The sequence below is a fragment of the Phyllostomus discolor genome, chromosome 6 (assembly GCF_004126475.2).
Source record: "Phyllostomus discolor isolate MPI-MPIP mPhyDis1 chromosome 6, mPhyDis1.pri.v3, whole genome shotgun sequence".
Taxonomy (NCBI): Eukaryota; Metazoa; Chordata; class Mammalia; order Chiroptera; family Phyllostomidae; genus Phyllostomus; species Phyllostomus discolor.
Window position 1 is genome coordinate 129,864,570 of NC_040908.2, and position 560,424 is coordinate 130,424,993.

The 560,424-nt window shown below is 45.1% G+C and overlaps 1 protein-coding gene, 1 long non-coding RNA gene, 2 other non-coding genes and 1 pseudogene across 4 annotated transcripts; 2 read left to right on the plus strand and 3 right to left on the minus strand.

The window, feature by feature from the left end:
- Nucleotides 1-77,958: 77,958 nt before the first annotated feature.
- GALNT18 (polypeptide N-acetylgalactosaminyltransferase 18) lies at nucleotides 77,959-396,969 on the minus strand. Its single transcript, XM_028516504.2, has 11 exons — nucleotides 396,258-396,969; nucleotides 239,448-239,640; nucleotides 220,722-220,888; nucleotides 172,835-173,018; nucleotides 170,997-171,194; nucleotides 166,226-166,340; nucleotides 134,137-134,322; nucleotides 127,413-127,550; nucleotides 122,240-122,335; nucleotides 91,856-92,020; nucleotides 77,959-78,377 (listed from the first exon to the last, which is right to left on the minus strand). The coding sequence occupies exons 1-11, from the start codon at nucleotides 396,490-396,492 to the stop codon at nucleotides 78,231-78,233; spliced, it is 1,824 nt and encodes a 607-aa protein (XP_028372305.1). The 5' UTR covers nucleotides 396,493-396,969; the 3' UTR covers nucleotides 77,959-78,230.
- On the minus strand, nucleotides 157,107-157,308 carry LOC114501124. The gene has a single exon (XR_003684889.1). It is a non-coding gene; the product is annotated as a small nucleolar RNA SNORA73 family (small nucleolar RNA).
- On the plus strand, nucleotides 231,307-232,884 carry LOC114499958 (annotated as a pseudogene).
- LOC118501292 lies at nucleotides 371,463-375,125 on the minus strand. The gene is made up of 2 exons (XR_004903916.1): nucleotides 372,809-375,125; nucleotides 371,463-371,962 (listed from the first exon to the last, which is right to left on the minus strand). It is a non-coding gene; the product is annotated as an uncharacterized LOC118501292 (long non-coding RNA).
- A 58,663-nt stretch (nucleotides 396,970-455,632) lies between the features above and the next one.
- LOC114501096 lies at nucleotides 455,633-455,737 on the plus strand. The gene has a single exon (XR_003684869.1). It is a non-coding gene; the product is annotated as a U6 spliceosomal RNA (small nuclear RNA).
- Nucleotides 455,738-560,424: the final 104,687 nt, after the last annotated feature.

A 560,424-nucleotide genomic window follows, 5' to 3' on the forward strand; every position in this document is an offset into this window, starting at 1 on the left:
TGGGGTTCCCTGAGTGCCTCACCCTGTCCCTTCTCCAAGGGAGGGACGCTGGGGTGGAGGTGCTGGAGGCTGCAGGCCTCTAGCTCCAAGTCTGGAGAGTTCAGGTGATGGCTTCAGGGAAGGAGAAGTCTGGGGCAGAGCTGGGGCGCCAGGTGCTCCCAGAAGTGGCTTTTCCAGCAGCAGCTGCTGGGCTTCTGCTTCCATGGGAAAGGTCAGCAGTTACCTCTCCCTAAGGACTTTTCTCTGCCTTTCTCGGGGTCAGACAGGCAGCAGGGCAAACTGGCCGAGAGGGAAGGCTCAGACTCTGGGAAGAAGACAGACTCTACTTCTCACTGACAGACTGCCCTCAGTTCCAGTCAATGGAATTCACACTAGTGCCTCCCTCGCTGGTTTGCAGGGTGAAGTGAGTTAGCGCGGAGACCTCTGAGAACGATGTCTGGCTCTTCCTGCTGTCGACAGGTGTTATCTTCCCGCAAGGAACTCTCACCTCAGGATGTTGGGAGGCACCAACAGTGGGTCCCCTAAGCTGGGTGGGTAAGGCTTCCTTGTCTGACCGGCTGTCAGCCTTCACTATGTTGCTCAGGCTCAGCACCCTGGCCTCCACCCTTTTCCAGACCTCAATTAGGCTAACATATCCGGAAGAAGCTCATTGTTGAGAATTGTTTTCCTCCATATGGAGCATGTATAGCCTTCAAAGAAACTGAAACACCAACATTCTCTTTGTGATAGAACAGCAACAGCTCACACTGGGGTAAGAAGGTTGCAGTTCTGATCCCAGCTGTGCCATTGGGCAGCTGTGTGATGTTGGAAATATCACCAAAACCCTCCGGTCCATGGTTCCCCCATCTAAAAAGTGAAGGAGTTGGACTGAATTTAAGTTTTTACAAAAGTGCCCTGAGCTCCCACTCCAAGCTGGGCCCATAGGGGGCACTAGGGATGTAAAATCAGGGACGCCAAGGCCCCTTGCCCCAAGAGGCTTCATCCCGAGGCAGAGAAACACCCCAGTGGTGGGACGCATCATCTACTAGCCATGTGTGGCTCTGGCATTCCAGAATTATTCCCATTCTCACTCTTGGCTCCTACCAGCAATGCTGGGCTGAACAGGGAACAAATCAATATGTCTGTTGCTAGTCTTTGCTCTTTCTCCAGGTACCCATTCTGGTTAAAGAAAAATTCCTGTAGGTGGCAATCTGAGTTCTGAACCACTGGCTTAATATAGCACCTGCCCCCAACAAGGTCTTCCTACTGGTGAAAGTCCAGTGGCTTCTGAAATGCGGATCCAGTGACATTCAATGTGACCTTGGGTTTCTTTGTGTTGGTGAAGACAGGCATTGTGAGGTTGCCTCTGACATTCTCCCAGCTCACCTCTACCCTTTCCCAGGAGGCCTCTGGCTGGTGCTTCAGATCAGCAGGCCTGGAGGCTTATGTCTTTGTAATTCAACAACCACAGCAGCTGGTTCTTTCCCCTTAAGATTTAATACTTGTCATTTATCTGTGTCAAAACTGCAAAGGAGCAAGTTTCCAAAGACAGATTTATTATGTGTGCTGAGTGTCTCAGGTGCAGCAGTGCATAGAGATGGGCTGAATTCCATATTTTCCTTGGGTTTTTGTTCTATAAAAATAGCCACTTTTACTTTGCATTCAGACAAGTGAGAAATACACAGTCTTGAGCTGTGAGTCACCACAGGGCACACACAGAAAGTGACATTAATGTGGAACTGGGTTTTAGCCAGTGCTTTCAGGGTCAGCAGCCAGGCTTGCACAAGCGTTGGCTTATGTGAGGAGCGACTTGTCACCAGAACTGGCTACATAATTTGTGAGGTTCATTGCAAGATGAAAATGTGGGTCCCTAAGGTTAAAATGCAAAAAAGAAGTGCTGTTGTAGATAAAGCTTTTTCCTTTTTGTCTGCTGTCTCTCTCACTTGTCATAGTGTTTTTCACCTGCTATTTAATGCTATTCTAAGAAAAAGTGGTTTTCAATTATTAGCATCAATTTCACTGTTCATCTTTATATTGTGCAATGCAAATATAAAAGCATACAATTTCTAGGATGGAACGACTGAAATTATATAATTTCCATTTTGTAGCTCTTCCCTAGAGGGTGCCTTGAGCTGGCTAGAGAGAAAAACCCAAGCCAGCCTCCAGAAGATTGAAAAAGGAATGGAGGATTTCCCAGGCATGGAGCTGGCTGAGGGGCACTCTAGGCATGGGGACACTTGAAGGGGAGTATGCATCTTCACTGGTGTCCTGGGGCTTCCTCCCGCTATGCAAGCTCTTCCTGGCCTGAGAGCTACCAGCTTCCCCCTTCTGGCCCTTCTCCTGATTAAGGCTTCCTGCAGCCACTGAGGGTCTGAAGAAATCAAGCTAGGAATCTCCCCTCAACCATGAGCTCACCACCCCAAAGCACAGCAGATGAGTCCCCCCTACTGACTTTTTAAAGCCCATGCTGAAATGGCATGGTACCTGAATTGGTGGTAGGTGAGAGGTTCAAATCCCCTGGAGCCTTGGCCTCCGGCTGGCCATTCACCAGAAGCATTGTGTGCTGCTAAGCCGCACCCCAAAATGCTGCATGTAGGGTGTGTGCTGGACCCCAATCCTCCCTGTGCCCTGCCTGGGGTGGGGGCAGGGAGAGAGAAAGTCTACAGCACCTCCCATCCTGAGATTTTTTTAAAGATTTTATTTATTTTTAGAGAGGGGAAAGGAGGGAGGAAGAGAGGGAGATAAACATTGGTTGCCTCTCACATGCCCCCAACTGGGGGACTGGGCTGCAGCCCAGGCATGTGCCCTGACTGGGAATCAAACCGGTGACCTATCACTTTGTGGAATGACATCCAACCCACTGAACCACATGGTTTAAGACTCTCCCTGAGAATGGTTTTTGAGAGGTGGCAGGAGGCAGGACCATGAGTGACCTGAAGCCCTAAGCCCCTGTGAATGCTCCATTGTCCCGTCAGACCTCACTCAGCAAACACAAATTCAAAAATAACATTATGAAGAATTTTAAGATAGTGACCACAGAGCATTAAACCCAAGCACAGGGCCCTTCTGAGGAAGCAGCCCTGCACTGCCCATGAGGTCCGCCCTGGTTGTGACCCTCGATCCACAGCACTGCAAGAACTGAGAGTGCGCTACCTGGAAGTCCATGGGGCGCTGGCCCCTTCAGGACCATCGGCCGGCAAGCCAGGGGCTGTCAGGCCATGTGATGGAGAGGAGCAAATGCAGGACTCAGAGGCAGAAACCCTGGTCTCTAGTCCTGCTTCTGACCCTGTTGTCTGTGTGTCCTTCATAAAGTCATCTCACTTTTCTTTGCATGGGTTTTCTACCCATAGGGTGAGGATGACGATGCCTCCCTTTCTCCTTTACCTCCCCAGGTTACTGCACACAGAACTCTGAATGCACCTGATGCAAGTGTCTTCAATCCTTAGGGAGCAAATGTCACAGAGTCACAGGGATAATGAGAAACTAGAAGCCAGCCAGTCAGTTTCTTGCTTCAGGCTTCAATTCCTCCCTCCACATGACCGCTGAGAGGTCACCTTGCCTCTGCTTGAACACATCTTGTGACACAGAGCTCACTACCTCCCAAGACGTCTCATTCAATAGTTGAATAGCTCCCATTGCTATAATGTACCTAGAATCGTTCAGGGGCATATTCGGTTCTCAATAAATATTTGTTATGATCAAAATAGTCTTTATGTTGAAACCAAATCTCTTTCTGTAGTTTTCATCTGAGGTTTCAGTTTTCCTTTCTGGTGCAGAATAAGAAAACCCAATCCATCTTCCATGATATTCAGGAGATTGAAGAAACTTCTCCTCCCTGGGCCCCCTTCCCTTAGGTCCTGCTTCAATGCAAACGTGAGTCCTCAGGTAAGATGGTTCCGAGTCCACTCACCATCCGACTGAGGCATGCAGCATCAGCCACAGTGTGCCTGATACGCTGTAACTGTCCCGTTCCTCCCAAACAGAACCTAATGGGTTCCATTGAGTGTGGTCACCATGCTCCCACTGTGTGAAGAGCTGCCCTAAAAGAGGCGGCGGAGGAGGAACTAGCTTCTCCTTGTTCCCTCGGGGCTTGAGTTGCCTCCCCTCTTCCCTTGCGGGGTACTTCTGACCAGGCAGCACGGACCTCTCACCCTGACATTGGCTTTGGAGGTTCAGGCCTGCTCACTCCTGTCGTCCGCAAGCAGAGCCACACCGAGCAGCCAAACGGCGCATACTGTACCCGCAAGTGCCCAGAGATATTGTGGGGGCAGCACCGGCACCTCCTAATTGACAAGCCGTCAAGTTCTAAAGGTGTGAGCTCTAAAGGCAGGCTTCTCCAGGTTACTCAGCGTTTCTGGCCTTCACTTTCTGAATTCCTTAATTCTTCCCTAGATGTGAGTCGGTCGGTTCCCCTGCTGGGAGAGTAACTTCAGGTCTGCAGGTTCCCCGCACGCCAGCTGATCTTCTTGCCCGGAATGTTCTTTTTGTCTTCTCTGCCTCCACCTTCAAGATTTAGCTGACAAATTGTTAATGTGAAAATAAAAAAACAAAACCAACAAACATTCTTAGCTTGTGGGCCACACCAGAAGCAGGCTGAAGACAGGATTTGGCCCTGGGGCTGTGGTCCGCTGACCCCTGATTTAGGAACTACCCAACAAGAGTATTCTGTTGATGAGCCAGATGGCATTTCCCAAAGAGATAAAACATATTTATTCTGGCCTGCCTCCTATTTAATCAATATCTCAAAGTCTTGCTACTCCTCTTTGGTGATTAAAATACCAGGATATCACCCCCTTTTTTATAAAAAATTGAAGATACCATAATTTAGATTCATGAGCCAAAACGGACTTTACTAGATAACTTATGTACTATCTAATTAATGTTATAAAGGAGGACTACAGATCAAAATCTTCTAAAAACAAAGTCATCATTCTGGGTAGACAGCCTCCAACATTAAACTGACTTATGGTCCATAACCCTAAGGAACAAGTTAACTGATTCAGTCCCATAGTCATATATTTTACAAACAATTTAGCTTAGAGAGGGCACCAAGAAACTATATTTCTCAAGGTTAAATGTTCCTTGGGTGTTTATAGAGATGTTTTATGGACAAGATGGGTATTTGGTTCACCTGATTTAAATTTTTCCCCAGCAGAAATTATTGCTGTTTGTGCTCGGGAGGAGAACTTTTGGCGCTTGATTGCCCTTTTGTCTGCACTGGAGTGTATCCCAAGTGCTTCCTGAGGAGGATCTTGGCCCACCGACGATTCCTCTTGCTTGCTTCTTTGCCTTTTATTCATGCGCATGTCCTTGCCAGGCTCCTCAGCTTTCTGAAGGGGGCACTGATCCTTACCCTCCTAGCTGAATATCAAGGCAGATTTTTCCCCATGCTCAAGTCTGCAGCATGGCGAGCTGTATCACACACCAGGTGCCCATAAAAGTATCTACCTGGAAGACCAACAGGGCCCTTGAGAGACTCCTGTGTGGTTAGAGAATTGTCAAAAAGATAGCCCATGGACTCTTCTCTTCCAGAGGTTCTGAAACTTTTGAGGAGCTCAAAGCCACCACTCATAATCTGATGAAAACTGTAGAGCTTCTCCTCAATGAGAAAAAAGTTGCTCTAATTTCAGGAATCCTCATGTAAACAGCTGTTCTATATGCTCTAAACCAGGGTGTCCAAGCCTGTGGCCCACAGGCTACATGTGGCTCAGGATGGCTATGAATGCAGCCAACACACAATCGTAGATTTACTTAAAACATGAGATTTGTGTGTGTGTGTGTGTGATTATGTGTCACAGTGTATTTAATGTGAGGCCCAAGACAACTCTTTTTCTTCCAGTGTGGCCCAGAGATACCAAAGGCCTGGATACCCTACACCCATTCCAACGTGAAGCCAGGCAGCAGGGACGTTTTGCCTCGCCCTGTGGAAGAGCTTGCCTGGATGGTGCTTTGGGATTACCAGAAAGTCACCTGCAGGGACACTTCAGTATTTCAGGATATTGTTGAGGACGTTGTTTAGTGCACTATACGTGCTCTGCAAATGAGGAGCCATGGGGGACTTTCTCTCTATGGCCTCAGCAACACTCCTGTATTCCTCTTAAGGAACTGTTTTTGTTTGATTTGTTATTCATTTTTCTTCCTACATAATGTGTGCACCGGCTCACAGTGTCTAAGGCATTATGGATGAGATGAGATACATTCACATGGACTACTGAGTCCTGTGGAGGAAAAGGGACAGCATGACTATTCTCCCAAGGTCAGAGCGCCTTAACCCTTGCCTTACAGGTTTTTATTAGCTTTCAATTTGCACAGGAATACAGGTAAAGCTCATTAATTATTTTCAGGCAGTAAGGATCAAACAGATAACATACAAAGAACTACAAGGGCTTATCCTGAGTCAGGGTCTGTTAGATAAAGGGCTACAAAACTTTGGGAAACAAACTCATTTCCTGCTTGGACCCTTATCATTTAATCGAGAGCATTCTTAACAAAGCAGGTTTCACAGGATTTTAAGTATTCTTTATTAGGCCTGATCACCCAAGGATCCCACCCTTTCCAGCACAGGGTTGAACTGCCCTCTGTCATTGTTTCAGGCTTAAGTCAGGCAGGGGACGTAAGGCAGCCAAGAAGTTAGGAGACTTCTTGCAGACAAAATGAGGACTCAGGCTATGTCAAAGCTGAGGGGCAAGGGTCCATCAACCCCTTTTGCTCTAGCCCCCCAGTCCTTCCCTGGGGCCTCCTCATGATCATGCCTGTCTTAGATTGTTCCCCTCTTGGGGAATCTTACCCGTCATTGGCTAACCAACCAAGCATTGGGGGCCAGGCAGGGTGAAGTAAAAGGAACAGAAGCAGCGCTCCTGCCAGGGAGATAAGCTTTGTTTCCTTAGTTGCTTATGGTCTGAAAGTCACTCACTCAGCCTTAGCCATGGGTGGGGTTACAGCTTCTGAAACCAGGCAGGGTGGTTCCCAACATCTACATATTATGAATATCTCAGTGACTCTCCACCCTGGTCATATTTTCAAACCACAGAAGAGCTTTTGCAACATAAGACCTATAAGTCAGGGTCTCTGGGCCAGAGCCTGGGAATGTTTTTCAGACACTCTCCAGGGTCCCTAGTGCAGAGTCGGGGTTAGAGTGACTGATGCCTCATGACTCGTGCTCTTTGGCATTTGCTGGCTGGTAGCAGCAAATGCATGAGGTCTCGTGGCTGCCGTTGGTATACCCTCCTCTCTCCTGACATCATACTAGCATTCAGGTCTCATTTTCTATTTTGTCGACACATTTTAAATGTGACTTTATCTTGTTACAATGCATTTTATTTTAGCTGGAGACTGTGGATAACATACTTGAGCTGGCTTAAGCTAAAAAGTATTAGGAGAGAGTTATTGTAATATCCCAGGGCTATCTCATGGACACAGGGGAGGAATGGGGACAAGAACTGGGATTGAGAGAAATAACAGAAGTAAAGGCATCCCTTCTCCCAGTCTCTCCTTTCTCTTCACCAAACACCCCATTTCTACTTTCACATATTCTTCCATTTCCTTCGGTCTGCCTCTGTAGACCACCTTTCTTTTCTTCTCAGTGCAAAAGGTAAGTTGACATGGTCTCAGTCAGCCATTTAGGGGGAGGTAACTGCCATCTCCAAGTACCAAGTTTAAATTTTCAGGAGAAAGATTGCACTTGGCCCGGCCTGGGTCAGTCATCTGCACCAGGTCTCTTCACCCAGGACCATGGGGGAGGGGTACTGAAGTGCAAACTTGGCTCCCAGACCCACCACTAGAACAGAGAGGAAGCTCTTAGAGGAGGGTAATCATGGGCTAGGCAGTCACCCCTAAAGATGGCTCCAACAGCAGTATTTGTGGAAGCCCCTATGAGCCTTTCTGAAATAAGGAGGAGGAATATGGGCAGACAAATGGACAGGGCGCTCAGCATAAATTACATCTGAATCCATCTGAGAATTTGTTGTAGGACCCTTACAAAATAGGGAGATAATAAAAAGCTTCATACAGATGGTAAATGGACATTTTGGAATCTCAAATGCTATTCAAACACATTGGCTCTTGCAAAAGACCCACGTGAAGCCATTTCTTAATCCCACCTAGATAATACACCTGCATGTGAAATCCATGTCGGACATGATTCTAGGAAACCTTAGTTATTGCCCTTTAAAGGATTTTGACCTCCCTTGCCAGAACTGCTTTAGAAAAATGTTCAAAGTGGAGGGCAATAATTCCATGTTAAGAGATGTTACTGTTTAGTGGGGTTCAGTTCACAAGTCTGATGATGCTCAGCGCTGCTGCACAAATTTTGACAAATGTCAGAATCACTGCAGCAGAGTCAGGGCTGGACAGGGCTTCATTTGTCTGTACAGTGAAATGAAGTGGGTAGTGTTAACTGTAGCCCATGTTCATCATGGAATAATTTGTACTGTGGAGCCATAATAAAAACAGCTGTGATTTATTTGAATAATTACTATGTGCCAGGACCTGTGCTAAGAAATTACTGTCCTCAGTCTTTGTTATAACACTATAGCATAAAGTAAGATTTCACAAACCTTTTTCTTTTTAAAGTATATTTTATTGATTATGCTATTAGTTTTCCCAATTTTTCCCCTTTATCTCCCCTATGCCCTGCACCCCCAACCCTCCAGCATTCCCCCCTTAGTTCATGTCCATGGGTTGTACATATAAGTTCTTTGACTTCTCTGTTTCCTATACCATTCTTAAACTCTCCCTGTATATTTTATGCCTACCAATTATGCTTCTTATTCCCTGTACCTTTCCCTGCTATCCCCTCCCCCTCCCTACTGAAAACCCTCCATGTGATGTCCATTTCTCTGATTCTTTTCCTGTTGTAGTTGTTTTCTTAGTATTTGTTTTCATTGTTTTTTTTAAGGTTCAGTTGTTGATAGTTGTGAGTTTGTTGTCATTTTACTGTTCATATTTTTTATCTTCTTTTTCTTAGATAAGTCCCTTTAACATTTCATAGAATAAGAGCTTGGTGATGATGAACTTCTTTAACTTGACCTTATCTGGGAAGCACTTTATCTGCCCTTCCATTCTAAATGATAGCTTTCCTATAGATCTTGGATGTAGATCCTTAGATACTGTATACACTTAGACACTGTAATCTTGGATGTAGATCCTTGCCTTTCATGACTTGGAATACTTCTTTCCAGCCCCTTCTTGCCTTCAAGATTTCTTTTGAGAAGTCAGCTGATAGACTTATGGGAACTCCTTTATAGGTAACTGTCTTCTTTTCTCTTGCTGCTTTTAAGATTCTCTCTTTGTCTTTAGTCTTGGGTAACTTAATGATGATGTGCCTTGGTGTGTTCCTCTTTGGGTCCAACTTCTTTGGGATGCTCCGAGCTTCCTGGACTTCCTAGAAGTCTATTTCCTTTGCCAGATTGGGGAAATCTTCCTTTATTATTTGTTCAAATAAGTCTTCAATTTTTTGCTGTTGTTCTTCTCCTTCTGGAATCCCTATAATTCAGATATTGGAACATTTCAAGTTGTCCCAGAGGTTCTTAAGCCTCTCTTGATTTTTTTTGAATTCTTGTTTCTTCATTCTGTTCCAGTTGGATGTTATTTCTTCCTTTTGTTCCAAATCATTGATTTGAGCCCTGGTTTTCTTCCTGTCACTATTAGTTCCCTAAATATTTTGCTTTATTTCATTTTGGGTAGCCTTCACTTGTTCTTTCATTTTTCAACCGAGTTTATTCAATTCTGTGAGCAACCTGATTACCAGTGTTTTGAACTCTGCATCAGATATATTGGCTATCTCTTTGTTGTGTAGTTCTGTCTGGAGTTTTGCTCTGTTCTTTCATTTGGGCCATATTTCTTTGTCTTGGTGAACCTGTTAAGTTATAAGGTGGTGAGGCCTTAGGTATTCACCAGGGCAGGGCAAGCCTTCTTGCTGCATTGTGGCGCTACCTGTTGGGGGAGGGGTCAGAGAGGGAACAATGCAGCTCACTTGCTGGGCTCTAGCCCCCTTTCCAACGAACCCTCATTTGAGACTGGGAGTTTCTCCCACTGTGGTAATCGCCGTAGTCCACAGTCAGCTCTGAGTCTCAGTTTCCCATTCCACCAGCCCTGCCTGCCCGGTCTGCCACCTTGCCTGGGGTTGTCTCAGCCAGCCTGGGCCTCACAAGTCCACCACTTTGCCCAGGTTTTCTCCATCTGCCCATCTGCCTCTCTCCTTCCTACTGATCTGGTTGGTATGGTTGACTGTTTCTTTAATTCTTTGGTTGTCAGAGATCCATGCAGTTTGATTCTCTGGCACTTCTGGTTGTTCATTGTTTTTAGATTGGTTGTTATCCTCCTTTTGGTTGTGCGAGTAAGCTAAGGGTTTTTACCTACACCTCCATTTTGGCCAGAACTCTGACAAAATCAGATTTCATGAAGTTTATAGTAAAGCATAATGTATGTTTCTGGTGTGCATAGTATAAATGTGGAGCTCAGTGAGTTTTTACAAATGAAACACACACAAATAATTAACACCAAGATCAAGGAACATCAGGACCAGTACCCTGAAGTCCCTTTTTGTGGTCCCTTCCAGTTACTACACCTACTCAAAAGTGACCATTGTCCTAATGTCTAACAATAAAAATTAGTTTTGTCTTTCACTGTGCTCTGTATAAATGGAATCATAAATATAGACTCATTGGAGCCTGGCTTTCTCCCTCCATATTATGCCTTCTGAATTTCATACATATTGGTGCATACACCTCCATTCTGTGGAATGCGTAGTATAGTATTCCATTAGGTCCCCATTTGTTTGTTCATTCAGTCCTCTGCTGATGCACATTTGGGCAATATCCAGTTTTTTCACTGTTACAAAAGGTGCTTCCATGATCATTAGAGTGTGTATTGTTTGGTGGACACACGAGTGCATTTCCAGTGTATAACTAGAAGTAGAATAGCTGGGTAATAAGGCACACAGATGTTCAGCTTTATGAGACACTGAAAAACAGTTTACCAAAATAATTTCACCAATTTACATGTGCACTAATGGTGTAGAAGAATTCACTTTGCTTCACATTCTCACCAGCCTTGATTTGGAACTTTCTGATTGTTCTTTTTAGCCCTTTTGGTGGAGGTGTGGTGATATCCTATGGTTTTAATTTGCATTTCCTTGAGGACTAATGGAATTTATTTTGTTTTCTTTCAATTACAGTTGATATTCAATATTATATTAGTTTCAGGTGTACAGCATAGTGGTTTGACATTGATATAATTTTACAAAGTGATCCCCCTAAATCGAGTACCATACACAGCTGGCACCATACACAGTTATCATAATATTATTGACTGTATTCTCTATCTTGTACTTTACATCCCCATGACTTTTTTAACCACCGATTTGTACTTCTTCACCCCTTCACCTTTTCTGCCCAGCCTCCCGCTGCCTACCAATCTGGCCGCCATCAGTTTGTTCTCTGCATCTATGAGTCTATTTCTATGATGGTTAGTGAAGCTTAGTACCTTTTCATATGGTTGGTTTGGAGTTTGGGGGTTTTTTTTGGAAAAAATCAGAAGGGTAATATGTTGTGGCCCATAACAATGATATGATATTCATATTTCAGTGTTCAAATATAAAACCTTCCTGGAACTCAGCCGTGCACATGTGTTTGGGTGCTGTCTGTGGCTGCTTTCCTGCTGCAGTGGCAGAGCTGAGGAGTTGCTGCACAGACTGCCCAGCCAACACACCCTAATATTTACTACCTCCCCCTCCATAGAAAAAGCCTACAGACCCCTATTCTAGATGAACATAAATAGCATCTACAGTGAGCCCATGTAACCTTTGTCCACAGATCAGACCACAGAAATGTCAAATACCACCAGTGACCTTACACTGTTCTCAGATTTTTCCCTTTAAGGAAAAATACAATAGTCAGTAGTAGAATAACTAACATGAAACACTGGCTTGAGAAATTTAAGTTCAACTTTTGATTGGAAAACTAAAAGGCAATGACATACATTTGGATGAAATATCTAAAAGTAATAGGGCATACAATGAATGGTGTTAAAAACGGCAGATATGACTTTTTGAGGTATTATTCCAACAAATGTTTATAGGTAAATTACTATGTGCGTAAACCATCATGCACAGAGTATTCATTAACAGAACCAAAGTCCAAAATCCAACTGTTGAGACCCTCCTTGAGAAGTTCTGGGTGCAAGAAATTTTCTCCAGGTGTTTTATTTAGCTTGAGGACTTTGTTTTAATCAACTGTATAAAATGAGAGATTATTTACCAGGCCTCAGTCAGAAAGTGGCCTGGGATCCACAAGGTTTAAATAATTGACCTCATATTGTAAAGCCGTAAAAATTAAATAGCCTTTTCCTCAATTGCCAAACACATGCCTCCTATAATTATTTTCTAGACTCTGGTCCCATTGCTAGTTACTATGGCTTGAGTCAATCACACCTGTGGAAGCTTGGAATACAACCAAGTGCTGTTGGTGAGGTTTCTCTCTTCCTCAAGGGTATTGTTTAACCAAAAACTAGGTGAGTAAGCACCTTATTTCCTAGGATACAACATGGGTAGAAGTGTGTTTAAATAATGTTCTGTTTGGTAGGGAGTCAGAGAGAAAGCAACTCCCATGACGCAATGGTAGCAGAGTTAAATAGCCCCATAGATGGCAACCGGTCCCAGCAGGGTCTTAATGACTTGGAGACGAAAAACTTAAAAACAGGAAGTCTCTCCCATGATATTGGAGGGTATGACATGGTAGGCAGCAACACGGTAACCTCCATCAAGTGTGTCAGCTGTACAAAGAGAATTAGAATTCTGGGGAGGGTTAATGGGGGTCTTCTGGAGTTTTAGGGTGGTAGGGTGGAGCAGAGCCCCTGGAATAGGAAGGGACAGCCTCTGAAAGGGACAGGGTGTAGGACAAATACAAGGAAAAAAGGGCCCCAATCTCCTCTCCTTATTGGTGGACTTCTCCTGCAGCTACAGCTGTTGCTGGCTGGCTGTGGTAAGAAGAGATGAAAATTCTAACATACAGGGTCTGGCAGAAGTAATGCCTGCTTTAGTGTGGTTGGTAGGTTATGCAACTGTCTCACAGAAGATGGACAGCAATTTAAACATTTCACCTAAACTGTCATATGGTGTGCTTGAGTGTGATATTGTTATGTTACAGAATTACGTGCTTATGATTTTGTAATAAAAAAGAGTGGTTATTTGTGCCCGACCCTGCGTATAAGATAAGGGAAAAATGAATAAGATTATTTCAATCATGACAGACAGTATGAAAGGTTAGGAGATTGAAACAACAATAAAAAAGCAATTCACATTTTTAAAAGAATATAAATCATAATAAAGGCAAAAGGCTAGCAACTTAAAAATAACAGTGAAATAAAATGGATGAGATTTAAAAGAAAATATAAAAGGCTATAAGCCCACAAAATAAAAGGTTAAAAACATAAAAGTAAATGAGATGAAAGATTAAGATAAAAGGGTAAAAGAATAAAGTAAGAAGTAAAAATAAGTACAAGTAGATGGGATTTAAGAATTAAGAACTAAAAGTAAAAATTGAAACTGTAAAGGTAAAAGTGTATAAAGACACAAAAATAATAAGATTAGAGAAGCATCTGTAAACAATTTTTAAATGTTTATGGTGAGAGCAAGAGCAGGAACCAGCTAGAAGAAGCAAGAGAAAGTCCTGGGGTTGCCCCAGCTGGCGGACCAAACCTTCCCTACTCATTCCAGAGTAGGGAATGAAAGGGGAAAGTGGTGCCTTACATTTTCAGAACCACCTTCTACGTAGAAATGAGCACTGTCAAACCAGGCAGTGCTGTGCTCTTGCCAGTAATGGGAGGAGGCATGACTCCGTATCACAAACAGCTGGGGTGTCAGGGTTGGCCCTGGTCTGCCTGTTGGCAACTTTCCAGTAAGAACAATCGTTTCAGGTAAGTGTCAACGTCTCCATGGTCCAGGTAAGTACAATTGCTTAAAATCAGACAGGAGAACTGCGAATTAAACTCAAGTCCAGTCTTCATCCTATAGTTTTGTTCATCCTAAAGCCTCTGAAGTCTAGTCCACAGTTGCCTGACTCAATTGCCCTGTTCAGTTAGTTTTGAATGGTAACTACTGACTCCCACCTATTAGGAATGAAGTAACATGTTTGCTTGTTTTTATCCTACCATACCTCACAACTCACTCTTCTGTCATTTCTAAATTCATGGAGTGCATACTATTTATCTTCTATGGGGTCACTTTTACCTCCACATTTGTTTTTATTTTGGCTCTTCAGTTAAATATATTTAATGCTCACTGTCAATCTTTTTGTCTGGTTTTCCCCAATTATCTCATTAGATGAGAATTCTTTCTTTACTGTAGTAGTCAGAAGTAAGTGTTCTCCAGAAAAACAGAAAAAAACAGGATATACAAAGTCTGTCTGGAAAAAGTCCAGCCATTGTTAATATAATGAGAATGGTTTGTGTGACTTCAATGTAACCTGGCAGCCAAGGGGGGTAGACTAGAATGCACACGCATGAACAATGATGACTTCACTGTACTAGTTATTGGGGGCAGCAGATGCAATTCGGTGAGCATGTGTACTGTGTGTCTGTCACATTCAAAATGACTGAGTAACTAGAGCAAGAAATCTGCATCAAATTTTGCATTAAGCCTGAACATTCCTCTGCGAAAACTATTCAGAAGATTCAGAAGGCCGCAGCTATGGGCAACTGATGATGAGCAGTATACATCATGCCTCATGAAGAGTTTTTTGGTGAAACAAAATTATCCAGGTGCCTCAGCCCCCCCGCATCCCAAATTTGGCACCCTGTGAGTTCTGGCTTTTCTCAAAACTAAAATCACCTTTGAAAGGGAAGAGATTTCAGGCCATTGACAAGATTCAGGAAAATTCAATGGGGTGGCTGATGGCAATTGGGAGAACTGTGTAAAGTCTCAAGGTGCCTGCTTTGAAGAGGACTGAGTCATCATTGTCCTATGTACAATCTTTCCTATATCTTATTCAATAAATGGGTCTATTTTTCATATTACATGGCTGGATATTTTCTGGACAGACTCTGTGTGTGTGTGTGTGTGTGTGTGTGTGTGTGTGTGTGTGTGTAAAGAGAGAGAGAAGGGGGGGTTATTATAAGGAATTGCTCACACAATTATGGACACTGAGAAATCCCAAGGTCTGCAGTTGACAAGATGGAGACTCATGAGAGCTATGATGTAAGTTCTAGTTTAAAAGTAGGCAGGCTTGAGACCTAAGAAGAGCTACTGTTACAGTTCCAGTCTGCAAGTAAGAAAAGACCAATGTTCCTGCTTGAATAGTCAGGCAGGAGAAATTTTCTCTTACTTTGGGGAGAGTCAGGCTTTTTGCTCTAGTTAGGACTTTAACTGATTGGACAAAGTCCATCCACACTGGGGAGGAAAATCTGCTTTGCTCAGTCTATCAGATCTTACTGAAAAATGCCTGCCCTGACCGGGTGGCTCAGTTGGTTGGAGTGTTTTCATGTACACCAGTTCTGCACGTTCGATTCCTGGTCAGGGCACGTGCTTGGGTTATGGGTTTGTGCCCCTGTTGGGGTACATACAGGGGGCAACAGATTGATGTTTTGCACATCAGTGTTTCTCTCTCTCTCTTCCTGTCTCTATAAAAAACAAAGCCTGCTATTCTGTCTTTAACTGGGCTTTAAAACAAAAGGGACTATCAGATAGTAACATTCCCCCACTGCATTAATATTGTTAACTGGAGCCAGGAGAATTGGGAGGGGTAATCAGGAGTCTGGGTAATAATTACTATGGTTCTGGTCTCCACAGTATTGTCTACCAAGCCACTGCAACTCTGGATTCCCTTCTGCTTTACAACTCTTTCTCAAAGAACTTAAAATATACTCCCCAGGTGCAGAAGACAAGTGACTATGTTAATAATTAGGAAAAAAAAGCACTTCTCATTTTATATACACTGGCACAGAAAATTATGTTGCTAAAGAAAAATAGCCATATGGACCAACATATATGGTATGTCTTATTTTGAAAATAAATTAAAAAATATTTATATACATATATGTACATATCTATCTTTAGACATAGAATGTCAGGAAGGATGGACAAGGTTATGGCAAAGAGGGGAATTCATGTTAGGACAGAGAAAAAGAGTTTCATTTCTTATTTTAATAATTTTAAAAGGTATAGTGAGTTTATACATAATTTGTTTTTTATTGTTTTAAACATATTTTTCAAATAAAAAGTAAAAATAAAGTACATCTCTTCTTGTGACAGCCAGTGTCCTGAGCACGGTCACGAGCCTTTAGCTCCTATTGAAGTGAGCTTCCTGCTCTCTCCCCCCAGGGTCTAAGGCAGCCTTCGTCCCCTCTTCTACAGGGAGTTCAAGGGCTGGACAGTTAGGGTCAAAGTCCACAACCCTACTTCTCCAGGACATCCTAGCAGCCTTCACCGGAGCTCAGGATTCCTAGGCTCCCCTTGAAAGTTAGCCTCTTCTGCTCACTTCCGGTTTTTATTTTTTAAAATGACTGAGGAGATACATTACACATAAACAGTTCCAAACAAAGAAGCTATTAAGATGCCTACTTATCTCTGTCTCTGGAAGCCCTTATTTGGGTTTTGAGCTGGATTGGTGACCAGGAGCCCTGCTATGGGGTTGCTAACCCCAGCCCCCTGTGACTCTCATCTGGGCCAGTGTCCATGTGTGTCACTGGGAGAGGACAGAAGTGCCTTGGTCACCCGTCCTTAGTGGGAAGGTGAGGCTGCCCCCAGGCATTGGATGTGGCTCACGGGATGGAGGACAATGGCACGTGTTGGCCTAAACTGGAAATCCAAAACTGATTGATGAACAGAAGGACATGTGATTATGGTGGGAGTTTCTTTACAGATTCATAAACATTCATCATTTCCAAAAAGTTTCTTCAAAATCTCAAACTTGCTATTTTATTGAGAAAAAATGAAATAGTTGTTTTTATTAATAGCAAAACGTCTGAGACATTTCCTTGTCAGGCAAGACTCCATTGCTCCTACAAATAGAGTTCATTATTTTGTCAAAGTGAATTAAAATAGAATGTCACTTACTGAATGTCACTTTTTTGGATATGACATTGTATATAAAAGGTCCTTTTAAGGAAAGAAAATATGAAGACTTGGTAGAGAACTTGCTTGAAGAAGAAGAAATATAGACGTTTAAAAATCCCATTTGGGTTTTATAAAATTCCTTTCCAAAGTGACAGTCTGGTAGAAATCAAGTAGATTTTAGTTTCCAAAATACAATTTTGATTAAAAATTTATGAAGCTACTCGGAGGAAAGATACTACATAAATTGAGAATAAGTCTTATGGGTCCCTTAGAGAGAGAGCTGGGAAATTTCCATATAGAAGTGGTAAACAGTCTTCACGGCTACAAGCACCCTTTTCAGTGTTTGGAGTGAATCTCTCCCCACATTCCAGTGGTTTATGCCTGTGGCAGCTAAGCATGACCAGAGACACTTGAGTGTGACAGAACCATGAGGACTGGGCTCAGCCCAGGTGGGTGGGGTGGCCCCCTGCTGGATCTCCTGTGCTCAGGGGTCCATGTCATCCTCACCTCCGATCATTTCCTGAAAAAGTGGAAACCATCACCTCCGTCTTCTGGTGACAGGTAGAAGTGGGTATATAAAGGGAAGAATGTTTCGTCTTCTTCTGCCCACATAAATCCTCCCCAGAGCACAGGATTCATGATAGAAGTCTGAGATAAGTGTGAATTAGAAATTATGGGAGCCATGGGCCCATTTGCATGTGGTTGTACTTAGTGTGCTCTCCTGTCCTTACCTACCTCCTTCTCTGCTTGATGAACTTTCACTCAAGTATTCCTTCTCCAGTCAAGTTCCCCTGTCACTTCTAAGCAGGAATAATCAATTCGGGACGCACAAAATACACTGTATATCTCTCTGTGGAACCAAAAAAGTTCTAATGCAATTAGGTATATAAATGGCTATCAAATCCAATAGACTGTGAGTTCCTTATGATTAGGGTTTTGTCTTACGGAACTATATTGCTAACACATAGTATGATACTTAGCACATAGCAGGTGTTCAGGAAAGGTTTGTTGAATAAATAATTAGTTACATGTGAATGGATAAATGAATAAATGAGAGAGTGATTGAATAAATGGAAATGCAAGTGAATAAATAAATTCAAGAATAAAAAATAAATATGAATGAATGAACCAATGAATAAGTTATGAATAGACATTTGTCTATTTTGTTATCTATCTATCCATATGTATATAAATTTCACAACACATGTTATTTATTTTGAAGTAATTTATCCCACATTAAAATTTATTTCCTTATCCTCAGGAAAGATACCAGTAGGATTTGAGATCATTCAGTTAAGGAAATTTGGGAAACAGAGTAGTCTGTCCCTGTTGGAGATTCCAGGGGGGAAATTACTTCTTGGGGATTGGCAATGATGGCTTTATTACTGGGAGTCTCCCCACTTAAGGACCTGCTTCCCATTTTTGACCCTGAACATTTCCTTGACTCATTGGCTTTGGGTCCTTTAAGACTACCACTGAATTCCAGCAATATCAGCTTCAGATCTTCCTTTTGCCCCTTACTTGCCCCTTACTTGGACTAGAATAACCTCTTGGAGCCTGAATTTCCTCAGTTATTGAATGGGGATAATAATATCTAGGAAAAAGGCAGACATGATAAGCACATAATAAAGGGCAATTTCATTCCTGTCTGATAAAAAATTTGAAAATAGTATCATTTGAAGGAGAGAAGTTCCTCCTTAGCATGAGGCCCTTGACATTGACCACCTAAGACAAGGCTCCAGAAGGGCATTGACTCTACTGAATCCCCCCGTTGGCCCCATCCCCTCACCCTTAGTGAAGCTGGATTGTCTCCCAAGGCAGCCTATAGCTCCCAGGGGCCACAAGGAGCTGCTCTGCTGAGCAATTAAACAAGCACCAGGAGAGTGCCGTGTGGATAAGGACTAAAGACAAGGACATGGGAGATGACTTGGCTCTCATTTCAGGACAAAACTTGTTCTGCCATCTTTGTTGACCAAAGATCCAGAATCTTGCAATGGCCTCAGTGAGAATTAGGGGTTCTCATTACTGCAGACACCACTGTCCTCATCGTGTCTGGTAGAAAGGCAGAGGAGAGGGTGGCCACAGTTTCTGCAGAGAGAACCCAGCCATCAAACCAGTGTGGGCCCAGAGAAGCCCCTCAGTCCTTTGGGGGTCAGTTTCCAGGATAAGGTTGTCAAAGCCAGGAAGGGGAGCTATGAGAAAAGGGTATCTTGATGAGAGCAGAAGGACCCTGGAGTCATCTGGATATGAATTCAAGCTGAGCAGAAGTGGGCAAGTCACACTGGCAGGGCTTGGAGGGAGGCAGCAACACAGAGAGAGCATCTTAAGTTTTGCACCCTAAGTGCCTGCCTCACTTGCCTCACCCTAATGCTGGCATTGGTCACAGAACCTTAGGTGCCTCATCTATAAAGTGCGGTGTTGACAATACCTAATATAATAATTAATGCTGTTGAGCAGGGGTGTCCAACCTTTTGGCATCTCTGGGCCACACTGGAAGAAGAAGAGTTGTCTTGGGCTGCACATTAAATACATTACGACATGTAATCACCCCAAAAAATCTCATAATATTTTCAGTAAATTTATGATTTTCTGTTGGAGCACATTCATAGCCATCCAGGGCCACAGGTTGGACTCCTCTGTTTGGGCATTATGATGTTCACTTTACTTGTATTAACTGATTTGGCCCTCACAACAAGCTTGTCAGGTAGATACAATGATTAGCCCCATTTTACAAATGTCCAAACTGAGGCACTGTGCTATTTAGCAGTAACTTACTCACATTCCACTATCTAGTAGCCAGCAGAGCTGGGATTTGAACCCTGGGAGCCTGGCCCCAGTGTCCATTCTCATCACCATCATGCCAAACAAGCTGCAATGCAGGGAGATGTGAGGAGGACAATGTAGGGTAACATAGACAGGAAATCTATGCTGAAAGAGAGGGACTTTCATTAATAAACTGAGAGGACACCCAGTCACCCTCTCATCTTATCTTTGATCACCCTTCTTGATGTATAGCCAAGCAGTTACAAGGGAACAACTCCCTGAAGACCCAGCACGAGCACCAATAACCTTGAGACACTCTTTTTTAAAAAAAAATATTTTATTGATTATGCTATTACAGTTGTCCCATTCCCCCCCCCCCTTTAGTACATGTATATGGGTCATATATATAAGTTCCTTGGCTTCTATATTTCCTATATTATTCTTAACTTCCCTCTGTCTATTTTCTACCTACTATTTATGCTACTTATTCCCTATACTTTTTTCCTCTCTCTCCCCCTCCCGCTCCCCTGCTGATAACCCTCCATGCGATCTCCATTTCTGTGGTTCTGTTCCTGTTCTAGTCATTTGCTTAGTTCCTTTTGTTTTTGTTTTGTTTTTCTTTTAGGTTCGGCTGCTAATAGTTGTGGGTTTGTTGTCCTTTTACTATTCATAGTTTTGATCTTCTTTTTCTTATATAAGTCCCTTTAACATTTCACGTAATAATGGCTTGGTGGTGATGAATTCCTTTAACTTGACCTTATCTGGAAAGCACTTTATCTCCCCTTCCATTCTAAATGATAGCTTTGCTGGATGGAGTAATCTTGGATATAGGTCCTCGTTTATCATGACTTTGAATATTTCTTCCCAGCTCTTTCTCGCCTGTAAGTTTCTTGAGAAATCAACTGATAGTCTTATGGGAACTCCTTTGTAGGTAACTGTCTCCTTTTCTCTTGCTGCTTTTAAGATTTTCTCTTTATCTTTAATCTTGGGTAATGTAATTATGATGTGCCTTGGTGTGTGCTTCCTTGGCTCCAACTTCTTTGGAATTCTCTGAGCTTCCTGGACTTCCTGGAAGTCTATTTTCTTGGCCAGATTGGGGAAATTCTCCATTATGTTTTGAAATAAGTTTTTAAATTCTTATTCTTCCTCTTCTCCTTTTGGCACCCCTATGATTTGGATGTGGGAACATTTCAAGTTGTCCTGGAGGTTCCTCAGCCTTTCATTCAGTTCTGGTTGAATATTCATTTCTTCCTTCTGCTCCAAACCATTGATTTGAGTCCTGGTTTCCTTCCCATCACTGTTGGTTCCCTGTACATTTTCCCTTATTTCACTTTGCATAGCCTTCACTTTTTCCTCTATTTTGCAACCATACTGAACCAGTTCTGTGAGCTTCCTGATTACCAGTGTTTTGAACTGTGCATCTGATAGGCTGGCTATCTCTTTGTTGCTTAGTTGTATCTTTTCTGGGGCTTTGATCTGTCCTTTCAGTTAGGCCATTTTTTTTTTGTCTTGGCACACCTGTTATGAAGTAAGGGGTAGAGCCTTAGGCATTCACCAGGGCGGGGCAACACGTGTTGCTGCATTGTGACGCTGTCAGTGGGGGAGAGATCCGAGAGGGAACAGTGCCACTTGTTCTGCTCTCTGCTGGTTTTCAGTTGCTTGCCCCACTACCCACAAGCAAATTGGGTCTTTCTGGTGCTGATACCTGGGTGTGTGGTTGTACCTTCTAGGACCCTGTGGGTCTCTCCAATGAACTCTCCTGTGAGGCTGAGAGTTTCTGCCTGTGCCACAACACCCACAGATTTTTTCAATCAAGGGTTTTGAGGTTTTCTTTTCCCGAACTGGAACCCCGGGTTGTGTGGTCTGTGTCACTCCCCAGTTGTTCCTCCCAGTTTATCCTTCACAAATGTGGGTCTGCCTGCTCCACCAGCCACTGCTTTGCCTTGCCTTGACATGAGTCCTCTCCGTCCTGGCTGCCTGTCTCTGCCTCTCCTACTGGTCTGGATGAATGTTTCTTCGTTAACTCCTTGGTTGTCAGACTTCCATACAGTTCGATTTTCTGTCAGTTCTGGTTGTTTTTTGTTTTTAAATTTGTTGTTGTCCTTCTTTTGGTTGTGTGAGGAGGCAATGTGTCTGTCTACCTATGTCTCCATCTTGGCTGGAAGAACCTTGAGACATTCTTGGTCCAGCAGATTCTGGAGCCAGGGTTTTCTGGAACACACTCAAGGCCTGTGCTCTGGGTGATTGACTTCTCTTCCAGGGCCACCACCTTGACATTCTCTTTTTCTCTTTCTGTTATTTATCCTCACCCCAGGACATACTTATTGATTTTAGAGAGAGGAGAAGGGATGGAGAATGAGAGGGAGAGAAACATAGATGTGAGAGAGAAACATTGATTGGTTGCCTCCTGTGCACACCCCAACTGGGGACTGAACCCACAACCTAGGCATGTGCCAAGACCGGGAAACAAACACATGACCTTTCGGTTACAGGATGACACTCTAACCAAATGAGCCACACCGGCCAGGGCTTGATGTTCTTGACATCTGTAATCCAGCCCCTGTGAAGCTATTACAAGGTTCATTCACATGCATATTAGATAATACCCATTAGTGATTCCCATTAATTAAACAGAGCAATTTGTTTATAATTAGCTTGAGAAATTTATGGCTTTAGAAAACAATTACAGGAGCTGATATAAACACATTAGGTAGCGATAGCAATGCCAAATTTAATTGCTTTCAAGAACCACTGCTATGAATGCTGTAGTCATCACTTGTCATGTTTGACAGCAACTTGTAAATTCATTGGTTCTTCTATGAGCCAACAGCCCAGGTGATGTAGAATGGGGAACTCCAGCCCTCGAAAAATATTGATGACACAGTGCTAAGTAAAAAAAGCAAGCTCAAAAACTATATACAATCCATTCTTGATTTGGTAAGAACTAGTCTTTGTGTTATTTCCTGCATGATATATATACCATATATTTATGTGATACTTGTATTTATGAATATATATGTAGACATATAACTAAAAATATTTCTTTTGGGGGAAAAATACATAAAATGAAAAATGTGTGTGGAATACATATAAAACAGAAATAAGCATTGGGTAGTTTTCCATGGATAATGGGATTACTATTTTAATTTTTTTTCTTTATGACCTTTTAAATTGATTTTAGAGAGGAAGGGAGTGGGGGAAAAACATCAATTTGTTGTTCCACTTATTTATGCATTCATTGGCTGATTCTTGTATGTGTCCTGACTGGAGATTAAACTTTTGACTGTGGCATATAGGATGATGCCAGATCCACTGAGCTACTTGGCCAGGGTCTTCTTTATGACTCTTTGTATTTTTCCAAATTTTATAGGAAGAATTTACTCTTTTAATACAAAAATAGGTGTTATTGAAAGGGTAGAAATAAAAGAGAAAAGAATGAAAAGATAGATATATTTCTTTTTAAAGTAAATTACTTTTAAAAGATAAGCAGACCCTGATGTAATCATTGTGTGTGCTACCCTACCACGTTGGCATTTTAAGTTATTTTCATTTTCATGTGAGAAAATGGGAAAATAAACTCACCATGCTCACAGACATGGTCCTCATCATGGGCCTATTCCTTCCCTGACTCTACAACTGGGGAAGACAAGCAGCAGCCTTCATTTTTTTCAAAATATCAACTCGTGAAAATACTGCAAGAGGCTTTTGGCCCAACTCCGACACTGTGGGTGCCTGCAGATTCATGATAAAACGCACCAACCAGTCATTCTGGACAAGGACAAATTCTCAAAAGACTCTGAATAAACCTCCTGCTGAGAAGCATATGTACTTAGAAGAGGGGTGAGGACCCATCCTTGCCACATGATTCATCTTCCCACAATGTCGCAAGGGAAGAAAGGGGGAATTTGGCTAAAAGCAGTAAATGCCTTTTCATAAAATGTACTCCCAGAGTGTCAGAGGTCATCTGGCCCCACCTGCTCCCTTTCCAGCTGAGGAGAGATAGTGTGACCTATGGGGTCATTTGCCAGCAAGAGACAGTGATCATTATGAACACGGTCCGGATCCCCTTCCCATTAACATTTAATGAACACCGACACTGTGTCGGGCGGTGGCCTCCTAGCTTTCATAGAGCAACACGTTTATCATTATAATTCAGCCCCTGCTTGATAAAGATTTTTTAAGCCCATGATCTGGGGCTCCCCAAGTGTAGCCATTAGAACATTCATGTGGCTAGGTGTTCCTTGAAAAAGGTTCTGTAGTTCAGGAAGGTCCAGAAAGTTCAGGAAGCCCCAATTATTCTTCTCTTCCCTGAAGATTCCTAAGACATCAGCTTATCAAAGACTGGGGGGAACCCCACAACATAGAAGCTTGTTTACCCTTGTTCAATACAGTGTTTTCAAACTTTTGTGGGTGCAGAACACTCTTGGTACTATACTGTTTTTTTTAAATATAACTTTTTTAAATTATATATTTATTTATTTTTACAGAGAGAGGAAGGGAGGGAGACAGAGAGAGAGGACACATCTATCAGTTGCCTCTCACAGGTCCCTGCCCGGGACCAAACCTGAAACCCATGCATGTGATCGGATCGGGAACTGAAGCAGCCACCTTTTCCTTTGCAGGACAATGCTCAACTGACTGAACAACACCCGTCAGGGCCTGTAACATCTTTCAACAGCTGAAATTAGAGTTCCTCAAAAGAAACTTTGGGGAAAGTCAGCAAGTTCACTTAGTTTGAAGATGCAGATCAATTGAATTTAGGACTGTACCAGCCCAGCAAGTCATTGCCTCCACACCTCACTGGGTTGTCGACGGAACATAGCTAACACAGAATACTCCCTCATAAAACGTCAGTGGAATCAGAGGAAACTGTGAAGACCACACCAGTGAAGCAATGGGCTCAATCACACATTCACAATCAAGGGTCTGTTTTATTTTTTATTTTATTTTTTTCATTTGTGATGTTTTATTGTTTATGCTATTACAAATGTTCCATTTTTTTCCTCCTTCGCCCCCTGTACCTAGCCAGCTCCCCACCTTCTGTGTTATTTTTATGGCACACACACAAGGACATCCTAACATCAAATAATGTGGAAATGTTGTCTGTAGAATTTTGTTCATTTGGCAGTAAGCACATTCTCTTGCTTGGTTTGGAAACAGAGAACCGTGGGCCTGAAGAATCCAACACACCATGTCATTTTAGGGGTGAAACTGATGTTTTGCAAAGCCACATGATTTGTCCAGGGTCACAGGGCTAGTAAGGAGGTCCAGGGCCTCACTGAAGTCTCATTCCTCCAAGTCTGGGTGCTTCTCAGGCTCCAACCCCTGTTCATGCTCTCCTCTCCGCAGCAGGGCCACTCTGAACTGGCACAACTTGAAGAAATGAACAGGGTCTTTTAAATGAGGCAGATTTGAATTTAAACCCTTGATCTACAAACCAGCAGTTGTGTGACATTGGGCAAGCGGCCTAAATTCTTTGTGCCTCAGTTTCCCCATGTGTTAAATGGTAATCATAATCTTGCCTCATAGAGTCATTGAGAAGATGAAATGAGATAATTCATTAAAAATTATTGTTATAAGTTCAGTAGGTATGGGATCAGTTTTATTTCCTTTTTATTATAATTTTGGAGAGGTATTGATTACTTTTTCTGCTTGGGATAGGAATTCAAGTGTTTTCTTCTCTGTGGCTATTGTCACTCTGGAGTGGTCCTTTATATATAGTAATAAGAACCTTTTGACATTAATAGAGGAAAAGTAGAATTAATAAGTAAATTATCTAATAATGAAAAATTGATGTTGAATTCTAAGGGTGTGATATTGAGAAAAAGCATGTGATTTATCATACCTTGGGCTCTGTCTTCCAATAGTGCTTATAGACATGGAAACCAGGTCACCTCGAAATGAGGGACTGAGGCTCCTGTTCTGACTGACATGTTGTCATTAGCTCTGGCCTAGTGGGACAGCCTCATTGACTTGGAACCTGGCGCTATCACAGACAGGCTCTTGGTGCAGACACCAGTACCTTTCCCTAGGCAAGTCATCAACTTTAGGCTGGCAAGAGGGCTTGCTTCCACTGACTGCCAGATGGGCTTGGAGCATTCTGCAGACAGATGGGCCCTGTGCACGTCTCACCATGCTGTTTGTCCACAGCAAAAGAAGCATTTATTTACTCCTTTGAGACAGACTTGCTTTCAACATATAAAGAGACATCCTCCCTCTTCATCACCTCTTCTCATTACACCCTCTTCACACCTTTACTCCAGGTTTCGTTGTGCCAACCTCCTAACTGACCTTCCAGCCTCACCTCTAGACTCCTTCCTATTGATCCTCCACAGCCAGAATCATTTTTCCAAACTGCTGACCTCCAATGGCTTCCTATGGTTAGCAGAAAGAAGTCCAAAAAACTTAGCTTGACATTTAGGATCCTCCAAATGTGGCTAGTCTAGCTTTAATCTTATTTTATATTTCTCTCATATCTGCTTCCTTCACACTAATCATCTTAAGCTTTTTATTTCATATTGAGCTTCTTGACATTTGTTTTTTTCTATTCATACCCCGTTGTTTTAAGCCTCTAAGTTATTGCAGTGGCTATTTCCTCTGATTGGCATCTCCCGCTTTTTCCATCTTTAACGCTCAACACTTCAAATGTCAACTTTTTGATGTCATATTTTCATACTTGTTAGAGTGAATCATCTCCTCTTTTGGATTCTCACACTATTTCTTCATTACTCTTCATGAACATTTGTAAAACTTTTCACTGCCCCCACCTGATTAGGAGCTTTTTTAGTGCTGGGCCTATAGTTATTCAGTGTCTAGCACATAGTATCTGCTCAATAAATGGATGGATTAATTAATAGATGATGGATGGATGAATAAATGAGTAGAGGAAAGGAAGGAAGGAAGGAAGGATTGATGAGTGACTGCATAGATGTGGTAGGGGAAAAGTACCCCAAATAAATTTAATAGTTTGAAGTCCTCTCAAGGACAACAGTCAGAAGGTTGCCATTGATTTTGTGGTAAAACTAAAGGAAGCTGAAATAGAAAATAGTCAGAAAAGGAAAATTTTTTCCCCTGAAGAAGTTTGGGTTTCAGAGAAATTGTAGGAATAACAGAGGACTAAAGGAACAAGAAGTCATGCTGTTCCTGCCAATACTCAGGGACAGACAGTGAGGAAGGAATCAGGCTGGAGAAAACCATTATAGCAAAAAAAGGTGAGTAAAAGTCCAAACCATGGAGAAGGATTTTGGCATTCATCTCTGAATTGCCCAGAGTCCAGCACAGTGGCTGACACATAGTAGGTGCTCAATGGATCCTTATTGAATGAATGAGGAAGAGCACATGTGAAAAGGACCGGGAGGACCCAAAGCAGATATATTCTCCCCCAGGAGCAATAGGTGATCGGGAGAGTTCCTTGTCTCGGAGCACTGCCGAGAGAGAATTCTGTGATTTCTACGGATGCCAAATTATACCTAGGGGCTCAGGTAACATTGGTTGACTCTTCTCTCATTCATTTTTTTGTGCTATTATTATTTTCAAACACTGAATGTTTATGAATTCATAGCTCTGGGCTGTTGAGTAGAAGACCTTTCCCCTCCTGAGCACAGAGGCATGGGAAAGAGAAAAAACCAATCCTTCTTGATGGTGGGACCAGAAGAATTGGACACAGCACTACAATTGTATATTACCTGTCCATAGGATATAAGGTACTGAGGCTCTGAAGTGGAGACATAGCTCAAATTTTAAAGAATTAAAACAACAAAATGGAATGTGAGACAAGGAAATTTCCTCACAAAAATTTCCCTGGCTATTGAGAGAGCGAGATGCTTGTCCTGGTTGGATTCAGTTGCTAGAGGATTCAGGTTGGATTCAGTCTGGCTTAGGTATTTTGGGTCTGTGATTAGAAAGATACCAACATAAAATCCAGTTTCTATATTCTTCAGATATAGGAGAAAAGAGATTTTAAAAGACCCCTGTCCTCTTTATTATAGTATTTTTAAGCCAACAAAACAGTTATGAAGCATTTACTCTTTGCCAAGAACTGAGTTAGACACGGGGAACCCAGAGTTGGAAAAATGTGGCCTCTGCTCTCAAGGACCCCTATGGGGAGGAAGGTTTGCCAGTGGTCAGTGGCAGTGCCACATGATCAGGGCTCAAATGGATGTATGAATGTTAGGGCTGGGGGCCCACAATGGAAGGTGTTGTGCCTCATATAATATGGGGGAATAATCGAGGGCTTCACAAAGGAGGAAGGCTTATGAGGAGAGAGAGTTTGCCAGATGAACCAAAAAAGAAGATGTCACAGGCAGATGGACTAAATGCACTGGGCAAGACCAGTGCAACAAGACCAGTGGAGGTGTGTACAAAAATAATCCAGATGTGAGATGCTGAGAGGAAATTTGAACTGGAATGATTACGGCAAGGGTGGCAAGATGTGCACAGATCTGAGATATATCTGAGATATATATCAGAAACTGGCTGGGCTGGATGAATGACTGGGTACAAGGGATGAAATGGGATGAATGACTGGGTACAAGGGATGAAATGGGTGGTGTCAGGGATGACACATTTCCAACTTGCAGGACACCTTTCATAGAGATGGGCAGATCAGACTTGAGGGCAAGATGAAGAGGACATATTTGAGTGTGTGAGTCTGCTGTTGTGGAGGACACCCAGAAACATCTGGATAAATGGATCTGGAGTTCAAGACAGAGGACAGACTGGAGATCCAAGTTTAGGAATCACCGGGGAACTACATGGGGCCCTGGTGATGCACTTTGAAGTCAACAGCTGTGAGTGAGGAGGTTGTAAGGGCTGGTTCACAGAAGCCCTCATTCCCAAGGGCTCATTTGTTTAGCTATGGGTTTTCCTAGCTGCCCCTTCTGGCATCACTTCTGCCATCACTCACCTCCTTGCCTTCTAGTCTCCTGGCTTCTCCCTACTCTGAGTGCAATAGCATAATTGGGGCTGTAAAAACTAAGGGAGAGCAAACTGAGCTCCCGTGACTGGATCAAGTTCCAACAGCAGCAGCACAGGGGAGCCCAGGTGCAGGGAACAGTGGGGCTGTTGAGGCAGAGATGTCCTCCTGGGTCAGGGGGCTGGAGGGGCCCTCTATGAACTGCCCTGGGAAGCTCTTCTGTGCTCAGGGCCAGGCTCAGCTTGGCAGGATTTCTGAACTAGAGAAAGAGTGAGCCTTTTGTCCTGTGGTCTGACAGTATGGGTGGCTTTTCCCATGTTGTTGTTATAAAATCCACAGTGTGTGGAGTGTGGCAAGAGAGAGCCAGCTCTGCTATGTGCTCTCTCTCTCTCTAGGGGTTTTCACTGACTCTCCTCAGGAAGAGCCACAGGCAGCAAGAGCTGGGGGCTTCTGTGTGAGGGGCTGTGGACCCAGCAAAGGGGATGGGGTGCTGATAGCATTAACACGCAATTGTTGGGGACCACCCTGCCTGGTCGCAGGAAGCTATACCCCCCCCCCCCCCCCAACCACTACCACCTTAGGCTGAGTGAAAGACCTCCAGACCAGGAGCTACTAAGGAGACAAAACTTATTTCCCTGGCCCGATCGGCAGTCAATGACGGGTAACAATTCTCTAAGAAAGAGAATGAATCTAAAACAGAAGTGATCACGTGGGAATGGTTTGAGAGAAGCGGCTGTGGAAATGAAAGGATGATGGACATCAACCCCTGCCCCTTCAGCTTTGTTAAAGCCTGAGTCCTTGTTCTTAGATGTGAGAAATCCAAGTCTCCTGGCTGCCTTTGTCTTCTGAGACCTGCAGGGGCAGAACAGCCCAGACCAGAAACAGAGGACCCCTGGGGTAACCAGGCCTGGGACATAGAATATGCAAGATCCTGTGAGATCTGTTTGCTGGAGGATGTTATTATCTTGGAATTTAAAAGCACAGGCAGGAAACTTTTGGAACCTGTAGCTCTTTCATATGTTAAAAACCACAAACCTTGCCCGGAATCTCAACAGGAGTTCTGTCCCCACCTTTGTAAGTTGCCTACATCTTTTGATCTTTTTTGCCAGACTGTGAATCCACAAACTAAGTCTGTTTTCTCAATAAAAATCTGCTTTGCGTATGGACACGGGGCGCTCCCCACGAGAGGGAGTGGCCAAGCAGTACCCTTCAGGAGAGAGGGTGGCCAAGGTGCTCCCCACGTGAGGAGTGGCCCTTCTATTCCTGTTCCCCCACAGGACCTGGTTGTCTCTGTGTATGTTTTTAGCACATTTCGACAAGCATCCGCAGACGAGATGGATACTGCTCGCCAGTATCCTCCACACCGAATCCCCTTGGCCCCACTTCTTCAAGTTTTAAGGTGTTCTTATCTTCTGGGTGCCCAAAGCAAAGGGGGGCATAGCAGAGGTGGCAGGAAGAAGGCCTGAGTACTGTTGGGTGGATGCTTCAGCCCTCACCCTTCCTCAGGTTCAACCACAGGGGGCGCACTGCCACCAGCTCTCCTGATTTCCAGCCTCTGTGTGGGGAAGAGACTCCTTGATGATGTTTCAGGCCTGTGTTTCTCAAAATGAATCAGTGTTCTTTCCCTGATGTTGGGTATGTTTCCTGTCACTTCTCAGACAGGATTGTTGGGTGGGAAGAAAAATTCCTTCAGTTAGGAGCAGGTTCTGCTCAGATTCAAATATTCACTCCCTGCCTCCTCCCCACCCTGTCCCACTCAGCTCCCCACTACAACCCTAAAAGACCCCCTGCATGTCCCACACTAAAGACAATGTCCTAGGCTTGGTGATGGGCCTGGCTGGGAAGGACCTCCAGGGGCTGGACCACCAGGTGGTAGAGAGGATGGAGGGCAGTTAAGAGCATTCAGTGGCCTGCTCTGACCATCACCAGCTGTGTGACTGGGGGCATGATCCTGTGGTCCCTTCTGCCTTAGTGTCCTTACCTGTCTGGGAAATGCCAGAGGCAGGAAGGTACACATAACTAGTTTTGGGGATTTTTTTTTGGATAGTTACTTTCATAGTAAGTGGAGTAGAGGACGTGGCTCTACTTCCTATCCCTCATACACACATGTGAACACACATGTACACACCCACCTGTATACATACAGAGTCAGAAACTACCATGCTTAGACTCCCTGAAGGTAGGTCTCAGAGTGTTATACAGATTACAATCTAAGATAAAGACAGGACAAGAAATAACATTTATGGGCTCCCACCATGGGGCAGACTGTATGCTGTGGATTTTTCTACATTACCTTATTTAGCCCCCACAGAATCCTATGTAATGATGCAGAGACGCTAACCCATTACCCAAGGTAATTCAGCTAGTAAGTGACTCGACTCCCAGGAGGTCTGGCTCCCAATGCCACGCCCTCTTAGTCCCACCGTGCTTCCTCTGATAAAAGATGTCTATTACTGTGCACCTTGCCTAGCACCCTCCAGTCTGGGCTCTAACCAAGCTCATGCTTATCCAGCTGACTTACTTAGAGCTCCCTGACACAGCGGTATCTGTGCCCCTTCCTGTGCCCCAGTTCTTTGACTCCTATCATCCTTAGTTTTCAACCCAGCTCAGGGTCCAGAGTCTCACCTTCAGAATTTTCCTTTCAGTCAACTCCCTATCCCATGTCATTTCTGATTCTGATTGACTGGTGTCTTCTCAGCTTCTATTTTAGACAACATGTTCGCTCCCCATTTTCCAGCTACCAGTTCTCCCTGTTAGTTACAGGGTCAAATTGACAACTGTCCTCTCCAAGGGACAGACACTAGTCAGGGCTCTAGTGCTGGGTGGGGAAGTTCCCTTTGGGCTTAACCAGCAAAAATGACCTTAGAACTCCATCTCATTCCCATTTCCAGGCTCTTGACTGTGCTTTTCCTGTTTCTTCACCTTTGTCACTGACTTTGGGTCAGAGGGTTTGACCCTTCTCCTTCTGCTCTTAGCTTTCCCAGAGGCTTCCATGTGAGGACTCTGGTTGCCTGTCCAAGATTTTGTCCCTTGGACCGTAGAAAGAGCTCACTAATAAATAGATCAGCGATCGATACTCTCCCTGCATGCTTTCTTGTCTCTTTCTGCGATTGCAAGCCCAGGGCTGTGGGTGTGTAATAGATGCTCTGCCCATCTACTCTCACCATGCACCGCTCAACACCAACGGCTGCCTCTGCAACTCTGCCTGGGGGAGGAGGCTGGAAGTACTGGGGAGCTGACACCCCTGTGAGGAGCCCTTAGCCAGTGATGGATGGGACTTGGAGGGTAACCCCCCCAGCTTCCTCATCCCTCAGGTGAGGCACCCTGAAGTCTATTGTTCACTATCAGGTGTCCCCACTGAGGTTACCTCAGTTCCGTGCAGCAGTAACCTGTTCATTTGTTCACCCAAGCTGACCCTCTTCCTGTCCCCATCTCACTCCTCATTCCCCTAAAAGGACTTCTTGTACAAGTAGCTTATACTCAAATCTTTCTTAGGATCTGCTTCTGGGGGAACCCAACCTGAGATAGAGTCCTAAAGCTGATGTTCTCAGTGGCTCTGGCTTCCACGTGGCTCCTTTTCAATGGGGCCACAGTCCCCAAACTCCCATAATGGTTTCAGGACACAGGCAGTACATATGTCAAAGTTCCAGTGAGTGTGGGAGTAAAAAAAAATTGTTTAACATAGTCATCTTTAATGGAAGCAAGTTATGGAGCTAATAATACTGATATTTTCAATAGACTGAATTAAATTATGCTTCCCATCTTGTATCTTAATTAAAGGGATAAAAACTGTTTCACATTTTAATTAGCAAGTATGCCTTGAAAAGATTTAAATTAACATGGGAGGCATCACCACAGGAGAGCAGCCTTCTGCCAAGATTCACAAGGCCAGAGAGAGCACAGAGAGCAGAGTGGGGTTTTTGTTGTAGATGAGTGCAGCCACGGCTGGAACTCGGAAACCTTGGCTCTTCAACATTTCTAAGAGGATCAAAGCAGGAGCTTGGCGCATTGCACACCTGGGAGGCATGGCCATTTTCTTTTCTGGAGGGACCCACTCTCTACATGTGATTCTGCTTTAAGATGTCTGAATGCTGGGTCTAGAAAATGTGAGAGTAATAAGGACCCTTCCTCTTTCACTTCCCACAGGATAGTTAACGTAAGTCTATTGTATAATGACCTGAATTAAAGGGTTTGGGTAAAATGGGATTTTGACACAGAAAAAGGAGTATTAGACATCATTATTCCTTTCTTGAGAACTTTGTACTGCCTCTCTCTGCTTGCTCCAAGATCTTGCTTGGCCCTGCTCTTTCCCCAAACTCTTCTCCTGTCTTCTCCCTTCTCGGCTGTCTCACATTTCCCCAAACTTCTTTCTCCTGAGTTGCCAAGGGACCACTTTAGAATTCCTATGCCTTTCTCACACTAGGTACCTTAGTTTCTTTTTTGTCTGTGTCTCTCACATACAGACTAGTCCAAGTCTTTCCTTTCATTGCCAAAAGACCAGGAATTTTCTAAATTGGATTGGCAATTACTCTTGAGATAATTTGCCAAAAAGAAAAGTAGTGGAAGTTTCATTTTATTTACTATATTTTGCCATGTATAATGCACACTTTTTTGTTCAGATTTTTGAGGGAAAAATAAGGGTGTGCATTATACATGGGTATAATGATTGCATGCCATGGGTATAATAATGGGTATAATAATCCACACATAACACACACAAAAAACATGGGTGCACATTATACATGGGAGCTCATTATATACAGCAAAATATGGTATCTCGCTTCACCTCTTTTTATTTATTTTCTCCTCCGCCTGAAATAAAGTCTTAATGAACATTCTTTTAGCTAAATTGGAGAGGGGTGGGGTGTGACTACAAACCCTCCACTATATTTTTAGACTCACTTCTTAGAAGTGAAAGGCTAGGTCAGGAAATAGGAACAAGTTCAAGGCTATTGCTTCTTTCTGCCCAATTGCCATCCAGGAGGGAAGTGTCATCTCACATTCCTCCAGTGCTGCAGTGTGAACTTCTGCTTCTGCCTACCTTGGCCAGCCTTGGATATAATACACTGTAGGGCAGGGAGTGGAGAGCAGTAGAAGCGGGGGGGCGGAGAATTAGCCATTTTGAAGGGTAGAAGTCACACTCGAATGTTGGTGTAACTTCGAAAGAAGTTTCAGAGCATGTGTGGACATAGCCTGGGAAGCAGGTGCCTTCTGTGGAAACCCCATGTCACCTCTTCGACATCAAGGTTCCAAATGGAATCTTAAGTTGTGCACAGCTACTTATCAAAGGGTTTCAAATGTCACTTTCCAATTTGCATTGGACCTTTTCTACATAATAGATAATGTGATTCTATTACTAATGTATATGTTTCTGTGGCTCTACCTAAATTCGCATTGGAAACTCAAATGAGGCTACAGAACGAGCTGGCTTCCTGGGGGGAAATGATCCAGTTGCTTCCCCTTGTGGCTGGTTCATGAGGCTGTTGTCAAAGGGGTCACAGAAAAGTCAGAATCCACTTGAGCAGCCCACTCTCAGTCTCCATCATCTCTGGTGCTCAGCTTGGCTCCAGCCCAACACTTGACCACTCTGTCCTCATGCTCTGGGCAAAGCCAGGTCTGATTCTTTGGTTTTTCTTGTTCAGGACAATGAACCTGCATTAGAGGGGTTTTGCCCCTTGCTTTGTCCAGGGGATTTGTCTGTGGGGGGTTTTATGGCCCAGAACTATGTTAGGAGTTTCTGCAGAGGTGACATGCAGGGCAGGGAGAACCAGGTGGCCAAACCAAGTTCGAGTTCTCTGGGAAAATTTTTTCCCAGTATCTGATGCCTTTGCTCCATCCTTCTGGGGCCCCAAAGGCAATGGGTACCTTTGAGCATCACTGTGCTTGGCAGGGCCTCCAGTCCACTGGGTTTGCACCCTAAAGAAAACTCTGGAGTGTTTACCACTACCCATTCTGTCAGCCTTTGCTCTGCTCCTCCCCTTCCCAGGCTTGAACTTGAAGACAGATTCACTCCCAGTTGGACTTTAGTGGCTTCTTTAGAGGTTTTGGAGGAAGGGGAGAATTTGATCCTCTGCACTGAAGCCCTGTGTGATGACTTGACCTTTCTAGCTGAGCATAGGGCTCCCTGGCTGGTGTCACATTACCTTGAACCCTTTAAATTGGCTTCCCCTCACCCCGGTCATGCACTGAGGTCCTGTTGTCCCTCCAGGGAGAGCAACAGTCTTTCAGGACAACAGCAGTGGAGCTGGTTGTCCTGGCCTGCTCTCCCTCCAAACCCCATTTTTGCCCCATTCTGAATTCTTGGCTCTATACCCTGATTGTGATTTTGCATCTTGAGATCTTGGACTTGGTGCTGTGGCTTGTATTCCAGGAGGCTGGGTCTTAGATTTCCCCTGGGACTCTGAGATGCATCCATTACTCTGCTTTATAGGCTCTTGTCCTGAATAGTCTTGGCCCCTGACCTAGGAAACCTCAGCCAGGCCCCTGCAGGGCTGGCACCAGACTGCCTTTCCTTCTGCACATGGGTGATTACTGGGTGCAGTGTGGAGAGGAAAAAATGAAACTCTGTGTCAGAGAAACTGAACCCAACCTGCAGAAAGTATGGTGACAGTCAGCTGGCCTTGCACCTGTTCTTTCAAATGTATAGTCCATCCATGGAGACAAGGTCAGGTGAGCTCATCTCCCCTCCCCCATAACACCTGTCAGACCACACACCCTACCACAGGGCATCATAGAAATCTTTGGAATTGTTCGATCTTGGACCCAGGGCCTGCTCCTGCCTGCCCCGACTCTACTCAGCAGCAGCATCAAACCTCTTCACCATCAAGACCATGAACCCACTCTGATTGGGACCAGGAGGGCATTTGAAGCCTCAGCTGCTCTGTCAAGTGGAGGGAGGAGTTTCTGAGCTCCTATCATCAGTGTGCAGTTCCTGAGGAGAAACTCTGGTTCCTCATCTCTGACCCAGGACCAGCCTCTGCCTAGAGCCACTGGAAACACCTGTAGCTGGGTGTTTCCTGGTTTGTCCCTAAGTCTTTCCAGAAACTGAGCCTGTGTTGGTTTGCTAGGGCTGCTGTAATGAATAGCTACAGACTGGCTAGCTTAAAACAACAGAATTTAGTCTCTCACAGTGTGGGGGCCAGAAGTCCAAAATCCGGAGGTCGAAAGGGTTGGTTTCTTCCTGAGGCCCTGAGGGAGATGTCTCTCTCTGGTAGTCCTTGGTGTGCCATAGCTCGTAGGTGCATTGCTCCTGTCTCTGCCTCTGTCAGCACACCACCTTCTCTGTATGTCTCATCCCCCCTTCTCTGCTTTTGTAAGGATGCTAATCATTGGACTTAGAGCCCACCCAGGTAATTCAACCAACTACAGAACCTTACCCTGAATTGCAGCTGACATGGCTGGATTCACATCCTTATTCAGCTTCCCCAGAAGATGGGCTTTGTCCCTAAGACACTGGAACCCTTGCTGATTCGCTGTTCCAGCTTGGGACCCAGGTCAACCTTGTTTAGCTTCAAGCATAACCTATGCCTGAGCTCCTCTGGCAATGCTCTCCCTACTTGTTGACCATATTCTTTGCTCAACATGTCAGAATTAAGCCAGAGTCCATTGTACTATGAAACACAGAATAATGGATTCTGGACTCTGGCCAGGCCAGGACACAGGCCGTAGCTTAGGGGAGAGGGCATGGGCTTTGGTGAGACCAAATCTTGGGTCTTGGCTCTAAGACTCATTCCCTATATTAGAGTACACTAACATTTCTGAGTTTTGGTTCTGTCAGGTGACAGAAGAGGTTGGATCATGATGTGGCAGTTGTGAGAAACACATGGTGAAGGGGCCTAGGGTGCTCGTGGTGGCACAGGATATTCTTACTTCCTTTTCTCTTCTCCCTGCCCACCTGGTAGAGTGGGGGTCTTGTCTTTATAGAGACAAGACGTGACATCCCTACAGTGTGGTAATATTGTATATGGCAACATGGCAGAGTTATGCTTGTGAGGAAAAGCTGCCTTTCCCCACCCTACTCCTTCCTCTTCCTAATATAAAATAATACAGAACTAAAGGCCTTTGATCCAGGACCCTGGGGATTCAACAACTGGGTAAAAAGACTTAGGGGACTGTAGGAAAGAGAAGAGGGATAGAAGTGACCCTCAACATCCACCTGAGACAGATTCTGTATGAAATCCCCACTCTTGTAATACACTGCATTTGCAGAACTCCCCACAATTTGTAGGTACAATTAAGGGGTTGCTGACAAGAAGTACTGAATAAATGTGCATTTTTCTCCTCCTGAAACCAGTGCTCTCTTTCTTAGCTCCCTCCTTTGTGCCCCAAGCCACCACTAAGTCAAAGTTTACCTCTTGACCTGGTGACAGCACACAAACCTAATATCCCCACCATTCCCAGTATTCTCCCCATGAGTGAGTTAATCCAGGGCCCTGGGTGCCAAGCTCAAAGCCACGGTCGTCATGACTGGGCAGGAAGAATGTTTGCTGCCATCCCGATTCAGAACTGGGCTGATGATTGCCAGGAGGCTGGGGCTGGGAGTGGGTGGGATGGGGTAGGAACAGGGTAAGAGTGGGTTGTGTTTAAGTATAGATATTGGTTAGTTTAATTTAGTTGGAGTCTACCTTTGATTATAAGTATCACACAAGGCAGATTGACAATCTTTTGTATTCCAAAGTAAAATGCAGAACTAAAAAGTCTTATCATTTTTTGACAGTCACTAGGGTTTTCTGTGTATGATTGAGTTTAGTTTAAACAACTCACAGTTGACAATGAATATGCAAACAGATGTTAATTAAGGCTTTTGCCTATCTTCCTATTCCATTTCCTGTATTAGGCCACATCTGGTCTTGCTAGCATACCCCTCCTGCCCACCTGGAGCTCCTGTTGGCTTGTCCCCAGGTTGTCCTCAATCTCCCAATGTTACTCAGAGCTTGAATGACACACAGCTGAGCCCAGGTCAGCCTTTCTCTTCCAGTGAGAGAGCACCCACTCACACAGCCCTCTGAATAATTAACTGAGTTCTGCTGAGGGCCTTTTTGGTGGATGGATGGAGAAGAGAGAGCATGTAGCCCTTTAAACATGCTTAATTATGCTGGATGAAATACTGGACTCCTTAGCAACGGGCTGGGCCTCAAAGCCAGCCTTTGGCATATTTGCACAACGTGTTATCTGTGTATGTGTCTACGCATTTGAAAAGGCATCGATCTGTCTGGGGGAGGCCTTAGAACATATCGACACAATCTTTCTTGACACAGTCAAATTAGAGGAGAGCTCAGAGGTTCTCTCCAGGACTCTCCTTCTAGATGAGCTGGGATTTGCCTGTGGAGGGAGCTAGGCCAGCTGGTTCTACTCAAGGGGTACAAGATGTACAATCATAGTGTTATTCAGAAGTGGTATTGAATAATGATAGGGATAGCACAGGCTCCAACCAATCAGAACAAACAGTAGCTATAAACAACAGGCAGAGCTGTTCTGGTGTGCACTAGCTAAATTTCAGCCATGGAAAAAGATATAGTATACAAAGAGTTTCACCTATAATATATTTCCCATTTCATTGTAGCCACAATTCCATGAGATGTGCCTGGATACTTTTCTAATTATAGAGATGGGAAAGCTGAGGTTCAGATAGACTATGCGGCTTCCCCAAGGCCACACAGCTAATGCCAAAGCTGGAAGCCAAGCACCCTCCTTGTTCTTTCTACTGTGTTACTTGGCTTGTGCCTGTACAGATCAGCCAGGTCCAGAAAGACCAGGCTGGTGGCTGGGCTGCGTACTGGTAGCCCAGAGACAATGTGAGAGTGAGGGCAGGAGGGGAAGGTGACAGTGCTCTGAGATTTATAGTCAATCAGGGTGGTGCCAAGAGCCAAGTGTAGGCCTTTTTGTGCCCTGTGATCCCATGCGAGTCTCAGAGGAAGAGACGATGATGCCAAGTAAGCACAGAGAAGAACATTCCTGGAGGACAAGAACATAGATATTTAGGTGGAAGGTGATCCCAGAAAGCACGAGGAGGAAGTGGGGCAAGTTAGATATGGAAGAAGAGCCATTAAAGTGAATACTAATGAATGAGTCACCAACGTGGGCAGCAAGGCTCAGTCCCCTGGGGACCTTCTTAAAACCGTGTGGCTGACTATGGATGCAGAATTGTGCCAGTGGAAGATGGTGGGGAATGGGCCTGGGGAGGGCTGGGGCACTTATCTAGCCAATGCCATCCTCCAACCCCAGGCATTTCCCTGCATTGCACTGTGCCTGGTGATTGAGAGAGGCCAGCAAGACAGAGAAGAGAGACTGGGTGCTGGGAGCAAGGGTTGAGAACTGTCTTCACAACTCAGGTGAACTGAGGTGTGCTGGAGGGAAATTGGATGGGTGACCACAGCATCTGCTATGCCCACAGATCCCAAAGTTTGCCAGAAACAGCAAATGGGCTTTCACCATTGGGGACTGGTCTTCTCCAGGTGAGGGAGGGAAGCCAAGCCCAGGACAGTGCTCAATTTTCTGGGAAACTTGGGGAATGTGCTCCTCTACTCTCCAGCTACAAAATGTTCCTGTTTGGACTTCCCACTCCTCATCTTCTGGCAGCCTCTATGGTTTGGGGGTGACTTGCTTGTGGCTGTAGTGGAAATGCCACCCCCTCCCCCGAGGCTGACTGTCTCATCTCCTCCACCACCCCTACCCTCAAACCAAGCTGTTGCTGGCACCTCTACCCTGCCAGAGGGCCTGGTGGGGAACATCTGAAAGATACAGAACATTTTAATTTTGGAAGCCATTGATCTAGAGCACATTAACAAATGGCACCTGTCTGTCCAAACATTGTTTGCCATCCATCTTGTTTTATCTGAGCAGCACCTGCATCTAGATAGGAGATGTGTCAGTCTTTAGGGACAGACTGTGTGCAGCCCACCCCCTACTCCCCAACAACCAAGAGGAACTGTCCCTCCAGCCTGTTAAAAACAAGGGCAATGCGTCTGAGAACGGCTCAGGGGCCAAGGATTGGAGAAAGTAGCAGGGAATTTTCTGGGAGTGGCTAAGAAAAAAGTCTCTCTGCCTCCACTCTAAGGGTACACTTAGGGTCCACTCTAGGGGTCCACACTTCAGGTACACTTTAGTGCTTAAAGGGAGCCTGGACTATTACCTCTAACAGCCATCAATAAGCAGCTTCATTTTATAAAAGGTGCTGGGCCAGAGGTTCATCATGGGAAGCTTGTCTCTCTCCAGCTGTGAGAACCTGGGCACTTTGTTTGCCTTTCCCCCCCATCATACTACCTATAAAACAAGCATAGAAGTCTCTGCCTTGCTCCCTTTCATTAGGCTGCTAAACAGAGCTGAGGCAGGATAGCACTGAGAAAAGTCAAAAGAACCACGGAGATGCATTTTATTCAGGTCCATGTGGGTGATCAAAGCCAAGAAAACCTGTGTGGGGTGGGTGAGGCTGGGCAGTGATTCACTGGTAGCTCTGGGATAGAATTAGGGATGCTATCTCTTCTAAATAGAGACAGAAGAAGCCAGCAGAAAGGACGAGGTCCAGCATAGAAACTGGCCATCAGAGAGGAGGGTTGTTATCCCATCCTCAGCTCTGCTCTAGAGACAGGTCTTCTGCTTTGGGAGAAGAGCAATTCCTGGATCTTGGTGCAAATAATCCTCCCCACTTCCTAGTATTCCTCTTGCCTTATTCTGACACATCAAGCTAGCCTCTAAAGAATGTTTTGGTGTACTTGATGCTATAAAGGAGTTTCCTGGTAGATGGACCATCAGTTGGTTTTGCCGTCTGGTATTGTGGTCCCCATACATATTTTCCCTCTCTTTTACCTACTCTCAGCCCTGGGCTTTGGATGGTGCACCAACTCTTGATTTAGGGATGAAAGATCCCCTATTTCCTAGGTAATCTAGGCCTCAGGCAATCAGAATATAACATTCCTCTGCTGGCCACAGGGATTAGTTCAGAGATGGCTACATGACCTGAAGAGAGCTGACAAGATGCAATGAGGTGCTTTACTGGGTTTTCCAGAATAGAATCTTTCACTCTTGCTAACTACACTTAAAGCTGAGAAGATGGGATCCCGATCATCAGAAAGCCATCTTGCCACCAGGCACAGCTGCAGATGGAAGAAGACAGACCCAGAGAAAGAAAAAAAATTGAGTCCCATTGATACAATTTGAGCCCTGAATACAACTTTATCTGAAACCAAACTCATCCCTGGGACTTTCAGCTTTGAGAGCCAATAAATTCCTTTTGTGTTTTCAGTCATTTTGAATTAGAACCTGTCTCTTCTAACCTACAGGGTATCAGCTAAAACACCTAGACAAGGGAGAGCAGCACTCTGGTCATCTTCTTAAATAGTTCAACTGGCATTCTCACTTTGCACCAATATCTTTTAAGCCTGGATTGTGTGAATTTTCCCTGAAAGACTGACTATTTTGGTTGAACTGAGAAAGTCCACTGTCTGAACCTGGATGGCTGAGAACTTGGCCAGGGTGTAACCCACTGAAGGAAGATCCTGCCTGAGTGGCCATTGCTGGCACTAAATAGCATCTCTGTGGTCACTGTGGGTAGCATCCTATTTGTGTACCCTCCAGCCCACCCACATGCTCTCATGGACCTTCCTTCATGATGAGGCTAGGGAGATAGAAGGTGCTAGGTCATTTATCATTCACACCTTTTTTCATTCAGGCGTTTTTTAATTCATTCAAAAAATAAATGAACAAGAGAATGGTGAACAATAAATCTAGTAAAGTTTACTGAGGCAGGGGTAGTCTTCAAAATATTGCATTTAACAGCCAGTGTGTGGTATACTGTATGTGATTTTCAGTGTGGTATACTGCCAAAGCTGTAGTTCCCAAAAGTGCCCATGGAAGAGCTTCTCTAGGGAATGGTGGTCCATGTTGGGGGCCTGAGCCCAGCATATGCTATCTGGGGAGCCAGTACCGAATGCCATCAGAGGCTCCATCTTTCCCGCCACAGTTCTGGCCAGGACTCATGTGGACAAGGCAGGTGGCTGGTGAGTGGCAAAGGGTCATTGGAAGAGCACAGAGGTATTTCAATATTTTAACAGCTTAATTGGTGAGTATTGGTTGCATTTCAGGCCTAAATGGAGACCAGAACTTGAAGGACTTTGCATTCCAAGTTGAAGGACCTTTATTCCACCTCTAAGACAATGGGAGCCACTGAGGGTATTAAGGAGTCCAACATGACTGGATTTGTGATTTAGAAACACATTTCTAATGACAATCTGAAAGATGATTGGATGAAGGACTAGAGACAGGTAACCTGGAAAAGGGGCTGACTATAGTGGTCCAGGCAAAGGGAGAGGTCCACATTAGAACAATCTTTTCCCCTTTAGGAGTTACTAAAGCTAGTGGCTTGGAAAAACATGGCTTTGAGGTGACATTCGTGGGTTAGTTAAGGCTCTATAAAAATTGACGCTTTTTCTGATGGTGAGGATTAAGAGCTGGTTGTTTTAGGCTTTTCATTTCCTATTGTACTTAGGAAGTTCCTGAACGCTCCTGGGAAACCTGCCCTCTTGAGATAACGTCCTCTATTCCTTAGCCTGGATGTTCTACTGGGGTTCTGAAAAGCTTCAATTCGCTGACATGCATCAGAAGGAGGGGCTGAGCTGTTTAATCTTCTACTATCTCTACCAGAAAGGCCTGAGATAAAGTTTTCTGAAGAAAACTACTTCCTTCCTTTATTGCTTGAGGGAAGGGCACTGAGTGGCTTAAACCCTCAGCCAGTCACACCCTGCAAGCAACCTGGAGAGCCCCAGAATGTTAACTTCAGGACTGGAAGTGAGTGGATCATCAGCCTCTGGGAAATTCACTCATCAGACATTCCCTCTGATGCGCTAGGCACTCTGCTCCTTTCACACCTGCACGTCATCAAGCACTTCACTAGCCTATAGATGGAAGTGGTCCAGGCAAACCCAACAGCCCTTTTTGATTTCCCTTTAAGGCAAAGCCCACTCTGTACCTGGGCAGCATCAGTAGCCAGGTCAATGTAGGAGTGCCAGGAACCGTTCCCTTCCTGGTTCTTCCATTTTCCTAAGGTAATTCTTAGGTGTCCAAAGACTATATTCGTAAGAAGCCACAAGTCAAAGCAATCAGCAGTATAATAGGTCACTTCTGTCATTCTTGAGTGTTGGAGAGCAAAGCTCCTACCAAGATCCTCTATTGTACCATGATGTCTTCTGAGGAACCTGGAAGCAGTAGTTATGAGGGCCCAAATTGGCCACTTATCCCAGACTAGACTGTAGCCTTGGGGATGGTTTTGCAATTAAGTATGCAATATGGTTCTCTGCTGATAATCTTCTTGCTGCTGCTGGGAAGCAGGCTTAGAGCTTTTTTCACTGGAGAGCTTTTTTTTAAAAAAAAAAATTCAAAACTGGGCTCTTAAAGGAGATAACTAACTCTTTCTATACTGAACATTCAAAAACTATGTGAAGGACAGCTTTTGAATACAAAGACAGAGTAGGTTCCTCACATGGACTGTGGGGGTAGCCTGTCTGATTTGGTGTGGGTGTGGGAAGAGGGTCTCGTGGAGAGGAACTGTTGAGGGTGGAAGGGGAAATAGTGGGAATCCAAGGAAAGGGCAAAGAGGAGACAAACTGAGAATCCTTGTTTTTCTGAGGGCCAGCTTTGTGGATGGGCACAGAGAGGTTGAACAACTTCCCTGAGAGCGCCCAGGGATGCCCAGGAACCTAACAAGAAGAATCTGCTGGGATCCTGGAACAGGATTAATGCTAATAATAGCTAATACTTCTGTTGTACTTATGATGCACCAAGTACTATTGTATGTTCTTTGCACATATTAATGCATTTAATCCTCATAACAACCCTTCAAGATAAATGACATTATTACAATTGTTTTCCAGATGAGGAAATTGAGACAGAGGGAAGTTGAGTAACTTGCCCAAGTCACAGAGCTGGTGAGGGTAAAGCAGGGCTGTGGAATCAGCTCCAGAGACAGTGCTGAGGACCTCTGTGTGCAAAAGGGTGTTGGGAATGGGCCCCACCCTGCACCAGCAGAAGGGCCCGGGGTAAGGTCTGGGACCCTCGTTTTTTCACCTTGGCATTGGGGGGAGGGTGGATCATAATGGGTCATGGTGAAGGGTGAATGAGACAGCATGAGGCAAAAGTGCTTTGTGGGCTGGGGGGCTCTGTACACACGTTCAGTGAGGTTATTTAGTTTGTTCTTGGAGGGAGGGGAAAAAGGGAGGCTGAGAGATTGGCTTTTCCAAGGAGAACCCAGCTGGTGTCCCAGAGACTTTGGGATTCCAGGAAGCTAGAGAGATGAAGGAGGCAGGGGAGAGATGAAGGAGGCTGGGAGAGGAAGTGAGCCTGGCAGTCAGCCCTCTTCAGGGACCCATCCAGATACAGAAGTGGAGGTGGAGTACTTACTTCATGCAAGACCCCATCTGTGGAGCCCTCTTGGGGTCTCTAAACAGCTGACTGGGGCCCAGCAAGGTGCTCCTACAGCTGACCTGACTGTTGGCCCTGCTCTTCACAGCCCAGGGTTTCCAGATACTGTCATTTGGGCCCTCCCTCAAACTGTTTTCCCTCCTCTTAAAACTCTACTCCTCTTTTAAGGCACAGCTCAAAAGCTGCATCCTCCATGAAGCGTCCATGCTATTTCCAAGGCTAAAAAAAGCTCAGCCTCCTAGGACTCACAGAGCTGTGTATTCTACTTTCTTCCTTTGTCAGACTTACGTGCATCTATGTCCTGTGAGCTCATGGAGCAGAGGGAACTTGCTTACTCCCAGGGCAGGCCCTGGACACATGTTTGTTGAATTGAATTGGGGAGCAATTTGGGAGTGGCCAGAGCTCTCTTGTTAGCTGTACTGTGTGACCATGGGTTAGTCACAAAGCCTGCCTGGGTCACAGTATCCTTGTCTGATGGCGAGATGGTTGAGCTGGCTAATTTTGAGGGTCCCTTCAGCTACCACCTTCCCAGTGTTCTAGAGATGAAGTGCCACCAAGTGGGAAATCAGAGAGCAAGTGTGCACTGGCCTGCATGTCTGACAGTCACACTGGCCTTCACTGTGGTCTCCTTAGGCCAGACTCTGTGCCTACCCTGTCTTTCACGCCCATTGGTTCTCTCAGCGGGGGGCATCTGAAAAGTCGTTTAGGACCCTGAGTAGGTAGAATTAACACTTTATTTGCCTGACAACAAGAATTGATTGGCAATACACTGCTTTGCCAATGAGAGAGTAATCACTTCTCTTCAGATTACCCCTCACCGGTAGCTGTTCTAAAGTCCTTTCTGGGCTGAACTGGCTCTGAATCTGAAGGAAAAAGTTAAAAATGAATTAGATGCAAGGATGACAAATTTAATGAAGGTCAAATAGCAGTACCTTGAGGCTTTTCCTCCTGTAGAGAGTCTCAGGAAGTGGGGAGTGGGCCACACACAACCTGAGGAAGCTGACAAAGGAATCTGAGGTGGTGAGAGCTAGCTGCTCCCCACAGTCTCACTCCCAGGTTTTATGAAAATGGGGTTCAAACCCAATCCCACCACACAGGCAGACATTTCTTCCCTGGTCAAGCAGGCAATGGGAATTCCCGGACCTGCTCTGTGAGCTCAGTAAATCCCAGATCTCTACTCTCTTGTCATACATTCAACCACACCAGCATGACAGGATGAGACAGATGCAACCAAATTCCAGATGCAGGATTCTATGCTTCTCATGACCATCAGATAACAAGAAAGCCTCCAAGAACAAGGCAGACCCAGAACTCATGCCTCAGGGGTCAAGGGCACGGTCTCCCTGGATTCTTAGGTCCTGTTCAGGGAAAGCAAGTATTGTCTCTGTGTTTTTAGCCATTTCACGTATATGAACATCAATCATTCCACAAATGCAAGCTAATTTCTGATATTCATCTTGCTAGTCAACAGACCACTATTTTTTACCAATAAAACCCATTCCTGATATGCAGCACACTAATTTTCACAATCTCAGCTGTTGTTTGATATACAAATAACAGAAGTGCTAATACAGTGAGTTCTGACACATGGGCTTCCTCGAGTGTGCATGTTAGCTGTGGATTCTCTACTAGGGCAAACACTCTGAAAATTGAGTTCCTCTCTATGCTGAAGTATTTGAAAGTAAATTATGGCCATCATAACAAGGAACCAAAAACAAGAAACTTTGCAATCCTGCAAATCAGTGAACTTGGAAAGAGTTATTTACTAAACCTTATCTCATATGCAAGTTCTATCCCTGGCTAGAGATTAGATCACTCAGTTTAGATCCTGGCCATGAATCCTGACCCTCATTACTAGCTGACCTCTGACGTGGGCCACAGAGGGAGTCAGCTAACTCTCCAGAGCCTTGGACCCAAGCCACCTTAACCTTAGCCACAGAGGAGCCTGGCATAGACCTTAGGACATGATCATAACTACTAAGTCACAAGATGAGCCTTCAAGCCTGAGAGTTCTCTTCATAAATTCAGTTTGGTTTGAATTTTATGTCAGTTGCATTCCTAGGAGAGACGTGGGTTTTTACCTCCTTATTATACAAGCCACTAATTCAGGCCTCCAGGAGTTATTTTGTGAGGGGCTTTTGCTTCCTATAAACATACTGCCTAGATTTTTGGCACATTTGGGGACTCAGAGTCAGTTTAGCATTTTAAAGAAGCTAAAGAATATGTGAAGCATCCTAATAAAAATATAGTTAGAGCCCAGGTGGGAGGAATAATCATTACATTAATGCATCGGCTCATATTCCCAAAGGCGCTTTTGCTTATGTAAAATCTTTTCCTCTCAGTTCTCAGGGAATGGCAATGTATTTACATTTTTTTTCCTAAGAACATTGGAATTTCAGAGTCTGGTTTTTGAAGTTCCATCACTGATTTATTTATGAAGCAAGGCATGATATAGACAGTGTCGTGAATGAGTCCTGAGTTTTAGAATCAGACACCCTGGGTGCCTATTGCAGCTCTGCCCAGTGGGGTGACAGTGGGCTCTTAGCTTCGCCTCTCTGAGCCTCAGGGTCTGGACTGGCAAAATGGGGTGAATACAACTTATCCTACTGGGGGTCATGGGATGACTAGGCTGATTGGTGCTTGTGACGTACTTGTCATTTAGTACATGCCTAGTGAAGGTAGTTGCTGTTAGTCAAGGTCAACCCCACACAGAGGCTGTGCATGGACACCCATGAGGAATGCTGCAGTAGATGTGGTAAGTGCTTCTATTCTGAAGAATAATTATTTGTAAGCCTTAGTGAACCTAAGGCCTAGCTGAGGGCAGTGGTGGGGCCTCAGATGAGGAGTACAGTGCACTTAACACTTGGTCATGGGGACCCCTGGCTCTGGGCACTGCTCAATAGGCTCCAGAACTATAGTCATGGCATGGGTACCAGAAGTGGGCTAGAGCACCTCTCCTTGGGTGAAGGTTGATTTAATTTTCCACAGTCCTTCCCAGAGTTCACTGTGCCTCTGAATCCCTTGGAGATCTTATAAGCAGATTCAGATTCAGTAGGTCTGGGGCAAGGCCTGAGAGTCTGCGTTTCTAACAAGCTCCCAGGTGATGTCGATGTTGCTAGCCCATGGACCAGACCTCCAATAGCAAAGCTCTCAAACAGAGGTGCTCAGCCCTGACTACACATTATAGTCACCTGAAGGGCTTTAAAAAATACCACATCTACAAAATACCTTCACAGCAACACCTAGATTAGCATTTGATTAAATCACTGGGCGATTGTAGCCTAGCTTAGCTGACAGAATGAATCCTTACACTCTCCAGTGAGTTCCCTTCTGTAGTTGCAGAATGCAAGTGCCTTAGAGGGAGTGAGTTTGCCTGTGTATCTGTACCCACAGATGTATACTGGTGTTCAGTGTATAAACCAGGTGTTCAGTGAGATGGGAGGAGGTTCCCACTCTCATCCACCCCTGCCCAAGTTCAGGTCCCTGTCACTCAATGCCTGGACCATTGCCACAGTATCCTAATTCAATAATTAGGACTATAAATGATAAACAGTTCAAAAACAGTCGTTTTTCTCTGCTATGCTACAGCCAGAGAGATCTTAAAAGACAATGCTATTAAGCTTACTCTCTGTCTCCCTGTTTAAAGTACTGGTTTCCTATCAGGTCCTCTTTGGGTCGATTAGCATCACATTCTTTCTACCAATGGGCTGAACAGAAGGGATAAGGGTGGTATAAGCATTAGCTTGAAGGTATTGAGTACTTACTACATGCTGAGCTTTACATGGATTATTTTATTGAATTTTCACAACTCTGAGAGACAAGTACTTTTTTTATTCCCACTTTGCTGGTGAGAAAACCAAGGCTCAAAAGAGGCAACACAGCCAGGAAAGGAAGGCTAGTGCTTGAACTGATTTCAGAGTCTACCCTCAACCCCCACACTATACTGCCTCCTGGGGAACATACAACTGGGCTGAACACTTTTGTGAAAGCACTTTGTTTAAAGCACCTTGACTCAGACCACAATTTGATTTTAAAATAGCATTTCCACTTCTATCATTTACAGGTAATATCCATGCATGATAAATTTCCTTCTAATTTGTTTATTTTTAATTGAGATATAATTCATATATCATGAACTCATCCTTTTGAAGTAGACAATTCAGTGGTTTTTAGTATATTCATGAAGTTGTGCTCCATCACCAATCACTATCTAATTTCAGAACTTTTTAATCACCCCTCAAAAAACCACATATTCATTAGCAGGCACTTCCCACTGTCCCTCCCTCCAGTCCTAACATCACTAATCTACTTTCTATCATTATGGATGTGCTTATGCTGGACATTTCATGTAAGTGGAATCATACATTATGTGGCGCTTTGTGTCACTTCTTGAACTTAGCCTGTTTCAAGTGTTGTCAAAGTGGTAGCATATATTAGTACATGATTTCTTTTTGTGGACAATATTCTATTTTACAGTAAGCTGAATAGTGACTCCCAAAGATCTCCACGACCCTGGACTGATACCTTATATAGCAAAGGGGGCTTTATAGATGTGATTGAGTAAGGATCTGGAGGTGGGAATGATCCAGGCAATTGTGATGATAAAAGCAGAGACGAGTGTTGCACTGTGAAGACAGAGGAAGGGGCCGCAAGCCAAGGAATACAGGTGGGCACTAGAAGCTGAAGAAGGTGAGGAAATAGGTTCTTCCTTCAGACCCTCCAGAAGAAAATAGCCCTGCTAATGCTTTGACTCTACCCAATGAAACAGATTAAGGGCTTTCTGGCCTCCAGAAGTGTAACAGAATGAATCTCTTTTGTTCTAAGCCACCAAGTTTCTGGTAATTTGTAACAGCAGTCATAGGAAACTAATAATATGGATATACCACAGTTTGTTTATTCATTCATCAACTGATGGACTTTTTTGTTTTGTTTTGTTTTACTTTTTGGCTTTATGAATAATGTTGCTATAAATATTCATGTGCAAGTTTTGTGTGAACATATTTTTCAATTCTCTTGGTTATTCTCTAGGAGTGGAATTGCTGGGTCATAATGTAACTCCCTGCTTAACTTGATGAGGTTTGTTTTGCAAACTTCTGTACATCCTGACAGACCAGTGAAGTGTTTCAAATAGGGCAAGCTGATTATCAAGCAAAACCTTGCAGATGGCAGGAAGCCTGGAAGTTCCAAAGAGCATTTCTAAAACTCAAATTGCCATTTCATGTGTATGTTGTCCTTCCAGAACACCAACGAAAAACAGGGTGGTAAATTGTTTTTGGTATGAATTTGTTTGAAAATAGAAGCAGGTGTGCTATTTCTTAAAACTGGTGCTAAAACAGTGTAGATATGACTAATTTGGTAAAAAGAAGCCAATAAGAATTTCACAGGACTTTCACAGCAGGAACAAACAGATAAGGGCTGTGTTTGTCAAATGGATTCAGACATAACCTATATATTGCCTGAGTTACGTGAGTCTCAGGCCAGGCCCTGGGATGGGCTTTTAAATATTGGTTTTTGGAGGTAGTTTTCAGTAGAACCCTATTGAGGAAGTATTACTTTTCTCCATGTGTTAATTGAGGATGATGTGGAAGCTGACAGAGTGGGGTGTTTGCCCAGGTCACAGAGCTGTTAGGTGATGGAGTCAGAATTCAAATCAAATTCGTCTGCCTTGAATTACTTTTAGTTCTTTTCTTTTTTTTTTTTTAAATCGTCACCCCAGGATATGTTTTTTAAACATTGATTTGAGAGAGAGAGAGAGAAACATTGATGTGAGATAGAAACATTGATTTGTTGCCTCCTATATGTACCCCAACCAGGGATTAAACCCACAACCTAGGTATGTGCCCTGACAGAGAATTGAACTCACAACCTTATGGTGCATGGGGTGACACTCCAACCAACTGAGCCACCCAGCAAGAGCACGAATTACTTTTATTTCAATGGAAAATGAAGACATTTTCCTCAAGGTATTTGTTTGAGTTTTTAAGTACACACACTGAGAGACCTCCAGCAGTCATTCAATCTAAAACTTCTTTGGGTCACTTTACGCTGGGACGTCCTTGTGAGGGAAATGAGGTTGAGACAAATGTCTTGTGACTCCCCATAGGAAGTGAGCAGGGCAGCGGTATTAAGCAGTCTGGTGGTGGTTTTGGTTTTTGTTTGTTTGTTTGTTTTGTTTCTTGAACACCTACTACCAGGCAAACTTTTCTCTTGGTGCTCACAGCATCCTTTTGAGATAGTCACTATTATCTCCACTTTTTGGACCAAAGGAAGGGTATAAGGAGAGTTTACATCCCCAAAGTGATTCAGCTGGTAAATATTAAAGCCAGGGTCTAAATACAAACTTAGTGCTTTTTGGTTTGGAATCTGAGACTCAGAAAGAATTAGGATTCTCCTTCCTGGGAAACATAGTGAGTGAAATGAGAGAACAGAGAAGTCCAAACAAATGCCTCATAAGGGGGCTTCTAAGTTGGTGTGCGTTTGGGAAGGAGAGGTAGACTCGCCAAGCTGGGATGGGTCAGAGAGACTCTTTGGGTCCAACACTGAAGCTCAGGCCCAGAATGGGAGCACAGCCTGGCAGGACAGTGTGGGGGTGAGGGAAGAGCACCAACTGGAGACCAAACCTGCTCCACCACTTACCACTGGGCACACTGGGGCAAGCGGTTTAATCCGAGCCATAGTCTTTCCATTTAAAATGTGGATGAGAGACCCTGTGAAAGTTAGTAAGATAGGAAGTGACCCAGCAGTAGGTGTTCAGAAGGCCCTGGCTTTCCCAGGCCACGTAGCCCTAAAGGGTAAAGCAGAACAACCTCTCCTTGCCTGGCCATTCTTGGAGGTCTTCTGAGGCACATGAAGTAGGAGAGTCTCAAGCATTTTCTTTTTTCAGTCAATGCTGAGAGGCTGAGTTCTCACTCACTGGCTCATAGGCTCTGTAGGTCACTGACAGCAGGACCTCGGGTGAGTGGTCAACACTCTTGGGCAAAGAGCTTTGCAGAGGTTGGAAATCCAGCTCAGCTTTTCCTCAGCCTGCCTCCCCATGAGACTTAAGTAACAAAGACAGAGCAACCCCGCCGGCGGCTGCTTCCTTGTTGCTAAGCGACCAAGTATTTGATATTAAGTTCCTGTTGATGAAGCTAATTGCAAAGGTTAATTGTCCTCTGAGAAGAAAAATGCTCCAGGAATGTAGTTAAGAGCTGGTCTCTGTGAACTTCCGAGGGAATGTGATTTTTTAAAAAACCTGTATTTCAGATGATGAAAAAACCTGTATTTCAGATGGCATCAGCACTTTGTTCTTCCTGCTTTGTTCACCCCTTAGTGAGGAAGTTTTCAAATTTAACAAAAGAACTGTTCAAGGGGACTCTTATATAGAAACTAACTATATGGAAAAGATCAAGGATAGCTAACAGGGAAGGGGCGGGGTGGAGGGTAGAGCCCCGCCCATGTGGCCACGCCCACTCATGGCCACGCCCACTCAGAGTCCTGTCCCACTCCTCATTCCCCTGGCTCAGGGGCTTACCTGCTGTGCTAGTTGCTGATTTCCTGTTTGCCTCTCCACTATTACACTGCGAAGTCCTTGAAAGGTAAAGCTGTGCTATCTACCTCTGTGTCCCAAGTGCCCTGCATAAAACCTGACACTGTTCAAATGAATAGCAAATGCATCTCTAACAAATGGCAACCTTATCTGTCCTGGACCAGGCTGGGTCAGGAGAATGCAGCTAAAATGTTTGATTCAAGGAACGGTGTGCCAGTACTGTTCCAGTGGCTGGGTTATGGGCCCCTAGGGAATCAGGTGAGAGAGGTGACAAAAGACGAAATAATATAACTTATTGTTATGTGACCTTGGGCAAGGGCCTCAGTTTTCTCATCTTTAAATGGATATGATAAAGCCCACTTTGCCTCTCTGGGCTGTTCTAAGAACTGGTGTTGATTATATAGAGTATGAAGCCCCAGTGCCTGGCACAGAGCAGGAGCTCAGTGAGTGGCAGCTATTTTCTTCGTAGTTGCCATTTTCCACCAAGAGACTGAAGCGTCCACTGTGGGACAGCTGCCTCACATGGAAAGGCAAGTATGATGTAATGCACAGGAGGTTCCAAGGACGGATTGTGCACCAAAGCCCGGGGTCAGGAAGCAGGGCACAAAAAGGAGTGGGGTATGGCTCTTCAAACCATCTCCATTTCACAAGTGAGGACTGAAAAGGGGTTTCCTTCCCAGGAGATGCTGAGCCTCTCGTTTGAGAACTGCAAGTGATACTGGGGTAACGATGGGGAGACCTGCTACTGGTTCCTTCTCAGCGTAACCTGTGGGGACCACTTTGCAGGTAGCAGCATCACAGAGCTGTGGGGTTTTCCAGGATCTGGGTGTGGCTCAGGGCCTGACACCTGGGCTCCTAAGGAAATCATTTCTTCAGAAATGGCATCCATTTGAGTCTGCCACACGTTTACGTGTTCTTTCACCCACCCCATGTTTAGGGAGCCATGGTGTTCAGAGATGGAAGACATGGGTACCACTTCATGGAGCTCACAGTCTAATGCAGGGGCTGGTAAGCTTTTTTCATAAAGGGCCAGCTTCTAAATATTTTTAGCTTTGTGAACCAAATAGTCTCTGTTGCAATCACTCCACTCTGCCGTTGCAGTGTGAAAGCAGCCATAGACATTAGAAAAACAAATGGACAGACTGCTACAATTAAACTTTAATTAAGGAATTAAGTGTGGCCCAAAGGCTGTAGTTCTCTAACCCTTCGAAAAAGACAAAGGAGTAAGAAGGTCCTTACAGAATGATGCAGTGTCACTGGCAGATCTCACATGGTGTGACAGGAACCCTGATGAGGAAGGAAATTCCTTTTTTTTTGTTTGAGAAGCTTCCCAAAGAGATCAGCTGCATGCCTTTGGGAAAGTCACTCTCTACATCTTGGCTTCTTCAATGGAATATTAACATTACAGAGATTACAGGGTAAATAGGAGGGTTTACACACCTAACATTCTGTCTGGGTCCTAGTTATCTCCATAAGCCAACTCAGTAAATGTTAGGAATAATAGTAGCTAATGTTTTTGAGGGCCTTCGATATGCTGGGCACCCTTTCATGCATTTTACATATATTATTTCATTTAAATCCTGTACCTACACTATGAGAGATTTATAATTATCTCTTCCATTTTACATATGAGATAACTAAGGCACAAAAAGGTTAAATAATTTATCTAGTAAGGGCAGAGCCAGGATTCAAAGGTAGATTCCAGAGCCAGAACTCTAACCACTATACCCACAGTTACCACTGATATTACATTGTTGGCCCCAGTCAAGACAGGAAGAACAGCTGCTGGTCAGCAGGACTGTTTCTGTGGACTGAGGGTTGTGGGCTTCACTGCTTACCCTCTGGCAACAAAGTCTGACCCCAAGTGTCCGGGCCTGGCCAGAGACAAGTGATGCTCATGCCCTATTGTAATGACCCCAAGTGGTCATTCCAACTGTGTCTGCCTCAAGCACTCAATGACACAGGTGTGTGGTGGTGTCTTCCAACCCTCTGTGCCTTGGTGGAAAGGATACAACACACAGACATACATATACATGCACACACACACTGTTTTTGCTGGGGTCAGAATTCACCTGCAAAGAAGGTAGTTTTCTCACAACCAGATCAAGATTTCTGGTTTAGACAACAAACTCACAGCTATTAACAACTGAACCTAAAACAAAACCAAAAACAAACTAAGCAAACAACTAAAACAGGAACAGAGTCACAGAAATGGAGATCACATGGAGGGTTATCAGTGGGGGAATGGGTGGGGGAGGGAGGAGGAAAAGGTACAGAGAATAACATAAATGGTAGGTAGAAAATACACAGGGGGAGGTTAAGAAGAGTATAGGAAATGTAGAAGCCAAAGAACTTATATGTACGACCCTTGGACATGAACTAAAGGGGGAGAATGTGGGTAGAAGGGGGTGTGCAGGGCAGAGGGGAATAAAGGGAGGAAAATGGGACAAGTGTAATAGCACAATCAATAAAATATATTTTTTAAAAAGATTTCTGTTTTATTTGACAATTGAGAAAACAAGCTCAATGAGGTCAAGTAAATTGCCCCTGGTTACACAGCATGGAAGAGGCACAGCTGGAGTTTTTTGTTTTGTCTTTTTTTTTAACAGTCAGCATCATCTGTCTTATCAAGTGGATACCAACTGGCATCATTGGCACAGCTGGAATTTATACCAGAGTGTTCTCATTTTAAGTCCAGTGTGCTTCTCGTCACATTAAACCTTCACTCCTCCCCACCCCTTGCCCCTCTTACCTCCAATCACCAGATACTCCCCAAAACAAAATAAATATATATGGAGTCTTGTAAGGGTGGACAATGATATCCTTACTTGCCATTTGGACCCTTCTTTTTAGAGTTAGATGTTTATGCTGTACCCACAATAGGGGTGAATGAGCCAACTCAGAGCCATAAACACTGTGGGCTTAAGGATGCCTTTGTCTGCTCCTTGACTGATGGTCTCCCAGGGATAGGATGATCTGACTTGCCATCCATGCTTTTAGCAGCTAATTGCATTTCTTAACTCTGCTGCTTCAGACCAAGTTACAAAAAGCACAATTCCTGGAAGTCTGACATAGCTTGTCAGAGTACGGGGCAGAGCTCATCCTTACTGGAAATCTCCCTTGGTCCCTGGAGGGGACTCAGTACTGCAACAATCAGGAGCCTCAGTGCCCTTACAGCTTCCAGGGTTTCCAAAGATAGTTGGCCCTTGAAGTTGGGGTGTGAGTCAGTACAAGTAGTCCTGTTACAGACAGCTTTTCTCTGTCTGGGTCCTGTCTAGGTCAGAAGTGTATGCCCTAGGTCAGAAGTATAGAGAGTGACTGAACTTTGGTCCAAAGTTAAAATTCAGAGCACCAGACTCCAGCATAGAGGTCCATGTCCAAGGACTGGTATCTGTACCTAGCTCATAATGATGCTATTCATCATCATCATCATCATCATCATCATCATAGATAATATTGATTGAGTTCTTATGGCTCAAAAACCACTTTTGCCACACTTCCCAGTGTTGTCTTTCTCTACTACAAGGGCCAGCTCTTCGTGGGCTTTGACCAGCCTCCAATAGGTGCAGTTGGAGAGTTTCTCCCCTCAGGTGTATACACGTGACTCCTTGCATCCCCCAGTGGGATTTTCCCACTGATGCCACTGTAAAACCTCATTCTGTACCCACACAAGTGGAACACAGAAGTGCCAGGGAGTTAGTGTTGCATGAGATGAAATGTTGACCAACAAAGTCAAAGCCACAGGATATGTTTCTCCCTCTTCCTCTCCCCCACAGATGGCTCTGAGACAGAGTTTGCATGGCCTAAAGGTTCTCAGAGATGTCACCATAATTAAGAATTATGAGATTGCTTCTATTAGTCATAGCCAAAATCTGGTGGCTACATGTGCTCAGGATGGAGGATTTTGGGCATGGGTAAGAGGAACTGGTCCCTGGAGCAGGGTCTTTCTAAGACAAAAAGTTCCCATCAAGGGTTGAAAGGCATCAGTTTCAATAGTGAAGATGAGCTGGATTGGGTTAAACTGGAATCAGATAAATAGCCACAATACCAAAGAGTTCTGACCTACATTCTTGACTTTCTGAGGATGTCGGCTAGTTACTAACACAAATGAAAAATACATTGAAAGCTACCTTCCTGCTCTGAAATGCCCTCCCTTTTGCTGGTCCCAGGGTTGAGCTATGTAGATAGCCAAGAGATTTCTGGCCCAAGCATTAATGGAATATTAGGTCTAAGAGGGATATTTTTAGATGAGTATTACATCAGCACTTGAGCTAAAGTGCCCACACGGCCTCTGAAATCCCAGACAAAATAAAATCAGGAAAGAACTCAGGTTTGATAAATCTGTCTACAGCACTATGTTGACACAGAGCCTGATGCATTCTTTGATGCATCGTGCATGTTGGGAGGAGAGTTACATGCTAACATATGAAAAACAAAGAGGAGATGGCCTAATCTAGGGTTGTTTCTGCCTGTGCTGTGGGTCGCTGTTCTGCTGGCTTTAACTAGCAATGATTTTACCCAGTAGTCACCAATGCAGTGTGGCAGAGACAATGCTGGTGTAGGAACATAAGACTATTATATTTCACAATTTCCCTTGCGGTTGTAAGTGGCCTCGGAATAGGTTCTAGCAATGGAATACAGGCAGATATATGCCATGTTCAGTCTTGGCCATGAAACTGTGTACATTCGCCCACTCATTCTCTTTTTTCTCCTTCATGTTGCTGACAGGAAAAAACTCCAGTTAGATGGAGCCCACGATGAAAGAAACTCAATCCTTGACACACAGGAAAGACATCTGCCCCACATCAGGCTGGGTTAAGCCACTGAGATCTGGCTTATTGGATCTTAGCTCACTAATGCTAACAAAGTGAAGGGACAATGCTCTTCCAGCTCTCTTACTCCCAAATCACCCCAAGATGGTTAGGAGCAATTATGCCTCCTCCCCTGGCACCTCATGGCTCACCTGTCTTTGCCATCTGGATCCTGATGGTGGCATAGGAAGGTTATACTGAAGGGCCAGGTAGGTTTCAGAAGGACAGTGTGCTGGGGGAGGAGCAGAGTTGGAAACTTAGCATGGTCACTTCTCTGTGGGCATGGGGGAGGGACCCTAGAGGGGCAGTCTGAGAAACTCCAGACCTTTTGCTTAGTGCCATCTGGTGTCCCTTCAAGTTCATTGGGTTTTGTCCTCATCTTTGGTTCCTCACAGGTAGATGAGATTCCACCTCAGAAATCTTTTAGGTCTTGTAAACAGGTGTACTTTAGACTTCCTTTCAGTTGATAATGGTGTCGATTCTGTTCTCCCTGGTGGGGAGAGGTCAGGGTGCCTGGGAGATGGTGCCACAATCTCCTCCCCCCAACCCTCATGGGGCTGAGGCTGATTTCTTTGCTGGCTCAGGTTCATCGGAGAAGCAAGTGAACCTCTCCACAGAGCATTACTTTTTCTGGCAGACAACCTAGCACAGACTCACTTTTCTTGGTAGGAAGTTTTGACCTCATCATTTTATCAAAGAGTGACACTTGTCATGAATGTATAGGGCACTTGGCTCTTTTCTGGGCCTGGCTTAGCTTGTAAAGGCCACCAACTGAGCTATAAATAGCTTGCTTTTTTTTACCACCCAGAAAAGATGATAGTCCCTCCTTTTGGGAAGGATGGTTCCCAAGTTATTTTAGGCTTTTGGGGCATTCTCAAATTATTTCCATACTCTTCCCAACAATATATGTAACTATACATGTACACACACACAACCATAGAAGGTAGATAACTTTATTCCTGGTATAACTTACTGGGCACATTCCCACCTCAGGGCCTTTGCACTTGCTGCTCCCTCTGCTCAGAACACACTCCTCCAGATCTCTGCCTGGCTTCCTCCCTTCTTTCCTTCAGGGTGTTGTTCAGGGAGGTATTTCCTGAACAATCCAATAAAATTGCATTCCCCACCTCCCAGCATCTTATCTTTTTTCTCTGCTTTATATAACTACACAGCACTTACCACCTTTCAACATGCTGTGTATTTTACTTGTTCATTGTTCCCTTCCCCTAAACAACATAAAAATTCTAAGAAAACAGGATTTTTTAAAACCTGTGTTCTTTCCTGCTCTATTCCCTGCATCTAAATCAATGCCTTAGAACATGGCAGATGTTCAATAGATATTTGTTATATGAATTAATGATTCCCTTTCACAGAAAAAGAAGCAAAGTCTCAGAGGGAGTACTTAGACTCAGAGCTAGCGAATGTCAAGAAAGATTTTAAGCCCAAGAATTTCTGCTTCAAAGCCTTTTTATTTTCTGCTCTGACATCAGACTTTAGGCATGTGTAATGTGGCCATGCGGCTGTTGTTATAAAGCGATGCAGCCATGAGGAGACTAGTTGTTGTCCGACCTCAGGCACCAATGAACTGACTGCTCCAGTGGCTGTGAACTATTGGCAGCATTTCTGTTCTACTCACAGAGGCATTTACCTGGTCAGCAGCATCTGAAGTCTTCGAAACTGCTTCACCTTTCTGTGGCTTCACCTTCAGCTTCCCATCTGCAAATATTGCCTTTGAGGTTTTCAAGCCATGCTTAAATCCCATCAGGCTTGACCGGACTGTGGTCAGGTATTTTGTGACCCTGTTGGCAGCCAATCATGCCTCCCTTTCCCAGGTGGCTCACGCTCCATAGGAGGTGACTTGTGATTAGCTACTCATATTCTGCTGATTAGGATTGGAACTGCCATAGTCACCTTCACTTCAAGCCTTAAATCAGTGAGGACTTCAAATAATGCTGATGCCTATATGCCACCCACAGTGATTCTGACTCCAGTGGTCAAGGCACTGTAATGTTTAAAATCTCCCCAGGTGATTTTAAATGTGCAGCCAAGGTTGGGAATGCTGCTTCATCGGCTGTAGAGCCTTTTTCTGAGAAGAGATAAGAGAACATAATGTAGCTGAAAGCAGAAGCATTTCAGAAACAGTCACATCTCATCTCCAAATTCTCCTGTGCTTCCTCATCTGACGTGCAGGAGCCTGCATTCTCCCTCATTTCATTGCAGGAGAATTCTGATATTGCGAGAGAATTCTGATATCTCTGTTTCCTAGATGCCTATCTTTCTACAAATGATGGCAACTCTGGTGAGGGTGGGGTTCTTTCCATTGACTACTTTAGTTTTCTCATCAGTAAAATAGGCATAGTAATAATATCACTGATATTGTAGGTCTCTTGAGATTTCAATGAGCTAATATATGTAAATTAGTAGTTAAGCGCCTGGCACAGTTGGATGACTACCATTTTTGCTATTAGACATCTTGCTTATAAAATGCCATCTCCAAAGTCCATTGCTTCAGATTCAGTATCAGCTACAAAATGACCTTTCATCTAGGTTTTGCACAACTCTTAAGGGTCTTGGGTTTAGCCATGAATCTGGTACAGTCTGAAGGTGTTACAAGGAGAGTCTCACCCCATGCATGTCTCTTTAAACCTGAATGGCATTATTGCAAATCTTGGCCCCTTGTTGAGAATTTCCTGCTGGGGTATAGGCAAGACTTACCTGCTTTTAGGTCAGCTTTCTGGACCTGACAACATAGTGATGACTATTCCAGGGGTGGCTGTGACTACACCTCCTATAGTCAGGACCCTGCTTTGGGCCTTTGGATGGAGAATCAGGAGCCTAACCACAGGGAACTGCTGCCAGTGGAGGCAGGGCTGACACAGCAATGAAAAAGACATATGGTCCATTCAAGAGATAGCTAGTTAGTGAAGAAATTGCTCTGGAAGTAGAATATTTCAGAGATGGATGCAAAATCCACAGGCTTTAACCATAGATCACGTCATGTTTTCAAACGCATTTCTCTGTGTCAACAATATCACTTATTCTGCAGCTTGTGCCTGATTCAAGAGCCGTAATTCCTGCCAATGAGGCTGGAGTCATGTCATTTGGGTTCCTAAATTGGGTCTGTATATTGCAGCTAAAAGGCTGATTCTTAGTTTAGGGGAGCTGCAATTTGAAGACGCACCATCAGCACAGCCACAATGACAGATGAAAAACCCTCAGTCGGGCAGAGCTGCCCCAAACAGAGCTGACTGTGCACCTGGCAGGCCCTGTCCATATCTGCTGGTGATTCACCTCATGTGTGGCCTTCTGCTTTGGGGATAGCACATGGATACTAGAGGCAGCTGGTGCCCAGAACTCAAAGGTCATATCTAGTACCTTGGACAACTGCCTCCAAGATTCCACAAGCCACAGTTCACAAGAACCAGCAAAGGGCAGAGACACCAGGATGCCCTGAAACCCAGAACAACCTCCTAGGGACCTTGGAGATCTGTGTGAGGCAAGGCACCTGCAATGATATGGAACCTGGTTGAGTCAAGCTTCGTGAGGTCACAGAAGAGACATGCACAGTCAAGCTGCAGTGGTGGGTGTTATTATAGGTGTACAGGGCAATGTGGAGTACCTTGGACATCTTCTCAACTGATACACACATTTGGTCTGTGTCCCAGAGTTTCTGGGACTGGACCAAGATGCCAGATTCTTAGAGAACGCATAGCTCTGTACTACTAGGGCAGAGGATTTTTTTTTGCAATAAGATATTGAATGGAGCTTCATCTGTTTTCTTGGAATTGTAAGTAAAAACCCAAATTTGAAATCAACAGGTGTCATATATTCCCACATTTCTAAACGGGACTACCCGATGTAGCTGATCAGGAGGCCACTCGCACACCACCTGTGTATACAAGCAGGTGATAAGGGGTGCTTGGGGCCATGAATTGTCAGTATCAGGGCAGAGTGCTGTGGCTTTTCCCTTTCCCTTGATAGGGAGAGAGTAGAGTAGTCCATACCCTGCCCCCAGCCAAGTGAGTGGAACTCCAAGGAAGTGGTGGAATCCTAGGAAAAGAAGGACTGCTATCTCATCCCCTGGGAGGATTCCTACTAGGCCACTAGGGCATTAGACTTACCTGTGTTCACAGGAACGAGGAGAGGGAGACTAGAGGGGGACAGGGGAAAAATGGAATAGAAGAAGAGCAGCACTTATACCCCTGTCCCCTGGGTGTGGTGTGACAAAGGGGCACAAGCTCCATGGGCCAGGAGCATTCTGGGAAGGCAGCACAGCTGAGCTGTCTTCCCAACACCTCACCTAAGAGACTGTGGGGCTTATTATTACAGGCAGGAAATGAGGGGGTCAAAATTGGTCATATGTCTGCCTCTCAGAGGGCTAAGCTCTTCAGAAAGGTACACAGCAGGTGCATGGCATCCACAAGTTGGACAAGTGATATTTGCCCCTTACCCCAATGACCCTCCCAGGCCCCCACAGAAGAGGGAGTGGGAAAAGAACAAGCTAAACTCCTCTCTTTACTGCAGGTGTCCTGGGCCAGGTCTTTAAAACTCTGCCAATGTTTTCCCATGGTCATTCAAGATTTTGATTTATTAGGATCAATTTAAGTAATTTTAATTTTGCTAGAAAACTTCACTTCCTCTAGGATTTTAGAAGTGTTGATTAAAAAAATCCCTTTGGTTTCTGGTCCAACATGTAAGAATTTTGGAAATCACTCTGCCTAACAAGTAATAAGTTGAACAAATGGAAAATTCAATAACTCTTCTCACATCCATAAGAAGAGAGACATCACAAGGCAAACTTCTACCCCCTAAATTGGAAAGACCAACAAGTGAATACAGAGAATCACAACTTATAGGAACAGAAACCCATGAGCTGAAACCTTCTTGGGAACAGTGCTAGGTGACAGAACTCTGAACTATAATTGATGAATAAAGAACAAGGGCAACAAGGAAAACAGAGTACCAAGTATGGTAACTATTAGTCCAACTATATCAATAATCACTAAATCCACCAGTTAAAATATTGTCAAAGTGGATCAAAAAAGAAGACCCAAGAAACTACTTTAAATATAAAGATACATATATTAAAACTAAACAGATACAGAAAGATATGCCATGCTACACTAATCAAAAGAAAGCAAGAGTTGCTATATTAATTTCAGACAGTGAGCTTCAGACCAGGAAAGTTATCAGGGATAAAATGGGCATTACATAATAATAAAAGAGGCCAATTCCCCAAGAAGACACAATTCTTAATATGGATGCTCCTAACAACCGAGAGTCAAAAGTATTGCCATCTAGTAGTATGTGCTGTTCTTTTGTAATTTGTTTGCTTCCCCACTCTTAACTACTACCCACACAATTATCCCTCGGAAACTACAGAGAATTTAGCTAACCTCAGAGCTGCCAAAAGTCTGAAGATACAGCTGTGCAGACCCATGGTTGAAACAAGGGTTTTGTACAAGGAATTAAGGGATGAAGTTTTGGTCTTTCACAGAGGGAGGATTACTTTGTATCAGGGCAACATGCAGAGATGGGAAAGTCAACAAGAGCTAGACCTTGAACGCTCTTGCTGGTGGTTCAAGAGAACTGGGGAGAACAGGTGAATGGGGGTTGGTTTAGTTAGAGCTCAGGTCAGTTTTCCCACTTCTCCAAAGAGGTGCTGGGGCCAGGTCTCAGGGATGAGCTAAGCAAGGTCTATCTTCATTGGGAAAAAAGGGTTACATAAGTAAATCTCTGACAAAGGCTTCTAACATTTGAGCTGTTTTCATTACAGCCTTTGCTGCTATGCAGACCAGTATGGGAGATAAAAAAATGCAGATGTCAGCTCAAATACATTTAGTTCTACCTCAAACAGCCATTCTCAGCATGTCATAGAGACACAGGTTAACTCCATAGGGTAACAGATGGAACATATGAGCTCAAAATAATGGTTAAAATTTTATGAAGATGCATTAGGTTCATATGAGCAAACCACAGATGTTCTTGGTGTACTTTGATGAGTCATCCATCCATCCACCCAAGCATACATACATACACTTTTTTTCTTTAGATAATTAACTGTGATTGCAGAACCCATTTTTTATTTAAACTTTTTGTCCCCCAGAGCTTGCATGTATGCTTAGAAGCTGAGTCTTAAAGATAATAAGTTTGTTTCTTTGGGGTGTTGGGTTTCCTAGAGCAAACTAGCCCTAACTGACATTTTAGCATGGCATGTCTCAAAGTGACAAGGGTCCCTGTGATTTACTGCAAGACAGACCATCTCTGTCCCTTTCCTGTGCTAAGTGATGGTAGCAATTAACCTAAAAAGAGCATGCAGAGTGAAGTCAGAAATTTCTAGCCTTCCCTGTTCCATTTCATTCACCTCTCCCCACAGAGCACCTGGCTTCTGGTGGAGCTGAACCAGGAGATGATTCTCACTGACAGACACTAGGGTGTTCTCAGAATTACCCCTCCCCCAATCCAATGAGTCAAGCAAGAATAATAGCAGCTAATGTTTATCAGGTACTTACTATATGCTAGGTACTGTGTTAGGCACTTTGTATACTTTATTGTTGACCATCATGAGTTGACTCAATTCTCAATAAGCTTACTAGTTAAGATTCTTTCAGTTGCAAGTTACAGAAACTCCAGCTAAAACCAGCTTAAGCTTAAAAGGCAACTTAGTGGAACTTTTGGCCAAGATGGAGGTGTAGAAACCTCCTCACACAACAAAAAGAAGGACAACACAAATTTAAAAACAAAGGCAACCAGAACTGTCAGAAAATCAAACTGTATGGAAGTCTGACAACCAAGGAGTTAAAGAAGAAACATTCATTCAGACTGGTAGGGGGGGTGGAGACAGGCAGTGGGGTGGAGAGGACCAGCAGGAAGGTGGCAGCTGGAGGACCAGGTAGGCAAGGTGGCAGCTGCAGACCAGGCAGTCCCATATTTGCATGTGGATAAGCCAAGAGGAACAACTGGGGAGTGAGACAGAGCCACAACCCAGGGTTCCAGCGCAGGAAAAGAAAGCCTCAAAAACTGGTGGTAAAAACCTATGAGGGTTGTGGCAGCAGGAGAAACTCCCAAACTCACAGGAGAGTTCATTGGAGAGACCCACAGGGTCCTACAATGTACACAAACCCACCCATGCAGGAATCAGTGCCAGAAGGGCCTGATTTCCTTGTGAGTAGTGAGAGAAGCAACTGAAAGCTGGCCAAGAGCTGAGCAAGTGGCATTGTTCCCTCTTGGACACCTCTCCCACAGACAGCACTGAAACACAGCAAAGTGGGTTGCTCTGACCTGGTGAATACCTAAGGCTCTGCCTCTTACAATGTATCAGGTGTGCTTAGTCAAAGAAATATGACCTGAAAGAAAGGACAGATCAAAACTCCAAAAATAGAACTAAGAGATGAAGAGATAGCCAACCTAACAGATGCAGAGTTCAAAACACTGGTGACCAGGATGCTCACAGAAATGGTTGAGTATGGTCGTAAAATAGAGGCAAAAGTGAAGGCTATGCAAAGTAAAATAAAGCAAAATATACAGGGAACCAACACTGTAAGGAAGGAAATTGGGACTCAAATCAATGATTTAAAGCAGAAGGAAGAAATAAACATTCAACCAGAACAGAATGAAGAAACAACAGTTACAAATAATGAGAAGAGGCTTAGGAAGCTCTGGAACAACTTTAAACATTCCAACATCTGAATCATAGGGGTGCCAGAAGGAGAAGAGGCAGACCAAGAAATGGAAAACTGGTTTGAAAAAATAATGAAGGAGAACTTCCCCAATCTGGCAAAGAAAATAAAGTTCCAGGAAGTCTCAGAAGCTCAGATAGTCCAAAAGAAGTTGGACCCAAGGAAGCGCACACCAAGGCACATCATAATTACATTACCCAAGATTAAAGATAAGGAGAGAATCTTAAAAGCAGCAAGAGGAAAAGAGACAGTTACCTACAAAGGAGTTACCATAAGACTATCAGCTGATTTCTCAAAAGAAACCCTGCAGGCAAGAAGGGGCTGGAAAGAAATATTCCAAGTCATGAAAGACAAAGGCCTACATCCAAGATGATTCTACCCAGCAAAGCTATCATTTAGAATGGAAGGGCAGATAAAGTACTTCCCAGATAGGATCAGGTTAAAAGAGTTCATATTCACCAATCCCTTATTATATGAAATGTTAAAGGGACTTACCTAAGAAAAAGAAGATGATCAAAACTATGAACAGTAAAATGATAAGAAACTCACAACTATCAACAACTGAACCTGAAAACAAAAACAAGAGAAAAGGAAACTAAGCAAACAACTAGAACTGGAACATAATCACAGGAATGAAAATCACATGGAGGGTTATCAGTGAGGAGAGGAAGGGGAGAATGGGGGAAAAGGTACAGGGAATAAGAAGCATAAATGATAGGTACAAAATAGACAGGGAGATGTTAAGAATAGTGTGGGAAATGGAGAAGCTGAAGAACTTAAATGTATGACCCATGGACATGAACTAAGGGGGGCAGGCAGAATACTGGTGGGAGGGAGGTGCAGGGCAGAAGAGAATAAAAGGAAGAAAAAAGTGGGACAACTGTAATAGCATAATCAATAAAATGTACGTTAAAAACTTTAAAAAAGGCAACTTATTGACTTAAGTAACTGGAGAGTCCAATACAAGCACAAGCCAAAATTGAACAAAATAGAACATGGCTACCTCTGGGTGGATATTAAATACTTTCTCTTTTCCTTTATACATCTCTATTAAGTACTAATTGACACTAGATGTTTACTATTTACTATTTTCATAACCAGAGAGACTTTATTTAAGTGGGTTGACCTAGCATTGTTTTATATATTACAACCAACTTGGACTCTTGTTCCCTGGACTGTCCCCTCCTCAAGGGCAGAGACCTTTCCTTATGTGTCTTTGTAGCCCCTTCCTTGCTTTTTCAGTCTGTGCTCAAGGATCTCTGTAAAGTGGATTGAATTCGCCTTTCTCATAAAGAAAGAGCTTTGCAGTTCCAATTCTTCCAGAAGGCAGATGATAATAAGAAAGTAGTTTACACTTGATCCAGTACAAGATTTCTCAGGACAAACCATGTAACCTCAAATGGTGGCAATAATCCCAGGTTATTGTGAAACTCAAATGACTTAGAGCCCCGTGTGAGCTGTAAAACTCTGAACACCTGACAGTTGGTAATGACTTGGGTTTATAGAGCCTTCCCATTCTAAGGCCTCTATCCAAGGTGAGTCAAATCTATTTCTAAATTTTCTAAGGACTCTCATTATCTCTTGATGAAATGGTGCGGGAGAGGGAGAAGCTGGGAACATCATTTCAGGACACATTATTAATCCGATGTCATGCGCACACTCCACACCCACATGTCCTATATTGTTGGACTGTCAGAGTCTTCAAAGAGAACTTGAAGGGGCCTCAGACTCAATAGGTTTAAGTCTATAGGATCCTGCTTCCCAAATTGGTCCTCTTGAAGTGTTCTCCATCCCAGGAATGATGCCTCCCTCCATCCTCAACTCTTCTCTCTTCTTCATGCTCCACATTCAAGCCACTACTGTGATCTGCCTACTTTACTCACTGTACAGGGTTGAGCAAGGGTAGGTTTGCCACTGTTCATATAGAAAAAGACATGCAGGTTATGATTATTATGACATCTTTATTAACTGTGTTTCTCATACTTACAACTGTAAACCTATTTTTGCCCACCTGTATGTCTTTGCCTTATTTTTCTCTGCATCTTCTCTCATGACCCCAGTCCAGGCTACTACCCTTCCTACCCCCTGATAAGCCCACATAAAAGTTTGCCTTCCTTCAATCAACTCCACTTAGCAGCCAAACAAAACTCTGATCATGTCACCTGCCAGCTTAAAACTCTTCTGGGGCTTCTCTCACTCTGAGGACACAGGCCCCATCTTTAACCAAGTGTACAAAGGCCCCAAATTACACCTGCCTTCCACCCTGGTCTTTCACCCCTTCCCCCTTTCAGCCCCATGTGAGCTTTCTCACAGGCCCTCTCACCTGCCCTCCCCGTGCTGTTCACCAGAATGGAGGGGCATCCCACCAGCCCCTCGTCCGTCCTTCTCAATGCACAAACTCAAATGTAACTCCCTGGGCATTGTCTCTCATTTTCTTGACCAGTTTAATCTGCTTTTTATACTCTGTCAGAATTCTGTGCGTCTCTTTCTTAGTACCTACTAACAATTGCAATTTTGCATTATTTGTTTAATTATTTGATTACTATTCAACTTTTCTACTATGTAAGCTCTATGAGGGTAGTGACTGCATCTCTTTTCATTCACTGTTGTGTCCCCAGCATACAGTGCCCAGAAGACAATGAATACATAAGTGTGAATGAGTGAATGAATGAATGAGTGAATATAGGTGTGCATGTCAGCTTCTGTGCTGAGAGGTGGGATACAAGGTATTGTTGCTACCTGCAAAGTCCTCACGGCCTAGTAGGAGAGACAGTACAAGTAGATAGATGATTTCAAAAGATCTGTAAAGACCCTTCAAAAAACTGTTTGGTGGGAATAAAATACATATAAAAGGGAGTGAAAACAGGCCCATGTATACCAATGCCAAAAAAACTAACTTGTATATGCTCATGTACACACACAAAACTGGGCTATGCATATGTGCACACAAACATATGTACTCACAGGCATGCAATCTCATCCCACAACACATTCACTGAGGGATACAAATAGCATCCTCGTGCATACAGGCGCATGTGCACAAGCAAGCATGCCTCCTGCACTCACAAACGCTCTTCACGCCTGCCCTCATGCATAGGCATGCACACATGCTCACATGTGAAAAGTGGACATGGGTCTTCTTTTGTTTGCAAAGTGTGGAAGCCCCAAGGTTTCTGACAATGGGTCAGTGTGTGAAAGAGTCTCAGGGAGGGGTTATCTCACAGCCAGACCCAGTGTTCAGTCCCAAGGGGGAAGGGCCCAGGGCCAACAGGAGGTCTGGGCCCAGGTCTAGCAGGGTTGCAGTCTGTGAGAATGGAATGTTAACCAAGAGGTGAGCAAGTGTAAGACAGACCCCTTCACTCCTAAGAAATGCCAGATGAAGTGCAGTGACCATGTTTTAATGAAATTCCTTTTTCACCTCTTAGCCCTCAAACCCAGTCAGTCATTCACCTGGCTTGATAACTTTTTAAAATCTCCTCTCCTTTCCCACAATATTACCTGAATTCAGATCTTTCTTGCTGCCATGTCTTTCTTCTGCCTTTCTCATTCAGAAAACTCCTACTCACCCAACACTAGGTTGTCACTGCCACCTCTTACCTGTAGCATTTGCTGACTGTTTCAGAAAGATTGGACACACACACACACACACACTATATATATATATATATATATATATGGTGCACACTATATATATATATCATTCATATCTATATGAAAAACAACAACAACACTGGTCTTGGAGTCTGAAGACCTAGAAACAAATGTGAACTATTTCACTTCCACTTGCTGGCTCTGAGGCCTTGGGAAAGGCTTTGAGTCCATCTGAACCTCTTCCTCTTCTCTTCTGTAAGATGAGGACTTAATTTTACCTCATGGACTATTGTGAGACTTAATAAAGTTTGTGTCAAAGTGTGTAGAAGATAAATGTGCTTCGTAAACAATTCAATTGTTGATTATATCTTACTTCTGGTCACCTTGAACCCTGAGGATCTGCCCTCCAACCTAAGACATCCTTCAGACTGTGGGTGCCCCAAGGAGACATCTGCTTCTGCCTTTAGCCCTAGGGGAAGATCACAGGCCAGGAAGGTCCTAAAAATAATCACCATCAGAACAAAGATTTGATTAAAATCTCAGTGCCCGGTACTGAGATAAGTACTTTCCACTAATTTTTTTCACTTAATATTCATTATCATTATCATGCCCATTTTACAGCTAAGACAACAGAGACATGGAAAGGTATCTACGGAAGATAGCCAGGTGAATACACGCCTATGCAAGCACGCAGGACCACTGGACAGGAGGTGAAGGCCTTTTTGAGCGTGGCTCATTGGGTGGAGTCTGAACAGACTGTTCTTGTTTGGTACGCCCGGCTTTGCCAAACCACCCAAATCTGATGCAGAGGAGAGAGGAGTTTCTGACCCTCTTACGCCCTTGATCGTCTGGGTGACTTTCTTTGAACCATCAATCGTGAAGCTGCATTCTGAGTCTCCCTGATGGTGGTTCCATGCATAGGCATCCACGGCCATGAGCCCAGGACTCCGAGCACCCTGCCCTCTGCCCACCCTCCCCCTGGGCCTGCCTTTTCCCGTGGCCCCGCCTGGCGGTGTTGTTGTGAACATCGAAGGGCAAATGCAGTCCTATATTTCAAAGTCATTGGGCAGATCTGATTAATTTTAGAAATAAACAACATGAAGATTCATCACAAACTTTCAGGTATGAACAGCAATAAACAAACCTCGGCATGGAGCACTATTTATTTATTAAAACAGTAAATTGAAGGGAAATGGGCTATTTATTTTGCACGATGTCTTCCACAGAAATAATTGGCTCATTAATCAAACTCTCACTGTGGTCACGTTTGGAAGGTCAGGCTCATCAGGGGACTGAAACAGGGGGCAGTGTTTATAGTTCTGTTTGCCTGCAGAGCCCCATGGGGCTGCCTTCCTGGGGGCCTTGGTGTGGTCTGTGGGTCCCTTATCACACAGAGGCAGCCAGGCAGATGGGGGTGGTACTGTCCAGAGGTTGACACCACAGCCTCACAGCAGGGGGCCTGAGTTCAAATTCTGCCTACTACCACTTGCTACCTATATGATCTTGGGCAAGCTATTTAACTTCTATGCCTTAGTTTCTTCATCTACATACTGATGCTAATAATGGATCCTCCCTTGTAGGGTATGGTGTGTATAATTGAGTCGGCAAAGCACTAGTACAGGTCTGGGTCAGATCTGGTGCCCCTCTAGGTGTTAGTGAAATTTGCTCCTTTGATTTAGGTAGAGCCTCAGGGTGGGGCACTCTGGTATCAATGAACACTTGGAATGTAAGGTTACTGTGAGGCTCCCAGGGCCCTCAAGGGAGGCAGAGTGGCGTAGCAGAGGGTAAGAGAACAGGCTGTACAGTCAGTCTCCCTGAATTCAAATCCAACCTCTGTTTCTTACTAGTTATATGTCCTTATAGGATGATTTGGCCTTTCCATGCCTCAGTTTTCTTAACTATAAATGGGGGTGCTGATAATGGTGCTACTGGATAAGGTGTAATGGCTACTAAATGAGAAAATAAATGGAAAGTACTTACCTCAGTACCCGGTCCCAGAAGAACCAGATGTTTGTTGAGATGCTGATTATTTTTAGGATCTTTCTGGCCTGTGACTTCCCCCAGATACAAAGCATGGTAGCACAGCTGGTGAGTGGGCACACTGAACTTCAGTCCTGTCCCCTGGCAGGGAAGGGGAGGGGGCAAAAGCCCACAGGGGGAGGGGCTGAGGGGAGTGTGCCTACAGCAAAGGTCGGTGCCACACTGCAGCTGGAGGGTCTATGCAATTTGGGCAGGTGACCACAGAGACCAGGGGTTGGGGTCTGTGGGCAGGGCACAGCACTGATGAGTAGGTAGTCTCTTGATAGCAGCACCCCAGCCAAAGAGGGGCTCTGGAGCCTCTACCCAGCAAGCTAAAGTTTATGGAGAGGCTCAGTCCCATCTGAGAATATAACTTCTGGAGCAGTGCAGTGGAGTGGGGTGCAAGGGCAGGATGGAAAGGCCAAATAGGTAACACACCTGCATGCATTGCCTCTCTCAGGCTCATCCACTCTAGCTCTCTTGCCTATGGAAGCCAGAGCTTCAGAATCATTCCCAGCACATCACTCCAGGGAGCCATGACCAACCAAATGCACTCACATGGAAGGGGTCTGTTAGCTACTTCAGTGCTACAAGGTTTAGGCCCATCCTAGGCTCTTCTATGACACTGAGACCAATTCCAGGTCCGCACATGATGGTCAGGAGGAGCTGAGGTTATTGAAAAAGGCCTCAGTCTTATTGATGCTAGTGCAGTTGGAGAGGAGGAGGCAAAGTTGACAATGTCCTCAGGAACTCAAGCTAGAAGTGGGATACCTCTCTCCTTTCTCCCCTCTCTTTCACATCAGAAAAGGAATAGTTAAATGGGAAAGTATGGGTATGGTTAGTTTCTGTGCAGAGGCATTCCAATGCTGAGGGAGGGATGTGAGCTGGGAAGATGGGAGAGTCAGTTAGGTGGCCTGGGTTGTCCAGACCAGGGCAAGCCTGAGGTCTTTGCTGGCTATTCTCTGGTCTGCTCTGTGGACTGCACCAGTGGCTCCTCTATCTTCTGCCATGAGTTGGGTTGGGCCAATGGGCAGCTTTGGCAGAATGTCTGATGGTAGGAAGAAGAAGTGGAGGTATTTTCCCCAAGCCTTATGGCTGCCCCCCAAAGGCTCCCTCCCTGCTGGGTTGTGAGTTCTACAGTGGGGGCTCCTCCTAATTTGGCATGGGTCCTGCTGGGCAGCCCACTTCCATGGAAAGAGCTGTCAGTGGGGTTTGGAAGCACCCCTCCCTCTCCCTCTCTGTTCCATTAGCTAGAGGAGTAGGAGGTGCCTTCTCTCTTGCTGCCTTTTGGAGCTTCACCTTACCCTGCCCACACTGCTGTCACCCCATTCAGTTCTCTTCGTTAACCCCCAAGGGTGCCATCTGTGTCCAGCTAAGGTCCTGACTCATACACTGAGTACAGAAGGGTCTTTTTTTTGCCCTAGTCAGGAAGGGGTCAGGTTATACCAGGGGCATTTCCACCATCAGGATCTAAAGATGACCAGGTCCATAGAAAGGTGTGACCTCCCAGGCTGTCTTGTTGGTCTGGAGATCTTTCTCTTGGAGTCCCCCTTTAGTAGTTCAATCCTTTTCAGAAATCCTGGTGTTCCTCATGAAAGAATGCAGAGGTGGGATTTGGTTCTGCACTTCACAAAGAGCACAAAGGGAGTATAGCACCCCCTAGGGACTGTTGTGAGGGTGGCAGCAGCAGCCAGGGGAAGGTGGGGGTAGGGGGGGCCCATCTTGAAGAGGAAGGGGGGCATGGGGGAGGGAATGGGGGTGGGTCACAGGATATAGACCTCTTGGCTGAATTGGCTCTCTCACCAGGAGCAGCTCGTCCGGGGAGAAGGTTCTGTGCTGTGGGCCCAATTCTGGGCATTTTCTACAAAAATGCTGTGTCATGGGCAGGATCTGCTATATAACTTGCTGGATCTGGTATAAAAATAAAAATATAGAGCCCCTTGCTCAGAAATTAATAAGAGTTTCAAGACGATGACACCAGAGCATTAAACTAAGCTTGTGTATGTGTGTGGGTGTGGGGTGGGGTGGGGTGTGGGGAGTTCAGGGTCCCATGCCGCACACCCACGAAGCTGGCCCTGGACATAGTTTCTGCCCTGTGGAAATGTGATGAGCCCCCTCCCCTGGGTACAGCAACAGGAAGGTTGACCAGAGAGATGGGGGCATTTTATGCTGACAGTCTTGAAAGGGTGGCTCCCAGGTATGGCCACACTGTGTGATTTGAAAACACACTCCTATTAGAACTAATGCCTCCCTAAGCTCTTTCTGGCTAATCAAGTCCACAAAACACAAAGGAAGGACAACATTTCTGTCTGTGGGTGGAGAGAGGTAGACAGAGGCCACAGGACCAGGCAGGGCACTTGAGGGGCTTGTGGGCGAGGAGCGAGATGTGGTCTGAGGGGTGCACCTCACTGCGCTCCCTCCTCTTTGGCCGGAGAAGGAGCATGGCTGAGGGAGGGCACATGTTTGGGGGACCCCGTCCCACATTTGTTTTCCTGAGCTCTGGACTGCTGTGATCATAGGGAAAATAAACACAGAATCTTAAGGCCGGAGAGCCTCTTGTCTTGCCTCAGGTCCCTTGTGTTTCTTGCCTGTGGTTAGAAAGAAATGGTGAAAATGAAAGAGCTTTAGTTCCCAATAGCCTCTTCTTTGCAAGGGCCATGTTAACTGATGCTAAATGATGGTGGCCTTATTCTTACAAAAAGGGTTTTTGGGGAGTGGGCAGAAATAACTTTTCTCATTGGGGTCAGGGTGTGTGTCTCTCTGCATATTTCTGTGTGACACACTGTATGTCTGTGCACACATGTGCTGTGTGAGCCTGTGCTTGTGTGTTTGTGTATACGGAAGGTGCAGGTGTGTGCCCCTGTGTTGCACGCATGCATGACAGTGGTAGGAGTCATGTGTAATTCACATACATGCGAGGGTCCGTGCATGAGCAGGTCCTGGTATCTAAAATCTTCCCTCCTGCTTCAGTCAGTCTTGTTTGGTATAAAGGGTGCTGCCCAATAAGCTCAGGGGAGAGGAGAATCCGCAGCAGCACATGTCTGGTTGGGTCTGGGGTAAGGAGGAAACTCAGGCAGCTGTGGGGCTGTCTGTTGTCCCATCTCTGTCATGGTCACACTCGACTGCTCCCTCATGATGGCTGTGCTGCCTCTGTGTGTCGGCTCCTTTCTCTCCTCCGCCCAGTGGTGGTTTCCCCGGTGACCACAGCCTGCACAGGGCCCTCTATACCCCATGGAGCATCTCTATGTGTGGCCATGGCTCGTGGCTTCCTCACTAACGGGCTGAAGTTTTACATGTGTCATGGAGCAGGTGCACTGGCAGAATTCAATTGGCCTGGCTCATCTTTCCTTGTGCTGGGTCATCGATCACTGGTCAGCGTGTGGACACCTGCTCTGCAGTCAGGCTGAATTGGCTGTGAAGAGAAGAGAGCACAGTCATGGCACAAACGGGCTCACCCCTGGGACTGTGGCTGGGGCAGTTTTCCTTAAAGAGGTGTGGACATGGAGGACAATGATGAACATCGCAGGTCCTTATGCACAAATCCCTGTCACAGGGCCCAGCCTTTTCCCTATGGAGCCCAGGACAAGTGGGGGCTTACCAGGCGAGGATGGTGTGAGTGTAGGCAGCCGCTAGGGGTCTGGGGTCTTCCCACCCCTCCTCTGCTCCCCTGTGACGGGTTGAATTGTGTCCCCCAAATTTATTAATATATGCTGTAGTCCTCACCTCTTGTCCCTTAGAATGTGACTTTATTTGGAGAGAGGGTCTTCATGGAGGTCACTAAGATAGGCCCTACTCCAGTATAACTGGTGTCCTTTTAAGAAGAGGAATTTTGGAAGCAGAGACACAGAGACAAAACAGCGATCTCTGAGCCCAGGAGAGGGGCCTGGCACATGTCCTTCTCTCCCAGCCCTCAGAGGAACCTACCTTGTCCTTGGACCTGTGGACCTCAAACTGTGAAACTGCACATTTCTGTTAAACCACCCAGACCATGGCATTGTGTTACAGGAGCTCTAGCAAACCAATACTCTCCTCAAGGAGATCTTCTTGAAAACAGGAAGATGTGGGACACTAACGTCCTCGGAAGGATGGACTACAGATGTCCAGTGGGCATGACAGCCAGGAAGCCAGGGCTCCTCACATCCACTGCCCACCCTTGTGTCTAAAGTTCCTGACCTGGAAGCTTTTGGCCCTCAGCCCCTGGGCTCACTGAAGGACAGATCTCTGGGTCATGTGCCCAAGTTAACTTTTTTAGCATTTTTGGTAAGACCCAGAGAAGGTGTTAGGCCAGGAAGGAATCTGAGCATATTTGCATTTCAGAAAGAGCCGTGTGACTACTGAGAGGGTGGGCAGGCAGGTGAGGGAGGAGTGGGAGAGACAGGAGGCCAGGAATCAGGTCCATGTGAGCAATGGAGAGGTCCGGGGGACCTCACAGAGTCATTAGGAGGCACCACTGCCTGGGTATAGGTGGGAGGTTGAGGAGTGAGTGGTTAGGGACAAGAGGAGCTCTCTAGCTTGAGCTCCTGGTGGAGGGTGGTGCCAGTGGGGGTGAGCCTGGGAGGAAGAGTGACAGGTCTGTTTTCAGCACATGGGCCAGCACTGTCTAAGGGATGGTCACCCAGCTGCCCAGAGCCCGTCAGCACTGGGAGGTCAGGCCTGGGGCTCAGAGGAGAGGTCTGGGGTACAATGTGGGTTTGGATGGCACTGGTGCTCGTGGGTGTGGGGCCATTGCACAGGAGGGGTGGGGTGGGCTACATCTCCCTGGAGCAGCCCTAGATAGAGATGGGCATTTGGGAGGTGACAGGGCAGCACAGGGAGGAGGCGGGGGAGATGTGATGGGGGTGGGGAAGTAGAGGGTGCATCAAAGTTGGCCACTGAGGCTCAGTCCCACTGGGGCCCCTTTGAAAGCCTGGAGGTTCAGACCTTGCATTTATTCCTCTGGAGGGTTAGGAGGCCCATGCCTCACTGACTGAATGTTGTTCCTGAGGGATAAACTCTGGTATGTCTGGTCCAAGCATGTGCCTATGGCCAGGAGAGCCTCAGACAGAGATGCAGGAAGCCGTAGGAGCTGTAGGAGTGGCTGTTGGCAGGTGACCTTCAGGGCCAGTCAGGATACGGTCAGGTCACTGCTGGCTTGTGCTTCTGTTCTGCAGTCAAGTCCATCTTCCAGTGCGGACAGCAGAGCCTGTCTTCCTCCTTCATTACTCACAGCAGGTGGGACCTGGGCAGGGCCAGGCCTGGGCTGGGGCTGAGCTGTGGAGCTGAGCTGTGGGCAAGTTGCAGGGCTGGCTATCCAGGCTAAAAAGGCTTTTCCAGCCTCAGAGAAGGCAGTAGAAATGTGAAACAAAGTTGTTCAATGTGCAAATCATTAAAAAAAATAATGATCTCACTCCAGGGTGTTCATGAGCCCCTAAACAGCTGTTAATGAGCTGTTAATGTAGCAACAGCAGAAAAAGCAGCCAGCTGAGGCAGGAGTGGGCTGCGGACTCCTTGCCCACCTCCTTTCTTTGTGAGCTCACCTCCTGCCTGTCCCACTCCCACCAGCACCTCTGCTTCAGGGACACATGGCCCTAGGCCTCTGACCTCCGTCCCCCCAATATACAGTGGAGCCTGGACTGGCCATGGAGTCCCCACTCCTAGGAGGTCAGGGCCCTCAAGGTCATCTCAGAGCCTGGGCATCTGGACTCAGGGAGATGGTGCTTGGTATCCCAGGAGGGAGCTGCCCCTGTCCTGTTTTAACCGCCACCAGGTTAGCTTCTAGAGGAGGGTGCCATTCTTGGGTTTGCCTCTCAGGGTGAAGATGTTGCTGGGAGTGCTTGATGTCAAGGTGCCTATGACAGAGGGCAGCTGTGTGGGGCTTGGAGGGGTGTGGCATAGGTAATGATGAGTATGAAGACAGGTGCCTCTGGGTAGGTGGTACAGACACGAGTGGGTGTTAGTATGGGAGGGGTGGGCTATAGATGTCCACAGGCATGGTGAAACGTAGGTGTAGGTTGGTATAAAGGTGAGGATACTGGTGACAGCAACTGGGAGTCAGGAGTCAATGGGTGAGATAATAGTAGCTAAGACTTTATAGCACTTATTATGCACCCATCATTGCTCTGTTTTACATTAATTTACTCATTTAATTTTTACAATAGCCCCACAAACGAGATACTATTAGTCTCCCCATGTTTTAAGGGGAGGAAATGGAGGTGCAAAGAGGTTAAATATCTCTTCAAGGTCATTCAGCTAGTAAATAGCAGGGCTGAGAGTTGAACTTGGACTGGCTGGCTCAGGAGCCCATGCTCTTGCTCCTTCTGCTCTGTGTGGGTTATGGTGTGGCTGTGATGGTGCGAGTGTGGGTGGACACAGGGACACTCTGGATCAGGTGTGGGGTGGAGGTTGTGAACAGGTGGAACGGTGTGAGTGGACGTGGTTGCGGGTGGAGGGAGGGCGTGTGTGCACTGGCTGAGACTGGGGCTGGGCAGTCGTTCTCAGACTTCAGCTCGGAGTCACACTCAGTGGCCGGTGTGTTCATACCAGAACTGTTCTGATTTGGGAGGTCTGGGTGCCGCTGGAGACTTGCATTTCTAATAATTTCCCCAGTAACGCTGATGCTGCCGGTCTGGGGCCCGGACTTTGGGAACACCGGGGAACGGAAGTACAGTACATGTGACTGGGAAGAACAGGAACTGATAAGTTAGAGGGGAAGAAGGAGGTGGGGAGAGTGAGACCAGAACAGAGCGTGACTTTAGAAGTGCGAGGTGGTTACGGCGGTAGGGAGGCCTTCATTTGAGTGAGAGCAGGGATGCGTATGGCTGAGGGAGGCAGAGAGGAAGGGAAGCCTGTGACAGTGGCCTGAGAAGCCCCTGGTGGCCCCTCAAGGGTGAATGCTGTGCTACATGCATTCTCAGTGTGCAAAGGTGGCCAAGATGAGGTGGCTCTTCTGTTGGGTCCCCTAGTGCAGGGGGCTTCTCTAGGTTCATCAGTTGGTTTTTCAACTTTAAATTACTGATCCCAAACAGGTGACTGCCAGGGTCCCAGAGAACTTGAGTGGGTCCTGAAACCTGTCCAGAAAGGATTTCCTTTCCTAGGTCAGTCTTAGAGCCCATCGTTCTATATAAATGTGTTGGAGGTGGTGCTGGGGAGGACAGTGCCTCAAACTAAGTATGAGCCCCACCCTTGGACTAGGATGGGAAACATTCAGTGGGAAGCTAGTGGAGGGACAGAGGATCAGGTAACAGGCTGCTAGGACAGTTCCACTCTGATGGTCACCAGTTTCCCCAGGCTAGGCTTGCAGAGGTGACTTGGAGCCATAACTGACTGAGTCATGTTATGGGTTGTGTCCCCCCAGAAAGATGTGTCCTCAACCCCAGTGCCTTAGAATGTGGCTGTTTTTGAAAACAGAGCCCTTACAGAGGTAATCAAGTTCAAATGCAGTCATTGGGGTGAGTCCTACTCCAGAGGGACTGGTGTCCTTATGAAATCAGGAAATTTGGACACAGAAACACATACAGAGGAAAGATGATGGGGAGACACAGGAAGAAGATGGCCTTCTATAGGCCAAGGGATGCCTGGGGCCACCAGAAGCTAGGAGGGGGGCCTGGAACACACTCCCCCTCTCAGCTCTCCGAAGGGACCAACCCTGCAGACACCTTGATTTTGGACTCCTAGCTTCTGGAGCCATGGCAGAGTGACTCTGTTGCTTAAGCCATCAAGTCTGTGGTGCCTGGTTACAGCAGCCTTGGGAAATGAATGCACCATGATTCATGGAAGGAGCCAGCTGGTCTTAGCAATTGGAGGGGGTATTTGCTGTAGGTACATGTCACTGCTGAGGGCTGGAGCAGTGGACAGCTTTGGGAGGTGATGGAGGTGACTTCAGGAAAGGGCAGTGTGGCCTGAAGGCCAGGGGTTAGCCAGCGGATGACTGTCCAGTGGCCCGTGAGCAATCTTCATTTCTCCAGGAATGAAGAACTGAATCTGTCTCCCAGGGGAGGCACACCCTGAGCTAGTGGTGGCCTTCCTGCCACCCTGGGCCTATCAAAGACAGCTGGCAGCTTACACAACAAGCAGCTTGCACAACAAGCTCCCACCATTTGCAGGACTTTGGAGCCTCCTTTCTCAGGATGTGGAGCAGGAAGGGCCAACAGGGATGTGTCTTTGGCTATAGGAACTCCAGGTTCAGAGGAGCCCGGCATGGATCTTCACCACACATGAAACAACTGCAAACACCCTTTTTTAATCAATAGTATTTTATTGACAGTTATAAATATTTTCCATTTGTCCCCTATTTACAGTTGCAAAATAGTTTATGATATTATACCTTCACTCACCATTCAGCATCTTTCTAGAAACTCCATGAAAATTGAATAGGACATAAAAAGCTCTTTAGGGGGGCCCACTAACCTGGTTCCCCAGACCTCAGACAACCCCACAGGGACAGCAGGCGACGTCGCAGCAGGTGCTACACAGTAGCAAAGGGGCAGGCAGGCAGCTCCTGGAGGGGTCAGGATGCCAAGCTCCTCAGGACGTTGGTGATGCTCCAGTGCTGACCCGAACACTTCTGCAGCACCAGCTGGAAGCCAAATTCCGAGTCGCTGTTCTCCTGCAGCTCCAGACAGCGCTTGGACTTGCGGTTCTGGATGGCGCCTCCCTAGGAGCCAGGGTGGACAGTGGGGTCAGAGGGTGTAGCGGCCACACGGGGAAGTCTGGGGAGCCTGAGGGCTAGCAGCTGGTGCAGCCTGGGGCTATTTGTGCATCTAGATGTCTGGGATCCAGTGAGGCTATGGGAGGTCTGGGGCCAGCCTTCCCATGAAGCCTTGGGCTCCCTGTCTCTGATGTGTGGGTCTCCTCTCTAAGACTGAATTTGTGCTTCAGTTTTCCTAGAGGAGCCCTAATTCTTTGCTAGAACAGAGACACCCCACCCTGTGTCTGTCTACCTGGCTGGAGCATGTGGGGCCCCGTTCCCCATGGCCGTAGGCTGGGCTCTGCTCTGAAAAGCCTAATTCTTGGCACCATCCCGTAATTAGCCTGAATGTGAATATCACCAGACCTCCTGCTTTTAGGGTCTGTGCCCCCAGTTGGACCCCTGGAGGCATCAGTGTTGGCCTCAGCCAAACTCAGTCTCCTGGATTCTGTCTATAAGGCCATGGGGCTCCCTCATTTCTGGATATGCATGGTTTCCCCATGTGACTGATGTTCCAGAATGTTCTGTAGCCATGCATACTCAGTTTATTCCCCAAACACTCTGGGGCTGCTGGCTCTGCGCCTGGGTGGCAACATCTGAGTATCTCTGAGTGCTACTGGTAATCTACTTAGCTGGGCTTTGCCCCCAGAATGGCTTAGGCTGGGTGGTGGGCCATGAGAGTGGGCCCCTTGTAGCTTAATGGGACCTGAGTATATGCTCAAACCCTTTTTCCCCAGAACCTACTGTGTTTCCCATCTCGGCAATAACCAGGCAGGCGTCTGTGTGAGGAAGCTGGGCGTTTTCAGTGATACCTCCACCTTCTCCCCAGCAACTGACTAGGCACCGATTCCTGTGAATTCCACCTCCTTCAGGCCTTATGACTGTGCCCTTACCCGTGTCCCATCATACTTGCCCTGATTTGGGCCAACATTTTCTCTCCCTGGACAACCACTATGAGCCTCCTTGCAGATCCCCCTTCCCACTTCCAGAGGCAAGGAGGAGTAATTTTTCCCATTGCACACTTGACCTTGAAGAGGGAGCCCAAGCTCTATAGCACAGCACTGACAGCCTTTGTGGTGTGGTACTGTTTCTCTCTGGCCTCGTCTCCCTCAACTTTCACACCTTCTGCTGCAGCAATATTGAACTCCTTGCAGTTTTCTGACCCCATCTGTATTTTCTCAGGATTCCTAGACTTTGAGCAAGCTGTGCCCTGTGCCAGGGGTCCTTCCTTCTCCATGCTTCTGTTGCAGGCTAAGGCATAGTCACTCAAGGCTCAGCTCTGGCTTCGTTTCCTCCAGAAGCCTCTCACTGTCCACCTAGCCCCACCTCTACCTTCTGTCCTTCAGTCTACTTGGCTGGCAAGGTGCTCTTCACCACGTGCCTTCTGCTGCTAGGCACTTATTGAATGGTAGTAAGACTTCTTATTTACATGTCTTTTCCCCCAATAGACTGAGAGCTCTAGGCCTTATCAATTTCTGTCCCCTCAACATCCAGCAAAAAGCTTGGAACACGCTAGGTGATCATTAATGTTGGCTGTTATGACCTATATAGGTGAGAAGAGAATTGGCCACAGGACAGGGTGACTGTGCTCTGGAGTTCACCCTGGAGTGACTCTGGCAGGCTGGCAGGAGGGAGAGGGAGGCTCCTGCTTCTTAGGACTTTGCAGCTTACCCCTAGCTGCATCCCTGTCCATCCTAGGGAATAGCCCACTGGGAGAGGGAGATGGAAAGCTCCTTCTGGAAGTCATTCCGTCTGCCACCACCATCCCCATGGCAACAGCTGACATCTCAAGAGAACATCAAAACTGAGTTCTCACAACCACCTAGAAAATTGGCAGCATCTGCCACACTTGGACAGACACTTCCCTGCGACCAACAGTCTGTGCCTGTAGCTAGCTATAAATCTAGCAGGAACATGGGCACCAAAGGCATGCACCTGAGTGCTTTCTGAAACATGATTTGCAAAAGCTTCAATCTGGAAACAGCCCAAACATTCATCAATAGTAGAATGGGTAAGTAACTTGTAGTGATTCACATAATGGAACAGCATACACCATCAAAAATGAACACACCAGAGTTCTACTCAATAAGGATGAATTTCATAAATGTAATGTTAGCAGAAGAAGCCAGGCAAAACATGTATATATAACCCTACTTCTATAAACTTCCCAGACAGGCAAAATAAAACCATAGTGTGCAAGTCAGGGTGACTTTACCTTTGGGGAGGAGGGGCGGGAGAACAACAGGGAGCAGGAAGGGGCTTCTGGGTGCTGGTAGGGTGCAATTTTCTGACCTGGGTGGTGCTTACACAGGTGTTTTCTTTGCTTTAAATCATTTAGTCGAGTACTTATTTTTGTATGTCTGTTTGCATAGTTCTGTATGTATGTGTTATTCTTCAGTTTAAAAAATTTAAGAAAAAAGAAAATCTAGCTCCCCAGAAGGGACTTTGAGTAGCAGGTGAAGGAGGCAAAGAGTGAGAAGCCAGATGGCATAGAGGGTCAGGAGTCTGTGTGTGTGTGTGCGTGTGTAGGGACCAGGTATGGAACTCCCGATGTCCCATGTGTAGGAAATGGCCCTGCAGATGGCAACCCCCTTCAGAAGCATTTGAGTGAGTAAAGCAGGTCCCTTCTGCTGTGTCCCCAGCCCAGACCTCCTCTGAGGAGAGAACAATGACTCACTGCCCCCAGGAGCACAGACACATCAGGACCAAGGGGAATTGAAACAGTGAGCCCACAGGTGCAGCCACAGAGAAACCCACAAGCTCAGGCCCTGAGAGGGGACAGGCCAGTGGCTATGGGACAAGGGCTCAGAAAGGACCCTACAGTCCTCGTGTTGGAAGAGACTTTCAAGGCTGGCCATCTTGTTCCCATCTGCAATCTGAATGGCCTCTGTACTTCAGCCACAGTGCCCTTCAGCTCTCTGTGTCCACTCACAGGAACAAAGCACTGAGCCCCCTGAACCAGCACTTCCTTTCCCAACCAGTTCCCCCTAGGAGCATTCTCCTCCCATTGAGTAAGATGCCTGTCTCAGGGGCATCCAGCAAGGGGGCCCAGACCACGCGTCAGGTTCCCATACTTGGGTCAGCTCCTGTTTCTCTGCCCCTTCCCTTCCAACAGGAGTTGCTGAGGCCCATGTCTCCTAGCTCTACACTTTTCCACATTAAACACTCCCAGTTCCTTGTGGAACAATTTTGTATAATTTTTCCATTCTGGCTGTCCTTTTGTGTTGTGTCTCTCGGAACTGACCACAGAGCACAGGCCTCTTCATTTCCACTGCACAATAGGCTCTTTCAATGTAGCCAAGGAATTGGCACCTTTGGTGGCCACACCATAGTCCTGAACCGCACAGGGGTGACTGTGGAGGGCTACCTCAAGTTGTCCCCTCAGAAGCTGTGGTCCACCTTGGGTGTCCATCCTGTCCCTCAAAGGTTGGACTCTTAGACCCAGGGGCATCCCTTGTGACACTTGCTCCAAGTGAGGCCAGCCCATCACTCTGCCTGGACCAGGTCTCCGTGGCTTCTGTGTAAAAGCTTGCACCCTCCAGGCCAGAGCATATCTGCTGCCCACCCACAGGCTGGGCCATGACACTGGGGCTTCTTTGGCGGGCCTGCAGCCAGCTTCTCCTGATGCTCCAACACCCCGGCCAGCCCGGTGGCATATCCTACCCCACTGCTGGGGGTGGAGCTCAGGCAGGGCTGGAAAGAAACCAGCCAGCTCTTGTTCACAAGGTCTGCTGGGGTTTCGGCACGTAGGGTGGGGACATGGAAAGGGGACAATGCTAAACCAGGGTGCTCTCTTCTGGTTGTCAGCTGTGTGGCCTTGGGCAAGCCACTCCACCCTTCTGGTCCCATTAATTCTGGGGCCAGGCGATCATTTCTGTCCTGATTACTGGAGGATGAGCAGAAGGACAGATGAGAAATTCCCTTTTCAGAGATAAAACAACAAGCAGGTTTGAGGCTGCTCACAGGGTCAGGGTGGGCACTCCAGAAGAAGTGCCAGCAAGCAGAGGGGCCAGGCTGAGTGCCTGACATTCAGAAGATTCTGGCTGCGCAGCATTTCCTCAGGGGCTGGGCTGGGCCAGGCCTCACCAACAGTGGGGCTGCTTCAGCACCCCCTGGACCACGGAAGCTTGGAGAAGCTGTTCCAAAACAGGAGGCTGCAGCCCCCTCCCCCTTTCCCGCCAGCCACTCAGGCACATTCTAAGCCTCCTGCAGGGCACCTTGCCAAAGGCCAGAGAGAGGAGGATGGGCAGAGAAGTAAAGTGTTCCTTCAGGGATTCAACTATGACATTTCCCAGGCTCTACCCTGGCTCAACCATGCCCTCAGCACCCTAGAGACAGGAAGCATGGTGACCCTGGGGCAGAAACAGCTAGGGTGACCTCTGGGAAGAATGTGGAAGAAATGAAATGAGGCCAAGAACAAGGGTGGGGGGGTTGTGGAGGAGACACAGCCTCTGAAAGAGAATTTGGGTCCCAGGGAGGGTGGAGTGTGAGGCCAAGGAGAGCTCGCTCTTGGGAGGCTCTGAAAGGAGAATTGTCTACAACAGGGCAGCGAGGCCACCTTGGAGACCCTGATGAGCAGAGCCCTGGCATGCATCTGGGAACCCGTCTGGGGTATGGAGAGAAGCACCGGGCCACCCTTTAGCACTAGAGCTAGCACCAGCCCTGGCGCTGCCTCCCTCCCGTCTTCCTTCCCAGACCTCAGACCTTGACAAGCTCGGGGATCGTGCCCTATCCCTGGGCACATTCCATTCCCCACAATTGGAAGGGAGCCTTCCTCTCCTCCACTCAGTCCCTTCCTGGTGAGTTCAGCACCCTTGAGAGCAGCCTGGTGTTGCTACTACCTGTACCTCTACCTGTAGGCTTTGCCCCCGGGATGAAAGTAACAACAGAGAGCACTTGTTTACCGTATGCCCAGCATTGTGTCAGATGCTTCACATGCCCAATGTCATGTATCCTCACAGTAGCCCTGAGAGGTAGAGAGGCTAATGATCACCATGCTATAGAACTGGAGATGAAGCTCAGAGATGTGCGGCTTAGACACTTGCCAAGGATCACGTGCTCAGTAAGTGTGGAGCCAGGCTGGGAGCCCGGGAGTCGGCCCCTAACATTCACTCCTCCCCATGCCTGTCTCAAGGGAGTGGACTAGACTGACCACTGTTGGTGCCCCAACACCTTGGTCATCTTGACCAGAGAACCTTGACCTTGATCTCTGAGGAGCTGTAGAGAGCCAGTGTCATCTAGTTCTTTTGACGGCTCTCTGCAGAGACACATTTCATCCATCCATCCATCCATCCTTTAATGAGTGTGCCGGGAACATCAGAGACTAAACAGGAAAGAATCCTATGCTTTGTGAAGACTATCCTAGAGGGGGAGCAAATAGCAAATAAAGTCTGTGGTGTTAGAAGGTGGTAAGGCTGCACATGAGAATGTAGAGCAGCACTGTGGATGGTGCCTGTGCCCTAGAATTCATGTTGAAGCCCTGATCCCCTATGTGATGGCATTTGGAAGTGGGCATCTGGGAGGTACTTAAGTTATGAGGGTGGAGCCCTCATGAATGAGGTTATATGAAGAGACATGTGACAACACAGTGAGAAGGCTGCCGTATGCAAACCAGGAAGAGGGCTCTTGCCAGATAGTGAATCTTCTGGCACCTTGATCTTGGACTTTCTAGCCTTCAAAACTGCGAGAAATAAATGTTCATTGTTTAAGCCACCCAAGCTATGGTTGCTTTGGTACAGAAGCCTGGATGGATGAAGACAGGCAAGGTCAGCAGAGGGGCTGGAAATGGTGGTGAGGCAGGCTGCAATCATAAGAGGTGCTCAGGGTGATCCTCATTCAGAAGGTGAGACCTGAGCAAGCTGTGAAGAAGAGGAGGTAGCCCAAGGGACATCTGGGGAGAGTCCCGGGGCCCAGAGCAAAGCTCCTACACCAGCAGAGGCCTGGTGTGTCCAGAGAACTGCACGGGAGGCCCTGGTGCAGGGGAGGCATGGGGGGAAGGGTAGGAGAGGAGGCCCAAGAGGCTCTGGGTGGCAAACACAAGGCCTGTGGGCCGAATCCAGCCCTCCACCTTGTTTTATCCAGACTGGCACCTTGTTTCATCTAGCCTGGCACCTTGTTTCTACCTGGGAGCAATGCCAAGCTCTCCCTTAACAGTCAAGGAGTAATTACATGTATACAGTCCTAGAATTACATTTGGCCCTTCAAGGCAGCTGCAAGGCTAATATGGCCCCTAGTGAAAATGAGTTTGACACCCCTGCCCAAGTGGTGAGTGTGGGCAGGTTGTGTGGGGCCTCATAGCCACTGAACAGGATTTTGGCTTTTAACCTGGTGACAGAGCCAGCCAGTACAGGGTAGGGCTGATGTGTTAACCAGGACACCCTGACTGCTATGCTGAGCACAGAGCACTGGAGGGGCAAGGAAGCAGGGACACCCGTTAGCAGGCTCTTGTCCTCCCACCCAGGGCCAGCTGGCAGCCTCTGGGCCAGCCCCAGGGCTCAGGGGCGCTGAGGCTTGATGCAGAGCCCCTGATGGGCCCCGCCCCCTGTGGAGGGCACAGTCACTTGGTTTACTAGTCCGGCCATCTAAATTATTTGTGTAATACTTACAACTACAGGATCTGGAAACACACAATACTTTTAATTAAAGAATTTAAATAAGGGCAATTAAACCTGGCAGGAGAGATGCTGTGGCACACAACAAGCTTAATTGGAATGGGAACCAAATTAAATATAGAAACAGCATTAAAAAAATTGAGAGCTGAATGTATAGAATTAAGGAGGCTAATAATAATTCCTAGAGCTGGGTCCCCAGCCCCCAGCCTAGTTCCTTCTCCTTCTGGGCCTCTCTGGTGTGGTGACTAGAGAGGGCATGGGAGGCGGTGTGAGCAGAGGCCAGAACAAGGGACTCTGCTCGCAGCCCTGCCTCTGGCTCTCTCTGGCCGTGACCCTGGGTTAAGTGGCTGAGCCACTCTGGCCTTCAGTCCTCTCCTTTGCAAAGGGTGTCAGAGCACTGGGGGCACTCTGATTTTCTCTCCACATGGAGCAGTGACCATGTGAATGGCGGCACGTGGATCCGTGGTCTGTCAGCCCCTTGGGCAGAGACACTGAGGAGCTGACCCTAGATCACACAGCTGTGTTTCTCCAGGTGTGAGCCTGTGGCAGCTGGGCATGGAGCAGCTAGTGTCAGACTAAGCCACCTGGCTCCTCCTGAAGATGTAGCCTAAGTAGGTGGATTAGACAGAGTTCCTAAAGGGCTTGTTAAGCCATAGATTACTGGGCTCCACTTTTCTGCTTTAGTAGGCCTCCAGTGAGGCCACAAATGTCTCACTTTACATTTCCAGGTTCTGCAGGTGGTACTGGTCCAGGCACCACATGCTGGGGACCACCAACAGCCACCACCCTGTCTCAGTAAAGGGCTGGGCCCAGCTGGTTGCTTGCACTGGCCTCTCTGAGGTGCAGAGTTTGGAGTGTCTGGGCTGAGCTCGGGCTGGTCTCCCGTTTGCAAGCGAGGTGTTCATGAGGAGGTGGTGTGTGGACTGAATCCCACATTGTGAAGACTGCCCTGTTTATGGCAGATCTCCTGTTCCACTCTTTTTTCTAATTAATTTTTCATGGGCAAGTGGTCCTGGGGGCTTTGGGTTTAAGCACAGTGGGCTTGGGAGTTTCCAGGTGAAGTAGTTCATAATTAGTAATCAAATACTTCAGAGCATAAGTGGGAAGTTAGCACTGGTTACAGAAACCTGAATTAAGCCTTTTTGAGGAGGAGAGTGGTCTTTTGGTAATATGATAATTCCACACTCCATTTATTCCATGAGTACTTTGGTGTTCACCTTTCTTCAAGGAGACTTGGGCGCCTGAGCAGATCTGCTTGGGATTTGTGGTGAAGCTCTCTCAGACTGAAGATGGCTCAATGACAATGTCAAGTGAGAAAGAAAAGGTGAAGGGGAGGAAGGTTGTGAAGACAGCAGGATGGCGGGAGGGAGTTTGCTGAAGAGGCAGGAATCCAGCCAGTTCAGGCGCACCTGCAGCCTGGCTGGGCAGGGACACCGCAGCCCCAAACTCCCACTGCAGCCACCCGCCGGCTCTCCAGAGCTGAGACAAAGGCCCTGAGAACAAAAGAGCATGGACCCCATATTTGACAGAATTCCCAGATTTGACCTTGGACAAATTACTCCATTTTTCTGTGCTTCAGTTTCCTCATTTGTAAAATGAAGATGATTAAAGTACCTAAAGCACTGCCATGGAAATTAAGTGATATTTATGAAGCAGTTGTGATACTAATACTACCTGGCACATAGTAAGCACCTTATAAACGATTGATAAATACATTTCAAAGTCTCCCCAGGTCTGAGTAGTGGGGAACTGAGCCCCCACACCTGGCCCCAGCTCCTGAACTCTGTGGGGTGAGCAGGGGAAGGAGGGGAGTGCCGACTGCCATCAGCTAAAAATAACTAGGGAAACTTCCAGGGCCTAAATAACGCTCTGTCAGTCCCTCCCAACTGGACAGTTCCACACTTGCCCCTTCATATGACACGGAAATGAAAAGCTGTTTTATTCCAAAGCTGTAATGAAACACCCGACTATGGTCTTTTGTTCTCAATACAAAAGGTTCTTCAAGTTAGACTTCCTGGTGGAGCTTGGGGATTGGAGCGAGACAAAGTCCAGGACTCCTCCTCCTTGCGTGTTGGGAAATTCTTGGGCAGAATTAGTGGTGCTCCCCGGGAAATGTGCTCTGTAAATAGGTTCTGTTTTGTGTGAGTTACTCATCTTGCATCAAATGGTCAAATTAGGCCCCACAGGTCAGAGTTGATGGCCCCTGGACGGGTGAGCTTGGCTCTGTGGTCAGCCCTCTTCCAGAAGACTCCTCATATTCGAAAATCCTGGATGTTCCTCATTTAGAAAACACAGAAATGCTGCCCTGAGAAGGGGGCAGGCACACAGCTGAGGTGTGGAGACAGCCCGCTGATGGGAATGCTGATCTGTGTGCCCTTGGACTCCCTGAGGGGTCTTGCCAACATTTCCACCAAAGAACCCTGAAGGCCACAGGAGTTATAGCACTCCTCAGGCAGCAGATACAGTCTGAATGCCTGAAGGTGCATCAAGGCCTCCTGTTTTAAAATATTCGTACCAATTTGTAGCTTCCCCCAAATCTGCAGTTACAGGGAGGAGTGCATGTTTATCCTGTAACTTTGAGAACCCCACTTAGTGCATGCAGCTGGGATGCATTACCACCTAAAAGTGTTCTTTGTAGAACTAGGGATTTTCCAGCTGAGCAGGGCCCTGTGACTATTACACTGAAATGTCCTTGAAATACTGTAGTACTAGTAGTTTTCTTTTTGGCATGCATGGATGTGTGCAAAGAAAGTCATCGAAGATTGGATTTTGTTCATCTTTGGGTCTCCCACAAACGTAGCTCAAGACTTGGCACATCAGCGGCCTTTAATTAACATTTGTGAATTTTTAAATAAGGGACCCCTTCCTTCAGTCAACAGCACATTGGGTGTCTCCTCTTTCCCAGGCTTTCGTTAGGGGCCGGAGATACTAAAAGTGTAAGACAGTCCTGCCCTCCGGTCTGTTGTTTGACAGAAGACAGGAGCACAGAATGAAATAACAATTCCATAAAGTGAGCTCAAAATGACTCTCATACAAGAAACTCAGCGCATTTTCAAATTTAAGCTGCTTTTATTAAGGCAGGCCAAGCGGGGCTTCCAGGTGGAAGAGCCCTTCTGAGGATTGCTGTCTAACTTCAGTGTGGAATTACTATATCGAGGGCCGGTGAGCCCTTCAGACGACCCCATGCAGCTCCATCTAGAGCTGCAGGCCTTAGATGCCTGTGGAGTGTCCTCTGAACCGCCTCTTCTCTGAACCACCAACCCCATGTCTGGAGAGCTCTATGAGAAAGCTGTTCTATAACTGCCCTTGATTGTCTCCACGGGTCCTCCCTCCGCACCACACAGGACAAGTCTGCTCTCTCTTGCACAGGGCAGTTCTTCACATTTTGAAGGCGCAGCTCAGGTACTCCTGATGTCTTCCCAGTGCAACAGTCCCCACTCCTTCAACTATGCAATCAAATGGATAGACAGCTTTTAAGGAAGCTGGATCTTAGAGGACACACAATATAACAGCCTTCCTATGGCAAGAACCCTTTCAATAATGCCAGCATTTACTTAACCATTCAAAGTAATGGTGGCAGAGGCGAGAGTGGGTGTCTCATTACCACCGAGAGGCAGTCCACTGCTTTGCTTGACCGGTGTCTCGCCACAAAGTTCTCTTCCACAGTGACCTACCTGATAACTGCTTTCTCCCTCTCCTTCCATTGGTCCAGAGGCCATTGACTAAAAGCCTATTCACTAATGCCACGTCAGCAAATTGCAGAATCCCCCAAATCTCAGTACATAGTGTACTCTCAGAAGATTGAAAGTCTATACTGCATGCACATAATTTATAATCCCAGTAGGCAGTTTAGTGAATTCTTTAAACCTGCAGGAGTCACAAGTCAGACAAATCAGTGAAGGCAATGCCTACCACTCCTAATGCTAATAAAGTCCCATGATGTGTTGGTGTGGGGAATGTAGGCTGTTCAGAGATGTGGGCATAGCTTGAGAGGGATGACTCTGACTGCCTGCAGGCTCTTCTTCAAACCCAGAGCCTGGGGTGGTCAAGATTAATAAACCTTCCTCATAACTACTTCCATTTAACCCATCACTACTTTAGGTAGACTGTGAAATGTCTCTCAAGGTCCTCCCAACAGCCCTGGCTCCATGGCCCCATGGTGACCAAGCCACCCTTGTTTCACAGGGATAATGGAACAGCCCCTTAGCTTGCTCACCATCTGCAGCCTCTTTTCTTTCAACCCACCCGCAGTCTGCTGCCAGAGGGACTCAGACCCCTCATCATAATCACTGCTTAAGAACCTCCCTCGGTTCCTCCCCTCACTGTTAAAGTCAAGTCCGAACTGAGCATAGTTTTGAACGCCCATCATTATCCGCTCAAATTGACTCAAGTCCGATCTCTGGCTCGTTCCACTGAAAATTCTAAATTCCACTCACACCAAAACTGGATTTCTATTTCTCAGGTGTGCTCTGCTTTTTCTTGCCTTTGCCCAGGCTGAGCCTCTACATGGAAAGTTCTTCTCTCTTTCTATACATAAGAACTGTCCTATGAATTTAAAGATCTAGATCAAACAAGGCTCAAATGTTCCCTGAGTTCTGCAGACAGAGCCTGTCACCCCGGGCTCCCAGAACACCCCCTCCTCATTTTTGCCCCATCACCGAGTTTGGTTGTGTTTACATGCCCACCAACTCCTCCACCGCACAGGCTGTGTCTGATTCATATCTGCACCCCCCTTGCCCGGCCCCTGTGCTCCATAAATGTTTGATGAAAGACTGAAGGAAAGAATGTTCGTTATTGGAAAACTGCTCATCAGAGCCCTGTACGTCAGTGTTGCCAAGAGATGATCTCATCAAACATGGTTTCTGTGTCAGAATTGAATGCTGCCCTGATTCATCCTCAAGCATTAGAAATTCAGAAGAGCTTCCCAGGGTTAGAGGAAAGGCATTTTATTTGTTAAACAGAAAATCAGGGATGAGTTGGAACACTAAGATATGCAAATGTCTATCTTCTTTGTAGAGGAATGGGGGAGAATCACACTAGATTATTTTGAAATTAATTCAGCCTGAGTGTCTGTAGAGTTTAAATGCAGCCCCCAGGGGAGTAAATAATGCAGAATGTGAAACAGGAAAAGAGATTTGAAATGTACCAGTAAAAGCTCCTTTTAGTCCAGCTTCTGTATCAGAAAATTCTAGTTGGTAGGATCCCCCCGTAATTTGCAAAGATGAAAACCTGTTGCGAGGAAATCTGCCCGAGCACCTGACTGTAATCATTTCAGAGTCTCCCAGCTTCCTTTGGCATTATCAATAGTAGCTCCTAACCAATGTGGGCTTGGAGACAGATTTTAGGTGGCCTGATAAATATTAATCATTTTGCCTTAAACGAAAATTTCACATATGTTAATTTTAAAATATCAGGTAAGAGTGGATGTTCTGGATTTACAAATAGGGATTTAAAAATATTCTTTCCAAACAGTTTCCTTGCTAGGAGGATCAAAGATGTGACTGCCAAAGCACTCTGGGAGTTTAATTAGATGCCTAAGTGGCTGACAGCTGCCCATTCCCCAGGGCTCCACGTGCCTACATGGCCTGCAACGTTGGTCACTGTGTTCCTTCAGGAAGAATCGTGTGGGCTGCCTTTTCAATGCTGAGTGCTGAGATGAGGGAAGGAAGGGGCTGGATTTGGGGGTGTCTGTTTCATGGACACTCATCTTAGTGGAACGTTCCTTTCTCTGTCCCCATGAGAGATGAGGGCCAGCTAGGGCAGCAATGTACCCAGACCTGCAGAGGTGAGCTGAGTCACTGCAGCCCATGGCCCTGGGGCATGCGTGGGAAGGCCGTCTGTCCCTGAGGGCTGGAGTGGGGACAGATGGGCCTTTCTGGGTGGCTGGGATACTGAAGCAGCCAGGGTTCAGATGCAGCCAGCCTGCTGGAACTCCAGCCCCACCGCTCTGGGCTGTGTGATGGTGCCCAGGTCATTTACTCTGACCCTGTCATGTTTGAGATGGAGTTGCCATGCTTGTCAACATCGAGCTGCACGAGGCTGGACACAGTGGGGCCAAGGCCCCACACATGGAACTTTATTTCTCTGGTGATGCCACAGCTCCTGGGAGGAGCAAGGCCTCTGAAGGGGCCAGGGAGCTTGCTTTAGTTCAAGAACATGTGTATCCAGGTGACACAAAATCCCCATAGCAGCAGGTGCCTGGCTGGGCCTTGACCTCCAAGAGCTATTCCAGGAAATCCCTGGTCCTCTCCCCGCCTCCTCTCCCACTGTATTGAAGCAGACTGCCCTTCACAAAATCCCCTCGAGACACTGCCCTGGGTGGAAACCTACCCCTAGAGCGACCCCTACTGGGAGGAAGGCAGAGGGGGTCATGGATCAGAGGTGACCCAGCACTGTCTATACCTGGGACACTGGGGCTTCACCTCCTGACAAGGGGCTTATGTAGAAGAAATTCGAGGGCTTAAAGCCAGAGAAACCCACGCTTAAATCCTAGCCCTGACCCTTGCTGTGTGACTTTGTACAGGTGACTCCCCACTCTGAGCCTGTTTCCTTATATCCAGAAATTAAATAAAGTGTTAATAAAACAGCAATAACAAGATAATAATAACCTCCCTCAGAGCCCATATTAGAAGCCAATGAGCTAATGTATGTGAAACCCCTGGCGTGTAGTAAATGCTCAGTAAACCCCAAGAACTGGCTGGAGTCACAGCCTCCCTGTGGCCACATTCCCTTCCTCTGATCCATACCCCTCTCCTCCCACACCCTGCCTGGCCTGGGCGGCCCCTCTCCCCATCATCTTCGCTCTCGTTCTCCCCGGGGGCTCTGGGCTGTTACCTGAGAGAACTGCCAGTGAAGCTTCATTCTCTTGGCTTTGGCATAACTGCACTCGATGAGCCGCGGCCGACTGTTGACGTCCACCAGGCACCGGTTGTCGTCGTCATCGACCGTGGGGCTCAGGATGCCCACGTGGATCTGCTGGCTGCTCGTGTAGTACACGTTCTGGGGGCGGGGGAGAATGAGGTTAATTGCTAACGACCAGAGAGGTGAAAGGGCAAGCTGGGTTTCTCCCCAAGCACCTGGTGAAGAGATCACAATCCGGAGGCCTTCAGGTATTTTCTATTGCAGTGGACACGAGGAAACACTTTTACATTATGACCCAGTATAGCATCGGGTCCACATGTGTTACTGAAACAAATTTTTCAAGAAATGAAACTTAGGCTCCCTATATGCAAACCACTCTACTTTTTATTCTACTCTCCCATTGAAAGATATTGGTCAAAACCTTTTAAATTGATTTTACCACCCACTCTTTAAAAATTACTTCTTGAATCCATTCTTTACAGGCTTGCTGACTTCCTCCCTCCATAAATACTTTCCGCAAGATACTGTGCGTGGCCAGTAGCCATAGAGCAAATGACCTGAGCCACAATGCCAGGAAGTTCAGAGTCTTGTGGGATGGGAGATATATAACAGGAAACTTCCATCCATACTAAGACTATAGAGTAGGTGTTGGAAAACTTTTCCTTAAAGGGGCAGATGGCAGATATTTTTGGCTTTTGCAGGTGTATTGAGAGGTCCCTAAGACCACCCCCAGTTTCAATGATTTGCTAAGACTCACAGGCCTCAGCATATGGTGGTGCTCATGGCTGTGATTTGTTACAGTGAAAGGGTACAAACCAAATCAGCAAAGGGAAAAGGCACGTAGGGCAAAGTCTGGGGAAACCAGACGCAAGCTCCAGGCAAGAGTCCTCTCCCAGTGGCTGCACAGGGTGCACAGAACTCCCCCGGCAACGAGCTGAGTCAGCCTGTGGGAAGTGCTGTTACAGACTAAGCACCCAGAGTTTTTACTAGGGGCTCGTCACATAGGCAGTCTCTGCCTGGTATGTTACAAAAATTCCAAGCTTCCAGAAGGAAAGCAGGTATTGTTTATACAGTCAGTTTAGGTCCAGTGAGCTACTCTTATCAGCGTGGGAATGGTGGGAAGTCTCCTGAAATCCAAGTCCCCAGATGTCAGTCAAGGGCTGACCTTGTAAGCAGGCCCTTCCAAGGGGGCCAGTCCCTGCTGAGTTAACTGTTTTCTGCACAGAGGACCAGACAGTCGTTATCAACCCCGCTCTGCCATTGTAGCGTGAACAAAGCCACAGATAACACCTCGAGGAATGGCTGCATTTCAGTAGTGCTTTATCTGCAAAAATGGGGGCTGTCTCATGGCTGTAGTTTGCTGGCCCCAGTGCAGAGGAAAGCCACATGACCCTTGGCCTCCAAAGTCTCCAGTCACTTCCCTGAGCGCTGGTTCCCAACAGAGCTCTACGTGGGCAGTCACACAGCTCCGTGGGCCCTTTCTCCACACTCCTGAAGGAAGTAACTCCCCCACCTGGGATCAGACCTTTGGGCAAATCGAGATAGCACATTTTTTTTTTGCTTTAGGATAGAATTCAGGGTAGGCCCTCTTATTATCTTGATCTACTGAAAAATTCTCACTGGTAAACATTGGTGATTCATTCCAAATGGCAAAACTAAGTATTTCTTGCTTTAGTGAAAGAAGGTGGTTGACAATGACTCTTCAAACATGGGTGCAGGGCATAAGAGGGACCATGGGGTGAGAAGTGCACTTGAGGAGGGTAAGTAGGGGGTGGTTCTTCAGGGCCACGTTCTTCCCGATGCTTAGAAGGCCAGGGAAGAGGTGGAGAGACAGGCAGGGTCACTTCAGACCTAAGAAGAACATCAGGCCAGGGTGTAAGTCAAGGCACCAACAGGAAACAGATGGTACACTCAACATAGGGGAACCACCAAGGGTGTACTAAAGTCACAATTCTCAATGGCGCAGGTGGGTGTGAGGGCACCACAGGGATAATCTAGTCCCCTGAGGATGGTATCATGGAGCCGTTACCACTCCGAGGCCCAAAGGAATGAGGGGAGAGAGAGTTGCCAGAACCTAGGAAAGAAAAGTTATGTATTGATAGAGAAGGTTGACTTGTGAGAAGATTCAGGGAGGAAGGTTTGGGAGTAATGGTGAGTGGTGGTAAGTAAATACCCTGATGCAACCTCCCGTCCCCGCTCCGTTCTTCTGGGGGACCAGCAGCCCACTGGCAGGGCCCATCTGGAAGCCAGGGAACACAGGAGCCCACTGAAACAGTCCACAGAGTCAGCCTCACAGGGCGGAAGGAGAAGGGTGGAGAGCAGGTCTAGCGGGACAGACAGAGGCACTCATTATGGTGAGGATCTGCTCTCTAAGGTAATCCTACAAATTATCAGGTTTGGTGAGTCCACAGAAATCGACAATGAAACTACTCAAGTTTACTGATTCTTCCCATAGATCACAGTGACCAAGGTTATGAGCAGTGACCACAGGCAGAATGTCTGGCTTCAGTGTGGAATGTGACCAGAACACAGGGGCAAGGGGAGGTGATTCTACACCTAAACTGGGTGAGAAATGGCTTTGCCTCAGCCTCCTGATACCCTTCTCGTGTGGCCTGGATTTCCAGTTGACCACCAAGGAAAGTCGATGACCTGCTGTGGCTTCCAGTGTACTGGAGCTGAGGGAGAGTCTGATAACTGATAAGGTTTAGGAAATTCAATAGATGCAGTTAAGCATCTCATCCATCCACCCACCCACCCGTTCAACAACAAAGAGTCTCTAACTTGGTTCTTAGAGAGGAGAAAGCTGCCCTGGCTGGCGTAGCTCAGTGGATTGAGCGTGGGCTGGGAACCAAAGTGTCCCAGGTTCGATTCCCAGCCAGGGTACATGCTTGGGTTGCAGGCCATAACCCCCAGCAACCGCACATCAATGTTTCTCTCTCTCTCTCTCTCTCTCTCTCTCTCTCTCTCTCTCCCTCCCTCCCCTCTCTAAAAATAAATAAATAAAATCTTTAAAAACAAAAACAAAAAAAAAGAGAGGAGAAAGCTATGATCCTGTCTGGAGGATCCAACAGCCAAGTTGGGGCAACTAACACATCAGGAAACCATGGCCCAAATCATGCTAGCACAAGAACTGTCTCTGCTTCTTCCCCTTGCCTCCCCCGGCTCTTGTTACTTTGAGGACAGAAATGAAAACTCAGCACCTCCAGAAAGCCTTCCCTCAATGTGCAAGCCTGAGCCTGCCACCTGGGCTTCCTCCCAAAGATGTACAGCTATTTCTGCCCTTGGGTTGAATGTACCACACTCCCCGCTGGGGATAGAGTGTAGCTCTTAATCACCTTGCATGCCAGGGCCCAGATTTCCTGAGGCTCAGGGGCAAGGCAAGGACAGTCAGGGAGCCAGTCACTGCTACTCTGTCCTTCATCCCTGTCCTGTGGTTTCCAGTGCAGGCTCCACAGACACAAGGGGCCACCCAGGTAATAGCTGGAATCAGTTGTACCCACTTAGCTGCTCTGAAGCGCCTGGGGGAGATGCTTGAGAGATGTGTGCACTTACTACCTGGTACAGCTGTCATCAGAGCTGTTTCTTGCTCTGGCATCTGGGAAAATCATAATAGGACAGACAGTTGTTTGTTATTTAAAGAGCCAACAACAAAGTGTATTTTGAGTGGTGTAACTGCAAAACCAGCAGATCACAGGGAGGTTCAGCGGAGAGGAGTCTATCCAAGTGTCACCTGGACACCTCAGAAGTCCAGCCAGTAGTGGACTGAATCAATTAATGGCCTGAACAAAAAAAGGAGAGAACAGTTTAGTACAAGATGCCCCACGGGAGTGCCCGAGGGTCCAGGAAGTGCAGCTGTGCTTTCTGAGCAATGGGAGCCTGGAAGGTTCAAGGACGGAATGACTCAGAATGTGGTCATCAACAGGGGGCAGCTCTGCCATTCAGGGGCTATCTGAGAATGTCTGGAGTCAGTTCTGGTTGTCGTGATGGAAGCGGGGAGCAGGCTGCTACTGGTGTCTATTGGGTAGAGGTCAGGGATGCTGCTCCGCATCCCACAGTGCACAGGTCAGCCCCCACAACAAAGAATTACCCAGTCTAAGGTGTCAGGACAGCAGAGGTTGAGAACCTCTGCCTTAGACTGCTAGCAATAAAAGCTGAAATACTTTTAGGTCTTACTACCTGTCAGATATAAAATAATTTATATGCTTTATGCCACTGATTCCTAAGAATAACTCAATGAGACAAGTGCTATTATTCTTATCCCCATCTTGCAGATGACGAAACTGAGGCACAGAAAATGAGGTAACTTGTCCAATGTCATACAGATGGAGAACAGCTGACAGTCAGATGGAGGCAGTTTGACTCTAGAGCCACGCATGACCTCTCACCTCACTCACCTCCCTCCCTCGGGTCACTCCAAGTCCAGCGGCCAGGCCAGAGAGAAACAGGCTGGGAGGCTGGCTTGGAAGCTTCGCTGTGATCCCTTTGAGCCACGAGGGCTGCCTGGACTAAGGCAGTAGTAGCAGAGGCTGGGAGCGGACATTACTAAAAGGCCCATAACACAAGATGGTACAGAGTGCTGAGGGCAACATCCCTCCTGCAACTCACATCAGAGGCGGAGGACAAAATGTTAGTTTGTCTGTAGGCACTTTGTAATGCCATCCCCCCCTCCACCCTGGCCAGACACAGAAATGACATCCTGACGTTTCTCCTCCTCAGCTGCAAATGATTGGTTCCACTCATTCTCCACATGGCCCAGAAAGCTTGGCAGGGCTACAGACCCCAGCTCTGTGTTTCATTCTGATGCTTATAGGAGAAAGACAAAAATCATGGGTGAGGTGAGAGAACAAATGCATCTGATCTCAGGTCTCACCAGTGGCATTTTCCTCTCCCTCAGGCTGGGGGCAGAAGTAAGGGGTTAATAGCTAAGCTGGACAGCCTGCTAGAGATCCAGCCCACAGTGCCACCCCCCACTCAAGCACTCTTCTGCCCTCAGGGCCACAGAGGCTGGGCCAGGCAAAGACCCCCAGGGCTGGAGGTTCCCCCTGCTCTGTCACTTTATCTCCAGGACAAGCAACAGTCCCTGTGCTGAGGGATGAAGGTGAACCACCTGTCAGGTGTCCTCAGCATCCCACCTCTTCCTGGCAGGCATGGAGACGGGTCTGCCTCTCTCAGAGACTGAGTACAGGACCCGCCCTCACAGGTATGGAACATCACCTCACTGACGGGATGAAACTGCCTCAGGAGGGGGAGGGGTGAGGAAAACACACGTATTTTCGTATAGCTGTACACCAGGCCCTCTGCTAGGTACCTTCCATACCTGTGGTCACCTTCCAGTTTTAAGGCTAGAAAACCGAGGCTAAGAGAGTTTCAAAACCTCACCAGGTACACATGTAGACGGCTGCCCTCTCCCCTTGCTGCCCTGGGGGAGGTTCTGGGGGAGGCTGAGTCCCTGGCAGTTCAGGGCATGCATCCCACTCCCTGGGTCCTCAGCCTGTGGCAGGCAGGGCCTTCCCTCAGCCTGGGCTGGAGCTGGGCACCACCTCCAACCAAGTCCCAAACTGGCTCAGGCACAGAAGCATGGCTCCCTCAGAACCATTCTGAACTCACTCATCCCTCAGAACCAGCAACAGAACTACCAGGGCCGTGTCCACCAGGTTGTTCACATTGAGCCCTGGGAGCTCCAAGAACTGTGTTCAGGGGCCCCTGAGGGGGTCAGGTCTGAGAGGACCCGGCCTGGTGGATGGGGTGTAGGGCCCTCTCCAGCCCAGTCTAGGAAGATCTTCTGTCTTTCTTACATTTGGCTTTCACATAGCATTTTGTTCAGACAAAGGGTGACAAAGAGTGAAAAGGTAATGAAAGGTTTAAAAAGTGTGAAAAGCACAGCACTGAAACAGAGGCATTCCTCCAGGAGGGGGGCCTTAAGGCTTAGTAAACCTCCATTCTTAGCTTCTGCTCCACCAATGGAATTTGTAAATGCTCAGAGGAATAGCTCTGACTTCCTGTTTCCCACCAGCTCTCTTGCATTCTTTAATAAGACCAATTTACATACTTTTCAATCACCCCGCCCCTCTTCTATCCAGACGGCATAGCTACTTCAGGATGCCTTAGCCCCTCTGGAAACTCTGGAGCCAGAGCCATCCCCAGGCTGAGTCTGCCCTGGGTGGGAGAATCGTGGGATGGGCAGAGGGAGCGGGCAGGAGGGCCTCCCAGACAAGCCATGTGTGTGGAGCAAAATGGGGCTGGTTAAATTACTTGATAATAGAAACATTTCAAGACACAACAGAGGTACCAGTTCTCTTCCAAACACCCGGCATGTAGATTTTGAGGAGCTTTATTTTCCCCATTAAGTGCTGTTTCCTTGGCAACACTGCCAGCCTATGCTGTGGGGGCCCTTGAAGAGTGAGGCATCTTGGAGACTGTTAGAGATCCTCTCGCCAGAGCATGGAGGGGCAGTGGTGGTCCTCAGCTACAACCTTCCTCAGCCTGGAGAGCGGTGAGGAGGGTGCAAGGGGAGAGTCACCGTGGGACACTCTCTATAAGAGGTTCTAGAACCCAGCACAGGGGAGAAACAACTCTGTTTGCAGGGTGCTTTCATGGGCAAAGTGACCCAGGCTGACCCAGGGTCCTCATGGTCGTTTCTTTGCATACTCAGAAGGCATCTGTGTCCTAGGGGCTGTTACAGTCCACAGAGCATTAGAAGCCCAACTCTGTGGAAGGCACACAGTCTAGGGGTCAAAAATTGCACATAACGGGGTGATTACAAAGTGTCAAAATAGGGGGGTTAGCAAAAAATAGGGGGAAGAACAACCTGTGGGCTAGACCACTGTGATGGGGTGGGCTTTCTGGAGGAGGGCATGTGCGCTGGACCTTGGAAGAGAAGATGAGTGAGCAAATGAAATGGGCAGGACAGAGGAATCGACAGGATGCAGTCCTCAGTGCAACGCTCTCCACCGTGGCTGCACACTGGGATCATCTGGAGACCCTCAGCACCCACAGATCACAATCTCAGGGGGCGGGGCCTCCACATGGGCTTGTGCTTCAGGTGATTCCACTGTGTGGCCAGGTTAGACACCAGCTGTATGCAGGAGACATGGAGCAGCTGAGGGAGGAATGCAGAGACAGCACCGAGACCTCCCGGGTTCCAAGCCTCCCTCTCATTTTCGGGGGATGGCTGGATCCCCTATTTGCAGGGGCTTTGTTTTTATAACTCTGATGAGAGTGGCCAGGAGGTTGAGAAGCACTGCTGTTTAGTACAATGGTCCTCAAAATGTGGTCTCGGCATTGCCTGAGAACTTGTTAGAAATGTACAATTTTGTACCCAATTCTGCAGACCTACTGGATCAGAAACTCTGACAGCAGGGGCCAGGAACCTGTGTTTTAACAAGCCCTCCAGGTGAGTCTGATGGGGGTGAACATCTGAGAACCGCTGGTGTAGGAGAAGGGTGGCCCTGGGAATAGAGAGAACGTGAGCTTCCAAGTCGGGTGGGTCTCCACCCTCACTTCCTGGCTGGGAAGTCACTCTGGGCCTTGGTTTCCTGACCCGTAAAATGCAGCTGTGCAGACTGAATATTGATAGCTCCTACTCTGGCCACAGGAACTGTGGAGCAAGAACATGGCAGTGGGGACAGAGGTGTTCATTGGAGGGCAGCAGAAGCCCCAGTGAGGGCCCAGCTGCCCCGCCCCCACAGCCCTGATCTCCGTGCCCCCATCCTGCATCCTGAGTTTGACTGGCCTGGAGGCCTGTGGAAACAGCCAGGGGTGGGGGTGGGGGTGGGGGGAATGGGGGAGGGGCAGGGAGGGGGCAAGGGCATGGTGGGGGGTAGGTGGAGAAAGAGCAGAGCCTTGCTTTATGAAATTTCATTAGAGTGGTGTCTGTGACATCCATAATACTGCATTTTGTCGTGTATAATGCACAATTTTTTTTGCCCAAATTTTTGAGGGGAAAAAAAAGATGCTCATTATACATGCGTAGTGCCTGAATATACTTTGTATCTGTTCTTGTGTTTTGTAATTATTTGTTACATAAAATGTTTTGTACCATAGTATGCTCAAAAACAAATGCTAAAATTCCTTTATAATACAAAGAACAAGTCTCTAAATGTAAGTAAATTTAAAAGATGAATTAAAAAAAGAAAACAAAAGACTTTTTCCTGGATGTGTGAGCCCAAATCCTGGGCGTGCTTTATACATGGGTGCGCATTACCCAGGGCAAAATACGGAATGTGCTGGGAATGGGCTCTTTGTGCTCTTCACCAACAGTGAGCATCGCTGGCCCCTCTGCAGTTAGGGCGGGCTGATTTAAGGGTCTGGTCACTGGTCATTAACCCTCGACACAGAGGTTAGTTACCGTGCTGAGGGCTGCAGGGCACTGATGCTAAATTAGGAATAAAGGGCAGCCCTTTCTAAAATGATCTTATGCTCACTAACCACAGAACCAGGTAGACACAGGGACAGGAACATCGATACAGGTTCTGCTTGCTGTAACTCTGAAGGAGCAGGACTGTGGAAGGCCAGGTCCCTAGCACAGAACTCCCACTGTGAGCCCATTTCCTTGAAAGAGGGGAAACAGACTAGGCCCACCAGGGTTGGGAAGAGAGATTAGTAACTGGCAATCAGCCCATGGTCAGCAGTTGATCCAGTTTAGTCCAGCAAACACTCCTTTGTGCCCTCTAGGGTGTGGGCCTGAGCTGCACATGGGGGAGCAGACACACCCTCCTTGGAGAAGCTCTCAGCGTGGTGGGGAGACAGTCATGCTGAAGGGTGCAGGGAACAGCCTCGTGGCCAGGCTGACAGCAAGCTCTGCGTGTGGGAAGCAGGTTGGGGCTGGAGAGTTGGGACAGCAGCCTTCTGGAAGTGGTAGCCATGACTTCATGTCAACTGTCCCTCTGCTTAGCAGCACATCCAAGGGGGTCTCAGAATCTTTTGAGTCAAAAACATTCAAGGGTCTTGGAAAGAGAGCTTGGCCCAAAGGTGACTAGGGCCACTTCTGCAGGCCAGTCTGGAAGAGCTGAGCTTGTGGGTGTTGCAGGGTGGCAGGAAGAAAAGTAGCGCTTGGACCAAGGAACTGTCTTTGAACAGAACATGGTAGAAAAAGCAAAGCTAGGCTTGATTTCGGTCCCCCACTGTGCACCTGAACTGGGCAGCTGGGGAGACAGCTGCTAGGCACTCTTGCCAGGGGGGGGTGGCGGTGGGAGGGGTGGGGCCAGATTCATAGCTGCCTGTCTCTGTGTGTCCTTGCTGCATTCTAGGCCTTGTGTGCACAGCACAGGTGTCAGCCATCTCCCTGTCACTGGCTGGGGGGTTGTGTGCAGCCCAAAAAGTCTGATCAGCAACTCTAATCTGCCACCTTGCTGTTGTGCTGAGCTCCTGGTGTCCCCTCGGAATGTTTCCCTGTAAGTCCTTCTGCCCCAGGAGGGAGCCAGGTGACAGGAGTCATCCTGGGCGTCCTGCATGGAAACTGAGGCTTGGGCAGTAGTGAATTACCGCTGAGAGATCAGAGACAAACCAGATACGAGGGCTGCAGGATTCTTGATGCTGAGAGTTTTATTTGCTTTCTTAGAACAGCATTTTTACCTCAGTCTTGCCATAAGGGTAGGCATGTTTCACAGGCTGGCCAGTCAGAGAAGCCTTTTGCCTTGACCCAGTCATTGCTTCCAGGATGGGAATGTGATCCAATCTGGGCCAATAAATGTCCTTCCTGGGATTTTCTGTTTGTGAGATCAAGCTGGAAGGCTCTGAGCCCAGCACTACCTGCTGCCTTCTCCCTCAGGTAAATCAGGGAAGCTCCTGAACCAGAGCCAGACATGGACTGGCTAGTTACATGAGATGATAAAATTTCTTTTGCATTTAAATTGGGTTGAGTTGAGATTCTGTCACTTGCAAACAAGAGTTGTGACTGATACAAAACATTACAGGAGACATTTCCAGAACACCAAAGGGGATGAGGCAAAATGTTCATTAAGTCACATAGAACAGTGGTCCTCACCCACAGGGTGAATGTAGATGTTGTGTGTGTCTAAGGTTTGTTCATTCATTATGATGAAGCAAGTCACTTGTTTTAATAATTAAAGTATTGAATTTATAAATGCCTAACTTCTTTCACAAGATAAGGAAATAGCTCACTGATTTGCATGCCAGCGTGCTTTCTTCGGTGGGTGGAAAGCTAGTGAGCCTGGAGGTTCACACAGCCTTAGTAGCCCCTGGGAGTGGGCTGAGTATGGGAATATCACCCAGCATTTGGGTAGAAGTGGAGATGATGAGAACTGCAGAGAAAGCTTGAGTTATGGGGAGATAAGATCACTGTGGTTCAGGATAAGAACGAATGCCCTGGACTGGGATCACTGGCCGAGCCCTGCTTTTCTGTAGCCTCCTGTGTCTGTCTGTAGGGAGCAGTGCTTCCAGCTGCCCCGCCTGGGCCTTAGCCCTCGCCAGGGTCTGCTGCTGTGGCTGCCCCTCCCTGTTCCTCCTGCTCTTGGCCTGCACTCCCGAGGATCATCCTGGCTGCCTGACGCAGGCGCTTGTCTTGGTGGCTCTCTCCAGCAGAGCCCTCTGACACAGACAGGGGCTACAAGCAAAGGCTGCTTCCAATAGAAACACGCTGCCGAGGGAGAGGCTGCAGAGGAGGCCCAGTCACTAGTGGTGCCAAGGTGGCGGGTGAGGCCCCGGCAGTGGAAGGACTGGCCTTGTTGTGAGGAAGAAGGGTGTGTGTGCACTGGATGGGTGCTGCTGCGAGACAAGATGAGAGGGTACAGAGCCGGGGGTCAGGGCAGGAAGCTGTGAAGGGGCAGGAGATGTCATTGCACTTGGCCTTCAAGGTTTAACAATGATCCTTCTCCTCTGAGAATGGCTCTGACCAAGGGAGGACCCCGAATGATCTATATTCTGTGACTTTATGTGTCCATTGGTGAGAGTGGAACTGTTCAGTGACCAAGAAGGCTCTCTCCTCCCAGGAATTTAAAACATAAAATTACGAGAGACAGAGATGAGGCAGCTCTGCAGCTAAGACCTGTTTACCTGGAGAAGATCTGTGAACTTTTACTGCTGAGGCAGTTGGACATGCCCCTGTTCCTGCCTCCACCAGTCAACCCTCCCTTTGAGTCATAAAATGAATCACCCCAGGTTTTCTCTGTTTATCGCTTCAGCTACCCAAATTTGTTTCAGTTCTTATTGTTGATAATAACCCCATTCCCTGAAATGAACAAATACAGTTCACTGGTTCATCATGGAGTGGTCTTCAAGAAATCTCCAACACCTGCTAGCAGGCTGCTGGGTGCCATCTGGGCCCCTGTTCTGGAAGGTACTGCTCAAAGCCCCTTAGAGCTGTCTGCTCATCTTCCGCAAGCTGTGTCCACTCACCGACAAACAGCTAAGATGGAACATGTCAAATGCGCTGAGGAAAAGTGTCCTGACATTCTTCTTACCCAAGCATAACAGTCTGCCAGCCCCGCATCGATGCATGACAGTCAGTGCAGGCTCCTTAACTCCTCTAAGGGATGGACGCACTGCTCCGTCCTGTCAGGCCCCTCTGTGTTCCCCTCCCCACTGAGCTGTTACACACCCCCTCGTTGTTAGGTCAGACTGGGCCACGTGTCCTTAACCTACGAAATGTCAGTGGGAGAGATGTGTCCTTTCCAGTCAGAAGCTTCAAGAGCAGTCATGGAGGCTACCATTGGTCTGGCAGCGTCCCAGAGGGGGCTGCCCCTTTGGTGCTGGAAGAAGATGAGTGGCACAATGCTGAAGCTGAACCATAATGGCCATGAAGCAGCAGCAAGAAATAATCATTTCTTGTTTTAAGCCATTGCAATGTGGGGATCATTAGTCTAAACTGAATGATACAGAAATCGATGCTAGAGGAGGAGTGATGCCAAACCTTAAAATGTGGGACATTGACTTTGGGGCCAGGAGGTGGGTGGTGAGGAGCCATCTCTGGACGCTGGAAAGATAGTAACCTCTTTTATGAAGTTTGACACATTTGGCAAAACTGTTGCCTGCAATAACTTGTTAGATGGATCACATGGCAAATGAGCTGAGCTGTAGATGAAGAGTGCGCCTTTGTTACTATCAGCTGCTTTTGACAAGGCACAGCAAAAGGAAGATAAGGTGGGAAAATGCTTGGACATGTAGCATGACTGAGAAATGTTTGTTATTATACAGCCACGTGGGTTTTGAGGTCATCTGTTACTGGAGCACAACGAAGCCTGAACTGATTGACAGTTTTGCTATGCTCCCTCCCCAGATAATCCCACAAAATAGAATCACAAATGCAATGCATGCTCTTAAGGAAAAGTACAAGGGGATTGAGAAATACATACCAAGGGGACTTGACCTAGTGGGGGTAGAGGGGAGGGCATTGATTCAAAAAAGACTAACTCTGGATCTAAACTGCCTGATCCTGATTCAAGCTGCCATCATCCGTTCATTTGCTGTATGACTACGAACAATTACTTGGCCATTCATGCTCTCAATTTCTTCTTCTGTAAAAGCAGGAGACAATATGGTACCTACCACATAGGGCTGTCAGGGAATTCTACGGACTCAGTGCTGGTTAGTGTTAGCATTAGTAATGCTCTTTCAACACTGGCCATTCCCTATCAGATTCCAAGTCCCCTGAGGGCAGGGACTGTGCTTGTTTTGCTCACTCATGTACCTCCACTATCTAACCCAGTGGTCCCAAGCTTTCTGGCACCAGGGACAAGTTTCGTGGAAGACAGTTTTTCTACAGACCAGGGTGGGGGGATGGTTTCCAGATGATTCAAGCACATTACATTTAATGTGTACTTTATTTCTATTATTATTACATTATAGTATGTAATGACATAATTGTACAACTCACCATAATGCAGAATCAGTGGGAGCGCTGAGCTTGTTTTCCTGCAACTAGATGGTCCCATCTAGATGGTCCCATCTGGGGGTGATGGGAGATAGTGACACCGAAATGTGTTGCTTATGTCCAGTCTACTCCATAATCTTGTTTTGGTTGCTGTCACTGCAGAAAACCCTGCTTCACAAAGATGGAATGTTGGAAATGGAAGCAGGTTTTTCAGTGCTTCTGTGGCAACCTCAGGATATTCTGCCTTGACTTTAATCCAGAAAGTATGGTGATTTGAAGTTGTTTGGTGACCTTAATAAAGGCCACCGTCATTTGTGATCTCAAGCAGTTAATTCCCTTTCAGCGTTGGACAAAGTCAGTTCACCTGGCTTGTTCACAGACAGGTCAGACATTCATTTCTTACTCATTTTGGCTGGGGTTAGCAGGTGGGCTCACCACAACTGTGCCTGAGACAGGTGTGCAGTGCGGAAAAGGAGCATGGAGGGAAATGGTGAATAAAATAATGGGTGGGCCATGCATGGACTAAAATGAGTGTCGGATTCTGACTTAAAGCCTGCCACCAGATGTAGCTTACTTGTCATCTGCCACTCACTGATAAGGTTTTGCTATGAGTCTGCAGGCAATTGATTTATTATGGTTTCTGTGCAGCCCAGCCTCTCTGCTAATGATAATCTGTATTTGCAGCTGCTCCCCAGTGCTAGCATCACCACCTCAGCTCATCAGGCAGTAGATTCTCATAAGGAGCACACAACCTAGACTTTCATATGTGTAGTTCACAGCAAGGTTCAAGGTCCTGTGAGAATCTAATGCCTCTGCTGATCTGACAGGAGGCGGAGCTCAGGCGGTAATGTGAGCAATGGGGAGTGGCTGTAAATACAGATGGAGCTTTGCTCACTTGTCTACTGCTCACCTCCTGCTGTGTGGCCCAGTTCCTAACAGGCCTCCGACTGGTACCAGTCAGTGGTCCAGGGGTTGCGGACCCCAATCTAACCCACTACTTGATGCACACATACACTCATGGCATACTTGTTGATCACATGAATAGGAAACTATACCAGAGGCCCTTAACTTTAGCTCAGAAATCCACCCAGGCTCCCTCCCTGGTACCTGTTTCATTCTCTTACTCTAACACTCCTCTGAGCTTCTCTCTGTCCAAGGTTTGGACCAGTATCTTTGATACCCCCCTCCATAGAGCCCTGAGGTTTAATAGCTTGGATAGAACAGGATCCACTTTGCAGTACAAGGTCCTCAATATTAACCCCCAGGACACAATCTGTGCCAGGCCCACCTGGCCCTGTGAGCAATGAGGGGGCTCATGACAACAGTTATTCTGCACTGAGCTGAGAGTTCAGAACCTTCTCAGGGAGAGAGGGTGTGCATGTGTAACAGAGATTTTAACATAAGCACAATGGGGGTCTGGACTCACCAGCAATCTCAGTGACCAGAAAGATGGGAGCAAAGAGCAGGATAGTAAAACCTGTAGGCTAAGGTCCAGCAGGGAGAAGTTACCCAGAAAAAGAGACTCCATGTGGATGGCACATTGGTGCCTGATTTTAATTTGTACATATAAATCTCTTTATTTTGCCTCTTCCAAGATCATCTCTATCTCCATCTCCCTCTTCCCTGGGAAGAGGATAACTGCTTCAATGGGGAAAGAAGGTCCAGCCTCTGTCTTCCCTGGATGTTGTGGACCTCAGAGAGCAACGACAGATACACTGCACTATGACAGAGAAAGTGTTAGAAAACTAGGGCCGCTCTTTGTAGGGATTCCTTTTCTTGCTGTACCACAAGGCAGGTGCTGAATGAATACTTTGGGGTGGATAAATGAATGAGCAAATGAGTGAATAAATTAAGTGATACAAAGTGAACATAATAGGGTATTATGATAGGTTATGGAAATGGCCACAGATTTTCCCCATCCTTGCATACAAACCACTTTACAATGTAACTTTGTAGCTCCTCCTTTCAAAGGAGTCTATTTTCTGTCCTTTGAATCTGACCTGTGACTTTGACCAATGGCACAATTTCCATGGCAAATGTGACATAAACAAAGCACTCATGTGCTAGCACTTGCTGCTCTTAGATACCCTGGTCACCAGCATCATATGAAGTAGCCGGGGCCCACCTGCTGGACAGTGCAGCCCAGAGGCTTTCTCACTCCAGCTGACAGCTGGCCTCCAGCAGCCAGCTCAACTAGCTGACCAGCAGTTGGCCACAGATGCCAGAGTAAGCCCAGCTGAGACTAGCAGAAGAAAGGGCCAGCCCAGCCCTGCCCAAATTGCTGACCTGCAGAATCTTGAGCTAAATAAATGGATAAATAAGTAAGTCACTAAATTTTGGGATAGTTCAGTATGTAGCAAACATGTTCTGTTGCAGATGGCTCATTCCACAGGTGTGTTTGTAAAGCATGTGGCACAGTGTGTAGGTGCTCAGCAAATTGCTGTTCCTTTTTTCCCTCCTGATTGAAAAAAAATAATTATAATAATAATATTTCCCATTTAATGAGCTCTCTCTAAATGTCAGGGATTCTAAGTGCTTTACAAATACACTTATTTAATCCTCAAAATAACTCTGAATAAGTGGGGTAATATGAACTGCATTTTTAGGTGAGAAAACAGAATTAGAGGGAAAGGAATGGACAACAAGCAGCAGAGCTGGGAACCGAACTCAAGTCAGCTGGCACCAAACCCAGCTCCCAACCATTGCAATATATTGCTTCTTATTCAGGAAAGAAGGGATTCCACCCCTTCTATCTGTGCCCCTACTGCTGTAGCACTCTTCCCACTCTGCTTTCACTCCACACATCCTGTGGTTCCTTCATGGTACAGGCTCAGCTCCTCCTCCAGGAAGGCTTCCCTGACCACTCAAAGTCACTGTGCTTTTCTCCTCAGCAGCTGGACTCTGTTCCTTTCCTCTGGCAGAGTGGAGTCTCCCCAAAGCCCTGCTGATCCTGGACTGAATGCAGGGTGCTGTGGTGGGGGGAAGTGGTTCAGCTGTTGTGAGGACACAATGAGCTTTGAAGTGGTTGCTTTGTCCTGCGCACGAAAGCTGGGAAGCAAGGGTGACTGCAGTGGCCGCAGTACAGAGATGTGTTCCCCCAAACCGATTCCACCACCCCTTTTCCCCTAACCTCCTAGTTCCCATGGGGCCTAAGTGTGCACATAAAATTTAATTTTTGTTGTCTTTATGAGGCTTTCTTGTCCTCTCTAAAGTCCTGATATACTCTGTTCTTCCCCTGGCTTCTTTGCCCTCCCTCGTGAGTCTTCTCAAACTGCCTATCAAACTCGCAGTATCTTTCAAGGACAATCCTTTCTTTTTTTAAAAAAAAAATATTTTACTTATTTATTTTTAGATGGAGGGAAAGGGAGGGAGGGAGAGAGAAAGAGAAACATCAATGTGTGGTTGCCTCTTACACGCCATCTACTGGGACCTGGCCCACAACCCAAGCGTGTGCCCTGACTGGGAATCAAACTGGCAACCCCTTAGTTCGCAGGCTGGCACTCAATCCACTGAGCCACACCAGCCATGGCAAGTACAGCTCTTTCTAACCAAAAGGGACTCCTCCTGTCCCTACCACAATGGCTCTTCCTAGGGGACAGTGCCACTTTTGCATGCTATTGCCATCATGGACACAGATTGGAGCTGACACTCTCCTCTCCCTGCAGCACCCCTACTATACCTCAGCTCTACCATCCCCATATAAAAATAGTTTCTTCTGATTCAGCAGAAAGGTAAAAGGACTCATGGACATGGACAACAGTGCTGTGATTGCTGGGGGGATGGAGGTATAAGGGAACTAAATGGTAATGGAAAAAATAAAATAAGGATTTCATTTAAAAAAAATCTCCTTCTTAAGCCTCTGATGGCAGACACCACCATGCTCTGTCCCCTTGTTCTTCTCACCTGAGTGTGTCTCGGGCACTCTGCCACATGCATCAAGGCCACTGGCATCAGGTTCACAGCTTCCTCTATGTTCCACTGGACAATACCTCAGGGTCTTAGGCAGTGAATGAGCCAACCTGCACCATGGCCTCTATTCCAGGGAGAGCCATTTGCATTCCACCTCAGCCACCCACACCCAGACCCTGGTTCTCAGTGCCTGGGACTGTTGCCCCCCTGAAATCTTATCCTTCATTCCCTACTTTCACCCACCTACCTAGTAGGCTTGATGGCTCACTCCCTCACTTTCCAAACGCCTGCTCATCAACCTAATGGAGATCTTTGGAATAATAACCTTTATTCCTTTCCTCCCATACTTTCATCTCCTCCTGAAGTCTCCATGTCCTTAGAAAGGCTGCTCCCAAATTCCTTCAACTACCCCCTTGCCAGCACCTGCAGGTCTGTAATTCCTTATTCTTTCTGTCTTCAACACCCTATAAATCTCACTTCCACAACCTTGTTCAGCTTTTCCACACCTGTTCCCTGGATGCTGGGAGCTAACCAAGAAAATCACAGAACTGGGCAAGTGAGACCCACCACAGCCTCTTGGTCTTCAACTTTAGCTGGCCCCCCACACCACCTGCTTTCAGCCTGTTCGACCACCAAGCCAGTTGCCCTTAGCAGACTTCCTAAAGCTTCTCCACACTCTAACAAAACCAGACCCTTCCGGCTTTACCTGCAAGACAGCCTGGAGGTTCCTCTTGGACCTCCCTCTGTCCTGCCCTCAGGCCTCAGAGGCACAAGGCCCTCTCTCGCAGTCCAGGGCCACACCCACTGGCCTTGGGCCCCATCCCCTCCTGTCCTTGCCCAGTCCCCACTCCCAGATTGTTGCTTCATTCTCTCCACATACATTTGGTCTGTTCCTCTAGTGACTGCTTTCTCTCAGCTTCAAAACATGCTCCCTTATTGCTTTCCTTCAAAATCAAATCAGGACACACACTTTCTCTCAACACCACACCCCTTCTGTTGGCTGGCCCCCTTCTCTGTCCGTTGGTAGTGACCTCCGGAGAGGAGGAGTAGGAGGAGTCTACACTCGCTGGCTCCACCTCCTCACTCACTTCCCTGGACAAAGGCCCTCTTGCTTCCACATCCTCCTGGACATTCCACAACCACCACATATGTCATGGGGGACGAAACACTCCTGTGACATCGACTGTCCTCATTTCCAGGGTCAGGTGTCAGGGCGAAGCTTGCCACCCTAAAGCCCCCAGAGGGACTGAGAGAGTGAACACTGACTCAGCCCATTTTGTTAGCATCACTTAAAAGGTTTTAGTTTTCCATGAATGTCCTCATTCCTTTATTCAGCATGCATTTACTGAGCACCTATAACACCCCAGGCCAGTATGACTGAGTGACTTCTGAACTGCCCAGAATATTCCAAGGAGCTACAGATACTGCAGAGATGTAAATGTGTTCTACAGCCCAGTTCTACACAAGCTAAGACCAGCAAGTCCTTTTTTCCTGCAGAGAAAAATGCTATAAAATTTTCTTTTTTAAGTGTGTCCTTCCTCCTCAGCCAACTTCCCCCACCACACACACACACACACACACACACACACACACACGTTCATGCATTTAATAGTGTATGTCTGAGTAAGAAAAAAAAGAAAGCCGTTCTGGTGATTGATTTAGAGGGCCCAGCTCTGCTAACATGTCCAGTATAACACAGTGCTAACCTCAAGGCCTCCACTAAAGTTCTGTGCTGGCAGGACTAATGCGCAGCAAGAAACCAATTTCAGGAAAAGCAGCTGGGACAAAGGCAGTGTGGGGACAATGGAGTTAGCTGGGAAAATCAAATCTAAGAATCCATTTATGCCTGCGATATATTCTGAACACATCTACTTAGGAACTTTCTTGAAATAAATAAGCACATCCTTAAGTTGCCCTGATATAAACACCATTCAGATGTCCCCACTCAGTGCCACCAACTATTCCCAAATCCCAGGCCCAGTTTCTTATGCTTCTTCTTGGTCACATTCTCAGCTAGTGGTGGCACCACTTCCTCCAGAGCCCCTTTGAAATGCACGGGGATGTCTGGGCCCCACAGGGACACTGCTGCTGGTCAGGGCCCGGGGAGGGGCAGTGCCTCCCACTGCGTAGGGCAGTCCCACATAAGGAAGAACTGCCCCGCCCAAAATGCCACTGACGCCCTACTGAGAAACAGCAGCAAGGGGCAGTGCAGAATGCCACCCACTACCTGAGGGTCTGTACTTTGTGCAAAGGGCAGGAGAGCACTCACATGGACTATGAGAAAACCTCCCCACTTTCTGCTCCAATCAGATAAAAGAGGAAGTCCCTGGGTGGGGGGCAGGGTGGGGGGTTGTACCTGTGCTATTCAAGAGCAGATTCCCTCCTAAGACAGAATGCTTACAACTAATCCTCTGTTGCTGGCTCACTGCTCTTTTCCTGGGCTTTCCTGGATGCAGTTCTCCAAGGCCGTCTGGAGTGGAGAGCACGTTACAGAAAGCTCCAAGGTAGGTGTGGGAAGCAGTATCAGTCAATGTGGCCCTGCCATTAGGAGAACCCTGGGGTTCACCTGGGGAATTTCTCTCACCTGGGAGTTGAGTCAAATGAAAAGGCAGGCCAGCTTCCGTGTGCCAGCAAGCCTTGGCAGCAGGAGAGGCCTAGATGGAAGGAGGTGTCTCCTATTCCTGCCCGAATGCACACGGCGGCTGGCCCTCATCAATCAAGCAAATGGCTTCCATCCCAGAGGAACAGGGCGCATCTCCCACGCTCCCATCCCTGGGTCTCCGGGAAAAAAGATACCAGGACTAAAGGAAGAGGTTACAGGCCCCACCAGACCTCACCTTGACTAAAATAACTAACACCACTAATAAAAGTAAAAGCAACCTCAACATATTGGTTGAGGACTTACTGTGTGCCAGGCATAGGACTAAGAACCCCATGTATCTCTCCATTTAATCCTCATAAAACTGCTGTCGAATGGTTTTTTACTCCATCTTACAGATGGGAAATCAGGCTCTGGGTTGAGGCTGTTAACTGGCAAAGCCAGTGTGTCTGAGCAGATTGCTAGGATGCCTTTGTTAGGAAACTCCCTTCACTTACTCAAAAACTCACCAGCTTGATGAACAGATCCATTTACCAACCAGAGGTGCACGAGCACCTGCTCCTAGCCAGGCAGTGTGCTGGGCATAGCGGATGTGCTGGAGAACAAAGCAAAATGCTTGCTCTCGGGGAACTTAAGATCTAGTGGTGAAGAGAGACCGTTATTAACAAGTAAACAAATTCACGTATAGCCAGCCACTGTGAGTGTGACCACATTTATACATACAATACGAGAGCTGTGATGCAGGCAGGGATCGGTGCAGAGATTGGAGAATAATGAGTTAGAGCACCATAGGTGGGGTGGAGGAAGTGCACCACCACTTTCCCACCTGAGGAAGTAGTCTTAGGCTGAGACCTGATGGACAAGAGGTGGGGAAAGTGGGGGGCTTTGGATCTGATGCAGTGGTCCTGCAATGCTGAGACTAGATGTCCTCCAACGGGGAGATGGTTGCCCCAGTTCCTGGGGGGAAGCAGGGACCCCAAAAGCAAGAAGCACATGCAGACTGCCCTCGTGAGTCAGGGAGCTGAGAGAGCTGGCTGCCTGTGTCCTGCACGTCCTGGCCTGGGGTGCTTGGGCAGGGCGGTGTCAGTGGGGGAGCATTTTCAAATCTCCTTCAGCCCAGTCTCAGGGGCCTGCCACAAGATCTTCCAGGGAGAAAACTGCAAATTAGACTCAGTCTTCCTTTACATTCTAAGAAGAAGAGCATGCCCATTGGTTGGATAACTCAGCTGCTCCCTCCCCTGACCTCTCACTGCAGCCTTTATATACCCAGCAAGTGTGCTCTGATACCTCCCAGAGGCCAAGCTTCGTCACACCCCACTGGGGAGGCTCACTGTCCTGTCTGGTGTCCAGAGACTGTCCTGGGAGCAGAGGCCACATACTGAATGAAACCAGGGAGGCAGTCCTGAGTCCAGCTCTGAGCATGGGCTCTGCGGTCAGGCAGCCAGGCCCTCCCACATGGTAACTTGGTGCCCTGAGGCCCAGTTTTCTCCCCTGTACAAGTAGGTGAGAGCAGAACCCACTTCCCAGGGCTGCTGAGAGAATTAATAGAGATTGTACGTGCAAAAAAAAGATGCTTAAATGTAAACTGTTGTTAGTATTATTATCTTTGGGCAGACTAGCAAGCTCTCAAAAAATGTTGACAGACTTCCCTGATTAGAACAAGAAACTAACGTCACTGTGCCGAGTTCTATGTCAGTGTTGGTGCCAGGCACATAGGGACTTGTTACTTTATTTAAACCTCCACACCCATGACATTTTCCTGATTGGGAAGCTGAGGCCCAGGGAGGTGAAGCACCTTGTCAGAGAGAGCAGGGCCAACACGAGATCCAAACTCGGCCCCTCTGACACTGGCTAGGGGCCTGTTCTCGTGTCCAGAGAGGGCTGAGGAGCAAAGCTCTGAGGAGAATGGTGGGAGCAGCTCGGGAGGCTCAGCCTCCCTCTGGGTAGTGAGCCAGAACCACTTTCCTCAACATTGGCCCACTGTGGTGCTGCTAATGACTGCTTCTTCCCAGCCTGTGGGAGCTTAATAAAAGTCATGCAAAACTCGCTGTTTAGCACTCTAATTGAAGAGTTTGGACGTGAAGAACATATCATGTGGAATGAATAACAAATCAGGCAGCTCCTATTTTAGCGCTGAAGCTAAAAAAGCTAAGGGAGCAGCCCTGAGTTCACCGTCACTCCTCGAAAGAGAAGATCACCACTGCGGCAGCCACATCCGTGTGCCCAGCACACCCACCCACGCCCTCCCTGGGCGCCTGCACCCCACGCTGAACTGATGTGCCGGGGCCACCAGCTCTGCTCCAGGTGTAGTGACTGAAAAGGATGTGGACACAAGGCGCTTTCCAAAAGCAGGGTGATGGAGAGGGAGCCCCGCCCTGTGGAAGCAGGCAGACTCTGAAGGAGGCAGTGCTGGGAGAGAGAGCACCTTTGCCAGCCTCAAGCTCCTTCCTCACCCAGGAGAGGATGCTCTCAGTGTGACGCAGTTACACCTGCCCTCATGTTTGAAGCGCCGTGGGCCTGACTCCACCTCATATTAGGAGTGGGGACTTGGGTACACCTTTATGTCTTTGAGCCAGCATCTTTAAAGTGGGAATAAGCTGACAAAGTGGTTTTAAGATGAAGTGAATTGACATTTGGAAGGTCTAGAGAGACTGACACAATAATTACATATAAATACACATGTCTTATATAAACAATGTATATTAGTAAATAAAAAATAACATAGTTAAGTAACATTTACTATGAAGCGTGTTTTGTTTTAAATTACAGATATTTAAAGTAAAGAGAAATGAAGTATCCTGTCCCAGGCAACACAGCTGAGATGTGGCTGAGCAGGGGTTCGCACCCAAGCAGCCCACCGGCCCAGCACAGGCTAGATCACGTTCATTCAGTGGGGCTGGAGGGAAGGAGCGAGACTGCAGGCTTCAGTAATGAAAAGACTCACTCACTTATCAGTTACTGAGGAGCAGTCAGAGAGGAACTCCTGAGCCCTGGGAGGGAGGCCGGCTGCAGTGGGCACCTGGTCTCCATGGATGCCTCCAAGGGCTGTAAGGATGAAGGGAGCCACTTCAGCCCTGGGGATCCTGGGTTGGGGAGGGGGAGGCATGACTGTAGGTAGTCAGCCCTAGTCATCCCAGGCTCAAGTACACCCCTTGTTCACCCTGGGAGAGGCTGCCCTTCGTTGTGACATAATAACAGCTACCATGATGTCCAGATACTGGGCTAAGCGTTGTCATATACAGATCATCAGCGCCCTCACAGTTATTCAGGGTATGCTGCTGTCCTGCATCCACAGATGAAAGCATCACTGGGCATTAGCGAGAGGAAGCCACTTGCCCAGATCACACATGTGGTATGGGTGGAACTAGCACTAGACCCCGGCTTTGCCTCACCCCAAGCTTGTGAGTGCATTGTCACTGCCCTGGGTCCCTTGCAGCAAGAACTACCCTCTCAGACAAACAGCCTGCACCCTGGACATGGAATTGCCACAAGGAGGAGCTGAGGGACCACTGCCCAGAGGGAGTGCAGAGAGCAGGGCCATCACAGGGCCGGCCCACCACACCACCCAGAGGCACCACTTCCTGTGCATCCTATGGGAACCATGACCCCTGGAACAATGCAAGGCTACAGTTCAGAGGCCAATAAATAAAGAGATCCAAATAACTCTAGCTCGACTAGGCCCCAGATAATGCAGGGCTAAAAGGACCATTCACATTTGCAGGGCTGGCTGAGGCTCTCTTCAAGGTGTAACCCAGTCAGGGCCCTGCACCACCATTCATCAGCGATCAGTGGGTACCTGGGCAATACAGCCATGTACAAGGAGTGGTGGAGGGTGCGATTTCATCCCTTCAGAGCTGAGGGGTAAACCCAGGGAAGTTTTACAAAACCTCACAGCCAATCAGTGCCCAGAACTCCAATTTATTTAGAAAGAAAAATCACAGAGAAGTGGAGAAATCTCTCAAAGTTCACAGAGAAGTGGCTGATGATTTAAATTCTTGGCCCACAAAATGAAACCTTTTCACTTGTCTCTGAGATATTACTTGAAAGATTTGGGGGTTCAAGCACAATCCATGAGAGGCCTCTAACATTCCACGCACTGCCACTGTGTAACTGCCAAGTGGGGGGTGGGGGGTGAGGATGATGGCATCACTGTGACCCCATGTGTGATTGGAAGTTTCTAGAGAAGTAGCATATGGAGAAATAAGCAAGTTTGTTCATCCATCTCTCTCTCTCTCTGTGTATATAGATGTATAGCCAAATAAGGACTTCCACAAATGATAAAGAAATTCCAAAAAGCAATGGTACCAAAGTCCATTACAATTCCACACTTTCCTTACTTTTATTATACACACTACCTGATCTAACACGGGAATTCAGCTCTGGATAAAAATAGAACATTTCTTTCAACTCAACTCTAATCTTTATACCTTGAGTCAAAAAGCACTTCCTGAAGCATAAATGTGGCGGCTTCAGTATTTCAAAAGCTTTAGAAGGAATTAAAGTCTCTTTCATCTTCCTTCTTCCACAGCCAAGAATTTACCTTCCCATAGGAAATTTTTCCTGGGTCTTTCATAGTCTAGAAGATTTAGGAAGAAAGAATGAGAGGACTCCCCAGACACTGTCCTGTCCTGTAGTCTCTCCTTTGATGGGCTAATGAGAACGTGGTTTGGGGCAGTACATTGAAAGTGGTTGCACTGTATGAACTGTAATGATGTATTAATAAGTGCCTGCCTCCCTCTCTAGATTGGGACTCCGCTAGCTCAGGGACCTGGGCAAAGCTGCCTTTGTCTGTCATAATTCTTGGCTTAAAATACTAATCAATGCATGTTTCTTGAATGAGCAAATGAATGAATGAGTGAATGAATGAGTGACTTATTTAATCAAGTAAGGAGTCTGTGGGGAGACCCTATTGTTGTATTTTTCCCAGCAGAAGAAATTTTCCAAGCTGTTACACTAATTAGGACTAATATTCTTAGTTATTTTGAGAATTGCTTGAAATTTGCTGCTAATTTAAATAAAATGGTTATGTTTACTCATTAATTAATTAGCATGCTTCCCCGCAGCTTCCCCTCACTAATTTGGTTAGTTACACTATGCTTTCTCCTACCCAGGGCTTTCCCTGAGACCTGGGCCTATCACAACCATATCAGAGTGAACTTTTTAAACAAAATTTAAGCAAAATTTCTCAAAGCGTTTAAATACAAATGAGAACCCAGCCTCACTTTGTGGTCCAAGGTGTCTTTGGGTCCCTAATGTCTTAGGGCCCTACTGTCAGCCATGTGATAAGTTGCTGTCAGAGGAAAAATAAAAAACAAAAAACAAAAAACAATTCCTACTCCTGGACCAAATCAGTTTTTCAGGGGAAGTGAAACTTTCTAAAATATGAGGACTTCCTGAAAGACAAGCTATCATATGTTTAATGAGTAAAACTGGAGGAGAAACTGGAAGTAAAATATAGGCATCCTTCCTAGGTCCTGCCTTTGCCAGAAGCTTGTGGCGTGACCTTAGGCAGGTCAGTTCACCTCCCCAGAGGCCATTTCCTTGTTTTCTTACTTGTCAGAGGTGGGACTGATTTAGAAACCATCCAAAGCCATGTGACAGTGACCAGGCTTCCTGGGTATGCAGAAAACTCTGACTTCCCACATGCTCTACAGTTAGGCAGGACCAGGTGGCCCACTCTGGCCACAGGCTTGAGAGGAAGTCATATGAAGCACTGTCCAGCCAAGGCATGAAGGTCAGATTTCCAGGCACATTTTTCTCCTCTAGGGGTGCTATGCATTGAATGCATACTTCAAAAATTACTGTGTTGAAGTCCTAAACTCCAGTACCTCCAAATGTGACCTTGTTTGAAAACAGGGTTGTTGCAGATGTCATTAGTTAAGTTAGGATGAGGTCAGATTGGTGTAGGGTGAGCTCCTAATCCAATATGACTGGCATTGTTACGAAGAGGACGAATTTAGACACAGACATGTGCACAGGGAGCACAGCACCACATGAAGCTGGAGTGATGCTGCCACAAGCCAAGGAGCTACCAGGAGCTCAGAGAGGGAACACATCCTTCCCTAGTGCCTCTGGAGGAAGCATGACCCTACTCAGGCCTTAATCTTGGACATCTAGCCTCCAGCACTGTGATACAACAACTTTCTGTTGATCAAACCATCCAGTCTGTGGTCCTTTGTTGCAGCTGTCCTAGGAAACAATATAGGGGTAGAGGGACTTTGCCCAGGAACACACAACCCATCTGCAGGATGATCCAGTCCTCTTTGGCTCTCCCGGCTCACTGGGCAGGACAGATTCAACAAGTTCCTGTCACAGCAGAGTCCTTATACTGACCTGTTCTGGGAAATGTGTCTGATCTGAGGCTGATTTAAAGCAATCTTTCCTCTGGGCAGTGACAGCTGTGCACCCCAGCTATGGGCCTGGTGGGAGAGGACAGCAGGACCCAGTGTTCCCTGTTTAGCCCAGGTACATGAGGGTGCTGTGGCTTCGAGGAATGGGGAGGAGGACCAAGTCTTTAAGACTTGCTATAGCTCACATCAAGAAGCTGACTTACAAAGCTTCAAGGGAAGACAGCTCCTGGTATTCCTAGCAAGCACAGGACAAACTCACAGATTCCCAGGCCAAGTGAATTCAAAACAAAAGAATTCAAGGTAAGTAGATCATCAGAGCTGGCAGAGCTTGGCATGGAGATGGCCAGTTCAGCTTCCTCACTTGCAGATACAAAGACAGGCCCAGATGAAACCAATCAGTGGTACTGGAGGTTAGAACTGTTGGCTTTGGGCAGAGGTATTGACGAAGAGGAGAAAGGAGGAGCCTCAGTGGGATGAGGGCTTCATGTGGGTGGTAACTGTACAGTGTCTACAAACATTGAAATTCATTGAGCAGTACACTGTGTGCTTTATAGTAAAATTATGCATTAAGAAAAGATTAAAACAAAATAAAGTCCCAGAGACAGTTCAGGGGACATCACAATTGCTGCAAGATCAGGCCTAGGACTTAGGCTTCCTGATGCCCTGTTCTCTGTTGGTTCCCCTACTCCACTGTATTTTTGCTGCCATAGCAACTCAGGGATGCCCATCTATAGCTAGGCTTTGACCAGGGAAGAAACTCATGGAACATGGAACATAAGGTCAAGGAAAGTTAGCCTAGTGTGGTTTGGAGATAAAACCTTGAGGGTATTTATACTGAGCAAGGCTAAATGAGCTCTGTTATTATTATCATTATAGCAATACCGATGGCTAACATTTATTGAGTACTTACTATATGCCAGGCACTATTTTAAATGCTTTCACATATTAAATCATTACAACAAGCCTTATGGTATATAGCATTATTAATCCATATTTTACAAATAAGAAAATAGGCCCAGGTTTGAAAACCTGCCCAAGGTTATACAACTAAAAAGTGTCAAAGCTGACATTTGAATTCAGACAGTCTGGCTATAGAACCCATGCTCCTAACCATAACACAGATTGTCCCACACTGAACTGTCTGCAGACTGGCAGCCTCTGCTCAGGCAGACACCCATCATGCCACAGGGGAAACACCAACATTTGTCCAATGGTCCAGGTAAGCACCAGCCCTGAAGATTTCCATATAGAGTCATTAAAAGCAGGCTCACCCATCATCTCTTGGATGATATGTATTAAAAAACAGAAAGGGAATTTACCAAAAGGCCAAAGTACTTGTGACCTGGCCACCTTGGTCCACACTTGAGAATAAGGTAGGATGTTCTGAGCTGAAAATTTAGGTGCCCAAATGCGTTAACAATCAGAGAAATGCAAATTAAAATCACAGTGTGATAGCACTACACACCCAATACAATGCCTATAATTCCAAACGCTGGCAAGGTTGTACAGCAACTGGTACTTTAATATATGGCTGGTGGTAGTAAAAATTGATACAACCAATTTGGAAAACTGTTTGAAATATTATTAGTTGGCTCTGGCTGTCACAACAAAACCCCACAGGTGGGATGGCTAAAACAGCAGAAATTTATTTTCACATGGTTCTGAGAAGTCCAAGATCAAGGTGCTGGCTCATTTAGTGTCTGGTGAGAGCTCTCCTCCTAGCTTGCTGTGTCCACCTTCTTCCTGTGTCCTCACATGGTTGAGAGAGAGGGAGGGGGCTCTCTGGTGTCCCTTCTAATAAGGACACCAATCCTAAAGCATCAGGGCTCCACTTTTGTGACCCTATATATCCTAAGTTACTTCCTTGCTCCACGTACAGTCAGGATTAGTGAGCATTTCCACATATAAATTTTGCAGTGACACAATTCAGTCCATAGCTTTCTGCTCCTGGCCCCTCACCCCCCAGATTCATTTCCTTCTCTCATGTAAAATATAGTCAATTCATCCCAGCAGCCCCCAAAGTTTTAATTCATTCCAACATCAACTCTAAAGTCTAAGGTCCAAATAGCTTCTAAATCAGACGTGAATGAGATTCGAGGTATGATTTATCTAGAGGCAAAACTTCTCTTCAGCTAAGAACCTGTAAAATGACAAGTTATGTGCTTCCAAAATATGATGATGGGACAGGTACATTCCAAAAGGGAGAAACTAGAAGGGAGAAAGGGCTGATGGGTCCAACCAAGTCCTAAACCCAGCAAGGCAAATTCCACGAGATCTTAAGGCTCAAGAATGATCCTCTTTGGCTCAGTGGTCTGACCTCCAGGCCCAGTGCGGTGGCAGCATCGTCCCCATGGCTCTACAGGGCTCCCCACCCCTTTGGCTCTCTGGGGTGGTCCTGCCCAACCTTCTCGCTACTTTGGTCCCACCCAGAGGCACCTTGCAGGGTCATCCTGGCCCACTGAAATCAAGAGGCAGGATCACCCTTTGAGGAAACAGACTTACCTTTGGGCCTGTGGTGAGCGTGGCAGCCCTGACAATCTCTGAATTGCCTTCAGCACCATTCTTCCCTTTTCTTCAGGAATAGGGCCTATTCACAACTGAACAGCTCTATGGTCCCATCTTAGAAACGCCAAGAGTCCAACAGCCTGCCTTCATCCTGTCTCCCTTTCTCTTTAGTCCAAACTGGCAGAGTCTCTGCTGGTATAGCTCCATCTCTATTTCTGGCTTCTGTCACTGAGATGGCTGATTCATTCCGTGAGTCCCACCCATGAGCTCTTAGTCAAATGGTGGTTCAGTCACACTTCTAGTATTCTCTTCAGAACAAGCTTTCTCATGTTTTTACAATATGGGTAGGCTGAGAATTTTCCAAATCTTTAAGTTAAGGTTGAATGAAGTCATGAGTAGAGTCCTGATCTGATAGGATTAGTGTCCTTTTAAGAAGACACACCTGAGAGCTCACTCATTCCCTCTGTCTTTGCCATGTGAGGTCACACTGAGAAGGTGACACCTGGAAGCCAGAAAGAGAGTTCTCACCTGAAACCAAATCAGCTGGCACTTCGATCTCAGACTGCCCAGCCTCTAGAACTATGAGAAAATACATTTCTGTTTAAGCTGCCCAGCCTGTGGCATTTTGTTACAGCAGCCCTAGCAGACTAATACGGGCAGTGTCTACTGAAAGTGAACCTATGTCAACCCCACGACTCAGTGATTCAACTCCCAGGTATAACACAAAAGAAATGACTGTACATGGGCATCAAAAACCATGAACAAAGATTATCACAGCAGCAGTATCTGTAATACATCTGAACTGGCAACAGCCTATGTGCCTATCAGCAATAGAATATATAGTGAATATGCTATATTCACAAAATGGATTACTACATAGTAATAAAAATGAACAAATTACAACTACATGTAACAGCACAGATGCGCTTTATGACTATGCTGGTGAAAGGAAGAAGCCAACATGAGAAAGCATACCCTGTGATTCTATTTATGTAAAATTCCAAATAAAGCAACAATACCCTTTTTCTTGATCTAGGTGCTGGTTACAGGTGTATGTTTGCTCTGAAAATTTATTAATCTGTACGTTTTAATTTGTCCATTTTCTATACCCTATGTTATGTGTAAATACAAGGTTTACTTGAAAATAGGCATCCATCACAAAAGTCATATCGTTGTAAGAATGAAGAATGAGTTGCTATGCGGTGTGGGGACAGTGTGATGTGCTGACCCATGACCGACCAGTCAGTGATGTCACAGCAGCTCAGCACCAGAACGAATGAGGTGGTGGAGGTAACGGTGGGCAATCACCGGGAAGCCTCAGCACAGTACATCGGGTGACACACACATCGTAACATCTATCCTTCAGTTATATGTTTAGGAAGGTAACGACTCTTTGAAACACTAGCTTGTAATTACACAAATGTATGTATCTTCTATACTAAAATATCTTTTTTAAAATCGCTGTGCACTTCTGGAGGTAAGATAAGTAAACTCTGAAAATGTTGTCAAGTCAGAACAGGTTAGTCTGTGGCATTCTTGGTTGACGATTGTCCATCATATTTCATTGAATAAACCATTTCTCTTGCCTGTGTCCTCGACATCCTCTTTGGGTATGTGAAGCCCAGGCTACGGATGGGTGAGCACAGGACGGCGTTTCTAGGAGAACTCATTTCCCTGGTAGCTGCCCTTTAGTCTCCACCAAGAGAACGTCGTGGTGTTAGAAAGGGCCTTATGGCTATAAATTTGGGCCCCAGCTGCAATCTACTGAGGGACAGAGCCTGAAGGCTGTGAACTGGCACTCTGAAAGGACTCTCAGGTATCCGGGAGTCTGGGGGAACCTGGCTTTCTTCCTGCTAGGGAAGGGCACAGCTGCCAGAGCCAGGCCTATGGTTTTCCCGTGGGTCCCCAGAGCAGGCAGGCAGTCCTCTTTAGAAAACTACTGCCTTTCTTGCTCTCCACACTGGAAGATCCTGGCATCCTGGCATCTGCTCCCCCGCCTCCTTCCAGATGAGGCAGGTAGGATTCTCCTTTTTGGCCCATGATGACACTTCCTAATGAAAAGCCCCCGATGCCCCTGGGCCCAGAGTAATGACAGAGTTTAACCATCCTTCCCCACACTAGCCACACGCGGCCGGGCCTGGGGCGGGAGCTCTCAGAGCACTCACCTGGGGTGTCATTCCATGGCAGATATACACGATGGGAACATTCTCTGTGTCTGGGCCCTGATCAAGACACAAATCAGTCTTCAGAGAGTTCTGCAGCTGAACACCAGGGCAGGGGCGGCCACACCAAAGGGAAAGGAACAGAGAGACAAATGCATCAAATCAGGAGAAACAAGCTTTCCACTGAGACAGGCTCTATTTTCGCAGTCAACTAAAGGCCCCTTGAATACTATGGAAACCAGCAAGCACTAGCTTCTGCTTTGTGTAAAAGTGCTAAGGTTGAGACCAGCCCCTTTGAAGGAGAAGTATTCACATGTTAAATAGCAAGCTGGGCCTGGGGAGCTGAGTCAGTCTAGGTAAAAATAAAGGTACACATGCACGCACATACACGAGATAGTGCTAGGTGTTTCCTCTCCATTTCCACAGGACTGGCACAATGGCCTTCAGAGGTGCCTGGACAGATAGAAGTGTTTGCTCTTGAGGGTTGGGAGAAGTGAGCAATATGCTAGCTATTTGGGGAGCCTGGGACCAGGCCCTCTCTGCTTTCTACAGATCCAGCAGTGGTTGGCCAGGCTCCAGTAGAGGCCGGGTTGATGAGAGTTCTCCACAGTGGCGGGGTTTGGCGGGTGAATAAGAGAGAAGAGGGCCAGGGTGGGGGCAGGGGAAGGGAGGTAATTCTTAGCTCCACCTACAGGCATAAGACAATCAACAGAACAAATGTGGTGGCCGCTAGAATGATAAGGCTACTTAGATTGGGGGTGGGGGATCAGTTGGGCCATGTGCAAGCAGAGAAACTCAGTTGTGATCAAGGAGGAGGTGAAGCATGAGGTGGACAGAATTAGAGACAAGAGAGATCACCCTGCCCCTGCTGTGGTTTTAGTGGCTCTCCAGCTCGAGTGCCCATGCCCAGCTGTGCTTCAGTTCCTATGTCCATAAGACCTCTGTGGTATCTTTACCCACCTTAACTTGAGCTAGCTTAAATAGCTTTTCTTAGCAATCAAAGCACTCTGTTTAGAATGAGGAGGCTGGAAATCGAAATCCAGGGGACCCTGGCCAGTGTGGCTCGGTTGGAGCATTGACCCATAACCAAAAGGTTGTGGGTTTAATTCCTGGTGAGGGGATGTAACTAGGTGGCTGGGTATGTACAGGAGACAACCCATCAATGCTTCTCTCTCACATCGATCCCATCTCTCTTCCTCTCTCTCTGAGTCATCTGTTGGGGAAAGCCAGCGACAGGCCATGGCTGAACTTTGATAGTCCTGACAGATTGTGGCAGGAGCTGAGAGACTCCAGTTAAGGGATGTGAAATGAAACAGACAGCCAGAGGTACATGTGTGGTCTGCACATACCCTGTTCTTGACAGTGGACAAGGAACAGAGTCAAATTCTTTTCTCTTGAGCTTCCTTTCCTTTACTGGGTGATAGCAGCTCAATCTCAAACTCATGGTACAGAGGTTCTGAAGAAATATGAGCATGTGCCAGCTCCCTAGGCAGGGCCCCAGAAGCATCTATGTAGCAAATCCTCTATGATAAACCAACTGCTTGGCTGGCCTGTGTGGGAGGAGCACATGTAAACACTCTGGACTTCTCCCATAGCAGGAAGACGGGTGGCACATCTGAGGCCAGACACTGTAACCATTAGTGAGGTGTTCTAGTTGCTTCTGCAAAGAGAAAGGCCCAGAGACCCCTGATGTCAGGCTTGGTTCTTGGGTTCTCAGTCAGCCTCTGAGTGAGGATGTGGGTGGGGTCTCTGATACAGCCCACCTTGGCTGTGCCATCACTTTCCCATTAAGCAGGTGGTCTATTGACACAGTCAGAAGAGAGACTGAGATGGACTCCTGGCTCCAGCTGTGTAGTCTTAGAAAAAGCAACATAATTCCTTCTTGTCTGCTTTCTTCTCTGTCAAATAGAAGTAAGAGTGCCAACCTCATAGGGCTGTTACAAGGCTGAAGAGAAACAATATCTACAAGAGCTTAGCTCAGGACCTGGCAGACAGCAAATGTGCAAAAATCAGTAGCTCCTCTTATTACTGTTGTACTTTCCTGAAAGCCATTCGTGGAAACCAGCTTTTGTGACTGCTTCTATGTGCTGGGTACCACTGAAGTGCATTCCACTCATTATCTCACCTAATCCTCAAAATAACCTGCCAGGTCGGTAATATTAGCTCTGTCAAGGATGAGGGCCCACGGTCAGAAGCTCCGCCTGTCTGTAATGCTATTTATTGTCACTGCATGGGTGCTCTGCTTTGGCCTTCTCTTGTCTGACTAAATCCTCCTCTTCCTTTGGTTCTCAGTTTCTCTGTCACTTTGGAAGCCTTTCCTAACCCAAGTCTCTACGTGAACCCACTGCTCTATGCTTCGCCAGGACTCCCACTTCTCTTATTGTAGCACTTAGCACACTGCATGCTGGTTGCTTCTTCACTTGTCTGTCTCTTCTATTAGTAAGTCACCAGACCAGGTCTCAATCTTTCTCATGGGCCAGCTCTGGTACACAGTAGACAGTAAATACATGTGGAATGAATGAATGAATAAAATAAACAAATAAGTGGCATCCCCAAATGAATGGCATCATAGCTGGACAAGTGGCAGAACCCCAGTCTGTCTGTCTCCAAAGTCTAGGGTCTTTCTGTTGTGTAAATGGTGACAGTCCTGAGGCTGGGAAAGATGCCCCATGAAACGGTATGACTAGAACTTTCAAGGTCTTATAAATTGTTAAGATTACACAGTGATTAAGTAGCAAAGCTAATGTCCAGAAACTAGGCATGTCTGTTTCTAGATGCTGCTCCAGCTCTACTATCAGCACCAGAGCTGGAAGTTCTCCAAAGCCACTCTGTCTCCCAGACGTGGAGCTCAATGATCCAGGGAAAACCCATGCCCACAGGACAGGTCCACAGCCTACAGCCTGCAGAAGTCACTAATGGGGCCTATTAGTGGATTAATGGACTGGTTTATAGACTTGACACTGGCCCAACTGACAGTCCCACGGGGTTATTTGACCTGAGCAAGGTGGTTTAGGCGTGGGTTGGAAGGGAAAATAAGAAACTCTGTGTCTGAGAAGACATCTGGTCTCTCCATTTCAGAATAAAAATGATCACCAGGAAGAGCATTTTAGCCCCAGCAAATCCTCTTGCTCTTGAGGCAGCATCCTGCTTTGCCTGCCTTCACCCTATTGCCCTCACTGAGGGTTCATCATGCTCCCTGAAAATCAAGTGCATCTATGCTCATGTCAGAGGTGAGCCTGTGGAGGAGGTGGGAGCTATGGGGAGGCTGGCAGGGCCCTACACAGTGGCTGGCAGATAACCACACAGGGTCAGAGCCCTCCGTCAGCCCCAGGGACTGGGTGTGGCGGTGAGAATGCTCCATGGTCAATCTGCTATATGTGTTCATTAGAGGGGATCCTTTTGCTTGGAAAACAAGAATGTCTCTGACCAAGACCCAGAATTGCAATGGCTGCACGCACACACCTCCACCGTTACTGCTTTCCCTGCATCTTTGGCTCAATTTGGCTAATACTGTTTGGTTACAACTGACAGCTTGGTGAGAGTCTAGAAGCTTGATGAATCTAGAAGCTTGCCCTGGCTCAGAGGCTGGGAGCCCATAGTTTCTCTGGAGCCACATTAGCCTAACTATCCTTTTTGGGCTGGCACCAACAATGGCCAAACAGCACACACAACTTGGTATGGCAGTGTGGGGGCACCAGTAGCAACTGTGTCCTCAAAATGGTGCTGGGGAGGTCAGTGGGCTAATGAGCACTTCACAGGCCAATGTGTTTCCATGGTGACAATAGGATCTTGAGTTTCAGGTAATTACTGGGCAGCACCAGCTAAGAACATTCCAATTATACCAGCCTGAGAAGTGGAGAGGCAACTGGGCCATTCTCTGAGGACATGGCAACCATGCCACGGGGACTCTTGTGGGAGGATTGACCCCTCCCTGCAGGCAGGCCTCCAGGGAGGAGAGGCTCCTGGGATCTTGGCTCTGTTTCTGTTAGAATACGAGGATGTTAGAGTTGGGAGGCCCAGAGAGCACACTCACAGAGTGCACCGAGGCCAATTCTTGCACAAGGATCCATCGCCTCCCAGGCAGAGGCAGAGCCCATCGTGTTCCCGCTGAGACAGGCCTTGAACTCCATTCTGACCACAGGCCAGTAAAGGAAGAGGCCTCGATTGTCCTTCAACGTTTCATTCTGGGACATCAGAAAGGTCTGAGGGGCACTCTCCAAGGGCAGGAACTGAAGTGGTATCAGCAGCTGATGTTTTACCCTCAGTGTCACTACTGATTACGTGTGCACAGATGGGTAAGTCACTTTGCCTCTCTGTTTCCTCATCTGTAACACGGGGTGAGGTAGGTAGCCCCCCAGGGGGTAGTTTTGAGGGCCTGACTGTCAAAAAATTATGTGTTTGTTTAGTCAGCAAATATCAAGTAAGAGGCCCTCAAATTAATCAGGTGTTATTTAAAATGCCGTAAGAATACTATGGTCCTGGGGATTTTGGAAAAAATGAGAGAGTTTATCACATTCAAAGTACTTTAACCTTAGATATTATACATGCATACACATCTTATGCTTTCTCCTACCCCTCTGCAACATGAACACACAGGCCCACAGGGCAGGTGTTCTGATCAGGACTAGAACCAGGTCTGCCTCGATCCAAGCCCTGTGCCTTGCCCTCCACCTTGCTGCCTCCCTCAGCAGGACTGCTCTGTGCCAATCAACAAGCAGTACTAAAATATCCCTCAAAATACAGCAAACTCAGGAAGGTTCTATTTCCCAGAACCCCTCTCAGGAGGCTGTGGGTGAGCAGAGTCATGCAGGCTGGTTGAGAGAACCTTACGCAACCATGTGTGGTGCACACGGGTGTTTGTTATATGTCCTTGTGAACTTAACCTAACTGCAGGTTTTTGCTTTATCACGTGGAATAGGCAGGTTTAGGGCCAGAGCTGAATTGCTTAGGACTGTTCAGGAGAGTCTAACCACCTCTTCTAAGGGACTGGAGAGGTTTGGTGCAAACCAGAGCAAAGGCTGTCTTGCGTGCAGCTCTGGAAGCCAGCCTCTCAGCCACAGGTCTACCGCCGGTGCATGGAGGAGGCCGAGAGGCTCTTTCCCTCCTTTCCCCTGACTCTCTCTGGGCTTGCTCTCTGTCTGTGGCTGAATGGAACTCCGAGGGACTGGCTCCTTACCACCCCATAGGCGATGATGTCTGAGTACATCCTCATCTCTGGGTACACGCTGACCAGGTACCACCGGAAGGTCTTGCACTGCAGCTGTTTCCTCAGAGCCTTCCTTGCAGTAATGTCCCCAATGTCGATTCCTGAGTCCTACATGGGGATGCAAACGCAGAGATGCAGCCACCACTGGGGCACGGCTTCTCCCCAGACCTCCCCAATCAGATTCCCGGGGACTGTCTAATGAGGGGACAGTGGGAACTTAACTCACATTTCCCTACACGCACCTTAACCCATAACCGTCCCCATTTGGAGTATGAAACATGAGCTTGATGGGGACTGGGGACTGTCATCAGGGGCCACTGAAAAGAAATCCTTAAGTTTTTTTTTTTTAAGATTGTATTTATTTATTTTTTTAGAGAGGGAAGGGAGGGAGAAAGAGAGAGAGAGAGAGAAACATCAATGTTCGGTTGCTGGGGGTCATGGCCTGCAACCCAGGCATGTGCCCTGACTGGGAATCGAACCTGTGATGCTTTGGTTCACAGCCTGAGCTCAATCCACTGAGCTATGCCAGCCAGGGCAAATCCTTAAGTTTTAAACTAAAAAAAAAAAGCTGTAGTCCGGCTGTAGGTGGGAAAGTGGGAGGAATACAGTCAGAGTGAGCTTTTCCCTACCTCAAGAGAGAAATGAGAGGTTCTGAGTTGGGAGGGGAGAGGGAGGTGGAAGGGAAAAGAGCTGAAGATGGGATAATGCTAATTCTAATACTATTCCTAATAGTCATGTGCTAGGCTTTATTCTGCATGAGACAGACATATGTGTTTATATTTATATACTTAGATTTCTTTATATTTATTGATATTGTTCCATTTAAACCTATGGATTAGGTGCAGACAAGGAGTTAAGACAAAGAGAGGTTCAGTGACTTCTTTGGTGGCCTGCCTAAAGCCTCACACTTGACAAATGGAGCAGAGAGTTGAACCCAATCAACATGGGTCTGGAGTGTGCACTTTTCAACCTTACCCTGTGAATTTGTAAGAGCTGGCCCTTCTGCTGCCTCAGGCCAAGCCCCTGTGAGAGAAGCAGACTCCCTCTTTGAGCTGGGGGTCTCAGCATAGACAGTACTTGTGTCCCACACTTCCCAGGTGTATCAGGAAGGTGGTCCCTGAGCCATCCAGGTGCAGCAGACAAGGAGCAGTAATGGGGGCATGAATGTGCCCTTGAGTGAGGGGGGAGAGAAGCCCTAATGTTTCTGGTGGCCCCAAAGCAGAGTGGACAGCATGAGTCCCTGGGCCTGCACCCCAGCTATGGAACCAGGCACACAGTCCTCTGGGAAAGAGCTGGTGCCGCCGCAGACAGTGGAGACTCACTGACATCTCAGGGGTAACACCGTGGAGCCAGTGGCCATGGGGTCTGATGAGACAGATGCCTGAGAGCAGACAGAGGAAGATGGGGCAGCGCAGCTCTCCCACTGACACCAGGGTCCACGTGGTGGCTGCGCCAACGCTCTGGTTCCAGTGTCAGCTCTGGGGATCCAGTACTGGGGGCAGGAAGATAGTGAAATGGACAGAGTGCAGGTCTGAGATGTCCGAGAAAAACCACAAAGGTGGCTGCTGCATGTACCAGAATATGATCGTAGCAAGTTTTTGATATCAGACAAGGGGGGCTTGTGTAAAGACAAAATGTAAATGTAGAAGAAATGCATTTATTTTTGCCCAGCAAAGTTCAGGTAATATAAAAATTTAAGCCTGGTCCAGCCGGAAGGTTGAGGGTCCTAGGGAGAAATTTCAGTGGGTACTTCTTGACGACCTCATCTATCATTTGTCTAGTCTCTGCCCCTACCCCGCGCCCTCCCAGCAACTGCTACTTGGCCTCTCTGCTGGACCTGGGCTCCACGAGCAGGGAACATGTTGGACTCATCTCTGTGCCCCTGGCCTAGCACCTCACCTGAATGGCACTGATGAGCCCGAGTGGAGACAATATTCATGAAGTAGCAAACACAGCAACTGGCAATATGGAACCAGCTTACCCTCCCAACCCCTCCTCTCACACCACCCCAAGGGATCTCTGTTAAGTACTAACCCTTCAAACTTGTCTGCACTTTATCCTTGTATCACAAAGCTATGCACCTGGACCCAGGCCTTCCCCTTTCATGGTATAATTGCCTTTATATGAGACAAATTAACACTGTGCCTCAGCTTTTACTGGGAGCCACTAGAAGAGCTTGTTTCAGGAAGGTCTCTGTTTTCCTAAAATTCTGGGTTCCCATGGGAAACCTTTCTTTCTACTCTCAGGATCAAGGGAAAGTTTGTCTCCCTCCTAGTTGAAGGTGGAGAGATACAATCTGCCAGGGGGCCACCTGTACATTAACTTCTAAGACTCAAGAATCAGAGTTTCCTCAGTTTATATTGCGGGATTTCATGACCCTTTCCTCCTCCCATTTATTAATTGACCTACGCCTTTTGTGCTTTAATGGGTCGGCACTTCTGCACTGAGTGTTTGCTGTAAACTTCATCAAGCTCTTTCAGAGCAGGGGGCAGAAATTAAGAAATAAGCAAACTTTCTCATAGAAGTTCACCTTGGCCCTTGTTATTAGAAAACAATACACGTATCTTTCTTCCTTTGCTGAGTACTTAGTGGAGTGGGTTGAAGCACGTCTCCCCAAATTTTTGCCTACCTGTACCTCCTAATCTGACTTTATTTGGAAATAGGACCTTTGTAGATATAATTAATTAGAGACATTGAGATGAAATCACTGTGGGTTTAGGGTGAGCCTAAGTCTTTATAAGAGAAAGGAGAGGGATGTTTGGTCACGGAGAGAGAGGCAAAGATTGTAGTGATGTATCTATCAGCCAAGGAATGCCAGGGGCCTCCAGAAGCTGCAACAGGCAAGAAAAGACCCCCTTCACCACAGCCTTTGGAGGAAGCACAGCCCTGCAGCACTTAGACTGTGGGTGTCCAACTGCCAGAACTGTGACGGAATACATTTCTGCTGTTGGAAGCCACTCGGTGGTAACTTTATTTGGCGGCCATAAGAAACTCATACACTTAGCCACACAAGAAGCTGTCCAGTATTCCTGCCTGGACAGGAATTCGTGCACCTGCACACTATTGCCTGTAGCCAGACCTAGAGAAGGACCATCACATGAGCACCATGGGGAGTCATTCCTGGCACTCAGTCTGTCTTCCAGCAAGAAGCAGAAGGAGCAGGTCTGGAGGCTGTGTAAGAAAATATCGATGCTTTGCTGCACACTGACTTTCAGTTTGTTGAAAAGCAAACTGATTTTCAATTAAAGTAGAAGGAAGCAAGAGCTGGAGGCTCCTCTAGCCTTCTAAATGCTTGAGACTGGACATGGTAAGGGAGTGGGTGTGGGAGTCACTTCTGTTCAGTGCACAGCCTAGGAGGACTCAGCATAGAGGGCAGCAGACGGGATAACTGCCCAGCAAGGCACTTTAAAGCTGGGTGCAAAAGCAGAAGATGTAGCAATAGCATCAACAAGAGTTAACACTTACCTAGTGCTTTCCATTTGCCAAGCACTGATTCAAGTCTTTACAGATTGTTAACTTACTTAATTCTCAAGACAGACAGGAGGTAGGGTTGAGGGTTCTAGCTCTACATTTGAGCTGAGATGAAAGGTTAAGTAAATAGAACACAGATGTGCTCACAATTGAGCTGAAGGTACAGTATTGGGACGTCACCACAAGGGCATCTGGGCAAACAGGGAGGCCATGCAGCACCTACACTCCCTCTGTCTTCTTTGTGTTTTGCTCAGCCTTACTGGGTGCCTGGCATATGTTAGGTGCTGTCCTAAGCGCTGTGTATCCATATAGGAAGAAGTCACAGTCTGCCAGAAGGAGAGTCTGGAAGACCCAGACAAGTAAACAGACTCTCTCTGCACACTGTGTGAAGCATGGAGGGAAGAGAGAGAGGAGGGGCTCTTAGTCTACCTTATGGTGTGGGGTAGCTAGGACAGTGGGGAAAGGGAAGTGAGCAGTCAAGGAAGGCTTCCTGGAGTAGGTGATGCTGAAGGTGAGTTTGGAAAGATGAGCATGATAAGCTAAACAAGTTTTGCCCAAACTTGGCTGCCCCAAACCAGCACCTGGAGGACCTTTTATAGATCCTGGTACTACTATACATCTGTTCATCAGAATCTTTGAAGAAAAGACCCAGAATTACTATTTTTTTTTAAGTTCTCCAAGTGATTCTGCTGTAGTTGGTCTGCAGATCTGCTTTTTGGAGCCACTGACCAAGGGAGGAAGGGATGATTACATACACGGCCAGCAGATTCATTTGTTAATAAGCATTAGCAGGTTTCTCTGAGTTCTGACCACGTGCCCTGCCTCATGCTTGGCATGTTGACACCAATAGGAATAACACAATCTGTCAGGAAGCCCCTGGTCTAGTGGAGTGGTTCAAAGCCTGGGTGGACATTAGAATCCCTGAGGAATTTTCCAAAAATAAAAGGATCCCTGATCCTCTTCCAAACTAATTAAGTCATAATCTTGGGGCTGAAGCCCACGTGATTTTCAAGTCCAGCTAGATTTGAGAGCCTCTTGTCTCTGAGAGAGGGACTCTGATAATAGAACATTCTTTTATAAGGTGGTGGCACAATGACAGAGACATCCATGCAAAAAGGGACATTCTCCCCAGCTCGCACCGGCTCCCCAGAGGGGAGGTCAGTGGGGCTGCATGTAAGAGGATGGAGGGGAAGTGGTGAGGGTGGAGGCTGGGAAAGAGGATTTGCACAGGGAATTCCAAGCTGAGAGGACAAAGTTGGCAAATACACAGAAGTGAGACATTCACTTGGAATGGACATCCAGCATGGAATGGACAGGTTGCTATGGGCCAATTTTCAGGAAACACATTGACCCCCTTTCTTCTCCATCTAAGACATCTAAGGCTTTATCCTGGACAATCACATCTCATTTGCCTTTCTGGTATTCACCACCACTACCCTGCCTTCACTTGGTTTGAATTATCCCCCTGAGGAGTCACAGACAGACACTGAGTTTCATCATTTCCAATTATTTTTAACTCTGTTCTCATTGGATTTGGTATGTATTTCAACATCTAGCAGCTGCAATTGGGGGAGAAGGTCTGCAGGTTTGGGATACAGAGAGAAGGGAGCAGGAGCATGAACAGGACTCTAGTCCTTTTGAGAGCCTGGGGATCTACAATGCCTCACTGGTGAGCTCCTGGGAGTTTCTGAGTGTTTGTAACATTTTTCTACCAGAGGACACCCACCACAGGGCTCAGCGTGCTGCCCAGAACACTGTGATCCAACGCCCACAGCCACAGATGGGCCCAGAAGGCACCTCTGTTTCCTTAGAAACACTCCCACTGTCAGGGATGCGATCCTGGGGCTGGTTCATTAGGGTTGGGCACACGCCGACTGATACTCATTGGCTTCTCATTCTTCCTCCCAAATGCTGAAATCTCACTGGTGGTGGGAGTATGCACAACTCCAGCCCCTTGCCCATGATGGTGGTAGTGGGCAGTGGGGGGGAATGGGGTTGCCTAAAAGCTTGTACCCATAGCTCAGCTTACTCAATCACTCAATCAGAGAAACATTAGCTTAGGGGAGAGATCAGGAAACAGGACCTTCATATGAAAACTTCAAGCAAAGATTAATCATTTCCCTATTAGGAAGAGAGAGCTGAGGAATCCTAAAGGACTCCCAAGGGCAACCATAGCCTCGGGAGGAAAGAAAGAGGTCAGGAGGTCAACAGCTCTGACTCACACAGAATGCAACATGAGCAATGATCTCCAGGCAGACAGGCTGCCAAGCAGGTTGGGATCCTGTGGCTGGCATCTGTTGGGTTCTTCCAACTCAGTGGACCAAGGTCATTTCCATATGACACATGACAAGGATGAACAAATTGACTAGACAAACATTGTTTTCTCTCTTGCACTTCTTAAATGTATGTGACTAGAGGGATGGAGGGCAGTGGCAGGCAATGGTGGGGTTCTGTGAAAGTTAGAAGCAGCCTAAAAAATGTCCAGAATAGTTCCCTTCTCCTGAGGGCCCTTGTGGGAGTGTATCCCATCTCCATTCATGTGGCTTGAGAAATCCCAAAAGCATGTGGGCATTCCTTATTTCTTTGATCAAGGATTTGATGGCCTTGATTTGGCAGCTCAGCTGTTTGGAGCATTGTCCCATATGCCAAAAAGTTGAGGGTTTGATACCCAGTTGGGGCATGTATGGGAGGCAATTGATCCACAATTCCTCTCTCACATCAATGTTTCTCTCCCTTCCTCTTGCTCTAAAATAAATAAACATATTCTCAGGTAAGGATTAAAAAGAAAAAAAGACTTGATGGAGAGCCTTGAATCCAAACTACAGGGAAATTAAGGTACACTTGGTGAATTTTGGTAATGACTGGTATATTTCTAAGTCAGGACCATGAAACACCAAATGTCAGAGAAGCTGAGGACCTGAGAACGTAAAGTAACCTTGGAGCTACCTGGTCAACTTTTCTCATTTAAAATGAGGACACTAAGGTCTGGAGAGAAAAAGTCCCTCTTCAAGCATACTGACAAGGGGTGGGAATGGGGACAAGCCATGGCTTAGCACCTCATTGTTGGCCCCCTTCCTTCAACAGTGGTATATTTTGGGGTTAGGAGTCCACGTTACATGGTAAACAAGACTCTGGTTGACCCATGGGAAGAAGGACTTAGTCCCATATTTGTTTGTTTTTTCCCATCAGACCCCAATAAACCCATCCCACGGGGGCTCCCTACCTCTTGGGGTATGTTCCATGCCATGTACACATGGCTTTTAAATTCATCCATCCAGACTTCAGCCACCCTGAGGGCATTCCTGCGCACGTGGGCAGTGAGGTCCTCAGTGTAGGGCTTGTGGGCTCGCTCGATGTGGGCAATCCGAGAGCAGGGCAGGACCTCCACGCTCCCACCACACTGCCACACCTGCAGAAGACACACAGCCACTCGTCATTTCCCAGACCTACCTCTGTGCCTCTAAGCCAGGCTGCAGGTGATCCCTCAACATGAGCATAGATGAATTCAGCTCTCTTCGCCTTGTCTCTCCAGAACACGCTCTACAAAGGCAGACAGCTGTACCTTATTTTCACTCCTACTCAAGGAGGTTGTTAGGTCATTAATTCGTGTCTTGTTTCTTGTTGCTATGGGTTTACCAGCAAATAATTATTATACCTTCTCTCTCCATCCCTTTCACCCCTCCAAAGGGACTAGACATTTTGTGACCAAAGATCTGGGTTCTCCTTGCCCCAAAGGAGAAATGAACACAACCCTGATAATGATCCCTGTAGCAGCGCTGACAAGGAGGGACCAGCAGGGACTGCCAGCAGACATGTCATCTTTACGTGGACTACAGGGGCCTGGACAGGGATTGGTGACTACCACAGGGAGAGGGCAGACATGCTTCTCCTCCATCTTTCCAGGGCCCTGAATTCTGATAGAACCCAAGGGAGAGGGAGCTGCAAAGAGGGTAATATTAAACTTCTCCATGTCCTTGGTAAGTAGGAGCTTCAACTTGATGCAATTCGATTTTGAATTTTTTAAAAATGACCTTGCATTCCGAGCATCAAGGGTCAGTGTTTTGGAGCTGCTACCACAATCATTCCAGCCACCCTGAACTTTCAATGTTCCAGAGCACGCACATCCTCCTGTGCCTTGAGGCTTTTGTCCATCTTGTTTATGATTTTAGAATGCTCTCCCCCCTCCTTCTACAGGTGAAAAAATATCGTCTCTCAAGACCTTGGCCAAATGGCGTCTCTGTTGTAAGGACTTTGCTCAATTCTTGGGGCACAGCCAGTTGCTTCCTCCTCTGCCCCTCGGAGCTCTCGATATCACGGCTTACCTGCTCACAGGTCAGCCTGCCTCCCTCCCTCTTGTTCCCAGAGGGCACAGCCCCGTCATACCTCATTCAGCTCTCATTTCTAGCACTGAAGACAAGGTCTGGTACCTATAGGTACTTTGTAAATATTTGTTGAATAAATAAAAGATTGATGCTTAATCAGTCAATCAATCAACACATGGCTGATACTTAGTAAACCTAGGATGAATCTAAAATGCCAGGTCAGAGCTGATGAATGAGGCTTCTGAGGGAAAGCAATCAAGGTCTCTCAGTGGACAACAGTAGACGCTTGTCAAGAATTGTCAACTGCACAATTTGGTGGACAATGTTTACACTTAGAAAATGTACTCATCAACAGCCACATGTCTTCATCCAAGATGAGGTCGGCTTTGGATCCAGCCTACTTTCCCCATGTTACCTAGGAAGAGAAGTCCTTCTCTTCCATCAGTCTATCTCACACCAGTTGGTCTCTACAGGCTGTTAGAGTTGGAGACAATTTATTGATTTACCACTTTCTAAGCTTGTCTTGCACTTAGCATATTATTTAGGGACAATAACAAGAAAATAAGGACCCCCACTGAGCATCTACTATGTTCCAGGCCCTGGACTGTGCTTGTGGGGAGGCAGTAGAGCCTGGTGGTTATGAGCAATCAGGTTGGGATCAAATCCTGGCTGTTTCTTACTACCTATATGACCTTGAATAAGTCACTTGATCTCATTGTGGTTCTGTTTCCTCATCTCAAATAGGGATCATAAAAGTACCTATCTCATGAACTTGTTGAGAAGATTAAAATGATTATATGCAAAGTGCTTACAAAAATGTCTGGCACATAATAAGCACTCCATCAATCTGAGCTATTACTATAGAAATTATAAAGCAGACTCTTCAGAACACCCTGTGAGGCAGTTGCCGAGACTAACAGCTGTCCCCTGCCGGAGACCACAATTGGAAATAATGACGAAAGGATCTTTCTGACTCCCACCACACCTAAAGGATGACCCCATGCTCCCCCAGGATGACCCCACTTTTAAAGTGTCCCCACACCCAGAGTGGTCCTGAGGACCAGGGATGCGAGCCACAGAAGGCTCCAGGTTGCACACCTTCATTTCCACGACCTGTACGTTCTGGGAATTGTGCTGATTTCTAGTTCACTTTGCTTAGATTTTCAATGAAAGTATGTTAATACTGTTAATGTTATTGACAACACAAAGAGTTGGGGTAATTATTCATTTTGCAACCAGAACCAGAGGCTATTACTTGACAGACTTCAGCAACACAATACAGAACATGATTCATAACAGACCTCTTTTATTATGAAGCCTGTTTCTCAAAGAGTCAGTTTACCATTTCACTGTAGAGTGGGTGATTCTACTAGTTGTAATAAGAGGGTGGTGGTGGCACCTCCCATCATGCCCTTAGACATGCAGGAAAAGGAGCTGTGTGAAAGCTCTTGAACCCTCCCCTTTCCCCATCTTGTTGCTACCAGCCTGTGCAGACTAAGTCTTGTCTCATTTGGGCTCTGGAACAGCTTCCAAACAACTGATTCCCTCCCGCCTTCCTCCTCCAGTCTCTTCTCCCCACAGACAGTGGAACCTTCTGAAGGTGTAGGTAGGACCACCTGCCTCCTGCACCATGCCCTCCCCAGCATAGCCTCCGAGGCTCCTCAGGGCTGGGCCCCAGCACAAGGCTCCAGCCTCCTGCCTGCTTCCCCACATTCTCTGTGCTACAGCCATGCTGAAATGTTTTTACTTCCTCTGGAGTGCCAGGTTTTTCTCTCACCTCTGGACTTCTACACATGCAACTACATGCCCCACCCTGGCCTCCATCCCTCCTCATCCTCAGGGTGTCAGTTCAGCATCCCATCACTGTGCCCCCTTCAACCAGGCCAGCCTGTTGTGCTCTGTGGTCCCTGCCCTGTCTTTCCTGATCATAGCACCCTTGTACTTGTTGTTTAATTACCTCCCTCCCTCTTTCACAATTTTCCTAAGCTCCTCACCAGATCCTACTGTAGATGTGTGCTAAATGGTTCCTGGAGAGGGGACCTCTGGCTAGATGGGAGCAGCACGTTGAGTTCTGATGCACAGCTGTGGAGCCAGCAGGAACTGGAGCCCTGTTTCCCTGCCACCACCTGCTGCTGTGTCACCTTTGGCAGGTTACTTCTCTCATACCTCAGTTTCTCCCAGTGAAGAGGGAGATGACGTGAGGATAGCTGTTACCCTGTGCCTGCCTTGGTGTGAGCACTGTAGAGTGGCAGTCAAGGAGGTGTGGACAGGCCTTCTGGGTCAGTTCTAACCCTGCTGTGTGCTGGCTGAGTGGCGACATTAGGCTACCTAACCTCACGTCTGTGAAAGGCACATGACAGCAGTTCTTGCACTGGATGTGGGCTTGGGAAGCTCCTGACACAGTGGTGGGAATGTTGTAAGCCCCCAGTCTGTGCCCGTTGCTAGTACTTTATAATAACCATTATAATTGCTACTATTTGGCTCTTCCTGTACATCTGCCTTCAGGGAGCAGAGGACTCACATGACTGAAGCCCACAACAGATGGGCTGCCTTCCACAGTCCCCTGAGGTCCTCTCTGAGGACCTCTGTATATGGGGAGCACTTACTAACCTAGGGGTCATCTCCCCTCGCCTGTCTTCTGTGAAAAGGCTCACCTATGGAAAGGATGACAGGCTTTGGGTTCCTGACAGCTTCTGGACGTTGGGCATTGGGTGTGCGTTCCTACCACTTCTGGGCCCTGGCCGATGACACTGAAGTAAACAAGAGAGAGCCTGTGCTCTCCCATCCCCAGATGATGAGCGGATCTTATTGACCAACAGCTGAGACAGTGAGACTCTCAGGAGTCTTATGGCTGACCTCAGAGACCCTCTCATGGTTGGCAAAGGATAGTAAAGGAAATCACTGGCATTTGGACTCCATGGAGGGAGACGTCAGGAAACTTCCATGGAGGCTTGGGAAGGGCAGGGAAAGAGAAGTCAGAATGGCAGCTGGGCCTAGGACACACGTCACAGCTGGTGTGATGTAGGGAGACCCAAAGTACAGGGAAGCTATAGATGGCAAGGACTGTGCCAAAGAAGTGTGGTCACGGATGGAGGAGAAGACACAGGGAAGAATGAAGGCTTAGCACTGCAGATTCTAAGGGGATGGGGATGCCACGAAGAGAAAGGGCAGGGGAAGTGGGTACCAAAGGAGTGGCTGAGAACTGAAGACCAAGGATCAGTAACCAAGAAAGCAGGTGAGGTCACGAGGCATAGGAAGCAACTGCCAAAAGGCAGAACTTAATTTTTACATAAAGTGCTTGTGACCTAGGCTCCTTATAACAAGTGAGACACATGCTAGTCTTACAGGCACAGAGGACCCCTGACAGCATGTCAGCCCAGGGCTGGACCTGTGGTTTCCAGATGGGCACTGGTCAGCATGTTTCTTGACCACACCAAGTTCTTTTCTGTCTCTGTATCTTTGCACCTGCTGTTCCGTTTTTCTGGAATAATCCCCCACCCCCACTCCCCGTTACCCAGCTCAGGTATTACCTCCTTTGACACCCCCAATCTAATAAGATCCCTTTTAAATACTTTAGTGCCCTGTCCTCTTTATGAATAACACTTATTCACAATACTTCAACTTAGGTATTTATTCTTCCAATGTCACCTCCCCACCCATCACTAGACTATAAGCTCCAGGAAGACAGGGGTCACATTGCATAGACCAGCACCTGGCATCTACTACATATTCAATAACTGTTACTTGAATGAGTGATTTCAGCAATCCAAGAGCCCTGGACTTTAACTATAGACAGAGGTGGTTTTAAGTAGCTCAGCAAGATCCTCTAATAAAGGCAATAAACATAAAATGTGGCCAGATTTTACTGAACACAATGACTTTCTTCAAACCCAAGTGGTTTTTCAGCAAAGTTCTGACACTTAAGTGCCTACTGTAGGGATGGAAAAGAGTTCCTTTGGCTGCAGCACTTAAATCAACATCACGGAACCTGGGAAGTCATCAAATGGGCACGGGCGATAGCAGGTGGCTTCTTCCTGTGGAACTCCCTGGACTCTCTGGAGCAGCGGTTTTCAACCCCTTTCACCCCTAGTATGCATAAACTAATTACTAAAATTCTGCGGCACACCAAAAAATATAACTTTTGCCAATCTGACAAAAAATAAGTATAATTTGTATTCATTCATACTGTGCAGCTCGTGTTGTGTTGGCTCTTGTCATTGTTTTACTTGACAATCTAAGGAAGAAGAGGTCAATGCCTCTGACTAAGTAGCCAGGTATTACATGTTTTAAAACTTTTTAAAGCCCACTGGTTGAAAATCGCTGCCCTAGAGAAAGCCCCCAACCTTGCCAATGCTAGCTTTTGCCCACAGAGTAGCTTCTGGGTCCCAGACGTGACCAAGAACCTGAACAGGAAAACAACAGTTATGCAGTAACATCCCACTTACCACTGGCTTTTCCCAGAGAGCCCTGCTAGTGTGACTGTTTCTGAAAATGCTTGAAGCATTCACCTGGAAACTACGAGAAGGCATGCAGGTCTTGGGAACTGGTGGAGAGGGTTTAAATCCTGCCTCTCTCTCAATTTAGCCTTTGAATTGGACCAATCTTTGGATGCCAGTTGCCTTTTTGTGGGGGATAATGATAGCCTGGGAGGTTTAAAAGAGATGCTGTATGAAAAGCTCCCATCAGCAGAGACAGGTGCATAGTGGGTTCTTAGAGAAGGTCAGGTTCCTTTCTCTTCCCAGGACTGGGAGCAGCTGGTACAAGGTCAGGGTCACAAGACTGGGTTTAGGTTTGTCTCTTACATAAATAAGCGTTTCCCTTCTAAACCTCAGTGTTTCTCAGCTGCCAAACAGAGGAGCTGGACTCAGTAAGGCCTTAGATCCCTTCTACTTCTTTCATTGCATGATTCTGGGTTTTCTTGCCAGCACCTCAAATGACGCCCGGTGTTTGAAACACAGTGGGCAGAGCTGTAACCTGGGAGCTGTGAAATAGGGAGACACTGGAGGAGAACCAACAGGACACACACTGTGACCATTTCTCCTACTCAGAGACTTGTGATCACTCTGTAGTCGATGGAGGGGACAGCAAATAACACTCCTGTGCTAAATCCATTTGCTTGTTAATGTCCTTCTGAAGCACTGTGTTGAGAAGGATTCTGAGGCTTTCTCTGGGCTCAGTGGAATAGCATGCCATAATTTATTACTAATGTTTATGTGGGTAAGTGATTGGGGGTGGTAGTACTCCAGCATTCTACTTTATAGCCACGGTCCCCAGCTTAAGACCACAAATCTTTTCTAGCTTTTATCTCCTTCTGACTTTTAATGAGCTCTTTGCTTTTGGCAAAATGTTCCCACTGTTCCCTTAGCCCAGGAAGCCTTTCCTGCTCCCCATCCATCCAAAGCCGGACTGGCCCTGTTCCTCCAAACTCCTGAAACACATAATTTGTACCACTCATGTGGTCCATATTTCTTGGCTCGTGTTGTTAATTATCTTTTTACGTGTAGCTGTTTTGCCTAACTTGGCTGTGAAATGCCGAGACAAGAGGAGAAAGCCAAACCAGAAATGCTGGGAGGAGAAAGACAAGGAGGATGGAGGCTGAAGCCAAGGCCTGAGAAAAGCTGGCAGGAGACCACAGTCATTCACAGAGTGGCTGTAGGGTCAGACATACAGGCAGACAAAGACACTGAGCAGGGTACCACAGGCCCCTCATCCATCTCACCCTCATCCTGGCCCAGCAGGGGAATAAGAAGGGAAGAGCAGTCCAATCTGGGCGAGGCTAAGACAAAAGCCAGGCACCATCAGCAAGCCAGGGTCAAGGGTGGGCAGTAGAGGAGGAGCTGGGAGGAAGACGATGTAAAACATGGAGTAAACCTCCTTTTAAAATGCTCCCATACTTGCAACCTTTGGTCTCCAGAGAAGATCACATTCCTTCACATCATCTGCAGGATCTCTGAGATCTGGGCCCTCCTATTCACTGCAGCTTCACTTCACCTCTGCTGTCCAGCCTCACCAACTTCGATAGTTCTGAGGGTGGACCATGTTCTTGGCTGCCCACCTCCACCCTCCCCATGCCATCCCCTTTACTGGAATCTCTTCCCCCACCTCCATTTAGTTGCCTGGCTAATTCCTACCTACTTTCCCTGCTGCCTAAATTTGGTTAAATGCCTCTGCTGTGCATTCCCACAGCACCTGTACTCCCACTTGCACAGCACTTATAACTGTTCTGTGTGTGTGCATAAAGTGCATATGTACAGTTTAAGGACACGTAATACACATGACAACTGTTTCCTTACCACCTGCTTAAGAAAGAGTAAGTTGGCGAGAACTTAGAAATCTCTGCATGCTCCTCCTCACCCCCAGAGGTAACCCATTATCCTGAATTTTGTTAACAATTCCCTTGCCATCAACCTAAACTACCTGTTTAGTTTTAGTTTTTGTTGTTTTTGAATGCTACACAAATGGAAACATATTGTCTGCATTCTGCAACTTGCTTCTCGCTTCATTTATTTTCATCGCCATTGTGTTCCATTGTATAAACACACAGCAGCTTATTTAGGCACTGCCCTGCTGGTTGGCAGTCCAGTCGTTTCCAGTACTGTGAATAGTGCTCCTTGAAACAATCTTACATGAGTCTTCTGGTTCCCGAGAGTGGGAGCCTCTCAGTGTCCTTGCATTGCAGTGGAATGTTTGAGGCACAGGCCACACACACAGTCCACTCACCTAGGAAAGTGAAGCTCTTCCAAAGTCAGTTCCCAAGTCCCTCTCCCCTCAGCACAGATGAGCATGCATGTCACTTCACAATCTCACCAACGTTTGGCATTTCCAACGTTTTAATTTTTGCCAATCCAATGGATATGAAATTCATTCTCATTGTAGTTTAATTTGCAATTCCCTGACTGCTAGTGAGATGGAGTTTTTCTTTCTGTTGCTTATGGGCCCGCAATACCAGACGTGGAGAAGGCCCACGGCCACCTCACTCTGGTTAAGGAACCTCCAGGGCCTAAACAGGGTTGGCCCATGACAGATGCTTCCTGCATGAATGAAGGGCAAAGAGCTGGGCTTCCCTTAGTTGAGTTGTCCCCACTGTACTTTACTTGGTGCTCTCTCGGGTTTCCAAGGGTAGATAGTTTGTTATTTTTAAGTATAAAGAAACATTTTTAAAGTCTGACAATGCTTATTCTTCCTCCAGACCCCACTGAAAAACACTCCCGGGGGGACACAGTTTCCCAAGCCCTCCTCTTACAACAGACACTGCCAAAGAGTCTTCTGGGCAGAACTGCTGCTTGAGGAAAAATGATGCTTTTTCTTGGAAGGTGTCCCTGAAGGGGTCTGATTTTGGATGGGCCCAAGAAAGCACTTGAAGCAGTTTCCCGGTTTGAAAGGGATTCTTCATAACTATCAGAAGGCAGCAGCAGGAGTCATCTGGCAGAATTCCAAGGAGAGATCAGCTGGGGTGGAAAGTCTGGAAGCTTTTCATGAAAAAAAAAAAGTTAAAAGGCTGCTTTGCAGGGACTAGAGATTTGTTGAAATAGCTGCTTACCTACAGGAAAGCCAGGGGCAGTGATGGCACCAAGCTCGGCACACTAGCCCATCATGTAGAGGGGACCCCACTTTCCCTCGGACCCTGACACTCTGATGATAAAGATTAGGGCTGTGGGAGTGCGTTTCCTCATGGGAGATTTCATGAGGATTTCTTGGCAAACGCAGTCATTGCAATGAGAAGACATGCTTTAATGGTTCCAACCTAGGCAAGTTTATTCATGATTATCTCAAATCTCCCATCAGCCAACAGGCCTTATTAATATTGTTCAGACTCAGGCTAAGTTGGACTCAAGACAAAAATGAGGAAAAGGAAGAAGTCAGGCCTGGAGATACCGGGGTTAGCGAAGCAGAGACAGGATCAGGTCGTCTCCGAAGGTGTGGCAGACTCTTGCTGCTCACTGATACCTGCCTGCTCCTCTGCATCTTCCAGATGCTGCTGCAGTCCAGAGGGACCATGTGAGCAGCTCAGACCAATGGAATGAGAGAGGAGATGATGGCAAAGGTGGTAGGTACCCAGTGTGGGAAGTCTGTAAGCACAGTCACCACTTGGAGAACAGCAGTCCAGGAAAGCCACCCACTCTTCAGGGGGCTGTAATGTGAAACCTTTGGGGTTTGGGACCTGCTACTGTGATCATTTCCTTGATGAATACAATCTGCCGGTGTATAGAGAGCCAAGGTGGTCGGGGAGGCTTGGTCCCTGTAGCACTGACAACTAGGGGTTCCAGTCTACTGGGTGGGACTTCGTAGCAGAAGGTTGCAGGCCTGGGGAGAGATCATCTAGAAAGTGACAGCTCCTCAAATCCAGGTGATGAATCCATTCAGAGCAGGACCTCATTAGGCTGAAGATTAAGCTTCCTATCAAAGAGATTTAGTCCCAAGGGATGAGAGAGGAAGCTGCCAGGAGCAGGCAGGGTGTTAGGACACTAGCAAAGCAGGCTGCAGATTGGAGTCTTGTTCAAGTTGAGAACCAGAGCAGAGGTCAGGAAACTCAGAAAGAAGTCAGCCAGCACGGTGGAAGAGGACAAGGCCAGGGCTTAGAGATCAAGCCTAGCTCAGGGTTCATCAGACAACCACAGACAGCAGCCCTGTGGCAGCCCCACTAGTCCCAGAATGAGCGAGGGAGGCTGGGGAGGCTGGCTAGTCCCAGTCCACGCGTGTCTACAGAACCAAAACTACAGAAACCATGCTCAGAGGCAGAAGTATTGGCCAAGTTCCAAGTCAGGTCCCATTGACACGTGTGCTGTCTACTCAAATCACGTCTTCGTTTTGAACTAAGATCTCTGGCCCCATTGCCATCACTGGTGCTGCCAGAGAATGACAATGAGCTTGACTGTCACAGGGACTCGGGGAGCAATTTTCTGAAGTCCAAGTAAAACCCTTCCCATCCTGAGTCCGAGAGTCATTTTTGTCAGATAACTTGGCCCATCCATCTCCTTGGGGGTGTTCCGAGCTCCTTCTGGTGGGTTAAGTCCCTCTGAATTGCCGTGAGTGCCTTCTCTTTGTGGATGTATTCAGAAAAGCTCGATCTACGCAGCTGCTATTCAGAGCAGATCTCCTGGACTCTGTTTAATTTCTACTTTTCTATATGAAGATGAACCACTTACTCATTTAAAGTGTTTCCTTTTTTATGTCTTTAATCAGTGGCTGTTTCTTTACTCTCTCAGGAGTTTAATCTAATCAGAAACAAATCCTACACATACACATGGCTCATTAGCACATCCCAGTCAAATTCAAATGGACTGTCCATATCAGATATCCCCTCAAAAGGGTGACACTGGCCCATGAAAAGTCAGGAGGGTCCTTTTTGAAATGCAGGGCCATTAAGAATTACTGGAGAAAAGAATATACTCTGTCACCCAGAAGAGAGGGGGCCATCTAACAGGTGGGTGACTCATGAGTCATTGAGACAGCACAGGTGGGGAACTTGGGCAGTTTGGCAGACCCTGGCACGGACATTAGAGGAAGCCGTATGTCTGACCCAAGCATTACCCCACTTTCAGCTCCAGGGGACCCTCGAGGTCATTGTTCAGATGATAAAAATGAATCTGAGATTCTGACCATTCTCTCACTCTGAAGTGATATTTGTTTTAAGGAGCTTTTGTTTTACTCCCTTGGAAATCAGATTAAGAAAGCTGAGGTGCTGGGTCTTCACTTAAAGGGATTAGTCCATTTCATACACATCAAAATGAATTGTCAGGATCATCTCTGAAAGGCACCTACAGAAAATTCACAATAAAAATGGGATTTATGAAAGAGGCCAGCCTTGCAGTACAGTAGAACTGTGGGGGACCTAACAGATCACCTCCCACCTCATTTCTTAGTGGGCAAACTGAGGTTCAAGGTCATATCATAATTCAGAAGCAGAGTAGAAAATGTGTCCAAGACCTCTGATCCTTGGAACACAGAAGGTCATTGTGCTCAGAACACAGACTCTGGGGTTAAACAGTCTTGGTATCAAAGTCTACATTTCCCATTTGCTGGGTTGGTGCTATCGGGCAATCCATTTCACCTTCTGACATCCAGTTAGTTACCTTGTCTGTGAAATGGAGACAAAAATGACACTGCAAAAATAGTTGTTTTGAGAATTCAGTGGGGTAATGCAGAGGATTTATTTCAACATGCAGCACAAGTTTAAAGCCCATTAATATTAGGTCTAATTATTTTCACTGTAAGATTCCACTGATGGTAAGATTCAGGCAGGAAGACATACTACATTCCTCTGAGCTTGCGATTTGTACATCCACTGCCTACATGTCACCCTCGCTTGCGTGTCTCTCAGGCACCATAAGCTTATCTTGTCCACAACCAAGTTCTTTACTTTCTTCCCTCCCTCCCCATCTGTCCTTTGGTCTCCTCCTCATCCACCTAATAGCCCAAGCCTACATAAATAATTATATAATTCATCTATAATTACATCATCTTCCTTCTCCTCCACATCCAATTACATCAGCAAATGTAGTCAGTTCTACTTCCTAAATATAGCTTAAATTTAATCACATCTCTCCATCTGCATGGACAATATCCTAGCCCACGTTGCCATCACGGTTGTGTGGACAGCTCGCTCAACAGCCTCCTAACAAGTCTCTTCACTTCAACCCTTGTTGACTTCCAACCCCTCCTCTAAAATTATAAATCAGATCATGTCCTCTCTGTGCTTTAATTCAATTCAACAACTATTGAGCACTTACCACGTGCCAGGTACTGTTTTATGAGATGGGAATTTTGTCACAGAATAAAACATACAAAATCCCTGACTTTCTGGAACTCACATTCTATGTTTTCCATTACAGCACTTGCTAGGGACTCAGTTGTGCCCCCTACAATTCATATGTTGAAGGCCTAACACCCATGTGATCATATTGGAGACAGAAGCTTTAATAAGGTGACTAAGGTTAAAGGAGGTCAGAAGGGTGAAACCCTGATCAGACAGAACTGGCATTCCTATAAGAAAAGGAAGAGACACCAGAGCTCTCTGTCTGCCACTTAAGGACACAGCAAGAAGGTGGAAGAGGGCTCTTACCCAGTCCTAACCATGCTGGCTTCATGACTCAGACTTCCAGCCTCCAGAACTGTGAGAAAATAAATTCCTATTGTTTAAGCTGCCTGGTCTATGATATGTTGTTATGGCAGTCTGAGTTAACTAATACAGCACTTACTGCAATTTGTAACTACACATCTATTTCTTGTTCCCTTTTATCAGATGTCTGCCCTATTATACCATCAGATCCTCCAAGATGTAAGGCACTATGTTTACTTTTTAAACATTGTATGTCCTAGGTTAAACATTGTAAACCCAATGTCACTTATGGTAGGCACCTAACAATGTCAAGTGAATGAACTGCATTAAATGTACATATAAAACTATAAGTCCAGTGACCATATGTCCTGGTTTGCCCATGATAATACTGGTTTATACCTGTTGTTCCAGTGTAATTATTAATAGTACCCCCTTTCACTCTCAGAAGTGTTCTGGTTTGGATAACAAATTGTAATTTATTTCTATATTTATTATTTATTTATATATACCAAGTTTATAAGGCAAACTTGATTTCAGAAACATTAAACTCCAAAATAATTGCTGTATGTTACCATGTATAATGCACACCCACATTTTTGGCCCAAACTTTCAGGGAAACAATCTTTTAATTTTTTAAATTCAATTAATTATTTGTTTATTTATATTTCAATACTTGTGTTTTGTATTATAAAGGAATTTTAGCATGTTTGGACATCTGGATACTGTTATTGCTTTCCAGAGTTACATTTTTAATGCATAAGCATAAATAAAATAATTAAAAACATTTATATAGATATAGAATTAGTACTACCCAAGTATAATGCACATCCTTAATTTTTCCCTCAAAAAATTTGGACAAAAAAATTCTCATTATACATGCCAAAATACAGTATCTGTCTTGAAATCACATTATTACTAATATTTTCTCTCTCCTACTCCATGGTTTCTTTACATGGCTACAATTCCAGTGTAGTGAAAATAAGCAAGTTTTCAAGACCCACACTCACTGGTAGGCAGGACTTGAAGCAGGCGTGAAGAGTAAAGTAGGGCCCACCATGTTGAGGGCTCCACCCCTGCTGGGCACTACACCAAGGAAGGAAAGGGACTGGGGACCTGTCCCTCAGATTGTCCAAAAGTAGACAGGCAGCACAGACATAGAGAGAGGACCAAAAGGAGTAAATATTGTTCCCTGGGGTAGTTCACCAGGGATTAACTCTTTATTTTCAGGACTGACTTTCTGGTAAGCCTTGCTTGGTGGAAAAATTTTTGTAGGGGTAATTTCTGTAAATCATCGCTGACAAGCACTGGGAAAATTTCTTCATAGGCACACTTCCCCTTGCACAGCTTCACAAAGTAAAGAGTATTTGCATATGTAAATAATATGTAAATACACAGAGTAAAGAACATTTCAACCGTTCTCTCAAGGACAAGTCCGTGATTTCCAAGCTCTGTCACTTGGCCTCTGCCTACAAACATGCACTAAGTTACCAGTTTTTGATGACTCCCTCTCCCTCCATTCCTGGTTAAAAAAATCTCTAAACTCTCTGCCTCCTTTCAACCCTTAGCCACTCCACTCCTAGCTCTTTGAATCTGTCTTATATTGCTACCCTTTGACTCCACTTGTCCCTTCAAAGTCTTCTTCCAGCTGCACTTGTATGCCCTTTCTCTACTCACATTCTTATAGTACAGGGTGGGGAGTTAGAGTCTTTGGCATCAGACAGAACTGTGTTCAAAATTCAAGTTCCACCACTCCTTCTCCGTGGGATCTGGGCAAGTGGACCAATCTCTCTGAGTGTCAGTGTTCATATCTGTAAAATGAGGATAACTATTCTAGTCTCCCATAGTTCCCTGGAGGAGAAAATAACATACAGCATAAAACTCACTAGAATGTAAGCTCTCTGAGGGCACAGCCAACACTCTCCTGTTCATCACTGCATACTCAGTGTTCAGTACATTGCGCAGTATTAAGTAAATAAGTTCACCAAGCACATAATGTTTGCTAAGTGCTAACATTACTATTCATGCCCTGGCTGGTGTGGCTCAGTGGACTAAGTGACGAACCTGCGAACCAAAGGATCACTGGTTCGATTCCCAGTCAGGGTACTTGGCTGAGTTGCAGGCCAGGTCACTAGTTGGGGGCACATGAATGGCAACCACACATTGATCTTTCCCTCTTTTTCTCCCTTCCTTCTTCTCTCTCTAAAAATAAATACATAAAATCTTAAAAAAACATTACTAACCATCTTGGCTTGGTTATTGCACTCCTGAAATGCTGCCTTCCCCTGAAATCTGTGATTTCTCCCACCAATCTAGCTCTTATCTTCCCAGTCAATTCTTCTTGATAACTGGAGCATCACTCTGCCCCCACCCTCCCTTTCCTATGCTCACACTCAATTCAAAAATCTCTTCTCAGTTCCAACGTCCTCACTGGGCTCCTCTATCCTCTTACTTTCAATGGGTACACAGAGGATACCTGTTCCCCTTGTCTCACCTCTGAACCTTCTCTTTACCTTTAGTTATGTATTTCTGACTTCCTATTGGTGTCATGATCCAGATACTACATTTCTCTGTACCCTAATGCCAAGTTGATAACATAAGCAGCATAATAAATGCTCACTGTATAAATAAATAAATAGGTGGATCAGGCAAGCTTTTGGTCATTTCCATTATTACTTCTAATATCAAACTTGCTCAATAGTCCCCATGCCCCCTCACCAATTCTCTATCCAAACACCCCTTTGTCAACTAATGGCACCCCCAAATCTCACATCACCTGGGATTAAAATCTCAATGCCGTTTTTGTTGGACCTTTAATAACTCATTTATAAGGACCAGGAAAGGCTAAGTCTTGACCTCCAGTGATCACTGAAACCATTATTAACATCCAACACAGTGCTAAGGGAACATGTGGATGATGCCTGAGCTAAAGCTTTGAGTCACTGAAAATATTCCCTTAGAAAGCATAAAAGCCTGCAAACTCGAAAACTGTGTTTAGTGTATTTTGAAATCCTTGGCCTCAAAAGACCACATAGATGAACAATTATTCTATTGTACAGTTGTCAGCCTTCTGTAGGCTTCACCCCGTAACAGCAGCCGAAGGACAATACCAGATTCCAGTTCACAACAAAATGAGACAAAAGAGTGGCAGGGCTCAGTATCTTCACCCTCACCACACACACAAACACACATGCACGCATGCACACCCACACAGGGATGTGTTATTCCAAGCTCTCAGGTAATTCTGAACTCTAGCTCCAGCTGGCTTAGACTAACCCTAATGTTTATAAGCAACCAGAGACTAAAATCCAATTTAAGGTGTTGAATTTTCTTTCTCTAGGCATGTGCTTCCTGAGACCTTTTCAACTGAGCAGGAATGGCAGTGCCCACACCTCTTCTCTTCTTCTCAAGTCTCTCAGACTGTGCTGGCAGAGACTAGTTGATTTACCTGAAACTGTGGCCGCCAGGGTTTTAATTATCTTCCTCGTGGCTGGGTGAGAACAGCCATGATGCTAGCAGTGAGCTAAGATTACTGAGACCTCCAAGTCCAAGGCCTCTGGGGAGAACCATAATGTCCCTCATATGCTTCAGTTCACAGCAGGCTAGAAAAAGCACATATTAACCTGCCTGGACCTCTTTTAGCAAAGTCTCTAGCCCTTTAACCCTACATATATTGTGTAAAAAGCCTCAAATGATGGCGATGCCAGTATAGGCAGTTGCTACAGACCCTTCTTTGCTTTCTTTTCTTCCTCTGTGTCTGTGGCTACCTGAACTCAGACTTCTGACTTTCTGTCTGTTTCTGGCTCCTCTCTTTTGGCAGGTCTTCAATCTACCTCTTTTCTGACTCTGGCTTTTGGTTCAGCTCTTATTTCTGTCACCTCCTCCAGTTTTGAAGTCTCCTGAGACCTCAGGCAAAAACAATGTGTGGTATTATCTAACCCAGGTCCCAGCTACCATGATAGATTTGGGCTAAATCATCAAGCACTGAAACAGATGGCCACCATTTTCCAAAGCAATGCTAGTCCAAGTTAGCCCCTGAAATGGAACTGTGTGCCATGGGTGATTTTAAACCCTAAAAGCAGAGATGGACAAGCAACAGGACACCATGATAAGGCATGAGCCTTGAAACTACTCAGGCTGATTCTAATCTTGAGTGATCTTGGGAGGTAGTTAATCCTGTTACCTCCAGGTTCCTCATTTACAAAATGGGGATAACAGCATGGACATCACAGGGCTACTATAAAAATTACTGATATAATATACACAAGGTAATGGGTTAACGGCCCATAATAGCTGGAAGTTCCTATCATCATTATAGCCCTCCAGATTTGGCCTAATATGCTAACGATGATGAAGCATGTAGTGTGTATCAGCTTTATGAAATAACAACGTTCTTCTGTTGCCCAAGAGTCATGTCACTAAGCCAAATCTTAGATAGTCCAGACTCAGAAATGCCAATGTTGGTACCCAGGAAGTGTTTGAACTCTCTCAGCTCCAGGTCATCTTCCACAAGTACCCTTTTTTCCTTTAACTTAAGTCACTGGTGAAAATGTTGGGCAAGCCAGGATGAGCAAAAAACCCACAAAAGGCTGCCTTCTGATTGCCAATGACCAGTTTATCTGTCATCTGATAGCTCTACTGTTTTTGTCTCTGACCCTCTGTGTTAGTTTTATGTCCTGTTACAGAACCCTAGTTTCCAGGCATATAGTTCAGCCCTGTTCTTTCTCAGCTGTCAATCTACACGTCACCCCGACTCCCTGGACCACCTGTCCTTTTTCCTGCCTGAAGAACACACTCTAATTCCTCAGCACCTAGCCTAAATGCCATCTCTTCTGTGGTGTCTGACCCAGTTTCCATGTGTTGAGTGGTCACTCTGTCCTGGGTGCTGCTTCAAAGTATACAGGTGCTGTCATGCTTGTCATTTTGACCCTGAATGGGTTATGCCTTACTCAGTGCTCTAATCGAAACTATATTCACAGTGATAAATTTCCATCCAGAAAGTATTTTCTGAAGTATATGTCACTAGTGCAATTTAATTTTCTTGGTCAATTTTCTACAGAATGTGATTAAAATACATTTCCTTCTATAGTAATTTTCCAGTTTGATTTTACTACACTTATTTTCATTGAGGGTAATTTTTTTTTGCCTTGATTTAACAATTAAGGTATGATTCATCTATCAGTATTTTTAAATCCATACCATGTTTTACAATTATGGTTTCTTTTGTGATTGTGACTTCAACCAAGTTTAGTTTTCCTTAATCAAATTTGGCAGATGAAAATGATGTTGTTATTCATTTCTTCAATTTTTTAATTTAAAACATTTTTACTGTGTTTGTTTTTATTTGTTGCTTTAGTTTGTGTTGATTACCTCTATTACTACACAGTTTGGAAAAAGGATAATTTTTTGTTTAAAAGAATTTTAGGAATATCACAAGAAAAAGTGTGAACAGGTTTTCCGGGTCGTGTACTTGCTACAGTTGCCATTGGTGTGTCAAAGAACACAGGAAGTCCCTGAAGTCAACCTGGACCGAGGGTCAAAAGATCCAGTCTAAGCTCATGACATTTTCTATAATCTCTCACTCCTGCTCTTAGAGGATGGTAAGGCGGTTGTCACTCTTCAGCCAGAGAGAGAGCCACCAAAAGGCAGGGTTCATGACATTCACCTCTAGTTTCCTAGCACCTGGCAAGTGGGTGTTTAAAGAAAATTGAATGAGTGAATATGTGATTGAACCCATGGTGATCATGAGAAATTTTGTCTTACTGAAGGCCATTACACTGTGCATACCTATGTAAGGCACAATGTCTTCTGAAGCCATCCTTCTTGAGTTCAAATCTCACCTTTACCATTTACCAGTCATTGGACATGGGGCAAGTTATATCATCTCTCTATGCTTCTGTATATCCACCTGTTAGTGGGGGTAATATAAGTACCTAAATCACAAGGATGTTACGAGGATTAAGTTAATACATGTAAAATACTTAGGACAGTAGTTCACATATAATTACTGCTAATATTACTATTAACTCTTAGTATTATGACCATAAATCTCATCTATCTTTCTAGTAATACCAAGAAGAGCCATGCCTTAAACATATCCAATTATCCCAAAAGGCATTCCTTTCTCTTTTAAATGGTTCTAATATCTGTTTCTTACACTTAATTGATAACTACATCTATTACAGCTTCCACTCTGCTATTCAAGCTGTGACCTTATAAGATATATAGAATATATTCTCTTATATTTGACTGGCCTTCAAATTCAGACCTGCTAATTGAGTACATATTATATTCCAAGTGTCAGTATGAAAATCAAGTACCCATAAATCCTGAAATCAAGTTTCTATAGTCTAAACAGGAAAGACGAGAGAAAGATGGCATTTGTGTTTCTCACTGACCTTCTCCTTTGGATTCAAGATCTCCATGATACATGATGGGCAAGCCAGATTCCAATTTGCAAACATAACATAACTTGCAAACATTTATAAGCTTGGGCTTACAAACATAACACAAAGCCTACATAACCGAAATTGTGTGATATTAGTACATGACTATACCAACATGTCAGTGGGACCAGAATAGAAAATCTGGAGACAGATCCAAATACGTATGGTGATTCAGTGTCTAATAAATGCAGTATTATAAACCAGTGAGGGAAAGGAGTTATTTTAAGTAGAAGGTGTTAGGATAACTGGATGGCTATACAGAAAAATAAGACATTGTGTCCATTCCTTATACCATCCATCAGGATTAATTTGAATGAATCAGAGATTAAAAGGTACAAATTATAATCATACAAGTATTAGAAGAAAACATAGGTGAATATTTCTATAACCTGATGGTGGGTAAGTTTTTCTATGACTGAATTCTGGAAGCAAGAAGGAAAAAGACTGATGCATTTTCTTACTTTAAAAAAAGCCTTCTGCATGACAAAAACAAAACAAAACACCCAGAAGCAAAATCAAAAGACAAGTAACAAACTGCAAGAAAATATTTGTAATGTATATGATAGGCAGAAAATTACCATCCCTAATGTTAAAGAGATTCTAAAAATAGACAAAAGACTAACAATCCTAAAGAAAAATGGGCCAAAGATATGAAAAGCTCAAGGAAAAAGAAATGCAAATGGCCTTAATCATATGAAAAGCTGCTCAACCTAGCTCTTCATTAGAAAAATGCAAATTAAAACTGCTTTGAAGGCTGTTTTTCACCTGTCAGATTGGCAAAAACCCAAATATGCAGCAACATACTTTGCTGGTTGGCTGTGAGGAAGCAGCCACCTTCATCACTCCTGGTGGGAAAAGCACTACCCCTCTGGAGAGTTCATGATGCCTAGCAAAATTACACATGCCTTCTGTCTTCTGGCCTTACAATTCTATTTTTAGCAATCTATTATTAAAATAATAACCGAGTAAAATATGAAAAACATGTGTACAAGACTATTACTTATAGCACTATGCCCTCAAAAGAAACTGGCAGAATAAACCATGGAATGGTCATGCACTGGAGTACTATGCAGCTGTGACAAAAAACAATGAGCCCTGACTGTGTGGCTAAGTGGGTTGGGCTCACTTTGGTTCATCATCCTGTGAACCAAAAGGTCACAAGTTCAAATCCAGGTCAGGGCACATGCCTGGGTTGTGGGCCAGGTCCCCAGGTGAGGGCATGCCAGAGGCAATTTACCTTTTAAACATGGATGTTTTTCTCCCTCCCTTCTTCTCTCTCTAAAAATAAATAAAATTTTAAAACTTCTCTTAAAACAACAAGCAATGAGAAACATCTCTACATGCCAGCAATCTTCAACTGGTCTGCCTCAAGAATTTGTAAAACATGCAATACCTGATGATTTAGTTAGAGGCACTCACCTCTTTTCCCTTAGACTATCAAATAAAAAAAAATGACAATAGCTAACACAACAATAGCCATCTGGTGTGAATGAATCAAAATTATACCTATTTTTTGCAAAATCAGCAAGAAATGTAATACATTTTTTGGTGTGCTGCAGAATTTTATTAATTAGTTTATGTGTGGCATGAGATGAAAAAGGTTGAAAATTGCTGCTATATACTATTATAAAATGATATTTGGAAAAAATGTATGTCATGAAAAAAACAAGGTAGTGAAATGTGTGCATAGCATACTACCATTTATCTAAGAAAGCTATGGGAATATATACCCATAGTTCCTCATATAGTCATGTGCCACCTAACAAGGGGATATGCTCTGAGAAGTCTGTCATTAGCCAATTTCATTGTTGTGTGGAGACATCACAGAGTGCACACACATGAAATTGATGGGACAGCCTACCACCCACCTAGGCTGCATGGTATAGCCTATTGCTCCTAGACTATAACACGTTCCTGTATGAAACACAAGATTAAATCAAGCAAGAGACACAGTAAACACAAGACATGATATGAGGCTGCTGCCAGAGTAACATGGCATACTGTTTTACAACAAACTTTTTTTATAGGTAGAAAGAGTATACTCTGAAATCAAGATAAAAAGTATAGGATAGCAAATACATAAACCAGTAACAAAGTTGTTTATTATTATCATTATCAAGTATTATGTACTATACATCACTCTATGTGTCATGCCTTTATGTGGCTGGTGGTGCAGTAGGTTTGTTTACACCGGCATCACCACAAACACGTGAGTAATGTGTTGTGCTAGGACACTATGGCCGCTCTGTCACTAGGCAATGGGGATTTTTCAGCTTCATCATGATCTTATGTGACCACCATCATATATGTCATCTGTCATTGACCAAAACATCATTATGCTGCACACGACTGTAGCTTTTACAGTATAAAGTAAAACAAAAAAAAATCCAAAATATTTTTTAAAGGTAGTGAGGAAATAGGATGAAGAGGGCAGTGATAGAAGGTAGATTTTTCTGAATATACTTTCTTTTATATATTTCACTTTGGAATTCTGTATTTAATAACTATGAAGAATTAAATATGAAAAAATCTATTCCTGAAAATCAAAAGTCAAATGACTCAAATGGACTTTTTATTAGGTTGTAGTATATCACAGAGAGAGGAACTATTGTAGATGACTTTAAATCCTGGTAATTTGACATTACATCCCGAGTGGAATATAACTAAAGACAAAGAGAAATGCAAAAAATATTAAACTGTTTCCAGTGATCATACTGTTAATGGTAGGGTTGTTATTAGTATTCTGAGACAGTTGTGTGCATACTGAGGAATAAAATAAACAAGTAATTATGTTGGGTCATTAAAAACCAGAATTTTTGGCGTGGGAGAAAGGAAATATAGATGTAAGATTGATAAGGTTAAGTAAAAACCCAGTAATCCTAAATTTGAAATAGAGAGATCATCATGAATGCCTGGGGTATTTTATTTCTACAAAGATAATAATTTCTACTTCTGACTACTGAAAAGACCTATGAACATGGACCAACCCAGCAGCAAAAAGCACCCCTAGTGACCAAGACTGAGGTTTTAAATATCACTGCTTACTGAAAGAAAGCTGGGCTCAAGGAACATGTACAAGGGACCCAAGGACAAGGACAATGGGGTGGGGACTGTCTTTGGTAGCAGGGGTTGGATGGGGCAGGGGAGAGCAATGGGGGAAAATGGGGATGACTGTAACTGAACAACAATATAAATAAGTAAGTAAGTAAGTAAATAAATAAATAAATAAATAAGGAACGCGGACTCCTTAGGGAAATGGATGATTACAATTCTGGAACAGGAAATGCAGAGATGAGCCTGGAACATCTTTGATGCAGGGAAGCCATTGAAGAGGCACAGGACCCACAGACATGGACGACAGTGTGGGAACTGACTGGAGGAGCAGGGGAGGGAGGGTGGGATGGGTGGAGGAAGGCAAAGGGGGAAAATTGGGACAACTGTAATAGAATAACAATTAAAAATGATTTAATTTTTAAAAAGAGGCAAAGGAACTCAGAAACTTACGTTAATAGATCTCAGTGGCCAAAGGTGAAAATTTGTAAAACAATAAGGATATTAAATGTAATGAATTAAAATATATCACATATATAAACTCATAATGATACTAAAAATACTAAAAATTCAATGTTACCCTTTGGAAGGTGGTAAAGAATCTAATCAGTATTTTGAAAGCTGTTATAGAATTATTTATTCTGATGCTTCCAAATAAACTTTGGTATACTTCCAAGCAACCAAAGAATGGGGTGATTGTGAATGTCTCCTTGTAAAAGTTATTCCAGCTAATAAATAAGGAAGGAGAAATAAAATGAACATTATCACTTTGCAACCCCTGATGAATCGGGGGGTCTAGTCAATCATCAGCAGTGACTGCTAGCATCACACACGGACAGGCAGCGCAATGTTACGCACTACATGATGGAAGTACACAAATCCTGCCCATGGAATATTCCTGCTACAAAGCTGAACCCACATCTCTAGATCTAACTACCAGTTGGGAAGAAATATATGAGACAGAAAGACATGTTCAATGACATTGGGCGAATGCAATTAGGAAAATCTGGACTGTGGGAGTCTTCACAGGACAAATGGCCTGATCTATTTAAAAATAAATTACAAGGGGGAACAAAGCATGTGGAGGAGAAATACAGTAGATTAATAACCATTTGAAAAGATATATTAACCAACTGGATCTTGACTCAAGCAAACAAACTGTATAACAAAAACATTAGGAGAGAATTAGGAAATGAACACTGAGTATCTAATGGTATCGAATTCTTTTCAATACTTTTAGGACTGAAAATAGTATTGTGGTAACTTTTTTAAAGACCTCATCTATTTTATTTTATTATTATTTTCTTTCTGTTACCCTAGATGTTTCCTACACAGTTTTTCTCCTCGGTGGCTGTCCACAGGACTCTGAGAAGCTGCAGGAATCTGCAGGTACAGATTCCAGACACGGCTGTCTCTCTGAAACTGTGGAAAGGGGCTGTACATCATGGAGCGGAAGGCCATCCATTTCAGATGCACACTGAAATACTTTTCCATAATATAATGGCTAGGATTTGCTTCCAAATAACTGGAGTTGGGAGAGGACTGGATAAGGGTAGGGATTACAACCAAAGGGGCCATGAGTTGACAATGTTGCAACTGTGTGATGGACGCAAGGGGATTTATTACACAATAGTATTCTCTTTATTTTTGCATATGTTTGAAATTGTCCATAATACAGAGCAATTTTTTAAAAATCCCATTTATGGTAAAATATCCAGAACAGTAGTCTAGACCCAGGGTCCCCAACCTGCAGGCCATGGACTGGCACTAGTCACAGCATGTAAGAACTGGGCTACATGGTAGGAGGTGAGCTTGAATGTAACATGACTGAATCATCTTGAAACCAACCCCCACCCACCCTCGTGTCTGTGAAAAAATCATCTTCCATAAAACCTGTCCCTGCTGCCAAAAAGTTTGGGGACCACTGGCCTCGACCGTATATTACTTGGTTACTTGTAGAGGACACTTAAGCCCAAGTTTAAATCCCCTTCCTATATTAGGGACCGTGTAAAGTGTAATTCTTGGGCCTCTGGGCACTGAAAGGAGGCACAGCCCTGTTCCCTGGAAGCTAAGGCATGGGGGTATCACCTAAGTTTAGCCAACACTATGCTCTCACTCAGAACTTTGAATCTTGGTGAGTGTCATCGATACTCGAGCAACGGTGACCACTATCCAGTTGCAGGACATCTAGTCATGGCAAAGGGGTCAGGATATTACTCTAAAGAGACAATTCTTACCACTTGACCTTGGCTATGGTCTCTGCTATCTAGTCTTTCTTTGTTTCTGCTTGTTTTCTGAATCTGCTTCTCTAGGCTTGTTAATTACTTGAGATATCCAATGACTTTCCAACACATCCCTTTTTCTCTTTCAGTTAGCCTGAGTCAATTTTCTTTGTTTACAATACAGATTTCTGAGTGTTATCTGAATAAAAAGTTCAGTAGGACTACAATAATGTATATTAAAGCATATTTAAAAAAATAAAGCACTACATGAACTGTATCGTAGTATATTTATACAACATATATACCTACATGTATAATGGATATATGTTTTATATGGTATAGATAGAGCATTTTATAGTCTACAAAGTGGTTAAATTGATTTCTTATTATCTTTATTGTTAAAATAATGATTATAATATCAAGATACTAAAGTATGAGAATTAATTAACTCTTTTGGCCCACATAAATATTTTTCATCTTAAAACACTATTAGGGTAATAATGTCTGGCTTGCCTGCAGCACTTGATTGCTGTATGCATTTAATAGGGACAAGTTTTGAAATTATATATGAAAGGCATTACCACTGTTCCTTAGTTGATACAGAAGCCACAGCTGAACCTAGTCCAGGGACAAAGACACTTTTGATACCTGGTGACTATGCAGTTTGTGAAGCCTACTCCTCCCACTGTGTCCATACCTTCTTTGCTGCCTCCATCCCTCATGCCCTGTGGAATAGCCACCGGCATTTTCCCAGGGCATGCAGAGATCCTAGATTCTCCATGGCTGGGAAAGATTTACGAGAGAGGATGATAACTGGTAGACTAGGAAATTAGAAAGATGTCATGGATTTAAAACAAAGTCACTGTCTGAGGTACTGAGAAATCTCAAATGCAAATTTCTGCTTCATTAAGCTATTAAATAAGGATATCCAGGTAAGGAGAACCTTTAACAACCCCTTGGTGACCCCAAGGCTAAAACATGGTGGGAGTTGGCTAGACTTCCTCCTGTTGTAGATGTTGCTCAGCTGCATAGGGGAAAAAGACTGACTCATTCATAGGGAGCTATCCTACATCCAGCCAGACTTATGATGAGGCTAAGCAAGAGCAGTTAAAAGATGCGAGGTTGGCACTAGGATGACCTGGGTGAGCCAGAATAAAGATAATTGTCCAGTCTTAGCATATATAATGAAAGGTCAGTCAGCCTCAGGGGTGAAAATGCTGTTTAAGAGGAATTGTAATAGCAGACCATATTCTAAAGAGACAGATGTTAATGAATGTTGAAAGAAAGAGACTCTAAAATGCCAATCAGAAACCCCAAGTAAGTAAAGCACAGACATCCAAAGATTCAGTGACTTGCAGATATGCCCAAGTGGGGGTACAACAGAGAGTCCTGTCTGGTAGACTTTCTCCTGTGTGATACCTTTCAAAGAGCTCAATGCAGTCAAGAGCCACCCACAGCTTGGGCAAGATAGGGAGCAGTGGGTCTCTTTCGTTGAACTGCCTAATCTGGACACCATGGGTAGGCCATAGGCCAAGTTGTGATGGCACGCTTTCCCTCCCCTCCGCCTTCTACAGTTTCCATTCCAGAAAAGTGGAGACAGTGGTTATTCGTATGAAGGAATTTAATTCCAAGGAATAATAAATGGCCTAGTGTCCCGATCAGTTTTCCTGTGTCAGTTCCATGTAACTTAGGAGTTGCCTCTTTCAATATCTCAAGTTTAACACATTTTACACTTCCCAAATAAATCTCTAGATATGTATATGCATCTTTTGTCATATTGAACAGAATACAAAGAATACAATTTAAACTTTTCTTTATGACTCAAGACTATTACTGAAATCAAGAATTGTGCTATAAACCTGGGGATCTGCCTGGATGTTTGGTCATAGAAGAAAGAGACCCAGGCTGTCTTGGTCACTTAGTATCTGTTTTGCAGTCTATTTTCAAATAATTTGCATAAGTTTGAAATATTTTGTTCCTTGAAAGTTAAGCAGTACTTGATGGTAAAAAAGTAAATGGTCTTAGTTTTTCACTTGTGAGAAACTTTTTTATTTATGAGAATATTTTAAACTACTGATTCAACTTCTTTAATGGTTATGGGACAATTTTTTTTTAAATTTTTTTCCTGTGTCAGTTTCATAGGCTATATTTTTCTATTAATTTCTTCATACTGTTATACATTGGTCTCTCTCCCTCTCTCTCTCCTACTGAAAGTTAGTCAATTTTATTAGTCTTTTAAAGAACCAAGCTTTGGTTTTATTAGTTCTTTTTAATACATATTTCTATTTCATTATTTTTGTCTAGTTTTATTTTGTTTTCTAATTATATATTTAGCTTATTAACGTTCAGCTTTTCTTTCTTATACAAGAATATGATGCTACACAATTTCTCTTACACACTATTTTAACTGCATTTCATATAATGTAATATATAGTATATGTATTTTTATTCAGTTCAAAATATTTTCAAATTTCCAATGTAATTTCTTCTTTGATATATGAGTTATTGAGATATGTTTCACAATTTCCAAAAATATTGCTTCACCTATAATTTTTGGTTATGGATTCCTAACTTAATTCTATTGTGGTCAAAGGACATAATCTATATGATGTTAATCCCTTGAAATTTGTTGAATCTTGTCATTGTTAGGTGAAATGTTCTATATATGCTTTTTGATTCAAACTATTAATTGTGTTGGTCTTTCAATTACTTGGAAAAGTATATTAAAATCCTCCACTGTGTCAGTGGAGCTGTTAATGTCTTATAATTCTGTTAATTTTTAGTTTATAGAAATTAAGGTTGTAGCATTAGGTGTATAAAACCTTATAATCATTATATATTCCTGATGAATTGCACATATTAGCACCTTATAGAAATCCCCTTTTTATACTAAATCATGCTATAATGGTATTTTTTCTAATGTTAATATAACTACAGCAACTTTTTAAAACAATTTTATTTATTTATTTTTAGAGAGAGGGGAGGGGAAGGAGAAAGAGAGGGAGAAAAACATGAATGTATGGTTGCCTCTCACATGCCCCCTGCTGGGGACCTGGCCTGCAACCCAGGCATGTGCCCTGACTAGGAGTCAAACTGATGACCCTTTGGTTCACAGGCCCTTGCTCAATCCACTGAGCTACCCCAGCTAGGGCAGCAACTTCCTTTTGACTGGCATTTGTTTGTTACGACTCCCTCCATCCATTTAGATTTGAACCTTTCTGTATTATATTTCAGACATCTTTCTTATAAATAGCTTATAGATAATTTTAAAAATCTAGTCTAAAACATCTTTCTATTTAGCATATGCAAGTTTAGTGCATTTACTGACATATTTAGATTTATTTCTACCATCTTATGTTTTTTCTTTGTACCACCTGTTTTATTTCTCTTTTTAAAATCATTTTCATATCTTGTTTTTCTCCTCTATTATTTTGAAAGTTAAGACTTTCTTTATCTATGATTTTTATGGCTTTTCTAGAAATTTTAATATGCTTATTTTATTGAAATTTAAATTCGACTAGTATCCTATCTTCATTAACAACACAAGCATTTTAGAACACCTTAATTACATTCACCCCCTCCCAATTTATTTGCAATTTTCATTGTGCATTGCAGTTTTAATTTTTTGTAACCCTACAAGACATTGCTATTGTGCTACACACCATCAATATTTCTTTAGAGTTAAACATGTAAGTACTACTTGTGTGAACTTAGTATTCTTTTATCTGCTTACCTTCTGGGGCCATTTTCCTTATATCCAAAGTATATCTTTTATAATTTTACTCTCCTATTAGTGGCAAACTCTTTCAGTGGGAGGTGGGGTGAACAGGGCAGGGGAGAGCAATGGGGAAAAATGGGGACAACTGTAATTGAACAGTAAAAAAATTTTTTGAAGGGGAAAATGACTTTCTTTTTTACATTAGTTTATGAGATATTTTAATGAGTATACATATATGTTAATTATTTTCTCTTAGCATATTTAAAATATTATTTTATGGCTTTCTAGATTCTACTATTGCCTTTGAAAAGTCAACTGTTAATCTACCATCAACCTTTAGGTATCTATTTTTTCTAACTGCTATAAGATCTCCTTGTCTTTGGCATTCTGTAGTTTCATTATGATATGTTGAGTGTGAATATGTTTGTATTTATCTTGCTTTGAATAGACTGACTTTGTGAATCTGAGGATTGGTCTTTCACCAGTTTGGATGTATTTTCAGTGATTATCTATTTAAATATTGCTTTTGTCTAATCTCTTTTTATTGTCTCCATGTGGAATTCTAAGGTATTAGATATTCTCCTTCAATTCTACATGCTTCTCAATTTTTTTTAAAAAAAATATTTTTTCTTTATCTTCCTGGGCTCATTTTAAATAATTTCTTTTAAACCCAAAGAAATAATTTAACAATAGTTTGCTAATTTCTTTCCTTTAACAATGTCCATCTAGCTGTTTAACCCATCCATTAAGCTTATACTTTCATTCTTTTATATTTTTCATGCTTGAAATTCTATTCTATCCTCATATGACTATTTTTTCTATCATCTCTTGCTTCTTATTCATATTTTCAGTGTGTTAAATATTTTTAGTATATTACACAACTTATTTTATACCATGTATCTGATAGAGTCGATACCTGAAGACTTTGTGGATCAAATCTGGCTGTCTAGCCCTGGCTGTTGTGGCTCAGTGGATTGAACATCAGCCTATGAACTGAAAGTTTGTTGGTTCAATTTCCAGTTAGGGCGCATGCCTGGGTTGCAGACCAGGTCCCCAGTTGGGGACGTACAAGAGGCAACCACACACTGATGTTTCTTTCACACATTGATGTGTTTCTCCCTCTCTTTCTCCCTCCTTCTCTTTCTCTAAAAAAAATGGAATAAAAAAATTTTTAAACAAAATTTGGCTGTCCAATGTTTTTGCTGGTGTTTGCTCTTGGCACTTTCTTTTTCCCTTGTCTGTTGTATTTTCGTGTGTGTAACTGACTTCATATTCCTTGGAGGTCTAGCTGTGGCAAGCTTGTGTTCCAAGTTAAAAGGGTCTTAACCCTGAGGGTCTTTTCCCAGAGAAGATCGTATGTACTTTCACAGATGCTTAAGAACTTCCAATAACTTTAAGTTAAATATAATTCTTGAGGTTTTCTAGACTAGTATTTTGATTTTAAGTTATAAACTCAAGGAAGGGATTCACAGAAGACAATTTTTTCTCATCTTCACAGCACAAGACTGAGACAGGAAACCTTTGACCTACCACCAGGAGTGAGGACAGGAGTATTTGTAGTTCATCTTTATACTGATACAATTGGCCTTTGGAGCCCCAGCTTTATGGGAGCTGTCTGTGTGTGTGGGGGGGGGGGTGCTGCTTATTTTATTATACTCTTCATCTTGGGCAAGCCTTAGGCTCTATATCTTGTTCCCTGTACTCTATGAAATGGACAAAATATAAGCTTAAAGTCAACAGGTTCTTCAAATATAATAGACTCAGGCTTTCTCTAGGTGCCTACTTTCACTTAATTTTTTATCTCTGTATTAGTTTCCTTGGGCTGTTATAACAAAGTACCACAGCCTGGATCACCAAAAAGCCAGAAAACAAGCAAACAAATGAAACAACCCAGAAATGTATTCTCTCACAGTTCCAGGGGCTAGATGTCTAGAATCAGGTATTGGCCATACTCCCTCCAAAACCTTTAGGAAAGAAACCTTCCTGGAAAGAAGGATCCTTCTTTCAACATCTGGTGGCCTCAGGCATTCCTTGGCTTGTGGCATCATAACTCCCGTTTCTGCCTCCATCTTCTCATTGTCATCTTTCCTGTGTGTCTGTATGTGTCTCTCATCAAGACACCATCACATTGGATTAGTGTTCACCCTACTCCAGTATGGCCTCACCTTAAACTAATTACATCTGTGAAGACCCTATTTCCAAGTAAGATCATATTCACAGGTACAAGGGGTTAGAACTTCAACATATTTTTGAGGAGATGCAATTTCAACCTATATCATTCTCTAACAATTTTTAAATTCCTTTCCAGCTATTGAATGTGTTCTTATATATTATAGCATTTTTATAGTCATCAACTATATAATCTTTGTGAATTCTATTCAACATCTTATTTCTCTTTCTTGGTTCTGCTTGGCTGTGGCAGCTCTCTTCCTTCTTCCACTGAGTTGTGGACTTAGAAATAATAAATTTAATAAAAGTACCACCTTTTTTAAACTCTAAGGGCTTTTATCTCTAGATCACTGCGGTATATCTATCTAGTCTTCCAAATCACACAGACTTGGGGTTGAATCCTTTCTCAACATCTCATAAATTGTAGGGCCTTGGGAACATATGTAAGCTCTTAATTTCACAATTTCTTCATCTGAAAAAAGGGGTACTATAATAGCAGCTACTTTTTAGAATGTTTTATGGATGGATGGCATAAGTAAAGTGCCTAGTACAATCCCTGGCACAGGGTGGGTATTGAATAATTGTGCAAACAACTCTATTTCTGTGTTACAAATGGGTAAGGACTTTGAATGGTGCCCTCTAACTAAATGAGGTAAGAATAGCAATGTCTCTCAGTTTTACACAAAATCCTATGGGCAATTGAGGGGAGATTCTACAAGAGGAAAGTGAGGTCCTGTGGTTTGAACTCATAAAACATGAAATAAAAACACTGATAACCACACAAAATGTGAAAATCTATTTTAGAAATGCTCAGTGGTTCTGTACCCTTTAAGGTATGTGTGTGTGGGGGGTGGGGGCTGACATTCAAATGAACAGGCCCCACCTTCTGTTCTCAGCCAGCCAATAGGTTGTTGGGCCCCTGCTTTAAAAGCCACCTTTCTTTAACTCTGAAAAGTAGGAGGGAAGAGATGAAGGGAGAAAAAGCCAGGCAACATTTCATACTGTATTTTACACCCTGAACACAAAATCACTCAAAGATTTTTAATAAGTATTTGAAAGCCTTACCCAGGCCCACACTCAGAGCTTTACAATCTAGGCCAGGAGAAGCCAGAAATCTCCCACCACTCTGACTGACTCACATACATGTTGGAAGCAGAGTTCACAAATCTAATTCCTTTCTCTGTTCCCAGACATTTTTATCCAGAGTACATAAGTGACTAGAGGCGATCCTGCCCACTCAGCCAATTCCTGGCAGCAGCTACTAGTGAAAAATATTATGTTTTGGGGCAAGCATTTATCCAGGAGCAGCGCTGAAATGAGATGGTTAGGACACAAGTGGTGGATAAATGACCTGTGTAGGGAGAGCTTTAAAAATGAGGGTGATTATGCAGGCACTGTCCTCTATGAATATATTAGCTTCCCAATAAGCCCATGTATTTGACTGCCTCCACAGCAGTTTCCCTGGGTTTCAGTGAAAACAGTTGTCTGGAAGTGTTTTCTAAGCTTAGTTTCAGAGAAACTGCTCCTGCTGCCAGTCCTCAAAGCCCTAGTATTAAGTCTGGGCAACAAGTCAGGCTCACACAGTACCCGTCAGGCCACTGCAGGTGATACGAGAATTTCATTGAAGGTGCACAGTCTCCTCTCAGGGCAAGATGGAGGTTGTGTAGGGCCAGCTGACTGTCTAGTGTGGGTGGGAGGGCTCAGGGGGTCAGAGTTAATGGGAAGTTGTATCCAAGCTGGAGTCTTTGTGAGACTGAGTATCAGGAACTGGAGATGCCAGACACAGACATGAAGGCCAAAGGGGTGCGAGGGGCATCACCAGTAGGAACCAGCCAGGCGTGGCTGCACTACATTTGGAGGGCTACCCAAGTGTTAGCAGAGGGGTGGAAGCATGGTACTACATCTTGACTGCCAGAAACACTAGCAGGTATGAGGCTTCCTCCAAGGGCTGGCAAGCCTGTAGTGCGTGGAAGTGTCAGGCTGCTTAAAGATCCCCATGGAGTGGACAGTGAGGACCACCATGGGGTTAGGATTAGGGTTTAACAAAAAGGTTGTTCCCTTGAGTTGGGAGCTCAGCTCTTCCATGTCTTCACCCCCAGCCAAAGCAGTTTCTGAAGTCCTTTTCTTCCTGAAAACTCTGTAGGTCCCATCCTGTGTCTCTATCCTATCCCCATTAGTCCTGGTCACACTCACATGGATCAAACTTAGGGAATGGACATGCAGAATCAGTCTATGATGTTCAACCTTGAACCCCATTTCTCCAGCCTATAGACTCATTCACACTTTGGGGAGCTGAGTCAAGACCTGTGGGTGAGAAACCCTGCTCACCCGGATGCCGAGCTCAACGTTCTCGCCTCCATAGACCTCCATGCCTTCATCTAGTAAGCCGATCTCCTGGAAGTACTGGCGGTCCACGATGAAGCAGCCAATGAGGGCTGGGCTCCTGCAGGGGTGAGGGGAGATGGACCGGCTGTTAACAGAGGGGTGGAATCATGGTGCGGTCAGAGGAGAGAGAGAAGAGGTACCTTCCTACCAGGATCATCAGGCCCTTTTCCTTCCTTTGCTACCAAAGCTGGTGCAGCGCTCATTCACTGAGCAACCCTCCCAGGTCTACCTTTACCAGATACTACAGGGAGTCTGTTCATTGGGGCTGCTGCAGCCAGCTCCTGACCTGGGCCCAGCCACCACTCCCATGGAGCTTGCATTGGTATTAGTCCATAGAGGCAGTGCTCAGACTGTCAGTCTGGATTGAACATCTATATCTCTAGTTGCCCAGCCCCTGAACTCTAACCTGCATAGCCAGTCTGTTTCCACTTGGGCACTCTGCCAACTTCCCAACCCTTCCCCAACTTGGATTCTGCATGCTAACCTTGGCCCATATAGAAAGATCAGCTGGGACTCTGGATAGCGTGGCAAATAATTTAGATTTTATCTATAGGTAATGACGAGTCAACAAGGAATTTTAAGCAGACAGTGGTATGAGCATATCTGTGTTTTTAAAGATCTGTATTTTAATCCTCAGACAGCTGAGGGAAGACAGATTGGAGGAGATTGGGTGATGTTGAGGGATCCAGTTGGGAAGCTTGTTGCTATATCCAGGTGAAAAATGATGAGGACTTGACCATAGTATCAAGAATGGAGACAGAGCCCTGGGTGGTATGGCTCAGTGGATTGAGTGCCAGCTTGTAAACCAAAGGGTCACTGGTTCAATTCCCAGTCAGGACACATGCCTGGGTTGTGGGCCAGGTCCCCAGTAGGGAGTGCATGAGAGGCAACCACACATTGATGTTTCTCTCCCTCTCTTTCTCCTTCCCTTCCCCTCTCTCTAAAAATAAATAAAATCTTTTTTAAAAAGGAGACAGAAATTATTTGAAGACATATTTTGATATAAAATCAGCAGAACTGTGGAACGGATGAACTTTGAAGGAGAAAGAGGGAGGAATTTGGATGGCAGCTGGCCTTTCTGGCTTGGATGATGGTGAGGCGGGGGCCACACATCCATATGGGGTAGAGAGAAAAGGCTGGCTTTAGAAGCAAGTATTCCTTGCTGGGAACACTGATCTTAAAGGTGCCTATGGGACACTAGGGGGAGATATTCAACAGGCAGGCCTTAGATAGACCATCTGGGTCTAGAATTCAACATGGGTCTTAGGCTGGAGCAACATATCCACAGCTCATAGGTCCAGAAGCTGGAAGGCCCTTCTTAGTGAGCATGTGAGTGCGGGGCTCACTGGTTATATGCAGACATCCAGCACAGGACTTCACAGGGAGTGACCCACATCAGGTGAATCAGCACAAGTGTGTGTGGACTGTTTCTCTACTGGGAGCACTAACTTTTGCAAATGACTCTGGATGGTTCCACTGCACACTGCTACCAGTTCTAGCCCTTGCATAGCAATCTGTTGGCTGGTGGCTGAAGGATTTGGAAGGTAAGAGAAAAAAATAGAGAAATGAGGACTCTTCGACCATAGGAAAATTTAGTCATGAGTGAATACAACCATCTTTGAAATTGGAAACTCATCCAGGTGGAGAAACAACTCTTTTGTAGGCTCTGTCTTTGGAGAACACTGATGCAGGAGGCTGCTCAGTGGAGATTGGTGCCCTGGGGTCCCTGCTCCTCTTCCTTTCAAATCACAGCATTTCATTCTGAATGGCTTCACCTTCCATAGACCACAGGTACCTAGGGGGGTCAATCCACCTCAACCTGCCTCTCCTAAAGCAGACTGAGGTCCTGCTCTAGTGGGAGATGCTTGATCCTGGCCTTGGAGTGCATTGGGAAAAATCCCCATTCTGGCTGTATCTCTGAGCAAAGTCCCCTAACCTGTCTGAGGCTCCGATTACATATCAGTGACATAGAATAAACTATGTAACCTCACAAGATTAAATTAAGTAAAGCACTTTAAAACTTCTGGGACATAATTGCTACTCAAAAATCATTTTTAAGAGATGCACTGCACACTGAAGAAGCCCAGAGAATCTCCTCTCCAAAGACGGTGACTTAAAAACATCAGCTCAGCAGGTGGATTGACTAGCGTTCCAGCCTTTTCCTCAGCATTCCCAAAACATTGCACTTAGCTGGGCACCATTGGTCATGCAGGAAGGGGCCTTCCCCACATGGCCAGACCCAGTCAGGGAAAGGCAGAATCCCAAACAGTTACTCTGGGGCAAGCACAGGCCAGCTCAGGCAGTCCACTGATTATTAACTGGCTGGGGTGTTAAGTGGACTCAGTCAGCCTGAAAGTTTTATTGATTTATACCTTGTCTCATTGCCCTCAAATGAGAAATAGCTTACAAGAAAAATGTAAAATACATCGAGAATAAAGTAGATAAATGTCTGAAAAGTCCAAAAATTCACAACAGAATTGAGGGCTAGTAGAACGCCTGTGTAGCATTAGGTCCTCCTTCACGGTTCTTAAAAGTGCATCCACAAAGGAGACTCTGTCTGAGCTTCCCGGTGCTGAGCAGAAAATGAACATACACGTTCTTGGAAATAAGATTTACAGTTCCCATGTGGAAACATCACACTAAGTCCTCAGGGGTAACAAGGCTTTCTTTGACTAGCTGCAAATTTGAAAGAAATTCCTTGTCAGTCTTCTTTAAAAGGTCACTTTGGGACATCGTGAACAACCATCTCAAAGACCTCCACACCAGGAGATACTTCTGGGCGCTTTTTACAGCTTGTGCCATGTGTGGACAAAGCACTGAAGTTCAGCCCCATGAAAACAGGCGCCAAGGTGGGCAAGGTCAGTTTGTATAACCTACAACTTTCAGTGGGGCTGTCTTTATCTAGAGATAAAACCAGGAATGTTTTTTCCAAAAACGTTACATTAATATAATTTATCTCAGCCAAGTTGTTGATAAAAATTAGGTGAAGGAAAATTTGAGATTGAGATGATATTCTTTGTGAAGGACCTAGAAGGCAGGTTTATGAGGACCAGGCTGATATATTTAGAGATGAGCTGAACAGAAGCAGCTGACGTCAGTGTGGTCTTCTGCAAGAATGCTTGTTTCATGGCCATGCATTTGTCCCCAGGAGCATTCAACAGACCTGGGGGAAGGGGATGACAATGACCTGGGTTTGGAACCTGGCTCCACCACCCAGGGCCTTTGGCAGGGCCACTCTCTTTTGTCAGCCTTGCTTTCCTTATGGTATAAAACAGGCTGACACAATGAGCTGTCACCAGGTTATAAGGAGGTGCAAATAAGATCATGTATATGAAAGGCCCTTGCACACAGGGACCTCCAAAGAAATACTGAACAACCCAAAACTGTGGCACGTGACTGACTGATAGATAACAGAAATAACCACAGGGAAGCCAGGTGGAGTTTTCTTCCATCCCATTATGTGTATGAATATAGTTTATTTTTCTTCTGGCAAGGAAAATGTGGTCGTAGATAACAATCACCCACTTTCAATTAAGTTTTTCATAATCTTCCTTCCTCATGTAATACAAAGTGACATCAGTTTCTAATCTCTTTCATTCCAGGAACTGTCCCCTAGGCCACCTTCTGGTGTTGGCTGTGTGTTTAGCAGGCAGGACTTAGCAGGGAGCATAAAGGTGCCCGCTCTGTGATTAACCAACAGAAACGGGGGCTTGTGGGGATGGCTGTTTGGGGAGTCCTGAGCTATAAAACAGAGGCTGCACAGGGGAGTCATTTGGGTGGTCTGTGAAGGTAGCAGCAAAGGCTCAGTTTAGGGTTTTTGTAATGCAGTTTTTGAAGGTCCTTTGTCTGAGTCCTATAGTATAAGCTCAAACGTATCAGCAGGGCATACAAGGTGCTATGGGTCTGGGCCTGCCTCGCCTTCCCTCCAGCCTCATGATTGAAGGCTGCCCCTGCAGGTCCTCCTTCTAGACCACAGGTGGCAATGCAAGGCCCGAGGGCTGAATCCGGCCCTCCACCTTCTTTTATCCAGCCATGTACCTTGTTTCTACCTGGTGGCAGCACCGAGCTCTCGCTTAACTGTTAAGGAGTAGTTACACTTATACAGTCCTAAAGTTACATTTGGCCCTTTGAAGGCAACCCAAGGCTGATGTGGCCCCCGGTGAAAATGAGTTTGACACCCCTGTTCTAGACCCTTTGAACTTCTTCTGTGCCCGTGAACTCATTCTGCTCCTTCGCATGTGGGTGCCCCTCCCCAAGCTTACAATCTCCTACTTGCCCTTAGAAACAAGTGCAAATGCTACACTCTCTGAAAAGGATTCTCCCCAGTTTCCATGCGGTTTCCACTAGTATGGTGGAGTAATGTTATTCTAAATATTTTGTCTGTCTTTACTAGACTCTAGGATTTTGGCGGCAGGGATTGAGTCTGAATCACTCCAGATCCCAAGTCCCCAGCAGGTGTCCCACAGTGATGTGTTGGAATGAGCAACTTGGAGCTTCTGAATGAATTCTGGGAGCCACGGCTCTTTGAAAAGGGATCACCAGAGCCTGGGAGAAGTGACTGAAGGTCATTTGTAATTCCATTCCGTCACCACCCGCCTCACTCCACCCGGCCATCCAATGACAGGACCGGACTTAGGGGAATAAGGGCTGGGCTGGGAGGGGAGCCCTTGCCTGGAAGACAAGGCAGAGAGGCCCACAGGTGAGGATGCTTTACCTGATCGGGGCTGTGGAGTTCTCTAGCTTCCACCAGGCCTTGGGGGGGTTTAGGTAGCGGCACCACAGCTCCCAGTCAAAGCCTTGGGCGGCCAGAGGATACTCTTCTATCTCAAAGTTGTCATATTTGATGTTGTCAAAGGATGGTGAGATGACCCGCTTCCGGTTCTCCTTTATTCGGGTAAGCACAGGTTCAGCCCTGAGCAAGAGAGAGGGAGAGAGGGGTCACTGCTTCCAAGGTGGACAAACACCATACTGGCAACTCCTGAAGCCCCCTCTCCTGCAGAAAGAGAAAGGAACACCTGGCCATCTTCTCCAGGGAAAAGCTGCTTGGCCTCCTGGGAAGGAGGCTGTGGCAACCTCCCATCCCCCACACTTCCAGGCTGCAAGAGGCCTGACCACTTCTGTACCTCCTGGGTGGAGCTAAGAGAGTCTTAGTGCCTTACATATTTGTGTCTGCTTGCTTTCCCTTTTTCCACCTCAAAAAAAAAAGATTTAAGAAAAAAGAAAGAAACAGATCTGAGGTTCCATGGGAAGCTTTCAACATGGCCTTTCATTTTGTTAAAATTCAGTGCATTAACCAGGAGACAAAGGCATATAAGGACAGCAGAGATATGGAGGTGAGAACAAACTGACTTTGTGCTGCTTGGGTCCTTCCATCTGGGCCCCATCCCCACCCCACGCATTCCCCTCTGCCCAAGAAAAGGTGGTAGGTCTGGTTTCCAGGGAGCCAGGGGCCCAGGTGAGTAAAGTGTTTGTAGACAGGAATGATAAGCTTCTCATTAATAATGCAGTTGTTGCATAACTGTTTATTTAAATCAGCTTGAAATAGTATGTGTCCTTCTCTCCTGGCTGTAAATCCAATGAAAATGCTTTTTAAATAGTCACAAATGGCAAGCAGAGACTTCAGCGATGATAAATGGCGGCACTGCAATCTTAATTTGGCCGGTTATGTAAAAGTGTGCCCAAATCCAGCCTTGCCACTCCTCCCTGCTAAATGGTGCTCCTCACCCCACTCCAGAGAGGCAGGGGATGGCACATGGAGTCTGGGGAGGAGAGCAGATCCCAGTGCGAGCAGGCATAGTGGTTAGCAGGATGGTGCACTCAGTTACCCCCCACGCCTGTTCTGCCCATGCCCAGGCTCTCTGCAAAGAGACTGTGGTGGGCCACAGCGAGCCCTCTGGCCTGCAGGGATTTCAGTGTCAGGCGCCCCATCCCTGCTCAGATACAGCCTTGGAAGCCTTGTATCTGTTCTCTCCTCTCCCCACCCCCGCAACGCCTGAGCAGCCCTGACCAGAGAAAGAAAGTTTTTCTAGGACCTAAGTGTTACCAGGAGGAAGAATCTCAGATACCGTGCTACCACTGGCCTGGCCTTCAGGGAACCCAGGGCACCTGTGACATCAAACCACTGTAGCCCCTCTGCCCACTAGGCCTTGGCCCCATCTGTGTGGTTGGCCCTGTCTTTCTTCTCCTGTCTGGTCCAGCTCTCACTTTCCTGGGGGTTGCAGCCCTGTCCCTATGTAGGCTGGTACTCTTGCCTTTGTCCCTAGCATTTACCCCTCTGCCAGATCATATCCCCTAGAGTGCCATTGCAGCCAGAGTCACACCTAATGTCATCATACCTTTTAGACACTTTGTGTTGACCCTTTTGACCCCTGACCCGCCCCCCCAAAGGGTCAGACCTGTTGCCTATGTCACTCACACACCCAGATCTCACCTGTTCTGAGAATTCTCTGCTTACCCCAGCTATGACTGAGATCCCAGCATGCTTTGCACCCACTTGAGCCAAAGTCTCTGGTCCATGTTGGGACTCATCCTCCTTTCCTGATGAGCACTTACCAGCCCACATTGAACTCCACATGGGCATCAAAGAGTGCCACTACAGGGGCAGTGGCCACCCTCCAGCCGCTGACCCTGGAGCGGATGAGGCCCTCCTGCTTGCTGTGGCGCACGACTTTGATGAAGCCTGGCTTCTGGCCATTCACCTTATCCACATACTCTGTCAGCTTCTCCTTCAGTTCCTCTGTGAGGGAGAAAATGTAGTGTTAGCATAATGAGGGCAGGAGACAATCAAAACAGGATATATGAGGAAATAGGAGGAGGGACTAAAGACATTTGTCTGAAAGAAATCCTCAGTAAGAACTGAAGGATGGTCTTCAACTCTCAATGGTTATCAATGTGGAACAGGGACTTGATCAGCCCGCTATGGCTGGGACCAGTGAGTAGAAGGTTGAGGGACCCTAGTATTTGGAGGACAAAAGAAAAAAGACCATTTCATAGTTGGCATGGCCCTGTGAGGACAGCAGAGAATTTGTCACTGGAGGAGCGGCATCACTCACCAGGATAGACACAGGACATTCAAACCTTAGGTAGGTAATTGGTTCAAAACTAAGTTTAAAATCCTGTCCAACTAACTCTGAGGTCTTGGGATCTGTAGGGACTCGCCCAAGGTCACAGAGCAAGTTCGTAGTTGTCCAAGACCAGAGTCTCTCGCCTCTTCCCAAGCATTTGTGCCTCTGACATCCAGTTTCCTCACCTCCTCAATGATAACCAGGGACACAAAAAGCTGTCCAGGATCACATCCTGTCTATCCACCCAGGACTGTTGGTTTGGGAGCATCATGTGTAATCAGATTTGAAATCAAGGTCTTGAACTTCCTTCTAAATGTGTTAGTTTTTCTCTAACACCTTTAAACTATGCATGTAGAAACTGGTATAATACTTCTGGAGTAAATTGGGCTATACAGAATAGAGGGAACTGATCACCCCCCCTCCCATTCTAGAATCTATGTCCCTATTCATGTAGTTTAAGGTCACATTAACTTTGCTTATTTTTGACTCAAGTTGGGTTTACTGGAAACACACACCTACTGGTTCTTTTCACATGGTGCTGCTAAGTCAAGCCTCTTTCATCCCATCTCCTCATGGATGCATGTGTGGGCACATGCATGCATGCTTATCATTTGTATGTGTGTGCCTGCATGCTCTGACACAAAGCATAGGATCTTATGTTTATTTCTCTTTAATTAATCTTTTTAGAGATTCACACTGTTTATCCAAAGTCCACATGTTTCCCTCAACCCCCCAGTTCTGTTATCCAATGTCTGCTACCAGCCCTTCTGGTTTTCAGCTTCTGCAAGTGATAAGTGTGTGGACCTTATTGTCATTCAAGTCATTCTTTTAAAAAGTATGACCCACCCTGACCAATGTGGCTCAGTTGGGTTGGGCATTGTCCCACAAAGTGAAAGGTTGCTGGTTCAATGCCCGGTCAGGGCACATGCCTGGGTTTTAGGCCAGGTTTCCAGTCGGGGTGCATGCGAGAAGCACCCAATCAATATTTTTCTCACACATTGATGTTTCTCTCCCTCTCTTTCTCCCTCCCTTCTCCTCTCTCTAAGAATAAATAAATAAAATCTTTTTTAAAAAGTGTGACCCTGGTCCAGATCTAATGGGGGCTGGCAGGCATTCTTCCAGCCCAGAGAAAATTCAGCTGACTTTTGGGCTAACTCCCAAAAGTCTCACTTTATTGGATATGGAAATGACCCCATGATCTCAGACTGCACAGCTGACTGGGGCGGCCTGGCAATGCCAACTATCTCACAAAGGCCAGGAAGTTGGCCAAGAGCAGTGTAACCCCATGTGCCCCAGGCTTACCAGGTCCTCGAGTATGGTTGACAAGAGGCCTCTTAAAGTACTTCCTGTTTTATCTTTTCAAAGTTGACCGCTCATATGTGCTTTTTGAAAGTATTAAGTAGAGAGCTCATAGGCCTGGTATTTGTCAGTTAAATAGAGGGTACAGAACTTAGAGTGAGACCTGGGTACTACCTCAGCCCTCAGGTGAGAATCACTGCCTGTGGGGACCACTGTTACTATGGTATTTATTGATGGGACAGGGCTCTGGATAATTGCCACCAATGATCAACCATGAATCCCACCTCCCTGAATTCACATCCTTGTGTGGTGCCTCATGCTGAATCTGGGCTGACCATATGACAAAAGGGTGCAGCCACAGGGACCTCCAGTCAGTCTCAGGCCTTAGGAGGCCTTGTAGCTTTTGCTTTCATTCTCTTACTGCCCTAAGTAAGAAAGCCCGAGCCAGCCTTTTTGTGGATGAGAGGCACAGAGAGTCCCCAGTCATTTAGGCTACCCCACTGATGCCCCAGACATGGGAGATGTCTCGGATCCTTCAGCCACTGGCTGATTGCGAATGCTGACACCTCGTAGAGCATAGACACGCTGCCCTTATTACAGAATTTTGGTTCTAGCCATTATTGAGAAATTATGAGCCAATGAATGGTTGCTGTTTTTAAGCCACTAACTTCTGGGATGGTTTGTTATATACAAAGGCTATCAAAACATGATCTATTGTTCCAGTATGATGCTGGAGTTAAAGTTAGATTGTGAACTCCTGATGTACAGGAAATGAATGCAGACACAGAAGAGCCAGCTTAGAAGGTGGCAGCAAGAGATAAAAAGGCTTTGTTTCTTGTGGGAGCTGCTTGCTCTTTTATACCTCTGAGCTATTAACAGTGAACTAGAATAAAGGTTTCTGGTGGATCAGCTAGAGAAGTATTCTGTTCTCAGCCAGCTACATCCCAAACATTGGCTGCTGATTAGAAGAGAAGATTCCTTTAGCCTCAACCAAACAACTGCTATCAAAAAATTTTAAAAGGGCACCCTGGCTGGATAGTTCAGTTGGTTGGAACATTGTCCTGTACACCAAAAGGTCATGAGTTCAATCCTTGGTCAGGGAACATACCTATGTTGCAGGTTCAATGCCCCAGTAGGAGCATGTACAAGAGACAGCCGATTGATGTTTCTCTCTCATTGATGTTTCTCTATCTCTTGCTCTTTCTTTCTCTCTTTCTCCCCCCTCCCTCCTCTTTCTCTAAAATTAATAGATATATCATTGGGTGAAGATTAAAAATAAATAAATAAAAGATTTTAAAAGGCCTATAATACCCCAGATAACACTGGCTTAGCTTTTGCAAAATACATTTACCTGATATTATTTTCATGTTTTCCTTCAACCTTTGTTAATTGCCAAAGCAAGAAAGATTTCAAAAACACTTTTGTATTTTCTAGAAAAATGTCCAAAATATCACTCATTACATGTTACCATAATATATGATACATACTTTTCAGAACTTAGCTTAAAAAAACACATAAAGAGTTGTGCTTTTCCTTATACCTAAAAAACCCACACATGACCCATTGTATTTACGTTTTTGCCAAAGCTGCCAGGAAGCTCAGAGACAAATATAATGACTAATCACAGGGTTCTACCAGCATTTTTGCTTCCCTACCTTTGCTAAAGCTTTGATTTTCAAGTTCTAGCCTAAAAGCTGCATTGTCTTTTACCTTTTTTTCCCTTCATAAGCTACTCTTAATTATTTTTTGAAATATTTATAGATAACTTTTAATAAAATGTCTTGGTAGCATATGACAGGAGTGTAATTGTGGAAAGAAGGGGAAGGCTGTATTTCACGTTTGTTTTAATATGTTGAAGAAAGGGGACGTAGGGAGTCTGCTCTCTGTGACTCTGCCAAATTTAGAATCGATGGCAGAGATGAAGATGGTGGCCAGGATTAACAAAGAAATACAATTTGCACCCTACATGGGACCAGGTGTTATCCTGCTTGTACGGCTCCTCCATCCCTCTCCTGCTGTCCACAAATCCCTGCTCTGCTGACATCTGGATGACCTGCGTAAATCAGCACGCCCAGAAGCCATGCTGATGAAACACCATTCGGCTCCGCCTCGGAGGAGGTCACGGGCCACTCTCCATCATCTCCATGCAGGCTGCTTACCTGCTCTCCCTCCTTCAGACTTAGATGCCAAATAAAAATGCAAAATTTACCAGCCTGTTCAAACAGAGCCCTTTCTTCTCTCCTTATATACGTCCCTTGTACTGCTCTCATAACAAGCAATTAGCTCCACGAAGTCACCCTAAAAGAAACAGACGCAGGCTGAGCAGAAGTCTGGTACCCATGGCTGTTAATCTGATTTAAACACCTAATGAGATACTCTTTATCCTGTGCATAAAAGGAAATAAAGAATCGGGAAATCGATGCCTGATGGGGCTTCGTTCTTTGGAAGGCAGCTGCATAGGAAGGCATCTTGCAAAACGGCCCCCCATGCTTGTTGTGGAGAGCAGGTCCAGCTCCTCATCCTCCCCTCACTGTGCAGGTGATCATTTCCCATATTTGCCACTGGGTTGGGGGAAGCAGGAGTGAAGGGAGAGGCCACTTATTCGTTCATTCAATGACTACTGAACATTCATTATGTACCAAGTACTGATCTAGCTGCTGTGGCAACCAATGTAAACAAGATAGTCCCTATGAAACATTCATCTACTAGATGTTTAAAAGGCATGTTATGTGATGTACTCCACTGAGGAGGCAGGGGAGGTCAGGGAGACAGAGAGAAGGAAAGATGGAGAAAAAGGGGAAGAAAGAGGGGGTATAAAGAGGAAAAGGAAGAGGAAAGGGGGAAGGATGGCGGTGGAGTAAAAGAAGGAAGAGGGAGAGGGAGATTTTTGAAAAAGAAAATCAAAAGCTAATTCAGTGCTTCCAGACACAGAGGCCTCTTGAACGATGGGCCTCCTGGGCCTGAGAAACAGTGCTTGGTGCACCCCTGGGAGGGGACTACTAGGCATGGATGCTGCGAGACATCCTGTAATTCACGGACAGCCCTCCGCAGTAAAGAATTATCCAGTTCAAAAAGTCAATAGCACTGAGTTGGAGAAACCTCGCATGGCTCTTACAGTAAGTAGTCCCCCTTATCCAGAGGGGATCCATTCCAAGACCCCCCAGTGGATGCCTGAAACAGCAGATGTACCAAACACTGTATAGACTATGTTTTTTTCCTGTATATACATACCAATGATAAAGTTTAATTTATAAACTAGGTACAGTAAAGAATTAACAGTAACTAATAATAACAGAACAAGTATAACAGTATAGTATAATAAAAGTTATGTGAATGTGATCTCTCTCTCTTTCTGACAGCTGATCTGATACTAAGATGACTACTAAGTGACTAATAGGTGGCTGGTGCATTCACAGTTTGGATAAGCTGGACAAAGGGATGATGCACACCCCAGGTGGGATGGAGGGGGATGGTGTGAGATTTCATCATGCTACACTACTCAGAATGGATCTCAATTTAAAACTTATAAATTGTTTATTTTGGGAATTTTCCATTTAATATTTTTGGGCTGTGACTGAGTGTGTATGTCAAAACGATGCAAAGCAAAACCGTGGATAAGGGTAGACTACTGTAATTAATGAGGGAGGTCTTGTTCTGGAAATCTGAGCATGTACTTTTGCTGCATTTTCAAACTGGCAGCCCCGGGGCTGCATCTGCTCAGAGACATCTTTGTTCTGTATGACATTCCCACTTGGTGATAACTGGCCAGAGCTGAGTAGGAGCTGCCCCCCTTAGAACGACCTGTAACACATACTGCCAGCTGGCCAGGGTCCAAACCTAGAAGGGCCTGCACGTGGTTTAATGCTCCTGACTACGGTGCCCCCTTGGAACTCACCTTCCCCCACACACTGCTGGCTTCCTCTCTCTGCCTGAGGGATTTCTTGACCACAGGAGCCACTAGACATGATCTCCACAGACTGTCCTCAGCCAGTTAGGGCTAAAGGTTAGGGGATAAATACCACTTGTTATGGGTTGACTTGTGCCCATCTCCTAATTCATGTATTGAAGTCTTAACCTCCAGTATCTTAGGGTATGACCTTATCTGTATATAGGGTTGTTGCAGAAGTAATTAGCTAAGATGAGGTCATAATGGAGTAGAGGGGCCTCTAATCCAATATGACTGATGTCCTCCTTACAGGAAGACAACCACATGAAGACAAGCACAAGGGGAGAATCCCACATGATGATAAAGACATAGATTGGAGTGACACATGTACAAGCCAAAGACCACCTTGATCTTAAGCTCCCAACCTCTAGAACTGTGAGACAAGCTCTGTTGTTAAGCCACCCAGTTGGTGGTCCTTTGCTACGGCAGTCATAGGAGACTAACAATTCCTAGGTTCCTCACTCCTCAGGAGGGACATTGCTGAGGCAGGTTGTACACAGCCTCTTGGTGGTTCCCAGGATGACTGGGACCCAGAGGCCATAGTGGTACCTTGCTCATTGTCCACAATATTAACTTTCTTCTCTGCCCTGTCTCACATCCCCATGGGCTCACCACTGTCTCCTTGGATATTCTCCCAGATAAATGAGCTGGTCTCAACTCCTGTCTCAAGGTCTGCCTCTGGTAGAACCCAAATTAAGTCATATGTTCTCCAAGTCACTATGGTCCCAGTAGCTGCTTCACTCTTGCCTGGTCCTCAAAACCATGTTTATTTTCAACCTTAACCTAAGTATATAATGTGTATGTAGATATGTGTGTTCACTTACATCCCCCTACTTTTACACCTCTGCATTAACTGGTTAATGTTTAATAAAGTAAATAATAATAAAAGTGATGTACTCCACATTATTCTAAGCATTTTGCAAACATATCTCATTTAAGCCTTTTGACAACCTTATGATGTACTTTCTATTATTATCATTCTATTTTGAAGACAAGGAAACTAAGGTACACTGTGACCGGGTAGGAAGTGGTGGAGTCAGGACCAAAATCCAACCAGGCTGTCCCCAGAGTCCACACTCTTTACCTCCACACTTACTGCCTCCCTAGGATAAAAAACTGACCTGCTTAAGAATCAGCTGGTTAAAAACACAGGTTCCAGGCACCACCCCACACAGGGTCTGATTAGCAGATCTGGGTAGGACCAGAGACTCTGAATTTCATACAAGCTCCCTGTGAGATTCTGATAAGCAGGCAAGCCTGGTAACAACTGACATAAATGAAGGTGGGCTTTGTAAGTGGGTGGGAGGGAGTCTCCTCTGGAATTATGTGAGGCTCCAGCCCTTAACTCAAGGCCTCAGACTCTGAAAAAGGCCCTCCACCCCAGTACCTGGCCAGATTGTTTTCCTCCTTATTCTCCCAAGCCCATGGGCTCTGTCTTGCTGCCCTCAGTTGCAGACCCTTCACTTTGCAGTCTGTTTCCATTTTACCATGTGGCTCTCTTTGGATCTGATGCCTTGGACTATCTCTCTGTAGTTCCCCAGCTGTCCCCAACCCCTGCACAGAGCCTTCTGTCCCCTCTGCCTACCCCCACAGTTTCAGGCTCACCCAGCCCTCCTCTAACTCAGTGCTGTCCCCACAAACCCATCCTGGATTAGAATTGCCACCCCCTCTCTCCAGTTGCCTAGGAAGGGAGTGGAACACCCCACTGAGAAGCGCTAATAATCGTTAGTCTCCAATGGTGCTAATTTAAAGATTAAAAGCACAGTACATTTCTGTTTATTCCTCTAAGAGTGAACAGTACCTGGTCTTCCTTAGATCAGAAGATTAACTGGCTTTCCTCTAAAGCCATTTAGGGCCATTGAAACGCAAATGGTATGCCAACACACTTTACAGAAGAGATTATTCATTAGGATGCAAGGATTGTCAAATTTAGATGAGCATTCACTCACCTGAAAGGCACAGAAATAAATACGTATAGATCCCACCAGACCCCCACCCTCTGAAAAATCTGGAGGAGGTCTCCGGACTCAGGGGGCCCTGCTGACGGTGAGCCCAACCTGGAGAGCTGGGATCCAGGAAAGAACAGAGCCTGAGCTGGGGGCGGCCTTGTTTTGTGCACTCCTCTCAAAGATCACTCCAGGCAAGCTTTCAAATCCTGTGCAGTTCGCAAATGCCTTCCATGGGGTTTACTCGGCTGTCCAACACCTTTAACAGCTGCACTTCTGTCCAACTCCTTTAATAGCTGCATTTCTTCAAAGTCAATTGGTACTGAAGTAGATTTGAAATGGTCTTAAAATTTTCTCCTTATTGAGGACTTGGGGAAAGAAAAGCTCCACCCAGGACCCCCACCAATGGCATATAAATATGGCTATAGGACCTAAGCAGTGTCACAATCTTCCTGGGAAGCTCCCTGCATTAATTCAGTCTTAGCAAGTTTTAGAAAGACCCAAAATTACCACCTAATAGCCACCTATTTCTAGGTCTACTCTTTTGTGTCATAACCAGGCACTGGTGACCACAAACACCCACAAGCAATATGCACTCCTCACTAGTGGTCTCCAAAGCCAGGCTCTCAACATCCACTAATGCCCTTTTACCTGTTACAAAAATGGCTCATTTTCCAAAAGATCCTGTACCCTGCAACAAAGTGGTCAGAACTGGTTTCTGAAGATGATTGTGGCAGACGATATAAAAATGGTCCCCTGAACAGTCAGGGATATGTTGGGTGCTGATCAAAGTTTCTTTCTCTTTCTCAACAACAATCAAAGCCCCGATTTATAACATTTGCCAATGTCGGTGGTGTAAATACTCCCACCACAGCTGACTTCACCCTACTAACCTAATGCCACTGACTCTGAGTTGAAAAGAAATGTGCAGAGGTAGGAAAGGTTGTACATGATCGGCAGGCGATGGTCCAGGCCAGCCCCAGCACACTGGTTTTAATGCCGGGGCAGAAGGGCTGCTGTTCTGTGGGCGTCCCCCTGACTCAGTATATAATGGGATCAATACTTTACATTAACCCATTCCATTCTTTATTCACTCATTCAGCAATTACACATTAAGCACATACGAAGTACCATACATTATTCTATATTCTCATCTTATTGAAATCTCACTAACATCCTAAAAATAATGATATCTATAGCTAATGCTTATTTAGTGCTAACCACATGCAAGGTACCATTCTTTTTTTTTTTAAGATTTTATTTATTTAGTTTTTAGAGAGGGAAGGGAGGGAGAAAGAGAGAGAGAGAGAAACATCAATGTGCGGTTGCTGGGGGCCGTGGCCTGCAACCCAGGTATGTGCCCTGACCGGGAATCAAACCTGCGACATTTTGGTTCGCAGTCTGCACTCAATCCACTGAGCTATGCCAGCCAGGGCCCAAGGTACCATCTAAACCCACTTTATATACAGGGTGACACAAAAGTAGGTTTATAATTACGAGTACATGAATAATCTTGTATTATTATTTATCAATTATTGTATTATTTTCTTTTTTATTCTTGTTTATTCTATTACAGTTGTCCCAATTTTCCCATCTTTGCCCTCCTCTGCCCATCCCATCCCCTGCTCCCACAGTCAATCCCCACACCATTGTCCATGTCCATGGGTCATTTGTACATGTTGTTTGACTAATCCCTTCCCTTTCCTGTATTATTTTCTGTAAGAGTAACTGTAAACCTGCTTTTGCTCCATGCTGTATTGCTCATTCAATCTCCTTAACAACCATAATACTACTCCAGGTAGGTAGTATTATTATTCCCCTTCAGCAGATTAAGATATCAGCACAGAGTAGAGGGATTCACTCAGGGACAGGGCTGGGATGTAAATCCAAGCACCCTGCCTGGTTCTTCATGTTCTTAATCCCTCATATTATCTTCAGTGACAAAGGAGAAAACTCAAGGATCAGACTTTAAATGACATACCCAAAACAATAGAGATGGTAAGGAATGAGCAGGGGTTCACACTCATATCTGCCCTAAGGACTTCACTCTTTGTCACCCTGCCTCACAGCCTACCAAAGCAGCCGTGTGTCTCAGGCCTCAACGGCACTCTCTGATCAGGGATTCATTTCAGGAAGAGAAGCTCCTCTTTTTTTACAACTATAGATGCTTAGAACCCAAGTGAAGGGATTACACGGCCAAGTTCAGCTTCTTTTTGACTAGAAGGCTGATATAGAGTATCCACACAAAATCCAATTTCTCTGGAATAGAAATCCCTGAGCAAGCAAGACCAAGGAATAACAGAAAGGGCTTAAATCTGGGTACGGGTTTCCTGGAGGGCTTGTTTCTCGCCTTTGGGATTCCATCCAATACGGGTCCCAGGACAAAAGGTTGCCTGAATCAACCTGAGTGTTCACAGGTTCAACCACACTCTTCAACTCCTGGCAGGGGATTCTGAGCTCTTATACCCTCTGCTCCTGATGCCCCCAGTCTTGCCCAAGGTCACAGGGCTGGTAATTAGCACCCCTGCCCAGGGCCAGACCTCCAGGCTCTCTATTCCACCAACTCTATTTGACCACCATGAGTAATTAAAAAAGTGAAAATGAGAATTGGACTAATGGAAATCAGTTGTCTTCATGGACTAAATGACCTGGGAAAGGGGCCAGCTTGCCTTTGTGCTCCCTGGGGCTGTGTAAGGAGGAGATTCCTATAAAGCAAAGGTGGGACTGCAGCCCAGACACTGTGAAATTACTTACAGGGAGTAAAAGACTGGCTACTCTGATGGTTTTCAGCAGGAATCCGAGGACTTATTAAAACTGCCACGACTGTGTGATTCATGTCCCCCAGGCAGAGTAGCCACTCGCCAGCCCCAGCCCCTCCAACTCTGGAATACTGGGCAGGCAAGCTCCCTGGGAGCTCTAGGGAGGGTGTGACTGAGAATCCAAAGCCATGGGAAATCCTGGCATCAGCTGTTAACAGCAGGTTAATTCCAAAGTGAGAACAAGCCCTCCTGGTGTCCCATCAGGCAACGGGAATTCAGGGATGGCCAGGCTCAGGCCCTCCTACCCCTATGGGTCGGCACTCGAGAAGGATATTTGCCATTGGCAGTTATAATAGCCAGGGGTCAACTGGAATTTTGGTGCTAACTTATTTTGTGCAAGACTTGGAGAGGCTAGAGTGCTGCCTAGCTTGGAAACTTGATGATCCAGAATCTCATGACTGACAGCCCAAGAGTTTGTCATTCTGAGTCCAGAATTTCAAGATTCTGAGATCCCTAGAGTCTGTGGTTCTCAGAGAGTAACTCCCATGACCTGGAGATCCTAGCATTCTAGGCTTCTGTGAATGCTGATGTTGTAACACCCCTCCCTGCTATACCAAGCTCAGTGGTACACCAGTACTTTTGCACTAACTGTTCCCTTTGCCTGGAACACTCTTCCTGCCTTTGTTGACCTAGCTCAGGTTCTTTGGGAAGCCTTCTTTCATCTTCAGCTCTCCAAGTGGAGGGAAGGCTATAGGTAGGAAGGGGATTTTTCTCTCCTTGGAACACACACTCAGGGTACTAAGCAACCAGTGAGGACCAGCATCAGTCTTGAGGTCCAAAGCCTGCTGGCACAGTCCTGAGCATAACTCCCCACCCCCCACCCCAGGAACAGCTAAGGCTCCCACAGGTTGTAAATCCTCTCTGTATTTCTACAAATCACTGCTGCTCAGGCTGTGTGACTGGCAGCCTTAGCCTGGCTGATTCCCGACTCAGCGGGTCCAGTGGGCTTCGCACACATATTTACAGCCCTGCTCGCTGTTGGTGCTTGTCGGATCAGGAGGTCTGATGCCCTTTCCTCAGCTCACAGAACACCTTCAGGCAATCTGTTCTCAAAGGAAGGATCCCATGAAGGACTGGGTGACAAGGCAGAACCCAAGTGCCCTGCTTGTAGCCCTCTATTTTATTTCTTCATTGAAAGATGTCATGTAGAGCAGAAAGAACAGGGCTCAGGGGAGACATGGACCTCATTTTAATTCCCAGTGCAGCCATTTAGCAGCTGTGTGACTTAACCTCTCTGAACCTCAGTTGCCTCATCTTTGAGACGGAAACAATGTTATCTACCCCTCGGGTTGCTGTGGGGTTCTGTGAGATAATCTCTGACAAGTTGTAAGTGCTTAATAGTAGCTCTGTTATTATTATTAATAGTTGTTCATAGTCTGAACTTCTTTCTCCCCTTCTTCCCTTTCAAAAGAAGATGCTAAGCCTGGGAGCAGGGACCCACCCCACCCCCACCCCCGCACTGTTTGGGAAAGCTGGGACTGCAGCAAATTACCCCGGGATTTTCCCAAGCACAGAACACTACTGCTCCTCCTCAAAGGCCACACAAAATCTGGCTGCTCCATTTTCAACCCCCAACCCCCTTCCTACCCCAATCTGTCAACCATTTACTTAACAACCCCTTATACAGCAATTTCTGTGTGCAAGGCACTCCTAAGAGCTTTGTTTTTATTAAAGTTACTTAATCCTTTAAGAACACTACTAGGTAAGTCCTACCAGTAACCCATTTTAGAAATGAGGAAATGGAAACACAAACAGTTTAAGAAACTTGTCCAAGTTCAAATAATTAGCAAGTGGTAGAGCTAGTATTCCAAGTTCGGCAGTTTGGCCCTAGAGTCCATGTACTTAACACATTTCCTATCTTTGGGACTAAGAGTGGGAGGGTGCATTTAATGAGCATCTCAGAACATCTCAGCAGTCTCGCTTTGTGATTTAAAGCAGATTAAAAAAATAAAAGAAGCCTATGCTAGATCTGTTCTCATTTACAGTAACCCCCATAGGGCAGGGACCTGTTACACTCTTGGGCCCATTTTCCAAATGGACAAAATGAGGCCAGGGAGAGGGTGCCAGGGTATTCACATGCCCATTCCCACAGTCACTGTTGAGGTCACCTCCTGGGTATGTTAATTCCCAGCATGTCTAGCCTGCTTTGTGCACAGCAGAGAAACCTTCCGTGGCTTTGGAGGAAGCCCCCAGGCAAAGAGATGCAGAGGTGGGCAATGGGAGGTAAGCTGTACTCACCTAAGAGGTAAGGGCAGCATGTGGCTCAGCACCACCTGCTCTACACAGTCTTGGCCCAGGGCTCTCACTGAGCCTGGCCCACAGCAGGGACACGGTAGGTGTTTGTTTTATTTTAATAAATACGTTTACAAGAATGAATGAATGAATGAATGAATGATGTCTCAGCTCAGTGCTTTCTAGTGACTAAGACTTAAACTCTTCCAGAAAGACTCAGGGACTCTTCTTTTTTCCATTCTTTTTGCCCTTTGGCCCTATCTCCCTCATTGTGGTGGTCTGTTGAAATGTCCTGCTAAACTGTGAGTTCCTTGGGAGGAGATGGGCTCTTCCTCTTCCCGGTACTTAGCCTGCTATTTAATGGAGGGCTGTTGGCTGGCTGGGTAGCACATGGAACAGAAGACCTTGGACTAGGTTTAAGGTTCTCTCTGGAAAATAAACAGAAAACCCCAGTGGTCCTACCGGGAAGCCTCAGGACTTCCTAGGAATCAAAGAGCCACTCTGTCAGCAGCCTGCTTTCCAAAGTTTCAGCACCGACATGGTTCCTGACACACGGTGGACACATGGGCTCACTGGGTTTGTCTCACACACATCACCCCACTCAACCCCTACGGGACCTTGTGAGTTAAACAGTACTGTAGCCATTGTGAATAGAAGGAAACTGAGGCTCAGCAGCCCTAAGACTCCTGCTTAAAGCCACACAGCTCATGAATGTCAAGGCCCAAACTCAAGCCCAGTACCACAAGGCAGGTCAGAGGATGGGTTTCATCATCTTTCCTCCTTAAGAGTACTGTGAACCTTTAGAAATTTTGCCTGCTCAGCCCCCTCAAGGGTGAATGAAATAAGAACGGGAAAGATAACATCCTTTCCCCAGCAGTCCTCCTGCTGCCCACTGGGCTTTCCGCCGGTGCCCGCTGCTTCCTGGGGGTCAGTTCAAGCCAAGTGGGCTACGTTCCCTCAGCCCACCCATCTTGGCCATGGTGTTTGGAGACATCTGAGAGCTATCAAGTGTTGGGTATTGTACATATGCACCAGGCACTGTCTCGGGGCCTTCACGTGACTTAGCACACTAAGTCCTCGCCCTGCCCTAGAAGGGAACTATTATGATCTCCACTTTGTAGATGAGAAAGGAGACTGCTTGCCCAACATCCCACTGTTAGTGGTAGAGCCTTAACCCAAATCACATCTGTCTGGCTCAAGTCCAGTGCCAGCATCCAGTCTACTAGGACATGGACCTTTCACAGAGTAACGTGGACATGGTGAACTCTGGCTCGAGAGGGAGACATCATGTTGTCTGAGCATCTACTCATTCGACAAATATTCCCTCAAGGAGCTCACAGTCTAGTAGGTGGGACTGGCAATGCATTGATACCTAAATGAATGTATTCTATGATGTCAGGCAGTGAGTTTGTGCCATGTGGGGAAAGTGAGCACAGTGAGGGGCAGACTGAGGTGGGAGAGGGGATCTAGCAGCTGTGGTCTCTACGCAGGGGCAACATTAACCACAGAGGGGCAGCAATGCCATTTATCTAATATGCTGGAGGAAGTTGCTATTGTTTGTGATGCCAGAGTCATGGCTGTGGACTTCAGGAGAAACCGTAGCAAAGGGTTAGGTACGTGGTCTGGCCTAAGCAAGAAGCTGGGGCATAGGAAAAGGCCCCCAGATGACAAGTGAAGTGAGGTGTTCATTCAGCCTGGCAGGGCACAATCAGACAAACAAGGCAGGCAGCCCCCCTGCAGGGCAGGGTCAGCTCTCAGGAGCCCCTCCATGCCCTCTGGGCCTGGAGATGCTTAGCCTTAGCCAGGAAACTGAGCAGAGATGGGGCTGAGTGAAGGGAGGTCTGGCGTTACCTCCCAAGGCAAAGCCCTTTCTAGGCATGCTTCAGGTTCTAGTCAGGCTGGGAGGGGCTGGGATTGAGGGAGGCTCAGATCAAGCCTTGGACTCTGGGTGGGCCACTGCCCATGCTCCTGGCACAGAGCTGTCTGATAAAACTCACTACACACTTGAGTCTCATTGGGCCTGCACTGGATCCCAGGTGTCACTCAAAACAATCAACTGCTGAAAGCACTGACTTTTATTTTTGTTTTTTTAAGTTTAGAGTGCTAACCTGGGTCTGTTTCTGGGCACTGCCCCAGACCACATGGGCTTCCCTGCCCACTCCACTTGTGCATTTCTCTTCCTCTACAGCTACCAAAGGCAAGCACAGGCATGGCACCCACTGGTCAGGAGGCTCCCGTTAGGGAGGTGAATCACCTCACAAGGACCTGCCCTCTATAGTCTAAAACCTTTGCAGCTAGCATGCTGCCAGCATATTTTTTTTTGCCAGGCCTTTTGGAATTATTGATTTTTTTCAGATCCTTCTATTTCAGCAACATATATTATCATATTCCTCTAGTGAGACATATTCCAGAAAGCCAAAGAAATATTATTTCCCTGATAGATATGCCCCCAATATTGAAAACATTGCCCTCCCTCACTCTGTGGCCCCATCGTGTTCCTTTCATCCATGTGTGCTGAGCATGTGGTGTGTGACATGCCCGGTGGTCAATGCTGGGATACAGAGTAAGTCAGAGTCCCACCATGAAGAAGCTCACACTGTAGTAGGAGGAAATAATTAGACAGGTCACTTTAGTGCACTAAAATATGTGCTAGAAGTGGTTGTCACCAGGTGCTGTGTTACTCTAGTGCAGGATGGGATAAGCTTTACAGGGCGATATTTCAGTCTGTCTCAAATGGATGGATGGGGAGACTTTGCTAGAAAGATAAAGGGGACAGAAAAAGAGTGTCCGGCTGGAAAAACATAGTATGCATAAAGGCCATGTGGTGTGGATGTGCACCAAGTTTTCAGGAAGTGGTGAGTGGCAGGCATGCCCAAGGGTGGGTTTTGGCCAAACATGGGGGTGCAGATTAAATGAGGGGAGAGGGCGCTGGATGTGTGTGTGGTGGGCAGGTTGCAAATGGCCTTGAAGTCTGGGCCAGAAAATATTAGGAGGCTGTGAGGAATCTTTATTTGGAGTCCTCCCACCTAAAGTCTCTTATAATGAGCTGAAGTGTCAGGAAAGACTTTTTTTTTAAAGATTTTATTTGTTTATTTTTAGAGAGGGAAGGGAGGGAGATAGAGAGAGAGAGAAACATCAATATGCAGTTGCTGGGGGTCATGGCCTGCAACCCAGACATGTACCCTGACTGGGAATTGAACCTGCGACACTTTGGTTCACAGCCCGAGCTCAATCCACTGAGCTATGCCAGCCAGGGCTGACTTTTTTTTTTTTTTTTATCAATGCATTAATTTAATAATGTACTGCAGCAGCGAAAGGAACTGCCCAATTCCAGAAACCCAAGCAAGTGATGTTTTTGGTTTTTGCTTTTCTCTCTCAAATAGTATAAGGTATGAGCTCCCCACTCAGCTCTAAGCCTCAATCAGGCCTATCCTGGGTCTCTAACACGGGCCAGAGACCATTGCTGAGTCAGCATGCTGGACATAATCAAGATGGCACAGAGAGGCCTCTGCTAGGACCATTGAAGCCTTTCCTGATCATGTCCTGACTTTGCCTGGCATGTGGTGGATTCCTTACTCCCCCATAACTTTCAAATTGGGCTCTCCCCTGATGCTTTCACCACAAGCCTGGCCCCCGAGTAGGACCTGACTTGGTACCCAGTCTTTTGATGAGAACTCATCACATAGAATCAGCTCTATCACATCAGCCTGCATAGGTCTCCAGCTTGAGAATCTGGGCTTATTGTCACCTTTCCCAAATCATTCATTCACCCATTCAGCATAAACATGGAGGACATGGTTCCAGACACCCACTCTCAACTAAGATGCAGTCCCTGACAAGCTGTGCCTGGCAAGGTCTCAATGTTAAAACTTCGGGACATACATGTGGTTGGGACATACGTGTTAGTACATATGTGTGGTCTCTTGTGTCTATGACTGGTTTGCAATGCTGCCAGCCAAGAGAGCTACAGATGAAAGCTTGGTCAGAGTGAAGTAATTGTGTGTGACTGGAAGTGGAGAACATGGCCCCAGGGAAAGCAGAAAGAAGAGAAGGAGAAGAAGGAACATAGCCTGTCTGGGTATCTACTGTGTGCTAGGTGCTTCATCCACATTATTTACTCTTTACTACAATCCCATGAGATGGACAAACTGGGACCCATAAACTAGGAGGAAGGGGAGGAGGCAACTTCAGTACCTCAGGGAGCTTTGGGTCTTCTTGTCAGAGGCAATAGACTGCTGGATGTGTTTAGGGGTAAGTGGTCACCACACTTGAAGAGAAGGGGAGGAACCTGAAAATTCAGCTACTGACACCATATCTTCCTACAGGGCAGAGGAAACATACAAAAAAAAAAAAAAGGAGAAGGGGGAGGGAGGAAGGAGAGGGAACCAAACTCTGAGTGAAGAAATAAGACAAGGAGGAGGAAGAGGAGGCTGTGGAACACTGGGGAAATGTGAGCGGAAAGCTAGACCTTCCACAGGCACAGCATGTTGACCATTACCCTGACGCAAATGACAATAAAGAGCGACTCCCCAACACTGGTGGGTATAAGGACAGCATTTTCACTCACTGCCGAGGGTCACAGGTGGGAGAGGCGCCACCTCCCTGGGGTATGGCTGAGCCTTACCCAGGCACAACCTGCTAGTTTCCTTTTGTTAACCCACCTGGGGCTGGACAACCCCAGAGAAAAAGAGAGGCACATCTTTAAGGGCTGGGCAGGACACTGAGGAACTGGGATGGCTCGGTGGTACTTTATTGCTTTTTCCCCACTGACTTTGAAAGAGCAAAGAACTGGCAGGTCATCAGCTGGGTCTGCCAATGGTGTTTACGAGCAGTGCTTGGCTTTCTCGATTCTGGCCTGGAACCCACAAATGCTGGATCAAGAATGGCAACATTTCTGTGAGGGGGAAGAGGGGTTTGCTTAGAAATTAAGTGATGCCAGAGGAGAAACGTGTGTACTGGTTACTATGGAGAGCAGCAGGGACGGCAGAGAAAGAGTGCCCACGTGGGAAAGGACCATGAGTCAGATGAGGAACTATTGAGGTAGGATTTGAAAACAAACCTTTTCTCCTCAGCAGTCGACTTAGCAACATGGACAGCATGGGTAATGAGCAAGGAGCACTCAAGGCTGGAAGCCAGGCGAGGGGATGATCCCACAGGTACTGCAAAGGTCTGATTGTGACTTGAGTCTGGGGAACAATGCTGCTGGGGTGGGAAGGCTTACCTCCTGCCTGGAGCCACCTAGTCCAAGGGTGAAGCCAAAGGGGGAGAAAAACAGAGGCAAGAGCTCTGGGTCTCTAATCTGCCATTGGAGCTCTGACTAGATGGAGCAAGACGGAGGCTGTGTTTGGCCCTTTGGCCCTCGCAGGGCTGGTGGGGAAGCAGAGGGAGGGCCCTGGCTGCCCAGGTGCCAAGGGAAGGCTTTCCATTCAAACCAGAATGTTTGACAACATATAAGCTAGCAGTTCTTTCCCCCCATGGCTAGAGGGAATGATGCCATCCATGGTTGTTGAATCTGTGTGCATCTTTGAGACCTGAGAGTCTGATGAAACCTACAGGTCTTTCACCCTGAAAAAAAGTATGCATGCAGACAGATACATGCATGCACACAGATATGCAAACACAAAGGCACCCTTTTGCCCATTTCATGAAGTTTAGGAAGTCCCCAAGGCCCACTCCTGGTTCTTCTAGGTTTCTGTGGGCTCTGATTAAAACCTTTCTTTCTTCAGCCCTGGACCTTTGCAGTGGTGCTCCCTACCTCACAGATCTCCTCTGGTCTCTGCAGGGCTAACTCCCTGGGTTCAGTTTCTGCTTGAACGTGACAACCTCAGAAAGGCTTTCCCTGACTATCTCATCACCTCATTCCTCCAATCTACTCCCCTCCATCCCCACATGTTCTGTAACCTGCCCTGTCTTATTTTCCTACAAGTATTTTTAACTATCTAAAATTTATATTAGTCTTTATTTGGTTATTTTGATGTTGGTGGTGGTGTCTACAATTAAAATGTATGATCTATGAGTGCTGAAACTGCTTGATACACAGCAGGGGAGCAATAAATATATTTTCTAAAAACTTTGCTATTCTGGGCTTATCAATTTCTATCAACCATGAAGAGCTGGTGAAGTGGAATGTTGGGAAGTCTTGGGGAAAATGTCTGTATCTTTTCACTATGCCTGTTAGAGAGAGATGGGCAGCCAAGAATACCCAAAGCCTGGTCTTTAGTACACAGACTTCAAAGAGTAGATGGGAAAGAAAGCTGTGATTCCGTGGATTACAGGCTTTGGAAGGAGGCCCTCAGAACAATATGCTGCTTGTATAAGCAGCAATGATCCAAAACAAGGAGAACACAGGACAATATCCAGAAAATCAGACCCTGGGAAACTCTTGAGGGGGCTCATGTTTTTCAAAGGTCATGTAGAGGAAACAGAAAGGAGATTCAAAATTTCAGTTGATTGGAATCTGTAAGAACAGAACTGAGAAGGGGAGTAAGAAGGGGCCTATAATTGGGGCCAATGGCATGTTATATGAGATACCCAAGAGAAAGCCCTGCTCCTTTGCCTCCATTCTGTGGTTACTGTCTCCATGCCCACGAGAATAATGCTTGATTTGAAGGGAAGAGGAAAGAAATTAACATTTATTAAATAACTGCTATGTTCCCACACTAAAGTGCTCCACACATTATAGGCATTATTTAATCTTCAAAACAACCCTGAGAGGAGCTATTGGTATTTGCATTTTATAGTTGAGAAAACTGAGGGGTTAAGCAATATGTCCAAGATTGCATACTTAATAAGCAGCAAAGGTTGGATTTGAATCTTCAAAGTGAGCTCCTTTCTTGCCCTCTGCTGTCTCTCTCGAAATCTTAAGAGGTCAGGGGATAAAACCCGGACCTGGGCATGACCACCTTGTGCCAGCTCTGCCTGAACTCACCGGACAGAGGGTTGAAGGGGAGGAAGGAAGAAGCAATCACTGCAGGAAACACTGACTGTGGGTCAGTGAGCATGTTCTAAGCACTTTACACAACTAACTCATTTGCTCCTCATGACAAGCTTATAGGAAAGTTTATTTTAAATTAGTCTCCCTATTTTAAAGATGAGAAAATCAAAGTGCAGAGGCATCAGGGCTGAGTCACCAGCTTCTAACTGGCAAAATCAGGATTTGAATCCAGTGAGTCAGGTTTCAGTCCTGGGTATTAACCACTTTGATAAAAATGAACATGAAGAGAGTGCCTGTCTGTTCCCAGGAAGCTCCAGTCTCCTGGCCCAGAAGACCACATCTCAGGACACTGAGACCCACTGGAGATAATATCTCTAAACCGATATGGACAAGAAAGGGGCTGGAAAACCAGATGCACTGGTGGCATTTTCACCCAAGAAAAGGGAAAGAATTATTCACACTAAGGCAAAAAGGAATTTAGTATCACACAGAGGCAACATTCCTTTTTTAAGAGAGAAAGGAAGATGACACAGGCACATAAAACCAGCCTGTGCAAATATCCTGAAAATTTTTTCTATTGGTTCAATCAAAACATGTAAGGGATCACTTGTAGGACTGGTGAGCTCTCTACATTCTTCAGTGGAGCCAGATTAATATGCATATCCACAACCCCTACAATTAAGTTTGTGGGAAATAAACAGTAGCGCAAACTGGTCTAGCTCCCTAAAAAAAATCTCTATCTGGCTCACTGCAGGTCCCTGAACCCCTTACATCAGGGAAACTGGTGCTTCCGGGTCCTCTGCCATCCAGAGGAAAGTCAGGTAACCATAATGTCTTTGCCCTCAGAGACTCCAGGCCTGGGAGCTCAGAGTACAGGAAACTCTGTATTCCTTTCCTAAGGAATATAAACGCACAAACTCAGATCACCCTCCTGAATGTGGCAGATAAATGTGCTCCTTCCTGCTTTTGTGGGGAGAGCAAAGTGAAGATTTAGGGCACAGTGTGAACTCCTTGCAGGACTTTGGTGCTGAGTGGCCTGCTCAAGCCAGCCTGGTGCCAGCACCCTGCCCTGAAGCATTGGGCCCCCATTCCCAACTGCACTGGCTCTTGTAATGTTGGAGGAGGCTGAGTGGGGGCCTCTCTGGGCTCCCCTTGGACATTCTGGCCATAAAACACATGTAGGAATAAAAATTCTGGGGACCCTCTACTAGAGAATAGCTCCTTCTGTTATTTTGAGCAAACATGTTTACTATCACCATTTAAAGTAGTAAACAAGATGCTCTGGCTAGTGTGGCTCAGTTGAATAGAGCGTTGTCCCATGGACTGAAAGGTTGCAAGTTCAATTCCTGGTTAAGGCACATGCCTAGGCTACAGATTTAATCCCCAGCTGGGGTGTGTACAAGAAGCAATCAACTGATATTTCTCCCCTCCTCTTTCTTTCTCTCTTTCCCTTCCTCCCTCCCTCCCCTCTCCTCTCTTTAAAATCAATAGGCATGTCCTCAGGTGATGATTTCGAAAAATAAGAAAAATAACAAGAGAGAGGCTAGGGTGCTTTGCATACAGTAGAAAAAGCACATTCGGCAAACTCTTACTGAGAACCTACTATATGCCAGGCACTGTCCTGAGCACTGCAGAGGCACAGTCCCTGGGCTCAAGGAGTTCCCGGCCCCATGGGAGACAGACAACAGACAAACAGGCTCCTCTCTAACCTACGGTAAGCGCTACAGTAGAGGTAAATACCAATAGTTCGGGGAACTCCCAACAACTAACTATTCTTGAGAATAAAGGGGGCTTTACAGAGGAGATGGCATCTCAGCTGGGCTTTTAGGGATGAAGAGAAGTTTGCCAGATGAATAAAGGTGAGAATATCCTCCTAGTTACAGTAATGGCAGGTACCAAAGCCAGAAGCTATGCAAGTTTAGATATTGAGCAAATTAAAAGTAATCACAGGTGGCCGGCACAGAATTCCCCATGTAAAAGAGAATGAGGCTGAAAGGCTGGGGAGCAAACAGTAGGGCAACTGAAGAACCACACAATCATGGTTTATTTTATATCACCTTGGGAATGCTACCTACCCTTCAGTGTGTTTAGAGAATGGGGATTGTCTTTAAATGGCCCAGCCCAGTGGAATTAGGTTTCTTTTCCCCTCATCTATGAAATGTAAGCAACATATTCAGTATCCTCATAAAAAATAACTATTGTCATTCGGGCCACAGACATGTTTTAATCCATGACAACAGTTTGTTTTGAATCGTACGCAGCTTGTATCTTATTGAACAAGGCTTTGATGGTAGGCATCTTCCTCTGATTGAGGAAGACTGAGCGGAACTTCACAGCAGTAGGAAGCAAAATAATGAGCTCCTTTTGTCAAGGTGCCCACAGGCCTGTGCTCAGTATGTGGAGTTATGTGAGAGCGAGGACAGCAGCCACAGCTCCTGCTGAGAAGGATTTCACATGGCATTATCTCAGGGCCTAAGTCCTCCTCTTGGCGGATAGGCCAGCATCCCAAACACTCTTTGGGGAACTAAGTGTCAGTCCTTTTCCATGGCTACGGTGTGACATCCTGATGTACCCGTGTTGCAGCTGCAGGCAGGAACAGAAGCTGAGGGAGGGAAATGGGGAGATAGGAAGGCCCGTGGTAGTGCTGTTAGCACCTGACAAGGAGCCTCAGGTGTCTCTGTGGGCCCTGGGGACAGTGTGTTGCTAATTTCTCTTTAGAGGTAGCGCAGCTCTGGCAGGTGGGTGCTTCTCTCTTCCCTGCCCTGAGGAAAATGATCCTCAGAGCCAGGAAAGAGAAGTGGTCATTTAGGGAAAACCATACTCTCCTTAGAGCAGAAGGGATAGCAATGCTCAAACACAGTGTGGAGGAGCGAGTAGGATACAAGGCAAGAAGTAGATGTCTAGACAGTAGGGAAGTATGCAGAAAGCCAAGTAGGACCTGTAATCAAGTACTTGACCTTGAGTCCTGGACTCACATTTCTGATAATGTGATCCCTGCTCTGCTTAATTACCTCCTATCATGAGGAACTCAGTTCCTTACTAAGTAGCTCATTCTCCTGTTGAATAGCTCTGGCTAAAAGAAAGTGCCTTCTCAAGGAGAGAAGAAATTTGCTTTGTTGTCACTTCTACCCATTGGCCCTAAGTTTTTCCCTGGTAAACTCTGCTACAAGCCAGACCTTTTGAAATGTAAAGATGCTTTGGACATTCTGGGTCCTTCCTCCTGGAAGCAGAATACTACTGAGTCTTTCAACCACTCTTAAGTGTCACTTCTTATTGCTGAGAGATCAGAACACATTTTTCTCCTGCTGGACTTCCTCTTCCTAGAAATCCCCAAGTGGGGTCTTAATCCAGGGCTGTAGCCCCTCCTTCTGTTCCCTTTGCCAAGACAAAGAAAGGCTTTGATCCAGGCTAGTGTCCAGCACCTGGGATAGACAGCCTACCCAGCAGACTGCAGCCTCTTCTCACTCTGAGCAGTGTCTGTGGTCATTTCTCAGCCGTTCTATGCATGCACTCCGCCGACTGCCGTGCCTACTCTCACCCAGGCCAAACACTGCTGAAAAGGGCGAGGTTCCTCATGATCCTGAGATCAGTTGCTGTGGATGGTGTGGAGAGAACTCCACCCTGCGGCCAGCAGCTCTACCTCCTGATCCCCAGAAGGGTAGGGGACTTCAGTCCCTGGCCCTGGATCCCTGTTCCCAGGCAGTGGTGTGCAGTGGGCAGGGTTCAGGAAACAACATTCAGAGTCACTCCCAGGCAGCCTGGCTATTCCAAGGAACCTGTGCCCAGAGATGTCAGGCAAATGATGAGCTGACGCCCTGCCACATGCCTGGCAGCAAGAAAAGAGTGCTCCCATTTCTCATGGGCTCCTTACAAGATGGGTTTTTTGTCTGAAAAGGATTGTCAAGAGGAGTGCACGCATGCATGACACAGAGCCAATTATCTCTGCTCCAGGAAATGGGGATGGCATCGATTGCTGGATTCCCCAGGGGACCCCTCAGCATCAGTGCCCATGCCTCCCCACCCCTCCACAGCACCATCCATCTGCAGATGGGCAAGACAAGCACCTGTATTAGCAGGATTCAGCTCAGCCACTTTTATTCTTGTGCCTTCCCTCAGGGAAAAGCTAATGCCCCCCAAATATGGGAAGGCAGGAGGAATGGGAGCACTCAAGTGTTGATAGGAGACCTGCACCCTGAGGGAGTTAAGGCTCAAACAGCCCCCAGGGGAGTGGGCCAAACATTTGGTGTTAGAAATCTAAGGGGAATCTGACCCTCTGGAAACATGGCACCCCCCTAACCCTAACCCAGATCTCAAACTCTACCACCCACAGCCATATTACCATTCAAGTGCACCTCTGCCTTACCTTAGCTCTAATCTCAACCTAACTCTGACTTCACCCTGACTTTGATCTCCCCTTAAACACAACCATCCCCCCACCCCAACCCCACCCAGACCCTGACCACATCCTGGTGACTCCACCAGCCAGGACTTGAGCACAACTCTGGCCTCAACCCGCATGTCCAGCCTAATCCAGCCCTCAGCAGACCCCAACTCTACTCCCAGCCTGAGGCCTGCTGCAGAAGGGAGGGGCCCACCCGGGGCCCACCCGGGGCCCACCCATAGCTGTGTAACAGACTTTAAGCCACAGAACTGCTTTGGGGTGATGTGTTTTTCCTTCCCACCCCCACCCTCCCCATACCAGTACACTCCACGTGGCCCAGACACCTTCTTCTTCCTTGAGGAGGTTTGAACAAAGAAAAGCCTGACATGGTTACGTGTTGCTTTTATGTCCTCAGTCATGGGACTCGGCTGCAGGTATTGGCCCTCACTCTTACTTCCCTCCTGCTGTGTGATGGGTAAGGGGGGCAGGTAGTCAGGGCAAGGTGAATACAGGAGACCATCTCCTCTTCCCTTCCCTCCCTTTGTCTTAGTGTTCTAGGCTGTGAAGAAGACATGGGAGGAAATCACTGTATCACAATTTAAAAATCATTTGGTTTCGCTCCAATTGTATTTAAAATGTTCTTGGGATAAAACTAAGACTGTGGTTATTTTCCTAGCAGAGACCAGTTAAATAATTTTAAAGTGAATTTGCTATGGCTAGGCTTCGGAACTAAAGTGGGTAGGGCAGGTTTTCGCTGGCTGGGGGCTGTGGGGCGGCTGGTGCACATGATGCCTTGGCACGGGGCTTCTTCCTCCGCAGCCACAGAAGCAGGAGGACTCTTTGTTAGGGGTCAAGTCTCCCAGGTCTGCAGAACAGGAAAGTATATTTCCTCCTTAGGAAAATGGAGAGAAACACTGAACAAAGACCACAAGTGGAAGCCCTCTGAGGGTTCCTTTGACCCTATCTATGAGCTGAAAAATGCCTTTTCAATGCCTAGGGGCTATCAGAGCAGGGAGAGAAAGTTAATGTTTCCCAAGAGTAAAAAAGTCAAGATGCATCAAGCAGTGATGGGTAAGAGTTCTGCTTGGTAAGGAAGAAATGTGACTTTTACTTAAGTGGGTATGGTTTGGACTCCTACACAGCTATCTTTCTCTACACAGGGAGCTTTACTGATGCTCTTGTCCTAACTTGATTTTTAGCTGCTTCAGTGTGGTGCTCTACAATGAGAAGGGCACCTGTAGTCCTGCTGGACCAGAAGCCTAGAGATTTGAGTTAGAGAGATTTGAAAGCCCCAGTGAGCTATGAGCGGAGAAAATGTTTCCCATTATATGTCTACCTATTGCAAATTTCTTATTGTGAATAACTCTGTAACTTATGTTGTCATTTTAGTAAAAATTGCATCCATTAGAGAAATAAATTGGTCATTGAATTTTAAAATAATGGTCACTATTTAGTGAATACCTACTATGGGCCAAGCATGCAGGTTGGATTAGTAGCTGCTGGGATTGTTGTAAAAAAAAAGTCCTTCATTAAATGGGAGGATAATCACCATGATGCCTGCAGCTTCCAACATCAGAATCCATCATAATAACTCAGCGATTTACTGCACCTTTTCTGATCTTCCCTGCTGGTGTCTGGGGACAACTATTAAACTGCAGGCAAAGATTAAATAATTCTGTCTCCATAGGGCTAGCTTTTTATACTAAAAACACTAAGCTAGTAAACATCCCAAAACACTGGTATTTCCAGTCCTGTTTCCATCTCCAAAGTCAGTTACAAAATGGTCCAATAACTATATGTTATTTCAACCATGTCAGAAGGAGGCGATATTCCCAGGGGCCACTGTGGTGCAATAAAGGCAAGTTTGAACGTGAGGGGGCCATAGAGTTAAAAGTCAAAATGTCATAAAAGTTGGGGCTGGATACCAAAATAATTTCAGAATATGACCAAAGCCATATTCTAGAATTACAACCATCAAAACAAATCTGGAAATCAGAATTCATGGAAAAAGCCCAAGGTAAACCCAGCAGAAGAGAAAGGACACGAGAGTTCTCAGACACAGTCTAGGGTCCTCTCCTTGACCAGTGGGTGTTCCCACCATTTCCTTTGTTAAAGTCCAGGGCCTTGTTGCCATGGGTCCTTTCCAACATCTCTGCTCTGCAGAACCAGAGATAAATAGCAAACCCGGGATGAGTATTATCCATGGGGACTGGGGCTGACGAGAGAGTCCTGGGACCAGGCCTAACCAGGAGGGGCACTTACCTAGGATAGCCTCCAACAGCATCACTGGGGAAAGACTCCTAATCGGAGTCGAGGAGGGAGGTGAGCTTGTGCCAAGGTGCAGAGCCTACATGGATGTGAGCCAACAGATTCTCAAACCTGGGCACGGGGAACAGGCTGCACATACAATGGACTGACATAAGCTGCTTGGGCCAAGGCAGCAAAAGGAAGGAGTGTGGAGGATGGTAGTACATAGGGCTGGCTGTGGGATGGCTTTAAGGGCTGCCATTCAGCCTCTCTTTGTAACTATTTGGCTTTCTGACAGACCAAGCAAAGGGCTGGAGCTGAATAGCTAAAAGCGGCTTCTACGCAGATGAGCAAATTGTCCCTTGAGGAAACAGGCCAGGCAACTCCTGCAATGGAGAGGCAATTAGGAAGCTGCCTTCTCCTGAGGGAGTCACCACCCCTGAGACATAACCTGCATCCCTTAAGCACACACATCTCTGCTCTGCAGAACCAGAGATAAATAGCCAAGGCTGCTGAGCTCCAGCTCCATTTATTATTATTCAGAAATAGCACTGTGGAGCTCTCTCAGAGTCAGCTGCACGATGTAGCCAGCAATGACTCAGTCAGAGAACACTGTGGGACAAGGGAAGCGCAGAGCTTCATTTGGCTACTGATCTTAATAAACCTAACAGGAGGGCACAGTGGACGGAGGAACATGTCCAAACAAAGGTTTACTAAACTAAAGGGGAAAGGATCAAATCCTCCAGGAATGTGAGCTCTGTGAGTGAAAAGTTGGAAGCCACCAGGGAAGAGAGAGAAGGGTGGGTGGAAATTCCCAATTACCCATTAGAGGCACTGAGTGGAGGCCCCACCCTCAACCATTCAAACTTGCACAAGGGGGTCCTGTGGGAGACACTGTATGTAAGACATGGCCCCTTCCCTTAAAAAATGTACAATGCAGCTAGCTGGAGAAGATATAAAAGAGTACACAGATAACTTGATAAAGAACTAAAAAGCATATATCTAATATGTGGCCCAGGGGAATGGCCCATTGAGGACAGATCCTAGAACTCCCAAGTCCTGTGTGGAGAAGGCTCTGGAAGGAGTGACTCCAGATGAGAGAAGGCATGTGTACACTAATTCAGACTCTCCTTTTGGGAGTCGCTATGTCTGTGGGGTCACCTGTTGTGATTCCTACTCTCCCTGTTAAAGAAATGTTTCTTCAATAAATAAAAACAGCTTATTCCTTCATTCTCTATTAGTGACTAGAGAGACACCCTTGTCCTATTCCTGGGCATGAGGGAGGAGGTCTAATTTTGCTATGTTCTAGCACTGATCTGCTGTGCCAGAAATCAGATTAGCCATTGGCTGGCTACGTCATGCAGCTGACTCTGAGAAAGTTCCACAGTGCTATTTCTGAATAATAATAAATGGGGCTGGAGCTCAGTGGCATCTGCTATTTATCTCTGGTTCTGCAGAGCAGAAATGTGTGTGGTTAAGGGATGCAGGTTATGTCTTAGGGGTGGCAACTCCCTCAGGAAAAGGCAGCTTCCCTGATTGCCTCTGCATTTGGCTAATGGGCCAAAACTGGTGTGCATGGCTTCTCAAGCTCCCGTCCTCATCCACTGACCCTGAGCTCCTTGAGGACAAGGGCTGAGTACATGTAACCAAGGGCAGTGCCTGGGTTACAGGAGTGCTGTGTGAAGGAGCTGCCTGATTTTGGTCAGGTACAAGCTGGATTCCAAGACTGCTCTCAAGGCAGACATAAGAACCCACATGGTCAAAACAGCTATGTCCCACAAACAGATGTGCATCCTAATCCCCCGGTCTACCATTTCTGACCTGGTGTGGAGGCACTAAGGGGTCAATATGGATTTTTAGAGGGAAGACATCTTTAATTAAAGACGGTCTAGGTACCAACCACACAGCCTGAAGGTGAAATCAGTATTTGCTTCCAAGTGCTACCGAGAGACCTCTTTCCCTTGCTGAGACACAGGCAGCAAGGCTGGCAGCTCTCTGGGTCTGCCCACCCTTCTAGCTGCTGGCTTGTTGCAGGGAACCCCATGCCTTTCTCCTGAGCTCAGGGCCAGCAGGGAAGAGGGCTTAGTTCACGCCATAGTTCCCATAGCTTAAGCTCCCCAAAGGCAGTCTGTAACCACTGACCCAAAGGGCAGGTTCGACAGGGGTCACAGAGCCAGAACAGCCCCTGTTTTCCACATAGTCTTCTCTGGCTAAGGGGCAAAATCTGGAAAAAGCTCAGGGCACTGCCTGGCCACAGTCCTGGGCCTCATCAGCACACTAGCTCCACCATGGCCTGGCCTTCAGGTGCTGGACAAGGTCGTCTGGTAGAACCCAGCCCACAGAGCAAGGCTCCATGGGTAGATCCCATTCCCAGAGACTTCTTTTCCTCTCTGTTCATTCCCACCCCAGCTCTGTCCTCCCCTGTTACCTGGGGCAGCAACACGCAGGGATCTCAGATCTCACCACACCCTGCATTGTATTCAGCACTGATCTGGCTTCTGGCTTTGTCCCTAACTCACTGTGTGACCTTGAACAGGGCTTTAGTTCCTCATCTGAAAATAAGGGGACTGCACTAAGTTCTGTTGTCCCCCTGCTCTATTCATCTCTGGCAGCTGACTTCTGATGAATGTTGTCTCTTTCTTTGTTTAAGGGTCTCTCTATTCCTCCTGCGAATAGAGACTAACACACATTGACAAGGACATCTTCCTGTTGGGACATGTGGGAGACGGCAGAGCCCTCTGGTTGGCTTGGGCTACTCCCCTCATGAGAGCACAAGTGTTGGGGAGAGCCGCGGCTTTTTTTCTTTCTTTGCCTGGGTCTCCTTCATCTATCCCAAGGTCATGTTGCCAAAACCTCATCACCCACTCTGTCTGTTGCCTTATCTTCCTCTTCCTTGTCCCAGCTTCCAGTTTCTTCTTCCATTTCTTCTGATACCTACCCATAGGGAGTGACTAAAATGTACTAGACATGAAATCCCCACAACAGAAAGGTTAACAGAAATAAACCCTTGCTTAGTTGAATTTCATGGAAGACATGTTTTTGCATTTCACTTTTAGCCCCCACTGAATCTAGCACAGCTCTGGGCTCACACAGGAATTTTGTTCATTCTAACAGAGACACTGACTGACAGGGTGACCACCCATCCTCGTTTGCTCCGGAGGCTCTTGTTTGGCCCAGAAATTTCTGCCATCCCAACACAATGGGAGGGCTGGATGCCCATCTCTAGCAAACTTCTTACCCACTCAGCCTGGTACTGCTGCCTTACTTCACACATTTCAGAAGTCCTAGACTACGTTCTCTAAAAGCAGAGCCTGAGATAGGGACTCTTTGGTGGGTGGTTTAACTGAGACAGGGCTCACGATTGCCTCCTTTAAGAGAGTGGAGGGAAGCAGGTTAAGGCAAGGGAAGAAGCTGGGCAGAGATCTGACTTCAGTTGCAGTCGAGGCTTAGTGCTCCCGCAGGAAGCTCTGGAGCATGAATGGCACCTCAGGGTTATCCTATTTGAGGCATGGGGTGGGGTTTTAGACACCCATAACAATCAGGCACTAGTTCTGGGCCATCTCAGGAAGAAGACTCTCCCAGGCATTTCCAGGAAAGGCAGCTCTCCACAGAGGGCAAGTTCAAGGAGAAGGATGCAGCTCTGAGCTGCTGGCCACCAACACTCCCAGAACCTGGCGGACAGGCCAAATGGCCGGGAAAGGGGAGTTGGGTGGGCACCAACAGTGTGTACAGCACCGACCAAGGCTCCAGCCGGCACCTGAGGAGCCGATGGAGTGCTCTCAGCCCCTGTTGCCAGTCACTCAGCAGCTTCCTCCCACTTCCCTGAAGCATGCTCAGACCTTACAAGTGTGGATCTACCTCAGTTTTCTGGTTTGCATTCTTAGAACTTACCTGAGACACTTCTTGGCTAGGGCCTGGCCCTCCACTAGAATCTGCCACAGTTTTCTGCAAACACTGTGCCTTACCCTTGATCTCCCAGACCTGGATGGGCTTATGCTTCAAAACTGCTGAAGCTGTGGCTCTCTGGTCCCTACCCCTGCCTGGCAAGTCTCTATAATCCCAAGCCAAAACTTCCTGCAGGTGTTCTGCCTGTTGGATGCACCTGCTGGACAGACACAAGATGAAAGGGAGCCCCATGTCTCAAAGCACTGTGGGCTCTGCCTACAGGCACCAAGTCGACCTCAGGGGGCAGGAGACACTCTAACCCTGGTCTTGCTTAACCTGGGGTATAGCTTCAGCCTGCTTCACAGATTCCAGCATGCCTTGGCCTATGAATATTTGGGTAGAGTAAATATTGGGCTTTTTAAAATGCAGTTTTTAAAAGTATTCAAAACATATGCCTCATGGCCCTTGTGGTAGATGCAATGGCACACCCATATCCTCGCAGCCTCATTCTTCCAGTGTTTCCATCTCCCCCGCCACAGTCTAGTGCCAGTACACTTGTCCATGAGCTTCATTCAAAGCCACAGAAGACTGCTCTGTCCCAGCACACAGAGGGCTGAGATGCTACAAATCAACACCCCTTGAGCACTGCCCCGAACAAACAACTGAAGGGAGCTGGCATATAAACGCCCCAGCTCCCCCTGCACCTCTCAGGGGTGATCATTCTAGGGCATGTTTTACACCATTTCCCAGCGTTTCCCTGTAGGATTAAGTTCCACCTGCCCGCAGTGGTGACTGACTTGTTAACATATTCTTACTGGCTGTTTCCCTTCCTTATCTTAACGCCCACACTAATGGTATTTCTCAAACTTCCTAAAGAAACTACTTGCTATTGAATCCACATCTCAGGGACTACTCCTGGGGGAACGGCCCCTCCAAGGCACGGTGGAGAAGCCAGAGCTGGACCTGTCACGTGTGGCCTAGGGCTTCAGTCGGGAGCTGCCACCTCCCTGAGCCCAAGCGTCGGATTCCTGTGGGACCTCTTTCCACAGCAGCCTCTGCTGCACTGGGCGGCCCTGGAAAAGGAAGAGGCAGCCTGGCCAAACATCCTTTCAGAAGTACAGACACCCCATTAGGATTCAGATACTCTCCGCTTTCTCTAGAGGCCATTGGATCCTGTGAGGTGATTTTAATCAGGGACTTGATCATCCTACAGACAATTCCTTGTTCACGCTCATTCTTCCCACGCTCCCTTAGGCCCCTTAACATTAGACTGCAATTTCAAGTTTATGTAATTTGGTGCTTGACGTACCTAACTACTAGCCCAGAACAATTGAACTAGCTCACTGAGGTGTCAGCTTCACACCAGAGCCACTCCATCCCACTCTGGGTGTGCGGCTGCACCCAGGGCTCAACACAGGAACAGGAGGGTCCAGGAAGAGTGGCTGCTTCAGAGGTCCAGGCATGGGTCTTTGAAGCCTTGCTATATAGACCCAGGTACTCTGCCACTCCTCCGGGGGATGACCAAGGAGCTGGCTCTGCCACCAAGCCAGGTCAGCTGGTCCTGATGTCCTTGAGCTTGGGCACCACCTCTGTTCAGCAGTGCCTGCTACCTGTCCAAATGGGTACCTGAGCTGCCCCCTCAAGTGTCGCACATTCAGCATGTCCAGGGCATGACTCTGATCTTAATCCCCAAACCTTTTGTTCCCCTAACCCAGACCTTCCCATCTGAGTAAATGGCACCATCATTCACCTCATCACTCAAGCCAGAAATCTGAACTTCATCTTCGATTCTCGCCTTTCCTTCACCTTCTATATCCAATTCACCAGCAAATCCAATAATACCTCAGTCCATCATCTGCTTCTCTCTCTCTCAACAGACACCATATTCCAAACCACCACCATTTCTGGCCTGAAGTATTCTAAGTCTTCCAAATGATTTCCCCACTTCCACTCTTACCCATATCCAGACTATTCACTACAGAGCAGCCAGAGAGATCTCCCAAAAGTGTCAATCAGAAAACTCACCAATGCTGTCCATTGTACTGAGAGTAATATTCTACAAGGTCCTGCATGACCAGGCCCTGATTAATTCTTCAACATTATCTCAAGCCATCCTTTGCCTTCCTTATAACCCCCAGCCACATTTGTCTTCTTGTGACCAGTAACATGTCAGGCTCTGTTCCCACCTCAGGGTCTTGGCATGTGCTGTTCCTTCTGGCTGAAACACTTTTCCATGACTCTTCATGTGGTCAACTCCTTTTCATCCTTTAGTGATCAACTCACAGGGGCCATTTCTAGTCATCTAATCTGAATCATGTTTCCCTCCACATTGATTTATTTCAGATCATTATATTTATATATTTGATGGCACTTACCACAGTCTATAATTATTTGCTTGTAATTTGTCTAACACACCGGACTGGGAGCCCCTGAGAGCAGGGACCATGCCAACCTCACATACCTAGTGATCATCACGCTGGCTGGCACACTGTAGGTGACTGTATTAGTATTCCATTACTGTGTAACAAACTACCACAAATTTAGCAGCTTAAAACAACACAAATTAATTGCCTCACAGTTTTTATAGGTTGTAAGTCCAGGTGTGGTGTGGCTGGATCCTCTTCTCAGGGTTCCAGCGGGTTGAAATCAGTGCCAGCAAGCACTGCAGTGCTCATCTGGGCCTTGGGGGTCCTCTTCTAGCCTTACTAGTTGTTGGCACAGTTCATCTCCTTGCCACTGTAGGCCTGATATCCACATTCTCCCACTAGCAGTCAGCCAGGGCCACTCGCAGCGGTGAGAAGCCACCTGCAGTCTCTGCCATACGGCCCCACAGACAGTTCACAACATGGACATCTGCTTTCTCTCAGGCCACCAGAGTACACCTCTGGCTTCCCTTTCTGCAACCAGCCAGAGGAAACTGCTATTAAAGAACTCGTGTGATTATATCAGGACCACCAAACGGATTGGGCCTTAATTACATCAGCAAAGTCCCTTCGTAACAGTACCTAGATTAGTGTTTGATTGAATAACTGGAAGACGTGAGGGTACACCAGGGGCCAGGAGTCTTGAGGCTCCATACTTGGAATTCTGCCCACACAGTGATCAACAAATATTTGTTGAATGAAAACACAGGTCTCCTTCTGGCTGACTATTTGTAGAAGAAGTTCATACAAACTCATGTGAGTTCATTTCTAGGTACAAGGCAGACAGTTAAAAAAAAAGCCTAGTAGGCAATAACAGAAAGGACAAGAGAGATTCATTGAACTTGGAATTAGGAAATGTGGACTCAATTCCCAGGTCTACCACCATCTTGAAGAAAGAATTTGGGTACTTGCTCATAATTTGCTTTGATCCCCAATTCCTTCATCTCTAAAATAAGCATAACATACCTATGTCATGGAATGAAAGAAGATTAAATCCATACATCTGTGTATCCACCCATCTCCCCACCCACCCATTCATCCATCCATCTTTCTCTCTTTCTCCCCTTCCTTTCTTCCTTCTCTCCTCCCTGGCTCCCTCCATCCATCCTCTTTCTCCCTCCCTAATAGATGCACCTGGCATAATGTAGAAGCTGAATAATTGGGAAGTGGGAGGATGGGGCTTGTTTTTCCTGCAATGTAGAATTCGGGAATTTAGTGAACGTGGGAATCCACCCACCGATGGACAGATGTATCACAGGAATGCACAGTACACAGGTCCAGAGGACATTAGTTGGGCACCTAAGATTATAGAAACTCGCCCCAGAAAGATTAAACAACAACCTTGAATGTTCTTTTTAGAGGAAATATAATCACTTCAGCCAATATCTAAGCCTCATGCCTGAGCAGCCCTGGTCAGGAACATTGAACAAGCAACTCTGTTTTCTTTGATTCTCTGCCTTAGTTCTCATGTTTAAGCCAAATGAAATTTGACAACACAGACAAGCTTGCAGACACACTCAGTCCACAGGACTTAGCCAGAACCTTCTATCAATGCAGGTGAGAATATTCCTTTCTACAGTGCCTAAGCACCTTAGGGCAGACAGAGTGAGTTAACGTTGCTGCTGCACAGCCTGGCATTATATCTGCCATGTGGCTGGGATTTTCTGTTGCATCAGTTAAGTGTCGATTAATGACAAGTTCATTTCTTCCACTGTCCGGGTAGAGAACCCTCTCTCTACCTCTTGATTTCATTAGCAGGATCCTTCGATCAATTCTCCTTTGAGACCCTGGTCAGGGCACTCTGCCAAGGTGTGCTGGAAGCCTCGCCTTCACCATTGACCCTGCCAGAGACACTCTTTTTAGTTTCTGTTTGGCTTGGAACCCTTGTAAATGCTGAGCACTGATCTAATTTCTGATTCATTTCTGTCACCCCATCAAGTTCACCAGGTGAGAAAGGGTTTAAAGATCTGGGTTTGTAAAGTTCTAATTCATACTCCTTTCCCCAGATGAGAGAAACATGAGACCTAGCATGCCCCTCCGCCCCCCCCCCCCCCCCCCGGTTCTTGTTCAGCATTGAAATGCTTTGGCTATTCACTCCCAGGTGACAACCACCACAGCACCAACCCCAAGGACCACAAGCACACTCCACAACCATCCACCCAGGTGGCAGGTCACAGTCACTGTAAGAAGAGGAGCTGTCACCGAGGGAAAGAACCAGGCAAGCCAGGATGAGCCCTGGTGGGCTGTGGCACATCCACATCACTGCCACCCACACCCAGAGTTGCGACAGGAAGGCCTGAGCTTCTGCCTCCTTCCTCTGCCTCCTCCCCTACTTCCTGTCCTGGGAGAAGTCCAGTGAGTCGAGCCCAACGGGACTGACATGGTGTGGTCAGTGAGTTCCCACTACCTGTCTCATCTCAGCCTGGTCAGCTTTCCTGGGTGCTAGTCATTCTCCTCTCTCAGTACTAGCCTGGCACAGGGTGTCTGATACAAGCTGCTTGCATGGTCTCGAGATGCAGGGATGTCCCTGGCCAGGAAGCTCAGTTGGGTAGAATGTTGTCCCAATATGCCAAGGTTGCAGGTTTGATCCCCAGTCAGGGAACATTAAAAAAAAAAGAACCAATGAATGTATAACTAAGTGGAACAACAAAATGACGTTTCTTTCCCTCTCTCTCTCACTTTCTCTCAAGTCAATAAATAAATATTAAAAATATTTTTTAAAGATGAAGGGATGTGACCAAGAATGGCATCTGAGTCCACAACCCTCCTGCTCACCGAACTGACACTGTTGTGGTTTCTTTCTGTTCCAGGGCCTCTCTCCCTAAAATTCTACTTCCATCCTGAGCTCCTGACATAGAAGCTTCTAAAAACAACTAGAAATGAGGCAGTTCATTTCTGCATCTGTGTCAAATGAGGGCCATGAAGTCGGGCTACGTGCCTGCTGCCATCCCTGACTAAAACGCATCAGAGGCAGGAACCACATCTGGTTCACCACTGTCCCCCAGCTCAGAGCTTAGAGCTTGGTGCTTGGTTCACTGAATGGATGCATGTGAATGACTGTCAGAGAAGAAGAGGTATAACTCTCTGTAAGCCTGAGCAGACCGGTGAGGCAGTACCTGGGGGAAAAATGGAGTTTTCCCCCCAATTTAGGGCCTCTGAGAGTAGGTTAGGATCCTGGTAAAATAAAAAATAAAAACCTACGCTCCCTGCACCTCACCACCACTGTAAGTGCTGATTTCTGTTCATATGCCGCATAGGTGGGTCCGCACCTGCTGTTGGGCCCTCGGGCCCCAGTTATTTATACTGGCTTCCCCACCCCTGATGTGATCTCCCGCACAACCTCCCACCCTGTCATCACACCAGGGGCACACTGATCTCCCCAGAGCTCTGAAAGCTAATTTGCAGGAGAGATCTGGGCAGCAGTTGAGGTGACTGCAGGCTCCAACTCTTGTTTGCACACACCTCTTTTTGCTGAGCACTTGGCCCCAGGAGCTGTATGGTTTGGGAGAGCCTTTCAGAAATCAATCCCACCAGAAGGCATTCCACACTCCAAATATTTGACATCCGTAGGAAGTATTTGATTTGCTGGGTTTTGAGCAGTGTTCACTATCTGGGAAGGCAGAGGAAGGATCTGGGCTTCCCAGCAGAGCCTGCGTTCAGCTCTTCTTATACTGTTAGCCCCAGTTTGCCTTTTCAAGCTGCTGAGCAAGATAGGATGGGAGCCAAAAGTGAGCAAGGAGACTTCTCCTGCTGTCTGCATGGCAGGCTGTGTCCCTGGCCTTGCCCAGCTGCCGGTGGCGGGGCCCCACACCTGAGGGCGAGAGACACCTCTCCTGATTTCCTCCCACACTCCACTCACTGCTCCCACTCTGGGAATTTCCCCTTTGACAGATGGTCACACAGTTGACCAGGGGAAGAGGCCTTGTCTTTGGTTCCTGCCATCTTTGTTAATCACATACTGGCCACCCTGACTAGTCTGTAAAGCAAAATGATCCAAAGCCCACTGCTGCAGACTACTTACAGGGAGCTCATCACACAATAAATAAATAAATAAATAAATAAATAAATATGCAGATCCACAGTCCTCTAGCAGTTATTCCTGGTTCTTGGTTAGCAGGGAAGTGTTCTGGGGAGCTCCTGATTCTCTAAGTCAGTTTCTTCTTTTGGAAGAGGAACCCCAAAGGGGTGATGAATTACCCACACCACTGCTGGACACAGGCAGGCTTGGCTGTGTGGATTGCTGGGACCTCAGTGGAGTGGCTGGTGAGGACAGGGAGGGGGCTGGTAATAAGCAGGCCTGAAGCTGGAGAAACTGAGCTCTGGGGCAGGTCCACAAAGAGGCAATGTCCCCTAGGGGCTAGGCATACCCAGGCGTCATTAAGTAAGAATGCTCATTCCAGGGGGAGGGATCTATCAATGGGAGGTCCCAGCCCTCAGGATGCAGGAAATCAAGTGGATCAAACCAGGGGATAGGGGCCCCAGCTTGGTAGTACAGGAAGCAGAGTTCAGCCTCTCAAGGGAGAGGGTTGGCCAGGGCTAGATGGGGGGCCAGGTCCCAGATTAGGAGGTGAGGGGTGTTAGAGCAAACCTCCATCCCAGCAGGGAACTGAGGATTGGTAGAGAACAGAGGCACAAGGCCAAGTGTAGGACCAACTCAGAGAAGTGGAGGAAAGCTGAGGTTTGGAGGATAGCAGGTGTGAGGAACACACCCCAGCCTGCAGCAGCTCTGTTAGGCCCAGGCTGCCCACTGGCAATGAGAGACTGCTGCTCTTCTCTGCAGAGGTCAGGGCTGGCTGGGTGACAAGCACCTGGCACCTTGACATGCATCACAGAAAGGCACCCCCTCTGGGACCCTCCCTTATAAAAAGGCACCTGTGAGACAGACTCATACCAGTATGCACGGTTTGGCAAGTGGAGAGCATGGGCTTGATGGTATCTCCCCCAACTGCTCCTTGTCTGCGTGCCCCGGTGAAGGGCACAGCCTGTAGAACCATGTGGGGATTTGCTCAGAAGCTGACAAAAACTGAAACTGTCATAGATATTTCTCTGATTCCCCTCCACCCCATTGTCACAGGCTGTTGCAGGACCCAGGCCCAGGGTCAGGGCTTGAGTTGGCAGAGAGGCCTGGGCATTTGTCACAAGGAGCAGCTAAGAGCTCAAGAGCCATATACACCATTTCCTCAGGGGAGTGCTGCTGGGCAACACCCAAGGACATCAATATATGGCCAAGAATAACCCAGGCTGGCAATGAATGATAAATTTGGCAGGTAGAGGCAGCCCAGGCAGTAAGGAGCAAAGGTGAGAGTCGCCAGGACTGCTGCAGAATTCAGCACTGGCTGCCTCCATCTCGAGGCTGCTGGGCACCCACTCCCAGTCCTGTGGGTGGGCCACTCTAGTCACTCTGGTCAAAGGAATAGTAGTAGGTGGTGACAAAAAGCCTTCAGCTGAGCGAGCTGAGCAAGCCATGCCTGGCTGTATAAACACCTTTAAGCTGCCTGAGCCTTGGTTGTAATTAGATTAGCTATATGGGCTTCTTTAAGCTCCGTAACGCACAATACTATCTGACCGTTCTTTTCCTCTGTTTTTTTTTTGCAATTATTCCAGCTGCATGCAAAGCTGTTGGTATTTTTACAGCCTAGAATGTGTATCTCTTGTGTAGGACAGCATCTTTGAAGCATTAAACAATGATTAGGCAGGCTCTGGGCCAAGGGATGATGGGGGCTCTGCAGGGGCATGGAGGGAGGGGGTCCCACCAGCTGGTGGCAAGCAGTGTGGGAATTCTGATTCTATTTCATCACTACACTGTGATTTTCTTACCAACACTGTGATTTGCAGTTGTGCAATTACTTGTCATTCATCAGAATGGTGAGGATGTCTCCAGGTAGTGGTGGAAGAGGCTGAGCCACTGTTGGTAGGGACTTGCATGCACACCACTGCTCACATGAGCACACACAAGCCCAGGGCTATGGACTGAATGTGCATGCTCCAAAATTTGGATGTCAGGTCCTACTCCCCGACATGCTGGTATTTGCATGTGGGGCCTTTGGGAGGTAATTAGGGTTAATTGAGGTCATGAGGATAGAACCCCCATGATGGGATTAGTGCCCTTACAAAAAGAGAAGGGGATACTAGAACTCACTCTCTCTCTACACCCACACACTGAGAAAAGGCCATGTGAGGACACACAGAGAAGGCAGCTGTCTACAGGCCAGGAAGTAGGTTCTCCTGAGACACCAGATCTACTGACCTTGCTTGTGGACTTCCCAGCCTCCAGAACTTGAGAAGTAAATGTGTTGTTTCAGCCATCCAGTCTACAGTATTTTGTTACAGCCACCCAAATGGACCAGGTGCATAAATGCTTGCACATCCTGTTTACACATGCTTATACTGCATAAATGCACACTCACAGGTTCACACTCACTCACCCACATGTTCAGATGCACACATGTGCAAACACCTGCACATATATGTGCACATATACAGACATATACTGACTTCTCCCTATTTCAAAGGAAATAGGAAGCTGCCTGCCTCTCATAAGGTGACCCAGAGCATAGCTGGCAACTCTTCGATTTCCTCTCACCCCAACAGGAGCCTCAGTGCAAACATCTCACCTTATTCGACCCTAGGCAAAGCTCCAGCTGGGGAAAAGAGCCACATGCTTCTCTTAAGTTTCTTCATTGTTTTCTTCTCCACTGGCACCACTGCCCAATATCTCTCTCTCCAGAGTGGATGGAGGGAAGAGAACGAGGACAAAATTCAAAGTCCTCTGGAGTCATAGAACCATGGTGCACCACAGGCAGCCTTGTTTAATAGTCAAGGGCCTAGGCTCTGAAACCAGAGACTTAGGTTCAAATCCCACTTCAGTGTGACTTTGGACAAGGTCCTAACTCCTCTGTGCCTGCTTCCTTGTTATATAAAATGACACTGATAATGGTTCTTACTCTTGTCACAGAGCACTACCTAATTTCTATAAAGTACTTAGAACAGTCTCTGGTACATACTAAGTGCTTACTGACTGGGCTACTTAATGAGGGCTCTGACTTGTGAGCACTGGGAGTCCTTCTGGTCCGAGGCCCAGCGCTGGATTAGCAGGGGTCAAACTACAACCCTGGGCAGAGGCAGCCCCCTCGGTGGTTTAGCCAGGGGCCTGGAAGCCAGCCTGGGGAACCCCTGCTGGTGACGCCTGCCTGCTGCCCAGTACTGAAGTGGATCTAGGACCTGTACTCAGGAAGGGGATGGAGGAGGTAACCTACATCAGGACTCTAGGACACAGGCACACCTTTTCAATGTGTATGTGGGTCACACTGGCTCTGATTTGCCCTCCCCAAGAAGTAGTGGGGTGGCAGGCTATCAGGGGTTATCCATATGGGACAGAACTTATGTCCACATGTCCCCTAGACTCCCAGAAGTATGGTGAGTAGCAAAGACATGGGTTCCAGGGCCAGAGGACCTGAGTTTGAATTCTTAGCCCATCACTTCCTGGCTATGTGAACTTGAGCCCTGGCCACTTTTTAAATTTTTATTATTTTTACTTATCTGAGATGTAGCTTCTTCATCTATGAAATGGAGATAGTAATCACATCTACTTCCCTGTTCTCTTGTCAACAAAGTTTATTTAGTGACTACTATGTGCAGGGCACTGGGCTAGTTGGAGGGACATTGAGATGCTCAGCACTGTGTCCCTCTCACACTGGTCACCTTGGCTAGTCTGTATTAAGTGGCTCACGTTAATCTAGTGAGCAAATAACCAGTTCAAACATTGTGAGAGGGAGGAAGGTAGGGTATGTGTATGCACTCCTTGATCCAGCAGGAACAGTGCAGAGTGATGGAAGACTTTCCGGAAGCTGTGGCACCTGAGTGGACCCTGAAGATTGGAGCTGGGCAAAGGGGGTTAAAGTGTGGGTGGGCAGTAGTTTCCAGAAAAGGGCTAAGCAGGGCAATTGCTCCTGAGCCACTGTAACCAAACCTGGGCTTCTTTGTCATGGGCCACCATGTCCACATACAGTGTAGGCAGCAGGAAGGTTGGCCACTAGGCCAAGCAGGGACACGGGTTGAGGTGGGAGTCAGAAGACCCAAGGTCCTATCTCAACTCTGCTATTCACACACTGTGAGGCCCTAGCAAGTCTCTGCCAGACGTAGGGCCTCAGTTTCCTCCCAAGAGCCAGCTAGGGCTTTATTAGCAGCCCATCTGCCTCTCTGACACTGTACTGGGGAAGGGACACCTCTGTTCTGCCTGTCTCTTAAGGCCTGTCTAGTTCTATGCCTCTTCCTGCCAACAGACATGGGAGGCATTGAGCAAATGAGGCCAGTGAGAAGGTAGGAGTCACAAGGAAAGGATATGGAGAGCCCATGAGAGAGGCCGCTTCATCCCAGCTTCAGGTGTGTGAGCTCCTGGAAACCAGCCATTCTCTTGTTGGAAAGCAGTAGAGGAGTTCAAACATGAAGCTGGGTTAGGTTGAACAAGTCACTGCCAACCAAGAGCAGGTCAAAATCACCAGGGAATGGGATTCTTAAAAAAATATGTGACATTGTCATTGTTTTAACATAGTTGTAGTCACAAAATTCAGATTCATTTTGAAAGGTCAAGTAGCATGAGAGAAGAGTGTGTAACTTTTAAGTTTATCAAAAGAGGACATGAGTTTAAAAAGGAAACAGAAACTGAATACAAAGAACAAACTTTTTGGAAGTGGGAGTGGCTAGATGGTGGGATGTGGTGACTCTGGGACAGTTGATGAAGGAGAATGAAAGGGCTCATCTCACTGAGCGCCTGCCTTGTGACGTGTACAGGAACACCTGTGTCACCTGAATGAGTTCACAAGGGAAGCAGGGATTTGCTTAGCCATGTGTCAAAGGACTTGGCACAAAATTCATGGTCATTAAAAACCTGTTGAGGGAATGAAGGAAGGAAGGAAGGAAGGAAGGAACGAACAAGTAAATGAATGCCAAGACTCAAAGGCAAAGATGACTCTATCAGCTGCAAATTCTGGTGCTTCCTTCCCTCTGGAGGTCTGTAAAGGTTGAATCACTCAGCCCTAGCTAAAGACATTGGCCCACTGGGAGTCACTGAAAAGCACAGTAATTAAAACCAGGAGGCTGCAAGCTGGGTTCCCACTACTTCCTTGAGATAACAAGGAAGAGGAGCCAGGGAGGGGAAAGCACTGCCTCAGAGTTGCAGGGAGGACAGGGCAAGGCTGCAAATGCTGGCAGAGGCTGGGCAACATTGAAAGAGGAAGCTCAGAGTTGGTCATCTGACTCTGTGCATGGGTCCTAGCTCAGGCCTGCTTCAGGTAACAGCAAGAGAAGCTCCCTGCCCTGCTCTGCATTCTACCGACCATTCACGCCCTCTCCTTGGGATGCAGCAGGGGGTCCAGGGCCCCATCCCAGGAAAAGACACTCTAGCCCACAGTGCCAATGGAGGACAACAATTGGAACGTCCCACTGCATCAGAATGCTCTGGGACGCTTATTAAAATGCAGGTGCCTAGCAATTGCTCCAGACCCACAGAATCAAAACTCACTCATTCTTTTTATTGAATCAATATTTATTGAACACCTACAAGTACCAGGTACTATTCTAGGTGCTGGAGATACAGCAATAAATAAAATAAATCTCCCTGTCTTCATGGAACTTACATACTAGTGGAGAGAAAGCACCCCAGTAAATAAGGAAGTAATCAAGTGAGTATAGTGTATCAGACAGTGAGAGGTGCTTTAAAGGAAAAAACGGAAGGAAGGGATGAGGAGTACTAGAAGTAAGGGCTGCCATTTTAAATAGGGTGACAAGGTGATATTTGAACAAAGACCTGAAGAGGCAAAGGAACAAGCTGTACAGATTCCCGGGGGGCAACAGCATTCTAGGTGGTGAGAACAGCAAGTACAAATATCCTAAGGCAGGAATGTGGCTGATCAGAATCTCCATATTTTTCATCAAGCTCAAACACTAAAGTCTGAGATCACTTTAGCATAGTGTCAGCATCCTATATAGGAGCCGGTCCGAAAGAGGAAAGCTTGTTTAGGAAATTGCTTAAGAGGCAGAGAACAGACCCTCAGACTCCTACACAAGGACCACCTGCAGAGCCTTCAGCCCTGGGAGCTAAAGGTCCAAAGGGCTTGTTGGATAACGGAGGCAATAATCAACTGCCCCTTTCCTGCATTTATAGAAACACAGCATAAACCCAAAGCAAAGGTGCCTGCAGAAGAGGTTACAAGGCACCAGGACACACAGAACTGTGACAAACGCTTGGGAAGGAAGGCTTAGCAAGGAAGACATTCTGAAAGCTCTGTTCTCCTGATTCATTTTCAGTTTTAAATGCCAATGTCCCTTCCATCCTGCATTATCTTGTTCAAGCCTCCAAACAATCCCCGAGGTAGGAATTATACGTCCCAATTTTAAAGATAAGGAAAATAGGGTTCATAGAGGTTAAGAACTCACGGCTAGGAAGAAGCTAGAAAGAGCTGGAACTGAAAAGCTGGCCTATTGCCATGCCCTCCCCATCTGCACACTGTTTCAGGAAAGAGAAAAACAGGGGCTGCCTCCAAGCAGTGGCTACATGCCAGCTATTGTAGTTGTTATTTTTATTACTGCCATTTTAACTCTCTCTTGGAACCCTGCGGCTTCTGTGGCCCTTTGAATCTCATTACCTCACGTTATCTTCGGTGACTGTGGGACAGACAGGGCAGGGCAGGGCAGGGCATGACATCCTCACATAAACAAACCAAAACAAAAGACTGACAAACAGGAAGTAGTGGAGCTGAGACCAGAAGCCAAGTCTTGTTATGTTTCATCCCCATTTTACATTTGTTTGCATGATTCCCTGATGTCAGGGACTAGATGGGACCCACCATTCATTCCCTTCCTGTCCTTGGTCTAGGCAGGGCACTCTGCCATTGTGTGATGAAGGGAACTGAGCTGGCCTGGTAGATCAGCGGGAAGTCCTGTGCTGAGTGAGACGATGCCCGACAGAAGCAGGCCCCAAAGGCAGCCTGCCCAGGAGGTGGTCACAGCCACCCTCTCCCAAGTCAGGCTGGGCAGCTCTGAGGAACCCTTCAGCCCTCCGCTGAGGCTAGAGGCAGCTCACTTCCTCCAAGAGCCATAGCCTCAATGTCTGTTCCTGCCCTCCTGAGAGCTTAGCTCAGGCTGCTCTCAGGGAGTCCCACGACTGGTCACCTCCCTGTCCCATTCCACACAGGGGTGCTCCAGTAGGCACCAGACCCCTTACCACCAAGTTCTGCACACACCCACAGTCCTGCAAACCAGAGGGTGCTATTGCTTGGCCAGCTTCTCAGCCCCCATTGCCACACCCTCATTGCCTTCAGGTATCTCCCTAGTCCCCACGTCTCATCCTCCTGAGTGGGAGGAAGATGGGCTTTTTATTCCCAGAGGCAACACTGGTTTCCCTACCCAGGATTCCACCTCTGCCCTCCTCACAGGCCCTGCTCCACCATTTGGCCTCAGGGGACTCAGGTGATTCCACCCAAGACCAAGGGCCTCAAACACCAGCTTCTCAGACCAATTAAATGACCAGAGCTAAGGGATGGTCATCTGGATTTCTTATAAGTCCAAGCAATTCTAATGTGCAGTTAGGGTCTTGAGAACAACCTGACTTTCAAACAAGAGAGAAATACATACAACACAACACAACACAACACAACACAACACAATACAATTGAGTAACATGGACCAGACTATAATAGAAAATAGCATGCTTCACACATTTATAAGGTTAACTGTTGTTTCTTAAATGTTTTGTTTCAACGGTACGTGCATGTAATTGGGTGTGAATAGGCGTGCCATCCTGGGTCATGATATAAATGTAGTTTTGTTGTAGATTATGGTTAATTAAGAAAATTTTTTTTACAATTTAATGTGTGTATGTAAAATGTTGCTCCAGTTCCTGCCTCAGCTCCTCATCTCTTTCACAGTCAAAATTCCTGACAGAAGAATCTACCTCCACACCTGCTCTTCACCTTCACATAGCTTCTGCAGCCCCATCCCAACACTTTAAGCTTCTTTACTGAGGTTTCCATGCTCCGCACCTTCCAAATCCACTGGCTTCTCCCCAGCCTTCTTGTCCTTCCACCTGTTTGTGGATTCATTCAAACAGATGACGCTCATTCCTGAAATTCTCTTGCCTGTGGGGTCTGTGTCGTCCTCTAGATTCTTCTGCCGTCCCTTCTGTCTCTGGCCAGTTAACCCTCTTCCTCCTGACTCCTACCTGTCTGTCTTATACTCAGTTTTCTCTCCACTTCTGTTTTTTGTTCATCTCTCTTCTCTTTGCCACCCTCTCCTCCCAGTCAATGGCTTCAATTACTCTGTGTACAAAGCTCCAAGTTCATGTCCCCACATTTTCCTCTTGAGCTCCAGCTGTGCAGTACGCTATCTATGTGGCAGTCTCCTAGAAATGAGGGTGGGGCTGGGGAGGGGTAACACTGACAGTGTTCAATGCACAGGCCCACACTCGACCATGTCAGGCAGGTGAGGCAAGAAGGGAGGATTGTCATCCCAATTTACAGGGGAAGAAACTGAGATTCTGAGAAGTTGAGAAACATTTCTGTGGTCACTCATCCATGGTAAAGAGGATCCTAGAACCCAAGACTTTAGACTTCAGTCCAGAGTTCTTTCTCTTTGCACTATGCACTGAAATTTGCCATGTGCAAAAGCAGAGCTACATCTTACTTATTTAGTCAGAGGGTCTCAACCAGAGCTGTGCAACAGAATAATCACTAAGGATGCTTTTTAAAACAGAGGGGGGCGAGATTCCACCTCAAACTTATAGAATTAGACCCCTCTGGGAGAGACTTGGTTTTTTTTTTGTTTTATTTTGAAGTAAATGCAGGTTTACAGGGAAGCATATGAAATGTACAAAGAGGTGCCATGCGCCTTTCAGCCAGCCTCTCCCAACATTAACATCTTAACACAACTAGAGAACCATATGTAAATGTGGACACTGATGTCACAATCTGCAGAGCTTGTTCAGATCTCTCTCTGCAGATCTAATTCATATTTTGTCATGTATGGCTTTGGGTTATCACCACCACAGCCAAACCACTTAACTGTACCATCTCCATAATACTCCCTAAAGCTCTGTGCTTGCATGTGCCCCATCTCTGATGAAAAACCACTGTACCCATCCCACTGCTCCTCCTGCCTCCCTTTTCCAGGAATGCACCATCATCCTGAGGTGCATTCAGGCTTTAAACTAAGTCATCATTCACCAACCTGCCTTTAAACCAACCTGCCTTTAAAGCAACCTGCCTTTAAAGCAACCTGGCTTTAAACTAAGTCATCATTCACCAACCTGCCTTTGGCCCAGCTGCCCATGGCCTATCAGTCAAGAGATCCAGTAGATGCTTCCTTCCTACAATCTCTCAGGCCCATATCTTACCTTCAGTTTCCACACCCACAGCAACCCCAAACCCCTTGATTTCTTGACTGCAGTGCTGCAATTGCCTTCTCATCTAGTTCCTTCTTCTAGCCATTGCTTTCCCCCAACCAATGCCATAAATCACAGCCAAATCTCCCCATTGCCCAGTTCTGACTGCATTATTTCTGTCACCAAAAGCTTTCAGTGGTCATTGCCCTTTACAAAATAAAGTCCCACTCTTTAAATTCAAATATGAAGTCCCCTCTATCTGGCTTACTTTCTGTATCCAAATGTCTCAAATTCAATATCAGTTTCCCTTTTCTTCCCCCCAAAAGGACCAAAGAACAAAGATATCCTTAAGGCCATGATAAGGTTCTCATTGCAGGAGAAATGAAAGACTCCAAGGTTTCTTTCTTTCTATTACCTCATTCCCTTCCCTCTTTTGTGACATGAGGAAGTACAGTGGAATGAAGCCTGGGGATGCCTCTTGCTTGAGGGGTGCCCTCACTCTTGGAAGGAAAGCTTTTCCATTCCTAGGCTTCTTACAATGTAAGAGGTGAGGGGAGACAGCAGGTGCAGGTGGAGAGAGGTAGGGTGGCTGGACAGGCTATCCTCATGTTAGCCATTGGGGAATGGGAAATTTTTAGGCATCCATTCTTAGGACACAAGCAAGGTGATGGTGGGTAGCTCCTGAAAATGTGGAAGCTGGTCCCCTGCCAGTCTCCCTCACAATAGACAGTCACCTTTAACACTATGCCACCTATTCCTGCCCTCCCTTGATGCCCTTTCCTCTCTTCATGTCCACAGAACAATGAGAGTCAAGTGATTCGTAAGCACTGCCCTTCAGAAAGCTCTAAAATCTGCTTCACAGAGCTGTTCCTACACTACTTACTACATGATGATAAAATAAAAAAGAAAATTTGCTTATTGAGATTAAATATATTTCAATTAGCTGGTATCTTTCAGCCTTAATTGATAACAAAACACAAATTGCTTATCTGAACTTCTCATTACAGCAACTGATTCACTGGGAAATTTACTACCTGACACCAGAGAAAGTAAGGAAGATAACACAGACCCAGTGAAATGATGATCCCATGACCCAGTAGTCTATTTTTGTACATTATCTAAAGCACATCCATATTAATGGTCCTATCAAGAGCACTGCTTTTAAACTGCCTCAGTGCACAGTCTCCAAGTTTGGAGAATATTATGGATATGGTGTATGGGTGTGTGTGGAATATGCACCAAGGGAAGGAGGTAGTGGGTAGTAGCTAAAGAAGGACAGATAGTGATGTGAACATTTCAACAAGTATTTGCAGGCCACCCAGGTTTTTGTTAGGACTCAATGGACCAAGGAGCAGGGGATCCAGCAAAGAGGCTAGATATTCAATAGTCGCATTGCTGTTGATGACCTACACACCCACTGCCGTCCACCATCAGCACCACTATGACCTCTACCACCACCAGCACCAACTCCTCTGTCATCATTGTCACCACTGAGAAGACAAAAACAGTGAAGAATCTTCCAGGCAAAGGCCAAGCAATACAACTAAAAATAAAATTAAGCTTCACAGAAAAGAGCCACTGGAAATGTTCACTGTGCATGTGATTGGGTAGAGATTAGGACTATTTATTTATTACACTAGAATGTTGGAGAGAAGAGTGAAAAGTCAGTAAGACAAAGCTTGGGGACCAGGCCTCAATGGGATACAAAGAGGGTATATTCCTATGGAGTGGACCTTCCAGAGCAGTGACCACCATGAATCTCTCATCACTGAGGCAACAGCCCAGAGAAGGAGCAGCCACAGAGAGTCTTTAGAAAATGAGAACCCCAAACAGAGGCTGACCCCTCTGCTCAAATGTCAGCCACAGAGCAAGGAGCTCGATCACTCACCATTGCTGCTGTTGTCATCCACCAGGATGATCTCCTTGAGCAGGTGTGAAGGCGTGCGTTCAATGGCTGAGTGGATGGAGCGCAAGAGTACCGAGAGTGCTTCATTGACAAAGATGAACACGATGCTCACCTCTGGCAGGCTGTCAGGGAATGAGAGGTTGCGGCACCTGGAAAGAAGAATAACCAGGATCTTACATCTCTCAATGACTCCTCTGGGATCACCCCAGGTGCTTGTCCACCCTGTGTCTTGGCTCCAGTTTTCCTGGAGGGCTCAGGACTCCAGATTCCTCCATGGACCCCTCATTTGATACACTTAAGACAAGCCACAAATGTATGGTAGATTGGTTCCCAACCATTAAAACTGTTTTCCCCACAACAGAGTCTGAATTTGTCAATGACTATCCCAGCTAAATAGACCCTTAGCACCTAGTGCAGTACCTGGACCCCAGTAGGTAGTCACTGAGTATTTACTGGGAGATTGACCCAACATTTCTAAAACCAACAGGATAGAAGATGTCTGGTCAAGATGGAGGTATATGTAGATACACTTTGCCTCCTCACACAACCAAAAGAAAGACAACAACAAATTTAAAAAGCAAAAAATAACCAGAACTGCCAGAAGATCAAACTGTAGGGAAGTTAGACAACTAAGGAGTTAAAGAAGAAACATTCATCCAGACTGGTAGCAGGGGCGAAGATAGGCAGTGGTGGCAGAGAGGAGTCACAGCATGGTGGTGGCAAGTGGACCAGGCAGTCCCACATTTGTGTGAGGATAAACCAGGAGGAACAACTGAGGAGTGAGATAGACCACACAACCCAGGGTTCCAGCATGGGAAATAAGCCTCAAAATCTCTCACTGTAAAAACCTGTGGGGGTAGCAGCAGCAGAAGAAACTGCCAGCCTCACAGGAGAGTTTGTTGGAGAGACCCACAGGGTCCTACAATGTATACAAACTCACCCACCCAGGAATCAGCACCAGAAGGGACCAATTTGGTTGTGGGTAGCAAGGGAAATGACTGAAAGTAAGCTGAGAGCTGAGCAAGCAGCATTGTTCTCTCTTGGACCCCTCCTCCGTATACAGTGCCACAACGCAGCAACATGCATTGCCTGCCTGTTGAATACCTAAGGCTCTGCCCCTTACAATGTATCAGCTGCACTGAGTCAAAGAAATATGGCCCAAATGAAAGAACAGATCAAAATTCCAAAAATAGAACTAAGTGATGAAGAGAGAGCCAACCTATCAGATGCAAAGTTCAAAACACTGGTAATCAGGATTCTCACAGAAATGGTTGAGTATGGTCATAAAATAGAAGAAAAAGTGAAGTAAAGCAAAATATACAGGGAACCAACACTTAAGGGAAGGGAACCAGGACTCAAATCAAAGATTTGGAGCAGAAGAAAGAACTAAACATTCAACCAGAACAGAAAAAAGAAACAATTCAAAAAAATGAGGAGAGACTTAGGAACCTCCAGGACAACTTTAAATGATCCAACATTCGAATTATAGGGGTGCCAGAAGGAGAAGAGGAAGACCAAGAAATTGAAAACTTACTTGAAAAAATAATGAAGGAGAACTTCCTTAGTCTGGCAAAGGAAATAAACTTCCAGGAAGTCCAGGAAGCTCAGAGAGTCCCAAAGAAGTTGGACCCAAGGAAACACACACCAAGGCACATCATAATTACTTTACCCAAGATTAAAGATAAGGAAAGAATCTTAAAAGCAGCAAGAGAAAAGGAGACAGTTACCTACAAAGGAGTTACCACAAGGCTATCAGCTCAAAAGAAATCTTGCAGACAGGAAGAGGCTGGAAAGAAGTATTCCAAGTCATGAAAGGCAAGAACCTACATCCAAGATTACTTTATCCAGAAAAGCTATTATTTAGAATGGAAGGGCAGATAAAGTGCTTCCCATATAAAGTCAAGTTAAAGGAGTTAATCTTCACTGAACCCTTATTATATGAAATGTTGAAGAGACTTATCTAAGAAAAAGAAGATCAAAACTATGAAGAGTAAAATGACAACAAACTCACAAATATCAACAACCAAACCTAAAAAAATATACAAAAAACAAAAACAAACTAAGCAAACAACTAGAACAGGAACAGATTCACAGAAATAGAGATTACAGGGAGGTTTATTAGTGGGGAGGGGGAGAGGGGAGAATGGGGGAAAAGGTACAGGGAATAAGACACATAAATGGTAGATACAAAATAGGTGGGGGGTGGGTGTCAAGAATAGTTTGAAAAATGGAAAAGCCAAAGAACTTACATGTATGATCCATGGACATGACCTAAAGTGGGAGAATGCTGGTGGGAAGGTGGGTACAGGGTGGAGGGGAATAAAGAGTAGAAAAAAATGGGACAATTGTAATAGCATAATCAATAAAATATATAAAAAATAAATAAAACCAACAGGATAGAAAATTCAACCAATAGGAAGTCTTAGTTTTTCTAAAATGGTAGCCAACACCTGGGTGAGGCCACCAGACCTTAGATGACCTGCCTCAGGAGGAAACTAGGTCTTCTCCCAGAGACTTCTACTGCCAGAACCCACCCAGGCTCACTCCAGCAGGCATACTTCCCTTCATTCATCACAGGGGTCCAGCCTTCGGAGCCAGGGTGAAGTTAGAGTCAGAGTCTCAACATGAATGAATGAGAGATGATGGAAGGACAAGTGCCGTCTCATTTCACAGATGAGGACGCTAAGGATCAGAGGGGTTGAGTCCCCACCATGAGTCAGCTGCCAGTATAGAATATCAACTCTGTTCTGATATCTACACCAGGGTTCTTTCCTTAAGAAGGAATAAGAGTGGGACAGACTGCCTTGAACTGTTCCACTGCCCTTCACTCCACTGAAACCCTGAAGCTATTTGGAGATCTCTTATCCAAAGGACATGTGACAAACTCATGAAAGTCTGCATGTCATTCCCTGTGGGAAGAGGAACATGACACCCTGAAATCAGACCACATAAAGAGGCCAAATAATGAGTGCCATGGTTCCTCCAGGACATGTCCAGTTCCTCCCCTGCAAGTATTGCCTTAGTGGTCAGGAAGCCATTGCCCATGCCCTTCTCCGACTAAAGCTAAACACTGTTCCAGAAGGCACTGTGATCCCATCTTCGGGAAAGTTAAATGAAAGGACAGAGCAGAAATGACAGCCCTGTCCCAGGCCCTGAGCTCAGAGAGGAGGCTGCCCACACCCACCGCCAGCCACTGAAGGCTCCAGGGGTTCAGGGCTGGTGACCATGTTGCATTGCTCCAAAGTGGGAGGCACAGCCAGGTTAGAATATGAAATAATGAGCATAATAACACAGGGTTTCTGTTCGTCAGTAATTAAAGTGCTGCAGAATAGGAACTGGCCTGCTCTTCCTTAATGAGGAAGGCTGGGGAATAACCAGCGCTGAGCAATTTGGAGAAATCACCACGGGGCCCCAGCCTGCTTAAGAGGAGGAAATTAATAAACTATAATCACCGTCTCTATGGTTACCAGAAATTTACAGAAACTTCTCCCCTTCTATTTCAAGCTCTCCTGTTCTCTCACCAAAAAATGGTGGAAGAAGGGAAAGAATGGAGCCTTTTCCCAAATCCACTTCTTACTTACAATTTTAATAAAGCTGTCAGGTTAACATATTGGTGCAGAGTTCATCCATTCTTACATTCAGTGAAATAAATGTTTATTGAGTTTCTTCCACAAGGTAGGCTCTGCACCAAGGATGCAGGCGAATGCAGAGGAAGTGCCTGTCCTCGTGGAGCTTGCGCTTTGACAGGGGAAACAGACAAACATGGAAGCGAACAAGTGCACAATTTTATGAAAGTGCGGAGATGGAAATAACACGGGGTGAGAGGACAGTGGGATGGCCCGGCCACTGTGCTAGAAGTGGTCAGGGGAGGACTCGCCAGGTGGAGACGTTTGATCAGAAACTTAAATGGCACTCAGAAACCAGCCATACAAAGGGGCCAGAGGGGCCCAGGGCACTGTGCTGTGACTGGAGGAGAGGCAAAAAAAGGGAAGCAGCTCATTTAATTGCAGAGATGGGACAAAAGAGATGGGGAGGTGGAGGTGGGCCTTAAGGAGAGAGAAAGGCCAGAATGACTCCTTAAGCATGCCATGCCTTTTCCAAATTTTTTTGGTTTGAATATGATTTTTATAATAGCAATCAAAAGGTTTGTGGTTAATAGTCAAATGATTCTTCTGGCTAGTGTTCGTTTACAGCTATCAAGACCAGCAGCTGGCCTTTCCTTAGCCATGGAAACTGAAATAAGTTTTAACATACAACCAGCCTGCTAATTGCATTTTTAAAAGAATACTATGTATGGTCAAACTACTAGCACACGACCTTTAGTTTTCTTTTATAAACATGTAATGAAGAGCTCCCAATCAGGTTCGTGTATCAGTGTAAGTTCACTGTCCTCCCCACTAACGCCACCAGCAATGAAGACTGTGGCCCTGTGTCTGCACATCTCCGGAGGTTTCCTCGGAGCTCCGTGACCCTTGCTAGCCAGAGCTCCAGGTTGTTCCCAGGAGTTTTCCAGAGTTAGAGGTTAACTGCTGTCCTCTGCTTTCCTCCCTTCTTAATTCTCAACATAATTACGCCGTACCCCCTTCCAAGGAGACCAAGACGAGTTTCTCCCAGGACTGGCCACGCCTGTCCTGACGGCTGGAGCCACCAGTGACTGTGAGTGGTCTCCTGATGCTCTTCGTCCAAGCAGAGTGGAAATGTCCTATTCATTTTACAAGCTAAACTCTAGTGATCATTATTTTCATGAGAAAGACTCTTTTGAACGTGAGGTTTTTCTATGACAACCCTATTGAACATAACAGAATACTTAGCATAATGCATCATTTATGTGTGTTTATTGTCTGTCTTCCCCTACTGTAAGGACCCTCCCTGAGAGCAGGGGCTTTATTTTGTCACTGCACTGTCTTCCAAACTTAAACCAGAGCCTGGCACAGAGTGGGTTTCTGGAATTAAACAAAACTAGCAGGTTTATTTGTTTATATATGGCCTGCATGAATTTTATACGCAGGCCGCTAAACTCAGCATGTTCCTTTTTCTTAGAAACCTCCTCCTTCTGTATGACAGTCAGGTGCTCTCCCCCAGTGGCTCCTTCTCTTCTGTTCTCCCTCCTCTGAACTTAGGGCCTGGGGTCCTCACATTCAGTCTCCAGCAGTCCTGGGTTTCTTTGCACTGTAAATGAGTGATCCCTCCAGGTCAAATGTCCTGACCTTCCTAAAGCCTCCCCTCCCCTTCTCTCCCCTTCTCTCCTGCTCAGGGGGCTCCCAGCAATAGCCACACCACTGGTGGCCCCTCTCTGCACCCTGCAGCACCTCCCTTACCCTTCAGTTGTCTCACACCTAACCTAAATGTAGGTCTAGGTGAGTGGACAGGTGAAGGGTGGGCAGGATGAGAAAGATGGGGAAGAGTAGTTTTTAGGCAAAGAGCACTGAAGGGGGCAGGGAGAAGTGACCTGGGTGCCAGTGCCAGCTCTGCCCCAAGTGCCGTGTGAGCACAGGCAAGTCACTTGCCCTCTCTCCTATCTTGTTACAGGAGGCAGAAGAAATAATCAGTTGGGTGTATTCTCTGCAAAATTCAGGATCTTTAATCTCACATGTAGTGAACAGAAGATATCTCACTAAAGAAACAGTTTGCCAACTTTCCCTCCCTTCCAGCCAGCACCTGGTCACTACCAAATGCCATGATAAATATCCCCTTACCATTATTGTAACTGGACAAGGTGACCAACTCGCCCTGGTTTGCCCGGCACTCTCCCAGAGTCAGCACTGGAAGCCCCAAGCAAAGCGGGACAGTTGGTCACCCTATGACTAGACCGTAGCTTCCTGAGGGGAGGGGCAGGCCTCGCTCATGGTTGTGTGCCCACTGCCAGCACAGTGTCTCGCAAACAGCAGGCATTCCGTCGGCGTCTGTTGAATAAATTGATATTTACCTTTTCAGAACCCCGAACACACACACATCAACACACACAATCACGGCTCCTTCTTCATCTCAACATTAAAGCAGAACTCACATGGCTGAGAGGAGAGAAAAAAAGGAGGAACACCATGCCAGGCAAGATGTCCATATGCCTGCCATCACACCAACATCATCCCTGCCAGACACTGAACTCAGAACAAAAGCCCGCCTGCCATGGGGCAGCCCGAGGCCTTCCAAAGAAACACACACCCTAGAGCTGCCGTGGGAGAGGAGTGTCCCAGATCCAAACCCAGTACTTCTGTGCCAGGGACCGGCCACTGAGCTCGCCCATCAACCCGCACTGGCCTCCACCCGCCAGCTCTGCCTCTCACAGGCACAGATGTCCTCCCCCGGTGCCCACATCCTCCAGGGCCTGGCCATCCATGCCCGCTGCTCCCAGAGCCTGCCCCCTGCCTGCTCTGGGCGTCTTCCCCTGTGCACTGTTTCTCTGCCTGCCTCTCCAGGGAAGGGCCAGGGGACATGAGCATCAGGCAAGCCACAAAGGTATGACTGGGCCTCCCCTAGTCATACTTGTTGAGAAAGCCTGACTATATGAGACCATTCCCTTACTCACTATGAGAAGAGGCATATTCTCCTGTAAAATTAAGCCATAAAAGTTCCTGTTTTACTTTCATTCTTGTTCAAAGTCAAGCCATTCTCCATGAGAGATAAAAAACAAGGCATTTCTGAGAGCGGGATATTATTACTGTCTAATAAGCTAGAACTGTTGGTCATGATAAACTCGACTTCTTGACCAGAAGGCACCCAGAGGGCAATATGGGAAGCAGCTATGTAGGGAGCCTCTCAACAGAGGGCAGTGTGGCGAGCACCCAGAGGGCAGTGTGGGGAGCAGCTATGTAGGGCTCCCCAAGCCCTACAGGGGGGAGCAGAGCTCCCCAAGACTGTTTGAGCTGTTTATGAGGCAAGTTTACATCAAGAGCTCCAGTGTCATCGCTGCAAGAGACAGGGAAGTGGTGGCAGAATAAGCGAGGCCAGCCCAGGCTCCGGGCCACAGGCATCACCCAGGGCAGCAGCCAGACACGTCCATATTGGATCTCAGATTCCCCGCTCCCTGACCTCAAGCTCCCCGTCCATCAGAGCGATGACTCATGGATCCACTTGACCTGGGTGGGGAGGGGTAGACCCCTCCAGAATGAACATCAAGCAGAATGTTAGCTGAGGTCTGTCTGCTAATGAACATGGAGAGCCGGGTCTACCTATGTCAGAGTTCTGGGAGTGGAGGAGGGACTTACCTGGACCAGGCAGTGAGGAGATGACACTCCCAGGCACCCACTCCTCTGAGTGCCCCCAGCCCGTTTCCTCCCAGATTTCTCCCCGAGAGGCCCTCCCCACAGCTGCGGTCAGCACAGGGGACTGGGTGCACTGCTGACCACTTGGCCCCAGGGTCAGCACTGCCTTCCTGGCCCTTCATGGTCACCAACATCCATCCCAGCTTCCACCATCCTACCTGTACCCACAGGACTTGCTGGATCCTCCTCTGACCTCACTTGGTACATTTCTAGCTTCCTCCAGGTGCCTCCAGATGAGGCTCCCAGGCCTGCCAGCATCCAGTCTGCTGGACTTAAACCCGAGGATAGAGGCAGTGTGGGGATTCTCACTGAGCATCAGGACAATCAAGATTTTAACTCCCTCTGGGTGGCATAACCTCGGGAGCTCAGACACTGCGTGGTGCTTGCTAGCCCTACTGTCCAGAGGCTCAACACAGAATATTTAGAAATAATAGTAGTAATAATTTCTACTTACTGGTGGTATGATTTGCTATAAATCAGGCTAAGAGATGTATGAATATTTTTATTTTTCCTCCCATTTTATTTCTTCCTACAATCATATTATAGTAAATTTTATTATCCCCATTTTATAGATGAGGGAGATAGGACTGAGGCAGTAAGTTACCTTTCCAGGCTTAAACCTGGGCTTGATTGTCTCCAAACCCTATGCTCATAATCCCTGCTAAACAAGGGTCTGCATCTCCCTTCTCAGGCCCACCCAGAGTTATGTCTGGTGAAACACTGGGGTTGTGACAACCAAGAGACCTGACGGGAGGGGCAAAACAGAAGAGTTCCTATAAGCTGCTGACTCAGATGAAAGATGGAGGGAATGTATGTCCAGGAGGATGGCGTAGACAAATACAGTGAAACACTACTTACTGGGCGCCTAAAGCCTGAAACTGTCTTCCCATTACAGTGCTCCCACTGAGACAAACAATCCCCATGACTCTCTATGTAAAGGTTGCTGTGTCTTCTGCCATGTGGCCTCACCATGTGGTCCACAACTGATGGGACCAGACACTGGCTCCTGAGCTTTTGTCCACGGGGCTGCCTGGCCCAAAAGCTCTGTGTAGCCAGATCTCACACTATCAAAGAAGGGCCAGCCACCCTATCAAGCTACTGTTTATGGGAGGTTAAATGTGACCTACCCTAGGAAGACAGAAAATGGAAGTTGAAGGCAGCAGATGGGGCAGGAAGCAGAACACTGTCAGTGAGCGAGCTGCAGACACAGACAGTCGCCATTGGAGATATAGCACTCTGAGAAGGGAGCAAAGAGGATGCAGACGTGAGGATGTCCTGAACCAAATTTCCCCCTACACAGTCTAGATCTGTGGCCTCTGATTGTGTGATCATGTGATCATGTGCAGGCATCAGTCTACCAAGAATCCCAACCCTCTGCAGTCATCTGAGTGAGTTCAGTTCCTCCCTGAGAGCACATGCCTGACCTCTGAACTTCCTGGGCTGAAATCGATCCCATTAGACTCCCACCAAAACCTTCGTTTTCTTTCATGCCACATATATGCTATTGCAATATGTTTTTATGGTATTAAAACAGCACTGTATCCAGTAGACTATAAGCTGAGTGAGGTCAAGACCACACATGCTTTGCTCACCTGGTACCCCCTGTGCCTCCCACAATGTCTACCCAGAAAGCACTGGGTATCCGGCTGAACGAAAAACTAATATACTCTAGAATGGTGAATAGTAGAATAAATTCAGGCTCATGCAATCTCTGTGAGTGGGAATTTCGCTGTGATATGATAGAACAGGGACTGCTGAGTTAAACACGCACCACATTTTTCGAACTATAAGATGCTCCCCCCCAAATTTGGGAGGAAACGGGGGTGTCTTATGTAGCTTTACATTTGCATTGGTGAAATATTATGTTATTTATGTTATTAAATATTTTACCACATTTTTGGTTTCAAATTTTTCCTCCTCTAAAACCTAGGTGTGTCTTTTGGTCCAAAAATAAGGTACTTCCTGCCTGACTGCAACAATAATCCAATAATAATCCAAGAACAAATAATCTAATAAACCAAAGGGTTTGTAAAGGAGGGGATATGGTGGCAGGGTAGGGATACTTAGTGTAGCCAGGGCCTTTGGGGATCTGGCAAAACACCACCTCTAGCTTAGAGGTGGAGGAGACAGTGAACATCTGAGAATGGGAAGTTTTAACAGTTTATAAGGCGAGAGAAATGAGCCAGCTGATCCAGGAAAAGAATCCAGCATGGAAATTGCTGGCAGCTAAACCACTTAGTACACGTGATCACCAGGATAGCCAACTTCATCCAGAGGCAAAATTCTACAAACATCCTTTCAGGTGACTCTGCCTATTTAGAGAAAGGATCTGCTGTATCACACGTAGACTGCAAGTAGGACAACAGAAAAACAAATCGTTTAAAATATAAACAGTCAACAGAAAGCCTGGAGGTTCTTTGTTCCTCTATCTCAGAAATGCGGGGGAAGTGGGATCCCTGGGACTACATGGATAGCCAGCCACTCAGGGAACAAAAGTCAGCTGGCTGTGGAGGAAAAGCCATGAAAGGGGGCTGAGTATTTGTTGGTGAGCTGGACAGGTCTGCAACAAGGGGAGCTGAGGAATGTGGGGGCAGGGAAGGTGGGCCCCAGACCCTGGGGCTGTCCAGAGAAAGGGAAGGGAAGATGGGGCATCTTTGCTGTCCAGCAGAGCCTGGTACAGCCTCTGGTGCCCAGAATACAGGCAAGGGAGGAATCACTCTCCAGGACCTCAGTCTGATTGGTCTTGCGGGGCCTGCCTGGCCCTCTTCTCTCTAGTGCCAGGGCAGGTAGCCTGTCACGTGGGGTTCCTTGTCCACATAGTGGTCCCTCAGATGGTTAAAGCCATGATAGCATCCTCCAAGCCATCTCTTTGAAAAATCAGAGACTCAGCTAATAAAAATAACAAAAAGCTAAATAGCAGCTATTACATGTTAGGCAGTATTCTAAGGGTTCTGCATATATTACAATTTAATCTTTGTATTACCATCACTAATTCACAGAGAAAAGCAAGGCACAGAGAAGCTAAGTAATTTGCAGGAAGTCAACCAGCTTGTAAAGGAGAGATCTGACCCTGGGACCCAGGGAATCAGGTTTCAAATACTCTAAAATCTAAGCAGAAGCTTCATCTGTTTGTCAAGTTACCCACTTTTTCTCCTAGGTTGTTCTCTTTTAAACATACTCTGCTTTCTCTACTTCCCTTCCATTTCTGCAGTTGTGCTTTGAGTAGCCGAGTAAAACAAAACTGTCACCTCCCCTTTCTAAGACATTCTATCTCTATTAATAGAGTTCAAGATTACGTTACCTTTAAGAACAACTGGAAGCCATGGGCAATTCTCGGGACAACTGGCACAAGCGCCTCGAGACCAGGGACAAGAGAAAGCCCCACCACAAGAAGCGAAAATATGAGCTGGGACGCCCTGCTGCCAACACTAAGGTGGGCCCCTGCCGCATACACACAGTCCGTGTGCTGGAGACAACGGAAAGTACCGAGCCTGGAGGCAGGACACAGGCGACTTCTCCTGGGGCTCCAAGTGTTGTACGTGCAAAACGAGGATTATTGATGTTGTCTGCAGTGCATCCAATGGCAAACTGTTCTGTACCAAGACCCTAGGAAAGAACTGCTTTGTGCTTATTGGCGGCACACCGTACTGACAGTGGTATGAGTCCCACTGTGCACTGCCCCCAGGCCGCAAGAAGCAGGCCAAGCTGACTCTCAGGGAGGAAGAGATTTTAAACAAAAAAACGATCAAAGAAAATTCAGAAGAAATAAGATGAAAGGAAAAGGAACGCCACAAGCAGCAGTCGTCCATGGGAGCAGGTCCGGCAGGGTGAGCTGCTGGCGTGGGTTGTGACCCAGCAGGTGGCCATGTGCTGGAGGGCAAGGGGCTGGAGTTCCGTCTGGGGAAAGTCAAGGCTGGGAAAGGCAAATAAATCCTCTTCCCTCCTTTCTTAAAAGCTCATTAAAGCAGGGGGAAAAAGCTCCTGTGATAAAGGTGTTTATTCTTGGGAGGAAAAAAAAAAGAACATCCACATGATACTACTGGCCCATAACGAGCTTAACATTTATCAAGAACCAGAAATATTTTCCCAGACTGCTTTACTTAAGAATTATTTCCCCATGACTGTGTTTGTGCAGTTAGTATTTTCAATGCAACAGCAGGATTATTACCCACGGGCATTTCTTGGGTCCCTTTGTCCTCAGGCTGCCGTCAAGGAGCACACACCTTCAATGGACTTTTGGGTCTTCTCCCCAGAGCCAAGCTCCGGATCCGAGGAGCCCAGGATGCCGAGGTAGTGTTCTGAAGACACAAGCCCCAGGTAAAACTACTGACTCTACCCCATACGGCCTGTGGGAGCTTAAACTATGTTTCTTAACCTTGCAAATATTCAGTCTTCTCCTATGTAAAATGGAAATAATAACTACCTCGGAGAGAAGTGAGGATAAAGTTAAAGGAAGAAAAACAGACATTAGGCAGTCTGCACAGCACCTGGCACACAGGGAGTAAGCAAGTGGCGGCTCTGGTGGAAATCATCCACCTCTGGGTGGCAAATCCCAGATGGTCCAGCAGCCACGATCCTGGTTGCTCCCCCTAGAGCCACCCCCTTCTCCCCAGGACCAGCTCCATAATTTGTGGGGCCCAGTGCAAAAAGAAAATATGGTGGTACCTGTTCAGAAATTATTCAGAATTTTAACAAAGTGACCAAAAGTCCAAAGTGGCAGAGTTAAGCCAAGTACAAAGTCCTTCCAGTCTTCTTAGGATCCTCTGCAACAGACTGCATGCTATATTACTTTTCTAATACTAACACTGTGGCTGTAAGAAATTACTACAAACTTGGTGGCTTAAAACAACACAAATTTAAAGTGGGGACATCTGTGCAGGTTCAATTCCTGGTCAGGGCACATGCCCGAGTTAAGCACCAGGTCCCCATTTGGGGGCATGTGAAAGGCAACCAATCGATGTTCTCTCACACATTGATGTTTCTCTCCCTCTTTCTCCCTCTCTTCCCTGTTCTCTAAAAAATAAATATATATAAAAATCTTTAAAATAGGAACATTTGTAAAAGTGTCAATAATAAAAATAAAGAAAAAATTAAATGAAAATAAATAAAAAAATACAGATGTATTGTCTCATAGCTCCGGAGGTCAGAAGCATGACACAGGCCACAATGGGCTAAAATCTAGGTGTTGGTAGGTCTGCGTTGCTTTCTGGGTGCTCGAGGCAGTAATCTGTTTTCATGCCTGTTTCAGCACCTAAAGGCTACCCACATTCCTTGACTTATGGCTCTTCCCAAATTCAAAGCCAGCAGCAGCTGGTCAAGTCCTCACATTGCCACTTCTGACTCTTCTACAACTCTCTTCCACTTCTAAGTGCCCTCACAATTAATACATTGGGCCCATCCAGATAAGCCAGGATAATCTTATTTTAAAGGCAGCTGATTAGCACCCCTAATGAGCTCCATCTGCAACCTCCACTCTCAGCCATGTAACACACCATATTCACCAGTTCCAGGCATTAGGACATCCTTGGGGGGCCTTTGTTCTACCTACCACACATACCCACCAAGCCCTGCTGGCCCCTGAAACTGAGGCCTTAGATGTCTATCTAGAGATCACCAAGACCCCTCAGTCCTCCAACCCATACACACAGACCTGTTGTCACACCCAGAGTGGTGGCAGCAAACAGCACAGCCACCTTGGAGGGACTCTAACCTGCTCCCAGACAGATTGAGCCCCTGGTTCCAGGCCACATTCTCTCTGCTCTAATCCTGCCCTGCTCCTTTCCACCTGGATGTTCACACAAGATTTCTCTAGCTCAGGACCCAGAGCTCCCTTGCTGGGGTGTGTGTGTGGATCTATCCCAGCTGCTCCCATGTGGGCTGCAGAAATCAGTCCATCTCCTTTACCAACTCCTCATGCCTCATCCTCAGGTTCTAACCCATCAGTCAACTGGAGAGCCAGTCCACCCTGTCCTCTGAAAGGGAGGGTGTGGTCCTCAGGGGACTGCAGGAGAGAAAGGGGACATCATTTAGTCAGGAGCCTCTGAAGATCTGCTAACAAGAGGCAGGAAGCAGCACCTGCTGCAGGCTCTGCCCTAATCTATCTTGGAGGTAGGCCAGGGAGTTGCCATGGCAACATAATAGCCCTGAAGCTTGACACTGGAAAGCCCCTTCTGTTCTCACCCTAACACCCCCGGGCCCTGTTTGGAAATAACTGCTGCCTGTAGAAAAAATTCGGTATGTGCCTGCTGTTGTAGAACTGGTGGTCACTCACCTGCCTGAGCCACTGCATCTGGGGTGGGGGGCCCACCTTTACCTCCCTGCCCCCAGATGGCAAGCTTGCTGTAACTGCCACCCCCATGACCATACCCACTGAGCACCACAACCCGTGCTCTCGAAACCCACTGAGCTCCCCGAAAATGTCTCCTCCATCCTCCCTCTCCATCTCTCAGGCAAAGGACTTCTCTGATCTCTTTCCCACACCCTCACTTAACAACAACAAAAAAATCAATGTTTAATTTACATGCAAAAAAATGTACAAATCTTAAGTACATAGTTTGATGTGTTTTGACAAATGTATATACTTATGCAGTCCACACGTCTGTCAAAACTTGTTTTTAGCTTTTTCTCTTTGGCTCCTGGGAGGCTGCTACTTTGGCACCTACAGAGGTGCAGGAGGAGGGGCGCCTCTGGGAGCAGAAGCCATGGGAACGTTTGGAGCTCGCACCTGGAGACCTGAGTGACAAAGTGAAGTCCAGCCGGGCTGAGATGCAGCTTTTCTCCCTTACTCACTGCCTGGCACACACTAGGTGTTCAATAAATATTTATTAAATGAATAAATTAATGATGCCTAGCAACTAGTGGGATGGACATTGTTCCTTCTGGTTATGTCTTGTCCTACATGTAAGCCACTAAGTATAGTTCAGTCCTCTCTCAGATAGGTGACAAGGTGAGTCATCTTTCAGCTCCAAGAAAGAGATAAAATAAGGAATTGGCCAAAGGCGAGGACAGAAAGAATGGGGCAGGATTCAGAACACCCACTTTCTGGTCCAAGGCCAAAGTCAAGCATAATGTCAAGAAGAGCAAAGCCAAGAATACAAGGAGCAAAGCACAGGCTCCAACAACACCTCCAGGAGCAGATGTCCCCAAGGGTAAACCTAAGTAACAGGAGGGCAAGGCACAGGAACTGGGACTGACGCAAGATCCACCTGGAGTGAGTGGCTGTTCTTCAGAGTGGCGTTCAGGGTGGTGTTTTCTCTCCAGATGCTGCCCCACCCCCACCCACCTCGCTCCTAATCCCACCCTTAGCTGCAGCTGCCGCATCACTCTCCACCTGGGTAATCAGTCTGATGGCCACTAACACACAGTTTTCCAACACTTAAGAGATGGACCTTCCTGACCCAGATGAACTGATCGGCTCAGGGCTGTGTACAGTTAAAGCAGCCGCTACCCCCATCCCTGTCAGAGTGACACAAATTGACACCCAGAAGCAGTAAAGCACAAATTCCTTTGCCAGGATGCCTGGCTTCAAACCCCAGCTCTGCTAACTGGTGACCATAAACAGATTATATAATCTCCCTGTACCTCAGTTTCCTCTTCTGTAAAATGGAGGCTAAAAATCTTCTGTGAAATTATTAGAAATATATATATTACTCTGCTCCCAGTACCTGCTAACATTTGGTCTTTGACCCTATTTCCTGACACAGAGCTCCTAAAACCCTTGGAATTCCCCACCTGATAAGAGCTTATTTTTTGGTGTAATGAGGTGGCTCTTGGTAGGCTCCTGCATGAGGGCTGGTTGCCAGAGAGACCAAGCCATGCTTAGAAGTTTGGAACTTTCAGCCCTGCACCTCATCCTTTGGGGAGAGGAGAGGGGCTGGAAAATGAGTTAATAATCAGTCATGCCTATGGGATGAAGCATCCATCAAAACCACCGACGCATGGGATTCAGAGAGCTTCCAGGCTGGTGGACACATTCACTCACTGGGGTGGGAGGGGTGACACACCCCAACTCCACAAGGACAGAAGGGGACTGCACTTGGGACCCTCTGTATCTCTTCAAAAGCAGTTCGTCTCTGTCTTCTATCATATCCTCAATAATAAACTGGTAAGCATGAGTAAATGTTCCCCTGAGTTCCATGAGCCATTCTAGCAACTTATTGAACCCAAGGAGGGCGTCATGGGAACCCCAATTTATAGACAGTTGGTCAAAAGATCAATGACAATGACAACCTGGGACTTGTGACTGACATCTAAATGGGGGCAATCTGGGGGAACTGAGCCATTAACTTGTGGGAGATATTGCTAACTCCAGGTAGATAGTGTCAAAACTGAACTGAATTGTGAACACCCAGCTGGTGTCAGAGAAGTGCGTGGTGTAGAAGGAAAAAATGACACATTTGGGGCCAGAAGTATTGTGAGTACGGTAGTGAGGAAAGGCATAGTTCCGACACAAGGCCCTATTCCAGAAGGTCACTGTGTAGAGTAAAGAGTTAATACAATTAAAGTGCCAAACCTGTCCCTGGCTGTTGGCCAGTATAATATGAAATAGACTGATAGTAAAGGATATTGAAAAGATGTTTCCAAAATGAGTTCAACAATAAGCCAAACAATGACCTTGTTACAAGGCAGGAATATCTTTATGGAAATACAGAGAGGCGCCGTTTTACCTACACACATGCTTGTGCAGGGTGTTCCCGGACACTCTCCAGTCCGGGGGTGTGTCTGGCACGGAAGCTGTGCACAGCGCCTAACAGTGCAAAGAGAACCCGCATTGTAAATGCCACAGAGGGAGCCCTGGTGGAGGAGCACTCTACCTCTTATCAGAGATGCTCCGCTCTTCCAGCTATAAAAAGGGGCTGACGAACATGACCTTGCCCCACAGGAGAGACAAGGAAGCTCCATAAACTAAAGCTCTGCACAGAGGGAAAGTCTGCCCCTTTCTAGCAGCTCAGGGGGAAACGGCAGGCTCTGAACCCCTGGAGTCCTTCAGAGACCTTTCCTCAGCAACTCAGGGGTCTCAGCTGCCTCGGAAAATGTACTTCCTTCAGGGGGAACGTGCTTGCCAGGGAGCCCTGCTCTTCTGAGAAAGGCCACGTGGCCTCTGTCCCCACCACCCGCTGGCTTCCTGTTTCTCTCCCACGGAAGCACAAAGAAATGGCCCACAAGGCACCTCTCTCGGTGAAGGGGAAGCTGTGACCTCCGACATTACTCTTACTCTTCCTGCTCCTTGGTTTCCATGACTCCGAATGGGAAGAGCACACCAGTTCCTTCCCTGCCTTCACGGCAGGTTGGTGTGGTCCAAAGGGGAAGGGCATTCTGTACAGGCCAACCCCGTGTAATGACCCGTCATTGTTATAGCCATGCTATAGTCTGTAAGACCCACCTTTTCCTTGGCTTCCTTCTTATTTCCCCTTTAGTTTAGAAGAAACATGTATTGAGCTGGGTCTGTATTTTGCATCAGAGCTGGCTGCAAAGTCATGGCCAAGACCCCAGTAGGAGTCCTGGGGCTCCAAGTCCTCTTGGGGACCCTTTCCCCAGAGTCTTGATTTTGCCCACATTGGACCTGCTTCTCTGCCAGCCCCAGGGGTGGTCTCTCTGCAGCGCTCCCTGGTGGCTGAGACCCTATGGCACCTAGTTGAAGTCACCTTCAGGATATTCCCAGAATCCAACCCCATCTCAGCACCTGCCCCACAGCTGTCACAGTCCAAGCCACCACCACCTCTCACCTAGATTCCTGCAGGAACTTCCTAACTGGCCTCCCTGCCTCCTCCCTGGCCGCTTCAGCCTGTTCTCAATGCCACAGCCAGAGAGGCCTTTGAAAACAACAAGCAAAGCACACTACTAATCTGCTCAAGCTCTTCCCATGGACCCCCATCTCAGAGCACAGTAAAAGCTGCACACCTTGCAGCTGCCTACGAAGCCTTCCCTGTGGTTCTCAACTTCAGCTGTACATTGGAATCACCTGAGAACTATAAACAATATGGATACTGAGCGTCAACCTCTGGAAACTCTTTATCTAATTGGTCTGGGTGTAGCCCAGCATCAGGATTATTTTAAAGCTCTGGATGAGTCCAATGTGCAGCCAAGATTGAGAACCATTGCCTTACTTGACCTGTTTCCTATTGCCCCTCTAACCTCATCTCCAACTGCTGCCCTCTTGCTTGCTCTGTTCCAGCCACATGAGCTTCCTTCCTCTTCTTCAAACATGCCAAACACATTTCTACCTCAGGACCTTCGCACTTGCTGGTCTCTCTGCCTAGAAAGCTTTACCCCCAGGCGCTCACATAATTTGCTTCCTCATCTCTAGGTCTTTGTTCAAATGTCACCTTCTTGGTGAGGCCTTCTCTGACCACTTCATTAAAAATTCAACCCCTTCTCCTATTTCAGGCGGTCTCTGTTTCTTTCCCACTTTGTTTCTCCATAGCATTTGCTGCCCCCTAACATTCAACAGAGGAGACTTCTTTGTTTCCTTCATTATCTGTCTTCCCCCAGCCAGAATGCAAGCGCCAAGAGGGCCAGGGGTCCTGTCTGTTTTGTTCACTGCTCTATCCCTATGCCTAGACTCTGCGGGCACACAGTAAGTGCTCAGTAAGTACCCGTTAAGTGGACATGTACTCTTCTCTTCCCTTGTAGTCCTCAGCTGCTTTCTTTTTCATCTCTAGAGCCCAGCCAGATTCTCCCTGGGCCAGGAAAAAAAACATATTTAATTATACAGCACACTGCAGGTGCTCAATTAGTGTCCATAAACTGAACTCTCCTCCCCAAAGAACACTGCCTCCAAACCCAGCAGTACGATCTTTCCTGAAAACTCCAGGTATAAGCTTACTGTGGTTTGCAGCTTTAAGACAATTTTTAAAATAAGGAGAAGAGGGGAAAAGAAGGTGTGTGTGGGGGGAGCTCACAAAAGTTAATGAGATTTTCTCGGCTGTGGTACGTGCTCACATTTTTAATAATTAGGGGGAATAAAAAATCTAACTGAACCTTAAAGGAACATCTTCTGTGACAAAGAGAGAAGTCAAGACAGACTTCTCTGTTGGGTGTAATGACTCGTTAGCTCTGGAAGATGGATGCACTTTAAAAAACTAATTTACAGAAAAAAATATAATTGTTCATACAAATGCAACTAATTGGGTTAAAATGACTTATTAACAGCAATGCTAGATGATTCTAGTGCCCTTAAGGAGTAAATTAGGTTATTAATCCTCAAAATCTTGAATGGACGAAAGCACTTCCCCTTGTTTAGCAGATGGAGAAACTGAGGCTGAAGAAGGTGAAGGGAGAGAATGACTTGCCCAATGCGGGCCAAGGAGACAGGCCCCAGCTAAAGCAGGAAAGGGACCCAGGAGTCCAAATGCCCAGTCCTGCCTCCGTCCCTGGCACTGTGGTGACCCCCACCTCCCCTCCCCCCGGGCAGGTCAACAAGAGCCCAGCCACTGGCTCTGCTCACCCACTGGGTCTGAGGTCAGGCAGGGGCCGGTCGAGGGGCAGGCGGTCACTGAGATAGGCGTTGTAGCCGTAGTACTGGAACTGCTTCAGGGCCATGCGCCGGCCTTCAGGGCTGAGCTCCTGGCCCCAGTGTGCAAACAGGGAGGAGTCTGTGAAGGGCTCAGCCTCGGCCTCCTCAGGCTTGGCAGGAGCCTCTGGAGAAAGAAGGGATAAGGAGACAGTGGGTCAGAGTGCACCCCTGCATATGCCATGACAACCCCTTTCTCGTCTTCACCATTGCTTTGGGTAAAACAATCTTTGCCCCATCTTCAGGGGCAGGGAGAAAGAAGACTGGAATCTTCATGCTTCCTCAAACTCGTTTATCCATCTATCCATCCATTCCTCCACCCAATAAGCACTAGGCCCAAGGGATATAGAAATATACCCACCAGTGTCTTCTGAGAAACCGAGAGATGTGACCTGATGCCCCACGGCTTCCAGTCAGAAACCCCTCCTTTCTCAGTCTGCTTTCCTGCCAGAATGCTGCCCCCGACCCCACAAGGGGTATCTGTTTTTCTTTTCCCAAATTGTCCCCCCACTCCCTGCCAGTCCTGAGCCTGGCCCACACCCAGGTCCCCTAGCTGGGGGTCTGCTCCCTTACCCAGTTCTTCCAGCCCGTGTCCTCCTCCACTGTCTGGCCCTGCTGTGAGTCGCCTGGCCCCACCACATGACGTTCATCTGGCTGCCAGGACCCCCAACCAGACTGCCTCCCGCTGCTTCCAGACTCTGCCCACCAGAAAAGGGAATCGGTGTCAAAGGGGACGGCCAGTCCAGCCCCAGAGCCCCCACACTCGGGGCACTGCTCATTGGGCCCCTGGTAGACTTTGCGGTGGGCGGGGGGCAGCCCCCACCACAGGTCAAGAAGAGCTCATGGCTTCCCTGGAACTCTCCAAGAAAATAAGAGCAGAGTCTTGGGATTAACACAGCCACGGTGCCAAACAAATCCCTGCCCCACTAGTCACTGGTTGCGTGACCACAAGCAAACACTCAATTTCTTTACCCTGCAATTTCCCCATCTGTAATGTGGAAATAATAATACTCCTTCCCCTCCCCTGAGATATGTGAGGACTACATAAAACAATGTATATAAAGCACTTAGACCAGCATATGTCTCAAAATAAGTGCATAAAACATGGCAATCGGGTTGCTATAGTAAGGGAAACTGGGCAGGTCATTTGAATCTCTCCTTTATTGCGGTAACAGGCAGGTCTTGCCAGGACTTAGACCGATGGGTCAGGACTTTGGAATTTGTTCCCAGGGACAGGTAGTCAGGGCAAACCATTCAAAGTCAGAAATCAGAGAAACTGGAGAGATGCCAAGTCCACTAGATGATGCCTTCTGTGCTTATAGGTATGATATACGTAAGATAGAGCCAGGAAACCAGAAAGAAGCAAGTTAGGAACAGGAGAGACAGGTTTGGGGCACTTGCCAATATCCCCTAAGGTGTCCACATAGAGCCAGTAGGTGCGTGACACACCTATGCCAGGTAACTTCAAGGTACAGGCTGGAGACAGGCAGGGGTCTAGGGTGTTAGTGTCTTCAAGGTTGGGTATACCATCTTGGTTACCAACTAGCCTTAAAGATATAGAGGGAAACTCAGATACATTGAACAGATTAGGATACATGAAAGAGAAAAAAGCAGATCAAGAGTGCATTCTATCACAAAACAAGCGTTGTTAGTAGTGTGGTGGCTGCTCAAAGCTCCATCCCAGAACTTGGGGCACCTCTGTGCTCCCCAACTAGATGCATTTTAAAGGAAGTACAGGGCTGGCATGATCCTGGAGATCCTTTTTATCTTGAAAAAGGTGCATACCTCATTCATCTGGAATGGAGGTAATAGAAACCTGAACCAGTGAGCCAACGGACTCATGCAATATTGAAGAGAAGTGGTGCTTTACTGATCTCACACACCTAAATGGATATTACCAAGTAAAATGGGATCAGCTAATGAAAAATTGTAATTCCAAATTAAGCCTGTGTTGCCTTATATTGCATTATGACCATATTAAAGTCCTGAGCTCTACCACATGCTTCTACCTTTTCACTCAGCATGGGTGCAGATGACAGTGAACTTGGAAGCACTGCGTCGGGAACGGTGAGTTAAGGGTGTCAGAGCAGGAAGGAGGTGCTCTCTGTTGCGCTCCTGCCCAGAGCCCAGCATGGTCCTGGCTGCTGTCCATGCCTCAGGTTACCCCTGTCATGCTTGTGAGTGGGGACTCTGTGAGGGTAGGATGACATCTCTCTTGTTCCCTGAGGTGTCCTGGCTCCCAACACAGTATACTTCTCTTCCAAGAGACTCCATACATCATTTTAAAATAAATTAGTTAATATGTACCCCATAGTGGTCAGTTATTAGACAATGTTAAATGACTAATCCAAGGTCACCCAGGTATTGGGGGCATCAAAGAAAGGCCTGGCTTCCTCCAAATCCCACATTCTCTTCCTCTACAATGTGAGGGGCAAACTATGGTCCATGGGCCAAATCTGGCCCCTCACCTATTATGTAAAGAAGGATTTATTGGAACACAGTCTCAGAGCAAGAAGGGCAGAGTTGAGCAGGTACAACAGAGACCATCTGGCCCTTTAAGTGTGCTGTCCCCTGCTCTACCCCTTACATTCGATGTCTCTTAAGTACAGATGACTTGCCTCTGCTAACTCCATCTGTTTTCTTTCCTTCCCAAAGGACTGGGTAAGAGCAGCAGCCATAGAGGCAGAATCCCAGAGTTTATACTCCAGCTCTACCATTTCCCAGTTTAGTCTAGCTCATCCTACACCTCAGTTTCCCCATCTATAATAATAGTAGTCCTTTCTTCACAGAACATGGCCCCACAGCCCCACCTGGGTGTGGTCCCACCAGTACCTCCTGAGTGTAGATGGGGGAGACGGCCCTGCCTGGAGGTCCTGACTCTGGAAGATGCTGCTGCCATCCAGCACCCAGTGAAGGGTCTCTGCATCCAAAGACAAGAGGCCTACCTTGAACCCATCCCAGGCTGATTCCCTTCTCTCTCCAGTAAGAAATCAGACCTACTTGGTCATCAGCAAAGAACGACCACCTTTAACATGTTGAGGTGGTAAAGATGTCTCAGGGAAGTGCTAGGCTGGGTCCTCTGCAGGGGCCTAGTGGTGATGGGCCAGACCCATGGATGGTGCTCTCTTCCCAGGAGCAGACGCTGGCTGTGGCCCTGTTCTAGGGTTCAGATCTATATGGGCATGCCTGACTGAATGAGGGGCGACTCCAGAGAAGCATATATCCAGCGGGCTGAGGGTTACCCAAGGGAGAGCTCATTCAGGGCAGACATTGATCAGAGCACAATGAACTCAGCTGGTAGCTGAGCTAGAGCATTTGGAGGGTTTCTCAGTATAGAAGGAAGCCGTTATCCCAGCCCATTCTGAACCACCCGGGAGCTGGGCTGGGTCCTAGGGAGGAACAGGCTGAGAGGGAAAACTGAATGGCCATTTCACCAGACGGCACCTGTGTAACACAGAGGCAGAAGGCATCCCTCCACCTTCCCTGACTCACCAGGAGCCAAATGGTGTGGGCAGGAGGGGAGCCCCCAGCAGGGCTGAGGAGACCCACAGGCTGAGGGAGACACTACCATTGTTCCCTGTTCCCTCTCTGTGAAGGACCCTCTGATTGCTGTCTGTCTCCCTTGGCATAAAAGACAGTCTCTACTAATGCCCACAAGGCCCTGGGTGATGGGAACCCCACAGCCCCCAGAGCTCATCTCCTACCACAGCCCCCTTGGTGGATCTCACTTGAGTGCCTTTGGTGCTTCCCACTTCCCTCTACCCCCTCGTGGCTGACGCCCCCCACTTCATTACTCAAAATCACTTGCTTCCCTGACCAGTGTGGCTCAGTGGGCTGGGCACTGTCCCACAAATCAAAGGGCCACTGGTTTAATTCCCAGTCAGGGTATATGCCTAGGTTGTGGGTTTGGTCCCTGGTCCATGTGCATTCAAGAGGCAACCAATTGATGTTTCTCTCTCATGTCAATGTTTCTCTCCCTCTCTTCCTCCCTCCTAAAATCTTTCACTAAAAAAGTCACTTGCCGGTCCTGGCTAGGTAGCTCAGTTGGCTAGAGTGTTGTCCCAACATGCCAAGGTTGTGGGTTTGATCCCCGGTCAGGGCATATACAAGAATCAACCAATAAATACATAAGTAAACAAAAACAAAACAAAACAAAACAAATTGATGTTTCTCTCTCCCTCTCACTCTTCCTCTCTAAAATGAACTTTTTTAAAAAGTCACTTGCTCTGCAAGGCCCTTCTTAAACAGTTAATCTCCTCAGATAGTTCCACAGAATGTGATCACTGGTAGAAGACCTCCACCCCTCATTGTGCATGACCTGTTTTCCAGAAGGTTCTGCCAGTGCTCACATGGGGCACTGGGGAAATGCCACAAGATGGTCTCAGAGAGGTGTCCACCGTGCCTGACACGCAGCACACTCAGGAGAGCTGAGAATCACAGCTACAGGCCCTGACGGCCTCCACACTAATCCATGGAGACAGGAGGGAAGTGGGGCAGGAAGGCAGCATGCAAAGCTTTGAGCAATTAATGCAACAAAAGCCGTAGCTCCGAGCAGTGTCCACAGGCTCACCAGCCAGGCATGAGAAGCACATCTGGAGACCCCGCCAAAGCTTTCCAGGCTCCCGAAGCCACTGCTGTAGAAAGCAGAAAGGACACCTGCACCGGGGGGCTGCTTTGGTGAGCAACCCAAATAGGGGCTCACCCAGCTGCTTTTGCTCCAGGGTCTTGGTGTTGCTGAGGCTGCACAATGGAGCAGAAGGGAAACAGGTTTTGGAGTAAAACAGATATTGTAAGGCTGCCTAGCTCTGTCCACTTCTGACTGCCTGTCCTCTCCAGGACCACGCTTCTGGAGAACTCCATCTTTTGAAGCTGACCCATTTGCCAGCTCCTGTCATGCACTTTAGTGGCAACTTGGAGGTGTTGGTGGCTTTGGAGGAGCTGCAGGAGAGTCAAAAGCCCAGAGCTCTCCCTAACCAAGAAGCCAGCATCCAACTCTGCTCCTTGGATGTTGGGATAAATCCTAACATGTAATAGAAGGGGTGACATCGCACGGTTGCTGCTGGAGGTCAAAGTGGTTTGGGTGTCCCACCTTGGGGTTGGGCAGGGGAGCCAGGGGCGCAGGCACAGCCAACTGTGGCACAGCTCACGTCCCTGAGTCCCCCCCAGGCTGCTGCCCAAGCTGGACCATATGCTGATCGGAAGTGGCAGCTCTGCTTCCAGTCCCTCAGTTTGGGTACCTTCAGGAAAGAGGTGGAGCCTTCTAGTTTCTTGTGGGTTTACTAAGTGTGCTGTGTGCTTCTCTTTCAGGGACAGGAGACAGCTCAGAAGGCTTCAGGGATGGTTAGAAGGAGGACTATCTTCTGCCCTGCAGCCAGTCTTACAGCCACTGCTATTTCTGTTTCTGCCCTCAGGCCACGCTCACAGCTAAAGCTTTGGGTGCCTGACAACAGGATCCAGAACCCAGGGATGGGGAGGCAGGGAGGAAGAGGGACAGGCAGGTCTGTGTGTGCAGACACTGGGGCCATGTGTCTCAAGTTCATCCGAGGAACAGGCACAGGTGGTCTCGTGTCCCCAACACCAGTGTTGTGGGGCCCCCTTCTCTCCTCACTCCTGGGTGTGCTATGCACTCTCTCTGGACACGTCCTGCAGCCGCTTCAGGCCTCCATTTCCTTCCCTTGGGAAATGGGAACAGACGTCAGGCTGCAACGAGGAATGGCAGTGCTGTCAGCTCTGGGGGGATGAGGGCTAAGCTTTAAATGATGAAGTGAGCACTGCTGAATGTCCCTGATAAAACTCCATAAAGGACGTTTCCTTTTCTTGCGTTCGTTTTATTTTAAAAACAAAACAAACCACAACAACAGTTTTATTCCGGTGTAATTTACATACCACAAAATTTACCTTTTTCAAATGTACACTTCAATTGATTTTTACAAAACTTTCTTTCGCTCTTGAGGTGCCTTGTTGCATGTTTTATTTTGAGTTAAAAAGGAAGGGGCTAATAGAATGCTCAGAAATGTACATTCCTCTTGTCACTTTCAGTAAACTCCTGCCTGCTGGCTACCTGCTAACGTGAAGTCACCATTATCTCCACTAAACAGGCTGATGCTTGTGCCTCCCTTGATCCAGGAGCTCAGGCTGCATTTGTAGAGCATCAGAGCTCATTCGTTGGAGTCTGGCTGACGAGGCAGGACGCACATACCCACACAGGGAGGGATTTCACACCTGAACTGCAGGCCAGCCTGGCTGCCTCCAGTCAGCCCCCCGCTTCTGCTGTGTGTCTTCCCTTCCTCCTCTTGCAACACCCAACCCAGGGGCAAAGCCCTGCCATTGTGCCTGGTGCCAGCCAGAGCGAGGCACTGACAGCAGGCTGGCCTGGGAAGCAGGAGGCCTCAGCCAACCCTCCCCTCCAACCCTGGCAAACCCCCTACTCCCTGGGCCTCCATTTCTCTTTTGTAAGATGGAGCCAGTGTTTGGATTTTGTTGGGGAGAAAAAGTAGGATTTTAGCATGTCATTGTGGTGCTTTTCTTATATCCAGCAAAGCGAGACATTATGACTCCATTTGTAGTTGGGCTCCCAAAGGAAAAGTTTCATATTTTTACCCCTCGCCCCCCCATTTGATGTGCTAAGAGTCTTAATAATAAGGAAGCAAATACTCTGTGGTGTTGGGGGTCTCCCCATTCCCTACTTCTGGAGGTGCATTAGAACATGAGCTGAAGGTCTTTTGCCAGCAGCCCCCACAATTATACTTTCTCTTCCAGGGATCCTCAGAAGTGTTAAGAGAGAGAAGTGGAATCTGATGGGAAAGGGCCTGGAGCTAACTGGAAGGGAGAAGCCCTGCCAGTCTCCCATCTGACACCATTAAAACCCCCTGAACACTGACTTTATTCATCATGGCAAAGGCGATTCCGGGAGAGCTCCCTCTGGCACCTGGAGAGGGTTGTCCTGTCATGCCCTGTCACAAGGCAAGGCTAGGGCCCACAATGCAAAGGCAGGCCACCACAGGGGCTCTGTTCTGGCATCAACTCTGTCCTTGACAGCTCTGTGTGACCTTCAGTGAGCTCCTGAACCTCTCTGAATCTCAGCCTAGTCATCTGTTTGATCTGCTCAATGGAAACAAGAATATTTACTTCCATCTCATTGCAAAGAGTGAGGGGGTGGATTCCAGTAAAGCTCTCAGCAAACTATCACACTTGTGATAAATGGATTAGTTTCTTGTTCCTGCTCTGATAAATAACCACACATTTACTGGCTTCAGACAATATGAATCTATTCTCTTGTAGTTTTGGAGTTCAGGAGTCTGACAGGGTCTCTGTGATTAATCAAGGTGCTGGTAGGGCTGTGTTCTTTTCTGGATGTTCCAGAGGACAATCCACTTCCTTGGATTCCAGAACCCTTGAATCCTCTTTTCCAGCTTTTGGGGGGCACCTGCATTCCATGGTCAATGTCAAAACAGTGAGCTGAGTCCTTTCCATGTGGCACCACTCTGACCTCTTCTGATACCCTCTTCCACTTTTAAAGATCCTGTGATAACTCTGGATCGACTTAATAAACCAGGACAATCTCCTTATTATAATCTTCTGATTGTTAGCTGATTAACAACCTTAATTCCCCATTGTCATATAAGATAACATAGTCCTAGGTTCCAGAGATAAAGATGTGCACATCTTTAGGGGGCCGTTATTCTGCCTGCCCCAGTGAAACTTCCATCATTGTGGGTTTTGCCATCCATAAAGAGGAGATTCTGATACTTGGCCCTCAGGGCTGTAGTGAGGCAAAGGAACGAGAAAGTTCTGGTTTGTTGAGAGCCAAGCACACCCCTGCATGGCTCTCCACACAGCTTCACTGTCACCCCTGACATTGCACTGAGACTGAACAGGCAGTTACACCCATACAAACAGGACAGGGCTGCCAGCCAGGTTCTCCAAACATGCAGGTGCACGTGAAGCCAGCAGGTGGCCATGAGCAGTTGAGGGGGCTCATACTTGACCTTGAGGCCACATTGAACCTACCTCCCTCATATGCCAAGCTAATAAACAACAAAGGAGAGCCTCAGATGGTGCTAGGCAGACACTGTGGCAGTCACACTCCTACCTCTGTTTCTTCCCCACTAGATCTGATTGAACTGTTGTCCCACTTTCCAACTGGCTCCTGACCTCTGTCCCTGCCTTCTGCTGCTGTGCTTTGGACTGGGGCCAGCATTTGGCTACCCCAAACTCTGCTTTCAAACCCCTCTAAACTGCAGTTCTAATGTTTTGGGAAGGCTCCCATCTATGAGTCTGATGAAAACTGTGACCACTCCCCAGAAAAATGTACATTGGCACATGCACAGAACAATCTGCTTCCAAATTCACAAAAGCCATGAGCGGCAGTATGATTTAGAACAGGGGCTGGCACACCTTTTCCTGTAAAGGACCAGTAGTGAATAGTTTTGGCTTTGCTGGTCACGTGGTCTCAGTTACAACTACTCATTTCTGCCTTTGTATTGAGAAAGTAGCCATAGACAATACAGTAGTCCTTTCTTATTTCTGGGAGCTATGTTGCAAGACCCCCAGTGGATGCCTGAAGCCCCAGATAGTAGCAAACCCTATATATACTATGTTTTATGTATGCACACACACACCCTTATATTTTAATTTATTAGGCACAGTAAGAGATTAACAACAATAACTAATAAAATAGAATACATAAACACCACACTGTAGTAAAAGTTGTGTGAATGGCTCTGGGGCCACTGTTGAGTAAAATGAGGATGATCTGAACACAAGCACTACGATACCATGACAATGGGTCTGAAAATGCAGGCGGCTGGTGCCTACGGCGTGGATAACACTGGACAAAAGGATAGAGTCACATCCTGGGTGGGAGAGAGCTGCAGGAAATAAGATTTCATCACTATCTAGAATGGTGTGCAATTTAAAACTTATGAATTGCTCATTGCTGAAAACTTTCATTTAATATTTTCAGACCTCGGTTGACCATGGGTAACTAAAACTATGGGAAGTGAAACCAGGGATGGGGGAGACCGCTGTCCGTGGGTGAGTGGGTGTGGCTTCATTCCTAGAAAACTCTCTCGACAGACAGCAGGCAGCAGGTCAGATCCGGCTTGCGGATGTCGGTTTGCCAACCCCTGGCATAGTGGCAGCACAAGCTGAGGGTCGCAGCGGCTGCTCTGTGGAGGATGGCCATCCCTGCCTCAGGTGGCAGTAGTGAGGAACAAAGGAGTGAATCTGTGTCGAGCTCCCAGAGCAGTGCCTGACACCTAGTTAGGCCTGAGAGTGTCAGCGAGGACCTGCCCACCGGCCATGGGCCTCTGCCTGCAGGACGCTGGCTTGGATACACCTCTTTGCCCTGTTCCACTGAGGACCCACTCTGAGCCCCTGGGACTGGCCTCATAAGACACAACCTTAGCCTACCTAGCTTGGAACAGGGGAGTCTGAATTTAGCCCCAGCTGGGAAGAACAAAAGGCAGTTATGATTGTTAAGCCCCAGCCAGGTGTTCAAGTCACTGAGAATAAAACCCCAGGTGAAGCCAAGGACAGAAGAATCAGGCCCCACACCCTGGTTGGAGCTGGCAAGGGTTAGGGCAGGCAGCCCCAGCCAGGGGGGCTAGGATTCAGGAAGGGTGGCAAGTCCTGGCAAGGAACAGAGAATATGTCTGGGATCTAGGGCAAAGCACAGCCATTTGCATCTGGGCTAACAGGGCAAGCAAGGAAAAGGAATTCTCCTGACCCTGGGAGCCAACTCCGTACACTGTATGACAGCTTCTCATGGCCAAATCGCACACCCACCCCTGTGCTGTGCTGGGCTGCCCTGCCCTCCCCTGCCTGCACAGGGTGGGCTCTGCGCGTGGGTATGGCTCAGGGCTGAGACTGAGGGGCAGGTAGGGGCAGCCAGAGCTCAGTGTGCACACGCACTCATGGAAATGGACTTGGGTTGGGAATTACACAGAATGAAAACCACTATTAAAAGTCCAAGTTTTTATGCTCCAAGCCAACCAATATAAAGAACATGTGAAAAACTCATTTTAGAGAGTGACAAATGTCCGTATCTTAGGAATCGGGATTTATAGGTGCCATTATGTGCTACTTTAAAACAGCCCTTTAAACCTACAATTCTGCCTAGGAGATATAATGAAGTCTGAAGCACATACCATCATTTTTCTTCCCTGAGAGGTGACAGCGTGGAGCTGAGCACCTGGACTTCTAAATATACACCTCACTGTTCACACATAAAACACAATGTTTCTACACATCAATTTCTTGGAGTGAACTAGCTGGCCAACACTGTTGATGTTAAAATGGCACACTTCTCCTGGCACAGGGGCTCAGATGGGAACAGCTGGGCTCAGCTGGGAGAAAGAAAAGAGGCCCTTTGCTGTAGGACAGCCTGTGGCCAGGCCAACTTCAGATGCCCGCCTGCAGAAGCCTGCGCCTCCCAGGCGCTGGGACGGGCTGCACTGCACAAGAGCCCTTGCCTCAGGAAACCTGCAGCCTGACGTTAGCTGGGAAGAGCGTGCATACCTTTCCTGTGTGATGCTACTCTACCCTTTTCTCTCCAGTGTCTCGGGAAAGCATGCTGGTTTCCAATGTCTTTCTTCTGGTCTTAAAGGAGTAGCCAAGAGCTGTATTTCAGTAGTTCCCAGATGTTGGCAGGCATCAGATGGAACCAGTGGGGTTGTAAATCCACAGACCATCGCTGGACTCCACCCCTGAGTTCTGATTTCGCAAGTCTGGAGCGTGGCCTGAAAATGTGCATTTCTAACAGATTCCCAAGGAGTGCAGAGACTGCTGCTTGGGCCCCTCTCTGAGAACCCAGTTGAAGAGGTGACTGGGAACCACAGGCTCAGCTAGGCCCTGCTCTGCAACTCATTCACTCCCGAGGCCTTGGGCAAGTCCCTCCCTCTCTTCAGGCCTACGTTTTCTTACCGGTAAATGAAAGGGAGGGAATGAGAGAATGTTTCCCATCCTAAAATGCCATTATTCTAAAGTGGTTCAGATTACAGATTCTGGCTCACACGGGAACTGGTGGCTTCACTTGAAAACAGAATGCTCAGTGGAATCCTTGTACCTCCTGTTCAACTCTTCATTGTATAAATAAATGGATGCAGGTCCAGAGAGGTTAAGTGACTTGCAGATGTAACACAGCTAGGTAACAGCTGATTCCTGGACTAGGAGATGAGACAAAGCCCCCGAATGCCTTCAATCCCTGCTCAGGGCTCCCTCCACCACCCAGGAGGTACCTGCACAGTGGCTCTAAGAAAAAGCATCTGTTCAACCACCCAGTATTTGCAGCACCTCCGAGGCAGCCAAACCCCAGAGGCTGAGCCCTGGGCAAACTGGCAAATCTTCCCTCAGTGACCCTCACCCTGTGCTGGTACCTGGGTCTGATCTACAGAAGCACCTGCAACCTATATGTCAGGCTGACAGGAAGGTAAGAGGTGCTCTGCAGGTGTGCAGGGAAAGGATGTTAATCACAAGATCCCACGACTGTTAACCCAGGCTCCCGGAGGACAGCAGAGCTCCATGTTTCTCAGTTTCCTCCAGCTGTGTCCTCACACACGGGTGTACACGCTCACACACACACAGTCACAGAGGGCCACAGCAGCCAAAAGGCTTGTCCTGAAAACAGATGCCTCTAGTCCCAGGTGGCTGCTCACTGCATGTAGAAGACCATTAAAAAGATTACATTTCAAAGATGAGAGGGAACACCTGTAAAGACAAACCTGCCTGAAGAAATACTATGGGGCCCCACTCTGGCTAAATAGCCACATCTGAATCTTTATCACAGGTGGCAAACACAAGGCCTGTGGGCCGAATCCGGCCCTCCACCTTGTTTTATCCAGCCCAGCACCTTGTTTTACCCAGCGGCAGTGCTGAGCTCTCGCTTAACTGTTAAAGAGTAGTTACATTTATACAGTCCTAAAATTACATTCAGTCCTTTGAAGGCAACCTCGAGGTTGATGTGGCCCCCAGTGAAAATTACACTTGAGGCACCCCTCAAGTGTAATTTGCAATGAAGAAGGATACACAGGAGCCAGGGCACTGGTGGATCTGCTCATAGGGGCCTGGAGGCCCCAGCTGCAGGGGGGCCCCCAGGACTGAGCCTGCCACCACTCCCAGCTGCTGTTGGCTCACGGGACATCTTTTCATTACTGTCCCCAGTCATCCATCTCCCAGCCCTGGCATCCATGGCTCTATTTTGGTGAAAAGAAGTAGATTTGTCCTTTGAAAAAAGTTAACAAAGAGACCCTTCCAACCTCAGACCCCTGCAGGACCAGAAAAAGCTTTGAATCCACGTCAAAGAAGCCATCAAAAGAAATAGGCCATTTTCAAATAAAATCCATTTCTTGAGCACGATGCTAAAAATATTTATCACATAAAAGATGTGAAAACCTTTATGATGTCTCAACACTGTATTATGAATGCAGATGTGTCCAGCAGAATGTGTGCAAAAAAAAAAAAGAGGGAAGAAAAGAGAAAACGTCATGCCTATAATTTTGAAAGGGGGAAAACTTAGTCCTTTCCATCTGGTAAATTCTTACTTTATCAACCCAGCTGCACTGCACAGGTACCTGAGGCAGAAGGGAGGAGGTGGGCCCAGTGCTCAGCCAGACAAAATAAGCAAAGTTTCAGACAAAGAAACTCTCCGTGCCCAGGACACAATGAGTAAGTGGTCCCATGCTTATCTGTGTCTGTCAGCTGTGGGCTTTGCAAAGCATCCACACTTACATCTTGTACACAAAGTCAGACAATGTCACTGTATTGGGTCTCAGGATTATCCACAGGATCTGAACTTCCTTCACAGACCTCCAGATCCATGAGTGTTTGCTCTACAAAATGAATTTTCAAAGTTCATGATGAAGCCTGTTCCTATGCCCGGAAAGGATCACAAGGAGCGAGATGGCCTCCCTGGAGGACCTGAGTCTCCCGGGTTCAGATCTGAGGATAACACCTCTGTTCAGAGACCCTGTGATGCTGAGGTCCCACCTCTAAGCCATGGGTGACCAGAGAGGAAGCCTGGATGCATAGCCACTCATGGGGTCCTGAGCATGTTCTTCTCTTCAGGCAGATGCACCCAGTTCTAATGCCCTAACCTGTGGGCAGTGGCTCAGAGAGAAGCTCCCTGGTGGGCCCCAGCACACTGAAAAAGATACACTGGCTTGCCCCACCTTTCCTGGGTACCCACAGAGGGGCGAACATTAAAATCCACTCATATGAAGTTATAAGTGAAAGTTAATTCACTTATTCAAAGAATATGCATCAAGATGCAGTTGGGCAGAGAGGTAGCCTAGCCCGGCAGACCTGGTGCAAGTCACTTAATCTCTCTGTGCCTCAGTTTCCTAACATGGAAAATTGGGGGGGGATTGGGGTAAATTATGATTATAATACTGCTTCCGTGTGCAGTCACTGGGGATCGAAGGAGTTAACAAAGCCTTCTCACATTCTGTGTTATATTATCCCTGGCGATTATTACTATTGTTATGGGTCAGGAATTGTGTTGATTGTTGGGACAGAATTATGAGCAAAAATAGTCGAGTGTTATTGAGGTGGCTGCTCATCATTGCTTTTCTGTCTTCCACACCAGTGTCTGGTACACAGAAAAACAGGCTCCCCAACCCTCCCTAAGAAGAAGAGGACCCAGAGCTTACTGGTACCCTGGGGTGAGCTGCCTAGGGATGCCCAAGGAAGGTCTTCCTCTGCTCCCTGTTCCTCATCCCCTTCCTGCCAAGGGCAGGGGAGGAAGGGGAGTCAGGGAAGCCACATGGGTGTGGGGAAGCCCAGTGCCACCATTTGAGGGCCTCGGCATCCATACTGGTCCTCCCTGGGCTGCAGAGTCGGGCAGGGAGTGGAGACTTTTCTGCCAAGCTGATCTGTCATGCTGTGCAGCCCAGGGCAAGGAAACAGGACTCCCACCCCATGGGGCTGTCACTCTGCAGGGACTCACCACTGATCCCTCATGGCTTGGGCACTAATCCTCCAGACTATCCTCCGCTCCAGAGGCTCATGGTACCATGGCAATCACAGAAGCTGAGACAACTTGGAGCATGAGGCTGGGAGGCACTGTTCAGGCAGGGTCCCGAGAGTACCTCCAGGAACCAGAGAGACCTGGAGGTAAAAAGCCTTTCTGGTGTTGGGAGTAATCAAGGCCACACCCTTCCCCCATATCACTTGCCTTGTATAAGACATACCATGATTAGCTCACTGGACCATGGATTTGGGCAAAGCTGGCCTCCTGTTAACCTCCATGCCTCTTGCCAGGTGCCAGTAGGAGGAATGTTATTGTTGAACATTTGTAGGGCTCTGGACTCCCTTGAGGGAGGGGCTCACCCGCCTCCCGCAGTCTTGCCTTCCTGAGCCCTCCTGTGCATCGCTCACCATCACACTGCTCAGCACAGCGGGTTGGCAGGTGCCCAGATGCAGGTGTGAGGTACAGTCAGAGCCTGAAAGAACAGCAGGGACCATCCATTCAGACCAGCTCTTGGCTCCTTTTGATCACAACCCACAGTAAGAACCATATTTCACATCAGGCCTGTCTAGCACACACACGCACGCATACACAAGGGAAACCACGATTTGCTTTGTGTGACTAACTGTGGTATACTGTATTTTATGCTACAATGCTCTGCTAAGGAGGAAGGCTGGTCCTGACCTGGAATACTGATTCCAGGACCCGTTAGGGGGTCGTAACCCACATCGGAAAAGCACTGATCTAGATCAATGGATTACAACTTTTCAAAAATCAATGTCCACTTTTCACAAATGTTAAAACTCTCTACCCTCCTTTCATATTACTTGAAATTTGGAAATAAATAAGAAATTAAATGTCACAACTGAAAACAAATAAAAACAATGGTCATTCAGAATAAGCTTTTTTAAAGTATGCACACCACTTAACCCTACTGGCTCAAGATTTTCATATGAACCTTCATATCCGGGAAAAAAGATGTCCCACTGAAAATAACTTACCCACAACAGTGGTATTCAAGAGCTTCTGTGGAGCCCCCTGGGGGAAGATAGACCCTAAGTGGAGGGTGGGGGAGGTCTGAGGTTTATGTTTCCCTTTTTACCTGTCGGCCTCTAATTTAATGTGTTTACATATTAGATTTTGCATAGGAAACTCTTTAAAGAGAGCATTAATGGCTAAAGAGGATGTTTTGAACCTCAAAACCTAGTGAGTTAGTGAGTTAGTTCATGTGTCTCATTTGTCAGGGGAGAGAATGAGGCCACATTAATCCTTCCATCGGAAAGGTTCAGGGACTTGCTAAAGATGACACAGAGGCAAGGTTGGGGCAGAAGCAAGAGGGACACAGGATAGGAGGTGAGACCTGGGCATAGAATTCCCAGGGTCGTCAAGCTTTCAAAAAGGTCTAGCAATAAGGAAACAGACAGATCGATGAAGGAACCCCATTCCTTGGTTTTGGTTAGATTTCTAGAAGACTTGGGGTAAAAAAATGCCTTATCTACTGGGAGTCAGAAGCCCTATGTAACAGCTACGCATGTCTTTGATGAATAAAATGTGGGAAATAAATGGATCATCTCTGAATAGGGGCAGTATTTTTAAAAGACAAGCATCTTCCTGACCCAGGGTCCAGGAGGCAGGAAGCCATTGATGGGGAGAAGACAGGCATCCCTGCTGGCCACGTACCCTAGGCCCACAGTGGGAGGGAGGGCAGGAGGGCTCTGCTGGCTCTTCCACTGACACGCAGAAGCAGATGCAGGGTATCAAGCTCATGGTTCTATAGCACTCACTATAGGAGGTGCTATTGTTCTAGGTCAGGTGACCTTGATAGTTAGAACCCCCCAAAAACTGACTGGTTCCAGCTGTAGCTGCAGCCCTCTGCTCTGTCCAAGAGGCTTTCCTTACCCACAGCCAGACAGGAGAGGCAAGACAACAGACTCTTCTCTGGACTCCCAGCAAGATCCTCCAGTCAAAGCAGAGGCTGCTGTGGCAAGGTTTGATGATCAGATAAAGGCATTTGAAGGGAACCAGCACATGTCCTGGAGGGAGCACAGTTCCCAGCCATAAATGCCTCCAAGAGTTGGAGTCAGCCTAGGAGACACCCCTCCCCAACCCGCGCGCGCACACACACACACACACACACTCATGTATGGGCAGGGCACAGACAGATACCATCCCCTAGGGCGGAGCTACCATATTTTTCAGACCATAAGACCACCCAGGTTTTAGAGGAGGAAAATAGGAAAAAAATTTGAAGCAAAAAATGTGGTAAGATATTTAATAACATAAATAACATAATATTTCACCAATGTAAATGTAAACAGAAGTCAGCAGCAGCATTAATAACCATTATTCCTCCCAAGTTTGGAGGGTGGGGAATGTGTCTTATAGTACAAAAAATATGGTAACCCTGACTTCCCAACCTTGACTGCACAGTAAAACCTGCTGGGGAACAAGACAGGGACAGAACCTACAGATGCCCAAGCCCTACCAAATCAAACTCTCTGGAGGTGGGCTCAGGCATCTTGTTTTGTTTTGTTTCATTTTTAATTCTTTTATCTCCCCAGGTGATTCCGATATGCAGCCAAGATTTAGAGCCATGTGTCTGGGGAGAGGTCTCCAAACTTCAGAGTGTACACAGAAGCCACCTGGAATGTCTGGTGAAAACACAGATTCACCCCGAGCTGGGCGATCCTCGGAGATTCTGAAGCAGAACTTCTGGAACAGGGTAATTATTAACATCTCACATCTCAAATAATAAAGCAACCCTGAATCCCCTGAACAAATACTGTAATCCCTTCATATACCATAAATGTTTTATTAGACAAATAGTGTGCCTTCTCTCAGATGGTAATGTTATCATTACCCTCTTTCAAAAAGTCTTTTGGAAGTTTAATAACTGATAACTGCAAGGTCTATTTTCCTCATTTGAACATTTTGATGTCTCATTTTCCTACTTGAGCATCCATAGGCCCCGCCTCCCCAAAGCAAAGGCGAGGGGCTCTCAAATATACTCGGTCATAGAAAAGGAAACCCGCCAAGGGCCCAGGCTGTGGTGGTCCTTGCCCTGGGCTGGGGATCACAATCCTGCTTCCTTTTTGCCTTACAGTTCTCATAAATGACCCAGTCTCGTTTTAAGATTCCGAGTCATTGTTTTATACCACCAAACTCTTCCAGTGTTTCTGACTCAGTGTTCCCTGGAACACACTTTGAGAAACAGGGCAACTGAGGCTGGGCTGCAGGGAGGTTGCTGGGGAATAAAAGCAAGGCAAGATTGGGGGATGGAGGACCTCATGGGCTCTTCATTGAGCCCCAATTACCTGAGTCACATGTAGTCAGGACTCTCAGGACTCTCAGGACTAGGGGCTTTTGCAAACAGGACCCCCTAAAAATCAGTATAAACCTGTCCACTCCAAGAATGCCTGGCTTAATGAGCAGCCATACAGACAGTGTGCAGCAGATTCCACAGGCCCAGTGGGTGACGGAGATAGCTTGTGAACCACTGCAAGAAGGCTACAGAGTGAGGCCAACAGGCTCTCTGCCATCAGCAGCCTCATACCCTGGGATGAGACGAACAGGTAAACAGCTGTATTGTCAATATATCACCATTCCACATTAAGCTGGCTAGGTAGGTGGACAGCCATCCAGACAGATGGCTTCCACCTACCTGGCATCCACAGACAAATGGTCAGACAGCTGCAGCCAGGGTTTGGTAGGAACAGTATGTCGGGCACAACTGCTGCCTCTTGGGATGGGCCAGCAGAACGCAGCACTCTGCATCTCTGTAAATAAGCCAGCTCTGAGGATGTTGTGTTTTGGATCCCAGAGCCAGAAAAAGCAGTCTGAGTTGCTATAAACTAAAAGGAGCCAATCGGCTTTCTTGCTTTTGTGAATGTCTCAGATGGTGCAGGGCTAACGAAGGAAGGCCCCAAACCACAGTCCCAGACCTAGCCTGGGGACTCCCCAACTCGAGCAGATGGAAGGCATCGGGACAGCTCTGAACACCTGCCCCCCATTAAATGTGAAGTCTCACACAGCTAGTGTGCCTCACCGTATCCATCCACAGGCTTCCCCTTCTGCAGTGGCCCAGGCTTTTCCTCTGGAGCCCAGAGAGGCCCTTGGAGGCAGGTGAGGCAGCAGGAGACAGGCGGCACTTCCCCGCCAGCATCCTCAGGCCCTGGTCATGCATACCACTCAGCCATCACTCATACCCACTTCATGTGGGAACACAGACAAATGGTCAAGAACACGATCTCCCAATTTAACTGGCCAGGGTTAGACCCCCGGCTCCTCCACTAACAACCTGTGTGAGTTGGAGCAAGTTCCCGAATCTCTCTCAGCACCTTGGTTTGCTCAGCTGTAGAAAGAGAATGAAAAGAATCCTAAGAGTTGGGAAGAGTACATGAACTATTTAATGAGAAGTGCCTCCAGTGCCTGGGAAACAGTAAGTATCCAATTGATGTCAGCTACGTGGAGTGGGGGCAGCACAGAGTACAGAAAGACCAAGGGTTGAGAAGCCAAATTCCTGAGCACAGGTCCCTGTTCCGTTCTGTATTAGCTGCAGGACCTCGCCCTCCTAACCTTTCTGAGCCTCAGCCTCCTCCTCTCTGAAATGGACACAGTAATGATACTTGCCCTATCTGCTATAAAGGGTCTGCATGTGTGTGTTGAACTCTGTGTTTGTGCAAGTTTTATTATCAGCACATCAAGCATAGTCTCTTCCGGTCCCTCAGCCTGGTAAAGGTGTGTCGTGTCCGCCACCCTTGAGCATAGCTAACGGGCCAACAACACATTGCAAAGGTTACTTTTCCTCCCCCAACAACACTGGAGGGATCTTGTTTTAAAGACAACCAAGGAATTCAAGGGGCCATTCAGTGGTAACCAGCAGGAGTAGGAAGGCATTGTCCCTGAGGGAAGCCTGCCCACCATTACGATTGTGTCTTTTACAGAGTCTGGCACTAATCTCTAAGGTGGGAAAGGGATCAAGCAAAGTCCAGCTGAAGGCCCGTCTTCTGGTCCCTAGAATCCTCATTTACTCCTTCTCTAAACTCTGTCACCACACTGGGTCTGTGTCTGGAGGTTAGCCTCTGACTTGTTCTCAGGTTGGTGCACGAGGGCCACCTGGAGCTCCTCGGGTAGACTGGGAGCTCTCTGAGGGCCAGGCCTGTGCTTTGCTCACCTTGGATTCACAACATCACATGGCCCAAGGCTGGTGTCATAGCCAGCGTCGGTCAGATCTGCTGATGGCTGGGTATGGGCTAGTTGTTTGGGAATGAGTGCAGACTCCCTATGGGCTTTCCAGCTTCCTCTTGCAGCCTTTCCAAGGGGGGCTGGAGGGCTCCGGTGGCTGTCAGAGAAGGGCTTGGACTTCAAGAATGACCTAAGAACCCCCTCTGCCTGTCCCCCCCGAGCTCCGTTGGACAGGTGCACATTCATGGACATCAGTGATTCCCTCCGGTCCTGGAAACAAGGTCCCCAGTCGTGAGCTTCCCAAAAATTCAGTCTCCAAATAGATTTTTGTCCTTTGAAACAACGAAAGTCCCATACTCTTGCTTCCTTGACCACTTCCTGTAATGACCTTCAGAAAATACACTTAAACCAAAAAGCTGTAACCACATCAAACAGAAAGACTGTCCCACTGGTCTGCTTTTGCCTCTCATGTCACCTTTGTCAACTGACAGGGACACATGGAACAGGATGATTTTGAGGCTGTGCCCATGGTATTTTCTTGCCTCGCAGGGCTCAGCCCCTAATTCATGTTTGGCCACATCCGTCACTCTCATTATGTCCCTTAAACTGCTTGGCTCAGGCCAGATCTTCCCTCAGCCCTTGGCCCCAGGATTGAGACCCTGGACACTAAGGTACCTCCACATTTTCTGTCCATGCATGCTCCTATTGCTGGAACAGAGGAAATTAACTCTGACATGCCTCACAATTCTGTCCTGGCCCACTGATGGGAAATTTCGGCTTCTCCAAAGATGGGGAAAATCCTCCTACCCTTCTCCATACAGCTCACTTTCAACCATTAGGGTACAAGGAAGGCACCGTCTTCCATGCAGTTGGCTGGGTAAGTTGGCAGGGTGCTGAAGACCTCACTATTCCTCCCATATAGGCTTGGGAACAGTTATAGGATGGCTATTCACTGGCAAAGTTTTGATCTTTTGATCGTTATATGACCCCCTTCTAGTATATCCCAACTACTTGAGATATTGGCAGATGTAGGGAACTGACTGAAAAACCCCTTAAAATTCCACTAGCTAGGTCCCCTGGCAGATTCCTAGACCCTTTCCTTCCTCCAGAGAGCTTCTTCCTGCCATTGTGAGCCCTATCCTTGGCCTGCAGCAGCATCTCCCCAAGGCCCGTCCCCACTTGAAGACCAGGAAGGACCTGCCAGGACCTGCAGCTGTCATGGAGAGTCCATGTGCACCGCTGGCCTCCAGCCCTCTGGCCCCAGGACACAACTTCCGTGACCCGTGGGATACTTCCCCTTCTATGTCTCCATCCTAAAAATCTTTGCCTGGGGGTTAAATGTCCCTCCAAATGACATCTCGATTCTTCTTCCAGCTGACTCAAGAGCCCCTGCACATCTGCCGTCACTCTTTCATCTGTGTCTTCAGTCCCCACCTTTCCTCTGAGTCATTCTCCTTACACAGTTTACATGCCCAGGCTCCCCCGTCTGATGGAATCTTTCCCTCAGTCCCCTTTACCCTATCATCTCACTGTCCCCCTTCTCTTCAATTGCAGTCTTCTTGTAAAACAAGTCTACATCGACTGCTTCCTTCTCTACCCCCCTCCTGGTTTAGTGGTTCCCTGGGGGCAGACTGTACCCTGAAGGCATGCCTGCATCCACAGAACATGGCACAGGGCTTAGACACAACAGAAGCACAACAGATGTTTGATGAATAATGAATGAATGTGTAAATGAACGAAAGAGCAAGTGAACAACACTGAAATAATTCATACCCCACTTTGGGCTTCGTTTTCTCATCTTTAAAGCAGGGAGGCCTGATCCAGTTCTGACATGGCATTGCTCTGGGTCTTCTCTCTCCATGTCACCTCGACAGGCAGGTGGTAACTGGCTGCTTATCATGGTGCTGGGCACGGGGGTAGCAGCATGAATCCCAGGCAGCTTTTTCTTGCTGTGATTCCCTGGCTCTCTTCCCAACCCCCTTTTCTTTCACTTTGTTGAACACACCAGCTCTGCCATGAAATTTTGGGTTAATAATTAAGATGATGTTTATAACATCCATAGCACAGGGCTTGGTACATGAAAAGAGAAACCTTGTAGAACTGTGTTAAGCAGGAAAAGGAGGCTCAGAGAAGTTCAGTAACTTGTCTGGGGAGATCCAGCAAGAAAATAAGGTTGGCGGGATCCAAAGCCTGAGATACTTTCCTTATGGCTCATCTTGACTCATGGCTCATCAGCCTTTCCAGCTCCTGCTCTGTGCTGGCCCTGACAAATAAAACACTTGGTAGCCAGACTCCCTCTGTCAGCAGCACAGCTGTCTAGGGCTCACAAAGGGCCTAGCAAAGAGTCCCAGAAAGTGAAGGGGGCATTGCCGTGGCCTCAGCAGAAAGCTACTTGCATGGAGCAACTTGTCCTTTAGTTGGGGTTTACTCGTGAGTTAAGTAGGTTTCTTCGGGGTGTGCAGTTAGGAAAGAATGGGTGATCTGTCTCACACTAAGAGCAGCTAATAGCACCTAAATCTGACGGGAGGACAGGTGCTCTGCCATCTGGATGCGAGCCATGTTTCCCGCTGCTCTGCACCGCCTGGTGGAGGCACCAAGAGAGGGATCTGCAGGGCTCAGGGCCAAGGCTCGGAGTCAGACTCTGGCTCTGGGCAGGCACAGGGTGAAAGGGAAAGAGGGGTCATGTGCGAGTGGGGGTGCATCAGGGGCAGTCTTTCCCTCATTTTCTCTCTGGCCTCATGTACTGCTCATGGCTGCCCTTCTATGCCCCCAGTAAATCTAACTGAAGTCCATTTTAGGCAGATCCCCTCCAAGAGAAGAGAGGCAGAGAATACTAAAATATTAACACTAATTTCTGGATTGTTCAGTGGATGATGATGATTATTAGTTCTACAACAAATGACATTTTAAGTGTTTATTGAGCTCCTACTGAATGCACAGAATAGAGCAGACTTATATAAGGTCTGTCCAGAAGGTAGGTACCCAGTCATGTAACATGAAAAATAGAAACATTTATTGAAGAAGATACAAGAAACATTGTACACAGGACAATGACGCCTCTGTTTCCTTCATAACAGGCTCCTGAGAACCTCACACAGCTCTTCCACTCTCCATCGGCTACCCTGTTGCATTTTCCTCAATCTCATTGACATTCTGATATTTCTTCCTTTTCAAGGGTGATTTTAAAGCCCTGGCTGGCGTAGCTCAGTGATTGAGCACGGGATGCGAACCAAAGTGTCGCAGGTTCGATTCCCAGTCAGGGTACAAGCCTGGGTTGCAGGCCATGATCCCCAGCAACCGCACAATGATGTTTCTTTCTCTATCTCCCTCCCTTCCCTCTCTAAAAATAAATAAATAAAATCTTTTTAAAAAATGGTGATTTTAGTTTTGGGAAAAGCCAGAAGTCACAGGGTACCAAATCGAGGCTATAGAGGGACTAAGTCACCAGGGTGATTTGATGTTTTACCAGAAAACTCTGCACGAGACATGATGCATGAGCAGGGGCGTTATTGTGATGAAGCTGCCAATCACCAGTTGCCCATAGCTGTAGTCTTCTGAATCATCCAAATAGTTTCCAAGGAGGAATGTTCAAGCTTAACACAAAATCTGATGCAGATTCCTTGCTGTACTTGCTCAGTCATTTTGAATACAATGTCTACACAGTACAAATACTCACTGAATGGAATCTACCACCCCCACTTACTTAGTACAGTGAAGTTGTCATTTTTGATCTGCAATCAAATGCTCTACCACTGAGCTGTACCCCCACCTCCAAAGTTGCCATTTTTCATGTGTGTGCATGCATTCCAGTCCACTCTCCTTGGCTGCCAGGTTACATCCATGTTGTGTAAACCATTCTTGTTATTTAACAATGGCTGGACTCTTTCCAGACAGACCTCATATACTAAATCTAGGTGGATTAGACTGTGTAAGTAAAATGAATTCAGCTGTGCTATGTTTGTAAAAACACTAATTATGTGCCAGAAAGTGTGCTAAATATCTTCATGGTTATTACATCATTTTATCTTCCAAATAATCCTAAGGGGTAGGAATTACTATACCTTTTTGATAGATGAGGAAACCAAAACTCTGAGAAGTATCTTGGACCAGATGATACAGGAAGTAGGGGGCAGGGTACCAACCACGTCACCTACCTTACCTTACCCAGTTAGGCCCCGCCGCCCCTATTACAACCCCCAACCCCACATGGTACTAAACAAAACACTCTCAACACATCTCTGGGACACAAAGGCCCAGAAAATCTCTGCAACCATGCAGAACATTGTTGAATCAAATTAGAATGAACTTGCCCTGACCAGTGTGGCTCGGTTGGTAGAGTGTCATCCCACAAAGCAAAAGGTTGCAGGTTTAATTCCCAACGAGGGCACAGGCCTAGGTTGTGGGTTTGGTCCACGATTTTTTTCTCAGACTGATGTTTCTCTCTCTCCCTTTCTCCTTCCCTTCCACTCTGTCTAAAAATAAATAAGCAAAATCTTTTTAAAAATTAAATAGAACTCAATAGGGCTACTGTCACTTATTTGCCTATCTCAGTGCACAATACTCAGAGGCAAGAGCTTGGATAAGTGAACGTGCTTTCACAGAGTAATCAAATGAATGCGCTCAGGGCCCAGAATACGCTCTTGCATATAACTTACTTTATAAATACAAACCCAGTCTTATTCAAAGGTTTGAGAGGAAAGATTTGCCTTTCAATGGAAAAATCTGCATTTTAACATAAAGGTGTCTAGTTATTCACCAGAGATGCGAGATCCGATTATGTCGCATATTTAGCATTTAGAAAGCCAGAGGATTCCAGAAGGCTCATTACGGGCCTGAAGGTGGCAGCGTGCACAGACGGCATAGTGAAATATGTGAGCATCATTTTCAGTAACCTGAGTACCATCTCTAAAGGAAGTCTCCAGGGACAGCGGCATTAGTGCTGTTTTTCTGGCAAAGCCAAGGAGTGTCTGTATGTAGGGGGAGAGAGAAGCAAGCGCACTCCCCAGCCATTAACTTTGTTATGCTAATTGAGCACCTGGTGCCATGGCTATAACTGAACTTGCAGGGCAAATCTGCCAAGTGAAGCCTACATTCCATTGATGGGACAAACATTAAGTAAAATAAACCAAGAATGGGGGTCATTGTAGATTGTGACCTTCATTGTTATGAAGGGAATAAACTTGGCATGATAAAGAGAAAGAGGGAGGGGAGGCACTGCTTTACATAGAGGGGTCAAGACAAGCCTTACTGAAGGACACATTTGAGCTGGTACATGACGGATGAGAACGAGTCAGCCACAGGACAAAGAGGGGAGCAAGTATGAGAGTCTTGTGGCCAGAAAGAACTGAGAGGGTCCAAAGAACTAAAATGAGACCAGCATGACTAGAAGCCGGGGGAGGATCATGCAGGATCCCAAAGAGAGTGGGTCTCGCTCTAACAGCGGTGGAGAAACTTTGAAGGACTTAAGCAAAGGAGCAGCACAATCTGCTCCTTTGAGCATTCAAAGGAGCATTCAAAAGTTTATTCTGGCCCAAGAAGGAATGGGAGGAGCCCAGTCAGGGGCTGTTAAGTAGTGCGGGCAAGTGGCTTGGATGTGGCTAGTAGCCGGAGATGGAGAGAGAGAGTTGGATTTAAGGTCCACTTTGGAATTAGAAACACCAGGCTTTAAAGTTAAGTAAAGGTGAATTCATTATTCATTCATTATAAAAACATTTAAGATTAAGAAATGGGAGATTCCCAATCATAGGAAGAATTGTTGGAGCAGAGACATGGCTTCAGAAGCCTTAAATTCACCATGGATTACACACGCACACACGCGCACACACACACACACACACACACACACACACTGATCCACTGTCCAGGGGGAAAGATATCACATCCTTCAACAAACAAAAATAAAGGGACTACTAAATACCATGTAAATTTCAACATGTAGGTTTCAACTTTCTCCCATCCCAATTTCATTGCAACAAAGAGAATAACCAAACAAAATCTCCCATTTCTTTTCTTATAATTCTACTTGGTGTCTTTTCTCTTGATGCTTTCTACCTGCATAATACATCTTATTATCATATTTCATATTATCATATTACAGTCACTGCATAACAGCTAATAATTATCATATTTCTAGAGCCTGTTAACATCCACTTTCCACAGTGATATCCTTCTAAATCTCCATGTGAGTCATTTGTTTCATTTTTTATGAAGATCACAGGTAGGTGCTCAGTGGAAAAATAATCACTAACCTCATTAGAACAGCAGGATAAGAACCCGAGAGCCCTGCTCCTGACATCCTACGAGTTTACAGTTACAGCTCCCGAGACCCAACTTCAATTTTGTTCCTTTTAGTTATAACAATGTTAAAGTCCAAAAATATACTTTAAAACAAAGTCTTTGAAACTTGGCCAGAAGCTGCTGGGTCCTGTCGTTTCTGCTGAACATGGCACTTAACCAGCACTGCCAATCAGCCCCGAGAGGAGCCATGCAGACAGCTGTTCCTGCCCAACTTCTGCTAATTGTATTTTCCAGAAGATGCCCAGCTTTGGGCCGAGTGACATTAGAAAACTGGAAATGTGCAAGTCTGAATGTCCCATCTCCAAAAGCCCTTCTACAGGAAGCCTCAGGTAAAACACATCCCCAGGGGCCTTCTGGATCGTCACAGACATGGTCCCCATTTATCTGCCACGCGGGCGACTCGACATCATAGAATTCCAAGCCATGCAGACCCTGAGTCCACTGTCTGCACAAGAGGAAACAGCAAGCACCGTGTCCAGGAACAGAGCTGGAAGCCATGGTGTTCACAACCCATCTCACTCTCTAAGCTCAACACTTTCCTTCCTGTACAGAAAGGTGGTTTATACAATAGAAGCTCGGACATGGAGAACTTCTCTGTTTGACGTTCCCTTCTTATCTCCCCCAGAGGCTATGATCTCCCATCATACTAGTTCAAGAATCAAATTTTCCCTTTAAATCTTCCAGCCAGGGCCATGGAAATCAGAAACCATAGGTCCGTCCTCCCCCAACCCAGCTGATAACTAGCTCAGTGCCAAGGTTCTCACGAGTAGCGGTGAGATTGGGCGTCATCTTAACATCAACAACAGCATGAAGAGGTAGCCCCTCAGAGTCATGTCCCTGGACTATGTATACTTCTGCTCTCCTGTGTTTTCTCCTATGGTTATTCAGAAATACTCAGAGCCAGGGAACATGATTCCCCTTGAGTAAACAGAGCTAATTGGACACATTCAGAAGGGAGAAATTTCTCCCATAGCCTATAAAATTAAAAGCAGTAAATAAGCAAACAAAACGTGCTTCCTCGGACTCTGGAGGTGCTGTGGCATCCTCCTTTATTGGCTCATAAAGCACCGCCCGGCACTCGTGCTCTGCTATCGACAGCTCCGGTGACAAGGCTGAGCTATCAGCTCACTAATTGGAATGTCCTTTTACAGGAAACTCTCTTTCTGAAGGAATCAAATTTGCAGCCCCCCCACCCTGGCTTTTCAGAGGCCATTGCTCGGAGGCAATTAGCTATCTGAGGTGGCTATTTCACAGCAACCTTGGCATGGTGTGACAGGGTGTAACAGTGGAGCCACAGCCTGGGCTGCAGCGGAAGGGTCATCAAGGAAACCAAATGAATAAATGGATTATATGAAATATTCAAACATTTGAAAAGTAGTATCAAACGTGTAGAACAGATTTGATAGAGGCACCTAGAGAAAAATCAATGCTAAATATTTATGTAATTATTTTTAATAAAAAGGGCAAATGTTCATATCAGTATGCCTGGCATGTCCCCTCACATCCATTTCTTGCTCTTCTTCAACTGTTCTGTATTGTGGGAGTTAAGTGGGGGGAGGGGCGTGGACTCCTACAGATTGCATTTCTCCACCGTGTTCCATCTGTGTTTGGCCAACAGGAGGCACTGAATGGAGATGCAGGGTAGGAGGAGGAGAGAAGCCAGGGTATTTCTACCCCTTGCTCTATGCTTCACGTGGCATCTCCCACAGAGGTGGCACCTCTTCACCGACTTTGATGCCTCTCGTGCAGGCCCACTTGGCACCACCTCCTGCCAGGTGACCCTGTATCCTGGGCCCCAGGAAGGAAAGACTGCCCACACCCTTGGCTCTCCAGCCTTAGATGTGGTAGCAGCTTCCTGCTCGTGCTAATTTCTGGTGGCCTGAAAGTTCTGTTTGCCTTTCCAGCTCTTCCATTACCTGGGCGACCAATTTGTTACATTATTCCCTTCCCGTTAAAATGCTTAGTGATTTCTGTCTTCCTCAGTGGACACTGATTCAATCAGGAAAACAAACGTTTACATTGTGGAGATCTACTTTACACTGAGTGATGCTTTCACGGCATGCAATGTAAACACTGTCTACTAGTTTTAACCCAAAGTGTGAGGGCTGGGAGAGAGGAGGTGTGTGGTTGAGAGAAGTGGAGAATGTAAGAAAACCTAACTCTCATCAGCCATCACAGAAAATCAATGTGTATAGTGCCTAATACTGCGAATCAGGAAATAGTGGCAATAGCATGTTATTTAGAAATGTGGTGGCAAGTATGAGAAGAAACAGCTAAAAGAGTTAAACAGAACTACTTTGGGGGTCGGGACTGGGAAAATGAGTCTGGTGATACATAAAACTATTTTATTTTATTATGGGTACTACTTGAAGTTTTCTACTATGTAAAGAATTACTTCGATAAAATTCAAAAATAATTTTAAAAATAATGATACATTCTTGCAGTTTCTTGAGGGATGACACTAAACTCATCAACCCATCGTTTACAAAGCTGACCTTCTGCCCTTGTGAAAAATCAACACATTTATTTATCTATGGTCTTCGGCCCCAGTCTGACACCCCACCACACACCCTCAAGTCCTTGGCTGGTGTACCAATGTTTACCAATTCAGCAAAGTCACCTTCTGCGAAGCCTCTTTTGGTGGAGCCCAGGACAGAAATGTAAACTCCTCTCTCTCTCTCTCAGTTATATGCCATAACTCACCCTTAGTCACTGTTACTTGGGGGGTTTTTCTCTGCTCATCCCGGGTTTTAGTTTATCCCTCTAATAATGGTCTGGACATGCTCTGTCCATTCTTAGCTGTCTCTCCATCTTTCATTGGCCTAATGGTCTGATTTAGTTCCAGGTAGTGGCTTCTCTCATCTCTCAGGCTGCCTTCTGAGCTGCAACTGTCTCTGGTGCACATTATGAATTTATTAAAAATTTTGCCTCTAGTCCCTGGCAGAAAAAGGCCCTTGGGTATCTCCGGCCACTGCCTGGTCCCAGTGCCGGTTTGTGATCTGACTGTGGAACGTACTGGCTGCCATTCCTGCTGGAAGTCTCTGACAGCAGAAGAGTGAAATCGGCAGGCCAGCTTCAGCCCTCCTGAGTCTTCTCTGACTCCCCGGGGTGAGCTCTCCCATCCTATGTCAGCACGCCCTGCAGTGTGCTCCGCAGAACCTTCCTTCTGTGCAGAGTTATTAGGTGCTGTGAAATAGGAGGTTTCATGGTCAAATGACTATGGAAATATTGGTTAATCTTGGTTAAGTGAAAGAAAATTGTGAGTGACTCAGGATTTCTCAGGCCTTTGATGTACACCGGGAACCTCCAAGAGTGAAGTGTAATTGCAGCACTCAGCAAGCTCATGTGACTGGGGAGCCATCCTTTAAGAGCAAAACTCAGGCCTGATGCTCTATGGAACTTGCTTTGGGAAATGCTTGCATCAATAATCTTCCCCAAGTTATTGAACATTGATCCTCCAACCAAATGGAATTTGTTTAAATTGCTTCCAGAGGGATACTCCAATGGGATGGCAGCGACAGGCTTTGCGTGGGTGTAAGAAGCTACACATAGGAGCTGGGTGAGGGAGTTCATGACCGAGAGGGTGCTGGAGTCACCCAAGGCAAGATAAGTCTTCCCCAAGTTTCCACAAGAGAAAATAGTCTGGGCCACCCCTCATGCCAGCTACAGCAAAGCACCCACGCTTCCCTACACACCATCTGCTCCCGCACCTCTCCACTCTCACTCTTATAGCTGCCTCTTCTAAAACATGGATCCCTCCTTCTTTACTGTCTCAGCATAGGTTTGCCCAAAAGCCAACTCTAGGACAAGCATTAGAGTTTGAGTAGGAGGTGAAGAAAAGCCTGGTGAGAGAGAACAGTGAGACAAGGAAGGGAAGGCAGCCAGTGAAGGTGCTCTATCCTGCCAGCACTGTGGGTGACTGGAGCCGAATCCTGCTGGAGAAACCCAGGGTAGACCCCACACCTCAGAGTTGTCTTCCCTAGGGCAAGGGACCTGGGGTATTTCTACACCACATCCTGCCAGTCTTTGGCTGACACCTGCTGTGGGGGGCAGGGATGTTAATTTCCTAGCACTCAGGCCTGTCTCAGCACAGTGGGCATCAGTGGAAAGAGAAAACACCTGAGCAAAGAGATGCACGTGCTGCTGGTTAGAAGTTGGGCCACTGAAGCTGCACTGAGGGAGCAAGGTGAGAGGATTCGGGCACAGACAGCACCTGTTACACCTGTCCAGGACATGTTTACTCCCTCCCCCAACCCCACCACGCTGCCACCCTAGCAGGCCCTCCAGGCACAGGCCTTGTCTCTTTTCATAGCTGTATCCCACTGCCTAGCTCAGTGTCAGCCTGCATAAGTACCTGCTGGATGAAGGGATCCCACTAAGCGCAGCTTATACACACTTTGAATTTATCCATCCCAGCCTATGGCCACACCACCCTGAATGCACCCAGTCTCATCTGCATGTATACATCCTATTCCACAGAATCATTCATCCCCTATCTAGTTCCCCATAGTCCCCGTGCTCCCCTCTGGCCACAGTGAATGATAATTGTCAATGTCCTTATCTGTTTTCCCTATTGAGCTGTGACCTTGTGAGAAGGACCCTTGTTTCCCCACAGCCCAGGCCCATGACAGGTACTTAACATGTAGTTTCTAAACAGGTCTGAATGGAACAAGCTTCCATTCAGAACGAATGGAAGGACCTTGGGGATGGAGACCCCAGGGTAAGAAAAAACAGCATGTCATAAAAAGTGAGGGGGTGGGCATTATATTCTGTGCTGGCTTCTGAGAAGCCTAAATATAGCCAGATTGCACCTGAGGGTGAGGAGAAGCTGCTGTCCCCCCCCCCCCCCCCCCCCCCCGCCAAAAGCTATGCTGGCCTCCATGAGACTAGCACACCTGTCTGGGTACATGGATCCACCCTGGAGCTGTGCCTCCACACTGCTCACAGGGTCTTAATTATTAAAGCTCCCTATCAACCCATAGCCCCACAGAGCCAGGGGGCAAGGGAACCAGAGGACTCTGGGCAGGAGGCCTGGCTTAAACTACTGCGCAATGTGGGAAAATGCACAGAAGCAGAGAGAAGGAGAAATGGCATCTCTGGAGTCACTGAAAGGGGACTCATTTCCCCCAAGGGTGAAACCCCAGCCCTTTATGTTCACGTAGAAGCCATGAGGACCATCACACAGCCTGGGTTCCCACTGACAAGACAGTCTGTCTTCCTTATGGAGGCCCTTGCCCTGTCCCAGTGGGAATTCAGAAACATGGCTGCTGAAGGCAAATGTCATTAAGAAGAGGATGAAAACAAACTAGTATCCCAACATACTCAGGCGATGAGCTTGTGCACTGGTTAAAACACCAGTCCCTCAGCTGCTTCAGGGAATCAGCTAAAGCCAAACTTACTCACCATTTGTGCACAGTCATAGGAGACAAGGAATTAAACCCTCCATGGTCAGACACACAGGGCTTGTCCTGCCTGCTGCAGCTCTGTTTCTTGATGCTCAAGTGTGGTCTGCAGACCAGCAGCATGAGCTTCACCTAGGAACTTGTTAGAAATTCAGACTCTTGGATCGCAGCCCAGACCTACCTAAGCATAATGTGCCTTTACTAGCTCCCTAGGTGATTCACATGCACATTAAAATTTGAGGCACTTTGCTCAGATTCATTCCATTGGCTCAGAGTCATCTTCTTTAAACCACAAAAAGCTTATAGGTTTGCCAGTCTGAAATCTTGACTGCCTCCCCAACAGTCCACTCTGATGTCCACCATTGTGTCTAAGAGAGAGTCATGCCCCTCTTCTGTACTCTTGCTATTCCCTTTGCCCAGAGTACCCTCCTTTTCCCAGCTCCATTCTTAGCCTAGATAAATTTTCCTCCAAAATTCAGCTTCTGGGAAGCTGCTCCTGACCCTCAGGGCTGGGAGAGGTCCTCCTCTGTCTCCTCTGGCATTCGGCACCCAGCCCCAGCAGAACCTCCGTCAGACTGTGCAGGTGCTGACTTTTCTGTTTCACTCATCACTGGGAGCTGTGTGGTCACCTTTATATAACCAACTGCTAGCAAAGACTTGTAAAAGTTCTTGCTTGAAGGTGAAAGAATGCCCACTGGATGTTTCTCAGAGGGTCAAATTGTCTATTCATTCTGGAGAAGCCCATGGCAGAGTGGATCTGAAAATCAGCCCCAGAGCCCTTGGACTGTTACACAGAAGTCCTGGGAATCAGGGCAGCAGAAGACTTGGGAAAGACCAGGGTGTCCCCCACCAGGCCATTCTCAAACACACGTTTCCTCTCGAGGCAAGACTCCAAATGGCAGAAGACATTATAGCCAGCTCTTGGTAATGCAAATGAGTTGCAGAAGGGCAAGTGGATGGGCACCCAGGATGCACCAGTTTCTTCAATAAATAATGAGCTCAATATCTGTGGGTGAGTTGGTATTTTAGGCTCCTTCCTTTGTGTTTTCAGAGAGATGATTAATGTGGCTCTAAGAGAGAAGCTGTGCAGGCTGAAATGAAGGCCCAGAACAAGGAAGCCATCTCTGGACAGACTGGGTGCAATGCATAAACCTCCCTCACCCCAAGAAACAGCATCTACTGTGTGTCAAAGCCTCTCCACCCATTTTCTCACTTAATTTTCAGTGAGATTAAATGAGCTCAGTGAGATTAACCACTATTTGCCGCATGTTGTAAATGAAGAACCAGAAGCTTGGAGTGGTTAAAAAAATGCCATCTGAAGCCACAGAGCAGGTGAGTGTCAGAGTCAGGATGGCTATCTGAGGTGGGCCCCCTCTAAGGACAGAGCTCCGGCAAAATGCGACAGGCCTCCCTCGGACCACTGGAAACCTAGGCCAATTCTGAGCAATGTGCTTTGCTTCAAAAATAGCCCTCTGAGGTGTTAATGAAGCACCCCAAGGTATCTGCTGCCTTCAGTGATGGAACAGGCACAGGATGGAGTGTGCAGAGTCCTGTGGCTTACAAGAATGAGAGTCCCAGGGATTGGAAGGGCAGGTCCTCAGCAGCCCTGGCAAAGGGAAGAGGGAAGCTAGGTCCTGGAGGCATGAGGAGAAACTGAGCAGCTGAGCATGGCCCTTGGAAATGCCACTCAACATGTGACCTTGAACAACTCAACATTTTCAAGCCTCAGTTTTCTCATCAGTAAAATGTTATCATTATGCCAATCTTCAGGTGAGCCTGTCATGAGATAAGATAAGGATAACCATTGTTTGTTATGTTAAGGCCACAGAAGAATTCCTCCTATGAAGAATAGTCTTTGGAAGCCAATTTGATGAGTGCTGGATGAATGGTGAAAGCACACATCCTTCCTCTCAGACCGGGGCACCATCTGAGGCTAAGGAGTCATGGGAGGGGAGGAGGTCCTCCTGGACCAGGGTGAAGGAATGGGAGTTTGCTCCTGAAAAAGAGAATGCAGGACAGTGAGTGCCAAGCCTGAGAGATGATGTGAAACTGGGATGAAGTATGGGTAGTAAAACGCCTTGTGGTAAAGTGGTCAGCAGACATTTTGAGAACATCTAGGTTTCTGGAGACGTAGCTTCTGCCCTACAAAATCTTCTTTGGGAAGGCCTACCATGTCCCTGAACCCTCGGTGAATTCTCTTGTGGAACTCCCCAACTATGAGCACAGTGAGCACATCTCAGAGATAGTCCAAGGGAAGACAGGAACCCAGGTGTCAGGGCAGCCTGGAGTCCCTGGCAGTGAGCAGGAATCCACAAGGAGGACACTGTACTCCCAGGGGCTGTGGAATCAGCCAGAATGATGTGTAGATCTTGAGCAGTGAATGAGCTCCAGCTGACACCTGGCCACGTTTGTCAGATGCCTTGACCATCCCAGGTGCCTTGCACCTCTGGCCCTTCTGGCCTTCTTTTTCTCCTGCATTCACTTCCCCCCACATTTTCTGCTTGTCACTGCGCTCCCTGAAGGTCAGAAACCCATTCTCCACCAAGCCTACTCCCATCACTGGAAAGAAAATAAAGAAACATGCAGACTTTTAAAATAAAACTCCAAGGTTGTTGTGTACCACTGGGCACTAGTGCTCCTGTCAAGAAGGGATAGGACTGAGGAATAGATCTGAAAGTTAAATAACTTCGAGTAGGGTTTCTTCTTTATCCTATTTTTAATAATTCATGTGCCAGACAGGTTGACAACTTATTGAAAATGGTTTCTCACCTGGAAAGTGCTTATTACCTCCAGTGTACCATCTTTATTACATAGATACTGACATTTAACACTCAATAAATCTCTACCCTCCACGGAGATGTGCCTGACAGCCAACAGGAGTTCCTTCCTATTCTTTGCACTCTGGCATGGTTTTGGTATCAGCAACTATGTTCTGTTACCGGATCCCTCAACTCCAAGGCAAAAAGCAGTCCTGGAATGCCTTTGTCCAAGCTGATGGACAACCCAACCCAGCCAAGACTCCTAACATGCTAACAGTGGCTGATACGTGTTTGTTAAGGGAGTTAATACTAGTTGAGTGAGTGAATGAGGCAAGGAATGTTCCTGGTATGCCCCACCACATGGTCTGCTCGGACATCCAAGGCTCCTCCCAATCCAGCCCCCTCCACCAGCACTGTCCTCCCCATGAATAACCAGTTGTCATCCCCCTATTAGCCAGTGTTCTCAACCTCTTGGCTTCGGCTTACATAGTTCTCTCTGCCCCGAATGCCTGCTCTTCCCTCAAGTCCAAGTTCAATACCTCTTCCTCTGTGCATACCCCACCCAGGACTCAGTGTTTTCTAGCCAGTCTGCACACAGTTCCACTCAGCACAGCTCTCAGTTACTCTGCAAGATTCTTCAGGGCAGGGGCTGGTCTTAACTCATTTCAGTAGATGACCTACCAAAGGCCCAGAATCAAACCACATATAATGAACAAATGAGTGAGTGAATGAGTGAGCACACAACTTTCCTACCCTCTCCCACTTCTTCCCACTCTGTCCTTACTACCTCTACCTCTAACAGGTGATTCCATGGGCTCTGCCTTCTTTGGTGTTGTTAAATCCTTGAAATTATAGATAAAGGTAGGTAATGTATGGGTCTCTGAAGTCAGACAAATCTGTCTTTTTGGTCCTACCCTGAAGTTTGCCAAAATGTGGCCTCCTAACTCCTTCAAGCCTTAACTACCTTATCCGACAAAAGGGAAAAATGACACATACCCCCATTAGGTGGCTGGAAGGATCAAATGAGGTGCATGCAAAGTGCTTGCAAAGGCACATGGAAGCCATTTTTATTCGTGATTCTCTGCTCTGGGAAGACAGCAGTGTCCCCTGTCCTGCTTGGCTCAGGTGACATAGGTCAAGGCAGACCAAGTGTCCCAATGGTCTATGGTATAGGAACACCCAGTGCAAAGCCAGTCTGGACTGGCAGAAAGTCAGCACAGTGCCTGTTTGTAGAGAAATGCAAAAGCATCCCTTCCAAAGACATGTAGCCAGATGAATGTGGGACTGTGTGTTGGTCTACAGTTTGAAATGAGAGCATCATGCAGATGAGTTCTGCTCCAAAGACCACAAACATTTCTTCCCTACAGGGTTTAACTTTCTTCTTGCTGCTACAAGTAGCTTATGCTGATCACTGGCTCAGCAAATGTCATAGGCCTCTTGGGCTATGCTGGGGCAAGATAGAGCCCACTCAGCCCCTGGGACTCTCACTCCAACCCTTTTGCTGTATGTGGGGGGAGGGGTGCCAGAAGCCTACAGGTCCCCTGGGCTATAAAAGGATGGGCAGGGCAGATTTCTAGGGGAGAGGGAAGTAGAGGCAAACTGCTGCAGGAGCTAATTAGTGACTGGGCAGCTGTTCTGGGGCAAGATACCCTTCTGAGGCACACAGTTTCTGCCCTGCAGTGAGTCACTCAGTATGTGAGACCTCAGTACAGTCTTCAGGGACCTGCAGAGATTGGTACTGTTGTTTCCAAGATGGCAGGTGGTGTGACAGAGGTGCAAAGGAATGCAAGCCCTCTGTGGGATCATCTCTTGGGTGTCAGAAACAGCCCTGCCCAGAAGGTCCTTCCTAGCAGATGCAGCCAAGAAGCTTTGTGATGCCTTTGATTGTGGTCTTTCCAAATCATGCTGTGCTGGGGCTGGTTCTCTCCAAAGAAACTGAGACGACTCAGTATAGACTGTTGGAGGGTCTGTCTGGTGAACCCAAAATTGGATAAGGCAACCTAGGAGCACTCTGGTACAGCCACACACACCAGACCTGGGAGCCCAGTCCCTAAAAGAGGGCTCTGGAAAATACTGGGTCATGGAACTCAGTACAGGGTAGAAACGTGTCTGCTAAGGTAGGGAGGAGCACCCACAGAGCCAAATCTGGGAGCCCAGGAAGTGTCCAGGGAGAGACGGTCATCTCTGGTCCATCTCACTTGTCTCCTTGACCCACATGGGGCCATTATCATGAGGGAGGTCAGAAGCCAGGCTCATGATGCCAGTACTACAGAACATCAGGTGTCATGTTCATACAAGGATACCTTGCCTCTCTGTCATCCCAGGAGCCCTGTGGCTACTCAGATATAAAACTTATCTTAGGAATCATTTGCAAGAGTCAGATGGCAGAAAAGACTCACTGTCATCAGAGAGCCACAAGCAGTGATATGCAAAGGCATGAACATCTTCCCGGCCTCCTTCCCAGGCTCAGAGCACCAATCTATTCACTGAATGCAAAGAACAATTAGTCTTGCCAGATGGGGTATGTATCAAAGAACCCTCCCAGGGAATAACCAATTAAAGCCTGAGTTATAAAAAGCCGATTGATTCACTCAGAGGAGCAAACTGTGGGTTGTGGCTTCTCTTCCTGCTGAGCCATTTCTCTGCATTTCCCAAAGCAGATCTAACACCTCCCGATGGACTTGGTTTTCATAGGGCTCTGTATGCTGATAATCTCTATGCTTCAAAGCACTCGCTGGGCATTTTCTGATGCATACTTGTTTAATCATTCAACACAATTTCACTTTGCTCTTCGCTCCAGAATCTGAGCCCTGGGAAGGCCGATGGCAGAGTGCTGGGGCAGCAGATTGCGTGGACCAAGAACATTTCTGCTGGCGCAGTCTACAACCACAGCCACAGAAGCAAGCTCAGAAGGGGAGCTCTGGGACATTACTTCCCTCCACAAGCAAGACCATCTCACTTGGTATCCTCAGCTATGCTAGCCAGAGGAACAAAGCCTGCCCATTATAGGTGATTCAAATTGATGGAATGGGTAATGAAAAGCTCGTCTCTCACAGAAGAAAAGATTATCTGTGATCCATTTAGCATTGACTCAAAATTTGATTTTTAAATTCTAAAATGAATAGTATGTTATGAGTTTTATTGGCTGAACCAGAATTAATAAGTTAATGGGGAAAAAAAGGAAAGGAAATGGTTTTTCAGGGCAGAAGAAAATCACTCTGAATTGTATCCTGGTGTTTACCAGGCATCTTGCTGTCAGGACCAAGCATTTTAGCCACGGTTTTTGTACCAATGTCCTGCCAGCTCAGTGTTGGGTGGTAGGCATACAGAAATGAGAGGGCACCAGGTGCTGCCTTCCATGTCACTTTCCTACTCATCTCACTGTCCCACAAGGGACATCTCTGGTTCCTGGCAGCTGCCAGTTTTAGAGCCAACAATAGCCGTACCACAGAAGCCAAGAATGCTGTGAACAGAGGGAAGAAGTAGCCCAAGCCAGCAACACACAAAAGCACATGGCTAGTAATGAACCTGTGCTCTAAAGCTCCCAAGGCCAAGTCCATGCCCAGAACTCTCCGATCTGTGAACTTCAACAGGGCAGCTTTCCCTCAGCTGGATGAATCTTTTTATTTGGCTTGTCTTCACAATCCAACGCCAGAGACAACTCAAGAAAACATAATTTCTCATTCATTAAAACCTCATAGTTTTGCACACACGTTTTTGTACACAAGCTCAACTTTGTTGCATAAGCTTGGGAAGTTGCGTAACTCCTGGAAGCCTCAGCTCTTTCATATGTACAAAGGGGTAATATTGGCAGATTGAAGAATTGCGAGGAGAATTAGGGATAAGGTTGGAAGTTTCTAGGATAGTCTCCAGAACACAGTGGTGCTTAGTGAATGGTTGTTGGTGACAGAATGGAAATGACAATGTCTATATCTCAAGGGTTTTTTAAAAGAAAGCACATGAGGAAGAGGCACCACAGGGCCTACGAGCTGGTTACCACAAGGGTATGAGCGGGAGTCTCCAACCTGCTCACATCCCAGCTGGTAGCAGCAGACCAGAGGCCATGTCATAATGGTTCAGAGCCTGGCTCCAGTATCAGCCTGCCTATGTTCAGATCCCAGGGGGCAGGTTACTTACCCTTCCCGAGCCTCCATTTTCTCATGTATACAATGAGGTTGAGCTTAATTAAAAAAAAAAAAAAAAAAGAAGCTCAGAGGGCTGCTGCAGGGATTTAATGAGGCCATGATATAACAATTTAGCTTGGTATCAGTCACATATTAAGTGTTCAATACATGTTTATGATGCATGGGAGTGTATGTATTTTCTCCATACCAAGCAGTTCTCCAACACCGGCTGGGTGACCTACAACTCAGCTCATTTCTGACAGATCTCACAGGTTCAGGGCTCAGTCCCACCAGACTGTCCCCCACCTCATCCCATTTCAGATGCCAACTGAAAGTCCAGGTTGTCACCTGGACTTCTAACAAACTGATTATAGATTGGAGGTTTCAATGACCCCCTCCTCAGGTGTGATTAATTTGCTGGAATGGTTCACAGAACTCAGAAACATTTTACTTACTAGATCACCAGTTCACTATAAAAGAATAAAACTCAGAAACAGCCAGTGGAAGGGATGTACAAGGCAAGGTGTGTGGGAAGCGGTGTGGTGTTTCCCTGCTCTCTGAGTTCACCCTCTCCATAACCTTCATGTGTTCACTAACCTGGAACTCTCTGAGCCCAGTCTTTTTGGATTTTTGTGGAGGCTTCATTACTCAGGAGTGACTGATCAAATCACTGGTGACTGAACTCAATCTCTAGTCCCTCTTCCCTCCCAAGAGGTCATGGGGTGGGACTGAAAGTTCTAACCCTCTAATCACAGGTTCCGTTCCTCTGTTGACCTGCCCCCATATTTAGGTGACTTAGGAACTTTCCAAAGATACCACATTAACATAACAAAAGACACGTTTGTGGTTGTCCACACTTAGGAAATTCCAAGGGTTTAGGAACTCTGTGCCAGGAACTTAGCTGAAGACCAAATAATATTTTTCTTATTATAAATCACAGTATCACAATGTTAACTGCTATCATCATCATCACCATCATCACCATCACCAGCAACACAATTAAGAGAAGGAGAAAAAGAATAAAGTCCTGGGAATAGTACCTGAGCATAGGAAGATGATATTCAAGTTCCCAACAGAAAATTAGTGGTGTTAAGGGGCAGTGCACATCCCCTCCCCAGCACCTCCAGTCTAGGAGCCCATGTGTGCCAGAGAGTCCTTCCTCCACTCTGAATCTGTCCCTGGCTGCCTCGTCTGAGAATGACTGACTCCAGGCTATGCTCAGAGCTGCCGTATTCAGTATTATTGGAACCATCTTTGTGCCGTACAAGGCTCAGTTCAAACTGGCCATCTTCCCAACAGCACTAACCACCACTGAGACTCACCCAACTCGGTCACCTTGAAGGCACTTTGCAGGGTGACCTGGATGCAGAGTCATGCCTCATAATTTGTCAATGCCCCTTTTTCCTTCTGTAATGTGCCACATACACATTTCTACACAGCCACAGCCTTTTTTTGTTTTCAAGTCTGCAGAGATGAGGGTAAATTTGACAGAATTCCCTCTTCCATTCTCTCGGTAGGCACACTCATCTTAGGGCATTCCCACTGTAGCAAATCAGAGAGAGGAATCGAGCCCATGGTGCCACTATTCAAAGCTGGTCTAAGACTAATGTTCTCACTGGAGGGAAAGTATTTTAATCTCACAACCCCAACCGTGATCATCTGGGAGTGTCACAAATCAGATGCCTGCTTCCACCAAAGGAAAATGCAATACCATAGAGTTATAAGCCAATCATGCTCCCTGAGGTTTGAGCGTATGAATGTAGACACTTTAACATGAATCTTCAAGATTACCTTGGTTTTTCCAAGGGAAGGGGGAGACTGAGGAGTGCCTAAATAAACTTTGAAATTATATCTTAAATAAAAATCTGATCAAGCCCATGATATGTGACTAGAAAGGTATTAGAAATTGGGTCAGCAATTTTGTTAGCCATTTGAACTTCTGAACTGAGGGTTTGGAGCCTCAGATTTCCATCTTTCATTCCTAAAGTCCACCCTACAAAATAAGATGAAAAGAATGGTTTCCCAAGTGGGGACAGGAATGGAGGGTTAAACAAAATTAAACATGTTTCTTTATGAAAGTGAAATACTTCTCATAGTCTTGACTATGCTAATGATGACTATGAATGTCCAATGGAGGATTTAGTATGCAAATATTCCCCAAATCAAATGAATTTAACATTTGGAGAAGGGTGACTTGTGGGACTAGGGTCCCACAGACCACACACCAAGAATCACTAAGTCAAGGAATCAAGGACCTGCACAAGCAGGGTGGTAGGCTCTACAGAGGAAACCAGATGAGCCCCTCCCTTACCTTCTCTAAGACCCCCAACTTGAACATGTGCCAGGCACTTCACAAAGTGTATCACATCCATTCTTTCCTTTCATCTTCATAGTTGTAAGAGGTATGTGTTATCAGTATCTTTATGGGGGCCCCCCAGAAAACTAAATTATCTTCTGGAAGGCAGGCCCCTTGTAGTACTGACTTCCCCAGCAAGTTGAGTGTTCTAGGAACCCACCTGTATTAGTGTGAACCAGCTGGCATTGTTGTGAGAGCCTGCATTTGACTTCAGTGAATTTTTTAAAGACTCTCTCAATGTTTTTGTCCATTTCATGATGGGTGATTTACAAGTGCACCTGCCCACAGTTTTTGACCAAAAACAGCATAACCTCCATGCCCTACCCTCCCTATTCACCCAATCTGGTCCCAGCAACTTTTTTTTGTTTCCTTGGATAAAAAAAAGTCCCCAAAAGGAAACATTTTGCTGATGTGGCACATGTGAAACAAAAAACAGCAGAAGCACTAAAAGACATAAAAATCAACAAGTTCAAAAACTATTCTGCATAGTGGAAAAAATATCTTAATAGGTGTATTGCATCAAATGGCACGTACTCTGAAGGTGACTGAAGTTTAAATATGTAGGAATAAATAAACAATTTTTATAAATAAATTCCAGAGTTATTTTGGTCCCCCCTCATATTTCATAGCTGAAGCTTAGGAAGGTCAGTTACTTGTTTAAGGACACAAAGCAAAGAATAAGCCAGGAGCTTGTTACAAGTCTGTTGAAAAAGTGAATGAATGAATGAATGAATATGCAGAAACAGTCTTTGCAAACACTTTTCCACATACTTAAAAGACTTGTATGAAATATAGCAGTAAAGTTACAGTCAAGATGGCAGCACATGTAAACACAGCTCATCTCCTTGCACAACCACACCAAAATTACAACTAAATTATAGAACAACCATCACCCAGAACCATCAGAAATCAAGCTGAATGGAAGAATTAAAGAAACCACATCTATTGAGACTGGTCGGAGGGGCAGAGATGCAGAACAGGCTGGTAAGTGGATAAATTCAGAAGGGATATCTCAGGAGCAATGAGTCCTAGCCCCTCACCAGGATCCCCAGCCCAGGGTTCCAGTGCCAAGAAGATAAGTCCCCATAACTGCTGGCTGAAAAAACCAGCGAGGACTCAGTTGATGGAAGAAACTTCTGGAATCTCAAGTGTTCCTCTTAAAGAACCCACACATGGATTCACCTACTCAGACTCACTCTCTCTGAGCTCTGGCACTGGGGTAGCAGCTTGAAAGACATCATAGGCATACAGGGAGGAAGTGAAAGGTCTGGCATCAAGGTGAGAGCTGGGGGAAAGCTTTCTCCCAGACTGAAAGGCCATTGTCCTTTTTCTGAACCCTACTCCCACAAAACCATGGAGACAGCAGGCAGTTACGTATCTGAGACTCCATCAACCTGGCTAATACTTTGTGCCCTGCCATGGAGGTCCCCTGAGACTCCACCCTGCCAAACTTATGGGCCCACCCAAGCTGTTAACAGAGGCTTTCCCATGTGAATGGCTGATCTAGGCTCATGGTTCACAACTTCCTAATTCCTCTTAAACAAGGAATGGCTAAACTTAGTGAGTCCCCCAGCCCCTGCACCTCTTGCTAAGTGGCCCTAGGAACTAGCAGCAGCCAGCCTAGATTCACAGTTTGGCTTTACCTGGGAACCTCCAAGCCCAGTATAAGTAGCAACCACCTCAGGTTGCTTTATAGCCTAGGTGAAGCCAAGGGCCACCACCCCAGGAAGGGGTGGCTCTGGGCAAAACACAGGTGAGAGCTAACCTTTGCCTGTACCACCTGGGAAAACCCAGGGCCTGCACACCTAGTGGAGAGCTACTGACTACACTAGAGCACCACCACCCTGTCCCTGCACAGTTGATCCTCCACAAAGGGCGGAGGTTGGTGGTTTGTGGTAACAACCAGGACTTGCAGCTGACTGGCTTGAGTAAATCCTTCCCCTTGACCTGCCAACAGCAACCAAGGCTTAACTATAAGAGGAGAGTATACTCAGTCCACAAGAAGGACACACCTCGAGTACCCAGACTGGGTGATATAGTAGGCTGTGCCACTGGGCCCCACAGGACACCTACTATATTAGGCCATGATACCAAGACAGGGAGTCATAGCAGCTCTACCTAATACATAGAAACAAACACAAGGAGGCTGCCAAAATGAGGAGACAGACTGACACGGCCCAAGTGAAAGAACAGATCAAAACTCCAGAAAAAGAGCTAAACAAAATGGAGATAAGCAATCTGTCAGATGCTGAATTCAAAACACTGTTTATAAGGATGCTCAGGGAACTTAGTGAGGACCTTAGCAGCATAAAAAAAAATCCAGTTGGAAATGAAGGACTCACTAGTTAAAAGAAAGGACAATTTACAGGGAGACAACAGTAGATTGAATAAAGCTGAGAATCAAATCAAAGATTAGGAACATACAGAAGCGAAAAACAAGCAATGAGAACAACAACAAGAAAAAAAGAATTAAACAAGGATCGTGTAAGCAGCCAATGGGACAACTTCAAACATTCCAACATACACATCATAAGGGTACCAGAGGAGAAGAGAAAGAACAAGAAATTGAAAATCTATTTGAAAAAATAATGAAAGAAAATGTCCCTAATTTGGTGAAGGAAACAGACATGCAAGTCCAGGAAGCACAGAGAGTCCCAAACAAGATGGATGCAAAGAGGCCCACTCCAAGACACATAATAATAAATTGCAAAAGGTTAAAGATAAAGAGAGAATTTAAAAGCGGCAAGAAAAAAGCACCTGGCTGGAGTAGCTCAGTGGATTGAGCACAGGCTGGGAATCAAAGTGTCCCAGGTTCGATTCCCAGCCAGGGTACATGCCTGGGTTGCAGGCCATAACCCCCAGCAACTGCACATTGATGTTTCTCTGTATCTCCCTCCCTTCCCTCTCTAAAATAAGTAAATAAAATCTTTAAAAAAAAAGAAAAAAGCAAAAAGCAGTTAGTTACCTGCAGAGGAGTCCCCATAAGACTGTCAACTGATTTGTCAAAAGAAACTTTATAGTAGAAGGAATTGGCAAGAAATATGCAAAGTTATGAAAAGCAGGGACCTACAGCCAAGATTGCTCTGCCCTGGAAACCTATCACTTAGAATCAAAGGGCAGATAAAGAGCTTCCCAAAGAAGAAAAAAACTAAAGGACTTCATCATCACCAAACCATTATTACATGAAATGTTAATGGGACTTATTTTTTTTAAAAAAGATCAAAACTATGAATAAAATGTGGCAATAAAGGTATCTATCAACAATTGAACCTAAAAAACAAACAAGCAAACAGGAAGAACAGAGACAGAATCATGAGTATGGAGAGGGTTTTGATGGTTGCGAGATAAGAAAGTGTGTGGAGGAATGGATGAAGAAGTGGGGGGACTGAGAAGTACAAATAGGTAGTTACAGAATAGCCTTGGGGATGTAAGGTACAGTATAAGAAATGGAGTAGCCAAAGTATTTATATACATGACCCAAGGACATAAACAATGGTGTGGGGATTGCCTGAGGGGGTAGGGGCTATTGGGTGGATAGGGACAAAGGGGGGGGGGGGGATTGGGACTACTGTAATAGCATAATCAATAAAATATAATTAAAAATACAGCAATAAAATTTTGATGACCTACTGACCTTGTGTTATTACTAGACAGTCATTGTCTGCTTGGAAAATTGGCAGGCTCATCCCCATCACCAACAAACCTGGGATCTCCCCCACCCATCAGCAGTACTCCAGAGAGCACCATACTGTAAACTGGGTCCAATTATAGGGAGGATGAGCTATTGCCTGAACCAGCCACTCTGGGGTTTAGCCATCAGCTCACAGTTACCCAGCAATAGACTGCTATCAACTTCAATAATGGGGCATGCCAGGAAAACAAAAGAGGACACTTGTCCTTGTGAAGAAACAGGTATATTCTTCATCAATTACACTTACCCAAAGAACAGGCATCTCACTATCTCTTAGTGGGTTCTGACAGACACTGCAGAGGAGGAGATGAAGGGTTATTATAAAGAGGGTAGGAGGAAGGAAAGATCGTACCAAGGGAGGGCAGCCCTACAGAGTGAGCTGGCAGAGACCCTGAATTTCCTTGTGCAGGTCTCATACTACTCTGACTCCTACCCCTCTGCCTCTGCTGTTTGCACTGCAGTCGACATGCTCAGCATTTCTGGTCTGGCCTGCAATGGCCTCCTAGCTAGCCTAACCACTTCTATGTCTGTCCCCTTGCCCTCTGCAATTCCTCAGCCACGGTAACCAGGGTAAACATGCAAAAATGTAAATCAGATCACTTCATTTCCTCACTTAAAACTCAACATTAGTCTCCCTTCTCAATTACAATAACATCCAAATTCTTCACCCTGGTCTCCAGGGGCCTCACTGCTCCTGCTTATCTCACCCTTCCTCCCATTCACTAACTATGCTCCAGCCTCACTGGCCTTCCTTCTTCCAGGCTCATTCCCACCTCAGGACCTTTGCACCTGCTGTGGCCCCAGGACCAGGCCCATCTTGTCATTCAAGTCTCAGCCCCTTCATTGCCTGCTGCTGAGAGGCTTTCCCTGACAACACATATCAGTACCCTGAACTGCTCCATTGCCAGTCACTCTATCATAACTTTGCATTTTGTTTTCTTTATAACACTTATTATTACATAAAATGACATTGTTGATTATTCATATTCTGCCTCCCCTCATCCAGCACATGCACACTAGAATATACCTCCCTGAGAACAAGGACCTGGCTAGCCTTGTTCACCCACACCTCCAGTATCTAGAGCAGTGTTCCACACCAAATAGCTAATTAATAAGTTCTCTCTGGATGAAATAGTACCCCAAAGAGTTCTTCATAAATTAAATGAGATAATTATATACTATGAGTCATGAGAGGCCCTGGCATGTAGTCAGCACTTAAAACACAGTGATTCAAGTACTGACTCCCTTATCTAACATAATAAGGACCAGTGAATCAGTTCATCAAAAAACTTGAATAGAGGAGAGATTACTAAAATTATACATATACACTATACAAAGCTTAAATACTATTTCTACTTAAAACATTCTTGCTAATCTTTTGATGAAGCAATAAGGCTGATACTAGAGTTCTATATCTATTTTTTAAAGAATTCATACATTTTATATATCATCTGTGATTTCCAAATTTGGCTTAGAAGAGAGAAATAACTTAAACTCCCATATGAAATAATCTAAGTGCAAAAGTTTTCTAGGATTGTGTACAAATTTCTTCTAATCTATATCAGCTGCCCTGACCACAACTCACTTGACATTGGTATTGATGGACTTATCAAGCCATTCAATACATGCAACTTGATCTTCCTAAAAAACAACTCCCTTTTCACTTATATTTCACTGGGTCTCTTAATATTTAATTAAATTACTTATTACAATAACAAGTTCACCAAGTGTGAGAAGGATGGGGAATGAATGCAGCTCTCTGACCCCTGTAAGCATTCACCCCAATGGTGAGGGCAGAAGCTCCTAGGAACACCAGGCACCCCTGTGAGCTGTGAGTGCCCTGTGGGCCATGGTCCTCGGTCAGGGGCTTCTACAGAAGGAAGGGAAGGGAGAACATTGGTGAATTCATGAGTTGGTTACATAGGGATGGGTTAAAAGAGATTCTGTTATAGTGGTAGCAGTTGTTAATAGCAGTAATTACAGTTGTAGGCAAAAAAGATTAAATGGAAAGATGCCAAAATGTTTTCTCTGGTAGACAGTTATTTTCCTTTTAACAATTTCCCATATCTTTCAAATTTTGACAACATCATAAATAATATTTCAGAAAAGCAGGGAGTAAATTTTGCTCTTGGCTGAGTCAACGGATGCTGCTGACAGTTACCATTTCTACAGATCCTGTTCTATGCCAGCAATTTACACATTACCTCTTGTCTTCATGTTCCTTCTGCAAGGCAGGTGTCATGATGCCCAGCTTTACAACTGTAGGACTATGTTCACTTATTAGGTCCAGAATTCAAGCCCAGGTCTCTGTCCCAATACTACATCCCTTTCTCTGGCCCATGAAGCCACCAGATGCAGTCAGTATGCCCCCGAGTTGGCAGGGTGTCAGGTCTATGAGCCATCAGCCTGACCAAATCCTCACTGATGTCACTTGCCCTCTGCTTTGCAATTTAATTAGAAACAAAGCCTTTCCTCATCATTTCTGCCCTCCCTCCCCTGCCTCCACTGCCCTCTCCCCCCGGCTGCAGCCTGTCACTCACCTTCCTCACCTATGGGCTCAGGACCCTCATCCTGGGACAGATGCAGCCTCACTGGCATGTCCCTCCTGAGGCTATGCCTGCATCACTCTGTCTCACCTCCCTGCTGGAGGGCTGTCCTTTCTGGATTGTGAACTTCTTCCTGACCTGCCCTCTGCTGTGCGCCCCATGCCTGTGCTTTGCCCACCTGGGTTTCTACATGACTCCAGCCCTGACCTTCAGGAGCACCAGCCTTGCCCTCCAAGAAGTACAACCTCCCACCTGGCCTGTCCTAAGTTCACCTGTGCTCTACTTGGTTCCCACAGCCATGCCTTATATCCTGGTGACCCAAGCTCTGGTCTGAACCATGGCCCCTGAGTGTGCCCCCCCTCCAAAAGACCCAGACCTCTCTTTCCCCAACTTAGCACTGACACAGCACATGAAATTATTGAGGTGGGGGGTTTATATGGAGTGGGTAATATGGATGGGAAGAGATGGAGCCCTCCCAGCCACTGAAGCAGTTAGCTTCAACAGCCCCAAACCCAAAAGACTCAATGGCTCCAATTATCAAAGAGATTAAAACTGAGACCTAGAAAGACAGAGACAGAAAAAGGATCAAGAGAAGGAGAGCAAAAGCTAAAAGAAAGGCCAAATGTTGTTGAAACACCTTCACTACATTTGTTCTCATCCCATTCTCTTCTGCAAAAGAAAACTTCACTGGCAGCCCAAACAGGATATCCAAGCAAGTGGAAATCTTGACAGATCACTATAGAGAACTTGCAAGAGGCTGGTCTCTTGGGATTCCCTGGCACTGGTTGACAGACAAGGGTTTCAAACTCTAGTGTCATCACACTCCCTTCCTATATCCTTAGGCACATGTCAATCTCTGTGAGACTCCATTTTATCAAGTGGAAGACAATGGTGGTGACACCTGACTTGTGGATTACTGAGGTTCCAATGAGTTAATACAGGCCAATTACCTAGGCCAGTGGCAACGTGTGGAGGTATTTTTAGCAGCAGGGGGAGGCACACTCCCAGCATCAATGGGTAGAAGCCAGAAGCCAGGAATGCTGGTAACAGTGGTAAGCATCCCACAATGAACAGGATAGCCTCCACAACAAAGAACAGCTCAGTCCAAAATATCAATCGGCCATCACTGAGAAATTTTTCGAAGCCCAGAGTAGAGACCAGCAAGCATTAGTTCCCTCTCCCACCTTCTCCCTCTTTCTCTTTCTGGACAGTGCATCTCATTAGCTAAGACACCAGGGATCTCCTTTTCTTACATTGTCCATACAAATGGAGAAGATAAGGTGCTAAGCACAGTGCCCAGCTCCCTCCATACCTGGTGGTTCCTTTCCGGCCTGGTCTTCCCACAGACTGTGCCCAGCTTGCAGCCAGATACACAGCAGGGATGCATAAGAGACAGACCTGTTAGCTGACTGGCACAGAGGCCTCTGTGCAGTACCAGCCCCAGCTGGAAACTGGAGAGAAAAGCAGCTCCAAGGAGGCTGAACTCAGAGAGCAAGGCTGGGCCTGGGAGGTACTTCTGAAAGGGCTCTTTTCCTATCCCCACTCACAGAGACAAAACACACACACACACACCCCAAACCCACAACTGTCCAATCAGCCCAGACTGCACTGTTTCTCCCAGACTTGATAACAATTCCATATTCAGAAGGTAGAAGTCAGAATTCATTTCTTCAATTATTCAGCAAACATTCATCTCATACTCTGGTGTGCACAGCGCGTTAATGGTCTGTTAGAAAAAATTCTGTTATTATTTTTCCAGCCTTGTAACTATTTAACCAAGACATTGATGGGAATGAACAAGTAACCAAGGGAAAGAGATGTTTAAATCTCACAGAATCTTGGATCTGACCAGCCTCATTTTAAATGGTGGAAAAACCCACTTGATAAAGCCGTAAAAGCTAATATTATTCTATTATTCACTCTCTCTTTATTAAGGCACCAGAGATGATTCATTGAGTTTCTAAAGGACAGTATTTTTTTAAATGTTACTCTCATAAACAAACCATTTCAAGTCACAATCTGCCTATACTGTATAATAATGAGTCTGCCATAGAGATGGCCCAAAGTGAAGCCACTTATCTCTCATTCCTAAATTCAAAAACGCCTATTTATACCCTGAGTATATCAGGGAACACAGGGGAAAGTACCTTGAGAACCAGAATGCCTGGTACAAACACTGGCTCCTATTATCAGTAGTAGCCACCATAATTTCTAAATTCCCAGGGGGTGGAACAAGCTGTGTTTCTAGATCCTGGACTCCAAGTAGCTAAGATGCTTGTCCTTTTTCCCGATTACTGACTCTCTAGTCCAGGGAGGATGGAAGCAAGTGCAGCCCAGGAAAGCCTGAGATCTTTCTCCGCGGTCTTGCTCCCTTGCCCGCTGCCTTGCTGCCCCATACACTGTACATCCCTGTCAGATCTTCTGTAAGGGCCTTGAACTGGGAGGTTCTCTGCTGGAAGGAGCCAAGACGAGCCTTGCACAATGCCAAATGCCAGTCTGGCCCAAAGCAGGAAGTCTGTAAGAACACACCCACAGTGCTAGGTGTGGAGCCTGTCCGAGGATCAAGAGCTTTCCCCCTGACTCAGCTCAGCACCTCATCAAGCTCGGCTCAGACTCCGTAAACAAGATTCTAAGGTGAGGTGGGGCTTGCAGGATTTATGTGCTCTGAGGTCCCTTGCAAACAAGCTTAAACCAATAGCACCTGACTCTCCTCTCTGCTGTGAACTGTGGGCCTTGGCTACAAAGCCTGGAGTAAAAGGTGCCTGTGTTTGCTTGGGGTGAGCAGGGCAGCAGGCAGGGTCATGTGGCCTTTGAGAGGACCGAGTCCCTGAGCCCCTCTTGGGAGCAGAGAAAGGAAGCCTCTGACACAGTCCGCTGGCTTCTGTGTAAAGGAAAACAGGTAGAGAGAGCCAGCAAAGGCACAAGGAAGGAAAGTCATTTACAGGAACAGCCTAAGTGGAAAAACCAGATGTGAGCTGGTGTCCGCAGCAGGGACAGCCCGCTGCATAGTTCATCCATTGTGATTGTGTTTATGTGTCTGCTTTTTAAGGTTAATCGTGTGTTTGTTTGATTGAGACCTCCTCCTCTGATCGCTTCTGTTAGCACATGAACAGGATGCTTGGTATGAAATGCAAACATCCTCATTTGGCAGACGCAGAGCTTGCTAAATTACCCCTCCAGCTGCAGATAAGTTGTGACATTTGTAATAAGTTGCCAGTCATGAGGGGCACAGCACATCCACAGAGAAATTCACAGCTGAATTTCTTACCAGCTTCAGACCATAACTCTCTCTGAATTCAGGAAGTGTACTTTCCAGCCCAGGAGGAGGCAGAACATTTGAGATCAAGGCATAGTCACTCACTCTTGGACGTTGGTCTAAACCCATGAGCACCCCATGGTCCGGACTCTGGTCCCCATTAAAATGTTTGCAATACACAGGCCAGGCAAACACAGAGAGAAGAGGGGGACCCAGTCCCTACACACTGACAGCCTCACCTCTGTCTTTAGGGCAGAAGCAAACAGGCTGCTCTTCTCAGCAGCCACCCCTGAGGAAGTAGACGGATGCTAAGAATCACTGCAGAATGCCAGGCCTGGGACCAGACAGTGAAGGTATCTGAGGTACTATAGGAGAAAGAGCAAAGCTTTGGGGTAAGAGAAGCTGGATTTCAAATGTCAGCTTTGTCCTCTTTATTAGGTGTGCTGCCTTGGATAAAATACTTCATCCCTCCGAGCCTCAGTTTCTTTCAAGGTAAGCGAGGATGCTGGAAAGGCAAAAGAGGATGTCTGTGAAGGGCCTGGCAGGCACACTGGAATTGCCTGATAAAGAATAGCTATTGCTATCGCCATTATCAAAATACATCCAACCAGGTGCCCATCTCTGCTGCAGCCTCCACCTGAAGCCTTGCTGATACCACGGACTGCAGGCTTTCATTTTTCCATCATTTCACAAAGACAAGATGCTGACCTGCCCAGACCAGGCCCTGTTCTGGCACCATGGGTTCAGCAACCAATAAAAATAGCTCTCCCCCTGCTCCCCACAAAAAGCTGAATTCATCTGTGGGTAATGAGAAAGAATTTCATAATTTTGAGTACAAACAATCACAATGCAATGGTATTCCCTGTGGGGGTGTTAAAAGAAAACTTCACTGCCTTCTACAATGTTCCAACTTATTTCCAGGCATCATCTTCTTTCTCTTTTTGTGGATATATGATGTACACACAGAAAAGTACACCTAACACAACAGTACAGCCTGATGAACCTTCACAAGCAGCACACCTCCATACAACCATCACCCAGAGCAAGATCACCACCAGCGCCCCAGACACCCCTCGCCCTCCCCAACTCAACCAAGAACAACCGCAATGCTCAATGCTGGCTGCATACATTCATTTGCCTGTTTTACTATTTTGACAATACCTTTAAAAAAAAGTATTTGTACTCGGTTCTTCTCTCTCGGTCTGCTTTTACGTAAGTTGGGCATTTAAAGGCAAACAATTGAAAGGTTTTCTTTCATATCATGAAGTTCTATCCTCACATAGTTTTCTTGTCTGATGAGTCCCTGGGGGCTCGGGGCTGTGTCCCCAGTGCCTGCCCATGGTAGGTGCTCAGTATGTGTTGAGTAAATGAATGATGACATCAGCTTCCTCAACAGTCACCGAGCCTGACCAAAAGGAGGATCGGAGCCCACAGGTTCCCAGGACAAGGTTACAGTGACGAGGTCTTAGGAGGAGCTATAGACCAGAGGCCTCTTTTCCAGGTTGTTTGGTCCTTTGGACTAGAGAGCCCAGGCCTAATCCTGATTCACTGATGTTCTGCTGAGTACCAGGCTTTTTGCCTTCAAACGTAGTCACACTTTCCTTATTAAAAAGAAACTGAAAACTGACCACAAATAAATCAGGTCATCAAACATTAAATGAAGCTACACTAAGCGGGAAAAGAGGCAGTTGACCAAGTGGCAATTAGGTACTCGGCATTCTGTTTGTCTCCGATGACTCAGAGATGAATCAGGCCCCCAAGATGCCCACAGGAAGCTTCCAGGCTAAAGGAAGATGCAGGCACACAAACCACTGTAACGTTAAAGGGTGTAAGTGCTATAATCCAGATACATACCATGTGTCATGGAGGCATAGATGAAGATGCAAAGTCTAAAGGAAATGCTACACTGAGGAGATAAAATTTAAAGATGGTTTTAAGAATGAGTGGGTTTTACTGGATCAACACAGTGAGAGGATGAGACAGATTCAGTAAACAACACAAGTAACACAGGGCCGATGTTTGACAATATATTCCCCTATGGGCACACTGGTTGTTTACAGCCAGTGTCGGCTGTGATTTGTCATGGGCTGCTTGTGACATATCATGAATATCAACTCTGAGTAAAAACAGGGGGACAAGAAAGGCCAGGCCATGCAGAGGGAATGGTGATGAATTACCAGTTCCTTGAACATCTTATCTCTGCCAAGGATGGTACATAGGTGCCAGGTATGCCAACATCCTTTGCCCACTCCTATGCCCATATCAGACATTAATAATCAATCAAAGCACCCCTACCCATTTCACCCAGAAGCAACCTTATAACCCTTCTCCACAAAGAGCTCTAGGCAAGACAACAAGTAATAGAAGCTGGCACCACACTGGGCTGCACATTATGACTTCCACTGCTTCACCACCTCCTCCTCATAAATGCCATAGAGCCTGGCTTCAGTCACTGGCTCTCCACGGAAACTGTCCTCTTGAAAATTTCCATTACCTTCCTCCTCCCCGGACTACACTGAGGAGTACTCCTGTTTCAGGCTCAGGCTCTCTGGAAGAGGGCCGACCATGAATCAACCGGCACTATTGATTCCTGTCGCTGCTAGTTTCTGCTAGAAAGTAGGGCATTTGTCTTAGATTAATTAAAAATGAACTAGGAGAAAGAACTGTGTTGTTATAAAAGTAAAGGCAAGTGAAGAAACTTCTAAGACCATGCTGCTTCCAGGTACCAAGTACACAAAACGTCTAGTTGGTGGGCAAGAAAATGCTCAGGAGACTCGTGGAGGTCAGGCTGGAACAGTGGCAGAGATGCCCTGGTATCCTCGGAGACGGCTAGCTACAGAGGAGGTTGGAGAGTGGAGTCAGTAGAACGGCCTGCTGGTCCTTGCTCAGGAGGTCGGACAATCCTACATCCCTTCCTGGACCACACTCTGCACTCTCACCTTCCACACTAGGAAGACAGAACAAGGCACGGACCGGGCAACCCCCTCCCCCACCCCCGCCCGGAATGCTGCCACTGGAGAGGGCGCCTGTACAAAGGCCTCTCACTGGCGGAGGCTGCTCCCTGTACACTGGGGACCTGAAAACCCACACAAACAGAGATAAATGTGACCTGTGACACAGGCCAACTGCCGTGGCATTGCTATCCAGGACCATCACGTGGACACCAGTGTCTGATGAATAATGAGTGAACAGATGAATTTTTCCATTAAGAATTTCTACTTTCTAAAGTCTCTCAAAACAAAAGGAGAACTCATGGAAATAAACATTTATTAAAGACTTACTTTATGCCAGAAATATTTAATTCTCATAAAATCCCACCAAAAAAGACACATTTCCCCTATCTAATAAATAAGGAAGCTGAAGCTCCAAGAAAAAACCCAAACTGAGTCAGTCTCCCAACCACCATCTCCAAAGCTCTTCCCTTTTTGTTTTTTCTCCTTTCTTTTCCTCTTCTTCTTCCCGTCACCACCAATTTTTAGTTCTTATGTTTATCGAAGCTTTATATGTACAAAAATTAAAGGGCCAATTTCTTTCATAAACCTTGTAAAAGGTATCCTTCTTATCTTGCTCCACCTCTAATCTCCTAAGGCAACTGCTTTAAACTCTTCTGGCTTTTTCCTCTCAGTTTTTACTGCCTATCTCTATATAATATGTTTATATTCTTCCTAATTTCTTCAGTTTAAAGCATTATCTGTTGATTTACCTAATAAAAGATAAAAGTTTAATTTTCATAAGCACTTCCTGCTCCTCCTCCCCACCCATTTCCCACTGTTCATTTCTGAAAGTGACTTTACTCCACATCCACACTTAATAGTTTAGGTGGGAACAGAATTCCAAGTGGGAAACCATTTACCCTCAGAGTGTTAAAAGCATTGCTCTATCTTCTAGTTTCCAATGTTGTTTTTGAGTAATCTGAACTTATTATAATTCACAATCCTTTTTCTTTTATGTACGGGAACTTAAAGGAGTTTCATTTTGTCCACAGTAGTCTTAAAATTCACTTCATGTGCGTTATTTTGGATTAATTTTCATTCATTATGATAAGCACTCAGTGGGACCTTTCAATCCTGATGTGTGCTTCAGTAATGGAAAATTTTCTTGAGTTATTTCTTTGTTGATTTTCTTATCTGTCCCTTTTTTTGTCTGGATCGCCTGTTACTTGGTTCTCCGGGACTGATGCTCTAATTACTGCCACTTCTTACTTTCCATAACTTTGTCGTTTGTCTCTACTTTCTAAAAGATAACCTCAATTTTTGAGTTTCTAATAAATTTGCTGAGTGTTTCATTTTTGCTAAGATATTATTAATTCCCAAGAGCTCTTGATTGTGATCTAGCTTTTTAAAAAGCATCTTCTTCCCAAATACAACTTCTGCTCTTATCTGTCTGAGAACATTGAACAATTTAAAAAATTTCCATTTCCCTGGATTGTCTGTTTGCTTTAGGTTGCCTTCCCTCATTTGTTTGTTTTATGTCTGTCTTTCATGCTGCTTCTTGCGATTCACTTTTGACATTTGGTGACTCGCGAGCATCTCATCTTATTTAAAGTGGGTGCACTAAAAGGTTCATCAGAAACTCTGCGGGGGCTGATTCTGTGACTATAAGCCTCACAGAGAGTATTCTGGTTGGCCCATTTGTAGGGAAAATACCCATTATCAATATCTTTGGGTTTTGGTTTTTTTTTTTTTTGAAAGGCTGACCAGGTTCCCCAGAAAAGAATCTTCTCATAACCTAACTAAAATGAAAAAATCTGGCTATCCCTGTTCTAGGAACCAACTAAAGGACAATGTCTGGGGAGGTTTCTCCATTCAGTATGAGACAGGCTTTGACTTTGTCCTGCTTTTTTGGCATAGCACCCCACTTTGTGCTGGGTGTCCCTCAACTCAAAACCTGTTTATTGTCCTGAGAGAATAAATCCCCAGTTCCCTGTTACAGTTGCTTATGGGATACAGCATCTATTTACCCGACTCCATGGAGTTAAAGAAGAGACTAGAGGGCCTAACTCCTCTTCAAATGGACCTTCCACCAATCCTCCTGCTTCCGCCCTGATTATAACAACACTTTCGGCAGTGGCTGCTAATAAGATAGGTATGCAGGAAGCAGATTACAAGGATACTTCTAGAATAGTATCTGTTGGGAAGTGAGTAGGAATGAGACCATGATGGGACTGATGAATGAAAGAATAGCAAAGATGTGTTTGAGGGACCTCAGGTTCAAAGGAGAGGTTCAGTGTTTACAGTGTAGTGAGGATCTGGGAGGACAAGAGGATTGTGATCCAGGAGAACAGACTTGGGGTCTGAAATGTTGTACATGAATTAGGACCAAATGATGAGGAGGTTCCAGTGGGAGGATCCTCTCTGGGTACCACTCACCCCCCTCTGGTGGGTAGACCCCAGGATACCCATCTTCACTCCTTAGCTCTCAGGTCACAAGAGGATAAAGACCCCTGAGGAGAGTTAAGAATGGCCAGAGCTGCTAACAAGAGAAAATGACACTGAACACACTAAGTGCAAGTTCAGCCTGTGCTCAAAGCACAGGGTCCTTACCTTTCCCCGAGCAGGCTCCAAGCCTCCCATTCCTTAACATTTCTAGCTTCCACACCCTAATCCCACCCCTATTTGTTACCTGCAGATATCCAGGGGATAACTATTAAAAGGGTGCTCCCAAATGTGTCCGCTATCTGCTATTTCTGCCTAAACTACCTTTCAGGAGATAGAAAGCCTTCCCCATGCCACTTAGAGATCAACAGCATGTAAGCCAATTTCCCTGGGAGTGGGGGCACATTGCAGTCACCAAAGTTTGAAAAGAGCACAGGCTTCACTGCTGGACTGGCAAGGTCTCAGTCCCAGTTGTGCATTTGCCTCTAACTATGTAACTGTGGCAACTTACTTGGCCTCTTTGAGCTTCAGTGTCTATCCTTGTAGAATGTAAAGAACAACATTCACCTGACAGGACTTTTCTTAGAATTACATATATAATTGTTAAGTACCTACTATAGTATCTGGTAGGCAACAGACAGTGAAAGTTGCAGCAATGAACAGCAGAGGAATAGTAAGTAATATGCTGTTAAAGACACCAAAAATCATAAACGAGAACAACAATGAAGAAAACAACATTGAAAAGAAAACAACATTGAAAAAAAAAACAACTTTCACCCCAGCTGGTGTGGCTCAGTGGATTGAACACCAGCCTGCAAACCAAAGGGTCTCTGGTTCGATTCCCAGTCAGAGCACATGCCTGGGTTGTGGGCCAGGTCCCAACTGGGGGATGCATGAGAGTCAACCACACATTGATGTTTCTCTCCCTCTTTCTCCCTCCCATCCCCTCTGTCTAAAAATAAATAAATAAAATATTTTTAAAAAAACTATATAAACCACCTTCCCAGCTTTATCAGCTTCTCTAGGAGCTGGACCTTGACCCTCCCCCTGCCCTGGGGCACTGTGTGCAGAGCCACAGGTCCTCACAGCAGGGCGCTCGTCTCCTAATGTTAACTAGGCGCCACAGTAATGAAACACCCAGAACTACCATTTTTCTAAAAGTACTCTAGTTTAAGTAAAAACCTTAATTCAACTTTAGTTTACAGAATTGATAAAAAAAAAAAATCACTGATACATTTTCTACATCAGGCAGCTTCAGACTTAGAAAAGTTTAAAGTTGTTGATCAGCGACACTTACTGGCAAACGATGGCAGAGCAGCCTAGCTCTCTTAGACCCTGTGGGAGGGGCCGACTGTCAGAACAGTGTCCCGAGGGCTGCACATTATTAGATATTAGAGATATCCAAGCATGGCGGAACATGTTATCTTAGCAAGGGAAAAGTGAAAAAAAAAACACAAAGGGAAGCAAAGTTTCTAATCAAAAACATTTCCACAAAGCCCTGAAATACCTGCACAAACATCCCTGTAATTAACGGTTCATTCTAAACTGTTCTCTTAGCAAACATTTTCACTTCGCTCTATTAGAGATTATTCTTCATTTTTGCAGTGGGAATAAGAGAAAATAGGATTTACTACCATAATGCACTTTGCAGTCGGTTGTAAAACACATCTCTTTTATTAACCAAGGGGTATGACATTGGGCTCAGGGTAGCTTTACAACACACAAAGTTAACTTCATGAACATCTCAGATCACAGTTCTAAACACTCACATTATCCTATATTGCTGCACAAGGAGGTGCTATTGCTTTGTTTTAAGGTTGTACTTTGAAAATCTCAAACCTATGAAAAGTTAAGAGTAGCCAACATCTGTGTAGCCTCCCTCTAGATCATCAGTTGTTAACATTTTACCACCTTTAGGACCATGCGCCCTCCGCCCTCCACCCCCCGCCCCCCACTGTATCTCTAAACATATCATCAGGCATCATCTAAGTACCAAGAAACTCAACATTGATAGAATATACGATTATCTACTATACATTCCATATTGAAAATGTTATCTAATAATTTTCCAATAATGTCCTTTATAGCTCTTTGCTCAGTTTTCTAATTCATGATCCAAAGATTGAGCATTGCGTTTGTTCTCATATCTCTTCAGTCTTCTTTAACCTAGAACAGGCCCTTTGCACACACATACACACACCCTTTCTAAACTTTTTCATTTTATTTTTTCCCTTTATTTTCATTGTCGACACTAACACACATGTCCCCATCTTCCTCCCTTTGCCCACCTCCACTTATCTCCCACCCCCTTCCCTCTGGCCACCATTGCCACACTGTCATCTGTATCCATGAGGAAACCTGGTGCCCTGATGCTGGGAATGTGCTCTGGCACAGACGCACATTTTTCCTCTCAAAACATTGAGAATTTTACAGTCTATGTGATTTGATTTGAAAAATATCCTACAATGGGAAGTGTCTGATTAATTTTCTTTATTATATTCAGGTCAAATATTTTTGGCAGGAATACAATTAAGAGATGTTGTGTCCTTCCCATTGCATTCCATCAAAAGTCACATTTGTCCCATTACTGGTAATGCCAAATGTCATCACTTAAAGTGGTTTCTGCCATATTTCTCCACGTTAAAATTGCTTTGTTCCTTTGTAACTAATAAGTAATGTGTGGGGTGTTAACTTTGAGGCCATACAAATACTGTTTCCCCAAATTGTTGTTGCTTTTTAATCACTGTAATTATTGTGATCCTTCCCCAACAGAACTGAACCATAATGAGAAACCAGAGGCCTGGTCTCCACTCACTTCACTATCCCTGTAAATCCCATTTGGCACTGGTTAATGATAATGAAGCCTTTGGCACTTTTTTCCTATAGATGCACTTAGAGGCTAGAACCTCATTTTAAAAATGTATTACACCAAAGCACAGTGAAAGCAATTACCAATACTCAATTACTCTGGTATTACTTCGTCACTGTAGATAGTCTCATATGCAATGTCAGGGTGGTTTTGAATATCCTGAAGGTGAAAACTGGTCCACAATAAGAGGCTCAGACACCTTCAGGGACTCCAAGGACCACTTCAATAAAATCTGAACTCCATGTCCTGGTACTCAGGGATAGGACTGGCCACACCTTTTATCCTGTCTCCCATGCCTCCCGTTCTCATCCCCATCACTTGAAGCTTCCCTCTTCTTATGTAACCCCAACACTTGGCCTTTGCTCATTCTGACTCCTTTGTCTGGAATGCCCTGATCTCCATCACAAAACTTGCAAACCTTACCTAGCTTTGAAGCCCAGCACCAACTTTTTGCCCATCCACAAGCATTCGTTGAAAAAGTAACCACCCCTTGTCTGAGTTCTCTCAGCCTATGACAATCAGAGCACCCGGTACATGTCATTGTTCTGTGTGTGTTACCTCCCCGTAAGGCTGAAGCCAGGGCTGCAGGAATGGAACAGTACACTGGGCATGTGTTTGGGACATTAACAAGGTTCAAGCACCAAAATGCTTTTGAAAGAATTTGATATATATGTAAAATTTAAGCACTTAAGTAGTTATCATGAGAAACATTAGAACTGACTGGTATTCCTCATAAATATTTATAATTTAATACATTTTTATTTTGAATTACACATGTGGGAGAGGGGAAGGGAGCACTATAATTCATAGGCCCCTATATATCTTAATCTAGCCCTGGCTGAAAACTCCAAGAACAGAATTCACGTTATTTCTTCCTTAGCCCTAGGCCCAGCACAGTGTGTTACGCATGGTAACCGCACAATAAGTAGTTACTGAATGACTGAGAGAAAACTGAGTTACACCAACTTGTTTTTGCTCCTTTGAAGTGGGAATGACTTTCTCCCACTCTGCTGTCCCTCCACCCTGGGCACATCTTATCAGAAGAAAGAGGCCTAGACCCTCTGTGTCTTCTCTAATGAAGCCTCCCCATGTTCCTACTTTTGTTTGGGTCACTCACTCTGTAAACCTTCCATGGGTACAACTAACCATCAGGCCTCATACCAGGCACTAGGGACAAAGGAGGTCCCTTGGAGCACTAACTGTATAGAAGGCATTTATCCATTCAGTGACACAATTTTGGGGTCTGACTCTGGGCTCAGTGCCAGAAATACAGAAATAAAAGTGCCTGCCCTTTAGGAGTTCTCCAGCTATTGCCCACTTTTCACGTCATCTAGTGGGACCTGTTGGCCCATCTGTCTCTTCTTCTAGGCTGTGATCTTTTTTGGAAAAGGGGCATTTCTGTAGCCTCAGGGCAAATCTCAGGGCTGAGCACATTGCGACTGATTTCAAAGACAGTCTCAGCGCCCAGTCCTGCACCCGTGCCCACTGAGCTCAGGGGAGGAGTCACCCTTCAGGCTGCAGCCCCTCCTGCCCCAACCAAATGTCTGCAACCTCTACACACACCCTCCACAGCTCTACTGGCGAGGGTGGTGCCTGGGGAAGCCTGGTTCAATGTGGTTCCTGCAGACCCAGCCTGCACCCTGCCCTCTCAGGTGGGTATGCAGCTGGCATTGCCTTCCACATGACCCCTGTCAAAGGCAGCAGATTGGCCAAATGACACAGAGGAGAGGCAGGCTGCAGCTGACAGCCTACTGTCCTGGAAATTCTGAAAACAGGTGCCCTCCTCTTAGATGGACTGAGGTTTTCTGCTGGGAATCATGGAGCTGGTGTGTCCACAGACTGCCTTCAGGGACTGACTCCCAAAATCCCAGCCAAGGAATCTGCTGAAGACTGAAGGGACAAGCTGTCCAGTGTCATGTGGTGAGAGCTCCCCAAAGCTACCCCTGCCACCAGGCCCTGGTCTCAAACCTCACAGACTGGTCCACAGAAAGCTCTGTCTTGAGGTTTCTCTGTCCTCCACAGCCACCAATGAAGACCAACTGAGCCAGTCGTCTGCAGTGGACAGGGACAAACCCTACACATGTGATCTCAGAAGGGGACCTCCCCAATTCTGGGAGACTTTACTGGGCCCCTAGTTATGCTAATGAAGTATTCTTTTCTTTGAGGTCACACACCCCTTAGAAAATCTGAGGAAAATATGGGACGATCCCCTTGGAAAATGCACACACACACACCTACATATGTATACACACCTGTGTGTATATGTGTGCATATGTATATACTCACATACATACATATATGCATGTACTTATATATATGGATGTGTGTATACTTGTATGTGCATGTGTATACTCATGTATACATATATGTGCATAAATAAACAGAATTATTCCCATAATTTTTACATGTTCACAGATTCCCTAAAGCCCATCCATGAAGTCCAGGTTAAGAATCCTTGTTTTTAGATTTTCTCAGGAACGTAACAACCCTAAGTTCTTAGCAATCTCCTTCATTAAAGTCACCAAAGAAGTGAATTTTCCATGTGAAACCTTCTGACTCCACAGGATCAGCAGAGTTAATCCAGCTGCAGGTCCAAGTGGCATGTGATCTCACACGTGGCGCAGAGGACAGTCTGTCTCATGTGCGGGCACCCTTGACCCCCATCTCACAACTGTCAGAGCGCCGACTCTGCCGGCAGGACACTGTGCTCTCCTCCGTGGGAACAGTTCATGGCCCTTTGTCAAGCACAGGCACGCCCCCTGGGTTCACTTGGAGACAGAGGGAAGCGCCCCAGTACTGCGGAAGTTCCTCACTCCGAGTGGAACCAGGGACTTAGGAGAGAGCGTGGAGTGGGGGTCTGTGTGAGGGAAGGCACATGCTTACACACAAACGTAATTTCTTTCTGTGCCTAGGATGGTGACAGCAAATTAGCCCTTTCCTCAGGATGGTTCAACCCAGCTCAGATCTTATCCAACATGATTTAAGTGACAGATTCTTCATTCCAAAATACTCTCGTCCATGAGTCCAGGTTAAGAATCCTTGTTTTTAGATCATCCCAGGAACCTAACAACCCTAAATTCATTCCAGTTGACAGCTTGGGCAGGGGCTATGTATCTAGAAGGTGCTATGGAGGGTTTGGCAGTCCTTGAGGCCTGGGCTCATTATATGCCTTAAGCCAGGGGTATTATCTGTGCTTGGCTAGCCTCTTAGTCCCTCTGTCAGTGCAACCAAGACACGAGGTGCTGGCTAGAGAAAGAACGCCTTTTGACAAAGTCCCAGAATGAAGCTAATTCCTCTCATCTATCAGGTGGCTCCTGTGTGTGTATGCAAGTGCTATGTGGGTGTGGGTGTCTTTATATGTGTGTGCTTACACATCCAAGATTAAACACCAAGAAAAAGCAATGGATAGTAAGTGTTGATGGGACTTCATGTAGGTTTCCTAGCAGACAGACCCCAGAACAATGGGCTGCCCCTCCCCTCTGGGCCACGGATATACATTAGAGAAGAAAAGGGCACCTTGGGGTCAGAGAAGAGATCTTGTCCAGAATTCTTGTCCCCTTTGGAATCAGAGACACCTGGAACCAGGTTCAGGTCCAGACTCCAGCACTTACTCCCTGTGTGGCCTTAGAGAAGGCTCTGCATATCTCCGAGCCTCAGTGTCCTCTTCTCTAATAGGGAGATCAGAACCTGCCTCATGGGGTTAGGAGCAATAAATGCAAGAACCAAAGACAAGAATTAGCACCATGCTTGGCATACTGAAGCTGTCAGTAAGTCTGTTACTTCTCTGTAACTTGCTCCATTCCAGAGCAACTCCTAATGGAATCATCTGAGTAGAAATCTGACTCTAGCTTTTTAAACCCTTCATTGCCACAGGGTCTACCTCTTTCAAAGGCATGGGTCCCACAAAGGATGCTTCCACATCATGAATGGCACATCTCAAAGAGGACCTGGGTGATGAAACTGATCGTATTCAATTTCCCATTAATGTAAAGCCCGCCGCCCACCTGCATTACCCATGCACTTTGTCTTCTCTGCTGAGCCTCCAGCTCCTGCTTCTCAAGTAATTTAATCTGTTGTGTTTAAGACAAGGGGCAAAAGGGTTTTAAAGAACGGGAAGTCAGTTTATTTCCTGGGACATTTCCCAGGTCACAGTAAAGCAGTGTAGGCCTCCATTGACATTTCTCCAGGGACTGCTCACAAGGAATGTAATTTATATATTTATTTTTGTTTGCAGAGCTTTAAAGATTGTCCTTTTGTTGCAAGTGGCACTGAAAATGTGTTTCTAGGCACTTACAGGCTACCATTTGACCAATTCTGGTGGGGCTTCTAGAAAGAAAGCATCAGGCTTGAGTGGGTCAATGATGGAAATTAGGGCCAGTGGGCTGGTGGGCCAGTAGGCAGCTCAGACCCTTTGCACTGGCCCTGGCAAGGTTAAGGGAGGGCCACTGAGAGTGCAGGGGCCTCTCCCTGTGACCCTATCACCCCAGAGATCTCCTGTGACCCTGGAGAGGTCTCAACAGGAAAGGAGGTTGTCTAAAACACCTTCGCTTAAAGAGAAGCTTGGACCCAAACCTGCTCAGTAATTCCCACATCACAGATGGGGTGACTGAGGTCTCTTATTTAAAGTTACTCAAGTAAGTTTTGGAGCTTGGGTTTGAACCAGGGTTAGGTTTCTAGAACTCCAAAGCTCATACTTGCACTTGCCTGCCCCAGGCCAGCCCTCCTGGAAAATCGCCTCTGACTTGAGGCCGAGGCTTCCATGAGAAATTGCACAGATGGGGTCCTTCACGCAGCTGCATCCCTAAACTGTCCCCTAGGAAGGAGCTTCCCTGAGCACTGCTTTTGCAGTGACAAGTGGGTGGCAGGACTCCCTAGTGGCTCAAGGGTCACCAACCCTGGCATTGCTGAGTCTGCATACGAAAAAGAACAATCACATCAATAATCTCTGTTCTGAATGTGAAATTTACATTCCCCACTGTTGGTCACTAATCTGGCTATGGCCACAAGCCACTGGTCCTATGCCCCTCTCCCACTCTTACCCTATACATGGTAAACTCAAAGAAGCTGTCAGAAGTTCTAACAGACTTCCGCCCTAGGTAGGGCTAAGCTCTTATCTGTCTCAGAGCTGCTGCCATCCTGGTGGCGGGCAGGGGGACTAGAGAACATGGGAGCATCTGACAGAACTATGACAGCCAGGACTGCATACCTACGGAGGCAGGAGCAACTGGACCAGGGCAGGCTGGAACCCAGAGCCCAAGAGGGCCCCAGGGGTGATGGAAAGCCAAGTGTCTAGTTGCTCATGGGAGGACAAGGGACTAGGAATCCAAAAGGAGGCCTGACCCCAGAAAATACTTTAGCCATGGCAGATCTTATTAAGGAGAAGAGCTACCACTTATTGGGGGCCTCATCCGTACCGAGCATGTGTTGCCCAGTGAGAGGCATTATAGAGGAGAAAGGGTCATGTCTAGATCTGGACCCTGGGCTCAAGTCCTGAGCCTGCCATTTGCTAGCTACAGGACAGTGGGCAAGTCACTTCATCATTCTGTGTCTGAGGTGACCCATCTGTAAAATTAGAAAGTAATGGTCCCCTTCCTGGGGTATTACAAAGATGAAATGAGGTCATCCTTGCAAAATGCTTGGTGCATGCATGATGAGTACTCAGTAAATGTTAGCTAGCTATTATTGAGAATCTTCGCTATAGTCCAAGTAGTCAGAATTAGCATGCCCATTTTGCAGACAAATAAACTGGATACAGGGAGGTTGGGATATGACTGAGGTCACATACCTGTAAGTGGCAAAGGCAGTTTGAAATCTTGGTCTCTGTCTACTCCCCAGGTCTCTGCTCTTTCCATGGGTGACCTATCCCTCAGGCCCAGTGAATGAAACCAACACAGGCCCTGCCTCCACAGACCTGACATTCTAGGAGGTAGGCAACATCTCAGATGGTGATAGGTTTCACGGGGGAAAACAAAGCAGGGTAAGGGATATGGAGAGTGACAGAGCCAGTGGGCTATTTGATGAGGGTGGTCAGGGAAGGCCTCTTTGACAAGGGGAAACCTGAGCAAAGACCTGGAAGAAGGAAGGGAGGGAGGGAAGAAGCCACATGGATATCGGCCAAGAGGAAGAGGAGGTGCAGAGACCCATGGGGAGCAGAGTGGCAGAAGAATAGTGAAAGGCCCAGTGGCTGGGACACAGGAGTGAGAGCAGAGCTGGCTCCCTCAGGGGCAGAGAAGCACTGTCGGCAAGGTGCCCCAGCAGAGATGGGGGACCAGGGTTCCTTCTCAAGCCCAGAGCCCTGGCAGGTGTGTTGGGAGGAACAGTAACACTGAGCAGGATTCAGGAACTGGGCTCCACTCAACAGGAGGGTAAGGAGAGGGCAAGGCTCCGAGGAGCTAGGCAGACCAGAGCGGCAGTCCAGGCACAGGGACCTGGGTCCTGACTCTGAGCAGGGGTTGCACTGAGAAGGACCCTCTCCATAGCCTCCTTCCCGTTCACACTCAGCCCCACAGTGACCACAGGGCTAGCTGCTAAGCGAACCTAGCTGCAGTGGAAGAAAGATCAGAGACAGGAAGCCAAGCCATTGTATGCAATGTAGATCGCTGAAAAGCAAACATTTTACATACTCTGAAACATCAAACAGAATTCCCCCCCAATAGCCCCATCCCTGGACTATTGGAGCAAAAGAGGCCTGGACTTAAATTCTCAGCTCTGCACTTAGTGGTCTTGGGAAAGTGTTCTGACCCATCCCAGTCTCCATTTCCTGTCAGTAATGAGACCTACCCTAGGGGCATTTCTGAGCACTCAGCATGTGCTGGCACACAGTAGGTCCTCTGTAAGCAGTAGCTGTCCCAGCTGCCTTTGCAGCACATAGATGTGCTAAAGCCAAGAGAGACACCAAGGCCATGGCTGATGTTGGCTGACCAAGCCACAACATGACCAGACAGTCAATCCTGTAAAAGAGGTCACCTGGAGGTTGCTGTGGTCAGGGGACAACCAGGCAGCCCAAGTGAGACCTGAGATGTAGCCTCTACCAACCCCAAACTGCTGGGATTGCCTACACTGTTGGCATTCACATGCCGCTTCATTGCTACGTGAGAACGCTTCTTCCTACCCTGGAAGAAACAGAGAGGGGAAAGGAGGGTACATAGGAATTATACACCAATATATGCACACATATGGATTCATTTTAATCGATTAAAATGAATATATGTGGTGCATCTGTTGTCCTCAGATAACTAATGGCCAAGCAGACCCTCATGCACAGCTTTGTCATCCCTGCTCTGGGGCTGCTCAGATTTAATCTGTCCTAAAGGTTTTTAAAACCAGGCAATCCCTCTCTCCTCTATTTTCTTGTGAGAGGCTGGCTACCTGGGTGAGGCTGGCAGTAACAGAGCTCCTGCTGCAACTCTCAGCCCCAGTGGCCTGCCCCCTCTGGGACACCCAGGGTCCCTTCTTCTCACTCCCTGTGATTCCAACCCCCAGCCCCTGAGCTTCAAAATCTACTCAGAAGGCAGCTTAACACAATTCTCACCAAGGTGAGGACACTGGTGACCCTCCAAAAGAAGCCTCCTGAGAAAAGCAGTCTGCACTGTCCCATTATTACCGGCTTCAGCTAGAGGGGTTCTGCAGTAATGGGGGGTGGAAGGCACCCTGGGAGCAGCAGGCTTGTCCAGGCCCTGGGCCTACTCTGGACCAGTTAAACAGCTCTGCCCTAAAAGGCTGTCTTCCTCTCGCAATCTGCAAGGTGGCAGAGCCCCAAAGACGCTGGCAGAAGAGTGCCGTCCTCTAACACAATGCCAAGCTCCAGAGAACTTCTCAGGGGCCATGGCATATCAGGCCGACTTTGAACTTGACTGCACAAGACCCTGCCTGTCCCAAGGCTGGAACCCCTGTAGCAACAACCAGTCAAAAGCCCTTTCTCCGCCTTTGCCCAATACAGACACCAACTGCATTTCATGGCTGGAAAAGCCAGTGACGGGATAAGTAGTGTTTGTTATCTAACTAAATTGTAGAGGAAATGATGTGTGAATGAGAAAACGCTAACACAACCGTGCATCACTTCTGACAGCTTCGATTATGGTTTTGTTTAGTTAAGCACTTGTGCATTCTAATCAGCTGTCTTACAGAATTATTAATTGGGCCTGGGATTTCCAGGGTTTTCCACCACCCTGAATCCTTCCTAATAGACACAATGTGTCTTTGGGTGTCTTGATTGCGAAGGTTGGTTTTCTACTAAAAAAATCCTGGGGCTAAAGCCCAGAATAAACTAGACCCTGGTGTCTAGACTGAAACAGAGGAAACAGCTCTTGGTCTTCCCACCAAGTTGAAGACACGGAGAAGCAACTTCTTGAAAATACAGGGACATAGAATGAAACTGATTTAGGGACACTGTGGTCTGAGTCTTTTCATTAGACAATGACTCCAGCTGAGAAATAGGCTGGAATGAGTAGATCGCCCGTCCAGGAGCAGAGCATTAGTCACTTGGGACAGGGAGGGAGCCCTGGACCCATCAGCCTCTCTAAAAACAGACCAGGGAAAACTGGAAGCAGCCCAGGCCCATGTCCCTGAGAACACCCCAGGGCCTGCTGTCCTGGCTTTGACTGCACCAGCTGTACTGCCAGTCTCCTTCCGTCCCATTCCCTCCCTCAGAAGACTGCTGCAGCTTCCTGGATGAAACCGAACTCAGATCTCCTACTATTGGCAATGGAAGGTACAGTCCTCGTAGAGAACAAAGAAGTTTCCACCCAGTGCTGCCACACACAATTGTGTGGATTGTGCCCTGCACATGGGCACCTGGGGACAGAGGGAAAGCTGCAGTCCAGCCCACACCCACCCGCTAAACCAAGGGCCTGTGGGGCTGAGTCACCCAGAGGGCTGTGTGTCACTCAGGGCCCCAACAGGGAACTAGCCAAGAGGGTTTAATAGGAAACTGTTTATAAAAGTGAGCAGCGTTGAGGGAAGTCAACAGGAATAGAGGCAGCCTGGCTAACAAGAAGAGGAGCCTTACCACCTCGGGCCTGATGGGGTTAGGAGGAGGAGTCCTTAGAGGAAGTTGGAGGAGCTGTGGCTAAGGGGGTGAGTGTAGAACACAGCCACAGCCAACAGAGACCCTGCCAGGAGGAGGCTTGGAGAAGAAATGTCCTGTTTCTTGCCCTCAGATACTCCTGCTGGTGCTGCCCATGAGCTGCACCCACCTGGAAGCCAGAGGCAATGTCAAAAAAGGTGGAAAATGGATGTGGAGAGGCAAAGGGGACTCTCCCAGGCCAGGAACCCCCTCTGATTCCCACAAGGGCCATATGGGCCAAAACCCATCCACATCTTCTTTTCACTCCCATCTTTCCCTCAGGGAACCTCTCATAGTTGGTCCCACCACCATCACCACATTCCAGGCACTCTCCCGTTTCCATGTGCCCCCGCCCCATCCCTCTCTATCTGCAGGAGAAATCACAGGAAGGCGAGGTGGTAACCCATCCATTAAAATGCAGTCAAGGAAATCTGGAGACTTGGTCCACCTGGGATGATCTGGCGCCTGGGGACTCACTCTGCTCTCCCTCCTACAATCTGTGGGTAAGATGGGCCCTCCCTGCTATGCAAGTAGCCCAGCAACTGCCCCCAGTCCCTGCCAGGGGTTGGTTTTATATACAAGAAGAGAAACTGGTGCTGGTCTGCCAACCAAGTACTGAACAAGAGCTACCAAAAAAAAAATGGCATCCTAGAGCAAGGGGCAGCAAGGACTGCAAGAAGCTCAGCATTCTATCCATCCTTCCCTCATGGTCAGCTGCCTAGAAAATGTCCCTGTGAGTGTTCTTGTGATATTTAACACACGCTTCTACAGTGCTTACTACATGCCCTACAGGCATGCTTGTTCTAAAAGCTTTACAAAGATTCCCCCATTTAATGTCACTAGAACACTATAAGGAAGGTATAATTATCTTCTTCATTTTACAGATGAGAAAACTGAGGCGCAGAGGAATTAAATAACCTGCCTCAGATCAATCATACGGGGAGCGAATGGTAGAGCAAGATTCAAAGTCGGGCAACCTGGCATCTAGATCTGCTCTCCCAGCTGCTGCACTAGACAGGTATACCCCTCCTAGTCCTGCCAGCCAGACACTAGTGGTCAGCCCACTCAATGGCCGTCCAGCACTCCTCCCTGACCAGACATTTAAAGCATCTCTGGAAAGACCACCTTGCTACTCATGGAGCAAACCGGAACAGCCTCAGAGATTACCCAGGGCCTCTCTGGCTTGAAAGGAGGAGCTGGGTTGGGTTCCTGGGAAGCAACTTCTGAGACAGAAATGGGCATGCTGGAGGTTCAGGAGGGAGAGCACTCAGGACTCGCACCTCCGGAAGTGGGAGGAAGCAGGACTGGGCAGAAGGACAAGCCAGGCTCTGATGCAACCACAAAGGAAACACGGATGACCCTGAGGGGAGTTTTAAAGATGGGGTGACCTCCCAGAATAGTCGTGAGATGGGGTGAGGGTGCCCCATATCAGCTGTCATTTCATGTAGAACAGCCTGGGGAGGGCCCATGACCTGGGCCAACAAGGCAGCCCTCTCAGCTGCAGCAACCCCGTGGGCAGCAGGGGCTTTCCACTGACGGTGCTCTCAGCACAAGGGGAAACCAGCCCATTGTTCACAGAGGGCATCCAGGAAGCATACTGAGCACCTGTCACAGGGAGTAAATCGGAGACTGTCTGCATGTCCACGGTCATCGAGGAAGGTTTTCCAGGCCCTTGTGTCCTGACTACCAGGTCAAGGCCCCAGAGGCTTTGAGAATCCCACATTCGCTCACCCTAAACACAAGGCTACCACCTCCTGGCTCACTTTTGTCCTCCATAATGGGTGCTGACATCTCTACTCCTCAGCTAAAACTTCTCTAGGAGCCTTAAAGATCACAATTGTCTGGATACCAATAAGGGTAACAAACTGGCAAACATTTATAGCATGCAGGTCCAACCCTGCCTGCTGGCCTCAGTCAGCCTTCGGCCAATGGCTGGACTCGCTCATCATCCCTGGCTCTTTGGTCTACATCTGTGGCTCCCTCCATCCTGTCAGTCGAGCTTGCTGTCCAGTTCTCGAGGACTCTGCAGGCCCTGCCAGGAAGGCAAAGGAATGCTCTGAGAGGGGCAAGAGAGTTCCAACTGCCTCTCAGAAGAAATGCCAGACAGGCCAGCCAGTTTTGTGAGCTCTGACTTTACCTCTAACCTGTCCAGGCTTCATTCACAATCAGGAAATGCCAGAGAAGGTTCCAGTGGGGAGAATCCAAAGAATTACTCAAAGCTACCTGCATCCTAAATATAATTTACACTACCCTTACAGCATGTCTGATAGCTTAACTGAAGGGAACTGGAGTGGCTCAAACAAGCCCTCTGGGAGCACTGACCGGTGCCACCTTGGCCAAGGAATCCCTGACCGTCTCCATGGGTGGCCAGAGCCCTCTACCCCTGCCCCTGCACCATAACCCCTGGTACAGGAGACCCAGAACCAGCTGTCCCAAGAGTCCACCATCAAGACCACTTTCCTGAGGTCCCAGAAAAGGTAAGAACCAAAGAGCAGGGACACAGGGTGGTTCTAAAGTGGAGAAAACCCTAGACCCACATTGGCCATTCCTGGGGAGAGATGGCTGCTCACTCCGAGATGCGTGAAGAGAGGCCCCAGGCCTCTTGTCTCACAGGAGTACTCCTTCCCAGGGCTTCCTGTCCCACTGCAGCTTGTCCTCATTCCAGAGAATCACCAGATCCAACACACATCATTCCTGCTCCGCAAACGCTATGCTCACTGCTACACCACCAAGAGTGGTCTGCCCTTCCCCGAAGCCCTTGCAACTGACCTGCACTCCTGCCACCGGCCAATACGGGTGTATGGATGAGGACAGGGATGGAGCCAAATTGGACAGCCCTCCCCCTGCGAGGGGAGGAGGGGATGGGAGCCTGCACTGATTTTTGGCAGCTGTTCCTGACCCAGGGTGCTGGCACACAGCATAGGCGAGAGGCATGCCTGCAGAAGCGTGACCCCTGCTGGGCTCAGAAAGCAAGTAGAAGACCTCTGACTGGCCCATGCCACACACTAAGCTCCTCAGGACTGCTGTGGGAAAGCTCAGAGCATGCTATATTCCTGATACAACCACTGTAACTGCTTTTTCCTGCATTTTGGAAAACAGAAACAAAACAGACAACCCACTGTATCCATGAAACCCCAGGTCTCTAACGTCTCAGTGGCAACTTCTCCTCTACTCACAAGGGCACTTGGCCACTGCTGTGTAGCCCACAGTGCACCACCTGCACCTGTGTTTAGGAACCCCAGAGCACGCATTTGCCACACCAACTGCATGGAATAGATTCACTTCCTACCCAAAGCTCGGTTCTACAGCCTCTCCACACTCATACTGAAATTCCCACGGAGCTGTAAAATCCTGGACATTCTTCCTCATCTCAGATTGGGGGCAGATGAGAGTACAGTAAGAGATGGCGCTCAGTGCCCCTCACCAATAGCTCAGACGGAGGTTCTCCTGAATAAGCCTGTTGCCAGGAGAGTAGCAATTTCCGTGCTCTTTTCTCACACAAGACCTTTCATCAGGTCTGCAAGGTAAAGTACACATGAGTGAAGGCCCACAGGCACCACTTCTGGAGCCAGGAGGTCCGCCTTCTGGACTCAGTTTGGCCACCAGCATACTTTATGCACTGGCGAGTGTCCTTCAGCCTTCTTGTAAAGAACAACAATCTTAACAGTTTCTGGACCCCCTCCATGTGTATTGTCTCCTTTAATACAGCAACCCTATGAGGCAGGTCTTCTCGTCATTCCCATGGTGCAGATAAGGAAACTAAAGCTTGTAAAAGTTACGTAGGTGACCCCAAGCACCATGGTAGCAGGAAGCCAGAGGTCTTCAAACCCAAGTCCGGTTTCAAAGCTGACACTCAACAACCTTACACATAGCCTTCCTGGGGAAGGTGGTGGATGAACCAGGATGCACAACTGTAAGCAACAGCAACAGCACTGGCCGATTTAATCAGAAAGAATTACTAAAGATTGGGCAGCTCATGGAATTTCCAGGACAGCCAGAGGACCAGGCTCTCAGTCATAACTGTCACCAAGCACCTCACCCCAAGTCTTCCTTCGGCAGAGGCCCCCCAGCACTGCCAACACTGCCAGCACTGGGCGCTGGGATGTGATGTAAACTTTGCCCTAGCTGAAGCTTTAGGAGCCCTTGCGCAGAAGACTTCTTTTGTCCTCTTCCAGGAACATGGCATGGCCCAAATAAGTGTTGCTCCTTCAGCCTGCACCTCAGAATGGGAAGACGCATGGAGCGGCAGAACCCAGCAGAGCCCAGTAGCAACCACAGCTGCCACACACAGCCTCTGATGCTAGTACATGAGCAAGGAGTAAATGTTTCTTGTTCTAAGTCACTGGGCAGGGTGGGGGGAGCATTTGTTACAACCAAACTGTCTGGTACACCTATATTAAGAACCATTCTGTACCACCATCCACTAAACAGAGGAAATACATCAATCAACAGGACCCAGTCTCTGCCTGCATGACTTTTCCTGCCTGGGGTTTACAGGAAAGCTTCCCAGAGGATGTGAGACTTCAGTTGGATCTTGAAGGTTAAGTCTACTATTATCAGAGAAGGTTGAAGAAAAGAGAGGAGGGAATTCCATGCAGAGGAAACAATATGAAAATTCAGAGAGCACAATTTTTTAAAAAGCACATATACATACAAGAATATATCCTGGTTTGGCTGGAGCATAGGCAAGTAAGGAGGAGGAGTGGTGAGAACAAGCCAAGTGGAAAAACAGATTTCAAATGGCCCACAATGTCATGCCATCAGATTTCAACTTCAGACTCAAGACAAGGGCAATGACAAAAGATTCCAGCAGATATTTCTCTGTTTTAGAAATATCACCCAGAAGTGGCAGAGTGGAAGATGGGTAAGAAGCAGACAGAACAATGAACAAGAAAGCTGTGATGTTAAAACCAGTGCCAGATAATAAGAACCTGAACCGATACAGTGATAATGAGAAAAGTTCAAAAACATCTCAGAGGTGAAATCAGTAAGATTTGGTGGAATGAGAGATGAGACAAGATATAAGGAAGGATGGCACAGAAGATGATGTTATAAACCTGGTCACTAAATAGGTGATGGAGTCATTCGTGGACTGAGGGAAGCAGAAGGGGAATAAGTTTGGGAAAAGCTGATGGTTTGGTGTTGAACATACCACATGTAAGCTGTCTCTGGGACAAACTGGTGGAGGTGTCCAGTTCGCACTCAGAGAAAATGGAAGAAATTCCCACTTGCCTGGCATGGGGGAAGGGTTTGGAGAAGGCTCCGGAGGCAGTGGTGACATTTGCATGAAGTACACTAGGTATTCACTAAGGGACAAAATGCTGGAAGAGAAGAGAATGACGGTGTTCTGGGCAGGGTATTAAGCATGTACAAAGCCATAAAGGCATGATGTAATCAGAGAAGAGCAAGCAATGGGTATGGTTGAAGGGAGTGAAGCCTACACATGACGGCTCCCCTTTACGACATTTCCCCACAATCCATGGGGCTCATCATGAATTGATCATTTCTGTGGGTAAAGGAATGTCTGTGTGACAGTGACATAGTATGTATGACTTTATAAGAAAATTTGCAGACACTTAAAAGTAGACTCCTGGGTCCTTGATGTTCCTTTATAAACTCAGCTGTTGATCCATATATGGCATCTGTAGGTACTTCTTACTCTTATTGTCCTTCTGCTATAAAAATCAGAGTATATCTAGTTATTCACAGAAGTAATAAATACCATATGATTCTTCCTTTCACAAATATTGCATATTTGTCAGGAGAGACTGGATAAGACTGCAGTAATAAGAACACCCAAAATAGCAGTGGCTTACACAACACAAGGTTACTTCTTCCTGGTGCCACATCCATCAGGAGTCAGCCAGGACTCCCGTGTTGTCACTGGCATCCTCATACTAGAATCCAGGCTGACGGAGCCCCTGTACCACTGACCCCTGTGTCTATGGCAGAGAGAAAAGAGAAGAAGGCGAAGCACTGGCCGGCTCTTAAAGCTTCCACCCGGAAGTAACATGTGTCACTTCTGTTCACCTTTCCTTGTCCAAGATAAGTCACATAGTCAAGTGTGGTGGCCAGGGAAGTGGGAAGTACCCTCTCACAGGAGTGCATCAGATCTCATTGAGCAGCAACACAGTCTTTGACATACCACACACTAAGCTGGCTAGCTTCTTCAATGTCCACCATGTGTTTCACCTACAATATGGCAATTCTCATTTGATGTAGACACCTCTTCCAAGAGAGAGTTCAACACAGGGATTACATTTTCCCTTTTAGAAATGGATCTCTGAGCTCTTGGCTCCAGACTGCCAGTGACCTTAGTATTCCCAGCCAAGAATATTTCAGTCTACACCTGCACTCCTTGCATTATGAACCTTCTAAAAGTCTTAATTATCTTGGAGATGCACCTAACCCTGGGCTAAGAATGGAGACAAGAAGTATCTGCTTCTACTTCTACTCCGACTTTTCTCTGCATAGAAAAAAAAAAACTGGCACAGAACCCACATTTTACTATCTGAGGCACTGTTAGATCAAATGTCACCTCTTTTCTACTGCTGGGTTGGGGGTTTCTTTTTATGTTTGCAGATGACTTGTTTGCCTCGCAAGTCTCTAGTCTGATGCATCCAACTCATTCCAGCACCTAACAGGAACAATAATTATTATTCCTGGTTGTTCTGCAATTAACAGGCTTTTCCTAAGTACATGTACACAGGAGCTTCATTCAACTGATCTGTAAACAGATGACACAAAGCATTGCCTCTGCCACCACAGTTCACCAGTGAGAGGTGCCAGGCCATGAGCAATGAATGGCCCATGAAGTATTTAAATTCCTTCAAGATTAAATATATACACACATATATTTTTAAACCCTGAGTCTAGAAGGATTTATAAAATAAGATTTCATTTTCTCTGTTCTACTTTCTCAAGCAGAGCTTCCTGGGCATAAATAATACCCTCCACCACCCCCCTTACCACTCCCCAATCCTGCAACACCCCATCAAGGCAGGCGTTTGCAATGGGCTGTTTTCTATTTACTGCCTGATGGACACCATTACTCTCTATTGCTTTAACTGTGAGTGGTAAAAGCCTGTCAAACTCAGGCACCCTGGCTGAAGACAGACAGCAGAGTTCCTCTCATTGCCACCGCCAAAACCACTAACATCTCTAGATGTCAGGAAGGCAGATGGCTGGATATTTACTGGGTACTTCCTATGTATTCCTGACACTGTGCTAAGCACTCTGCATGGGCTCTCTCACTGAATCCTCATGACAACCCCATGATTACTCCATGTCACAGAGGAGGAAACTGAGACTTAGAGAGTATCACAGAGAGACGATAGAGAGCAGGTGGCATATGAATGGAGTTTTACAGGATAATTAGGAACTAGCCAGGCTTCAAGGAGAGGAAAGCCTCCCAACCAAACTGAACAGCATGAATAAAGGCAGAAAATGAGAAAAGAAAGAATACTGTGTGTTTGGCAAAAGGTACAAACCAGGGTGGCTAGAGCACATGGTATGGAGGTAGAATTGCCTAAAAATCAATCTTGGAAGGTTAGCCAAAGTCAGACTGTGAAGGGACTAAAATGTTACGCTGCAGAGTTTGGACTTCTGGCTTCAGGGGCTGAACAAGTAACAAAGGAGGGAAGTGGACTAAGGAAGGGGACCGGTGTGATATTGTACGACGGTGGTGAGGACTGTGCCCAACTGGAAGGCACACACCCTTCAGATGTAAAGGCATTCAAATTATTTTTCTTTAAGTGTGAGCTGAACTGGCCCTTTTGGAATCAGCTTGCAAACTCTATGAGGTGGTGAGAAGCTGATAAGGGAACTAATTAGGGGATGACATGGTTGGGTCTCTTATTTTAGAAAGCTGCCTCTGGCAAGAGTGTGGATGACAGGTTCTGTTGGGCAAGACTGAGGACAAGAACACGGCTGTGGAGGAAGGTGCAGGAAAATGGCGAGAGGATGATGGTAGCTGGGACCTGGGTCTGAGAAGGAAATGCTAAAGAGGAAGGAACTGGCAGGATTTGAATGCAAACAAGATGTGGGGGAGGAAAGGTATGGAGGTTTCACAGATAATGGGGAAGATAATGAGAGTCATTTCAAACAAGTTGATGGGCAAAGCTTTAATATTTCTGCCATCAAGAGAGGCCCACAGGTCTGGTGTGGGTCTTGGCCAAGACTCTTTGTTATATTCATGTCTGGATATGACACCCAAACTGTGCTCTTCTACCCCTCCAGAGCACAGCCTCTGCAGTATTACAAGAATGACCAAAAGCTCTAGGACGTCCTAAGACTGGAGCCTTCCCCCATGCTGCACCAGGACACCCACTGATGCATGAGGTCACCAAATACCAGGGGTGTCATTGGTGAAATACCATGGTGAATTTTGTGACAACTTGGCTTGGTCATGGAGTGCCCAGTAATTTGGTAAAAGACTGCTGAGTGTGTCTATGAGGGTGTTTCTGGATGAGATTAACATGTGAATTAGTAGACTGAGTAAAGGAGATGGCCCTCCCCAGTGTGTGTGGTCCTCATCCAATCAGTTGAAGACCTGAATAGAACAAAAAGGCTGACCCTCCTGCCAGTTATAGGGAGCTCTTCCTGCCTGACTGACTGAGCTGGAACATCAGTCTTTTCCTGCCTTTGGACTAGAACTGAGTGAAACTCTTCTTGGGTCTCAAGCCTGTTGGCTTTTAGACTGGAACTACGCTATCGGCACCCCTAGGTCTCTAGCTTGCCAATTGCTGATCTTGAAACTTGTCCACCTCCATAATCATGGGGCCAATTTCTTATAACAAATTTTATGTGTATATGTGTATACACACACACACACACACACACACACACACACACATCCATCCTATTAGTTCTGTTTCTCTGGAGAACCTAATACACCCAGTCAAGAAGGAGCAGACCAGAATCCTATACCCTCATCATCAGAGCTAGCGAGGGCTAGCACAGGCAGCACAGAGGGTCAGCTGTGTCTGAATGATTCTCTCATGTAGGTTGAAGGTACCCCTCAGATAGGAGAATGTAAAACAAAGACAGGGACTTCCCCATCTATTGGCACCTATTATGTACCGGTTACGTTGCTGGTAGCTTTTCATAACTTTATTTAAACTTCACAAGTCTAAAGATAGGCATGACTATCCTCACTTTACAGATACAGAACAGGCTCAGGGCTTTGACCTGGGTCACACAGCTGGCCCACCTGCCAGTGTGATTCAGTCTCACTGTACAGCCTGTGTTCTCTGCACCTCCTCCATTGCGTCCCTGGCTAAGCACCTCCAGTGAGGATGGAAGGACAGTCATGAGTGGAGAGAGGACAAGTTTGATCATATCATGTGACCTCCAGTGTGCACAGTCCAGTCTCAATGTCCGCAGGTACTAGCCCTCCAGGGGAGGTGAGCAGCTGGACATGGACTCATTGAGGGGCACAATTTGACATGGAAGATGCATCTAACACATGCACCAGTGAGTCACACTAGCCTGGGACTCTCCAGGGAGCTTGCGGCTCTAAAAGAAGCCACCTGGGCCCTCATTCTTACTATCTCTGTGAACCTGGGGGCCCTGGCTCTAGGATGTGTGCCTCCAGTTCCAGCACTGGCTGGGTACCCAGGGCACAAAGTCATCATCTTTGTCCCTACTTTGTGCTGAGCAAGTAAGTCTAAGTCATATAGATTCGGATTCAGCTGGGTGAGGCAGACACAGGCAGCAATCTCCTCTACCAGGTTTGCTGTTCTGACCAAGCCTGATCTGTAGTGTGTGCAGGTGTCTGTGCATGTGTGAATGTATGAGGCTGTGTGTTGTGAGAGAAAGTGTATGTGTGAGACAGTGTGTGTGAGAGTAAGTATGTATGTATGTATAAGAATGTGAAACAGAAAGCCTGCATATAGGTGTGTGCATGTGTGTATATATGTGTAGGTGTGTTTTCTGTGTTTAACTGTGTGTCTGTGTATGAATGTTAGTGTATGTGTGTATATGATTGCCTTTGGTACATGCCTATATGTGCGTACATGTGTGTAGCTCTTCTTGGTTTTCAAACCCAATATGGATTCTTCTACAGAAATATTCCTGTACCTTCCAGAAGTTCTGAGTCCAGTCCTCAGCACTGCAGGACTCTTGGACAGGGCAGCTGGGAGAAGGCTCAGGTACCATAGACCTACCATCCCACACGGACAGCTCTTCCTGAAGCCAAGGACGTCCGCATGCCCTGGGGCTGGTGAACCAGGCCCTCCCCCACTTCTCCCCAACACAGACTCGTTTACAGCACAGACTTGCAATAACACTCACAGCAAGGCCAGGCTAGCCAGAGAGAAGGCTGGCCTAAAATAGCCAGGGAGGGGAACTAGCTCCCTACCATTTTTAACATATGCTCAGTAACTTAAGGCAGTTCTAAAATAAAGTGAGCAAATGCCCTCCCTCCACAGGAAACTGTAAGGCAGTCCTCTCCCCGGGCTGCTGATGGGTCTTGCCTCTGCCTACAGGAGAGGCATTCAGGCAGGGGCTCCCTCAGCAACAGCAGGGCCATGTCACCTGAACCAAATTCCAAAGCCACTCTGGGCAGACACACTCAACCTGAAGTGAGCAATTTTCATTTGAAAAAGGCTCATTAGGCTTTGTTATCCTGGGTGCATTTTGCAGTTAACCCTTCTGGAAGCCAACCTGCTCGAAACAGGTGCACTGCAGGCATCCTACAGAAAAAGCAGAGGCAGACAACTGACCTAATAGTTGTGGAGTCCCCACAGGCCACACTAAGCTAAGATTTGAGACCAAGCTCCTGATCACCACTCCATGCTACTCACTACCTGAGCTAAACCACCCACAGGATCCCTTGGTGTTCACATCCAAAAACCACTCTGGTCAGCTGTGCCAGCCAATGAGGAGGGCACAAGATCTCTTGTCAACCAACACAGCAGACATACTGCCCATTGAGTGTGGGCTGGACAGTTCCTGGCAAAACCCCAATGAGACTAGCAGTGTTGCAAGGCAGAGCCAGGGAGGTGGGGTCAAGTGGGAGAGAGCCTAAGAGCACCGCTGGGTCCTTGAGAAGGTGAGAGCAGGGAACAAGCCACCCGCTGAGGACAGCACTGGAATGCCCATGCCCACCTGCAGCTGGACCTGCTCCAAGGACACGCCTCTGGCCAGCCACAGGTCCTTGTCTGGGCCTTCACTGTGCCTCTCATGCCTGCTGAGCCTAGCACTAGGGTAGAAAGATAAAGCACTACACATGGATTTATCTCAAACTCATGTAAACACACAACTGCCTGCAGCAAAGACCAGGAAGTCTGGAAGCCAATCTTGGTTTCTCATAAACTGTGGCAACAAAGTGTATGGGCTTTGAGAAACCCTGCAGGAAGCCCCGTCCAAAGGTCTCTGTGAGCCCTGCCCAGCATTATGGACATGTGGGAGGGGCTTGGAAACCATCCACCTGCACCACCCCTGCCCTTACCACCCTCAGGCCTTATAACCTGAGGGTCATGAAGGAAGAAGCTACAGCCAGCCTGTACATGCCTGTACATGAGAATACATAAATGCATTCACATCCCTGCTCCTGACTCCCCTCTTGCATGCCCTTCCAAGATTCCACCCTCCACTCTTCTCATGGGCTATATGCCCACGAAGGAGGCTCCTTCGTTAGGGCTCATACTGCCTCCCTCGTTAGGGCTCAGCCAATGGGAGGTATCAGCAGATCAGAGGAACAGATCAGCAGTCAGATTACTTCCCCTCCCGTAGCACTTCAGGGCCACATCTCCAGTACCACCTGTGTCCCCTGTGGCTTTCACTCCCTCCTGGCAGCATCACTGCCAAGGCTGAGGCTCTTTCCTGCCCTGGTAAGACTGTCTCTCCCCTTGTCCCATCAGAACCTAGGTGTAGCAGCACTTCCTCCAGTCATGAGTCTCCGGGCACCTCACCACACCCTTAATTCTGTCCTTATCTCTTCATTAAGGTCTCCTCAAGTGAACCGATGGCGTAGGTCCTACTTCATGTCAGGTCCCTTCTGATAGGTATGAATGTGTGTGTGTGTGTCTATATGTATAGATACACATGCATGTGTGAATGTGGGCACAGGCAGCTACAAACACATTCACCTATGTGGTGCATCTTGATGTACTCACATGACAGCTTTACCCTGAACTTCCAAGGCTGACAGAAGGAAGCCATTTGGGGGCATCCATCTCTGTATCTCAGAGTTCCCTGTACTTACTTCCAACCTGATGCCATTTGAAATATTTAGTCTGGCCCCACAACTCAATGATAAATTCCTAGAAGTCAGGGAAAGAAGGGGGAGAGGGAGAAAGCAGGGAGGAGGGTGGGAGAGGAGAGGCAAGAAGAGCAGAACAAAAAGATGATTGTCATTCATTAAATGTCTGTGATGGAGCATTTTTTCTATTCTAAAAACCATGTAGAAAATCATCCTCATTTTACAAGTGGGAAACCAGGGCTCAGAGGCTTTGGGTAACTATTCTGAAGCCCCACAGCTAATGAACAGGGTAGAGGCATTCACCCATAGTGAGTTGGGGCCCTGGCCCTTCCCAGTGCTCCATGCTGTATTTTTGCTCCCCTAGTAGGAGCACAGTTATAACCACATGGTAGATGCTCAATCAATGCCTGTAAAACTGAACTGAAGCTGAGGAGGACATCCAATAGCATGCTTAAACCCAAAGAGGAAGATCGCCAGTCATGAAGACAGCCACACTGCTCAAGGCCCGAGCCCACTTGGGGTCTGTTCAGGGGCCAAAGCTGCACCTTCGCACAGCATCCTAATGACATGCATGTACCCCTAAAACCCTGGCTATCCCTGCCATTCCCTAGCCTTTAGGTAATTCCAGGCCCCTGAAAATATTGCAACTGTCTGGCTTCAGAAATACCTGCCTATCTTGCCAAAGCTGGAAAGAACTCCTACTGACCTGCCCCCAGGAACAAGCTCCACACTCACAGCAACCTATTAGTCATGTACCACTACCTGCAGTGTACAGAGGGAAAGATGAGGCCTGGCCAACTTGCCCACAGTCACATAGCTGGCAAGTGATGGAGCGGGACTCAAACCCACGTCCTCCCTGTTCTAAACTGTGCTGTCTTTGTCATCCCCAATAATCCCATGCCCTCCAAGCCCATTCAAATGCCACAGTGCTCCTTATCCTCCAAGCTGAGGCACATAGGTTTCCCCAAGGAGCTACCAGGAGTGAGAGGAGTCACTCAGAGGCAGACACATGTAACATCATCAGGCTTGTAGAGCTGGGGTCCACGGCACTGAGTCAGGGCTCACTGTGGGCACGCCAACCTCTCCATGCTTCCTGTTCTCTGGAATAGATACTTATAAACCTCATTTGGACAATCACAGCAGAGTATTCTCACTTTCCCCCTGCACTTTCAATAAGTTATGGATGAAGGAAAGGGAATGGAAATGATATGCAATTGTGGGCTTGTCCCCACAAACATCTGTATAACTGACAGTTTCTCCCAGCATCCTTTCTATTAGACTCCTCTCCTCTGTGCTTCCTTATCTCCTGCACTCCTATGCACTCCTAATCAAAGGCAACATGGGCACACACACAGGGCCTGCTCACTGTCCACCTGGTAGAGGGAGCAGGAAGAGACCTGGCACTCCCTCGGCCCCTCCCAGAATGACAGTACAAAGACCTAGCATGGACTGAGCCATTACTGGGTGCCAGAACTGTACACTGTCTCATTCAGTCCTCAGCATTCCCCATGCTACTACCCCTACTTTACAGACTAGAAAATAGACACTTGAGAGGTCACACAGCTAAAGAGTGACAAAACCAAGACTTGAACTGAAGCCACCTGATCCTGGCATCTAGGCCTTTTACCATGGCCAGTTGATCCAGGCCCTTGACCACTAGTTAGCACTAACAAACTCCAGTGGTGTTCCCTCTCACCAAGCTGATGGCTCTTAAGGCTAATGCTCAAAGAAGTCAAGGATCACTGTGGGATCTCCCAGAGCCCTGTGCGGGCCAAACCTGGAGGCACTGGTGATCACAGTAGGTGTAATATGAAAGGAGGGGAGAGCTACTGACCAGCCACTTGGTCTCACACTTACCCAAGTAATGGTTTTCAATCATTCATCCAGTTGGTCATTAACAAACATTTTCTGAATGCCTGCTCCATGCCAGATGTGCTGCTGATGCAAAGGTAAGTATAATAGTGTTGTCTTCAAGATGCTCAGCCAGTCAGCCAGACAGATGAGAAGGAGGTAGCTGAACCGAAGTCATGAGCACACCCTCCCAGTGAGGTACAGGTCCATCCCCACCCAAGACACGGGATGCTGCCCCTCCTGCCATTCTGCATGACTTGAAAGCTGCCATCTTTTCCGCAATCCATCTTCTTCTCCACTGGCATTTCCCTTGTTTTAATTAGCCGACAAACAGAACCTGTGCAATCTTTGCCAGACTCTTGATGTGTTCTTCATGCTGTGTTTACAAATGCAACTACAGACACAAATTACTGCTGCCACCTGTCCTGTGAGATATGCTGGTGGCCTTTAATGTTTGATGCTGCTGCTGCTCCTTATGGAGCACGGCACATAATGAGTCCGCCCATATCTTCTACAGCATGGGAGGGAAATGATTCATGCAGTGGAGACAATGGGGGGCAAGAAGCCAGCAGACCTAGTTTAGGTCCTGGCTCAGCTACTGTCTTCTAGTTAGCCCAGACACGGCTGTTACCTCTTTGAACCTCCGTTTCCTTTTCTTTAAATTGAGGAGTTGGACAAGGAGCTCTCTCAGGCCCCTTCCAAAGTCCCATGGAGCATCTACCTGGCTCTCAGTCCACACAGTTGTGCTTTTTATACAACACAAAAGAATGAGTATAAAAAGCTGTAGGAGAAACAGATGCTGGCCCCTGGTCCACTGGAGATGTAAGTACTCTAGCACCTGGGTAAGAGCCTGCGAATCTGAGCACGCAGACCCGGCAATTCCTGGTTCTGTACTAAGCAGCTCTGGGTAAGACAGTTACCTTAAATGAGCCTCAGTTTATTCATCAGTAAAATAGTGATAATAATACTTTCTTCATTGGGTTGGTATGAAAATTTTTGGAAATAATGTGATCTTGGGCACACAGTAAAGTTCTAGGTGCAATCTTCTGTGTTATTTTTTCTGCACTGCCTTTGTTGTCCTTTGGGACCAAGTTCCAGTATCCTAGGGTTGACTCCCCCATTTCCATGGTCTCCAGTTCCCAGAGCTGGGCCCCGAGCTCATGCCACTCCTTCCCGGTGAGCAGAGTCCTGCCCTGCTGCCAGCCCAATGGCTAGGCCAGGGCTTCTGAGCTCCCAAAGCCTGCCCCATGAGGTCTGCCTCTGTGATTGGCATGCAGTGACTCCCTCCTTGCAAGTGCAGGTGTTGCCAGCTGGCAGAAGTGTTCCAGACCTACTCTGCCAACTCGGTGACCCAAGCCCACCCTGCCTGAGTGGCCAGGCCCATGTCCTTCCTCTGCATCTACCTTGGGGATTATCTGCCACACTGTGCCCTGCCTTGTTCCCTGGGGCCTGCTTGCTCAGGCATGTTTTTCTGCCTCTTCTTTCACTTCTTGCCACTGCTTCTGGAACACCCAGTAAAGTCACATGAAATCTTTTTAAAAGGCCTTTACCACATAGAAGGTGGTCCCTGCACAAATAGCTCCAAGTCCCCCACCCACTTCCTGTCCAGACATACACAGTAATTCATGGGCTGGCCCAAGTATGCTATCTTTCAATCTGTGTTTTCTCTCTAGCTGTTGCTGACTATAATTTTAAGGAGTCTATAGAGGGAAACACCTGAATTATCAAGATCTTGTACTAGACTGGGCACATGGAAAAGACTACTCGCTAATAATAAAAAAGCTTTCATTTGTTGCATTCCAGGCACCTTCTATACATTGCCTTGCTGAACTTGATGCAATGACTCAGTGACATAGATCACTTATTATCTATATTTTACGGAGAAGGATTAGACTAGTTAGCAAAGTTCCCAAGATCACACAGCTAATAGGTACCAGGCCAGGCTGCCCAAGGTCCAAGTGCTAAGCCAGGTTGTTATCCTGCCTCCCAAGGAAGGTAAGGCAGGCTCTGACCTGGCAGAGGAGGGAGATGGAGGAAAGTGGGGCTTCCCTTCCCTTGCCTTTCGTCATCACTAAGGGTGGGATGGACACTGCTGTTCTGGCCTCTGCTGGTTCCTCCCTTCATCACCTCAGATTCTTCCTCTATAGCTCTGTAGTCGAGGAAACCAAGACCTTCAGCAACTCCATACCCTGGAAATGGTAATTGAGACAAAGAAAAAAGTCCCTGGTCCCTGCATGCCCCTTATGTCACAGCTAGACTGATTCTGCAAAGAGCAGACTGTGCAGAGTTTGCTAATGTGGCTTAACCAAAATGACACTCGGCTTCACACATGGTGGTCACAGGGATGGCTTCTTCCACCACTATTGTGGCTTGTTCATTACTGCTTTGCACAAACAATGATAGGAGTGTCGCAAAGTGGTACTTCAAAGGCACAATTATACATCAGGAAAGAACAGGGCTTGGCTGGAGCCAGTCAGCACCACTGTCAAGTTTCCCATTTAATTTCCTCACATGCCGGCGATGTCCGTGCTCCCTGAGTGTGTCTGGGCGGTCTCATACAGTTGCATTTTGCTCTCTGCAATGAAGGCACTCTGTAAGTGCTCTACCAATATTAACTGAGCGAGTCCTCATAACAGCTCTATGGGACAGGCCTTGCTGTTAGTCCTGTCATAAAGATGAGGAAATTGAGGCTCAGAGAGGTTACATAACTTGCCCAAGGTCACAGAGCTAATAAGAGTCAAGCTATCATTTAAATCCAGGCTTTCCAGCACCACAGTCCACGTTTTTAACTATTAGGCTACCCTACTCTGCATTTGCTAGGTATCTATTCAATATACCAATAAAAGCAAATATATTGCACCTTTGTAACACTTGTAAGATGGATTCCCAAGTCAGAAAAAAAAACCCTCTTATCTAACCATGTTTCTTAGGTGAGAGTTTAGAAAATGTGGTCACCAGGAGACAGGTGATTATGTTATATGAAGAGAAAAGATGCTGTATGCCTGTATGGTGACTAGACAGGGAACTCGGAGAAAGGGTTTGCCCGCCTATCTCCAGGGCAGCCCAAGGAATAGGTGCCTGATTTGAGGTGACAGCTTCTAGTGACTAGACAGAAATAGCCCAGCCGTGGTAGCTGTGGAGGAGAGCCAGCCACCAAGCTGGCTGACCAGGGCTAAAGGAAACAGCTTAGAAAGCAGTGCTGCCTAAAACATTGTCCCTGTGACTTCCTGCCACAGAACCACTTCAGAATCTTATTAAAAATGAAGAATCAAGACCTTATTCCAGACCCATGAATTAAAATCTCTGGGGAGGGGGGAGGGAATGGGAGGGAGTGTAACCCCCAAACCTGAACTTTAACCAGCTCCCAGGTGTTCTGGTGGCAGGTTGGAATCTTCTGCCATAAAGTCTGATGGCTCTATTTTCCGGAAGTCTCCTTGCCCTATGCACCCTTGGGAAATATGCTTCAACCACCGTTATAAACTGTGACTTACAGCCCAGCCCACAACCAAGTTTAATCTGATAGTAACATAATATAATAACAATGATGAGAGCCACTGATTTTTGAGCACTCACTAGATGCCAGACACCGCTGAGTGCTTTGTCAATCTTATTTATGCTCATTCTCATCACAGCCTTGTGCTGTGGTTACGGTCAACTTTATTGTGCTGATGATAAAATTAAGGCTTGGGAACTCTGGGTAACTAGCTCAGGGCTGAAAAACAAAAACATGCTAGGAGATGGCACTCAAACCTGGTGTGTCATCTTGACCACTCTGGCTCTGAGCCCAAGGTAAGTGCTTCAAGCAGCCCACCCACCACCACTGTCCCCAAGACCACGGTTGGGCTGGTAAGGCCACTGGGTGAGAAAGACCCGATGTCCTTTTCCAGCAGGAAACATGGAGCTGCTCCTCTAGCTGCACTCCCATGTCAACTGATATCCCCGGGACACCTGTCCTATTCTGACACCAGCCAACTTGTTGGACTGATGCCAGCTTTGGTAGGTCTGCACCTGAAGGGTGGGAGAGACCAGGGTGTCACCAGCACCTCCCGGTACTAGCAACTGAGGCAAATATTTTATTGCTGGAAACAATGACCCCAGGGACTCAGAAACTGAGAACTTCCTCCTGGGACCTCACACAGCTCCCCTTCTCAGTGGAATGATGCCTGACTGACCTGAGAGGCCTTCCAAGACATATGTCTTGGGTGTGCTGTTCACCCTCTCAGCCGATCTATAAATGGCGATAACAAAAAGGACCTCACTGGGTCTTTGGGAGGATTACAGGAGACACCATATGGAAGGCTTCTGGCCCCCTGCCCACAGGCTGTAGGTGTGCAGGTCTCCTCAGCTTACTCCTGCTGTTGCCTTCTTTAATTTCTTGGTATCATCCCCACTGGACAGCACTGCCAGTTCTCCCACCCAGCCCTCAGGTCAGAGGCTCCAGTAAACACTGGGGGCTCCCTCACTACCTGGCCCCCCCACTGCCCCCACTGCCCCCTTCCTCCCACCATCAGAGCTCTGGGGTTGGTGCCCCTTCTCCCTATTTGCTCAGCCGCAGGATATAGGCTTCCTGAGTCAAGCAAAACTTTAACTCTCTTGTCCTCTGTTATATCCCCCAGCTAGAAGAGTGCCTGGAAGGGAGCAGGCGCTCAAAACACACAAAATGAGTGAATTCAGTCATTCAAGGAATGGGTACTGTGCACACCTAGTCTGTGTGGCGCCCTGTGTTGAGGACAATCCCACCTGGAGCGTGTGGCTCTGCCCTCAGATCTGACGCCTAAGGCTCCCTCTTTAGGGCTCAAGACTAATCACAGACCCCTTCCCACCCACATGGTCCTCTTGCCTGTAAGTGTGTCTAAGTGAGCAGTGGGGGCGTGTTCCTTTCCTCCCTACTCCTCCCTTCACTGTCCTGGAGACAGACCTCCCAGAGAGAGGTGCTGAGACCACCTCTTCCTTCTGGGACTTTCCATGGAAGCCCAGAGCTAGAACCAGGCCCAGAGGCCTCTCCTGAAGAGGGAGCTCGGCCACCCTCAAAGAGCTGTCCTGACACACTCTCACTGCTCACAGCCTCCCGCAGAAAAATCCACAGGCAAGTCAGATGGAGATACTGGCCTCAGCCAAGGAGAAGCCTCACACCCTCCCCTCAGAAGGCCTCTAGAGGACAGAGCTCAACAGTGAAAACGCCAAGCAGCTACAACAGTGCATTGCTGGGAACACAGGGGGAAGCTGGCCACAGGGGAGGCTGCAGAAGGTTCCAGGCCCCTATGGCCCCCCACCAATGAGCTAATGGATCCATCCCAACTACTTAAGTTTATTTATTGATCATTAAAAACTCTGCCCAAAATCTAGAAGAAAAGCAATGTCTGAATCATACGAAGCAAAGCAAAACAAAACCTTATCACCGAAGTGCTGGATGGTTCTGCCAAAAGATCGATCAGAATAAAGATAAAAGGGTCTCTTAGACTATAAAGGGAGTCAATGGCAGACAGGAATTTGCTCTGCACAAATGTAATGCACAGTTTCAAGACACAGCCCCTGGCAAAGGCGAGGGGCACGTGCATTCCCAGTACCAATTCCAGGGAGAGTGGGAAAGGGCTCTGGGCGGGGACCGGAAAGCCAGGACGGCGCTGGCAGCATGGCCCCTCCCACGCTGGGCAACTTGGGGGAAGGGCTTAACCTCTCTGGGTCTTGGTTTCCTTCACTGAAAACTGAATGAGTTGGACAAGATTATTCTAAAGCTACTTTGTGGTTTCGAAAACTGATTCTCACCTCCAGGTCAATATTTCAAAGACAGAGATAGTCAGTTTCGTCATCTTCTCCAGGGCTTAGACAGTGTCCTTGCAACCTTGGTGAAGGACCCTAGAAGGTTTGAGATAATTGTTTCTCTGCCTTGTTGCTATGGAAACTTGTAACTCCTCCATTCCTGGTGCTAGGACAATGGTGTGCCCAGAGCTCCTGGGTGGTTTGGGCTTGTTTTGTCCACATGCATTGCATGAGGACTGAAGTGTTTCAAGGGCTGAAAGTGATGGCTTGCTGATGTGAGTTGCTGCTGCTTCCCGTTTAATTAACAAGTTTTGTTAGAAAGCTTGGGATCTGGGAACACGGCAATCACATTAGCAGTTCTGAGGCTGCAGTGAGGGGCTACCACAATCAGAGCACCCCTTGGCCCTGACAACTGATTCCCAATCTCGTGTTCTGCGGGCTTCCTGTGGCTGCTCTGTGACTTTGCCATGAAGCTTTACAACTTTCCTGCTACCTCTAAGGAAACACACACTTCAAAAAGGTGCCTTCACAAACACTGAAAGATTGACAGCACTTCTATGTTACACTCTGATGATGAAGACGCATCAGCTCAGCAGAAACACATGTCAGAAAGCAGGTCTTCAAGGTCCCGAACTGAAACGCAATTGGCAGAAAGGACGATGTTGGTAGTGCTGCCTATTCAGACTCTGAATTTGTCAAAGTCAGAGGGGAAATGGGTTGGAAAGTCCTCTATCTATATTAACCCTATAAAATGCATCTGACTTGCTAAAAGGTTTGTGCACTGTGCACAATTCTCTTTTCAACAGAATACACAGTCACTTCAGAAAATAGAAATGGGATGGTATAGAGGTACTCCTGATAAAACGGGGGCAAACAACAGGCTTCCTTACTTGCCACACACCCAGTCCCAAGACTGCGGAGTTCCCCACTGGCTGAGATCAATGGCGTGACGCTGTGGCTGCCAAGGTTTCTCACCACCAGGCTCTACCACTACAAGCTCTTTCACCCACTCCCTCCCCAAAGAGGGGCAGCCTGCCTCCAACTGAATAATCACCTGCATTTCCATGCATGCTTCCGACTCAAAATCATCCCCAACTCCTGCATCTCTCTCACCTTCTCATGCCTAGTCAGTCACCAAATCTGCCTCCAGCTGCACTTCCATTGCCACCATCATTGCACTAGTTTCCAGTTCCGGCCGCTCTCACCTGCACTGTGCCAGCCATCTCCCAGCTGGGCTCCTGGCCTTCAGTCCTACCCTCTCCAAGCCATCCTCCACCAGAGTGTCTTTGTAAACCACAGACTTCATCATGTCACTCCCTACTTAAAATTCTTCCCCTTCTCTCCAAGGCTTGCAAGATCAAGTCTTAATCCATTAGCCGGACATGTAAGGCCCTCCCTGAGCTGGCACCCACCCCCACCCCACCACTGTGGGAACAGTTCATCTAATCCCTCCTCCTAACAGAGCCTTCCCTCACTCTCTCTACCTTTCCAGACAGAGTAAGCCATGGTCACCTCTGTGCTACCACAGCAACCTGGAGTTTCTCCCCTTAGCTTCGTCCTTCTGTGAAATCTGAATGTTTCTTCATATACGTCTCCCCTCCACACCATGAACTCTTTGTGGGCAGGGACCCTGTCCCAGTCATCCAGCTAGGAGCATAGTGCTGGTAAACACTTAACAATTCTTTGAGAATGAATGAATACATACATATATATATTAGGAAACTGCCACATGCGACTTACTTTTCACACACCAATAAATAACTTATCCTGTACCCCAGTTATAGAAAACAGTCAGGCCAAGTTCAAAGAGGAAGAGCTGGGGTATTAAGAAGAGAATATGGAGTAAAAAATATGGAGGTTAAGGGTTAAGCTGCTTGGGTTCAAATCCTACCTCTACCACTTTCTAGCTATGTGTCCTTGGTCAGCTCTCTTCACCTCTCAGAATATCCACTTCCCCACCTGTGATATGGAGAGAGGGGCAGTAAATGGACCTTCCTCATAGGTTGTTGTGTGCATTAAATGGGTAAGTATACACTTTCAAACACAAACATACAAGAGCTTAGCCTCTACTTTTAAACTGATAAATATGAAAGATAGGAATAACCATACCTGCACTATAGAGCTGTTGTGAGGATTAACTGAGAAAATGTGCAGAAAAACTATTTAGCCCTGTGCCCAACACATAGTGGGTGCACAGTAATCAGCAGTCACTGCTGCTGGAACGAAGTCCTACGTGTGACCCCTTCCAGCGGGCAGGACCCCGGTCCTCCAGCCTCTCCTAGTTCTGGGTGAGACGGATCTGCCCTGAAGACTGGAGTGAAGGGTAAAGGGCAGCCACAGAGGCCTACTTTGCACAATTTTAGCCTTGGGCAAGGCTCCAGACAGTAAGTGATGCAAAGAGCACACAAAGCCTGCTGCAGATAATGAGGCCAGGGCGCCCAGGATGGCTCTCCCGAGCAGGGGCTGCTCTGCCAGAAGGCCCAGGGCTCTTACCCAGCCTCTGGCAGTGCCCGCAACTCAGGCCTTCGCTTAGTTGCCAGGCATGCCTCCCACACCACAAACTAAGGAACACTGTCATCCCAGGCTGTAGGGAAGCTGCTCACCAGTACCTATTTGGAAAGGCAGGAAGGGTTAGGACAAAGCTGCTCCATATAACACAAAGGTCTGCTCATCCAAACCAACCCTCGAGCTCCTGCTACTGCGATTCTTAGGGCCCTCATGGGTCTCCCTGCATCCATACACTCTAGCCCATCCTCTATCTGCACCCAGGGTGAGCAGTATGAACACAGATCTAATTCTATCCCACAATCCATTTGGTGGCGGCTCCCTACCACCCTCCAGGGAAAGTCCAAATTCCTTGGCATATCATTCAAGGCCTTCATAGCCTTTCTGGCCTCTCATCCTGCCCTACATGCTCTGCCTGCCATTCCTGGGACACACCACATTCACTCACACTTACAGACATCTGCATGTGCTCTTCCCTCTGCCTGGAGCACCCCGGAGTCACTCAGCAGGAAGGTGACACTCCAGGCCCTTCCCTCGGACTCTGAGTTCCACACCTTTTGGGTGGGAAGAGCTTAAGGATCCCAGCACAGCCCAGCACCGGTGGTGCTGAGATGCCACAATAGACCTTTTCCATTTCTCATGTCCCAGATTCTCTGAATTTTCCCTCATGACAAATCACTGTGTGACACTGTGAGCACCTAGCTGATGGCTGCCCAAATAAAGCCAGCGCAGGCTGAAAGCTCCAAGGATCTGAACAGCTCAGCTGCAAAAGAGAACACAGGCTGACATTTCCAATTAACCTTGTTCTTACCCTCATCGCTGTGCAAGGTGTGGCACACCCTCATGGGACTGGAAGAGGCAGGAGTCCAGGGAGGGGAGGTTACCCAAAGGGGAGGCACCCTTCCCTTTGGGACGGCACCACGAGCTAAGACAAAACTGCTCCATCTAACACAAAGACTTGTCCAGCTAGCTCTCTGGGCCCTGCCACTCTGCTCACAGGAATGCCTCTGCAACCTCCACTTCCTCTGACATCCGGACCTCCTGGGGCCCCTGGACCAGGAACCTCCCATCTATCAGGAGGAGGTTCCTTCCAAGGCCTCCTGGCCATGTGTACAAAACCACCACTCCCCTCCATTAATAACGGCCACACGGCCAAGCAAGTTTTGAATCACAGCAAGTGTCAGGCACACAACAGTAAACACATATATAATGTATTCCTTTTCCCAGCTCAACAAACTCGATTTTCACATGCTAAAAGTCTCCTATTCAAGGCAGTAACTGTAAATTCAATAAATAGATCTCTAGGCTGAGAGCAGAAGATTCAACACAAATATAAAATCACTTAGCTGATCATGATAGATGTTTTCCTGGTAAACAATGTGGCAGAGGTTGCTAGTTAGAACACTCTAACTATGGCTGGGCACAGGACCATCCAGAAGAAAAGACTATTTCTCAGCCTCCCTTAAAAGTAGGTGTGCCTATATTTTGGACAATAGGATATAGGAGAAAATGGTATGTGTAACCTCCAGGAATTGTCCTTAAAGGGTAAGGATGTGCCCTTCTCTTCCGTCCTTTTTCCTGCTGGCTGGAATGCCCATGAAATGGCTGGAGCTAAAGCAACCATTTTGGACAAAAAATTGGAAGGCTCGTGTTGAGGATAACAGTGATGAGCTAAAAAAGAGTCCATGCCCCTGATACTGAAACAGCCATCCCGCCCCAGACTTCTTGGATGTGAGGGCAAAACACACTTCCCATCCTTCTTAAGCCACTGTTATACTGAGTTTTCTGTCAACTCACTGCTGAACCTACTTTTAATTGATAGCCTAGGTGACCTAAAATGGCTTGATTTGCCTTTTTAGGCATCTTCCTCTACATCAGTGCCAAACACTGCATGCAGGGCTACTCTGTCGCACACGCATGGGCTTCTTTAAGAGGCTGCTGCCATCTCAATGGACCATGTGATCCCAGTTCTTTGCTTGAACTTGACACTGGCAAAGTCTCCTTTGGTCCTGCAGTTTTCTTCTCCATTCTTCTATCTGCCCTGACCTTGCAGTTGACATCCACTAGCCAGCTTTTCTGGCCTACAGCTCTTTCCCGTTATTCCCAGTTCCTTCTCCATGCTGCATACAGGTAGTGTTTATCTCATGTGGTGGTTTCCTGGTGACTAGCACCTTTGAACTGTTCTGTTTATAAACCAGTGGCTGGGCTGGGACACTAGGCTTTTCTCCTCCCCCTGCCCTCCCCCTCTAGAAGAGCCCAGCCCACACAAATATCTTTATGGACTCACCTCCCTTATTCAATCTACCCTGAAACATGGTGGGGAAACAAAGCTAAGGGCCTGTCCTGGCTGATTTGCCTCCTCAAAAAGTCCAGCTTCTAGCCAGTCCTGACCTGGGTTAGCTAGGGAGGAGGAAGACTCATATCACAGAGTGGCAGATGCCATTGAAAAGGCAGGCATTACTGACTGGACGGGGCGCTGGTGGCAGCCCTGGGAAACAGGGAATCGGCCAGTGTTATAGGGTTACAAGCCAATGTGTCCTATTGGAAAGACACAAGCCAGAAGTGCTCAGCTCTCAGCCCCCTCGGGGAGTAGCACAGGTATTCTCTGCCCAGGTGGGACCGCACAGTGCAGTGTCTCCAGTATAGACCACAAGACAGTTTCTAAACCTCCTTAGGCTCCAGTCTCCTGGATAAGCAGGTTGATGGTCCCTGCTTCCCCAGGAACTACACGCCTGGGACCTCTGATAGGAAGACACGAGGGCCTCAGTCCCATTCTCACAGCTTTCCAAATAAACGTGTTGATCTTGGCATCTTGCAGTTGGGGAACCCTTGACCAACCTTTTGCTATGTGGGGCCCAGAACTGAGCAATCCCCAAGCCATTCTCTTGTCACCCCCCAACACAGCTCTTCTGAGAGCCTTTCTCCTGTATATACCCCTCCCCTCCCCTCCTTTCCCTTTCTCTCTCTCTCCTTCTCTCTCTCTGCCCCCTAGAATTTAGAAATAAGCATCTTTAAAGTTTCACTAGACTCTCCAACCCCAGCTGTATGGGATACTCACTCTACAAGACAAAGAAGGGCCGCGAGTGTCTCGGGTACATGGGAACCATCTGTCCAGCACACTGCAGTGTTTGTGAGAGCTGTCTGTGAGAAAAAGGTCTGCACCTGTGCTGAGCCACCAGCCACATGTGGCTTTGAGCCCTCGAAATGTAGCCAGCGCAACTGAGAAGCTGAATCTTTATTTGATTTTATTTAATTTAAATTATATAGCCACATGTGGTTACTGACTGCCATCTTGAACACTGCAGATCTAGAGAAGTCAAACAAATAAGCAATAGCTGTCCTAATATAGATCTAATTGTTATTTTTTAATTAAGCCTGAATTATTTTTTATCTTTTTTTAGATTTTATTTATGTATTTTTAGAGAGGGAAGGGAAGGAGAAAGAGAGAGAGAGAAACATCAATGTGCGGTTGCTGGGGGTCATGGCCTGCAACCCAGGCATGTGCCCTGACTGGGAATCGAACCTGCGATACTTTGGTTCACAGGCCGCGCTCAATCCGTTGAGCTACGCCAGCCAGGGCTGAGATCTAACTGTTATTAGTTGCAATAAGGACCATGGAGGGAGTCGACGGTGCGGAGTGAGGATGGGGGCATTTCACCTTTCCTGGGGGGCGAGGGAGCATTCCTGTGAAGCTGTCACACTTTAGTGGGTGACCCAACTATAGACATAAAAACAAAACTCTATACAAGAAAAACAAAAGCCTGAAAGGAAATACACTGAAAATGTTTTTAAATGCTTTATAATAAATTTCATTTTATTTATATGAAGAAAAATAAACTTTTTAAAAAAGTGGGTCAGCTCAACCCTATATATTTCTCTATGAGGAAAAGTAAACTAAATAAAGTTGTGTCTGCTTACAAGTGGGCCAACCTGATTCTTTTTTCTTACGCAACAGAGGTCTGCCAGAGAACAAAGCGTTCCCTACCACATCCTGGAGAAAGGGGGGAAGCTGGCTTCAGGACCACTGCCTCGGCCTGACTCCTCAACTCCATGCCCTGACTCCCACCGTGAGAACCACTGGGGCCTCGCAACTAAACCCAGGGAGCCCAGAGATTCCCAAAGCCCAGCAGTTTCCATGACCCTTGACCTCTCTAGGTCCTAGGTTTAATTCCTTAGAATTAAAGGTGCAATAGCCTTGCCTGGCAGGCCATTACAGCTCACTCCCCTGGTGGGGATAGAGCAAGCTGAAGGCTTTGGAAAAGTTGGTGGATAGGGTTGCTGTTACTGCTCATTTCCTGGACTGAAACAAGAATTTCTTAAAAGGAACATGACAATAATATTTACAAATGCATGCGCTAAAAAGGAGGAAAAGGAGAAAGCAGCCAGCAGGGCCTCTGGAGGCTCCTGTCTTCTCCCACGGGGCAGGAAGTCAGGCCTTGCCCCTCTGGCCAGGGGTTTCTGGGCAGAAAGCTGTGGCATGTGTGAGTTGTGGCTTGTGCTTTATTCACCTGCCAGGGCCAAACTGTGGCAAGGAGCCTAGAACCCCAAAACACTTAGCTATGCCCCCCTGGCCCACGTAACTCTTCATTCAGATGTCTGCAGTGACAGGCAACATGTCATGTCCGTGTTATGTTCATGCTTCCCGTACTTCAGAGAGGCCCTAAGCTTCTGGGGGATGGGTGCTAATTCGACCCATCCCAGCACCCTGCGCCCAGCCAGGGCAGGGCCCAATGGGGAGCAGGTGTGAGTGAATGGCTGCTGGAGTGAAAACTGGGTACGGGCAGCACAGTGTTCAAACTCCATCCCAGCTCCCTAATGGCTGTGACATCACAGGCAAACTTGGAGAGCCTTATAGTTAGAATTAAATATGAGGAAGCAACTTAGCTGTAGCATGGAGCCTGGCTCCTGGTAAGGGTTTAATAGGTGGGGGCTTATTTGGGGCAGAGCTGGAGGGAGACGAGATCCTACAAAACACAGAACACTCCCCAAAGACACCTCGCCCTGGCTTAGAGAACTTGCCTTTGGCCAGAATTGGACCCAACCTGCTAGCTTCCACAAAATCCTGTTGGCTTTTCTCAGGGAATACAAACGTCTCCTTGATTAAATAACCACCTCCTCTCCAGGCCTCTGCCCCCAGGCCCAGGCCGGATGCCCCACCCACAGAGAGCCACTCCAGACAGAGAAGCAGTTTTCCAGGAGACACAGCTGCCCACATGAGGGGCCTTCTGGGTAGACAGGCTGCTGCCTCCATCACCAGCAACCCCAGAGCCCAGGTACCTGGGCTTACCTCCCGTCACAGCTCTGCACTTTGCCTACTTGTAGTAGTTCTCAAGCTGTTGACCAGGGACCCACATAACCAGCACCACCTGGGAACCTGCTAGATATGCAAATTATGGGGCCCCCTTCACACCTACTGAACCACAATAGGAGGTGGGGCTCAGGCTCAAAAATCTACATTTTTAACAAGCCCTCCAGGGGATTCTAAAGCCTCCTCAAGTTTGAGAACAACCCTGAAGCTCTGCCTAGTTCCTCAGTATGGCACCTCTTCCCGTCCCCAGGTTGGGCCTCCCTCCTATGTCTCTGCCAGGGCTGGCACTGAGATCCTGAGCAGACCTTCCCGCCTGCTGCCTAGATTTCAAGCTGGCGCCACTTATGTATACTTCGCCTTCCTGACCCAGTGCCCAGGGCCAACCGCTATTGGAGTCAAAACACCACCCCTCCAGTCCATGTGCACAGCTGCCCCACCCCCAGCACAGATGTAGCCAGGGCCTCTGTCACACACCCCCTGCCTGCCCCTCCCAGAATCCCACAGCCAGTGCAGACAGGAGGGACAACAGCTCAGCGATGGGAAACGCCTTTGAAAGTTACTGAAAGGAGAAATGAGAGAGACCCATGGAAGCCCCAGAGCAGAAGGGAGGAATGAAGAGGGCTAAGGAATAGCAGGCTCCCACACCAGTCTGTCCCCAGACTTCCACCCACAAAGGGCCCTGCTAACCAGTTGCTCCCCTCCTCAGCCCTTTTATCAGTCCTCCTTTTAAGTTTCACTTTCTGCTCAGCGGCACTTGCTCACTGCTGGGTGCCAAGGTTGCTGGCCATGTCCCTGATTACAAGTCCGCAAATGTAGCCCAGAAATCCATTTAACTCCTAGAAAATGCATAGGCACGTCCCTAAGGGAGCACTGGAGTATTTGCCTCACAAGACACAGCCTCTCCAGCTCTGTCTGCCTGATACTTTGTAATCATGCATTGATTACAGCTCTCCCCCTGCACTGTTGGCCCCTGCTCTGCACTTCATAACCACAGATGGATCTGTTGGTTGGGGCCAGGCGGATGCATGGAGGGTGAGTGGATTCCTCTGTGCCACTGCGCCCCTCAGCTAAGGTTCATCTCTCTGCCCCTGGGTGGTACCACTATCAGAAGAGGCTGCGCATTCCTTGTGATGGCGATATCTCTGGAGCTGTGGCTTGTGGCCACCTTAGCAGCTCCCATTCCTGTCCTATGTCCTGCCTTAGATATTTCCCCAGTCAGCCTGCCTGCGCCCCTCTGCCCCAGCCCACCCCCAAACGCCACCCCAACTGTCCCATCAGCCCTGTCCATTTTCCAAGAGCTGCTGGATTCTGGAGGAAGCACTGTCACTGTGAGGAGGGGGGCTGCAGAGACACGGAGGTCAGCGGTGAGCAGGGGGAACAGAGTATCCTCAGAGGTGCCATGGTCTAAAATATATCAGGAAGCACCTATAATCTGTTTCTCTAGTGTTTTCTGATATGCTTTCCATGAAAGACATAACCTTTGGCTGTTGGCAGGTGTTACATGGGGAAAAAGGGGGTTAGGGGACTTCTGTGACCCAATTCGTCTGGGACATCCTGTAAGAGAACTACAGTCCTGTAAGAGAACTACCTTACTGTAAGGTATCGTAAGAGCCTTTAGTGCAGTTACTACAGTTAGGTCGTCCTTAAGAGAAGATTTTCAAATGTATTTACCCACGGAACTCGATCAGCGTTCCATGGGACACACTTGGAGACCTAGAGCTCTCGCAGCACTTGTGTTGTGGGAAGTGTGGCTGGTTCCCTCACGTGGTTCCTACATACACACATACACACCCACCCCTCCTGGAGACGCCCTATACAACGGTGTTGCTGGAGAGGCAAGAATAGCCAGATGTGTGGTCCTGCCAGATGTGTGGTCCTGCTGCCAATACTGCCTATGGGAGCCTGTGGCACCCCCAGCAACAGGGTGCGGGTTCTGGCAGGGGCAGGCGTGGAGGAAGGAGCGATGGGGGCTGCTCCGGAGTAGCCTGCTGGTCCGGAAGACTGTAATCCTTGCACCTACTCTTGCAGGCGTCTTCCCAGGCTTTTTGAAATCATGTCGCATTAAATCCTACCAACAACCCAGCAGAGTGTATATCATTATTGTCATTTTACAGATGTGGAAACCGAGACTCAAAGACATTCCTGAGGGAGCCCTGGATGCTGGGGAAAGCAAAAGGCAGAGCCGACTGACTGCACCCCTTCCAGCCCCACCCACCACCACTATCCATGCTGAGCAAGATGCCGAGGACAGGGCCCCTCTCTACCTGCCAGGAGGCTGCAGGAGCTGCTTTTATCAGATCTAACTTGTGAGCATTTTCCTGACACAGTGTAAACATTTGCCAGGAACAGGGTTCTTATCTTCCCCAACCCCAGCTTAATCCACGCTCCAGTGCTCGGAAGAGTCAGACTGCGACAGCATTGTCCGGGAGTGGGCATGTGAAAACATGGTCTGGCGGGCATCCCCTGTGACAAAACCTACCTGGGCTCTTGTTTCCGACTTAAACCTGCTCTGTTTGTTACAGGGAAGTCCAATTATTCTCTGCAAAGTGATTCCTGCACTCATAATTTCCAACTGATTTAGCCTTGTGCCTGGCAAAGACATTCAGGGGCAGCTTCTGCACCTCCAAAAGCACAGTACTTTCCCAGCCTCCAAGAGGCCTGGAAGTTCTACAAGAAGAGAGCAAGTGGGGAGAGGACTTTGGGTGCCAGAGGAAGCAGAGGGCGCACACTCTGGACCCTCAGAGCACAGGGGCTGCTGAGAACCTCGGAAGACAGACAGCCCTTTGCTGCATTGCCTCATCTGCCCACAAACTTTTATTCAGCACCCACTGTGCTGAGGGCAGATTCCGGAAGTTTCCCTGTTCAACAAAATATGCCTGTCTGGTGGGGTCTTAGTTAAAAGCGAATGGAATTGAGCTAATATTTGTGAGTACCAGCTATGTGACAGTTTCATTTCACTGAATCTTCACTATAATGCTATGAGGTAGGCAAACATATCCCCATTTTTAGAGGGGAGACCAAAGTTCAGGCAAGTTAAATTACTTAGAAAGCGTCGCACATCCATGCGGATCTGTCACCAGGAGCCAACCTCTTTCCTCCTCACCAGGCTGCCTTCCTGGGCTTTAAAAGGTTTGGAAGCATCAGTCTCTTTTCAGAGGTCTTCAATGAGTCCTGAAGAGCAGGGGACATTGGCACCAAGGATCCTGCAGTTCTATCCTCTGTAGAGAGTAAGTAGATTCTAGACTGCAGAGTCTAGAATCGGGGTGGCACCATGAGAGAGTCTAGCAGAATTATCCAGTGAGGATTTGAGCGCTAGGAGCCCAGATGGTCCATTGTACTGGGTTGAATAATGTCCCCCCAAAAAGTCCATCTAGAACTTCAGAACTTGACTTTATTTGAAAATAGGGTCTTTGCAAATGTAGTTGAGATGGGGTCATGTTGGATTACGGTGGGCCCTAATCCAATGACTGACCTCCTTATAAGCAGAAAAGGCAGAGATGAGGAGACACACAGGTAAGGATGCCATGTGAAGATGGAGGCAGAGATGGGAGTGATACACCTACAAGCCAGGAAATACCAAGGACCCCTGACAGCCAGGAGCTAGGAAGGAACAAGAAAGGATTCTTCCCCAGAAACCTATTGAAAATTCTTCCCTAGAACCATATTAGTAGGCACGGCCCTGCTGATACCTTGATTTTGGACTTCCAACCTACAGAGCTGTGAAAGAATAAATTTCTATTGTTCAATGTTGCCCACTCTGTGGCACTTTGTTACAGCAGCCCTAGGAAACTAACACACCCACCAAGGACATACCCTATCAGACTTACCACATTTCTTGAATAGAATTACTGGAGCATAAAGGCCCCTGCTTCCTGCAGGGTATGTCTCCCTCAGCCAGAGCTTCCTCAGGTCAAGGGACAGGCCCTGTGGTCAAATGGAAATGCCCAGTTAGGGAGATACCTATACTGGACCAAGTAGGCTTTTTCTCAGGGACAGGGACTCTTCTCCAAAGAATCTCAGCATGTAACAGGGAAGGCTAAGGTCCAGGGCAATGCAAAGCAGGATCATCTGAGCATTAATCTGGTTTACCTTCTCTCATTTCCTTGCAGTCCTATAACATAGATCAGACATAAGCCAAAACCAGAAATCAGCAGATCATCAGCACCAAGAATAAAGCAAATCAATCACATGTAGCTGATCAAACCTAAAAGGTCACCTTGCATAAACACTTTAGGTATAAAGGAAGAAACTGGGACCCAGAGGAGGTTGTGGCATTAGTTACCCAAGTATGCACAGCGGGGTAGAGGCAGAGGTGGACTCAGGATTCCCACTCTCAAGCAACTGGGGTAAATGTATGGAATGAAGCTGAAACTCCACCATATGGTTGAGAAGTCAACTGTCAGAGCCCAGCAGGTTGTAAGTAAAGATGATACAATTACGGTACACAATTAACCTCAGAATTGTGCGGTACACACCCTGCACCCCATACAGAGCAGCCCTGACAGGCATCTGGATTGCCACCGGTAGGGATCACAAAAATGTCACTGGACTACATCAGCAATATGGCAACAGTTAACTCAGGGTTCCATGGGCAACTATGGAACAGACATACCCGGTGGAAGGTGGGTCAATCTCACCTCTGTACAAGATAGTTTCCTTGAGGAAAGAAATAATTAGATATAAAAATAAGACTTCTCACTGGCTCCAGCTTGCATCTCCATTGAGTATTTTTGCAGTTTGCATGTGGAAGTTGTAGACCATGCCACTGACCTTGAGTGATGCCAGCTGCCAGCAGCTTGAACTCGGCAGCAGCACTCAATCCAAATTCCGAAAGGAGTGAAGCAGAACACAGCACTGTTTGCGGGGAACAAACATCGTATGATGTGTCGTGTGAGCCACCATTATCTTTGGCAAATAAGGCTGACTGATGCTATCTGGGTACGAGTGACAGAAAAATGTACAGTAGACTACAGTTCCAAGTAAGTTCAAATATTAAGTTCAGTGCCTGTTATAGCCTAAAGAAACATAAAGAAAATGTGTTCAGATTTTATCACTAGAAAATTTTGTTTCTCCCTGGTCCCAACAAGTAAATGTTTAAACAAATATTTCAAAAATACTAGATAGGAGAGGTGCACCACATCACTAGCCTGCCCTGGAGGCCTGCAGATCTCAGGGAGGGCCTGGTGCCCGACCTTTGCCTTTTCCTGACAACCCTAGGATGTTGGCCCTTGGTGGCCCTTAAAGACCATCCAGTCTGGCAGTTTTCACGCCGTCTCAATGTGCCCCAGCATGTCACAGAGGTGCCTCCAGGCCCCTGCAAACAGGACAGTCCCTGAGGCTTTCTGTCCAACCAGAAAGACTGCTGTTTTGTTTTATTTTTGGAGCTCTATGTTAGATTTTACTTTTAAAAGGATTATGTGGACTTACTTAAGTGAAATCATTATTGCTCTAACCTAGTACCTTCATGATTAATGTAGCACGAACATTTTAGCCGGAGAGCCTGGATTCAACTCTTATCTTTGCCACTCAACAGCTGTGTGACTTTGGAAAAATCCTTCCATTGCCCTGTGCTTCCTTTTTCCATTTTAAAAGCAGAAATAGTAACAGTATCTAACTGATAGAGTTGTTGCGAGGATTAAATGAACTAGTACTTATAAGACACGTGAAATAATGCATGGCACATGCTAAGCATTCAGTGATGTTAGCTGCTATCACTATTGTTTTGCATCCTCACTATATAGAAGGAGAATCTGGGACACAGGGAGGCAAAGCAATGCATCCAAGGTTGCCTAGATTAGAGCTCCAGTCCCTTGATCCCGAGGCTCGGAGGTCAAGGTGCTCTCATGTCACCCAGCAGGCTCCAATTACCACTCCTTCTCTGAGAAGATGCGTGAGGTGCCTGCTGATCAGAGGACCCTTGTAACCACTGAGTTTGACACTTCCCAGCTTGAAGTGGGAGCTGATTGTTTGTTAAACCCGATGGAAGAATGAATTCAGCTGTGAGTGTTTTTGAGCTCCTTGTCCCCAGAGTGGGACTGCATGACTGACGCTGGATGTAGCCAGGGCAGGCTCAGACAGATGTGGGCTGCCACCACCCTGCCTTGCCCTGCCCCTGCCAGCCGGCGCCACCCCTGCTCCCTGCTAGACAAGCCCCCCAAGCAGGTGCCTTCACACAATGACAATATTTTTAGAAAATATCACATTCCCTGGATTCTAAGATGCTCATTTCTTTTTTACATTCCAATGTTTCTGAAATGGTGTGAAATCTTACAGTCAATGTGTACATTTAATGTGGCAGTTTCTTCTTTTTCCTCTGAAAAACTGTTATTAAATCAATGATGAATCTTATAATTGGTGGCATGTTAAAATTAAGAAAAGATCATACCTTGTAACAGACACAATGGGACTCTTGCTTTTCTCTAGAAAAAGACAAGTGAGGAAAGAGTGGCTAAGCCCTGCTGTGGAGAGCTGGCAAATGCCCCTGCTTGTGTGCTTCCCGCACGTCCGAGGTGTCAGGCGGGTGAGGCAGGGCTCTGGCAGAGGTAGCTCTCGTCCCTGTGGGTGGAGCCTGGGTGTGCCCCAGGCCAGGGGTGAGCAGGGGCAAGGATGGGCACACATCAAGCCTGGAACCAGGCAGCATTTCCCACCCTCCTCCACAAACAGCAGCGATGGGAAGTCCAGCCCAGGCTCAGAGTTTCCTGGCCCAGAGCCCCCGGCAGCTGAGAAGCTGCTGGATGCACACAGCTTCCCTGGCAGAAAGACACAGCAGAGGTGGAGGAAAGGTGGCGCTGGCTCCTGCTGCTCCACTGTGACATGGAGAGAGTGGAGAGCTTGGCTCAACGAGACTGCACGGAGGAAACTGTGTCTGCACCACAGGAGTGGTTACTGGAGTCCCCGATTACTGTCCCCGCAACTGAGGACAGCACCGCTTCCCACCTCTGTGTCTGCGATGTCCTCCCTGCCATGGCAGAGCAGTGATGAGGCCTGGTGACTAAAGCCACGGCCTGTCTGGGTCTGAACCCCAGCTCTACCACTCAACTGGATCCCTTCGTGTCTCTAGTTCCCCATTTGGAAGTGGAGGTGAGGAGAAGAGCACCTCCCTCAGGGGCTGCTGTGAGGAGTAGAATAGTTACAATAGGTAAAATGCCAGGAATGGATGCAACATCTAGCAAGTTCCATTTAAGCTCTAGTCAAGAGATCTGCTGTTTACCTGATAAACTCATTCATCCTTTAAAAACTCAACCCAATAATCACCTTCAGGAAACCTTCCCTGACTACCCCAACCCTACTTTCTCCTCCAGCAGCCTCTTCATGTGTATACCCTTGGATGTATACACATGAGTGACACTGTGGGAGAAGGGGGAAGGCTAATCTCTATTGTCTTCATCACACTATACTTGCCTGTGTACATCCCCTGTTAGAGTGAGAGCTTCATGAAGGCAGGGACTTAAGTCTTGACCAATACTTAACACAGGAGCTGGAACCAAGTGCACCCTCATGACTATTTAAAGCATAGAGAGGAATGGCATGGAATGAAATGGCAGGGAAGAGGATGGGATGGGATGGGATGGGAGGGGAGGGGATGGGATGGGATAAGATGCAGTGGCATAGAACAAAATAGTTGTGACAAGATCTTTTCAAATCACAACAAAGATACTTGGTTAAGACAGATTCAAGAAGAAAAATAACCTTGATATGGAAGGCAATTCACCAATTGGTGCCCAAGGCCTTCAAGGCCCAGAACAAGCAGGTTTGGGGACATCAGACTCCTGCCAGCCCTCCAGGTGCCTCCCATGGGAGAAGCCTCCTGCAGAGCCAGCAGGGAGCTCAGCTCCTGACCCTCTCAGGCTGCAGGCATCAGGAAACAGAGGTCCATTCACCAGGCAGGGCACTGACCCAGGTCAAGCAGTGACTGGCAGCTCTGCTTGCCTGCCCACTTTGCAGGGGCTGATGGAGACCATTTTCCTGGGACTTCTGACCTGATGGTGTTCCCAGGTGCAGAGCTGCTAAAAACTGCTGCCAGGCCTTTCTAGGGGAATCCCTCCTTCTTGCTGGGAGAAAGGTGTTGTTGGCACATTCTCCAACTCTGTCACCGGGGAGCTGATGAGCCTACAGCTCGGCTGCCCGAGGATCCTGTCCTGCAAAGGCCCCTTGGTTGTCACTTCTGCCACGGAAAACTCGTTTTATTTAAACTTTCTTTCCATCATGGCATTTTTTAAAACAAAAAAGTCACTTAAGGCCTGGAGTAAAAAAATGCATTTTACTAGAACAATGCATAACCCAAATATCAATTGCCTTTTCTTATCAATTATTGACTCATTTATCATCTTCATTAAAAATCCATGAAGAAACCGCAGCCTTGGAAACTGCTTGGTGCCTTTTTCAGGAAGGCAGGGAAGGGGAGGGGAGGGAAATCTGCACTCTATGTGAGCATAGCAGCCCTGCAGAGGGTCTTTCTCTATCCCACCTGCAAGCCCACCCCTGTAACTCCAAACTCTGGGGCCAAAAATCAACACTTTTCCTACAAATGAAGCACCATGTTGTAGGGAAATGAATCATATAGTTCTGGATTCAAATCCCTGAACCGCTGTTTATAAGCCATCTGACTTCAGGCAAGTCACTTAAACTCTGCAAAATGGGTTTGATAATACCTGCTCCACAGGAATGCAATAAGGATTCAACGAGAAAGCAAATGTGAAAACACCTAGCAGAGTCAGACAAAAAACAGATGCCCAGTAAAGGCTGATCGCTTCACTAATTCATCCCAAAAGCACACAGCTGAGGGAAACCTTCCTGGTCCAGCTTGGCAGCAGGGATAGGAGAGTCGATAAACTTCAGTGCAGAACTGAGCCCAAGGGTCCACCTCCAAGCCTTCCAGGGACCATGTCTGTGGTTTTTCCAGGGAAACAGGGTACTGCTTCCAGAAATCCTGGGCTCCCAAACAGCAGAGGAGCAATCAGCTGCTGGGCAGAGCCAACAAGGGGGAGGCGTCTGTGTGGAAAGGGAAGTCAGAATAGGAGGGGAAAGAGTAAGAACAGCAGTTACTACACACTGTCGCATTTCACCTGGCCACAGATCTTCAAGGAAGGCAGGTAGCTTATCACTCCATGTCCTGATGAGGAAGCCACGGTGCACAGGGGTGAAGGGACCTGCCCAGGATCACATGGTGAATAAGCACAGGGCAGGGCTCCAGCCAGGCCATCTGAATGCCTCCAAAGACCACACTCTTAACCCCTCCTCTTTAATAAAGGTGTGGGGGCCACTCCCCTAGATGCTGTGTCTTCCAGGAGGCAGAAGAAACACCCACCACCACAGTCTCTGCCAAGCCAGCCTCTGTCCCCCATCAACCCCAAGGCAAACAGCACAATTTCAAAGCTTTATGCATGGCCCCCTATGGACTTTGCAAACAGCAAAATCATTCAGTAGATGAGCAACTAATGTATTATTTATTATGAAATTCTATGGGGAAGAAGAATCAATCACATATTAAGTTCATCCAAATACTAAGTGCCATGCCTTTAACCCCCACTTTAATGGTGGGCACTTTGAGGCTGAGGGAGACTACTTTAACCTGGGTCACACGGAAGCAAGTAGCAAAACAAACTTGACCTTGGTCTGCCAAGCTTGGGGCCTAGGCCTTCTCTTCACATCACTCTGGCTAAGGCTTTGTTCACTCCCCTGCAGTCCTCAAGTTCACAGATAAAGAGATGGTACTGCCTGTTGCCACTGTGTGCTGGTTCTCTCCCTGCCTTCCACAGTCTGCTATCTGATGTTTCCTGCTGAAGCACCCCCCCAGCAAATAAGACCCCCACTGCCAGCTCAGGAGCTGCCTCCATGACCCCCACCCCACCCAGCAGAGATGCCCTCAGGGAGTCCCTGAGTTTGCAGGAGAATGAATGTCCAAACTGCTCCTCCTCCAATGTATGGCTGTTGGTTTCATGCCTCCCTGGGTCTGGGGACTTGGCTCTTCCTGACTTTGCTCCCACGGTGCCACTTCAGCTCAGCCTGTAGTCTGTTCTTTCCAGAAGCTTGGTTCCAGTAGCCTAAATAGGGCCCCTTGGTAAAGGAACAGCAGAGAGCTGGGAAGACAGGCTCTGCTGCCTTTAACTGCCTCTGGGCTGCTTCCAGCTGGGAGCCCTATTGTACAGGACCCCAGGTAGCTTCCAACTGTTGGGCCAGAACATTTAAGTCAAAAAAAGGATTTAAATGTTCAGATTCAACTGACATTTACAGTGTTTTCTATGTGCAGGCAGAGGGCTGGGCACACCCATGGATGTAAGCTCATTTGACTACCACTCTATGCCCATTTCACAAGTCAGGAAACTGAGGCTCAGAATATTTACATCGCTTGTGGCTGGGGGTGAGGGGTCACACAGCTAGTAAGTGGGATTCAAGCCCAGGTCTTTTGCTGCTAAGTCCAACACTCTCTCTACCCAGCCCTGCCTCCTAACGCCATGCTTTTGTGGAGACTATTCTGAGAAATCAAAGCAACTCTTTTCTATCCAGAACTATAAATATCTAGAGACAGGGAGATGAAATGAGATGAGAAAACACATTCTTTCCCAGGATTTGGAAACAAATTCTTGCAAATCTCCTAAAAAGCATTTTGAGTTCTGAAAGCAAGAAATTATCGGTACAGAAAAAAATAAAGAAAAGAAAAAGCAGAGTGCAGGAAAAAGCGTTATGCCATGGGAAGCATCATGGCTGGACCAACACCCTAAACCAGCAGAGACCTACTAGTCCCTGACTACCAGGGAGGCATGTACTATATATATGTTAGCTTGTTTAACTCTTACAACAGCCCTGTGAGTTAGGCACTGATGTTACCCCCGTTCTACAGATGGATAAACTTGAGCACAGAGAGGTGAAATACCACCTTGCTCAAGGCCACAGCACTTGTAAGCATTTACCCGAGGACGTGTGGCTCCAAAGTCCAGGTCTGTGACCACTGTGCATCCAGCTGAACAGCCCAGCTTAAGAGGCGGCACACCCAACTCTCTGCCAGGACCCCATTCCAGGTCCTAAGAGGACAAACATATTCTGGGGAATCTACACTCTACTGTCAATTCCTACTGGGAGCCCAAATCCAGCCCTACACTCCCAGATCCCCAGAAGGATGGAGAGCAACTACTTGGAAGAGCAGACCTAAAGTAAACATGTAACAGCTCCGCCACTTAGGTCTTTGGGTCCTCTCTTCCACATTTCCCTTCTTCTCCTCCTCACGGCCCCATGCCTGTCTTCTGCCTTGTGTGAGGGCTGGAAGATTCATTTGTCTCAAATGCACACCTGAAACCTGTCACTGATCATCAGTGTGGTATCAATGCAGGCAGTCCCCACTCCAGAACAAATTGGTTGCTAATTGAGTTGTTTGGAATTTAATGCCAATTTTTCTATGAAAACCATGCTAACCCAAGAAGAAGTCTCCAGCCAGCCAACCCATATAGCACATTTACCCAGAATGAACTCTGCCAACATATACTCTAGTCTGTACCATCCAATACAGGAAGCACTAGTCCATGTGGTTATTTAAATATGTTAATTAAAATTAATAAGTCACATAAGCCATATTTCAAGTGTTCATAAGCAGCATGTGGTTACTGGACAGATATCTTATTGAACCAAGCAGATCTAGAATATTCCCATCATTCCAGAAACTTCTATTGGACAGCCCTGATCTAAATCCTAACCCCCAATCTAACACTGCCAAAAACAGTAAGTTCTTTCAGAGGTTAAACTTGAGGTGCCAGGAGGACACCACCCCTTCCGAGGGAAATCATGGTAAACTACAGGGGATAAGAAGGGGGCTTTGGAATCACACAGCTCCCAGTCTGTCCCAGTGCCGATGCTTCCTAACCATATCATTAACCTCTCTGTGCCCCAGTTTCCTCATTGGAGCATGAGGACAATGCCCTCTTCTCAGGTATCTATGGGGATCAAGTGAGATGGTGCTCAGCATGCAGCAAATGCTTCCCTTGTCCACTACTAATGCTACTGGCCACATAGTGGTGTTTGGGGACCCCAGCTCTAAGCACTCGCCAATGACTGCCACAGTCTGGGGCAGAGGTGGTGAGGGTGGTGGGACTCCTGGCTGCAAAGGAGCAGTGGTGGGGAGGCAGGGTGCTGGGAGGCCTATGGCCTCCATAGTCTGCCCTGCTGTCGTCGCTCCACCTCCTCACATTTCAGTCTGTTTCACAATGATCAAAGGCCACGTTGAAGTCACCCACCATGAGGCTACATAACACAGTCACAGGCACTGGGAGGGGAAGGGCAGGACATCCCATGAGGTGACCCTGGGGATGAGAGGGAAGCCCTTGAGCCATTTAAGAATCTATTCATTCACTGAATAAACAATTACTGAGCATGTTAGGACTGTATATTGGATACCAAGGAGATGCAGATGAATAAGACATGGTCCCCGTCCTCAAGGCCTCCACAAACCAGTGGGTGAGACCAACAGAATAGGAATCTGAGCATCAGTGTGGTAAGTGCTCTGATACTGCAAAATCCAGTGGATCGCAACTGCTTAAACAAGTAGATGGTGGGTAAAGGGGTCTTGGGCATGGGAAGTGAAAAGGGTTTGGGAGGCTTCCAACAGGTGGAGCTTGCTCTAAATATTCAGTGTGGAGAGACATCCAGGCAAAGGAAACTGTAGGAACGAAGCTATTTGGGGCATGAATACTTTGTGTCACTGTATCAAGCAGCTCCACAGAGCCAGGGGCTTCTGGGGAAGTGACAGGAGATGAGGGTGGAGGGAGCAGCTCCTGAAGTCTTAGGACATTGGGCCATGGCTCTGCCCCACGTGTTTTCTCATTCCACGACATGCCCATTTCATTGTGACTGAGAACAAGAGGCTGAGCCGAACCACACAGTCACATTTCACATATCTGTTCAGACTTGGCATACTTCATGTCTGCTCACATTCCAACAGGAGCCTCTTGTCATTGTGTGTGAAGAACATTCATAAGCTAGGGATCATTTATATGTTTTCTAAAAATTAAAAACATGCAAAAAATGAGCCTTGATCGGCTCTTGGATACAGTTAATACACAGGGTAGCACTCTTTTTCTTAAAGGATCAGACAGTGAAAACTTCAGGCTTTGTGGGACATACAGTCCCTGTCACAGCTACTCAATTCTGTAGCTGCAGCACAAAAACCACCATAAACAATACAGAAGTGACTGACTGTGGCTGTTTTCCAAGAAAACTTTATTTATGAAAGCAGGCAGGAGGCAAAATGTGGCCCCTATAGCCAACCCCTGCTAAAAGAACATTCTTGGTTCCAGCAGGGAAATATAAGTAAGAATCATGCATAACAGTATCGTACTGACATTAATTTTCCTGAGTGTGATAGGCACACTGTGGTTCTGCAGGAGAATGTCTTTGTTCTTAGGAGACACATACTGAAGTACGTAGAGGGCATAAAGGCTATAACTAATTCTCTAGTCATTCAGGGAGATAATAAGTATATGTAGAAAGAGATACGGTGAATATGAAATGTGGCAAAACATTAAGAATATGGATGAATATCCCTTGTACTAATCTTGCAACTTCTTTATACATTTGAAATAATTCAAAATAAAAAGTTTGAAGGAAAAACAACTCAAGTCACTTCAGAGGAACAAAAAGGTCTTCATGAACAGACTGTTCCAAACTCCCGCATCCTTCCGAGCTCTCTGACCTCACCTAGCACAGGCTTGTCTTTCTGCAGAGGGGTACTGGTTCCCTGTGGATCGTGTGCCTCGCCTTTCTGATTAGTTCTGCAAACCAGAGAAGGTCATTTGAATGCAAAAATGGGTGCAGGTTCTTGGCTCCTTCTCAGGGCTCTTTTTGTTTGAATTCTTGTTTTTCTCAGCCCACAGCCTGGAGACCAGTTTCCCGCTGACACTGGCCTCAGAGGCAGTAGGAGAACAAGCAGCCCTAGGAGCTGTGAGTGCACCCCATTGTGGGATTTCCTACAGAAGACAGACCCAGAGGAGCAGTGATTAAAGAAGGGATGTCTTTGGCATTCTGTCTGATCAAATGTCACCTGGAACCCATAGGTGCTTAGTATGGCCCTTTCTGCTGAGCCAGGAGCTGCTGCCATTGCTAAAAAGGTTGTCACCAATGTTTTCCCGAGTAACTCAGATCCAAAACTCCAATGATCCCACTGTAGAGTGATTTCCTAATTTTCTATTTATTAGTAATATACCATGAAGAATACTAACACCTCCATTAAAGTAGGCATCCACTGATTTTCATGGGGAAGGTAGAGTTGTTTGGAGGTCCAGTATCTCAAATATCTTCTGTTTTGACTTTTCCTCTGTCAAAACAATACCATAAGGTACAGAATGTACAATTCCTGGAAGGGATAAGGGGAGAGTTAGTGGGAAGAACCCCTCCAGGACTCCCACCTTCCAACTCCCTGCAAAGCATGCCCTTAAAGCAGTGTTGGTCAGAGGTGCTCCTGGAGCCTGCCTGGGCACCACACCTGGCCAGCCCACCAGGGAATGCTTATCACTGCCTCTATGAGGCCACTCAGGCCCATATGTTCTTCTGGGAGTGGCAGGGGGACAGGAAAAGAGAAGTCCCTCACAAGGGACACATGGCATTGCTTGGGTACCAGGGCTCTGAGAGGCTTGGCACAGACTTTTGTAGCTCTTTCAAGAGTTGGGATCCAAAGACCTTAAAGGCTCCTTCTATCTCCAAAGAAAATGTCCTATGGAAATAAGCACCCTGTATGTCTTCTACCAATTCCCCTCAAACACCGTTTGTGATAGACATCATTCATTTGCAATTACACATTACCCTGACCCTCATCTATAAGAGAATTTCCCCTTGCCTTGTGACTTATAAAGGCATCCCCTCCCCACTGTCAGGCTCTGTCACATGACTTGTTTTGGTCAATGGAATGTGAACAGATACGGAGTATGCCAGCTCTGAGCAGAAGTTTTAAATGTGACTATGCAAATCTGGCTCAGCCTCTTGTTCTCTCAACAGCAATAAAATGGTCATGTTGTGGAATGAGAAAATTATATGGAGCAGAACCAGAGCCAACGCAGAACCCGCATGTGACACAGGAAGAAATAAACCTTTGTTTTGTAAGCCACTGGGATTTGGGGGCTGTTTGTTATGCAGCCAAAGTTAGCAACAACTGATTAATCACCCTCCAATATAGGAGTGGCAAGTAGGCTGCTAGGAGTCTGCCAGCTCTTTATACCCATATCCTATGGCTCTTATCTGCCACCTAACAAAGCCCAGGCCTAATATCTTCACTGTGACTCACTTTCCATCCATTTACATTGAAGACTCCTTAAGGAGTGAATCTTTCCAGCAGTGATCTTAGCTCATGACTCATTCCTACCAACAACTCTAGTTAGGAGAAAAAAAAAAGGCCTAGTGTTTCAAGAACACCACTGGGGATCTCAGAGTGAATATTCCCCCCCCCCCTCCACCCCCCCCCCCCCCTACTTTCCTCTCCCAGAGAGATTCTGCACCCAGGGCTGATACTCATTGTCTAAGACACAGAGCTCAATATACAGGAGAAAGCACACACACAGGGGTAGCTGTTGGAACACTCAGCTCCAGTTCAGGCAAAGCTACTAGGCCTTGTTACCTCCTTAAACCATGAATCTCCAAGGACCTGGGTGACACAGGCAAGTCACTCTTCCCATCTGAACTAATCAGTGGTTTTCAGACCCAGCCTTGGGTTCCTCAGAGAAGCCTCAGCAGACACCTGAGGCGAGAAGCCTGTGGCTAGTGGGCCCTCATCTCTTGCTTTAGCCAGATCAGTTCTGCTTTGATCCATTATACTTATTAGGTTTCCAGGTAAGATTTTGTTTGGCCAAGAATTCTGTGACAAATATAATTCAAAATCAGTGATCTTGGAACACCTTTTCATCTCTGATGCACTCACTGTGAGTCTTTCCAACCTCGAACTTCTTGTGCATTCTGTGGTCACCCCCTTTACGTGCTGTAGTTAAGGATTTACTAACACCCCAGAGGGCAGCTGGTGACAGCTGATTGACTAGCAAGAATGCAATGAGGTAGATTCACAACGACTCAAGTAAGAGCTATAAAATAGCTGCCCCTAGTTCTGGACTTTGGAAGGCTAAATTAAAAATCAGTTCAGAGACACTGCTGTGGAAAAAAGCCCAAAGGTTTACCTTTCTGCTTGAGGTTTATTTTCTGCCTAGAATGTCTGGGTAAGACCACTGCCTGCCCCAACCCCAACACCCCAGCTAGAAAAGGGTCCTTTGGAGTAAGAGTCATACTTTTAGACCACATTACATGGCCAAAGTGCCCTGAAAACTATCTCAGTATGTAAAGCGTTGTTGAGGTATTTGTCAATACAAATTCTGAATCTCACTTGCCACACTCTCCTCTTTCTGTCACATTCTCCCAAAATTCTTTTAAAAAAAACTTTGGTTTCAGGGAGCATATAAGCCATGGGGTCTCTACTCCAGGGACAAAGAGCCACCAGGTTTCCCAAAGGCCCTGCAGGTGGACCCACGTTCTGAGTCCAGAGGAACAGGGCAGAGTCCTAATAGTCAGGCCTTCACTGCACTGAGGGTCACATCCCATCTGCCCAGGAAAACTGTGCTTCCTGAAATGACTGAATGATACTCAGTGAGACAAGAATCCTTTCTTTCACCCACCACAGACCATGAGACAGGGGGTGGTCTGGATACCAGTGCAGAACCAGGGGTGAGTGTGATCTATGCTCAAGTCTCTGATAAGTAGGCAAGCAGGGCAAAGATGAGAAGTGGGTACCAGAAAATACGACATGTTGCTGGAGCAGCCAGAGGAGATTAACTGAAACAGACTGAAGCTGGTCTACAGAGACCGGAAGTTCTCAGGAAACAAACTCTGGCTCAGAGAGATTTGTATAAGGCAGACATGTGCAGAGCAGGCTGCTCAGGAAGTAAGGGCCTGCTTGATGGGAAATGCAGCTTGGACTTTTCCTGGCTATGAAAACACACACACAGGGCCTAGATTCCCATAAGTGGAGATGTGAGTTCAGCCAGGCTGAAAGTCAAAGTGAAGGTGAGCCCTGGACTGTGACTGGAAGATCATACCCCATCTCAAGGATCAGTATTTGCCCCAGCGAGCTCAGCAGTGGGCTGAGCACACAGTATGAGATTTGATGTGTTAGACTGAGGCTACCATGAACCACTCCAGCAAACTTCCCTGCTGCTTCCTTGCTCCCATCCCCTCTGTGCCCCACACTGCAGTCAGAGAAGCCTTTTAACACTACTGATCTATATGTCTCCTCGCTTCTTACATGTCCTACCTGGCCTGACATTGCCCACATCTACTTGCCTCTCCTTGCAGCTCAGCCCACCAGGCCTTGCATGATCTACCTCTGCCCATAACTGCAGCCTCCTCTGGCTTCTTTCCCTTCATACCCTAGGTTTCTTGAATACACCAGGCTCTTTTCCTTCTTGGGGACTTCCATTTTACAGATGACAAAATTGAGGCTTAAAACAAATTTAGTTGTTTGCCCAAGAGCACAAGGCTAGTGAGTGTCAGAGACTGATCCTTGGCCCACATGTTTAGCCACAACCAACATGGAAACTTTAAGACACCAAAGGGAAAGGTCCTAAGGGTGTGTGTCTTTGGAGAATCAACTCCTGACTCTGTGTAACTGAAGAAGAAAACCAATGAGCCTGCAATGCCATTCCTCAGTATGCTGGGAAATGAGACTATTTGGTGATAAATGTAGCTCTTCAAAATAAATGCCACCCTCTGGGTCTGGGCCCCTGTGTTTCCAGAAGCCCCCCCCCCCCCCCCCCCCGCCCAAGGTTCTAGTCCTCTCAATGACTAGGTCCGATCAAAGTCAGAAGAAGTGCCTGATGAACTGTGGGCTCCTCTGGTGACAGCTGCCTATCCCTGGGCAGTGAGAATGTGCTGTGGGGGTTGCTATACAATTTTCAGATCAACCACTTCCCCAGGGGTCCTTTGCAATGGACTGTATTGGCTTTGGCAACTTCTTGTCAATTAACTATGTGCAGGCCAAACATAATATCTTGACAAAGAATGGTTCAATTCAATTCAAATAGACTTTCTCCACAGAGCCCATAATACCTAATGAGGTTATTCAATCAAGAAAGAAATCCAATGACCTGGAAAAAAATTGGTGTCTGTTAAAGTAACCGTTTTCTTCACAAACATCTCTGAGGGCACCTACTTAACCTGCAGATGGCGTGTCTTCCTGGGCTGCAGATGGTGAAAGCGTTTGTTCACTCCAGGTTCCCTGTCTTGTACCTCTGTCCTGGAATGGCACAGTGATCTGTGTGCCCAGAGATGAAGACCACGACTCCAGCACTGACTGGATCCTCAACAGCATCAATAGGAATCCCTTGGAAGGCACTTTGCAAATACAGATTTCCAAGCCCCACCCCTGGAGATGCTGACTGAGCAGGGGTGAGGTGGGGCCCACAAATCTGTTTTTCCCCATGTAAGCAGGCCTGTAGAGCAATGTCTGGACACCATCAAGTAGTGGTGTAGACAAGGCTGTCATCCAGTGTCTTGCAGGGATCCAGGCTCGGCCACTCCTTCCAGTGAGATCCTTGACCATGGGACATCTCAGCCTCAGTTTCCTTATCTAGAGTACACTATAAGTGGCCTACTTGCTCTTTGGATGGCTCATAGGGATCATGGAGAAATCATATAAGTAAAATATTAAAATAGCCAACATTTATAAACTATTGACTATATGCCAGGCACTAAATGAAGCACTATGCCTAAATAACTCAGTCTTCATAAAAAAATTATATGAGGGAGTTACTATGTTTATCTGTCTTAAAGATGAGGAAACTGAGGCCCAGAGAGGCTAGGCTACTACTTGTCCAAAGTCGCTGAGCTTGGGATATAAGTTTGGGCATGAGTCCAGGGCCAGGCTCCTCTCTAGTCCTGCCCTGAAACCTGGCAGGGGCAGTGCACGGGTGAGACGGCAGATCTGAATGCAGCTTTCCTGCCCCCTCCTTCACTGACAGCATCAGGACGTGAGGTCTGAGCCCAAGGGGCATGGGATAGGAGGAGCCCTGAACATTAAACATGGTCAGCCAATGCCCTTCTGCAGGGGGACAAGGAACAGATGGCCCTCAAGTGACCCTGACTTCCTGCTAATTGTCAGGGGTGCAGAAGCAGCCACCAGTTTCTGCTGACAGGAAAGAAGGAAAACACAATGACAGCAACAACTCTGACTGGGGCACAGGTTGCCATTTTGAATTCACAAGGCCAGAAGTCAAAAACACTGAGAAGAATTCTTAAACCAACAGCTCCTTCTGCTTATACAGTTGACAAAGGGGAGAGAGTGCTACCATTTATTGAGAACCAACTCTACACAAAACCCTTTCAAGTTATTTTTTTAACCCTCACAGTGGCCCCCTGAAGCAGAACTTTTTCTTATCCTGTTCTACAGGTGAGAAACCCAGGTCTCAGAGGTACTAATTAAGGTGTCCCAGGGCCAGCAAGCAGTGGACACAGGACATGATACAGATGGGCCTAGTTCTGCAGCCCTGCCTTCCCTGAGCCACAGCACTCCCCACAGAGCACTTCACAACCAGGCTGAGAAGACTGGCTAAAAGGGCCTTCAGCCTTATGCTACTACAGCAGGTGTGCTCACCTCAAAGAGTCAGGCCAAGATGAAAAATCACAGTTAAGCAAGCACTGATTAGTACATTTCACGACAACCATGCCAGACTGGGTTTTATTATCCCATTTACAGGGGCAGAACCTGAAGCTCTGTGAAGAGAAAGGGAAAGAGGGAGGTGGGGACATTATTCAATCCTACGCCTCCCCAGCGACCTTGGCCTCCCTAGGAAGACACACTCACCTATGTCAGCAAAAGGCTGATGGAGAACAAGGAGATGCTGTGAACAAATCTTCAGACTCCTAGGGGAAAGTATTAGATGTGAGGACAGATTTTTCTCTCCGCCAAGGGTTCTGTGTGACCACAGCGAATGTTCTATTTCCTATCTTTTATCCTAGTCATTGTTTCAATAAACCCAATTGGGAGACACCAACAGAGTATAGACAGAAACTCTGTGAGGCTGACCTCAATCCTGCACGCTCCAGGAGGCTGGTGTGCTGTCCCCACTGTGTTTAAAGTGCTGTCCTGGGGTTTCTGTGGTGTTTCATTTGGTGCTCATGATGATGTTATGGGCTAGTGTGTTCTATCAAGAGTCCCATTTTAGAAGAAACAGTCAGGGGGATTAGGCTGATTATTCCTCAAGCCTCCCAACTAGTCCCAGGTGAAACTGAGACTTAAATCGAGGCCCCCAGCCTAACTAAGCTCTCCACCTGACACTGCAGGGTCTTCCCACAGCAGATGAAAACCTAAGCAAATCAGTTATTGTGGGTGTGGCTCCCCCTCTCCTGGGAGAGGGAGATTGCCAATCGCATGACTGACAGGGAGGCTGCCTCTCCCAGTGGCTGCCTGCAGGGAAATGGCCTCTCCATAGGACAACTGCTAGGTGGGTCAGACAAAAAACTGGGCCCCCATTTTATAAAAGGGGCCAGAGAAGACAAATGGCTTCTGAAGGCTGCAAATGTGCCACTAGCCCTGGTAGGACCAGAAAGCTGGTCAAATCTGCTCCCTCAGACTGAGCAAGTAGAACGAGCCTTCCTTTCAATCTGGATTTCAAGACCTTACAGGGATAGATAAGATAGTCCTATACTTCTGTATAATCCTGCATTACCTTTACAATATCAAAACACAAGACCCTCCCCCAACCCCCAACCACACCCCAACTCTGGCTAATCCCATATGATATATTCTCCAGGAGGAGGCAATCAGTCCTGGCCTCTGGCTTCACCTCTCACCCACAGCATCACGGCCACCAGTATGTCACATGCAGCTAATTTAGGGTCAATGTCTGTTTCATGTCATGGAAAGTGCACCCACCAGCACTGACCACTTTCCAAGATGGCAAAAGGCACTCTGGACACAGGCAAGAGCCAATGTCAAAGGGAAATTCCATCTGCGTGATGACCAGGAGAGCCAGGAGGTGAAGCCAGTTCCATCCCTCTCCCAGCAAGAGAGTCATGCTAGGAAAGCAAGGAGGAACAGAAGCATTAGTATAAATGACTCTGAATGTTCACAAAGGCTTGATGCTCAACACTCCCTGGAGGCTAAAGAATTGTTTGTTGCAGCCTCGTAGACCCAAAGCATGCAAATTAATAGCCATGATTTATCATGAGGTGTTTTTCACTGACATTCTTGGACCAGGTTTCTGTGAGTATTTGGGTTCATCTATCTAGCATGTGTCCAGTCTAGTTACTACTACTATTATGTAAAATGCATCATAAATCCAACATTTAAGAGAGGTTTATTTAAGTCGGCCTAGTGTCCAGGGTCCAAACTAATTACTACGAAAACAATTAATTCCTGGTAGGGCACTGGAGTGTAGAAGCCAATCCGCTGCCTCTGTGAGCCACTGGATGGTCATTCATGGTCTCTGTGGGGCCTCCAAGTCACTGCCCTACTCCAGAACCACTGGCCATCCCTGGATCAACCTTGACTTTCAAGTTGCCACTCTTTCGCTCAAGCTCTCCTTCCTCCTAGCATGCCCCCCCTATACCATACCTTTGCCTGCTAAAATTCTGAACAATCTTCAAGGCCCAGGTCAAGGGCTTGCTCCACTAAAACTTGTCCTGATCATCCAAGGCAAGACCCTCCCTCTTGCCTCTCCAACCTAAACAGGGGTAGGTAAAGAGGCTACATGTGAGTTAGCAGACCCTGGGCCCCACCTCTTCTTCCAAAGCCTCGTTTTCCTCACTTGATAAGATGAGCTCAAAGTTCCTTTTAGGCAATAATTGAATGTAGCTCCCATGCCTTGGAACTTATGCCCTATGTTATCTTTATGAAGCCATGAGTTCCTCGAGTATGTAAACTGTCCCCCAGCACCCAGAACAGTGTGTCTGGCAAACAGCAGATGCCATGAAATGGTGGAAATGAGGAAGGATAATGAGAAGGAAGAGAAGGAGGGAAGGGAGGAAGGAAAGTGAGCCACTCAGCTAAGTAAGGGACTCCATTTATAAATCATAAACCATTCTAGAACAAATAAATTATCATTATGGCCACCCCTTTGAGGAGGAAATGTGGTATCAACCTCAAATGTTGTAAGTAATATCCATATGTATTAAGAATGTACAATGACACTAGGAGGGGGTGACCTGACCAGCATTTCACAGAAGAGGAAACTGTGGCTCATAGAGGTGCAGCAACTAAACCAGGGTCACCCAGAAAGAGACACGGCCAGGGTTTCAGGCTCTTCTGTGGAACCACCTGACTATCAATATTCTGTTTGTTTCTGGAAGGCAAGGCAGCCTGGCAGGCACTAAAGTCCAGTCGGGTAAGAGTATGAGGTGCCCTCTAGCCAGCTGAGCCTCGGGCTGGACTGCACCCGACTAGGTTCCAGGGCACTGATTCCAGAGTGGGGCCTCCTCGGTCAGGTCCCCCATCACTGCTCACCAACCTGCGGTTCCATGCAGAGCCTCATCCTGGCTTCGTGATTTGGGTTTGGAATAACAAAGAGAAAAATCTAAATGATAGAGCATCATATCATTCTAATAAATTTCCCCAAAGGGAACAACCACAAGATGTTGCTTTAACCAGATGTGGTGGGAAGAGAGGAGAGTGGGTGGAGGGGGTACGGGAGGAGGAAGAGGAGGAAAATGAACACTGACATGTTCATCTACAATGTGCAGTCACACGTTCTGTCATACCAGGCATCTACTGTGTGACCTTCTTTTAAGTCTTACATTGAGATTATTGTCCCATTTTACACATCAAGAAACTGAGGCTCCAAGAGGTTAAATATTTTGCCTAGGGTCACACAGCTACAAGGAGGTGGGGCTAGGCTTCAACCCCATGCCTACCAGCTCAGAAACTCAAGCTGGGGTCAGCCTGCTCCCATAGTTGGGGTAGCACATAGTACCAATGAGGTTAGGGCTCTGGGTGTGAGGTCCAAATTACCCCAGAATGAGAACATGCTTTTTAAACTGACACCCAAGTAATCATTTTCAAAGTTTTTATTTTTACACAGAGAAAAATCTTTTCTTCGGCCACAGCCTGAGTCCCAGTTGTCACAGTGTGCACAGACACCATTAGTCCCAGAGATGGAACAAGGTGGGATGGCTAGCTGAGGGCAGGCCTTCGCCACTCTTCCAGGGAAAGAAAGACCCTGGTCCTAGACCAGCACTGCTGGGTGTCTGGGCTGTCCCTTCTCTAGACAGACCCCCAAAACTCAGACTTCAGCAGTTCTCCAACTATCTCTGTTGCCTCTCAGACTGCCAGGCTGTCACCCTGAGGCAAGACCACATATCTGTAGCACTGACTGGCTGTGCAGCCTGAGCTCAGTTTCCTCATCTGTAAGATGGGGCTGATGACACTCACCTCCGAGGGTGGTGGTAGGGATCAAATGAAATGATGTATGGGTTGCACTCAGCAAGTACCTGACCCATACCAAGGGCACAGTAATGTTAGCCATTATTCTAATTATTACCACCAACTTCACATCCACCAGGTCATAGTGAAGACCACTGTGGGAACCACTGAACCAGCCATTGCCCCAGGCCACAGAATGGAGCTTGGCCCCTACAGGGGCAGCCTGCTTATCCAGCCCACTGCTGGGCAGGCACCTTCTGAACCTTCCCTGTCCACTCTTGAAAATTCCTGGCATATCAAGAATTAAGAGTGCTGAGGTCCAGAAAAAGAAGTTATTAACAAACTCCCAAAAGTAAAAAGACCCTGCCCCTTCCAGCTTCCATTTCATCAGACATAGTGTCACTGGTAAGGGCCATGTACCCACTCTCCCCTCTGACCCAGGGGCTCTAAATGAAGCTCACAGGATCCTGGGCTCCTCACTCAGAAGCCAGAGGGGCTGAACGATTTGGAGACCGGCAGATGGAACCTTTATCTTAGTCGAAAGAAGATGCAGACAAGCTCTCAGCTAGAACACTGAGGAAGAAAGTGTCTTTGTCAGGAAGATTCTTGGTTTGAGAAGTGCTCAAATAAAAGAAGACAGAGACTGGCCTCCAAGAAGCAGGAAACTATCCTATATAATGAGAGGAAAGTCTGTGGCTATTTGGGAGGAGAAGGAACAAGCAAGGTTTTGATCTCAGGATGTGACCTTCCCCATGACCTTTCCAATATTCTGTAAAGTGAAGGTGCTGAGAATGCCTTATGTGAAATTGCTCTAGGTAAGGTTTTCTTCCTGTGTTGACTTGGGGCAAAGCAGAGCCTACACGTGCACAGCCAGACATGGAAGAGGCTCCAAGGTGGGGTCCCGGATATGCTGAAATCCCATGCAAGCTGATGATGTCTCTGGGCCATGGAATCCTGGACTGGGAGGAAGTGAGCCAAGAGTACCCTACCAGCCCTTGGGTTTGTGCAAGGATCCTAAGCAGACCCTCCTATAGGTCACTGGCTAAGAAAAGACTGATACCCATGAGCAGGAACTAAAAGGAATAAAAAGGGGAAAAAATCAAACTCAATAAACTAAGTGATCTCCTCACTTTCTCCTTGTAACTGCTCCCCAATACACCCTTTTCAAGTGAGAGAACACTGGACCAATGTTCAGCTTTGCTAGAGGTAGAAAAAACATTAATTAAAAAATAAACTGCAGCTTGAGTGCACCTGGTAATGTGTGCAATGGCCTTCAGCCAATTAAGAAGAGGTTTCTCTTTTATCCCTTTGCCAAGATGGATTTATTGATTGGCTTAAAAAAAAGCAAGAGAAAAAACACCAAGGTATCTCAAGAAGAGACCCCATCTCCTGGAGCCAGAGGAAAGAGGGCATCAGGGCTGCATGTTACAGGAAGGCCTGGGCCTCCCGTGTGCAAGACAAATGGGCACTGCAGCCCCCTTGCCACCTGCCTTCCTCCTGGCCTCCTGCAGTGTATGCAAAGGCAATGATGAGGAGAAGAAAGGAAAGTGCAATCCCAACCCACCTTTTCCTACCAGCTGTTTCCTAAAATTAGCCTTCTGATGCTTTGTGCTTTCTTGGACATTGAAAAGGTATGTTAACAGCAAAGAACTTGACGCTCAGACCAACTGGCTTTCTGGAGATCCAAAAGGGGTAGAGTGACCTCTCTCTGCCCTGGGCCTCAGGAAGGAAGGAAGGAGGTGAGAGCAGCACCACTGGACAGCTGGGAAAGGGACAGGCCACTTCTAGATCTGTAGCCAGCCAGGAGGGCAACTGGAGCTTCCTGCCCAGTGGTATCTTGGCAGACAAACAGGGGTGGCTGGAAACTGTGGAGAGACACAGTCTCAGTGGGGGAAAATGTAAGTCTGGGCATATGTTTGGCCAAGTGGTGACAACAGAGGAAGCATCTTGCTTTGCTGCCAGGACATGGGGCCACGCTGGCCTGCCCACAGCTCACTCTAGTGAGTCCCAGCTGCCACCATCTCTCCAGGCTCGACCAGGGCTTAGAGGAGATAGCAGCAGGCTACCTGGTTTGCTCATTCCAATGATTTCCAAGCTTGTTTTAGTCATGAGATATATGTCCACATAAACCCCTATGTGAACCCCAACATATAATACAGATGAAGCACAGCTGCTCTGGTGAAAGGGGGTTGAGTTGAGGTCTCTATCCCTACCCCTCCCCATCAGGGCCACAGCTCCTGGATCACTGTCAAGGTCCCCAGTGACCTTACAGGGCACAATTAGAAACCAGGAAGATTAGATGATGGCTTTGGAACTGACACCAGAGCTCCAATGTGGGAGGGGCAATGAAAAAGCAGGTGTGATTAAGATTAATTGATAATCTGTCTCCTTCTAAATAAACTCATTCCTGTGTGCTCTGAAGCCATGCTAATAGATGATTTTATAAATCAATGTGCTAAGCCCTGGAATGCTCAAGAGCTAATTCCCACATTTAACCCTACTTCAGTGAGGAAAGAGTCCTAGGAGCACTGTGGAGGGAGGTAGTCAGGATATGGCTTTAATAGCCTGGGTCTGTACCCAGCTCATAGCTGAGCTGTGACTCAGTAAGTTCACCTGTAAAATGGCTTCACAGGACCTGAGAACTCAACAAAAGATGCTCCCCACACCCTCAGTGTGGTGGGTTTCCTACAGGAATGGAAAGGAAGGCCAGAATGGAGGGAGTTTGGAGGATGGAAAGTCCTGTATTACTCAACTTTGGATGAGAAAGCAAAAGAGAGGTTAAGAGGATTAGAGACAGGGTGACAGAGGATGGGAGGGAGGGAGGGAGGGAGGGAGGGAGGGAGGAGCAAGCAAGCCTATATTCAGCAATCAGATAAACTCTGACTTGACCACTCACTCACTCACCTTGTGACCTTTGACATGTAGCATTCTGTGTTTGGGTCCAGGCTTTCCAGTGTGTTACCAACATGCAGGGAAAGACCTTTGTGAAAGTACCTTGCCAGGCCCAGGGCAAATCTAATCTGTTAGTGGTCCTAAAGGCTAAGGAAGGTGCCACCCTGTTCCTTCTCCAGTCTCCATCCTGAGGCCTAACCCTGGGTTCTCCTTACCAAAGGCTTTCATAAAATAATCCCCAAGATGTTAACCCCTCAATAGTTCAGGCTGTCTCATGCCTCTGGGCCTTGGCTCAGGCTGTTTCCTCAACTTGGAATCCCTCCCTTCACCATTCTGCTACTGAACTCTTATTCATTTTCAAGTTCAAATGCCTACAGTTCTATGGCCAAGAGTTCAGTCACTAGAAGTTACAGATTAATGAGGACCCCACGCAAGAGTAATATACAACACATTTGATAGTGGAATAGGATGGGCAATGCCCAAACAGAACACCCAACAAACAATCCAAACAGATACTGATCAAGATGGCCCATATGGCCATACCAGCATGTTCTAGTGACCATCCGCCTTGCCCCTGCCTATCATCACCTGATATCAGGGCTCTCTCTCTTCTTGACCTGAAGTGGAACTCACTCACTCCTAGGCATAGCAGGGGTGAGGGCAGAGGGTGAGTGACTCTCTATCTGCTCACAAACATCGCCAAGGGCAGTCTACATAAATACAAAATCAGAGGTTATTTCTATCCTGCTCTGGATGGGACAATCACACTGAAAAGACTTCATTGGGGCTCCTGTGACTTTTACCCCCCTCCAGTACAAGGGCACCAAGGGCACCTAGTGAAAGGACACCAAGGATTGTGCTTCCTCCAAGGTGCCACCCTGAAGCCTGCTTTGGCAGCTTCCAGTGGCTCTTGGTAAAAGAGACAGTGAGTATATTGATGAGGACAATGCACATGCTACACGAGCTTAGTCTGTTTGCTGGTGTCACAAGAGAAGCAGGTTTGCTGAGCTCCAGCTGCCACAGCTAGAAAGGCCTCATCTTTACTAAATTCTTCAAAGATACAGGACAGAAGTGCTCTGAGGCCTGAAGGGGGGGGCCTGAACTCAGGGGTAGGGTAATAGCCCACACTGAGGCTAGGTGAGTATGAGCACAGGGCAGAGTGGGGAGATACAGGGCAGGGAGAGCCTGGGCAGGAGGCACGACCCAGGTGGGCCTGGCTTTCTGGCTGTTCCCTAGATCCAGGGAATTGCTGAGTCCCGTGGGATCTGACTGATGTAACAGATTCATTTTTCATCTGGGTACAAAACAGGTTCTAAACAGAGACATGTGCTGGGCATGTGTAATTCATGCCTTCTGGGGATGCCCACCAAGATTTTCTGCTTTCCTTGCCTACCTGTAATGGTTGCTGACTTCTCTGCTACTTTCAGTCTGAAAATGATCCAAGCAGCAATAGGAGCAACTATAACCCCAGCCGTCCTTGCCTCCCATTCACCATCCTCTCCATCCCACACACCAACCCAGCAGCAAGCCAAGGTCATCTACAACAGTCACACAGAGCAAGGCTACAGAAGGGTTCAGCTCCTTAATTCAACAGGGACTACTGCTGACTGGGTGCTTTGTAATGGTGGGTTCCAGCTACCCCTCCTGGCTAAATCAGAAGATGAAGGGGGAAGTCCCCATAGAGGAGCCTAAAGAGAATGCATGTGGCTGTTTCGTGTTTGGCAGGACAGAAGCATCCAGGCTGGCTGGAGGCCTGTGCTTATTCCCAAAGGGGCTGCTACCTTTGGCCCCCATATGCTAGAAGCCTGTTGGCTTTGGGACTGACTTGATTGTCCTACAGGTGAGCAGCCATTCATTCCACATGTATTACTGAAAGCCTGCCAGAGGTCAGGCATCCAGTCTGTGAGATGCCAAGAACAGGACCAAGTCCCTGCCCTCGTAATGGTTAAGTCTACTGGAGGAGAAAAACAACACATAAGCAGATATATCAAGTAATCTCAGTATCTGTACATGGACAAAGGAAAACAAAGCAGAGGTGGTGGCAAAGAGGAGGACAGTTGTCAGAAAAAGCCTCTCAGAAAAGGTAAGATCTGGGCAAAGAGCTAAATGAAGAGGAGTTATGTGAAGAACCGGGCATCCTGGGCAGAGGTCCCAGGGCAGGGACATAGCTGTGTGTCTGAGGAACCACACCAGCCTGATGGAGCCAGAGCAGAATGAGAGATCTGAGGGAGGGGTAAGGGAGGAGGTCGGGGAGGTAGGCAGGACCAGAGAGCAAAGGGCCATTGCGGGGATTGTGTTGTTGCTCCCAATTATTTGCTACCCTCCTGTAAGAGGGTTAAACATGCCCATCTATTGCCCTGTAACTTGCAGTGCTACCCAGTGGGGTCTATACACCCAGCCCCACTTGCTTGGGCCGGTGGGATATAAGCAGAAGTGATGTATGCCACTTTGAACTGAAGTTCTATGAGCCAGTGTCATGTTCAGCCATTGCTGCTCCCTCAGCCTGGATCCTGGAATGATGAAGACATATGAAGGAAGGCTGATACTCAATGTGAATGAGAAATACACCTTTAGGGGTGAAAGCCCTTGAGATGTTACTACAGCACAACCTAAAAGAAACTCACTAGAGCAGCCTTGCAGGATCCATTAAAGGAGGTAGAATTTATTCTTCATATAATGAATAACCATTAAAGGGCTTTAACCCTGATTGTGTTTTTATAAGACTGCCCTGTCTGCTAAGTGGAAGCAGACATCCCCCACATCAGCTGTATCCACACTACCCCCCACCCTCACCCCAGGCACACAGCATGTCCACTGCCACACACCCCATGAAGATGCAGCTACCCTAGGCCTGCAGCAGGAAGGGTCTGAGATACCCCTGAGCCATCTTATCCCCCATGTTAGCTTGTATCCCAAACTGAAAGGCACTGGCCTTTCTGTAAGTCCTGTCCACACACGCCTTGGAAAGGATGTTCACACGCTCTTCTGAGAATGCTGTGAGGGCCAACAAAGACATGATACTTTCCAGATCTTTGCTGAGAAGTTGCACTCAATTTGTCACTACATGAGGGCATTTTCCAAATCAACACAGATCCAGTCCTCCCGCTCAATTACCAGTCACAGAAGATATAGCCAATTCTTCTATTCTTCACAGGACCATCTCTTGGGTTCTCTCTCCTGGCACCTGGTCCTCCTGGATTCTCATTCTCTGTGTGCACATATCATATCCTCTAACAGATGATGACCTACTCAATGCCTCTGTATTCTCCATAGCATCTCACACAATGCCCAGTACATAGTAGATGTTCAATTAGCATATTTTGAATGAATGAGTAAATGCATACTATCAAAATCCACAGGCCAAAATAAAATTCAGAGGGTGAAAAGGTTACTAGTTCTATTTCTGGATACAAAGCACATGAAAGCTGGGTTTAATCAATAAATGAAAAAGGTTGTAGCTACTAAATTCCTCTCTACCTGGCAGCTGCAAAGGACACATTTACATCTCATTCCCCAAAGGCAGAACATCAAAGACCAGAGGTCCTATGAGATGTCACTTCTTCATATGCAGACCTGCAGAAGGACACACACCATAGCTGGCAATGGAAAATGCTGAGGTCTTCAGCTCCTGCAGTAAAGCAAAAACCAAACTGGCAATTTATGCACTATTAGCCAGTGGTGGTTGAATCCTCACAATGTGCCAGGCTTTAGCTGGACCAGGAAGGAGAGATGAAGCTGTTGATTGCACAGTCTAGTCTCCAAGGAGTGTATGGTCTCAACATCAATATAAGACCCAAATAAATGAATTTTGGTCTTGGGCAAGTTAACATCTCTGTACAAAATGAAAGCACAAGGTCACGCACCATGAAACAGAGATGAACAAATTCTCAAGAGGGCATAAGAATTCAGAAAGGCATGACATCATGAGCAGCTTGGCTAGAGACGGTTTAAGCCTTGAAGAGGATAAGCAGGCAGAGAGGAGTGGAGACAACACACAGAGAGAAGCAAAAAGGTGCAGTAGAAGTGGCCCCTGAATTCCAGGAACTTGTTTCCAAAAGGCTGGACAAGTGGCCAGAGGCAATAAAATTAAAGCAAACTGTCCTGCCAATAGTTAGGGACAGGAAGCTCAAAGATAGACAGATGCTGTGCTGTGCCAGGAAGTTGTGTCCAGGAAAGAAAAAAAAAAACAAAGGAACACAAGGGGATAGCTTGTATTTTACACCCTTAACAAAGTAAATCAAAGTAAACAGGAACCTTGGAAACATCAGGTTACTGATGGATGGAAAGCTGAGTGCAGACACCATGAGAGGGAGTGGCTCCTGTTCTCCAGGACATTTCAAGTGGCCTGTGCATGGGGTGGGCAGAGTGCAGAGGAGCACTTACAAACATAGAAGGACAGATGGGAAAGCTTATAGTAAAAACACCCAGAGAGGCATTTGCTCTTGATATTCCTGGGGAGTGTGGAGTACAAACAAGCAAAACCAATGAGCCATAGTGCAAATTATTCCTATTATTCTACAATATCTTTAAACACACCCACACATAAAGCACTTCTGCTGCAGATTAAAGAATGATGGTCATCTTGAGAAAAAGCACTTGTATGAGTGTTTGAGTTTCGAACTAAACTGGCCACCTATCCCATGGAACACTGTTTTTACGTGAAAGACCAACTGACTGACAGACCATAATTATTCAAAGCCAAGAATTTGCCAGATTTTTATCATAAATAAAGGATGTGAGCTTGTCAATTCCAGAAACATTACTGATAGTATTTATCCCAATGATAAAATTTAAGCTCTTAAGCAAAAATTAGAATTTTGGAAAGCTTGCATCCACCACCAGGAGGTTGACAGCTTCCTAGTATTTAAAGACCTCTGATAAGACCAACAGTAATATTAATAAAGGTGATTGTTGATACTGTGTGATAACATGTGTAAATATTTAGATCTCATAATTTATCTTTTCCAAATGAACAGTGCAGAGTGTTGTAAAATCATGTTTGGGTAAAAGATACAAGCACAGAAGTACAAGACAGATCAGAAAATTTTAATGTAATAGTGTACAAAAAGTTTATAGGAGATTATAGGTCAAGATGGCAGCATAGGTAAACATGGCTCACCTCCTCACACAACCACATCAAAATTACAGCTAAGTTATAGAATAACCATCACTCAGAACCAACAGCAATTGAGTTGAATGGAAGTCTGACAACTACAGAATTAAAGAAACCACATCCATCCAGACTGGTAGGAGGGGTGGAGACACAGAACAGGCTGGTCCCACATCCACATGTGGTAGATAAAAAATTCTGGAGGGCTATCTCAGGAGCAAAGAGTCCCAGCCCCATACCAGGCCCCCCAGCCCAGGGTACAAGTGCCAGGAAGATAAGTTCCCAGAACTTCTGGTTGCAAAAACCAGCAGATACTGGGTTGGGAAGAAACTGTTACAGTCCCAAGCAGCTCCTCTTAAAGAATCCACACATGGACTTACTTAAACTCACTCCCTCTGAGCTCCAGCACTAGGGTAGCACCTTGAAAGGCACCAGTGGCATACAGGAAGGAACTGAAGTGGCCGGCATCAGTGTGAGAGCTGGGGGACAGCTTTTTTGCAGACAAAAAGCTGGGAAGAACCACAGAGCTGGCTGGAAGGTGCCATAACTGAGACTTTATCAACCTGGCTAACACTGTTTGCCCCTCCCTGGGTCCCAGCCAACTTACAGCTATTAATAGTAGCTTTTCCATATGAATGGCTGGTCTTGGCTCAAGCTTCACAACTTTCTAAATCCTTTCAAACAAGCAATAGCTGGCCTCAGTGAGCCCCCAACCCCCACCCCATACCTTGGCACAAGGAAGAGCCTGCCTAGATTCACAGCTTGGCTTCATCTGGGAATCTCCAAGCCCAGCATAAATAGCAGCCATCCCAGATTGCTCTAATGCTCAGGCAGGGTGACCCAGGGCAAAACACAGATGGAGACTAACCTTGGCCTATACCATCCAGGAAACCCCAAGGCCTATGCACCCAGTGGACAACTCCAGACCACATCAGAGTACCACCACCCTGTCCTTGCACAGCTGAGCCTTCACAGAGGGCAAAGATTGGTGGTCAGTGGTCACAGCCAATGCTTGCAGCTGACTGGCCTGGGTAAATTCCTCCCACTGACCTGCCAACAGCAACTGAGGCTCAACTATAAGAGGAGGGTATACTCAGCTCACACAAAGGAACACCTCGAGTACCCAGCTTGGGTGATAGGGGAGGCAGTGCCACTGGACCCTATAGGACACCTGCTACTTTAGGCCATACAACCAAGACAGGGAGTCATAGTAGCTCTACCTAATAAATAGAAACAAACACAAGGAGCCTGCTAAAATAAAGAGACAAAGAAAAGTGGCCCAAATGAAAGAACAGAACTAAACAAAATGGAGATAAGCAATCTATCAGATGTGGAATTCAAAACACTGGTTATAAGAATGCTCAAGGAACTTAAATGAGGACCTCAGCATCATAAAAAAGATCCAGTCAGAAATGAAGGATATGCTAATTGAAATAAATAACAATTTACAGGGAAACAATAGTAGGGTGAATAAAGTGAATAATCAGATCAATGATTTAGATAAAACATAAGGAGCCAAAAAAAAAAAAATAAAACAACAAGAAAAAAAAGTAATCCAAACAAACCAGGATAGTATAAGCAGCCTCTGGGACAACTTCAAGTGTTTCAACATTCACATCATAGGATGCGGGAAGGAGAAGAGAAAGAGCAAGAAATTGAAACTCTATTTGAAAAATAATGAAATAAAATTTCCCTAATGTGGTGAAGGAAATAAACAAGCAAATCTAGGAAGCAGAGAGAGTCCCAAACAATATGGATGCAAACAGGCCCACTCCAAAACACATCATAATTAAAATGCCAAGGGTTAAAGAGAAAGACTCTTAAAAACAATAAGAGAAAAGCAGTTAGTTAGCTACAGGAGAGTTCCCATAAGACTGCCACCTGATTTCTCAAAAGAAACTTGGCAGGCTAGAAGGACTGGCAAGAAATACTCAAAGTCATTAAAAGTAGAGACCTACAGCCAAGATTGCTCTACCCAGCAAAGATATCATTTAGAATCGAAGGGCAGATAAAGTTTCCCAGACAAGAAATACTAAAGGAGTTAATCATCACAAAACCATTATTATATGAAATATTAAAGGGGCTTATTCAAGAAAAGAAGATCAAAACTATGAACAATGAAATGGCAATAAATACATACCTGTCAGCAATTGAACCTAAAAAACAAAACAAACAAGAACAGAGAGAGAATCATGGATACGAAGACCATTTTGATGGTTTCCACATGGAAGGGCTGTGGGGCGGGGGAGGAATGAGTAAGGAGGTGAGGGGATTAAGAAGTACAAATAGGTAGTAGCCATGGGGATGTAAAGTACAGTATAGGAAATGGAGTAGCTAAAGAACTTATAATGTATGACCCATGGACTTGAACAATGGTGTGGGGATTGCTTGAGAGAGTGGGAGGTGCTGGGTGAAGGAGGGCAAAGGGGAAAAAATTGGGACAGTTATAATAGCATAATCAATAAAATATAAAAATGGTAATAATAAATATTTAGGCTAATAAAATGTTAAATTTGAAAAAATATATTTCTATAGTTTCAGATTCACACACAGCAACTAGCCTCTAAAAACCTACCTTTTGTCCAGTTTGAGTATAGCATCAAAGAAAAATTTCCATAATTATCTGAAAATGCTATTAAAGTACTCCTCCCTTTTCCATCTACATATCCATGTAAAGAATGTTCTTCAAGCAAAATAACATATTGCAGCAGAGTGAATGCAGAAGCAGATATGAGAATCCAGCTTTCTTCTCTCAAGGCAGGCATTAAAGACATTTGTGAAAATACAAAACATTGCAGCTCTTCTCAATAAAGAGTGTTTTGTTTTAGAAACTATAGTTTTTTATTAAAAATGTTATTTATATTGACATACAATTAGGTTTATTATTGTCATTGGTAAATAATTATTTTTTACATTTTCTGTTTAAGTTTCTGATGTGGTAAATAGATGAACAAAAGCTCTCTGGGTCCTCCATAATGTTTAAGAGCATAAAGGAGGCCTGTAATCAAAATATTTGAAAATAATAGTTTAAATTATTGTTAGAAGATAGGAAATTCTACTTGTTCAGGGCCCAACATCTGTAAGATTCAGGCTCAGCCTCCCCCAAGTCCCAATGATAAGATTTACCATATCGACAAGCAGAAACCATCTGGGACCTTTCTGTTTGGGCTGTAAATAGTCAAGGTGAGGTTGATAAAATAATTTGCTTCAGGATTGATATTTAGCTGGTAGACACTGGCCCCACCATATCAGTTCTTAAAATACAAAAATAATTTCTAACCATTTGGTAAAAAGCCACTTCAGAGTTAACCTCACACCACCACCACCCACTGTCCTGGCCCCTTCCTCAGTACTCCAACGCCCCTCAGGAACCAGCAACTAAACAGTTACTGTCTGTCACAGCAGAGGGTCTCTAGCACCTGCTCTAGCATTATAGCCAGGATGTGTTCTGATTGGACACTGCCAAATACCATATCAGTTGTAGAAATTTTTGAATAGCAACCTCCCTTGGCTCAGTCCATCAAGGATGAGAAAAGTTGGATGTAACTTGAGACACGTAACTTGGGGACAACATTCCAGAGGCATGAACACTGGCTGGAAACACTAAGATGCCCAGGTCACTGTTAGATGGACTAACTCTATCAGCAAAGCAGGATTGTCTCTGATGAGTGAGTTATATACCAGATCAATGACAGCTGCAAAAGGCGGCTGCTGGGTGGCTACATGGGAATGAGCAACAACCATACATAAGCCAGGATCTAGAAAGATGCTCCTTGTAGCTCAGCCTAGTCTTTAACACAGAAGCGTGAGACACAGCTTTGCAGGACTACCCACAGTCAAGCAGGGGAAATACTCAAAAGAGGGAAAAGCAGAGACTGATGCTTAAAATCCAACGTCCCCACAAATTCTGTTTCAAAAGTTATATCCAAGTGGAGGAAGCTCAGTCTGCAACCTCAAAGCCAACCTGTAACAAGGAAAAGTAATGGACATTTTTTCCCCTTGACTTTCCCTGGTAGATGCTCAAAATAAAAGAGGAGGGTAAAGCCCACAGCTGGTGAAGGAAGGTGAAGCCACACTCCCACTTTAGTCCCCACACTCCCATTTCAAAGACCTCTTCGTGACCCCAAAGTAACATGGACTCAAATACAGAAATCTGAGGCAAAAGAGGGAAAGAAGGACAAAGAAAACTCTTCCTCCAGTTCGCCAAGAGTGGCAAATCTCTACTAATTGATTATAGATTAGGCATTTCACAAATTTGTATCCTCTTTCCTAACTTCCACACCTTTATACAAACAGGTCTTTATGCCTTGAAACTCCTAACTCATTTCCCCAACCTTTTGTAGTTGAAATCCAACCATCTTTCAGTGATCAGAATTCAGATACCCCTTTCTTCATGAAAACTTCCAAACCTATTTATACACCTGTTTGGCTGGAAGTGAGCCCACACACTACTCACCTTCCATCACACATTCTTGTTGATCCCTTTCTTATGGTACCTACCACATCCCAACTAGGGACTGGATAACATCTGTCCTTGTCTCCACCTGCACTACATCTCCTCATTTGTGTTCCTTTGGGCACCTAGCATAGAATCTGGCTCTGTCTGTTAACCAAATCAATGGATACATGAATCGGTAGGGAAGAAAGGAAGGGAGGGAGAAAGGGAGGGAGGGAAGAAGGGAGGGAAGGAGGGGAAGGAAGTTATGCCTTGCTTCCTGCCTGGTGAGCCAATTCTTACCTCTGCCTACTGGTTATGAATTCTATCCCCAGATCAGGAAGATCCTAAGCTTAGCAATATCCCCTTTTCTTTATACCTCAGCATTCTGACCAACCCCATCTTCTTCCCCCCAAATCTTCTGGATGCCATGAAGCAAGAAGAGATTCTTCTGTGTCAGCTCTGGGCTCCTGAGAAATTTAATTGTTTTCTTTATTTAAAGAAAATACTGCAAACACCCTATGTACTAAGGTCAACAGATTGTACTCTTGATCTCAGACCCCCAGCTCAAGGATTGATGGAGAGTGACTTGTGGTTTGTACTTTTCCACTCTCCCTTTTGATGAGAACAGATGTCATTTTTGTCTAAGTCCCAGACACATGGAACTAGAAAAATTCCCAGTGCCCACTTAATTACCACTCAACATTAGAACTCTTTACCTACAAGGCCTGTCTCTGCCCAGGACCGAGGAAGTGGGATCAGTTATACCAGTGACCACAGTGACTGCAGTCAAAATTGGCATAGTACACTAAGCCTTTATTTTGGGAGGACTACATGCTTGCATTCACTTTCTCAGCTGACAGCCGAATATGAAGTGAGGCTGAAGCCATGAATAAAGGGATGAAGTGTTTGAATCATGATGTTTAACTGTGAGCCCTTCTCCTGAGAGTCCCCAGAAGAGTGGAGGGAGAGGCTTGGAGGGAGAGATCTCCTCTGCAACTTGAGTCTCCCACTATGGACCAGTGCAAAAGTGTGGGAAGAGGTGGTAAATCCAGCACTTTTTTTCCAGGGGAGAAGCACACTTATGAAACCAATAGATCCTTCTTGCTCCTCCAAATAGGCAAGGTCTAGAGCACTAAAAAAGAGCAAGCCATGCTCTTTGCCAAAGATAGGGAATGCCCACATTCCAAGAGCATCTTAATATTTAGCCATGTTGCTGAAAATGACTCCTAAATATGCTCCCAAAGGAAAACACTATACTATGGCTCCCCTATTGCTCTTCAACAAGCACGAGAAACTGGTAACTTCACACTCACAGGAGCTTCAACCAAGAGAAGCATTCAGCAGTTTTAAAGTCTTAAACAGCTGATTTGTACAAGACTGATGGCTTTGCTGAATGCTAATGACAACTCGAGCTCTGCTGGGGAGTGTGACACAGTTTGTCCATCATTCATCACTCCCAGCATAGCCACTGAGCACCATATAAGCCAGGAGCCTCAAAGAGCTGATCTTGAGTCAGCTGCTTACAAAAATCCCCCACAACCTACTCTTAGATCCACAGCCCAAACAGTCCAGGGCAGAACACAGGGAGGACATCTATATTTCAGAGAACTGATGTGACCCAGGAAGGCAAAGATCACATGGTCATGTGCAGTACCCACTGAGTCCAGGGCCACAGAATTTGATCCAGCCATCAGAGGAAAATGAGAGACTACAAAGAATCCAGATTTTGGGTTACACATGCTGGCTTTGTGACTTAATCTAGGGCAAACCTCAAATATACAACAGTCAGTAGAGCATGCTCATGTGGCACACTGCTATGTGTTCACTAAAACTCCTTTCTTTTTCCTCCTGGGCAACTAGCTAGACTAGATTTCCCAGCTTCCCTTGAAGTTAGAGAGTTCCTGCCAGTAAAATATGGAGGAAATTATGTGTTCCACTTCTATTCCTGGCCCATAAAAACCTACCTGGAAAGTTCTCCACTCCCTTTCTCTTTCCATGTCTGTCAGCTGCATGCAAAGGGCCCAGCAGAAGTCTTTGAGGCCTAATCCAGTATCCTGGGATGGAAGGAACTGCTGGCTCACCATAAACTTCTACACTGGTCATTGGGTAAGTAAGGAATACTGTTGCGACCTGCCCTGCCTGGTCTCAGGAAGCTGTAACCCCCCACGATTTAGGCTGAGTGAGAGACCTCTGAACCAGGAGCCACTAAGGAGACAAACTTTTTTCCCTGGCATGAATGCTGCCTGTTCTGTGCCTGGCCTCCAATGCTTGATCAGTTAGCCAATGACGGGTAAGATTTCCCAAAGGGGAATCGCCTAAGACAGGTATGATCACATGGAGGCCTCAGGGAAGGATTTGGGGGGCTGTGGAAATGAAGGAAATGAAGGGGTGATTGACATCAACCCCTGCCCCCTCGGCTTTGTCAAAGCCTGAGTCCTTGTTCTTAGTTGTGAGAAATCCAAGTCTCCTGTCTGCCTTTGTCTCCTCTGCCCAAGTCAGGCCTGTGGAAATAACAGGGGCGGTGCAGTCCGCGGACCCGCGGGGTAACCAGGCCTGGGACATAGAATATGCAAGATCCTGTGAGATCTGCTTGCTGGAGGATGCTATTGAATTAGAATATGAAGGCACGGGCAGGAAACGAAACTAGCCTTTTAGGTCCTGTAGTCTTTTTAAGTGATAAAACACAAACTCTCAGCCCAGAATCCCAGCAGGAGATCTACCAGCACCTTTGAAAGCTACCTATTCCTTTTGATCTTCCCTGCCAAACTATAATCCACAAACTGTGTCTATATTCTTAATAAAAGCCTACTCAGGCAGGGACTCGGGCGCTCTCCACTAGAGAGAGTGGCCGTTTCGTACCTATTTCCTCACAGGACTCGGCTGTCCCTATGTATGTTTTTCTCGTGTTTCGATGAGCATTTGCAGCAGCGATGGATACTGCTGGCTCAGTATCCGTCTCAGAATACATTTTTACTAGTCAAAGCCACTGACGTTCAGTAGTTAGTACTGCAGTTAACTTTCTTTAAATAAAAAAGGCACCAACCAATCAGAAGGACCTTGGCTGTTATGCTGCACCAATGTACCTAGTATATACTAGCAGGATATCAACCCCCAACTTGCTTCTGAAGCCTCCACTTCCTCACTGGTGAAACAAAGATATCTACTCAACAAGGTTAGTATGAGGACTGACTGAGATCATGTATGTAAAGCATCTAGCACAGTACTTGGCCCTTGGTTGACTGAGCTGGATGGACCTCATTGAGTTCCTTCTCACCTGTGTTTCTCAGGTTCCCCATTTGAAACTGAAAGTTATTCCAAACACTCCCTTTCTACCTTATAGACAAGTGGTGAAGGAGACCTTAACAGCCTAAATTTTCTCTTCCTCATTTACATTTTCTTTTTTTTCCAGGGTGCTATTAGAGCTAATTTTAGCTTTATTTTACAATGGCCAGATCTTTTGAAACAGTGTGTGTGTGTCTAAGAGTTTTTTACTTCTTAATCCCTTCACTATTTTCACCCAGCCCCAAAACACCCCTCCCCACTGACAGCAGCCAGTCTGTTCTCTATCTATGAGCTCACACTTTCAACCACAATCATTCTGTCCACAAGGAGAGCAGTCCCCCAGGTGCATACTGCTGTCGTTTTCAAACAGTTTTATGGAAATTCTCCTTTCTGGGTGAATGTGCCAGGAAGGTATCAAAGACAGTGATGGAAGTACACTCTGTTTAGTGTTGGATAAAAATACAATAAGCGCAGCCATACAGATGGGCTCTGATACTACCTGAAAGGACCAACATATACCAGTTACAAGGTTTGTCCCTGAGAACACACCTGTAATCCTGAAATCCAACATCCAGCTGTAATTGCATGCTATAAGGGCTTAAAAATTCTCATTTTCATGTAACACAGTTAGTTGTCAAGGGTTCAGATTCTACTATCTGACCACATGGGATTGATTCCTTTTCCACCATGTGCTAAGCATGTGACACTGCCTACATTATTTAATGTTCATGTGACTCAATTTTAATATCAGAAAAGGGGGAATAATAAAAGTACCTATTCTCAGACTATTTCTATAAAGTGAGATAATTTGTATATGCCATTTGGCATGATTCCTGGCACATAATATCTAAATAAACATTAACTACTTGTTTCTATTCAGCGCAGATCAGAACAAACTTTTCAACCAGTTAAGGAAACTCCTATTTCTCTGAGTGAGTCCCTAGAAACACCGTCAATTCATCTCCAACAGACATTTTTCTATTTAATGACCCTAAAGAATCTCTTTAGAGACAGGAAAGCTTTAATCAATTCCAGGAAATAAAATGCTAAGAAATACATGCACAATTACAAAAAATAAAATCAAAGATTTTCCCATACATTGTCCACCAAACAAAAACATATTGATGTGTTGTTCCTGCAAGGAAATGGGCTGAGTTTTCTAGATCCTTCCCACTACTGCCTTCTACTTTCCAGGGCCAAAGGGTACCTCCAAGTCAAACAAGGGGTTCCCTCCCCCAAGTTCCTCCCATAGTTCCCTGGAAGAACCAATCCTGCCCCCCCCCCCACCGTGACTTATGGGCACACTAGACACATCTTGAGACTGGCACAAGCTCAAAATAACATTAAATTCAGAAAAGGATATATACTACAGCTCCTCCTTAGAAAACCAAAGAAGTGAGAAATAGTGGGAACATTCTTCACATAAAAATTCTACCACTCCCCAAAGCACATTTGGGAGTCCCAAGTCTGTAAAATACCAAAGGCAGGACAGGGGCTCATTTCCGAGGGAGTCTGAGACTCATCGTGGAAATATTTTTATGTCGCTCCCAAGTGTAAAAAAAGGCACAGTACCCTGTGAAGTCATTTCCTTCTCAAGGCCTCTGGTCACCTTTCTTATAGATAAAATATCAGGAGTCAGACCAGAGCAAAGGTCACCCAAGCTCTCTTTCAAGTATGTCCACTGCAGCCACCCTAGACAGGACATGCTTTGTCCATTTCTCTTTGGTCCCAACTGCCTCCTGTTATATTATAACAACCCCTTATCCCTCATTTAAGTTACCTGCCTGGCATTTGAATTTGTGGCCCCTCGACTGGAGGGTCTCATGGGATGCTTCCAGCTTTGTCAGCTCATGAGCTAAAATATCTATGACATGAATTGTCCACACTAAATCCCACACTCAATTTCCCCAATTTTTGAAAGGGACCAAGGAGCTTGGCCTTTCTTCTCTGGAGACATACTGATGCTAACCAAAGGGCTGTAAGGTGTAGAAGGGATTTTGTTCCCTTTTCTCCACATAAAATATCTCAAAATACCGGTGAGATATTTACGTAACTGGACCATGCCTGATTGTTTTCCTGCAATCTCCAGAGGATACTATAAGTGATTTTTACCATTTAAAATTTCCCAGGCTTTCTCAAATGCACTCTTAAGTTCTGTGGATAAGATATCGAAGATGAGTCCCATGCTCACTGAAACATGATTTTCCTGTGCTGTTTGTGGGTTTTCAAAGAACTAGTCCTCATGTTTGTACTATGGGGAGTGGTAGAATTTTAAACAAGGGGTATCCTTGTTTATGTTCTATGCTTCTCAATCCTCTCTGTTTTGCTAGAAGAGAAACTTAGTAAATACTTATTTTTAAAACTGAAAATAGTTCTCACTCTGCACCAGACTCTGAGTGTGTGTATCTGTCTGTAAGAGAGAGAAGAAAGCACAGTTCTTAAGGGACTGTCAGGTCTAAATGACCACATTTTATTAGTAGCTGCAGTTCCTCCCCAGGTGAACCTCACTCCAGAAATAAATCTTAAATGGAGAGAGACTCTCCTCCATCCACCAACAATGGAAAACCACTAGCCTAAATCAGATCTTAACATTAATAACCCTATGCAATTTTCAGCAGTTTTATTAATGCATAATCTCCATATCATTCCACTTGCCCACTTAAAGGGTACAATTCAAATGTTCTTAGGATATTCACAGAGCTGTGTGCATCCATTACCACAATTTAATTTTAGAACATATTCATCACTCCTCAAACTGTACCCACTAGCAGCCACTCCCCAGTTTCCACTCTCACCCCCACCCCTAGCCAAACATAAATCTTTCTTTTCTGTCTCAATGAATTTGCCTATTCATATTCATCAACTGATACAGTACGTAGTTTTTTGCATCTGGCTTCTTACACTTAGCACACTGTTTTCAAAGTTTATCCATGCTGTAGCATGCATTAGTACTTCATTCCCATTCCTGCCTGAATAATATTTCATTGCATAGACATACTATATTTTGTTTACCAGTTCATCGGTTGAAGGACATTTGGGTTGTTTCCATTTTTTGTCTATTATAAATAATACTGCTATAAACATTCATATAAGTTTTTGTGTGAACATATGCTTTCAATTACCTTGGGTATATATCTAGGAGTAAAATTACTGGGTCATATGGTAACTCTAAGTTCAAAATTTTGAAGAATCCTCACACTGTTTCCAAAGTGATTGCACCATTTTATTTCCCACCAGCAGTGTATGGGCATTCCATTGCCTCCATATCCTCACCACCACTCATTAAATCTCGTTTTAATTAAAGCTGTCCTAGTGGGTGAGAAGTCGTATCTTGGTGTTGAACATCTTTTCATGTGCTTATTGAAGATTTGTATATTTTCTTGTCTCTTCAGACATATTGCCCATTTTTTAATTGGGTTATTTATCACAATTTAATCAAGTTATCACTTTTTATATATTCTGAAATTAATCACTCAACAGATATATGATTTCCAAATATTCTCTCCAGTTCTATGGATTATCATTTCACTCACTCAATAGTGCCCTTTGATACACAAAACCTTTTAATCTTCAATAAGTTCAACTAATGACTATTTCTTTTCTTTTGTCACTTGCATTTTTGGTGTCATACCTGAGACCTCTACCTAACCCAAGGTCATAAAGATTTATGACTGTTTTCTTCTAAGAATGTTTTAGTTTTAGCTCTTACATTTAGGTCTATGATACACTTTGATTTAGTTTTTATGTGTGGAGTGAGGCAGAAGTACAACTTCTAATTTCCCTTTTGATTTCTTATATAATTCATTAACTATTTAGGAATGTTTTCTTAAATTTCTACAATTCCCCAGATGGGGAATTCACAAATATTCTTCCCTTATTTATTCCTTATGTCATTCCATGTGGTCAGAAAATGGGCTCTGTAGTTCAGTCCTCAAATTTATTGAGGCTTGCTTTATGACCAAGCATATATTCTATCATAGAAAATGTTTTATGTGTGCTTGAGAAAAATGTATTTTCTACTTTTGTTGAGTGGATTGTGCTATAGATATCTGTTAGGTTTTGTTGGTTTATAGCTGTGTTCAAGTATTCGACATCCTTGTTGTACTTTTGCCTAATTGTCCTATTCCTTATTTAAAGGAGGTAATGAAGTCTTCCAACTATTATTGTTGAATTGCCTATAAGTACTTTCAATTCTTTCCTTTTTTGCTTCATGCATTTTGGGACTCTGCTACTAGGTATATATGTGTTTATAATTGCTATTTTTATTATTATAAAATGTACCTCTTTTTCTCTAGCAACATGTTTTTTTGTTTTACAGTCTATTTTCTCTGATATTAATATAGCCACTGCATCTTTCTTATTGTTATATCTTTTTCCATTCTTTCCTCTTCAAACAACTTGTACTTTGATTTAACAGTATGTCTCGTTTAGATGCTATATAGCTGAATCTTGTGTTTACATCCAGTCTGACTATCTACACTCATTTTCTTTTTTTTTTAATTGTTGTTCTATTATAGTTGTCCCAATTTTCCCCAGTGCTCACCCCTGCCCCAGCCCCCTTCCCACCCTCACTCCTAGAGTTAATCCCCACCCTGTTGTCCATGTCCATGGGTTATTTATACCTGTTCTTTGACTAGTCCTCTCCCCTTCTCCCTCCTTTATCCCCCTCCCTCCTCCCTTCTGGTCACTATGCTTCTGGTTCTATTCCTTGTTTCTATGCTTCTGGTTCTATTTTGTTCTTTTGTTCCTTCTGTCCATTAGCTTCCTCTTATAGGTGAGATCATGCGGTATTTGTTTTTCACTGCCTGGCTTATTTTACTTAGCATAATACTGTCCAGTTCCATCCATGCTGTCACAAAAGGGTAGGAGCTCCTTCTTTCTCCCTGCTATGTAGTATTCCATTGTGTACATGTACCACAGTTGTTTGATCCACTCATTTACCGATGGACACTTAGGACGTTCCCTGCACTTGGCCATTGTAAATTGTGTTGCCATGAACATTGGGGTGCATAGGCTCTTTTAAATTGGTATTTCAGGATTCTTAGGATATAATCCCAGCAGTGGAATCACTGGATCAAAAGACAGTTCCATTTTTTGTTTTTTGAGGAAATTCCATACTGTTTTCCACAGCAGCTGCACCGGTCTCCATTCCCATGACAATCAACATTTTGAGTGGACGGTTTGACATAGTTGGATTTACATCTGCAGCTGTACTTCATGTTTCCTATATACCTCACTTATCCTTTTGTTGTTTTCCCTTTTCCTCCTTTACTGCTTTCTTGGGCATTAAGTGAATAATGTACAACATTTTGACTTCTTTAATGATTTTTAACTACATTTCTTGAGTTATTTTCTTAGTGGCTAAGTTTTACAATATACATTGTAACACAACTAACTCCATTAATTTAATTCTGGTGCTTAATTCCTTTATGCTATTATTATCAAATATTACATTTCTGCATTCTAGATCCAGCAATACAATATAGTATATACTGTTTTATATAGTTCCTTTTTAAATCAGTTTATCTCTTTTCTTCAGATTTCATAACCTCTATTGATCTGTCTTCTTGTCTGTACCTGCCCAGGGAACAGCCCCTGTCTCTGTGAGCTGGGGTGCAGGGGAGGAACAAGCCATGGCGCCAAAGCCACAGATTGCTGCTATTCTCACTGAGACTTGGATTTTCTTAAGAAAGTGTTTCTCCATTTCATGTATGCTCTTATAACAACTTCCAGAGACTTCAATTTCTGGGGTTTTTTAAATTATTTCACCGGTGTTGTTGTTGTTGTTGTTGTTGTTGTTAACTGGGGAGAGGATCCACGGAGTTCCTTACACTGCCATTTCTGAAATGCTTCTCCTAACCCCATGTGATCTGTGCTGAAAAAAAAATCATTTAGGGAACAGCTGGCCTCATTTACCAGTGTTCTGCTTACTTCATTGTGACCATATTGTCTAAATTGAAAATAAGGGGTATGTGGCCTGGCAAGGGCTTGCACTGCTTCCAGGTACAGGAATCAATACGAGCAGTAAACTTTGGAAATACTAGAATTTATGATTTGTTTAGATGGTTTCAGGGGACAGCAGATCAGAATATTTAACATTGATTCGTCCCAGAAAACCTAAGGATATATACAGGGTAGAACAAAAGTAGGTTTACAGTTGTTTGCATGGAAAATAATACAATAATAAACTCTGTTTCATGTGCTCACACCTGTAAACCTACTTTTGCCCCAACCTGTAGTTGCTAAAACTCTGGTTCTCCTGAAAAGTTAGAAGAAATTCCTGACTGACGCAAAGTCTCCTTTGAAAGGGAATACTTCTAAGCTGTGTCTTCCCATCAGCCATCTCAATCTGTGTTTGGTGCTTCTCCAAAGACAATCAATTAATTCCAGTGGGAATTCAACATGAGAGAGCTGGGCTATAAACAAAACACAGCCAAGAATAAGCTTTGCCACTAACAGTCATGCTCCAAGGCTGGAAGCTGGCTGCTTTGCTTCCATTCTCAGTTGCCTCCTCAGCATTCAGAATCTAGGGAGCTTTTTCTCAGGCAGCTTGGTAAGTTCCAAACTAAAGTCAAGGTATATGGATATAGACAAGGAGAATGCAGCCTGGCAAAGGCAGGGAAGAAAATAGGACTGTCTGGGAGAATTTGTTCCCAGATTTCCCTAAAATAAGACTCTGAAGTCACCAAGGAAATCTGCTTTTGAAATAACAGACAGCCCCAGTGCCCTCAGCCTCCAGGGCAACACATCCTCTCTGGAAATACGCATCTGCCTAATTGCTTGAGATTGTGCACAAGCTGAATAGTCATGATTCTTATGTTGTCACAAAGGCTGTATTTTCAAGTGCTTCCACCAATATTTAAAACTCTTTTTCTGTCCTAAAAAGACCCATAGATGGTACTAGACCTACTCCTACCTGAGATGTCTGGCTAGCTGGGGACCACATGGATTTTGGGCCACTGATCTCCAGACCAGGGGAAGGAGGGGACAGAAAGTACTGGGGCCAGAATTATTGCAAAGCATAACAACTGTATTATCTATAGATTGAATAAAATGTGTCTTACTCATATTTGTATAACCATTTTTCAAAGGTATATATTGGCTTGATTAATAAGTTAAGAATTCATTTAAATCATTATTGAATTTCTGGTTATCCATTGTCAGGTGTGGTCTCCACAGGTGACAGACACCATGCAGAGCATGCCATGCACCTGGCTGGGTCTCAGTATAAGATCACTCAAGTGAAGCAGGCTCACTATTCAGGTGACACATTGTTGAGCCCACACTGCTGAAGAGGGAGAAGAGACAAGGTGGACCAGCAATCTGTTTCCAGTCCTAGATACTCTCTGGACAGCCTCGGGTGACATCACACCAGTGAGCGGCAGCACCAGAATTTGAGCCAAGTGTATCTGACTCCAAAAGTCAGCACTTCATCTGAGCTGGAAAAGGCAGGGCTGCGTGTATCAGAAGGTCACTTTTGCAAACCAAACCCAGAGCACCATTTCAGAGCTTCGAGAAACTTCTTGGATTTTGCTTCTGTTCTCTCGAACTGGCAAAAAACAAAAGGCGTCCTCTTCCTAGGCCAAGAGAAAGAGATAAGGAATCTGGGAAGCTTTTCTGCCCCAGGGAAGAATCGGCCCCAATGACAGTTTGGTATTAACTAGCTCAGCCATGCAGGGAGGCATAATTAGTTTCCCAGTCCAGAGTTTCATTTCACTGGTCCCCCACACCCCAAGGGCTATACAATCTGTTTGAAATGAAAAGAAAAATAAAATCACTGCTCTTTTTGCTGACCCACCGGGCTATTGCTCCTGGCTGTGGGCAAAAGGTGAGGCAGCCATCTGTCTGCTGAGGTAAAAAAAAGGATGGAATAGTCATTTTTAAATGATATTTTCAATTTTCCCCTATGTCTACTATGCCCTCTCCCACCCTACCAATTAAATGACTCTTTCAAATTGAAAATATCAGGGAATAATAGGAAAAGAAAAACAGTAGTAATCTATGGTTCCTGCTAACGGGCTGCTCTGTCCCGATGGGCTGAGGCCGAAGAGAAACTTCTTCCTGTGCCCATCTCCTGCCTGTGGTGCCCAAAGAATTTGAACAGGGCCTGAAGGAAGACCATCTCCTGACTCCAGAGCTGCCCTCTCCGACAGTCCTTCCTCCTCCCGGCAGACAGTTCCTGCCATGTCTCCTGAATGTGAAAGGACAACCCCAACTCACTTCCGCCATCCTAAAGGCACTTCAGGATGGTGGGATCCATTCTGAGGGTTGCACAGGCCACAGCATGGACAGGAAGCCAAAAAGTCGCCACTTAAACTGGGAAGCCAAAGGACAACTTTCCCTCCACCCAAGAGCCCTGAGGAAGCCCTTACTCTTTCTTGGCGATCAAACAGTGCTTCCTCCTTCCTACTGACTTCCCAGGTACCCATTTAAATGACCTCAACTCTCCCCCTCCTTTTGAGGCAGAGCATCCCTGTTCAGCTGCATCTTTTCCAGCATTAGTTTCTGCTTTTGGTTCAGGTTTATTTTCCCCTTTCTGTACCCACAAGATTGCTTTTGTTTGAAAGTGACCACAAGTGACAGCTTTATTAAAATAAAGACATCGAGGGTCCCCTGAAGGCTTCATTCTTCTCTCGCCAGCTGACTCCTGGGGGAATCTCCGTGTAGGAAAGCACATTTTACACACACACACACACACACACACACACACACCACTGAGCTGTAGCTTCCCTGGTATGAAACCTTGAAACAACAGTATAAGCTATGAGGTGCCATGAAAGAGACCTCAGGAGCATGTGTTTTGCTGTCCCTGAACCACAAGGAGGAAGCAATATGAGCTCGCTTCCCGCAAGCCACCTGCACGCCACCCCCAAGCCTAGAGGGATGAGAACCAGCTCTTCAGTCCCCTTCCAGACAGCTTGGAAGCCAGAGACCTGGATATGAACCCTCTCTCTAAGTGGTTTTAAACAGGCCTGCTTATTTATTCCTTCAGTCATTCAACAAATTCCTACTTAGTCCTAACTACATGCCTGCCACTGTGTGAAACTGGAAAAGGGAGAAAACAGGACCTTGTCTCTACCTGCAAGGAACCCACAGTGTGATGAGAAAAGCAGACTAGTAGTTATAGCACAATACAACTTATCATCTGTAAAATGGGGCCAATGATCTCACAGGCTTATTTTGAGGATTAAATGAGAAGTGGATGGAAGAGCACCAAATATCTAGTTGGTGCCTGATAAATGTCAATGTTCTCTCTTTTTCCCTCCTTGATGTCAAATCTCTGCTCCTCCTCCATCTGCACCACCTCTGGGAGAAAACTTCTCCCAATACAGAGATGGCATCATCAGGTGCCCCCATATACCACGTAGATCCAAAGCCAGGTCCTGCTCAACGGTGCTACATGTCCAACCCTGATGGTGATCCCAGCCAGTAGGGTGCAGGCCCCAGGGACCCAGAAAGGCCAGGATGAGGACCCCTCTAGCCTCATCCCCTGGGACCCCATCGAAGGAAATCTGCCCATTTGAAAATCTACCCATCCACTGCCCTTAATCATCTGCCTTCATCTGAGAATGTACAACTAAGGATTTTACCTTCTCATTGCAGAAGTTTCTTCTGAGGTTGAGGGAAGTAAGTGGATGTAGAAGAAAACTTTCTCGACTTGATTCAGGAGTCCTGGCCCCCCCATTCTGGAGGCTCCAGGGCTCAGGGGAGGGCACGCAGGGCAGTTACCACGTTGTGCTGAGCCCTGGGGCCCTCAGCAAACAGTCTGAGGGTGAGGATGCTGATGGTAACTACCAGCTCTAGTATGCCCTGATTCTAAGCAAAGATCCTTCAGACTAGAACCTTCACAACTGAGATTCGACTTGAGAAAGCCCACTCTTCTTTGCTAATAAATGAGAAAAGAGGGAAGGACTGCACTGAGCTGCACAACACAATACTCCACATCTCTAGCCTCTAATATGGGTCAGGGTGAAATAAGACATCGAATTTTCTATTTAAAAAAAATCAGTGCATACTTTCTGTACTTCTAAAGTAATTACAAAGTCAAAAGTACATATGTTTTGCTAAAAAATCTGGCTATTGTTGAAAATACTCAAAATTTGTAACTGTACAGTTTTAAGTAAATAAAATAATTATTTTTTATTGTTCCTTAAGGCAATTAACTTCCTACTAATAAGTGACCAAAATAACCTCTGCTAATCAAGAAATGGTTTATCACCCAGGAAGTTTCATAATGATTTACTAAAGTTCTCTCTAGTGAAAAAGCAAAACTCATCCTCAGTTTTCTGCTGTCACTAAAAAGGAATCTTTTTCAAAGGGACTTAAAGTAGATAAGTACTAAAAAAAAGAAAAAAAGTAGAGCGTACCCTCCCAGTGTGAAACTGCATCTATCTCTGAGTTGTAAAGAATGTATACTAAAATTATATCATGCAACAAAATGCACACTTTGTAGAGGGGGAAGAAAAAAATTAAATTGAATCTTCCTGACAATTGTCTTAAATCACACCTTCCTGCCTGCAATTGAAATTATAAGTCACATTGCTTTGAGTTAAATCAAATTCGCCCTGGCAGGAAGACAGGCTGATGCGGCTCCAATTTTGTTGGGAGGTCGAGATGGGGGAAAACACGAGTCTCTCCTCAAGGAGACTCCCCCTCAGAAATGAGACTCTGGCCAGGTAACTGGACAGCTTGCATAACTCTCCTGACAGCCAAGGTTTCAACAAACACATTCCTGGCATCATCTCCTGCCCACCGCAGTGACAAGTAGGTCTTACAAAATAAATACTTCTCTACAAACAGGGGCAGGTCCCCAGGCTGGAAGGCTTAGAATTTCAGAATAGTCAGGTCAAATTGAGCCACTCCAACACGTCTCAGCTGAAAAGCTGTCACCAGTGTCGGTTTGGACTCACCCTAATCTCACCTGTGACTATCTCAGCCTGGATTTTACTGGGAACATCTGAAGACCTACATGGTGTCTAACTGCACTGAAATGGGCTTCAAATCTGATATGCTAGGTGTTACAACAAGAAAATATATTCCTGACCACAGTTTCTATGCAAGCTCCAAAAAGGAAAGATAGTGGGAGTGAAGGAAAGAAGGGGAAAAAAGAAAAACTAAAGAAAAGAACACGTACCCCATGCCTACTGGGTGACAGGTGGGGTGGGGCTGCTTCCTGCTGGTCCTCTCATTTAATCAACTTACCAATCCTCGGTGTTTGAGGAGTGACTGTTCTCATTTCTATAGTTAGGGAAACTGAGGCACTGGGAAGTGAAGGAACTTGCCCAAGGTCACCCAGCGTGTAAAGGGCAGGGCCGGTTCCCATCGCTGTCTACATGCACACCAAGTAAGAGAATTCAGGTTTCCCTCTACAAGGAAACTGTTGGTTTCACTTAATATCTAACTCGCACCCTGATAATCTTCTCAACTCCACTCTAAATCCTCCTCATTCTTCAAAGGTGTGTCATAAATCCCAGTTCCTCCCTGAAGTCTGTTCTGACAGCACACTCTTCTAGAATTCAATTTTTCCCTTCACTGCATTAGCTTACAAACAAGCCTCAACTGTTTCTTGTGTTGTCTTTCCAGCCTGATTATGAGCTTTTAAAAGAAAAGGACCATTGTCCTGTATATTCTGTCCTCGCCCACCACACCTGGCACAGTGCCAAGACCACCAGCCGCACTCAGGGAGCAGCCACAGAACCACCTGGGTTGATGCCTTCAAGAGCAGGGCTCCTCTTCTCACCCCTTCCAGTGGCCCCCCATTCCTCCCAGCGCAGTCCTCACACAGTGGTCTCCAAAGCCTGCACAACCTGCTCCCCAGCCCGCCCCTGTCTGCCCCTCCCCCATCCTTTCTCCCACCATTACTCTGCTCTGACCACACCACTGTTCCTTAAACACACAAGACAAATGTCACATGCCTGCTTCAGGGTCTTTACACTGGCTGTTCCCTCCACCTGGAACTCTTTTCCCCTAGACAGAGTTCACACCTCACTCTCTTCAAGGCTCTGCTTGTAGCTGAGCCCCTGACCACCTCAGTGCATTGTAACCCCATCATATTTTTTTAAACATTTTATTTATTTATTTTTATGGTGGGGGGGAGAGAGAGAGAGAGAGAGAAACATCAATGTGCGGTTGCTGGGGGTTATAACCTGCAACCCAGGAATGTACCCTAGCTGGGAATCAAACCTGGGACACTTTGGTTCCCAGCCCGTGCTCAATCCACCGAGCTACGCCAGCCAGGGCTTAACCCCATCATATTTTTGCGTCCGTTCCACTGATGTGTTCCCAAGCTCTAATAGGTGCTCACGAAATGCTGGTTGAATGAAGGAGGGGAAGATGGTGAGCACATGACTGTCAGAAGGGAGGAGTATACTTTAGGCCACTACCACACTCCCAGCCAAAGTGGAGGGGAATAGAAACTGGAAGCAGGTCTGCAGTTTCTCCCAACCATCTCATGAGGCCCCCAGGCTGCAATAAACAATGTGAACCTTGAGGTCTACCTCCTACATCTGCCCACAGAACTTGGGGCCCATTGTTTTTATCCACTTCACCCTGAATAATCCTCCTCATTTAAATGGGAAGTCCCTGGCAGACCCTGACACGTCTGCTGTTTCCTTTGTGTGCACCAGTCCCCTCTCTGGTCCCTGACCTGACCCTGCCATGAGCCTGGAGGACCCCCAACAGAGCTGTGATCTGAAAGAATAGAAGAGATGGTCCTATTCACACTAAGTCTTCTCCGGGAAAAAGCAACACTGCCCGCTGCCGAGAGCCCTGTCTGGGGCCTCCCTCAGCCTTCTAGAGGGCTCTGTCCCTGGTGAGCTCCTGTGTCTCCAGGGAAGGAGACACAGAACATCCACTTTGTACCCATCTCAGAGCCTTGACACTCTCATGACCCTTCTTCCAGTCTCGTCTGAGAATTATCTGCTAAGAGAAAGGGACGAGCCTTTTCTCTTGATTAGCATCAATAGAGCAGAAAAACAAGAGGGTCCCTAGTCCCTTCCTAAGGGGCTGACAGCGATAACTGAGGTTTTGTCTCCTACTCACTGTATAACCTCGGACAATAAAGGACAGATAAACAACAGGTGCTGAGCCTTAATTTCCTCAACTGCAAAATGGGGGATAGGTACCAACACCATTCCACAGGGTTGCTTACATTAAAATTGTGTAACAAATGTAAAGCATTTAGCACTTAACAGGTGCTCAACAAATATTAATTTTCTTCCCCTTCCCATCTCCCAGGCAAGCTCATACCAATTTCTACACCTCCTCACTGGTTCTTTCTTCCAATTTTTGAATCACTAATGAAAGTCTCTTCATCAGCTTTCCACTGGCTTCCCCTTCTAACACAACTCCCCCGATTATAATTATTTTTAAAGTGTGTCTCAATTATAGACTTGGAGGGTCTACATCACAATTCCTGCATGTTATACTTTCCTCCATACTCTCTTTTAGAAAATAAAACAAATCAGAGGATCACTTTATTATTAAACTGAGATTTAGAAGCAGCAGAAACCAAAACGTTAAAAGACTCTCTCCAAGTCCGTGAACAGAGAGGCAGGTCTAAAGCCTCTCCCATAGTCCCCCAAACCTTCCCCCATCCTCCCATGCCTCCCTCTCTCCCACCAGGGAAATAGTATGATGATTATCATGACTGCAATTAAGAGAAACCAGAAAACCCACTCCTCTGCTCTGGGACCCTAACCAAGGCACAGCTAAATAAATCTGTAACAGAAGATCCAAAAGGATCTTCCACATGGATAATAGAAAATGTCACCAGCACACACAGGAAGAGAGATTAGTTCAATAAAGGAATAAAGTTGCGCTTGCAGGTCTCAAGTAAGATTTCTGCTTACGTTTAACTTTCCAGCATATATCACAAGGTTATTAATACAGACTCCTACTGTTTTGGGCAAATAAACTGCTGCTGATGTTTTGTGCCCAAACCACTTTATTAGAGTTTTCATTTACAGCAATTGTTAGGGGTTTTTTTTTTCTTTCCAAATCCTGAGAGGCTCAGACAGATAAAGAATGCCAAGGGGGGCCAAATAACAAAGGAGAGAGGAGGCAACATGTGTGGGCTGAGGGAGGAAGAGGGTAGGACAAGGGCTGCTGGGTCCCTCACTGTCCTCTTTATCACTCTTGGACAAAGTCAACATTCAAGCACAGAGAGCAGAAGACACAGGTGTGGTGCAATCAGCAGGGCGATTCTGCCCTGCCACTAGGAATTACCATTAAACAGAACTCACTGAGAAGACAAGGATGACCAACCATCCAGGTCTGCCCAGAGCTGAGGGGCCTCCTTGGAATCAGCACTATTAGTTTTAAAACACTGAAAGTCCTAGCCAAACAGGACACGTTGGTCACCCTGGAAGACGTGTCACTTAGGTCAGTGCACAGAAAAGCACTCAGCACAGTGACTGGCACTCAATAGGTGCTCGAAAGTCACATGTGGAATCTGAATGAGCTTTAGCCTGCAGTTGGTACACTCTACTCTTTCTACAAGAACAAGTTCCTGGGGGCCCTACAGCAACCAAATGGGTCCAAGGTAGCCCAGAAAAAAAAGGCTCTCCACAGCCCTCACGGCTGCACTTCACACTCCTTTCCAAAACAAGGTCTTCTTCCTCTGGTGCCCCAGGCAGGACAGACAGGGCCACCTGCCTGCTTCCCTTGCCCACCAGTCTCCCACCTGACCAGAGGCCTCTGAGCTTAGACTCTAATAAACACAGTCTTTGATAAAGTGATCTCCTGGTCCTGTCTTGGCGACAGTGTCATATTTGTACTTTCTATTCTATAAAGAGCATACATGCTGGAGACAGCTTCCCTTCTTGGCTCTACCACTTATCAGCGCTGTGGCCTTGGGAAAACTCTCTAAGTCTCTTATTGTTTTCACCTCTAAAACTCTCCCCACTATGTTGTGAAGATAAAAGGCAATATGCGTGGACAGTACCTAGCCCCGGCCCTGACACTCAGGAGTGGTTCTTCCTCCATTCCCCCAATACAATCTTCAATTCTTTATACCCCTGTTGACCCTAAAATAAATCAAGAGTTTGGTTAGAATTCTCATTTGTCACTTCTGCAGCTTCACATCTCTCCTTAGATTCCTTACTCGCATATCCATAGGCTCAAGCAATTTTGGTATTGTTCCCCTAGATCCCCAGATACTACTAGCATGACACTTATGAACCCAAGCTTCAAATCCTGTCCTGCCCGGGTCCCTGAATTACCTTCCAAGTCCTCTGGGATCTCAATGGCCTTTAGCCCTACGTTCCCAGAGGACAGAGATGGGCACATCAGCCTGGTGAAGCCACACAACGCACCAGAGCTTGTCAAGATGCAGCACCCAGCCATCTTAAATAGGGTGCTCTGCTCCAAGACATAAACTCTGGGCACTGGTGAAATGAGCCCATTCACGTCAAAGACTTTACCCCAAGTCTCTTGTTCAGGCATCATTTTTCATTGTCCTCATCTGTCCTAAGGAGATGTTTGCAGATGCCACTTCCCTGGATCTTTCCAAACACTGCACTTTTGTTATCTCTTAAACAACAGGGGTAACACAACGTAACCCAGCAAAGTATGTTGGCCGGCTCTAACGCCATTTTAGCAGTGGCATCGCACAGAAGCTTGTCCCTGTCTCACTGGGGCTGGACTCTAGGGCTTTCAGCAAACCCAATTCACATAACTAAAAATGAATGTCGGGCAGCGAAAGGAAACTACATCTCAGAGCTGCATAGCAACGGGATGATCTGTTCGATCAACATATTTTAATCTGTAATTACGTAGCCAGAAAAACTACCAAAGCATCATATAATGAGGGGTCCTTTGCTTAAAGTTACTGTTGGCCGTACTCAACTGTGTGCACAAAGAGTGCACAGACCCACACAGAAGACTCCAGAACAACAGTTGTTCCCAAGCAGTGCCACTACATACTGTATGTTGGAACAGTTGTTCAGTAATTTGTTATTAATAATAATTTATACCAAAGCTTCTGACTAAGTTTAATGAAGTGAAAGGATTTCAAAGTTATCACACTCTCTTACATATTACTATGCTTTCTGAAGTGGGAGAAAGAAGAAATGGGGAGAAAATAAATGCAATGTGTTGAGACGTGCATCCTGGCCCAGCCCTGGGGCATGCGCCCTGCATGTGGAGGCACATGTGGGTATGAGGAAGGAAAATATCAAGGACTCCTTGCTCACACTGCATTGTGGAGTGGAGCTGACTCTGACCCCAAAGGCAAACTGAGATTGGGTAAGATGACTATCACCAGCTCCAACAAATAATCACATCTCTGACAAATTTAAGGCGGAACCCCCAGCCCTAGAGAGACCTTGAAGGCCCACGTAAAAAGTACAGCCCTCCATTCACTGAATCTGGATCATCAACAGGCAGACCTGGCCCTCTCTGCCCCTTGCTCCCTACCGCAGTGCTCATTCAACATTTGTGAACTTCCACCTCTTCAGCTTCATGCCTAATCCTCTATCTCCCAAAATCCCACCTTGCTGACCTCTGGCTCCCTTCATCACTCACATCCAGCTTAGTTCTTGCCCAGAGGAACTTCTGTGCACCATCGCCTACAAACAGACCATGTGCTATGTGGCTCTCCGCAGGGCAGCGTGCCTACCCCAGACTCTTAAATAGAACCCAAGCAACAAAAAAGGCCAACAATCCTAAAGGGACCTTCAGGCCTCAGGTCAAGGCTATAGCCCATTCAGCTTTTCAAGGTAAGTGAAATCAGAAATCCTACAGGGTGGCAATGAAGATACTCCAGTAACCTTGTATGTGGCTCTGAATCCAAGTAATATCTTTGGAAAAGCGCAGACCAGCCTAACCCAAGCAGTGGAAGCTGACCTTCGAGGCCCTCACAAACCAGAAAACCAGACTGTGGCTCTCTGACATTTCATTCTGAATTCTCCTTGAGATTCTACATCAACCTACTTATCAAGGGCAAACAACAATTTATGTCAAGTGAGTGGGAAAGAACGTGGAACTCATTTATTTTACAGCCTACATGCTTCTGGATAAAAATAAAAATTCTTTGGCCATGTGAAAAAGTTATATTCTTTTGGCAAGGTTTTTCTAGTCCATAAAGATGTGGTCCTGAGCTATTAATAAAGGTAATTGGGCTCAACTTGTACATCCTGCTATTGAACTCTCTCAAAATATCAGTCACTGTTAATCATATAATTTCACATGCCACGGTTCATTCTGAAGGACAAATCGTTTTATCCTTTTGTGACAAGCCTTATCATTTAAGTGACACCCTTTCTTCAAGTAAACTGCAAGCATTCAGCAAACATCACATCCTCTTCTTCACAACTCTGCCAAGTCAGAGATCACGTGAGGAGGACACCAGCCAATTCTAGGTAACATCTAAAAGCTTTAGGGAGCAAAAATATCTCCCAACCTCCTGACCTAGAACACCTTCTGATTTTTAAGGACCACATCTGATCTGCAATTACCATGAGCAACCTGCCGTTACTGAGCTGATATACATTAATATGCACATAATATGCCTAATAAACTTCTAGGAAACAAAAAGCAGCTAATAATCCATTTCTCCCATTGTTGGGATAATCTTGACTCAATGCAGTAAGATAATGGATTTAGAAATTAGTCATAAATGTAATGCATTATTAATCACCGTATTCAGGAGGGTAAAGAGCTGTTATGAGAACACCACCCAGGAATTCAATTTCCTTTTAGATCTGTTTACTTTTCTGAATTCTCTATGCTACTATCATCCCTCACAAAAATGTAACAGTCTGATCTTTCCTGTTTGAAAATCACGATTTCAAACTTTTCAACTTAAAAAAAAAACAGAGCCATTCTAAAAATGAAATATTTTACACAACACCAAATACAAGACAGATGGAGACAGCTGCACTGGCTGTGATGAGGGAAGCGGGTGGGTGCAGGAGAGGCCCAGGGGAGGTGTGCCCTTTCACTCTTTTGGGCCAGATCAAACCTTCTAGAAGCCTGGGGCTCCTATGGACAGAGTTTGAAAACCCCCACCCTAAGGTATCTGTGTAAAGCTGCATATTATATTAGAGAATATAGGCATTATTTATTTATGATATACCAAACTAGAATACAACTATCCAAAACACAAATCACAAACACTGATAGCCCAAGAGAAATTTGACAAAAGAATACCAATGCAAGATGAAGTCAAACATGGGGGCAGGGGGAGGATATTGTGTTCTATAGTTATCAAAGGAGTAGAAATAAAAAAAATAGAACATTTGACAGTGATTATATTTGCCCAGAAAATGTTGAATGATAACACCCAATGCTGGCCAGGCTCCGTGAAGCCGGTACAATAATACATTGCTGGCAGCTGTGTCAAAAGGCTTTTGAAAAACAATCTTTCACAAAATGTTCATATTTCTTGAGTCAGTAGTAATCCCACTTCTGGAAATACACTCTTAAAAGTAATTCAAATGAAGAGAACAGTGAGGTGAAGATGTTTATTTCTGCGTTATTTATGACAGAAAATCAAATGCTCAAGAATAGGGAAGTGGTTAAATCAATAATGGTATACTGGTGGTGGAATATTATGCAGTCATCAAAAATAAAGTGAAAGTTCTCTTTACAAACCCTCCACTGAATCACCTCCCCAGATAAACCACGCCTTCACGCCCGCTGTGAGGTAAACCCAGGATTCCTTTGTCCCTCTGTCAGCTTTTCTCCCCTCCCCACACTCTGATCTCCTGCTCGCAACTGAGTTGTATGCTGTTGTCCAGTGGGTTTGTTCCCAAATGTGTTTATACTCGTGGTACTTGTCATTGTAACAGCATAATTTGCTTATGTATTATATGAAGCAATGCAATATGACTAAAAAGATGAGCGTTGTTATTTCTAAGAAAATTAATTTAAATACTTGGAAAGACTTTTTAAGGCTAGTCAGTTAAATAGCAGTCAAATTATATGTGAGCAAAATGACTGCAAAATACCAGACAGAAATCATAAAAACTTAACTTACTACACTGAGATTGCTTCATAAGCATCTTTAAGTTCTCAATGAATTAAAAAAATAAAAATAAAACTCAGACTTTGTAAACAGTGCATTATGGGAGTATTTATAAAGGAAGAGGATCAGAAGTCATGCTTGGCCTTACAGGGGAGGGCTGATAAATGATTCTACCTACTGAATGCACGTAAAACAAAATATTTAATACATGTATGTAATATCTTGTTTCATTCTCCATTTCAACCAATTCTTCCATTAGCTGACTAACAAGCCCTAACTCTGTTGAATACGAGGGATTATATTGTTCTTGAAAAACAAACCTACTACTATGATAGGGAACAAAAGTGTCTTGATTCACTTCTGTATCCAAAGTTACCAACCCAATGTTGCTCCTGGCACATTTAAGTCTCCAGTAAATAAGGACTGAATCAATCGACCATGTAGCAAACAAGAAAAAAAAATGCTATTAACGAAAAGTAAATTGAAAAGAGGAATAAAAAATTGCACGTAAAACACGACTGCACCTTTGTTTTTAAATGTGGAGACAGAGGGACAAAGCTGGAAGGGAATGCTCAAAATGCGAATAGTTGTATTAGAGTCCAATAAATTAGAGGCACTTTTATACATTTTAAAATATTTTCTTTCATATGGGCACGTTCATTTACATATCCAAAAAGATGCTAATCAACAAGAGGAGAATGCTGGTTTAGGACTTCCAAAAGAAGCAAGTCGACATTTCCATGTCCTCAGTCCTCCGATACGCAGGCCTACGTCGGCACACCTTTACTTAACCCACCTCATCGACTCAAGCGGCCTGACCTTTCTCCTCCTGTTCTAATAGTTATTTTGTGTTTCCAAGCCATCAGGATGCTATTTTTTTTTAATCTGGATGTATTCACCCTCTCATGTACCATCTATTTGGCTAAAAACGAAATTTTCAAAACTACACTTCACATTCTCAAGAGAGTTCCAAACACTACCTAATTAAATCATTCAATCAGAAAACAAATTAAAATGAAATACCACTGCAATCCCCATGAGGAAAATAAACTTTTCAGTCATGACTAGAACAGACCTCTAGGGTGATGCTCCAAAGCCTCTTGTAATTGCAAGTCCTATGGAACATCTTGCAGAACATTTTGTGACATTTGCAAGTTCCGGGACAACTTTTCTTCCAAAGCAAAGAGGAGCCTGAGCAAGGCTCCAAAGCAAAACACATTCATTTACGAATGGAAATGTTTTCATTAATGACTAACTGGTGCACTGGGCATCCGCACTATGTGCTCATTCATTCATCCACTTGTCCATCCAATACCTGCTCTGTGAATGCCAGGAGTTCCTGGCAGTGCCCTGGCTGTTCCACAAACACTTTTTAAGTAAATGTAACCTCTGCCTCTCAGCATGAAACAAAATACAAAACAAACAAACAAACAAGCAACAACAACAAAAAAACCCTCCAGAGCTTCCTGAGTTTATTTAGGAAGTCTCCAAGCTGTGAGGCTATGATACCATCACTCCTGAACCACCCTCTGAGGTCTCTAACTCTGATATCCAATTCCATCAAGGACTCTAGGGAAGCACTGTTTCCCCTTTGACCCACCGGCCCTTTTAGGAGACCGTAGAGTATAAGATTAAGAACACAGATTCTAAAGCCACAGTAGCTGGGTTTAAATCCACTACCACATGCCAGTGGTGTGACCTTCAACAGTCATATAACCTTTCCATCTGTAAAGTGAAGTTACTATTACCTATCTCATATGGGTGTGGGGATTAAAGAAGACAGTATACATAGTGTACTTAGAATAGTGTCTGGCACATAATAGGTGCTGTGTAATATTTAGCTATTATTATTATTATTATTATTATTATCCTTCATTCCCCCCAACTCAGCAAAGTAAACTGGATTGCTCAAAAGTCTCTGCTGACCACAGGAAACCTGACAGTGGAATATACATAAATAGCCTGTATCACAAAGTATCAGAGCCTAATCTTGTCTTTTCCCATCCTCTGCCTCTAGCACTTGGCCAGTCTGAAGCTTCATAGGCCCCTAACCTAAATAAGGTAAATCCCTAAATTTCCCTAAACCCCAGCTCAGGCACAGCTCTGGCACCATCAAGGGAGTTGTCACTAGTCGTCTCTATACCACCATGTGGGTTGTGGCTTTCTGTCCTGAGAATCTGGTCACCTCTGAATATCCACAGGAGTCATAATACAGTCATCTCACGCATACAAGAGAACTGTACCAACACCTATTTTAAGGATTCTGCTCCCCCTTGTTGTTCCACCCCTCTCCTTGTTTTCAGGTGTATGAGTATGATTGAAAGTTCCAAATGATGCAAAGTTATAAGGTTTCCTGGAAGAAAAAAATCACAAAGTCTCCTTTCAACTTCAACATTGCATTCATTTTCATGTAGAGCCTTACACCATGTGATGTGGTCTCCACACTGCTTCTCAAAGAGTGCATCCTCACTGCTTTTTCAAAGTAGTACCTTGCTCACTTTCTCCCTGACCAGCCTGGGAAGTACACAGAATCATTTTCCAGAAACATATTCATACACACACAGAATCTGTGAATAAAAATCTCTCAAAATCTGTGGCAAACTGGAAATGTAAACGTAAGGAATGGCCTTGTATCTCCCTGGGAACACTCTGAATCTTCCCAGGGAAACACTGTAGTTCTATTGCTGATGACTTGTCAATGGGGACCCATGGGATGGAAAAGGACAAGGAAAGAGGAGCAGCAACAGGCACCATCAGAAAGATAAATTGTTCTGCCAAGCCCAGTACCAGGCTGAGAGGCAGAGGCAGGTATGAAGGCGACACTGTCAACAGTCTCCTTTTCTGGGCAAGTGTCAGAGCCATGAACTTGTTCTGAAGTCATCAGTCAGGAAGCAGTGGATAGGCACACCTCTCCTGCGCTCACCTGAACCTCCCTTGGGAAGGAACTATCCTGGACAAGTGAGAGAACACCAAAGCAGCTGTCCCCACCCTGGCAGGAGCAGCAGGTGCAAGAGTTGGACCTAGACACCCACTTGTAATCAAAAGAGAGTGCTCCTGCTGGGTGCTGGAACCAAAACCTCCTGGGCCTGCCAGATTTACAGATGAACAAGGTTCAGCTGGACCTGCCCTTAAGCAGCTCACAAGCCTAGTAGAAAGCAGGGGGAGTGAGCTGCAAAGAAAAGGTAAGTGTGAATGTGAGAGACCTGCATGTGTATGAACAGCTGGCACTGTTAGTGCCGGGGGTTCTCCATCCCTGGCCTCTGACAGCTCCTTGGATGGGTCACCTCTATGGGGGGTACCCCACCCTCCCCTTCGCCCCGCCCTGGGCTGGAGCGCAACCTCCCAGCACAGCCTTAGACTCCAGACTCTTTGGGAGCGGGTGTATCTGCTCCACCCCAGCCACTCCCTGGACTGGGGAGTGGAGCTACAAAGAGGAACAGCTTCACCCAGCTGCCAGCGGCTCTGTAAGGAAGGCGCAGCCCAGGGCGGGTTCTCCAGGTCCTGAGCGGAGGCGCCACCGCAATGCACAGAGCTCCAGGCTCCAGTGTTTCTTCTCCACGTCCACACCTGCTCCTGGAGAGGGTCTTAGAGCCCACGGCTGTGGTGGGGGTGAAGACAAGCAGCACCCCCAGCCACAGATTCCCCTGCGTTTCCCCCTAGTGACCAAGCACGCTGGGGCTGGGGCTGGGGCTGGGGCTACGCAATCCTCCTAGCTCCAGTTAATCCCGCAGCTTGTGAGTTCTAAATTCCAATGTCTGGGGCCGCACAGGCATCTCACCGTGGGCCCCTACAGCGGCCAAAGAAGATCAATACCCGGGGGTGCGCTCTCTTGTACACACAGGCATACACACGTACACACACTGAGATTGGACCTGTGTGCAGTTCCGAGAGCCTGCGAGCAACCAGCCCGGAGTCACACGCACATCTGGGCACGTGCGCAGCGCGCCCCCACACTGCCAGTGAGCTGCACACACGTGTGCCCTGGAGAAGCGCGCACAACCGCAGACAGGAGGGTCCCGCACTCAGGCAATAGCATGCACGAACCCCCAAGCATCTGCGGCCCCGCAGTCGCTAGTTGGATATGAACTAGCCCCAACGCACCCTGCGCTGCGCTAGGCATTCCCGGGATTCCTGGGCTGCCCAAGTTTCCCGGGACGCCCGTATACCTTGGATATGCTGCTTGATGACATTCTCCAGGTGGTCCAGCCGTTCAATAATTTTCAGGGTGTCCCCTTTGTCTTCCTCCACCTTCTTGTCGGGCACCGGCTCCTGCCCCCGTACATACACGCTGGCGATGTAGTTGGTGACCCAGCCCACATACAGCAGACATATTATGTTGGTCATGCCACTCAGGATCACGCAAGTGGACACCAAAGTTTTGGTCTTCCTGGTGCACACCATTATGGGCTCCCTCCTCCATATAGAGCTCCCGGGGCCCCTCCTCACCGCGCGAGCCCTGGACTACCCGCGCTTACACCTCCTAGCCCGCCCTGGGTAGCTGGGCACCGCAGCACCTGAGTCTCGAGGTTCTCCAAAGCTATGTCCACTGACTGTGGAGCCGCCGTGCCCAAGTTTGGAGCTCCCGCCGTTGGCCGCCCGGAGAGAGCTTGACAAAGGATATGAGGTGGATTTTTTTTCCAAATTAAAAATCCCCGAGCCCTTCTCCTAGCAGTCACCGGTGGCCAGCAGCCGCGAGCCCCGATACACGAGTCTGGGTAACTTTGCCACAGCCTAGGTCCAGGACCACACCACTTCCCATAGCCAGCCGACGGTTGCCTCGGCGGTCCAACCGGCCCGCACTGCTAGAAAGACGGCAGCAGCAGAGGCAGCGAGAGCCGCGGAACGAGCGGCCCGGCCCCCTCCGAGCGACAAGCGCTGCCACCAATCGCACTCCGGCTTGGGAGAGGGGCCGGTGCTCCCCGGCAGGACCAGCGCGGAGGGCGGCGGGGGCAGGAGGCGGAGTCCAGCCCCCAGGCCCCACCTGCTGGCTGTGCTTGGCTCCCGCCCTCCAGGGACGCTCAGGAGTCTACACCCTCCCTGGTGCCTATTCTTACCGCCCTAGTCCCAAAGCTCCGGAAGAGGTCGGCACGGCCAGTCCCCACCCTTGGTCGGACAATTCTACCTCTAGGGAAATTCCACCTTTTACTCTTGCATAGGAACCTCCGGTCTTTGGGGGGTCCGGCGCTGGCCTTGAGGCTGGTCTCGCTGGTCCCACCAGCCGATTCCTGAACTGTTTTTTTTTGGCTGTCAGGAGACAGAGTAACCAGGGAAGCATGGGCTGTCCTCTCTTGCCCTTGCTCAAGGCTTGTGGGCATTCACTTCTTCCTTGACCTCACTTCGACCTCCACCCTGCCCACTAGACCCCTGGATGTCTCCAAATTTGGTAACTGTTAAAGGAGCCAAGCCTCCTAGGAATCTAGGATTCCTAGATTTTGGACCACCACCATCTCCCTCGAAGATTCTTGCCCTGAATCTAGATTTTTTTTTTAAGTCTGTACATTCCCAGGACAAAGCTGTATCCTAAAACCCGGTTGTCATCCGTGGGAGACCAGGCTCATCTCAGCACAGAAAAACCCTGCACAGAATTATCCCTGGGGGAGGGAGGCCAGGGGGCGGGGTTTAAACTCTCTGTGTACAGTGTGCTCCCTACACATTTTTGTGTGTGTGTATGATTGTAGTTAGACCGGGACTGTCTGCAAAGTGGCAAGACTGGACTCCAATAACTGACAGCATTTTGTTTGTTATTAGAGCAAATATTCATATTATCCCCTTTGGCTGAACTCACTGCTTCTCAGCACCTGAATAGAATTTCTTTAAAGAAAGACTTTTTAAAACACATATTTATTCCCTCTTCTCTGTGGCGTGCATTCCCCTGGCCTGAAGAGTCAGGACAGCAGCCTGCTGCATGCCCATCTTGTGCACCAGCACTGGTTGAAGTGCTGGTGCACAAGATGGGCATGTACTAGTGCTAGTACTCAAGTCGGCTCCCTTGGGTGGTATCTTCTGGATTCAAAGGGCTGGCCCCACAAAAGAGGAAAAGCACAAAACCACAGAAGGGGCATTTTATAGCCATGAGCCCAGGGGCCTTCAATTAATGCTTTGCTTACAAAAGCCCCCAAAAGATGTTGTGGAAATGAACGCCAACTAGGGATCCTGGAAGATTTCTCTTTACCTACAGCTGGAAGACAGAACAACAGATGTGGGTTGGGGGAGAGTAGAAAAGGACAGTATGTATGTGTCAGTAAGTAAGAGAAAAAGGAACAAACTGTTTGTGTAAAAAAAATCAAGGTATAGAAATCTCTACCAACAAGGGAATAAAACTTAATTCTCTCTTTCTTCTTCTCTGGAGGTACAACCAGAGTACAAATACAGGGTCTGCACTTTCCTCTCACTGGCTAGATTTACTAGCTATGGCCTTGAGTACAGCTAATGACAAAGGTCTAATTCTTCCTTCTCGTCTACGCCCCCCCAGGAGGAGCCCTGGAAGTTCGGCTACTCCCCGCATCTTCCTAAACCGCCATAGGCCTAGACGCAGAAGAGCGGTGCTTGTTTTTCACATTCGTAAAGGGGGGAAAATGCCCCAAGTTTAAAAATAAAGTTCAAGGAGGAGACAGTAAAGTGGATTGTGTGCCCTTAAATTTTTGCCCTCAAATTTTTGTGTGCCCTCTGATATAATCAGTGATGAATGCAACAACAAAAAAAAAAAAATGCAGAACAGGCTCTCCTCTCCCAAAGGTCACAAGGTCGAGTTGACAAGCTCAAAGAATACTCACTAGCGGTAGAGCCAGACTCCAGAACTCTAATCCCAGATACACCACTTATTAGTTATGTGAGCTTGGACAAGTTTCAGATAGTCATTGGGGCTCAATTTCTCCATATGTCAAGTGTAAACAAGATTTTCTGAAGGGACTAGTTGTGAAGATTAAATGAGAGAATGCACCAGAAAGGGCTTTAATTGGTTCAGAACACCTAGTGGGTGCTCAGGATCAGATGAGTTTCTTTCCAGGATAGGGTGCCTCCCCTCCCAGGCCAGAGTTCAACTCCACACACGGCCACCTGCTATGTAGCAACACTTGGTTTCTCCACCAGTTGGTATCAGAGCTCTCTCTCTCCGATGTAAGCTAACAGGAACCAAAGCCATAGGCAGCCAGGTGCTCAGCTCGCCTAACTTAGCACACTCCCCCACATTGGTTTTCTATTCATAATGTATGTCTTCACCACCAGTCGTGCAGTGACCTGCGTAGGCCTACTTTGAACAGGATGTTCAAAATGGAAAGCTGGTTTTCAGGGACTGTTGCTCTCGGTACCCTCAAACTTCTCCTTAAGGCCCCCAACCCCTTGGTTATAAACCAGTACATTGGGAGGGAGCACAAGCACTTTACCCACAAAGGTTTTACAGTCACGGGCCAGAAAAGAGGTAGCACCCTTGTAATTCCTCCTGTAAACAATACTTGAGTTGAGATTCATATCTATGCCCTTCAATTCAATTATATTCAATCCAACAAATAATTACTAAGTCCTTGAGGTTTTGTCTAATGACCAGTTAGTTGCCCTGGGCCCTGCCCAGTGTACTGCAGAGATGTGCATATAACCTAAGTCTCATAGTCTCAAGGTCAGCCTCCTTTCTGAGCCTGGAAAGCTGCTGAAAAATCATCCTTGAATTAGAAGGATGTTTCTGATTCTCAAGTTAGGTCATTTATCTAACTCCTAAGTGTCCCCTCACCTTTATTTTAAATAAATCCTGCCTCAGGAGATCACTGTGAAGTTAATCAGGTAATGGATGTGAGCAGGCCTAGCACAGAACCAAGAACAATGTATTTCTTTAAATTTATGCCTAGCATGTAAGCCTGGGTCTCCTTCTGCTCCTGCTGCAAGAGGAAAGTACCTTGAGGAATCCACAAAAGTGGCTGGAGATCCCTGATAGTGTCTTCCCAGCACAGCCTCTGGATTTCACACATATTTTATACTGGGTAAGCAGCTGCCTTCTTCACCTGATTTGAGGGGGATCTAAGTAGGACTTCTCACCCTAAGGACAGCCACACTGTCATCCCACCAATACTAAGCCTTCATTTGGAATATCTTTCATACCAGAATTGGAAATGCTAGTCATTACTGGAGTTGAACTTCCTGTTGAATACATTCAAAGTGGCCCCGGGGGTTAAAAAGGGAATAGTGGACCAATCTCTTCAATGGTAGGGGTCCACTTACAGGGAGTGTTATCAGTGGCTATCTACATCCACCAGATGGCAGCACTATGCAAAGCCTTGGGCCCAGAGAGGTACCAGCTGGAATTTGGGGACAAGAATAGGCCCTGAATGTGGAAAGCCTCAATCCCTGGTCTGGCTGCATGGGAAATGGGGTTTCCAGGTCCCTAGAACAAAAGGGATTGTCGGGGCTTCCTGTAAGAATGGATTTAAGGTTCAGAGACAAAGGAGATAAAGGAACAATAGGTCCAAGACTGGGTTCTTCCAAGCCACAGGACTGAGAGCTCATTGGCAGAAAAGGCACACTTCTGGGGGAGGAAGGCGAACAGAGAGAGGAATATATGTTTACTACCTACATCGAGCAGGCCCAGTGTTTTTCCTACGTTGTCTCTCAAGCACAAAAAGTTGGGCTCACATTCCAGTTCATTTACTAGACGCATGACCATGAGCCAGTTACTTAACCAATCTGTGCCTTGGTTCCTTCATTTGTAAAATGGGGATAATAATAATAATATTTATATATGGAAACATTTTTGGAATTAGATGAATTCATGCATATAAAGTACATTAAAGGCACTATATAAGTATTGGCTATTGTTATTATTACTATCTCTTAGCACCAAAGTATCTGAAAGGTAAACAAAAGGAGAAAAGACAAGCCACTCAGAGAAAATTTTACCCTAACTAGGAGCAAAGAATCTAAGAAACAAATTCTTGGCTCCTCTTCTTTCGGCTTACTGAAGGGCCCAAGGCAACTCCTAGTGGAATTGCAGGGCAGATCCTGACAGGAATCCTGCAACTAGACCCACCTAGCCATGTGTCCACTTATTCATCTGCCAAGTATTTCTGAGCGCCTGCTCTGTGCTAGACCTAGTGCTCAGTGCTGAGGATGCAGAGATGACTCAGGGGCCTGCACCCTGTTCTTGAGGAGATCGCTGGTTAGTGGAGGAGGCCAACAAATAAACAATTGTAATGCAGTCAGTTACACTCTAACTTGATACATTATGTTAATATAAAAGAGAGAGGCATCAGCAGTTAATAGAGGCACCAAGTTCCTCCCCAACAAGGAGTTATGTAATTTTTGGATGGCTCTGCCTTCATTCAATGACTAGACAGCTCTGCTGAGTGGGAATTTGTTCTTTAGACCTAGAGGAAAATATTTGTAAGATATTTAATAAACCAAGGATTGATATCCAGACTATATAAAAATATCATATAAGCCAATAAAACACAGAGGCAAAAATACCCAAAAGGAAAAGTGAGGCAAGAACATGAGCAAGCAATTACCTAAAGAGAAAGCATAAATACCCAGTAAATAGATGAATGGATGCTTAAACTTATTAAAACTCAAGGAAATACATTTTTAAAATACAGACACCATATCTCACCTTATCAGATTGACAAATTTAATGTGATAATTTTCAAGTATTTCAAGTATTAGAGAGCATGTAAGAGAAATAAGTACTCCTATATCCTGCAGATGAAAGTGTCATTGGTACGATCACTTTGAAATGCAGTTTGGCACTGATGATAAAATTAAAAATGCACATACTCTGTGACCTTGCACTCAAAGTGTGGTCCATGTACCAGTAGCATCAGCATCAGAGGAGTGCTCATTAAAGCTGCAGAATATCAGGCCCGTCACACATATATTGAATCAGAGCCTGTGGTTTAGCAAAATCCCCAGGTCAGTTACATGCACAAAAAATTCTGAGAAGCAATATATACGAAACTGTTAACCATCAGCTTTCTTTGGGAAAAGATCTATAATTAAGGGTAGTGGCCAACTTCTGCACTTCTTACTAGGTTCATCTGTAATAGCTGAATAATGAATCTTTCTTAATGTAATAACTTCTGAAGTTTGAATTATTTTTTAATGTAAAAATTATTCCTTTGGTTGAGCATTTTACAGATGAGGAAACTGTATTTAAGGTCAAACATTAATAAGTAAAAGTGATAGAGGGCTTCTAACTCCAAGTCTAGAACTCTTTTCATAAACCACATCCCTCCTGGGTTTCTGTTAAGGGATATCTATCTTCAGTGAGGTAATTACTGGCTGATTAAGTCTCAAAAGCGAGAGACCTTTTCAAGTATTTGCATCTGTAAAGAGGATTGCTGAAAACAGAACTGCTTGCAAACCCTAACAGGATATTGACCCCGGAGCAAGGAAAAGGCTGCTAAATTCCCCCTTTCCATAAGAGAGAATCTGGTTGGTAAAGTGGAGGAAAGGGAAGTCATTTATGGAGTCCCTACTGGTAGCAGAAGTACAATCACAGGTTTCCTCATACCCATAAAAGGTGTTTCCCTGAAAACTTCTGCAGGCTTTAGGAAAACAGGAAAAAGAGGATCTGAGATAGCTAAATGCCCCTCTTCTCAGGAAAATGCCGGAAACTACCCTAATGCCTGGCTAAAAGGACAGAAATTTCCTTCAGCTGCTTCACCACACAGAGCCCTCCTTTCCAAAACCTCAGGGGGAGCAGAGGACCTGCGTGAGGCATTTCTGGTGCCTGCCAGCCAGGAGAAGCAAGTAGCCTTTTCAGGATGTGTATACGATGGTCTGGGGCATTGTTGGCCCTTAAGTATGTTCTGTGCTGTGCTGCCAGCCAGATGGTAAATAAAATATTCAGCAAACACACAACCTTCTCACAACAATGAGGTGACTGGCTTGTACAGGACAGAATTATTTCTGTAGAAAGCACAAATTGCACATGGCAAGAAGCAGCTGGGAGACAGTCAACAATCTGCTTCCCATGACAGAGCCAGAGACCAGAGATGGGGACAGCTTTTGCAGCAGGCCCAGAGGCCCTCCACAGAGAACCATGTAATTTGTCATCCAAGGACTTCTCTCAACTTAGTTCCAAGACACAGGCAGGTGTACAAAAGTACGCAGCACTCAAATGGATGATTCCAGATAAAACATCCTCAGCAGGTGCCAATGGAGACGTTGATGTGGCAGGATGTGTTTGCGGATACCAGTACAATCACTCTCTGACAGGGTTCAAACCCAGAGAATGTCTAGATATTTGCTAGTAATTCTCCACGGTGTGTGGTCCTCCTTACCCAGGCATTTGCCAGCATGGTGAGGGAGCTGACAGAATCCAGAAGAAAGTGCTTAGGACCCCAGTGTTCCCAAGTAGTTTGACAGACATAGCAAATTCCTTGGCAACCCACCCTAACTTCATTGCGGATGACCATGATGTTGAAGGGGTAGGTCCAGTATTTTAAGGTTGTGCTCATTCATAAAACTTATTGCTGTAAGCCTTAACAGGTAACATTCTTATTTGTGATGTATTCTGATTATCAAAACACAACAGTGCAAATTCATTTATTTTCCAATAAATCACCAAAAATCTCACTTCACACTCTGTCTTCAACTATAATAATCACCTTCAAAATAGCTCTCGATAATGTTACCAATGGTTACAATGTGGTTAAATCCAACAGCATTCATTTCCCAGTCCTCACCTTACTTTTCAGTAACTTTTGACACTGTTAAATTTCTCCTTTCTTAAAACATGCCATTTCCTTAGCTTCTAGGACAACACACTCTCCTAGACTTCCTCTTGCCTCGCCCCACTGCCAACCTCTTTTTTTTACCTAGCCATTAAATGTTGTAGCTCCTCTAGATCCCATCCTCCCCTCTCTCTTCTTCCTCTGTTCTCTCCAGCTTAGCCAACTTCATCAATTACCAAACCATCAACTACTCTCCATAGGCAGAGGATTCCAGCCAGGTCTCTCCTCCAAGCTCCAGGCCAGTATAGACAATTGCCTGCTAACATCCCTCCTTAAATGACTCATAAGCATCTCAAGACCAAAATGGCAAAACCAAACTCAAGAGCATCCCCTCCTCCCTATCTCCCCAAATCTGGTCCTCTTTCAGTGTCCCTCATCTTGGTGAATGATAACATCCATTCGATCGTACAAACCAGACACCCTCTCCTTTGCTCCTCATTCCCAATCCATGACAAAGTGGGGTTGCTCTTAACTATTGATTATGTCACAAATCCCTGCACAGCGCTCCATGTCTTCCACCATGAGCTTAACTAAACCGTCTTTATGTCTCACCTGGACCATTAACTACTAAACAACCTTAATCTATTAGCTTCAGAAGGGCAGAAAGGCTCTGAATTTTACTCATAATAATATTTCCAAAGACTATCATGGTACTAAATACGTCATAGATTAATGAATAGTATTTCTACTTAAATTATGTATCATTTGACAGTGTCAGAGAACAATAAATCTGACATATAAGAATATGCAGATAATTTAAACTTGATTTATCTGTTCCCCTATATTTGAATCCATTTGGAAAAGAATCTTTCTAAAATGTCCTTCTTTTCTTTCCAAAAAGATAAAATCAAACTGCTGCTACTCTGAGATGATTATATACATAAAGAACTCCAAATAAATGCCAATTTATTATAATTAATAAGGTAATTTAACAAGTTGCTAGATATTAAAAAATCAATAAACAAAGTCAATTGCTTTTCTACACTCCTAAAAACAATTTGGAAATAATTTTAAAAATTGCATATGCCTAAAACTCAAGCTAGTAAAAGTTGTGCAAGAGACATCACAGCTCCAGCAGTCATACTGCCGATGGTTACATTCAATAGTTCCCAGCCAGAATGTTGTAGCTGAGCAAAAAGTTGAGGTCCAGGCTAGCCTCTCAGACCAACCCAACTATCTCCTACAGAAGCTTTTATCTTAATGGGCCTCCCAGATGGAACCAGACTACCTCGAATAACTCATTGGAGGCCAAGAGTCCAATTGGAGGCAAGAGGGGATCTAAGACCCTGCAGAATGGACGCCTGGGCAGCCCTCCGAGTCTTCAGACAGTATTTTTTTTCCTACTGCAGCCACCTATGTATTCCGCAAATAATATTTATTAAAGTCTCCTATGCTAACAACCACACAATAAGTCGTTTGAAATAGAAGTGGTGCAGGAGTCTTCTATCTACCTAGCTCCAGGGGCCATACTTCTGACACCGCCAACTGTGCTAAGCGGGTATGATCCGTGCGATGATGTGTCATGCCTGAATGGCTGAGCTCCACGGCACTGGGTGCATCAGTCCAAGGCTGGAGAACAGTGCATCTAAGACCTTACAGAACGGGAGGATTCCCACACTTTCTCTAGGCCCCCACCCACCAAGGCGCCTTGAGGGGGCGGGGCCAGGGCCATGCCCACGCTGGTCAAATCCAAGAGTCCAAGCACTGAGGGGTCATGTACATGTTGTGTTTCTCTGAGTCGGCTCCCTAGCAGCTGCAACCGTTTGTAACTCCCTAAAATGATGCAGCAGTGCAGAAAATGTTCTGGCCGAGCTTCAGACAGAGGAGGCCCATGGCCGTCACGTCTGCTTTGTCATCCCGCCTCAGCGCGTGTTCCAGGTTCACTGATGAAAGGCCGGAGGCTTTGACAGATCCCCGGCCCCTCCATTCCAGCAGTGCTAGGAAGGACACCCTCCAGGGGGGAGACAGAGAGCTGTCTGTGCAGACTGGAGCTGGAACACCGAGCTCCACGCTTTGCTGCCTTCTTGGGATGCTCAACCAACAGCTCGCAAGGGTTTCTGGGAGGCTTCCTTCCCCCTGACTTATTAAAGAGAGGCTATTTCAGATCTCACTTTGTTGTTGGCTCAAATTAGTCATTAAGGTTATCAAATACTCAGTTAAAATGTGAGGATGACATTGGTGTAGGGCTATTTGTCTTCCCGTCAAATAATACCAACCTGCTGAGCAATTTAGGTTTGTTTAATATTTTTAACCTGTGTCTTTTTCTTGGAATCAAACTGTCACTTTTCACAATTGCTAGTGTTTTTTACCCACTGCACTCCCAAAGTCTTTCTTAAATTGTTTCTCTTAATCTGCTATCAATTGGGAAAATGAACAGCTAAATTATTAGAATTGGATGTAAATGAGGGGGAAAAGGCTTTGAGAGACAGGCTGAGAGACTCTCCTATGAATAAAGTATTCAAGGGTTTGACATATTTATTGGTTCACTTATTTCTTGCTTCTCAACTTCCTCACTGTTCCAGCTGCTTGCATTCCTGGCCCCACTAATCAATTCCCCACAAGGCAGCCAGAGTGATCTCCAAAAAATGTGAAATTGATTCTGTCACACATGCACACACACCCCTCCCCTCTTAGCTAACCCTTCAGTGGCTTCTCATTGACCTCAGCATGAAGTCTAGTCTCCCTACCAAGCGTTCAGAGTTCTGCCAGATCTGTCCCCTCCTGCCTTGGGACACTTCTGGTCCATAGATCTGTCCCCGCCTTCACTACTTCTGGGCCACTCTTATTTGATTTTATCACCCCAGCTCATGTTACAGGTTTCATCTTAACACCTTCCTTTAGAAAGCCTCCCTGACTCCCTGAACAAAGTCCTGTATCCAACATTGACCCATGGTTTCATCAACCTCCCCATTCAAACACTGAGTCCAAAGTCATCGCTGCCTAACAGTATGAGAGATTTGTAGCTCCACCATGTCCTAGCTGTGTTGCTTTGAGCAAATTACTTAACTTCTCTAAGCCTCCATTGCTTTATCTGTAAAATGGAGATAATTATCTCACCTACCTCTTAACCTCACAGTAAAGACTGAAATGGTACATAGAACAGTTGGCACAATAAACGTGATTACTATTTTTTGGTTCTCTGTCGTCCTCACCAACATATTAATCATGTGAGGTCAGGAGTCATGCCTGTCCTTTGTCATGGCACACACAGCACTGAACACAAAATCTGAGGCATAGCTAGCTATTCGGTTATATGCTGAATATTTGTTGAATGAATAAATGTCAATTTTCTACGTCCTCTCTCCCCCAAATTTGTAGGAGTTCCCATTTCAAACTTGAACACATGTCCATTCTTCTTCATGGTATTCTTCAATCTGCACCACTACCAGCCTCTTCAGCTTCTCTCTGATGCACCTTAACAGCTTGTCTGATAAAAATTCCTATTACCTCCTCTCTCTCCAACAAATCCTCCCTGAGGCCCGAGTCTTCCCTCCTCCAGGAAGCTTTCCTGTGCCCACTGCTGAGGTCTTTTTAGAACTCCTACCTGGCATCACCCATTTTGTTCTCAATGATTTCCCAACTTCTTTCATGACTCACCTCACTTCCAGTTAACATGCAGTAGCCTTGAAGGCAAGCTCTGTTCTATTACCTTCTGTGCCCTTGTCCCCACGCCAGCTCCTGGTCAGGGTCTCTCTGCCTCCTGCTCCTTCCAAAGAGCAATTCCTTTTGATGATGTTCTCTCAAAACTTACATCCTCACAGTGTTTACCTCGGGTTCCTGAGCTTCACCATGCCTCATTTCAGGTATTGACTTTTCAATTCATGATAAATTATTCAGCAGCTCATTTGCAACCAAAATTCTCTTTTCTTCAGTGCCCATTCTCCTCCAGCCCCCATCTCATGGTAGCTTTTCTATCTAATGATGTGTTTACAATCTGTGCTCTGCCAGATATTAAAGCAACATCATGCACTCAAGAACAAAAAGCATTACTTAGATTTCTCAGCAGAGAGAAGGGCCTAACAAGAGAGTTACTCTACTTTTTATCAAGAACAAAGGTCTTTGTCTCCACTACAAAGAATCCACATGCAGAGGAGTTCTGGTTCAAAGGCAGGGATTTTGCTGGAACTTTCCAAACTACTCTGAAAAGCAGCCCAGCATCTGATGGGCACAGCTGGATCTGATTCCATCAACTCTAGGATTGAGGATTTTCAGTCTCTGAGACACCAGGTTGATGTTGAGGTGGAAAGGCTAAAAAAAGAAAGAAGGAAAGAGAAAGAAAGAAAGAAAGGAAGGAAGGAAGGAAGGAAGGAAGGAAGGAAGGAAGGAAAGAAGGAAGGAGGGAGGGGGGAGGGGGAAGGAGGGAGGGGGGAGGGGGAAGGAGGGAGGGTGTATGGAGGGATGAGGTGTATTGAGTTTAGGGGAAGGGAGGGGAGAGAAAAGGAAACCATAAATCCTCGCTGCTGATTGGGGACATCTAAGAAAGTGAGCAAACAGAAAAACAAAATTAGTGTTGGGTTTTTAAGGTGGAATCTTCCCATTTTGCTCAAAGGACCACTACCAGCCCCTCTTCCAGCCCTTCCTATTTAATGATCTTATAACCCAATACAAAGTTCCCTTACCTCATGACAACACTCCACCTTCTCTTATCTTTATGGTAACCCCAGGCTTCTAAGGCTGATATTTGGAGACCCAACTCTCACAGGAGCCACCTAACCTGAGTGTGCCTCAGACCACAGGTCATTTATGTAGATTCAGGGCCATCAGACACATTAAGGTGAATTTATATCATCAGCAATGGGGGAAGAGGGGCAAGGGAAGGGTATGAGGCTCCCCATTGTCTTAGATGTCACTAACATCTGTAACTTCATTTTCTTCATAATTACTTGATCAACCAAGCCCCCTCCTGAGCATTTATTCAATGACTGTCCTCAGGGGATTGACTCTGAGAAGACCAGGATTGAGGAGTGAGGCAAGTAACAGGACTTCCTTGAATCCTGTCAAAACTGAGCAGATGTTCCTGGTGGCACCACAAAAGGGTTAAAAACAAACACAGAACAAATTTAAATAAGCAAGGAAGACAGCATGTGCAATAGTCAGAGAAAAAAAAGTAAAATTAATTGACACGATAGCCTTTTCTGCTTTACCAAAAAGCTTTCATTTTTTCCTCCTCATTCCTCTTTCCCTCCTCATTCCTCTTTCTTTCACTGAACAGTGAAAGGAAACAAAGCCCAAGAGGGCAGGACACTGTACCAGAAGCACCCACACTCTCTTCCCGGACTAACCCTCGGTTTTGGCAGATGCATTTTGCCACCCCACTTCTCCCACCACTCTCAGACCCACTTCTTTTTTAAAAAATATATTTTATTGATTATGCTATTACAATTGTCCCATATTCCCCCCTTTATTCCCCTCCACACTACACACCCCCTCCCACCCACATTCCCCCCCTTTAGTTCATGTCCATGGGTCATATATATAAGTTCTTTGACTTCTCCATTTCCTTTACTATTCTTAACCTCCCCCTGTCTATTTTCTACCTACCATTTATGCTACTTATTCTCTGTACCTTTCCCTCTCTCCCTCTCCCACTCCCCTGCTGATAACCCTCCATGTGATCTCCATTTCTGTGATTCTGTTCCTGTTCTACTTGTTTGCTTAGTTTGTTTTTGTTTTAGGTGTGGTTGTTAATAACCATGAGTTTGTTGTCATTTTACTATTCATAGTTTTGATCTCCTTTTTCTTAGATAAATCCCTTTAATATTTCATATAATAAGGGCTAGGTGATGATGAACTCCTTTAGCTTGACCTTATCTGAGAAGTATTTTATCTGCCCTTCAATTCTAAATGAAAGCTTTGCTGGATAGAGTAATCTTGGATGTAGGTCCTTGCCTTTCATGACTTCTGATGAAGTTGATTGACCAAGAGGTAGGGACCTCTTGGCCAGAGCTTAGCCCAACTAGATTCTTTCTCCCCAAAATTTGTCACTGAGGGACAAAAAAAACTAATCTGTTAGCAGTGGGAAGTACAGGAGGGTAGTGGTTCACAACCAGGTGATAAGAGCGCCATTTTAGGAGCCATGGAGGGCTCTGTGCAAGGAGTAAGAGAGAGATTGATTCTGTAATTGTATAAGATTTCCCTAGCCCTAGTTGAGCTTCATTGAATGAGCATCCTTGCCACCCAAAGATTCCTGATTTATACAGACCTAAAATCCCTACCTCCAAGTTACTCACAAGCTTACTAAAGAAATAATTCACCTGGCAATGCAAGATAAAATAATTAACATTTAATGAGCACCTACTATGGTGAGCTATGGAATAGAACACACAAGTTCTAATCTTAAACAATCCAGCAAGGTTGACAGATTTACAACCACTCTACAGCTAATGACATGGATGAGCACAAAGCTTAGGCCACCACTCCAAGGCCCTGCAACCAAAAAGTAGCAGAACTGGGACATGATCTTGGTGGGGCTAACCGCACACCCACATTCCCCAGTCTCCACACTCCTTTCTTGTGTGAAAGGATATATGGTCATTGCTCTGGCACCATCAGGAAACTCGCGGGTTCACATCAGTGAAGTTTCTGAATAAATGAAGCACACCCTTCAAGGGAAAAAAGTCTTTAATTTTCATACATGTTAGTTGAAAATCCTAAAACATACGTGAGACTTTCCTGCCTACTTAAACTGATTGCTCACTGAGCACAACGTAACATTTTTCTGACTAATTCATTTATTCAAAAATATTTGGAGGACCTCTTATAGGCCTGGAACTATGCTGAGAACTGAGAATACAATGTTGCATAAAACAAGACATCTGCCCTCAAGAAGTCCACAGTCTGGTAGGGGAGATCCAAAAGTAATATTCATAATCATAACCATGATCGTGGTAGTTTACATTTATGGTTAGCTCGTGCTTTACTTGCATTATCTTAACCATCAGAGTAACTCTGTGCAGAAGATATTATTATTGTTATTATTATTATTATTATTCTCATTTTACAGAGGAAGAAATTGAGATTCAGAGAGTCCAAGCACCTTATAGCTGCTAAATATTGAGGCATATAATCTATCTAGAACCTGAGCTCTTAGCACTGCACTCTACTGTTTCTTCCAAGTGAGCAAATAATTGCAAGCCATATGACCAGGACAGACTAACGTCAGGCACTGGCTAGATAGCACAAGAAAAGAGTGATCAGACAAGTGGGAGCAGGATTTCTCCTGGTGGATGAGGGACAACATCTAAACAAAGAGCACATGCAAAAAAAAACAGAGATGGGAAAGAGCATTGAGCACCAAGAATATTGCAAACAGTTTCATACATTTGGAGCATAGATGTGGGAAAATGAAGGATGAGGGTGAAAGAGAAGTGCAATGAGGTAGAAATACTGAAAGGACCCAGATTTGAGGCGACCTCATATTATGCCTAACTTTTCTGGCAGAAATGAGGGGGCAATGAAGGAGTCAGGTAAAGAGGAGGATGGGACAATATTTGTGCTTTAGAGAGATTTTTCAGGCTGCAGTGTGGAGGGTAAGAATGATGAGATAGTGTTTTTATAGGGGGAGGAAGGTAGGAAGGAAGGGACACCATCCCCCCTGGGACATTAGGAAATGGTGTGTATGGGGAGGAGGGGATGGTCTTAGTGAATGACTGAGAATGCAGCCCGTAAGTCCAGAGATGTCACATATCCTGCTCCACGTGGTGCTCAGTGAGAAACCCTAGAAAAGGAGAAACTTGGGAGTCATTCTGGATGGTCCTTCCCATCACCAGCTCTCACCCCTCTCCCTATGAAAACACATATATTCATAGTTTCAAAGTTCTGTGTCTTCCACTACTCCTCTGTCTCCGAGTGTAGGACTCACCATTTTCTCTTGACTGTGTGCTATTTGTCTTTAAATTCTTGGCACCTAACACTGTGCTCGGAACAGAGTGGGTGATGGCTAATGTTTGTTGAACCCAAAGAGACTGCTTAATCCTGTGGGATAAATGTTCCCTGTACGATGCCCTTGACTCAAGTGTAATCAGTTGAAGTCCTCCTCACTTGTGATCATGGCACGAGTATTTCTCCCAGGTCTCAGCAAAGCTGGTGATTTCTGCTTGGCTTCCTGAGTACATTAGAGATACCACGTTTTATCATCAATTGCTATTCTCTTCAAAAACTCTTTATATTGCCCAGCATCCCCTGGGTAATCAGAGCAAATATAATGCCTTTACTGCATCTATTTGTCACTTGGAATGCATAGCAAGACTTCACGGAAAATTTCTTCAAGTTCACATTTCCTTTCAAAATGAGTCTTTATCTATATTAACTCTTGAGTTACCATTCCCTCTCTCTGTTTTGCTCTTGTTCTCCCTCTCATTTTCTCCCTTTGCTCTCTTGGCTCTCACACTCACACACTCACATGCACATGCTCATTCACTGTGATAGTCAATGGTGGTGTCCCCCAAATGCATTCACTAGGAAATGTCTCCTGGCCACATGGTAGGATTGTACTTCTTGACCCTTTGTGGTTGGGTAAGGGCATGTGACTGGTTTTGACCCATGTGACCTAAGCAGAAGTGCTGTGTGTCACTTTCAAATCACAGCATTTAATTGCCAATGCAATCCTCTTCAGAGTTGTTTCTTTTCCTCTGCCATGGCCACCAGCAATGTTTAAGATGATGGCTCCTCCATTTGCTGGGGTCCTAGAGTGAGGAGCGCTGAGCCAAGCCCAAGTCCATGGATGATAACACAGAGCATGAACAAGGAAAACATTTCTTGTAACAGCTGATAAATAGAGGGTTGTTTTCTGCTGCACATGATCTAGCCTAGCCTGACTAAAGGGCACACACACACACACACTCACACCTCAACCAGAGCAACTCTCTATTTATCTGTGTTAGATATTAGACTTCTGGGTAAGACTTTGTTTAACAAGTGTATCCCAAAGTTTTTTTAAAAATTTAAATTTTATTTCTGAGGACCTTTTCTATTAGAAATCTATGATGTTATTCAGATTCTTCCAACACTTCAGCTATCTTTCCTATGCTCTTTACATATTTTGACTTTATTTCTATAAGCTTTTCTTCATTTGACAGGTACTTTCCATGGATATTTACTTTCACAAAAAAATTTATGTCAATTTTTTGGTCTGAAAATTGTGACCCACCTTTTCTTTACCACATATACTTTCACTTATCACAGCCACCAAAGCAGACTAATCTGCCAAAGTTGACCGCTGCACTCTGACAAGGTGAGACTTGTTGCAAGCTGTCCCCACACTGTCTGTTTTCTTGAGACACCAATGAAAATATGTGTTCTCACTTTAAAGTCACAGCTAGTCTATGTGTTTTAGTCAACTAGTATCCTCTACTGTGTCCAGTCAGTGTTCTAGGCAAATAAGGTTTTCAGTAAATTTATTGATGGTTTTTTTGGAAACAGTGGATGTCCATAATATCAATTATGTTTGTTTGATAGTCTGCTGACTTAAGGAACTGCCCCTTTTCAAGGCCCACATAGACCAGAAGGGTCCTTTTACTACCAAGGATGACTTTACTACTATCTCAAACTCATTGTTGATATAGATTACAGTAAATATCAAATTTTATTGTATCTAATCATCTGTCTAAATAATCTCCCCAGTTCAGCTTCTCTAGGGCTCAGAATCTGTTACTTTTCATAAGGTGACTCAATGCAGGTCATCACAGAACCATAATTTGAGAAATTCTACTTAAGCTTTTTAAAACTGTAGGCATCTATGGTTAATTTCAAATTTCAGATATGCAGGAGATTTTAAACACTTCGCTAAAATTACTATGGGAAAAAGCTCTGGTCATTTTTAAATATTCCTCCCTTGTCAGTGGAGCCAAGGCATTTGGAGGAGCTAGGATTTTGCCCGACCAGTAAGGGCTCTAACTAACTGAAGACTCAATGGAGAGTCTCTTAATTAACAGCACCAGTGATGCCAAAGCAGAGTTCAGAGCTGGTGAATAGCTATGGTGGGTGAATCAAGAACATGAAAGGGCCCAGGCCAGTGTGGCTCAGTTGGTTGGACATCATCCCACAAAGCGAGAGGTTGCCAGTTTGGTTCCCATTCAGGGCATGAGCTGGAGGCGAAAGACTGATATTTGTCTCTCAATATTTCCCTCTTTCTCCCTCCCTTTCCCTTTCTCTAAAAATAAATCTTAAAAACAACAACAACAACAAAAAAAGAACATGAAATGGTCTCCAAACCAAGGTGAGGAAGGAGTCCAAAGCAGGTGCTGAATGTAAAGCTTAAAGGCAGAGAGATAGAAGGTGAACATACAAATGGCAGACCCAGGCAGTGAGCTGGAGGATAGATCCGAGTGAGTCCTAGGGATAGACATAGTGGCCACTAGGGATAGACACTGTGGCCTACACGTCAAGTCACTGCTTGTAGAGGACTCAGGCAAGCCAACAGGGGTGCACCCAGCACAGTGATTCCTGGAGTAAAGACAAAGGGTTTCTGGGAACTAGATCCAATAAAAATTGAGTTGGGCTTTAATCCAAAGTAGCCAGGAGTGGGTAATGTCAGAGGAGGAATATAATCCATGTCTCAGGAGAACCAAGAGTTGAAGCCAATCAATCTGGACATTAAGTTGAAGGGTTGACTCAATAGGATTAGAAATAGGAGACAAAGCTACAGAAACCAGAATGGAGTAGAGAGTAAAACATAAAGCAGGAGTGAAGAGAGAAGTCAAAGGCAATTGCCCTGTGCAGTTGTGAGACTGGTCTCTCACTTTTACTGGCTCCATGGGATGTGAGGTGCTTGGCCTAATTTGAAGACAAATAAGGCAGGCACTGATCTGTCCCCACTGGATCGCAGAAAGGACAGGGCCCTTGTATCTAAGACCTCTTTTTACAGCCAGAACTTAGCCAAGATCTATTCATCCAGCTTAGCAACAGGAGCTGAATAACAGATGCCAAATGCAGCACTGAGGAATTAAGGTAGATAGTTGGTACTTTTTGGGCTATGTAACTTACTAGATTCATGTTTGGCAAACAAACACAGCCTAATAGGCAGACAAAAGATTTCGAGAACGAAGGACAGCATTCTCCCCCTCCTCATCTTCTTTCTCCTTCCATTATAGAATGCCTTTGCTGAAACAATGGTCCATGGCGCAGTAACTCCACTGAGGCTGTGTTAATTGTTTCTCATCACAAATTTGGGCACATCCTTTCCCCATTAAAAATTCTTTGTACTCAAGGAGAAAATAATTTAGAGCTCATTACAGTTTTGTTTTCCAATTAGTTAATAAAATGTGGTAGGTAATGGAGGGAGAAGGCAGAACTGGGCTGGAAGACTGGAAAATTAATTCTATTCCCAGTTCTGATATTCAGTAGCCATGTGACCTTAGGCAAATTGCTTCATCTTTTTAGGCTTTTGTTTCCTTGTTTGTAAAAATAAGGTTATTGAACTTGGTGGTTTCTAACTGTCCTTCCAATTCAGACATTCCCTGATACACAATGACTCAATAAGTCTGGATTGTACTTTCTTCCTACCTAACAATAAGGCTTAGGAAGATGTATTTTGCTCTCTTTGCACAAATGGGCACTTAAATGTTGGATGAACAGATGGAGGGATCAGTGAGTGAGTGGCATCCTACAACACATTTTAGAGCATCTCCAATGAAAGGGTTGCTACATCAAAGTGAGGAGGAGAACTAAAGCAAGTAACGAAAGTAAGTTTTAAAGTTAAGGAAATGGGGAGGTGGACAAATGAGCAGTAGATACAGATCCACTTTGACAGCCACTGATGTCTCCCCATGTTAAATCAACCCATTTGATAGGTGGGGAAACTAAGACTAGGAAAAGTGCCTTGCTTATAGTCCCAGAGCTGGCTGGAAACAGGGAGCTAGACAAGCTTCTCTGCCTCTCCCCAATGTTCTTTTCCTCTATACTTTGCTGCTTCACGTTTCCCAAAAGAGCAGCTAAAAATGGAGCTGAAGCTTTAGACCAAGGCCCAGAGTCCAATGACCCAGTGTAACTTCAATGGCAACCTAATCCTGGAACAACAAAAAAAACTCTGCAAAATGCTCCAAAAGAAATCCCATACCCCTTATCCCAATCTGTATTCCAGAACCCGCCCCTTACCCAGTTGCAACTGAAATGGCACATGTTGTCTAGCATGTGTTGTTTCTTCATCATTTTGTGCTCCCACTAATATGATAGACAGGATAATTGTTTAAAATGACATAGAGAATGGGAAAGGGGACATCAGCATGTGAAAAATCTCTAAATTTTTAGAACAATGAAAGTTGTTGGAGGAATAGTTACTAAATCTGGCAAGATAAAAGAAGCCTGAGGAAGGGCAGTCAATGAATTCAGTGGAGCCTGTACACCTAGATGAAGAAGACATCTGATACTCACTTCTTCCCCAGGCAAGAAGGTCTGAGTCTTCTCTTCTGGTAAAATGAACAGGAGAAGTGCAGGGTTCCAGGGCACCTTAGAGATGGAGGGCAGGAGTAATGACAGAGATTAATTGAAAGTCTGGAAAATGAAAAGATGGGACTAAGTCTTTTTCCACCACCATCCTTTTCCTCCACCATCCACCATATATTATCAGGTATCTTCCTGGTGGCTTTTGGAGGTCTCTTCTCTGGCATATGGGGAGCAGCAGTAAAATGATCAACTAATTCTCAAAGTATCTTCAAGTGAAACTCATCGGTTAAAAAGCACCACCAACCAGTCCCATACATATTTTTACTCGGACAAACACATTCACATTTTTGTGACTTACTCTTAAACATGTACAAAAATTAAGATTTACCAAATAGTTGAGAAAAACCTCTAATATGAGAGTAAAAGATCAAAACAAACAGAAAAAGCACCTTATGTAACAGAGATAATGCAAAACAAAAAAAAAAGATCTCCCCTGATTGTTATCCTTAGTTACATATGAAAAACAATACACATATATTAAGCAGTAGGAAACCAAGACAGAAAACACTCAGAAGCTAGGAAAAAGCTCTTGGAAATAAAAATATGTGGTTGCCAAAATAAAAAACTTGAATAGAATACCTGGAAAATAAAGTAAAAAAGAAATCTGAAGGAAAATAGAACAAAACACCAAGAGATGACCGAAGGTTAGAGGAAATAAAATCAGAGAGAAGATAACTGTATCATACAAATTACAGGAGCTGTACGAAGAAAGAACAGAGGAAATGAGGAGAAGGGAACAGGAGGGTATTATTACTTTCTCAAAGACAAGTCTCTAGATCGAAAGGACCCACGGCCTATCTAGCACAGTAAATGAAAGAAGAACCACATTAAAAGTTCATGAATATGAAATTCCGGACCAGCGTACAAAGAGACAATTATAAGATATTCTAAAAAAAATTTTAAACGCAAAGAAGGAATAAGAATTAGGAGGCTTCAGACTTTTCCTTAGCAACACTAGATAGCAGAAGACTGTAAACCAAGGCTTTCAAAATTCTACTGAAAACTTTTTTAACTTAAAATTTTACACATAGTCAAATTATCCAACAAATTTAATAGAACAAAGAGTTAAGGCATTTCATAACCCCAAAATTATTTTCATTTGTTAGGAACCTATTTGAAGATATACTCCAGCAAAGGAGAGGAAGTAAACAAAGAAAGATGATGACAGGAAAGAGGGAGCAAAGAATCCAAGTTAAAAAGGGGTGTTGGGAGACCTCTGGGTAATATATGTATAACCTCCCAGCATCACAGAGGATTGCAGGAGGGTCACCTCAAATAAAACGAGAGGGACACTCCATATAATATTTTTTAAAATAGACCATTTGGAATAAAATTAAGACCACATGAATAGCAAAATATGTATATATTTTTAAATTAAGCAAGTATAAATTTGAAGAATATTTTAAAAACTGATTTTTGGTTTTTTGCACAGCAAGGGAAACCATCGGCAAAATTAAAAGACAACCCACTGACCCTGGCTGGTGTGGCCCAGTGGTTGGAGCATCATCCCCAAATCAAAATGTTGTAGGTTCAATCCCTGGTCCCAGCACGCACAATCTCCAGTCCAAGGACATACAAGAGACAACCAATCAACACTTCTTTCTCAAATCAATGTTTCTCTCTCTCTCTTCCTCTTTCCCTCCCTCTATCTCTAAAAGCAATAAAAACAATGTCATTGGGTGAGGTTAAATAATAATAAGAAATAAAAGACAACTCCTTGAATGGGAGAACATATTTGTCACATCTTCCCTCTGTTCTACCACCTTATCAAGCTTCCATTCCATCTCTCCCCTTCTTCTAAAGCATGTTTCCAAAGCATGGATCCAATAGGGCTGTTTTTATCAACATTATTCATGCATCCTCTTCAATTCATTGTAATTACATTATTGTAAAAAAAAAGTTCTATAGAGCCAGTCCCACCTATAGCTTCATAAACTCAGCCCCATCTGTCCAATACCCAACCAAAAAAAAAATGCACACATATGTAATACTGAATTGAACTAGTGATGACTGCTTGACCCAAAAGTAGCCAAATGTTAGTTAGTTAAAAATCTGACTTTGTGTGTGTGACTTTGCACCAAGAGATGAGCGGGCTAAACAAATCCTGTCTTAAGAACCTGGCATAATTATCTCATTTGATTGTTATCCAAGAGCTGGTTCTTTGAAAAAAATAAAGCAAATTGACAAGCCTTCAATCACACTCATCAAGAAAAAAAGAGAAAGAACCAAAATAAATAAAATCAGAAATGAAAGAGGAGAAATTACAACCGATACCACAGATATACAAAGGATTGTAAGAAATTACTACAAACAACTATATGCCAAGAAATTTGACAACCTAGGTGAAACAGACAAATTTCTAGAAATATATAATCTTCCCAAACTGAATCAAGAAGAAGCAGAAAGCCTGAATAGACTGATGACATCTAGTAAAATTGAAACAATATCAAAAAACTCCTGGCACACAAAAGCCCTGGGCTGGATGGCTTCACAGGTGAATTTTACCAAACACTGAGGGAAGAGCTAACTCCTATCCTTCTCAAACTATTCCAAAAAATTCAAGAAGAGGGAAGACTCCCAAACTCTTTTTTTAAGTATATTTTATTTATTATGCTATTACAGTTGTCCCATTTTTTCTCCCTTTTATCCCCTTTGCCCTGTACCTCCCCACCAGCATTCCCTCCCTTTGTTCATGTCCATGGGTCATGTGTGTAAGTTCTTTGGCTTCTCCATTTCCTATACTATCCTTCACCTCCCCCTATCTATTTTGTACCTACCATTTATGCTTCTTATTCCCTATACCTTTTCCCCCATTCTCTGCTCTCCCCCTCCCTGCTGAAAACCCTCCATATGATCTCCATTTCTGTGATTCTGTTCCTGTTCTAGTTGTTTGCTTAGTTTGTTTCTTTGTTTATTTGTTAAGGTTCAGTTGTTGATTGTTGTGAGTTTGCTGTCATTTTACTGTTCATAATTTTGATCTTCCTCTTTTTCTTAGATAAGTCCCTTTAACATTTCATATAATAGTAGTTTGGTGAAGATGAAGTCCTTTAACTTGACCTTATCTGGGAAGCACTTTATCTGCCTTTCTATTCTAAATTATAGTTTTGGTGGATCAGACTCCTGGCCAAGATGGAGGTGTAGGTAGATATGCTTTGCTTCCTCACACAACCAAAAGAAGGATAACAACAAATTTAAAAACAAAAAATAACCATAAGTGGCAGAAAATCAAACTGTATGAAAGTCTGACAACCAAGGAGTTAAAGAAGAAACATTTACCCGGACTGGTAGGAAGGGTGGAGATGGGCAGCTGGGCAGAGGGGACATGTGCTGTGGACCAGGCAGGTGAAGTGGTGGCTGGCAGACCAGGCTGTTCTAATATCATGTGTGGATAAGCCAGGAAGAACAATTGGGTAGCAAGACAGATCGTGCAACCCAGGGTTTCAGTGTGGAAAACTAAAGTCTCAAGACCTCTAACTGTAAAAACCTGTAGGGGTTGCAGCAGTGGGAGAAACTCCCAACCTCACAGGAGAGTTTGTTGAAGAGACTCGTATGGTCCTAGAACATATACAAACTCATTCACCAAGGAATTAGCACTAGAAGGACCCAATTTGTTTGTGGGTAGTGGGAGAAGTGACTGAAAGCCAAGCAAGCAGCATTGTTCCCTCTCAGACCCCTCACCCACATATAGCACCACAATGCAGCAACCTGGGTTTCCTTGCCCTGGCAAATACCTAAGGCTCCACCCCTTACAACACAACAAGTGCACCAAATCAAAAAAATTTGGCCCAAATGAAAGAAGAGATCAAAGCTCCAAAAATAGAACTAAGTGACAAGAAGACAACCAACCTATCAGATGCAGAATTCAAAACACTGGTAATCAGGGTGCTCACAGAAACCATGAGTATGGATGCAAAATAGAGGAAGAAGTTAAAGCTATGCAAAGTGAAATAAAGAAAAATATACAGACAGTCAACAGTGAAGGGGAAGAAACCAGGACTCCAATCAACGATTTAGAGCAGAAGGAAGAAATAAACATTCAACCAGAACAGAATGAAGAAACAAGAATTCAGAAAAATGAGAAGAGTCTTAGGAACCTCTGGGACAACTTTAAATGTTCCACCAGTTGAATCATAGGGGTACCAGAAGGAGAAGAGGAAGAGCAAGAAATGGAAAATTGATTTGAAAAAATAAGGAAGGAAAACTCCAATCTGGAAAAGGAAGTAGACTTCCAGGAAGTCCAGGAAGCCCAGAGAGCCCCAAAGAAGTTGGACCCAAGGAAGCACACACCAACACACATCATAATTACATTACAGGATTAAAGATAAAGAGAGAATCTAAAAAGCAGCAAGAGAAAAGAAGTCAGTTACCCACAAAGGAGTTCCCATAAGACTCTCAGCTGATTTCTCAAAAGAAACCTTGCAGGCAAGAAGGGGCTGGAGAAAAATATTCAAAGTCATGGGAGGCAAGGGCCTACATCTTTTCTGGATAGGCAAGATTACTCTATCCAGCAAAGCTTTCATTTAGAGTAGAAGGGCAGATAAAGTGCTTCCCAGATAAAGTCACCAAGCCCTTATTATATGAAATGTTAAAGGGACTTATCTAAGAAAAAGAGGAAGATCAAAATTATGAACAGTAAAATAACAGCAAACACACAACAATCAACAAGCTATACTTAAGAAAACCACCCCAAAAACGGACTAAGCAAACAACTAGAACAGGAACAGAATCACAGAAATGGAGATCACATGAAGAGTTATCAGCGGGGAAGGGGAGGGCAGAGAATGGGGGAAAAGGTACAGCAAATAAGAAGTATAATTGGCAGGTACAAAATAAACAGGAGGTTAAGAATTGTATGGGAAATGGAGAAGCCAAAGAACTTATATGTATGATCCGTGGACATGAACAAAGAGGAAGGGGACACTGGTGGGAGGGGAGCAGGGCAGAGGGGGATAGAGGGGAAAAAAAATGGGACAACTGTAATAGCATAATCAATAAAATATACTTTAAAATATTTTTTAAAAAGAAGCAGAGAGGAGAGCTTGTGACCCAAGAGAGGGAAGTGCAGGTAGCCCCTCACTGCTTCTGCTCCTCTCCAGTCTCCCCATATGCTCATCTGAAATTGACTTCATGTCCTTTGATTCTATGAGAACTCTGTATCCTTGCAATGAACATTAATCTTTACCTGAGTAATTTTTAATGAGGTTTGTTTGCTGGCAACCAAAGGAACCATAATTTGAACAATTTCATGTGCCCTTTTAATTGTATCCCAACATACATAGTAACTTTTTTAAGGGTAAGCAGTGTATGCTATTTCATCTGTATAACACAGTGCATAGTAACATGACTGAATTAAATATATGTTGATAAGGTTAATAAATGAATGAATTCATTAATCTGGTTACTGACATTTTTAGGACTATCAGAATAGTGAATTGCTTGTTTTGTCTTTCCTACATTGATTTCTTTGTAAAACATTTTTTTCTCTACTCCCTGTGGCTCTGATGGGGCTAAGAATCTCAGGCCTCCACCCCCCACGTACTTCTGAAGCAGACACATGGTCCACAATGTAGGTCAGAAGGGTTCACCCCCAGGATTTTGAATCTAAGTCACTGGCATGAAGTTCCCTAAAAAGATTGGTCAGTTTCTGCAGTTGAGAACTCTGGATCTCCCCTGGTTTCTGGCCTATCAGGGCTCAAATTGTTCAGCTTTTTCTTCGATCTAAAGGCTATTCACTGTTCTTCCAATAAGTCCCTTTTTCTTGTCTAAGTAGGCAGAGCTCATTTCTATTACTTTCAAACCTAAGAAACCTCTCTGATATAGCTTGGTTCCCAGGGAGGCCAGCTTCTCCCATGGCCCCTTTAGAATAACTGGAAGAACTCTTTCTTTTTGAAAGAGCAGCTATCTTTGAAGCATGTATCTCTGAAACAAGTAAAATATTTCTTTATTGATCAGTTGCTCCACTGCTTTTTTCTTTTGTATTAGTTACTGACCAACCTTCGGGGCTGCTTTTTATGTAAGAGGCACCCAGTGGTTCTGCCTCAGCTGTTTATTTTCAACCTCCTCTTTATCTTCTAAGGCTGTTTGGGAGCGAATGAGTCATGAACATAAATTAAGTATGTGAGAACCCAAGCAACAGAGGCTGACTTCATTTAGCCAAGTTAACACTTTTTCTATAGCAACATAAAACAGACTTTATTCTTTGGGTAAGCAGCATCTGCACCCTACCTGACAGGGCATCTCCCAGGCTCGAGCCTGACGTCCCAGTTTCTGATGATGAACCCACTCTGGTCCTTCTTTTTGGCATCACTCCTTATCAGCCATGTTTAGGGTATTGGTTCTGATTCTCCCAAGGCCTCAAGTTTCAAGGCAGTTTGTCTCCTCTCAATACTCTAACTCATTACCCTATTTTACTGAAGTACTTAGAATGAGAGCTTTTGGGAAGTGCTCTGTGCAATTATATAAATGAATAGGCACACTTATTTGAAATGTTTTCAGATTTCCTAGAAAGAAATCTCATGTTCTTTCCCAGCACTAATTTCTTAAAGTGGGTAACAGCCCTGCGGGATACCCTGCCCAATCCAGGGACCTGCATTCCCAAGGCAATCTAAGGGCAAGTCAATAGGTATTCATTTATTTTGCAAATCCTTGTTGAGCACCTACTGCATGCTAGGCACTGAGAGTTGAGTGAGGAAAACAGACATGGCTCTGCCTTCAAGAACAGTCTTGCCCTGGCTGGTGTAGTTCAGTGTATTGAGTGTGGGCCTGAGAACCAAAGGGTTGCTGGTTTGATTCCCAGTCATGGCACATGCCTGGGTTGCAGGCCAGGTCCCCAGCAGGGGGCACGTGAGAAGCGACCACACATTGATACACATTGATGTCTTCTACCTCTCTTTCCTTCCCTTCTCCTCTCTCTAAATATAAATAAATAAACTCTTAAAAAAAGAAGAAGAACACAGTCTAGTGGAGGAGAGAGAAAAAATAAGGGACTTCAAAAATAATCATACATGAGATGAGGCCTGGAGGTGGGAAAGAGCTTCTTGTATTTGAAGGACCAAGTAGAGTTAGATAAGGATAGAGAGGGAAAAGTTTGGGCCACATAAGGAGTTTAAATTTTATGTCAAATGTAATGAAAATGTAGTCACTTTGAAAGTAGTTTGGTAGTTTCTTTAAAAGTTAAACAAAATTCTACCATACAGCCCAGTAATTACACTACTAATTGGGTAGTAATTACACTACCCAAGGGAAATGAAAACATGTATCTACATATAGATTTGTACATGAATGTTCACAGTGGCATTATTCATATCAGCCCAGCACTGAAAACAACTCAGTTGTCATCAATAAGAGCATGGATAGACAAATTGTTGTGTGTGCACCCAGGGGAATACTGCTAGGCAAGTAAAAAAAAAAAAGCAACAACAACAAACTACTCCTACAAGATCCAATTTGTTTGGGTTGGCAACAACTTGGATGTTCATAATTATGAAAACTCATTGAATGGACCATATAAGATTTGCACATTTTATTATGTGAAACTTATAGCTCAATATTTTACAATGTAATGGAAATATGCAAAAAGGGTTGAAAGTGAGGAAGAAATGTAACTTAATTTGTTCTTGACAGATTCCTCTGATCATTTTGTGAAAACAGATTTGAAGGGAGCTAGAAAAAGAAGCAGGGTGATCATTAAAAGGGTTATTACAGTAGTCCCAGAAAAAGATGCCAAAGACTTTGACTAGTGAAGAATAAGGCAGGCTGATAGAGATTTAAGATGTGTTGGAAGATAGAAATGACAGGACTTGTTTATCAGAAAAAAAGAAAAAATGAAGAACAGCTACATTTTGGGTTTGAGCAAATGAGTGGATAGACACATCATTTACTGAAATGGGTTAACAGACTGCTAACAGAGCACGTTTGGTAGGAGATAGAGGAGAGAAAGGATCAAGAGCTCCGTGTTGGGTATATTTAGACTGAGAATGCTTACAATGTATGCAAGTGGAAAATTTAAGTAGACAGTTGTATATGCTTGTCTGAACCCCAAATGATAGATTGAATGGCAACATTGACTTCGACATCATCAGAATGTAGATGGTATTTTAGGCCAGAAAAATAGATTATTGGGGAAAAGATTGTAGAAAGAAAACAAGCCCTGGGAAACACCAACATGTGGATATTGGGAGAGGAGAGGACCTGTAAGAGAGACTGAAAACAAATTGTCAGCGATACCAAAAATGGCAAGAAAACTAATGGTGTAAGTCAAAAAGAGAGTGGTCATCTGGGTCTGATGTCACTGAGAGACTAAATAAGACACAACAACTGTTCTGAAGCATTAAGCTGTAAAGGGATGTGGAGAAATCAGTAGTCATTAGAGAGGGGTGAGGAACCCAAAGAAGGACTTGTAGGGATAAAGGAGAGTTAATCATGTCGGTGAACTGAAGAGAACTGTCCCATAGAAAAGGGGAGGACTGGTCATTTACAAGGGGTAAGAGATAATTAGAGATAGGAGATAATTAAAACCTTTAGAAAGGGAGAGAGAATAGGATCCAGCTCAGGGAGGAGCTGAGCTGTGATAGTAAAAGATCACGTTCTCCTTTGTTCTGGGAGGGCAGAAGGGGAAAATGCAAATGAGCACAGATGTAGATGAGGGGAGTTCTTATCTGATGGTTCTAATTTTTCAATTAGGCACCACTGACTTGGGATAACTAGATAAGAATGAGTGGTGCAGGAATGAACTAGGAGATTTGAGAACAAAGTTGAAGGTATGAAATGTCATAAAAACAAAACATTAAGTTTATTAGATAATTAGAAATTCTCAGCAGTGGATTGAAATTATAAGTTTAAAGGGAAGCTTCTTAGTTATATGATTTTTCTATAGCAATAATTAGTTATTCAAATTCATGCAGGTGGTTGGTTGAGTTTATCTAGGCTTGGAGTTTTGCCAAGTGAGTGTAGAGAGACACTGGTGGACTGGCGGAGTGATGAAAGCAGAGCACTATGTAATGGGTGCTCAACAGAAGAGACGTGTAGATAGGAAGGTGAGCTTCTATGACAATTTCTAGTTTCCGTGTCTGTGCTCTGCCTTCCTCCCAGCTCCTCACAAGCACCACACATTGCATTTGGATCAATCCGTGTGGCTATTGATTCTTACTGGAAGCTGGAGAAGAGACCTAGCCAGTTTGTAGCCCTGCTTCTGGAGCTACTGCTTTGTCTCCCTTGAGTTCCACATTTAGATTCATCGCACATGTGCGGAATGCCTTTGTACTCAGCATGTGCCCAGATTGAGTCCCATGTGGTACCCTGGTTCACAGAACTGGGCCATCCACACCTCGAGCCCCTTTCTCAGACCCATACTCCCATAAAGTGGAGTCCTTGAGACTAGTAGTCAAAGTCTCACCACCTGCTTCCCAATTGTCTCATTCCAATCCTCCCCACCACATGTTTTTCTCTGCCTCTCACATGACTGGCTCTAAAGGGGGAGATGCTGTAACCTGATTAATCAGAACCTGGACAGTCAAAGTGCCATACTTTACCTATGGTCACTGAAGTCCAGTGGCTTGCCCAGTGTTTAGTCTCCAATTTGGCCAATGTTGCTTATGGGTACCTCCTTTGGTGAAGGGTTGAGTGGGGACAAGAGTCAACAGCCAGGCATTCCTGCATACCTAGCTAAAATGTCCTCAAAATGGAATACAAACCTCCATGTGAACCCTGAACCATCTAATAATTTACCAGGATTCCTGAATAATGTTCACCCTAAATTCTCCATTAATTAGTCCCATTCACTTAATGAAATCCCAAACCTTTATTCTGACACCCTCTGCAACATTACTGTAATGAGTAGAATTGTGTCCTCCAAAAAGGTGTGCCAAAGTCCAAAGTCCTAACCGCTAGTACCTCAGAATGTGACTTTGAAAATAGGGGCATTGCAGATGTAATCAATTAAGATGAGCTCAAACTGGAGTAGGGTAGGCCCTTCATCCAATATAACTGGTTTCCTTAGAAATAGAGGAGAAGAGACACAGGCATAGACACATGAAAGAAGAATGCCAGGTGGTGACAGCAGCAGGGATTGAAAGGCTGCAAGCCAAGGAACACCAAGGATTGCTGGCAAACCACCAGAGCCAGGAAGAGGCAAGGCAGGATTCTCTCCTGCAGAGATCAGAGAGCATGGCCCTGCCCACATGCTGATTTTGGACTCAGCCTCCAAAACTGTGAGACAGTTGATTTCTATTGTTTTAAGCCACCCAGGTGGTGGTCCTCTGCTACAGCAGCCCTAGAAACTAATGCAATTATTGCTATCACTGTGGTCCCCACAGACACTTGCTTTCGTGCCAGACTGACACTTCCCTGAGTGACAGAAGCTGCTTGCCTGGAGTTCTGCTCCCTTTCTGGTGGGTGGCTTCATTCCAGGCCCTACATCTCCCCTGTGCTGCCTTAGAAAGCCAGGCAGGGCTCAGGTCCATGCTAAGTTAGCTAGTCAAACACAAATTTGCTTTGATTGTATGAGGGCCAACATATCCCAGCCTTAGCTCCTAATAGGGTCAATGTGACACAGTGGCCATGACAACTATCCAGATGAGGACACACTGAGGAGTCCAGCTGGCCAGCAGGAAAAATGCCACTCTTTTTTCTAGCAATGCAGGTAAAAGTTCTGAAAGGGATCAGGAGGGGTTCACACTGAGCCCCCTGCACAGTGACCCAGGGAAACTAGGGCCATTCTGTGCCATGGTGTTTAAATGCACCTGATGGTGGGCACAGAATGAAGAAAGCACAGTCAACCAATAGCATGAGGAAGAGAGATGATGTCAAATCGGGAAGAAGGAGGGACTACACTAAGCAAAGTGCTGATGGAGTTTAAATATGGTCCAGAAAAGGGAGTGTAGCGTTCACTGTCTAACCAGACATGCAGAAGAATACAGAAGAGCCCACAAGGAATGGGAAGCTGTACCGTGCCATGTACAGGGCAATGTCACCATGCCAGAAATCTGTCTGTCCAGGCTGGATTCAAGCAGCATTGGCTCTGGTCCCTCAGGAAGAGGGCTGTGACAGCTAGGTAAGGCTCAGCCAAGTGGTCTAGGTTCAGGGAAGACCCTAATCTGAAAGAAAGCCACAACAGCACTTCACACTGTGGATATGGAGTCCACATAGTAAGAAGCAGAAAGGCAGGGAATTCTTCAACTTGTATGCTGCACAAATACCCAAGGCTTGCCTGGGGTCATCTAGTCCTGGGTCTGGTTCATTCAACAAATATTTATTGAACCTTTACTGTGTTCAAGTCCAAAGCATGCTAAGAATACAAAAGGAACACCAAACAGATTCTTCCCTAGAGGAACCTGGTATGGCCGGGAAAATAGACCCATCAGCAAATAATGACCATGTGGTGTGATAAATAGTAAACTGAGATATGAACAAAGTGCTGTGGAAGGCAGAGGGGAGGAACACGTTCTGCCTGGGGGCCTCAGGACGGCAATAAATATATTGCATTAGTTTCACGGTGACCTAGATAAGTTATAAAATAAAAGGAAAAGTGGAATTTTGTTACAACCTCATACTCCACATCCTCAACTCCATACTCCAGACTTCATTTCATTCTTGTTTGCTGTCTCCTTTGAATTACTGAATTCAAATTACGAATAATCACATATTGGAATTATTCACCACTGTACCAGAAAGACATTAAATTTGATCCAAGTACAGTGGCTTTCTAGGTGCAAAACCTCCACATCCACGAAGTCTGGTAGTCTCTGTTCCCTGAAGTCAGATGACAGGCCTTCTAGGTGCCACAGGAGGTGTTTGTTACAGGTGACTCCTTTCTTAGGTTAATGCAGAGCGTCTGGTGCACTCTCTGCTTCCTTTTATCAAAATACCAGAAAGAAAGGCAATAAACTGATGGAAACTGTGGCAGACACATTCCCATTTCCCTGCCCTGCCATCTTCACTCCCAGGTTACTGTGGCCTCTACTGATTGGTCAGTAGGCTTGTGGCCCCACAACCTGGCTAGAGCTAATTGATCCACTGATGAACTCCTGACCCAAACTGACCAATGTGATTCTTTCTTCCCAGACTTTAAAATTGCAACACAGGAGTTCTACTTGGTCTCTCTAGAGCCCCTCGATGAGGGAAGTGTGTAAAGCTGGGGCTAGGGCAGCTGTGTTCGCATCATGTTTAAGTGGAACAGAAGAAAGCACTCTGCAAAAATAGGCAAGTGAAACAGATCCACTGAGAGAAGCAGACAGAAGTGGTGAGGGGCAGGAAAAAGGAGGGGAAGAGAAGAGACTGCCTTAGACGCTGATGATATTCGCTCCCTGGTTTGGGTTATCCTGGAGTGCCGCATCTGATGCATTGGTCTTTTCCTCTGATGAAAATGAAAGACTTAACATTCTCCCCTTGGTCTGCTCCTGAGGACCTCTCTTATTTATGCAGATATAAGGCAGGCAGTCCTGGCCATGAGGAAAAGACTCAGTGGGCCCCTTTCACTTGTTTAGGGTGTGCAGAGCTCTGGTGAGAACGTGGGAAAATTTGCATAGTAGTCTCAGAGTTCTAGGAAGGAAGAAACCCATGTCTCTAACACATTCCCTTCAAGATTTGAGGTAGGACTATATATGGGGTAAATTTAGATGCCCCTAAATACAACCCAGCAGTGGTGATAGGCATCAGAATCCCCAAAATAAGTCCCCAAAATGAGTTGCCAGTATGAGTAAAAGACAGGTAGAACTTATGTGTTAGCCTCGTTGTCCTGTGCGGTAAGTCCCATCCCACTGAAGCGGGGCTGTGGGTTGGTAGGCACTAAAGCCAGTCTGCCTCAGGTCTTTCAGGAACTGCCTTGAGCCTCATTCTTGGGCCATGAATTGTACTGAAAAGGCCAATTGCTGAATGTTCTAATATGTAAGCTTAAAACATGGAGCCTTCCCACCTAAAACCCTTGAGGCACCACAGCAGTTGAAGAGGGTTCCATACCAACACCAGTAGCAGAGATTTGAGAGAGGATAAACCTGAGATATCGTCATGTTCCATGAATCATTTCCCACAGCAGAGAGCAGGGTTTTGCTTTTCCCCCTCACAACCTATAAGGTGGGGAAACCTGTGCGCACTGGGCCACCCATGGTGCAGCCTCCATACATTGCAGGAGGGCCTGGGCAGCACAGTCAATTTACTGGGGATCCCTTTCACTAGGCAGGGGGCTCACCACTCCTCACAATGTGCCATGTCTGGGGCAAGACAGAGCTCTGGTTCCTGCCACAGCTGTCAGGCTTCAGACCTGACCCGCTGGGACCAGCTTTAACTCAGCAGCCAGCACCCTCCCACCATAGCGCACACCACGCTGAGACAACCAGGACCCCTGAGTTAGAAGTATAAGCACCAGCCCTGGCTGGCGTAGCTCAGTGGATTGAGCACAGGCTGGGAACCAAAGTGTCCCAGGTTCGATTCCCAGACAGGGTACATGCCTGGGTTGCAGGCCATAACCCCCAGCAACCACACATTGATGTTTCTCTCTCTCTCTGTCTATTTCCCTCCCTTCCCTCTCTAAAAAAATAAATAAGTAAAATCTTTTTTTAAAAAAGAGGTATAAGCACCATATATACAAAGTGAAAGGTGTTGCAGCCTTGGAAGTGTTAAACTGGATTTCTGAGCTTCCTACTACAACTGGCATGGGGAACATTTACTCTGACTCTTGGCCAAGACATGCTAATCACATCCCACAATATAAATCAGAGCACTTTGGCTTCCCAGTCCCTCGTGGGGCTTAACTTCATTTCTACCCTTGGGTTTCGAGCACTTCCTCTGTCCTTCCAATTAATCCTCAAATTATGGTAGTTTGCATGGTTCTGTCACTTGCAACTAAATAATCTCTGAACAAGGCAGAAACTAAGACTAAAAAGAGATTATTGCCAGAACCAAGGTAGAAATTTCTCCAAGGTAAAGAGCTGATTTACAAAGCAAACATTTAGTTTGCTCCTCCCAAGTTTGGATTGAGATATGCAGTAATGACTGAATACTCTGCCCTCTGAACCCAAGGCAGAGAATGGGGGTGGGGGCAATAAAAAGCTTTGTATGTCGCCCCCATTCCCCACCATTTTCCCCTGACTTGGGCTTCTGAGTATCAGCCCAAATACAAGAGAGCTACCCACCTTACTGCTCAATATTTATTTTTGGAGACAGCCCAATTCACGCTAATTTGTTCGATTTCTTCACCTCCCCAGCTCTATTTTCTAGAACTGTTCAGAAACAGAAAAACTCTAAGAATACAATAGGTTTAAAAGTAGAGGATATTGCACCCTAAAAAAAAAACATAAATTGGGACAGAGACAGACCCCCTAGGAGCCAGTCTGCCAGAGCTTAGGGCTTTCTACGTCATACTACATGCAGACAGGAAGAACAGTACTTGAGCTCATGCTTCGAAAACAGAGACCTCAGAACCAGACACGGTGCCTCTGTCTGAAAGCAGGTGCGTGGACTGTGGGGAACCTGACACTGGGGTAGAGGCCATGCTCCTCCCATCACTCGGCAGCTCAGGATGCACACAGGGGAGATGCCAGGACCCTAGAGGAACTGAGAAGTTGGTTGGCAAAATGAAAACTAGTTTAGTTTCTTCTCACAAATGAACAAGCAACCAAAAAATCCAATATGAAGACAATAAAGAAAGGCAAAATTATATCTTTGAAAAATTATTTACCACAAGAGACAGAATGAATTATTTAAAACCTGCCTGATGTTTTAACACCGTGAGAGAAGTCTTCATCTCTGTAAAGTACACCGAAAGAGTCACAAGTGGAAATTGGGCTCAGATAGAATCTGGGTGCAAAGGGAACTGGATGGAATTTGAAAGATTACAGAACCTAAAATAAAACAGTAAGAAATACCCCTAAATGGCAGTGATTAGCAAAATTGACTCACCCCCCCCCCAAAAAAAAAACACTAATCTTCGATATAGGACAAACTTGGTGAAATCTCCAAGATTAGAGATAAGGGGAAAAAGAGATGGAAATGATGAGAGAGGAAGTGATTACCATGGAAACAGATTGAGTAACAAATCACAAAATAGCTGGTACCCAGAACAAGAAGCTATTACTGAGCTAGTACAGGACCACTGCTAAGCAAGAGGGGTCCCTGCCCTGGCACCCACATTTCAGATAGCCCTGCTTTGGATTGCCACTTGCCATGCCCCCTCTATGAAGCAAAGAGTCCCGAGGGCCTAAAGGATGAGCCCACCCTCCACTTGTCCCACACTCTGCCCCCAGAGGCACTCTGGGCACCCTGAATCAAATTCTTTCCCCAGACGGCCTGAGTCTGCTTCCCAGATTTGAGCAGACCTCTTCCTTGGACCCATCCTCTGAAAGTTAGACCACTCTAACAGTGTGTACATCCCTAGGCTCAAGGGGCAGCCAAGAAGCACTGCTTACAGGGCTTAGAGACGAAGCTTAGAGGTGCATGCCAGGATGTCTACCGTGTGGGGGCAATGGCCCTTCCGGGGGGCCGGAGCCAGAAAGAGGAAAGAAAAGAGAAGCAGCCTGGGGGCTGGGGGCCTGCGTCGACTCTCCCTTTAGCAGCATATTCTCAGAACTCAGAGGAGGCTGATGATTCTCATTTCAAACAGGCCTTCCAGGTGCCTATGAAGTATATTTGACCAGGCAGGATAGAACATATTTTATTTAACAGTATGTTTCCATGACATATAACTCTTAAATATTTTAGCATATGGTATGTTGTCCTCCATCTGTGTGCTTTCCCTGGGCCCCACAGCTGTGGGCGAGGCCTGACAGTCACATTATTATTCTTGGTGATCATCTCCAGGTTACCTCTATTAAGAAATGTAACCTTTTAGCACTGGCCAGTGTGGCTCAGTTGGTTGGGTGTCGTCCTGCAAATCAAAAGGTCTCGGGTTCAATTTCTGGTCAGGACACATGCTTAGGCTGTGGGTTCAGTCCCCGGTCAGGGCCCTTATGAGAGGCAACTGATCAATGTTTCTCACATCGATGTTTCTCTCTCTCCCACCCTTCTCCTTTCTCTAAACCCTCTCTCTTTCTCTGTCTCTCAAGCAATGAAAATGTCCTCAGGTGAGGGAGAAAAAAAAGAAAGAAATGTACCTTTTAGCACTGCCTGTACCAAAAGCAACAGCCAGCCTCTTTTATGGAAAAGGGAGGGAAGACTCTGGTAGGGCACCTTGCTGCAATTAGAACCAGGAGCTGGAGCATCAAAACCTGACATCTCTCTTTCTGTTTCCCTTTGGGATTAGGCCTCTGAGGGCGGGAAGGCCCCATGGCAGAACACCACACCATGAATGACTACCTGAGGTGGCAGGTGAGGCAGAGGACACACTCCCCTGTCACACTGCAGACGCTACCTGCAGGGTGGCCAACCTGCCTCTGCTTTCTGCTGGTGAGACTGAATTGCTTAGTTCCTAAATGTCATGGTGCCCAGCCAGTGGCATTCTGCTTCCAAGTACAGAGGTTTGCCATAGCAAAACCCACCTCTTCATTCCTGGGAATCTAACCTGAAGGGGGCTGATCAGAAATGCTAGGAAGAGCTTCTACTGCTACCTATGGTGATTCCTATGCATGGTCACTACTGCAGATTCTGTGTGAGGCCACTTCCCATACATTAAGGACCAGTGGAAGGGCTTGGACTGGACTTTTGGTCTTGCTGCTATTATTCACAGAGGGTACTTGTGATGATTAACTTAGTGTCAACTTGGCCAAGCTGTTCGGTGCCCTGCTGTTTGGTCAAACACCAGTCTAGGTGTTGCTGTGGAGGTATTTTTATAGATGTGAGTAAATTTTAAATCAGTAGACTTAGAGCAAAGCAGATTACCCTCCATAACATGGGTGAGCCTCATGCAATCACTTGAAGGCCTTAGGAACAAAGACTGAGGTTTCTTAAATAAGAAGGAATTCTCCTTGAGACAGCAATATAGAAATCCTGTTTGAGTTTCCAGCCTGCTGCTGTGAAAAATTCAGAATCATGACTGCAACACCAACTCCTACCTGAGTCTACAGCCTGCCAATCTGCCTTACTGATTTCAGACTTTCCAGTCCCCATGGTTACTGAGCTAATTCCTTACAATAAATACCCCTCTCTCTGTATATGTATATATACATTTGTATATATGAAACATATTGGTTCTGTTCTCTGTAGAACCCTGAGTAATAAAGTACTCAAGCATCACATTCTTGGAATGCACTGGGGGTGCCATTTGTACCTCAATCTGTGTAGTGGGGCACCTACCTTGCTTGGCCAAGATACACTCAAGTCAGATCAAAACTCCAGAGCAAAGGCTGAGAGTCAAGACCATTCTCCAAGCCCACTAAGGCCTATGATACAAGAACTGGACAGCAAACCAGTGTCCTGGCATAAGGTGAGGCAGACAGAGCGGGGTCAGGGAGGGGACCTACAACTGGATGCGCCTGCAGCCACCTCCTGTTCAGCTCCCATGTTCTGGACAACCTGGTCACAGGGCATGGGGCAGCAGAAGTAACTCTCTGATGGGGGTTAATTTTCACTGTGCCCAGCCAAACTCGCAGTGGCTGTGGGCCTGGGCACAGTGACTGGTTATGAAAGCTGGCAGCTGGAGAGGCCTGGGGACAGTGAGCCAGCGCAGCTGGATGGGGAGCTTGGTGGGGTTCTCAATGGCACCCACACATGATGGGCTGAGGGCAGGGTTGCTGCTCTGTGGGTGACAACAAGGAGAGCAGCAGCCAGAACAATAATAGAGCCTCTGGCTATTCTTTCTCTGAGACTAGAATCCTTGTCTGAAAAGTAGGGCTAATAATATGTCAGAGCTGTGCAATGAGAACTCAAGCGGCTGACATATATGTGGAAGCTCCAGGCAGCATAGCTCAAGCCCAGTAAATGTCAGTGTCCTTCCTCCTCTCCCAGGAAGGATGGGCCATCATCACTGGGAATGGTGACATAAGCAAGCTCTGGAGCCCTGTCAGAACCCCCGCTGGCACCTTCCTTTGTAAGGGGAGACCCTAGCCCCCCGAAGGCTATTGCAAGGGCACCTGTGGAACACCTCACAGAGTAGGCCTTAGGCAAATGCTGGAAAAAGAAAGCTGTGTGCCCCCCTGCTCTTCAGGAAGAAACAAAGGACTGGGCGTGTTTAGTTTGCTCTTGTAACATTGCAGGATGGAGCAAAGGCAAATGTCAGTGGTACAATTTGAAAGGTGGTGCCAGCTCTGCTCTGGAGAGCTGGGTCTGGTCAACACGAGTTTGGCCTCTGGCAGAAACCTTCAGCCTATAATATTGTGCTTTGCCACCTGTCACCCTGGCTTATCAGTCCAAGGCAGCAAGTGGACATGTCTGATGACAGACGCAGCCCTGTGTGCAGACTGGAGGGCGTGAAGCCAGTCTGGCCTGTCTACTCTCCAGGCTGAAAAGGGAGGCCTGCAGCTCCAGACAAATGGTTCTGACCTTTTGTCTTGCTCTAATAAAGAGGAAGTGTCTTCCCATGCATGGAGCATCCTCACGTGTCCTTCTTCAACACACAGGTCTGGAAACCCTCTTGGTCTGAGTATGTAGTGGGTGCAGGGCAACTTATAAGCACACCTCCCACCTGAGGAGGGTGAGTCCTCTTTGATTAAAGTACCTTCCAGATGAAAATGCAAAAGTGGCTGGGACCTGAATTGGAAAAGAGAGATTAGTCACTGGAGAAAGCAAAGAGGGGAGGGGAAGAGTAGGAAGCAATACTCCCAGCTGAGGAATGACTGAGGTACATTCTCAGAACAGGAATGTCTAATATTCCATTTTAAGTTATGTGCCTTTTTTATTTATCCAAATATTCGGTAAAGTCTGGTAGACACACAGCCACATGTGTGAGTTTGTGTGTGTGTAAATTTAGAAGAGGGATGAGTGTCATAATTGGAGTAAACAGTTGCAGATATAAGGCCCCAGGGAATCACAGAAATCTTAGAGAGAAGCTGGACACTCCAGTTGTAGAATGGGATTTATTTACTTCAATCTCCTCCAGAGCTTAAGGGACAGGGAGGTCCCAGCTGATGTCACACATACACCAAGATTCATCTGATGATCATCACATAGAGCTCTGGTCTTGCAAATCTGCTCAAATTATTTGGACTCAATTTTAAGCAGACACTCCAGGCCCCTGCCTTATTCTGCTCTTGCTTTTCAAGATGAACAGCTATGTCTGGAAATGAAACCATTTGTCATGAATGCTCTGAGTCCTGTATAGCCAATGAAAATCAGACTTGTCCCCTGAATTCCTCCCAGGATTCCAAAGACAGCATGCCTGGCATTGGTCACACTAGGCTTTCTATAGCCTCTAATTTCTCTCTTTCTTGGGTGGCAGGGAGCATCATTTGCAACTAACTTAGAATCCTACCACCTTGGAAAGTACTTATCAGGCCAAAATGTTCTTTGCATCATCCCTGACCCTTCTCCTGCCTTTCCATCCAATTCCCCCACACCTAACACTCCCAGGCCGGCTGGAATGTGGGGAGCTGAGTGCCCCTGAGGGGGGCTATTTATCATTTCATGTTTTCAAATGAACCGCGTTATAAAGATCCCTAAGCCTGCACAGTCGGTAAGAACAACGACAGGGAGCCAATATTGAATACCCAGTGTATGACAGGCATGCGGCTAGGCTCTCTGCACAGACTGTCCCACTTCATTCTCACAACAACTGCATGCGGAGCAGGTGTGATGAATAGTACTCTCATTGTCACAGATAAGGGAATTGATGACATTCAGATTCTACTGATTATCTTGATCACCTACTTGGCATCAGGCTATATGCTTTCACTTTAATCACTCTTTTTCTAAAAAAAGTCACTTACAGAATACCCACTCTGAGTGTTGACATGGTAAATATTGTTATTTCTCTGATAAAACCAAACTGGAGGCGCTGAATTGAAAGTGAACAGGGTTGCTCAGTCCATAGCTGATCCTCATGATTGTGCCTAAGGACTGGATCCATGAGGAACTGAGTAACGAGCTGGTCAGTGGTCCATTTTTGTTAGGACCACTAGAAAAGGTTTATGGAACATGACACAAACCACACTGGCAGAAAGAGAGAAGTAGTAATCAACCAGGCAGCAAGAAATCCAGGGGCTTCCCAAATCCAGCACACTTGGATCAAGAGAATAAAGGAATCGTCCCACCTAGGGCCAGATTTCACCCTGCCCTCCCAGGGAGCCATTACCCTCCAGGCCCAGGCCACATTTGCGTTTACAATCATTCCCACATGATTGAAGATCAAGAGCCCAGTGGAGCTGGTGGGTGTCTCTGCAGCCTGGGCCTGCAAGGAGAGGAGGAAGCACTGACCAGGTGGAACTAAGGATCTCACCTGCCACTAAGCCAGGCCCAAAAGGGATGGCAGAATGAGCTAGAATAGTACCTTAAAGTGTATAGCTCTCTAAGGCTCTGCAGTGCTTTCCAGATGCTGGAGGCAGCCATTTCCAGGCAATGCATGGCCAACAATTAGACCAATCACCTGTCTGGGCAGGAGTTTGGGACAGGACAGGCCCTCTTAAAAAGGACTAACAGACACAGCCTGGGAGGTTTTCATGCCTTAGAATTGTTTAGGGCTCTAGAGTTTACATGGTGTGTTCATTGCGTTTCCTCCCCAAGATGAACTGTGACGGGCAGCTGCTACTCTCTTTCTCCCTCTGAAGATGGGGAAACTGAGCTCAAAAAGGCACTACAACTTAGCCAAGGTCACCCAGAGAACAGGCAGCAGGACTGGACAGTACCTGTTTCATTCCTGCCACTACCGTAGTGCAACACTTTGTAGGAGTCAATCACATGTCTGGCATTGTGCCCAACAACAGGGACACAGATGAATAAAGGGCCCCACCCCTTCCCTGCCCCTGCCTCCTACCCTCACCTTCAAAGCTGGGCATCTTTCTCCACATTTAAAGAACCTCCTCTTCTGTGCTTGTACCTGGTAGCACACAGGGAGCCACAAAACCCACAATTCCACGAACTCAAACAATTTCCAAGGAGGTCTGGCCCCTGGGGCCCTGGATCCCTTCACTCGACTCCATCCCCTCCAGGGGCTCCAGTCTCAGCCCAGACACAGTGGGACTGACCCCACCATCCCATCAGGTAAGCCCCTCTGGCGACATCCTCCCTTCCTCCATCTTCTTGGCTTCCTTTCTCTTCTGTGAGTTCCCCTGGAATTTCACTATTTTGAGAAAATAATAACTACTACTAATAATAGCAACATTTATTGAGCAGCAAGAGTGATTGGAAAAGGATGAGATGACCATTTTGAAAATAGGTTCTGGGCAAGGGGCTGACTGAATTCCTCTCTCTCTCTCTTTCTCTCTCTCCCTACACACACTGCCATCCCTCTCCACCCCACTCCCCCACCAATTCTACTTCTCTTCTTTCTCTTCTATCTCTTTCTCTCTCCCCGTAACATCAGCCGGCAGTTTCTGGATCATTAACATTCCACATTAGGTCACATTAGATTACAAAGGCATTTCAGACAATTAGAAGTCAAAGCCATGGGCCCAATGGGTCCAACCACAGGATGAGTTAACCACACTTCCTGACCACAGCTTGAGTGATCAGTTCTCTAACGGACATAATTAAATCTGCAATGCTGGAGACTGCGGTCCCAGAGGCCCATCTCTGCTTCCAGCCAGGCTGAGCTGTACGTCTCGGTGAAATCCACTGGAGACCCTGGCCTGTGGGGTGAGGGGCACGAAGCCTGGGGTCGCCTACAACTGGTCTTCCATCCAGACTTGGTTTATTCGTTGTGTGACTTTGAACAAATTATTTAACTTAATTTTTCTGTGTCCTGATTTCTTCATCTGTGTGATGGAAAAAGATATTTCTGGTAAAATAGAAACTGTAAAGACTCTGGGATTTTGCCTGCTTTGCATTTTACTTAAAGAAAATCCAGACTCTCTGGGGCTGCTGACAAAGCTCTGCATGATCAACTTAGCTCTCCTCTTTAGCCATGCTGGCCTCCTTTGGGTTCTAGAACAGGTCTGATTTGTTTTCCTGCCTTGAAACCTTTGCTCATGTTATTCTCTCTGCCTGGAATAACCCAGATTTTAAGCATCAAAGTCATGTCCTCAGAAAGCCTTTCTTGCCTGCCCTAACTAAGTAGACTCATCTCCTCATCCACCCTGCTTTTTATTATTCTCTATCTTTATCTCCTTTCTAGCACTTTAGGGCCCAACAGAAAGGCCAGTTCTCAGACCCCTGCAAAGCCTAGGGAAGGCACACGATTAAAGATTGCCTTTTAGGGGCAAACTTTGAGGGGGAACGGGGGTGGGGGGAGAGGGAAGACAGCACTCTTTTTTTAAAATGCAAGCATCTCTAAGAAGGCACAAATTGGCAAGTTTAACAAGTTCTTCTTCCATCCTATAGGAGAAGCTTCTGGCCTCAAGTGCTTGAACATGGAAGAAAGAAAATGGAAGAGTATGAAGGAATGATAGCAAAATACTACTTCCCTAAAACTACGGATTCAAATTTTGTGTTATACCCCAACTCCTGCCCCACCCCTAAGCACTGGATTGCAAAAGTGGGGTCTATGCATTTTTAAATGGTAGAAGACTTTAATCTGCAAATATATACTGGTGGTGCCCATATATTCATTTTCTTGTGGCTGCTGTAAAAAAATCATCACAAACTTGGTGGTTTAAAAGCACAGGAACTTATTTTGTTATGGTTCTGGAGGTCATAAGTTTGAAATCGGTATCATTGGGCCAAAATCAAAGGGTTGGTGGAGCTATGCTCATCCAGAGGATCTAGGGAAGAGTCTGTTCTGTGCCTCTTCCAGCTTCTGGTGTCTGCCAGCACTCCCTGGCTTGTGGCCACATAGTGTCAATCTTCAAGGCCAAACCAAGGCCAATCTTCAAACATTTGTTTTGTCTTCACATAACCTTCTCCTCTTCTCAACCTTTGATACCAGATGATGTCAAATCTCTTTCTGTTTCTCTCTCATAAGGGCATGTGATTGCATTTAGTGGCTATACCTAAATAATCCAGGATAAACTCATTCCAAAATCCTTAACTTATTCATGTCTGTAAATATCTCTTTTTTGACGTATACAGTAACATTCAAGGATTCTAGGCATTAGGAGGTGGATATCTCTTAGAGGTATATATTTTAGCCAACCACTCCCCAGTTAGTTGTAGGAGAAAACTTAAAAAAAAGGAGCAAAGATCCCTGGGCAGAAACGGAGGGAAGAAAAGGAATTGGGAAGCAAGAGCATGCTGGGAGTGGAGTCAGAGGCCAGGTCCTGTGAACTGGAAAGCAGGAGAGCTGGGTCCAGGCCCGTGTGGGGAAGGAGACGGGCCTGGCTTTGGAGAGCCCACTCAGAAACCAGGAGGTGGACTGGGAGGAATTTGGAGTCTTGGAGCTGGAGAAGCTTGGAGAGAGCCCTTGTGGAAAAGAGGGCTAGTGACGTCTGTGCAATCAGAGGAAGCCTAGGATACAAACCAGCCTCTTCCAGAGGCCAGAAAATGGGCCCCATGGGGACAGGTTCCCTTGGGCCTGGATGGAAGACCAGCGTCGAGAAATCACATTTGGCCCTTCTGCTCCCTTGACACTGATCGTCTTCCTTCCTGAGAGGCTCCCTTTCAGTTCGCCCCCCTCTCTGTTTCTCAGAGTCCCTTTCTTTAGCTCCGGTTGTCCACCGTAGTCACCTGCTCCTGGTGGACCCATCGTGGGTTCTTTCCCCTCCCTGATACACTTTCTATGAAATAAACAGATTGAGACAGTAGATGTTAAAAAGCACTGTGTCTTAAGTCCCACTGCCTGGCTTTCAATTCTGGCTACACTGACTCCTAGGTGTGTTCTCAGACAAGTGCCTTGTAGGCTCTATAGCTGTGCTTTAGAATCTTCTTGTGTGAAATATGGACCATCAGGTTGTTTGAAGAGCAGAGATAAAGCATGCAGTTGACTGGCAGCTAACGGACAGTGCTAGCTGCCACAGTCATTTGCTCTGGCTGCCTGCCTGCTTCAGCTCTCTGCTTGTCTTCTCTTGCACACCTGAACCCAGTGGAGCTGGTCGGCTGCGGTCAGCATGGACAGGGGCAGGGCTGGAAGGAAGAGCTGGGGCTGCGGCTGGTGGAAAGCATCTTTCTTCTTTTCATCCATTGGGCGGAGGCAGCAAGGGGAGAGGCTGAGGCTGTGTGCAAGCTGACCCAGGGGCAACAGAGAGTGCCGTGGGCTCTCCCCACCCCAGCTGCCCTTGGCCCTCACCCCTCCTTGAGCAGTGGTCTCTAATGTTTGGCTGACACCTCAGCTTCCTGGTTTCCTGGTCACGCAAGGAAGATGGAGGGGCTCTGACCAATCTGCACAGAGTGGAAAAACTGGACCTGTGGAGAAAGGTGAAAGGAGCAGGAATTATTTAGTCGGAGAAGAGGCAGCCAGGGAGAGATTTAATAACAGTCTTTGAGGATCTGAAGGGTTATTATATCGAAATTGGTGACCAGGTGGCCCTTCTCTGCTCAGAGCACAGGACCAAAAGAAATGAGTTTACACTCCAGAGGATGAGATGCTCAGGTCAGGTTAAAAACAAAACAACATGAAAAAGAACAATCTTCCTGTCAGGGTGGAAAGGGGCCATTAAAGGAATTGGAGTGGACACGTTAGAGGTGCAGCATGACGCCCACGGGACCAGCCTCCGGTGCTGGCAAGGATGCCTCCATCCAGGCCTGGCTGTGGGCGTGGAAATCCACTTACCGGGGTGCCAAGTGTCTTTCCTGCTGATGCAGGGATGGTCCCTCGAGCCCACTCCAGACCCCCATCCTGCCTCCTATCCCCACGAAAAAAATCCTGGGAACTGTGTGCAAAAACAGAAGTCATCCTTTTGGGAGTGGGCTGGTGGTGAACCAGGCAGGTGCCCTCCTTTTCTGATACTAAAAACCAGAATGCCCCCCAACACCACACACCTGCATCAGAGGCTCAGGAGTAGCCTCTCTGCCTTCTCTCAGAGATGAGCTTTGACTGTTCATGAGAAAACGGCCTTTCTGCTCTGGAATACATGATGCCAAAAACAGCTACAGGTGACTGATGACCCCTTGGCTCTGTCATTCAGCAGGCATTTATGTAGTGCTCAGGCTGTTCCCAGGAAGGTGACACAAAGCTTCACGAAGCAGAGCTATTACATTTAGTGGAGAAAATCAAAGAGAATGCAGGTATCTGTCCAGCTTAGGATTGGGTCGGTTCACAAATGGAGGATGTTGGCAGAGAAGAGCTGGCCTGAGTGTCTTTCTTAGAGCTGCAGTCAACCATGTTACCTAATATTTAGCCCCTACTGGCTGCCAGGTGAAGTACTTGCATAAATAGTATCTCATTTAATCTTCATGAGCTCCCACTGAGGTTGCTGTTACTCACTCCCTGGCAAAATAACAGTCACAACCTTATGGGGTTGTTGCAGGTTAAACAAAATTAATACAGTAAAGCACACCTGGTTCCTAGCAAGTGCCATGCAAGTAGCTGCTGCTGCGGCTGTCGTTGAAGAGACTAAATGGTCTGTCCAAGTTTACACAGCTCGTAAGGCAGAGCCAGGACTATCTGACACCACAGTCCATGCCCTTTCTGTCCACTCATCTAATACTGAGGCCCCACGCATAGCCGACAAAGGTATATAGCCTCTTGGAGTTAGAAAGACAGAACAGATTTGAACTGCAGTTCTGCCAGTAACCAACCAGCTGTGTGCCTTGGACGAGACTCTTTGCTTCTCTGAACTTTAGTTTGTGAACCTTTACTTGGGTATGATAATGGTACCCACCTCAAGTTAGTTTTAAGGATTAAGAGTTGTAAGATATAAAAGCTCTCAGTAAGTGCTTAATGTATTTAATTATTTTAATTCTCATCGGCCACTGAAAGGGCAAGCAAAGACATAATTCAGCTGAAAAGAACCCCACGCTGAAAGAGAGGAGATGCACCGTGTGGGGCTTCAGGTCACCGGGAGACCTCTCCCAGCACGTGCCGATACTCTGTCAAAGGGCAGTTTTATTGGTAGTCGAAGATTTTACCAAACAGTGTGTGTTTCTTTCATTAAATTCACACATGCTGTCCAGAAACTCTCTGAGTGTCCTGGACACTTTGAGAACAACAGGCACCTCAACCACAGTTTCAGAGATTTCAGCTTTAACGTAGCCAAGCAGCCGACACACCCCGCAGTGGCCCTGTTACTATTTTGAAGGTCAGAGGTCGGCTTTAATGCTAAAATCTGTCCATGGACAGCACAAGGAACTGCCTGGCATTCCTGAGAGCCCCATGCGCACTTAGCACGTGCCTGCATCTGGAAACCGAGGTCAACAGTCAGGAATGCATGGGGTGGGCTCAAAGACTTCGGCTGCCACCTCAGGAAATAAACTGGCTACAGTTGTTTTTCTCCCAAGACCCACTGTCTCAGCTTACTTTACTTACTTCACTGACCTTCTCTGAGTCAGATTTTATTTTTTACTTCTACAGTTGTTTTGGAGGATAAATACTAATGACCTGTTAACCAATCCCCTTGCAATAAACATCATGTTACTGAAAATGGCAGACTCCTTGCTCAAAGCACAGGGGACAGAGACCCAAAGCCTGGAGCAGGGGCCTGGCCCTGGCCAGAAACCCGGTGAATGCCCAGAACCTTCCAACTGCAGACACTGACGTAGCTTACCATCCTCCCAGTACTCCATGTGAAGTGTTTTGTGTATATTTACTCATTTAATCCTCACAGCAACCCTATGAGGCTGGTAATAGCATCATCTTTATTCTACGTGTGGGGAAACTGAGGTACAGAGAAGATAATAACTAGTACAAGATCAAATAGCTATAATCTGCTGAACCAAGATTTGAACACAAGTATTAGGCCCCAGAATCTCTGCTCTTGACCTGTGAGCCAGATTCAGGCGCTCCTTTCGTGCAGGAGCGGGGGCACATGGCTGAGACCTCAGAACCCCTAAAGGAAACTCGAGCAGTACGTGGGGATGGCAGCAGGGAGATGATGGGCATGAGCATTACATCAGGAAGAGAGTAGTAGAATATGCTTCTTCCTTTTCATGTTTTCCTGTTTGTGATGGCAGAGGGGGCTGGTTTACTATCACCTGCTAGTTTCACCCCTCAGAAAGGGTGTTTATACTTAGACACAAGTCTAAGTGTGGAGCCTGGAGTGAGGTCTTCAGCCAGCGGGCAAGCCCGTAAGCATCCCACGGATCCAGGATCAGGGACAGCAGGAACAGGACGGTCCACTGCTGCATGTGGGGTGTGTCAGGGCTCATGAACTATAAGGATCAGTGTGGCCCTGTCAGGGCCTACAGCTATGTCCAGCCAAGGGTGACCAGCAACAAGTTCCAAGTACAGCAAGGGTCTCAGCATTAACACCTCCCCCTCGGTGTAGCCATGGTGACCCCAGGACTCCAAATGACAAATATTTTCAAAGAGCCTAGAAGGAAAGTGAAGGGAAGAGCAGGCAGGGGAAGGGAAGTGAAAGGGATGGGTGACTCTAGCTGTGTGTGGATCAGGGCCATTCCAGGTGGAGACAGGTCTGACATCTCAGGGCCATGGTCTTGGCTCAGTTCATCCAGAACCCCTCCTATGAGAGTTGAGCCTTGCCCACTCAAGATCCAAGTTCAATTCCAAGACCACCTTGGGCATCTGTGGAAGTTCCCCAAACCTTACCTAGGCCTATGGAAATTATGTTAACTGCAGCCTAAGGCATCTGTCTCCCACGACCTAAGAAACCAAGCTTAGTCAAACTAACTTAGCCCTCAGCTCACAAGAGGGATGGCAAGCAAGGCTTTCTGTCACTGCCAGGTGGAGCCCACACCAGGCTTTTCAATAGGACTGTTTCTAGGTGTACCGCTGAGGCATGGAGGTCTAGGGAGGAGAGCCCCTGTTCCCCACACAGTGGACTGGTGCCAGTGCTAGCAGAGGTACAGAGCAGGGGAGAGTCAAGAAGGAAGTCAGCCTTCATACTGGGTCTTGAGGGGAAGTGGTACCACATGGGCACCACCGGGTCAGCTTCCACGCTGACCATAGACAACCACATGGGTTGTGCTGGTGCGCTCCATCCCAGGCTTAGCAGAAGGAACCTTCACAGTCAAAAAATATTTTCTGGTTGCTCTGTGCATGCGTACTGTCTTCCCCTGCCACCCCCAACAAGTCCTTGAGCTATTAAAGAATCTTGTCACAGGAGATGATATTTTAAACATTTATCTCAAAAAGTAACAATTAGTCACATTGACTGATGATTTGGTTAATGAACTGGGAGAACTAGCTGGAGGGTGTTAGTGAACTATGTGACTCATCTCCACTCATCAGCTACCCTCAGACAGGAGCAGGAGAGTCTGCAAGGGGGGAGGCCAAGACTTTGACTGCTAAGCACCAGCTCTGTGCCAGGCTCACTGCCTATGCCATCTTGCTTATTCTGCACAACCCCCTTGAGAGGGAGCCGTTGCAGTTAGAAAGGAAAACACATGTATGAAGCTGTGGTATTCTGGGAGAGGCCTTCTTGGGGCACTTGGGCCATCTTGGTGAATTCATCATGCCTCCTTGGCCTTGCAGGCTCAGAAAACTCACCAGGTTGGAACAAAGGGCAGGCCTATTTCTCAGGGACAGACTCATGGGAACCAAGCTCAAGAGCAGATGCTAACATGGCCATGGAAATGAGAAGTGCACCCATCACTTGGACCTGCACAGTGCACTGTTGCTCTATGGATATTGAAAGCCAAATTATTCATCACTGGCCACCTAGAGAGTATGGAATCAGCAGGGGGGTGGCCACTGTGGGGGATCCACAGCAGAGCTCAGAGTACTCTGTATTCTAGTTCATCCACTGAGTGTCAGCATATGAGCCCCCTTCTATGGGAAACCTCTCTGTCCGCATCTTCCAGCCCCTACACCACAGCTGGGCCTGGCACGCTGCTCTCTCCTCTCAGAACGCACAGCCCCCTCATGGCTCTGACTGCAGTGCTTAGCAGTCTTCACAGTCACACAGTAGTCTGCTTGCCCACTGCATATCGTGCTCCTCTAGGCAAGGAGGTTGCCTTATTCCTGCCCAGATGCTCAGGAAATGTTTACTGAGACATGAAGATTATAAATCTTTGGGCCAGGCCTCCCTCTTCACTGGTCAGCTGCCTGAATGAGTCTGTCAACTTTGGGTCCTTTCTTGTCCAGGCTGCATGCTGATGTCAGTCACCCTTTTGTTTGTTGTTCAAACAGGATACTGACTGCTGTGAGTTTGTCTCCTACTAGCAAAACAATAATCACACACCTTCCCAGGAGTGTAGCCAGTCACCTCCACTGAAGGTGTGTGTATCTGCAGACACACAATCAGTTCCATGTGACCTCCAGGGTTGCTCCACCCATGAACACTGTGGTAGTTGAGGAACTTTCAGTATTTAGCTCTCAGGCAGGAAACAAATTGTCTAGTGAGAGGGGACTGATTAAACAAGCCATATCTCCTGACAAGGGAATATTGTGCAGCCAACACAATGATGTTTACAAAGTAGTTTTAATAAACCATCAGAACACTTAATCTTTCGTATTATGGAAAAATAACTAGGTTAAAAAATTGTGTGCATCATATGATTTTAGCTAGGTGAATAAAGGGCAAAGATAAAATTCTGGAAAAGATACATTAAATTGTTCAAAGTAGCTACTTCTACATGGTGAGGTAATAGGTGATTTCCATCCTTTTTCTTTATGCTGTATGTTTTTCCCAATTTATACTAAATATGATGTTGCTTTTATAATCAAGTAAAACAATAAACTTTAAGGGAAAAGTTCATAAAAAGATTTTCCATTTCTCTCAAAATATATTGCTCTTTAATTATATATCCTGTGATCAATTTTTTTGTAGATCATAGAGAAATTGAATTTTATAAAGTCTCCTCCCTCCCACATCCCAAGCAGAAGAAATGGCCCAGTGTGTCTTAAACCAGAGCCTAACTCCCCTGCCTGGCCTCTCTTCCTGTCCCTGTCACCCTGTTGTCACCCCAAACGCTGTCCTGGGACACCCCTGGTTAACGCATGTTGTCGCCCTGCTGGCATGGGGAGCATGCTGCTCATCGGGAATGTGGGAAGAGGAGAAGATGCACTGATGCTTCCACTGAAGGACCAGGTAGTTGCTGACATGACTTCAGACCCACAATGCTTTAACCAAATATCTGTTACGTAGCATTTTTAAAACGTTAGCCTGCTCTACCGAGGTGAGAGTCACATAACATAAAGTTAACCATTTGAAGGTGAACAATTCAACGGCATTTAGAGCAGTCACAGTGTTGTGTAACTGATAGGGGTTTAAGACTCGGGAAAATTTAGCTTAAGGTAAATAGTCATAAATCTAGCAAGTAATGTGTATGTTGAGTTTTTGTTTCAGTAACTACAGATAAGGCCCATCCTGGTGCCTTAAGGCAGGTGGGATTCAGCAGTTGACCTCCTGGGGCACTGGCTGGAGATTACCTCATCTGGAGACATCTGTACCAGGAAGAAGCAAGCGACTACCCTTCCCCCTCGGAGGCAACTGTTGAATTTCAAAGGCTTTTGCTGACACCTTGTTTGCCCTCCCCCAACCCCCTTATAAAAGATCTGGCTGGGAAAGAAAGAGCAAGATGGTTTGTTAGGGTATGAACCCGCCATCTTCTCAGATCACCAGTCATCTGAATAAAGCGCCTATAAAAAATTCAGTCACTGTCATTGCTTATTGGATTTGGTATTGACAGGCAGCCCCAATGCCGGTGTCTTTTCCAGTTACATAACCACTTCCTCTACCTAGCTCCAGTGTGTTTTTCTCACCTCAGAGGTGAGGATACACATAACAGCTGTTCTCCATTCGCCTCTCCCCTCAGCCCCTAGAGACACCAACCTAAGCCTGTACCTGTGAGCTCGCCTATTCTGGATATTTCATATCAATGGAACCATGTGAAATTGTGAGTCTGGCTTCTTATACTATCTTTTCAAGTTTCATTCCCTTTTGTGGCCAAATAATATTTCATTGTATGAATCTACCACATTTTGTTTATCCACATATCCATTGATGGATACTAGGGTGATTTCCACCTCTTGGATATTGTGAATAGGGCTGCTGTGAACATGTACTTGATTCCTATATAATATTAATGAGCTTATACTCTAAGAAAAACACCTATGCTTACCATCTCAGATTTCCATTTGGGGACCTGATGCGTGGGTCACCAGCCAGCAGTGATCACGGAACGCTGTGGATGGCTCATAGAAAAACGCGAGAAAAACATACACAGAGACAACCAGGTCCTGTGGGGGAATAGGAACAGCAAGGCTACTCCTCAGGTGGGGAACGCCTTGGTCACCCTTTCTCCTGGAGGGCGCCATTGCCACCCTCCCTGGTGGGGAGAGCACCCCTTTCCCCCTCCAGAGAGGCTTTTTATTGGTTTCGTTTGCATAAGAATTCAGGTAAAAGCTCATTACTCATTGCTAGGAAGTAAGGAGCAAACAATAGATAACAAGGAAGTCTGAGGACCTATTTTGAGTCAGGGTCAAACAGCTGTAAGACTTTTAAGGAACAAACTAACTTCCTCCTTGGACCCTTCTCAGTCAACTGAGAGCATTCTAAACAAAGAAGGTTTCACAGGAATTTACATGTTCTTTCTTAGGCCTGATCACCCAGGGTATCCGCCCTTTTCAGCACAGAGCCGCACCACCCTGTCATTGTTTCAGGCTTAGGTGGAGCAAGGGAACTAAGGCAACCAAGAGATAAGGAGATTTTTCTCCCAGATGATGAGAATTCAGGCTATGTCAAAGCCGAGAAGCGAGGGTCCATCACCCCCTTTTGCTGTAGCCCCCAAAGTCCTTCTTTTGGGGGCCTCCCACGTGATCGTGCCTGTCTTAGATCATTCCCCCCTTGGGGAATCTTACCCATCTTTGGCTAACCAACCAAGCTTTGGGGTTCAATTATGAATGAAGCAGCAGAAGCAGCGCTCCTGCCAGGGAGATAAGCTTTTGTCTCCTTGCTGGCTTACGGTTCCAAGGGCGTTCCCTTAGCCTTAGCCTAGGTGGGTGTTACAGCTTCTGATACTAGGCAGGGTGGTTCCCAGCAGGGACTCCCACATCCAGGAGCAAACTAGGACAAAGGCCCCAGCAACTCAATATGATGAAAAGGATTGTAGATTGAGAAATAATCTCCCACGGCAAGCCTTGAATTTTAGGTGGATTTCAGAAACGAATTAGTGGGAGAAAAGGGGGACATGACAGAGAATAAGCAATTACTACTGCACATCTCTGGAAGTGTCATTTAATCAAGCAAGTGCTGGTGAGAGATAGAATTAGTCACATCCTACCTTCTCATGTTATTCATTATATATGCCTGCAAGTACACCCCACTGTGTCTCTAGCTCCTCAAGGTACAGTTCTGGCTGGGGCCCCAGACATGTTAAAAAATAGCACCATACAACTCAGCTGACCACCAGCTCCCAGATGCTCCAAGGCTCACCAACTAGCTTCCCCAAACCCTCAGAGAATGGCTTCGTCCAAGCAAAGAGGGCACACTAGACATCATCCTACCTCTATTTGTGTCTCCTGAGCAGCAGGACACAAATAGGGGAGACAGAGGGGCAGTGTAGTACAGTGGTTAGAAGCCCAGATTCCAGAGCTGCAGAGAGGCCAGCTTGTGGTGACCCCTGGTTCACTTCTTACTAACTGTGTGATCTTGTGAAACACAACCATTTTGAGCCCCCGTTTTCTAAATGTCAAACTAGGGATAGTGAAAAGTACTGATCTCATTCAACTGCTATGAAAATTAAAAAGAGAAAGTAGGGTACTTTACTGTAAGGTCTCAATAAATGTTAGTTAGAGTGGTATTAGGAACAAGGAATAGTTCCAGGTTTATAGCCCCGGACCAGCAAATTGCAAGGCCCTCCAGCCAGGAAGGCCCCCAGAGGTTGATTTAACTCTTCTAGTCTCCCCGAGGCAACTGCTTCCCCAGCCTCAGTCACACACAGCCCCAAAGACCCCCACATGGCTGAAGCAGATCCCACCAAGTCCATAGAGTCATCTATTCTTCAGGGGTCACAGGTTGTCTCGGGCTTCACTTGGTCACCTGCAGCACCTGAGATGCAGCCCTCACACACCAAGCAAGGGACAGAGGCCAACGCTGGGATAACTCCCACAGGGAGACAGGTCAAGGGGGCTATCAGTTCTTTGGACTTTTGTTTTCTTTTTAAAGAATGAAATTTGTGCATTTTTTAATGAGTGCAATAAAAGATATTGAGCTAAAAACCAGTAGTACATACATATGGCAAAAATGAAGACAGAGATGGGTAAACTCTGGACAACACTGATTCTGGCCTAGGGGATCTTCCGGACCTGTGACTGTGATTTACATACTACCTCCTCGATGTCATTGGATTTCTTTAACTCAATGCCATGTTCACCAAACAACCCTTTCCTCATTTCCACTCACTCTGAGCCAGGTGCTATGTTAAGTGTTGAGAGATACAAAGATGAGGAAGAAATGATCTTGTCCTCCTCACATCCAGGGGAGGAGGCAGATGTGTCAACCAATAGCACAAGGGAGGGAGCGGCCTGAAGGAACTCCTTCAGATGTTGTCAGTGGTGCTTCTGGGCCGGGCTTAAAGACCCCCAAAATACCTGGACTCTGAGCTGATGAGACTCCACTAAGGAAATTGGTCAAAATGGGTAATATGGGGCTAGAGCTTTGCAAGATGGTGGCAATATCATGATACGGGTGTAGTGGTGCTCTGAGCCTGTCACATTATAACCTCAGCATCGGAGCATGGTGGTGGTCTGAGGTGAAGCCTGGTTATAATATCACAGACTGGAGTTTTGTTGGTGCCAAGTTCAGTCTCGTCAGGGTATAATGTTCTGGTCACGTGCTGTTGCAGTTGTGTCATGGTGGTATGGTGCCAGCTTGCCAGGATGCCGCAGAGCTATTGTAACTTTGCTGTGTTCTGGCTGTGTGAGCCTGCAACATGGAGTGGTGGTGGGTATGTGTGGTGTTGCCTTTCCTGCATATTTTCTCTGTAAGGCACACACATCACAGCCTTTTTGTGCTTAGGAACAGTAGCTAGCACTATACTGGGGGCATTTTAGACAATGAAACCACTGTCAAAGAGCACAAAATGCAAAAGAAAATGTGGCACTAACTAGACTGTAGAAAGGCTCTCATTTACAGTATGAGAGCTAAAATAAGAAGGCAGAGCATCAGCTTAATTCAACCTCAGCCCGAACACACACATCGAGTGACTTAAACTCTTCTCCACCAATGACATGGAAGCACCATGAGTATTGATGTTGGGGTTAAAATATATTTTAGCCAACAGGCAAATTTGCAAACAGAGTCTGCAAAGAATAAGGATGAATTATAATTGGAAGGAACATACATAGAGACAGGGCAGGAGGAATTATTCTAAGTGTTTTACATGTATTGACTCATTTAACCCCAACAACACAACGAAGCAGGTGTTACTATTGTCTCATTTCACAACTCAGAAAATGGAGGCAAAAAGAAGTCAAGGATCTTGCTGAAGGTCCCACAGCTAGGAAGCGACAGAGCCAGGATGTGAACTTCAGTAGCATTGCCAGCATGGGGGTCTGGCTCATCAGAGCCAGGAAAGCTTTCCTGATACTTGCGCCCAGGCTGATCTGTCACTTGGTGACCTCCACTGAAGCTTCTACTACTGGCCTTGTCATTATTGAACGTCCACCTTGGCTGCCCTGCCTGATTGGGGAGGGCCCTCTCTTCCTCCCATTGGACTATTGAGTTGCCACTTCTTATGATACTATTTCAAAAGTGTTTCTTTTTGTTGGGTAGAGAGTTGCATTGTATCCTCCAGATAAGTCATTAAGACTAGGCCCATGGTGCCATCCCCACAACTCAGGCAAGAGTCCAGGTGCCCACATAAGAGTGGTTCCCTGACTCTCTGAGCCCTTTGTCCACTGGTGTATATGCACAAAGACAGGAGGTGGGTATGGTAGAATGGCTACAAGCACCAGCTTGAAGTCCGAGGGATTTGCTTGACTGTGGAAAAGTTACCAACCACTCTACCCGTCATTTTCAACACTGTAAAGTAAAAGCAACATTGCCTGCCTTATAATAAAAGTGATAAAAGTAGGGGGTGATAGTAGCACCTGCTTTATAGGGTGGTTGAGAAACCTAATTAAGAAAATTCATCCAAAAGACTTCATACAATGCCCAGTACCAAGAAGAACTCAATGAGAAGCATCTTGCTTTATTTCCCACTTTTATTTCACAAGTGTTATTGTTAGTGTCTGGATGTACCACCATCAACTCCGAAGGTTTCTCACAAGAGTTTTAACACTTTCAAGATCAAATAGGACTCTTGGTCGCTTGTACATATCGCCTAAACTCCTAAGGTGGGCATGTAATTGGCTATCTCTACACGCACCTTCACCACAAAATTTCCAGATACATTCAGGGACTCTAGGAAGGTGTCAGCCATAGTGGCATAATTTTTTATCTTTTTGAACCACTCTGCAAAAAAAAACAGCCTAAGATAGCAACATCAAAATCCTGCAGACAACATTGACAGCAAAACAAGAATCCCTATCAGCCCCAAAATGTGAACAGTTGAGAAAAACCCACAAATATCACCCAGACCATGTGACGTCAACAAGTGTGTAGGGAAAGCAAAGAAGACACGGGATTTATGTTGAACTTGATAGCCAGGTAACCCCAAATTGCCAACAGATATGCCTTAGGGAAGGGAAACACAATTTTGAGAAAAACAGCCACAGCCTTACAGGCTTCAGTCTATGACCACAAGATCAGAGGATACTGAAGCTGTCTGGGTTCTGTGAACCCTTAGAACTTACAAGAGCTCCCTTCCAGGACAAAGTCCTGTGTTAGAGAGAAACTATTCGGGGTAGAATCTAATTTACATAGGACAAGTCACTAGGGAAAAAGGGAAGAAAAGTTCCTGATAAAACTGGAGGAGGTTTCCCTGATCAGTGTGGCTCAGTTGGTTGGAGCTTCATCCCATAAACCGAAATGTTGCAGATTTGATTCTCAGTCAGGGCACATGCCTGGGTTGTGGGTTAGGTCCCTAATCAGGGTGCACATGCGAGGCACTAATTGATGTTTCTCTCTCTTGTTCTCTCCTTCCCTCCCTCTCTTTCTAAAATCAATTAGCATGTCCTCAGCTGAGAGCGAAAAAAAAAAAAAAAAAGAAGAAGAAAAAGAAAAGAAAGAAAGAAAACTGGGGAAGGTTAACTGAGGCAGCAGATGTTAGAATATGTAAGCTATATGTTTGAACACTTGGTAATAACAACAAAATAGTGAACTCCAGAACTAAAGAGCTAGAAAAACAATTCCAGCCCACTCTCCTTACCAAAGTGAATAAAATAACTCATGCCCTTTAAGTATAAACAACAAAAATGGATTGTGTTTCAATCCCACACAAAGTTATTTTAAGAAAAAAAAATTGAGCAGAATAATGTCCCCACAGACAATGAAGCATGCCAGAAGTAAAGACTAAAAATGCAAAGAAGAAAGAAAACTCCAGGCACAGATGGCTGCCCTGGTGAAATCTATCAAAACATTTCAAAGAAATAATGTCAATCTTACTAAAACTCTTAAAAAGTAGAATAATGTTGATACCAAAACCTTACAAAGACACTAGACATTACAGATTAATATCTCCATTAATAAAGATATAAAAGCCTTGGAAATATGCAACTAAGATACAACAACATATAAAAACAATATAACTTCCTGACAACTAAAATTTATCTCAGGAATGCAAGGTTGGCTTAACTTTCAAAAAGTAATTCATATTACTATGTTAACAAAAAAAAGAGAAATTATATGATTGTTTCAGTAAATGCAGAAAAATCCTTTCACAAAGTTCAATACATATTCATGATTGAGTAAAAAAAAAAAACAATTCTCTTAGCAAACAAGGAATAGAACAAGAATTCCTTAATCTCTGGGTTAGTACAGGTCTTCTGGAAAGCACATTACAAGACAAGATTAGACATGCAAGAAATTTATTAGAGGAAATGCTTGTGAGAGGGAATGAGAAAAAGGCCTAGAAGAGAATTATAGACTTATCAGATCATGGTGCAAATCTGACCCCAAGTGAAGCAGAAGGAGATTAGAGGGCAGGTGATGTAGAAGCCTCTGAAACTCCAGTGCAGCTTTTAAGAGTTAGGTAAAGCCATCAGGGAGTCTGCAAGCCAAAGTCGCCCACCAGAGAGGAAGGCCACATCTCCTAGACATTGGCTAGGAGGAATGTGTGGGAAGTGTGGCCTCAGCACAAACAAAATGATGGATTTCAGAATGCAGCTGTTGGGCTCTTGGTCTTTAATCTTCCCACACTGGGAAATCTGAAAGATACATTTTCATAGCTACCAAATTGTTAAAGGGTATCTGTGGAAAATCTAAAATTAACCTCAGTCTTAATGGTAACACCTGTAATACTTTCCTCCAAGACCAGGAATAAGTCAAGGCTGTCTACTCTTACCACTTCTGTTCTGCATTACACTGAAGGTCCTGGCCAATGCAAAAAAAAGGCAAGAAAAAAGGTATAAAGATCACAAAGGGACTAGTAAATACAGGAATTTAACAAGATTTCAGGATATAACAAACAAAAATAACTGCATTTCTATACCCTAGCCATAAACAATTGGAAAATTGAAAAGTAGCATTTACAATAGCATTAAAAACCCAAAATATATCTAGGAGTAAATGTAACAAAATATATGCAAGCTCTCCACACCGAACACTATAAAACATCTCTGGGAAATGACAGACTTAGATATGTGGAGAGACACAACACACTCTTGGACTGGAAGGCTCGATATTGTTAAGAGGTCAATCATCTCAACACTGATTTATAGACCCAATACAGCCCTGTTATAGGCTGAATTGTGTCCCCCCCCCAAAGGATCATATGTTGAAGCCTTAAGGCCCAGCACCTTAGAAGTGACCTATCTGGAGGCAGGGCCTTTAAAGAGGTGATTCAGTTAAAATAAAGCTCTGGGGGTAAGCCCTAATCCAATATGACTGGTATTCTTATATAAAGAGGAAATTTGGGCACACAAAAAGGCACCAAGGATGCCCACACACAGAGGAAAGGCGATGTGAAGACTCAGTGTGAAGATACAACATGAAGGCAGCCATCTGCAAGCCAAGAGGAAACTAAACCCACCGACACCGTGATCTTGGACTTCCAGTACCTGAGACTGTGGGAATGACTAGAAGACTGATGGTGCTGTTTGTCGATGAGGATACAGAGCAATTGGAACATTCATATATCCTTGGTGGATTGTTAATGGTATAACACTTTGGAAAAATAATTGTTTCCTTATTTTTTAAAAAAATTTAATCGCGATATAATTGACATGGAGTATTATATTAGCGTATGACAAAATTATTTGATATCTTCATATATTGTGAAACTATTGTTGCAGTAAGTCTAGTTAACATACGTCACCCTACATAGTTACAATTTTTTTCTTGTGATGATAACTTTTAAGATCTCTCTTAGCAACTTCCAAATATACAATACAGCTTTATAACTATAGTTATCATGCTATACATTACACTCCTAGGACTTATTTATTTTTTAACTGGAGTTTGTACTTTTTAACCACCTTCACTCATTTTGGCCCCTGCCACCAATCTGTTCTCTGTATTTAAGAACTCAGAGTTTTTGTTTGGTTGGTTGGTGGTTTTAGATTCCATATACAAGTGGAATCATTCAGTATTTATCATGCCCTGCCTGACTTATGTCACTTAGCATAATGTCCTCAAGGTCCATTCATGTTGTCACAAATGGCAAGATTTCCTTAGGTTTTATGGCTCAGCAAGGGAACCACAGGAATGCAATCCTATCTGCAAAGTGGGGAATAACCTGGTCTCTTCAGCAAATGAATTGCAAGGGGATAAAAAGAGAGCCAGGGAATCTATCAATTGAAGAGACTATGAGAAATACCAACCACTTGCTATGTGTGAATCTTATTTCAATTCAACTGAAAAAAAGTTTCAGAAACAGCTGTGGAAATTTGAGCACTGAGTAGAAAACCCATTAACTGCAGATAACTCACCCAAAATGTATCTTTTCTTTTTGTCATTTTAGGCAGCCTCACTTTTGCTGGGGCTAGATTAGTCGTTAATACAAATGCTCCACTCAGGGTGGCATGCCGACAGACCTCTCCATCTGGAGAGGCTGCCAAGCCTTCCTGCTGGACACTGGCAGCCCAGGCCACTTTCCCAGCCTAAAACAGCTTTTCCTCAAATCTGGTCTAGGGCATTCTGCCAACCCACAATCAGGCGGTGGGCGCCCTGCTGGCAGATGCAGCAACATATTTCAAGCACTCAGTCAGCTCAATCACCTCTCCCACCAAGAAGTACCCTCTGACCTGTCCTATCCATGGGTTTCTGTACATAGAGAGTTGGGGGGGTGGGGGAGAGAGAAACTAGCAATGTCTTATAAGAATAGGCAAGGCAGCAGTGCTTGCTTCTGTAGCACATATCCTAAAATGGAATGATACAAAGAAGATTAGCATGGCCCTGGGCAAAGATGACATAAAAATTCATGAAGTATTCTATATTTAATTTTTTTTAAAAAATAGGCACCATATACCTACCTATCACCTGCCATGTCAGGCATTGCATTCAAGCCTCACAATGACTCTGAGAGAAGGTATTATTATCCCATTTTACAGATGAGGGAATGGAGGCAGAAGCTTTAAGTAACTTAATGAAAGCCACACAGCTTGTAAATGGCAGAGCTGGCATTCAAATCCAGGTCTATCTGCTTGCAAAGCATGTTTATTTAACCAGCACACTGAATTGCCTCCTCAGCAGCAAAATGGCTATTCAATCAGTGTTCACTGGGAGATACATGACTCTAACTGAGGGATTCAGGCATCCTGCCCATGTCTCCCCTTCCACATCTTCATTATGTTCCAGTGCTGAGCATCCCCTCTGCTCCATGTAGCAGAGGGGCTGAAGGATGCATTCTGCTGGGCCTGGAAGAATATAAACACATCTGGAAGGAGGCTGCTGCAGAAGAAACCATATGCCCCCCCAGAGTATGGACAGGATGGGGTGCCTATAAATAATCTTAAGAGTGTGAAGAGATTTTCTCTCCTGGGGCTTCCTTTGCAAAGGTTGATGGTAATTGATGAGGCTACAGGGACATGCCAAAACTTCTGCTCTTAGAACCAGGTGTGGTTATTTAAAGAAATGTCACAGTCCCAGCCCTCCCTCCCCATCTCTGCCAGAGGCTTGGAGATCAGCAAATATCAATTTGCTGCTGCCCCGGGGCACAGGCAATGAGCCACCTGTATACCTTACTGCCTACAAAATAGGCTCAGGCTGCTGCTCAGGCTGAGAGGTGCTTCCTTTTTGGAAATTTGGAGAGAAAGAGAAAGATCACAGATTTGCCCCTCTTTTAGGCAGAGGGAGGTCAGGTGACCTCCCTGGAACCATATCACAAACCCCCAAGTCAATAAAACTTGGAGTTCCCACATTGCCCACCTTTATTGAGGGAAATAAATTGACCACTGGACCAGAGGTCAGAAGTGTGTATACTGACCCCAGATAGACTATTTGTTAGTAATCGATGTCTGAGTTCCAGTTTCCACATCTGTGAGAAAAGAGGCCATTCTTCCATCACATGCTAACCACGAAGGGTTTTTGAAAAGAATTAATTAAGTGATGGAGTTAACTAATCCGTACTGTGGGAGAGATCGTTATTACTATAGCCATTATTACAACACAGCCCTGTACACCTCTGTTAGGAGTGCCGGTGACGGGTCTCAGGAGACACCTGCAAGTGGACTGCCAGCACTCACAGGGCCTTGCTAGCCAGTGGCAAGAGCAATGTCAAAACACAGCATACAAGTTTGATTTCTGAATTGTGGGTGAAGATTATTTTGTTTTAATAAGGTTTATACCAAAAACACAACGACAGCAATGTTACAACTAAATAAAACACTTTTAGGAATCAGAGGGCAGAGCTACATTACAAGGTTGCTCAAGCTGGCTCAAGGACTTACCCAGAATTACTGGATCTCAACCAGCGATGGATGGAAGCTTGTTGTGCTCCCTCCTTACTGAAGACAAAAGACCACAGCAAAGGCTCCCCACTGCCAACATGTCCGAGCCGACTATGCAGAGAGACCAGAGGGAGTGAAAGACTGATGAGCAACAAGACACCTCGGCCTGATATCTGGCTTCTTCTGGGGGCTCCATGCTGGCACTTCTGGCCATGGCGCCCTTGTGCAGTGGATCTCCTGGGTGCTACGCATCCTGTGCACCCCCCAGAGGTGACCCCTTTGAGCCCTATCAGATGGGAAACTTGACCTGTGAACAACAGAGCTGGAGTTTGAAACCAGGTCCATCTACTTCCAAACGACCACAACATCCTTCCAGTCTCTAACCAGTTCTCGTTGCAGGGAAGTCTGGTTAGAGTCAACAGGACTTCAGGTCCAAAGGAGCTGTGTCTTATTTCCTTTCATCAGACATCTCCTCCGCCCACCTGGCCCTTTTGTGCTTCCATGGGGTGGGCTTGTATTTTGAAAGGAAAGCCCTAAAGCTGCCCCCTCAAAAGAAGGCATCAGGCTGGATGGCCCAGGGTAGTGTCTGTCCCTCTTAGTCAGAAGAGGAGCCTTCTTCCTTTCCACAGAGGTTCTAAGTACCACCCCCACTCCCAAAGCAATTAAATCATGTACCAAAAGGTAACTTGGTGTTATTTCTTGCCTTAGGAGGAGATGTTTTAGAAGAAGTTCTACCTGTCTGGTTTTGTATTAGGAAGAAACATAAACAATAATTTTACAAGCCATAATAATAGGTAACATTCATGAGCACTTTTATTTGTGTCACAATTTATGCTGAGTAATTTACATGGATTATCTCAAATGATTAAACAAGGAGCTTTATCCCTATTTTACAGATGTGGGGCTGGCTCAGAGTATTCTATCTGAGACCACACGTTAGAGAGGCAGCTTTGGTTCAGCACCCAGGCGTTTATTCGGAGCCAAAGCTCCTACAGAACCTGAAGCCCCACATGGGCTACACAGGCTCCAGGCTTTCTTCTACAGAACCTACTCAATATCCTTTAAAAATTCATTTTTTGTATTAAAAAAGTGATATACCATTCAATGAAACATTATTCGACCATTGAAAGGAAAGAAATACTGACACATACTATGACATGGATAAACGTTGAAGACAGTATGCTAAGTGAAGTAAGGCAGACCAAAAACACCCCACAAATATTTCATAATTCCCCTTACAGGAGACATCCAGAATAAGCAAACTCATAGAGACAGAAAGTAGTATTCAAGTTACTAAGGGCTAGGGGAAGAGGAAAAATAGAGATTTATTGCTTAATGGAGACAGAGTTTCTTCACAGCTTGAAGAAAAAGTTCTGAAAATAGTGGTGATGGTGGCACATTGTGAATATAGTTAATGCCACTGAATTATAAATTCAAAAATAGTTAAAATTGAAAATTTTATGTTATATATTTATGTGTTTTCATGTTATAAAAGTCTGTTTTCTACTTAACTTTCCTTTCTATTAACAAAAAAAATAGATTTTTGTTGCTTGTAACTGAGGACCTGCCCACTCCACCATGTGAGCTGGAACTCCTGCCCCAGGTCACAGCAGTAATGGCTAGCCCAAGCTACCTCGAAAACATGCAAGCCAAAGAGATGAATAAAAGCTAGAGAGCAAACAAAAATTTGCCTAGTACAGACTATATTTGGGAAAGTGGCTTTATCTATAAATATTATTTAAAAAGGAAGCACATCTAGCCCAGAAAAAAAAAGGACAGGTGATGAGTTTAATTCTTTCTTCCAACCCAGCGTTGTGTCACCCTTACTCCTGCAGTAGCTGTTCTCCTCCTCGTTGCACACTGGAGTCACCTGGAGAATTTTACATGTTACTGACACCCAGATCCCACAACCAGGCACTCTGGTTCAGTTATTAGGGGTATAGACTGCATACAGTGAGGTTTGGATGTTGCCAAGGGCTGGGTGTCACTGCCCTACAATGGGTCTTGCCCTGGCAGCTGTTTAATGACCTCCTGGGGACATGACTGATAGATTCCCCCCTTAGGTCACTGAAGGGGGTGAGGAAGATTCTGATGTTCCACCAGGAGGTTCTCAACAAGCAGATGGGATTGAACAGACAGAATTAGCTTGTCACAAGAAGAGCTAAGACAGTTGTTCCCTCAAGAAGTAGCTAACAAAGCATGATGGTCACCCAGTTGGGACTTAGCTTCCCTATCTCCCGATTTCTGTTCTCCCTCAGGCTACTGCCTTAGGTCACCTAGGTTAAAGATCTCCTCAGCTAGGCTCTCCCTGGTCCTGAAAGGAAGTGGGCTTCCAGTTTTGTGGTTTATTCTGAATATAGTCCTCATTGTTTCAGAATAAACATCTCAGTAGAGAAAAGATGTCATCAGGTCTATGTTTAGAAAGATAGCTCTGACAGTGTGGTTTTTATGAGTACTATAATATCTTCCAGTCCACAAACCTTTACTGCATTTCTTTTAAATATCAATCACTGAGCTAGGGGCAGGAAATAAAAAATAATAATAAGATGCAATCCCTCCTTTCCATAAACTACTGGGGGATATAAACTAGCAACCAATAGACAGAGGTGAAATGTGAAGACAAGTCTGTGCCTGAGGTATTGCGGGAGGTTGGAAGGCAATTCCTAGACTCACAGCAGATGAGAGGGAGTCAGCCAGGTGCAGGATAACTTCCAAGGCAAAGAGATCAATGTGGACAAAGGCTAGCTGAATAAAAATAAGGGAGAGCCTTACTGAGAGAGGAAACCACATTGTGAGGAGGAAAGCATAAGGAGATGTGGAGCATAGTGTATGGGAAAGGAGTCACAACAGCAAATGCTTATACAGTGCTTACTATGTGGCCAGCACTATTTCTCTCTCTCTCTCTCTCTCTATATATATATATATATATTTTTTTTTTTTTAATTTACTCAATTCTCATATCAGCCTAATGAGGTAAGATGATCATCCCCATTTCAGATGAGAAAACCAAGTCATGGGCAGTATAAGTACCTGCACCGAGTCATACAGCAAGTGGCAGGCTGGCTCCAGATATACTCATAACTGCCACACTCCACTACCTCTCTGACGGATTACTGGAATAAGCCATGCTTAGGGAGTGATCATGCAGGGAAAAGGGAGCCACTGAAGAATCTTATGCAGAGAGTGGGAACATCACATGCACATAAAGACAAAGTTGAGGGGGAAGACTTGAGGGGAGAAGTGTCCACTGGAAGGCTGGTGGTAGAAGAGGAAAAAGGCAAGTCTGAACTAGGCCATTGTACAACACCAAGGGTAGAAAGGAGAAAATGGCTGAGAGAAATTCTGGCATTTGAATTAGTGGGACTTGGTGATTGATCAGAATAGAATGTACAGGGTAGAGCCAAGAATGCCACCCAGCGTGTAGGGGAGGGATGACAGTCAGTTTCAGACTTGCTGAGTTTGGGGTGTCCCAGCAAGGACAGAGGACAGGCAGTTGGATGTGTGGACTTCCACAGTGGCTGTGTGGCCGACAGCTTTGTGTGAGCACAATGGGAGGGGCGAGGGTGAACGCTGCAGCAGCCCCCACTGTGTCTTCCCCTACCTCTGAGACTCTCTCCACAGAGTGAGTTATTGTTATCTATTATTTATCACACTCTCCAAGGTACTGAAACATTCATTTTTGGCTGACACTCAGCTATTTCTCTAAAAGCAGGCAAAGTTAGATTTTCACTTATCATACCCTATTCATTATTCTAATTTAATTTCCCTGCAACCAGAGTTAGAAGTGTTTTTAAGCATAAAGTTTTTCTGATCTGAAAGACACAATTGCTTCATACCATCATGACAGGTCAATTTAGGAAGATAAGAGGGTGATAGCGTAATTCCAGGAACATTTCTAAGAGCTAAAACTCTTTCCGGTGGTTTGGGGCTCCTCAGGCAGTTTGCTGAAGTAGCAAAACTCCTTTGACTACTGCTATAGGTTCAGCTCAGGACATTTTAGCCAAAGAAATGGTCCTGAATACCAACTACCTCTTGGTAGTCTCTCTAGCTTCCCCCATTTCTGCCTCATACAGAAAGTGGCTCCTTGACTGCAGGAGACACAGTTTTACACGTGCTTCTTTCACAACATCTCCCCCAAGGACACCACTTCTTTCTGAGTCAGCCCCCATCAGCCCTGCCACTTCATCTCATCTCCATCCATCAGTCTGTGTGATGAGTCCCCACTCATCACATCAGGAATACAAATCAACATTAATCAAGCCATTGAAAGCCATAGTACCACAAAACTTTGTCATTGGCTCAGTGTGACATCTCTCTCATCCATCTTTATTTTTAAACAGATGTAAGAAATCTGGAGGTGATGGGAAAAAACTAGCATTCAATTGGTGGATGTTGCAGTAACCAATGGTTGTCTATGCAGCAACCACTATCCCTCGCTCCTCTGTAGAGGACAGCAAAGTGCCCAGCGAACAGACTCAAAGAGGTAAGGGGCCAAGGCTTCCAGGAAACCACTTGAAAAAGGGCTGACTCAGCTGAGAGTAAACAACTTTTGTCCCTTCATCCTTTCTCTTCTTTCTGCTGGCCTGTTGACGTGACAGCTGGAACTCCTTGGCCCCAGCCCCGATCTAAGTCACAAATCGATCCAATAACGTGGTTAAACCATTGTACTTAAGTTTCCGTTCCTAGCAGCTCTACTGCTGTGATTCCCCATGCGACAGTGGAAAAAAGAGGGGACCCTTGTCCAGCTTTGGCAGATGTTTCTCTGGGAACAGCCACCAGAGCGGTGCATTGAAATTACCATTACATGTGTCTCTTCCAACCGAAATGTGAGTCCCTTAAAAGCAAACATTCACAGTTAGGTAACAGCACCTAGTGAGGTGAGAACTCTGCAAATGTATGTTGGATGAACTAGTGAAAACTGAGCTGGGGTCTGGCGTTAATGACTGAGTCCCTGGAAGTGGCTAATTAATCCAGCTACGCACCATCAGCCCTGTACATAGCATACTGTTATCGTTACCAAAATGCAAAATATACAGTTCTTATGGACTCCATGCAGTGGTTGTTAAATCAATGCCTCTCTGGGGTAAGAAAAAAACCTTCCTGGGCATTAAAATAGTCCACTATGATTAGTCACTCAGTAAAAAAGCATATATTTTATAGCGTAGTCCACTTTTTCACCAAATTTTTCCTGAGGAATCTTGTAGCACTTGATCATTAATCTTAACTCTGCTTTGTGAGTGAAATGTCCCCTTTACTGGCAAGAAGCCTGAGGGTTAGGGGTGAAGTGACTTGTCCAGAGTCATGCGCCATCTGTGGTAAGGCTGGACTAAGGCAGGGAGGGGTAAGTCACCTTGCTGCTTTTCTGCTTCATAGTCATTTTGGAACAGACACTCAAATGTTCTCAATTCCAAAAGAGAAAACATGGTGCAATGGATGAGGCCTATATTTCCAATCTTATGATCTCTAGGCTCTTCCTGCCCCAAGGAAAGAATAGGAGTGGGGAGGGGCAAGGCCCATGAGCCACTGCAGTCTGAAGCCCTAAGACCTGAAAATGTGTGCAACGCCCAGATTAAAATCAATATGTTGCTTGGTTGGAAGGCTGTGCAATTGTTTTTGAAGCTGGGCATATGATGTTCTAAATGTTTAATCTGGCAGAGGCCATAAAAGACGAGTTCCAGGCCATTTGAAGCTTATATTGCAGACAAGACAGTCTGGGAGCCAGCTAAAACCAAAAAGACGATAGCAATCCCAGAAGAGTGGCACAAATTGATCTGGTTCTGGCTTGGGTGCTAGGTAGCAATTTGGGGAGAAAGAGACTCCTTCACTGACAGGAGAAAGCTCTCACTTTCTAATACTTGGGGAGGCATCCTTGAGATGGCAAGAAAAATCAATTATGTCTAAGGCAGACATGTTGACCCGAGGTGCCAGACGGTCAAGAGGGGCAACCCTATGTTCCAAATGTTAAGAGATGGCCATTTAGCATTCACAAGTCCATTGCTCTGTAAGGGGGAAAATCCTCCCAACTCAAAGCCTGAAACTGAAATAAGCACAAACATAGTCCCAGCAAGGGATCCTCTTATGGAAGTCTTCCCAACTGAGGGGCAAAGCACAGCATGGTGATTAGATAGATGTTCAGCCTTAACTGTCAGAGAAATGTGAATTCAAATTCTAGCTTTTCTACCTATTAGGTACATGCCTCTTTGTAATCTATCTAGGTCTCTATTTTCTTATCCATTCTGTCCCTCACAGGAATAGAAAGAGTACTGGTTCTGGTTCTACCAGCATTGTGGTGAGCATTAAATAAGATAATTGGCACAGTAAGTGTTGAGTAAATGTTAGTTGTTAGTGTTAAGGTTTTCAGCATTCAAAAGAGCATGGACCAGGTATAGCAATACTGAAATGCCAGGAGAGGTCTCAATCTGGCCTCCCTTTCTGTACTGTAGGCACAAGGTACATTCTTGGCAATAGACAGTGTCTGGCATCTCTGTCACTATTATGCCAAGGGTGTGACATTAGGTCTTCAGAGCACAGTGGAACTTAAAAAAAAAATCTCCCTGAAGGGTGCCTAGGGTTGATTAGATTGTGTCTGCCTCCTGGAAATATCCTCAGGGAACAAGGACCATCACAGATTGTACCCTTATTACATGCTAGGCACTGTGTCAAGCACTTCTCAGCTATTTACACGGATCTCCCACAACTTTGTGAACAAACTGAAGCACAGAGAGGGTAGGAAATTTGACTAGAGTCACATAGCAACCTTGGGAGGAGGCAAAAAACATGGTTTTTCTAAATTTAGATTTCTAAACCAAGTATTCTTTCCCCTACATCACAGCTGTGCCTTTATTTATAGAAAAAGAAATAAGGTTGCAAAGGAAATGTTTAGCTTACTTAAAGCCAACAGCTTTTGAGTAAGTTAAAAATTTAACTAATCTGTCTGCAAAAATTTACTACATTAATTACAAATGTTACCTGTTCATTTAAAGAACAAATATGCAAAATTGCTACTTATAATATGATGTTACGCCAATTGTGTGCATCATCTGGTTTTTTACTGAGAGACATCACTGTGTAGTAAGCAGCAAATATGGGAGTTTTGAAGGGTTCAAATCCTGGCTCTACCATGCACCAGCTCTGTGGCCTTGGACAAGCTCCCTAACTTCATCAAACCTCAGTTTCCTCATATATAAAAGGTAGTTATCAATACCAATTTCAGGGTTACTGGGAGGATTAAATGAGGTAATATATGTAAGGCACGTAGTACAATGCCCAGTGCCTAGCAGATATTGAAAAATGGATGTTATCATTATTCTTAAGAAAGAACTATATTTCTGTAAAATATCCTCCAATTTAGACATATTACCAGTTCAAATAAGCAATTTTCACTAAACGCAGGCTTCTGATAAGCCAGCAATTACACTTCTAGGAATACAGCCCAAGGAAATGCTCACATCTGCAGAGAGAGATGTGTGTGCAATGATATTAACTACAGATGATTTATAAAAGTAATGAGAACCAAGCTATATGCATCAAAAGAAAAATGGTGAAAAAATGATAATTTGTCGATATCAGAGCAAACTTTTTTCTATAAAAAGCCAGTTTAAAAATATTTCTTGTGGGCCATACAGCCTATGTCACAACTACTCAGCTCCGCTGGTGTAGCACAAAATTAGCTGCAGAGAATGCAAAAAAGAATGGACATGCCTATGTCTAAAAAAAATGAGGCCTTTCTTTACAAAGACATGATGAGGAAGGCCATACTTGGCCTCAGGATTTGCTGACTCCAGATGTATATGGTTAAATACTATGAAAGCATTAAAAAAATAAATAAAATAGACCTGCACATGTGCATGTATTTAGACAGAAAGATATCCACAAGGACTTCTACAAATCGTAAAAATGGTGAACAATGCAATTAAACAGAGGAAAGAACATGAATAGACAATCCATGTTCTATTGAAATGAGAAAATTCAAATAGGCAGTTCAAATATTTGCTCAACTATCTAAATTGATTAACTTTTCTAAATGCAAACTAAAACAAGAAGATTCTATATTTTTCATTGGATCTGCAAAATTTAAAACACTGACAAGATCAATTGTTGGTGATACTATAGAGAAAAGAGTACTCTCACACTGTTGGAAAAAATATAATAAGGATGAAAACTTCAGGAGGTCCTTTGGCAGTCTACTAAAACTGTAAATGTGCATATCTTATGACCAAGAATTTCCTTTTCTAAGTCTCTCTCTACCCCAGGGAACCACTTCAACACACATGGAAGAAGACTAGATAAGAAAACCAACTGAAGCATTCTGATAGCACTAAAGGTCCATCAGTAATGAAATGGACAAATATACCCAATACATGCATGTGACAGAATGCAGTCCAGAAATGAAAAGGAATAAAACAAATCCATGTTTGTAAGTAGAGACAGGTCTCAGAAACACAATGCCAAGTTTCCAAAACTTTTACAGTATGACACAGTTAGGTAAGAACATGGACACAAACAACAAACGACATTATTCATTGACTCTGGATACATGTGCATGTGTACAGAGGTATTTAAAGAAAAATCCGGAAGGATAAGCATTAAACTCACACAGATGTCCTCTCAAGGCACACAGGAGAAGAGCAACATTGAAAGTGGTGTCCCAAGGAGACTGTAGTTTTATCCATAATGTTCTAATTTTGTGAAAAGAATGATCTGTGTATTACTCTATAATTAAAATAAATTTAATAAAAGAGGCATTCATAATGTATTACATGAATAACCAAGTTACAAAACCACATATATTATTTAAAATTATTATATACTATTTTTGTGTGAGTTTGTGTGTATATATATGTATGCCTGTCTGAAAGGGAATATGCCAACTGCTAACAGAAGTGAGTGCTTGTGGAACAGGAGTTGGGGCCTGGGAAGGGTAGTGTTATTAGTCCGCTCAGGCTGCCATAACAAAATACCATGGACAAAGTGGTTTAAACAATGGATCTATTTCTCACAGTTCTGGAGGCTGAAAGTCCCAGGTCCAGGTGCTGGCAAATTTGATTTATTGTGAGGCCTCTCTTCCTGACTTGTAGGTGGCTGTCTTCCTGCCATGTCCTCCATGGCCTTTCCCTCTCCTGTGTATGGGGAGGAGGGTCACAGGGGGACTGACCTTATAGGACACTAAACCTATATGATCTGAGCCTCAGCCCATGACTTCATTTAACCTTAATTAACCTTGCAGGCCCATCTTCAAATATAGTTACACTGGAGATTGGCACTTCAACATATGAATTTTGAGGGAATACAAACATTCGCTCCATAACAGGTATTTTCCTTCTGTCGGTAAGAAAGTACGGCGTGGAAACCATGCCGCAGCTGGACTGGCTGGGTCCTAACCCCGACTATGGCACTTTAGAGCTGCACGACTGTGGGAAAGTCAACTTCAGTTTTTCCATCTGGAAAATCGGGATAATATTATTGTCCAATATGGTACTTCCTGTGTGCCAGGTACTCTTATAAGTACTTTATGTATATCACCTCATTTAACCTTCACTTCAGCCCTATGAGGTAGTATCACATTCCCATTTTAGAGATGAGTAAACTGAGATGCAAAGAGGTTCAGTGACTTGCCCGAGTCACAGTGCTAGAACGTGGCAGACCTGGCTCCAGGGACCACAACTGTAAGTCATAGCCAGTACTCTAAGTGTATTATTGCTATTTTCACTTTATATAATATGTACAAATACATGTAAGTTTTATATTCCTTGAATTTTTAAACTCAGAATATATATGTATATATATGCTCAAACACATGCATGTATACGCATGCTGTACATATATATGTAGCATTGGTTTCCTATTGCTGTGGTAATAAATTGCACAGGTTAGTGCTTAAAATGATAAAAATTACATTTTAGCTATGGGGGTCAGAAGTCTAAAGCCAAGGTGGTGGCAGGGCTGCATCCCTTCGGCGGGCTTGAGAAAAGAACCATTTCTTTGCCCCTTCCAGCGTCTAGAGGCTGCCCACATTCCTGGCCTCATGGTCCCTTGCTCCATCTTCAAAGTGTATCATTGTGATCTCTGGAGCCATCACATCTTCTTCTGACTTTGACTCCTCCTTTGTCCCTTTTGTAAGGACTTTGCCATTACTTCGGGCTCACCCAGATAATCTAACGTAACCTCCCTTCAAGATCCTTAAATTAATTATATCTGCAAAGTCCTGTTTCTATCAGTAAGGCAACATATTCACAGGTTTCAGGGATTAGGATGTGGTCATTTTTATACATAGATAATGTATACTGATTATCAGCACATTTGCCTTCACAGCACATTAGACATAAAGTTTATTTCCATACATATACTATTTTAATGAAAGAAATCTGAGCTCAGGAAAAGGGAATCTGGCTGAGCCTCCTGCCCAGGAGATGAGAGATCCAGAGAGGTCGAGTCTCATTTCTTCCATGCGGTCAGGAATTACTGATCTAGTCCAATGTAGCAGGATGAGAAAAAAAGTGGTGACTCACTGGACACATAAGTCCCCTGGTGCCCACAGCACAGCAGATATTTGATTTGAGACAGTGATGATCTAAGGAGCCCACCTCCACCAGTGAGTTGGGCAAAAAGATCAGGATAGAATCAGAAGGCTGCTTGTCCAAACTGGTCCCAAGGCTGGGTCTCGATCAACTCTGACAAAACTCTCAGACACCTCTTGCTCAGGCTTTGGCAATGTCTTCTAAAACAGCTTTACTCTAACCAACCTAAACACCAAACCTTCAGCTCCAGGAAGGAAGAGAGCCTTGTGAACTTTTTGACCAATCCTTGCATCTGGTGTTTGGCTATAAGAGCCTCAATAGTGTCACTAAGTTGATTTTGTTTCTTCTTTAAAACACTCCCCACACAATTCCATGCATTTTAATTTCCAATCAGCAATGCTTTGTCAAGGTACCACAGTGCTGCTGAGTGACAAGTCTCAATGGCTGCTGTACAAACCTTCAATTACCTCCCATTTGAGCATGTTTCAAGAGACCATCTATAGTTCTGAGCTATGCACCAACCCACGCCACTCCTGCTGGGCTGCCTGACCTGATCCAGCTCCCGCCATATGTAAGGCCCACCAAGATACTCCTTTGCTTTGACTTTCCATCTCTGCCAGACCTTTTTCTAATAGTTCAAGAGAAAAATATGGGAGCTTGGTAAGTATGCTCAACTCACAATGTATTACTCTAGCTGTGCGGGCAGGCAAATCTAGTCTACAACGGGAGATCATAGGGGAAGATCAGAGGCCAGAGAAGCCAGTGTCCCTGCATGTCCTACTGTTTCCAATTGGTCAAGAGTAAGGCAAGTGGCTCCCAAGTGCAATGTGAGGAATAAGCCTTAAGCAGACCAATGCAACGTCATTGTCACTAACCCTGTCACCACATCTTGATCAAGACACTTCTACTCAGCTGAGTCTGAGTTTCCCTATTGGACCAGTTTGTAAGACAACAAACATCCCTAATAATAGCCCATGCCACTGTCACTTACATTTATTACAGATCATCATTAAGATTTATTCCAGCTCAAAGAGTCTGCAACATTTTATTGAGTTAGCTCTGAATTATGCATAAGAAATGAACATCTCTGATTTTTTTAATCAAAATTATTCAAAATAAAAAGTTGGTACAACTGAATTTTTAAGGTTGGTCAAATATGTGATTGTTTAAACATGTCTTCCATTCCTTCATCCTTACAAAAATCTCTGAAAGGAAATGGGTGTTGAAACTGACAAACAGCATATATTCTCTGGAGTCAAGTTGTAACTCCTGTCTTATGAGATGCAACACACTTCTTGATACTCTAAGCCATATGGCTCAGGGTTTTTTCTTCCTCATTTGAAATATGATTTACAGCCATTAAAATTAACAAACTTTCAGAGGACCTAAGACATAGTGGTAAAGAAAGAGAAGGAATGGCTATGCATTCATAAATGGGGGACATTTGTTGAGCATCTATTGAAATTATGCATCAGGCTCTATACCAGACACTTTCTGTGAGACAGGGGTTACCCCCACATTTCAAATGGGGAAATACTCTCAGAGATGTTACATTAGTGACCCAGGTCACACAGCTAATTATGTGGATGTGAGATTCTTAATCAGTCTCTAAATTCCATGCTAATTTTTTTTACCATGCTATCTCTCTAGCCTGTTAAAGCAAGATAAGTTTTCAAATAATCACAGAGAAGGGGGTATTAGATGTGACCATAAAATCTGCAAGTGAGCAATATAAAAGATGTGACAAATAAAGCCAGGTTTAGTTATTCATAAAACAGAGTTTCAGTTCTCTCAACATTTAACTGAACATTTATGAGTACATTACCCTAGGGACAAAGTCCAAACTTGTAAGCATATTTCTGGAATTTGGCCATGGAAACCAGGTCAAGATTCCTTTTTTTGACTCCAAAAATTGCCCAGAGGCCTGAATGCCTCCTATAAGTCTGTTTTTTCACTCTCCATTCTTTTCCTTCATTAACAACACAGGCTCAGCCTGTGCCTGTCAGAGCTCTGACAGCCTGGAGGGCTGGAGAAATCACAGGGGATGGTGGGAAGCCATGCTGCAATGTGTCGTGACTGGATAGCATCATCCCCAAGAAGATGCCAAGAGGTGAGAGAAGCACAGAATGGCCCTATAGCCCTGCTCTCCTTTCTACACTACTATGTATTAGGTCCTGTCAAAAATTGTTACATTTGATGAACATAGAACATGTTTCAAATGAGGAAGCAAAAAACTCATTCAAATAGCTTATAGTATCAAGAGGCCTGCCATCTCTCAAAAGACAGGATTTTCAAACTGACACTACATGAAGGTTTTTTAAACTTCACACTATTGACATTTTGAGCCAGATAATGCTTTCTAGGAATTACACAGTGGGGTGGTCTGTGTCCCTCAATCTCACCACCCTTTCCCTAGATCACTCCTACTCGTCCCTCAGGTTTCTACTTAAAATTACTTCCTCTGGGCAGTCTTCCCAGCCTTCCTGAAGTCCGGATGACATATCCTCCCCAATGTGCTCCCAAGGCACCCTGAACTTCCCCTACAGAGCATTATATCGTTATGGTCTGTTTACTTAGATGATGTGTCAGAGAAAATACATAATCTTCTGATCCACAGTCAGCTCTATTTGTTGCTCTCCCAGTCTAACTTCTTGCTTGTTACGTTTGTCCCTAAAGCACCTTTGCCAAATTGTCATCAAGACTCTCCCTTAATGCCTTCGATAATGGAGAACCCACTACCTTTCAAGACCTCAATCTTACCACTAGAAAGTTAAAGTTGTGTTCTCCTAGTAACTCCTCATCTTTCTCCTTCTAACCTCTTCTTAACTCTGGCTTTTCCCCTGGGGAACACCACTGCCAGAATGACAAGTAGATGTAAGCAGCCCAGATTTGTTTAACATTCTCAACCCAAGCTGACCTCTGCCAACTACCCAAACTCTTCTGAGTTCACATCTCCTTGGCCAGTCAGATGTGCAAATTCAGGGAATACAGACTCTTGCTTTCTGGATGAGAGATGAGTGATAAGAAAGATAAATCACAAGAAGGATGAATAAATCTCCTCTGGGCCCAGCCCAGCTGGTTGGATCTGGGCCTGGGTCTGGGTCCTGGCCCCCACTCAGCAGGGAGAGTATCAGCTATGCAACATCTAGGAACAGAAGCCCCCCTGCTCCTGTCCAGTTTTTATAAGTGCTCTTTGATATTAAGTAGAGGCAAATGTTACATGCACCTTTGGGAAGTCCAAATGTGTGTTCCAAACCCCAAACCTGGTTGTTTGTCTAATGCAGGTATTATGGACTGAATTTTTGCATCACCCCAAAATGCATATGTTAAAGCCCTAATCCCCAACATGGTGGTGTTTGGAAATGGGAACCTTTGGGAGGTAATCAGGGTTAGAGTAGGTCATGAGGGTAGAGTACTCATGATGGGAGTAGTGGCCTTAAAAGAGGAAGAGGAGAGAAATTACTCCCATGTATTAAAAAGACTATGTGAGGATGTAGTAAAAAGGTGGCTACCTGCAAACCAGGAACAGACTCCTCACCAAGAACCCAACTGGCTGCACCTCGATCATAGACTTCCCAGCCTCCAAAACTAGGAGACATAGATATCTGTTGTTTCATCCAGCCTATGGGATTTTGTGATGGCAAGAAAACTAATACAGCAGGTAACCCTGAGAAAAGTTCACGCATGCATAGGAAGAATAGGAATGAAAGTAGCAGAGTAATCCAGTCAGCTCTCTCACCTCAAGGTTCACCTGGCTCGAGTTACCTACCCTCATACACCCAGGCTGCTCAGGTAAACACATTTCTCTCTCCAAAGGAAGGTTTTCCTGGTGCCATGCCAGGTTCTTTGCTATCCCTACAGCCAGATTTAGACCTTCCAGCACCCTGCATCTCAGACATCCCCACCATGTCTCAGAAGAGAGCAGTGAATTTTACATCTGGCCAGCAGCGCTTACTACTTTAGATGGGACTTCAGGATCTCTCACAGAAAGAAAAGTTTGTCTTCTCCATGGACTCCTCTCTCCATTCTCACTCCCTCTAAATCATTACCCACACTACTGCCAAAGGGTCTTTCTAGAACACAAATCTGATCTTGTGGCTCCCTGCTTAAAGCCCTTTGAATGATTGCCCCCTACCTTCGGAGTAGAATCCAAACTCCTTTGCTCTGTTCCTACCCTCTTCCTGGGGGTCATGGCTGACTATTCACCACTTGTACCCTATAGTACATGTTTCACACATCTGGAAGTTCCCCCAAAGGTGAAAGCTTCATAGTACTGTACTCATGCCTGTGCCAGTCCCTCTGCTTGGGAAGACCTTTTCCCCCATCTTCTTCACCTGGGAGAATCCTTACTGGTCCTATAAGAATCAGCTCTACTTCTCTGAGAAGTATTCTTTGACCTACTCACCCCACTCCACACCCACCCCCCAGGATGATTTAGTTGCTCTTCCTTTATATTCCCACAGCTTATATGCTTGCCTTAATATAAACAACATATCAACCTTCTGTATGGCTTTTAACCTGCTTATTTCTCCCCTTACCTTTAAGTCAGGACAATAATTAGTCTTTACTCATAGCCCCTCTGATCATTGTAGAGCCTGGCATGCGGTAGGTACTCAATGCATGGTCTTGGAATGAACAAAATAATGAGTGACTTGTGGTGATTGAGATAATGCACAATCTCACCATTATGACTATCCCTGTACCCTGCATGTAGACCATGATCTGATTAATGCTGTATTTATATCTCTTGTATATCCCCTCCCAAATCACAGTAAGTTTCCAAATCCATGAACCATAGCATAAGTTTGTACTATCCGATATGGTGACTGCTAGCCACGGGTGGTATTTAAGTTGTATTATATTAAATAAATTAAAATTTTAGTTCCTCACTCACACTAGCTATTAATGACTATCATATTGGGCATTGTAGATAAAGAACATTTCTATTATCACAGAAAGTATTATTAGATAGTGTAGGTCTAAGATAAGACATATGGATTAGGGATATAAAGCAGAGAATATGTATACCTTTGTCCTCAAAAGGTCAAAATCTGACCTACTTGATTCTGGTTCATCAGAAATTAGCTAAGCATTTCTGTCTTACCTATGGCTCTGAATATTCATTTTTATGTGAATGTAAATGATTTCTCTATTATGATAAAGTAAACAATCATTTTTAAATTTCTTGCTCCATAAAATTATCCTTTTTTTTATAATTGCCATATGGCTCACTGATTTACAGGGTGTTAAGAGACTTAATTAATGTTTGTTTGGAGCTTTGCCTGTCAAGGCTGTTATTAGAGGATGCATGAAGATTCTGCTGGTAACAAAAAGTTTAGTGGAAAAGCCTAGCTTATTCAAATACAGACACACAATTAGTTGAAGAATTCTCTAGTCAGATTTAATTTATCACTTACCTTTATCAAGTATTTATTGAGCATGTACCATATTTGGTAATGAATGGCAGAAGGAAAATGTGGCTGCTGGAGACTTGTCATTACTTCCTAGTAATAAACTCCCTGAGACTGAAGCTTTAAGGAGATGAGCTTGTGATGTGGAGGATACTGGCTGGTGGCTCATTCTGTCCCTTCCTTGATGAGGTCACCATAACCCTGATTGTTAGCTGTGTGGGTCTAGAACTGAATTATGCCCATACACCCAAAGGAGATGAATCATCATCATCACCACCACAATGACAACCACTAACACTCAAATAGTATTACTGTTCCAGGCACTACTCTAAGCCATCAGTCGTATATAGATGACTTATTAATCAATTATTTGCCAAATGTGATTACATTTCCCAGTGACCTAACACTAATATTTGCATCTGTTCCATAATCAGCATATCTTGGGAACTTGCTTTAGAAGTCCAAAAGTTGCTTGGTGGGCCCTGATGGTTGTGCTGGACACCCACAGGTATCTAGCACCCTCACCTCACCCTACCCAATTTATGTAGTTCCTGGTATACCTTCTGAATTCTTTCCTTTACTTTACCTTCATTCTTTCCTAGACACACATGATGGGCCTGGATGGATACTTGACCCAAATGGGCCATAAGCCTCCTTCCCGGGATATGTGACCTGGGACAGGAGAAAAGAGAGTGAATCCTTCTCTAGTGGTGGAGGTTGTAAGATAAAACTCAGAAGCTACAGGTGTCCATTTTCTCTACCATTTGAAGAAGGAGTGTAGGGAAAGAGCTAGAAGCCAGCAATGTGTGAGAGGCAGGGAACGTCTTAGCCAGGTTCAAGCTCTGGATCCCCTAGAGTCCCCAGTTCACCCTTATCTCAGATCCTCCTATCAGTGTATGATGTTCATCTCTTCCTTGGATTCCAGGCCATTAAATTTCCCTTTTGGCTGATGCAGACACCAGCATGCAGTGTCCATGTCATTATGGATGAAATGAGACATTCACACAGACTAGTGAGTCCAGTGGAGGAAAAGGGACAGCATGGCTTATCTCTCAAGGGGAGTGAAAGCCGTGGCCTCCACCATGACAGGCCTTTATTGGGTTTCTCTGCCCATTACATGATTGTCCTCATTTACTATGCATAGGTTCGATTTAGGTGGTTACCCTTTACAGAAAACAAAGGAGTCAATGCCACTAATCACATCACAGAAGATGGATATTTACAAATGAAAAGGCAAAAGTGGTTGAACCAGTCACACTCATCCTTGGAAGGTTTAGCATGGATTTTAGGAAGTTACTTTGCAGTAAATGTCCTCAATTCAGGGTGAGGGAGTTTTAGCAAAAACCAAGATTCATAGCAGCCTAGGTACATTGCAGACCTGATTCACCACAGGAAAACCTATCCATGGGCATGGGTCCTGTGCATCTCTGAGTGGGAGCTGGGCCCACGCCATGCAGAACGGTCTCCTACATTTGGCCATAGGTTATTCAAGTTAAATTTCCTTCACCTGCAATAAGAAATGTTCTGATTAACACAGTTGCCCTCGGAATAAGGCTCAAACCCCTTGGTACAGAGCAAAGGCCCTACCTGACCTGGGCGCCACCTTCCTCACCTGTGTCACATACTGCCACTTTCCCTCTCTCAGTGCCCAGGACACATCATGCTCACTCCCTCCTCAGGACTTTCTTGCATAATTTTCTGTATTTTCTGCTCAACTAAAAGCTCCATAATGATAGGGACTCTACCTGTTTTGTCTACTTCTTTATTCCCAGGGACCAACAAAGTGTTCATCATGCAGTTTGTTCCCAATAAATATGGAATTAATTCACGAGATAATCCATCAACATAAACTGAACAGGCCTGAAGAACTTTATACCCAACCACTGGGAACACCTGTGCAACATCCCTGTCTGTGACCAGAAGTGTTTTTCCAGATTAAGAGTACTCTGTCCTCCTGATTTTCAGACCTGCTTCCCTGGACAATGCTAGGAACTTGGTGACAAATCTGGCCATAAGGGACTCCCTCTGCAAGCCCCTGCAAGCCCATTGCATAAGGGACTCCCCCTGCAAGCCCATTGCAGAGCAGCCTTCTCTACTGCAAATCCCCTTTAATCATCAACCCGTGGTTAGGTTTCATGAATATGCAAGATTCTCCAGCTTGACTAAGGCTTGATAGACTAGGTTCTCCTAAATTCCTTTTTACTGACTGCCTTTTACTAAGTTCCCATTTTATGAACTCTTAGGATGTTTCTATAGACCAATGATCTCATTTTGTGACATTTGTGTTCTTACTAATGTCACTCATAGAAGGTAATCTTGACTTAAAGCTCTCGGTAGGGGTGTCCAACATTTTGGTGTCTCTAGGACACATTGGAAGAAGAGTTGTCTTGGGTCACACTTTAAATACACAAACACTAATGGCAACTGATGAGCAAAAAAAGGTTTTAGGTAAATTTACAATTTTATGTTGGGCCACATTCATAGCCATCCTGGGCCACATGTGGCCTATGGGCCGCAGGTTGGAAAGGCCTGCAGGGTTTCTGTGTCTGTTGTCACTCACCAATAGAATCTCCATCATTGAAATAACTGTACCAATCGCCTCAGCAGCAGCCACAACCTCAATGATGGGGCAAGCACCACCAGCGGCCCCATCACCTTAGTGGCAGTAGCAACAGCAGCTCATAGTGAGGTGGAGATTAACTGCTCTTTGAGATTTTTTTGCTCTTCTTCATCATTTAAATCCATGCAGACCTCTTTTATCTCCTCCTCTTTGTGCCCTGCCCTGCCTTCTCTTCACTCCCCTGTGCTCTCAAGATCACTGCTAAGGTGATATAGGAGAGAATGGAAAGAAGAAGGAGAGGTCACAAAAAAAATGTGCTTCGACCTCTCCTCTGTACCTCACTCAAGTGCTCTCTCTCCCTGTGTTCTCTCTCCCTGGGTCCCAACCCCCTCCCACTTGTCCCCTCAGCCCTCCTTATGCAGGTTGGCACCTGGATTCTGGCTTCCCTTGCTCCAGCCAACCTCCAGTGCCCTACTTTGATGGCAGATTCCAGAACTTTGCAGCTGACAGTGTGGAGCCCTTGGCTGGCTGCCAGGGTGCTCCACTCCTCATTACTTTTCTCACTGCAATTCATTTCCCTGTGATTGGAGACAATTAGGATGCCAACAAACAGCTGGCCCAGCCCTATTTGGCAGATACATAACCACAAACATGTGTGCACTGCCCCATCAGAAACAAGTGAGATGCTAATAGGAGGGTTAATTACAAAGTGAGAGCCACCCCAGAATGGCCCCTCACTGCATTTCACCCAGTGTTGGAGAGAAGCCAGGCACCGAAGCCTAAGGACAAAAATAACTCTATAGTGGCCCTTTTGGAAAGAGAATGGTCCAGACCTGTCTGTGGGGGCAGAAAGAGGTGGGGAGCAGCCTAGCTCTCTGATATGCCCTGTGTCTGAGAACATTGTGGCACAACCCTCTGGGGTTACCCTTTGACCTGCATGCTATACTCTTGTTCCTTATGTCCCCCTGAATGACTCATGGCTTTGAGTCCCTATTTCTGTGTCCTGCTTCAAGATGCTGAACTACTCCCAGGGGTGTCTTTGGTATTGTTCAATTCTCCCAAACATCTTAGTGAATTCTGACCTGAAGAACCACCAACCAGCCATTTAAGTGTCATGGGAAAAAACAACGTAGGGTAATCTCCATCCAACATCATCTGTGGACTCCTAGCTGGGTCATTTTCAAAAAGCCACATCTGTGTTCCCTAAGGTTTCCCCTTCCACATCTTTCTGTAAAAACCTAGTAAGAGCAGCTTCTTTGATACCTTATTTTCTCCCTCTTCAAGCTGCCATGGTTGTGTCGAGCATCACTTTTGATGTCATAAATTAGAAGACAAGTCCCAACATCAGAAGTTGAAAGAATTAGGAGGAAAACTTTGTTCTGAGGATGAGATGAATTAGGCATGTGGCTTAGATTAAAGCTTGATTGGAAGTCCACTTTGTGATGGGGAACAATTCTGATGTTTGCAGGAATCTACCTGGCCTTGGCTCCTTTTTGCGTATTTTGGGAGTTATCTGTGTTCTGGAGGTAGTGAAAGTCTTCTCCAGTTCATTTTTGTCCATTCCTTTCCCACACATGGACCAAATTAGACTAATCCCTACACAAAGTTTTACTTCTTTATCATCCTCCAAAACTATCTCATCTTTCAATGTGTTTGCTATATTTGTGATTGAATATCAATATCAATAAATATTTTCAGATTTATTATCATAAGACTGTGTCTATTTTGTGTCTAAGTGCCAAGAAATGTACCTTTCTAAAATACTAGAAATGTAATCTGTTCTCAGGAAGCTGATGGTCCCACCTAATTCCCCTTTTAGTCCACATTTTCATTTTATAATATGGACTACAATATGGGTCCCTTCTCCCCCAAGACTACAACCCCTGGCTTGTAAAACAAAGTATTTACATATTTCAGTTATCTATAAACCAAACTTTTCTACTGGTTGAAAGTTCAATCAGTGTGAAACAAGGGGCAAGGACCAGTGAGTGTATAGTATAAGGTAGCAAGTGGCAGAGAATGAGTCTGATGGAGTAAGCTGACGCCAAATAATGAAGGCTAAAAGCTTGTACCCTATCATGTAGACAAGTAGCAATACTTAACATTTTTTTTTTGTAGACAAATGATGATACTGTTCAGATGCACACTGCCAAAGGCATACCCAGATTTACACACAATTCCCCAACTAGTAGCTATAAATTCCCCTTCCATTCCCCATTAAGGAGCACCTCACCATGCAAGTGATTTAGGGAAATGTTACTGCAGAAATAAATATGTATCCACTATATATTCAAACAGATAAATCACTCACAACCTTCAGGACTTTAACTCTTATTTCTAACAAGTTTCTGACAACATGCAGAAATTTTTCTTTTTTTTTCTGATGTACCCCTTAAGCACCTAACCTACAACAGTAGCTGACACATGGTAGATGCTCAATAAATATTTGTTTAATGGATAGATGGATGAATCTGCCTTACAACTGATGTGACAAACCAGCATGTTATGACAGCAGAGGCTGAGATCCACGAAAGCTAGAAAGCATACTGCCACTGAAGGCTCTTAAGTAGAGAGTTGACAGAATCATATGCATATTTTTAAAAGATCACTGTGTCTGCTATGTGAAGGATGAACAGGTGAGTTAGAGCCCAGCAGCAGGAATGGTGCAGTGGTGCATATAGGAAATGATGAGTTCCTGAACCATGACAGTGGTGAGGAACTGGAGAGGAAGGAATGGGCTCAAGAAATATTTAATAGAACTGAACCAAACATACAGAACTTCTCTTCCATCGTGTCTTTGAACAGGATCAATTACATAGGTCAGAGCCAAGGACCAGGAATGATTATCAAACTGAAATCATAGTAGCAAAGCCCAGATGCCATTATATGTAGGCAGAATAAGAAGTTGCCTCTATGCAATAATGTCAGGAGCACATGGAAGAACAGCAATCCAAAAATATCTGCACCACCCACTGCCTGAAATTACACCATTAAAGCAGCATCTTGGTTTTAATCCTTGCATATACAGATAACTTTAAGGAAAAGCAATTAGTGCAAACAATATATAAGGTACTCTTGCATACTTTTTTAATCCTCACAATAACCTTGCAATTTTAATATTACTAAAAGCAAATTGAATCATAGTTCATAAGTGGCAAAGCTAGGATTTGAACCCAGATCTTTGTAATTTACTTTTTCTTGAGTGAATCCTGATTAATACCATTATCATTATTGCTACTACCCCTATTCCTAATTTGTTCCTTTTTACAAGTATGAGAGTAGTGTGCCTAAAGGAAGAGGAAGTGGTAGAGACTCTGAGAGTTGTATATGGCACAGACAAGCTAAAATAAGTTCATAGACAATAAATATGCTCAACTTCACGACATTCCCTAAGATTATACATGAGCACAGGCTTGGAGCAGAAAGCAGCCAGCAACAATCAGATCCAGGCTTGTCTGACCTGGGATTCCGAGCACTCTCATTCTCATGAGCTACAAGTTATCAGATGAAAGCAAAAGCTCCCAATAGAACATACCTGTGGTCTGGAAATAATGATTAAACCTAAACCAAAGATCTGAAAATAAAGATCAGGAAGAATAATTTCCTTCATTTTTTCCAGAATAATAGAAGCAAACTAGCTGGTCCTGGCCCTAAGAGGGATATGCTCCAGATCTAGAAATTTACTTTTCTTTTGTTCATATTCTCATTTTATTAATTCTGTCTTGTTCCTATTCTCCAGAACTCAGCATTCTTCTACATTTGAGCAGTCCACAAGTCCCACTTCATATCTCCCAGGATTTCACTTTCTTTTTTCACCTGGACATTTACAACACATAATAGAGCTGGGTATAATATCCTATTTTACCAGTAGGGGCTTCCAGGTTCATAAATTAGTTTCTCTCTATTGATATAAAAATGTATCCTGACTTAATGGCTGTTAAGTTTTAAATGTCTCCATTGAATTTACTATATCAAGGCATACAATGGGAAGAAGGGAGCTGGTACAGGCTGACAGGAGAAAGGCCCAGGGGCAGAAAGTGGTGACAGAGTAGGCAGGACCAGAGCTGAATATCCTGAGTAAGAGCAGAGTGACAGCTGGGTCAGAGCCAAGCGATGGGCAGGCATCAGGGCTGAGTGCCAGTGAGAGACCAGGGTGCATCACACCCTCAGCTGATGAGATCTGGAGCTCTCAGAACTGATCAGGTTAAGCATTCCAGTGCAGGTTAACCAAACTTACGGGATACTGATTAATAAACCAAATACCGAACCATTAATGTTCAAAGAAAATTGTAAGTGACAACTAGTCTAGAACCCAGGAACTCCCCTAACAGTGCTAGATAAGTTGACAATATCTTGGTCTCTGGTTCTCAATTTTTCTAGACCCTTTGAAGCCTTCCCCTCTGTGAGCAAATACCAAAGACATACACATGCTGGTGTAGCCGGTTAGGTGAAAGCTCTTTCTAGCCATCACATTCAAGAAAAGTCTTCCAGAGACTACTTTGAATTTTCACAGCAATTACATCCATTTTTTCTTTCTTTTGTTCAATTAATACTTATCGATGCCTACTATATGCCCAGCAATATGCTGGCAGCTGGGGATGTAACTGATAAATGAGAGAGGCATGGCCTCAGTTCCTGTGAAACTTATATTAGTATGGGAAAACAGACTACCAACTGCAAACAAAATCACTACAGAGTGTGTGAGGGGTATGAGGCATTGGATGCTGAAAGGCAGGATACGTGAAGGGCTTCCATAGGGTCAAAACATGACTTCTAGCCTGAGACCTGAAGAACCAGCCTTACAAAGAAAGATGGAGAACCTGGAGTAGAAGCCAGGATTCCAGGCAGAGGTAAGGCCTGTGCAAAGCCTCTGAGCTCAGTAAGAATTTGGCGTAAAAGATGATCGATGTTGCTCGGAGACAGATCACACAGAGCCTTGTGTGTAATAATAAGGGGTTTAAATTTTATTTGAGGTGAAATAGGAGTCACGGAAGAGTTTTGAGAAGCAGGGTGATATGAGTTGCATATTTAAAAGATCACCCTTTTGGTGTTTACAGATAGGGTGCATTGTGACTTCGGTGGGGGTGGCATTGCTCTGGATGGAAGGAAGTAAACTGAATTGAGAGAGATTTAGGAAGGAGAACTGACAGCCTTACTGAGAGATTGGATGTGGAGGAGGAAAAAAGATGACTCCCAGGTTTCTGGTAGGTGGTGGGACCATGGACTAAAACAAAGACAAATCATCTTCTAGGAAAGATTTCTTCTATGGAGGCCAATAATGTATGCTCTCAAAACTCTGGGCACCAGTCTCTGTATTACTAGAGATTCTCCCCAAAGAATCTCTGGGCCTGTTAAAATCAACTGGAAAAGGCCAGAGTAGCTGGCAATTATGATTCTCCTAAAAAAAAATCAGCTCCAACAATTATGTTAAGGACCATCTCTCTCCCATTTTAACCTCCTTAATATGGAGGAGCAATGCAGCACAGTTTTAATTTACATCTCAATTAAATCCAAATATGAAGGTCACTCTTTAGACACTCAGACACAACATTATTAAATCCTATCCACTTATCATTACTACTGCTGCTGTTATTAAAACTTTATAGGTGTCTCTGAAGACCTTTTGGATAAACTAGAAATCCAGAGGAAATTAAATCTTATTTTTATGAAAATAAATGTTCTGGTTCTTCTTCAAGAACTAGAATTGAATCAACTAACAATGTTCAATAGGTTTTTTTTTTACCTAACCATTTATTGACGGCCTACTGTGTGCTAAGCTCTATTCGAGTGTCCCAATTGCTCCCTGAAGTGGGAGTCATTGTTCTCACCTGAAGCCTGAGAAAACTGAAGCCACAGAGCATGTGACTGAGCTATAGTCACAAGCAGCAATTGCAACTAGAGTACCTTGGACGCAATAGCCATGCTTTTTCACTACACTCTTGTGAATGTGCTTCTATTTTTGATTTCCTTGTGGTTATCAGCAACCTCATGCATAATTGATACCTTTGCGAGAATCATGGAAAAAAGAAGCCATATGCCAGGGATTGCAAAATCAAGTGCCCACTGGACCAAGGCAGATGCTGTTAATCAATGAACAGGCCCGAAAAATCAGGAGTCTCAGAGACTGTGGCAAACTGGGGAGCACACTCCCCTTCCAGGAGGGGCAGCCTCTCCTCATCTTCACGTGACTGCCACTCTCGGGAATGCGGACCACGTGTCCAGACCTTCTGTTTTATCAGGAATCAAGAAATCCAGATTTCCATGTGAGTTCTCTCAGGTTTTAAAAGTTTACAACAAAAGTCAGACATTCTTTTTAAAATTTCTTTTCAGATATTATTAAAAATATTGTGCACTAACTTTGGGCAAAACTAACAAAATGGGTATGTGGGCAGAATCCAGCCTACAGGCTGCCAGTTTCTGACCTCTCCTGTACAGATCATTGAAGCATTATTTATGATCTGGAAAATTGTAAACATTCTTAATATGCAGTAATGTGGGTTGGCTCAGATATCTGATTGAATTTTTAAAGCCTTTAATAGTCAGCAGTATGAAGGCAATGTTGCATACTAAAAAAATTCTTAAACAGCAGGGTATCATGACTCGACATGATGTGAAATTTGAAAATCAAACTACAGAATGATGCCCAGTCAAGCGTTTTGTATTGGGACAGTTACAAGAGTGAACACATGTGAAACCATCAAGCTGTAGAAAGATGGGCATTTTGCAGCGTGAATGTCATACACAGCACAAAAAGAAATTAATGATGCCTGGGCTTTGATTACCATTCTGTTTATTTTTTGGAAAAAATATGAATGAGAATTTCAAGGAAGCATGGGCAAAGAAAACAATTTGTGTTGGTTGTGAGATCGTAGAAAATTCTTTTTGCCCTTTCCTATATGTCAATTTCTATTACTGTTACTGTAATAAGGTATTTCTTTGTGGAGGAAATGCCTCAAAATATCTTATCCAAGAAGAGTAAGAGTAGAACATAAGCTGATTAAAAATAAATAAATTATTAAGTAATGACCTTCCCATATCAATGCAGATTGAAAGCCCAAAAGAGGAATTCACTATTTCTCATTTGATCTGGGTCATTTTCCATCCCTTCCCAACTCTATGTATGGAGGCCTTACCCTGCTGCCTCAGCTCCATCCCTGAGCAGGTCAGAAGGGAAACTGGGAGCTCTAGCCCTACAAGGTAACTAAGTGACACTAGGCTACTGGAAGCTGCCAGCAAGACAAAGACACCTTTGTGTCCACTGAGCTCCCACTGCCCCCCACTTTATATCAGTCTGGCCAAATGGCTTAAAGACTGGAAACGTTTATTGTATCACACATCCGAATTCTAGGTAGGGTGGGCTCTGATGCACTACAACCAGCAACTCAATGATGTCAGCAAAAGCTCTGGTGCTTTCCGTAAATCTGCCTTCCTGTGGCTGTCCCCTCCAATCTTGTAGCAGTGGTAGTCAGAGATACAAGTACTCAGAGGCCGTGATCAAATACAAGTTCTTGGTTCACATTCAACACAAGAGCGATTGTTTTTCTTCGTGGTTCTCTCTTTAAGAAGAGGGTTGTTGTTCCCCAAAAGCCCGCATTGGACTTCTCATGTCTCTGAAACAGACAGCACTGAATCACATGACCATTGTAATATTAATCCCCAGAAAACAGAATGATGAAATTACCATGAATAACTTGGACTAGTAATCTAGATTATGGCTGATGTGGGGTGTCAACCCTAATGTTTTTTATAACCCTCACCAATTTTACTTCCTAAAATATACCTTAAATGTGTCCTCTTGGAAACTCTATGGGTTTCCAAGTTACTGTAATCTCTTGCATGGAGTACGGCAAGAGACTTCTAACCAACCAAGCTACAAGTTCCTGATGGGTCAGGGCTATCATTGCATACTCAGCTCAGTCAAGGAGCCAGAGTCAATCTGCCTAATACAGAGACTGTCAGAAATTAGAGGTTAGGACAGGGAGAGAAAAAAATGAGCTAGAAATGGAAGGAACATTTATTTTGGTGCAAACTGTGCTTTTTTGCATGTGACACTGCACCAAGATTAGACTGTGTGGTACTTTGGCTTATATATGGGTTAAAATGTGATTCTGAGAACTAAATGTACTTAGTAATTAGTTTCTCCTAGAAATGCCAAGTTTAAATCTCAAAAAGAACCACCTGCCAAGGCAAAAAAAAAAAAAATACAAGAAAGATATTCATTCATCCAATGCATTTTTTGAAGACTTACTCTACCCAAGGCAATGTGCTCGATGCTGGACATACAAAGGTGAATGGGACTGACACAGTCTCTGCTCTCTCAGAGCTCACAATGCAGCAGGAAAGGCAGTCATAAAACAACTAATTACAGACTAATTATTTAATTGCAGTTTTGACAAATGCTATTAATAGAGAAATGTAGGAGACTGAGGCCATATAATGGTTTGAGGTGAGAGGTCTGAAATCAGAAAATGTTTCCCCAAGGAAGCGAAACTGAATGGAGTCTGGTTCAGAGAAGTAAGAGACGTGTAAGCAAGGCAGAGGAAACTGTGTACAAAGCCCCTGGGGCTGAGTGAAACTGGGAAGGACTAAAAGTCAGTGTGTCTAGAACAGGGAGTAAAGAGGGGCAGGAAAGAGGGGCTGGGGGAGCAGGGGTGGGAGGGGACGACAGGCAGGGAAGACCAGAGGTTTAAGCAAGTGATACAATCAGAAGCCAGAAGATGACATGACAAGTAATGGGGAAGAGACTGTCAGAAACAAAAAATAAATAAGGTGTTTCCAGAATTCTGGGAGAAATGGGGCACCCTTGCCATGGATTGAAACTCCTATTAATCTGTTTATTTTTGTCTGATTTACCTTCCCACCTGGTTGTCACAACACAGTCACTATAAAGCCACAGATCTCAATGAACTGCATGGCGCTCCCTTTCTGGTGCCCTTAGGGCTGATGTGGCCCATGTGCAGGCCGCAGATGTTCCCAGGTACCAGGGGCATGGTGTCCCCCATGTCCTGGCCCTGTAGCCAGCCTCCTTCTTACCCCAAGCCTTTGCATTCTGAACAGGAGCCTTGTCCATTCCTCCAGCCTAGGATGCACAGAGGGGTTAATTTGCCTGTTAATTTTCGACATGAGATAATATGCACAATGAAGCACAAATGAGAAGCAAGACATCAACACTGTCTCCAGCTGAGAAATCAATTCATACTTTAAATTACTCTAGGCGACCCAAGTAACCACTGGGTTCCTATTTCCATCTATCCTGATTTGTAGGAACTTGTCCTCCTGAAGCATGTGGCCCCCAAGAGTGCCCTGGGAGGCTTCGCTGATGCACCCCAATGACACACAAATAGTCCAGTGAGGAGGGGAGCCAAGATTGACAGCAGTGCGCCCCCAGGGCAGACAAGCAGCACGCACTACACAGCAGGAGTGACAAGGCCTGCTGGGCCTGTGCTGTTGTTCAGCGTCAGCCACAGCATCAGCCACAGCATCAGCCAGCCTGAGGTCCAGAAGGTTAATGCCTGGGGTTCAGAGGCCACTCCCCTCTCCCTGTCACCTGATATCTTGGCTGATTAATTGCCTGGATCATTCGTCCAGTTCATAAATACATACATTGAATGCTGTATACTCTGCTTTGTTCACAGGAGAGCAAAAGATTTTAAAAAGGATCTCCAAATACCTTACACGGGAGATTACAGGGGGAAAAAAACAATCTGGGCATGAGTCCCTGCTCTTCCATTTAATAGAAAGGGAACCCTAGGCCACTATATAACCTCTCTGTGCTTCAGGCTCCTCACCTGTGGTGTGGAGACAGTATTTTCCAAAGTGGTCATAAGGGTACACATATGAAAACAAAATGAAGTTTCCATGCATTTACTTGTCACTGCATCACACAAAATACATTTCGTGGATTATCACAGGATGTGGAGATTATAAATGGGATGGTCTCTTATAAAATATAAGGTATGTGAAAGGTCACTTATTATATAACTCCATTTAATATAAAATATTCCAAGGAGGCAAATCCATAGAAACAGAAAACAGACTAGTGGGTGCCAGGGGCCACTCACAAAGTTTCCTGTAGAGGTGATGAAGAGGTTCTGGAGTTCGATCATGGCAATGGTCGTACGACTCTCTGAATATTCGAAAACCAATGAATTGTACACTTTAAAAGGATGAAGTTTATGATATGTGAATTATATGTCAATAAAGCTATTACATTAAATATGTGTGTATGCCTTTAAGTGGAACCTAATCAACAAAACAAACAAGCAAGCAAAATATAACCAGAGACATTGAAATTAAGAACAATCAGATTGTAACCAGAGGAAAGGGGGTAGGGGGGAGGGGATAATGGGGGGAAAATGGGGCAAGGATTTCAGAAACAACTATAAAGGACACAAGGACAAAACCAAGGCGGGGCGTGGAATCAGGAGAGGTAGGTGGGGATGGCTGGGTCGGGGAGAAATGCAAACAACTCTACTTGAACAAGAGTTAAAAAAATACATGTGTGTATGCCATGTGACATATATAAAATTTACTTTGGAAATATCTTGGAAAGAAATACATGTAACATGAATCAAGATGATGCGAATGAAAAGAAAGAAACTAAATTTGAACGTGGGCCTGACTCAAGGGGCTTTCAGGTGTTAGGATGCAATCCTGATGCTTCACACATAGCCAGTCCATCTCAAAGGCACGGGCCACATCTCAAGTGTCTGTAGCCACTTGTGGCTAATGCTATCATATTGGACAGCACAGTTTTTTGGAGGAAAACCAAAAAGAAAAGAAACATACACCCAGTGATTGAAACCCCCTGCAAACTGGCCATGCTACCTAATACTACCTAATTCTACGTCCTCAGAGCCCTGCAAGGAAGATGGTACTAGCTCCAATTTGACATTTGAGCAAACTGAGGCTTAAAGAAGTTAAGCAAGCTTAAGGAAAACGGAGTTTTGTTTTAAAGTTGAGAGAGAAAGTCCTTGAGGAGAGGGGACGACTAAGATTTAAAAAGCAAGGGAGGAGAATGATGATCAGAGGAAGGTCCCAGAGGAGGTATGTGGAAGGTCACTTAAGGACAAAATCCCACAGGATGGAAGACGTGTTTTGCACTCCACGGCAGAAGTAGCATTAGTTCTACTTTCTAGAATTCTCCCATGCGAGAACCAGAAGGGTGGATAAAAGGCCGCTCCATCATCAGATGGGGTCAGCTTGAACATGAGCGTGAACAGAAATGCATCTCTTTACCCTGGCTGGCGTAGCTCAGTGGATTGAGCGCGGGCTGTGAACCAAAGTGTTGCAGGTTCGATTTCCAGTCAGGGCACATGCCTGGGTTGCAGGCCACGGCCCCCAACCACACATTGATGTTTCTCTCTCTCTCTTTCTCCCTCCCTTCCCTCTCTAGAAATAAATAAATAAAATCTTAAAAAAAAAAAGAAAAAGAAAGAAATGCATCTCTTCTCAGCAGAAGCTGAGATCCCAGCCCCAATGGTTTGCAATGATGACAGAAAGCAGTGCTGCCATTCACTCAGCACCTCCCAGCTGCCTTCTCCCTCTGACCTTATCCATGCCCCCACTCCACACCCCAACCCAGCAGCAGTCCTGGCCTCTTTCTCTTCCCCCTCCCCTCTCCAATACTTTTCTTTCTCCTTGCCTTTGCATCACCTGGCTCATTTTCACTACAGGTCTTTATTTCCAAGCCTCTTTCCTCTCCATCTGCATCAATAATTCAGCAGAGGCGCTTTCAGCAGCTCCCCTTTCATGAGCGTAATTAGAGTGGGCCTCTCTGAGTTGTCTCCTCCCTAAATCATTCATCATGTAAGGTAACTGGGAGAGAGGGCGACACAGAACCCACTCCTCCTGAGGCATATTCCCTTCAGACATGAAACAGGCGTGTGTGCCAGGCAGATGTGATGGGACTGCACCAGGCACGACTATTTGTCTCTGCCCCATAACCAACTCAGCAATCTCCCCAACTTGCAGGGAGACACTGTTCTCGTCAACTTCTAAAAGATATGTTTTTGCCACCTAAAAAATAGGAAAGATGGAATAAAACTGATTTCTAGTTCACCTTCCAGCTTACAATACACCCCAAGCGGCATTAAGTTAGGCATCTTAATATGGTGAAAAGGCCCTGGGTTTTTAGGTATTCCGACTTTAGCCTGAGTCCTTACTCTGCCACTCAGGTGTGTGGCTTTGAGCAAGCTACTTAATACCCTTCCCCCACCCCCAAAAGCTTGGCTGCCTTATTATGTTTTAAAGTTTTTTTTAAAGAATGGAGAGATTTCAAAAACAAAAAAAGGAAATGGCTTGCCCAGTTGCATTATTAAAATATATAGCCCTGGCTGGCGTAGCTCAGTGGATTGAGCGTGGGCTGGGAACCAAAGTGTCCCAGGTTCAATTCCCAGCAAGGGTACATTCCTGGGTTGCAGGCCAGAACCCCCAGCAACCGCACATTGATGTTTCTGTCTCTCTCTCTCTCTCTCTCTCTCTCTCCCTCTCTACCCCCTCCTTTCCCTCTCTAAAAATAAATAAATAAAATAAAATAAATAAAATCTTTAAAAAATATATATATATCAGGTACACAAAAAGACCAGCTCTTCACCTTCTTGTGGCTGTTACTTTACTTTGTTCTTTTCTCTGGCTAGAAAAAATGTCAGCCCAACTCTGGCAGCCAGTGTAGACAAGGGGTTGTGAGTTTGTAAGATTCGACATCCTATGCACCATCCTGTGCCCAAGCAAGTGATCAAAGACTCACTTGCTTGTTCAGAGTGTCACCTAAGCTGAGCTAAAGAGATGCGAGTCTTTTCCCCGATCGTGCATCTTCTGTCTACAAGGTCACATACAAAAAATCTATGCTTTTACTCCCTGGCTATACAAACTTTATGTTACTAATGTCAGAATTGACTCCTTTTATGTTGTGTATCCATTAACAAATTTTTATGGTTGTAGTTATTTTTAGTACTTTTATTCTGGGTTTCAAAGTAATTTACACAGCACCATTACAGTATTACATTATCTGTTTTGTCTACCCATTAATATATTGTGTATCCATTAACAAGTTTTCATGACTATATACATGTTTAGCTTTATCAGTGTGATTTTAACTTTCATGTATTGTCCTGTTCTGTTTAACATATTTCCATTTCAGTTTGGAGAATTCCCTTTAGCAATTCTTTTTTTCTTTGTTTAAGTATTTTGTATTGATTATGCTATTACGGTTTTCCCAATTTTTCTCCCTTTATCCCCCCTCCACCCTGCCCCCCCAACCCTCCAGCATCCCCCCCTTAGTTTATGTTCATGGGTTATACATATAAGTTCTTTGAATCCTCTGTTTCCTATGCCATTTTTTATATTTCCCTGTCTATTTTATGCCTACTAATTATGCTTCTTCTTCCCTGTACCTTTTCCCTCCTATTCCTTCCTTCCTCCTCCCCACTGAACTCCCTCTGTGTGATGTCCATTTCTCTGATTCTGTTCCTGTTCTGGCTGTTTGCTTAGTTTTTGTTTTTGTTTCTTTTAGGTTCCTTTGTTGATAGTCATGAGTTTGTTGTCATTTTATTGTTCATATTTTTTATCTTCTTTTTTCTTAGATAAATCCCTTTAATGTTTCATACAGTAAGGGCTTGGTGATGATAAACTCCTTTAACTTGACCTTATCTGGGAGGCACTTTTTCTGCCCTTCCATTCTAAATGAGAGCGTTGCTGGATAGAGTAATCTTGGATATAGGTCCTTGCCTTTCATAACTTCAAATACTTCTTTCCAACCCCTTCTTGCCTGGAGGGTTCTTTTGAGAAATCAGCTGATAGCCTTATGGGAACTCCTTTGTAAGTGACTGTCTCCTTTTCTCTTGCTGCTCTCAGGATTTTCTCTTTGTCTTTAATCTTGGGTAACTTAATGATGATGTGCCTTGCTGTGTTCCTCTTTGGGTCTATCTTCTTTGGGACTCTCTGAGCTTCCTGGACTTCCTAGAAGTCTATTTCCTTTGCCAGATTGGGGAAGTTTTCCTTCATTATTTGTTCAAATAAGTTTTCAGTTTCTTGCTGTTGCTCTTCTCCTTCTGGCACCCCTGTAATTCAGATATTGGCACATTTCAGGTTGTCCCAGAGAGTCCTCAGCTTCTCTTCATTTTTTTGGATTCTTGTTTCTTCATTCTGATCCACTTGGATTTTTATTTCTTCCTTTTGTTCCAAATTATTGCTTTGAATCCTGGTTTCCTTCTTGTCACTGTTGGTTCCCTGAATATTTTGCTTTGTTTCATTTTGGGTATCTTTCATTTGTTCTTTCATTTTTCAACCAAGCTCAATCAGTTCTGTGAGCATTTGGATTATGAGGGCTTTAAATTCTCCATCAGTTATGTTGGCGATGTCCTCATTGGTTAGTTCTGAGGCTTTGTTCTGTTCTTTCATCTGGGCCGTATTTCTTTGTCTTGTCTTTGGCTTAACTGCACTAAAATTTGGAAATTCTATTTATGTAAAGACAAGACATAGACAGGAGATTTAAGAGTATGAAAACAAGCCTCAGACTAGTAAAATATATTTCAATATGAACATGAGATACACAAAGAACTGTATCAAGAATACATAGTGAATGCCTTAAAAATAAGAAAAAGGCAGATTGTCAAATAGAAAAGGAGGATTTTCAAATCACCAACAAACATACAAAAAGATGTTCTTCAAGTAAATGCCAGTTAAAAGCACAAGGTCCACCCAAAAGAATGGCTACTACTTAAATATCAAATGCTGTCAAAGACATGGAGCAACTGGAACTCTCAGATCCTGCTGCAGGAAATGCAAATCTTCACAACCACTGTAGAAAACTTTCAACAACTGTAGAAAGCAATGTCTATAAAAGTTAACTGAACTCACAACTCACAATTTAGCAATTTCTTCAAACAGTGGAAAAAATCTAAATGCTCATCAATAACAGAATGGATAAATAAATTGCAGTATATCACACAACAGAATATTGCAATGAAAATGAGTGAACTCTTGCTACATGCAATGACATTATCACATCTCATAACATGAAACCGAGTAAAAGAAAAACAAGGCACAAAGAATTCTATTTGTACAATTATAGAGTTCAAAACATTCTAAAATCTATGACATCAAATTCAAAGTTATATGTTTATCTTAAAAAAGAAGAATGGGAGTAATGACTAGAAGGTGGCATTGGGTGTCTTCAGAGTGTTGCGAACATTCTATTATTTAACTTGTATGTGGGTTATATGAGTGTGTTTCCTTGCTAAAAATTTATTTCACTCATTTAAATTTATGTGCTTTTTTCTGTAGGAATGTTACCTTTAGACAAAAATTGTATTAAGAAGTTAAATTTAAAATGGTGATGACCAGCAAATACTACACACAAAAGAGGGAAGAAACTGAGATATAGATTGTCCAGGGAGGATGTCAGGAAATATCAACCACAGATGGGGCCAGATGTCTGGAAATGAGGGCCTTGTCGTGTGTGAGTGCCAGAAACCAGGAACAGGTGAAGGTGGCAACAAAAGCCCAGAACCAGACCAAGAAGAGGTAAAGCAGGAAGATTCTGAAAACACAGGGGCTGAAATATGAGGTCAGAAGTTGCAAAGGAAGGAAGTGGTACCCAGGTGATCATTTACTACAAGGATTATAGAGCAATGAGATGATCTTAAATAGTGACTTGCTTTAACCATTCATCTTAGTCATTTTTTAGTTTTGCTGTGCAGTACTTGTTTCTGAACTAACACAGGTCACCTTGCAATCTGAAGACTATAGAACTTAACTTCTATCTGGCAATCCCCAAAGACTTTCAGTGGAGGAAGGAACTTGTCTCCATGATATATGTCACATATTCAAAACCACCCCTTTTCTATCTCTCCTTGGTCTTTGAAAAACCAAGAATGTTTATAATATAATAATGAAACAAAAACAAAGTCATTCATCAAGAACCTTGTATATATTTTCTTTATGTCTGAAGGTTGTTAAATCCTAATTATCCTGAACTATTTTCCTATTGCTGAGCAGCCTCCACTTATGAAGTCAGTAATTAATATTCAATTTGCCTAGAGCTTTCCGATTTGCATGTTAATTGTTGATTTCTTAATCACCAGGATGGATATTTGAGAGCTTAGAGAACACTGACATTTCAGTAAATGTTACAAAATGATTGTCTCTGTAGATTGCAGTTTTTAAGAAAATATTTAGCAATCTTTTATTTTCAGATTTCCTCTCCATCTACAGCTCTGATTCTTTTTCTGAGGCATCTTCTCAGCTTTGCATTGCTGTTATTGATAGAATTTCAAGTATGAATCTCGAAAGAGATAATATTACCTTCTGTGGTCTTAGCCTGACCATCTTTCTACTAGTATCATTCTCTCTAGCAGGGGAGAGAATAAGGAACATTGGTAACACAAGCAGAGTAGAGGCAGGTGAAGCTGGGACTATTTTGGCTGAACATTCGGGAAGTGACCTGACTGTGGTGGTTGATCTAGCTGAGATATCTGGATTATCCAAAGCACAGAACTCAAAGAGACTCCAGGTGGGGATTGAGAAAATCGATGAGAGGAAGCTCTGATGGCAAGTGAGACTTGTTGCTCAGGTAGCAGCAGCATTAAGTTGTGTCCAATCAGGTCTTTCATAGCAGGACTCCCACCAATCATTAAAGAACTCAAGAAACAGGTCTATCCAGTTCCCAGAGGAAAGGTATTGACAAGGACTGAACATGTTCTCATGAACTTAGTTGACTGGGCTGGTGCTCATATCAGAGCCCTGGACCGAGTTGGGAGGTGGAGTATCTCCTCACTGCAGTCTTTCTGTGGCTGTCAAAGCAACACACAAACACACACATGGGCTCATCAGTATGGGGTCATTCATAGAGTATTTCATGAGTGAGGGCCCTGGAAAAAAGACCAATATGCCAAGTCCATCTGAGCCATGCTTGAATCAAGCAGAAGGAGGCTAGTCAAAAGCCAGGAGAAGATGTGCATGGCCAAATGCTGAAAGAAATGGGGTGGAAGGAAAAAACATTGCAGTGATGTAAGAGGTTGGATAACAAATAGGCAAAGAGAGAGGACATGTGGATATGGAGTGGGGCAGCTTAGAAATTAGTCTTGAAAATATAACTGCTAAATCCTTTTACTTGCTATTTGAGTCCCTACTGCCCAGACAGTAAACAGGTTTCAAAATGAAAGGCTCCCACTAGACAAGTGTTAAGAGGGTTGGGATTAGAAATGCTAGACTTAGGTACTCTCTAGCAACCAATCACCCTGGAATAGCAGTTCTACAATAACAGCTTAGTAATGAACTTCATCCATCATGGTGGGTCTAATACAACACAAATTTCATTCCTGCTGTCAGGATTGGCTAATTAATGGAGAGGGCCCAAGGTCATAGAAGGAGCTGGGCAAGATGAAAAAAATGAGGCTTGACAGAAAGTTACTATGAAATTCCAGGTTCCTAATTCATGCTGACCATTGCACTGACTCTACTGAGTTGATCTAAACAAGACATTTCTTGGCAAGAAATTTAACCATTAGAATAACATATAATATCAATGGCCTATATAGCTTTAAGTCCCTTAATGTGGTTTTCAATAGATCAACTGACCATTCTTCTACTATGCAAGAGAAATGGATTTTGAACAGTCAATGTCAGGCAGTATTTTTTATAATTACCCAAGGTGGTAAACATGAACCCACTTTTTTAGCAACATTTTTTGCAACATTTCAAACTGGGGCATTATGCCTGCAATTAACCCAAGGTACGAAGCAACTCAAAAGGAAGCCAGATATTTAGCCATGTATACAACCGATATCACTTTTATATCCTACTCTATCCTTTTCCTAAAACATTTCTGCCTCGTTTCAAAGTGGTCCAACATAGCTCAATGTAGCAGTCACTCTATCATGGCTCCCACAATGTTGTATCATGACCCTCTTTTCACTTATCTAGTAGATTGTATCAATAGCTCCAAACCTCGATCTCTCCTGAATCCATTCCCTTTCATTGTGATGCTGCAATTCTTCCTACAAAAAAGGCAAAGAATAGTCCAGCACCCTCCCCCACTCTGCCCCTAACTTGGGTTCTGTCATGTGACTTGCTTTGCCAAAGTGAGTGTGAGTGGGCATGAGTAAACCAATTCTGAAACGAGCTTTTTCTGGTCTTGGCTTAGAGGATCTTCTGGATCTCTGACATACTCTCAGCTAACTCCTACTTCCATCTCAAGAATATATGAAAAACCCAAGTGCTTTCCTGTACTTCTTGGGCAAGCAGGAACTCAGTAGCTTGTCTAAGGTCCTCTCTGCCCCGATACCCCCATTTTACTATCCTACCCCCATACAATGGCAGTATGGGAATTACCAAAAAGCTGCCATCTCCTAGGATTCCATTAACTCTCAGATCCCCAATATTTTCTTCAGGTTACATCCCTTTCAAAACTAATTTGGCTAACACTGGGGAAACCATTCTCAGTGACCCTCACTTACACACTCTCTTCCTTCACTCTCAACTCTTTTCTCTCTTCAAGTATAAAGATTTTTCTTTGTCCTCTATTGGTAGAAATAGGGAGAAAGGGAAACTGGCTAGCCAAGTATTCTTCCAAACCAGTTTCTATGTGAAGATAATTCATTCTGTTTTTGATATTCTTCCCATTTCTGCTATGGCCTCCTTCCCCTGAAAGCCAAGGTGTAGTATGAGTGATGGAAATGGTAATAAAACAAAATAAGAAACTGAGGTAACAGCAGCAACACTCACAGAAATCAATTACTACCCCCATTTGTTCATTTGTATATCAAATGAATAAGTGCCAAATCACAGACAGGTTCAGGTGAATAGACAAATATCAAGCCAAAGACAGGAACTCAGAAAGAATATCAAGTCATAGACACCAAAGTAAGATAAGCTATTAGTAGAAACCTCAAGTCATAGAGACATCCATGAAAAAAGCCAAGTAAGAAAAGACAAAATGGAAAAATCCCATTGCTGGCAGGGGCATAAAATTCAGGGGAAGAAAAATTGAGGCTGGGGTGCATTGTGCATGTTTAAGGGCAGACCCCATAGATAACACTGTGGCCGTGGCTTGCTATTTTGGCATACTTGTGTCTAGACCACTACCTAAAGAGTCTAAAAAGTATCTCCCCTAAATAGGACATGAACCAGGGATCACTGCTTGTTTTAGTTTTGCCAACTTCGAATGTCTAAGGGATGCTTTGGGTCATGAAATTATAGGTACAAACATTGCTCTTCCACCCCTTTCACCTGTATAAGTCCCTTTCCTGCAGTGACTGAACCCTTTAACAGAGCCTTCCTGATATTTTGAGAGTTTCAATGATCAGAACTAAACACTTCAGAGGTTAATGTATTTATCAGTCCTACATCAATATGGTAAAAGATGGAAGCAAGGCTATATCCAAGCTTACAAGGTCCAACACGTAAAAGAATACAATATGCATCCCTTCTCCTTCCAAGCCATCCTCTTATAGTAGTGGAGCCTCTTTTTCTTTTTCTCCTGTCTTCAAATTGGTCCTTAAGTTCTTATCCATTTTTCCTAATGTAGGTCTAATGACCATGCATCTCCACTCTTGGGCTAGGTCAGATGCCCCTTTCCTGTGCTCTAGGAAGCATCATGCATCTTTCTGTCATTGTACTTCCAATTATTTTAAAACTCCCTGTTTATAAACCTCACTCGACTGTGAACTCCCAGACGGGGTCATTTTGTCTCTTCTCTAGCTCATTCATCACTGCATCCCAGGCTGGGGGTCATGTATATGGGTATGTGGGGGAGTGTGTGTGTCTCTTTTGTGGGGAGGGAATGGGAGAATGGGTCTGATCTGTGTAAGCACCACAGGAACAGCCTAGCACAGGGCCTGGCATAGATTAGACTTCAGGAGTTTACAGTGGTGGTCAAAACACACTTAAAAGTAATTGCAGTATCACTGATCCTAGTACAAAATTCTGGACCGTGACTTTGGGGACCTCCCTAGCACAGGTGTCAAAATTTCCCAGTGATTTCCAGCTCTTGGCTTTTATCCATTACCTTGACCATGAACTAAGTCTCCCATGGACTCACATGGTTCTAGTATTGATCTAGACTTGTTTCTGCTCAGCTACCAGTCTTAAAACCCTAGAGAAATATCTGGAAAAGAAAAAAAGTATTGAGTAAGTACAACCTGAACATCATCAGAGACAACCTGTGGCAGAGTAAACATCCTCCATCTATAAAGTGATATGCAAGCACTCTGTGCTGACTCAGCTGTGAGGCAAGTGTGAGGTGCTGTCTGGGTCAAGAACGATCGTTATTTCTGCTGTCTGGACCACTGAAGACAGAATCTATGACCTCTGTGCATCTTTTTCATCTTTGACATATATTATTCTATGAATTTTTGATGTTTCAATCTGTGTACTTTGGGAAGAATAGCGGTGATTACAAAAGAGCACTCTCCTTTCTCCCGGGCGTGTGATAGATGGCTGGTTTCAGAGCACGTCTGCAGTAGGAAGGAGCTGAGGAGGCATTACACTAGCTGCAAGCAGCTCTTACATACACCACTTTTGAAAGGCAGGCTAAATCCTTTCAAGATAGAAAGTGGTGGGTTTGCCTCTTCTTCATTTCAGCAATTATCCTTGGGTTGCTCTGTTTCATACATTTATAGAGTGGTTATTTGGGATTAAAGGAGCCATTGAATCTGTTTCAAAAATAAGTTTGAGATTTCTCACCTCCCTGACAAATGTGTTATTACTGCCTTTACAAAAAGGCATTTTACCTGTCTGTCAGAAATATACTATGTTTTCGTTTTGTGTGAAATCCTCTTTTGCTTCCGAAGGCACATCTGTGGAATCAAATGAATGCTCTGACAGACATTTCCCAAGCAGAAGCATGAGCCTTTACCCTGCCCGTGTGGGTCCTGGACTTTAAGCAGCATCATTTTGCTGATAAAATGCAGTCATGGACCTGTATGCTTTAAAAATAGAACCCCACAGATTTCCTTCATTTCCAAGGTCTCCACGGGTACCCTCATTCATATGCTATTTAAGAGATTCCTTCCCTGAACATTCTCCTTAGTTTTTCCAGGAGTAAGTACTTTTTATTGAAAAGGGGGTGAGTTGTGCCTCTGTAGCTGTGGAGTCCCTACCTAATTAAGATCCCCAGGATGCAAGTTCTCTCCTTTTCCATACTTGTGCTCAGAGTGAGCAGCGCATCATCTCTGGGGGTGAGTCAGCCCGTTTTCAGGCTACCATCTCTTACACTTAATGAGAACCTTGGAAGTGTGTTGTCAAGAGCTAGCTCTAATATGACTGTTAATACCTATCTCAAGCTTTAGGTTTGCAGACTGCTTTCACATTCACTAACTCTTTTGGGGCTTTTAACCATTCAAGGAACTAGATGCTGTCCCAATTTCCAGATCAGAAAATGAAGGCTGGTGAAGACAAGAGTCTTTTTGCCAAAGTCAAAGAACTCTATAGATGACGTAACCTGGCTCTACTAAGTAGACAGCCCAAGCTTCTTCCACTGCAAATAAAAACCAGTACCAATTAGACTAAAAGTTATGAAATTGAAGTCTGAACTCAGGTGTACCTTGGCCATGCCCACAGTGTCCTGGGGGATTCTAAGATGCAGACAGGGCTGAGAACAGCTGCATTCCTCCATACAGCCCTCCTCCAGAATCTGGCCCTATGTTTGGGGATGAGAATGGAAATGGCTCTTCACATAGGAACACACTGGGGTCGTGAATATGAATGTGTGGGGGCGAGTGTGTGTCTATGTTTGGGGGAGGGAATGGGCAGAGGTATCCAATCTGTATGTGCACCTCAGGAACTGAGCAGTCAGGCTAGTAGGCTCCCACTTCCTCAAATATCTTAGGCTCACTAAGAGAAATAGTGAAGGAGTGTTAGAGAAACAAATTTAAGATGGTCTTTGTATATTGTACATTTATTTTTTTTCAGAGTCTCTCAACCTGTGCACCATTTACATCTGAGGTCAGATAAGCCTTTATTGTGGTGGCCATCCTGTATACTGCAGGATGTTTGGCAGCATCCCTGTCCTCAACCCACTGATGCCAGTAGCAACCCCTTCCCCTAGTTGTGACAGCCAAAAAATGTCTCCAGGTATTCCCAAATGAACCAGGGGAACAAAATTATCCATCCCCAGCTGACAACTACTGCTCTATTTCATTGTATTTAATATACATTTATCTGTCTCCCCTTAACTGGGGGCTGCCTAAAGATGGGGGCTATGGTACATTCACCTCTTTAATCCCCAAATCTGGCAGACACAGTAGAGATCTTTCAATTTACAGTGACCACTTAAATTGACCTGTCGTTCCCACGAGCGATCCTCTGAGGGTTTGTACTTCGTAGTCCTGGTCCCTTGGCTGTAGTTTCTTAGAGAAATGGCAGATACCCAATTCAGACTCAATGAATCAGATTCTCTCTTCTGTTGGAACTGAGACTGATAGACTGACTCTGCGTCAGTGCGGGCTGATCTTTTGCACATATGAGTTGGGAGCTGTGAACAGCCTCTAGCACCTATCACGTGAATTGAGATGCAGAGAAGGCCAATCCTCCAAGAATGAGAACGAAACAGATGTTCAAGCAGAGACTAGGGGCCAGATGAGAGTATCTCTGGGTGCCTGATGATTTTTTCAGGCCTCTCCTGAGGCCTGGCTGTATTCCTGTACTTGAATTCTATGGCACATCCCTCTGTCATTGTGACAGACTTCCTTTTGTTATGTAAAATAGCTTGGATTCAATTTTCATACCTGTAATCAAAGAAACCTTAGTAATTCATGGAATCTGGCACTGGGTTGATATTTAAAAAACTATTATTTAATTAATTGGTTAATTAAGTAATGGGCCAAAAGCCAAATTAAGAGGTAGTGAGAGCCGCAGGGCTCTGCCAGAGCAGTAGGGATAGACTCTAGACAGTGCCCAGCCCCACTGGAAGCAGAGGCAGACCCGGACACCAGGAGAGGAGTTAGGCGGCAGAGTGAGATGTGTCAGGGAAAATTGATAGGGTGTTGACAAGAATCCCATCCTCTGGGATTCTAATTTAAACCATTGTGTCTTTCCAAGTGGGCTGATCTGGGGTAATAGGGGTCCAACTGGCCTGCAGAGTATCTAAGTATGCATTTAGCCAAAGCAGCTGCTCCTAAAGCATCTCAAGGAAGCTCTTAATTCTCAGTCATCCACATTACAATGCAATTTTGTTCCCAGCTTCCAGGATGAGTCGAAATACCTCATGGATGTAGGTCTGCTACAGACCCAGATTCAAGAAAAGTTCTCCCAGCTCTTCCCTGGGCACACCAGGATGCATTCAGTTCTAAAAGGCAAAGGACACATAGTGAGGGGACCAGGCTGAGGTCCTAAGTGATACCTAGGGTGAGCAAACCCCACTCCTACATGAGGCCAGACAGAAGAGACACAGAAGTCCCTGGCCTCCTGAAAGATAAGCAGATTAATTGGGGGCAGGGGTGGGGGGCAGCTCTGATTCCAGCTGTAGCCAGGAAGGCTCTGCCTCATTAACAGTGGCTGCTGATTGTGGCATCAAATAAATGAAGTCAAAACCACAATGGTGACACATGAAAAAGTGCTCAACATGACTAATTAGGCAAATGTAATTCAAAACCACAATGAGATACCACCTCACATCCATTAGGATGACTACTATCAAAATAAATAAAATGAGAAGTGTTGGCAGGGTTGTGAAGAACTGGAACTCTTGCATTGCTGGTAGAAATAGAAAATGACATGGCCATTAAAGAAAATAGTATGGCAGTTATTCAAAAAATATAAAATTAAAATTACCATATAACCCAGCAATCCTACTTCTGGGTATATATACCCAAAAGAATTAAAAGCAGAGTCTCAAACAGGTATTTCTACACTCATATTCAGAGCAGCATTATTCACAATAGCCAAAAGGTAGAAACAACCCAAATGTCTATTGGCAGATGAATTGATAAACAAATGTGGCATATACACACCATGGAATATCATTCCACCATAAAAAAGAAGGAAAGTCTGGTACATACCACAAAATAAACCAACATTGAGGACATTATGTTAAATGAAATAAGCCAGTCAAAAAACACAAATGTTGTGTGATTCCTCTTATATAAGCCACCCAGAGGAGCCAAATTCATAGAAAGAGAAAGTAAATAGTGGTTGCCACAGGCTGAGGGGCGGGGGTTATGAAAAGTTGTTGTTTAAAAGATATAGTTACAATTTTTCAAGGTGAAAATAGTTCTGGAGATTGGTTGCACAACAGTGTGAATGCACTTAACATTACCAAACCGTACACTTAACAGTTAAGATGACACATTTTGTTATGTGTATTTCAGTACAATTTAAATAAAAAACACTATAATGGCTGAGAGAGTCACCAACGTGCCACGGCTAGAGAAAGTAGACAGCCAACATTAGCTCATGGGTCTTTGTGAATGGCTCATAGCATAAGGCAAATACCACCAGCTCAGACTTGCAGGCAAGGGACTGCTCTGCCTGGGTAGTTTCTTTCAGATGATGTTTCCCTGTAAGACTCCCAAGGCACCTGCACAGCATGTTTCTGGGGCCCATTCTTGCTAATCTATTGTAGCGTCTAAGGCTGTCTGGGGAAGCCATGATGCAAAGGCAACCCAAAGATCGTACTAATCCCCTTTATCAGCCTTGTAGATGTGGGCCATCATGGTCACTAGAAGATCGTAGGAGTTGGGGTCACAGAGCAGAGAACAGGTGGGTGAGAACTTTGATGCTGTTAATGCTGGAGACCACTGAGATTGCAGGGTATCAAGGTAGATGCTACTATTGCTGTGTGTTTTGGTTGTGAAAGCAATCTTTGGTGGCTTGAAAGAGTAACCTATAGGAAAGTGAATGGTCAGAAGGAAAATGCCTCCTTGGTAAGAATTATCACTCAGATAGTCCTTAGAATAAATCATCACCTCCAACACCACTGAACCCTAGCCAGGAGGATCCCTCTGGTGACACCACATAAAAGTGAGCCACTTCTTCCTAGGGAGCCCAAAGATCCAAATGCTCTCCTAATTCAACTGCATCAGGGGCAACAGGAAGGAGCTCTATAGGTTTGATGCAGGAATGAACCAGGGAGGGACACAGGTCCTGACAGTGGGAGATGCGTTTTAGGGGTTTCTGCCTCCTGCCCAGCAGCCACAGAGGGGATTTCTTCCACTGACCTCAGGGAAAGCTCAAGGGCCTACAATGCAATTTGGAAATAAGAATTTGTGGTGTGGCAAGTGATCTATAAAATGTGGCATCTCTAATCCCAGTGTCAAAGCATAGGAAACAATGGGCCACACTGGGCCATACACAGCACAGAAAGTTCCCCACTTCCAAAACAACTACGTCTCCAGCCTTTGTTCTTTCATTCAGTAATACAATCTGTAACTTTAATTAAGCATGTGGCAGATATTGTGCTGAACCCAAGGAAAACAAGGGTGAAAAACAGAGATGGCCCTTGATGTCATGGAACTTATATTCTAAGGCGAAGGGCACATTTTCCCACTGAAATGTAAATGAATGTGGGACACAGACACCCAATACCATTACACAGGGGGCTCACACAGGGGGCTTGTGTGTATATGTTTGTTTATCAATTCATCTGCCAAAGACCTCCGGGTCTTTGACTAATAAAACTTAATGTGAGTACCATGTTCTTTTGGAAAGAGCATTATAGGAGGACTGTGCTTTAAGCATCAAGGCTTCCTGATAATGAAAACAGGAAGATTGTATACCCCCTCCCAAGGGTATATCTTTCAAATCAGCATCTTCAGAGTCCTCCCTAGGAAGAAAAGTTGAGTCTCCCATCCTGGTCCACAAAGAAGTTGATCCTCTTATCATAAGACTGTATGTCATATTGGCTCAGAGCAATGACTTTTACAGTCAGACAACTTGATTCTACCACTCATTCTGTTCCTCACCACCAACTCTTTGTTTCCCCATGTGTAAAATGAAGATAATAATTCAAACTTCCCAGAGTTTCTAAGCTTTGAAAGAGGTCCTGTGTTTAAAGCACTTGCACCATGTGTGGCATATAAGACTCTCAGCAAATTTCAGTGGCTTCCCTTCCACCACTGGGCTGTCTCTCCCCTCTCCCACCCCCCGACCTGGACCACAGATGATCCTCTAGGGCAGCAGTCCCCAACATTTTGGCACCAGGGTTTTGTGGAAGATGGAATGACAGGAGGTGGAGCTCAAGTAAGCTTTGGTTGCAGCCCTATCGTCAAAAGGCCACAGACTGATACCCATCTGCTGCCTGAGGACTGGGGACTCCAGCTCTAAGGTACCCCACACAGGCTTCCTTCCCCTACCAAGCTAGTACTTGTTTCACCCAATTTCACCCATTGCCCTAGTTTCTGTCCTCAGGTAACCATCAGAACCTGATGTGTGCCTAGGACTACAGGTCTGTGAGCCCCCATCACTTACCTGCAGACTCCAAGAGAACATTCAGGTTGTATGGAACTCTGATAATGGAATATAGGGGATAAAGAAACATTCAAAAATCCCCAGGAACAGAGTCATCTATCTGAGAAGCATTACAGGACAGCCATTTAGCAATAAAACAACAACTAAAACTCCTTTCGCTGACAGACCAACTGATCAATTTTCCCTGAATCACCCCCACCATCCTCCTTCTTCCAAGACAGAACTCAAGGGTGGATGAGTTGCTTGTTTGTACAATAGTGTCTCCCAGTTTTATTGCAAATTAAACATGCACACATTATATACAAACAATAGATGTCTCTAGAGTAAATATACAGCTTTCAGACCCCACATAAAATCTTCAAGAGGAGCTCTGAGAAGTTTATAACCTCAATACAATTTTGAGTGAGTTACAGCCCTATGTGGGATGTCAGGAAGGAGACTGCTCACTTATGGTGGTTTAGAGTGAGACTCTCCACTCTCAGATGTTGCTGCAAATTTATTCAGGGTTGGAGCATGGTAAAGTTCCAGTCCCCATCTTCCCTCCATGCCTTTTGATTTCTTATAAGATTCTCTTTTTCTGACAAGCTCAGAATTCAACCCTGCTCACCAAGTACCAGAAGTCTGGGACTGAGGAAATTGTATCCACTCACCTACCCTTACTTCCTTAAAGTCTGACGTGGTTAGACTAAGACCAAGAGTAAGTGGAGAGCCTTAGTAAGCAGCAGAGCCAAGGTGAGAACACAGATCTGACTCCTAGCTCAGGGCTCTTTCTTACTTAAATGAAAGTGCTTGGAATACTCAAAACTCAGGATGATCAAGTGCTGTAAAGAGCAGATCAGAGAAAGGATCTAGAGGGTAATTGTGGGAGATGGAATCAGAATGCCAAAACCAAAATCTGGAGCTAAATGGAAGGAGCAGGTTGGGACGAGTGTGTGACCAGAGTGTCATTCCCAAGGACACACAAGAGACACAGGCATGCAGGACTGGTCCCAAGCAGGGAGAGGGACAGGAAGCACAGGGATTTCCATTACTGAATTTGGGAACAAATTTGCCCTTAGGACATTCCTCTTTTTCATAGGATAGGTTTAGTGCCTTTTGGAAACCTCTACCTCACAACCAACTCTTTCTTCTGTGTTTTAGAGTAACACAATAGGGGCACACGTTCAAGCAGGTCCTGGGCTCAAGTGGGTGATTTCCATCTCAGGAGACTGGGAAAATGCCCCATCACACACAGCAGATGGAATCTTGAGGTCTCCAGTAGGCTTCATGTGACCTGACAGGGGCTGATTTCAACAGAGGTAGGTGCTTGAAAATTAGCTCTTGCCCTACCATATTCAGATGGAGAAACTGAGGCTCAGCGAGGCCAGCTTACAGAAAATGACACAGCTGGCATCCAGAAGACCCCTTATTTAACTCTGTCCTTCAGATTCTCCTTCTGGTGTTCTGCCACCGCAGCAGGCCTCCCCCTAAACTACCTAAACTTCTCCTTAAACTTCTTGCCTTCCTAAATAACGATGTTATGGGGGACAATGTTTTTTTTCATTAATTAAACTTTTTCTTTTGAGAATGTTGTCAGTGTCGTGATACCCCATGAGATTATTGTCTAAGCTCTAGATCTATTTCTTTCCACCTTTCTTTCCTTCTTCCTCTCTCCCTGCTCCCTCCTTCCTCCCCTCCATGCATAGAGTCTGAGGAAAGGTGACAGAAAACAGGCAATAATAGAAAGCAACGGGTCAAGGTGAGCCAGTGATACTTCCATGTATCATGATTCCCTAGCCCTTTTGTTTCTTGTGGGATTATCTCCTTTGGAAGGTAGGAAGTACCATGAAGATAGCTACTTTTTCTCTCTTTTTGCCCTCCCTGGGTATTTCCATTTCACTCTGGACAGTTAGGACTATCTTTCCTAAATAATCTGCAATACTGAAAAAGCAAAAAAAGTAAAATAAGAAAAGTTCTAAATGTCCAGTAAGAGAAGATGACAAAAATCATATTGTAATCATTAGCTAGGATACTATGTAGCCTTTATAAGTGACATCTCTGAAGTTTACAACAAAATGCAGTATGCAGAATCTTCAGTAAAGAATGATTACATCTGCATGAGAATAACTTTAAGAGAACAGGGAGCAGGCTGGGTAGAATTGTAACTAAATATTAACCATGGATTGTCTGAGTAGTAAGGCTATGGGACATGGTCATGGACTGAGTGTTTATGCTCACCAAAATCCACATGTTGAGATCCTAATCCCCTAGGTGATGTTAATAGCAGGTGGAACATTTGGGAAATGGTTAGATCATGAGAGTAAAGCCTTCAGGAATGGAGTCAGTAAACTCCATTAAAGAGATCCCAGAGAGCTTTCTCACCATTTCTACCAGGTAGGAACAGAGCAAGAAGACAGTTCTGTCCATGAACCAGGAAGCAGGTTCTCACCAGACACGAAATCAACTGATGCCTTGGTCTTGGATTTTCCTGCCTCCAGAACTGCGAGAGATCAGTGTTTGTTGTTTAATTTACCCCGTGAATGGTTTTCTGTTATAGCAGCTCAGTTGTATTTTTCTCTACTTTCTGCTTCTCTAGTTTCCAATTTTTTATAGTGAATGTAAATTTTATAACAGAAAAAGGTAAACCTTTTAAAAGTGTCTTTCCTAATGGTTCCAAAACCTTAGCAAAAATAGAGTGTAGTGGTTAAGACTGAAACTCAAGTAGACTTGTTTGAATCCCAGGGTGTATTGTTGTTTTATCCTTTTGGACCGCCATTCCCTCTTTTGTGCAGTTTGGATAAAAAAGTACCTACTTCTCACTGTCATTGTGAGAATTAAATAAGGTAAAGTATGAAAAGCACCTTTCCCAATACCTGGCACATAATAAGTGCTTCATAAGTTAGTAATTTTTATTTACTATTGCCATTGTTGCTATCATTGCTAAATCCAGTTGGTGGTAGTCACAAGGGCATAAGGATCAAGATCAGTCTGGATCTTCCCTCTGCGTGGACTGGACCCCAAGGATACTAAATGTGGATGGCAGTACTAGAAGAGCTTTGAGCTTTTCAGTTCCTAAAGTGCTCCCATCTGGCCTGCAGTGAAAGAAAGTTCATTTGCGAAGGACATCGATCAGTTAGTTGCACCACCATTCTGCTTTGCTGTAAGTTTTTCTAGCTCTAGACTCTCTTGGACAGAACTGTACCTTCTGTGAGGCTCACTGTGTATAAATTCTCCCAAGAAGAAAGACTCCCAAGTTGATTTCAAGGTTCATATGTGTTCTTTTGATTAAAACCTAAATTCTTGCCTTATAAGGAATATTCCTGCTGCCAAAGAGCATCCATTAATAAATGATGAGAGATTGGACAGGATAATAATGGAATTCCAAGTAGCAATTGAGTTTCTCTGAAGAACATGACTATTTCATGTCCAAGAAGTTCTTTTAGCTTCTTGGCACTGAAGATATGTGACTGGGAAATATCAGTAATTTCTTCCAAAGGGACAGATTTCAATAGAATAAATGAGCAGATGTCCTTTATTTCAGGTCCATAAAATCTCATCTGATCAGATTGTAGCCCATCACATCTCTGGTCTCAGAATCATACTGTTCATTTACAGACAATATGGGGTTATTAGGTACATAGAAAATAACCTGTGGAGAGGACCCTTCTTGCTGCTTACAGACCTTAAATAGAAATGGGTACATAGTGAAGATGAATCAGAGAATTACTATCAATAAATCACCTTAGCAATGCCTGTGGGGACCTCTGGGACTGAAGGTTACTGTTCACAAGATATGTTGATGACATACTGTTGGTTTAAAATAACTATGAGTCTACATAGCCCAGTGCTTTCTGCCATAGTTTAGGCTTAATGATGACAAGCTTAGTCCAAATTGGCATGCCTTCCTTCAGAGGGGTCCAGAACACTCTGTGCATGTGTCCATCAGTGGCACTGTAACCATCAGCAGACTCATCAGTCCCTGTGGAGAGAATGCGGGTGCTTAGTACCAAAGAACAAAGACTGGTCATAGCAACTGCTTGTTTTGTTTCCATGTGTCAGCATCTCCTGATACATACCCCCACACTTTCACTCATTTCCAGTGCTGGTAGAATAAATGTTAATAGAGAGTAAAATCCATATTATGGAGTGCAGGTTTTAATGAGTACAGAGATGTATTTATCACCCCCCAATTTATCCTCTGCCTTTTGGCAATAAAATATGACTGTATCTGAAGGAGATTTTCATAGTTCTATCAAGAAAGGCAGCTTAGAGCATGAAAAGCTTATAGCTTTTCAGAGAAAAAAGAAAAATTGAAGCTGGAGATGGTTAAAAAATATTTCCCATACCCCTTACACAAAATGAACTCTCCTATCCATATTCAGGGTCTTTGAGATTTGTAACAGAAAATCCTCCTAGCATCTGATGATTCCATTTCCACAGTGACTGGCATATTTCAGAAGCACGGTGTATGGCTTTCTTCCAGATTTCTTTCCAGCATTATTGTTATTATTGCCATCATTGTTAGGTTAGGCACTAGTTTTGCCTAAAGCAATAAACCATCAAAAACTCACAGTCTTCAAGGCTCTCCCTAAGTTATTAGTATACCTATGATAGATCTTATATTATCATTTTTGCATTATTATTTCTATCAGACTAGGACTCTCCAGAAATCTGAAAATCTCCCTTCGCCTTTGTGAACAGAAAAGTATTCCCAAGCTCCATAGATTTCCCCCAGACAAATGAAAATATTATTGCCTGGAGAATTCAGACCCCAGTGTTGCTTTTGCCTGAACTAATAAGAAGATTTCATTCTGCGTTGCCCTCATACTTCCTTCCAGCTGTGAGGAAATTCTACCATACTGGATGGGAGACTTTAACGCAATGCATGGTGGGCTCCCTGCAATGGGGGCCCACCAGCATGGGGAGAGTACTATTGTGGACCATACTGTGACCTCCTAAAGGTAGGAACTAAGAGCTTACTTGTTTTCTATTCTCCAGCACCTGGCAAAAGCTCTTTGGATCCATCTCAGCTGAAGAGGCTGATTCCAGTACGAGCAACCAGAGAGTCAAAGACTCAGGGTCTGACAAGTACAGTTTATTCTGCACTGACATAGGCAGAATTGTTGGGGTGTGATGGATGAGGGAGAGAATGGAAGGAGTGATGGTGTGATGAGTGAGGGAGAGAGTGGAGGGGGTGATGGTGTACTGAAGTGGAAGAACTTGGTCTTAGGAGAGAAACATACCAACAGGTGATGACAATTTTAGTGACCCATCCATTCCTAGCAGGACTTCAGGTAGTAACTTGCAAGGGGCACTTCAGGAAGATCTCAGCATCCTTTTATCACCATCCCCAACAGGTATGGAAAAAACTGAACTGGGTATAAGCCTCAACTTCAGAGACAGAGTTTAAGTTGGGCCCCAGTACTGGAGAGAGATTATAATATAAGACATGATACTCAGGTGACTACAGAGGTTGAGACAAATGCACAGTCTGGCAAAGTCTAATACTGAATCAGAAAGTACCAGGACTAGGTGGTCCCTCAAACAAACAGAACTCACTCTTGACACTCAAGTCTGGGCTTGTGAATTAACTCCAGGTATGCCCCACCACACACCCCCCATGATGGGTTCAGACTACTAACATAAGCTTTGTCTTAGTCAGGAATGACTGGGAGACTTATGAGGTTCCGGACCCACAGGCAATAGGAGCTGAGCAAGGCCAAGACATCAGCAGTGGAAAACCTATAGCTCCTCTCTGACCAGTTTCTACTGAGGGTTCAGAAACATGGTAGTTCAGGCTTGAATTGAACCAAAACCACATATTCTGGCAGAATTATTATTAAAATATGATCGTGGTCTGATAAGTTTTCTTTGTTATTTGAAGGAAGAGAGCAGGTTTCACAATATCTTTTTTCTAGACAGCAAATCTAAGTTCTTGACTCCTCAAGTATTTGGCACAGGACTGGGAAGATTGATGAGTAGGCTGGATGTGTCTTGCTTTGGGGAATCTTGCCCACTGTTGGCTATGCTCCCTCGGTGTAACCAGGCAACCAGATGATTTTTCTCAAGACTGTAAAGGCAGGAAAGCTGGTCAGGTTCCATAAATTAGTTATCTGGGGGAGGTGTGCTGGTAGTTTCTAGGAGCTGGTGAGGGGAGACAGAAGGAAAGAAAGCATGCACAATGACCACAGCACAGGAGTAGGAAAGAGAGGTCATGATGGGAAGAGGAAAGGGATTTCTTCGTTCAAGATCCAAGATGTCCAGGGATTAATGATGGGTGTGCCTCTTGTGGACAAGTAGATTCTAAAAAAGGACACAGAATCTTTACCTTTCACCATCATCCAACTCTGAGTTTTTAAAGATAATATTCTATACCCCATTGTATAGTCAGAGTTCAATCAGGAAAAAAAAAAAAGAGATTCCTCCAGGTTTTCCAAATAGTGAAGGTTTGAGTATAGGAAATTAGACACATGCACAGCCATTGAAAGGACTTGAGGGACAAAGATCAAGGTAGCAGCTGGTGAAATTCATGAAATCAAAAACCAGAGCAAAGAAGTGGCTGCCAACAATTTCTGCTGTCTACAGCTCAAAGCAAGTGATAAGAGAGTCTGCCCAAATGTGCTGCACACCTCAGGAGTTGCAGAGAAGCTACAATCTCAGTTCCTACAGCAGGTGGTTCGCAGGTACTCACCTGGAAGCTTCTGCAAACCTCTCCTTTGCCCCTTTCCCATCTGTCACAATTGTGCCAGGGAATAATAGCTTCTCTTGCTCTGCCACACTTCAACTTGTACATGAGTTTACAGAATCTGACACAAAACCATCCTGGAGAGGAATTCTGGAAGACGTACTTGCAGACTTCTTTGTAATGATGATGCAACAATGAAGATAATGTAGAAGCAGACAAAGAAGAAACGGAGTTAACAACAGACAATCTGGTGACCCCATTGATGAGGGTTTTGCCAGTTTTTTAAGCCATGGCACGTGACTGGTAGATTTGAAGTATGTTAGTATTTTGCTCCATTTTGAGTCTATCTCCTTCTGCAGGTTTGCACTGAGTCCTTGAAAAGAAGAGAAATTGCTAGACTCTATATTCACTCATTCCCTGAACATTTGCTGAGCTCTTATTATGGGGCAGGTGCTGGGGATACACTGGTGAACAAGATAAACAAGGGCCCTGCTCTCAGTGGCCTGATGCTAGTCAAAGAACGCATGACAGTAATAAAAGGAACAAACTGAACAAGGTAATTTCTTTTTCCTAACAGATTTATTGAGGTATATTTTACATATCACAAAATTCACCAATTTTAAGTGTGCAATTCAATGACTTTTAGTAGATTTACTGAGTGGTACAACAATCACCATAAATCAGTTTTAGAAGATTTTCATCACCACGGTAAGATCCCTCATGCCCACTTACAGTTAATTTCAGTTCCCATGCCCAGCCCAGGCCACCATGAATTTCTTTTCTGACTGCGTACATTTGCCTTTGCTAAACATTTCACATAAATAGAATCATACCAATCACTTCAATTTGATCTAAATATGGCTTAAGTAAATGATGTGAATGTAATAGGGTAACTGGAGAAGAGGGGTTCACTTTAATTTTGGGTGGCGGAAGAGGGCCTTCTTCAAAAAAAAAACCTAACATTTGACTTGAGATATACCTTTTCACAGATATCAGGAATGTATTGTCAAGAACAGGAGGTAGAAACTGTGTTCATTGGTATAAAATACACTTAATATATTAAAAAACACCAATATGCTAAAATTGGGGCTTGGAGATGAGGTGAGGGTTACATTACCCTCACAATAATCATCTTATGGCAACAGGCATGCCTAAGGAGCGTATGCTGTGGAGAAGTGTGGGCTTTTAGAAGGGCACATTCTGGTGGAGGGAACTAGGACTGAGGATGGGAGACAAGGAAGAAAGGGATCAAGGGCTATGTTTTCTCACCAAAGGACAAGCACTCAAAGGCCAATAACAAACGTGGCCGAGCACCTACCAGAATACTCAAACGTAAGAAGAGCTGGAACCGAACAGCGCCATCTGCCTCACTCTTCCCCTGCCCTAGAAACTAAGCCAGGGTGCAGCAAGCTTCCAGCCCTCAGAGCAGTATGGGGGGCCATGGGTTAAGACTTTGGAATCAGTTCTTCCAATCCCAGCTTGTATATCCCCTTGCACTGTGATTTGAGTTCCTGTTTCCTCATCTGCAAAGTGGGGGGAAAATATTCTTATCTTGTCAGACCATTTTGAGTTAAGTGATCCTCCCAGTGCCTAGCACAACAGTGAGGCCTCAATAAATGATGTGATTTATTATTTTGAAGGGAGGGGAAGCAGACTCAATATCCAGGTAGAAAGGCAACCTGAGGTTATACAAGGTCTTTCCAGAAGGTAACCAGCCATGTAATATGAAAAATAGAGACATTTATTGAAGAAGATACAAGAACATTGTACATAGGACAATGACACCTCAGTCCCCTTTAGAGTAGTCACCTTGGGACCCCACACAGTTCTCCCAAATACCATCAGATGCCCTGTCTTATTTTCCTGACTCTCACCAATGGCCTGAAATCTCTTCCCTTTCAAAGGCGATTCTAGTTTGGGAAAAGTCAGAAGTTGCAGGGTGGTAAACCTGGGCTGTAGAGGGCCTGAGTCACCTGGACGATTTGAAGTTTTGCTAAAAAAAACTCTGCATGAGATGTGATACATGAGCAGGCAGGCATGTTGTTGTGATGAAGCTGCCAATCACCAGTTGCCCATAGCTGTGGCTTTCAGAGTCATCCAAGTGAATAGTTTCCATGGACAGAAGATATTCAAGCTTAATGCAAAGTTTGACGTAGATTCGTTGCACTACTCACTCAGTCATTTTGAATGTGATGGCCACACAGTACACATGCTCACTCAACAGTGACTACTGCACCCACTGACTAGTACAATGAAGTTGTCATTGTTCATACATGTACCTCTAGTCCACTTTCCTTGGCTGTCAGGTTACATTGATGTCACAAAAACCATTCTCATTATATTAACAGTGGCTGGACTTTTTCCAGACAGACCTAGTATACTATTTGCTGTATCAATTTTTGACTGATTTAACTACTCTAGCTGCCACACTTACATAAAAAGACAGGTGTCAAAGGTGCTACCAGGCAGAATTAAGTAAAATGACTTGTCTTTCAGAAGCAGCCAGGGACAGGTAAAACTGAACTGATTCTACAAACAGAGGAGCTTAGAGCATAAGATGACCATGAGATTGAGAATTCTGACACCAATTAGGGAATGCACTAATATCTTGGCGTGTCTACTGGATATGTGCTGAGATGGAATGGGGTTAGAGCTATCCTATTTGAAGTTTAAGGGACCCAAAAGATATAAGAGTTAGAGCAGCTACTACTACTAACGGTAGTAGTAGTTATCATTCTCCCATCTCAGTTCAATTTGGCAGATGAGTAAGAGCTAGGCAGACAAGCAGATAGAAAGTTCAAAAGGCCATGGGTCATGAAAAGCTGAAATATGAAATTTAAGGGAAGAGGCAGTAAAAACCAAGAGGTCCCATGACCTTGGGAATCTGGGGCATAGTTATCGTCACCACATCACCACCATCTCCCAAATTCCCTTTCAGGACTTTTTATGAAAACAGAGATAAAAACCCTATGAGGATTGTCCTTAGATAGTACAACCCATTAACAGGATGGAAATAGTACCTGCAGTTTCAGCGTGGGTCATTGCTTGCACAGTCTCCTCTCCGAATTCAGCAAACAATTCAAATGAAATACAAGGAAATATCCACCACTTAGCCCCAGGGCTTTTAAAAAGTGGTATCAATTAGTACTGACTAATGAAAAGCCAGCCACCAACTATCTTTCCCCTCCATTTTCCAAAGGGGTTGATTTTACCTCTTTTCCAGATCTGGAGAAAAGACTTGAGGAACCCTGCTGTATTAAGATTATACCCAACTAAGCCTGGCCCTAGAGGAAAGCACTGGACTTCTCTGAGTGGGGAGATAATTAAAAGGTGCAGAACGGTGTGTTATCCGTTTTTAAGAGCAAAGCCTCAGCAGTCATCACAACCAGTTTTAAATCCTGGCTCTGCCATTTAAGCAAGTGACTTAATCTCTCTGTGCCTCAGTTTCTTTCTCTGTAAAGTGGGACTAATAGCAGTTCCCACATTGTAGGGTTGTAATGAGAATTAAGAGAGATAATTTATGCAAAGCACTTTGTAGAGTACCTATCACATTGTCAATGCAAATAGAAATGGTTATTCTTATTACTGTTCATATATTAAAACATAACTGGTTGCCATGCACTGTGCTGGGAGCTGAGGAGTGGGTGCACCTGGTGTGGTGGGTTTGGAGGAATAAACACCTGAGTTTCAGTTCTGGCTCTGCCCTTTAGTAGTTGTTCCAACTTATCCAAATCCCTTAAGTTTCTTGAGCCTCAGTTTCCTCACCCAGAAGATGGAAGTAATTGTGTATATCCCAGTATTATTATGAGGCATAAGTAGAAAAATGTCTTTGAAAAGTATACTGAAGATACAAGAGGAAACATTGTTAGTCATTTGTGGATTACCTGGGCATAGCTTCTTTTCCTTTCCTCATTTGGTCCACTCCTTTTGGGCCTATTATCTGTTCTATTTTGGCACCAACCAGATGTGAGGGGAGGGAAGGAGGACAAACTGACATAAATCTCAGTCCATTTTATCAGGTATTGTTAATCCTATAGTATTTCTGATAAGAAAATAATGTGAAGATATGATTACACAGATCCATACACAGGACTTGGAGAGGAAATATATTTTCACTTTCCAGGGTAAATATGGTTTATATGAAGAGATCAGGTTTTAAAATCAGATCTGTGTTCCAACTCTTAGAAAATCCTTATTCCACTCTCTATACCAGTGTGGCCATGGGTGAATTACTTAACCCCTCTAAGCCTCAATTTCATCTACAAAATAAGAGTAAGTACACATAACATTTAGAGCTGTTAGGTTTAAATATAAAATAGGTAAAACAGTATTTGGACAGATAAGGTGCTCAATAAGTTGTAGCATTCTAAATTGAAATGTTTATTTTAAGTCTTTCAAGTCCTAACTATGGTGATGATTTTTTAGCACCACCAAGATCTTTTCATGAAATACAGTAAAGTCTGGACCAGCCGACAGATTCAAATGCAAGATCTCATTATCCTCTCCTTCCTCTCAGACCCATGCTTCTTGCCTCCTCAGACATCACGTTGTAATTCATCAAATCACTAGATCATACATAATAACTCTTTGTGGCATCTCCCAAGTTTCTTGCTTTCAAACCAGCAGTTTTGTCCTTCATAGGAGCATATATCTACAGGATTAATCACTCTCTGGAACAAGCGTTCTGTCCATTAAGGTGTACTGCATGTACCAGGTGCAAACAAGCACTCTGTATGGCACCTGTGATAGGTAATTGTGGAATGAACAGCCCCCGATCTTTGAGGGAGACAGACCTGTTCACATCAACAGTGCCATGGACCAAGGCTCTGATGGCATAATACCTGAAGTTTTGTGAGGATTAACATTGCACAGCCAGAGAGGGTGACCTTTAGGCTGGGCCTTGGAGGATGGAGAAGAGTCTGACAGTTTGTCAAGGGAGGGAAAAAAAGTGTTATGTGTAAAGGCATGGAGACATAAATGATGAGAAGTTTGGTTTGGCTGAAACACGTTAGAAAAGTGGTGAACTACAGCAGTGGTGCTGAAGGTAAAGAGGAAGAAAAGATATGAGATGCTTCTGAGGTTGCATCATCAGTTCTTAGCAACCAAAAGACATCGGAAGAGGGATGAGTGCCCAAGAGATCTCTCAGGTGCTCAAACTGGATGACTGAGTGGGTGGTGGTTTCACTGACTAACGTGGAGTAGGAAGAACAGGTCAGGGGCATAAGTTTTCAGCTCAGTCTGGCATGTGTTGAATTTGAGATGTATGTGGAGACCTTCCAGGCCAAGGCAGGTTCTCAGACAGAAACGTGTCCAATGTGTGACTCTTCTGGAGCTCTGGGGACCATGCTGGTTGGAATGTACATCATTCTCTCTGATAAGAATAATGTCCAGTAGACCTACAGGTATGTCTGCACTAGACCAAGAGTTTGAGCAGTCATTGTCATGAATGCAATTGCTAATGTCAGAGGTGGAAAAGTCACTCCTTGTCCCCCATCTCCCCCAGCAGAGGAAGGACCTTGGGGTACAGCTACTGGGTTGACTCTTGGCACAGCTCTCCTCCCCACCCACCTCATCTTTTCTAACATGTTCATATCTTTCTTGCTTTCATCTCCTTGTGCTCCTCCTTTGCAGAGCCTAGTGAATGCTTAATGAATCCTGGCTTAGCGAATATGCTAAAACTTCCACTTAGAAAACAAGCTTTTGCTTTTATCTTCCTCTGTGGATTTGGTTCTGCTAGAATCAAAGTAACATTAGCACAATTTGTTTGGATTAGCATGAAGACTTCTAATCCACTCCTTTGCAATATTCCATATTTTAATAACTTTAATAATTACCACTTCCTTTTTCTAATTAAGAGCTTAGAGACAGATACCTTGGAAAGGGACCCAAATGGTGGCATTTGGTATTGTGGAGGATGGGAAGAAATGTTTGCATAGCAGAATCAATATTCAGAGCCAGCTAAGAAGCACTTGGATTTCAATTCTGCAAGCATTTATTGTGCCCCACTGTGGACAAGCTTGGAGATTCAGATGCAGCAGGAGATTCCTCCAGCTACAATCTCCATTCTGATCACCCAGGTTGCACTCTGACAATAGCATAAATTCCATAGTAATATCCTCCTAGTGATGTGCCTAGGCATCCCTAGAGTTTAGGAAAAGTCCTTGGTTCTACCTCACTGTTCTGATTTCAGGGAGGGGCACTGATGTCTGAGCAGAAGTTCTTTTGGAGAGTTGCCTTCAAACCACAAAAGTGGCTCCAAGTCCTCAGCTCCAGTAATACCTGATTTTAGGGTGTGTCCTCTCTACTGGAAGCTAACCTAAAGGGCCCAGCAGGATCCTTAGGCTAACCTTTTCCCCATCTTGAGGCATCGCATGGGTTGGAAGCCATGACAGCAGAAAGCTCTACCTTCTGGGCATGTGGGGAGCCTGGAGGCTTGGCAGAAGGGAACTTCCAGGGGAACAAAGTGCTAGCTATGCTGGCAAAGGGCCCTTCCTGTAAGAGCAGGCTGGAGCTCAGAGGTGAAGATGGGTCTTCTCCGATGTCAATCTAGCCCAGACATAATTCTCACACAGCATGTCTTCTGTTCGAAGCCTAGCTCAGAATGAGCTGGTTTGGTGTTCTGGGGTCCCCGACTTTTTGGACCATAAATTATCATCCTCTTCCAGAACCGAGCAGCTTTTATTTTTAATTCTCTCACATAGGATTTTATAATGCCCTTTTTCCTCAATCATACTATACCTCCTCTTTTAAGAAATCTATTTTTCATGATTCCAAGGGACTTTGCCTTTCTCAGGGAGACCTTCCAAAGGATTTCACTGCCACACTTCTAAGGAATGCCAGCCCCAGGGAGTCATGGGTGACTTCCTGCATCCTTGCCACTAAAAAAGAGAAAGAATGCACACTTTCAATCTCTAGTAGGCCACCCCTCTGACAGGGACTCCAAACCCAGAGATAAGTCTGATGCCAGCTTTGCCTAAAAAGAATATCATGGTCTGTTGGAGGAATCTGATGTAGGCAGTAACACTGTTAAAAGACAGAATAGACTAAGTGCTAAATACGGGTTCAAAAAAGCCCTTATTAATTCTGACTCAGTGGATTAGGGAGAGTTTCTCAGAGGAGGTATTTGATCTGGTTCTTTGAGGATAAGAATGGTTTAATAGTTGGATAATAAAAAAAAAAATGGCATTCCAGGGTAGAGGAGCAAAATGAGCCAGCCAGAGATGCTTGAAAAGGCAAGCTTTTGTCATTGAAAAATAAACTTTAAGTTTTTTAAAAAAGAAAATGCAAGTTTTATTAAGGGAACCATGAGAGATCTGGTATTAATTAAGAGTGTACCAGGCAGGATAGGACCCGAAGCTGAAGTGTGTAATGACATCACACCATGAGGCCTTGAGTGCTGTGGTAAGGAGTTGGGTCTCTTCTGGAGGGGTTGGAAAAGCAGCATGGGCAGTTTCTCAAGAGAGGAGTAATCCAAACCTTCCTCAAATGAGTGAGCTTTAGGATGATTACTGCTCATCCATGTGAAGAATGGAGAAATTAACAATAGGCCACCAGCTTGGAAGAGATTGCTACCTGTCCATAAATGAGAGACAAAACCAGGGTAAAGAGAGTAGGAAACCAAAGGAGAAATGTCTCAGAGAAAATTAGTAGGTTTCTGCAACTGAGTAGCTGAGCTATAACTGTCTGAGTATATGTCTGATCCCCTCACCAGAGTATAAGCCCTTTGAGGGCAGGAGTCATGTCTTATTTATCTTTGTGTCCTTAGAGTTTAACCCAGGTGGCTCTCATCAAAGAAGTCTTCATCTGGAGGCTTTAGGTGGGCTTCAAGGGAGGCTTCAAATCCCCCAAAATTATATGCAAAATTTTGTTCCTATACATATGTGCACCATCCTGTTGCAGAAGGTCTATATCTTTTATCACATCCTCAAAGGTCTCTGTGACCCAAGAAATGGTTAAAAACAACTGCTCTAGAAATTCATAAATGTTTCTGACTCTCAGTTTCTGTTTTCTTTCCTTCTCTAAGTACCAGCTTCCTATTTAAAAAAAAACAAAATCAAAAACATTAAATGGGTGCTGTAATTACATTACATGTAAACATTATTGCACATTATTTGTAGTAAAAACTCAACATACAAATGCAGTCTAAGGTATTCTGAAACTCTGAAAGACATTTTCCCTACCCATACCTGACCTCATTCTCTGGTAATACACACCTTATCAGAACCTACTTGCTAACAACTGATGCTTCTATGAGGCGGTAAATCCATTTTAATTTGGACTTAAGCTTCTGCCACAAGTGCCTTTGAAGAATCACCTTCCTGAGAATGCCAACGTGTACCTTTTAATTACAGCCAGATAATTATGATGGGGCTCTGACCTGCTGCCCATTCCATATATCTGTAAGTGACAGGGGACAGATGTGGCATTTCTGGGCGACTAACACTTTCACCAAATATTGAAAGAGATCATTGTTGTCCAAACCCAGGCTACAGGAGTTTGTGCCACTTGTACATGCCAGAGCAGTCAGGGACTCCTAGCTTAAATGCCAAACTATTAGCTTTTCTGTGATACCCCAGTGGTTTTGGGAACTACACAACAGTATTTAAAAATGGGACTGGATTGAAGAATCTGAAATATATGTTCCCTAGGAAAAACAATATCCTCTGACCTAAAAAAAGTATGCAGTCACATTAGAGAGATAAGATATACACAAAGAAAAAAGGAAGTGTACTCAGTGAAGGTTAATTATTAAGATAAGGGAAAGAGAGGTTATAGGGGTTCAGACAAAAGGGGTGCTGCTATGCAGAGAAGTGCATTAAAGAAGGGGCTGAAAGAGGGGGCAAAGGGAAGGAACTACCATGTTATGCACCACACACTCTTACATTTACCTTATTTCTTTTCCTCTAACAATTAGGGAGTACCTACTTTGTGCCAGATACTTGACCATGTGATTTCATATACACAGGGTGGGGTAAAAGTAGGTTTACAGTTGTTCAAATGGAAAATAATACAATAGTTAATAAACAATAATGCAAGAACAAACTCTGTGTTTTGTGTACTCAGAACTGTAAAGCTACTTTTGCCCACCCTGTGTGCTCTGTTAATTCTCACAACTATGTATGAGGTAGGGATTATTATTATCCTTTCATGAATAAGAACCGAAGCTTTGAAATTGTAAATAACTTTCCTAGAACCCATGGCGATTAAGTCATAAATAACTTTCCTAGGACCTAGAACTAAAACCCAGGTCTGTTTGACTCCAAATATTAAATTCCTTTCATACTACAGAGTATCCCTAAATAGCTATTAGGATAATGTGGATGAACCTCAAAAACTTTATGCTAAGTGAAAGAAGCCAGATGCAAAAGGTCACATATTGTAGGACTTCATTTATATAGAACATCCAGAATAGTAAATCTATTGAGACAGAAACCTAGTGGCTGTCAGGGACTGGGGGGAGAGGAAAATTTCAAGAGAATTCCTTCAGCATATTTGTGGGACAGTGAGGTGCCTGAGTCAAGTGAAGCAGCATCATAAGCCAACATTTCCTTCTTGATTCAAGTGAAGAATTTGAATAAAGCCGTATCTCTCCTTAGCTGAGAGTGAGAGTTCCCTGGCACCAACACCTGTGTTTATTAATCACAGTAGAAGGAGCTTCCCAAGATGGTCTAAAATACCCCTGAGAATATTAATGAGGGGTAGATGCCACCTCTTCTCTGGGTCCCCTAAAGACAGATAACACAAAATTCTGTTTGATCATTCTCAAATTATTCTACAGGTCCATAAAATATCATTTTTGTGTCACTTTTTAGTTGCTTAGGAGCACCTCTGAATCTCTAGGACTCTGAAATATATGGAAAAATCTCTTAATGAGGGTGCCTAGCCAGCCAACCAGCATCCCATCTCAATTCTGCTTTGTTCTTGGCATTGAGGGGGCAGAAATTCTCCTAAAGGGTGTGAAGGATCACTTGAGATACTTCATTTGGCTGTACTGCCTTTTATGTGGGAAATTGTAGGCAACATGAAAATGGGGACTTACCAAGGCCTCAGAACACAGCACTGAGCAAGGGTCTGTCACCCAAGCAGCAGTAATCCTGGACACAGACCTAACCTTAAATGCAGGGATTTCCAACCTGCAGTCCATGGGCTGCGTGCAGGCCCAGGGTGGCTAACAATGTGGCCCAACACAAAATCATAAATTTACTTAAAATATTATGAGATCTTCTGCATGATTACATGTTGCATTGTATTTAATGTGTGGCCCAAGACATCTCTTCTTCCAGTGTGGCTCACAGATGCCAAAGGGTTGGATACCTCTGCGAGCTTCATTCTCTTTGCAATTCTTTGGGAAACATTTGCCTTCATTTCAAGCTACTCTCAGAAGTGTCTGTGCTATTGACAGTGGCCTCTGTTTATTTGGAGCTTCACATAGCAAACTGACCCTTTAAAACACCTGTGGCCTTTCCGGAAGCAAGAAGGAGGTGGCACGTGCGAGTGGGCTCTACTGTGTCTGGTCTACCTTCCTCATCACCACAGTTCTCTCAGGGATCCCTGGCAGAGAGGACATGGCTGCCCTGGTGGGCTTGCATCTCAGTTTCATCCATAGCATGGGCTCTGTTCCTGGAAGATGTCCACTGAGAGAGCCTGGGATGCAAGAATCAGACTCTAGTTGTCCATCCATACCCATTATTGGGGTTACGAATGTGCTCAGAAAAGTGTGCCTGTTGGCGGTCAGCTCAGAGTTCTGCATGAGGCCAATTATAATGTAGAAAGGCACAGTGGACTCTACTCTCTGTGTAGAGTCCAGTAAGTGTTCTTTTGAGTGTCCAGTTTGGTGGCACACATAGAATTCCTTCCTGTGCCTAGTGTGTGCCCTAGTCAGGGGCTCTACACAGTGACTGCCCTGAGCTCAGTGAGGTGCAATGTGTGACAGCCAAGTGAGTGACCTAGTGAGATGCCATCTCACTAGGAAAAGCCAGTGAGATGATTTCTGCCATCCCAAACATAACATCTGGTCAGCAGTTCTACACTGTGCTCAGCAAAACTCCCCTTGAGGCATTCTGAGCTATGCCCAGTGAGAGGTTCAACATGGTGCTAAGTACAATGCCTAGTGCCCAGCAAGTGACCGTTTGATGACCTTTATGGAACCCAATGAACGGACTTCAAACCCAGAGAGTGATGCAACTAGGATGCTTCTTTCCCGCCTACCACCCCTGAACAATTCCCTGGGACTGTCCTTCTGGCCTCCATATGATTCCACCCTACAGCCAGCCTCTCCACAGGCCCTTGAGGTCTTTAAAAAGCCATGTAATATCGTTTTATCAAAACAAGCAACTTGTTCCGAACCTGAAGACAGCCAAGAAATATAGAACTCCAAATACTAAGGTAATGATCTTTTGTTTTGAGATTTTTTTACATCATTTTAAAAATAACATGTGATAAATATGCATAACAAAAAATAACAACAAGAACAACAGATATAGCAGAAATAACAGAAATCTTTTTAAGTATAAAATGAAATTCCCTGTCCCCTCCCATCTCTCATCAATCCATCTTTCTGGAATTGGCCACAGCTCATTTGGTTTGTGTCCTTTCAGATATATTCTATGCATTACTCAAACATATTCATTATAGGACATACTTTTATACACATACAGGATAATACTGATCTGTTTTTCTGAAGAATGCTCTTTTCATATAATGTAATGTGGCCACCTTTCCATGTCTGTGTGTATGTGTTTACTTCATTGTCTTTGACTAATTTTGCTCCAGAGTATAGACTAGCTATTATTTATTTAACTAGCCCTCTGTTGGTGGCATTTAAATCATTTTCACTTTTTCACTGCCAGACAACATGGCAACTAACACCCTTTAAATTTTGATAATGCTGCAAAACTACCTTCCAAAAAAAGATAACAATCTCCACTTCTTAATGACACACACAGTACAAATCTTTCTACTGTTTCTGAAAAGACATCAATCAAATCCACTTTAAAACTGTGGGAGGTAGGACATTCACAATGCAAGTTTCAGGTTCAGAATGGGAGCGCCCATTCACATCAGGCTTGGGTGTAGTTCCCGTGCTTTGCAACCTGTAAACTAGAATCCAGTCCTTGACACTCTCTCTTAGCCCAGGTGTCCCATGCCCCCCAGCTGCCAGCAATAAAGACCTGTCCTCAGTGTACAGGAGACAGGCTTAGTTCACATAGCCATCAGAGTCTGCGATGCTTTCACTGCCCACAGGCCTTTCTCTGGAGATCCCATGAGTGATGGGGCCTCCCAAAGTGAGCACAGAGCCAGAAGCCATCTCTAATTCCCACTGAAGTCTTTCTGTCTGCTTGACAGGCTTTTGACCTGGTCTCTGGCTCTCCCTTCAGTTCCCCACTTGGAATGGAGCCCAATTGATGAGGCCTCTGCCCCCGTCCCCTTGCTTCTTGCTGCCCTTTCTTGCAGCCCGGCTTCCTCTAGCTCAGCGTTGCCTTGGCCCAGACATCTCCACCACTGGTTGCCATGGTGAGAGTCTTAAGATGCCCACTGCCTTCTCACTTCTCTACTTATTGTCTGGACTGGATCGGAATTCACCACATCCTCTAGATTCAGGGATCTGGACAACTGACCACTCTGTTATCACAGTTGCCCAGACCTCCCTCTACCAGCCTGTGCTCCCCTTTCTCCTGCAGTGCCAGAACCTCTCCTCACATTTTGCTCATTCATTTAATGAATATTTATTATATGCTATGCACATTTTTCCATCAAATTGCAGAATTCCTGAAATAAATTACATGTGCATCAAGATCTATATTTCTATTGTAATATGGATGGCAAGTTATTTAAATTTTATGAATATATTATTATGGACTATATATATAGTTGAGTCCTTTTTCTGAAGAGGTACACTCCTAGACAGTTACCATCATAGTATTCTACCCCATCACATTGATACTGTATAATAACAGCCAACATGTATTAGGAACTCAGCAAGTATTGGTCTAATGCATGCATGTGTTACTAATACTCACCACCACAACCCTCTGAGATAAGTGTTGTACTGCTATCATCCCCATTTCATCAGTGAGGATTCGAGGCTAAGTTTACCTAAGTTCACCCAAGCTATAATTAACAGAGTCAGTATTCAAACCTAGGTATCTGCTACCACAGCCTACACTCTTAGCCACTATGGCATTCTGCCCCTCTACTGTGGTTTTCTACATCAGATCCTTGGGCAGAAACCAAAAATTCACCAATGGCAGCTTTGGGGAAGCCTGAAAGATAAAGGGCCCAGGACCTAAAATGACAGTAACAGCTCTGAGCTCTGGCCAGTGGAATCCCTTAGCAGGCTCAGTGACCTAGAGGCAGTGAGCAGCCTTGTGTCCAGCGTGTTCCAGGGATGTGATAAGAGAGACAGCGGGAGGCCAGTGCCTAGGACACCACTGTCCTGCTGCTAGGAGTCCTGCAGATGAGAAGTGGTCATTTTAACCCCAGTCGTCTCCAAGCTCATCTTCATGGTGGTTAAGAGCTCACTGAGAGAACTAAAGGCAAGGATTCTTGGGTCAGAGTATCAGAGTCCATTCAAATTGTGTCTCTACTACTTCATAGGTGGATGGCCATGGGATAAGTTGCTAAATACATCTGTGCCTCAGTTTCCTAGAGCATAATAGGGCAAAAATAATCGTATCTTTCTCAGAGAGTTGTGAGAATTTGTATAATTGAACTCATATAAAGCATTTTTAAAATACCAATAGATGTGAACTATTTTAATATCACCCAAAGGGCAGGCTGATCATTTTAGAATAGCTGCAACAGCGAGTAGAAGCCACAACAAAAAGATTTGTTCGTGTACAGGTGCTATACAAGTTGCATTCAGAGTCAGGAAAAAAACACTGATGCCATCCAGTCCGTCCCCTGCTTTACAGATGAAGAATAAATTGCTTGCTCAAGGTCACATATGAAGAAAAAAATAGTCTTGAATCTGCCCTCTACCTGACACTGCCTTAGCTGGAAGAAATGAACTCTGCTGATTGATTAAACTTATTTAGCAAATTGTTTACCAGATTTAAACCATTTATACAAAATCATGAGTAATCATTTTTCATCACACACAATCTGACACAGTGTGAAATAGCCAATGGTAGGTCTGTCACACCAACATCTTGCATCCCTAATTACCAAGGGCTGGAATAATGCTCAGCCTCTCGCATTTATCGCAAGAAGCATTAAACTTCTGAGGTAGCTTATCTTTGAACAATAAGAAATAAGGGAAAGGTTAATTTGTTCTTGTTACAGGAATTGCTATATAAAAAATGGAAAAAGACATCAAATTTCCACTTCAACTCCGCAGACTGTAACAACCTGGCATTCCTCCGTAACAGCGCCCATCTTCTCTCACTCATCTGCTCTCTGGGGCACAACCACCTGGTCAGTATCTGGGGCAAATGTCCTGGACTATGTTGGCTTGCTCTGCCCCAGAATACAGCCCAAGTTTCTCAAGAACACTTAATCACACAAAATGTGAACAGAATTGAGACAGCAACACAACTGCAAGGCTGGTAATGACAGGTGTGATTCTGTGGAAAAAGAGTCAAAGATCTAGTAGTTCGTTCTCCACCCAGCTATGCCTCTTAGAAACAGTACAACATTGAGCCTTCTAAAACTCAATTTCCTCAACTTTAAAATGGGAGAAAGAGTTGACTACATCACAGGTTGTAGGATTAAACAAGAAGGGTGTTGAGAAAATGCACAGCACAGTGGCTGGCACTTAGAAAGAGCTTAAATGATTTTTAAATTGAAAGTGTATGGCAAAAAAATTCCCTCTGAAACTGATCTGGGGTAATCTGTTCCTTCTTTTATTCATATATAAATAAGAAGTTAAACTGATCATAGGCCCTAACAGGGCCAATCTTTGTTCTAATGCTGCCACCTGCTGCTGGACAGCTAACATCCCACATGCTATTTCAAGGGGATGCAATGAAATAAATGGGGGACTACATGGGGTACTTCTAAACAAATCCCTCCCCAGTATACTTCCCTTCATCTCCATCTTTTAGGTCTGGACCAAGGGCACACCTGACTTATTCGATCCTGGAGATACAGCCGAATTTCCTTGGCAAGAGGGACTTTTCAGACAGAAGACAATGTTTTCCTCCTAGATCATCACATTTTCCAGTGTTGAGAACATGAGGACAGCCAAGGGCCAAACTGCACCAGGGGTCAGAAAGTACATTGCATGCTGCCAAGGGTGTTTTTCTGAAACTACATAATATTGGCCCATACCATGTTCCACAAAGGTCAAATTACCTACCAATATTTAAAATACCAGATTTCACCCTGAAAATGTGGATTTTCAGATTGTTGAAAAATCTAAAGATATCGCAACACACGAACCACATTCCTTCATGACAGCAGTTAGCTAGAGCTGAGTAGTAGAAGTCCCTTTACCTGAGCAGGCCTCCTTCAGTTTGATACTATCAGCCCCTACCGGAACGTCCACTTGGCCTACCGCACTTAGTAAGGTTACCTGGCTGACCCCTGACCCCGGCTCTACAAAAATTGTGGTCTCTCTAAATCCCAACCACAGTCTTACAGGGAGAAGGACAGCTAAATAAAGTATTAACACCTTCAAGAAATAATAAGTTAGTAATTACCAAGCACTTAGTCTGTGTCAGTCACAAATATTTTGACCCTAACATCTGACTTCAAATATATTTTCATCTTATTGTGCTTTTGGGTCTTATATCTTTGCTCTATGCAGTTGCTTCATTCTCTGGGCCAAAAAATAGGAAATCAGTAACACATCTAATTCATAACAAGCATTACTTGCAGAAATGATCTATACAAAGTAAGACTTGCAATAGAAAAAACTTCAAGCAGAAAAATTTATTTTAAAATGATCAAAAGAATCACATTTTTAGCTAATATTAAATATAGCAATATGTGAACCCAAAATTTTGTGTAAAAAACCAGAATCTTCATAACATTTTGATCTGATAGTTTAACCCAAAAGAATTGTACTTGCTGAAAACAGTAGCCAAAGGGAAAACTCACAACAGCAAGCTGTAATCATTCAAGCTTGATAGGGAAAAAATGTTCATTAGTTGAGCCTTCATCAAAAATTGTATATAGATAAATTGACCTTAATTTTAAAAATTCAGTAAAATTAAAATTTTAATTGGGAAAAGGAAGGAAATGTCATGTAGAAAATTATTAAAGAAACCATATTGGTGCCTTAACTGGCGTAGCTCAGTGGATTGAGCTCAGGCTGCAAACCAAAGCATCGCAGGTTCGATTCCCAGTCAGGGTACATGCCTGGGTTGCAGGTCATGGCCCTCAGCAACCACACATTGATGTTTCTCTCTCCCTTCCCTCTCTAAAAATAAATAAATAAAATCTTTTAAAAAATGACTCCAAATCAGAGGAAATTAAAAAAAAATAGAAAGAAACCATATTGGTTTTACTAACTCACTTTCTCATCTCAATACCACAAAAAAAACCCAAGTCAATAACCCAGCAGGTATCCTTCCATATATTTCTTCACATTTCCATAATCTCACATACTCATATTCATATTGGTGGAGTTTTTGTTGTTTGTCTTGCAAAAATTGAACCATATTATGCACAATTCTGGGCATCTTGTTTTTCTCACTTAATATCTTACAAAAATCCTTCCAAATCAGAATGGGTTCATGAGAGGGATTGCTAGGTTGAAGGAAAAATATTTTATATTTTTAAAAGAAGTTGCCAGGTTACTTTCTAAAGAACTGAAATAACTCACATTTCCTTTGGCAAAGTGTGAAAATACCTTTTGATCTGTATTCCAGTAGTAGCTGACATTAGCGCTTCTTTCCACCAGTCTGGCAGAGGTTATAATTAGGTACTACTTTAATTTGCATTTATCTAAGTTGTGATAAATTTGGGCATTTTTTCAGGGGTCTCATTTTTTTCCCTTTTGCCCCCCTCCACCCAGCCCACCCTCCTCGCTCATAATTCATCCCCTCTCCATTGCCCATGTTCATGAGCCATTCATACATGTTCTTTGACTAATCCCTGTCCCTTCCTTCTGCCATTCTCCCCCTCTACTCCTGTCCTACAGCTATCAGTCTGTTCCATGTTTCCATGTCTCTGGTCTATTTTTCTCGTTGGTTTATTTTGTTCATTAGACTCCAGTTATAAGTGAAGTCCTATGGTATTTGTCTTCCATTGACTAGTTTATTTCACTTAGCATACTAATAGTCTCCAGTTCCATCCACGCTGTCACAAAACGCAGGACTCCTTTCTTTCTGCTGTATAGCATTCCATTATGTAAATGTACCAACTTTTTTGTTGTTGTTCAGTTACAGTTGTCCTACCTTTTTCCTGTTGCTCTCCCCTGCCCTGTCTCAACCCTGCTCCCACAGCCAATCCCCACCCCATCGTCCATGCCCTTGAGTCCTTTACTCATGTTCCTTGACTTGCCCCTTTCCCTTCTTTCCCCTGTTATACCCCTCCTGCTTCCCTTCTGGTCACTGCCAGTTTGTTCTTTATTTCCATGCCTCTGGCTCTATTTTGCTCCTTTGTTTTGCTGATTAGGTTCCACTTATAGATGAGATCATATGATATTTTAATCCATTCATCTACTAATGGGCACTTGAGCTATTTCCAATATGTAGCTATTATAAATAGCACTGTTAGGAATACAAGGATGCATAAGTTCTTTTGAATTGGTATTTTGGGGTTCTTAGGGTATATTCCCAGCAATTCGATAGCTGAGTCATAAGGCAGTTTTGTTTTTAATTTTCTGAAGAAATTCCATACTGTTTTCCACACTGACTGCACCAGACTGCATTCCCACCAACAACGCACTAGGGTCCCCTTTTCTCCCCACCCTCGCCAGCACTTGTTACTTGTTGATTTCTTAATAATAGCCATTCTGACAGGTATAAGTTGATACCTCATTGTGGTTTTAATTTGCATCTCTCTGGTGGCTAGTGGTGTTGAGCAATTTTTCATCTGTCTATGGGCCATCTGTATATCCTCCTTGGAGAAGTGTCTATTCATGTCCTTTGCCAGTTTTTTTAATTGGGTTGTCTTCTTGGCGTTGAGTTCTATGAGTTCTATATATATTTTGGAGATAAAACCCTTGTCTGATGTATCTTTGGCAAATATGGTCTCCCATACAGTCAGTTCCCTTTTCATTTTGATGATGGTTTCTTTAGCTGTGCAGAAACTTTTTAATTTGATATAGTCCCATTTGTATATTTTTTCCTTTATTTCTCTTGCCCTAGGAGATATATTGGCAAAAACATTGCTATGTGGGATGTCTGAATTTTACTGCCTACATTTTCCACTAAGACTTTTATGGTATCAAGACATATATTTAAGTCCTTTGTCCATTTTGAGTTTATTCTGGCGTATGGTGTAAGTTGGTGGTAAAGTTTCAATTTTTTTGTATATACCAGTCCAGTTCTTCCAACACCATTTTTGAAGAGGCTGTTTTTACCCCATCGTATGCTCTTGCCTCCTTTGTCAAATATTAATTGATCAAAGAGACATGGGTTTATTTCTGGGCTCTCTATTCTGTTCCATTGATCTATATGTCTGTTCTTATGCAAGTATCAGACTGTCTCAACTACAGTGGCCTTGTATTATAGTTTTATATCAGGTATTGTGATCCCTCCAACTTTGTTCTTCTTTCTCAGGACTACTGAAACTATTAGGGATCTTTTTTTCAGATTCATATAAATTTTTGGAATATTTGTTCCAGATCCATGAAATATGCCATTGGTATTTTAATGGGAATTGCATTGAATGTATAGGTTGTTTTCGGTAGTATAAACATTTTAATGACGTCAATTCTTCTAGTCCATGAACATAGTATATATGCTTCCATTTGTGTCTTCCTCGATTTCTTTCTTCAGTGTTCTATAGTTTTCCGAGTACAGATATGGGCACCTTTTCATATGTTTGCTGGCAACTAACTTTGCTCTTCCACGAAATGCCTGTTTATATGAGTTGGCCATTTATGATTGGGTAGTTTGTCTTTGCTTGCCTTTGTAAAGAATTCTTGATATGTTTTCTTCACTAATCTTGTCACCTGCATTACCATTATTTTTTCCAAATCAGTCATTTGTTCATTGACTTTGCGTATATCTTTGCTATACAAGAATGTGAATTTTTATGATTAAACTTCTAACAGCTTCTCCCCATCATTCCCAATTCTTTGAAAATCTAGGAATATAGTCTCTCAAATTGTCTTGCAAGATGTTATTGTTTAATTTGTATATTTAGTTTTTATATCTATCTTTGATTCATTTCAAATATACATAAGATAGGGATCCAAGTTTTTCTTCCAAATGGATAGCCAGTTTTTCCAGGATCATTCATCATAGAATACATTATTTTCCCACTGAACTAAACTACCAACTTTCTAATATAGAAGATGTTTATATAGTCTAGGATCTATTTCCAGGGTCTTATTCTATTCTATTAATCTAGTTACTACTATTCTTATGCCAATATAATGTTTAATTTATAGTATGTTCTAACATCTTGTAAACTCTCTCTTGTTAGTCTTTTTGACATATTTTTATGAGCCATCTTTGGACATTTATTCTTCTATATAAACTTTAATTACTATTTTATAAAATCCTCCCCACCCCAGACCCACTGGGATTTTAATAAGAATTGATTTAAATTTATATATTAATTTGAAATAATAGATAATTTTAATATAAAGTCTTCCCTTCCAAACACATGGTATTTCTATTTGTTTTTATTTTGTTGTATAAGACACATGACTTCTAATAAATTAGTTGCTTCATATAAGTCCTCTGCCTTTTGCCCTGACTGGTGTTGTTCACTGGGTTGAGTGTCATCCCATAAACTGAGAGGTCACTGGTTCAGTTCCCAGTCAGGGCACGTGCCTGAGTTGTGGACCAGGTTCCCAGTTGGGGGTGTACAAGAGACAACTAATCAATGTTTCTCTCATACGTCAACATTTCTCTCCCTCTCTTCCTCTCTCCCTTCTCCTTTCTCTAAAAATAAATAAAATCTTCTTAAAAAATAAAAAAGTAAATTCTCTGCTTTTCTTGTTAGATTTCTTCCTGTTTTATAATTTTGTTATTAAGTACATGGTAATGTTTCTATTTGTACCTGTTTATTTTTATAATAGACAAAAATTGCTAATTTTTGTGTATTTTTTCTTGCAACTAGACATCTAGCCAAATTATCATATTAATTCTAAGAAGGTATTTACTACAGCTTACTGGGTTTTCCATGTATATAATCATATGGTCAGAAAAAGAGATTATTTTCTTTTTCTTTCCGAGTATTTTTTACTAATTATTTTACTTATTTATTATAATTGCACAAACTTCTAAGGCAATGTTAAAAAAAAATATGGTGAGAGTAGGCAGTTCTGACAAGAATAGGCATTCCTGTCTAGTTCTTAGTTTGAATTAAAATGTTTTACTATTTTGTCATTTAAGATAATATTTCCTGTTCATTTTTGGAAAATATTTATTTTATTGACAGTTTTTTAATAGGAATAGTTACTAAATTTAATCAAATGTCTTTTTAATCAATACATTGATTTCCCCCCAAATTTTTTTATTAATAGATTTTGTTGATCAACTTCCACTACTGAACTTTAATTTGTGTTCTTGAAATAAGCTGTATTTGTTTTACTGCTCTTAGATACATTATTAAAATCTATTTGCTGATATTTTCCTTGGAAATTTGGCATCTATCATCCTATGCGATGACTGTCTATAATCTAAGCTAGTTTATAAAACATTTGAGCTATACTTTAAAAATGAGGGAAAAAATCAGTTATGAATTTGTCTACTCCTGTTGTCTTCTTCAGTCATAGCTTGTTAATCACCTTTTCAATATCTAGAATGGTAATTGGTACATTCATATTTTCCGCTTTAGCTTATTTCCTTTGGGGACTTATTTTTTTGGGGGGAAATTAATTGTTATTTCTGTTGTCAAATGTATTGCCATAGAGATGCATATAATACTCCTTACAATTACTTTAATCCCTATTATTTCCAAGTTTACATACATTTTGCTCTCCCTCTTGTTTCAAGGATAGAACCAGGGTTTGAGTTCTAGCCTTTCTGACTCCAGTTCCAGTTCTCATGCCCCTGTTCCATACAATACCCTCAGAGGTTAAGTAAGGCTGAATCTGTAAATGTAAATCATTTCAACTGATTAGATTGAATGCATTACTCAATTGTAGAAATTAGATTTTTACAAAGTTTATTCTAATTTTTGCTTAAAATAGCTATTTTAGGCAGCAGAGTCAGCAATACTATATTCATGCTTGGTAAAATCTTGGGAAATTTGAATTGTTTTCATTTAACAGGCAGACTCATTGTTTCCTTCATCCTAAAACTGGTTTTTGAACGAGCACCAATAATTTCCATGGAAGAAAGCAAAATTCTCTTTATCTGAGAATATGGATGCAATTCAATTCTTGAAAATGGTATTCAAACTAACATAAGATTACATTCAGTTTAATAAAATACTACCTAATTAGGAATAAGCTTTACTATAATCTCTAGAGACATACTAATATCATTAAAAAGAACATATGGTTGAGAAAGTTGTATGTACATTTATAATTCTGTTCCCTTCTGAATATGAAAAACTATTTAATTAAGATTATAACTATCTTTAAAGCTTTTTATCAAATGTAGCTCATTCTAAGCTACATATCTCCTTTGGAAAAAAATATATTTTAACAGAAATCCTGAAATTCTACAAGCTATATCGAAAGGAGGACTCCCTTCTTCCCAAACTCATTATATTTCTATAATATAACATCAATCAGGGTTGTTTGCATGTGCTTGCTTGCTTTCTCTCTGTGCAATCATTTTTTAACAAAATTTTTCATGAGCAAATTGGAGAGATAAACCAATTCTCCATGTACTTCAGGCAAAAACAAACAATCAAACAAAAAAAAGAGTATAGGGCCTGGCAGGAGGGTGCAGAAAATTTCATCCTCTGGACTTGGATATGGACACAGATTATTGCTCATTTGTCCGTTTTGCTTTGTCATCAATATAAACATCTTTTCTACCCTCATGGCCAATATGCTTCAATTTATCCCATGTTCTTCTGTTTCTTTCCCCTCTCTGAGTCCAAGTATCTTACTTCTCGTATTGTGCACAATCTGATCTCTGCTGAAACTGCTCTTCTAAAGGCCACCTTCCTTGTTATAGCTGAATTGTGTCCCTACCAAATTCCCACGCTGAAGTCCTAACCCAGTACCTCATTACAGATCTTTATTTAGAAATAGGGTTGTTGCAGACATAATTAGTTATGATTAAGTCATACTGGACTAGGGCAGGCCCCTAATCCAATATAACTTGTGACCTAATAAAAAGGGGAAATTTGGACACAAGAGATGCATACAGGGAGAACACCATATGATGACAAAGAGAGAGATTTGGGGTGCTGTGGCTACCTGCCAAGAAATGCCAAGACTGCCAGCAAACCACCAGAAGCCGGGGAAGAGGCATGGAACAGACTTTTCCTCGTATCCTCAGAAGCAACAAACCCTGCCAACAACTTGATCTTCTAGGCTCCAGAACTGTGAGATAATATATATATTTCTATTGTTTAAACCATGCAGTTTGTGGTACTCTGTTATAGAAGCCCTAGCACACTAATATATTCCCCTTCCAAATTTAATGGTATTTTCTCTATATTCTATACATTAACGTCCTACTTCAAGTGATAACAGTAGCCACCAGTCTTTGTTGGACATTTCCCCTCCTCTGCTCACTCTGCATTTTATTTAAATTTGTCTTGAATCATCACTGTCCACTCTATTTCAGATATTGGACTACATGTCTTATATCCTCTATGAAGACCATGAGTCCCTGGAGGGCAGGAACCATGAATCATCTCGGAATTTGCCACATCACTTAACATGGTACCCAGCATATGGTAAGTGTTCAGTAGGTATTTGTTGGCTTAACTTTTGAAGTCTCTAAGTAAATTAATGTATAAGCCGAACTACTTATTAGACTATTTGAAATTCACAGGTTTCAGAGCAACTAAACTTTGAAAGTAGATTCAAATCACCAAAATCACCAGGAGACCTGACTCACTTGGGTCCCATTCTAATGCAGTAAAGGTTGTCATTATGTGCAGCAATCCTACTTTTTGCTCCTATGGAGCACTCCAGGCTAAACTGTCCCACTTCCACCAAAGACCATTCTCATCATTCCCACCCCACCCTAGAAGGTCAGAACATGTCATTACCCTTCTTTATGCCTCAGTTTACAAGATGCTAGGTAGATGCCTGAACCCTTTGAAATGATAGCAGGATTGCTGGGGCCAGAGTACCCAGAGCTTGACAGGTCCCTTTCACCCTGTTGTTATGACTATCCCCATACCCAAAAGCCACCACTAGAAGGCTCCAGCATCTCCCTGAAACCAGGCTCTTTGGATTGGAGGGGAAAAAAACTTCAAAGGTAAAGATTGGTGAAAAACTTCAAATTCTTGATTTTTAATACCAAAACACAGGAATGCAGGGAAATTCCAACTGACCATTCACCTGTGTGTACAGCCGGGGGCATCCCCCAAAAATAAGTCCTTATCTTGTCCCTGCAGATTTGAGGTTCCTGATATGGCAGTTACACAGATGGCAAGGTTTCCAGACAAAAGAGAGAAGGAGCTAAATCAGAGGATCAGAGCATTAGAGATGATAGTTTGAATTTTTAACCAGATCCAGTTACTTCCCACCAAGGCAAGCAGGTCAGGAAACTAACAGAAATTCTATACTAGTTCTATGATATTATTATTTATTGTTCTCATTCATACTAACATTACTGATAAATAATTTGTTGAACACATGCTATATACCAGGTATTATATTGGATTACCTGTATATGATATCATCTGACCCTTATGCTCCTTCTATGAAGAATTATGATGATTAGAAAACTAAGGTTTGGAAAAATAACTAAGTCTCATGGTCACACAGCTTCTAGTAATGGGCGTTCCAAGGCAGAGTACAAAGCAAGAAGGGCAAAGACATGTAAATGAGGAAAAGCAAGGGACTCACAGGGACATACAAGCAACTGAGTATTCCTGTATAATACCGCATGAAGAACGAACATAGACAGCGGAGTTGCCCTTATATGCCAAGTTAAGCAAATAACTTTATCTTGCAATTTTTAAGGAGCTTTTGAAGCAGGAGATTGACACATCAGACTTGCATTTTAGAAACTTAGATGGAGGATGGGTGGGAGGGGTCAAAACAAAAGGCAGAAAGACCAGCTGGAAAATTACAGAATACTGAGAAAACATGATGACATCTTCATGCCTACTCCACCTCTTTGATGATGGAGGTAAAGCGCTGGAACAGAGAAATACGCAGAAGATAAAATCAGTAAGTCTTGCATAAGGTTTCAGCTAATGACATCTCCAACCTCTTCCACTATGCCTCAGACTCACATATCCAATGTCTCATACATGACCCATGAATTTTGTCAAATGATGCAGGGGAAACAGAGGAATAAACAGAACAAGACTTCTGATCACCTTGCAGTTGGGATAGATAATACCAAATAAATAAGAAAAATACCCGGTAGATATGTGTTGTGCAGACAATTAAATTGTGGTGATGCAATAGGGTTTGCACTTCATTAGAATGAATGGTAAGGGAAACCTCTTAGAGTAGATGCCATTTAGGCTTGCTAGGTTCATGTGAAAATCAGGAGAAAGAAGTGTCTTATTGGGTTGGAAGACTCCAAAGCAGGCCAGCGCAGATGGAACTGAATCGGCAGAGGAGAAAAGGAAACAAAATAAGATCAGGTCACATTGAACTTTTTGTGAATAAGGATTTAAAATTTCAATTTTATTTGAAGTATCATGGGAAGCTGATGGGAGGTTTTACTCAATGAGTGATCTGACCTAATTTAAGCAGCTAAGTGATCACTCTGGCTTCTCTATGGAACATGTAGGCAGGGCAAGTGTGCAAGTGGGGAAATTTTTGTAGAGAGAAGTGAATGGATTGAGGATACGTTGTGATAGACTAAATGTGGAAGGTGAGAAAAAAAAGACTCAAGGATGGCTACTTTTTGACTTGGACAAAAAGGATGGGGAAGACTGTGGAGGAGCAGTTTGGCAGGGAAAATCCAAGAGCTCCGCTTTGGCAATGTTGAGTTTGAGGTGCCTATTAGAGGCCCCAGGGAATATGCCTTGTAGACCGTTGGAAAATACAAGTCTGGAATTCACAAGAAAGTCTGAAGATAACAATGTACACTTGAGAATGATCAGCCTATAGATGGTATTCAAAGCCATAGAACTGGATGAGCTGTCTCAGTGGAAAAGAAAAAGCAGAGAAGAGACCAAGAAGTAAGCTCAGAGATACTCAAATATTTAGAAGTCAGAAAAAAAGAGGAAGTGCTGGGGAAGGAGATGGGGATGGAGCAGCCAAAGAGAAAAAAAAAAAGCCAAAAAGAGTGTGGTGCTGCCAAAACAAACAGAAAAAAAGTGGTTAAGAAAAGACAGAGAACCAACTACATCAAATGCTACTAACAGTTCAAGTTATAAGAGGACTGAGACCCGATCATTGGATTTTACCAGAAGGATGCTATTTATGCATTTGAAAAAAGACCTCAGGGTCTCAGAAGAATGGTAGGGAAAAAGATCAATCAGGTCAAATGAGAGGAAGAAATAAAGAAAATGGTCTTAATATCCTTAGAAGAAAAATCACATGGTTGTTATTTTCACTAAAGGCTCTTCAGCAATATTAGTATCATGCTTGCTTTGTAAGACAAATTTATTTTTGCCTGAATGTATTTTATCTCATCTGTTTTTCACAGCTTGATGCAAACACATTTCTTCTCGCCAGCTATAATTGCTAAGGACTATAGTCATGATACCTGAGACCTCATTTTTTTGCCCTGAGACTTCATTATTGTCTTCTATATAAGGCTCATAATCTCCAAGACATTTTTAGGCATCGTATGAACTCCATCACTAGCATCCAGCATGATCCAAAACATACTCCCAGACCCTTTTAGCCATAACCTGCTACTTCCAGTCAAATTCAAATCCAGATGCTGTTTATCCAAATCTACTTTCTTTCTGAAGAGCAAGGAGGTAGCTATGGCTGAAGAACAAAACACATCTGAGTAGCCTTTTCTTATATGTCCACATGGCTTCTGGTTCTCTTGGAGAATTTTATTTTATTTTTCTCTTTTAGAGGATTTTCAGTTGCTCTGAGTGAGGTGGCTGTACTCTTGAACTGTTTCTCCACTTGGAGATCTCTGCCCCATTTCTGCAGAACCTCAAAATGGTGACTCCCTTCTCAACTGCTGTCCCTGACACATTCGTGAGTTGCTAAGGACGAATAACTACAGTGATGCTGTGGCTACGATGGACAAGACCCAATTTTTTGTGTTTTTTTAAGTCTTTTGAGTCAGAAAATTCTCTTGACTGTGATCAAAACTGCAGTCTATTTTTTTCAGGGTTTGAGAAGTCCTCTTATCTTTCAGGCTCTCCACCCAAAATTCATCTTCGGAGTCACATGTTTTGAATTCCAGCACAGACGGTCTGGGTGACAAAGGAAGCTCTATGCTAGGAGGACAGCTGTTTACTTAGGCATGGCAACTCCTACTACAAGGCCAACAATGATTTCCTTGTGGTCTTTTTTCTGCTTTTTGAAATCTGCTAGGATCCTGTCATCAAAACAGTATAAGGCAGTTTTTATATCTTCATCGCAATTATCTCTAGAAGTACTAGCTACCTGGTGTTCATTGTCTTCATCTTTGATAGACAATGTATATAATACTTATATTCTTCGTTGGCCATGTCTTGGTTTCACCTTTCTATGGGAAGAGATAGGTTTCCGTAAAACTTTTTTTTTTTAGATTTTATTTTTTTTATTTTTAGAGAGAGGGGAAGGAAGGGAGAAAGAGAGGAAGAGAAATGTTGATGTGTGAGAGACAGAGTGATTGGTTGTCTCTCACCACCACCCCCCCCACTGAGTACCTGGCCTGCAACCCAGGCATGTGCCCTGCCTGGGAATCGAATCAGTGACCTTTCAGTTCACAGGCTGGCACTCAATCCACTGAGCCACACCAGCCAGGGCTCTGTAAAACCTTTTATAAGTGATGTCTGACAATGAGACTTGACTAAGACTTTTCAATATGTTGTCTCTTCTTTCCTTCCTTGTCAGTAATTACTAAGAATGAAGATGAAAAATATTTGATCCTGATAAATATAATCTTTGGTGGCTTTGATATTGCCTAGAGCCCACACCCTTTTTGTCATGTTCAAAATGTTTATTTTGGGGAGTTTTATCCTTTTTATAAGACAAGGCATTAGAAATGCTTGAGATTTTTTTTAATTCACATGTTCTGAATATAATACCATATCTTCATTTTCTTTACAGCTAAAACATATTTTAATGATCCATGGGAACCTTCCATTTCTTATTTGATTTTCTGGCCTTATCTGCCTTATCTTTTCTGTGATGATGACTGGCTCTGAATTTTCCTTTATAGCCAACAGAGCTTTTGCACTGGTGCTCATCTGATTACAACTGATGATACTTAAAATATGACAAACAACAGTAAGCTCCATTCATCCATATAATAAACACCATATGATAAACATTTATGTACTTTAGGTAGAAACAGTTACTTTATAAGTATTTGTTGCCAAACAAAGTCTAAGCCGTGGTTTTGATTTTTAAGTAGGAAAAAAGTTTCTGTTGCCAACTTGCCAACTTAGTCAAGTTTAAAGAAGAGAATGTTTCCATTTGATAAAGTGTATCAAACTGCTATGTGATGTTTTGAGTAAGAAAGAAAAGCATCAGTGATGATGAAATGTCATCTGGGAACCATGCACCTAGGAGAAAAGCCATTTTAAAATGACAGACACATCAAGTCATCTAAAATTAAAGGTGCCAATTTACAATAATGGCTTTATCCATCTACTAACATATAAAACCAAAAAAAGCCATGTTCTACTGGAAAGTATTAGTAAATATCTACATAAACTTTCTACATTAGTAAATATCTACATAAACTCTACATTAGTAAATATCTACATTATATTATCCATAATAGTAACTTATACTTACTTATATGGTATGTTTCTACTTTCAAAATGCTTTCACATCCCATACCAATAAATGAAAAAGGATGTAGTATGGCATGCCAGATGCAACTATCATGTAAAATGAGAGGAAAAAATGTCTGGACCATTAGGCAGCGGCTGCAGGCAGGACAGCTTGTCTTTAGCACATGGTGTTATGTGAAGATAAACCCCAGACTATGAAGCTGGGCTCCAATGAAAACAAAATCAAATAAGGCTGACAAAACTAACTAAAAGACAAGGCCAGAGAAGCACATTGGACATGTGAATCAAACCTCTATGCACTGACCTACACAATAACAGGGGAGGAATAAAAATAGAACACAAGTCTAGGTTCCACTAGTTCATTTAAACTGCTTGTCATTCCATCTTTAAATCTGCCAGTCTGGCTCATCGGGGTTGACAACAAGCAAATAGAGTGTGGTTTACAGAGAAGACCTAGTAGGAAGAGGAGAGAAAAAGCTATACACCAACATGTTTGTGAAGCCACAGAGTACCTCTCCATACAAAGGTCAACAGAACTGATCCCAGAAACAAACAAACAAATGCACACCTGTGAAGTGGGCTAAGGCAGCCGTGCTTTAGGAGTGCCGCCTTTCTTGGACTCTTTCTCACCTTGAAAGAGTCCCTCCTATTTACAGTTCTTTGGTCCCCCCACCTGAACCCCAACCATTCATACTCCCTAACCTCGCACTCCCAGGGCTTAGAAATATCTAGGAAAAGATCATCAGTGATTCAGTTGAGGTCAGACAGCCTTAACCGGAATGTGACCAACAGAATCAGATGTCTGCAAGTAACCTTAGAAGTCTTTTTTTCTCTAATTTTTCACCCTCTGCATCAATTCCAGAATAATCCCACACATGGAATTCAGCCTGAGTCAACACCTCCCCTGATTGGAAATCAAGGCCTCCTAGGGCAGCCCATTCTATTTCTGGATTGTTCTAATCATTAAAATGTTCACAATCATGTTAGCCAAAATTAGCCCCCTACAATTTCTCCTCACTTACAAAACATGTAACAAGTCCTTCTCCTCCTGGCAGCCTTTTACTTTGTATGAAGGCAGCTGCACCTCCCCACTGAGTGCTATCTCCCTGCAGTTCAAACATGCCCAACTGCTTGTCATATGTCATGGTTTATAGGCTCCTTAACCATCTTGCTCACCCTCTCTTGGACATGTTGCAGTTCAATAAAGTCCCTCTTCAAAAACATCGCCCAGAATGGAACACAACATTGCAAGAATGGCCCAAACACAGAATGAAAGTCATTGTCTACCATTAAAAGAATTGCAAGCAACAGGATCATATGAACTGGAGAAGGGTTTCTATTGTTGTTATCAGAGGTTCTTTGTTTTTGTTTTTTGCAGGGGTGAGGGTGGGAAGGAGAGTCCACCATGCTTTTCTTTCTGCGATTCTGGAATTAAATTTAAAAACACAAATGAGAATCGGCTATGTGCAAGGCTCTCTGCTAGGACCATTGGGAGAAACAAATGAGTAAGACACGGGCCTGAAAGAGTCCATGTACAAGAGTACTCCACCCCTTGTCCAGCCCCCTTTATGTGAATCACAATCACACAGGGCTTTTTGATAAGGTTGGGTTGTACTAGTCATCCATGTTACAGCCCTCTGTTGGGGAATGGGGACCCTCGGGAAGATGTGCTTGACCTGGTCCCAGAACTCCCATTCAGGTCTTTACCCTGGAACCGCTGAAGTGTCTCACATCCTTAGATCGTCCACTGACAGACATCCTCTCCACACCAGCCTGGCTCTTGTACCCTCTGCACCCTCTCCCCAGCCTGACAGCCTTCCCTGCTTCTCCAAACACAGCCTCCTCCTCCTTCCTCTATCTAGGGGGTCTGGGAGAATGGATCTAGGATCCGTGGATTCAAGGCGCTCACTAGCCCAGGATGAGGAGGAAAGCTCAGAGGGTTAGAGTTGGGTCAGCCCCCGTCCCCCCTAACCGGGCTGCTTTCCTGGGGAAGAAAAAAGCATACACCCTTTAGAATAACCTTCGGGGCTCTGACTCAACGTGGGCCGCACAGGGGACAAGAAGCGCGTCGGTACAGGCCCCGCAGTTGCACGGCAGGAGACCCTGGCATGCCCCCTGTGCATGACCACTTTGCCGCAGGTCTGGGGGCCAAAAGACCACCAGCCACTACCTCTCTCCAGGTCCCACCCCCCAGACTCAGACCTGGTGCCTTGAGTTCTCACTTACCTATTCACCCTGCGGTCTGCTGTCCCATCCACTCCTACCCCTTTACCCCCTCCTCCTTCCCTGCAGTACCCCACTCTCCCATGCTGCCCTGAACCCCTCCCAGGTGCACCCCACTTCCCTCCCTATCCTCCAGCCTTCCCCGGCCCAGTGAAGACTGACCCAGAGAGACCCCATTCCTGAGTAATGACCTACAGGAAGTCAAATTTTGCCCTCAGAGCTCTTGATTTTAGCCCCTTGGGATAAGACATTTGCATCTCCAGGAGTGGAGAAGTCCAGGAGTGGACAAGTAAATAAAATAATATGAGCTAAATGAGAACCTACCAGATGTCAGTCTGTTCTAACCTACCAGTATTGTACCTGTTTTACAAATTGGGAGACTGAGGCAAAGGGTGGTTTAAAAGTTTAAGATCTATGGATAAAACAGTAGCTGGTATGTCCATGCTATGGAATACTACTGAGCAATAAAAAGGTACAAACTACTGATACACTCAATAACGTGGGTGACTCTTGAAAACATCATGCTAAGGGAAAGAAGCCAGACACAGAAGAGCATACACAATAATTTCATTAATATAAAACTCTCAAACAGGCAAAACAATAGCAACAAAAAGCAAATTTGTGGTTGCCTGGGGGCAGAAATGGGGCAGGTCGGATCCTTCTTTGGGTGATAGAAGTGTTCCAAAATTTTATCGTGATGGTGGTTGCACATCTGTGTACATTTTCCCAAACTCAGAAAGCTGGGCACTTAAAACGGTTGATCTTTGTGGACCTCAAAAACTTCAAAAGTAATAAGAAAGATGAAAGAGAACCTTGAAAGAGAACCTAAGTGTACCTCAAAAACTTCAAAAGTAATAAGAAAGATGAAAGAGAACCTTGGATAACACAAGGATGAAAAGACAAAATAGAAACAGGGTATGTGGAGAGGAGTAGTTAGAGAGGTGTGAGAACTGAGAAAGAAAGATGGTGCAGAAGCCAGAGGGGAAAGAAGTGTCTAGTGCATTGTAGGAGCTAAATACGTTCCTACTGAATGAATGAGCTGCAGTGGGGCGGGGGGGGGGGGGGGGGGGGGGGCGCGGCAGGAAGTGGTCGATATTTCAGAGAGAGATTGTGGAGGATGAGGGCTCTAAAGAGGCCCCTAGTAGTTGAGCTGGAACTAGGGGGAGCAGCCTCCAAAGGAAAAGTCCCTTAGTTTTCTCCACTTCAGTGTTCTGAGGCCTTCCAGGAGGTGAGATGTTGGAGCCCGGTGTGCTATCAACAGATACCCTGCCCTAGAGCTGTCAATCGTCATACAATTGTAAACAAAAACAGTGGAATATTTGGGCTTGTTTGAGAGTTTCCTGTTTATAAAACCCATCCTAGGTTTTAAATGATTTAAAATGCTTATTTAATAGGGTTCGATGATGTGGAAACATTTTGAAATATTTTTAAAACTGCTTGACCAATGGCTTGAAAAGGAAGTTGATGATGCTCTGTCTCATATTCTGACCTTTTGAGATACAGTCCCAAGGCCATAGGCCTTAGAAGAGTGACAGTCATACAAGATATGTCCTCTGCGGTATGAAGTTTCTGACACTGGTTTCCATGGATATGAGTAGCAGTGTGCTGTGGTATTCAGCAAAGCCTGCTCATAGGATAGGCTTTCCAAATCTCATGCTCTGGCTTGCCGGACCTGAGTCACAATGACTGATGGAAGGTGTTGCCCATGAGCTAGGAGCTGGTGGGCTGATTAATGGTCCCAGCATGAAGCTTTGGGCCTCTAACCTTGACAGATCATTAGCTCCCAGAAAATGTCCAGCCTCTGGAGGGCATGGTTATTATTACAAACTAATAAATACATGAAAACATAAAACAGAGCAAATGGTCCTTTTATGTGTTGAGTGTATTTAAAAACTAAGCTACATATTTTCATGAATACAGAGTCCTGTTTGTCCCATAAATCCTGCCTTAGCTTCCACGAAGCAGGAGCAGAGACCATTAGAAGACTCATACTTCACTGTTAATGTTGCATTAAATTTTAACCACTGCAGTCATGGTTAAGGAGATGTTTTCATTATAATCTGGTATTTTCAGGACCTTCAACTTAACTTAATTCAATGCTCAAATTAATTATGCTCATATTGGTTTTTTACTCAAAGGATATGAATGTCTTAAGTTGAATAAACCTTAATCAGTCCTTAAGGTTATTTAAATGTTAGAAAAGATAAAATCCTGAGACACAGAGTAATACACAGGGTATGGAAAAAATACTAAGCCCCCATCCGAAGAAAGCATATTTCAGCCACCGTTTCTTTATTGTTTAGGACAACACATTCCAGTGAAAAGGATAGTACCACTATAAACTGATAATATGTTTAAAGAAAGAAACAAAAACCCATGGCTACTGAAATCATTGTCTATTTCTTTAACTTTTACTTTGTGTCATCTGGGAAAAAATACAAATTGACTAACAAAAAGAGATAAATACAGTAATAAGGGAAACTATCAAGGTATAAAGAAAAGACAAGTTATTCTAACAATAGGGGCCACTCCAGTTACTGGGATAGGTCTAGGATCGGGGCTTCCCGGCACTAAGGCCCAGAGGGAAACTTGATAACCTGGCATGACTGCCATCAGAAAGTAGAAAATGTTTGTTTAAAATGTAAAAACCTGTCAAACTTGAATCATGTCCCATTCTCTATGGCCATTAAACTATGTTCCTTAGTGGCATTTTGCTATAAATTGATTTTTGTCCCCTTCCCCCTAAAATGAATAGGTTGAAGCCCTAACTGCCCACATGACTGGGTCTGGATAGGGTTTCTAGGGGGTAGTTAAATGAAGTCATAAGGCTGGGGCCTAATCCCAAAGGACTGTGGCCTTATAGCAAGAAGAAGAAATCGACTTTTTAAGTAAATTAAAAATTATCTATGGGTATCTTCTTTGGAGAACCGTCATTTATTAGCAAACTGACTATGCCTTTTGTTAGTTTTTTAAGATTGCAATTGTGATTAAAGTTTCATTTGATTGACAGTACTGTCATGTTTAAATACATGGAGCCAAACATAACAAAATCGAAACAACCAAATGTTTCCATTTTTATTATATCTGAAAGCTTTAATTCCTTCAAAAGACAAGGTCAAAATGAATGCTGTGCTGATGAGAGATATTCACCTCATGATGGTATTCTTAGTAAAAGGAAGGCATTCCACCCCCACCAAAGCTGGATCCTGATCACTAAGCATGAGTGAATAACAAAGGCCTCTTGCCATTTATTCATTCATTTAGTCAATTGATGTTTCCTAATAACTTACAAGACAGTGATTTAAGGAATGGGCTTCAGAGCCAGAGCTCCTGGATTTAAACCTCCACTCCATCACTTACTAGAGTTCTGATCCTGTGTATTAGTGTATTAGTCAACATAAGTTATGTTTGCTGTGGTATCTAGTCCTTTGGGCTTTTATTATATAATAAAAATATGTCATAGGCTGAGTGGCTTATAAACAACAAATATTTATTTCTCACAGTTCTGGAGCCTTGGAAGTCCAAGATCAAGGTACCAGCAGATTCAGTATCTGAGGAGAGCCTGCTTCCTGACTCACAGACACTTGGCTGTCTTATTGCTGGACAGAATGGGTCTTTTTTATAAGGGCACCAATGCCATTCATGTGTACTCCACTCTCATAACCTGATCACCTGTCAAAGGCCCCACCTCCCAGTGCATCACATTGGGGATTCAATTTCAATATATGAATTTTGAGGGGGATACAGATATTCAGTCTATAGCATATGGTAACCAGTCAAAAAGGAATCTTAGTGGCTTAAAATGTCAGGGTTTATTTGTCACTCATGCTCCATTTCCATTATGAGGGAGAGGGAGTTGTTCTCACGTAATCACACAGAAATCCAGGGTAATGGAGATTCCAGCATCTTGTAGCTGTGTATGCACTTCAGCTTTCTGAGCCCTAGAGGGTCTCATATCAGTAACACACATTTTAGCAAGAAGTGACCTATAGCATAAAAGTGAAATGTATCAATTCTACTTCTAGCTTATTGAACATTACCAGCCGCAAGGCCATCTAACTACAAGAGGGTAGGAAAAATGGTCCTCGCACATGCTTAGAAAGAGAGGAGATCCAGGAAGGGTGAGTACTAAAAGCCTCTATGACATCTTGGGCTAATTACTTAACCTCTTTGTGGTTCCATTTCTTCATTTGTAGAGTGAAGATAATGATAGTGCCTATTTTATAAAGTTACTGTGATGATTAAGTTAATATATATAAAGCACTTTGAAACTGTGCTTAACACCTAATATTCAATGAATGGCATTGTTATTATGCACCAGTCATTATGCTAACCAGTAGGGACAAAAGAAGGACTTAAACAGCTCTCCCCACCCTAGGAGTTCACAGATTAGCAACATACAGAGTCACATAAGTAATAATTCTGCAGGAAATCTGATTAATAACAATCTGGAAACTTATCTTAGTTCTGATGACTCAGTGATACAGAAAGGCATAGCAGTATGAGGCAGAACACAGGCTGTGGAATCTGGCATTTCTTGATCTGACTCTTGGCTGTGGCTTAGACAAGTGTTTTAACCACTTACGCCTCAGTATCCTTCTCTGTAAAATAGGAACTTAAAAACATTCACCTGCAGTTAGTTATGAGGTTTAAATATGAAACAGTTTGCAAAATTGCAACATGTAGTTTGATGACTAGGATCTATTATTTCAAACATATTCTTAGACATTCTAGACAAAAACTGTTTCTGCTGTTCTATTTATTTCAAGTAAATGAGCATGCATAAAGCATCTATATGCCACACATACTCAATGGGGAATATAAATTTAGTATCTTGTGCTTTATCCAAGAACTAGTCTTCTTTTCTTCCTCTTCATACATCTCCCTGCATCGAGCCACTAGAGAGGGCTCTCAAGCATCCACCAGCTCCACTGCCCACTCATAAAAATGCATAATGTATGTGGGGTGGGGGGAGTGCCACAATAGACAGCATTCTAAGAAGTTGAAACAACATGAGCAAAAACTCCAGGAAAGGAAAAGGTGACTCCTCTCAGGAACTAAAAGAATGTGGCTGAAATGCAAAGATCTGGGAGAGTGCCTAAGAGGAAGCTGGTGAGCAGGCAGGGGCCACATCATAAGGGGCCTTGCAGGCCACGTTAAAGACCCTGGTCTCACCCTGGCCAATGTAGCTCAGTTGGTTGGACATCATCCCACAAAGTGAAATGTTGCTGGGTTCAATTTCTACTGGGGTAATGCCCAGGTTGCCGGCAAGGGCCCCAGATGGGGTGCCTGCCAGAGACAACTGATTGATGTTTCTCTCATACACAGAAGTTTCTCTCCCACTCTTTTTCCCTCTCATCCCCTCTCTCTAAAAAGAAATAAATAACATTTTAAAAAAATAAATAAATAAGACTCTGGTCTTTACCTCATGAGCTATGGGAAGTGTGGAAAGGTTGCAACTAAAAAAGCTACGTGATTCTTTAAAAAAAAAAAGATTATTCTAACTGCTGTGTGGAAGAAGTATTGGAGGGAGGGAGTAGAACCACGAAGCTATTTTATTCGTCCTAATGGAGAGACAGCAGTTGTTGCCTGGCTTGTGACAGCAGAGATGGACAAAACTGGGCAGTTCTGAAAAATTTTCAGGAGGTAGAACTGACAAACAACACAGAATAGTTTTAACATAAAATTTCAACTTATTACTTCTAGACTTAAATAATGTTGGCATTTCTAAAAGAGCCACAAAATATTTTATAAGGAAAATTTATGGAAGAAAAGTAAGTCCTGAAAATTCAAACTATTAGATAGGAATTTAAGTTTAAATGGGGTGGAAACTTAGTAAGGTTCAGATAGCTCCTATTTAGAAAGGGTTACAGAGTTTACTTTGAGATAATAAAATATATGCAGAAACAAAAGGGTGTTATAATGAGGTCAGATTTTATGCCTAAAACTTAAAAACCTGGGTTATTGGGTATATTATATGTGTGTGTGTGTATAATTTTATTTTATATAAAATGTAATAATTTATAGATGACACATTTATTTCATATATATTCATAAATATAATATGAATATGTGTTCATATTATATGTATATTCATAATATAGGTATATTCAGAATGTACCCTTAAGAATAAAAAGAACTCTGAGATATTCAAGTCATATCCTGTTGAGCACTCGGCTACACAGAGTGAGTTATTAGCCTGGTTAATTTGCTTAGAAAATAATGGACGTAGCTATAAAATGTCTTTATATTACATAATTTAAATCATAAATAGCATAATTTAGTGCTATTTTGTTTCTTTTTCCTCATTCCTGAGAAAAAAAGGACATATAACAATGGAAACCCCTGGTGTCTAGGAAGCCAGACACAGACACAGTAGCTGGAGAGAAAAATCTCTAGCTGTCTTCATTTCTGTCAACCTTTGGGATCAGATTCTTTCCTGGCTCTTGAGAAGGTCTGAACATTGAAAGACGAGTTGTGGCCATCTGGCACTTCTGGGGAGGTGCCATTGGATCGTGAAGAAAGCACTGGGCTGGGAGTTCGGAAATAGGAGTTCTAACTCCGGTTATAGACTTGGCTTCTTGGATTGCCTTGAGTAGGTTCCTGAACAATCTGGACCTTGGTTTTTCAGCTGTGGAATTTGGACTAAATTTGGTCTGCAGTCACCATAATAGTCATACCATGATTCAAAGAGAGACGGTGAAACTTTCAACTAACATTTCACAGACAGTTTCTCTAATCATTCATTAGTTTATTTGACAAATGAGAACCCACTATACGCAAAGTATTAGTGTAGGCATCAGGCACACAACAGTGAAATAAAAATACAAACATCCTCATGGAATTTATATTCCAGTGTCTGTAGTGGCTCTATACAAATCCTGAGTCATTAGGAATAGCATCTTTAATAAACAGTTAAAAGAAGGGCTTTTGTTTGTTTATAGGGTTTTTTTTTTTTTTAGCTGTAGTGACGGAGAATTTGGTCTTTCAATATTTATCCCAGGTACCATCTCCTTCTCCCAGGAAGTAATTCCTCTGAAAACTCAAGTAAGTTTCAGTAGTTCCTCCTTCTGTAAATTACAGCCTTTTGTGCTGTGTGATTTATTCATAAAGTGTATGTATATTTACACATTAATAAACATAAGTAATTTATATTGAAATTCTATGTTGGTGTTAGTCATCTCAATAAATTCCTTGGGGAAGTGACCACTTACCCTCAGGCCCATAGCACAGTGCTGGGTCCTGTGGGGGCTGCGTGCAAACTTGTCCACAGCCCAGTTGTGGGAAAATACTGGATCTGAAACCTCATGACCTCACCGACTTGCCCAGGAAGACCTTTCAGAGCAGGATTGCCTACAGCCAAAATTCCACTCATAGGCTCTTGCCAGGTTTCCTTTTCCCCACCTGTCCTTTCATGCCCCCACCTTGCTCCCGTCCTGCTTCCACAGCGGTCAGCTCACCAAGGCTGCGGGTGTATTCTCGGTGCATCCCTGAGCACGGGGCCTCCAGAGGGGGTGGGCACATCACGGAAAATACCCTAGAAACCCATGAGGTGTAAGAAGGGAATATTAGAACACACACACAAACACACAGGCACTTATTTGGTTTTTATTTTTTTAAAAAAAGAAAAGTGAAGATTTACTAACATTTTATGTGTGGATTGACGTCAGCACTCCCACTCAGCACGCATGTCTGATGGCCTCTTGGCCAATACTACACCCAGGTCACTTGAAGGGAAAGGGGGTGGGGAGCTCCCACAGCAAAGAGTGGGTCACTGAGGGTTCAGTGAGGTAGATTTACAGATTGTGTTATCTGGTTTTAACTAACTTGCCCTCACAAAACAGAGAAGTGGCTTTAAAAGATTCACACTAAAAAATTACAAGGAGGAATATACTGCCAGCAATACCAAACACTTACACAGCGTGTCCTGCACACCAGGTGCCATCCTGCGTGCTTTGTCTCTAGTAGTTCATTTAACCCTCACAAAAACCCTGTGAGAATGCTATTGTTTTTGCTGTTATTTTTAAACATGAGGAAACTGGGGCAGGGAGAGTTTAGGTTGCTAGTCAATGGCAGAGCCTCAAGTCACCTCAGATGGTGCTCTTGACCACAACATGATACTCCTTTACACGCACAGGGAAACCAGAAAATGGCAGAGTGGAGGCTTTTCCACCTCTCGGTACAACATCTCAGTCAGACATCTTAGGAAGTTAAAAGCCTGACTAGTGTGACAGTAAAACAAAGTTTTATGGAACTATCAAGAAGGCGTTTGAAATACAGATTTGCATTCACCATCCTAAATGGTGAACTTTGCCTTAAGTTGTTGATTATGTCTTGGGATATTAGCCAAAATTAGTAGGACATGTATTGAATTTACAACTAAACGAATCAACATATGTTAGTGTTTTATTAAATAAACACCAGGTCAAAAAAAGTTTGGAGACCACTGCCCTAGAGATTAACAGAGAGCTAAACAACTTTCTCTGAGTGTCCAGAAGCTTACATTCCAAATTGTTTATAGTGCTTATTTCCTGAGAAAAGAGATTGGGTACACAGAATAGTTTTAAGTTAAATTTTCAACTTACTACCTCTAGACTTAAATAATGCTGGCATTTCTAAAACAACCATGAAACATTTTATATGGAAAATTTATGGAATGAAATTTATTTCTATGTCTCTACTGACACCCCCAAAGTGCCTAAACTCTTAGCATGGCATTTAGGATCTTCCATAATGTTTATGATTCTCTTCTACAGCTCTCAAAATGCCCCCTGTGGCTTCGGGGATCTCTTCTCTCTGGTGCCTCATTTGGCTGTCCCCACTCAGTTCAGTCTTTGACCACTGCATTAGGCACGTGACTCAAACAAGCCAATCATAAACAGAGGAGCTCCTTTTTCTCACTATCACACACCCTACCAATCATCTAAGGCTCAAATGCCTTGTCCTGACAGACCCTATTTCTCTACACACTCAGGACTGTATGTGTACATGTACTTTATCTTTTTCACATATTTGTTTTAGTTACATGATTGTGCAACTTATGCAGTGCCCAATTAAGGGTGCCCAGCTAAGAGTGCCCAGCTAGGGGTACCCAGCTAAGGGTGAGTGGAGACTGAAGTGTAACCCAAATACTGCTCAACACACTCAGGAAGTGCCTCTCCCAATGCACATATGGGCTAGCACACTTCCAGCCAGACTGTAAGCTCCATAGGAGTAGAGAACACATGTGTACATCATCAGACACAGCTCCTGGCACCACACCTTGTCAGAAGACACTCAATAAATTTCTGTCAAATTGAATTTCAGAGTATATTTTCAGACATGAAACTCTTACAGGCTCCATCATTTAAATCTTTACTCAGTTATGCAGGAAATCAGTGACCACACAGACTTTACATTCTTTTAAACATCTATTACACCTTAGGAATATTTAGTGGACATTAGTTTATGATTGTAAATGACCCTTGTTTGCTCTTCATTCTTCCCTTCACATTTTCTTATCTATTTTATTATCTAATTCCTAAGTTTTATTTATTATATTTTATCTTCCAAACAACCTTTTATTATTGTATTTCTCACACACAATAAATTTTGAGTTTTTGTAGTTAAACTAATGAGCCATTGAGTCTGGCTAAGAATTTACGATTCCTCAAAAAAGTGCCACATGCACAGTAGGAATCCAACACATGTTGACTACTGACGAAAATTGTGATGATGATTGGGATTCAAAACTTATATTCTGCCTACAGATGAGTAAAGCAGATGATAGCTGAAGCTCCTGAAACTTTTTTTAAATGAGGAAAAGGAGCTACTTATCAGTGCACATAGAAAATTCTATCAACAACTTAATGTGTCAATTTTATTTTTCTTCTACCAGAGGACTGATGTAAACTAATGAGAAAATATTCCTTCACTCACTTGTCCTAGTCTGGGAAAGGCTGATAGAAAAATTTAGACGATAATATGCAAAAAAACCTGCCTGCTCTATACAAAGAGGGAAGAAGAGGAAGAGGGGAAAAGAATCAACAACTACTATTTTATCTTTTTAAAGAAAATATTCACTTTTAGGATACACACAGAGAGATTGATAATCTTTCATAATAGAGCCACTATAAGGCAAATAATTAAATATCAAAAAAGTGTTCAAGAAGTGGGATCATTTAGTTTAGTGAAAAATCATCAAATAATTTAAAGACCATCATGACCATTTAAAATGTAAGGGATCAAGCAGCAAAAGTCATTTACTGCAAAATTTTTTCTTTTTTTTTATTGCTGTTCAGTTATGGTTATTCCCATTTTCCCCCCATTACTCCCCCATCCCCTACCCACCATCCATCTCCCACATTCAATCTTCCCCCCTCCATTGCCTTTGTACATGTTCCTTGATGTGATCCTTTGCCTTCTTCCCCCATTATCCTCCTCCCTGTCCCTCCTCCCTCTCCTCCTTTGATAACTCTCAGTTTGTTCTTTATTTCCATGTCTCTGGTTTTATCTTCCTCATTTGTTTATTTTGTTCATTAGGTTCCACTTATGGGTGAGATCATATGGTATTTGTCTTTCACTGCTGGCTTATTTCTCTTAGTATAATGCTCTTCAGTTCCATCCATGCTGTCTCAAAGGGCAGAGTTCCTTATTTCTTTCTGATGCATAATATTCCATTGTGTAAATGTACCACAGTTTCTTGATCCATTCATTTACTGATGGGCACTTAGGCTGTTTCCAGTACTTGCCTATTGTAAATAATGCTGCTATGAACATTGAAGTGCATAGGTTCTTTTGAATTGGTGTTTCAGAATTCTTAGGATATAATCCCACCAATGGAATTGTTCGGTCAAAAGGCAGTTACATTTTTAGTTTTTTCAGGAAATTCCATACTGTTTTCCCCAGTGGCTGCACCAGTCTGCATTCCCACCAACAGTATACTGGGGTTCCCTTTTCTCTACAACCTTGTCAGCACTTGTTTGTTGATTTGTTTATGATGGTCATTCTGATTGGTGTGAAGTGGTATCTCAGTGTGGTTTTAATTTGCTTCTCTCTGATGTCTAGTGATGCTGAGCATCCTTTTGTATGTCTCTGGGCCCTCTGTATGTCCTCCTTGGAGAAGTGTCTGTCTCACTTGCTCTGGGTTTTGTTTGTTGTTGTTCCTCCAGTTCTTATAGATGTAGGGTTAGGTTGTTTATTTGAAATGTTTCTATCTTTTTTGGTAAGCCTGTATTGTTTTGAACTTCCCTCTCAGGGTTGCCTTCGCTGTGCTCCATAAGTTTTGGAGTGTTGTAAGTTCATTTTCATTTGTTTCCAGATACTTTTTTATTTTTTCCTTGATCTCATTATTGAACCACTCATTGTTTAATAGCATACTATTCAGCCTCCACGAATTTGAATATTTTTTAGTTTTTTCCCTTGAGGTTGGTTCCTAGTTTCAAGCCCCTATAGTCTGAGAAAATGCTTGATATGATCTCAATTGTCTTGAATTTGTTGAGGCTTCTGTTGTGTCCTATCACGTGGTCTGTCTTTGAAACAGACACGTTGGTCTGTCTTTGAACAGACAGGTTGTGTCTGTTCCATGTGCATTTGAAAAGAATGTGTATTTTGGTTCTTTGGGATGAAAGGTTCTGTATATATCAGTTCCATTTGATCTACTGCACTGTCCAATGCCTCAATATCCTTCTTGATATTTTGTTTGGAAGATCTATCCATATTGACAATAGGGTGTTAAAATCCCCTACTATAAATGTGTTGCTGTCTATATCTTTCTTGAAGTTTCCAAAATGCTCCTTACATATTTGGTTGCTCCTATGTTGGGTTCATATATGTTTACAGTGTTTATGTCTTCTTAATGAATTCTTCCCTTGAGTATTATGAAGTGTCTCTTTGGTTTCAAGCCTATTTTGTCTGATATAAGTATTGCTACCCTGGCTTTTTTTTCTCTGTCCATTGCTTATAATATTTTTTCTAAATCCTCACTCTCAGCCTGTGTAGGTCTTTTGTTCTGAGGTGGGTCTCTTGTAGGCAGCATACATACAGGTTGTATTTTCTTATCTATTCAGCTCCCTTCTGTCTTTTGATTGGAACATTTAATCCATTTACATTTAAGGTTATTATTGATAGGTACTTATTCATTGCCATTTTTCCCCTTTGTACCTGTGTTCCTCTCTCTCTCTCACTCTTTTTCTTCCTCTTCTTAAAGCAATCCATTTAGCATCTCTTGCAAGGCTGATTTGGAGGAGGTGTATTCTTTTAGCCTCGTTTGTCTGGGAATCTCCGTATTTCACCTTTTATTTGAAATGAGAGCCTTGCTGGACAGAGTAGTCTTGGTTGCAGGCCTTTGCTTTTCATTAATTGGAATATTTCTTGCCATTCCCTTCTGGCTTGTACTGTTTCTGTTGAGAAGTCAGCTGCTAGTCTTATTGGAGCTTCCTTGTATGATACTTTCTGTTTCTCTCTTGCTGTCTTTAAGATTCTCTCTTTGTCTTTGAATTTTGCCATATAATTATGATGTGTCTTGGAGTGGGCCCTCTTGGGTTAATCTTGATTGGGATCCTCTCTACTTCCTGGATGTGTATGACTTTTTCTCTCATCAAATTCAGAAAGTTTTCCATCATTACTTTTTCAAACAGGTTTTCTATCCCTTGCTCCTTGTCTTCTTCTGGTATTCCTATTATACAGGTATTCTTTCATTTAATGTTATCCTGCAGTTCCCTTAACACTTCTTCATTATTTTGAGCCTCTTTCCCTTTTCTTGATCTTCCTGGGAATTTTTTTCTACCTTGTCCTCCAGCTCTCTGATTCAATCCTCTGCTTAATTTAGCCTGCTTTTGATTCCTTCTCCTGTGTTCTTCAGTTCAGAAATTGTATTCTTCATTTCCTCCTGGCTCTTATTGATAGTTTCTATGTCCTTTTTCATGCTGTAGTTTTCAATAAGTTCCTTGTAGCTTCCCTGTAGTTTTCTGTAATTCTCACTAAGCTCATTGAGCTTCCTTATAACCATTGTTTTGAGCTCAATATCCAAGAGTTTACTTGCCTCTATTTTATTTAGCACTCTCTGGGGATTTCTCCACTCCTTTTGATTGGGGGTTGTTTCTTTGTCTCCCCATTTTAGGGGAGACTCTTCTTGTTCGTTTCTGCTTCTTAAATTAATGTGCTTTGACTCCCTGTCTTTGTGGTGTGAACTTCAATGATAGGAGACATATGTGATTTAGTGGTGCAGTTTCCTTGATCTCCTCAACTTGATGCTTTTGGGATGCCCTTTATGCCATTTTTGTTGGCTCTATGGAAGTAATTGTGTTTTGATTATTGTTGGGTCTCTGGTGGGTCCTTGCCTCCAATTGATTGACTGGGGATCACTCCACCCACCACGTCTTATATGCTATTGTGCAGGTGCTGCCAGAACAAAACCACGAAGCCCAGGAAACAAAGCCACACCCAGAAAAATAATTCCCACCCACAATCCCACTATCAATAGCAAATGAACCAGTATGAAAAAGGGTGTATAGAGATTAAGACTATTATAAGAAAGGAGAGAGAATATGAGATCACCTACCAAAAGAAAAATTATTTTGAGAGGGTAGAGGGAGGAGCAATGATAAGAGCAAGGAATTGGAGCAATGTGAAGAGAGAAAATAAAATTTACATCATAAATAAGAAAGGGAATGAAGAAGGTGGGAAGGAGTAAAAGGAGGGAAGTGTATAGTATCAGGTTTAAACAGCAATAAAAAAGAACAAAATAAAATAAGAGAGAGAAATAAAAAGGAAAAAAGTAAATAAAGAAATAGGAACCAAGTTGGAAAAAAAAGATCCACTACAGCATTATCAACAACAAATGAGCTAAAGTGAATATAGGTGGGATGGGAATAAGAGAGAAAAAAGAAAGACATAAAACCTTAAGAGATGTCTAGAGGAAAGGGAAGTGATTTTGAGACGATGGAAGAAGAGAGAATACTGAGGGTAGGAAATGAAAACCAGGCTAAGACAGGGAAAAATTAAAATTTGAGATAAAAAGAAAAAGAAAAAAAGGAGCAAAAAGGGCAGGATGAAAAAAAAAAAAGAAAAAGGCTAAGTCAGGGAAAAATAAAATTTGAGATAAAAAAGAGTAGGAGAGGACAACAGTAAAATTTGAGATTTGAAATACAAAATTAGTGAAGATCTAAAGATAAAATTGAAACAATGCAACAACAACTATCCTATCCACAACCAAAGAGCAAAGATTGCTAAAGGTGGAGAGATAATGTGGGTATTTTAAGAGTGGGAAAAAGGAATGTGAAATAACCATTCACGAGAAAATTGGTTTTGAGAGGCTGGTCAGGGGAGAAATAGTAAGAATGCAAAATGGAAACAAGTTGTAGCAAGAGAGAAAACAAAATTTTAAATGAAAATAATAAGAGGAAAGAAGGTAAATTGGGGTAAGAGAAAGGAGGAGCAAAACATGTGAATTGAAATAAACTATAATACAAAATCTAGTGACTTAGTATGCATGAACTTGAAGGACAAGAAATGAATATTAAAAAGCTATTCAGGAAAGAAAATATCACAAATCATGAAAAAGACCAAAGTGGATTTTGTCTCAGTAGCATCTAATATTTACCACTGTTTTTCTTTCTGGATCCACCTCTGGTGATGTCAGATGATGACCCCAACTGGCCTTAGGCAGCCTATTTGAGACTACCAGGGGTCTACTATCTGTGGCTGAACCTTCATTCATTAATCTAGTCACTCTGAACTCAGCAGTCAGGTGTAAGCACCACAGGTGGGGCCAAGTATATCCTGGAGGTGGAGCTATTGCTTCTCCTCAAGCTGCTGCCACTTGGAGGGGAGTGGTCTGTCTGGGCAGGATGGCTGCTGAAGTATGGTGGATGACTCAACACCAGGATCCCAGTGGCTACTTTCTTAGTTCTCACCCCAAAGCTTCCATCCCCAGTTTCTTCTCAGGCGTTACCAGCCTACTCTGCCCCCGCCTTTGCAGAAGCCCAATGTAAGTGGCTTCAAATGAAAATTTATACATTGTATTGGCTCTTTAAATGGCTCTTTGTGTCTCCAGCCATCCATCTTTTGCAGAGAGAAACCCTGCACTTTTCGCAGCTTGATGTTATCTATGTACTTTTGGGGCTCTGGTGCTGTAGACTGGGGATCCCACCTTAGGGTTTAGACCCCACACTTCTCAGGAGGATCCAACCGGCCACTTAAATATCCCTATGGCTCTTCAGCTGCCACCTGTGAGCACCCAGCCAGCCCTCTCACATCTCTCCCACACTCCCTACCAATCACATTGTGCTCAAGCTATTTCTTCAGACTGTCTGTGGTTATAAGGCTTGTCTCTCACTATTGTTCACTTGTTTTTTTTGTGGATGATTCTCCACAATTTAGTTGTAATTTCAGATTGGTCCTGGGTGGAGGTCAGCGTAACTTCCACTCACTCCATCACCGTCTTGTGTCCATTTGCTGAAATTTTAAAAGGTCCAGAGGCTTTGAATCACCCAACTTTGTTAAAAGTTAAAAGTGATTAGTCACTGCTTTCTCCCACTGAAAATAAATTATACTCATCACATAACCATCAAGGAAGTTAAAATATATTCTATAGCATCTATAGAGGCAAACAATGACTTACTTTTGATGCTAGTCTTTACACTCAGACTGTTTAGGTTCAAATCCTAGCTCCACCATTTATTAGTCTTCTGACCCTGGCAAGTTACTTAATTTCTTTATTCCTATTTCTTTTTCTGTAAAATGTGGATAACAGCCTTGGCTGGTGTGGCTCAGTGGATTGAGTACCTGCCTGCAAATTTAAAGGCCTCTGGTTCGATTCCTAGTCAGAGCACATGCCTGGGATGCAGGCCAGGTCCCTGGTTGGGGGCATGTGAGAGGCAACCAATGGATGTATCTCTTGCATACTAATATTTCTCTCACTTCCATTCCTCTTTCCCTTACCCTCTCTCTAAAAATAAATAAATAAATAAAATCTTTTTAAAAATGTGGATAACAATGGTACCCAACTCAGAATGTTGTTGTGAGAGGTAGTGAGATACTATCTGTAAAGTATTTAATACAGGGCCTGGACCATAGTAATTACTCTATAAAAAGCTACAATTGTTATTGGAGATATAATAGAGAACTTAAAAATCAAAGCAGAAAATAAAAAAACATAAAAGTTATCAAATATTACGCATCTACAATGTGTTAGTCATCATGTTAGTCGATTTTCATACCTTTTTTTAATTAATTGTTTTAGAATTATGTAAGACACACATGCTCCCTGGTAAAAGAATTGAAAGAACACACTATGAATATGGTTTAATGTGAAAGTGAAAAATGAAAGATCCCAGTCACCATTAATATTGATATTGGCAACCTCTATTCCAGGGAGAAGAAGATAACCACCATAAACTCTCTTTCTTGATGGCACAGAATCATATGCTGCTAGAGATTTCTATGCTCATAATACAATATACACACATAACTCCATCTTTTAGTACACTAATGCTATACATACTACCCCACTCCTTGCTTTTTTTCATTTATTATGTTTTGGTTTTCTTTCTATATCACTGTAAAAAATAAACTTATTGTTTTGGAATATTTTAGATTTACAGAAAATTGTGATATAAACTTACATAAAATGTGTAATGTAAACACAGTATATAACCAGGTACATTTGTCAAAAATGAGAAATTAATATGGACACATTATTATTAACTAAACTATGAACTTTATTCAGATTTCATTAGTTTTTCTGTTAATAGCCTTTTTCTGTTCCAAGAGCCAAGTCAGCACACCGGGCTGCACTCAGTCCCTAGCAGTTTTTATGTTTCCACCTCACTCTATTTTAACAACTGCATAGTATTGTATAGCATGGGTGTACCATAATTTACATAATCCTACTGACAAATTTTCATATTGTTTCTAGTTTTTGGTTATTACAAACAATACTGTAATGAACATCATGACATGTATGTCTGTGTTCCTTTGTGCTTGTAGGATAATCTTATAAATAGTACTACTGGGCAAAAGATGTGTACATTTTGTGTATAATTTTGATATACATATTGCCATATTGCCCTTAAAGACGTTTACACCGATTCACAAAATTTAAATGAGCTATTTTCCCATAAGTCTTGCTAATCTGAGAGTGAAAAATGGCATTTTGTTGCTTTCATTTGCAGTTCTTTAACAAAGGATAATTTAGAATGTCTTTTCAGATATTTACTGGCAATTCATGTTTCATTTCTTATGAAGTGCCAGTTTATCTCCTTTAAGTATTCTTCTATTGGTTATTCATCTCTTTCTCATTGATTTAAAAGAGCTCTTTTATATTAAGGAAATTAGCCATTTGTCATATTTGTTACAAATATCTTTCCAGGTGATATTTTATCTTTGGACTTTATATATATTAATATTTTGTGAGACACAAGTTAAAATTTTTTATTTTTTACTTTAATTGATTTTTAAACAGGGAGAGAAACGTTGATTTTGTTGTTCCACTTATTTATGCATTCTTTGGTTGCTTCTTTTATGTGCCTTGACCTGGGATCAAACCCATAACCTTGGCATATAGGGACAACATTCTAACCAAATGAGCTACCTAGCCAGGGCCTAAAATTTTTAAATTATCATCTTTGTTTACACTTCTTTTTTTTTGTTTTGTTCCAAGACAGTACTATTATAAAATATTTACCTTTGTATACATCATTTCTCACCCTCACAATTCTATGAAGTAATTATTACAATGAACACGTGATATTTTCAAGGAATATTGAGATTGCCTCAAACACCAAATTTATAAATACTACTTTGTTGCAAAATCTTACAAAAATAATTTTTAAAAGATTAACACTGTGACTCCAACTATGTTTTATTGGGTTGCTCCTTATTTTGGACCTGAAATTTGAGTGTTTTCAGAACACTAGAGAAAGCTAAAATGAATCATGGTCGATTTGTCTTTGCTTGCCGTGAGCCCTGATATCGGTGTCTCCTTCTACATGTTTGCTAAGGCATTCTTTGTTGCTGTGAGCTTCTTTCTGTGTGGTTGATCACATTGACCTGTAAACTTTTTTTTTATGAACCTCACCTCAGAAAGCTCAAGCATGTCTGTAAGAATACTTTTTTTTAAGTTTTCTACATTAAGTCCTTAAACCAATCTTTCTTTGTGGCCAAAGTGGATTGAGAGCTCCACTAATGTCCTCACTCCATTGCTTCATAAAAATATTTGTACATGTTCCTAGGTTTCTCCTGGATTACATTTTCTTGAGTATCATGTTTCCTGTTCTTATTTTATACCAATAATTAGTCTTTTTTTAATGTTTACTAGGTTTCCTACTCAATTGAAGACTTTTTTGTAGTGGTGGAAACACTCACTGAAATAGTTTCCCAAATTGACTTTTCTTGTTTCTTTATTGATGATGTCATTTCCATTACAAATATAAACCGTTTACTAATTTTCCATTTTACTCTAACTAAATCAAAGAGCCTATCTTGTGGCTAAGAGCTGTCACTTTATTAATTTTTTCAATCTCATGCTAATAGTTGAATTTCTTTTCAGAGCCATTTTCAAAAAATAAAAATTAAACATTTTCAGGGAGGTATTGTGTAAGTGGAAAAGAGTAGGCACCATTAAAACTATCAAAGTATAATTGTGGGGTGATTAACAAGATTCATTCATTAGCTAAATGACTAGTGTATTTACTCATTTCCTCAACAAATATTTAAAAGAAACTGCTATATGCCAGGTATTGTTAGGGCTGTATTGTGGAGATCAGTCTAGTGCTGGGATCATTATAACCAGTATATATTGATTATTTAGTATATGCTAGACAGTGTGCTACAGGTTTCAAAGGTTTCATATCAAGTTCTTCATTTGTAAGACAAGGATAGTAGTAGTAGCTATGTATAGAGTAGTTGATAGAATTGAATGAAATAACATGTGTAAAGCACCTAGAATAGGGCAGGAGATTATATATATAAATTAACCATATTTTTCTTTACACTTCTAGGCTTTGTTATATATATTTATATAAAAAATATATATATTTAACCAATCTTAAATGTTAAAGTTTTGTGATTATTATTATTTTCTTTACTATTTAATGTAAACTTATAAAGTGGGGCTATTATTATCTTCACTTTATAGATAAGAAAACGAAAGCTTAGTGCACTTAAGAGAGCTATCCAAGGAAGGCCATACAATTAATAATAGCAGAAGTAGGATTCAAATTCAGGTAACCAATTTTCAGCTTATTCTTTCAGGCACTCAGCCATACAGCCTTCTGTATTCTGGCTAATGTATACAATTTAAACTCCTTTAGCACAATAACAGAAAGCTACACATGATGCACTTTACTGGTCCAAACTGCAGACATTAAATTGATAAATGCCAAGGGTCTACTTTATTATTCCCATTTTCTAGTTGAGAAAAAAGAGGTTCAGAGAGGTTTTATATTGAAAAGTGTCAGAGCTTAGGTCTCAAAACAGGTCAGTCGGTCTCCAAAGCTGTATCACACCTTATTAAAACATAATTATGGTTAAATTTCTATTCACATTAATGAAATACATTTAACATTATTACTAATAGTTACAATCATAGTGGGGAATATTGTCACTAGCTCTTTAAATAGTACAGTATGACTTTGACTACATGGCTTTTTAAAAATAGTTGAAAATATAGCCCTGGCTGGTATAGCTCAGTGGATTGAGTAAGGGTCTATGAACCAAAGGGTTGCTGGTTCAATTCCCAGTCAAGGCACACACCTGGGTTGCAGGCCAGGTTCCCAGTAGGGGATGCACGAGAAGCAACCACACGTTGATGTTTCTCTCCCTTCCTTCCCTTCTTTCTAAAAATAAATAAATAAAATCTTTTTAAAAATTAAAAAATAATAGTTAAAATATAGAAATATTTTACAAAGGGTCTTGAAATATTAAAAAAAGTATTTTTATTACCATGAACACTTTTAAATACACTTTTTATTTTAGACAAATTTTAGATTTTTAAGACAGTTGCTGAGACTGAGCAGAGTCCACATGTACCCCTCCCAGATCCCCCATGGTCAGCCTCTTACATGACTATCATACAGTTGTCAAAACTAAGAAGCTGGCATTGAAGCATTATTAGTAAGCAAATTACAGATTTTATTTGAACTTTACTAATTTTTCTTATAATATTATCTTTTTGTTTCAGGATCTAGTTCTGGGTACCACATGGCATCTAATTGTCATGTGTCCCCATTCTCCTCTGGTCTGTGACAACTACTCTGTTTTAATTTTTTTTTTTGTGAGCTTAACCATTTTAAGGGGTAGCAGCCAGGTATCCTATAGGATGTCCTTCAATTTGTTTTTGTGTGATGTATATTTTATGTTTTGACTGAGGTTATATTATGAACATTTTAGAGTGAAGGGGAAAAGAAAAATAATCCAAAAAACGTATGAGGAAAAGCAACAAGCCTATGATCTACCCTAGTCCTGGAATTTTAAAAATGAGAATCTTATCTTTAAAAGGTCATTAATTTAACAAAAATTTATTAAACAACTTACTCTGTGCCAGGCACTGTTCTAGGCACAGAGGATACACATTAAGGACAACCAGTCTATATTGAATGGTCATGGAAGTCTTCTTTGAAGAGGTAACATTTGAAAGACCCAAATGACAAGATGGAACTAGATAAGAGAAAAGATTTTGGGGGAAGAACATTTGGGAAAGGGAATAACTACTGCAAAGTCTTTGTAGCAGAGATAAATGTGCTGTACTTAAAAAACTTCAATAAAAACTAAGTAGCGTGTCATTGTTGTAAGAGAAAGGGTGGTACATGAGATGAGCAAGGCAGACAGACTAGATTGCATTGAGTTTTACAGGCCATGGCTAGGAATGTGGTTTTTAAGCTGAGTGGAGTGGTGACTCTTTGAAAGATTTTAACTAAGAGAAGCACATAATCTGAAATATTTTTAAAAGCTGCTGTGTGGAGTACGAATTGTTGGAGGGTAACAGTAGAAGCCAGGAGCCCAGTTAGGAGATGGTTGCAGTAGTCCAGGCAAGACAAGATGATGATTGGAATAGGATGGGCAGCAGTGGACATAAGGAGAAGTGCTTGGGTTGGATATATTTCAGAGGAGGAAGCAACAGTGTTTATTAATGAATTAAATGTAAGATGAAGATTCCCACCTTTTTGGCTTGATAAACTGAATTGATGGTGCAATCTCTTGAGGTAGCAGAACTGACAGAACATATGTTGCAGGAGAAAGGTGGGAGAGGCTTAGAAATCAAATGTTTTGCTCAAGTCAAGTTAAATTTGAGATGTGTAGAGTCATCAAGAAGATAGTTGGTTGTATGAGTTTGGAGCCCATGGGAAAGGTCAGGATTGGAGTCAGAATCAATCTATAAAATAAGCACATGTATGT

Bases quoted from the DNA above. Each gene is read 5' to 3' on its own strand.
- GALNT18 (XM_028516504.2), bottom strand. From the start codon at position 396,492: ATGGTGTGCACCAGGAAGACCAAAACTTTGGTGTCCACTTGCGTGATC. The intron at 220,889-239,447 runs GTGAGCAGAGCC...TCTTCTTTCCAG, and splicing joins CCTGACCTCAGACCCAGTGG to GTGCCGCAACCTCTCATTCC. The intron at 122,336-127,412 runs GTAAGGAGCCAG...CCTGGTGTTCAG, and splicing joins ACATCATCGCCTATGGGGTG to CTGCAGAACTCTCTGAAGAC.